The sequence below is a fragment of the Bos javanicus genome, chromosome 7, assembly GCF_032452875.1.
Source record: "Bos javanicus breed banteng chromosome 7, ARS-OSU_banteng_1.0, whole genome shotgun sequence".
Taxonomy (NCBI): Eukaryota; Metazoa; Chordata; class Mammalia; order Artiodactyla; family Bovidae; genus Bos; species Bos javanicus.
This window is the reverse complement of record NC_083874.1, coordinates 52816813-53341962: the sequence shown is the minus strand read 5'-3', so window position 1 is coordinate 53341962 and position 525150 is coordinate 52816813. Positions and strand designations below refer to the sequence as shown.

The 525150-nt window shown below is 44.2% G+C and overlaps 3 protein-coding genes, 1 long non-coding RNA gene and 1 other non-coding gene across 26 annotated transcripts; 3 read left to right on the top strand and 2 right to left on the bottom strand.

Moving 5' to 3' along the window:
• Positions 1–42987: 42987 nt before the first annotated feature.
• LOC133251414 (uncharacterized) lies at positions 42988–104295 on the bottom strand. Its single transcript, XR_009737611.1, has 5 exons — positions 101937–104295; positions 85170–85286; positions 58228–58431; positions 57870–58030; positions 42988–43425 (listed from the first exon to the last, which is right to left on the bottom strand). It is a non-coding gene; the product is annotated as an uncharacterized LOC133251414 (long non-coding RNA).
• FGF1 (fibroblast growth factor 1) lies at positions 79213–186190 on the top strand. 9 transcript variants are annotated; one of them, XM_061423832.1, is made up of 5 exons: positions 79223–79632; positions 89286–89440; positions 162412–162614; positions 175997–176100; positions 182924–186190. In XM_061423832.1, exons 3-5 carry the CDS (start codon positions 162446–162448, stop codon positions 183113–183115), a joined length of 465 nt encoding a protein of 154 aa, XP_061279816.1. In that variant the 5' UTR covers positions 79223–79632; positions 89286–89440; positions 162412–162445; the 3' UTR covers positions 183116–186190. The 9 variants fall into 9 exon arrangements, with proteins under 9 accessions (XP_061279810.1, XP_061279817.1, XP_061279816.1 ...); XM_061423824.1 differs by having other exon boundaries at positions 182921–186190; XM_061423825.1 differs by having other exon boundaries at positions 79226–79632; positions 89190–89440; positions 182921–186190.
• On the bottom strand, positions 105265–496531 carry LOC133251412 (uncharacterized). Of its 10 annotated transcripts, none has more exons than XR_009737606.1 (12): positions 456926–457110; positions 429442–429525; positions 429261–429314; positions 387413–387507; positions 384793–384889; positions 201345–201458; positions 189708–189790; positions 172205–172264; positions 161136–161223; positions 150080–150135; positions 117906–117976; positions 105265–107925 (listed from the first exon to the last, which is right to left on the bottom strand). XR_009737606.1 is itself a non-coding variant. In XM_061423823.1 (9 exons), exons 1-9 carry the CDS (start codon positions 457000–457002, stop codon positions 171950–171952), a joined length of 714 nt encoding a protein of 237 aa, XP_061279807.1. In that variant the 5' UTR covers positions 457003–457110; the 3' UTR covers positions 162614–171949. The 10 variants fall into 10 exon arrangements, 1 of the variants encoding a protein (XP_061279807.1); XR_009737610.1 differs by lacking the exons at positions 105265–107925; positions 456926–457110 and adding exons at positions 111350–114847; positions 496295–496531; XR_009737602.1 differs by lacking the exon at positions 105265–107925 and adding an exon at positions 111350–114847.
• Positions 144379–144502, top strand: LOC133252213 (small nucleolar RNA SNORA36 family). The gene has a single exon (XR_009737836.1). It is a non-coding gene; the product is annotated as a small nucleolar RNA SNORA36 family (small nucleolar RNA).
• Positions 457264–471610, top strand: SPRY4 (sprouty RTK signaling antagonist 4). 5 transcript variants are annotated; one of them, XM_061423819.1, is made up of 4 exons: positions 457264–457440; positions 460355–460419; positions 462437–462517; positions 467006–471610. In XM_061423819.1, exon 4 carries the CDS (start codon positions 467053–467055, stop codon positions 467950–467952), a length of 900 nt encoding a protein of 299 aa, XP_061279803.1. In that variant the 5' UTR covers positions 457264–457440; positions 460355–460419; positions 462437–462517; positions 467006–467052; the 3' UTR covers positions 467953–471610. The 5 variants fall into 5 exon arrangements, with proteins under 5 accessions (XP_061279803.1, XP_061279804.1, XP_061279805.1 ...); XM_061423820.1 differs by lacking the exon at positions 460355–460419; XM_061423821.1 differs by lacking the exon at positions 462437–462517.
• Positions 496532–525150: the final 28619 nt, after the last annotated feature.

Sequence of the window (525150 nt, the reverse complement as noted above, 5' to 3'; positions counted from 1 at the left end):
TACTGAAGAAGACTCTTGAGAGTCCCTTGGACTGCAAGGAGATCCAACCAGTCCATCCTAAAGGAGATCAGTCCTGAGTGTTCATTGGAAGGACTGATGCTGAAGCTGAAACCCCAATACTTTGGCCACCTGATGCAAAGAGCTGACTCATTTGAAATGACCCTGATGCTGGGAAAGATTGAGGGCCGGAGAAGAAGGGGACAACAGAGGATGAGATGGTTGGATGGCATCACCAACTCAATGAGTTTGGGTGGACTCTGTGAGCTGGTGGTGGACAGGGAGGCCTGGCGTGCTGCCTGCAGTCCATGGGGTCGCAAAGAGTCGGACATGACTAAGTGACTGAAGTGAACTGAACTGAACTGAACTGAACTTGACTGGGTAATCCTGACTTGGGGTCTTGCATGTGTTTGCAGTGAGATGGTAATGGGAGCATCTTCCTATCTTCAGATGGGCTTGGGCTTCACTGTGTGGTCTCTGGATGTGATCTGGTTGAGTTTTCTCACAGGGTCCTGAGGACCCCAGTGTCAACGTTCGAGCTTACAAGAAGAAAGCTGAATCACCTTTTATGACCTAGCCTTGGAAGTCAAACACTTCTTCCACCTTTATTGGCTACAAGCAAGTCAAAAGCTCAGATTTAAGGAAAGTCTAATTAGACTTCACTGGTGTCTCTGCAATAAAGAATCCTCCTGCAGTGCAGGAGATGTGGGTTCAATTCCTGGGTGGGAAAGATCCTCTGAAGAAGGAAATGGCAATCCACTCTAGTATTCTTGCCTGGGAGATCCCATGGAGATAGGAGCCTGGTGGGCTACAGACCATGGGGTCACAAAAGAGTCAGCAACAAATTAGGGACTAAACTACAACAACAATTAGACTGTACCTCCAGATGGGAAATCGACACGAAAGGGAGATACTAATTCAGCTGTCTCTGATAAAAAAAAAAAAAACAATCTGCCATTGTGGGCCTTGCATGTAGTAAAGAGTCAATAAGTGTTAAATGAATGAAACAAAATGAGGTGCACAATTATTTATTCTTCTGAGGAATATTGGGCAAATGTGTATAAAGTAATATATATGTATTAGTAACAACAATAATAAATATTATCTATCATTTGTTAAGCTCTTAATTTATGCCTAACACTATGCTAAATTATTTACATGCATTTAGTCCCCACAAGGTAACATTAGTACTAGGATAATCCCCATTTTTCAGGTGAGAAATTGAGGCCTGGAGTTGTAACTTGAACCAGGTTACTTAGCTATGAAATGTGTCTGGCACATACACAATGTATACCTTAATACATTTGTATAATTGTAGGGATAGCATGTAAATTTCTTATGAATTTTATCCAGAATTTCCACAAAGACCTCTCACACTTTTGATAATATTATCAGAAGAAGAGAATCAGAATGCAGTAGTATTGAGTACAGTAACTGGCCCCTGGAAGATGCAGCTGTCTCTCTATTTCTAGAATGTAATCTTCATGAAATACAGTTTCTGTGTTATTCACTATACAGCCCCAGCACCTAGAAGAGCAATGGGCACTTCAAAGATGAACAATGCCAATGGGAGGGGCACTTATTTAATAAGGAAGAAACAGTGACTCCTGTAACAACATAGGCTGTGGCCATGAATGCAAATAGAATAGAACAGTTAAAGCCCAGAAATCAGTTTCAGATGAAATACAGAAATTATTCAGGCAAAATGATCTGGCCTAAACATTTTAGATGAATATCTGAATTCCTTCAAATTAGCCAGTTAGCCCAAACAGTTCTACCTTTGATATCAATATATTTTAAATCCATATAATTTCTGACTTCAATTGTCCAATTAAGTTTAAATCTGCAATACAATTACTTCCCCTTTGTAGAAAACAGGAAAGCACTCTCATAAATGTTATCTCCAAGCCCACACAATCAGAGGTGGGCAAGGGCCACTCACCCATGATTCCTGAACACAAGCTAGAGAACACAGCTGGTCTATGATAAAAGTTCACTGGTCCTCACCTAACAGAACCAGGGGAGTACAGCTTCAGGACAGCTTCTAGCAGTTTAGCTGATGATATCGGCATAAGATCTCTCTCTCCATCACTCCAGCTGACCTTCCTCTGTGATGCCTTCATTTTCAGAGGTTCTCTCTACTTCTCCAAACTTATGTCAAGCAGTATCAGCAGTAAGAAAGTTTTGTTTGTTTTACCAAAAAATCTAACAGAAATACAAGACTAAAGCCAGAGGTAAAACAGTCCCTTTCCCAACACATAAAGCCTTGGAAGGAGTTGCTCCCCCAAAGGACAAGCAAAGTGCTGTTAACGGGAGAAGAGAGATTTGCTGTTGAATAGGCAGACACTATAATATGCAGTACACCTGAGCAGTCCCCCACCCACCCCTCAAAACGAGTGCTCCTTCTGCTACATTCCCTGGGTTTTGTAATTCTATTTAGCATTCATTCAAGTTTTTTTTATAGTTGATACCATATATTTCCTTACACATGACTTCACCTTTTGTTCTTACTGGATAAGACATCAGTTATCCCATTTTAAAACAATGATTTGGGGATAACAGAAAATCAATTTCTCGACTGTGGCACAAAGGCATTAACATTTGTGAAAATCCATGAGTGCATTTTTGTCTATATAAATTACACCTCAACAAAGTTGGTTTTAAAAAATGATGATGGTGGTGGTAACATTAACAATGACATTTATTGTTTTTGTTGAATAGTAGGATTCATGCTAAGCATTTTTTTTTTTTTTGGTACTTCTTCACTTAACCTTTAGTAGAATTCTGGGAAATAGGTGCTGTAACCCTCCCTACTTTAAAGATAAGGCAGCTAAAGCTTGAAGATGTAAGGTGCCTAAGGTCACATAGTTAGTGATGGAACAATGCTTATAATTCAAATCTGTCTGCCTTCAATAACTATCTCCACGAAAAGTGAAAGTGTTAGTTACTCAATTGTGTCTGATTCTTTTTGACTCCATGGACTGTAACCTGCCAGGCTCCTCTGTCCATCAAATTCTCTAGGCAAGAATACTGGAGCTGGTTGCCATTTCTTTCTCCAGGGGATCTTTCCAAACCAGGGATTGAACCCGGGTTTCCTGCATTGCAGATGGATTCTTTACCATCTGAGCCACCAGGGAAGCCCAACTATCTCCATACAAAATAACAGCCAAATACCTAAAAATGGAATAAAAATCACACATGAATCAAAGAGGAGGTCTCATTCTGAAGTGTACGTGTTTTCCCTTTGCTAGTATGTCCCCGATACATCAATCACTATACAAAAGCCTCTAATTTGTTTTGGCTTTAAGTCCCAGGCCCTGTAATTTGTGTAGAAGCAACTGACTGAAACAGACGTAAAATTCTCATTTTCCTCCAAAAGAAAAAAAGAGTTAATATATCTTGATAAAACCACTGGCTTGCAGTTCTTTAAGGGAAGTATGTGGTGTGTGTGTGTGTGCGTGCGCGTGTGTATGTATGTGCGCATGCGTGCGCTTGCACTTGGCTATGTCTGACTCTTTGCGACCCCACAGACTGCAGCCTGCCAGGCTCCTCTGTCCATGGAATTTTACAGGCAAGAATACTGGAGCTTCTTCCTCCTGGGGATCTTCCCAACCCAGAGATGGAACTCGTGTCTTTTGCATCTCCTGCATTGGCAAATGGATTTGTTACCATTATGCCACCTGAGAAGCCCTGTTAAGGGAGGTAACAGCACTTAATTAACATTCTTTCATGCAAGAAATTAATAAAACTCATTCCTTGTACTACATAAGTCTGCTGTATATGCTAGCAATATTTTTATTTCCATTTTTTATAATTTGTTTATTCCGTGCCTGCTACTTTTCTACCCAAAGTCCATTCCCCCATCTTCCTGACTCATTTAATGAGAAAGTACTTACATAACATTTACTATTTATCAAATACTCTTCTAAACTCTTTACAAAACTTAATCTCGTAACAACGAGATTATTATCTCCATTTTATACAAGAGGAAACCGAAAAGGAATCAGCTACTGTGAGATAACCACTAAGCTACAGAGCTGAGATTCTAACTGGCAGTATAGCTCCAATCTTAGGCTATATTAATAGCAGAACCTCAAGTGCCCAGCTAAAGATTTCACTTCCTCTGACTTTCACAGCACTACTCATGACCATGGCCACTTTACTGGCCATTGAGATGTAACTAGAAATCTACAGTGTAGGGTTTGGAAAAGGGTTTTGTTTTTGTTTTTAAATAAGGACACAACTGACACACATCTTTTGTCCACCTTCCTTCCTCTTCTTTTTGCCTAGAATGTGGGTACAAAGCATGAAGGAGGAGCAGCTATCTTACAACAATGAAGAGGAATACCACATGCTAGGGACTGATGGATGGGAAGATAGTGAAAGCCAGATGCCACGGAGCCATAACTCTTATCCCCAAAGTGCCTTCCTCTCAACTACTCATCACTTGAAGGGGAAAAAAACATAATCTGTTTCAGTTCAGTTCAGTCACTCAGTCATGTCCCACTCTTTGCGACCCCATGAACTGCAGCACGCCAGGCCTCCCTGTCCATCACCAACTCCTGGAGTTCACTCAAATTCACATCCATCTATTCGGTGATGCCATCCAGCCATCTCATCCTCTGTTGTCCCCTTCTCCTCCTGCCCCCAATCCTTCCCAGCATCAGAGTCTTTTCCAATGAGTCAACTCTTTGCATGAGGTAGCTTTGCCTTTTCAAAATGTCATATGAATAGAATCATGTGGTATGTAGCCTTTTCCAGATTAGTTTCATTTAGAAATATGCATTTAAGATATTCCCATGTCTTTGTGTAGTTTGAGAACGCATTGCTTTTTATTGCTCAATAATAATTCATTGTCTGAATGTACCACATTTCTTTATTCATTCACCTATTGAAGGGCATCTTTATTGCTTCCAGTGTGGGAAGATTATGAGTAAAGCTGCTGTAAACACTCATATGCTGATTTTTCTGAGGACGTAGGCTTTCAAATCAGGTGAGTGAATGCCTAAGAGCACAATTATATAGTAAGACCATATGTTGCTTTGTAAAAAAACTGCCAAAATTTCTCCCAAAGTGGCTGTACCACTTTGCATTCCCATCAGCTATGAATGAGAGTTCCTATGGTTCCGCATTCTCTTCAGAATGTGATAGATTCAGATTTTTTAGTTTTAGACGGTCTAATAAGTATATAGTGTTATCTCAGTGTTGTTTTATTATTAATTTCCACTTTCTGTAGGACAGGTAATATTTCAGTTTAGTTCAGTCGCTCAGTTGTGTCCGACTCTTTGCGATTCCATGGACTGCAGCACTCCAGGCTTCTCTGAACATCACCAGCTCCCAGAGCTTGCTCAAACTCATGTCCATCGAGTTGGTGATGCAATCCAACCATCTCATCCTCTATCGTCCCCTTCTCCTCCTGCCTCCAGTCTTTCTCAGCATCAGGGTTTTTTGCAATGAGTCAGTTCTTCGCATCAGGTGGCCAAAGTATTGGAGCTTCAGCTTCAGCATCAGTCCTTCCAGTGAATATTCAGGGTTGATTTCCTTTAGGATTGACTGGTTGGATCTCTTGCAGTCCAAGGTAATATTTAGTATAATCAATTTCTTTTTATTCTTCACATAGAATGCCTTATATTTTCTGATCTTTGCAAATTTCCACACATTATCCAGCCTTTATTCAAGTGCTTTCTCATCTGTGAAATCTTTACAAACCTTCAGTTCAGTTCAGTCACTCAGTCGTGTCCAACTCTTTGCAACCCCATGAATCGCAGCACGCCAGGCCTCCCTGTCCATCACCAACTCCCGGAGTTCACTCAAACTCACGTCCATTGAGTCGGTGATGCCATCCAGCCATCTCACCTCTGTCGTCCCCTTCTCCTCCTGCCCTCAATCTTTCCCAGCATCATGGTCTTTTCCAATGAGTCAGCTCTTCACATCAGGTGGCCAAAGTATTGGAGTTTCAGCTTCAGCATCAGTCCTTCCAATGAACACCCAGGACTGATCTCCTTTAGAATGGACTGGTTGGATCTCCTTGCAGTCCAAGGGACTCTCAAGAGTCTTCTCTAACACCACCGTTCAAAAGCATCAATTCTTTGGCACTCAGTTTTCTTCACAGTCCAACTCTCACATCCATACATGACCACTGGAAAAACCATAGCTTTGACTAGACGAACCTTTGTTGGCAAAGTAATGTCTCTGCTTTTGAATATGCTGTCTAGGTTGGTCAGAACTTTCCTTCCAAGGAGTAAGCGTCTTTTAATTTCATGGCTGCAGTCACCATCTGCAGTGATTTTGGAGCCCAGAAAAATAAAGTCTGACACTGTTACCACTGTTTCCCCATCTACTTCCCATGAAGTGATGGGACCAGATGCCATGATCTTCGTTTTCTGAATGTTGAGCTCTAAGCCAACTTTTTCACTCTCCACTTTCACTTTCATCAAGAGGCTTTTGAGTTCCTCTTCACTTTCTGCCATATGTGTCATTTGCATATCTGAGGTTATTGATATTTCTCCCGGCAATCTTGATTCCAGCTTGTGCTTCCTCCAGCCCAGCGTTTCTCATGATGTACTCTGCATAGAAGTTAAATAAGCAGGGTGACAATATACAGCCTTGACGTACTCCTTTTCCTATTTGGAACCAGTCTGTTGTTCCATGTCCAGTTCTCACTGTTGCTTCCTGACCTGCATATAGATTTCTCAAGAGGCAGGTCAGGTGGTCTGGTATTCCCATCTTTCAGAATTTTCCACAGTTTATTGTGATCCACATAGTCAAAGGCTTTGGCATAGTCAATAAAGCAGAAATGGATGTTTTTCTGGAACTCTCTTGCTTTTTCGATGATCCAGCGGATGTTGGCAATTTGATCTCTGGTTCCTCTGCCTTTTCTAAAACCAGCTTGAACATCTGGAAGTTCATGGTTCACGTACTGCTGAAGCCTGGCTTGGAGAATTTTGAGCATTACTTTACTAGCATGTGAGATGAGTGCAACTGTGCAGTAGTTTGAGCATTCTTTGGGACATAACCTGTTTAAGTCCCGTTAATGGGGTTTGTTGCTACTCAAAGCCAAACACAACTCTAATTGATAAAATTCACCAATCACAAAACCTACTGTTTCACTTCTGCCTGAATTTTGGTCATCTGCATTAATACATGATTCTTACATAGCTTCCAAAAAGGAAAATTATTAGTTTTAAGAATTTTTCTTTTCCATTATGCTTTATTACAGGATATTGAATATTAGTTCCCTTTGCTATACATCAGGACCTTCTTGTTTTAACTATTTTATGTGAATAGTTTGGATGTGCTAATCCCAAACTCCCAATATATTCCCCCTTAAACCATTTCTCCTTTGGTAACTGTAAGTTTACTTCTATGTCTGTGAGTATGTTTCTGGTTTTGGCTGTGCGGGGTCTTCCTTGTGGTATGCGTGGGCTCCTCACTGTGGCATGCAGGTTTAGTTACCCAATGGCATGAGGGATCTTAGTTCCCTGATCTGGGATAGAACCCAAGTCCCCTGCATTGGAAGGTAGATTCTCAACCACTAGACCACCAAGGAAGTCCCCATTTGTGTCATATTTTAAATTCCACATATAAGTGATATCATATGGTATTTGTCTTTTTCTTTATGACTTACTTCACTTAGTATGATAAATTCTGCATCCATCCATGTTCCTGCAAATGGCATTATTTTGTTCTTTTTATGGCTAAGTAGTATTCCATTGTGTATATATACATCTTCTTTATTCATTCATCTGTTGATAAACATACAGGTTCCTTCCATGTCTAAGCTACTGTTCATAGTGCTGCTATAAACACTGAAGTCCAAATATCTTCTCAAATTAGAGTTTTTCTGGATATATGCTCAGGAATAGGATTGCTAGATCATTTAGCAACTCTATTTTTCATTTTTTGAGGAACCTTCATACTGTTTTCCATAGTTGCTGCACCAGGTGCACTAGTCTACATTCCTACCAATAATGCAGGAGGGCTCCTTTTCGCCACACCATCTCCAGCATTTGTTATTTGTAGACTTCTTAATGATGGACATTCTGAGTGATGTGAGGTGGTACCTCACTGCAGTCTTGATTTGCATTTCTCTAATAATCCCTGATGTTGAGCATCTTTTCATGTACCCGTTGGCCATCTGGATGTCTTCTTTGGGGAAATGTCTATTTAAGTCTTCTACCCACCCACTTTTTTGATTGGGTTGTTTTGTTGTTGTTGTTATAATTATTGAGTTGTATGAGCTGTTTGTATATTTTAGAAATTAGGCCCTTTCAGTTGCATCATTTGTAAATGCTTTCTCCTAGCTCATAAGTTGTATTTTCATTTTGTTTATAGTTTCCTTTGCTGTGCAAAAGCTTATATATTTAATTTTATTTTAATTTTTGCTTTTATTTCTATTGCCTTGAAAGACTGACCTTGTACAATTTATGTCAGAGAATGTTTTGCCTATGTTCTCTTCCAGGAGTTTTATTATGTCTTATATTTAAGTCTTTAAGTCATTTTGAGTTTATTTTTGAGTATAGTATGAAGATGTGTTCTAACTTCATTGATTCACATGCAGCTGTCCAGCTTTCCCAACATCATCTGCTGAAGAGACCTTTTCCCACTGTAAATTCTTGCCTCCTTTCTTGAAGATTAACTGACCCCAGGTGTGTGGGTTGGGTTTATTTCTGGCTGTCTGCTCTATTCCACTGACCCATGTACTTGTTTTAGAGTCAATACCACGTGGTTTTGATTACGATAGCTTTATAGTATTGTCTGAAGTCTGAGAGTGTTATGCCTCCAGCTTGGTATTTTTCCTTCAGAATTGCTTAGGCAATTCTGGGTCTTTTACAGTTCCATATAAATTTTAGGATTCTTTGTTCTAGTTCTATGTAAAACGTCATGGGTAAATGTACAGGGATTACATTAGACTTGTAGATTGCTTTGGGTAGTATGACCATTTTAACAATGTTAATTCCTCTAATCTAAGACTATGGGATATCTTCCTTTTCTTTGAATCGTCTTCTGTATCCTTTATCAGTGTTTTATAGTCCTCAGAATATAAATCTTTCACCTCTTTGGTCAAGTTTACAAGAATGTTTTCTTAAGCGTTTATGGTAAAAATAATATCTGATTTACAGGGCAGGATTGAATATTAAATAATAAACAATATTTAAGAAAAACAATAATCCATTTAAAAAAAGAAACTTATTCAAAAGCTGAGATGATACCAGAAAACTGTCAAAATACAATTTCACTACAGCCTCAGGGTTTTTCGGGTCAATAAAAGTAATTGGCCTATTTCTTACCATTGTTGCTGCTAAAATGACAAAACGAATCAGCTTACTTATGAAAAATAACTTAAATTGAAGTAGCCCCACACATTTGCTATCCTTCTTGTCTCTGGATCTTCCCACACATGTGTATACTTTAAATGGACCTCAGCACATTAGAGGTCCTGAGAAGCCCTGAAGTAAATAATACTGTGAGATTTTGCCTAACCCAGTATTTCCCATATTTCTTGGAACGCAGAATCCTGTTTTTTTCCCCCAGTGTTACATCCACATAGTGCTCTAGGAAATACATTCAGAAAGTGCACAATATCATAAACAATGGAAGAGGAGCCTAAGGAGAAAGGGGTAATTACTGGTCTTTTGGTTGCCATTTTAGTGGTTGCAAAATAGAAATTTTGTCATGGGGAACAAATACACTTTCTAAAGCAATTAGAAAGCTATCATATCCAACTTTATTTTTTTTTTTTTTTTCGTGCTTGCCCTCAAAGAACACTTGGTTCTTATCCACCTAATTCTGCCCCACCGGCTGTGTCTGCTCCGCAAAATCCTGCTCCCCCGCCCGCGAACCCTAGGTCTCTCTGCCCTCGCTGTCAAAAAGGATATCATTGGGCAAGGCACTGTAGGTCAAGATTCCATAGAAATGGAACCTTTTTGGGCCCCAACCAGCAGTAGGGAAACGGACTGAGGAGCCAGCCCCAGGCCCCGACAACGACTGGGGCAGCCTCACTGAACCCATTCATTCCCTTCGTCCCGTCACAGAACTCATCAGAGCAACCCCAGGCAACGCAGGACTGGACCTCAGTTCCACCACCTCAACAATATTAACACCAGATAGCCCCACTATAAAAATCCCTACAGGCGTTAAAGGTCCATTACCGACTGGCTTGGTCCATATCCAACTTTAAAACCTTATTAATGGATGGACTTTTCTTCCACAGGAATTCACATTCTGTTAGATGACTCTGGGTTTGAGGTGATGTTGTGGTTTTTAGTGGGTTCCTGGGTCTATTGAAGATGGCACTGTTGGGGCAGAGGAGGGCAATATTTAAAGAGAGAAAATTATTCCATCACTTTTTTCTAGGGAGAAGCCAGTAGGAAAAATCAATACTCAGCACAGGGCAAAAGTATATAATATCTGTTCTTTCTGCAACAGTGGATGATGGCAGGTTTCTTTCATTTTCTCCCTTACTTCCCTTTGTATTTCTTTTCCAGAATTTCCCATTGTTCTATTCTTATTACCCAAAACTCATGTATAGAAAAATTTTACTTGTAAAACTTGTGGCTGTAATACTCTTAAATTAAAATACTAGCATTTTTCCATGTACAAACTAGACATTTTTTAAAGGTTGTTTTGTCTAAAAAAGTGACAGTGTGAACAACCCCTCTGCTTTCCAAAGCTGGCCTGATGACCTGGGCCTGCCTAGAAAGAAGTTTTCTGTGTTCTGTCATGAAACAAAAAAAAAAAGTGAATGTGTAATGAATTTTTTATGAAGCTACATGTATTCCATTTAAATAAGTGCTTTTTGAGATATGTCCTTCCCATATATTTGGTATTGGTATACTCATTTTTTTTAATGATAAGCAAAGATAGTAGCTGTAGTCTTTTTAAACATCCTTTGGCAAATTAAAATTTGGAAATCTTATGTCCCATCAGCCATAGGATACTGACCTCTGGACTAATCAAATGGAAGAATGAGTGGCTAAACACAGAGTAAAGCTAGAAACATCAGAGACACAGGTCCCAATCCTTCCTCATCACTGAGTGACCACGACCTCAGAAAACCCAAACTGAAGCACTGGAATAACCTGTTTCCCTACCTATAAGTTGGCGAAAGCAATTGGAATCTATTTTTTAGGGCTATTGTTACTGATAAAGTATTATAAATGACAAGGAGGAAAGGGTCAAATAATATATCCATGTGTATAAAAGAGAAAATAGCAGACAGATCTACTAAATTGATTTAAAAGATTTAATTTCCTACTGTTTTCAATTTTTTTAATTGAAAAAATAAAATCAGAAGTCCCATTGAACACCATTGAATTATCTTTGAACTGAGCTATTTATGGAGTCACAGAACCATGGAGCTTTAGAACGAAAAGAGATTATGGAAAACATCCAGTGCAATCACACTGCTTTAAAGGCAAGGAAACTGAAAACTAGAGAATAAAGATACTTCCCAAAGGTCACTTATTTAAAGAATGAAAACAGTCTAATAAGAAAAGATACCTTCTGAAACCTGAATAAGAAATAAGATCTTATAAAAAAGAAACATGGGGTTTCCATCCCTAGATTTTAATGCTGGCTTTGACACATAAATTTGAATCTGTTACTTAACTGAGACCCAATGTCTTCATCTTTTAAATAGCACTGATAATTAACATCTCATAAAAGTATAGTTAAGAACAAATGAAATAATATACAAAGCACACTGAAGGGGCACACAATGAATGCTCAATAAATTATAACTTGAATTTCTATTATGTGAACTTTAAAAACCTCACAATTTACCATACCTGCTTAAAAGTACTCAATTTGTGGGGTTTAAATGAGCTGAGTAAGAAATAAGACCTAAATATTTGATGTCCTACCAAAAATATTTTTATCTTTATTAGTTCAGATAGTTCCCTTCAATTTCTATTCATAGCATTCCTGAAAGACAATGTCGGGCTTTTTCAAACTTGAAATCACCATCTGACACACTTCCACTTTAGGATGGCATTTGCTTGACACCACTGAAAACAAGTTGGTCACTGAAATATCCCAAAGTTTATTCCACTATGGAGAAATCCTAGCACTTCAAAGCGTGTTATTTTCTTTCTTATCTAACAAAATTTTATGAAGATGAGGATTGTAGTACTTAAAATCTAGTTAAGAATGTCTTCAAATCATCTTTTTCAAAGTTATGCCGAAAGCAAAATCTTGAACACTGGACAGACATGGGTTTTAACTGAAGTCACTTGCTGACTGTGTGACCTTAGACAGTGAGGTAGTTCATCCAAGCCTCAAGAGTTTTAAGTGTAAAATGGGGATAATAATAGTATCAACCTCAAGGAATTTTGTGAAGATTAAATGTTAGGATGCATATTAAAAGCTTACTTAGACCAGTGTCTGCACTGTATTGTGTTCCCCAAAAAATTTTAGCTAAATTAAATGGTAACTACGAAAATCCCATGGATGGAGGAGCCTAGTAGGCTGCAGTCCCTGGGGTCGCTAAGAGTCGGACATGACTGAGCGACTTCCTTTCACTTTTCACTTTCATGCATTGGAGAAGGAAATGGCAACCCACTCCAGTGTTCTTGCCTGGAGAATCCCAGGGATGGGGGAGCCTGGTGGGCTGCCATCTCTGGGGTCGCACAGAGTCGAACACGACTGAAGCAACTTAGCAGCAGCAGCATCAGGGACTTCCCTGGTGGTCCAGTGGCTAAGACTTCACACTCCCAAGGCCAGGGTTCAATCTCTGATCAGGACGCTAGATCTCACATGCCTCAAATAACACCTGGTATAGCCAAATAAATAGATAAATATTAAAAATTAAATGGTGAGGGGGGAAATAAAATTAACAAATAAGTAAAAATTAAATGGTTACTAACCTCTTTGTTGGAAGATGAACTTTGATAAGTCTCATTTTTATAATCTTCTGTTTCTTCTGGCAGACGTTAGATAAAATTATAAAAGAACTGATTTTCAGCCTACTCCTGTAAACTGTTGAGGGCAGATGCTTGCATGAAGATGGAACTGGAGGTAGGCTTCCTCCCTTGTTCTAACAAGAGCCTCAAGTTCAATTCAGGATTCTAAAAAGAAATAGATCTGCTGGTTACTTTGGAACCATCAGGATCTTCGAGTTTAGAGAAGCTTCCCTGCTGTCCTAGTGGAAAATAGTCCCCAAACTTAGTCTGCACTATTATTCTACATATCAGACTCCTGATTGTTTCCTTCAGTGTAGACATAACAATTTGAAGCTATTTTGTTTATTTGTTGACCCCACACACATCATCTCCGTCTCTTCCACTCCTACCCCCTCTGCTAGAATGTAAGCTCTTTGTTGGCATAGACAGTGCTGGGACTCAGTGGTTCACAGCTATAAATCCAGGGCCTAGAACAGTGCCTGTGTCTTGTAAATTCCCAATAACTATTTGGTGAATGAATGAGTGATTTTATAAATGGGAAGCCCCAGCAGGTGCTCAGGGCTTTAGATTTTCCTTAGAAGTGTAGAAACGAAGGTGAACTGATCTTGCAGTTACCACAAGAGGAAAAGAGAACTAGTAAAATTCATGACCACATAGACTCAGTAATGAAGTCCAGAACTACATGGGACTCAGAATCCCTGTGGGGGGTTGGGGGGGGGGAACAAAGGAAATATATAGTAGCTGAGTGACCTCAAGCCAAAAAATTATATGCACACACACAGACACACGTGTACACATACAGAAAGACACTATCCACTGAGACTTAGGGTAAATTAGAATTTGGTAGGTTGTTTTTTATTTGAGGCACAATAATCTGTCTTCACTTGACCCCTGGGTCACCACCCACTCACTGCCTCTTGGATCTCCTTTCTCATTGGTCCCTCCACCTTGGCCTCCTTTGCTGATTCCTCCTCGTTTTCCCAACTTCTGAACACCAGACAGTTCCAAGTTGGTCCTCAAACCTCTATTCCTTACACACTTCCTAGATGACCCCTACCTGCCTTATGTCTGCAAATACCATCTGTAGGCTAAAACCTTCAAATATCTATCCTCCCTTTCATCTCCCTTCTGAACTCCAGACAGGTACCCACAACTCAGCTGTTCAGTATTCCCCCCTTGTACATCTAACAGACATAAACAGAAAAAGGGACCAGAACTGAACTCCTGATTTTTTCCCCTAAACCTGCTCCTCCTAATAGCAAATCCATTCTTGCAGTTGTTCAACCCCAAATCCTTGGAATTATCCATTTTTTCCCCTCTCTACAATCCACGTCCAATTACCGGCAAATTCTTTTGGCTGAGTCTTTGATATACACCTATAATCTGCCTACTTTTCTGCCTCCTGGCCACCACCCTGGTCCAAGTCACCATTATCTTTTGCCTAGAATGAAAACAGTTCTAAAACTAGTCTCTTGGCTTCTGCCCATGCTGCCTATTTAAAGCCTCCTCCAAGCAGCCAGAGTGATCCTATCAGAGCATAAAATTTCATCAATAATCTCCTCTAATCAAAACTCTCCAACAGTTTTCCATCTTACCAAAGTAAAAGCAAAAGCATGATCTGACCCAGAATACCTCTTCTCATCTTATTTCCATCTTTTCCCCACAATTCACTCTGCTACAACTGGTTGATAATCTGAATGGATTTCAGATTAACTTAGAAAGTATTAGTCTGAAAATTCAGGAAAAGGTTTAAAATATCTGACTATAAGTAAATGAACTGTTTAAGTTAGAGAAATATCTGATGTTTTAAATTTGCCATTCCCTGATCCCATGGTCAGAGAAGGCGATGGCACCCCACTCCAGTACTCTTGCCTGGAAAATCCCATGGATGGAGGAGCCTGGTAGGCTGCAGTCCATGGGGTCGCTAAGAGTCGGACATGACTGAGTGACTTCACTTTCACTTTTCACTTTCATGCATTGGAGAAGGGAATGGCAACCCACTCCAGTGTTCTTGCCTGGAGAATCCCAGGGACGGTGGAGCCTGGTGGGCTGCCGTCTATGGGGTCTCACAGAGTCAGACACGACTGAAGCGACTTAGCAGCAGCAGCAGATCCCATGGTATCAAATCAGCATAAATATTAATATTTTAGGGTCTTTAGTATTTGCCTGGAGTTAATCTTTTGGGCCAGAAAATGCAAATTAGATTACCTCCAAGTTTCTACTGATAACCCTTGATCTCGGTCTTGGATAGCATATCCTCCAGCTTTTAGTATTTTAGGGAGTGCTTTTTTTCACACTATAAAAGTACCAAGGCTAATATACATGCTCCACTTAAAATATAGTCCTTCAGCAGACATGAAATCCTACTGTGTTTCAGGTAGTGGGTAGGCACTGAGGAATCAAGGATGAACAAGACATGCCCATATCTTCAAGGAACTCACACAGGAGTCCAGGTTGAAGTAAGAGGATCTGATGTTAATCATGTAATGATGGCGGGATGGCCACCGTGCTATGGAAGCCAGCTAGAGGGCACCCAGATCCGTCTAAAGAGGGTTGACAAGGTTTTCCAGAGGATATGATATCTCACTGGAAGCATAAATAATGTGCAGAAATGGGAGTACAGGGTAGGTCATATTCCAGACAGGAAGTAGAGCATGAGCAAAGCCATGAATCTGGGTGCTGGTGTGCAAGAAATAATAAACACTCAAGCCAAACCATGTTCAAGATAAGACTGGAAAGAGAGGCAGAGAGCAGGACACAGGGAACTTTATTTGGCATTTTAAGGAGTATGAGCTTTGTTTATAGGCAACAGAGAGTCACTGAAGAGGGGAGTGTGATGCTATATGGACACATTTAGAGGCAGACAGATGAGTAGGGAGGCTATGGAAGCGTCCAAGTAGAAGGTGCTACAAGTCTGAATTAGGACAGGAGGAGTGGAGATGAAGGAGAAGGAGACAAGTAGAAGAAATATTGAGTTAAAATTAGTAAAACTTATTGCAAAGGAATCCAAAATCAGAGAGTCCAAAATCACTGCAGATGGTGATTGCAGCCATGAAATTAAAAGATGCTTACTCCTTGGCAGGAAAGTTATGACCAACCTAGATAGCATATTAAAAAGCAGAGACATTACTTTGCCTACAAAGGTCCGTCTAGTCAAAGCTATGGTTTTTCCAGTGGTCATGTATGGATGTGAGAGTTGGACTATAAAGAAAGCTGAGTGCAGAACTGATGCTTTTGAACTGTGGCATTGGAGAAGACTCTTAAGAGTGCCTTGGACTGCAAGGAGATCCAACCAGTCCATTCTAAAGGAGATCAGTTCTGGGTGTTCATTGGAAGGACTGATGTTGAAGCTGAAACTCCAATACTTTGGCCACCTGATGCAAAGAGCTGACTCATTGGAAAAGACCATGATGCTGGGAAATATTGAGGGCAGGAGGAGAAGGGGACGACAGAGGATGAAATGGTTGGATGGCATCACCAACTCAATGGACATGAGTTTGAGTGAACTCCAGGAGTTGGTGATGGACAGGGAGGCCTGGCGTGCTGCAGTCCGTGGGGTCTCAAAGAGCTGGACACAACTGAGCAACTGAACTGAACTGAACTGAGTGTGAAGGAGCCAAGAAGGAGGCGGCAAGCATAAACCTGAGGTTTCTCTCCCTGAGGGAATTACCAAATACAAGTAGTAACAGGATCAGGCAGGAAGATTTCATTGTGACGTATGTTGAACTTGCAACATTAAGGGAAAAGCATTCGTTCATTTATTCATGGATCAAGAATTCTTTATAAAGTACCTACCATGTGAATGTCCAAGTTTGAATCTGAAGGAAGAGGTCTGGACTTCGGAGAGTTGGGTGTCATTAGCTTGTGGGATGATCAGGAGTTAACCTTCAAGGATGGTTGGTACTGTACCTGGAGCAAAGGATGCTGTACTTGGGCATCTGTTGAAAAGCATGAATGAAGAGCTACTCTGCAAGAGTTTGTAAGAAGAGCAGATCTGGGAATCAATGATGAAGCTCTAGAAAATACCAATGGTTCAGGCCTGGATAAAGGATACAGAAATGGAAAAGTCAGAGATGTGGAGGACTAGAAGGGTATGGTGTCATGGACATAAAGTGAGGTAGACATAGGACCCAAGTACACACTTTATCGAGTATTAGAAGGACTTCATGAATTATTTCTAAGTTGAAGGTGAAACATGTCTTGAGACACATCTAAATAAGAATGAGCATTTCTTGTCTTCTAGAGTTTTGTCACCTTGTAATCCAAGGGCTACTGGGCAGTAGTTGCATTTCCAATCCCCAAATTTAATTACCAAGTTTATGTTATTCTGTGCTTTTGCTTTAAATCACTTTGGATAATGTTTTTCTCCATTTATGATGATTAGTTTCTGTCCTTGGTGTTAACTCCCTCAGTTCTGTCCTTAGTGTTAACTCCTTCAGTCACTCAGTTGTGACCAACTCTTTGTGACCCCATGGACTGCAGCAGGCCAGGCCCTCCTTGTCCATCACCAACTCCCAGAGTTTACTCAAACTCATGTCCATTGAGTCGATGATGCCATCCAACCATCTCATCCTCTGTTGTCCCCTTCTCCTCCTGCCTTCAATCTTTCCCAGCATCACGGTCTTTTCAAATGAGTCAGTTCTTCACATCAAGTGGCCAAAGTATTGGAGTTTCAGCTTCAGCATCAGTCCTTCCAATGAATATTCAGGACTGATTTCCTTTAGGATGGACTGGTTGGATCTCCTTGCAGTCCAAGGGACTCTCAAGAGTCTTCTCCAACACCACAGTTCAAAAGCATCAATTCTTCTGCACTCAGCTTTCTTTATAGTCCAAATCTCACACCCATACATGACTACTGGAAAAACCATAGCTTTGACTAGACGGACCTTTGTAGGCAAAGTAATGTCTCTGCTTTTGAATATGCTATCTAGGTTGGTCATAACTTTCCTTCCAAGGAGCAAGCGTCTTTTAATTTCATGGCTGCAATCACCATCTGCAGTGATTTGGGAGCCCAAAAAAATAAAGTCTGACATTGTTAGCACTGTTTCCCCATCTAGTTCCCATAAAGTGATGGGACCAGATGCCATGATCTTCGTTTTCTGAATGTTGAGCTTTAAGCCAACTTTTTCACTCTCCTCATTCACTTTCATCAAGAGGCTCTTTAGTTCTTTTTCACTTTCTGCCATAAGGGTGATGTCATCTGCATACCTGAGGTTATTGATATTTCTCCCGGCAATCTTGATTCCAGCTTGTGCTTCTTCCAGCCCAGCATTTCTCATGATGTATTCTGCACAGAAGTTAAATAAGCAGGGTGACAATATACAGCCTTGATGTACTCCTTTCCCAATTTGGAACCAGTCTGCTGCTCCATGTCCAGTTCCAACAGTTGCTTCCTGACCTGCATACAGATTTCTCAAGAAGCAGGTCAGGTGGTCTGGTATTCCCATCTCTTTAAGAATTTTCTACAGTTTGTTGTGATCCGCACAGTCAAAGGCTTTGGCATAGCCAATAAAGCAGAAATAGATGTTTTTCTGGAACTCTTTTGCTTTTTCCATGATCCAGTGGATGTTGGCAATCTGATCTCTGGTTCCTCTGCCTTTTCTAAATCCAGCTTGAACACCTGGAAGTTCACAGTTCACATATTGCTGATGCCTGGCTTGGAGAATTTTAAGCATTACTTTACTAGCGTGTGAGATGAGTGCAATTGTGCAGTAGTTTGAGCATTCTTTGGCATTGCCTTTCTTTGAGATTGGAATGAAAACTGACCTTTTCCAGTCCTGTGGCTACTGCTGAGTTTTCCAAATTTGCTGGCATATTGAGTGCAGCACTTTTACAGCATCATCTTTTAGGATTTGAAATAGCTCAACTGGAATTCCATCACCTCCACCAGCTTTGTTTGTAGTGATGCTTCCTAAGAAATGCTCGACTTCACACTCCAGGATGTCTGGCTCTAGGTGAGTGATCACACCATCGTGATTATGTGGGTCATGAAGATCTTTTTTGTCTAACTCCCTAATGTTGATTTAAACCAGAGGATAAAATTCTGTCAGTATGAGAACAACTGAATATCTAAGACCTGCTGATAGCATTTAGTTAATAATATATTCATGAGCTGATGATAGATGGTAGCTTCCAATTCAATTTTATGTGAGTGTGTGGATTATTGGTTGTAGACGTCTGTCATCTGGTTTTTATTTTCATTTTATTCTGTTTTGCCTACCCAGCATCCATACTGAGTTATGATGATGGTATCTCAGTTTTTCTTAGGAAACCCACTTCTTCATCATATCTAGTCCAAGTAATCTGGTTGGAGCTGACTGCACCAAACTTCAAGGAGAGGGAATGTGACCCAGAGTTGATCAATAAAACATTGCAATCCCTGGGTTCAAAGGATGGGCACATGACCAATCAAAAGCCAAAGATAGGATCCTTGGACTTGCTAGAGAAATTAGGCCAAATAAACTCTTTACTGAACTTAAAGCTGGATGGGTATATAGTAGGAGCTGATCATGGGGAGGGCCAATACAGAGAAAAGAGGAATTGAGAGGTGAAGAAAGACCAAAAGTTACTAAAGACATTATTGGTGGTGGTCCAATGGTTAAGAATTTACCTGCCAATGCAGGGAACATGGGTTTGATTCCTATTCCAGGAAGATTCCACATGCCATAGGGCAACTAGGCCCATGCACTGCAACTACTCCAGCCTGCACACCTAGAGCCCATGCTCTGCAACAAGAGAAGCCACCGCCATGAAAAGCCTGCACACTACAGCAAAGAGTAGCCCTCGCTCACTCCAAGTATAGAAAGCCCTTGTGCAGCAACAGAGACCCGGTGCAGCCAAAAATAAATGATCTTTTAAAAACATCCAAGATGTTTGAAATCCTAGATCTGGGCATACCTAAGGCCATACTTATCAATTAAGTGAATCAATAAATTCCCTTTTTAAACTCTGGCAACATTTTTTTAGCTTTCCCACCATTTGAAACCAAAAAGTCTACATCTCTCTTCTTTCTACTTCATCCCCTGAAAATGAAGTCAACTGTCTAAAGCCAAAGTTACTTCCTTTGGCAAGTCATCCTATGAACACAGCCCACACTGTGTTCAGCATTCTCAGATCAGCCTCTTGTCACCTTCTGTATCAGCCTCACTCCATTTCTACTTTGTGTCCTAAAGCTCTATTCATCACCTGAACTCACTGAACTCGGAAAGTCCTAAGATCCACTAGATTGGAGCCCTCACTGCTTCCCATGGATACTTCCTGTTTTCTGTATTCACCTACAGCAGGCTCTTTCTACTGTGGCAATTGTTTGTTTTAATAAGTAAAGGCAGGACTGGATGGAAGCCACTTCTGTCCCCAGGCTTGCAAAGGCCACTGGGCTCTGGCCACCACCCAACACCACCCGGTACACTGTGTTCAAGCTCAGATCTTCTTATCCCAAATGTTACACCTACTGCTTTTTCCTTCTCTCTCCAGATGACAAGTTTACCCTGATGTTATTCCCAACTCTGTCATCTCGATTGTTGTCGTGACGTCAAAGACCTTTGCCATTTTCCTTCAGGGATCTTAGGAATTTCTGGGAAATCATACCTTAGTAGTCTAGAAGAATCTAGCTTCCAAACACTATTTCACAACTACCAAGATGACACTCTCTGTCCTCAAATAAGGTGGTTTGGTTTCCTTTTTTCCTTCCTCTAAACAGGCAAGGTATCTATTTGGAAACACCTGCCAGGAAAGGAAAACAATTTATTTCAGAATTATACAAGAGGATAAGAGTTTTTCCTTTGGCATTTTCTTGAAACACAGGGAATAACAGAGGGACCAATGCTTCTCTGAGAGCAGATGATAAGGTGATCTCCTTCTGCTTTAATTATCTTTCTCTCATTCAGTACATACGAATTCAGTAGGCTTCTATGTTCTTGTCAAGCCCCAGAGAACTGCACTGTAACCACTCGATACAAATTCAATGAATATTTACTGAGTATCCATTATGTGCCAGGCACTGTACTAGGTAAGGTGTATACAAAAGAGAACAGGACAGGCTTCATTTAACTCCTACTCTGCTGAAGGTCAAAAAGAGGCAGCAAATAAACATATGACATAAAGGAACAAGACATCAGACAGTGCTATCTGATGCCTATCAGACAGTGAGAAGTGCTATCAAGAAAATATAAAGGGCTAATATAAATAGTTAGGGAACTATTTCAGATAGAGTGATCAGAGAAGGCTGTTCTGAGGCGGTAATATCTGAGTTAAAACCTAAATGAAGTGAAGGTACAAATCACATGAAGACCTTGGAGAGGAGTATTCCAGACAGAAATTCAGCACATGCAAAGGCCCTGAGCCTGGAGCAAGCTTGCTACATTACAGCTGGGGTAGGTAAAATGTGGTCTGGGGATCAAATCTGCCCTGCCTTCTTTATTTGTACACTCCAAAAGCTAAGAATTGCTTTTACATTTTTAAATAGCTGGGAAAAAATGTTTCATGATGCATGAAAATTATATGAAATTCAAATTTTTGTGATCATAAATAAAAATTTTTGGAACACATATCAGTTGTTTAAATATTTCCCATGGCTGGTTTCATGTGTCATTGGCAAAGCCAAATAGTTGCAAAAGAGATTGTGTGACCGGTAAAACTTAAAATATTTACTATCTGGCTCTTAACAAAAAAGTTTACTGACCTCTATATTGTAGGAACAGGAAGAAATATCTTCCCAGGCTTGAAAGAACCTCGAATTTCTTTAATTATTTCTGACCCCTTTGACTGTAAATAACAGAAAACCTGTTTCCAGTTGATTTATGTGACGTTCAGGACTTTTCCCCTCAAGCGATAGAATCTATGTCATCTCTTTTTGAATCTGGGTGGGTTTTGTGCCTGCTTTGATCCATAGTACATGATAGAAACGATTCTGTGCCAGTCCAGTCTTGGGCCTAAAGAGACTGGAATCTTCTGCTTTCTGCCTCTTACAGCACTTTGAGAGCCCTGTGCTTCTTGTGAAAAGCCTGACTGCCTTGGATGGCCATGCTGGAGAGTCCACATGGACATGTTCTGGCTGAAGGTGTCAGTTGAACTTAAATTTCAAGCCATGGGACATCCCTGGTGATCCAGAGGTTAAGAACTGGCCTGCCAATGTAGGGGATACAGTTTCGATCCCTGGTACAGAAAGATCCCACCTGCCAAGGAGCAACTACCCTGTGTGCCACAACTACTAAGCCCATGTGCCCAGAGCTGGTGCTTCACAACAAGAGAAGCTGCCGCATGCAACCAGAAAGCAAGCCCCACCCACTGCAACTAGAGACAGTGCGCATGTAGCAACAAAGGCCCAGCACAGCCAAGAACTAATTAACTAAAAAACGAACAAAAAGCCTTCAAGCCATCACCACCAAGATGCCGAGCACGAGGAAGCCATCCTGGACTCTTCAGTCCAGGCCAACAGTCAGCTGAATAGCACTGAGTGACTTCCTTGTTGAGTTCTGCTTGGCTCCCTGGCCCACAAAATTGTGAAATATAATAAAATGGATGCTGTTGCAAGCCATTCCATTTTGGGATAACTGTTTCATAACAATAGACAATCAAAATGAACAGCACAGAAATCTTATTATCTCACATAATATGAAGTTCAGGGGTAGATTACAGGCTATCCACAACATATCCTGATACTGCTTTCCTGAAATCCCTTGACGTCTGCTCTCTGCTTTGCGTTTTTGTTGTTGTTGTTGTTGTTAGACTGGCAGATGGCTACAGCAGGTCTCCTCCAAACCTGACAATGTCCAGAGAAAAAAGAAAGATTGTTCTTAGAAGAAAGAGTACATAGACTGATCAGGATTTACCCTGGAATTAGGGATGGAGTCTCCTTCTCTGAATCACTGGGAAGGAGATGGACACAATCAAAACTGGTGGAAGGTAGGTAGGAAGGAAGAAAGCGGATACTGGGTGAGCAACTCACTGTGTTCAAGGTATCTTTCTTCTTTCCGTCATTCGTTTATGCAGTCACTCAGAATATTTTAGGTTGAATCACATGAATGTTTTTTAATAAGTCAAACATAGTCAAATAATAATTTCAAATGATTAAACCTAATGTTTATCAAATCTATTCTATAGTGGTAGGCATAGAATTAGATGCTAGAGCTATTGAAATTAAATGATGCTAAGTTTAAGGAAGGGAACGAACAGGACCAGCTATATGATCATCAGAACTTAGTCAAAATGATAATGGAGAGCCCTTTGTTCAAAAATTATGAAGAATTGCAAGATGACAACAGCAGAGCATCCAACCAACCAAGCTTAGTCCTCCTAAGTACAGGGCCCTGTGATTTGCTCAAGCTGCATGCCCAAGAAACTGGCCCTGGGAAAGAACAGGCGTCCACAAGAGAGAACAGCAGGGGGCCTCGTTAGTTTCGGGGGCCAGGAAGGAGGATGATATTTAAGCAAGGGTCTGAAGGATGGATGGGAGTAGCCAGGTGAGAAGTGCAGGCATGCAGCTTCCCAGCAGAAGAACAGCATCCCCCTTCTCCTCCATGCTCCAAGCTGGTTAAGAGACTTGGTGTGGCCTCTCATCAGTTGTGATGAAACAGAAAGATAAAGGTAACAGATCCTTTTCCTGTCTGTGTCAGCTCAGGCCTTTTTCCCCAACCCTTTCTACGCTCCAGATCTTAGCCCTTGGGTAATCTATCCATATAATCTGATCCTCCCCCTTCACACTATAGATGGTCAGGACAGCCCCAGAGGGGCCCCAACCCCCTCTCCACAGTGCTCAATTGCAAGTGCTTTCTGGGACAATGGCCTAACCTCCTAATCCACTTGGCCCAGGCTCGTCATAAACAAGGAAGAATTCTCCCTGTCCTCACCTTCTCCAAACCCCAAACCACAGAGACAGCTAACACTAACTGGACCTCAAAAACTTTATTACCAAACCTGAATCTCTTTCCCAAAATCACATTCTTCCATTTTTAGTTCTATAATGTTCTTTTTCTATATTGGAGCCTGTGGAGATTTGGTTTAATAGGCCTCCAAGTTAGCTGTAAACAGCATCAGATGAGAAGCTTATTAAAAATACAGAGGTACCAGCACCATGCCAAACCCAGCTCCTCTATTTTTAACAAGTTCCACAGGTAAGTAATCCTGATGCACTGCCAGTTCTCTACCACTGCTTTAGCAAGCTGGACAGAATAAGGGAGAACTCCGCATTTGACTCTTAGGAGTCAGAACGTTTCATTTCTGCTGTTCACTGTGACCCTCAGGAAAACTGCTTTCATTCAGTGACTCAATTTCCCCCACAAAGTACCATGGTGGTGATTCTTCCATTACTTCTCCTCCCCAGCAGCTCTCTCAATCGTGAAATTCTTATTGCCTTTCTATTATCTACACCCCCTGGAGGTGGCAGGACTCCTCTCCCACTCTCCCACCGCAGGTGGGCTTGATAGGAATATCAATCAAGGAGCTCTGACGTCCCCCCTGCGGACTTGTAGGCATAAGACCCAAGTTTGGCCAACCAGACTTTCTCTCCCAGGAAATAAAATCGTGGGACAAATGAAGCAGAGACAGAAAAAAATGAAGTTGATTCATCTGGTACAGGTGATCAGGGACCTTGCTCCCTGAGCTATCTTGGTTCCCGTGCTTTCAGAAACCTGGTTTGGGGACTTCTCTGGTGGTCCAGTAGTTAAGACGCCACACTCCCAATACAGGGGGCCCAGGGGTTCAATTTCTGGTTGGGAAACTAGATCCCACATGCCACAACCAAAAAACAGAAAAAAAAAAAAAAATCCCCCATGCCACATGAAGATCCCGCATGCTGCAACTAAGACCTGACACAACTAAATAAATAAATGGAAAAAAGAGGAAAAAATCTGGTTTACTGCCTTTTCCTTGGGATCTATGAGCAGGAGTCTTCTTTTTGGGGGGAGGGGTGGAGGAGGAGAAGTATGGGAGGGGTTAAATGAGCCAGAATTGGTTCTGTTGCTTGCCCCCAAGGACTCCTGTTTCTTAGAATCAAGATCTTTGATAGTGTTCCATATGATGATGATGTCATAGCTTCCATTCCTATAAAACCATCACAAATAATGCTCTTTTAACTAAGGTGACAATTCTTTGGGAAGCCAAGAGTTTATTTTAACAAAGACATCTTTGTTCCAATAATAACAGACAGTGAAAATTCCTCAATAGAATAAAAGATTAACTGTTCTGCTGAAATATCCTAAATGGAAACAGGCTTTGGGTACATACTCTTTTATCTAAAGGAGGTTCATTGTTCTGGACCTCAGGGAAGGAAAAGACAAGGGAAAAAGGAAGATCTTGGTTTCAGTTTAAATCATTTCCCCTTCAGCTGTATCTCAACCTTTACCCACAAATTTAAGAAAAGGCCTATACTTTAACTACTTAAAAGAATGTTGGAAATTGCATTCTAATATGCATTTTAAGGTGTGACTACTGCAGAGGAAAGAGCTTTAGTGGTTGAACTCTTTCCTCTCTTTAGCCTCTATTTTCTTTCCACCCCATCTCATTGTTACAATTACTACTGTCTCTTGTCTTTTGCTGACATCTTCATTATTATGATTCTAGCTAACGGTCATTGAGTACTTTGTGTAAACCAGGCATAACGTTGGATGCTTTATATGCATTACCTCATTTAATCCTTATAATGGTCCTTCAAAGTCATATTATTATCCCCATTTTACAGAGGGGAAAACAGAATTTAATGAGGTTAAGTAATGGGACTAATGGGCAATAGAATCACTTAATCATTTACTATCACTATGTCCCCATCTGTTTCCCACCCTTCCTCCCACTGTGCGCTATTGCCTTAAATGGAAGGTGCCTGCTTAGTCCAAAGTATCACTGGAAAGAATATTAAATGTGTCACAGCATTTCAGATAGAGTGGCAATTGAACTCACTTGTCCATGTCATGTTCTGTTCCCTGATTATAAATTACTAGAGAACAGGAATTATGTTTTTTCCACCACGGTGGAAAATTTCCATCACCATACATGTCTAGTATGAAGGAAATGCTCAAAAAATGCTTGGGAAACTAAAAACCATTTTGTAGGATCCTCAGATCTAGGGACCAGCAGAGGGTTTCCTCTCTCAGGAAACAGAAATTTCAAGTACCCCTAGAAAATTCTCTGGTGGCTCAGAAGGTAAAGCATCTGTCTGTAGTGCCGGAGACCTGGGTTCGATCCCTGGGTTGGGAAGATCCCTTGGAGGAGGAAATGGCAACCTACTCTAGTACTCTTGCCTGGAAAATCCCATGGAAGGAGAAGCCTAGTAGGCTACAGCCCACGGGGTCATAAAGAATTGGATATGACTGAATGACTTCACTTCCACTTTCACTTGCTAGAAAATTCAGCCAATGTGAAAGTTTGGTTAAGCCTTTGGACAGCATCAGATGATTCTGAACTTGTGACATTTGGAAGCTCTTTTCCTTCCATCTTTTATGCACATTCATGCTTTGGCTTGAGCTTATGAGGAACTGAAGCTTTTAAAAATCTGACTGTTGTTGTTTAGTCGCTAAGTTGTATCTGACTCTTTTGTGACCTCATGGACTGTAGCCTGCCAGGCTCCTATATACATGGGATTTCCCAGGCAAGAATACTAGAGCGGGTTGTCATTTCCTTCTCCAGAAGATCTTCCCGACCCATGGATAGAACCCACCATCTCCTGCATTGGTAGGCAGATTCTTTACCACTGAGCCACCAGGAAAGTTGGCAAAAATCTGATAGGGGAAGTATAAACTAAAAGCTGAAGTATCAATCATACTTTTTCCAGTGCTGGTTAGCTCACAAAACCCTCAAATCCAGCTATTTTGCTTTCTGTTGAGGATTGGGAGCATAATGTTATTTTATTATTACTTTCAGAACTAAAGCTAATCTTTGGTTGATATAAGACCTATTGTATATCCTTTTGTGCCTCAGTTCCTCAAATGTGGAAAACAGTCAAATAGGGACATAAATAAGCAACCAAATTTTACACCAAGTCTACAGGGTTCCCTCGGTAGAGTCTCATTCATTCTCTGCTATTAATTCAGTTTGGCCTTTGGATTCAGGCCTTTGGCTGGGCCCTGTACCAGCTGAGTGACCTTGGGCAGAACAGTGTAAACTCTCAAAGCTTCAGCAGTCTTGTCTGTTGTTGAAAGAATGGCAAAACATGATAATGTGTATAGAATAATTAGTCCAGTGCCAGGCACGTGACAGGTAGGCAGTAAACTGATGACTTAGGAATAGTGATATCTCAGCTGGCTCCACTTACACATTTTATTCAAAACAGTCCAAAAGTCCAGTGTGTTCTCAGTGTTCTGAGTGGCAAGTGTGGTCTGAAGTCATCCTTGAAGCATGTAGATTATTTTCTCTACTTCCAAAGTATGAGCAGAATTAATTGGAAATAAGGGAATGAAGCTACATGGACTTATTTATCATAGTACTTCTTACTAAACTCTCCCTTGGAAAAGGTTCAATAAACTAAATCTATTACTCTTACAAAGATGGTTTTGATCATTTCTCAAGGAAAATAACTATTGATATTATACAAAACTTGACTGTTTTATGGTCCATACGTTCTGTTTCTATTTCAAGGTTCAGATGTGAGACATGAAACAGGTTTAATTTTGAACACAGTATGCAGATGAAACATTACTACTTTCTCAGAAGAGACTCTTAACAGGCATTTTAAAACCCCTATCCTGTCTCATTTTCATTAGATCTTTAGTCAGTCCTTGACAGTTTCAAGCCAGTTTCCTTGATTTCAAAGGATCAAGAAACCTACCAGATCCCATTGGCTACAGGTAGGCTCATTTAAATGGGGAAAATCCTAATACAAGGATGAGAGAAATTTTTTGCTGAAGTTAGGTGTGGCTACAAGGACTGTGGCTTTTTGAGCTATGGAAATGTAGGCAGTAGTCTTTAAGAATCAGAACATGATTTTATATGTCCCCCTTCTCCCTACCAGGGTCAGTTGAGATTGCTCTGGACGTATAGTGTGTATAAAATAACATTTTTATTGTTTTAAGCCACAAAGATTTTAGGACCACTAAATTTTAGAGCATAATCTAGCTTATCCCAACTGATATAGCAAAAATCTGAATGCAGGTGACATAGAAAATAGGCACAGTCGTGGTGCCATGCTTAAATTCTCTCATTTTGGTCAATAATTAATTTCCAGAAGCTACTGATTTGGTGGGATGGAGAAATGAAGCTCTAAATCACAATCAATGTGAGAACAGTTTTAACAGACTAGTGGAAAGATTCAAAGAGACCTTTCCAAAAGTGATCAAAAGATTTCTGTGCCACCATGAGAGTAAGAAACACAATTCCTAAATCTGTATACCCAGCTGGAATTTCATCTACATACAGACTAGGCCACTGACATCCTGGAGAGAACCCAGAGCAGGTTGTTTCTCTTATCCATATGCACTGCTCAGGGAAGTTGGGTAGCTGATTGACCCCAAACTGGGAACACATTCAGATACATCATCCGTGCCCAGCGGCTCTCACTCTAAGGAGTTTATAATAGAGAAAGGGCTGAGGGTTGATGCCAACCTTATACATGTCATCTATTCCCAAGCCAGCCTCTCCATGAAGGAATCAGTAACCTTCCATATATTTTCTTATCATTGCTGGAATCAATAGTATTATTTTAATTTAAAAACACACATGACCTAAATCTCACTATTAATAATGATAATCATTTGTTGAGTACTTTCAATGTGGCACTCAACAAGCACTTTACATTCGTTGGCCTATTTAATCCTTACAACAACTTGATTAGATAGGAACTATTATCTCCTTTTCTATTGTACAAATGCAAAAGAAAAACAAACTTTAGAGCAATCAAATAACTGGTTGGAAGTCAGCCAGCCTAGAAATGGGAGAACTTACACAAACCCTGGAGCTATTCTCTTAGATGAGGAACCCTTTACTCCCCCACCCTGGCCATACTATTAGATCTCAATTCCCACACTCAAAATAGAAAACCCTGGAGTTTTCCTTGTCTTCGTTTGTTGCCAGTGACTTGATTACATCATTTCTGGTTTGGAATCAACATTGCTCCAGTATATTCCCCAGGAGAACCAGGCCCTCAACACCTGCTTGGTTTCTTCCTGGCTTTGCAGAGAGGAGTCTGGGAAATTAACCTAAGAAAAAAAACAAAACAAAAAGATCCAAGGGGAGCGAAAAAAGAGAAAACAAACTTCACAAAGGCACAGAAGTTGCTCTCTACTTTGATAATTCTGTGTGACTAACTAGTAACTGTGGAAGAGTTTGTTTGAGAGCCTGAGAAGGAAATAGACACTGTGAGACTAAGAAGTGGGCAGAACCAGAGGCTGCAGCCAGGAAACAAAGGACAGGAAACAGGATTTCTTTTTTTCCTACGTCCACAACAAAGCTGACAAGAAGTTTGGCAGGAAGAAGGATCACCACTTCATACTTTTGGTGGAAAAAGTACTAAGTGCTCAAAATTGAAATTATTTGGGAAGGCGTGAGTCATGGAGGAGTGATGATGTATAATACTCTATTTCGAAGAGCAGTCACTGAATATTCCTGCTCGGCATACTTTTATATTCTGACTGCACTCCTCATGGCTTTCATTGGGAAGTCTGAAGAGCGCTGGAATGCTCTCACCTTGCTCATGATGAGATGCTAAATCTGGAAAGCTTGCTCTTTCCCCCACCCCTTCTTTCTCTCTCCTATATTACTGGTCTGTCTTCCTGCAATGTCTCTCCCACTGCTGTTAGTATGTTACTTCCTCAACAGTCAGCAAAAACAAGACCGGGAGCTGACTGTGGCACAGACCATAAACTTCTTATTGGCAAATTCAGACTTAAATTGAAGAAAGTGGGGAAAACCACTCCACAGTGGGGAGCTGACTGTGGCACAGACCATTCAGGTATGACCTAAATCAAATCCCTTATGATTATACAGTGGAAGTGAGAAATAGATTTAAGGGCCTAGATCTGATGAACTATGGGCGGAGGTTCGTGACACTGTACAGGAGGCAGGGATCAAGATCATCCCCAAGGAAAAGAAATGCAAAAAGGCAAAATGATTGTCTGAGGAGGCCTTACAAATAGCTGTGAAAAGAAATGAAAAAAAGCCTTCCTCAGCGATCAGTGCAAAGAAATAGAGGAAAACAATAAAATGGGAAAGTCTAGAGATCTCTTCAAGAAAATTAGAGATACCAAGGGAACATATCATGCAAAGATGGGCTCGATAAAGGACAGAAATAGTATGGACCTAACAGAAACAGAAGATATTAAGAAGAGGTGGCAAGAATACACAGAAGAACTGTACAAAAAAGATCTTCACGACCCAGATAATCACGATGATGTGATCACTGACCTAGAGCCAGACATCCTGGAATGTGAAGTCAAGTGGGCCTTAGACAGCATCACTACGAACAAAGCTAGTGGAGGTGATGGAATTCCAGTTGAGCTATTTCAAATCCTGAAAGATGATGCTGTGAAAGCGCTGCACTCAATATGCCAGCAAATTTGGAAAACTCAGCAGTGGCCACAGGACTGGAAAAGGTCAGTTTTCATTCCAATCCCAAAGAAAGGCAATGCCAAAGAATGCTCAAACTACCACACAATTGTACTCATCTCACACGCTAGTAAACTAATGCTTAAAATTCTCCAAGCCAGGATTCAAAAATACTTGAATCATGAACTTCCAGATGTTCAAGCTGGATTTAGAAAAGGCAGAGGAACTAGAGATCAAATTTCCAACATCCGTTGGATCATCAAAAAAGCAAGGGAGTTCCAGAAAAACATCTACTTCTGCTTTATTGGCTATGCCAAAGCCTTTGACTGTGTTCAGTTCAGTTCAGTTCAGTCATTCAGTCGTGTCAGACTCTTTGCAACCCCATGAACTGTAGCACGCCAGGCCTCTCTGTCCATCACCAACTCCCAGAGTCCAACCAAACCCATGTCCATTGAGTTGGTGATGCCATCCAACCATCTCATCTTCTGTCATCCCCTTCTCTTCCTGCCCTCAATCTTTCCCAGCATCAGCGTCTTTTCCAATGAGTCATCTCTTCGCATCAGGTGCCCAAGTATTGGAGTTTCAGCTTCAACATCAGTCCTTCCAATGAATACACAGGACTGATCTCCTTTAGGGTGGACTGGTTGGATCTCCTCACAGTACAAGGGACTCTCAAGAGTCTTCTCCAACACCACAGTTCAAAAGCATCAATTCTTCTGTGCTCAGCTTTCTTTATAGTCCAACTCTCACATACATGACCAATGGAAAAACCATAGCCTTGACTAGACGGACCTTTGTTGACAAAGTAATGTCTCTGCTTTTTAATATGCTGTCTAGGTTGATCATATTGACTGTGTGGACCACAACAAACTGTGGAAAAATGAGATGGGAATACCAGACCACCTGACCTGCCTCTTGAGAAATCTGTATGCAGGTCAGGAAGCAACCGTTAGAAATGGACATGGAACAACAGACTGGTTCCAAATAGGGAAAGGAGTACATCAAGGCTGTATACTGTCACTGTGCTTATTTAACTTATATGCAGCATACCTCATGAGAAACGCTGGACTGGATGATGCACAAGCTGGAATCAAGATTGCTGGGAGAAATATTAATAACCTCAGATATGCAGATGACACCACACTTCTGGCAGAAAGCAAAGAAGAACTAAAGAGCTTCTTGATGAAAGTGAAAGTGGAGAGTGAACAAGTTGGCTTAAAGCTCAACATTCAGAAAACGAAGATCATGGCATCCGGTCCCATCACTTCATGGGAAATAGATGGGGAAACAGTGTCAGACTTTATTTTTTGGGACTCCAAAGTCACTGCAGATGGTGACTGCGGCCATAAAATTAAAAGACGCTTGCTCCTTGGAAGAAAAGTTATGACCAACCTAGATAGCATAATAAAAAGCAGAGACATTACTTTGCCAACAAAGGTCCATCTAGCCAAAGCTATGGTTTTTCCAGTGGTCATGTATGGATGTGAGAGTTGGACTATAAGGAAATAAAGGATCTCCTAAAGGAGATCAGTCCTGGGTGTTCATTGGAAGGACTGATGCTGAAGCTGAAACTCCAATACTTTGGCCAACTGATAGGAAGAACTGACTCATTTGAAGAAACCCTGATGCTGGGAAAGATGGAAGGCAGAAGGAGAAGGGGATGACAGAGGATGAGATGGTTGGATGGCATCACCAACTCAATGGACATGAATTTGAGTAAACTCCAGGAGTTGGCGATGGACAGGAAGGCGTGGCATGCTGCAGTCCATGGAGTGGTAAAGAGTCGGATACAACTGAGTGAGTGAACTGAACTGAAGTGAACTCCTCAACAGAGCTTACTCTAACCTTTATTCTGTAGCAGCGATTGCTAGCTGCCTATCCAGGATCTATTCTTCCTTCTTCCTTCTTAACTGCATCCTTCTGATTTTGTTGGTGGTAAAGTTCCCAATAAAACACTACATTTCCCAGCCTCCTTTGCAACTAAGAGTAGTCACATGACATGGTTCAAGCCAATGAGGTATGAACAGAAGCTGTTAAGACTGTACTTTCAGAAGATTTCCCTAAAAGGGAAGCCAATTCAACCAGCAAGCAAGCTAACCCTGTTTATATTTGACTCTTCCTCCTTGCCTGCAACTGGACCTCTGTCATGATGAATGGCACTTCATTCATTCACCTAGTAGCATCCTTCTACTAGGGATGAGGTCAAGGACCATACTCTGATGATGGCAGAAAATTAGGAGGAACCTAACATCTGAGGGAGACCTGGGTTCGATCCCTGGGTTGGGAAGATCCCTTGGAGAAGGGAAAAGCTACCTACTCCAGTATTCTGGCCTGGAGAATTCCATGGACTGTATAGTCCATGGGGTCACAAAGAGTCAGACATGACTGAGCAACTTTCACCAACACCCTGATGACACTGAAGAGATGCCATACCAACCCTTGTCTACTTACATCCAGACTTCTCATCCCCCAGTGGGAAGGCACCAACCCTAAATTGCTTAAGCTACTGTTCATTTGACTTCTATTACTTCTAGGTGACTACAACTTCGATTGATAATCCTCACAGGAGTAAATAACTACTTCCTTGATTTCTCTCTAAAAACCTATTGTCCTCTTTCTTTGTAGCACTTAAACTCTATAATTATTTGTTTGATAAATAGTCTATAAGCTCCAGGAAGAGCGGGACTCATTCTGCATTGCTCACTGCTATATTCTCAGCACCTAGAAATCTGGACAACTAGATTTGGGGGTGACCATTGTACTCCATTGCTAATCAGCCCCACCAATAGCTGAATGTCAATAAAGCACATAGGAGTCCTTCAAAGGGGTTGCAGTAATGTTGGTATCTCTGAAGACCAAAGTGGAATATCAGCTGAACATCTAGATCAACAAAGCAGAATAACCTTGTATTCCAAGATGTCTTGTTATTCCATCACTTGGAGTAAGTTTTTGCAGGAGACATTGGCACAGCTTTTATATAGAGGGTTCCATTAAAAGAAAACACAAGTGATAAAATTATGAGAGTTCTGAAATTATTAACCATAGTCACTATTGTGATGATTCTACTATTTAATGAACATCTCATTCAACTATTCTCTTTAAGTAATTATTTGCAGTTATAACCAATTTCTCTGCTGAATAACACTCAGGCATTTAGATATTGACTTTCCTCACGGAAGGACATTATCCAAATAAAACTTTTGTCTCATGCTTACTTGTGTTATTGTAAAGAGCCATTGCTATTAGAAACTGTGTTCAGTTCAGTTCAATCACTCAGTTGTGTCCAACTCTTTGCGACCCCTTGAACCGCAGCAAGCCAGGCCTCCCTGTCCATCACCAACTCTTGGAGTACACCCAAACCCATGTCCATTGAGTCAGTGATGCCATCCAACCATCTCATCCTCTGTCGTCCCCTTCACCTCCTGCCTTCAATCTTTCCCAGAATCAGGGTCTTCTCAAATGAGTCGATGTAGTTAAACTTCTTTTCCTGGGAAATATTTTCAAATTGTTACTTTGGATAGAAACATGTTACCTGGATAAATATTTGTCAAAGTTGTGGTCACACTTCTTCACTTTCATATTTAATAAATTTTCATAGACAGTGCATAGTCGTATGGAGCACACATGCAAATGTCAACTGGGGAGTGCAAACTTGACCATCAACTCCTGATTTGCAAGCAGCCCTTGACATAGTTTGGGTCCACCTAGAAAAAGACCTGGATTTGAGAGAAACTAGCTCATGTTGGGGAGAAGGCAATGGCACCCCACTCCAGTACTCTTGCCTGGAAAATCCCATGGGTGGAGGAGCCTGGCAGCTGCAGTCCATGGTGTCGCGAAGAGTCAGACACGACTGCGCAACTTCACTTTCACTTTTCACTTTCACGCATTGGAGAAGGAAATGGCAACCCACTCCAGTGTTCTTGCCTGGAGAATCCCAGGGATGGGGAGCCTGGTGGGCTGCCGTCTATGGGGTCGCACAGAGTTGGACACGACTGAAGTGACTTAGCAGCAGCAGCAGCGCATGTGGGAGGTGCAGAGATGCAGGTAAAGGTGATAGAGGGAAGGAAGGCAGCCAACAAGAGGTGCTGGGTAGCAACTACAGCAAGTGACTAGAACTTAACCCTCCAGAGAAACTCTGGGAAATAGTACAAAATGCATGCCTCAGAAGTATCCCATCAGAGGGGTAAAGAGCTAGGGTAGTTGTACACCAATTCCCTTCAGTCACTGGTAGAGGTTACTCTCAGGGATGTAATTTCCTGACAGCCCACAGAACAGGGCAGAGGCAGAGGGGCTCTCAAGCATAGTGGTGCAGATCTTGGCAGTTAGAAGGGTCTAGAGAACAAGAAGGCAATAGCACCCCACTCCAGTACTCTTGCCTGGAAAATCCCATGGACGGACGAGCCTGGTAGGCTGCAGTCCATGGGATCGCTGGGAGTCAGGCACGACTGAGCGACTTCACTTTCACTTTTCACTTTTACGCATTGGAGAAGGAAATGGCAACCCACTCCAGTGTTCTTGCCTGGAGAATCCCAGGGACAGAGGAGCCTAGTGGGCTGCCGTCTGTGGGGTCGCAGAGTCGAACACGACTGAAGCGACTTAGCAGCAGCAGCAGAGAACAAGAAAGCAGTAAGGCTTTCTCTAGTTGCCGTGAGTGGGTGCTACTCTTCATTGCAGTGCATGGGTTTCCCATTGCAGTGGCTTCTCCTGTTATGGAGTACAGGATCTAGGCTCACAGGCTTCGGTAGTTGCAGTACACAGGCTCAGGAGTTGTGGTACACAGGCTTAGCTTCTCCATGGCATGTGGAATCCTCCCAGACCAGGGATAGAATCCATATCCCCTGTACTGGCAGGTGGATTCTTATCTACTGCACTACCAGGGAAGTTCAAATTTCTTCTTTAATAGTAATAAATTAGGTTTAAAGTTCTCTTTTACTTAATGCATAAGATGCTGACTTTCCATTTGTGAAGATAATATAATAAATAAATTTTAATTTAAATCAGGTAAAACAAAAATGATCCATGGATTTAAAGAAGAATAGTAAAAAAAAAATTATACAGATGGTACAAAAATATGCAAAAGTAATAAGTAAATGACTGAACTTTGGGAAACATTGATGAGTATTTTACAGGCAGTGGCACAGAAACATGCAGCTATGTTACTATTTAATAAATATCTATTCTGTATCCAGCATTCTTCTAGAATATAAGAGACTTAGAAAGCATGGACACTGAATCAGGTATTTTACCAGTGGTAATAGCAGTGGTTAGCCTTTAGTGAGAATTTATGTTTACCCTCTCCTTACTTGTCTTCCTTGGGGAAGTGGTGTCAGCCTTCACAAAATACATGAAACAATTAAAGGGCTGTCTATGCAGAGAATGAGGGCCAGATTTAGCTAGAGGATGGTTTCCTTAAGATTTCAAAGAAGAGGAAAGAAGCCTTCATGGAAGCCTGAGCAAAGAGACAGAGAAGAATCGTGGCCCATCCATGGTCACAGTCAGAGAACAAGGAGGGCACAGCCTTGGATTCTGTGTACACTGACCTGTCTCCTACCCTACAAGCTACAGAGCTGGATTCAGCAGCTGGGAGCAGGAAGCATGGAGAGGAAGTAAGCTGCAATGATGCTGCCAAGCAGACCCTAAAATGTGCCATCTTGAGAGGCAGACTTACTGTGCAAGAAGATTTAAAATCAAAATCCAGATGGCAATTTTTTGATTTTTTTAACTTCCTATACAGAAGTCACATTTTCCAGTACATCTTAATTCTATTTAGTGTGTGTTCGTGTGTGTGTCATGGCCAAATGTCATTAACAATGGCCAGACACGAAAATGAAGAGAGTCATTAGGCTAGGACAGGCTCGGCAGCTGCACCAGCTCCGTGCTCTTGAGGGGAAGGTAGAGTGGGCAGGAGCCATTGCTGGGCTGCATCTAAGTGCTCTGCAGCCTCTAGGGACCTGCACACATGTGGAAGCACAAATCTGGGCTGACAGCAACATCACATTCAATCAAGCCCTAGTCTGACCCAGAGAGCCACTGACTTGGTACAGAAAATGCTTGAATAGTTGACCTGAAAACCAAATAGATGCTAATTTGCATTAGAATTTGAATTTGCATGTTGTTTATTTCACTTAGGTGCAGAGAAAGGAACTGTAGTGTATGCTCACATAGCTCCACATTCTTCTAATTTCAAACTAGGTTCGTTAGCCAAGCATAAAACAACCAACCACGAGGCAGGAAGGAGTGAGAGGGTTAATCAAGAGGGCACTTTGGCATCAGACAGCCTGAGTCTGATTGCTGGCCCTGCTACGTACTTTGGCATGAAACCTGGGGAAATGTGCTTAGTTTTCCAGAGCTTTTCTTTTTCTGTAAAATTGGGATAATACAACCACTTCACAAGTTGCCGTGAGAAATTAAATGAAATAAATTTTTAGCTTGGTGCCTGACACATGTGTGCTATCCTATGGACTGCAACCTGCCAGGGCTTCTCTGGTGACTCAGATGGTAAAGAATCTGCCTGCAGTGCAGGAGGCTCAGGTTTGATCCTTGGGTCAGGAAGATGCCTTGGAGAAGGGCATGGCAACCCACTCCAGTATTCCTGCCTGGAGAATCCCGTGGACAGAGGAGCCTGACAGGCTACGGTTCATAGGGTTGCAAAGAGTAGGACATAGCTGAAGTGACTTAGCTCACACGCAGCCTGACATATAGCAAGTGCTTAAGTAATGTATGATTACAACTAAGTAGGACTGATTCTTATTGTAGTAACGATCTTTATTACTACCTTTGAAGTCCTGCCCCCCTATAGAACATCAAAGCATACTGTTAAATTAATTAAACAAGGAAGTCATTAAAATGAGATGGTTCTAATGCCATGATGTGGCGGCATATGAATGCAAACCAAAATCTAAGACTGAAAGTGCCTCAAGCTTACAAAATCAAAACCTAAGGACAACCAATCACAGTCAACTACCCTTTAAGCTGCATCCAATCAAAGAACTTCTTTTCCTTGCTTCCACATTTTCTCTATGTAAGTCTTTCCCCACACCCTGTCAAAGGAGCACTCCTAACCACTTCTGGATAGGCTCTGCCTGCTCTGCATCAATTTTTGCTCAAATAAACTTAAAAATTTTAATATGACTCCATTTATATTTTAACAGTACAAAGAGGATTGACACAGAAATGGGGCAAGATTTGACCAAATCCATACCTTATAAGAAAATAAAAGAAGAGAGAAGAGGGGAATGAATGAGTAAGGCTCTGAAATACCAAGCAGGAACAGAGATGGAGGAGAGAAAGAGCCCAGTGTAAGAATACATGCCTACCCATCAGCACAAGTTTATCTGTCTGTGACAGAGGCTAACATTTAAAATAACTTAGACTTCCCTGGTGGTCCAGTGGTTAAGAATCTGCCTGCCAATAAAGGGGATGCGGGTTTGATCCCGGGTCTAGCAAGATCCACATGCTAAGACAGTCAGCTGCAACCAGAAAGCAGCACCCACTCGCCACAACTGGAGAAAGCCCACATGCAGCAACAAAGACTGAGAGCAGCCAAAAATAAATAGATTACAATTTAAAAATTAAAATAACTTTGCAGGAGGGATAACTTGTCCAGCTGTCCAATGGTTAAGACTGCCTTCCAATGCAAGGGACATGGGTTTGATCCCCAGTTGAGGAAATAGGATCTTGCATGCTATACAGTTTGGCCAAAAATTAAAACAAAAAACTTGGTAGGAAACTGTTTGCGTTTGTTCCTAAATAAAAAGGGAAATAAGAAGAAGTAGAATTAAAATGTCTATTGGAAGGGAGAAAGAAGGCCAGGCTGCTTCAGCTGTAATATCAAAACACTGAGGCCGCCCCAGTGGCCAGAGAACACTGTTTGCACTGCTTTATTGCAGGAGTCTTCATCTCCCCAGCACCACAGAGGCAGTCTCTTTATGATTTCTGTTCCCACTTATACCCCCATATAAACTGTTCTCTGCCCAGCAGCCAAAGTTATCTTTTAAAATCATAAATCAGATTATGTTACTGCTCTGCTTCAAATCTGCTCTAAGGGCTTCCCAATGGACTTCAAATTAAATCCACTCTCCTGCCATGGCCGGAAAGGTCACCATCTGGCCTCCCACTGTTTCTGCACCATCATCTTGCTCATGATTCCCGAGCAGGCCAAGCACGTTGCCACTGCAGCGCTGTTGCCTCTGTCTGGATTGCTCCTACCACATCTTTGCAAGTGAGGCTCAGTTCAGAAATCACCTTCCCAGAGAGGCCTTCCTCAATGACCCAACCAAATGTTCATTCTCCTGCTCAATTCTCTATTCTATTGCTTTCTAGCAGATTACCACCACCAGGCAAAATCACCAGCTATGTTTGCTTATGTGCTTATCATCAGACTCCTCCTCCCCACATTAGAATGTGAGCCTCTGGAGAGAGGGAACTTGTTCATAAATCAGTCTCAGGGACTAGAGTGGTACCTGACAGAGACAGGATTTCTTGATTAACTAAGTAAGTAAATATGCATTTCAACCCTTTTAAACCCTCCCCCATCCCCACCTCCCTGCCATGGGGAATATGTGATGTGGAGTTATAAGCAGAAGATGCCTGAAGTCATCCTGTCCTCCTCTTTTATGAAGATCTTACTAAATTGAAGAGCAGATAGTAGGGGACTCAGAGGGCCAGGAGGGCGAGGGGCTTGGCTTTGATGGGGAGAGGAGGAGCTGGACTGCAGCTTGGTGAGTGAAGATGCCTTGGAGACATTCCCTGGGGTCATGTGGAGAACTGAGAATTGCAGAATAGCATAGGGGGAAAGCTTCATGGGGGCTCGGGAAGACAGGCATGGAGCCTGGCTTGGAAATCCTGTGCCCTAGAGGCCTACGAGTGCAGGGTCAGCAGACTTCAGGTGCAACAGTCCCCTTAGCCGCCTACAGGCCTCTCCCCCACGTCTGGGCATGCTGTGAGACCCAGAATAGCAACTGAGACCGAGCTTCCTGAAAACCTGATGGTTTAGACTTGGACTTCATTAGATTTTTTAAAAAATAAGAAAGTATTGGGACATTTCAGATGCATCTGAGTTCTGGAAAACACTCCATGCACTGCTCCAGTATGGACTAATGAAACACCCACATTTACAGCAACCTTCATTTATTAAGATTTTTAGAATGCCAGGCCTGGCCTGGGCACTTTTTGTCCCTTACTCCCCTTAAACCTCAAAACAAGGCTATGAGAGAGGTGCTATGGTTATCCGACTCTGTGCGACCCCACAGACAGCAGCCCACCAGGCTCCCCTGTCCCTGGGATTCTCCAGGCAAGAACACTGGAGTGGGTTGCCATTGTCTTCTCCAATGCATGAAAGTGAAAAGTTAAAGTGAAGTCGCTTAGTCGTGTCTGACTCTAGTGACCCCATGAACTGCAGCCTACCAGGCTCATCCGTCCATGGGATTTTCCAGGCAAGAGTACTAGAGTGGGGTGCCATTGCCTTCTCCGTGTTATCCATTATTTATAGATAATACTGGTGATAGATAATGATGACTAGATAATGATGGTAGATAAATAGATAAATAATGTTATTCATTATTATAACATGTCCCAATGTTATCCATTATTATCTATTTATCTACCATCATTATCTAGTCATCATTATCTATCACCAGTATTATCTATAATTTCCTATTATCTATTTAATCCATCATGTATCTATCAATCGGTTACCTATCTATGTATCTATTCAACAGATTTAGAAGCCAAGAGCTGCTTGGCAGCCAGCTTCAGGTCCCTCTGGAGTGTGCGGCAGAGAATGAGGCTCCCTGCTTCTCGCCATGCAGAGGTGGCTCCACTCTGAGGTCAGCCCCCTTACCACCTTCACCTGCCCAAAAGCCAACCCCTGGGCTAGGCCTTTTCGCATCAGCTCTTTGTCTTACTTACAGAAGCAACCAAAGGCTGCCTGCCCTTCTGTGGCTGAGAACAATCCCCGCATCTGCTCTCCAGGCTAGAACGAGGTGTTCAGTCCCACATGGCTGTGGGGTAAGGGAAGGGGGTGGGGATCGCTTTCCTCTAGAGCGTCGAGCTGGAATAATGTTCACCCTGCAGAGGCTACCACACAAACGCTGTGAGGTGGAGTGAGGCAGCTGAGTCCTCTTCTCCTTCACCACCTGCTGGAGGCACCCAAGGCAACAGAAGCACTGCCTGATCCTAGCTTTTCCTCACCCGCCCACTGCATGATATTAAAGGCTGTTTTCTTGCCTCAAAAACACAAAGATCTCTTCCTAGAATACTTGGAGATACGTGAAGTGGGCAAATATCACATAGAAACAAATATGACCACTTGCCCTTCCTAGAAAGGATCAGCAAAGTGATCATAATCTATTATGCAGCATGTCATTAAAAGAAAAAAAGGGGGGGCTTCCCATCTGCTGCCCTAACCACATCCCTCACTGCACCTCCAGTGCAGCCCTACTGCCAGGGTTTTTCCTGGACTGAGGAAAGGCCCAGGAAAATGAGTTCATATGGGAGCATTTGAGATTTAATCACTTCCTTCTTGGGAAGTGAGAGGAGGATGGGGATGAGGATACAGAATATCATTTAAAAAGAGGAGCCTGGAGAAGATGATGTTTTGGACAAAGGAATGACTCCAATGGTGGAAGTTCAGCCACAAAGGCAGGACAGCAAACAGCTGGGACCCATCACATCACAACGCAAGTCTCTGGCTACAGCCCGAGGAACCCACTTGGCTGTTGAGATGGCTTCTCTATCCCAGCTTTTCTGGTCCTGACCAGTAAATCCTAGAGAAGACTCTCCAAGGATGCCAAATGTGCCCCACTGCTTCTGCCTGACTCTCCACAATTCCACACACAACCAGTCTTTTTACCCCTGAGACCAGGTATGCTCCCAGGGCCAGTGAGGGGAGGTGGGGGCAGTCCAGGAGGCCCTGCGCTTCTAGAACAGAAGTGGCCTCAAATTCAGAAACTTAGAGGTCCAGGGTCATTACATCTTCTCACCAGGTCAGTTAACAAGCTGTGTAAACTTGAGTTCCCAATAGTCAGCACACTTGCGGACTGGAGGCTATCAAAAGTCTGTTCAGTATCCTACCGCACAGCACAGGGTACTCTACTCACTACTCAGTAATGGCGTATATGAGAAAAGAATCTAAAAAAGTGTACATATGTACATCAGTTCAGTTCAGTTCAGTTCAGTCCCTCAGTCGTGTCTGACTCTTTGCGACCCCATGAATCGCAGCACGCCAGGCCTCCCTGTCCATCACCAACTCCCAGAGTTCACCCAGACTCACATCCATCGAGTCAGTGATGTCATCCAGCCATCTCATCCTCTGTCGTCCCCTTCTCCTCCTGCCCTCAATCCCTCCCAGCATCAGAGTCTTTTCCAATGAGTCAACTCTTAGCATGAGGTGGCCAAAGTACTGGAGTTTCAGCTTTAGCATCATTCCTTCCAAAGAAATCCCAGGGCTGATCTCCTTCAGAATGGACTGGTTGGATCTCCTTGCAGTCCAAGGGACTCTCAAGAGTCTTCTCCAACACCACAGTTTAAAAGCACCAATTCTTTGGCGCTCAGCCTTCTTCACAGTCCAATTCTTACATCCATACATGACCACAGGAAAAACCATAGCCTTGAGTAGACGGACCTTTGTTGGCAAAGTAATGTCTCTGCTTTTCAATATGCTATCTAGGTTGGTCAGAACTTTCCTTCCAAGGAGGAAGTGTCTTTTAATTTCATGACTGTAGTCACCATCTGCAGTGATTTTGGAGCCCAGAAAAATAAAGTCTGACACTGTTTCCACTGTTTCCCCATCTATTTCCCATGAAGTGATGGGACCAGATGCCATGATCTTCGTTTTCTGAATGTTGAGCTTTAAGCCAACTTTTTCCCTCTCCACTTTCACTTTCATCAAGAGGCTTTTTAGTTCCTCTTCACTTTCTGCCATAAGGGTGGTGTCATCTGCATATCTGAGGTTATTGATATTTCTCCTGGCAATCTTGATTCCAGCTTGTGTTTCTTCTAGTCCAGCATTTCTCATGATGTACTCTGCATATAAGTTAAATAAGCAGGGTGACAATATACAGCCTTGACATACTCCTTTTCCTATTTGGAACCAGTCTGTTGTTCCATGTCCAGTTCTAACTGTTGCTTCCTGACCTGCATATAGGTTTCTCAAGAGGCAGGTCAAGTGGTCTGCTATTACCATCTCTTTCAGAATTTCCCACAGTTTATTGTGAACCACATAGTCAAAGGCTTTGGCATAGTCAATAAAGCAGAAATAGATGTTTTTTCTGGAACTCTCTTGCTTTTTCAATGATCCAGCGGATGTTGGCAATTTGATCTCTGGTTCCTCTGCCTTTTCTAAAACCAGCTTGAACATCAGGAAGTTCACAGTTCACATATTGCTAAAGCCTGGATTAGAGAATTTTGAGCATTACTTTACTAGCGTGTGAGATGAGTGCAATTGTGCGGTAGTTTGAGCATTCTTTGGCATTGCCTTTCTTTGGGATTGGAATGAAAACTGACCTTTTCCAGTCCTGTGGCCACTGCTGAGTTTTCCAAATTTGCTGGCATATTGCTACAGCACTTTCACAGCATCATCTTTCAGGATTTGAAATAGCTCAACTGGAATTCCATCACCTCCACTAGCTTTGTTCGTAGTGATGCTTTCTAAGGCCCACTTGACTTCACATTCCAGGATGTCTGGCTCTAGGTCAGTGATCACATCATCGTGATTATCTGGGTGGTGAAGATCTTTTTTGTACAGTTCTTCTGTGTATTCTTGCCATCTCTTCTTAATATCTTCTGCTTCTGTTAGGTCCATACCATTTCTGTCCTTTATCGAGCCCATCTTTGCATGATATGTTCCCTTGGTATCTCTAATTTTCTTGAAGAGATCTCTAGTCTTTCCTATTCTGTTGTTTTGCTCTATTTCTTTGCATTGATCGCTGAAGAAGGCTTTCTTATCTCTTCTTGCTATTCTTTGGAATTCTGCATTCAGATGCTTATATCTTTCCTTTTCTCCTTTGCTGTTTGCTTCTCTTCTTAGATATAATTGACTCACTTTGCTGTATACCTGAAACTAAAAAACACTGTAAATTAGCTATATTTCAATAAAAATTAAAACAAGCAAAACAAGGCTGCTCAGTTCTCCTGCTCCTTCCAGAAGCTAGGGAAGGGGTGGAGTGTGTAGCTGACTGACAGCCCCTCTGAATCCTTTGGGGTTGGTGCCCAGGTACTTTCCAGAGCTGCTCCCAGCAATGACTGAGAATGATGAGGTCTGAGCGCATGACTCCTCTAACTCCAGCTGAAGCACTCTCCATTGTCTGACTGAAGCTTTCTTAGAACCACATTGTGGTCTGAGTCTCTTTCTCAATCATCCTTCCCAAGGTTTCCTTAAACAGCTATCAGAACAGCTGAACAGTCTGAAGACTCTCCCTGTCCAATCCTGCTCCCTCCCTTTTCCACAAATAATCTCTCACACTTCATCACATCGTGGCATCTGCTTCTCAGAGAATCCAAACTAGCACAGGAACAGTTGGAGAAGGCAGGCAGAAAGGTGAGGCTTGGGACCTGCCTTGTTTACCACCAGGAAGACTGAGGACATCATCCTGAGTGGAATGGGGGCATAGAGAATCCTTGGCACGAGCTGGTAGCCTAATGGCTGATGTTTCATTGGTGGTGGCCTGGGGAGGCATCCAGTGGCCTGTCAGGCTGAGGAATTTGAATGATACTGGGGGTGAGGAACAGGTTTGGGATGATGTCTACAAAGAGCTCAGAGTTAGCTAGTTATTGCTAAGCTGTCCTGAAGCCCAGCCAGGGAGGAAGAACCGAAGGTCATTAACAAATAGTTAAACAAACAGTTAAAAGGCTAAGTGTGACAGCCACAGGGTTTATTTGGTAGTTTACAAAAAGGCCCTTATTTCCTACAGTAGAAAAGCTAACAGAGCTGATGACCTGAAGAGGACTTGATCGTTTGAGTTTCAGAGTTCCAGAGGCATGAAAAAACTCAGCCCCTTGCTGGGCATACACAATGAGGAAACCAGAATTGAAAGAGACACGTGTACCCCAGTGTTCATCGCAGCACTGTTTATAATAGCCAGGACATGGAAGCAACCTAGATGTCCATCAGCAGATGAATGGATAAGAAAGCTATGGTACATATACACAATGGAGTATTACTCAGCCATTAAAAAGAATACATTTGAATAAGTTCTAATGAGGTGGATGAAACTGGAGCCTATTATACAGAGTGAAGTAAGCCAGAAAGAAAAACACCAATACAGTATACTAACACATATATATGGAATTTAGAAAGATGGTAACAATAACCCTGTATACGAGACAGCAAAAGAGACACTGATGTATAGAACAGTCTTTTGGACTCTGTGGGAGAGGGAGAGGGTGAGATGATTTGGGAGAATGGCATTGAAATATGTATAATATCATATATGAAACGAGTCGCCAGTCCAGGTTCGATGCACGATACTGGATGCTTGGGGCTGGTGCACTGGGGCAACCCAGAGGGATGGTATGGGTATGAGGAGGGAGGAGGGTTCAGGATGAGGAACACATGTATGCCTGTGGCAGATTCATTTCTATATATGGCAGAACCAATCAGTATTGTAAAATTTAAAAATAAAATAAAATTAAAAAAAAAAAAAAAACTCAGCCTAGACCAGCTATTGTGCTGTGTCAAACCCTGGCTGGAAAATCTGGTCCCTGAAATGGGGGATGGGGACATCTGGACAGATGCTCCAGGCTTCTTCATATCCATGACAACACTCTGCTTCCCCGGGATGCCTCCATAGAGGTAGCCCACCTCTTTCTAGTAAGAGCACTTGCCCGTGCAGGATGGTCCTGCACAGGTTTCTCCCCTGACAAGCCCTCTTGAGAACTGCTCTCACCTTCCACTAGTAAGGATTAAATTCCAGCATGTGCTAGGCCTGACAAGGGAGGAAAGGGGCCATTCAATGAGAGCTATAAGAATTAGCTAAACATGTATCAGCAGGAGCTGAAGACCTCAGGGATTCGCTTTGAGGGTTCTTGATCAAAGGGTAGGAATACACTACTCAAAATACTTTGACTTGGAGGGATTTTCCTGATACATGGAAGTTAATACCCTGTCCAGGATCCCAGGCTCCAGGGCCAATTTGCTGCTATGGTAGCCATGTAGGCAGTGTCCAAGATGGTCCTCACGCCCATGTGTAATCCATTCCCACTGACTATAGGCTGGATTTATGACTTACTTCTACGAAGAAGAACACAGCAGAAGTGATGTGATGGCACTTCCATGATTAGGCTTGCTTAAGTTTTGGGTTCTGTCTCTCTCTCCTTCAGGTTCTCTCTCTCTGTTTCTGGGGTTCTTTTTCTTTTTTTGAATGTACACTTTCTTTTTCTCTCACAGTCAAGCCACCATGTAAAGAAATTCAGACTAGAGAAGCCACATGGAGAGGAGAAGTCCTGGAGGATGCAAGGCCACACGGAAGAGAACCGAGGCATCCCAGCCAGGACCAGCTGCCAGCCAGGTGAGCGAGCCTTCTCGGAAGCTACCCCTCCAGTCCAGCCATGGCTTCAGATGATGTGTACCTGGCTGATGCCTTGACTGCAATCTTATGACAGTCCCTAAGCTAAACCACTTCCAACCTGACCCACAAGAGCTGTGAAGTAATGTATGTTTGTTGTTTGAAACCACCAAGTTTTAGGGGATTTGTTCTATAGTAATAGACAAGAAATCCAATAGCTCTCAGAAACCTAGACAGTGATGAGCCATGAAGGACAAAGTGGAAATGCCTGATTTTCTCTCAAAGACAGGCAAGGGAGGAATGAAGAAGCTGAATGCTGGAGTAAATCCATTACGTGTGGCCAGGGGATCACAGGACCCTGTTCCATAAGAGAGTCCAGGGGACACGTTATTAACTAAGACCATCGGGACCTTATTAACTTACGTGCCAGTAAGAAGTTTAGTGGTAGCTTTCCTCTGTAGGCCAGAGGGCTAGTCACAGAGCTAGGCTTGCTAGTATCCATAGGGATGACTCGTCATTCTCAAGTAACATAAGCCAAATGTCAATCATCAGAAGCCAGCTCTGCTGGCCTTCACAGTAACAGCTGTCAAGTGTGGAGGGGCAGCCAAGGGAGACTGACCTGCAGGGGGCTGTGGAGACTGCTGATGGAGCAGGGATTCCTTCCCAGAAAGAGTCGTGGCCCCTCACTCAGTTTCTGGATCAAGTCCACTTTCAGATCCAGAATCTGCTGATTGAAGAGGCAGATGGGTCCTTAACAGAAATGACCTAGCCACTCCATGGCAAGTATGCACTAGAGCATTACTCAGGTTACTGAACACTAAGAAAATGGGAATGTCCCGATACTGAAGAGACCCTTGGGCAGATTTGAGGTGACACTGATAGCCAGAGACACGAATCATTATCATGGTCCACCTCAGAGCAGGGGCTTGTACGGATCAGGTTATAAATTAAATCATGGCTAACATCTGGCTCATGGTGGTTTGTGAAACCACCGGGTGATCATTTCCACCATCCCTGAGTGTAAAGTTGGGATTGATAAGTTCAGCAGTTGGTATAATACCTGCATTGGGTCCTTGGCCTTTGGCATAGGTGCTATTGTAGTGGAGAAGGTCAAATGGAAACCTCGGAAGGTGCCCCCTCTTTCCTGGCCAAGAGTGTAAATAAAAAATACTATATCCTGGAGGGATGGAAAAAATTAACATCACCATGAAAAGCTTAAAGGACAGGGATGGTGGTTCCTCTTGTATCATCACTTAAGTTGTCAGTTAGAATCCAGCAGAGAGCAAATGGATCTGGAGAGTGACTGAAGACTATTACAATTCAATCAATTAGTGGCCCTGATTGCAGCTGCAGTGCTGGATGGGGCATTTTTGCTCTAGAAGATTTATAAGGCCAAAAGTACATGGTATGTGGGTCTTGATTTGGTAAATGCCTTTTCTATTTTGGTTAGCAAACAAAATGAGAAAAAGTTCACGTTATTGTGAAACGGACATTTATTTAGTTTTGTTTCTCTGCTCTTCTAACTCTCTCACCTTCTGTAATAATACAATCCACAGAGATCTGAACCACCTGGGCATTCCATGGAACATTACACTGATGGCATCAGACTTGTCAGATAGGAGGAGCAAGAGCAGGATGAGCAGAACAGTGGAGACCTTAGTAAGACAGGTACACTATACATGTTAGGACATGAATGCCGTGAAGATTCAATGACCCGCCAAAGCCACTGTGAAGTTTTTAGGTGTCCAGTGGTCAGATGTATACCAGAACATCCCCAGTAAAAGGAAAACTGCTGACAGACCCAGTGGAAGAATCATGATGAACCAAGAATTTAGGATTCTAAAGCGGGGTCAAGCAATCTACAGCAGACAAGCACACACCTTTGGAGAAACAGCTTATGCTGTGTTGCTTGGTACCAGTAGAGACAGTCTGTAACTGCCTATTATGAGCTGGTGTCTGTCGGACCCACAGAGTCACAGAGTTGGGTGGGCCCAGCAGCAGTGCAGTGTTGAGTTGGAAATGGTGTGTCTGGGACCAGGTTGTACGGATGGACAGTCCAGACTCCCAGGTCACTTACTGCAATTGCATAAACATCCCTTCCCCAGCTTGCACCAATGCCATGCTAGGGTCCTTAAGACCATCTGTAAGCAGAGGAAGAATCCCTTGCTGGCTTTACAGATGAGTTGGTCTGGCTGCCAGGTACAAGGCAAAAATGGACGCTGCTACTGCTGCTGCTAAGTCACTTCAGTCGTGTCCGACTCTGTGCGACCCCATAGACGGCAGCCCACCAGGCACCCCTCTCCCTGGGATTCTCCAGGCAAGAATACTGGAGTAGATTGTCATTTCCTTCTCCAACACATAAAATTGAAAAGTGAAAGTGAAGTCACTTAGTCATGTCCGACTCCTAGCAACCCTATGGACTGCAGCCTACCAGGATCCTGCATCCATGGGATTTTCCAGGCAAGAGTACTGGAATGGGGTGCCATTGCCTGATGGTGGCTGCAATATAGCCATATTCAAGGGTGGCCTTTAATGGATGAGATGGAGATAGAAAATCTTCTCAATAGGTGTAGCTGCAAGTGATGCACGTGGACACCCATTTTGTGTGAAAGCAAAAGTAATAAGAGGTAAGGATATATAGAGATTTATCAGCTCAGTCCATCAGATCATCTGATAAGTGTCATGAATGAAAAAGACTCCTCATTGGAATGGGAGAGGCCCCTGGGATTTGCATGGCCTTGAAGGCGAGAATTGAGGCACTGCCCAATTAATGAACAATGATTCTAAATTTTCTCTTGTCACCTTGGAAAGTAATGAACACTCCAAAACTGAGAGAAGAGAGAAAGTAGAAGCGGCATCCTTCTTAGTCTCCTCTGCTGGTGTCTTCTCACATCTTGGACCTGTGAATGATGGGCAAGTCCTTGGATACTTCCATTCCTTATTAAACTAACTTCCTGGAGGATATCATGGAGTCTTGTGGCTTAAAATAGCAACTATACTGTATTGGTGTTTTTCTTTCTGGCTTACTTCACTCTGTATAATAGGCTCCAGTTTCATCCACCTCATTAGAACTGATTCAAATGTATTCTTTTTAATGGCTGAGTATAGATCAGTCTTATGGACTCTGTGGGAGAGGGAGAGGGTGGGGAGATTTGGGAGACTGGCATTGACACATGTATAATATCATGTATGAAACAAGTCGCCAGTCCAGGTTTAATGCACGATACTGGATGCTTGGGGCTGGTGCACTGGGACGACCCAGAGGGAGGGTATGGGTATGAGGAGGGAGGAGGGTTCAGGATGGGGAACACAGGTATACCTGTGGCAGATTCATTTCGATATTTGGCAAAACTAATACAATATTGTAAAGTTTAAAAATAAAATAAAATTAAAAAAAATAAAAAATAAAATAGCAACTATAAGGTGATGACTCTCAAATGTATATGCTAGTTCATCAAAAGTAAAAACTTTATCCTTCAAAGAACATCATCAAGAAAGGGAAAGACAACCCACAGAATAGAGAATAATATTTATAAATCATATTTCAGAGATAGAGTTCTATCCAGATTAAACAAGGAACTCTCAAAGCCCAAGAATAAGAGGACAAATAACCCAATTAAAAATTGGCAGGAAATTTGAATAGATATTTTTTTTAAGATGATACACAAGTGGTCAATAAGCACATTACAAAAGCTCAGCATCATTAATCTTCTGGGAAATGCAAATCAAAACTCAAGGAGATACCACTTCACGCCCACTAGGATGGCTGTAATCAAAAAGACAGACAACAACAAGGGTTATTATCTGGAGACATGGGAATCCTCATACATTGTTGGTAGGAATGTAAAATGGTTAAACGGTTTAGCTGCTTCAGAAAACAGTTTTAATTAAACATAGAGTTACCCTATGACCTGGTATTCTGCTGCTGCTGCTGCTAAGTCGCTTCAGTCGTGTCCGACTCTGTGTGACCCCAGAGACAGCAGCCCACCAGGCTCCCCCATCCGCATTCTACTCCTAAGTAAATACTCAAGAGAATTGAAAACATGTGCTCACACAAAAACTTGTACATGAATGTTCATAATAGCATTATTCATAATAGCTAAAAAGTGGAAACAACCCAATTATCCATTAATTGATAAAGGGATAAACAAATTATGGCATATCCATACACAGGAATATTATTAAGCCATAATAATCAAGTACTGACTCTGATGGATGTACTGTGAAACCATTACGTTCAGTGAAAGAAGCCAGACACAACAGGCCACATATTATATGATTCCATTTTTATGAAATGTCCAGAACAGGCAAATCTGTAGAGAGAGGAAGTAGATCACTGATTGCCAAGAGCTCAAGGGGACAGAGGAGTGACCGCTAATGGGTATGGGGTTTCTTTTGGGGGTGATGAAATTTCCTGAAATTAGATAGTGCTGATGGTTACACAATCATGTGAATATATTAAAATCCTCCAAACTACACTTTAGAAAGGTGAATTTTACAGTATGTGAATTAGCTCTCAATAAAGCTGTTATTAATATAAAAAAGAAAGAAACCATAGAACCTCAGGTGTCTTTTCTAAACCAGAGAAACCTTCACCTCTCCCCTAAACTCCAGACTGGTGTGTCCTACTCAGTACTTGACATCTCTGCCTGGATACTTAGCAGGAACCTCAAACTTAATATATCCCAAACTGAAGTCTCAGCATCTCCCCAGATTTGTTCCTCCTAGAGTCTTCTCCAACTCAGTAAATGCCAACTTCTTGCTTCCAGTTGCCCAGGCCAAAAAATTTGGAGTCATCTGTGACTCTTGTCTCTTGTCCTTCTTTATACCCTCCACATTCAATACATCAATGAACCCTATTCTACCTTTAAGATACTTGTAGAATCTGACTACTCCACTTTCACATCTATCACTCTAGTCCAAGGTACCATCATCTCTTGCTAGCCCCGTAAGTAGTCTTCCCAATTCTACCCTTGTTCCAGTATGAGCTGAACTGTGTTCCCTCCAAATTCATGGGTCAAAGCTCTAACCCCCTAGTACCTCAGAATTGGGATGTATTTGGAGACAGGCCCCTGAAAGAGATGATTAAGTTCAAATGAGTACATGAGGGTGGGCCCTAATCCAATCTGAGCCATGTCCTTACAAGAGAAGGAAACGGGGACCCACAGAGAGACACCAGGGATACACAAGAACAGAGGAAAATCACATGAGGATGCATGGAGAAGGCAGTCTGCACCCCAAGGAGGGAGGTCTCTGAAAAAATTACACCTGCCAACATCTTGATCTTGGACTTCCAGCCTCCAGAACTGGAGAAATACATTTCTGTTGCTTAAGTTAGGGGTCCCCGACCTCCAGGATCTAATGTCTGATGATCCATCAGGTGAGGGCTGATGTAATAGAAATAAAGCACACAATAAATGTGATGTGCTTGAATCATTCCGAGACCAACCATTCCCCTTCCTCCCCACTCCCCTTCCCCATCCTGGTCAACAGAACAATTGTCTTCCACGAGACTGGTCCCTGATGCCAAAAAAGTTGGGGAACCACTGGCTTAAGCCACCTCAGTTCAGTCGCTCAGTCATGTCCAAATCTTTGCGACCCCATGAATCGCAGCACGCCAGGCCTCCTTGTCCATCACCAACTCCCGGAGTTCACTCAAACTCATGTCCATCGAGTTGGTGATGCCATCCAGCCATCTCATCCTCTGTCGTCCCCTTCTCCTCCTGCTACCAATCCCTCCCAGGATCAGAGTCTTTTTCAATGAGTCAGCTCTTCGCATGAGGTGGCCAAAGTACTGGAGTTTCAGCTTTAGCATCATTCCTTCCAAAGAACATTCAGGACTGATCTCCTTTAGAATGGACTGGTTGGATCTCCTTGCAGTCCAAGGGACTCTCAAGAGTCTTCTCCAACATCACAGTTCAAAACCATCGATTCTTCAGCGCTCAGCTTTCTTCACAGTCCAACTCTCACATCCATACATGACCACAGGAAAAACCATAGCCTTGACCAGACAGACCTTTGTTGGCAAAGTAATGTCTCTGCTTTTCAATATGCTATCTAGGTTGGTCATAACTTTCCTTCCAAGGAGGAAGCGTCTTTTAATTTCATGGCTGTAATCACCATCTGCAGTGATTTGGGAGCCCCAAAAAATTAAGTCTGACACTGTTACCTCTGTTTCCCCATTTATTTCCCATAAAGTGATGGGACCAGATGCCATGATCTTACTTTTCTGAATGTTGAGCTTAAAGCCAACTTTTTCACTCTCCACTTTCACTTTCATCAAGAGGCTTTTGAGTTCCTCTTCACTTTCTGCCATAAGGGTGGTGTCATCTGCATATCTGAGGTTATTGATATTTCTCCCGGCAATCTTGATTCCAGCTTGTGTTTCTTCTAGTCCAGCATTTCTCATGATGTACTCTGCATATAAGTTAAATAAGCAGGGTGACAATATACAGCCTTGATGTACTCCTTTTCCTATTTGGAACCAGTCTGTTGTTCCATGTCCAGTTCTAACTGTTGCTTCCTGACCTGCATATAGGTTTCTCAAGAGGCAGGTCAGGTGGTCTGCTATTACCATCTTTTTCAGAATTTTCCACAGTTTATTGTGATCCACATAGTCAAAGGCTTTGGCATAGTCAATAAAGCAGAAATAGATGTTTTTCTGGAACTCTCTTGCTTTTTCAATGATCCAGCGGATGTTGGCAATTTGATCTCTGGTTCCTCTGCCTTTTCTAAAACCAGCTTGAACATCTGGAAGTTCACGGTTCATGTATTGCTGAAGCCTGGCTTGGAGAATTTTGAGTGTTACTTTACTAGCGTGTGAGATGAGTGCAATTGTGCGGTAGTTTGAGCATTATTTAGCATTGCCCTTCTTTGGGATTGGAATGAAAGCTGACCTTTTCCAGTCCTGTGGCCACTGCTGAGTTTTCCACATTTGCTGGCATATTGTTACAGCACTTTCACAGCATCATCTTTCAGGATTTGAAATAGCTCAACTGGAATTCCATCACCTCTACTAGCTTTGTTTGTAGTGATGCTTTCTAAGGCCTACTTGACTTCACATTCCAGAATGTCTGGCTCTAGGTCAGTGATCACACCATCGTGATTATCTTGGTTGTGAAGATCTTTTTTGTATAGTTCTTTGTTGGGGGCCAGAGTGAGGTACTCCGCCCATGGCAAAGGTCATGAGGAAGGAGGCTCGACATACGCAAATGCGGGATCGAGCCTCAGGAGTCCCCCTGGAAATCCTCGAGCGTCTACCCCCATAACCAGAGCCTGCCTACTTTACTACTTTGTGCTCTTACCTACACCTCTGACTTTACGGGGGGCTGTCCCCCACCACCTCTTTCGGAGAAGGAGTTAACCTAGAGCTCCAGTTAATAATAATTCCTGGGCGTGATAAGAGTGTTTTAACCTACAAACTCCTCTGAAGGTTCTCTAGCCTGCCTGACAGGCTCCTCCGGCCACATGTGATTGCTCACAGCCTCCCAACCATGAGAGGCACGAGATGCTTTAAACCTTCTAAAAACAGGTTCCTTAGAAAAGTTAGAAAACTATTAGTTTAAGTATAATGGGCTGATTAGAAATTGTATTGGTGAAGGGTTTTTCATTTGTTGAGCCAATGTTTGTTGCTAAGTCTCCACATCCCCTGCCCTTACACACATTAATGAATATATAGAAGAAATAAGTATTAACCTTTGATATTAATCACGTTAGACCTTAGGCTAAGTAAATTCTTTCCTTAACTAAAACCCACTACACCCTCACCCTGTAGGAATGTAACTTTACTTGGGTGGCGTCTGTTTTGAGAATAATCAGCCCTGGAGAAATAAGTGTCCTGATTGACTGACCGCTGTCACAAGGAGAGGGTCGTAAATTGTCAGCAGGCCCCCCTGGCCAGAAGATGATGTAACACCCCTAAGACCTCTGTATACATTTGTGTGAAGCACCTGACTTTAATAAAAGTCAGGACTGCTGTCCCCACGTGACTTTTGTATAACATCTTAGTGTATAAAAACAGACTCTGGAAAACAAAGAATTGGGATCAGTTTCTCGAAATACTGGTCTCCCCATGTCTCTCTCTCCCTCTGGCTGAGTCTCCATCTGGAGCGCGGAACCCACCATGCTTACTAATTTTGCCTGGGCTTCTAAGATCCGACCGGGGAGGCCTCAGTGTCTCCTCTCCTTCGGGAGAACGGAAGGACGCCTGCGGCCTACGTAAGTGGTGCAAGCTTCTTGTCTTGAAGTTTTATTGGTCCCCCGCGTAAACCAAGCTACTCAGCCTCTTTTCTCCACTGAATTTTCCTACTGAGCTATCCTTATTCTATTACTCTTTATATCTCTAATTAATATCTAATTGAAGCTATCATATCCTGACCCTCGCCGACGCCGTCTCTCCTTCGAATACCCTGGATCAGCCGGGGCTGGTCCCCGGCAGTTCTTCTGTGTATTCTTGCCACCTCTTCTTAATATCTTCTGCTTCTGTTAGGTCCATACCATTTCTGTCCTTTATTGAGCCCATCTTTGCATGAAATGTTCCCTTGGTATCTCTAATTTTCTTGAAGAGATCTCTAGTCTTTCCCATTCTGTTATTTTCCTCTATTTCTTTGCACTGATCGCTGAGGAAGGCTTTCTTATTTCTCCTTGTTATTCTTTGGAACTCTGCATTCAGATGCTTGTATCTTTCCTTTTCTCCTTTGCTTTTTGCTTCTCTTCTTTTCACAGCTATTTGTAAGGCCTCCCCAGACAGCCATTTGGCTTTTTTGCATTTCTTTTCTAAGCCACCTAGTCTGTGGTATTTTATTATGGCAGTCCTAGCCAACTAGCAAAACATCCCTCTGCCACCCATTTTTTATACAGCAGCCCAAGAGATCTTTTAGAATTATATCAGTTCTCTGCTCAACACTCTCGTTTGCTGCCCATTTCACTCAGAGTAAGAGTCTCAGTCCTCATGTGGCCTGGAACGTCCCATTCTCCTCCTGCCTACATTACCTCCCAGGGCTGCCGGGCCGCAGCACTCCCCAGGGCGTCCTGCAAGTCTTGCTCCTCCCCCTCACTGTGCTCCAGCCCCACTGACAGCTCAGAAGTTCCTCAGACACACCGCTGTCCTTCCATGGCCTTTGCATACACTGCCCTCTCTGCCCCAGACCTTCTCCCCCCACATCAGCGTGACTCTCTTCCTCACTCTTTAGGTTACCCTCAAACATCATCCTTAAGAGGACCTTCCTAACTGTTCTAACTGGACCTCATTACATAGTTTCGAATCTCTTAGCACTTAGCAGCACCTGATATATTATCATACGTTTCATTGTTTCCTTGGATATTGTTTAGTTCTCTCAACTGGCAAGTAAGCTCCTTGAAGACTGGGGCTTAATTTTGTTCACATGACTCTATCTTCAGTGCCAGCGACAGTGCCCGGCATAGAGAAGTTCAGTAAAGGGTGTGCTGTGCGCTTTGCTTAGTCGCTCAGTCGTGTCCAGCTCTTTGCAACCCCATGGACTGTAGCCTACCAGGCTCCTCGGTCCATAGGGATTCTCCAGGCAAGAATACTGGAGTGGGTTGCCATGCCCTCCTCCAGGGGATCTTTTAACAAAAGAAAGGGTGAAGGAATTAAGGATATTTGAGTCACCTTTAAGACTGATCACTTGTCTTGTTAGAAAGCTCAGAACCCATCTGTGTGCTGTCTTTACTAAGGGTTGCTGCTGCTAAGTCGCACTCAAGCATATATGCAAGAACCTGGTTTTGTCTGTTTCCCATCCTGTTTTCCTTTTGCTTTTATTTCTTTTACTGAGATATACTGTGTGCATTGGCAAGCTGCCTTAGTTTCAGAAATGGCATTGAGTACAACGCAATGAACTTGCGAAGACATTTAAAATATTTCTCCAGTTTCTGGCCTTCTGAGATGGCTGTTTGATCTCTGGCTGCCTTGGGAGTGGGAAAGGACACTGGAATGGTCCCAGTCCAAATCGCTGGACATGGGGTCCCCTGGTCACAGGAATTTCTGGGGGAATTCTTCTGAAGTTCAGTGAATTCTCCTAGGGACCATCAGCTTCAGCAGAAGAAAAGAGACTCTTTTGAAGGCCTGATGGTCAAAGAGTGCAGAAAAACTGCACTTTGGGATAGAAAAGTGCATCTTCTCAGCTTAAGAGATGTCAGGCTAAAGTTGAAAGGAGAGCCCTTAAATCTGCCCACCCCCACAGGGCGCAAGGGCAATTTCTGAGTTAAGTGTCTAGGTGCCAGGGAACATGGGGACAGAGTGAACACTGTCTGGCCGACTGGGTTCCTAGAGAACACCCCTCACTGGCTGTCACACTCATAGGGCTCACACTGACCACAGGGACAGGGAACACAGGGTAAAGGTTCCCCAACCACTGCACAGACACTTGGCCTGTGCCCCTCTGTTCCCTGGGGGTTGGATCTTGCAGGCTAAGACCAGGGACAGTGCTCTGAGCTCTGGTATCCAAGTTCCCAATTGCTGTGTTCACACAGTCCTGCCCCCAGCCTGTGGCAGAGGTAAAAGCCACTCCGGTCTGAAAGCAGCAGCAGCTTCTTCTCCCAGAGGAGGCTGCAAACTACCATGAGCCCTTTCATCAAAGAACTGAGTGGTGTTCACAGCAGTTAGAATGGCCATCATCAAAGAAGTTCATAAATGTTAAGTGCTGGAGACGGTGTGGAGAAAAGGGAACCCTTCTACACTGTTGGTGGGAATGTAAATTGGTAAAACCACTATGGAGAATAGTGTGGAAGTTCCTTAAAAAACTAAAAATAGGGCTACCATATGGTCCAGCAATCCCACTTCTGGGCATATAACCAGAGAAAGCCATAATCCGCAAAGATACATGCACCCCAACATTCACAGCAGCACTGTTTACAATAGCCAAGACATGGAGGCAATCTAAATGTCCACTGACATAGGAATGGATAAAGATGCTGTGGTACATACACACGCTGGAATACTACTCAGCCATTGAAAATAAAGAATGCCATTTGTAGCAGCATGGGAGGACCTAGAGTTTACCATATTAAGTGAAGTCAGACAAGACAAATATATCACTCATGTGTGGACTCTAATTTTTAAAAGTGATACAAATGAACTTATTTACAAACAGAAACAGATTTAACAGATATTGAAAACAACCATATAGTTATCAAAGGGGAAATGAGGGGGTGAGGGATAAATCAGGAACTTGGGATGAATGTACACACTCTATATAAGACAGATAACCAACAAGGATCTACTGTATAGCACAAGGAACTCTACTTCGTGTTCTGTGGTAACCCATATGAGAAAAGAATCTAAAAAAGAACAAATATATATAACTGAGTCACTTTGCTATACACCTGACGCTAACACAACGCTGTAAATCAACTATACTCCAATAAAATTAAAAAATAAAAATAAAGTAAAATATAAGACTACTTCTTTCTTTAAAAAAAATAGAACTGGGTGATGTGGACAGTTTTCTGATGGTTCTCGCATACTCCCCTTCCCCCCCCCGCCCCAAAGCTTTGTCACAGGCCAGGCCAGAAGCTGTGGTGTTTTTCCATCGTAATTTCTTGGCCTTAGACTCAATGTGGCCTCAGATTATATCACTTTTCTTTCTCTGCTTCTTTGTGCTCTGTTGATCAACACTTCCCCTCAGTTGCTGAGGGAAGTCTAGTTGAGTCAGGAAAAAAATTGGGGTCTACTGGACAGAAATTCAAACTGAACTGTTGTAAAGCAGTGGCTTCCTGAGTGTCCTGGTACATTAGCAACTTTTATGCAGCAGTTTTCAATGTAAATGTGTTCAAATTGCTGAGAGATCTGTGGTTAAAGTCACCTTTAACCACAGGAAGCCATCGTACCCAGTCTATTTAGTGAGTCTGGGGTGGGAACAAGGAACCTGTACAGATTCTTCAACAAGTACCCAGGAGACAATGTAGGCAGCCTATGGACCACACTGTGAGAAACACCTCCTAAGGACCTGGTTAGTGATCCCAGTGTCTGGGTCTGGCTACTCACCTACCAATCAGAACTTATGGCGCTATGTCTGTTCTTCTCCACAGAGGAATCCAGCTCACTCTAAGTTGGGGCTCCACTGCCCCAGGAAGTACTTCGTTCAGAAAAAAGCAGACTTTCATCTTTGAGATCCCTTCCTCGGGTGTTGGGGCACCCAGCACCACCTGAAAACCACGGTACAATACTTGTCAGCATAGAATCTCTGAAGAAAAATTCCGACGTGCCCCAGTCGTTGAGATCTTTAACAAAAATGATTACAGAAATGGAAAGTACGAGTGTAACCATTTTACAGAGCTTTTCTCTCTTTTCCTGGGTCTCGTGGAAATCCCCGGGGTGAAAGCGGCCACTTAGAGTCACCCACCTGACTGGGAGACTGGCCGCTCCACTGTATTCAGGAGCAAGGGAGGCAGTGGCGATAGCTGTATCCGCCCATCATCCGGAGTCAGCGAGGCTGGCACACATCCTGAACAGCTGCATATGAGCACTGGTTGGGCTCTTCCATGCCAGGTGCCAGGTTGTTGCAACTGCCCGGGAGAACATTCTCTGTCAGCAGGGCTAGCCGCACCTGGAGGGAATGATGTAATCTTCAGGAATGCTAGATACGCCTGCATGCAGACAAGCGCACTGGGGAAAATCAGCAGCCTCAGCACCCAATTCAACTGCAGAACTTGTGGTCACACTTGCCTGTCCAGGTGGGATGCTTCTCAGGGAGACCAGATGGCTTCATTTGTAGTTTATGATAAAGCTGAAGTCTCGTTCAAATGAACGTAACTTCCATTTTCCAGTCAAAGACAATGGAACCATGGGGCTAGTCTTAAGCTTAGCTCCTCTCCTAATCTCCCACCTCTAGTGAGTATCACTGGGGCTGCTTAAGCCATTGTTCTCTCTCATTCATTCAACAAACATTTACCAAGCGCCAACTATGATAATCACAACTCACACTGTCTAAGTGATTGCCCTGGGCCAGGCACTGGTCTAGGCTTGGCACGTCCATCTCATGCAATTCTCATCAAACCATATGAGTGAGAGATCCCATTTTACAGATGAGGAAATTGAGGATCAAAGAGGTGACTGTCTAAGATGCCACAAACAATAAGACATAGAGCAGGGACTTCCCAGGTGGTCCAGTGGCTTAGACTCTGAACCCCCATTGCAGGGGGCCTGGGCCTGGTCAGGGAACTAAATCCCACATGTTGCAACTAAAGATTCTACATGCCAAAACAAAGATCGAAGATTCCAAGTGCTGCAACTGAAACCCGGCATGGTCAAATAAACATATAAGTAAATAAATTTTTTTTAATAAAGGAGATACAGAACAGACTCCCAGGCAGTCAGCCCTTCCTGTGTGCCAGGCTGAGCTGAGGCAATGTCCTCTTCATGCCTTTCCATGGATTCACTGATCTATTCATACTACAAACCTTTATTCTTACGCGGTGTCCCCTCAGCCTATCCACCTTACACACTCTGACACTGGCCCTCCTTCCCATCTATTAGCCCTCCCAGGTAGATTCTCCTCACTTCCCCTGATGCCTTGTCACCACTCTCCTGATCTTCCCTCCATTCTGCGGCTCTCCCACTGTTTGGTCTCTTGAACCCTGGTGTTGTTCAGAGTTCTCTGACACTCAGCCCTACAGCCTTTACCTCAGGAAGACACCCCCAACCCACCCCTTCCCCATATTCACAACTCCACAGTGTGATCTCGCTGCATACTGGAGATGCCTTTATCCCAACACGATATCCCATGACAGGTGGCACTTCTAGTTTTCAGAATCCCCTATTAAAATGACTTCATGAAGTTGGACTGGTGTCCACCTCTCTACACGGCACATGATTGGTTTCCAATAAATGTCTGTCAAACTGAGCAGAACTGACTCACATGCTTTATATACCAAGGGTATGAGCAATAGAAAAAGCAGAACTGGCATTTTAATACAAGATGGTAAATATAACCTCATGAATATCACTCATGGTTGGAAGAGAGAAAAACAGGACACAAATATGCTAACAGAACTATACAGGAAGGGCCATAACACATAGGATAAATGCATGACTCAGGAATCTGACCACCTGAAATCCTGGCTCCCAAGTTGGTAACTATGTGATGCAGAGCCAGTGACTGTACCTCTCTGATGCTGAGTCCCATCCACAAGTGGGACTAACTCATCTTACAGGATTGTGGGAGGATCAATGAGATAGTCCCACTTACAGATGAATGTTGTATTTATTTTTTGTTCATAATGTATGGATTTGATAATGAAAGACTGAGGGAGGAAGAAACAGTATAGTATTTTGAGACTATGATACAAACCCCCAGGTCAGACAAAAAAATGCATGTGAGAACTGGCCAACCAGAGGTCCAGATTTTAACATTTTTAATTAGCCATATTTAATAATGAAGAAACTTCATATTAAGGAAAAAATCCAGAGTTCTGACTTCTCTTGAGAAGCTAGAAGAGTTGGCTCCTATGGGCTTCTACGTCTCCATGGCAGTAATTGTCTGGATTTGTATACTAACTGCTCATTTAGGCAGACATCAGCGCTCTAGCTTCCCCAGCACCTCCCATGCCCACTGCTTCTTACTTGGCCTGCTTCACATTATAGGTATTTGAGTTTGCAACCCCTGTCATATATGATGCCTTCTCAATACCAATATAGTTTATTATTATGCACAGTTCTCCTCTGTTCAAAAATCTAGTATAGCTCTCTAGTACCTCCATCATTGAAGTCAAACTTTGTCATCTTCTCAGTCTGGAGACCCATCCAGTCTTACTTCACATGACTCCCCATCACACCTCAGCTCCTCCCTGCTATGGGGCTGGCATGGCCCTTCCCTCCCTTCTGCTCACCTGCCAAAGCTAAGCTCAGGTTCAGCCACTTCTCCCACTCTCTGCAGCCTGGGGTGCTCTCAATCCTCCAGACTTGCATGGCATGATGGGCAGGAGCAACCAGGATTCCAGTGCAGTCAGAGGTTCTTGGGCTTTACCCCACAAGGAAACCTGCCTTTGTCCACTCTGTTCTCTCCTTTCCCCCTGCCCCTCTGGGGTCCCCATCCCTGCTGGACCTAGCCCTGGACTTCTGTGATTTTAAACAAAACCAGAATGGGGTGGGAGAAATAAGACAAGAGCCATGGGAGATTAGGGGAAAAGGAAGAGACAATCGGGGCTAACCCAGGGGGGTCAGTTGCACAGGAAGGAGAAAGGGAGGGGCTGCAGCAGCAGGAAAAGACTGGAAGTCCAAGGTCAGGAAGGGAATTTGGCATATAGGGAACTTCCATGCTGCTTCCCCCTGTAGCCAGAACCACACCCTTCGGGACTCCCTCCGTCTTTGGTTTTCTATGGCAATTCTATCTTCTACAGGAAGAGTGGAAGCTCCATGAGGACAGACGTCCAACTTAGCACTCCATTGTTTCTCCCAGAGCCAGAGATTCCACAGGTTCATGCAGAGTGACAGACCTCAGTATCCTCAGGTGTTCTCAGGTAAGTGGCCTAAAGAAGATGTTAGGCATCAAGAAGTGGGCTCTTAGATCTCACTTCCTGGCAGAAGTGTGATGAGATCATATAGCAAGGTGGTTTTGCCTCCCAGCCAATAACCAGAGAGATGCTTTGGACTGGAGAGCAGTGGTGCTCAAGCTAGAGCCTGCAGAGCAATCACCTTGGGGGAGAGTGGGAGCTGCTTATTAAAAGAAATGGCTGCCCTGCATCCAGGGTATTGGATACAGCTATCTGAGATGGGGCCAAGAAGTTGCTTTTCCAACTACTTCCCAGGTAGTTGGACCAATGATCACACTTTTGAGAAACCTAGCTCTAGAGTCCAAGGTTGTGTGGTGTTAGTCGCTAAGTCTCATCTGACTCTTTGTGACCCCATGAACTGTAGCCGGCTCGGCTCCTCTATTCATGGAATTCTCCAGGCAAGAGTACTGGAGTGGGTAGCTATTCCCTTTTCCAGGGCATTTTCCCAGCCCAGGGATCAAACTCAGGTCTCCAGCATTGCAGGCAGATTCTTTACTGTCTGAGTCACCAGGGAAGCCCAGAGTCCAGGACTGAAGTCTAACTCTGAAGCCACATCATTCAGCTACTTGATGGAAGAAAAGTAACTGTTCCCTGCTCCACTCTTCCCTGCCTAGCAGGTCACTCAACCTTTCGTTTTCAGGGCCTTCATCCAGACCCTAAATGCCTACGACATTATAGGGTGCCCCCTTGTGGCACAAACGGAAAATTACCTGAACTGAAATCTCACTTTTCAGTTCAGTTCAGTCGCTCAGCCATGTCTGACTCTTTTCGACCCCATGAATCACAGCACGCCAGGCCTCCCTGTCCATCACCAACTCCCGGAGTTCACTCAAACTCATGTCCATCGAGTCGGTGATGCCATCCAGCCATCTCATCCTCTGTCATCCCCTTCTCCTCCTGCCCCCAGTCCCTCCCAGCATCAGTCTTTTCCAATGAGTCAGCTCTTAGCACGAGGTGGCCAAAGTACTGGAGTTTCAGCTTTAGCATCATTCCTTCCAAAGAACACCCAGGACTGATCTCCTTTAGAATGGACTGGTTGGATCTCCTTGCAGTCCAAGGGACTCTCAAGAGTCTTCTCCCATACCATAGTTCAAAAGCATCAATTCTTTGGCACTCAGCTTTCTTCACAGTCCAACTCTCACATCCATACATGACCACCGGAAAAACCATAGCCTTGACTAGACGAACCTTTGTTGGCAAAGTAATGTCTCTGCTTTTGAATATGCTATCTAGGTTGGTCATAACTTTCCTTCCAAGGAGTAAGCATCTTTTAATTTCATGGCTGCAATCACCATCTGCAGTGATTTTGGAGCCCAGAAAAACAAAATCTGACACTGTTATCCTTAATAAAGTTTGTTAAACAAACTTAGGTTTATTTCTGCCAGACAAAAGATCCCTGGAAACTTGAGATGCTCATCATTCACTAGATCTGGCCCATGAGGAAGGGCCAAGGGTCCATTCAGATGGGTGATGAGTTGAATACTTGGCATTCTGAGGACAATTCTTGTCCTTTCTGAGGACAGCAGAAATGATTTATTCTCTTGGCTTTGGGATTTTACAGGGTGAGAAGTATTTTAGGAGAATAGTCCATACCAGATTACTCACTAAATTCTCTGTTGGAGAAGATGCCTTTGTAACAGATGTTGCTGCTGCTACTGCTAAGTCGCTTCAGTCATGTCGGACTCTGTGCGATCCCGTAGAGGGCAGCCCACGAGGCTCCCCCATCCCTGGGATTCTCCAGGCAAGAACACTGGAGTGGGTTGCCATTTCCTTCTCCAAGGCGTGAAAGTGAAAACTGAAAGTGAAGTTGCTCAGTCGTGCCCGACTCTTAGTGACCCCATGGATTGCAGCCTACCAGGCTCCTCCATCCATGGGATTTTCCAGGCAAGAGTACTGGAGTGGGGTGCCATTGTCTTCTCCGGTAACAGACGTTAGAATTGGACAATTTCAAAGCCCTGGAAGCACTGTGTGACCAAGAAGGGACCTTAGGAGGACTATGAACCATTTCCCCTCTGGCCTCCCTGAAATGAGAAAGCTGGCATTATTAACTGTGATCTAGTGTGAAAACACTCTGGCGCCCAACTCTGTTACTAACTGATTTGGCAAAAGCACAAACTTCTTGCAGGAATTACAACATCTTTATAGGCTTTGCTGCCACCTGCTGCTCAGGCCTGGGATGTGCAGGAAATGGTAACCAGGAAAACGTCAGCGGAGCAGGTTTCTCAGCCTTTATAGTATATTAGCATCTGCTAGAGGACTTGTTAAACCATAGATTTTTGGGCTCCACCTCCAGGGATTCTGATTCAGTGGAACTGAGATACAGCCTGAGAATCTGCATTTCTAATAACTTCCTGGATGACGAAGATGCTGCTGGCTGGGAGGCATGCAACTGGATGGCATTTGTAGTTTCTCTTTACATCATACATACACCAGAATCTGACCATCAATCAGTGTAAGTTGCAAGCAACCAAAAGCCTCTAACTTAGGGTTTCTCACCTTGGGCCCTACTGGTATTCTGACCTGATAGTTTTCTGTGTGTGTGTTTTGGGGGGTGGGAGCTATTCCGTATGTTGTAGGATGTTTAGCAGCATCCCTGTCCTCTACCCCCTAGATGCCAGTAGCACCCCTCTCAGGCATTAGCGCCTGAGAACCGCTGCTCTAAAAGGTAGGTAGATGTTCCTCTCTCACTTGGTAGACTGTGACAGTGTCCCATAGTGTTGCCTTTAATACAAGATGCTACTGACCTACAATAAATTTTCAGTTCGATGGGTTTAACTAACAACAAAAAATAACAGCTTACATTCGTTGACTACCTACTCTAGGCAAGGCACTCTACTAATGCTTTTTAATTACCCTCTTTAACTCCTACAACCACTTTCTTACTAATGAGGAAAATGGAGCTTCCATGGATTAAATAACTTGTACAAGGTCATGGTTAATACCAGTTAGATTTGGCTGGGACAGGGGAGTGTGGGGCTGAGCCAACCAGCACAGTCCCATAGCAATATAAAGCAAGTCACAAATACAAGCCATATATATAATTTTACATTTTCTTGAAGTCACATTAAAACAGAAAAAACAGTCAAACTAATTTTCATATCCTCTATGTGAGAATCAGATGATAAAGAAGGCTGAGTGCCAAAGAACTGATGCTTTTGAACTGTAGTGCTAGAGAAGACTCTTGAGAGTCCCTGGACAGCAAGGGATCAAACCAGTCAATCTTAAAGGAAATTAACCCTGAAAATTCACTGGAAGGACTGATGCTGAAGCTGAAGCTCCAACACTTTGGCCAGTTCAGTTCAGTCACTCGGTTGCAACCCCATCACTGACTCTTTGCAACCCCATGGACTGGAGCACGCCAGGCCTCCCTGTCCATCACCAGCTCCCAGAGCTTGCTCACACTCATGTCTATTGAGTCAGTGATGCCATTCAACCATCTCATCCTCTGTTGTCCCCTCCTCCTCTTGCCCTCAATCTTTCCCAGCATCACGGTCTTTTCTAATGAGTCAGTTCTTTCCATCAGGTGGCCAAAGTACTGGAGCTTCAGCTTCAGCATCAGTCCTTCCAATGAATATTCAGGACTTATTTCCTTTAGGATTGACTAGTTTGATTTCCTTGCAGTTCAAGGGACTCTGAAGAGTCTTCTCCAATACTATAGTTCAAAAGCATCAATTCTTTGCCACTCAGCTTTCTTTATGGTCCAACTCTGACATCCATACATGACTACTGGAAAAACCATAGCTTTGACTAGACAGACCTTTGTCGGCAAAGTAATGTCTCTGTTTTTTAATGTGCTATCTAGGTTGGTCATGGCTTTTCTTCCAAGGAGCAAGCAAGCAAGTCTTTTAATTTCATGGCTGCAGTCACCGTCTGCAGTGATTTTGGAGCCCAAGAAAATAAAGTCTGTCATGGTTTCCATTGTTTCCCCATCTATTTGCCATGAAGTGATGGGACCAGATGCCATGATCTTAGTTTTTTGAATGTTGAGTTTTAAACATCTACTTCTGCTTTATTGACTACACCAAAACTTTTGACTGTGTGGATCACAACAAACTGTGGAAAATTCTTAAAGAGATGGGAATACCAGACCATCTTACCTGCCTCCTGAGAAATCTGTATGCAGGTCAAGAAGCAACAGTTAGAACTGGACATGGAACAATGGACTGGTTCCAAATTGGGAAAGGAGTATGTCAAGGCTGTATACTGTCATCCTGCTTATTTAACTTATATGCAGAGTACATCAAGCGAAATGCCAAGCTGGATGAAGCACAAGATAGAATCAAAATTTCCAGGAGAAATATCAATAACCTCAGATGTGCAGATGACACCACTCTTATGGCAGAAAGCGAAGAGGAACTGAAGAGCCTCTTGATGAAAGTGAAAAAGGAGAGTGAAAAAGCTGGCTTAAAACTCAACATTCAAAAACTTTGGCCACCTGATGCAAATAGCCGATTCACTGGAAAAGTCCCTGATGCAAGGAAAGATTGAAGGCAGAAGAGGGCAACAGAGGATGAAATGGTTGTGTGGCATCACTGATTTAATAGACATGAATGTGGGCAAACCCCAGGAGACGGTGAGGGACAGGGAAACCTGGCCTACTGCAGTCCATGGGGCTGTGAAGAGTCAGACATGACTTGGCGACTGAACACAATCTTCTATTTTGCCCAACATTTATGTCTAAACTGTTACCATTTTAACATGCAACTAATATTTTTTTTACATTGTTGATATATTTTACATTTTTTTATTCCACCTTGAGAGTTGTGCATGTTTTACACTCATAGCACCTCAGTGCCCACCAGCCACAGGTCAGGCGCTCTAGGGCTGTGCAGAATCACCCTGGACTAGACTTGCACCTCAGCCCAGCCACCCTCCAGCCTCCACGTGTGGAACATATGTGTCAATTTCACCTCAATGTCTTTTAGTTTCGGCCTATACTTCAGTCATTTTATCAGACCCGTGTACCTATTCATGGACCCTGCAATCTCTTCTTGGAATATCTCTACTTACTTTAAAACGAGGGTTGCAGTTTTGTGAAATTCATCAAACAGTAGACTCCTCATCTGGTGGCCAGCCTGTTAGCTATCATGTAGTTTTAGTTCCTACAGCTTTTCCATTGGCTGTTTTCCCACAGTCTGTGTTTGTATCTGCATCATGGAGACCATCTTAAGTGTCACTAATCAGTGAGGCACACATTTCTTCACACTCTCCTGTCTTTTTGGTTTATCCCCTCACATCCAGGAATGCTCACCCTCCCTCAGTGACTGTGCCTTTCAGTGGCCCCCAGACAATGCTTCTCCCTGCAGTTCTCATGCCGTCTTCAGTAAATGCTTCTGATCTGATCTCTTTGGAAAAAATCACTCCCTAGAGAATTCTGCAGTAAATCCCTTAGTCTTACGAGATTTATTCGTTCAAATTTTACAGGCATTAATATCAAGACAGATATAAGTACTAACATCAACTTACACCAATAAAAAGTTGTAATAAGAGCTCATCCTTTTGAAATTATATTCCTACAAGCCATATGCTGTGCTCAGCACTCAACACACATTTTCTTATTTTTCCTAATAGTTCTACAAGGTAGGTGCAATTACAATTGCCATCCAGAAATGAGGAGAAGAGACAGACAGTATAAGAAGCTTGCCCAAGGTGTCCCAGCTAGCAACTGACAGAGGTGGGAATTGTATCAAAGTTTGATGATAAAGGTGATCTCCTCATCACCATGCTCCACTGTCTGAAAGGTGATTTGCAAGTATTGACTTCATTTCTGAGTTTGTAAGAGTGTGGGTCTAGATTATATCCCTTACCTCTTCTCTTTTTTCAATTTAAAAATTTTTTTAAATTGGAGGATAATTGCTTTACAATGTAGTGTTGGTTTCTGCTGTGTAACGTGGATCGGCCGTAAGTACACTCATGTCCACTCCCTCTCTAACCTTCCTCCCACCCCCACCCCCATCCCACCCTTCTAGTTTGTCACAGAACACCAGGTTGAGCTTCCTGTATTACACAGAAACTTTCCACTAGCTATCTACTTTATATATGTCTTAGCTCTTCTCTTGATGGGGAAGAGAAATAAATAGCAGTATTATTTCACTTGCCAAGATATGGAAGCAATGTAAGTATCCACCAACAGATGAATGGGGGATTTCTCAGGTGGTCCAGTGGCTAAGACTCTGAACTTACAATGCAGGGGACTTGGGTTCCATCCCTGGTCAGGGAACTAGATCCCACATGCCGCAAGTAAGATCCGGTGCAGCCAAGTAAATAAATAAACTCATTTAATAAAAATGAAAAAACAGATGAATGGATAAAGAAGATGTGATTCATCTATACAATGGAATACTATTACATAGTATTAAACATATACTTTATATATAGTTATAAAAATGAAATTTTGTCATCTGCAAAAACATGGATGGACTTGGAGGGCATTATGCTAAGTGAAATAAGTCAGACAGAGAAAGACAAATACTGTATAATATCAGTATACAACAAACTAGTGAATATAACGAAAAGAAGCAGACTCACAGGTATAGAGAACAAACTAGTGGTTACCAGGGGGGAGTAGAGGGCAATATAAGGGTGGAGTCGTAGGTGATACAGAACTACAGGGTGTAAGATGGGCTCAAGGGTGTACTGCACAACATGGGATACATAGCCAGTATTCTGCAATACCTGTGAATGGGAAATAACCTTTACAAATTGCATTACAGATTTTAAAACAATTTTTTAAAAGAAAGAATTTGGACATAAATGTGATCTGTCCAAACAGTCAAGATTTTGTAATAGCTGTGAACAGAGTATAGCTTTTAAAAACTGTATAAAAGATTTTAAATTTTAAAAAATAATAAAATACAAAATTCTTGGTGTTCTAAGGACTGCCTCTGGAGCAAGATGCCAGGACCACTCAAGATGCAGTGCTCTCGCCTTGAACAGGGGGCTGGGACTCAGGTCTATCAGGAGTTCAACCGGGAGGCCCAGCAGGCCATGTATCGGGACCCAGAGCTAGCAGAGTATGGGCACCAGAGTGTGATGGGTTTAGGAGCGGATGGAGGTGGGGATATGGAAGTGAGGGTGAAGCAGGTCTCTTGGAGAAGACAGGGAGAGAGGGTGGGAGAGGAAATGTGACAGGGCTCAGGGTGGGGGCAAGGTGAGGGATGATTTGCTTTGTAGTTTTGTTAAACATGAGCATGTTGCAATGCTGACGGTGGAAAATTAAAAGCTTGGGGAGGGGGTGGATGTGAATCAGCAAGGACCCTAAAGAGTCAGAACAAGGGAGGTGTTTGAAGCCCATGTCAGGATACATGTTTGCTGATGTCAAAGCCTTCTTGCACCTGTATTAGCCTATCACCTCCCCCGTCACTGTCTGCCAATCAGCCACTGTCAAGAGTGCCATGGTCAAGTGGCCTGAGAAGTTATGCATCTATAGTCAGAAACATGTTCCCCTCACTGGACGTAATTTCTTAACCCTATCAGTGAGGAAAGCACACAACACATGAAGCCAGAATACATATCCCCAGGCAGCCTTATATGCATGTGACAGTTTTTTTTTTTTTTTTTTGCAAGAAACATCAAGTCTGTCTAAAACAGCTCTCAAGGGTTGGCCTCAGATTCCTGAAATAATGCACCATTTGGATAACTTTCCTAAAAGGTCTTGTTAAAAAACAAATGGGGCAAAACAGTCAGGAAAAAAGCATCCACATTCATTGCTGCGTTATTCACAATGGCCAAAAGGTGGAAGCAACCCAAGTGTCCATCGATGGATGAACAGATCAACAAAAGGTAGTATGTTCATGCTATGGAATACTGTTCAGCCCTTTTGAAAAAGGAACATCATTCTGACACATGCCACAATATGGATGAACCTTGAGGACACTACGCTAGGTGAAATAAGCCAGTCACAAAAGGATGAATACTGTATGATTCCACCCATATATGGTATCTGGAGTAGTTAAATTCATAGAGACAGAAAATAGAATGGCAGTTGTCAGAGGCTGGGGTTGGGAGGGGGACATGTGGCAGCGTTGTCTACTGGGTACCGAGTTTCAGTTTGAGAAGAGGAAAAGAGTTCCGGAGGCGGATGATGGTATGGTTGCACAACAATGTAAACGGAACTGTACACTTAAAAATAAGATGGTAGTTTTATGTCATGTATATCTTACCCACAATTTTAAAAAGCAATTTAAAAGGGGCCACCTGATCCCTTGTTCTTATTATTAGATTGGCTCAGCTTTGCTTCTCAATAAAGGAAGCTCAGCCAAGAGCAGGATGTTGAGGAGATGGATCTGGAAGAGCTAGTGAGAGGCAACAGTCCAAGGGTAAGTAATTCTCTGGGCTGTGGGATGTGCTTTGAGAAAGGGCAAGCCTTGAGTTCCAACCTGACTGAGAGGGATAGCCTTGTGGGTTCCTCAGGAGCAAGAGCGGAATCTGAGTCCCAGACACCTTGAGAAGCTGCTGCTGCTGCTAAGTCGCTTCAGTTGTGTCCGACTCTGTGCAACCCTGTAGACGGCAGCCCACCAGGCTCCTCTGTCCCTGGGATTCTCCAGGCAAGAACACTGGAGTGGTGTTTGTTTCCTTCTCCAGAAGGTGACTGAGGGGAAGGAAAACAGCAGCCTTTATGGACTTGGCTTTACTGAGGGCCGCCTGGGCAGTGCCTTTCTCTAGGGGAGTAAGATTACTACTGTTCAGGCTCCGAGCTTGTTTAGAAAACCCTCACGCTGGTGGAAGGTAGACCTGACGCTGCATGTCAAAGTCAAGGGTGGGTCTGCGGGTGGTGGAGCCACGCCCATGGCCCGTGACCCTCTCAGTCTCATGCTTTCTTTAATCGAGCCAGCACCTCCTCCACCATCAGACCCTGGGAAAGGAAGCTGCTTGGCCACAGAAAACAGCATTTGAACCCTCATTAATGAGAGAGACAGAATTGTTACACTAGCATGGGAACACTCAAGGAAGGAACAAATTTCATTTCCATGCATCTCTAGCTTGAATCCCAAGCTCAACATATGCTATTTTTATCAAATACTTTGTATTCTGTGACACGCTTTGCCAACTTTCTATTATTAGACACATCAGAAAAAAGTCCATGTTTGACTTCTCTTCCTTCTAACTTCTCCCTCCCCATTTATGGGAGGGGTGGTGGCTTGGGTGGGGGCCCTGTCCTTTCAACAGAGGGTAAGTGACAAGGAGATGACAGCCATCGGAAAAGTCACCTTGCTGCCAAAGCATCCAGGATACGGGCTCTACCTCCTCTGCAAATGACATCTTGTCCTTGGTTCACCCCAGCCCAGATGGCACAGCTGATGGGATAGGAAAACATATGTATTTTAGAGTATTTACAGCACCGTTTCTTGCCACCCCCCACTTCCTCTGAAGGAGGATTTAGTCTTGGCCAGCTAAGTTTTGGAGACTTTCTAGTGCAGATTGTAGGAAAATAGGGGAGGGGTTCTGAACTTTGTGATGCTGTGGGTTGGATAAGTTGATGGGTTCACTGAAGAAAAGACAGGAAATCACCTATTGGAGAAAGCAGAATAGATCAGAAGGTGAGAAGGGGGACGAGAGATAGGAGCCAGGAATTGCCTGAATTGGGAGGAATTAAGAGATAAATTAAGGGGAAATGGAGTAGCTGCTAGGTTGCTATGAGGAGAGTTTGGGAGAGAGATGGGAGATTGTTCAGAAATGTTGTTTATATTATGATTGGAACCCATCCTCCCCTTGGCATTTTTAAGAGATTTCAGTTCAGGCATAAAGTGGTCTTAAAGCTATTTTTTATATGAGGGCCTCAAGTTTATCTGGGCTTCCTTCATGGCTCAGCTGGTAAAGAATCCGCCTGCAATGTGGGAGACCTGGGTTCAATCCCTGGATTAGAAAGAACCCCCTGGAGAAGGGCAAGGCTCCCCACTCCAGTATTCCGGTCTGGAGAATTCCATGGACTGTATAGTTCATAGAGTCACCAAGAGTTGGACACAACTGAGCAACTTTCACTTTGATTAACTTATGGGCTTCCCTGATAGCTCAGTTGTTAAAGAATCTGCCTGCAATGCAGGAGACCCCGGTTCGATTCCTGGGTCAGAAAAATCCACTGAAGAAGGGATAGGCTACCTACTCCAGTATTCTTGGGCTTCCCTTGTGGCTTAGCTGGCAAAGAATCCACATGCAATGCTGGAGACCTGGGTTCAACCCCTGTATTGGGAACATTCCCTGAAGAAGGGAAAGGCTACCCCCTCCAGTATTCTGGCTAGTCCATGGGGTCACAAAGAGTTGGACATGACTGAGTGACTTTCACAAGTTTATCCAAGGCAGCCTGGACTACTGGAAGCTAGTGTTTAATGGTGCAGGAGAGCCACCCTTCACCCCACTTCTCCCATCAACACAGACTATAGTCTAGCTATTTCAAACTGGTGTCCTATGGGCTGGGTTTGGACCCTAGATGGGTCTTGTTTGGCTCATTGAGAGTTAATTTTTTAACCACCATTGAAAATTGGAATTTCACATTTAAAAAGTCTGCATTTCCTACTTCTCTTGGAAAGAAAAAACTGGAAAATCTGGCAACATGAGACTTTTATTCCCTAAAACAAAAATAGGTCCCTGCTCTCTGGTTGACCTTAGTGCTCGCCACTCACATAGTGTGCACACATGTACATACACAGGGACGATTTCTTGAACCTACATTTCCTGCCAGCTGATCACAGCAGACTACATCACTGGGCTCTCCTCTCTTCCTGAGGACAATTAGAAAGTCTGGACCAAACGAGAATGAAATCAGCCTGAAGGCATCAAAGACAATAAGATAATGAAGAATCGCCAAACCAAGTTTTGGGAAAAGATAGCTGTTCAAGGCAGAGCAGACAATGGCACCCCACTCCAGTACTCTTGTCTGGAAAATCCCATGGACAGAGGAGCCTGGTAGGCTGCAGTCCATGGGGTCGCTAAGAGTCGGACACGACTGAGCGACTTCACTTTCCCTTTTCACTTTCACACATTGGAGAAGGAAATGGCAACCCACTCCAGTGTTCTTGCCTGGAGAATCCCAGGGACGGGGGAGCCTGGTGGGCTGCCGTCTATGGGGTCGCATAGAGTCGGATACGACTGAAGCGACTTAGCAGCAGCAGCAGCAGCTGTTCAAGGAGACAAGCCCCAAAACTAGGGGTTCTTCCCCCTTGGGACATTTACTGCTTCAGGAAGAGAGAGCTAAGAAACTGAAAAGTTAAGCAGTACCTAGGCAATTTTGCATGTTGAATGGGACAAAAGGTGGAATCCAGTGCCCACCAAAGAAGAGAGGCACTGTAACTCCCCATTTTAGGCAAAGACCCTGAAGGACTACACCTTAACACTAGGCAAATCAGAAATAACCACAGATTTTGTAGAGCCTCAACCCAGCTTTCAATGAGTTTAATTCTTTAAGTTGGATTAAGACTATCCTAAATTGCTAATATCCCCAGGTGTCTAGCAGAAGCAAATGTTAAGTACTGTCTGGAAGAAGATAACACCATAATGTCACATGTTACTTCTACTAGCAATTTTTCACATACAATTTGAGCATGAAAATACCCAGATACCTAAGGAAAGAAGACAACATGAATGAGATCCAACAGAAACAACTACAATAGAAATAATCCCAGAGAATTCCACTTTTGGAGTTACTGGACACAGACTTTGGAGATGTAAAAATACAGCAGAGAACTGTAAACTTAAAGGTGTGTTTGCGTGGGGGGTAATCTTGATTTGAAAAATAACCAAGTAGAAATTTAGAGTTGAAAAATACAATAACAAAAGTGAAGAGCTCAGTGGATGGCTTCAAAGCAGATTAGGCATAGTCACAGGGGGAACTGATGAACTGGGAAGTCAGTTAGAAGAAAACATCAGGATGAAACATAGACACAATGATGGAAAATACTGTGGAGAGAATAACAGATAAGGAAGATAAAGTGAAGACTGAAGTTCTAGAAAGAGATGAGAGAGAATAGGGCAATAGCAATAATTTGAAGAGAAGATATTTGAGAAACTGCCAAAATTGACTAAAAGCAAGCCACAGTTTCCAGAATCCCTGGGAACCCCAAGCAGGACAAATAAAAAGAAAACTACACCTAAGTATCCTGCCAATGCAGGAGATGGGGGTTCAATCCCTGGTACAGGAAGATTCCCTGGAGAAGGAAATGGCAACCCACTCCAGTGTTCTTGCCTGGAAAATCCCATGGACAGAGGAGCCTGGTGGGCTACAGTCCATGGGGTCACAAAAAAGTCATTCTCGACTTAGCGATTAAATAACAACATGACCTAGGTATGTCATACTAAAATATATGAAAACCAAAGACCAAAAAAAAATGTTAAAAGGAGCTATCACTACTTGAGAAAATGGAATAGACTGTTAGCTTACTTCTTGACAGAAACAATGGAAGCTAGAAATTAACAAAATTTAAGTATCTTTCAAGTACTGAAAGAAAATAAATGCCAACCTAGAATTCCATGCCCAGTGAAAGTAGCCTCTAATAAGAAAGGTTAAGACATTTTCAGGATTCTTTAATAGCTGCAGATACTAAAGCATCTTTAAGCAGAAGGAAAATGATTTAATATGATAGATATAGATGCAGGAAGAAATGAAGAACAATGCAAAGGTTAATCTGAGGAAATCCAAATGAAGTAGACTCTACAAAACAACATGGCAACGTCCACTGGGGATTTAAAAAGTTAAAATATATAACAAATACACGTAGTAAGGAGGGAGGACAAATGGAACTAAAATGTTCCAAAGTCCTTGTATTACTATGGAAGCAGACTGAAATGTTAATTAACGTTGTTATTGTTGATGGTTAGTTGCTAAGCCACATCCGACTCTTTTACAACCCCATGGACTGCAGCATGCCAAGCTCCCCTGTCCATGGGACTTCCCAGGGAAGTATCCTTGAGTGGTTGCCATTCATTGCCTTCCCAGGAGGTCATCCCGACCCCAGGAATGAACACTTGTCTCCTGTATTGGCAGGTGAATTCTTTACCACTGAGCCTGGGAAGCCCCATTAATTAACATTAGACTTTGATAAATCCAAGATAACATTGTGATTGCCATGATAACTTTAAAAAGAATAGTAAAAAAGTATATAGCTTGCAAGGTAACAGAGTGAAAAAATAGAATATTTAACCACTCCAAAGGCAAAAAAGAAGAATACAAAGAATATAAAGCATGTGGGACAAGTGAAGCATTTAACAAGGTGTAGCTATGGACCCAAATATATCAATAATTACATTAAATATGAATGAAAAAATACTTCAATTATAAGCCAAAGAATACTGAACTGGATTTTAAAAATCTATATATTGTTTATAAGAAACACATCTAAAATATTAATTTAAAAAATGTTGAAAGGGTGGACAAAATACAAATATTAGACAAAATTATATTAATAGTACATATTAATGTAAGACAAAACATATTTTCAGGCCAAAAGCATTACTACAGCTAAAGAAGGATATATCAAATAATAAAAAGTTCAATTCATAAAGAAAATAGTGACTATAAATCTTGATTATAAAACTTGTACATCATACATTTTATGATGTAACTTCAAAAAATATGTAGCTAAGATTGACAAAAACCACAAGAAGTGACCAGATAAAGAAGTAAGGATGTAGAATATTTGAACATGATTAGTAAACTTGATTTGGTGCACTATTATGTATTATACAGCAATTATAGAATTCAGGTTCCCCAAGTATTTATGATCCGTGACCTTCCAAGCAAATTATAGGGCTAAAATTCTCTGTCTCATTTTATGTTAGGTGTGGCTGTAAGACTCATTTTGGCCAATGAAATGTGAGTAGGAGTAACTTCCAGCTGCTAGCTGTAACAGTAAACACCTCTCCCCTTTCCCTCCTATAAGTGGAGGGTTAGAGTTCCTTCAGTTTGGACCCTCAGTTGAGGATGACACGGAGCAGAGCTGCCTAGTCAACCTACAAACGGACATGCTGATGTTGATGTGTGAGAACTAGACCTGTGTTACTTCATGTGTGTGCATAGTTGCTCAGTTGTGTCCAACTCTTTGCGACCCCATGGACTGTATGTAGCCCACCATACTCCTCTGCCCATGGGGTTTTCCAGGCAAGAATACTGGAGTGGGTTGCCATTTCCTTCCATGGGGAATCTTCCTGACTCAGGGATCAAACCAGCAACTCTTATGTCTCCTATATTGCAAGCAGATTCTTTACCCGCTGAGCCATCATGGAAGCCCTTGTTACTTTAAGTTCCTGAAATTTGGAGATTATTTATAAATGTCATGTAACCCAGTCTATCTGAATTAATACAAGTAGAAAAAGCAAAGGACTGTTTTACAGGCACAGAGGTAAGCCTGTCTTGTACGAGTGTGGTGTGATACAAGTTCACCTGACTTAAGCTCTGGGGAGGTGGGGTGGGAACAGGGCTGAGGCAGGAAGACCAGCTCCCAAGAAGGGCCCATGAAGACTGTCTGGCAGCAAATTCTGAAGGACCTTGGATTAACAGCATGGAATAGATACTGTGATGGAAGGTGATAGTAACTGAGAGGATGAACCAGGGAGAATCTAGGTGGTGTTAAAGGAGGAAATCAGGTAGGGAACTTTTCCTGATGAACATGTTAAACATTTTCCCCCACTTCCTCGAAACAGACATTTAAAAAATTTGGTGAGAATTTTCCCAGCAATTGCATGCACAAGTAAACACTCATATAAACCAATTTTTAAAAAAATCAAATCAACTACATTCAATCTGCTGTTCAGAAAAAATTTTCCAGTTAATATCTTCACGGTTATTTTCTGAGTCATCTCAAAGAAATTTATCTCTTTTCTTTTTTTGGCAGCCCAGTATTCCACTGTATGGATGCACCAAATTATGAAGCTATTTCCCTGTTGACAGACATACAGTTTCACCATTACCTTATTGCAGTGACCAGATTGTGAATAATATCCATAGATTTTTGTCTTTTTTTCTACAGGCAGCCAGACCAGTTTTGCCCACCATTTTAATAGTGAAAAGTTTAGGCTGGGTAACAGGAACACAATCAGGCCATTGGAGGTGACAATTTTGGTTAGGGAGTGCCTGGTATGCCTTGATTACGCCCAGAAGAGTGTCTCAAACATAGTGGGTACCAATGAGCACCTGCTGAATGAATGAATGGACGGATGAATGAATCCACATCCAGGGTAGACCCTTACTGGGCCTTCCCTGCCCTCTCAGCATCTCCACCACTGACCTTAGGGCCAGCCTGGACGCTTTGCTGTGCGGTGCTATCCTGAACACTGTAGCATGCTTAGCAGCATCCTTTGCCTCTACCCACCAGATGCCATGAGCACAACCCAGTTGCAGCAACCAAAAATGTCTCCAAAAACTGCCAAATATTCCCTGGGGAAAATGTGCTCCCACTGATTTTCAATATGGACTGTTTTGTGTAAGAGTAAATGCCCTTTCTAAAACACAACTGACTCGGCAAAGGTTGATCCTACTTCTTGCCAATCCTGCCTCATTAAAATGCCCTTTCTTCCTGGATTTTCATATAGATTGCTGAATACCTTTTTCTGAGTTCAGATCTTATTCCTGACATCTTCACCATGAGTTAGGTCAATCTTCATTATATAGTATCATCATACATTGACATTATATACATATATATGTTATATACATTAATATATTAATGTATATATACATTAATGTTTATATATGTATATATATTATATACATATAATCCTCATTATACATTGTCTCATCACTGAATACCCTTCCTTGGAAGTACTTACCAAAGGTGAATCCTTACATTTATTTGAGAAATTACTAAATTAATCTATTTCCCTTCACTCAACTCCCTAGAGGGACTCATAAGTAAGAAGTTGGCATATCACATGTCAGTTCTTACTCATCATTTTTATATCTAGTGCCTAAAACAATTCCTGACACATAGTAGATGCTCAATGGGTGTTGGATGGATGGGTGGTTAAGATAGATGGATGGATGGGTGGGTGGGTGGATGAGAGCAAATTATCAGTCAACAAGGGCCACCCTAGGCTACAATGGGCTTCACCCATTTTTGCCCCTGTGCCTTCTAAAGCAATTATGAAAAATTATGTTATCTATACTCACATTTAAAAATTGATGCTAAATGGTCACCACCAAGTTCATATGGAATTAAGATAATAACTTCCAGCATATTATAAATATTGGATTTAAAAAATTAAACTCTGATATAATTCTTTAAATGTACCTATTAATCTATTGTTATTATTTCCAATATCCTCTACAACTTTCACAGTACTCTCCTTCAAATTCTAGGGATGGAAAAGAAAAATCTGTGAAATTTAAAATTGCCTTAATTAGTTATTGAAGGAAGTTGAGTTAAATTATTTAAGGAACCTTTTTGTCTGGGAACTTGGACCTGGAAATTTTCACATTTGGGGCTATGGCTCCTGAGTTAAGATTTGTGAAAAGTGAGGGGTATGCTTTCCAGTAAGGATAGGATTATTATGAACACAGACATTGTTCTCAGGCTAACCAGTTTTAGGAAAAGATACCTTATAAAATCTGGGAACCTGGAAACGGGTTCTCTAAAAATATTCTTTGGTGTGCCCATTGGAAAATCTTGAAGACCACCATTCAGGGGGTAATTCATACCAGTGGCCAGCAGAGGGAAGTATTGTACAAGCTGCTAGGCTCTATCTCCCTGGCTCTCAAGTTATCAGAGAGAAAGGGCAATTCACCTTGGATGCAGAGGGGACCACAGCTTGGGCAGTTCAGCCCAGTCCTTTCTGGTGTCTTGTGTTTGCACAGTGAATTATTCATAGGAAACTGGCTCCACAGAGAATGGAGGCCCAAGACTCTCCATCCTGCACCTCGAATCAGGGCCTGGGACTGTAAACCTTATTCTTTCTCCTCTTCAAGAACTGAGTTTGAGAAAAGAAATTGAGGAGTGAAGTCATGGATCTGAATCAAACGTGGGTTTTTGTTATTCTTATGAGATGAAAACAACAGTGAAATTTCAATGATTTATTGATTTAGGAGGCAGGGAGCAAAGTGACTGAAGTCAGCCAATGGGGCTGGGATCTCTCTTCTTGGCAAGCTCACCTTCCTGGCCTCTGCTTCTCTGGCTGTCAGATGGGAACAGGATTACCTTCTCCACAGAGCTGCTGTGAGGGTAAATGAGATAACGCGAGAAAAGAGCTCAGGATGGGAACGGCATTTTGCAAGGGCTCAAGAAATAACTGTGGTGATGGCGAAGATAATGATATGGAACTGGCATTTTGTCAGGCATGAGCGTTTCAGAGCTTCCCATTTAGGCCTGAAGAGGAAGAATCAGAAGTGAAAAAAACAAGCTATTTACATATTGTAAGTTTTACAAATCCAGGAGTTAGAAGCAGAAGCAGCCAAAGGAAACAGGCAGAATCAGAGATTCAGAGTTACAGCCTCGCTCCTCCATGTCACTCACAAGTGCCTTCCAGGGCTGAGGGCCCACCCAGTGTTGTAACAGGGTCTCTGTGTCTACAGCACTGTGTAGATGGTGGCTATACGTGTAGCCTCAGACATAGAAACAGTGACTTTGTTCATTGGATAGATCCTCTGTGAAACCTTAAAGGGTGGGGATGAATCGGTTGAAATAAAGTAGTAATTTAGACTCATTGCTCAGATATATTAAAAGTAAGGTTTAGAGCAAGCCCCGCCTCCCCCTCCTGCCTTACGTGGGGAAAGGTAACAGGGACAGTTCAGAGAGAGGCATGGAGACAAGTTGGATGGGATAACTGTCCTTTCACCTGGCAGCTGTCCAGCCCTCAAATAGCTCTTGTGTTTGGTCCAAAAATAAGATCACATGAGAAGGGGAGAAATAAATACGCAAGTATTCGTCCTTGGGCTTTCTGTGGGTCCACTAGCCGCTCTAGTAGGGCCCCAAGAGAGTGGCTTCACGCCGCACTCCGCTGCCTCCCTCCCCAGGCTCCGCAAGGCTGGGGAGACAACCTGGAACAGGGCGCGTGTGGTGTGTGGTCTGCACATAGCCCACCTCTGGGGGCTCCCCTGAGCTCCATACACATCAGAGAGGGAGCAAGAGAGGACACGCAGACCCAACCGTCTGGCCCCTAGGGGAATAAGGGCATCGCCTCCTTTGGTGAAGGCCACTCCCTTCTGATGGAGGATGGGAACTCCCTTCCTCCCGCAGAGGCCTGCCTGCTGCAGTCCTGCTAGGACAGTGTGGACGCTGTAGGCTGCCGCAGCTGCTAGCACCCCAGAAAGAAAGCGCCCCAGAGTCAAAGCAGCGGTGAGTACATTCGTTTCTCCAAGGGGCTCAGATTACTGTGGACTTTCTGCTTGACTTCAGGCTTTTGCTCTGCTTGAATGCTCTCCCCCACCCTCTTCTCCCTGACCTCAGTCAGTGGCAGGCTCGAGTCTATGTGATGGATGCTGGACTGAAACATTCCTTGTACTCCCCTCTCTCATTCAGACACTAGCTAGATTCCGGAAAGAACTGGGTGAGTTGAATTCTTAGCAGGGAAGCAGGAAAGGGCTGCTACCAAGTGAATTATCTTTGCTGAGATTCAAGAAGATATTTCCCAGAAAATCATTAACAAATCCCATTACGGTAATGTTAATGCTTAGTTGTTGTTTTTTGTTTTTTAAAAGCTCTGCATCAAATAGGAAATAAAAAAAGAAAAGATGCCAGCTGATTCCTTGTAATTGGGCAAAAGGGAAGAACACAAATGAGATCGAAAAGCATCTGCAGAGTTTCCCTTCCCCTCACCTCCTCCCTATCTCCTGACGTCTTGGAACCCTGCAAAATACACTTAACAGATCCAAAAATTCTTCTCTTTGGAAAAAAGCAAGGGTTTGGGGGGGAACTGCTCTGTAAGCAGAGTCAAGGGAAGAAGAAGAAAGACGTTTTTTCAGAGTCTTGTGTTCTCTTCTTAATGTCTCTGCCTCCCAAGCACGTGACATGTACCTGTGCCTGTTTGGAGGTACAGAGAGATGTCTTCATCGCTTGCACGCACATACTGTTCTTCCTTGACACAGCTCTTGACTATGAATGCTATGTTAAGGGTAAGCCAACAAAATGCTGGTGGGAACAAGATAAATCCTTGAATAAATCTAGATTCTTTGAGTGACAACGGGCTGAAATCCAATTTGAAGAGACTTACACAAAAAAAGAAAGAGGAGGGGTGGAAATGTTTTACTCATGTAACTGAAACGGCCACAGTTTTGATTTGGTAGGATCCAGGTGTTCAGACGATGGTGTCCTGAATCTGTCTCAGAGTCTCTATTTCTTGCTTTGCATCCTTGGATCATTCCATTTCCAGGAAGACCCACCCATCATGGTAGAGGATGGCTCCCAGCAGCTCGGGGCTGATACCCTACTGGTACAGCTGCCCTGCAAGAATGGGTGCTGTCCTTTCCCAAGAGTTCTAGCTGGGATCTCATTTCACTGAACCAGTGTGGGAACTGTGTCCAGCCATGCCACAGGGGTATAGTCATCACCATCCAAAACCAAATGACCTGAAAGCAACGAAAGGCTGGTCCCAAAACAAGAAGGGGTCTGGATGCAGGACGGCTAGGGTCAACAGTTACCACTTTGTACTGCTTTTTTGGTGACCATTCAGATTAAGAGCCAAAACTCCTCCAACATAGCCCCTCCTCTTTCCTCCCTCTTAAGAGTTCACAAAAATGTATAAGTGACAGAAAGTCTCATAGAAAAGATAATTAATAGAACAGGTGACTAAAAGATCCCATGGTATGCCATCCCTAGAGACTCCTGGGAATGGGAAAGACATTGGAAGGCTTGTCTCTGGCTCAGTCCCCAGACCACCCACCATGCCCAGAACCACTGGACCCCCAACCTGGCTGTGCTCACAGGGGTCTCCCTTTCCCCTCACCCACCCTTGTCCACTTCTGCCTCCCTCTGCTCTGCTCTGCTGATGGGAACCCATCTTGCCTCTCAAAGGCTGGCCTCTGAAGTGCCTTCCCTCCGACACCTCATCTGGCCCATCCGACCTTCTCTGTTCCTCTCTTCTCTGAGCTGGGGCAGTGCTGACCCTCAGCATTCCATCACTGTTTACCTGCTCTTTAAGAGCTGCATGTATCTTCGTTTCTCTCCCAACTTGAATTCTATATTCCTGGGGAAAATTAAGTTTCATCCCCAGCCCTACCTGCTGTGTCTAACACATATTAGGTGCTTCCAATTAGTAAAAATAAATAAAAATAAAAACAGCCTCCCTGAATAGCTTGGAGGGGTTTCCCTGGTGGCTCAGTTGGTGAAGAATCCACCTGCAGAGTGGGAGACCTAGGTTCGATCCCTGGGTTGGGAAGATCTCCTGCAGAAGAGAAAGGCTACCCACTCGAGTATTCTGGCCTGGAGAATTCCATGGACTGTATAGTCCATTGGGTTGCAAAGAGCTGGACAAGACTGAGCAACTTTCACTTTGTCACTAAATAGCTTAGAGAGGATGGTTAGATTACTTGAGATCCTTCATTCTTATTTTGCAAGTAATATAATAACTATGACAAACACTGACAGAGCTCTGATAGACTAGAGACCCTATGGGCATCTTCTCAGTAAGTCCCCACACTGACCCTGTGAAGTAAGTACCACTATTATCCAGACATTTACTTTAGTCTCAGAGAACTTAGTCACTTGTCCTAGATCAGTCAGCTAGTAAGTGGTGGTCTGGAAGTTAGAGCCCAAGCAAGCCTGCCATCTTGTTTCCTATTAAACTCATTAATTCCCTGTTTATCGATAGCACTTTCTGCTGCCTGATTTTAAAGAGTGAAGGGCACAGGCGATTGGTCAGAGACCATGAGGAAGCTCAAATATTTTAGCCTCCTCTCCTGCCACCTGTGCTCCCAGTGCCTCTACAGGGGGGTCTTTATTAGACTGTATCCAGGGGTGAGGGGTCATACCCTTACCCAAGAGCCAACAAGAAGGTCAAGGGTACAGGAATTTTACAAAAGGAGGTACTTTTATTAGAGTAGTCTCTGGGAAAATGTTAGCTGGAGGGTGGGCTTTAGAATTTGTTTGCTGATCTGGCTGCCCATCACTGAGCAAGGCCCTGACCTTTCTCCTGCCCTCTGAGCAGGGTGACCAAGCCAGGGCCTCCTGCAGAGGGTGGTCTGAAGGATTTAGAATGCAACCAAATTCAGATCGCAGAGGAAACCCAAATCTCAAGTAAACAGTATCTGTTTATACTCTCTGTGCCTCTGCACTCACCCACTGGCCTCTTGGCTGATGCCGTCACCTGTGGTGCTGGGGAGCCCCTGCCTGGCCTGAGGGTATCTTGTTTCTCTGATACACAGGAACCTACTCCTGTGGGATAGTATCTTCTCAAGAGCAGATCCTACTGGGTTTATGTCATTAATCCTCACAGTATCCCTGAGAGGATCAGAGAGCTGGCTTCCTCACAAGTGAGGCTCAGTGAGATGAAGTCACACCCCCAATTACACAGAAGCAAGGAGGGCTCAAACTCAGGGCAGAGGAGTTCTGAAGTCCTTAGGATACCAGCCTTCTTGCTTCCCCAAGTGATCATGATAGAACAAAACAAAAACCAAAAGAATTATATAAGTTAAGTAAAATGTTTTGGGTAAATCTTTAAGAGAAAAACCTTTACTAGACTCAAGAGAAATAAAAACATGTTAACACGAAAATTTGGACACCACACATTCACAGCACCATAAGTCTTGATATCTAAACAGAGGAAACAAGCCAAATACCCTTTAACTGATGGACGAATAAAATGGGACACATCCATACACATGAAATACTCGGCAATAAAAAGGAATGGCATTCTGATAAATATGAATCAGGCTACAATACGGATAAGCCTTACAGACGTTATGCTTTTTAAGGAAAAGAAACCCATACTATGTGATCCCATTTATACGAAATGGCCAGAACAGGAAAATCTAGAGAGACAGAGAGTAGACCGGTGGTTGTGTGGGCCTGGCGGGAGTGGGGAGGGGATGACGAATGACTGCTAATGGGTGTGAGGGTTTCTTTGGGAGATGACAAAAGTGTTCTAAGTTAGAAAGTGGAGACGGTTGCACCACTTTGGGAATATGCTAAAACCACTTAACTGCACACTTTAAATGGATGAACTGGATGATATGTGAACTATATCTCAATAAAAATCTCTCAAAAAAAAAAAAAAAAACCCAAACCATGGCTAATGAAATAATTAACGAAGTGACAAAATGGCTTTGTTGAAGGATGTAGTCTTACCCTGTCTGCTCTGATAAGCTTATGTCTCATCCCACTGAGCTTGGCTATAGGTCCCCCAGACAATTCAAGTGGAAAAAATATAGATGGAAGACATAGGATGCAGATTTCTCCCTGGAATTTAGACTAGATGGATCGTATTCTCCTCTTTCTTGTAAAGATCATTTTAAGTTTTATGGAATCAATCTCACTACTCTATTTTTGTTTCTGGGTTTCAAAATATGCTTCAAAAAGCATTCTCCAACCTAAGATGGGAAATCTTATTACCTAGTGATGTCCTCTAATGCTGTCCTCTAAGGTTTGTCTCATTACATTTAATAAATTTTTATTCATCGGGAATTTAACAAATTGAGGATCCAGGTTGTCTTTGTTTTGCCAAGTACATAGCCAATGATTAGATCAGGAGTTTTTAAATTTTGGATCAAAATGGATTTGAGGTATCTTGTAACTTCCTGAAATTCAATATGAAAATATGTGTGTGTGTGTGTGCGTGTGTGTGTGTGTTGTATATATTGCAATGCACTGAGGTGTAAGCCAAGTCAATAGGATAGTTGTTAAACAAATACAGGGGAGGCCTGAGTACTTACCCACAGGGAAAGTACTCTGTCACATGTCAAGCGAGAATCCCACCACCTTTGGCTTTGAGGTGTTACTAAGGCAAAGAACAATAAATGCCTCTCACTGGTTCCCCCGGACCTGTAACACTTTAGGTTTCTAATCATCTGCTGACAAATGAATGGAGCTAATACATCACTTTAGCTGACAGAACTTGGAGCCCTCCTATCACAAAGAATTGGAGGTTTATAGTCCAGTAAATATAAATGATAAACTGAAAATAAAACTGCCATTCCAAACAAAGTAGCAGATCCTTCTGTGCAGACTTGTGTATTCACATAATAAATGTATAAGCAACACCCACCGTGTAGCTGGCACTGTGCAGACTGTGGTTCTCAAAGTCTGGCCCATGGGCCAGCAGCCTCAGGATCGCCTGGAGCTTGTCAGACATGCAAACTCCCAGGCCCACTCCAGGCCTTCTGAAGAGAAACTCTGGAGTTGAGGCCCAGTCATCTGTGACTGTGATACACATTCAAATGTGAGAACCCTTGGTCTAGGTACTGGAAATATAAGGCTGAACAGACAAATAAAATCCCTGGCTCTTCTCATGGACATTACATTTTAGTGTGTGTGTCAGGAGGACACACAAATAAGTCAACAAATAACTGAACATGATAATTCTCAGATAGTAATAAGATCTATGAAGGAAAAGAAAGATCGATGAGAGGCTAATTTAGAACAGGTGGTCAGGGAGGAGGGTCTGAAGTGAGACTAGAATGATGAGGAAGAGACAGCCATGTAAAGAATCGAGGGGCAGAAAAGAAATCCACGCACTTCAGGGGGAGGGCACGGGAAGTGTAAAGGCCCTGCGGCAGGACCACACGTGGCTTGTATGAGGAGCAAGAGGCTGGAGCACAGTGAGAAACGTATCAGGGACGGACCTGAAGGTGCCGGTGGTGACAGCGAGCTTAGCTCTTGTTCTTAGTGCCAGAGAAAGGCACTGGGCAGTTCTGTTCAAATAGAAACACAATCCCATTTACCTTTTAGCAGGATTCCTCTGGAATGAACTGTAGAGGGTAATGGCAGAAGCAGGGAAGTCAGCAAGGAGGTACGGCAACAAGCCAGGCAAGGAACACTGGCTCCTGGATAGACCAGACCTACATGCAAAGATCTAGTATTAGGTGAAAAACAAACAATGCAGGACCGTCTGCCTAGTAAATCACTTTTAAACAATACACTCAGGTGTATAAAGACATTTTTTCCCTTCAAAGGATCCAGAAAAAAAGTGAATAATGATTATCTTTGGGAAGAAGGGGGTTAGTGAGGGTCATTTTGTGCCTCTCTGTATACTGTACATTTTTTATATATACACAAAGCATTCCTTTTATTTAAAGATAAAATATTTTAAAGTAAAATTGAAAAGCTGAGATCGAGGAAAACATTGACTAGGCAATGGGTACCAGTATCAGAAAAAGAAAGCCTGCTTCTCATGGGTGTGACCCTCTCCAAGCATCCTCTCCTGTAGTCGCTGAGAGCCAGGCCGACAAACAGGGCCTAGTTCCTGCTCTTGGGTCACACTGAGATTTGAGCAAGGCACCTTCCCACTGGAGAACCTCTGGACCCCGCTTCCGTCCTGTAGCTCTGGTCGTGTTTGTGTCTGTTGGGTCTCCTTGGGCAGCTAATACAATTTCCTGTGAAGGTCTGCTGTGTTTCCCTGTGGCCTGTTTGTCAAATTGCTTCCCTCCGTCATCTCGGCACTGGTTCACCAGGAGGCCAGCGTGCCCTTCATTTAATTGCATGATTGAGCATAAACAGAAGGAAATACTTTGCTGTGGGGAGAGAGACAGGCAGGCAGCATCTGATTTCTCCTGTCAGCTGATTAGGATTTTTTGAGTCCAAACAAGGTCAAACGAGATTAGAAAGAAAATACAGTGTCCGGTATGCGTTTCATATAACTGCATTGTTTATGTAAACAGGATGAATGACAGGGAAACTTTAAAGCAAATATTGAACATCAGCCTCAAGACTCAGAGACAAGAAGCCAGGGCTTATGTGTTATGACGGGAGAGAAAGAAAATTTATTTCCTGTGGACATTTGGAGTCCTGTTGAATCTATCATGCTCTGATTCCTCTCATGTTGGTGCAGTTAAAAAGTGATAGTTTTATGTCTGATTTTCAGAGGCACTGAACACAGAATAAGAAAAAATTATAGAAATGCCACATTTTACTTTTCCTGTCCTTCTAAAGCTCTTATAAGAGGTTTAGAACCACTTTCTGTAATAGCAACTGCTGAAGTGCTTGGTAGTAAGTCAATCTCTCAGGTCAGGGAAGGAAAAATCTCAGCTCCAGTACCAGCCACAACATTATAGACAGGGCTGATTCTGGCCAAGGCCACACCTCTGTGGATAAACCTACCAGCCTTCTACTTGGATTTTTGTTGGTCCTCCAAATCTGTCATTTTCTTGTTTTCTCAGACCTACCCTCTGTAGTGCTAGTAAGTGCACATGTGAAGTTTTAATTACTTCACAACCTTAAATGGTTTTAATGGCATTGAAAGTGGCCTCAGAGCTTTGAAGGACACTATGGTTTCTGTTACTTACTCTCTACAGGATCTAGTGGCTTGTGAATGCTTATCAAGAGGCTTTGACAGCTATTATTTCCATGGACTATTTCCTAGCCCAGAGCTAGGGGGCTGGCTGTTCTGAGGCCAGACTTTTAAACTAGAAAACCTCCCATTCTTTACCACGCTAAATAACAGAAGGGCCAACATTTCATACCTCATGATTCCATGCATCTGAATATATATTATTTAAAAGATAAATCTAGGTATGATATATATACACAATGGAATACTATGAAGACACAAAAAGGAATGAAATAATGCCATAAGCAGCAACATGGATGGAACTAGAAATTATCATTCTAAGTAGACTCAATCAGAAGGAGAAAGACAAACACCATATACCACTTACATGTGGAATCTAAAATACGGCACAAAGGAACCTACCTATGAAACAGAAACAGACTCACAGGCAGAGAACAGGCTTGTGGTTGCTGTGGGGAAGGGGAGGAGGGAGAGGGATGCAGTGGGAGGCTGGAGTTGTAGCAGATGCAAACTATTGTATACAGAATGGATAAACAACAAGTCCTATTGTATGGCACAGGGAACTATATTCAATATCCTGTGATAAACCATAATGAAAGGAATATGAAAAAGGATATGTGTGTATGTGTGTGTATATATATGTATATAAAACGGAATCACTGTTGTACAGCAGAAATTAACACAATATTGTAAATAAACTATAATAAATTTTTTTAAAGATAAATCTATACACTTGACATGGAAATTGAAACAAATATGGAACTTGAGAGATGTTAAATTAAAACATTAAAAATTCAGTATTGAGGAGAATTACGTTAAGCACTTTAAGGAACTGAGAAATCATGATTTCCCAGTATTTGGACAGGAACACTGCCAAACGACACCTGAGAGTAGTAAGTTAATGGGTTTACATCAGTAGCTAGGGATTGCACTTGCCTATGTCTGCCTAGGAACTCTGTGGTTTTTTGGCTTTTTTTCCTTAATAGCATTTGATGACTAGATGTAATGAAGAAACAGCACTAAAATAATGACTTACACTTGCATTCACACACTTACTGGTGTTTGAGGTGTTGTCACACATTTGGGCACATTTGATTGTCACCATAATCACAGCAGCTTGCAGGGAAGATTTAGGGTGCTTCCTAACTTTACCTCCTATCATTCCTTCATCTATGATCTAGAAGGTCCTTCAGAATTGTGCAGATGCTTAAGAAGATTACTATTTTTTTTAAAGCAAATTTTAAATTTTGTCAAAAGGACCTTTGACAGTTCACTGACGTTCCTGTTAATAAAGTTTAGAAAAATCAATTATTCCTGTACCTCTCAAGTTCCTTTTAGCAGAGCTGTGCTTCATCCATTATCAGAGTTATGCTTGTCTGTGCTTCTAATTCTTTGTCGCAGGAGGTGAGCTTTTCTGAGCTCCTTCCTTCAGAGGCACATGAAGTTTCCCTGATGACTTTGGAGAACAGTTTTCCATCTCCACCTTCCCAGAGGAGGGAGAAACCAGCGAATATATTTCTAGTTCCAACAGGTCAATTTGTACCTCCTATCTGAATCACCAGGTGGGCAGGCTTGTATGCATGTACGCACATACACACACTCTCTCTCAGTGACACCTCCCAGGCTCAAATGCCTGCATCAGGAACAGGACTCTTTGTCAATTCTAGGAAACTATTAATCATGTTTCCATTTGGTCTCTTCAGAGATACCTCCTGATCCATAGCCTTTCAATCCAGGTTCATTCCTCATGTTGTAGCCAAAAGTCATTCATACAAGCAGCTTCCCCTCTTCCTTACCCCATCCTGGCCAGGGGCGCAAAGATGATGCCCGTGGTCCACTGAAGAAACCCCACCTGATGATTTGCTTAGTTCAGCAGGGACAGGTTTGACTACTGGTGAGAAAGGGCAGAAATATTCTCTCTGCAGCCCCTCCCCAGCTCTAAACTGCATGGCCATTGCCTCGAGTGGCTTTGCAAAACAGGGACAGACAGACAGACAGACATCTACACCCTGTGCAGAGAGGCCAGAAGTCAGAACAGAAAAGGATTCCTTTTCATCCAGCAGTCTTCTGATTGCAGAGGAGTGTCTCTGAGCCATGACCTGCTGTTTCCCTGCCAACTGAGGCCTCAAAATAAACAGGAATCTGCCCAGACGGGCTAGTAGTCCATTCAGTGCAGCCATTTGCCCCAAGACAAACCACGTTAAAATAACACCCAGGAGAGCTGCCGCCGCTGTCTGCTGTCTCTTTCTCCCTTCCCCGCTGGCCATGAGCTCTGTGTCCCTGGGCCTGCTGTTGGTTGCCCAAGGCTAGGGGTACTCCGTGTGCACCCCTGTGGGCAGGGTCGGTGCAGGCAGCTGTCTAAAGGCTGGTCCCCTCTGCCGATCAAAACGGGGCTGGAGAGAGACCTACAGGCTGCACGCTCAGCCCCCTGCCTGCCTCCCTGCTTCCCACACAGCCCTGCAGGACTGGGAGCCGGCTCTGGAGTACGGTGTTTGGAGGCGGACCAGCAACCTGATGTACATGCCACGGCCCGTCCCCTCTCCCCACACAGAGCTGCAGTCACCGGGAGGTGCAGAGAGCCAGCTTGGGGCTGCTGGAGAAGCAGTCGCAGCACACTGACAGTGACAACGCAGGGCGGATGAGACTGAGAGGATCCTCTTTCCCTTCGACTGGAGAGGAAAAGCCCTCAGCCTGCAAGCTGTTCAGGTAGGAATCAGGGTTTCTACTCTTGGGAGCAGAAAGCAGGTTATATACATCCAGTGCTGAGGTAGAGAGAGAGAGAGAGACAGTGTGTGTGTGTGTGTGTGTGTGTGTCTGTCTGTCTGTCTGAGTGCAAGTATAAGGCTTCTTGGGAAAAAAAAGAAAGGCTGGCTAATATCACAGACATGTAAAAAATAGTACCTGGAGTGCAGAGCCTGTGAGAATAGTCATGCAGCGTGCTTCCTCCTGTGTCTTCATCCCCCACTGCCGGCCATGAGGACCAGAGGGAGCAGAAGGCTCTCATTCACTAAAACCTTTGTGGTTTGGCAGGACTCTGTGGCCATACTGAGCATGGCTAGCATTATTTTGCTTGTCACATTCACCCTCTTAAGTAGCCTGGAAATTCAGCCGTCTTAGCAACCCTGTCTACTGGGTGGGCACCTTAGAATTAGTCAACATTTTGATATAAATATTAGGCTGAAATATGCAATTAACTGAGTATGCTTGAGAGGGTGGGATTCCAATGGCCCCACTGGTCACCTGGATTACTTCCTACCATCCTTCTAATCCTCTCTGAAAATCACACTGTCATCTCAGTGCCCCTCCAGATAGGCACCGGCAGAGAGGGAACGGGAATGGCTAGCCACTGGGCACATTCTCTGGCACTGATGCTATCCACACCCACATCACCATTACATGCTGAAAGTATGCAAGGCTTCTAGATAGAACATTCGAAAAATCCTTAAAAAATCAAGGACCCTTTTTTCAAGAGGGCACACACCTATCTATCAGGTGCAAGAGCTCGCTCTGTGCTCTCTCCAGTTGTTTAAATCCACCCCCACCTTCCTGCTGTGGTGACTAGTACTCTCTCTTTCACTTGCTCTAAGGATACAATTGTTCATGACTTAGCTCCACGAACACCGGTGGGTGGACACAAGCATCCGGGTTCTGACTGAGGGTGACCCAGCCCAGTGGTGGCAAAGGGTTAGGGAGAAACCAGCTAAGCTGAGTGGTGTCTAGCAAAGTGGCTGTCTGGGTGAATGAGTGTGGATTTTGGTGGAGACTGTGATTCACAGTCACAAACTTCCTTTGTTTTCTTTGTGTTGGTCATTGAGGGCTCTGAAGGAAATTCCCCTTTTGAGATCATGTATCTGAAGGCAAATTTGCCAGATCTGCTGCCAAGGGCAATGGGTAGACTCAGGGAAACTGTTTTCTATTGATGCTGCCTTTTTAGCATGAAGAAAAGGATTTGCAAATGTATTATTATATCAAAAGCAAAGTTAACACAAAAGAACTAAGGAAGAAGACACTGAGTTACTTATAAACTTCCTCCCAGACCTGGTGTGCACATATGTATATACGCCTGGCCAGCTTCCAAAAAGGATTCGAGGAGGAAGTATCCAGTTGATTAAGTGGCTTGATTTCACAGGCAGGCAGCACAAACTCTGATGATGAATTTCCATGGTGACAGTGGACAGACACCTATACGCTCCATCTACACCCAGAGAAGGGATGTCTGATGCCGAGACAGAGATGTGTTTGCTCATTCTGCTGATGTGCATCCTGTGCATCCTGAATAAACGGTTAAGGATCGTGGAGCTGCTACCCACTGCGCCAGCTTCCAGCAGTCAGGGACTATACGGAGGGGAAGGCACACCCCTTCCACGTCATCAAATAGGCAGTGCTTGGCTAATGAAATACTCCTTGATTTAAGCTCCTGGAAAGATAATCTGCAGCCATTCGGGCTACAGACATACCCTGTTTCAGGTAAATCTAACAACTATCCATGACATATAAAGTACAGGTGAATGACTATTTTTCCTTAAGAAAAGTATCACTCATCAAGTCCATCAAATACTGTGGCAAGGTGTCCCATGGGACTGGATCCAGCCTAGCCAACCATAGAGAAAGGCGGGGGCTTAACTGGGTGGGCAGGTAAGGGCGAATGAACCTGGGCTGACAGGATGTCCAACTCAGCTGGGAGGTAAAGGAGTCCACAGGAACAAGGACAAGCATCTGGCCTACAGCAGGAGAAGAGGGAAGAGGAGGAGGGCAATTACCTTGATTCCTAAATGTTACCACTTAAGAGAGGCCAGCAGAACAGAAGCTAAGAACAGACTCTGCAGGTAGGAAGAAGCCAGGGTTCAAATTCAGACTCTGACACTTACTAGTCCTGTGACCTTGTGCCTTAGTCTTCTCATCTATAAAATGGGGCAATAAAGTACTAGCCTTATAATTGAAAGGCTCAAATGAGTAAATGCTCTTAGCTCAGTGGCTGGTTTATAGTGAGCAAAATTTAAGTATCTGTTGTTGTTGTTATTATCATTATTGAAAGGTGAGTTCTGAAAAGGCTGCTCATAAGTCCCTTTGTTCCAAGGTCCAAGTGACTCTCTGTGTGACCACCAGTGCCACCTTTTGGGAAACAGAGATGCTTTTGCTTGGTGTGGTGTTTTGCTTACATTTCTGAGCTTTTAGAATAGAAAGAATAGCACTGAAACATGTATATTATCATATGTGAACCAGATCGCCAGTCCAGGTTCAGTGCATGAGACAGGGTACTCAGGGCTGGTACACTGGGATGACCCAGAGGGATGGGATGGGGAGGAAGGTGGGAGGAGGTTTCAGGAAGTGGAACACTTGTAAACCCATGGCTGATTCATGTCAATGTATGGCAAAACCACTATAATATTGTAAAGTAATTAGCCTCCAATTGAAATTAAAAAAAAAAAAAAAAGAATAGAGGAGCTTCTGTGCTGGTGGCCAGCATTTCTTAAGCCTTTACATGAGCCAGGCACCATTCTTGACTCTGTATGTGACCTCGCCAGATTCTAGTAACAACTCCGTGAAGTGGGGCTCTCATGGCCGCAGAATTGAGCTTGGTGGGTTTGGCCATTCGCCTACGGTCACACAGTTAAAAAGTGGCAGAGCCGAACTTATACTTAGGCTGTGCTCCTAGCTGGCGTGTCATCTACAGTTAGGGGGATCACTGGAGGTGTTCTGAGAGGCAGGTAGAGTTTGGTGACAGATGGACTTCAGGAAAAGATGATTCTTGAAGGCCCTAGAAAGTAGGCCAGGATTTGGAAACTCTGTCAAGATATGGCAAGACCCTGGATTGGACTGGAGACAGAATCTCAGCCTTGAGGACTCATGACCTTGGGACTGGGTGTTTAGGAACAAGACATGAACGCAGGCCCTGGGGGACAAGGTGGGCCACAGGCTTTCCTGCAAGAGGATGGTACCAACAAGAGAGAAAATGGTGCCTAACAACAGAGACGAGGACACAGCAAGGGTGCTGGGCCATGGCTCTTGACAAACCTCCAGCCTAAGGTCAGAGGTCATCTTGAGCTAAGCCGAAGGTCAAGACTAGGTGACTCCAGCCATGGAGAGAGAAGGAATGAGCAATAAAGAACTTAGCATCTGGGCACAGTGAAGTTTATAGTGATGCAAAAGGCTTGATTTGCTAATGTAATCTCTCTAAATTGAATGTTCAAAACATGACACAGAGATTTGTTTTATGCATAGTTGCTCAAGCCCACCTCTCTGACTTTACCTAAGGAATGCTGGTGATGGGAAGGTATGCCTACCTTGTACCAGAGCTGTGTAGATGTGGGGATTACTGATGGACAAGACTCACCCTTGCTGCTCCAGAACCTGTGGTCTGGCCCAGGCATTTTCAAACTTTAATGTGCATAAGCATCACATGGGAGCTTGTTTAAAACACCAGATTCAGAGAGAACAGATTTTTGGTTGCTAAAGGGAAGCTGAACACAGAAGAATTGATTTTTTTGGAACAGAGGTGTTGGAGAAGACTCTTGAGAGTCCTGTGGACTGCAAGGAGATCCAACCAGTCCATCCTAAGGGAAATAAGTCCTGAATATTCATTGGAAGGACTAATGTTGAAGCTGAAACTCCAATACTTTGGCCACCTGATGTGAAGAACTGACTCATTGGAAAAGACCCTGATGCTGGGAAAGATTGAGGGCAGGAGGAGAAGGGGACGACAGAGGATGAGATGGTTGGATGGCATCACTGACTCAATGGACATGAGTTTGAGTAAACTCTGGAAGTTGGTGATGGACAGGGAGGCCTGGTGTGCTGCAGTCCATGGGGTCGCAAAGAGTTGGACACGACTGAGCAACTGAACTGAACTGAAAGGGAAGGGGGAGGAGGAATGGAATGGGAGTTTGGGACTAGCAAATGCCAACTATTATATATAGAATGGATAAACAACAAGGTCCTACTATATCTATATATATAGCACAGGGAAGTATATTCAATGCCCTGTGATAAGCCATAATGGAAGAGAATACTTTAAAAATGTATATATACATGTAACTGAATCATTCTGCTGTACAGAAGAAATTAACACATGATAAAATCAACTATATTCAAAAAATAAGTTAATTAATAATAATAATAAAACATGTTGGACTTCTCTGGTGGGGCAGCAGATAAGAATTCACCTGCCAACGCAGGAAACGTGGGTTCGATCCCTGCCCCAGGGAGATGCCACAGGCTGTGGAGCACCCAAGCCCGTGAGCCACACTACTGAGTCTGTGCACGACAACCACTGAAGCTCATGCACCCAGAGCCTGTGATCTGCAACCAGAGGAGACACTCAGCGAGAAGCCTACACTCCACAAGGAGGAGTAGCCCTCGCTCCCGGTAACTAGAGAAAGCCCATGCAAGCAACAAAGACACGGAGCAGCCGAAAATTAATTAAAAAATGTCAAAACATCAGGTTCCTGGGAACTACCCACACAAGTACTGACGTAGCTGGGTTCACAAGGGCCCAGGATTCTGCATTTCCTGGGTAGGGCCCAGCTGGTTCTGATGCCTCCAGTCGACAGGTCACAGCTGAAGAAGCCCAGGGCTGCTTCAGTTGCTCTGGTTCCCTGTCTTCATTGCTTTTAATGAGAACAGAGTTGTGTGGCCTGAATCAGTGGCGATTAGCCTCTTTTTTGACTTGGCCTTCTTCCTGAACCACCGTTTTACTTAGGCTAAACCTACACTGTGGGAACAACAGTAGCAGCCCATCAGGTGCTGGGCACAGTGCTAAGCCCTTCACAACCATCCCATAAGTTAGGTACTATTGTTATCACATTTCACAAGCGAGGGTAAAGACCTCACTGCTGGTATGTGGCAGATCTCAGATAGGAACCCAGGCCCCACAGGTTTCCATAGCATAGCCATGGAGCTCCTCACAGATACGTGAGGGTAGTTTTGGCTCTTTGTCAGTTCAACCCTCTTTTCTCACCCTTCAGTGTCTTTCTCCTCTTCATATTCCTATCTTGTCCTCCCCCATCCTGAGACTCCCACATAATTTCTTCAGATGATGTATCCTTGTTGTTCCCTATTTTTATCTCATTCAATGAACCAAAAAGGGTGGGGGCAAAGGGTAGCTGGAAGGTAGTAGTTATGGGCTGAACTGTGTCCCCCCTCACACATGTAGGTGCAAGTCCTAACCCCCAGTATTTCAGAATGTGACCTTATTTGGAGACAGTGTCTTGACAGAGGTCATCAAGTTTAAATGAGGTCATTAGGGTGGATCCTAATCCAGTATGACTGGTCTCCTTTTAAAAAGGGGAAATTAAGCCATAGTGACACACACGGGGGAAAGGACATGACAAGACACAGGAGAAGACAGCCATCTGCGTGTCAAGAAGAAAGGCCTGGAGCACATCCTTTCCTCACAGCGCTCAGGAGGAACCAACCCTGTGAATACCTTGAATTTGGACTTCTGGCCTTCAGAACTGTGAGACAAGAAATTTCTGTTGTTTAAGCCTCCCAGTCTCTGTAACAGTCTTTTTCACTCTCCTCTTTTACCCTCATGAAGAGGCTTTAGTTCCTCTTGGCTTTCTGCCATTACAGTGGTTATCATCTGCATATCTGAGGTTGTTATATTTCTCCCAGCAATCTTGATTCCACCTTGTGATTCATGCAGCCCAGCATTTCACATGATGTACTCTGCACAGATGTTAAATAAGCAGGGTAACAATATACAGCCTTGTCGTATTCCTTTCCCAATTTGGAACCAGTCTATTGTTTCATGTCGGGTTCTAACTGCTGCTTCTTGACTTGCATACATGCTTCTCAGGAGACAGATAAAGTAGTCTGGTATTCCCATCTCTTTAAGAATTTTCCAGTGTGTTGTGATCCACACAGTCAAAGGCTTTAGCATAGTCAATGAAGCAGAAGTAGATGTTTTTCTGGAACTTCCTTGCTTTTTCCATGATCCAATGCATGTTGGCAATTTGATCTCTGGTTCCTCCGCCTCTTTGAAATCCAGCCTGTACATCTGGAGGTTCTTGGTTCACATCCTGCTGAAGCCTAGCTTGAAGGATTTCGAGCATAACCTTACTAGCATGTGAAATGAGCACAACTGTGCGGTAGTTTGAACATTCTTTGGCATTGCCCCTCTTTGGGATTGGAATGAATACTGACCTTTTTCAGTCCTATGGCCACTGCTGAGTTTTGCAAATTTGCTGACATACTGAGTGCAGCATTTTAGAGTCTAAATAGGGACCATTGTCTCCCACTGATGAGGTTAATTCAAGACCTTGGGAGCCAGGCCAGGCTCAGACTGGGGTTGACCAGGCAGCCAAGCCCGACCTTCTCTGGCATCACTTGAAGGACACACAGAGGTCTCATGAATGTAACCTCTCCTTTGCCTGCAGAATCTATCCTGAAGCTACAGGAACAGGTCAGCAGTCAGCAGGCTCATTCAGCAGGGCTGTGGAGAACAGTTGAGATTCAAGTCGTAAAGAGGCAAGAAGTGGGGGCAAGAAACCCAGGCAGAACCCTTGTGGCAAAGGGTGGAAGTGGGCAGACACGGGTATGACAATAGGCGGAGAATATAAAGAAGGAGTACAAAGGACTTAAAGCCAAAATGTGCCTTATTCAGGATTTCACATGAGAAGCAGAAAGATAGGTCTGCGGCAATGGGATTCCAGCTTGGAGTTTGTAGCCCTCTTAGGTGTCTTCCCTACCAGACACACACACACACCATTCCCATCATTCGGAAACTTCTCATCGACGCCAGCCACTGTTGACATAAACCATGAGTGAGTCCTGATGTCAAATTGAACACCATGCCTTTGCCATATGTCCTGACAGTCACAAAGGAATTCCCTTCCTTTTCCTTCCAGCAGAGGAGCTAGAGTTGGCTTAGCAAGGATGAGTCCCTGGGGCAAGTGGAGTCCACTGTGGAGAAGAGAGGAGACTTTCAGGAGGGTGACAGCAGCTGGGGGGTCTCACGGGGACAAGATCCTCCCACTCCTCTCATATCCCCCACAAGCTCTAGCCCCACTGGCCTCTCTTCCATGCCTCAGCCATTCCACACCCTTTCTTGACTCTGGGACTTTGCAATTGCTGTTCCATCTGCCTGGAGTACTTTCCCTGCTGTTCTTTACATAGGAGACCTCTTTGTCCTTCAGGCCTCATCTCTCTGGTCAACTCCTCAAAGTGGCTTTTTCTCCTGTTACTCCCTATTCTATCTCTATTTCCTTCATGGCACTGAGCCCAGTCTGTATCATCTTGTCAATTTTTTTTTTAAGTTTGCTTTGATTCATCCTTCCCCCTAGAAGATAAGCTTCAGGAGGGTAGGCCTTGTCTCTCTTTTTCCCTGCTGTATCCCCAGTGCCTAGAACAGAACTGACCCACATAGTAAGTGCTCAATAAATGAGCAACTGGTTCAATCCTAGGAGTGGAAAAGCCAAAACCAAGGGCAGCAGTGGGACCTCCCGGCCTCTGTCACTCCTCACAGCTCTAGAAAAGCAGTGCTGCCAAGTGTGCTTCGGGGCCTCAGACCCTGGCTTGGGTGAGCAGGCCCCTCACAGCCCCCAGAACCCCATGCTCTGCATCAGCTGCTCTGGCCTAGGGTGCATAATCTCGTCTCTTCAGAGAACTCACTTTGGAAGCCTAGAAAAATTCAGCCTGTTTGTGTTATTCATGCTCAGAGATGAATAACACCTTTTGGCTGATGGGCATCAAAGGCAAACAAGTGAGGTCAGGCACCCAGAAGGGTGACATTGATCCAGCACATTCCTGCCCTTGCACTCAGGGAGGAGTGGACAAAGCCACTCACCCCCACCTTGGCTACCAGGTCCATGGGGGTGGAAGCAGTGTCTGCACTGATTAATCAATGGGCACAAAGTGCTGCTTCAGTACCAATCGGGGACACAGAGAGCTGTTCGAAAACTAGGCTGTGCTTGTTCTTCCTCAGAATCTATGTGAGAATTTTGAAGTGGCAATTGGAGGAAAGCTGGGAATGACCACTGCAGAGTCACTCCCTGGAGTCTACACGGCAAGCTGCAGCCCCGGGAGAGCATGTCCCTGGTTCAGAGTTCAAGGCTGGCGTGGCCCTGGCTCCTTTGTCTTCAGTGCTAAGGTGGTGGTTAGGTTAAAGGAGCAAAATGTTCTTCCTTAAGCCTCTACTGGTTTTTCATGTTTGAAATGCTAATGGGGATGTTTCTGGGACAGAGATGCAAGTTAGCCTCAGGATCGTTTCCTCCCAAGGGTAAAATCCCCGCTTGGTTGGCCACACAGAATGAGCTGCCATTTTCCAGGGCTGGTGCTGGGATGTCTCCGCTGAAGACTCGGGAGGCAGTGTCCTAAGTTCATTGGAAAGGGAGCTGATGTGGTAGACCAAGAGCTCTCCTGATGCCTCCACTTCTGGCCCATCTCTCTCATCATCCTTTTCTTATTCCATAGTGACAGTCTGCAGGGCCTGAGGATAGGAGTATACCAGTTGGGGCAGGCAGGACTGCTTGGGTATGAATTCTGGTTCTGACACACAAGAGCTGTAAGGCCTTGGCCCAATTCTGTAACCTTTCCACTTCTGAAACAGAGACATGATAACAGCACACACACCCGAGGGTTGTTGATGGGACTCTGTGAATTTATACAGGTGAAGTCTGAGAAAGTGTGTTTTATTATCAGCATTAGCTGTTACTCCCTCACAGAGGTGATTTAAGATGTCAGTGAGACAAAAATGTTTCAGTACATAATGCAGAGCACACAGCATTTGATCAATAAAATATTAATTATTATTGCTACCAACACTTTGCAGTCTGGCTAAGGTTTGCAGGAAACCTGAGAATGTATTTGAACTAAAAAAATGATCTGGGAACATGAAGGTCACCTGCTATTCCCCCGTCAGTCTTCTTTGTTCCAAGGGACAATGATCACCCTGTGCTCTTTCAGCACTTAAAATTCACACGTCAGGAACCTAGAACTAGCCAAGAAAGCAATAGCTCCTTTGAAGAGTTTAAGCATGGAGCAGACAAGCCTCCTGTTCAGCAGTTTTAAGCTGTAGGAGTTTGCAACAAACAAAGAAGCTTCAACTTTAGCAAGGCTCCTTTAGCACCATTTCCCAAAAGGCTGTGGGATCCCCACCCCTCCAGGGTACATGTGGTTCCTTGGTGCTCGGGTGCTTTCAAACTTTTCCTCTATGTCCCCTGACCCTGGGCTTTGAGTTTAACACATTTGAATACTAAACGCAGAGTGAACAGCATGGCCTGCTGTAGGCTGTGAACTGCACAATTATCTTGCACCCAGGCTGCTCAATGCCCCATCTTGCCCTCCTGAGTGACTGTGGGTAAGAACCAGTCCTCTCTGTGCTTTGGTTTCCTTCTTTACAAGAGTTCATCTCTAGAAGGGGGAGCAGAAGTTATGAAGGGGCATGGAAAGCTCCAGCTATCTCCCTCTATAGTCGCTGATTTCCTTCATGGCCCTTCTGACCACCACAGAGCAGGGATTATGGAAAAACCCACTGGTGAACAGTGCTGTAGAGGTCTGCAAACACTCCCTTGCACTAGGTGACCATGAGCACATCACTTGGCTTCTGGAGCACCAGAGAGAGATGGATTACGGGAAGGGGTCCAGGCCACAGTCTGGAGGAGGGGATGCTGGCAGCCCCCACACTCAACCCAGCCCATTCTTGCACCACAGAGACCAGGCCCGGAGTATGGATTTTCAGCCCATGGCTCTCCTGGGTCGTCAGACCTCTCACTAAGGCCCAAAGATCGATGGTCTCCCATCAAGGAGGTGGACCCCTTCCTGACACACTCTGACCTTCCTCCACATGACTCCCTACCTCCCACTGCGGCCAGAGGATTTAATACACAGCTGGTTCAGGGTGGATCCAAAGGCACACAGTGCAAGTGGGGGAAAAGGGTTTCCAAGGCAACGTCCCAGTTGTTTCTAGCGACCCATTGACCTGACCCTCCCTGCCTTGCACATCCCCAGAACTGAGCCAAGACTGTGGAGGGTGGCTATACCTTGGGTTGTCTGGCCGGGGCCCTACTGTGGTGGGAGGTTCAGATTCCACGCTGGGAGGGGCCCAGGGGAAGGTCACGGGGAGAGTGAGCCAAAGCAGGCTTCATCACCTCCCTGTAACCTCCTGCTATTCCTTCTTCTTCTGACAGCATGGCAGTCAGATGTGGGGTGTGGAGGCCTCTGTTCTAGGAACTGTAGAGAATAGCTCTTTAAAAAAAAAAATGACTCTAAACACATGTCGCTCTGGGATGGAAGCACAGCCTGAAACAGTTCAAGTCTTTCATCCACTGTCGACTAAGAGGAAGACCTCTAGTAACACGGAGTACTACCTTCATCAGACTCTTGCAGTGTTTCCTTGGAGTCAGGGTCCCTTTCTCTTCCTGGCCAGCCCCACATCCTGCTGTGTTGGCCAGCTTCTGTTTCTCATTATCTTTCCCCCATCCTCTTTAAAGGTTTCTCACTCCACCCAGGGGTTTTATTTTTAAACTTGCACAGTAATGTTAGGGCTAAGCAGCACACGCTGCCCACATTCACGGGAAACTGGGCTGCCTGGAGAAGCATCCCACTTTTCAGAGACTCCCTCCCTCTCTCCCTTCCCTATACATCGGGTGCATTCTCCGTGAAGGGCCCTGCCTCAAGGATACGAGGATGAGACAGACATGGTCCCTACCCTTGAGGAGCTGACATTCTAATGCAGCAGGTGAATGGCAAATAATGTACACACCTACCCACACACCCACACACCCACACACCCACACACACACCAAGTAAGTCAACAAAAAGAACTAAGTAAAAACCATGCTAAGATCTACAAATAGAACAAACAAGGTCCTGAAACAAGAAATGCTGCTACAAATTAGGTAGAAAGGGAAAGTCTCTCCAAGGTGACACAGAAGCAAAGACCAGAAGGATTAAGGGGCTCCAGGCATGCCAAGAGGAGTGATGAAGACTATTCTTCGTGGAAGGAAGAACCTGAGATAAAGCCCCAAGGTGGACAAGAACTCGTGTGTTCTAGACTCCAACAGAGGCCAGGATACCTCAAGAAGAATAAACAGTGAAGGAATGGGTCAATATGAAGCTGGAGAGGTGTGCAAGAACCAGATCATGCACAACCTGGAGTCAAGCAGAGAGCTAGGGCTTTATTCTGAACGCACTGAAAATAACGGGGGGATTAGCATTAGAGGTGACATGCAATGATGGACATTTTAAGACCCTCACTTGATCCTGAGTGGAGATTTGACTCTAAGATGGGTGGAGGGAAGGCAGGGGTCCGAGTTAGGAGGTCTGGGAGTCATGCAGAAAGGAGATGGGGGAGGCTGAAATAGGGCCACAACCAGAAACAGGCTGGCTCCTCCAGGAATTAGCCCACTACTAGGCATCCTCTCTCCAAAGAGCTCATACAATAACAGAGCTGATAAGACAAAACAGAACACCAAGGCCCGAAGTCACAGGGTTGGTGAGAATAAGCAAGAGTTTAGCTATCATAAGGCCTATACCGAACCACATTTATGAGGTTTCCAAACACAATTAAGTAAGATCTTTGCCCAACATTGGCTCCCAAGATTTTCTGAAAGATGTAAAAATACTCTGGTTTTTCTTTAAACCATGGCAGCTCCTCTGTCCTTTATAGCTTTGCCTGAAAATGGCTTGGACTGAGTGATCTGACCACAGACAAAAGTCAAAGGTGACTTTATAAGCCTTGAAAGAAAGTGAAAGTGAAGTTGCTCAGTCGTGTCCGACTCTTTGTGACCCCATGGACTGTAGTCTACCAGGCTCCTCTGTCCATGGGATTTTTCCAGGCAAGAATACTGGAGTGGGTTGCCATTTCCTTCTCCAGGAGATCTTCCCAACCCAGGGATTGAACCCAGGTCTCCCGTATTGTAGGCAGACGCTGTACTGTTTGAGCCACCAGGGAAGTCCTAAGCCTTAATGACCTAAAAAGAGGGAGATGGGAGGGGGCTTTGGGTTGGGGGGGACACACGTATACCTGTGGCCAATTCAAGTTGATGTAAGGCAAAAACCATCACAATATCGTAAACTAATTATCCTCCAATTAAAAGAAAATTTCAAAAAAGACCTAAAAAGTGGTCCTTCTCTCCAAGAGCAATACAACTATGCTACACTCTTTGGAAGAAAAGAGATGGAAAACAGAAGAGCAACGCAGCCATTCTACACAGTAATAGTAATAACAGCTATCATTTGTTGTCTCCGTCAAAGCACTTACTTGTAACTTGGTTAATCCTCCAAAAGGCTGATGACGTAGGTACCACTCTCCATCCTTTTTACTGATGATGGAGCTGAGACTTAGAGGGAAGGGAAATGATGTCCGGAGGTAGAAGCGGCCGAATCAGGGACCAGAGGCTGCTCAATATCCATTGGCAGGACTCCTAACTGTCCCAGCGCTTGGTAGCTGTCTGCTTTGGTCACCATTATGCTTTCAATGCAGCACAGAAAATGAGCTGAAGGAGATCATCCAAAATGCCAGTGAACAAGGGTGTGAGTAACTTTAATTTCTGTTTTTCTTTTTTAACGTTTTGAGTCTAGTACATAGTGGATTCTCAAAAACTGTTTGTATGATGAAGCTGTTGAGTTAATGAGTATGCACTACTTAATAAATTATTCTTAGAAAATTAAGTAATATATTTCATTATAGGAAATGGAAGTAATACCAGAAAATACAATTTAAGAAAATAAAAGTTTACCCATCATCAAGAGATAATCAGTTAAAATACTGATAATTTCTCAGTTCTTTTCTTGTGTTATATATATGCCTGTGTTTGTGTGTCTCTCTTTGTGTTTGTGTGTCTCTATTTGTCTTTTTCTGTGTGTGTGTGAAACAAAAATGGGATCATACTGTCTTTATAGACTTTTAACTTACTTTTTCATTTAGCAACATAGTGGGTGTCCTCCACTCAAGACTGTTCTGAAACAGATTTCTTAATGGTGGCAGTGTACTCCTCTATAATCTAATGAGTCCTCTATTATTGGATATTCAGTTCATTGTCACTATTATCAATAATGCCATATTGAATATCCTTCTACAAAAACATTTAAGCATAGCTCTATTACTGTTAAGGAGGAAAGAGCAATATATATTGAAATAGAAAAAACATAAAGACCCCTATTTTTAGGGTTCTTTTGTGCAGGCCAACCACATTTCTTACATCTGTCCTTTGGAATCACTTAAAGATGGGGAGACGTCATCTGGAATGTGCCCCATTTCCCCAAGTCTGGTCATTATTCACCTCTCAAGTATGTTTTGGTGCTATTCTGCCACAGTGGAGATGGGTTAAGGAAAATCCCAGTTGTGGCCAGACAACTAGATTTAAATTCCAATTCCATGCCTACCCAGTTTTGCAACCTGTGTCATCATTCTGAGCCTCATTTTGTATGTGTAGACGGCACACACCTCAGAGGATATAATAAAACAGGTAATGCTCTTCAGGCACCAGACTAGCACAGGACAAATGCTCAGGAGAAAGCGATTCTTATTATTACAAAGGCAGGGGAAGGCTTTCCTTACGAGGTTAGTTCTTTGGGAAACTCCTTCCCAGCCAACACTGCAAGACCCATGGAAAAAGAATTTTAAAAGCACTCAACATACCCTCCGGCTTCACTGCCTTTTTACTCTTTGGATATGCATGTGCACACATGTGTGTATGAGTGTGAAAGCCTAAAGTAGTAAAAAACAACGTACTCGTTTTCCCTCCCTTGCCAAGAACCAGGTCTGCTGGATTAGAGATATTTAAATTCTGTTGTTCACAGCTGCATGAAGAATGTAGCTTTTCTTTCCATTTTGCCAGCTGTGTTTTGTAACTGTCTATCCTAAAATAAAAACAAAGCCAACCAAAAAAAGCAGGACTGTCTATATCAGTCCTAAATTGCTCTCAGTTTTATACAACAAAACAGAGAATATCTAACCCCTAAAACACAGTCTACAGAAAGAATCCATCCGACTCATACACTGTCTAACAAGGACACATGAGTGGCACATCGGAGGTGCTCGCTGAACCTTGTTGAATATGTTTATTGAATACATGTTTTCCTTACAAATAACAAGCTGTCACAAAACCATTATATTCATTTTATCTAAATACTGTCAGAGCCTATTCAGAGGGGCTGAAGATGACAGATGATTAAACGAACAGATGCTTTCTGAGTCTGTAAATTGAGTGTTGGGAAACTTTCTCCTCCTAATTCATGGCTCTCGAAATATGTTTATGATCCTCATGGAATTGTGTAGGGATTACTCTAAATCGCCATCAAGGGGAACATATGTGATAAAGCACTTCTGATGACCAGGCCAAGTTTTTCCATCTTTGTCTAAATATGGGAAATGTTCAGGAAAATCTTAAGTGTATCTGTAATAATGTATCCACAATATCAAAATGACTCTAGAGATCACAGATAGCACAGCTGGTTGTAAAGCAACCTAATGCTGGGCCAAGATTTTAGTTGCAGGGCCAAGCCCTGAAGTCAAACAGCTCCTAGGCCCTGTAATTTCCAAGTGGAACAGCCAGCGTCTACTGTCCTCAGACATTCGTTTCTCCCTTTGTTTTGCTGGCATTGGCTGAGTCCCTTCTGTGCATAAGAGATCAAGCCACAGGATGTTCAAAGACAAGATATGTCTTCTGCTCTCATGATGTCATAATCCAGTGAAGGGGAGAGACAAGCCAACAACTGGATGGAATCTTAGAAGGAACGAAAGAATTCCTTCTAGGCAAAGCACTGCACCATGGGTCCTCAAAGGAAGGACTCTTTTTACTGGAGATATTAGGGAAGGCTTTGCAGAGGAGGTGCAATGTGATGTAGGCCCTGAAGGGTAAGAAGAATTTTAGCTAGGAGAGACTGGAAGGGAAGGCCCTTCCAGGCTGAAGGAATAGCATGAACCAACTCATGAAGGCCTGGACGTGCAACAGCAAGGTGAGGCTTCCAGGAAAGATTAGGGGGGTCACAGAAACCCTTTGCCAAGGAGTTAGGGCCTTAATGTTTGGGAAGTGGGAAGCAATGGAAGGTTCTGATAATGGGAGGGTTGGTGAGTATGTATCTTCCTTTAGAAGGCTGGAAGGAGTGACTGGCACAGCAGTGCCACGAGACCAATCTCGAGGTTCTGGCTTCTGTTTTCCATCTGTTTAGCCTCTCAGCAGCTTTGAACGGTGTGGCCTAGAGCCAGTTTTCCCGCTGAATGCTGTGATCCTGTACCCTCTGGCCTCCAGTCCCCTGCGACTTCTCTGAGATCACTGGCTGCACTAAGGATCTCTTGAGATTGTGGGGTGTCCCCCAGGGTAGCTGCCTCTGTCCACCTCTCTTTTCAGGCTCTGGGTCCTTCTCCCTTGAAGATCCCCATCTCTCCCCACATCTCTGACCCTCCCGCATCTGCCTCCGACTCTGGCTTCTCCCCAGCGCCCCGTGTCCAAGGCCTGCCCAACACCCAGTTCTGAATGGATGGTGTCTCGCCCCTGGGAAGCAGCCCACTCTGTCAGGCACTTGGTACCTGCATCGCTGACCAGGCTTCTCCTGATTCTGTCCATTCTCCCGTCCATTCATCCATCTTCCCCACCATGTCCTATGCTATCTCTGATTATTCCTTTGCTGAGTTCCTGGCATTTGCCAAATCCTCTTCATGCTCCTCCTCAAGTGACTTTAGACCATCCCTTCCCTCTACTCTCATGGCTCAAGCTTCAGATCTTTTGTCTATTTTAATTCAACAGCTCTCTATGAAGCACCAAGGATTGTGCTGGGGGGTAGAGCTGTGTGAAGGAAGCATATGGCTCTTGTCCTAGACGACCTTGTAGTCAAGTAAAGAAGGTGAATATTAAGCAAGGACTAGAAGCCTAGTGAATTTTTAGAGATGGGAACACAGAGCAAGTATCCCTCAGCCTCAGTGCCCAGCTCCCCCCGCCCCCACCAAGATTTTCCCATAAAATGTTACCAGAAACATCTTTCTAATTCCCTTCTCAAAGATCTCCACTGACTGCCCACCACTTGCAGATAGAAGTCTACACTCTTCAGGTGGCACCACTTGGGGTCCTCTCTGGTGTGACTCCAAACTAGTGTGCACTGACCTGTAAATTAGTGTGCGTGCCCCGGCCCAGCAGCCCCAGTCACTCACGCTGGGACCAGACCGCCTCTGCCTGCCCACACTCAGGCCTCTGGTCAACTTTCCCTTACTCCCTGTCCACATGCATGAAGCTGTTTGTCCTTGTGTCTGACCTGCCACAGCTTCCACTAAATCCTCCTGGACCTCTTCTCCCTCCAGTGTAGGGCACCTTCATCAAAGCACTTACCAGTCTGCCTTCCTTATGATTTTCCTTCTCACCCTCCATCAAGGACAGGGAACTTATTTATTCTGAATAACTAACAAAATAACAGCTACAGAGATCAGATGTGCCAGGGGCTGTGCCAACTGAGGTTACTCGTTACCCAGTTGCACCCTCATAACAAACAATGTGGGGTGGGGGCTATCACAGGTCAAGTAACCTGATGCTCAGAGAGGTGAGCTGACCCTCCGGATTTAAGTCCAGGAAGCCAGACTTCAGAGCTTACACTTGGACTTCATCTCCACCTTTATTCCCTTGCAGTGTCTTGTCAAGTCCATGTGCCTAACAGTAGTATGCATGGGCCCTTACTAGGTGTAGTGAAGTCAAGTGAATGGAGACAGTGAAGCCCAGAGCAGTCTTCTCAAGGTCATACTGCAGCTCACAATCGCTGGGCAAAAGCACAATGCTGAGCAGCAGCATCTTCTCTTACGCATATTAACTAGGAAATGGAGGCCATTTTCAAAGCAAAGTAAACATTTCTGACTGACTCAGGAGCAAAGGGTTAGAAGGCGGCTTGTTGAATGCGGGAGCATTTACTCTGACTTGGCTTGGGTGGTGACGTGCTGCACTCACAGCCCTCTTTTGACCAGACATGCAAAGCAGAGAACTTCCCACTTACATACACCCGCTGCCTCTCTGCTGAGCTTAAGAGGAGGTATTCCACGAGGGGAACTCCCTCTCCCCGTCACTGGACAAGACCTGTCCGTTTCCGTAAGGAAAGGGTGTGGTGTGGAGCACCAGCCCTCCCCGTGGGCCTGCCCTGCTCAGCTCCAGACAGACCTGCCTTTGTGAGCAAGGTGGGATGTGGGGAGTAGGGGGAGGAGGCAGGAACTGCTTGGCATCCCACATCCTGGGAGCTGGGCCAGAGGGGAGAGCTGCAGCGGGAAGGCTGGGGAGGCAAAAGGGCCTCTTTCCCGGATGGCTGGACACGCAGCCGCCACCAGCCAGCTGGGCGCCTCCTCCATTCCTTTCTGGGATGAGCAAGGTCGGAGCTCGCCCCACAGAACCTTCAGGAAGGTTCTGAGCCCTGGGCTCCGAAGCCTGACAGCATTAGACACTGCGGCCTCTCAGAGCCCCCAGGACACACTGCAGTGGGCACGTCTGACAGGGGGAAGGCATCACTCCTGCCTTCTTGCTGTCTGTCCCTCCCGTGGCCTGGGAGGGACTCCGGAGAGGGTGCCTTGAGGCTCCTCATCTCGCTATCCTACAGACGCCTTTATACACCACCCTCAGCTTCATTCATATCCTGGCGTATACGCCACATGTCCTTCTCTAAACATATCAGAGGATGTATAGACAGGCAGGCAGATGAACAGGCTGATAAAGTAAACGTGGGGACTTGTGTCTAACGTGCCATGCTTTCTCAACTCAATGATGCCACGTGGCTGCTGCTGCATTTTGTGAAATCTGTCCCATCCCTTTCAGCACACGGCACTCTGTCCAGAAGATTTTTAAGGGAGCAGAAACCAGTTTTGAGAAGCCAAGACATTTGGGACACACTCCTTAAGACCACGAGAGTCATTCTGTTACAAACACAGTGAAGACTAGAGATTCCACAGCTTCCCCGAGGGGCAGGCCTACCATGCTCCTCCAGATCCAGCCCCCTGATAAAGAGCTTGAGGGGGAGCTAGTGGCTGTTTCATTGACAAAGTCTGAGATTTTAATCTGATGCCATTCCATACCTGAGAGGCTTGTGTTACCCTGGAATCCCCCAGCCAAGGTGCAGGCAAAAGTCTTTGAGTTTCCTGCCCCTAGGTTTGGTGCAAAGAGGCAGGCCAGTTATAAAAGGCAGCACAAGGCAGATTGCAAGGTAGGGGTAGGGTTGGGGTGGGGTGTCTTACCTCAAAAGAGAAGGGCTTTCCTGGGGAAAACTCATTAGTTCTATCTTCTGTGCTGGAAAATGATGAGAAAGATTAGGAGGGCTCAAGAAAGGGACTGGCCAAACCTATCTCCCCGTGAGGCTCTGTAGCCTCCCCCACAAGGAAAGGCTTGCTTGTGGCACTTGAAGAGGAAGGCTGTGCGATGCCCTCAGGACCATGGAGAGCTGTGAATGGGAAAGACCAAGTGGGGATCTGAAGACCCGGGGAGGCTCTGGGTGCGTGAGTTACAAACATTATAAATGTAAAGCATGATTGATTCTGATACATAAGACTCATTAGGCAGAGGTAAGAAGCTTTGAGAAAAATATGGTATTTACATTTAGGGTAGAGGATGCCAGCAAGGACAGAGGCAGACAGCTTTGTGAAGTGAGTCAGGGCACTTAAGAGGAGACAGGAAGATGAAGCCACAGAGAAGTCTTGATGGGGGAGGTCTCCGGTGATTAACTGCTTGACAAAACCCCAGCCAGGGTTTGGGGTGGTCTTTCCCAAGGAGGGAGCAAGCCAGTCCACTTCCCAAGAAAAACAATTCCTGAAGTAATGAGTCCAGAGTCCTGAGGGTAGTGCAGGGGAGTGCTGAGAAAGGAGTAGGGCAGGAAGTGCGAGAAGGGTTCCAGGTAGGGAGTGGGAGGTTGCAACCTCAGCCACCATCACAGGGCAGGAGGATGGATTTGGGTTCTGAGATCCCTCCCATTGAGAGTTTGAGATGAATGTTTGTGTCAGCTCTCAAGATACCTCAGGAATAGTAATACTTGTAACAAAGTGTAACTTTGCTACCTAAGGTAACATTGTTTATTTGTATCATCATCTAACATTTATCCAATGTGGTACCGTGCTAAGCACTTTATATAACTTTGTCTCCTCTTATCCTCATCTGATAACCCTATGAATGTAGGTAATATTTCTCCCTTGCAGAGCAGAGGAAACTGAGGTTCAGAGAGGCGATGTGCTTAGCTTGGGTCACACAGAGAGTAGTAGCCAAGATGAGACTTAGCTTCAGCAGGCCTAACTGCAGGGCCCAAGTTCCTGTCCCCCAGGTGCCATGCCATGCTTAGTTGCTCAGTCATGTCCAACTCTTGCAATCCCATCAGCTGTAACCTGCCAGGCTCCTTGTCCATGGGATTCTCCAGGCAAGAATACTGGAGTGGGTTGCCATTTCCTTCTCCAGATCTTCCCAACCCAGGAATCGAACCCATGTCTCCTGCATTGCAGGCAGATTCTTCACTGACTGAGCTACAAGGGAAGCCTAACTGTCCCCCAGGGAAAAGGCTCAATCAGTCCAGAGAGAAGAGGGGACCCCAAGATGTGGACAGAGCCCCAGGGAGAATGACACAAAACACCTCCACTGCCACTTACTGGCTGTCTACTTCCAGATCAAATCTGCTGCTGCTAAGTCGCTTCAGTCGTGTCCGACTCTGTGCAACCCCATAGACGGCAGCCCACCAGGCTCCGACGTCCCTGGGATTCTCCAGGCAAGAACACAGGAGTGGGTCGCCATTTCCTTCTCCAATGCATGAAAGTGAAAAGGGAAAGTGAAGTTGTTCAGTCGTGTCCGACTCTTTGTGACTCCATGGACTGCAGCCTACCAGGCTCCTCCGTCCATGGGATTTTCTAGGCAAGAGTACTGGAGTGGGGTGCCATTGCCTTCTCCCAGATCAAATCTAAGGCACCATAAACTGTGTTTTATGTCCCACTGAAATCAATGCTGTACATCCTAATATCAGAGATGTTAAAATACCAAAGGAAAACTGCATCTGAGGCTTGAGAAAAGGTTCTAAGTGCCATGATGCACTAAAAGCCTTGCCTTGGCTATTTTATCTCAAGCTAACAATAGCCCTTGATCACCCCCGCTGTTAGGGAGGGGGACACACCACTTAGAGCAGCAGAGCCTGTGCCATGGTCAGTGACACAGCATTATGGAGCCTCGGAGCCCAGAAGGGTGCTCAGCAACCTCCTGTGCCCACAACCCCTGTGCCTAACCACCAGACCACACTGCCTCTGAGGCAGATGGGCCATCTTTGCCATTTCTTCCTTCTGGTGGGCAGCCAACTAAGCAAACCAAAAACACAACAGAGTCACTTTTCAAGAGAAAAGAAAACTTTGCTTCATTGCTCTTCACAGGCTCATCTGTGCCTGGACTCACTCCAAATCTCAAGCTCCTCTGAACTCTGGGGATGCATCAGCCTCTGGTTGCCAGCCCAGGTGACCCATTCAGGAAGACCTTTCAGCTCTGCTCTTTCGTCTCTGAGTTCATAAGCCTCCTCAGTCCTGGGTCTCTCTCTGACCCACATCTCCTTTTTCCCAAACTCCAGCTGGTGATGTGTACCAGATTTTGCAGCATCATCCTTGACCCTGAACTTTATTCTTCCCACATCTTCCTTGCCTCCTCCCATCTTCCCAAGTGTCTTAACTCTTTGGCCTAACCCTGCCTTGTTCAAGAGCGTTATTCACATGTTAATCACTTCCTAGCCTTGTTTCATACCTCCTTTTCATTTAAGGCTTTCTAGAATCCCCGTGTGTCCAAATGAAAATACAGAGAAAAGAGACGTGGAATGAGATGGTTGTTATGTGTGGACAAAGCCAACTGGCCAAGGTTCCTTAATTTTTCTTGCCAAGACCTCCATCACCTGCCACAGGCTGTGCAGCTATAAGCTGGCCTCTTGGTTTCCCAGCCTGTGTCACTGTGTATCTGCTTGCCGGGTGTCCTGACCTCTCAGCTTTCCTTCCCACGATTTTCCAAAGTGAAGGAGACAGTCGCACTTTAATGAAATCTCTGCCATCTCTTTGAAACACTCTGGTTCCCTCCTCTCGTGGCCACTGAGTCACTCTTTCCCTGCACATCTCTTCTCAGAGCTTTCCTGACACAGGAGATGAAGGAGGGTACTTGGCACTTTCCACTTTCTGAATACTACTCCCCACTTCAGTGAGAAATTAAAATCACAAGGTGGACACACCTCCTAACTGGCAGAATCACTGTACTGAAAAATGCCCATTTTCTTTCTTTTTTTCTGATTAAGCTTCTTCTCACTCTGCCTCTATCCTTCAGAATCTCTCTTCTTTACTGTACGGCTGTCTCAACTCAGTCTAACTTCCCACAAAGCCCCCTTTAACATAATTTCCACTTTCCATCTATGTAAATTTTTACTGAAAAGTGTTTGATCAAAGCGTTAACCCTGCTCAGTACAGGTTTCCTTTGCTCGGAGTCCCTCAGAGTAAAGACCTGTCTGCTTTGTACATTTACTCCATCCGAGGGTCATGAGGACACAGTGGATATGTGCTGAGGGAATGAATGACCCGCAGCCAACGCTGGGCTTCTGCCTCCATTTAGGATATGAGCACCGTGAAGCATCTGTTCGTTTGACACACCTCTGTGGTACCCTACCATGTGCCAGACCCTATGTCAAGCATGCTGGGTATGAATAAAATAAGAGTCTCTGATCTCTTTTTTTTAAATTTTTAATTGGAAGATAATAGCTTTACAACATTGTGTTGGCTTCTGCCACACAAGAACATGAATCAACCATAAGTATATATTTGTCCTCTCCCTCTTGACCATCCCCCTACCCCATCCCACTCCTCCAGGTTGTCAGAGTATTAGGGTGAGCTCCCTGGGTTACACAGTAACTCCCCATTAGCTATCGATTTTATATATGGTAATGTATATGTTTCGATGCTACTCTCTCAATTTGTCCCACCCTCTCCTTCCCCTGCTGTGGTCACTGCTATCCTGAAGCTTCACTTTTTTTCCTTAATAAATGTTTATTACTTATCTGGCTGCACTAGGTCTTAACTGTGGCATACCGGATCTTCTTCCATCTTCGTTGCAGCTTGCAGAATCTTTAGCTGTAGCATGTGGGATCTTTAGATGTGGCATGAGGACTCTTGGTTGTGGTATGTGGGATCCATTCCCCAACCATGAATCCAACCTGGAACCGCTGAATGGAAGCGTGGAGTCTCAGCCACCGGGTCACCAGAGAAGTCCCTGAAGCTTCACTTCTAATGGAAAAGGATGGTTTGAAAATCATTAAATTGAAGTCTAGTCACCAAGTACTGGACTCTAATAAGTGTGCTGGAGGTCTTGAGTTCATGCTTGTCCCAGGAGGGCTAAGAAACTAGGAAAGGGAGAGTCAGTTAGAGAATGAGATGAAGACATTTTTTTTAACTGCTTTATTGAGATGTAATTTATATACCATACAATTCACCCATATAAAGCATACAATTCAATAGATTTTATTATATTGACAGAGTAGTGCAACTATTGCCACCATCTAATCTCAGGGCATTTGCATCATGCTAACACTTACACACTCACTAGACTATCGCTGCCCCATCCCTCCTCTCCCACGCCCTGGCAACCACAAATCTACTTCCTATTTCTATGAACTTGCCAATTCTGGACATTTTATATAAATTAATCATATGCTATATAGGTGTTTGTGACTAGCTTCTTTCACTATCATATTGTTTTCAAGATTCATCCATGTTGGATCAGTTCAGTTCAGTTCAGTTACTCAGTCGTGTTCGACTCTTTGCAACTCCATGAACCACGGCACGCCAGACCTCCCTGTCCATCACCAACTCCTGGAGTCCACCCAAACCCATGTCCATCGAGTCAGTGATGCCATCCAACCATCTCATCCTCTGTCGTCCCCTTCTCCTCCTGCCCTCAATCTTTCCCAGCATCAGGGTCTTTTCAAATGAGTCAGCTCTTCGCATCAGGTATCCAAAGTATTGGAGTTTCAGCTTTACTCTTGCCATCTCCTGCTTGACCACTTCCAATTTGCCTTGATTCATGGACCTAACATTCCAGGTTCATATGCAATATTGCTCTTTACAGCATCAAACCTTGCTTCTATCACCAGTCCCATCCACAACTGGGTGTTGTTTTTCCTTTGGCTCCATCCCTTCATTTTTTCAGTACTTCAATCCTTTTTATTGTCCAGTAATACTCCATTGTATGAATACACCACATTTTATTTATCCATTCATTCATGATTTGTTGGACATTTGGGCTATTTCCACTTTTTGGCTATTATAAACAAAGCTGCTCTGAACATTATTATATGTTTTTGTACAAACACATGTTTTCACTTATCTTAGGTATGTCCTTAGGAGTGGTTTTGTTGGGTCATATGGTAACCCTTGGACAACATTTGAGGAACTGTCCAATTGTTTTCCAATGTGGTTCACCAATTTTATATTTCCACCCACAATGTATAGGGGCTCCAATTTCCCCATATCCTTGTCGACACCTGTTATTATCTGTCTTTTGGTTACAGCTATCTTAGTAGATGTAAATGGCATCTCATTGTGGTTTTGGTCTGCAAAGCCCTGAAGGTTAGTGATCCTGAGTATCTCTCCATATGGAGATGAGAATATCTAAATTATGTTTGTGATACAGCAACTGACTTGAGTCCCAGAACAATGCATGCCTGTCGCAGGTGCTCAACAATGCCACTGAATGAACACAACTAAGAATGTAGCAAAGAAAAATGCCTTAAAGGACGCTGGCTCCATGAGCCACAGCAGGCCTGGAGGAGGAGTGGTTGGATGAGGGCGTATACTTTGCAAAAATGAAGCTATGTATTTTGATCCCTCTCACCCGATCCTGCTGCCTCTAAACCATGTTCCATTTGGAGCCTCCCTTCCCAGAGGCTGGGTCAGGAGGCCTGGCACCCAGAGCCAGGGAGGGAAATTGGAACGCGGAAAAAGAGGGCAGTCAACCCAACTGCCAAGATTTGTGAAACTGCTTAAGTTCCCTTTTAACACAGGGCAGGCCGGACCTGGCAGACAAACTACAGAGCTTCTGCCGCTGTGTAGGGGCTGCCCGCCCGCTGCTGGGGGTCAGCCTTGAGGACAATCTGCCTGTGCGTGTGCAGAGGCTGGAGGCAGCTGCGGCTCTGTGACATCCCAGTGAGTTGAGAGGAACCCTGGGCCTGCCACATAGGGAGGCCTGGAGAGTTGAGAGGGTGGACAGGCCTGAGCCCCTGGCAAGTGGATGCAGCCTGGACTCCAGACTTCCAGCTGTTCCTGGGTGATGAGGGCCAGAGGCCACTGTATGGTGACCTGTAGCAGGACCAGGGACAGGTCTCCTAGGCTGGGAGGCAGACACCCAGAGGGGCCATGGCCAGCAAGAGCCACTCAGCCAGGGAGTCACCCTGGGCCCCAGCTAAACCGAGTGGAACCAGGGCCTCAACTTGAGCTGTGAAGGCCGTGTCGGGAAGGCCATGTCGGGAAGGCCGTGTCGGGCAGTTCAAGAGCAGGCGGAGGGCTCCACACGGAGATCTCGGGCCCCAGAGGCCCTGAGTGAGGGTCTTGACATTTCCAGTAAGAGGCTGAGGGACATCCGCTCCCATTACAGCTAGATGATGCTTCAGACAGGGGCAGGTAGAGTGGCCAAAGACGGGGGGCTCTCTGGGCTGGGGCGTCACCCAAGAGGGCTGTTCAGATTCCTATTCTGGGTGAGACTGACGTTGCTGCTTTTCAGCCACCTAACACGTGAGGTCTTGGGAAGAAGCCCAGATGACAGATGAATGAAGACGCTCCAGTCACATTGTGTGATGAAACTGGTGACGTGCCACCTGGGGCCCTGGAGGGCTGATTCACTCAGCAGTGACCAGGCTGCATGGGCAGTGGGCACGGGACATGGTCGGAATCCAACCTCAGCCTGAGTGTGGCTGTGTGTGCAGTTGTTTCTGAGGGTCCACTGTAGGGTCTAGGAGTGTCTGGGCAACTCTCCTCTACAACCAGAAAATCAGTTCAAAGTGCACGTCCTTTGTCATGTTTGGCTCAGATCCTTTAGAAGCTTTTGGAGATGTGCGGAAGGGCCAGGCTGAGAAAACATCACCTCTCGAACAGTGGCTCCTCTGAGTTTTTGAGCCCTTCCTTTATTATAGGTGCTGTGCTAACACACATGTCATCGAATCCTCCCAGCGACACTGTGAAAGTGAGGACTACTGGTGCTTGTGTTTCATAAAGAAGCTGGGGGCTCGGTGAGGTCCCCCGGGATCTCTCATGTATGTATCGGCATCAGTGTTGGAAGCACAGTGATTTAGCTACAGAGGCTGAAGACTGGACCACTGGATACATGGTCTCTCACTTATCTATCTAAAAATTCCCCTTAAGATTTGAGGCAAGAGCTGTTTACTGAAGAAAAAATGTTAATGTTATTGTTTCATATTTGTAAAAAAAAAATTGCCCAAAAAAGTGACCAAAGTGGACTAGTGAACAAATTGGTAGAGAACCTGAGTGAGCACTCTTTAACAGTGACTCTTGTCCCAGCATAAATCACCTCCAGCAAACCCAAGACCTCAGCTTTGTTGGTCATGTAACTGTACCCCAAAGACACTACACCCAGCTCAGCTCAAAGCATGTGTGTTCCCATCCATCTGCCCATCCACCCACCCACCCACCTACCCATCCACCCATCCATCTACCCACCCACCCACCCACCTACCCATCCACCCACACACCTACCCACCCACCCACCTACCCATCCACCCACCCACCCACCCACTCACCTACCCATCCACCTACCCACCCACCCACCCATCCACCCACCCACCTACGCATCCACCTACCCACCCACCTACCCACCCACCCACCCACCTACCCATCCACCCACACACCCACCTACCCATCCACCCACCCATCCACCTACCCATCCATCCATTCACCTACCCAACCATTGATCTATCTACTTTTCCCTCTCTCCTCAGCATTTCATCCCACTTTTTCATCTCAGTCTAGTATGTATAAAGCACCAGAGGCCCAAATGAACAACAACGTTCCTCCCTGAGAGGATCACAGTTGGGGCAGAAGCACCCCCACAGCACAGCACCTACAGGTAGAGATGGTGGTTCAGTGTCCATGGAGTAGAGAACAGGTTTTTTAAAAAGGGAGTGAAGATAGGCGGGCATGAGAAGGAGGGGTTTTGCTGGTGAGCTACCCCCCATCTCTGCACCTCTCCTCCTTCAGAAGGTCTCAGCTTAAATGTCACCTCCTTGGGGAGTCTTGCCTGACTATTCTAAAGTTGAATTTACTCTTTATTCTCTGCCTTTGTTTCCTGATATTGAATTTTTCTTCCTCTGTCATTTAAGTCACGTGTGTGCGCGTGTGTGTGCAGTGTTCTCTGTGAAGTTCCAGGTAAAATGTGGTCCCATAAAGACAGGGAAAAGGAGTTAATTTTTTCACCCAAGTACCTCCAAGGCCTGACATACCATCGGTCCTCAGTTTGTTGCCCGAACAAATAAAGGCTAGAACTAGATCGTAAAGAGCCTTGAATGCCAAACTAAGAAGTTTGGGCTTTGGCCTGTGAGCAGTGAAGAATATGGAAGGGTATTTGAGCAAGGATGCTATGCAGGAGGCACAGGAGACCTGTGTTTGATCCCTGGATGGGGAAGATCCCCTGGAAGAGGGCATGACAACCCACTCCAGTAGTCTTGCTGGAGAATCCCCATGGACAGAGGAGCCTGGTGGGCCACAGTCCATAGGGTCGCAAAGAGTCGGATATGACTGAAGCGACTTAGCACACATGCATGCATACGTGAGGCATGATCAGATTTGTGGTTTGGAAGGACAAGGCTGGAGGTGTTGCAGGTGAGGTAAGAGGAATAAGCTACAGAGGGAAAAATTAGAAGCAATTGCCTCAGATTGGGGTCAAGATTTCACCATCCTGGCCCAAGACACTGATGGTCGGGAAGGAGAGGAATGAAGACGTAAGGCATACTTAGATCAAATCATTAGGAAATGCCTGTGGGAAGCGAGGGAAAGGGAATATGACCAAGGTTTATAGTTTGGGTTACTTTGTAACCACCGTACTGTCATTCATTAAGGCAGAGGCAATTTGGGATTTTGGAGACATGGGCGGAAGTTGACGCAGACAAGGGCATGCTGGGAGAGGAGGAGAGCAGGTACATGGTTGAGAGAAGACACGTGGGGCAGACCCCTGAGGGGTCTGAACATCCAAGGAGGGGCCAAAGGACAAAGCCATGAAAAGCTGCTAAAAAAAATCAAAAAGGAAAGAAAGAGGAAGACCTGAAAGCCAGAGCAATGGTTAAAACCAGAGAGAACAGAATGGTTTCGAATGGGACTGGAAAGTTCTACTGCCTGTGGAAGCAGAAGAACCCACAGGAGGGAGCAGTGGAGACCCTGGGTCGGGCTGCCCCTCAGTCTGATGGTGGGTGCAGCGGGTCAGATCTCCGGATGGTTAAAGAGAGGACAGTGCCGGGTCCAGGTTAACCTCCCAACTGGTAATGTCGAATCGATTGAGAGCAACTACAACCCAAGCACAGCTCCAGCAAACCGCACAGCCTCAGCTGCCTCTGGCTCACGGGCCACCAGTTTGCAGTCCCAGTTTTGGAGAACATCACGGGCGAGCTTTTCCAGAGGCAGTTTTGATGGAAGGACTCCAGAGGGCTGAGGGTGACTGAGAGGGGCTGGAGGCAATGACACTGGTGAGGGGAAGCTTGGCCATGGTGAAAGCTAAGAGTGAAGTGGGAGTAAGAGGGCCCCAGGGAGGGTGGGAACGAATCTTTAGGTGGAAGACATCGAGCGGATTTGGGGTTGAAGGGACAGGCTGAGAGCACAGCATTCTTGCTCTCTTTCCAGAAGGCTGTACAAGTGTTATTGTTTTTCCTTTAAATGAGAAGAATATGCCCAATATACTTTCACCAACTCCATTCCACAATCCAAGGTAATTGTTTTTTCAGGTTTCTGTCTATGTATCTATGGATACACATATAATTTTGAAAACCAGTTATGGGATAATTCCACACATACTGTTCTAGGGCTTTCTTTTCCCCATATGTCTAGCTCTCTTTTTATGGCTGCCTGGTATTTGCTTGACTATATAATTTATTTTATCATTCTGTTATTGATGCAGCATGGTTTCCCAGTTCTTGTTATGGGAAACAGTGCCTATGTGAACTTTAGACATTGATCTCTGGGTCCTAGGGTGAATCCCTCCATAAGACAAATTCTTAACATTGGACTTACCAATCAGAGTCTGTACACAGTGTGATGTCTCCTTGAAGACTTGCTGGATTTGTCTGCTTTCTCCTCAGGCCCTGGGGGTGAAAAAGGCAGGGAAGAAGGTGTATTTCCAAGGGAGCTTATACAACTGAAAACAAGGCTTTGATGTATCCCAGTCTTATGACTGTACAGATTTCTTTTTAATCAAGATGCTGCGGGTATGGTGGTACTTACGCATAGGTAACTTTAATTCATTAACCTGATAAAGGTGGAACAAACACAAATCACTTGCAGAGAGAGAAAATGACAGTCTACTCTTCTTGAATAACCATCTTCTAGGACTAGAGTCAATATCTGAAAAAGATACTGATTCCCAAGGGCCCACTGAAATAAGTTAGAAGAGCCATGATGTGGAAAATTTGTTCACAGATTTCAGGGAGACCAAAGGTTGAAGGCTATTAAAAATTTTTGTAAACATAATTTTACACCTAGGATTTGGCATTTAATCTGTGAAATCATCAGCTTAATTATATTTTCGGAATACCATTCTTTGGCAGAGAAGAGGGAAAAAGCCCCTCTCATTTCTACAGAGAACACAAAAACTGGCAGGACAAACAAAGATGAAGCATGAACAGCCTCTTTCAAGGACCCTGAGTTCCCAGCTGCGTCAGCACCCTTAGCTCGGAGCGCCCTCTTCTGGACTTGGGCTCCTCTGCACCAGCCTGTGTCCAGCCCGCCAAAGACAGGACAAGTCTGATTTTCAGTTTGGAAAGCGGCTCCAATTCTAACCTCAACACAGCTTTGAGTTTCCTCTGCCTTAGCCATTGAAGCCCCAGGATGTTCTTTTTCAATATTTGTGCTACATTTTCAGGTTACACAGGACTCTGTCTCCTCTTTAAGAATGATTCCTTGGTGACTTAAAAAAAAAAATACCCTCCTTAGATCTGAGTTAAGCCTTGGGATTCCTTGTAAGTTTGCTGTCAGGAATACATTCCTAATTTTGAATGAGTGGGAACTGGATCTAGAAACCCAAGGAGAACAGCAAGCAGCTGTATGTGCCATTACCCAATGCATTTGGGCAAAGTCTATTAAAAACTGTGGGTTTCTGTCCCATTTTAGAAAGTTCTCAGAACTTTAGAACAGCCTCATATTTCTTCTATTCCTTTAACAAATACTGCTGAGCACCTGCTATGTGCCAGAGGTTTTCACACGGGGATAAGAGGATAGTGTTACTTTAATCCCTCACAGGTGATAACCAGGTGGTATTGTTATTGCAAAATAGTTGAAAACTATGCACATCATAATGGGTTACTGGAGCCTCAATCATGTTCTTTCAAATTACCTGCTAATCTATGATGTGCTGCTACTATTAAATTTAACTAGGTTAATCCTCTCAACTCAGAAATGGCTTCTAACTTCTTAAAGGGTGCTGTTCAATCCTCCAAAGTACACGCTTATAATCTCTTTTGATAGGAAGGAGGAGGCATGATGAATGAAAACAGCTTTTCTGAAAAACTGCCTGTTTCCTTTGGAGCCAGGGTGGGCAGAGCTGAGGCCAGGTCCTGTCTGGATGCGAGAGCCCACAGTCACCTGGCACTTTCTTCATAAACCCTGCTGGGTCAGCACCAGCCTCTAATGGGCAGCTTGCCCCTGGCCCTGCTCATCCTCTGGGCAAAAGGGAAGCCCCTTTTCCCTTTCTGCCTCTCTCAGTCTCATTCAAGTAATCCCTAGGGACCATCTGCCAGACTAGGGGGCATCAGGTCATGGAAAGGATCAGCTCCAAAGATGAGAATACTTCCTTGCAACCAGACCACAACATTTATGGAGTCAAAGACAGCAATAACCACACTGGGAAGTGAGTCAGGCAAGGTCATCCAGGAGAGATAAGGAAATGACGCAAGGCTGAGGGCTTGAGGAGCCAAATCCCAGCACAACTTCCATGAGATTCCACTTGTTATTTATGCTCTGATTTTTACTAAACTTCAGATGAACCTCGGACAGGCAGACACCATGTCGTCTTCACTTCTCTTAGATTTATAACCATAATATGATGCTTCTTAAGGAAAGTCATAGATCCTCCTAGTTTGCTATCCAAATTATAAGTGAACCTGGCTTTTTAAAAACACTAACCTTCTCTCAAACATCACTCCAGATTTCCACAGGGGGTGATTCTGATAGAGTATTTGTGGGCTTGCTCCATCCAAAGTTCTGAACTTTCAGGTGCCCTTCCCCAAGTTATTCTGTTCAATTAAATCCCAGTCATTCAATTCAATTCACCAAGGAATTACTGAGCTGAGTTCTGTGTTAGAAAAAGACCTGGATACTGCCCTTAGGAAACTCATTAGACCAAGGGATGAGACAGATGAATAAACAAATCATTTCAGTTCAGCATGGTAAGTGCAATGATAGAATTACATACAAGGCAGCACTTTCGAGCTTCTGCTCTCATGGAGCCACAGTCTGGGGGAGAGCCAGACATTGACTGGTAAAGGGCACAAATAAAAATAGAGTTTAAACTTTGACCAGCACCATGGAGGAGAGGCAGGCAGCACCATGAGAGTTTTAATGGGACATGTGGTCAGGGAAGGTTGAGTAGGACATCCTTGAGTAACGCAGTTGAGATGTGAAAGATGGCTCAGGGTGAATTAGCTGTGGAGTGGAGGCAACGGGGGTCCTGGCAGAGGGAAAGCATGTGCAAAGGAGCTGTGCAGGAGGTCACACTGTGTATCCAAGGGATGAAACCAAAGCTGGTGTGGTTAGATCAAAGGGTCAGAGGGGGTGGTAGGGTGGCTGAGCCAGAGAGGTCAGCAGGGCTGGATCCCATACACCCCCTGGTCAGCCAGGACTGTTAATTCTGGGTGCTTATTTCCTCACCTCTGTAAAGGGGGTCCAAACAGCACCTATCTCACAGGAATAATGGAATCCCTTTCAGCACTTAGAGGAGTGTCAAAGAGGATCGGCTGCTATTATAATGCTGTAATTATCATCTGCGTCATCTCACCAGGATGAGCCTGCAGATAAGGATCCTGCTGGCCCAGGTCAGATATTTCTTAACACTTAGCTACATGGGCACAGTTCCATAGACGGCTCAGAGGCCACAGAAATCAGCATAAGCTCTTGTAAGCGTAAGGGCAGGCTTTCTGGAGACACTCTGAATGAATGACCGGCTGGACTGCTGACCACAGGGCTCCAAAACCACCACCAGGAGTTTATCCCCAAACACCCAGAAAAAAACCGAGACAGAGGAAGGAGGACAGTGCCTCCTGCGAGAAGGCTGTCTATAAACGGAAAATTACACTGAAAGAAAACAAATCTTATTTGATGTGAACCCATTTTGGACTCTGTCTGGAAATCCAGGGCAGAAGGAAGTGGAGGGGACAGGGAGTGAGCAGGTGTGCCCAGGCTGAGGCGCCCTGCAGGGACCAGCATGTACTGTGGCTAGGGTGATCATGAGGGGCTGCAGCTGGCTGCCAAGGCACCCACACCTGAGGCCAGACCCCACGCTCTCAGGCTGCTTCTGTGCTCCGATATGTGCTCGGTCTGCTGACATTGGTCCCTGGGCTCAGATGGGGAGAAGTGGTGTGGGATGAGCAACCTGGAAGGAGCTTCTGGGGAGCAGGGGGAGCAAGGCTAGGCTCCTGGGCACCTGTTTCCTAAAATGGGTTGTCTTAGCATGGAATGGGATAACCTACCTGGTAAGTGCTCAGCTTACAAGTCAAGTAGCACTCTCTTCAGAGCAGCGTGGAGCCTCCAGTACCCACAGCTTTTCATTTCAGTTCTGTAACCCCTTGGCAGCATGGCACTAGGGAATTTCCAAACATCTCAGTGCTCTGTATGTCTCATTAGAAAAGAATTGCAACCTGACCATTTAAATAGCTCTGCTCCAAAAATATTTACAATAATAAGAGGTAACATGAGCATGTTTTCACTACATGCCAAATACTGTTAAGAACTTTTCAGGGAGGTTACAGCACTACCAATACTAACATCTGAAGTCAGAATGTCTGGGTTCAAGTAACAGACCAATCCTTTCCTGGATCTGTGGCCTTGAGCAATGACTTAACCTCCCTGGGATTCAGTTTCTTCATCTGAATGAAGAAGGAGGGTTCATAATATCCACATCCTAGGGTTCAGGAAGGACTAGATAAGGTAGTATGGAGAACCTGGAACTAAACACTTAAACCTTCATACTTAACCATCATTATGAACATATTACCCTTTATTACATGATGCTTTTGAATTGTGGTGTTGGAGAAGACTCTTGAGAATCCCTTGGACTGTAAGGAGATCAAACCAGTCAATCCTAAAGGAAATCAGTCCTGAATATTCATTGGAAGGACTGATGCTGAAGCTGAAGCTCCAATATTCTGGCCACCTGATACAAAGAACTGATTCATTTCAAAAGACCCTGATGCTGGGAAAGATTGAAGGTGGGAAGAGAAGGGGACGACAGAGGATGAGATGGTTGGATGGCATCACCGACTCAATGGACATGAGTTTAAGTAAACTCCAGGAGTTGGTGATGGACAGGGAGGCTTGGCTTGCTGCAGTCCATGGGGTTGCAAAGAGTCGGACACGACTGAGTGACTGAACAGAACTGAAAAAATATATATATTGATTATAAAGGGGGTTGAACAATCACAGTCATAAGCATCCTCCTTGCCATCACTGTCATCATTTAATAGCCATGTAAGAAGTCTCAAGTTCTGAGTAAGTTATTCACCCAAGTCATTTGATCTTCACCTTTGAGGTAGGTAGTATTACTATGACCATTTTACAGATGGAGAAACTGAGGCTCACAGACTGTTTCAACTGCCATACGCACCTGTCCTGACCTTTTGACCCTTTCGCACACATCATCCTGATAAATCCCTGTGGATTCCCTCTCCCTCCTACTTCAAATGTCAAACCCAAGCCCAGTGCCTGGCACAGGGGAGCTGTTGATCAATGTCATTCTCCATCTCTCCCCAAGCACACCCTTTCTCCACCATCTATCTGCCCCTGCCCTTGGAGAAGAGAGGACAAAAATGTTAAGAAAAAGGAAAACAGGAGGAACTTTAACTTTCTAATGTTTTCTTTTATATATAAAAAATCTAAGGTAAATTTGAGAAAATGTTAACATTTGTTAAATCTGGGCAGAGCACACATAGGTTTTTTGTTTTTCACTATTATTTTGTTTTTCTAAAATAAGAAAGCCACCCTGCCTCTCTAGTCACTCAGTCTCCTTCCTTGAAGGTGGCCTGCTGTTTATCTCATGCCCATCGAGGTCAGTCTATGTGTTAACAAGCATATGAGTCTAATGTGATTCCCCCCTACCTGCCTCAGAACCCAGTCTCATCAATTAAATTCTCTTCTGATCTCTAATCTACTCAGTCCCCTTCTCTGAAGGTTTTTTCTTGACAGCATTCCCAAGTCTCTCATTTGAGAAAAGTTTCTCTCCGTTCCTCTTGCTTCAAGGCACAATTCTCCTCTTGGTGAGACCACAGTCCTTCCTAGGCGGGTGGTGTGGACTCGCTTCTTCCACCTGCTCACCACTGACTCAAGCCTCTCTTATCACCCACCTCTGGGGACAGAACTCCATGGCCATTTCTTAGTTTCTATGTTCCTTGATGTTTCTGCAGAATCTGATGCTTGGATCACTCCATTCCTGACCTTGCCTCCTGCCCTCACCTGAGCCATCATTCTCCATCAGTCTCTTTCCCCACTTCCTCATCTCAGCTCCCCTTCTCTTGTACCCTTACTGGGCCTGCCCCCGTGGTCCACCAACTCTGTCCTCTTCGCTCCACTCATGACCTCACTACAGCCTGCACTCCAACCCTTAATGAGCATTTTGGTGAAGATGCTAATTTCCTTTTGGGTTCTCTTTCCATGACTTCAGAACCACATTTCTAGCTGTCTGGGAGACATGCCCATCTCACTGTCCTGCAAACAAAGCAAACTCAACCTGCCAAATTCAAGGTTCTTACTCTTCAGGAATTCTGTATTTCTGCTAGGTTGGTGCTTCTCAAATTTAATATGCATACAAGTCAGCTGGGTCATCTTCTTACAGTGCAGATTCTGGTTCTCTAAGGTGGGGGTGGAGCCTGACAATCTGAACTTCTAACAAGTACCTGGTGGATACCAGTCCAAGGACCCCATTTTGAGTAAAAGATGCTACAGAGATTTCTATTCTCTAGGTCAAGGATTCTTAACCATCTAAAAATCAGGATCACCTGGGAACTGTACTAGATATAACATGGCTAAAAATATGCATATAGTTAAAAAAAAACAAAAACACCTTAAACAATTTAACTTCTCTTTAACTCCTAACCCAGACTAATCAGAATTTTTCTGGGCATGTGGTCTAGGCATCTGCATTCTGTGAGTGACTACTGAGTACCTACTTGGGCTGGATTGTGCTAAGGACTAAAGAGGTGGTGGTAAATAAGACAAAGCCTTATGGAGCTTGCAAGTTAGTAGAAGTCATGGTGATAAAAGAGAAAAATTAATACTCAAGAGCATTTCAGATAAGTGCTGTAAAGGAAAAATGGAGTTCTGAGATAGAGAAAAACTGAGAAGGGGCTACTTTAGTTAGGATAGTGAGGGTGACCAGCAGAGGTACCATTCAGGCTGAGATATAAGCCATGAGGAGGTGGACAAGCAGAGGTCTAAGCAAGGAGGAGCATTTCAGACAGGGGGACCAGTAAACACAAAGATGCTAGTCCATGCTTGGAGAGTTCAAGGAAGAGAAGAGAAGCCTGTCGTGTGGATGCAGCAGGACAAGCAAGGGAGGAGAGGAGAGGAGAGGGCGAGCCTGGGAAGAGGCTGGGGCCAATCATGAGCCTGGAGGACACGGTCTTCCCATGGATAGACACAGCAACAGGAAGCTGCTAGGAGGTTTTCAGCAAGCAAGGGCATATGATCTGACTTAAGCTACCTGCTGTATGAGGGCAAGAAATGAAACAAGGAAGTGGGTAAGAAACGATGACGTCTTGGAACACAGGGGTAGTACTGGAGAAGATAGAAGAGGTCAGACTGAGGATACATTTTGGATACGGAGCTTGCTGATGAGCTGAAGGGGGCTAGGTGAAGAAGACAGAAACAATGACTGGGGACATTTACGAAGATTTGAAATACTTGAGAAAGCTGGGGGTTGGGTGAGGGGAACCAATCGTTCTGTTGAGGTCATCTTAAGAGGCTTTTTTTGGGTCTTATTTTATTTATTTATTTTTTCCCTGGTACTGAGCAGCCTGTGGAATCTTAGTTTCCCAACCAGGGACTGAACCAAGGCCATGGCACTGAAAGTGCTGAGTTCTAACCACTGGACCTCCAGGGGATTCCTGAGGTCATCTTTTTTAAGATAAATACTAGACATCCAAGTACAGATCTGGCTATAAATTATCTTTCCAGACTTACCCCTTCCCCATGAACTCATTATATATGGGCCATCCTTAATTCAAAGTGTACTGTTTCTCAAGACTCATAGACACAGACAATCTTACGGGTACTAAAGGGGAAAGGCTGGGGTGGATAAATTAGGAGCTTGAGATTAATGGATACATACTACTATACAGAAAATAGATAAAACAATAAGATCCTACTGTATAGTTCAGGCAACTACAGATAATATCCCATGATAACCTGTAGTGGGAAAGAATCTGAAAAAGACACATATATCTTCCCTAATATCTCCATCAGTTGTGGGATTTGTGTCTCCTCATAACACTGCCATGGAATCCACAATGTTCCTAGAATATAAAAGGCTATTCATTCAATGTGTTGAATAAATAATGATCAGGACACATCCTGGGATGACAGCCTGTGGTTAATCTAGTCATTGGAGATCAAAGGTGGAAAGTATTCTTAACCATGGAGGAACTGATGTTTGTGGAGTCCTCAGACCATTGGTAAAGAACTCCCTAGTACAATGTTAAGAGTCTCAGCCCATGTATATCACTGCTTATCTCTCAACAGTAATGCATGTAACCTGCTTAGGCCAAAAGTGTGCCCCTTAAAAAAAAAAAAAGGAATCTATTTAGAACTTACTAAAGAAGGCTATTAATAGAAAAGCTGGTATATGATCTCTCCTGAGAAAAATACTGCCTTTGTGATCATCACCACTGCTGTGCCATGCCCAGCTTTGATAAGACTGGACTTTGGTCCACTGTATGTTCTGTGGGTACACATTCAGCACGCTGGGGTGCTGGAATGGGCACTGAGCTCTGACCATTTTATGACCTTAGGCCCAACCTGTCCATGAGGTGTCACTAAAACCAGACTGATTGATTTCAGTGTCTTTTGCTTCACCAAGTGCCAGGTCATGGATTCTAAAGTGGAGAAGAGACCATGATGGGCCGGACATTGGGTCTAGGGACACAAGCTGACAGACACCGAGAAAGTGAGAGAAAGATGAGCTAGAAATGGAGAGGAGTGAGCATGCAGGGGTGCTGGGTGGTGGCCTCAGCTCAGAAGGGTGTGAGAGGTTAAGGAGGACTGCTGGCAGGAGTAAGGGTGTGAGGCTGAGAGATTTAAAGGGGATAAAAATATAAAAGATGGAGAAGTATGGAGCTGCTGAAGGAAGATGGTAAAAGCACAACCTCAGTCATCATCTACTGAGTGTTACTTGCAAGCCAGGCATTGTGGTAAGGATTTTGCATAAATTCTCTGACTTGACTTTTCTCAAGATCTTGTAGTCGGTACTATTATTCAACCCATTTTACAGCTGAAGGACATAAAAAGCAGAGAGGTTAAGTAATTTACTTGGGGTCACAGAGTTAGCAACTAGAACAGCTAGGATTCAGGCTTAGTTCTGTTACTGTCAAAGCCTCAATTCATAACTGCTGCTTGCTATCACCTTCTAATATTGATTCAGGGACATTTCTTCTCCCCAGGCCTGATGCAGGCTGAGAAACACAACGTCTTCCAACATCCCAAAGAGTGAGGTGCTGGGTGATGAGCTAATTTGGAGGTGTAGTTCAAAAGCCTTGCTATGACTGAGCTGTCTGCCAGGGCCATGAGCCCTCAGAGCAGAGATGCTCTCATCCTTCATCAGGGAATATTCACTCCATTGTGTTGGGCCCCACCTCAATGTTTTTTTATTGTCTGCTCTCCACCATGAGTAATGCCACTTTCCATTTTAAGCTGGGAGCTTCAGGAGATGACCGTGATGTAAGGGTTGCAAGCTAAGTGCTGCCTGGGGGATTACTCACCCACTCTAAGATGCGGCCAACATCTCACCCGCCCACTCAGGATGCTGCTGGAATAGCCTCTTCCTTGCCAAAGCCTAAAGGAAATCTGGTTTCTCCTGGAATCAGGCTAGGAATGGTGCCAGGTTATCAGAAACTTGGCAAGTTAACTGGTTCTCCAAGTGGAACTACTGTGGTTGTTCTGGTCCCTTCCCAGTGGTTGCTTGTTTACTCATTTGACATTTGCAGAGGGCCTACTATGTGCCAGGCACTCTGCTCCATGACAGAACATTGCTACAGTGATCTAGATGGCTTTAGTTCTTGTCTTCAGGGAGCTAAGTCTAGGGGAGAATAAGAAGGTAATTCCAGTAAAATGTCACAACCAGGAGAATGAAATAAACAGTATGCCATAGGAAGCTCAGAGAGTTTGGGGAACTAACAGCTGAAGGATTTATGTCAAAGTAGGACAAGCAGGAGCTGGCTAAGCTCCTTAACTGTAAGCAACCAATGAGTTTAACAATAAACATAAAGAGAATATGGAGAACCCGCAGTTGCACAGAATCAATGGGAAGGTGTGATACCCCCAAATCACACTGCAAGAAGGGTCCAGCCAGATCAAGACCTGTGTGTTTATGCTGGGGCTTTAGATGCTGGGCAGTCAAAAAGGATGACAAATGTCCAGGATAACAGGTACAAGTGGAGAAGATGGGGAGGAGAATGCTGTCTCAGAATGACCTAAGACACTGAGTCAGAAAAGCCAAAAGGAACAGCTTAAAGGGAGCACTGACTTAACTGAGGGGAGCAGGCACTGGGGCCACAGCCAGGCTCTCACAGTTTCCTGAGTGAATTAAGTTTGCTGCTCAGAGACTTGGAGACTCTGTGGGGAAATAAGCCTATTGACAGCAGGTAAGTAGGAACTATATTGGATTTTTAAAAACAATTTTTGGTGTTCCTCGGGCCATTCTGGAAGGTCACAGTTCTTAGTACATGCTTGACATAGATTATAGAGAGCAGCTAAATCAGAAAAATACTCTCTGTGAAACAGTTAGAGAAGATGACTGGGACAAGCCAATGGGATCATGACAATAACTGGCCTTTATTGCTTGTGCTATCACGCACTTACGTGCATTGTTTCATCTAATCCTCATTAGAAGCCTATTTAGACACCAGCAGACAGAGGCACAAAGATTATAAATGGCTTGGCTGAGGTCCCATCATTAGCAAATTGTGGAGTTGGGATGCAAATGTAATTTACTTCACTATAACCGAGAGTGTGTTGACAGAAAAAGCAAAGTGAACGTCGATGAAGAAAAACTGTCATCACAGAAGAAAACACTTTGTTTTCTATGCTAAGAGGTTGGAAGCTTCATTCCTTAGCTATTGCTTCTTTCATGGGTACCATTTTGAATCTCAAGGTCAGTTATTGCTCCCTACTGAGAAATTTTCAAATTTTTATCTGAGGGGAAAAAGACTCATTTCCTAGAGGAACACTTTAGTGAGGTGCCTGTAGCAGTAAGTCAGGATATTAACCTCTAGGTTGCAGCAAGAGGTATATATAGCAATTTGATGGGATGTTTAGAATAAAAAATGTCTTTATACAAATAATACATGTTACTTATAAAAAACTAGGGAACTATGGGAAAATATAAATAAGAAAACAAAAATCATCTGTAACCTTGACATGTAATAATGGCTATGGTCATACTCTTGGGTCTGTGTGTGTACATAATCTACAGTCTCTCTTTAAACTGCATATATATATCTATGTATAGGTATTATGTTTTTAAATCATAGTTCTTAATATCTTAAATAATATTGCCTTGATTTCACCTTTTTCCTCGAGGAAGAATTGTACCAGAGTATTCAAATTGGTAAATCTACTAAATGAATATCAGTGAACAGACTAGAACATGATCTGGAACGCAAGGGCCTTTGTTCAAAGGACAGAAGACATGGGGGCCTCCTGGGGCGCACTGGATCTAGTGTATGTGCCTGGTTCTTTTAGGAGGACTTGGGTTTTCATTGTTTATTAATATTTCTAGTTGGCAAGCATTACCTGAAAAATGTTTAACATAATGATTAACCTAATCAGATAACGATTTATTAATTAGGAGAGATTTATTGCACAATCTACCTACCATACAGATGACGTTGATCATGCTATATAGACAAAAAGTAGAAGAGTAGCTTTTAGGACCGAGCACCAAGTGGAATCCTGGTTCTGACCCCACGTCTGCTTCTCTGGCCTAGGGAACCCCATCCCTTCCCATGTTCCAGTCACAGGCAATTCAAACCCCCACAGTCCAGCGTACACAATAATGCGGCCTTCTTAGGCAGGAATGCGGCTTGGCCTTTACAGCCCACTCTGAGCATCATCTCTTGGAGCCCATGTGGCTCAAGCCAGCACAAAGCCAGGTCTGTGTGGTCACTGCTGTTGTCAACTCTTGGCACACCCAGTGCCACCCATCTCCTGCCCTTTTCCCAGCTCATCAATACAAAGTTCTACCAGTTGAGGAGCCCCGTGTGCTCACTCTGTGCAGCTCAGACATCTGTTTTGTGTTGGGAGTCACTGGCCGGTCAAGGGCTTGCATGCTGCAGCTGGATTGCTGATGTAAACAAAGCTGCCTTCATCTGAGTTTTCTGACCCTTCAAAGACCCCACAAAACTATCCCCTCTGGCCTCCATCAGCACTTTGCTCCCAGTCCAAGGGGACAAGGAAAATGGACTTGGTTTTAGTTAATAGGTAACAGTCAAGAGGGAAGAAAGCACCCAGTCCCTCTCCTTTCTTTGCATCTTCATGTAACCCTTTGCTTATTGAGCCACCACTCCTCATCCTGAACTGAGGTGACGGCACCACCAAGGACATCCACACTGATGGCCCAGCAGGCCAAAGGTCAGCTGGCTCCTCTGACAACAGCAGACACTCTACCTCACTCCTCCTGGGACAGAGGTCTCTTCTGTTCTTGCTTTTTTGCTTTATTTTCTTGTGCTTCATTAGATTTTATTTTTGGTTACAAAACTAAACAGTTAAACAGTACTGAAGTATCCACTTTAAAAGTTAATCATTTTCAGGCCCACCTTCTACTTTTTAGCTCCATTATTCCAATTGCAAACAAAAAACTAAACGATAATTTATATTAAAACACCTCATAACTCTAGGAGCTACTTCACTGCTCAAATCTGATTTTTCCTCTGTGAAAATGAGAATAACAATGTTTATGCCACCTCAGCTCCTACATGGAACCATGAGATGACATCTATGAAATATTGGGTTGGCCCGAAGGTTCATTTGGGTTTTTCTATAGCAGCTTATACAAAAACCCAAACGAACTTTTTGGCCAACTCAGTACTTAAAATGTGCCATGTGGTGTGCTTAGTCACTTCAGTCACATCCGACTCTTTACAACCCGACGGACTGTAGCCGACCAGGCTCCTCTGACCATGGGATCTTCCAGGCAAGGATACTGGAGGGGGTTGCCATTTCCTTCCTCAGGGGATCTTCCCGACCCGGGGACTGAACCCGAGTCCCCTGCGTTGGCAGGTCTGTTCTTTACCACTGAGTCACCAGGAAAGCCTCAGTAGTGATACTAAGTTTCTATTTGATCTGAATTCCAGATTGAACACAGGTTCAACTTCAAAAATACCGATTATAACACAGCTGCACAAAGCTGCCTATATCTAGATTATTCAGGACAATACATTCTGTATATATAGAAAATAAACCCATTTAAAGAAGGAAATGATAAAGAGAACACAAGAAAACATGAAACCCCAAACTCCAAATCAACCAACAAGCCAATCAGCATAACCTCAGAGCAAACACATACAAGTGTGGCATAGCAAGGTGATTTTCAATAGCTTTTTATCAACAGCCAGTTAGTCCTCACGGCCCCAGCCCTTTTTGTGCTTTCATCAGCTTTCTTTTCTTATCCAGCCGCCCCCACTGCAAAGCCTTGAGGCACTGAATGGTCTCCACTAGAACCATCCAGGTATGAGTCTCCTACATGACCCATATTATCATTCCCATCCCCCAAATCAAACTCTTTTAAAAAATGTATGGTTCCAAAGTATGTCAGAAATTTCAGTGACTCAATTTAATAAATGCCAACAAGTATCACCAAGCATCCATTAGATGCAAGCCAAGAGTATGTATCTATGAAGGAAAGGAGTCCCTAAGATCCAATCCCTGCCTTGAGGAGGTGAAAATTCACTACGGAGGCCAACTGAAGGATGCAAATAACTCTAATTGCAGGGTAGAAGGTAGTAACTGCCACAGACAGCTCTAGCCAGCTAGGTGCAGGATGCCGAGGGAGGAAACAATCAATTTCGGCTTGGTGCAGATTGGGAAGGGTCAGGAAGGAGGCAGCACTGGCCTTCTGAGACGCATCTGTCCTTTAAAAGATGACATGAATTCCTATGGCCCCCAATGGCTTAATTATTTTGAGTCCCTTGCCTAGACTGGGCTAACTACTGCAAGAAGGCTCAGCATCTTGACACTGCTTTCCTGAAATGTGCCAGTTCCTTACCCAGCAGGATCACACAGTTTCCTCCAGATTAGGACACGTGGCTGTGCACACATCCCTGGGCCCACGCACTCAACTTCTGCCCGTCCCCAAGGTCTCAGCTCAATGTCACTTCCTTAGAGACACCCCAACCACCCTCCATCTACCAGTGCCCTCGCCACCTCCAGCCATCTGCTATGGGATTTCAACAAGGAGATACAGGAATTAGCACTGAAAGATGTTCTCATTTGGTTGTTCACTTTGAATAAGAACAGACAATGAAAGCAGGGACTGTGCTGTATCCTCAGTGCCTGAGAAATCATAGTATAAAGTTGGAATGAAGTAATGAATAATAACAGACTGACTCAACCTCATCTCTTCCCACAGTCTCTTCATCTTCCTGGCTGACTGGGTTAGTTTTTGTGGGATGGGATCAATGGTTTCAGAAAATATATAGGATGAATTTCTGATAGACTTAATATATTAAAAATACCAATATCTCCGTTCAGTACGGCAAGTGGCAAATTAGTACGGTTTTTCAGGCTTTGATTCACAAGGGGTCTTCTAAGTGTAGCATGTGACTTTTCAGGAAAACGGATACAATACACAACATGTCCAGACCATCATTCTCTCCCACCCCTCTTTCTTCCAACAAACACTATTACTCATGTATTATGTACTAGTCCATGCAGGATGCTAGAGATAAACAGCTGAGCAACAAAATCAAGGGCTCTGCCCCGATGGAGCAAAGTTGATGGGAGGGACAGTCAGTAAGCAGCTAGTGGACTACAGAGGGGCAAGGACATCCGCGGGGAGGCTGGGCCTGGGTCTGGGGCGAGTGGTCAGGGAAGGCCATCTGAGGAACACCTAAGGGCGTGGCTGAGAAAGCAGCAGGAACACCCTGGGGGCAGGGGGCAGGGGGCAGTGGACAGTGCTGGCAAAGACAGGTGCAGGCCACAAGGAAACAAGTTCACAGGCCCAGAGGTGATTGCCAGCTTGGAACCGAAAGATGGTTACCCCTGTCAGAGGTCACTGAGGAATCTGAGGCCAGGGAACTCTTGGGCTTTGCTATTCAATACGAAGACCAGGAGGGCTGAGGGGCACTGCAGACTACCAGTTACACCTCAGGAAGTGACTGTTACATAAGCTCCCCGAGGGAAGACTCTGCCACTTTCTTCACCATGTGAGGATGAGGCCAGAAGACTTTAACCATTTCCTGAATGAATGAATGAAGTGCCCTGGAGGTGTCCCCAGCCGTTTCCTCTGGTGTCACCAAGCCCCACAGAATCCTAAGACCAAGAGTCATCTAGAGAGCCAGCTGGCCCACTCTGTTCCCTCCAGGCTGTCTGACCTGCCCTGAGCTGATACAATCTTGTAGATTTTATAAAGTTAGTAGCGTGATTCAGAAACTCGGGTCTCTGAGCTCATACACGTACAGCCAAGGGGTAGACAACTTGTCCAGTGACCTGGTGAGTCAGGGAAGGATGAAGAAAAGCAAGGACAAGAGTCCTAGTTGGCAGGTCAGGTAGCAAGGCCTTCTGGAGCCCCGGATTCTGCGTCATTTATCAAGACACCAAGGTGCCTCCCTTCCCAATCTGCTCCTAAAGATCAACGTGCCGACATTTCCCCAGCAGCACCATCTCCTGTGGAAATGACATTTCCTGGTACTGGTGGTGAGATTTTTCAGATTTTCCAACTTTGGCTCATCTCATGATACCATGTGCTGGCTGGATGCTGCTGTCCCTCTGAGAGAAGGCTAGTGGCTGGGTAGCTGTGAAGTGTGTACACCACATCTGGCCTGTGCCCACATCCAACTGCTGAGTCCCTATCACCTCTCACCAGTGCATCTAGTTTCCCTGAATTCTGCTCCAGTACTTTTCCACTCAGCAGCCAGGAGATGTTTTAGAAATGCAAATCTGATCATGTCAACCTGTAACCTGCATTGTTTGGTGGTCTTTAGACAAAGGCCTGCAGGGCCCTGCATGACCTGGCCCCACCCGCTTCCCCATCCATAGCCTTCTCACCTCCCCTATAGCGGACTAGTTTCAGTTCTCTAAATGAAACATGCCCTCTGTGGGCTCAGGATCTTTTCACACACTCTTCCTGCTGCTTTCTTCCCCTTGTTCACTAGGAATATAAATGCTCCTTCTTCCAGGAAGTCTTCGCATCTCCCAGGCTCTGTAAGTTACCTAGTATGTAGTTTGGAAGGTGCCCTGGACTTCGCTGCTCTAACATTCAGTTCACTGTGAATTTCTTTTATGGTAGGTCTTCCTCACTAGAATGCCAGGTTCAAGAGGATCTCATTGCATCTGCCTTCTTCTCCATTACATTCCTCATGCCTGATGCGTAGTAGGTGCTCACTAAATATGTGTCAAGTGAATGAATGAGTACTCAGATCTTTGAACAATTGAGAACAACTTTACCAAATAAATTATGAAGCAGAGAGAAATGAGAATACAACAGAACTGCATTGCAATTCCAAGCTGCACAACCTCCCTCACTCTGGAGGCCTGATTTAATCTTACTCTGGCTTGTACATTGTGATGAGGCCCCAGTTAATTCTTCAGAACTGGTTTTGGACTCAGTTCAGAGAAATCTGGGCCTTTCCATCAGGCTCTACCATGATCAGTAAGCCAGAACCTCAGAGCAAACCAGACCTAATTGCGACACATTGCCTGCTGGTGGCCTGTGGCTCCCACAGCAGAGAAAGGAAGGCCTCCCTCCCATCCCAGCCTCGCAGAGCAAAAGGGTTGAGAAGGACCTGGAGCCCTCACTCATTTCACCTTACCCTTTGTCTTATCCTGCCCCCGCCCCCACCCCCAGCAGGCGCAAACAATAATTCAGCAAAGGAAATATGAGTAATGGAAAGAAAGAGAAAAAATAAACATATCAAAATGGCAGTGTCCTCTGAGCCACTGCTTTTAAAGAAAACAACGTGAGTAGATTTAGAGTTATTTCAGTGCCTTTGCTAAAATGAGAAAAAGAACCAAGCTGGCCCTTCTAGGCTGAATTCCTTTCCTCTCTCTTGATGCATTAAAAAAAAAAGAAGAAGGCTATCCCAAACTAGTGCTTCTCACATCCTGGTGTGCACCAGAATCCCCAGGGGAGGTCTGCTGAACTTGCAGGTGCCAGCCCCAACCCAGGCCCAGTGAATCAGGACCCCTGGGGAGGGGCACCTCACTGCAGTGAGGCACCGCCTTGAGGAATAACCTTCAGGATGTGAAGGCAATGTCATGCCCTGTGCTTGCTTAGTAACACAGGGTCCAGGTAAGAGACTCACATCTGCTCCTGGGAACTGACAACCTTGCTCATAGTAAAACACCACAAACTATAGTTAAGATTGGTAGGACAATGAAGATTATTGATTTCGCCTTCTGGCAGAAATGGGGATGGGACACATATTCTATTCATTTCATTCACTTAAGTTGACACTGACTGAAGGCTCTCATAGGCAAGGACCTGTGCCAGGTGCAAAGGCAAAGTGATGACAGGGATGGAAGTAAGCATGAAAATGACGGTAACTCTCAGGTATTGGCACCATAGAATGTGCTAGGTGCTTTACACGCATGATCTCATTTAATGCTCAACCAACCTATGGAGGTATTACTATTACTATTTCCATCGATGGATGAGAAAACCGAGGCATGGGCAATGACATGACTTGCCCAAAGTCACCCAGCAAGTAAGTGCAGACCCAGACTGAAACCCAAGTCTTCCTAACTGTGCAATCCATCTTCCATGTGAACTGTTAGCACATAAGTGCTCTTGAGATAGCCAGCCCCTGGTTAATTATAATTAACAGGAAAGGCATAAGACAAGCAAAAGAATAGGTACAAACTATATAGTTTCATGAAACAATGAGCCATCAACCTAGGGACACTGGATGAGTCTTATCCTGTTTAAGCTAACCACTTGGCTAAGGCTCTGTTCCTTGGATCTCAGGAGTCATGAAAGGCAAACCCTGAAAGCAAAGGAGCTGTTTTCCCTCCTCTGTGGAAGGATGAAGTGAGGGGATTTTAGAGAAAACCAAGAGGCCTTCCCAGCCTGTTTCTGCTGCACACAGAAGGGAGACCACAGGCTAAGCTCAGAGGGAGACTGTATCTTTCAGTACATGCCCTAAATACAAAGGATATTAATGATGTCATCCATGGTGAGCTGATCACATGCTGCACAAGTGCTATTCACTTTACACCTTCTTATCAAGTTGGGTCTTTGCAACAACCTCACAAGCAGGTACCATTCAGGAGAGGAAACAGACGAAGAGAGAGCAAGACACCGGCCTGGAATCACACACCAACTATGGAATTACACCTGCTGGTCTGAATCTCAGTGTTTCTACCCAGTGCCTTGGCTGTCTCTTACTTAAACTCTTAGACACAAGGACAGTACTTGGGATACTCAATGAGCAAGAATTCCCAGTTGTCTGCCATTTTGTATGTGGCTATGCCAAGCCGCGCCTCAGTCTGGGAGATGCTGAGTTCTTATTTCAGCAAGTGTTTACTGACTGCCTTCAATACACTGTGCTTCATGCTACACAAGAGCTCCACATTTAATAAGGTGTGTGGGGGGCCCCTTTGCAAGAATTCATTGTAAATGTATAAATTAATAGTGGATAAAATCACTCAGAGGTGATATCACAAGAGGTCTTGGAATTGCTGGATTGAACAGGCATCAGTACTAGGTGATTCAGAGGAGGTGAGTTTTAAAGAGAAGTCAGGAGTGGTTTGTCAGAACTGAGAGATGAGGGCAGTGTAGCAAAGGAGTGAAGTGGCTTGAAGTGTCAAAGAGACAAAGGATGCCTCCAAGGTCGCCTGAGCCAGTGCTGGTCCGGGGCATCTGCTCCCCAGGAGCCCAGGGCTCACTGGACTCTGCAAGCTCCACAGGCCCACACTGCTGGGAAAGCATCCTTCACGCTGGGTCACAGGCTTGGGAAAGTGTGCAGCAAGATCCCACAAGTGGTGCCAGGCACCCTCAGAGCAAGTGGAGGCAAAAGGAGCGAGGGCCCCAGGTTACGAGGGGACTTGGAAACCAGTCAGCAGGTCAGAAGGTTTCAAATTAATTTCTCTACCTTGAAAAGCAGACATAGGAATAAGAAGGGAAATACTGATAATAAGTCAAGGAGTGTAAATGGAACCTAAGCACATAAAGGGTACAAACTTTCTGAAAATTTTGAGTAAAAAACTTAAAATGTATGTGCTTTTCCCTAACAATTCTATTTCCATAAATCCTCCTAAGGACATAAAGGCCTGGTGGGTGAGGCTGCCTAGAGCAATTTTGTTCATAACAGTGACAGAGAGTACACAACCTAAATGTGTAACGATAGAGGCTTAGTTGACACAGTTTTGCTTGTACTTATAACTAAATGCTATAATCCTATGTAGCCATTACAAATGGGATATACGTAGGTTTACATTTATTAATGAAAAAAAAATTATACATGTGATTCCACTTTATTTAGACCAAGTCTGAATCAATTTAACAGAACTGAAACCATAGAGAATAAATCCTATGGTCACTGGTAAATTAAATTAGATATCAATAACCATAACATATCTAGGAAAACTATATTTTCAATTGAACTACACATATAGAAAAAAAATAAAAGAAGAAATTACAAAATAGCTTAAGCTAAATGATATATAAAACCCAGCATACCAAAATTTGGGGAGGTAACTCAAGACAATTATTAGAAATTTTACCTTTAAGTGCTCACATTAAAATATTTTAAAAGGATTAAAATTGATGACCCAAGATTCTGCAGGAAAAGGTTTTGAAAAATAAAAGGGTTCAGCCATCTCAGTTCAACTAACTAGACTCTGTTTACAGAGTGAAGTAAGTCAAACAGAAAAAGAAATATTGTGTATTAATGCATACATATAAATGGTACTAATGAACCCATTTACAGGGCAGGAATGATATGCAGATATTGAGAATGGACTTGTGTACACAGTGGGAGAAGGAGAGGGTGGGACAAAGTGAGAGAGAAGCATTGACATATATACATCACCATGTGTAAAACAGAGAGCTAGTGGGAAGTTGTTGTATAACACAGGGAGCTCACCCCATTGCTCTGTGATGACCCAGAGAGGTGGGATGGGGAGTGGGAAGGAGGTTCAAGAGGAAGGGGATATATGTACACTTATGGCTGGTTCACATTGTTGTATAGCAGAAACCAACACAACATTGTAAAGCAATTGTCTTCCAATTAGAAATAAATTTTAAAGAACTATAAAAAAAATAAATAAAAAAAGAAAAATAAAAGGGGAAAGTAAACTAAAAGTAAGCAGTAAAAGGAAAAAATAAAGATAAAAGTAGATAGTAACAAAACAGAAATTAGGCAAACAATGCAGAAAATTAACAAAGCAGCAAGTTTTGTGTCGCAGGAAATCTGAGATATTTGTATATATGATTCACATATACGATTCCACTTTGTAAAATGCTTACATTTCCATGAATGGAAATGTTAAAAGGAGTTCTCTCTGGCTGACAGGATCATGAACAATCTTTTAAAACTTTTTACTGTTGTTTATCTGTATTTTCTAATTTTTCTATCACCTCCTCGTATTTCAGGATTTCTAAGGGGACTGACTGGCATTCTCTGCTTCTTTGTTGAACTGGTATAACAATAAAGCCTAAGTACCGACCCTTTGCTTCATCAGGTGTGGTGCATGTGCCCCTGCTGCTACAGGAGAAGTTCAGAGTGGTGCTATGACATCTCGCAGGACCACTGTAGGGAGACCACTGTCCCCTTCAAAGTCTCCTTCAATCATTTTCACTGTTGAAGGAGAAAGCTTCATCTTGGTACAATTTTGTTTTCAACTCCCCTAGAATTGTCCAGAGAAGGCAATGGCATCCCACTCCAGTACTCTTGCCTGGAAAATCCCATGGACGGAGGAGCCTGGTGGGCTGCAGTCCATGGTGTCGCGAAGAGTTGGACACAACTAAGCGACTTTACTTTCACCTTTCACGTTCATGCACTGGAGAAGGAAATGGCATCCCACTCCAGTGTTCTTGCCTAGAGAATCCCAGGGACGGGGGAGCCTGGTGGGCTGCCGTCTATGGGGTCGCACAGAGTCGGACACGACTGAAGTGACTTAGCAGCAGCAGCAGAACTGTCATTCTCTCTTGATAACCAAAAGAGCTGAGCAGGCAGAGAACAGCACCTAAGCAGAAGCCAGTGACTGTGTCCTTTGATTTTATTTGTCTTGACCACTGCCTTCTACTGATGGGATATTTTTGTGATTATACTAGAGATATAAAGTCTCCTTTACACAAGGACATTGAACTGAAGTAAAACTGCACTTTGGTAATAAGATTTTAAAGTAAGCAGATAATGATCAGAGTGATCAAGGTGCACCCCTGTACTGAAGCCCGGGCATAGTGATGATGACCTCTGGCAAGAGTAACACCACTCCCCAGGGAGTACCAGTGCATAGCAGAATATCCCAATAGCTCCCCCAGGCTTTGACTTCTGTCTGCTTATCTCACCATTTCAATATAAAAACAACAGCATGAAAATAATAAAGGAAGAATTTGCTCAGATGGTGACCCGGGCAGAGGGTCAGAACAGGATTCCACACTTGTCCAGATAAGTCCTGCTGGAAGGATGATGGAAGAGGGAGGCTCCTAAGAGCAGACAGAATTTCTCTGTAACATGTGCCCTGAAGAAAGGCCTTTCCACAGGAAGAAGGTCAAGTCCAGTCTATTTTTATAAAAGCATTTCAAGTGGTTAGTGGACTTATTTCCTGTGGTTCCCAAGAATTCTGCAGCAGGCTCTCAGAAGGATGTTGGTGATAGGGAGCAGCGACTTGATGAGTGAGAATCAATAATTATCTCTATATTTGCTTCCCTTTTTCCTATAAAAATAATCCAAGGGAAAAACACTTGCTTTAGAAGAGCAAAGTTCATGACGACAGAGAGTAGAATAGGACATAAAAGTTCCTCAGTGTGTGGGAGAGTCCTTAGATTAAGATTTTGCAAGCTGAAGACCGATTTCTCCACTCATTCCCTTCCTTCCCTCACTTACTCAATAAAGGGCTGGGTGACTTCTCTGTGCCAGGCATGGTTTAGAGGCTGGGGAGAAGGTGGTGAATAAGCCCAGGTCTGTCCTCCAGGAGCTTACAGTTGAGTCAGGGAGAAAGATATAAAGCAAGTAAACACATGGGTGGACATACAATTAAATTACAAATGATGAGAAGTGTTGAAAAGGGAAAGAAAGAGAGGCAACAGAAGAGAACAAAAGAGGCAGAGGGTGGCAGAACTTAGACCAGAGGTCAGGGAAGACCTCTGAGGAGGTGGCGCTTCAGCTGCCATCTGCAAGGTAGAAAGAGGTGGTGAAGGGTACTGCTGAGAGAGGGAACCATGTGATGAAGGCAGCCACGTGGAGATCACCGTGGAGTCAAGGATCCAAGGGAACGGAGTGGATGGAAAGTGATGAGCAAAGGGAGAGAGGAATGGGAGGTCAGGCCAGGTCATAGGGTCTCAGACCATGGTTAAGGATTTGAGTTTTACTTCATGGAAATAGAAAGTTACAGGTTTTAAGCCATGGAGTGATCACCTGAAATAGGTTTTAAAAGATTTTCTGACTCTGTGTATAGTACTGACTTGAGGGGACCAAGAACAAACGAGGGGCTACTTCAGACGTCAAGACAGGAGCCGGTGGTGAACTGGGCTGGGTACTGGCAGTGGGTGTCAAGAACGTGAATCTGACAGCCCTTAGCTAGAGTCGAATGGCTTGATCATGAGCACTCAGAGAGGTCAACCAGCTAAAAGGCCTGGTACCAGGGTAGGATGAGGAAGGCACTTGCATTGGGCACAAAATATACTTAGAAATCAAAAGAAGTGATATTTTAATGCAAGGCTTTTTAAAAATCAAATTTTATGCAGAAAAGTCCATGATGAACAAAATATCAAGCTTCTTTAAAAAGAGTACAAGTGCTGAGCTCAGTACAAGTGCTGAGCTAAGCCATTTAACGGAGCTGGGGCAAAGGGGAAAATCAGTCATTGATCCTATCTTTACTGAACAATTTGACGTTCTGTTCCTCACTTTTGTCCTGTCGAGCTGACCATCCCCCATCTATAAAATAAGAGGCCATATGTAACTCTGCTCTAAAATAGACATGATGGAAGGGGAATTAATGACATATATCATCAAAAGCCCCTGGTGGTTTCAATGGTATCCTTCCTTCCTTATTGTGGAGACTGAGACAAACGGTGTAAACAGTTGCTTCATAAATACTTCTGATGGTAATGGTAATAACTAACATTTATCAAGCTCTTAATATGTTAGGTGCTTTGCCAGAAACAGTTAAGTACAATTATCTCATTTAATCCTCAGAGTAATATATACTAGGTAGATATACTATTACCTATTTTACCATGTCTGGCATATATCCACACCTGACAGGCATTTAATAAATACAGGAAGAAAAGATGGATGAATAGATAGAAGGGAAAATAAGAGAAAGAAAAAAGAATGGGCTTTCCACTAATTCCTTCAAAGTCCTATAGGGATAACCAGTGGTTCCAACTTTGTCAAACACTATTCTTTAACATGTTATTTACCCTGCTTAAAAGGATTCAAAGGAAAAGGAAACTAACCTTAAATATCACCTTCTTCCATAGGAAGCATTTTTGATAAATTGGTTTTCTTTACACTTCTTCCCAACAACTTTTCTGGGAACATATTTCTTGAATTCATGCACTCCCATATGTTTATTGAGTAATTACTATGCATCAGGCACACAGCTAGGCACTGACAATATAATGGAAGCCAAAGGAACCTGACCTGGGCCCTCCTGGGGCTTCCATTAGAGTCTGTGTGTGTGTGTGTGTGTGTGTGTGTGGTGTTGGAGTGAGACAGACAGTAACAAGTAAGCAAATACATAAATAAACTCATAAATTATCATAAATGTTTGGGTCTGAGACAGAGGATAAAGAAGTGATAGGACCTCCCCTAGACAGGGTGGGCCCAACATAAGTAGACTCAGGGAGGCTCCCAATGGTCATGCAGTTGAAGATGCTGTTAAGAAGAATTTTTGCAAATCCAATCAACCAAGCTCCTTACAGAATGTGAAACTTGACAACCTAACGATTTGATCCAGTGCAGGCCAGTTTTGAAAAGCAACATCCATTTATTTATCTATCTTCTGTATGAACAAATCCACAAAAAAGTTATTCATACCATCAAGGGTTTAGGAATACAATATCATGAAAATGTTAGGAAATGTTCAGCCTTCTGACTGCCCCACCCCATGGTCCCACCTAAACGTCTAGATTTATCAAATTCCAGAGGAGCCTCCTGAACCTGACAATGTTAAGGTGCCAAGGAATGTAGGCTCCTTGAAAGTCAAGAGGAATTATGCACAAAAAGATGGCAGCCCAGAGAAGTAAGAAGGCTCTCTGACATTTCCCCTTATTTCTTGTTGCTTAATCTGCCTTCAAAGGCCAGTAATATAGAAGTGCCCTATTTTTCAAACCACTCCACCCAATGTAATGGCACTTTGATCTCTAAAACATCAGAGGGGAGCAATGGATGGTAGAGGATATTAGTGACTTTGAAAAGTCAGTTAGAAAAAAGAAATAAACAAGGACAGAAACCATGTGGAGTGGGAAGGATGAGAGCAAAGCATGCTTCCAGCTACCTGCCAGAACGAAAGACAACTCTCATGAGGCCATGTTTAATGTCTGAGTGTACTGCCCTCGTTGTTGGTCCTGGGCTATCATTGTGATTTTCCTGATAAATGGTGTCTTGGTTGCAATGTGCATGTTCCTGGAGACACTAGCTATGAGGGGCAGAGTTATCTCTTAGTTGAGTTTCTTGGATACAAATTTCAACTTACTTCCAAGCTTTATCAAACATGAGCCATTTCCCGGGGCCTTTGGTGGTGATTTTCTCTTGCTCCATCCCCTTCCCATAAAGTCCCCCTGGTTCCCATCAATAGCTGAGCTATGTGTAGACCCATGTGGGCAACACCAGTCATGGGGTCACAGGGCTAAAGAGCCATTAGACGTGCTGAAACGGGGCAAGCAGTGCAAACTGGACACTGGTCCCTTTTGGACTTTTCATGTGGGATCAAAGACAGTAGGCAAGTGAAAGGAACCTATAAAAATAGCCAAAGTCCTTAAGAAGTAACACAAGAGGAAACAAATTTCACACTGCCTTGAGGCAAGCTCTGCAGGGACCAGGCTCTGGAAGGCTAGTGCTGGGGTGGGGGATTCTTTGCTTCCTGCCCTTTGGCTGTGACACCCACTGGGTCCCTCTGTGAATCCTGGGCCCTGCTCCCTGCCCGCTTCCTGCTGGACGCCTCCGCAGGAATGTAGCTCTTAGGGGCAGAGCTGGGGCCTCGTGACCCACTTTCAAGATCCAGAACAGACTCTGACATGTGAAATGAGTTCCATGGGGTTTACATTCCTCTTTCGTATCCAAGCACCTTGCAACACAAAACCGCCTGCCAGGACTGCTAACTCTTCTTCCAGAGACATTTGGAAATCACTGTCTGGAAGAAATGTGAGTTTTGTCTTTTTGATTTTTTAATGTTTCGAGTGAGCATGGGGCCCTTGGAAACGAGGTTGCCCCACAGAGGGGAGGCAGCAGGATAAACTGATATCTCGAGACTGAGGGTTTTAGTCTTGGCTAAGTCATAGGTTTGCTTTGATAAGTCACTCAGCCTCTCTGCACCCCAGGTCTCTTGGCCAGAGAAAAAGGAGAGGTCTTCATCCATTCAGCATAACAGCAGGAAGAGCAAGTATGAAATGATTAAGTACCTAACGTACAGTCTATGTAACTGGCACTCCAAGAAGATAGTTTACTCATGTAAAATGCTTTGTGAAACCCTAAATGCTGTAAAAAAGTAAATAATCAACACATAGGATAAAACATATGCTCTTACTAACAACAGTCATAATACCTTCCATTTTCAAGGCACTCACTCACTACATGTAAGGCCCTTCCCAGGCCTCACTCTCTCCCATCCTCATGGCACCACAATAGATCAGTCCTCTTAACAGCTTCCTTTTACCAGTAAGGATCAGAAAAATTGAATGACTCACCAGGTCATGCAGGTAGCTAAAGACCCAACAGAAAATAAAAGCCATGTCTATGAGAACCTCCCTTTTTCATGGCCTTTCCAACATAGTAGGAAGGAAGATCTTTCACTCAGTCTGCCCAGTGACCTCAGACCTCACCCCAGCCCTTTAAAAGAAAGGCAAATGACTCTGCAGTGACAAAAGCCAAGAAAGATTTAGCCATTGTTGGGTTATATGGGGCAAGCATCACAGTGACAATAAGGAAAGTGCTGGTGGGGGCCACTATACGGCTGGGGAAGATGATAGTCATGTGTCAAAGGAGAACCCGTCAAAGACTCCATTCAAGGAAAAAAGTACCTTCAGCAGAACACAGTCCAGGGGCCTCTGCAAGCTATGAAAGCTGGTGGGGTAAAATGAGTAGAAAAGCTAAGGATCACTTAATCCAACAGGCATTTTATTCTCTTCCTCATGTTTCTTTGGCAATTCAAATCATGGACTCTGGAGTCAGAAAACTCTTTTCTTCAGCTCTCAGTTTTCACATTTATGTAGCTGAGAGACTTCACTTTCACTTTTCACTTTCATGCATTGGAGAAGGAAATGGCAACCCACTCCAGTGCTCTTGCCTGGAGAATCCCAGGGACAGGGGAGCCTGGTGGGCTGCCATCTATGGGGTCGCACAGAGTTGGACACGACTGAAGTGACTTAGCAGCAGCAGCAGCAGCAGCTGTGTGACCTTAAGACAAATTACTTAAGCTCTCTGAGTCTCAGGGTCTTTAGAAGCAAAATAGGGGACAAACAAGGAATGCCTTGAAGTTCAGTTCAGGGCAGCATCTCTGTTCTGTTAATTAAACTCAGGGACATCAAACTGGCTAGGGTAGCTGACGGCTAGAAAATATTTCTCTATTAATTTACCTCCTAGCCATAAAAACAAAGAAATAAAAGCAATGCCTGCCTAACAGAATTTCTTCAAGATTAATTAATATAATATATACAAAGCATTTAAGACAGTACCTGGTACATAGTAAATATTCAAGAAAAGGTCACTAATTTATTATTTATGGGCATATTTTATTATTTATGGGTATGTCCAGAGGAGGCTATTGGGAAACATATGGTAGGGCAAGGCCTCAGCATTTCCAAAGAGATAACAAACACATACTTCAAAAGACTGAGTTTGTAGAAGCCAAATTTTCTAGGTCAGGAGAAAAGGAAAAAAAAACCTCAGCAAACAGACTCTTTCTATGAGCTGGAAGGTCTGTTGATTTCAAGAAAGGAATGTCCTTGCTGGGCTGGTCCTGGAGACTGTTAATTTGCACAACAGATTCAAAAGATTTTTGGAGACACATCAGTAAGAGGAGGCTAGAGGATGGGTGGAAAGGGTTGCTAGAGCCCCTGCAGAATCACTTTGCATTTGGCTCAAGGCCCTGGGGCTTTAAAGTGTCAGTCTGCAGGAAAGATGTTTCCATTGAAGATGTGTGCAGGTCTTCAGAAGGGCTGAGTGCCTGCTGGATGCTCTGGCCTGGGGTGTACCATTAAGCCCAGACAGACCTGGGGCCCACAGAACACACAGCTGCGTCAGGGAGCACTGTTTTTCCTCTTGAACAGAGGCCATTTTCTCTAAGCATTTAAAAGAATTCCTGATGTCTAAACAAATGATGCTCTAAGGGGAAGTGTTTTGGGAATGGTTAAGCCAGACTGCAGAGGATTAAATTTGGGAATCAAGGGAAGGAATGAAGGATACTGGAGGAGATTCTTTGGAATGTGTGTGTCTGCTCATATTTTCTACTCTTCATTGACGGGTATAAGACCTAAGGATGGGACTGAGCCATTGGGTGACACAGCCCAATTAGATGAACAGTCCCCACTTCCTGCTGGCTACACTTGGTCTAAGCATCTATGTCCCTCTTCATGACTTCATACTTCTGGTATGGCCAGATTGTGAATACCTTAAAGGCAGACATTATGATTTCTACTACAGGTCCAGAATTCCTGTTTCGAAAAGACTTAAATATGTTTCAAAATCCAGAATTTGGGAGATTTTAGAAAGGCAGTATGGTGTGTATATTGTATATGATGGAACAATTCCAGAGGTGTCTGGCATAGTAGCCTAAAATCAAGCATGTTAGTAACTCTGCACCAGATTATATAAATATTAACACAAAATGGAAAAAAAAAAAAACTTTAAAAAGTCTCAGGACAGTTTGTGTCAGGTTTTGCCATATTTGAATTATGAAAGGACTTCTGGTTCTCAGAGTCTTTTGGTGTTGCAGAAGACTTCTGGTTTTCAGAGTCTTTTGGTGTTGGAGAAGACTCTTGAGAGTCCCTTGGACTGCAAGGAGATCCAACCAGTCCATTCTAAAGGAGATCAGTCCTGGGTGTTCTTCGGAAGGACTGATGCTGAAGCTGAAACTCCAATACTTTGGCCACCTCATGCGAAAAGCTGACTCATTGGAAAAGACCCTGATGCTGGGAGGGATTGGGGGCAGGAGGAGAAGGGGACAACAGAGGATGAGTTGGCTGGCATCACTGACTCGATGGACATGAGTTTGGGTAAACTCCGGGAGTTGGTGATGGACAGGGAGGCCTGGAGTGCTGCGATTCATGGGGTCTCAAAGAGTTGAACACGACTGAGTGACTGAACTGAACTGAATTTCAGAATTATGGATTAGAGATTTCAGGCCTTTTAAAATTTTATTTTATTTTTCCTTCTTTTCTTTTGCAAATTTTCAGAACATCTGCAGCATCCTGCCCTTAATAGGTGCAGAGTAGAAGTTATCTTTAAAAAAAATGACATTTTGATCTCCCTCATGTAATATCTGATTCTGGAAGCCAGGGGATAGTTTATTCTCAATGACTTTGGGATTCTTAAGGATTAGAAGAATACTAAATTAAAGAGTATTGGAGATGAAGACAACTGAAACATAGATTTTCTATCATCCTGGACAGTAACACACACAAACCCATAGGATATCATAGTCAACACCTAACCAAATGAGAAAAGAGCATCAATGCATGTCAGTGACATGAAAAATTTCTACCCTATCACTTAAAAAATATTTTCAAATATTGCTAAAATATCAGTAAACATTAAAAATCAACTTTGCTCAATTTTAATAGCACAGATAAGTGGCAAACCCAAACAATAAGATACATGGAGGCTGGTAATCAAGCTAACATATACTGAATGCTTACAAGTTTTCAAGTGCTGGGCTCAGTGCTTTGCATGTATTATTATTTATGGCTTACAGAACTACATGAAGTAGCTGCTACTATGGGGGCCCCATTCTGGTGATGAGGAGTTAAAAAAAAAGACACCCACTAGTGAGTGTCCAGCCAGAACTCCAACCTGAGTTTGGCAGTCAGAGGAAAAAAAGGAAGGAAGAAAGGCAGGGAGGGAGAGAGGGAAAGGAAGAATAGAGAGAAAGTCTTTTCTTACAGCATTTGCCAATTTTTGTGGTGTAAATACTCTCCCTGGGGCCAATTTACAAGTTATTAATGGTTCAACAACCAGCTAGCAAAACTCATGAATTAGTAAATTGGCTTTCGCAAACTTGTAGGAGTCATCTCCTACATGCCACTGTCAAGTCCATCCCATGGCCATGTCCATAGTTTACTGCTAACTTTGGAAGATGAGATTTCAGCTCATGGAACAGATCTGGCTTAGGAAGAACATGCAGAAGTGATAGCCCAAACCAGTGAGTCGCAGCTCCATTCCTGGTGCAGACCTGGTACACACCAAGAGCAGAACAGGAAATAGAGGAGAAGAACACACTTGTCTCCCTCTCCTCACCAGAGGGTATGAAGTGGGTCCCTGCCAACCTGACACTCCCTGGCAGAAACAACAACACCTGCAACCTTTTTCCAGACCCTACCAACTTTCTCTAGGTGAGACAAGGAGGTCAGACTTGAGATCAAAGGGTCTGATCCCTTCCTTTAAGATCTTGAATTTCCCTAACATTTCCTTCGAAGTAGTAAGTATCTTCTACAAGATGAGAACCAGGTTATGGCCTGCTTTTAACATAGGATAGGATATTCCAGACCTAATCTGAACCAAATTAAAATACATGTAGGCTCTTGGCTTAGCTACTCTGTTAACACCTTTAGGACACCACCTTCTAATTAGGTGTCCTGATAATATGTTTCCATGAGAGGCTCCCAAGAAGGGACTGGTCTGGTATTCAATCAACAGAAATGCACATAACACTGATTATGTCCAGCCATTTGCTAAGTTCTGTGTCTAGAATGAAAAAGCACAGTTTCTGTTCCAGGGCCTTGGAGACTAATGTAGGAGACAGTCAAGCAAACATAGTCAAATTATATTCATTCACTCTTCCAACAAATATTTATCAAATGCCCATTCAGTAACAGGCATTTTGCCAGGTACTAGGCTACCATGGTGAGCAAGACAGATTGGTGTGTATTATCATGGAGCTGACAGCTCAGTCACAAAAAGACAGTAATTAAATAATCATAAGAATGAAGGTGTAATTAAAAACTGAAATAAGAGCTCTGAAGAAATGTTAAATGGTCCTGGGAGAACTAGAGGAACCTAATCCAGTTAATGGAAGTCAGGCAAGGCTTGAGGAAATGAGAGCTCAACTAAGACTGGAAAAAAAAGTAGGAGTTAAGCAGTTAACTCTTGAGTAAGGTAGTAAGGTAGAGGGGAGGAGGAGGAGAACGGTGCTCCAGAGAGAGGGAATGGCATAGGTAAAGGTTTTAAGCGGGGTGGGAATCCGTGTTTTCAAGGAAGTAGAAGCTTAGAAAGAGAACATGAAGGGGCATTAGCAGGGGTAGAGGCCAGGGCTGGTCCTCACAGAACCCTGCTGTCCTTGTTCTGGCCTTACTCTTTATCCCAGAGCAACTGGAAAATAATAAGTGGTTTACGTAGGGAATATGTACAGCAATCACACCTAGTGCTATGACAGAATAAACGGAATGCTGCCCTGGGAGCATTAGGAAATCAACTCATCTCAACTGGTGTCTGTGGAATGGAGGAAAAGTAGGGAGGTCAGGGCTGGGGACGTGTCCAAACAGGCTTTCTGGAGGAGGAAATATCTGAGATGAATTTTTGAAAGATGAGTATGACTTAGCCAGGCCACAGTGGAAGGGTGGAAGAAGGGAGAGAGAGAGAGAACGCGACTGGGTGATTGTGACAAGGTTAGGTGTGACAGACGAGGAAAGGCTATAGGTCATAGGTTTGGGTTTTATCCTGACGGCAGCAGAGAACCCACTGACACAGTCAAAGGTCTTCAATAGGAGAGAAATGCTCATTTTCATACGTTAGAAAGGTCACTGGCAGCAAGGTAGAAAGTGGACTGGAAGAGAGGAGTGCTGGAAAAGAGAGGCCACTGCTGTCCGTCTCAGCAGCCCAGGTGAGAGAAGGTGTTACACTTGCTCTCAGGAGCACAGTGAAAATGCAGGAGGGAGGGTGATGCGAGCAAACACTGAAGAGGCACAGTTGAAAGGGCTTTGTCACACGTGGGATGGGGTCAGTGATTTCTACTCTAACCAAAGAATAGTCTCAACAAAATTCTATTTGTGTTGAGACTATGACTTTATGACTTTGAACATGGTCAATTTTTGTAAATGCTCTGTGTGTCCATGAGAAAAATGGTGTTCACTAATTGTTGGGTATAGGGTTCTCTTATATGGTTCATTCAATTAAGCATGTTAATTTTGTATTTTGATCTTCCACATCTGTAGTATTTTTTGTCTATTTGCTCTATTATTTATGATAAAAATGTGCTAAAATCTCTCACCATCATTGTGGACTGGTCAACAACCTTTCTTCATATATTTGTCCATTTTTATTTTTGAGGCTACTTCATTAAGTATACACAGGCTTTGAAGTTTTACCTCTCTCTGTTGAATTGATCCAGTTACCATTATGCAGTGATCCCTTTTATCCCTGATCATTCTTTTTGCCATAGACCTATTTTATATTATTAATGTATTAATATTGCTATACTAACTTAAATTTTTGTTAACTTTTGGTGTCTATTTTTCATCCTTTTTCTTTTAACCTTTCTGTTTCCTCACACTTTTAATGCATCTCTTGTAATCAGGGTAGATGGATTTTCTAAAAAATCAAATAACTAGCAAATTTAGCCCATATACATTTCTTGTGATTATAAATATATTTGAATTTATTTCTGCCACTTAATTATGAGCAATGTTTTTAAAAGTTTCTATTAGTTTTCTCTTTTTTTCTAGATTCTTTTGGATAAGTACAGTTTTATTCATTTCATTTCTTTTCCCTTATACCTGTCAGTTTCTGGTTGAAATGAATACATTCTATTTCTTTTAACATGTATATTTGACTTATCAAAATCTAAGGTAAATGAGTATCTCTAAGGAAGAGTTCAGGCTTTTGGGTCACACCATTCAAAGAGATGAGATAAAGGGCATGGGGTATGTTTGAGGCCAAAGGTGAGATCTATTTTACACATACTGAATTTGAGGACACATCCCCAATTATCACCTTAACAGATGTCTATGCACTTACCTTCAATGGCTTAATACACTTTGCAAAACATCCTCCTTCTTGGGTATTCTGCATTGCTTAAGCAGAGACAGAAATTAAAAACAAAATTAAAAACTAACAAACATCAGTGTTTGTCTTCCTTTGATTCTTAGAACCACGTCTTCCCCTCTGACCTCGCCCAGGGCCACACTGAACACAACTGTGTCCTAGAAACAGCAAGCCTCACGAACATCCTTAAATAACGAGAGCTGAGTCTGAAACAGTGACCTGTATTCTCTCACATAACCATGGCTTACCTGTGCCTCCTCCATCTTTTCCACTGTGTTTGCAGCTTGAATGATGAGGGAGGAAGGGCTTAGCTAATTTCTGCCAAATATTAGAGGGGAGAAAAACTCTATTTCCATACCAGCTGAAAAAATTATTTTATAATATAAAATTTTAAATTTTAATCGGAGGCTAATTACTTTACAATGTTGTATTGGTTTTGCCATATATTGACTTGAATCTGTCACAGGTGTACATGTGTTCCCCATCCTGAACCTCCCTCCCACCTCCCTCCCCATACGATCCCTCTGGGTCATCCCAGTGCACCAGCCCCGAGCATCCTGTATCATGCATCGAACCTGGACTGGCGATTTGCTTCACATATGATAATACACGTTTCAATGCCATTCTCCCAAATCATCCCACCCTTGCCCTCTCCCACAGAGTCCAAAAGACTGTTCTATACATCTGTGTCTCTTTTGCTGTCTCGCATATAGGGTTATCATTACCATCTTTCTAATATATATGCATTAGTATACTGTATTGGTGTTTTTCTTTCTGGCTTACTTCACTCGTATAATAGGCTCCAGTTTCATCCACCTCATTAGAACTGATTCAAATGTATTCTTTTTAATGGATGAGTAATACTCCATTGTGTATATGTACCACAGCTTTCTTATCCATTCATCTGCTGATGGACATATAGGTTGCTTCCATGTCCCAGCTATTATAAACAGTGCTGCGATGAACATTGGGGTACACATGTCTCTTTCAGTTCTGGTTTCCTCGGTGTATATGCCCAGCAGTGGGAATGCTGGGTCATAAGGCAGTTCTATTTCCAGTTTTTTAAGGAATCTCCACATTGTTCTCCATAGGGGCTGTACTAGTTTGCATTCCTACCAACAGTGTAAGAGGGTTCCCTTTTCTCCACAGCCTCTCCAGCATTTATTGCTTACAGACTTTTGGATAGCAGCCATTCTGACCGACGTGAAATGGTACCTCATTGTGGTTCTGATTTGCATTTCTCTGATAATGAGTGATGTTGAGCATCTTTTCATGTGTTTGTTACATCTGTATGTCTTCTTTGGAGAAATGTCTGTTTAGTTCTTTGACCCATTTTTTGATTGGGTCGTTTATTTTTCTGCAATTGAGCTGCAGGAGTTGCTTGTATATTTTTAAGATTAATTCTTTGTCAATTGCTTCATTTGCTATTATTTTCTCCCATTCTGAAGGCTGTCTTTTCACCTTGCTTATAGTTTCCTTTGTTGTGCAGAAGCTTTTAATTTTAATTAGGTCCCACTTGTTTATTTTTGCTTTTATTTCCAATATTCTGGGAGGTGGGTCATAGAGGATCCTGCTGTGATGTATGTCGGAGAGTGTTTTGCCTATGTCTCCTCTAGGAGTTTTATAGTTTCTGGTCTTATGTGTAGATCTTTAATCCATTTTGAGTTTATTTTTGTGTATGGTGTTAGAAAGTATTCTAGTTTCATTCTTTCACACGTGGTTGACCAGTTTTCCCAGAACCACTTGTTAAAGAGATTGTCTTTTCTCCACTGCATGTTCTTGCCTCCTTTGTCAAAGATAAGGTGTCCATAGGTGTGTGGATTTATCTCTGGGCTTTCTATCTGGTTCCATTGATCTATATTTCTGTCTTTGTGCCAGTACCATACTATCTTGATGACTGTCTTTGTAGTAGAGCCTGAAGTCAGGCAGGTTGATTCCTCCAGTTCCATTCTTCTTTCTCAAGATTGCTTCGGCTATTTGAGGTTTTCTGTATTTCCATACAAATTGTGAAATTATTTGTTCTAGCTCTGTGAAAAATACCGTTGGTAGCCTGATAGGGATTGCATTGAATCTATAGATTGCTTTAGGTAGTATACTCATTTTCACTATGTTGATTGTTCCAATCCATGAACACAGTATATTTCTCCATCTACTAGTGTCCTCTTTGATTTCTTTCACCAGTGTTTTATAGTTTTCTATATATAGGTCTTTTGTTTCTTTAGGTAGACATATTCCTAAGTATTTTATTCTTTTCATTGCAATGGTGAATGGGATTGTTTCCTTAATTTCTCTATTTTCTCATTATTAGCATATAGGAATGCAAGGGATTTCTGTGTGTTGATTTTATATCCTGCAACTTTACTATTTTCATTGATTAGCTCTAGTAATTTTCTGGTGGAGTCTTTAGGGTTTTCTATGTAGAGAATCATGTCATCTGCAAACAGTGAGAGTTTTACTTCTTCTTTTCCAATTTGGATTCCTTTTATTTCTTTTTCTGCTCTGATTGCTGTGGCCAAAACTTCCAAAACTAAGTTGAATACTAGTGGTGAGAGTGGGCACTCTTGTCTTGTTCCTGACTTTAGGGGAAATGCTTTCAATTTTTCACCACTGAGGATAATGTTTGCTGTGGGTTTGTCATAGATAGCTTTTATAATGTTGAGGTATGTTCCTTCTCTTCCTGCTTTCTGGAGGGTTTTTATCATAAATGGATGTTGAATTTTGTCAAAGGCTTTCTCTGCATCTATTGAGATAATCATATGGCTTTTATTTTTCAATTTGTTAATGTGGTGTATTACATTGATTGATTTGTGGATATTGAAGAATCCTTGCATCCCTGAGATAAAGCCCACTTGGTCATGATGTATGACCTTTTTAATGTGCTGTTGGATTCTGATCATTAGAATTTTGTTAAGGATTTTTCCATCTATGTTCATCAGTGATATTGGCCTGTAGTTTTCTTTTTTTGTGGCATCTCTGTCAGGTTTTGGTATTAGGGTGATGGTGGCCTCATAGAATGAGTTTGGAAGTTTACCTTCCTCTGAAATTTTCTGGAAGAGTTTGAGTAGGATAGGTGTTAGCTCTTCTCTAAATTTTTGGTAGAATTCAGCTGTGAAGCCGTCTGGACCTGGGCTTTTGTTTACTGGAAGATTTCTGATTACAGTTTCAATTTCCGTGCTTGTGATAGGTCTGTTAAGATTTTCTATTTCTTCCTGGTTCAGTTTTGGAAAGTTGTACTTTTCTAAGAATTTGTCTATTTCTTCCAAGTTGTCCATTTTATTGGCATATAATTGTTGATAGTAGTGTCTTATGATCCTTTGTATTTCTGTGTTGTCTATTGTGATCTCTCCTTTTTCATTTCTAATTTTATTGATTTGATTTTTCTCCCTTTGCTTCTTGATGAGTCTGGCTAATGGTTTGCCAATTTTATTTATCCTCTCAAAGAACCAGGTTTTGGCTTTGTTGATTTTTGCTATGGTCTCTTTTGTTTCTTTTGCATTTATTTCTGCCCTAATTTTTAAGATTTCGTTCCTTCTGCTAACCCTGGGGTTCTTCATTTCTTCCTTTTCTAGTTGCTTTAGGTGTAGAGTTAGGTTATTTATTTGACTTTTTTCTTGTTTCTTGAGGTATGCCTGTATTGCTATGAACCTTCCCCTTAGCACTGCTTTTACAGTGTCCCACGGATTTTGGGTTGTTGTGTTCTCATTTTCATTCATTTCTATGCATATTTTGATTTCTTTATTTCTTCTGTGATTTGTTGGTTATTCAGCAGCGTGTTGTTCAGCCTCCATATGTTGGAATTTTTAATAGTTTTTCTCCTGTAATTGACATCTAATCTTACTGCATTGTAGTCAAGAAAAGATGGTTGGAATGATTTCAATTTTTTTGAATTTACCAAGGCTAGATTTATGGCCCAGGATGTGATCTATCCTGGGGAAGGTTCCATGTGCGCTTGAGAAAAAGATGAAATTCATTGCATTGGGGTGAAATGTCCTATAGATATCAATTAGGTCTAACTGGTCTATTGTATCATTTAAAGTTTGTGTTTCCTTGTTAATTTTCTGTTTAGTTGATCTATCCATAGGTGTGAGTGGGGTATTAAAGTCTCCCACTATTATTGTGTTATTGTTAATTTCCCCTTTCATACTTGTTAGCATTTGTCTTACATATTGCAGTGCTCCTATGTTGGGTGCATATATATTTATAATTGTTATATCTTCTTCTTGGATTGACCCTTTGATCATTATGTAGTGTCCTTCTTTTCTCTTTTCACAGCCTTTGTTCTAAAGTCTATTTTATCTGATATGAGTATTGCTACTCCTGCTTCCTTTTGATCTCTGTTTGCATGGAATATCTTTTTCCAGCCCTTCACTTTCAGTCTGTATGTGTCCCTTGTTTCTAGTGGGTCTCTTGTAGGCAACATATATAGGGGTCTTGTTTTTGTCTCCATTCAGCCAGTCTTTGTCTTTTAGTTGGGGCATTCAACCCATTTATGTTTAAGATAATTATTGGTAAGTACGATCCCGTTGCCATTTACTTTATTGTTTTGGGTTCAAGTTTATACACCCTTTCTGTGTTTCCTGTCTAGAGAAGATCCTTTAGCATTTGTTGGAGAGCTGGTTTGGTGGTGCTGAATTCTCTCAGCTTTTGCTTGTCCGTAAAGCTTTTGATTTCTCCTTCATATTTGAATGAGATCCTTGCTGGGTACAGCAATCTGGGCTGTAGGTTATTTTCTTTCATCACTTGAAGTATGTCCTGCCATTCCCTCCTGGCCTGAAGAGTTTCTATTGAAAGATCAGCTGTTATCCTTATGGGAATCCCCTTGTGTGTTATTTGTTGTTTTTCCCTTGCTGCTTTTAATATTTGTTCTTTGTGTTTGATCTTTGTTAATTTGATTAATATGTGTCTTGGGGTGTTTCGCCTTGGGTTTATCCTGTTTGGGACTCTCTGGGTTTCTTGGACTTGGGTGATTATTTCCTTCCCTATTTTAGGGAAGTTTTCAACTATTATCTCAAGTATTTTCTCATGGTCTTTCTTTTTGTCTTCTTCTGGGACTCCTATGATTCGAATGTTGGGGCATTTAACATTATCCCAGAGGTCTCTGAGATTATCCTCATTTCTTTTAATTTGTTTTTCTTTTTTCCTCTCTGTTTCATTTATTTCTACCATTCTATCTTCTACCTCACTTATCCTATCTTCTGCCTCCGTTATTCTACTGTTGGTTCCCTCCAGAGTGTTTTTGATCTCATTTATTGCATTATTCATTATATATTGACTCTTTTTTATTTCTTCTAGGTCCTTGTTAAACCTTTCTTGCATCTTCTCAATCCTTGTCTCCAGGCTATTTATCTGTAATTCCATTTTGTTTTCAAGATTTTGGATCATTTTCATTATCATTATTTGGCATTCTTTATCAGATTCCCTAACTCTTCCTCTTTTGTTTGGTTTAGTGGGCATTTATCCTGTTCCTTTACCTGCCAGGTATTTTTCTGCCTCTTCATCTTGCTTGTATTGCTGTGTTGGGGTGGCCTTTCTGTATTCTGGCAGTTTGTGGAGTTCTCTTTATTGTGGAGTTTCCTCGCTGTGGGTGGGGTTGGATGCATGGCTTGTCAAGGTTTCCTGGTTAGGGAAGCTTGTGTCAGTGTTCTGGTGGGTGGAGCTGGATTTCTTCTCTCTGGAGTGCAATGAAGTGTCCAGTAATGAGTTATGAGATGTCAATGGGTTTGGAGTGACTTTGGGCAGCCTGTATATTGTAGCTCAGGGCTGTGTTCCTATGTTGCTGGAGAATTTGCGTGGTATGTCTTGCTCTGGAACTTGTTGGCTCTTGGTGGTGCTTGGTTTCAGTGTAGGTATGGAGGCGTTTGATGAGCTCCTGTCAATTAATGTTCCCTGGAGTCAGGAGTTCTCTGGTGTTCTCAGGATTTGGACTTAAGCTTCCTGCCTCTGGTTTTCAGTCTTATTCTTACAGTAGCCTCAAGACTTCTCCATCTATACAGAACCAATGATAAAACATCTAGGTTAAAGATGAAAAGTTTCTCCACAGTGAGGGACACCCAGAGAGGTTCACAGAGTTACATGGAGAAGAGAAGAGGGAGGAGGGAGTTAGAGGTGACCAGGAGGAGAAGAGGGGGAATCAAAAGAGGAGACAGCAAGCTGGCCAGTAATCACTTCCTTATGTGCTCTCCACAGTCTGGACCGCTCAGATGTTCATGTAGTTATACAGAGAAGAGAAGAGGGAGGAAAGAGACAGAGGTGGCCAGGAGGATAAAGGGGGGAATCAAAAGGAGCGAGCCAGATCCAGCCAGTAATCAGTTCCCTAAGTGTTCTCCAAAGTCCGGAACACACAAAGAGATTCACAGAGTTGGGTAGAGAAGAGAAGGGGGAGGGGGCAGATAGAGGCGACCTGGTGGATAAAAAGGAGAGTCCAAAGGGGGAGAGAGCAGTCAAGTCAGTAATCTTGCTCCCAAGTAAAAATGGGTACTGAAGATTGGGTTCTTAAAGGTACAAAGTTGATAACAAATACCAAAAAGCTAAGATTAAAAATCTAGAGTAGAGGTTGGATTCTCAAAAATACAATATTAAAGAAAAAAAGAACAAAGTCACAAAAATTATAAATATATATATATGAAGTTTGCTTTAAAAAATAGGGTCTTTTTTTGCAAAGTAATAGTAGGTTATAAAAATGAAAATTAAAGGAGTAAGAGAGGACTGAAAAATTAAAAAAAAATTTTTTTTAAAGAATGATAATAGTAAAAATATATCTAGGATTTTCTCTGGTGTTGTTGTGGACAGTGTGGGGTCAGTTCATTTTCAGATAGTTCCTTGATTCAGTTTATACTTCTCAAGATCTATAGGCCCCTTCCTATGTAGTCAGTGCTAACTACAGGGTTTTAATATATTGCACCTGTTACTTCCAAGGCGGTTCCCTCTGTTTTAGCTTCTTGTGTTTGCTGGTCTTGTCAGTGTCTAATTTCTGCCCTGACACAAGGGGGTGGTGGTGGACACTTTTTTAGGGTCACTTGTTCAGTTGTGCTCTGGGGAGGAAGGAACACTGTAAACAAATAACACTGGCGTGAGTGGGGAGTGCTCGCAGTGTCTCGGCCGCGCTGGGTTTGCCCCCGTTCACGGTGTGTGTGCTTACCCTGTCTACACTGCTCAGGCTCTAGGTTGCTCTGCCGGGAACTGTCTGAGGCCGGCCCTGGGTTGTATGCATTTCCCAGGTCTAAGCCGCTCAGGTTCAGGTATTCGGGTACTCCTCAAAGACACAGACTCGGTTGGGCCTGCGTTTCGTGCCCTTTCCAGGTCCGAGCAGCTCAGGCGACCAGGTGTTTGGCGAGCACGGTGGCTGAGACTTATCGCCTCCCCCATCCCTGCCGCTCGGTTTTCTGGGTGTACAACCAGCACACCTTCTCAGGCAGATGTTGACCGTCCAGAATCCCAAGAAGTCTTGGTTAGCAACGAACCTGCTTGCAGTTTGGTAGATAATGCCTCTCTGGGGCCAGGATTAGCCCCTTCCGGCTCTGGCTGCCTTTGACTGCCTGTCTCCGGCGGGGGATGGGCTGGTCCGAAGCCGGCTAGCTCCAGTCAGTCCTTTGATCTGTGAGCAGGCCTGGTGGTGTCTTAAGTTAGGGCTTTTTGCGGGGTAGCTATCCCACAGTCTGGTTTGCTATCTCAAGTTATTTCCCTCACATTGCCCTCGGAGCATTCAGGCCAGGTCCTTACTCTAAGCAATGCAGCCCACACCTCCCCTGCCCAGCCCCTGCTTGCTAGTGGCGGATGCAGGCGTCTGCACTGCTTCTCCACTGGGAGTTACGCTGGCACATAATATGTGGGTTTTAATTATTTATTTATTTTTCCTCCCGGTTATGTTGCCCTCTGAGGTTCCAAGGCTCGCCACAGACTCACCAGTGAGAGTGTTTCCTGGTGTTTGGAAACTTCTTTTTTAAGACTCCCTTCCCGGGATGGAGCTCCATCCCTACCTCTTTTGTCTCTCTTTTTGTCTTTTATATTTTTTCCTACCTCCTTTCAAAGACAATGGGCTGCTTTTCTGGGTGCCTGATGTCCTCTGCTGGCATTCAGAAGTTGTTTTGTGCAATTTACTCAACGTTCAAATGTTCTTTTGATGAATTTGTGGGGGAGAAAGTGGTCTCCCCATCCTATTCCTCCACCATCTTAGGGCCGCCTCTCTGAAAAAATTACTTTAAATTAAGCATTCAGTTGCAGCTGACCTAGAACACATTAGGCTTCGACCAGTTCAACATAACCACTTACCCCTCTCTCCTAGAGGTCAGGTCACACTTGTAAACTTTCTAAGTAGTGTTATGAATACTATGCTCATTTAACCCTTCAGACAGCTGAAGGGTTAAATCTGAGGTAGGCAGCAGGGTGGGGATTATTAGAGGAAACATCTTGGAAGAAGTTAATGACTCGCCCAGGCTCCCAGAGACAATTTGAGCATAGCTAGAGCTGTACAGTGTTCCTTACTCTCTCACACTGAAAAGTGACTATTGTATTCCTGGGTAAGAGCATATACTTAACATCCTATTCATGTGTCAGAGCTCAGGTTCTCTTCCAGAGGCTACAGCTAACAAAATATGTCAGACTTAATATGAATGTTCCAATAGGCTTGGTGTTCTCACTTTGGTTGTCACTGGGAAGTCGAGAAAATCTCCCCAGGGCCCCAAATCCCAGAGGGCTGGGCCAAGCACATGACAAAAGACCTCTGGGCTTGGTCTTTTCTATCTCCCAACATACCCAGAGATAACTCCCTTCCTTGACAGCCAACAAAAAGATTACAGTAACCAGGAGTAGGGCTTATAAATTTCCATTATACTCTATGCCTGATTTCACATAGTTAATGGATTCATTTATTAGAGCAATTTGTGAAAATCCCCAAGGGTCTGGTAAGGCTGCTGCCTAATGGTTTTATCACGTCATATACTTTCTTCATGCCTGTCCCTTTAACACTTACTGGATTGGCAAGGAACTTTGGACCAACCACTACTAAAAATACAAGTAAACTGTAAACAAAACAAAAAGAGGAGGGGCATTTCGTGCCTCTGGAGTTTCATTTTTGAAAAAATATTTCGTTTTTGTATGTTTTACAGCTGATTCGTAAATGCCACTGTCACAGTCTACCAAATTCACATTGAACTCAAGGCTTATTTTCAGGCATCAGCATATCGCCTTCAGATTTCAGGTATGGATTTGAACTGAAGGGTGATGGGAACAATCTTAAGTCAATGCAGCCACACTGTCACTGCACCTCTTACTGGGTGGAACAGGCACAGAGCAGAGGCGGGGGCTTGTATAACCCCAGGCCACAATGCAAACCAGAGGGAAGGGGTGCCTGGCCTCTGGCAGAGGTCCTATCTGGAGAGAGTTGCAGTGATAAAGCCCAGGCTTCATGGCTTAACACACACATGAATGTGAGAGGATAAGCAGAAATCTTGGCCAGAACCGATGCCTCCAACCTTGGCCAGACTTTTGGTGCATATGTTCCCTTCATTCCAATGGGATGGAAGCAACAATGTAAATGAGTAGAGCCAAATTCATATGCAACACTTAGAAACCAACTTAATGGAGACTCCTAATGGGTGCCAGATCTAGAACGGAGACCATCCTCACCACAGCAACTGCTGCATGACCAGGGCTCATGGGGACCTCCCTTTGAGAAAATCCAGGGACAACAAGAAACAAAATTCTGTCTGTCTAAGATGGAGAATACAAATGAGTATAGTGAAATGGCCACCACTAGTATATAGTTATTGTCTCCTGTACTTAATTAAGTACTAGGTGCTTGAAAAGAAGACTAATAGAACAAAAAGTATGGATTATCTCTTAGCTATAATTTAAGGAACAAGGATCTGGTCAGTGTTGTATGCTGATGACAGGTAATGGGTAAAAATGCCCATGTTTGGAAACACTGAATTGCTTTACATCAGAGGGGATTCCAGAATTGTGTGGAATGGGGAAGAGGAGGAAGAGGGACATTGAGAGGTTGGGAAGAAACAGGGATGAGTACAGAGACAGAGGTGGGCACAGAGACTCAGAGCCTTGTGGATAGAGGGTTTTGGAAAAGAGAGTGAGGTTTTGGGAAGAGAATGCAAAGAGCTGTGCAAGGTGAACTCTGCCATCTGCCCTGTGGAACTGATGTATATGAAATTAATTTTCTATCTGTTATGGTACTATGTGAAAAGGACCAAAGTTTTGCCTTATGTGAAGGAGACATTTGGAGGTGGTCTGACTTTAAAGATAGTTTACATGGTGTATGCAAAACTCTGAGGATCCTTGGAGGGACTTCAAACCATAGCCCGTGTGGCTGCAGATTGGAAGAGATGTACCAGACACATTAAAATGCCCGGAACAGAGGAACACATGGAGGCTTCTAACATGAACTCTAATTCCAAAGTCACCAGGACAAATCACCCAAATTGCTGTCTTGATTTCTGTTGGAATTACCTTCTATGCAAGCAGTTCCCTGAAGCCACTCCAGGGATGGCCGGATGGCTGGAAGGGGAGTGTGATGAATGTAGGAGACTGGCTGGCCTTCTGTTAAGTTCACAGGGCTCCTAACACCTGGTGACATGCGTTCTCCAGGGAATAATAACATGCATGGGGGCAAAAGTGGAGGCTGTTGGTGGGGACAGCCAATACCTGGGTTACAGATGAGTAACAACGAATGATCAGGTCATGGGGGCAGAGGTAGGTGCCAGGCTATGAGTAAAACCCCCACTTCTGCTAATAATACTGTGCTATCACTGAAGTCACTTAATACTGTCATGGTAATGAAGGGCAGGTTGGGGCTTTCTTTCAACAGACCCCTTTAGAGGCTCACTTACTAGCTGTTGAGACAGGCCATGAGCAGCTATAAGCTTTGGTTTCACTTTATAAAAAGATTGAGGATAATATCAGTGTCTGCCTCAATGACATAAGTTAACTCCTAGCCTAAAATATGTTAATGATGATGCTGATGATCACTAGTATTGTAAAGCCACTTGATAATCAATGTGTACAATTGGCATCTACTCACTTTTATAAGATGAAATTCCCATGGTGGTCTTCTGGTCTCTTCTTCACCTTTCTTGTGCAGTCCTTGTAGTGAGCACCGATCCAGTCTTCTACATGGTGGAGCAAGTAGATATTTTATTTATTTATTTATTTTTTTCTAATTTTATTTTAAACTTTACATAATTGTATTCGTTTTGCCAAATATCAAAATGAATCCGCCACAGGTATACTGAAGTTTATCAGCCTTGCTTTTTAGTTCGTAGAGAGCCACAGATGCGTTTGTACACTGGTAATACGAACTTGTGTAGAGTGCGTCCACTAATCTATTTGTACACTGATAATATAAATTTGTGTACAGTGGGTCCACTAATGCATTTATACGTATGTGCGTTTCTGATAATATAATTTGTGTACAGTGGGTATACATAGCATTAGAGGGTCATAGAAGGTCATACAATGGTTTCTGTGTCATAAGACTTCTCATTAGGAAGTAATTAGGGTGAAGGTAGTCTTTGTACCAGGGATAGACTACTGTCTTCCCTGTGTGATCTGAGGATGTACAGGAAGCTGTGGACGTAGGCAACAGCCAGCAGAACCTTCAAAATACTCTACCCCATAAAATTTCCTTTGGCACAGTGATGGCCCTTTAAAAACCCCACCTAACACCTCCACGTGCCTACTTCTCCACTTCTGGTTCCGTTCCCACCAGCAAACCCATAATTTTCCTTTACACATTAACTGTTGGCTAGCTCAGAAACACTCTACTCCACCCCACCCCACCCCACCCCTTCCCCCACGGGTCTCGCGTGCCCAGGCTCCCTGGGCTATCTCTGTACACAGGCCTCAGCACCTGGGCAAAACAGTGGGAGGTGGAGGGCACAACCTCGGTGCCGGCCTCTTGACTTCTGTGGGTTTCAGCCAGACCCTGAGTGTTATTTTAGTGCAACTTCAGTGTTTAATTTGAGGATGTGTGTGGATCAGAAGGAGGGACCAAAACATTATTTTTTTTTCCATCCGCCAAAATGATCAAATTTGATATTCCAAAAAACGCACAGCCTGGTCCAAAGCTGTGTCCAGTTGGTAAGTGGGAAATGACTGAAAATCCCTCCCCTGCCGGGGACCATCCCTCCTTAACCACTGGCCACTGCGCAGGCCCGTTTACTGTGGGCAGCACCTGGGCAGTCTGTGGTTTCCGCCCACCCAGGAGCCGGTGCCCTGAGGCTCTCCTTGCCTTCTTGAAAGTGCACACAGCACCTTCGCTGGAAGAACATCCTACAGGGTTGTTTCATTTCTTACAGCCTTGAAACAGCCACAACCAGCAGCTGCTGAGCCATGGCTGAAGGAGAAACCACGACCTTCACAGCCCTGACTGAGAAGTTTAACCTGCCTCTAGGCAATTACAAGAAGCCCAAGCTCCTCTATTGCAGCAACGGGGGCTACTTCCTGAGAATCCTCCCAGATGGCACAGTGGATGGGACGAAGGACAGGAGCGACCAGCACAGTAAGCACCCATCTCACATTTCTGGTATCTTCCTTACTCAGGGACAGGAGAAGGGAGAATAGGGAGAATAGCTAAGGGCTGTACCCCCTTCTCCCCTTCTCCAAGGTTCTCTTCAGACATGACACACTCAGACGCAGGGGTAACAAGGTACAGAGGGTCTGTGTGTGGAGAAGGGGGAGTTGTGAGGGCAACAGCCTGCCTAAAGGAGTCTGATTTCAAGAGTTTAAGAGGACTTCTCTGTTGACCTAACATATCTGCTGTGAGATCAGACAGGCTGCCAATGTTCAACTGTTCCAGATTCCTGTAAGCAGCGAGAGGCCTGGTCCCCAAGGCCAGTCAGGGCCCTTCTCACTCCATGACGGGAAGGGCCACACGGGGCAGGGGCAATAAACTCCCAACAGACAAGGGCTCAATTTCAAGTTAACCGATTCTCCAGGTTGTATTTCCACTGGGCATGATTTGTGAAATCCTAGTTCACAATCGTAGTCTTACACATCATTAATTATGCTGCTCTTGCTCTGCGTATCATGCAGACGTGGCTGCGGTAACTGGGAGGGGTAAAGTCATTCTCCAGACCTTATAGAAACAGGAGAGTAGGAGCGATTTGAGCCAAAGGCTGACTATCTCTTCTGGGCTTTCCTGCCAGCGCTGCTCTCAGATGGTGTTGATAAATGGCGGTATGACTTTGGAGAAAAGACTCTCCTTGACTATCTAAGAACAAAAATCTCTCCCTTCTGCTTTAGTATTTCTGGCAGTGGTGTGTATGTTTGATATGAGGTGTCTGGGTTCTACTGTGATGTCACTGGGGATTCCCTGAGCCCCACCAAATCATTAGATGTTGGAGTGGAGCCAAAAGTCAGATCTGGTCCCTGCTCAGAGGGTCTGAGGGGTCAAATGTGTCATGAACCAAGGGAAGGAAAGTATGGATGAAATCAGGAGACACAGAATAGCACAGGTAGAATTTAAGGTTGTGCAGGATGGCTTTAAAATGAGATACGGAACACTGCTTTGATGTGATGGTAGTCTTTATTATTGATTTGATTTACACAAAAGGTTAAGGCTGCCCAGGTGGTACTTGCGGTAAAGAACTCACCTGAAAATGCAGGAGACTCAAGAGACATGGGTTTGATCCCTGGGTTGGAAAGATCCCCTGGAGGAGGGCATGGCAACCCCTCTAGTATTCTTGCCTGGAAAATCCCATGGACAGAGGAGCCTGGCAGGCTATGGCCCATAGGGTCGCAAAGAGCTGGACACAACTGCGGCAACTTAGCATGTCTGCACACACACCAAAGGTTGCAGGCGCTAAGCACAAACGGTCACCCCAGTGGTGCTCACTCTCCATCCACAGAAGCACAGATGATGGGGGCGGGAGCTAGCATTTACCAACCAGGTGGCACTGTCCCTTCCCTCTCACCCACCAAGCAGACCCTTGCAATGAGAAGCAGGAAGTTTGGGGCTGACTGCTGCAGGGTCAGCTTAGTTTTAATGGCTTGTCTTCAGATGGACTTCTGAATGCCTATAATCGATGAAAAATACGTGCCAGAGTATAGCAAAAAAAAGACTACTGAGTATGTCAAACATATACACGAGCAATGTTCACTGCAAATAAATGGACTTAGACTTCAATCTGTTGTGTTGTATCAGGCAAGCTACACATTTTGTGTGATCTGCCTCATATAACACAAACGGAACAAGCTGTCATTTCTAGAAGGTTTTAAACATTTCTATTAAGTCTTATCGTTGGAGAAGGAAATGGCAACCCACTCCAGTGCTCTTGCCTGAATCCCAGGGACGGGGGAGCCTTGTGGGCTGCTGTCTATGGGGTTGCATAGAGTCGGACACGACTGAGGCGACTTAGCAGCAGCAGCAGCAGTAAGTCTTATCAGTTTTTTGAATCAACGAGAATGTTCTCTGGTCTTCCGCATCCCAGAGGAAAAGACAACCTTAGTGATGTGTTCTATGGGGTTAAGCTGGCTCTTCTGTGAAACCTTAAATTCTGGGGTCACAGGAGGCTACAATTACAATTCCAAGTACTAGAATTTCTGTACAAAGGGCATGTGACTTCACTGTTAACATTATAGTCTGCACTCTGGGTACAGAATGTGGGACAACTTCTGCATAGTGCTGCAAATTCAGCTGCCTGCCCTGAGATGTCAGAAGCCCTGGAGGGCAGCATACAGTAGCACAGGAGCGTGTGTGAGGAGGTCGACACAAGAGTGATGGTGGATTAATTACTTCCCAAGTGAACTCAGGCTAGTTATGTAACTGTTCCGGCCTTACTTTTCTCAACTGTAAAAGAAGAGCAATATTACTTGCCTCCCAAGTTTCTTGGGCGGATTACGTGAGACAATGTAGTGAGAATTCTCGGCACAGTCTCTTGCCCGAGAGTAACAGTTCCCCATAGGTCGGTTCATGCTGCTACTGTCGTCCCCACTGTCGCCATCACTACCACCGCCAACATTTCCAGGCACTCAGCACAGCACATGGACACTGTGTAGCACTTAAGGGCCCTCCCTAGGCCCTTCTCTTCAGGAACACTGCCCCCCAGGAAGCCGAGGGTTCGGATTCAGGTTTGGATTCAAGGCCTCTCTGGCAACATTCAGAGTTGCTGTGTTGGCCTATTTACTTAGTCTACAACTAAGAACAAGGGCCAAGGAGGACAGAAAGCAAAGCAGGCTGAGTAAGCCAAAATCCATGCCCTACCTGTCAGTGCCAGGACACCCAGGTAATCCATGTACCCCCTGCAGTCAGGAGGCCTAGATTTAGAGTCAGAAACCTTGAGGTCATATTCCTGTGCTGCCGCTTTCTAACTGGATCAGCACCCGACCATTATCATTCTCTCCATTTGGCATAAAGTGCTCTGCAAAAGGAGGTAAGTCTCCCAGCCCCCAGACCCTTCCCACCATCTTCTCCTCTACAAAAATGTGAAACTCTCCAGTGTTCCCGGCTATCTCAACTAGTGGGGAAATACTGAGGCTCAGTTTCCTCACCTGTGCAATGGGAAAAGCAACACTGCCTTGTGTGTCTGACAAAGCTGAAAACTCATGAGACCCTGTAGCCAAAAGGACTGACTCCTTGCCATGGATGCACCCACTAAATGTGGCTCTGTCGCCCTCTTCTGCCCAGTGGTGGTACTGCCACAATCTTTCTGCATTTTAAGGTTCTTCAGAAACAATTAACCTGGGCAAGCACGGAGTGGATGATCCCTGGGTGGTTAGCACAGTGGTTTGTCTTCCTTGATCATTAGTTTCAGCATGACTAGAGACCATGAAGATATGTGGATAACCACACTCTAAAACTTCCTCCAGGGAGAGTATTTCTAAAAGCCAATCAAATATTTAAATAAATCTACATAAACCATGCAAAATGGAACTATACGCCTTCCAGTACTATAAAGCAAAACAAACAAACAAACAAAAAAAAAAAAACAGCTTTCCTTTCACAGCTTCTCTTTGTCCCCAACCAGTTGATCTACTCTGGACAAAACTGAGAAGTCTGCAAAATGTATTCCCTTCCTACCTCCAGGAGAGTAAGTTTCCCAGAACCTAACGCAAGGTCTTTCTTGGAGTGGGATAAACCCAGGATGGATGGATGTGCATGGACCACTGTCCGGTAGACCTGAGTCAGAGGTCTCCACAGGTGGGAATTCCTGGCCTACAGAGAAGATGTTTTTGGTTTATCCCTTTACAATGGCTCAAATCACAGCTGTAGGCAGTTAGCAATGCAGACTATGGACATCTGTTACTTTGCCACACTAGGAAAGCCAGGCAGGACCAGAGAGGACTGCAAGAAGGGGCGCTGGGGGCAGGGTGTGAGATTTTTGTTGACTCCTAGGGTGTGGCTTGGGGGGCTGGTAAGTGGCCGCATCACCAGGAGAGGGAAGCTCCTGGAGGAGGAACAGGGGCAGGGAATGAGGACCAGCTCCACCTCAGACATATAGTGTTTGAGGAGCGCCTTGTGTATCGAGGCAGCCCTCCTCGGGGTCATACTGCACATTTCCTTGTGCAATTATCTAATGGTCTCCTGCCTCACTGGGCTCCCTGATGATGGGGACTTCGTCTCTCTCAGCTCAACACTGCGATCTGTGTGTCAAGCACATGGCTGGGCGGTCAGGATCATGGCCAATAAATATTAATTTGATGAGTGAATGAACTGTGTTGGAAGCAAATAAATTCAAATTCAATAATATATTCCATAAATATCTATCAAGCACCTAATATATGCCATGCATTGCACTAGACTATTTAATTTCCTCTTAGCCACGGTCCTGATGAGGTTATTAATTATCATTCATAATGAACTGCCCTGTGAACTAACTCTGTGAACACTGCGCTCTGGGAACAGCCAGTAATTGGGAAACTTGGCACCGACCCACAGCTGCATCTTCCAAAACTAAGGCTCTCTTATAGCACACTCGGAGAAGGCAACGGCACCCCACTCCAGTACTCTTGCCTGGAAAATCCCATGGATGGGGGAGCCTGGTGGGCTGCCGTCTATGGGGTCGCACAGAGTCAGACACGACCGAAGCGACTTAGCAGCAGCAGCAGCTTATAGTACACTTCCCCCCCGACACCAACACCACAGCCGTGGTTTCACACCACACACTAATTAAATGAACATACTGGATTCACACAGCCCATCTGTGGGCCCAGTAGATGCAGGACCCATCACTGCGGTTTACTGGCTCCCTGTCAGCTTCCCTGTCGGGAAGTTACTTTTCCTCCACATGCCTCAGTTTCCTTGTTTTAAAAACAAGGATGGCAACAGTACCCACCCTCATAGGAAAGTTGGAATTTTAAGTATGACAGTTTGTGAATGTCTTTAACAGCCTGCCAGGCACATGATAAGTGCCTGGAACATGGTGTTTATCAGCAGCAGCATCCTGAGGCTTGCTGGGCCTTCCTTGTCTCACCATCTGATCTTTGGAGTGTGCTGAGTTAAACCAATGCTACACCAGCTCCCTGCATCTCGGCATCTCAGGACTGTCCGGGCTTGGAGCTCTTGAGGCCTGGCATGTGGTTACCTTGTACCCAGGCACCAGCAGCTCTGCAAGCCCTGCCCTGTCTCGCCTCTCTGCACACCAAGCTGTCTTGGGCAAAGCAAGAAGGAGCTCCGTGCCTGACTCCGCTCCTTTTGAGGGAGTTCACTCTCTGTCTAAGGGGGCCATAACCTATTTCTGGAGCAGTAACTGGAGGATAGGAAAAAGCTCACAAGCATCCCAAACCTGCAGCCCCCTCCCGTGGCACGCACCCCTCACCTCCCCAAGCACGTACGAGGCTTCATGGGGAGCAGGATTACCGGCACCACTCACCACACAAATGGAAATGTTCCTGAGCAAAGTGTGTGCCAATCAAATATTTATAAATCAAACCACATCCTAAAGGCACTAGAGGAGTTCACCGGTCCCCAGAACCCTGCTTTGCAGCCCTTTAGAAAGGGTTCCTTCCCTTTAGTGAATCCCTCCTGCCCACAGTTCTGGGGGCGATCCAGATTCCCCATCCTGCTGTGGCTCACCACCTGACGGCGAACCCACTGTGCTCCCCACTGCATTGGTGTGCTCTTCAAGTGACCACAGTGGGCAGAGCCAGGCATCAGAGAGAGTGACTGGTCTTCAGACAGGCACACTCTCCCTGGTGGCACGCCCTGCCGAAGGCCTCCTACCCTCTCCTCCCTACCAGCTCTTTATCTGCTTACACAAGAGGGATTTTTCCAGATAGACTATTTTTTTTTTTAAATATCACACAGTCCATGGACTGTATCAAAATTTTCCAGGCACCTTTTTCAGACCCTAGAGGAGAAGCAAACACCTTTACACATTCTAAGAAAAGTCTTTTTCATACACACACACACACACACACACACACACACACGTATCCAAACCACTGTAACTTTTTTCCCCCACAAACTCCATTTTATTTCTTCTCCGTCTTTCTCTAATGTTTTACGGTGCCCGGCTTGTGGCTACATTTTAAGTATAAATGCCACTGACATAAAACAACCTCACCAAGTTCTGAATGAGGCTGACCTCATTTTGGGTAAACAAGGCAAAGGACGGGAAGTCTCCAACCCAGAATAAACCAGGCACGTAATCTCTCTGGGCCTCTATCTGGAGAGCAGAGGTGGAAAGCAGGCTTAAAGGCCATGGAGGAATGTGCTGCAGAAGCAGGACCTCCCTCCGCAGCATTCATCCTGCTGAACGCAGCAGCTGTAGTCTTACCTTTCAAAATTCCTAGGGAAGGACAGGAAGAGAATAGCATGGTGCCCCAAAGCTCATGTCTCTTGGCACTGGCAGGTTCTAACTCCTGTTCCTTCTTTCTATCCTTGGAATGTAAGGGATCATGTGTCTTACTGACTAAACTACTATGAAGAGCTAACGGAAGGCTCTGAGGCACAGAAGAGAAAACCAGAGATACCAGCTTATAATTCCTCAGGAAAAGAAGGAAGATCTCTAGACAGGGACCAGCATATCCACTCAGATTCCTGGCATCCCCCTTTCCTGCTGCTGCTGCTGCTAAGTAGCTTCAGTCGTGTCCAACTCTGTGCGACCCCATAGATGGCAGCCCACCAGGCTCCTCTGTCCCTGGATTCTCCAGGCAAGAACACTGGAGTGGGTTGCCATTTCCTTCTCCAATGCTGACTGACTCTTCGTGACCCCATTGCCTTCTCCTCCCCCTTACCTAGGTTCCCCTAAGCAAAGACCCCTGAAGGGTCCAAAGGATGAGACAGGAGCGTGGGTTGCAAAGGTCATCCTGTATATTTCAGTTATTTGACATTTACTTTTGATAAATTGGCCATTCCCAAACCAGCACACCTTAATGCATTCCTAGGCAAGGAGCAGGACTGGATTCTACCGGGGACACTATGGTTACTAGTCCATCAGGCAAGTGCTTCCAGTCGTTCTGTAGAACATTTTTAAAGTGCTTTGTAAGTTTGAATTTCTCTAAGAAACTTGTAACCATCACTAGAGTACCTTTTTTGAAAATTGCTTTTCATTTCTTCTGCTAAGTCAAAAGTCACTGTCCATATTTCAGAGATGGGGAACAGTAACTCCCCAGAGGGCTGAGTGATTTGCCTTGTTTTTCAAAAAGTACTTGCCCCTTCATCCTTGGGATGCTACAGAGCCACTGACCACCCAGCTCATAGAGAGCAAGTCCTAAATTCCCCATATGGGAGAGAGGAGGCACTCCCTCCACCCCTGTGTCCTGGGTGCTAACCTGGTGGAAGGTGCTGGAAGAAGACACTGAACAGAGCAGGTGTGACCTGAGTGGCCCTTCACCAGCTTTCCTGGTTCCCTGTCTGCCCTTAAATTGTTGTTCAGTCACTAAGTTGTGACCCCACAGACTGCAGCACATCAGGCTTCCGTGTCCTTCACCATCTCCCGGACTTTGCTCAAACTCATGTCCATTGAGTTGGTGATGCCATCCAACCATCTCATCCTCTGCTGCCCCCCTCTCCTCCTGCCCTCAATCAGGGTCTTTTCCAGTGAGTCGGAAAGGTGTGTCTGCCCTCAAGATGACACATCTTTTGCAGATCCCTGCATTCAGGTCTAGATGGTCCCCGAGGTCAAGTCTGTGTTGGGTCACAGAGCACCAGCAGCAAGAAACTGAGTGTCTGCCCACCAACTACAAACCAGGCTTTTCACATCAACTACCCAGCCTCACCCAGAACACTACAAAACCATCGGCAGCCCCATTACCCAAAGTTAACCACTGTTACCAACTTGCTGGCAGTTCTTGCCTCAGTATTGTCTTTTGAAAGGAACGAAGAGTTAGGATGAAAGGCAATTTCCCTCCACTCCCCTCCCCAGTCTCAGTCATTTTCATCCTCCCCAGAGCAGCCACTGCTATGAATTTGGACTGAATCAAGTGCACATTTTTATCTTTTACTCCCTATCTATTCATAAGCTATGTGCATTGGTTTGTTTTGTTTACAAAATTTTCATCAAGGACTTACCATAAATACTCTTTTGCAGTTTGCTTTTTTCCCGCACTGTACATTATTTTCTGCTTTTGAGAGAGAAAACAATTATAGAGAGAGGGAAAAAAGAGGGTTTTGGTTGTTGCACTTTTGTTTGCTTTTAGCTCAAAAACAAGTGGAGTTTTTGCTATTGTACTGCTTGATTACTCTGGGTCATCTGACCCTCAATAGGTGTAAGCCCCTGAAGGCGGAGACCTTGCCCACACTGAGCGGAGCACCCAGCAAGTAATGCCCGGAACATGCATACATGCTGACTCGTGGCTTCCCCTGAGGCCCCTGCTCCCTCCAAGAGGGAAGGGCTGCTGCTTCCGCCAAGGCTGTTGGCCAGTCCCTCCCTCTCTTTGTAAGCCCCCCTCTCCCACTTGCTCTCCTTCCCTCCCACCCCTCAGCAGCAGCTGCAGGAGGATGTAGGTTTGGAAAACTGGAATGAAGTCACACTAGGCAGTTGGACACCTAGTCAGCTACGCGAGCAACGCGCTGGGTGTTACTCCTTCCTGCCAGCTCTGCTTGTAGAAGGATATATGTTTAAGCAACTTAGCCAGAAAGAAATCCAGTGAAAATGAGCTATGAAACTTGGACATCCTGGAGAAATAATATTTACAGAGGAAACTCTTGAGACAAACTCTCACCAGTGCAACAACTTGGTGCTGGGGCTCAGGGCCGAGGTCTGAGTCGTGCGCCAGGCAGCTCTGTCTCATGTTTACCTCCGTGGGGCGTTAACATGGCCAAGACGGGGCTCCTCAGACGGCAAAGTCAACTCTGCCTACCCCCACAGCGAGACAAACGGGCAGTATTTAAGGCGCAGAACAGGAATGGACTAGAAAATAAAAAGCTACAGAAAATGTCTTCCTAGGTGATCACGATGTGCTGGTGTAGGTTCGTCATTTATAACAACTGTACCTCGCTGGTGGGGGGTGACAATAATGGGGAGACTGTGCCATGCAGGGGAGGGGCACATGGTAAATTTCATACTTTCCCCATATTTTTGCTGTGAACCTAAAACTGCTCTACAAAAGGAAGTCTGTTAAAAAAACATTTTTCTTGATTACCCAAAAGGACTTGCCCTTTAGGGGTTTCTGTTGTAGCTATAATGTGACTGACTTATAATAATGTGACCTACTTATATAGGTGTGCGTGCTAAGTCACTTCAGTCGTGTTTGACTCTTTGTGATCCCATGGACTGTGGCCTGCCAGGCTCCTCTGTCCATGGGATTTTCCAGGCAAGGATACTGGAGTGGGTAGCCATTTCCTTCTCCAAGGGATCTTTCCCACCCAGGGATCAAACCCAAGTCTCCCACATTGAAGGCAGATTCTTTACCATCTGAGCCAAAAGTCCCAGGTAGCTAACATCATCATGGCTACAAAACGGGGTTCTGGATGGCCATCCGACATCTTGTGCAAGTCAGACCTTGAACATAAGGGGGACCAAGGAGGGAAGTGAATATGGCTTGATTTGGACCAACCTTTCTGGTAACTGTTCAAGGTATTGTATGAAATAGAGGAAAAAGCAGGATATTTAAAATAGTCAGGCCTGGATTCTGGCCATGGTTTTGTCTATGATTCTAAGTACAATGTCTAGTAAAGGTGCTCTTACCAAGCTTCAGTTTCCTCACCTGTAGGACACAGCCAGTGCCACCTTCCTCCAGGGATGCTGTGAGAAGTGATGATGTCACCTAAACACAATCAAAATGATAGCAATTTTACTGGACACTTCTAGGTGTCAGATCACTAAACCTCACAACTCTATGGAGCAGACACTATCATTACAGATAAGGAAACAGAGGTAAATACCATACCCAATCAGTACACAGCTAATACACAGCCAAGCCAGAATTTAAATTCATGCAGTTTGCTTCTTGAGTCCAAACTCTTCAGTTTTACACTATTTATACCAAGATAGAAACTAGCAAGATGCCTGGCACATTGTAGATGATCAGTAAACAATTATTCCCTTCCTTTGGTCTCTCTGGAGAAGGCGATGGCACCCCACTCCAGTACTCTTGCCTGGAAAATCCCATGGACGGAGGAGCCTGGTAGGCTGCAGTCCATGGGATCGCTAAGAGTCAGACATGACTGAGCGACTTCACTTTCCCTTTTCACTTTCATGCATCGGAGAAGGAAATGGCAACCCACTCCAGTGTTCTTGCCTGGAGAATCCCAGGGATGGGGGAGCCTGGTGGGCTGCCGTCTATAGGGTTGCACAGAGTCGGACACGACTGATGTGACTTAGCAGCAGTAGCAGTTTGGTCTCTCTTAAATATACAGGATTATGCCGAGAAACTGATAGAAAACACATGTGAAATTCTCTGCAAATCAGAGGTCAATGAAAATACTGAGCATTGAAAAAAATTTTTTATTGAGATACATTCACATACCTTACAATTCACCCATTTAAAGTATGCCATTCAGTGGTTTTCTTAGAGATTTGTGCAACCATCTCTACGGTCAGCCTTCATCACCCTAAAAGAAACCCTATACCTCTTAACCATAGTTTCCCCTTCTCTCTCCAACCCCTTCCTCAGCCCCTGGCTACCACTAATCTACTTCCTGTCTCTATGGGTTTTGCCTATTCTGGACATTTATTTGAAATGGAATCAAACAATGTGTGGTCCTTTGTGAGTAAGCTTCTTCACTTAACATGCTTTCAAGGTTCAGCCATGTTGTAGCATGCACCAGTACTTTATTCCTTTTTATGGTTAAATAATATTCTGTTGTATATAGCACCATTACTAAATTTATTTACACGCTTTTGAGACTGCTAGTGCTGGAAAAAACCTCTAGAAATTGAATCTAAATCATTCCAATTTTACTAACAAGGAGACTGTGGCCTGAAAGTTAAACAACCCAGCCAAGGTCCTGCTCATAAGTGGCAAAGCCCAGCCTTGAACCTTACAACTCACAACTCAGTCGCATCTTACTTCACTCCACAAAGCACTATTGGAAACACAATTCAAAATGTACAGCTTACTAATTATGGGCCAACAGAATCATCTCTGCAAAGATTAGCCTAACATTGTCCACTCAACAAATACACACTGGCTCTCCCCAGGGTGTAGAGCACTCTGGGAGGCACTGGAGACTGAAGGGGAAACAGGACAGATAAAATTCCTGCCCTTTCTTCCAAGTGTACACTCCCCTGGGGAGGCAGAAATAAATGAGTGAAGCCCTAAACAACAAAAATAAGTGCACACTAAGTGCCATGAAGGAAACAAACCAGGAAGGAGGAAGACAAAGATGCAGGGACTAGGGTGCCAGGGCTCCTGGGGTGGGAGTGAAAGGACTTGCTGTGCAGAGTGTGGTGGGGTACTTGTGGGGGGAAGGCCTCTCTGAGGAAAGGCTTTGGGGCTGAGGCCAGGAGGAAAAGGACCATCTTTGTGACTATTAGGAGAGAGGAAATACCAGACAGAGGGAGAGCCTGTGCAAAGATCCTGTGGCAGAAAAGAGACTGGTGTGGGAAAGGAGTGGCGTGGCTGGAGCAGTGACTCAGTGAGCGAGTGGTGGGACCCGAGGTTGGAGAGAGGAGGCCTCTGGCCTGCGCTCTCATAACTGCCTCTCAGAGCTAAGCAGTCAGGAGGCCTGGTGGCAAAGGAGATTGTGCTTTCTCACTTTCTTCTTATGAGTTAAATAAACTGCTCACCAGAGGAAGTGAGTGGAGGTCCTGAGTCTCTGCAGCAAAGACTTTCAAGGACAAGAGAACTGAGTCTTCAATAAGGGTGATGTAACTACGTATCACCCTTGGGATGAATCAGAAGATAAGGAAAGAGAGGGAAATGAGAAGATACAGACATACTAATAAGGAAGTGGTAAAATGATTACCGCACATCCACTAAGAGGACACAATTCAATTGGCAAAGATGGAGGGTAACTCCTTCACTGCTTCAGTGGAAAGATTTCCAGTCAGTTTTAACTGAAAAACACAGGTACAGGACTGTAGGGTATCTCACCATTTGTGTAGGAAAAAAACAAAAAGACAGGAGGGATAAAGTCTATTTCTCATACATAAAATCTCTCTAGAAGAACACACTCAAAATATACCTAGGAGGAGTTTACTTGTTTGTCTCTGTCTACCCAGGAGAATGTATCCCAGAGGAAGGGCAAGGATCCTTGTCTGTCTTGACCCCCTTCAATTGGGAGCGAGAGGTTGGAAGGGGCAGAAGGAAGACATTCACCATCTCCTCTTCTGTGTTTCCAAGTATGAAACATGGGAATACATTTCTGATTCTAAGAAATTAAATAAAAAATGAAAACAAGGAAAAGCAATGAGGGGCCTAGGGGTACAACCTGAAGGCCTGTGTTCCTTCTAGCATCCCCTGTACCTTGGCCTCTGACAAAGCTGACTCCCAAAGAACTATTGGATGCTCAGTTGGTCCCCAGTCCAGATTTCACTCCTAATCATAACAATGGTTAGGACCAATGAAATTGTCCCGAAGTGGGCAAGGCACCATGGGAGTATCAGTCAGTGTAACTGGAGAGGGGGTAACTCGGAGCATCTCAGTCTTTACCCTTAACCTCAGTGTTTCCCAACCTTGGCACTACTGACTTTTGGGGCTGAATAATTCCTTGCTGTGAAGGGGTTCCCTGGGCACTGTGGGATGTTAAGCAGTATGCCCGGCTTCCACTTGCTGGATGAGGGTAGCACTATCCCACCCTAGCTGGGACAACCAAAAGAGTCTACATACATGGCTACCTGTCCCCTGCAGAACAAAATCATCCCCAGGTGAGAACCACTACTCCCATCCCAGGTACCTTTTTCATTCTCCCTGTCAGAGGTCAGGATTTCCCCTCTACCAGTACCCGAGTGGGGTTGCCACAGAGGCAGGGGCTTGACTGAACTTCATCATGGGTGAGCTTCTTGAGTTTCATACGTGCCAAGCAATCTAACTTCCTGGGAACCTCTTCCATCTGGGAAAATAACACTATTAGATTTTGAAAAATAACAATCTGTCCATGAAAAGCACCCATGAAAGGAAGGCCCAGGCCATAAAAAGCACTCCTGCCAAAGCAGGTTGAGAGCTGAAGCTGAACAGCCTCAGGCTGGCCAGCTGCCGACTCTGTGGTACCCCAAGATCACTTGCTGGGATGCTGGATCCAGGGAAGTGAATGAGCTTCCTCCCCTGACCCTGTCCTGTGAAGTGCATGTGGGGTCACAAACGAGGCAGAGACGGGTGGGCGAGCCTGCCACCACCTCTCCTTCCCTCGAGAACATGACTCCCAACAGACGGCTTTCTTTGGAGGGCAAAGAAAAAGGAACTGTATTTCTATGTTTTGATTAATATGAGGCTCATCCTTGAGGGCTCTGTGAGATGAATGAGCAGAATTTTCCATGGCTAACTGTCCTGGCTGCCAGACTCTATCGGCAAAGGCTTAGTGTTTATTTACTTTTGCTCGTGTTATTTTTATTTCAGTTCAGCTGCAGCTCTGTGCGGAAAGCATAGGGGAGGTGTATATTAAGAGTACGGAGACTGGCCAGTTCTTGGCCATGGACACCGACGGGCTTTTGTACGGCTCAGTAAGTATGAGGCTGACATGCTTCCAGACTCAGCCAAGGTTTGAGGTTTCCAGAAATCTTGTTACATGGAGTGATGCAAACTATAAAGCATCAATTAGTCTCTGTTTGTTATTTTTTCCAGCAGGATTCCCACCCTCCACACTGCCTTATTTTAGGCACAAACATAAGAGTTTCTTGCGGTATTCTCTCAAAATACTCCAACATATTATCACATAGACAAAGAGAAAACATTGATTGAAATTTTAGTAACTCATCCAGTCACTTGCTCCAGAATACCCAATCCCACTTCATTCATTCGTTCATTCATTCCAAAAATGCTTCCTGAGCATGTGCCATGGGTTATATAGGTATGTCTCTTATGCTTTTTATAAAAACTGCAGAGCCCAGACTCTCACAGTTGATACGTCATACATAAAACTTTTAAAACAGTCCTTTTATTCTGGAAGGGTCACCTAAAAGGATAAAAAGTTTAATAAGTTAATTCAACAAACAGGGGTGGGGGGCAGGGGTGGGAGTGGGGAGGGTAATGAATAGACACATCCCTGCCCTGGAGAAGCACAGTCTAAGAGCTTATTCAGTGGCTAAAACCCTGCTCCTTCCCTCTTTTACTTAAGGCTTTACACATGTCTGACTCAGTACATACTGATCTTTCTGAGAAAGGAAGGAAACAGGGGCAATTTGATTTTGTCCCTATTCATATCTCTGGTAAACGATTTGAATTGAAAGAGAGCTAAAGCCAATGGTTGCACGTTTTGGAATTATTTCCGGATTTCAATAATCCCTTCTCCGTAGCCTAACAACTGAACATTAAGGCTTCACCAAACCCCCTTCTTCCCTTTTATGAAGACATCTACCAAAAGGCAGCCAGCATGGGAATTTCAGTCCGGGGCTCCCTTTAACTTAAATCAAATTGCCAAGTGACAATTCAAACTTTTTCTTGAAGCTGGAATTTCAGCTAGGGCTAGGGATTTGAACACAGTTCATCTTTTTCATGCTGCCCACTAGGGCTCAGCAGATGAGACCATCGGAGGAACAGCTGACTCCTGTAGGCTGTTTGCTTAAATACAGATTGATTTGCACAACTTGAAAGGGTTTGGAGCTAGGCCGTGACTGAAAGTGAGAGTAGATTTTTTTTTTTTTAAGGCAGATCTTCCAATTTGTAATGAAATCAATAGACCAATCCATCAATCAGTCTCAGACTCATAACTTAATCTCATATCTCTGCCAGTTTGGCAAGTTACTCACCTACTCTGAGCTGTATCTCAAGCAAAGACGGTGATGAACAGTTATTACCGCATACTTACATAGGTCAGGAGAGTCAGAAAGACAACACACAGAATCCATACACACGGAGCAATGACAGCTATAAGGCAACTGCTTTACAAATTCCTTACCTTCATTATCATATGTTACAGTTTTATGGCTTTTCTTTCTTTAAGTCAATCCTGATGTTTATTATAGCCTTCTCTTACTTGTATAAAACTTTGATGGAGAATACCCCTAAATTCCATTTCCTCTAGGACTGAAATACCTGCTTCTCTAACCATAGTCTTGGATGTCACTGATTCACCTGAAATATGCCCAGGGTGATCTTAATATATCATTTTAATTTTCATCTGCCTTCATTGATGAAGCGAAGTTCTAAAATATCTCAGAGCTCTGCCCCATGCTCTTAGCCAATAGTAGGTATTTATTTATCCAGATACAAATTTTTATACGTGGAAAGTACATATTTATTTTTTTTTAAAGTTTGAAAGGCTCTAAAACATTAATATATTTATCTTTGGGAATGGTGAATGGATGACTTTATAATACGTGAATGCTTTTTTGTATTTTCCAAATTTTCTATAGTGGGTATCTGTCGCCTACGTAATTGGGGGAAAGCATGACATGGGGTCGCAAAGAGTCAGACATGACTGAGTGACTAACACTTTCACCTCATTCTTTTTCATGCTAAATATAAAAAATTAACTAGAACAAGAGGCATGAATCAGCTGTTAATCCTCAGGCCCATGGCACTGCACGAAGTGCACAGTAAGTGCTGACAAATCCTGGTTGAAGCACAGATAGAGCATTTCCAATTTGGCCTCTGACTCAGCCTGTGACTCAGCAATTCTGTGTGTGTCAACTGCTCTTGTGTAATAGACACATCAGGTGGGGGACGTGGCCGTCCTCAGCTTCATCACAGCACCCAGGCCTGACACCCACGGAGGGCTGTCATAGGGTGAGTCCTCCCTGCAGGAGAGTGGATAACCCACCTGAGTCCAACACTGCCAACCTCCTCCCACCCCGCTGATGTGCATCAGACAGTAATGTCTGGGTAAGTTCCTCCAGAGGCAGCAGAGTCGCCTAATCAAATATGACATCTATATCCTATCTTGTTCCAAAATGGTCTAAAGTTTCTCATCCAGCTGTCACTGCACTAGACTAGAGATGAATAAGGAGCAGAATACCTCCTATTACACTGCTGTTGTTGTTGTTGTTCAGTCACTCAGTCGTGTCCAAATCTTTGCAATCCAATGGACTGCAGCATGCCGGGCTTTCCTGTCCTTCACCATCTCCCGGAGTTTGCTCAAACTCATGTCCATTAAGTCAGTGATGCCATCCAACCATCTTGTCCTCTGTGGCCCTCTTCTCTTGCTCTCAATCTTTCCCAGCATCAAGGTATTTTCCAATGAGTAAGTTCATTGTTATGAGGTGGCCAAAGTATTGGAGCTTCAGCTTTAGCATCAGTCTTTTTAATGAATATTCAGGGTTGATTTCCTTTAGGATTGACTGGATTTCCTTATGGTTCAAGGGACTCTCAAGAATCTTCTCCAGCACTACAGTTCAAAAGCACCAATTCTTAGGCACTCAGACTTCTCTTTATGGTCTAACTCTCACACTGCACATGACTACTGGAAAAACCATAGCTTTGACTTGACGGACCTTTGTTGGCAAGGTAATCTCTTTGGTTTTTAATATGCTGTCTAGGTTTGTTATAGCTTTTCTTCCAAGGAGCAAGTGTCTTTTAATTTCATGGCTGCAGTCACCATCTGCAGTGATTTTGGAGCCCAAGAAAATAACATCAGTCACTGCTTCCATTGTTTCTCCATCTATTTGCCATGAAGTGGTGGGACTGGATGCCATGATCTTAGTTTTTTGAATGTCGAGTTTTAAGCCAGCTTTTTTCACTCTCTTCTCTCACCTTCATCAAGAGGATCTTTAGTTCTTCTTCACTTTCTTCCATAAGTGTGGTGTCATCTGCATATCTGAGGTTACTGATATTTTTCCCAGCAATCCTGATTCCAGCTTGTGCTTCATCCAGCCCAAATTGTACATGAAGTACTTCCTTATAAGTAAAATAAGCAGGATGACAATATACAGCCTTGATGCACTCCTTTCCCAATCTGGAACCGGTCCGTTGTTCTGTGTCTGGTTCTAACTGTTGCTTCTTGACCTGCATACAGATTTCTTAGGAGGCAGGTAAGGTGGTCTGGTATTCCCCTTTCTTTAAGAATTTTCCACAGTTTGTTGTGATCCATACAGTCAAAGACTAGCATAGTCAATGAAGCAGAAGTAGATGTTTTTCTGGAATTCTCTTGCTTTTTGTATGATCTAATGGATGTTGGCAATTTGATCTCTGGTTCCTTTGCGTTTTCTAAATCCAGCTTGTACATCTGTAATTTCTTGGTTCATGTACTGTTGAAGCCTGGCTTGGAGAATTTTGAGCATTACTTTGCTAGCATGTGAAATGAGTGCAACTCTGAGGTAGTTTGAGAATTCTTTGGCATTGCTCTTCTTTGAGATTGGAATGAAAACTGACCTTTTCCAGTCCTATGACCACTGCTGAGTTTTCCAAATTTGCTGACGTATTGAGTGCAGGACTTTCACAGCATCATCTTTTAGGATTTGAAACAGCTCAGCTGGAATTCCATCATCTCCACTAGCTTTGTTCATAGTGATGCTTCCTAAGGCCCACTTGACTTCACACTCGAAAATGTCTGGCTCTAGGTGAGTGATCACACCATCGTGGTTATCTGGGTCATGAAAATCTTTTTTGTGTAGTTCTTCTGTGTATTCTTGCCACCTCTTCTTAATATCTTTTGCTTCTGTTAGGTCCATACCATTTTTGTCCTTTATTGTACCCATCTTTGCATGAAATGTTCCCTTGGTATTTCTAATTTTCTTGAAGAGATCTCTAGTCTTCCCCATTCTATTGTTTTCCTCTATTTCTTTGCATTGATCACTTAGATAGGCTTTCTTATCTCTCTTTGCTATTCTTTGGAACTCTGCATTCAGATGGGTATATCTTTGCTTTTCTCATTGCCTCACTTCTCTTCTGTCTCAGCTATTTGTAAGGCCTCCTCAGACAACCATTTTGCCTTTCTGCATTTCTCTTTCTTGGGAATGGTTTTGATCACCGCCTCGTATACAATGTTAGGAACTTCCATCCATAGTTCTTCTGGCATTCTATCAGATCTAATCCCTTGAATCTATCTGTCACTTTCACTGTATAATCCTTTTATGTAGTTCCTTACTAATCAGAGATAACCTCACTGAATACTTCAAATGAACTCAAGAATGAAAGTACATTCATCACCTACTTGGTGAGCACCTCTTATGTGCAAGTTCTCTGTGTTGGGGAGGAGACACAAGGCTGACAAGATTCCATCTCTTTCCTCAGACGGACTGACAGTCTATACAGACAAACATGCTCACCAGTAGAGAATAAACAATAGGACTGGAAACCACCAGAAAGGGACTTGCCAATCGCTGCTGAGTGAAGAGATAATACAGACATCACATGACTTGGAATTGGAGCTAAGTCAATACAGAGCACATGTATTTTAAAATTCCTGTCTTATGTCCAAACATAATTAATGTATTCTGAAATCTTGACAAATAGAAAGTGCCAAGAACTGGAGTCCCTCCCATTCTAACATGTATTTTAGTAAAAAAAAAAAAAAGAAAAGTAATTGTTGGTAGATATTTTCAATGTAATTGCACAATTTAAAATGTTTTAACTATCTATCCAGTTAATAAACTGACAGTTGCATTGGATCCTTTCACGTGGACATACCGCTCTCCATTTAACCAATCACCTTTCCATGGGTACTTATATTGTTTCCCTTGTTATCATTATAGCCAATATTTCAAAGAACAGCTTTTGAAAATATAGTTTTACACTGGCTCAACTATCTCAGAAGTGTCAATCCCTAGAAGGGAAATCACTGAGTCAAGGGTAATGAATACTTTAAATTTTGATGCATATGCAAGTTCAATTCAGTCACTCAGTCATGTCCAATTCTTTGCGACCCCATGGACTGCAGCACGCTAGGCCTCCCTGTCTATTACCAACTCCCAGAGCTTGCTCAAACTCATGTCCATCGAGTTGGTGATGCCATCCAATCTTCTCATCTTCTTCATCCCCTTCTCCTCTTGCCTTCAATCTTTCCCAGCATCAGGGTCTTTTTTAATGAGTCAGTTCTTCACATCAGGTGGTTAAAGTATTGGAGTTTCAGCTTCAGCATATGCAAAAGTCCCCTCAAAAAGTTTCCACCAATTTATCTCACCAACTGTGTGTAAAAGTGCCTATTCCCCACACTCTCCCCAATACTAAGCCTTGTAAATCTTTTTAAGATTATTATAACCAACATAAGTTAAATCATTTTTTAATTTGCATCTTCTTGCTAGTGAGATTAAATGTTTTCATAGGTTTATCACCCATTTTTAAAACAGCAGAGATAACATGCCATTTTGATAACATCCTAAATCTATATCCATATGGCCTATCTAGTCTCTGTATGCTCATACATAAAGATGTATGGAAGGAAGTTCATCAACTGTTAACAGATGCCTATATCTGAATGGATATGCTTTGGGGTGATTTTTTTCTTTCTGTTTTTAAAGTGAAGCTGTGATTTTTACAAGTACCATTCTTTTGATAAGTAGCAACAAATAAAGTTATTTTCATTAAAAAAAAAAAAACCCTTTATGTTCAGGATGTGTTTTGTGCTCAGGACATATTTTGTGCACTCATGTTCATAATGGAGAAGGCAATGGCAACCCACTCCAGTACTTTTGCCTGGAAAATCCCATGGACCGAGGAGCCTGGTAGGCTACAGTCCATGGGGTCGGGAAGAGTCGGACACGACTGAGCGACTTCACTTTCAGTTTTCGCTTTCATGTATCGGAGAAGGAAATGGCAACCCACTCCAGTGTTCTTGCCTGGAGAATCCCAGGGACGGGGAAGCCTGAAGGGCTGTCGTCTATGGGGTCGCTCAGAGTAGGACACGACTGAAGCGACTTAGCAGTACAGCAGCAGCAGCATGTTCACAATAGCATTAAAGTAAAATCCTGATGTTGTTAGTGAAAATCACCAGGGTGTAAAGTAAAATCGGCAGGTTTCATTTACTCCTCAGGATCACACCTAAGAAGGGCCCACAGCATCACAATCTGGTCTCACCTATTTTGGATGTTTCTCACGGTCAAACCTAGGTGTCAGGTCTCCACAGAGACAAAAGATTCAGCCTTGTGCTTGAGGTACTTAAAGTCATTCAGGATTTCCTCCATGGGAGAGTGCAGGGTCCTGAGCACAACAGACGCGAGAAGAGTTTGCGTAACAGCAGACGCACACTGAAGGCTCACCGAAGTCCTCATTTTTAGCCTCAGGCACAGGTTCCCTTATTTTCCCAGCATTTGCTTCAATGAACAAAAAAAAGTGAAGCACGAGAGCCTCACTAACTTGCCCAAGGTCACACAACTAGTAAACAGAGGAACCCCACCGAAAACCACTCACTAATTATTCTACTCTCTCTGGTTTTATTATTTTTTTTAGCAGACACCCAATGAGGAATGTTTGTTCCTGGAAAGGTTGGAGGAAAACCATTACAACACCTACATATCCAAGAAGCATGCAGAGAAGCATTGGTTCGTTGGTCTCAAGAAGAACGGAAGGTCTAAACTCGGTCCTCGGACTCACTTCGGCCAGAAAGCCATCTTGTTTCTCCCCCTGCCAGTCTCCTCTGATTAAAGAAATCTGTTGTGGGTGCTGACCACTCCAGAGGAATCTGAAGGGGTCCTCACCTGGCTGACCCCAGATTGTACCCTTTACCATTGGCCGTGCTAACCCCTGGCCCACAGAGCCTAAACCTGTAACGCGCTTCTAAATGCCCAGTTCACTATTTTTAGAGCCCTTCATCCTGGCACAGTTTGGAACTGAGGGACCAAATGGCTTTTAGGGGCCAGCTGGCTGGCCAGTCTGGGTCTGGTTTGGAAGTCCAATTGCCTCTGGGCATCTGCTGCTGGCTGAGCCTCTCAATGCATGGGTGGGGCCAAATGAAGTATGAGCAGGGGGCTGCCAAGTGGGTTGGGAGTAACTGCATGCAATTCCCTCTACAGAGTAAACCCTGCCTGTGAGTCCCCCGAACATCTGGCATGATTCCCTTTCATCCTTTCAATCCATCACGAATGTCAGCAGAAAAGTTGATGGCTAGGTTGGAGGAAGGCAGCTTTCCATGAGTGGAAACATGGATGAAGAAATCCTCCCTCAAGAACAGAAGGGATTCCAATGGCAAGGGGAAGCTGACTGGATTCGAGTGGGATTTCAGTGCACAATCCCACTGGGAGGATTGTGGGAGGCTCAGGCACAGGAGAGCAGAATGAAGGCACAGCCTTAGGAGCTGTTACAATGTCTTGAGATCCCCCTGGTCATTCAGCAGCAGGAAGCCCTTGGATGATGTCAGGTGGAGAGCAGAAGTGGGTTCTTGATAAAAATCAGGTTGTCAGGTGTTGCAAAGTTCATTTGGGTCTGGGGAGTGGGTGTGGGAGTGATAAGATAGGGGAAGCATGGGCTGAGAGAATGTTATTCTCCAAAAAGGATATTCTAGAAATGAGAAGGAAAGAGAAAGGGACACCATGACCTGTGTGTGGGCACCAGAAAGTACAGGTTTGGGGTCTCGGGGCACTGCTTACAAACCATAGAGCATCTTGTTTGACTGCAGACTATGGTTCAGTGGGTCTGTGGTGGAGTTTTCCCATTTCTTACAAGCTCCTAGGTGCTGCAGATGCTGCTGCCTATCCACTCCACCCCCACACATTAAATAGCAAGGTCCCTAAAAGTGTTATTCAAATATAAAGGGGCTCAAACCCAGACCCCATGCCCCATGGATCTTCCTGCACTCAGGCAGTTATGCTTGAGTTAAGGATTGTGGGTTTAAAGCGCTTTGGCCCAATGCCTATAAAATGCTCATTTAGAAGATATACAAAAGCATACTTCAAAAATGTTAAACGCTCACAAACAGCTTTTCCCAAAAGGCTGTTTGTGTGATGATTACTTATATAAATATGCTTCCTGCTTCAAGAAAACTTGACCCAAGTGGCTAGCAAATTAGAAACACCATTCATCTCTGACATGACACTGTTGCCATGTAAAGGCCTTTAATAAGCCATTTAAATTTACTGTGAGATTGTACCTTCTACCCATATTTAAAAATATATAGCTCAAAGGCAGTTAAACTCATTAGTATTCAGCCATTGAGAATGATAATAATAGCATATGCTATATAAGCTCCTTAATTATCTACTACTTAGACTACTACATTTACCTTCGAAAATGAGATTTCTCTTTGTTTTTCACTGTGGTGTTATAAATTTTCTTTTGAAAATGGGGACTCTCAAGCAATGATATAATTGTGTATAAAAACTGATGTCTTATAATGATTTTCAGTAATTACTAATTGAAAGGTAATTCCTTAGTAATTGAACTATTATGAATAAGAAAAATGGCAATATGTGAAAGTTCAGCATGATACTACAATTGAGGAACTAAGTTAACACTACATTATTAATATAATTCTGCATTTGTACAGCAGAACATTTCATAACTTTTTCTGTTTTTGTAACTCGGATAAGACAATTTTATTTTATTTTAGTAAGTCTTTGCAGGGAAGTTGGGGATAGTGCAGTGTGGCTTGACATCTCTTGACTATAAAGATTTGGCCAGGAAAAGGTACCCAGAGACAAATTCTAAGATATTTATAATGGTCCATAATTTTTAGTTTATGAATCAAATTCAAGTATAACATTGGCCAAGAAAAATTAAAACTGTGGCTAAAAGATGAGACAGAAGTCTGTGGTTGCAAAGACGCAAAGCATTGAGAAGAAACATTACTGTGAACTTGACAAGCTCAGCCCAGTCGTTATTTGTGTATTCGCTTGATGAGTAAGTGCCAAAGGTGTGCCAGGCATTTCACTGGGTCCTGGTGCCCCTGGGAACACTGTCTGCCTGGTTTGCTGCTGTATTCTCTCCCAGGGCATTATATAATGTTTATAATGAAAAATGCTGAGGATTCATTTCTTTCAGTCAAGTAAAGACCAGAGAATCTGTAGATTACTGCTGAATAAACAACTCCCAGAAACCAAGGTTTTGGAAGAATTAGCAGCCCCCAGCTTGAGATAAACCTCTATCCAAGTGTCAGGATATGGCCAGGTAAACCTAACACTGCAATTGCAGAACCATGTCAGTTCAGGGTGATAGCCTTCAAATCAATAAAAAAAAAAAGCCTTCCAAACTTACATGAAGGAAGTGGGCGGCAGTTCCCTGTTCTGTTTTGAACATGTTCTCGTTCCTCAAGCATGGAGCATTCCTGTTGCTCTCTCTCTCCCGTGAGAAAGTTGCGGAGCCATCTGCCTGTCAGATGCCTGTCGTGTGGATTCATTTTCAAGCCAACTGCTACAAGTTGCCTGGCATTTTGCACAAAGCATCAGGAGCATATACGCTTCTGATTGTTTTCAATGTGATGATGGTAGAGGTGGTGGAAATCTGTTTCCTCGGAAGGGGTGATAATTAAAGCCTCCTATGGCTAACCATGTGGACTTACAAAAAACTGACTAGAGCATCCCATGTTACCGAAGATAAGGGTCTGTGCTTTGTACTGGAGGAGATGGAGCCCAGGTCCTCAACCTTGTAAAGCATACTGCTTAAACCGATCAAGTTCCTGGGCTGCAAAGCAGACCTCAGAAGAAGAAGATGCCTGTCATTCACATCACTGTCTCTCTTTTTTTGCACCTTAAAAATATTAGTAAATGTTACACTTATAGGCGAAAACTTTTCTCTCGGTTTTTCAACGTCACCGTGTCTCATCTCCCTGCGCAAGGACTTAGCTGGCATCCCTGAGCTCTGGCTGCTTTGTTTGTTCACTTAGCTTGTTACCAGATATGAGACATTGAAGGTTGATAGGAAAAACATTTTTTCATTTTGTTTGGAAACCTAAGGTAATAACAGTGCTTTTCCAGGAATCCATTAGGGAAATATATGCAGGAAATTTGCCCCCTGAAGAGCCAAGGACCGTTACTAACTTGTTGTTGTTGTTGTTGAGTTGCGAAGTTGTGTCTGACTCTTTGTGATCCCATAAACTGAAGCACCCCAGGCTTCCCTGTCCTTCACCATCTCCCAGAGTTTGCTCAAACCCATGTCCACTGAGTCGGTGATGCCATCTAATCATCTCATCCCTCTGTCACCCCCTCTCATCCTTCTGTTGCCCCCTTTTTCTCTTGCCCTCCACCTTTCCCAGCATCAGAGTATTTTCCAATGAGTAGGCTCTTTGTATCAGGTGGCCAAAGTATTGGAGCTTCAGCTTTAGCATTAGTCTTTTTAATGAATATTCAGGGTTGATTTCCTTTAGGATTGACTGGTTCAATCTCCTTATGGTTCAAGGGACTCTCAAGAATCTTCTCTAGCACTACAGTTCAAAAGCACCAATTCTTAGGCACTCAGCCTTCTCTTTATGGTCCAACCTACACATCTGCACATGACTACTGGAGAAACCATACCTTTGATTATATGGATCTCTGTCGACAAAGTGATGTCTCTGCTTTTTAATATGCAGTCTAGGTTTGTCATAGCTTTTCTTCCAAGGAGCAAGCATTTTTTAATTTCATGACTGCAGTCATGAAAGTGAATTTCATGAAACTGACCATCAGCAGTGATTCTGGAGCCCAAGAAAATAAAATCAGACACCGTTTACACTTTTTCTCATCTATTTGCCATGAAATTAGTTTTCTGATGCCATGATCTTAGTTTTTTGAATGTTGAGTTTTAAACCAGCTTTGTCACTCGCCTCTTTCACCCTCAACAAGAGGCTCTTTAGTTCCTCTTCACTTTCTGCCATCAGAGTGGTATCATCTGCGTATTTGAGATTGTTGATATTTTTCCTGGCAATCTTGATTCCAGCTTATGATTCATCCAGCCTGGCACCTCCCATGAGGTACTGCGCATATAAGTAAAATAAGCAGGGTTACAATATACAGCCTTGATGTACTTCTTTCCCAAGTTGGAACAAGTCCATTGTTCTATGTCCAGTTCTAACTGTTGCTTCTTGACTTGCATACAAGTTCCACAGGAGGCAGGTAAAATGGTCTGGTATTCCCAACTTCTTAAGACTTTTCCTCAGTTTGTTGTGATCCACCCAGTAAAAGGCTTTAGCATAGTCAATGAAGCAGATGTTTTTGGAATTCCCTTGCTTTTTCTATGATCCAGTGGATATTGGAAATTTGATCTCTGGTTTCTGTCTTTCCTAAAGCTACTTTGATATATCCGGAAGTTTTCAGTTCATGTACCATTGAAGCCTAGCTTGAAGGATTTTGAGCATTACCTTGCTAGCATGTGAAATGATCACATAACATGATGGTTTGAACATTCTTTGGCATTGCTCTTCTTTGGGATTGGAATGAAAACTGACCTTTTCCAGTCCTGTGGCCACTGCTATTTTCCAAATTTGCAGACATATGGAGTGTAGCACTTTCATAGCATCTTCTTTTAGGATTTGAGGTAGCTTAGCTGGAATTCCATCATCTCCACTAGCTTTGCTTATAGTAATGCTTCCTAAGGCCCACTTGACTTCACACTTCAAAATGTCTGGCTCTCAGTGAGTGACCACACCATCACAGTTATCCAGGTCATTAAGACCTTTTTGTATAGTTCTGTGTAGTCTTGCCACCTCTTCTTAATATGTTCTGCTTCTGCTAGGTCCTTGCCATTTCTGTCCTTGATTGTGCCCATTCTAGTAAAAAATGGTCCCTTGGTATCTCCAATTTTCTTGAAGAGATCTCCAGCCTTTCCTATTTTATTGTTTTCCTCTATTTCTTTGCATTGTTCACTTAAGAAGGCTTTCTTATCTCTCCTTGCTATTCTTGGAACTCTGCAATAGGCTGGGTATATCTTTCCCTTTCTCCTTTGCCTTTCACTTCTCTTCTTTTCTCAGTTATTTTTAAGGTCTCCTCAGACAACCAACTTGTCATCTTGCATTTCTTTTTCTTTGGGATGGTTTTGGTCACCATCTACTGTACAATGTTCCAAACCTCCATCCACAGTTCTTCGGCACTCTGTCTATCAGATCTAATCCCTTGAATCTATTCACCACCTCTACTGTATAATCATGAGATTTGATTCAGGTCATACCTAAATGTCCTAGTGGTTTTCCCTACTTTCTTCAATTTAAGCCTGAATTTTGCAATAAGGAGTTCATGATATGAGCCACAGTCCACTCCAGGTCTTCTTTTTGCTGCCTATATAGAGTTTCTCCATCTTCGGGTGCAAAGAATATCATCAATCTGATTTCTATATTGACCATTTGGTGATGTCCATGGGTAGAGTCATCTCTTGGGTTGTTGGAAGAGGGTGTTTGCTATGACCAGTGTGTTCTCCTGACAATACTGTTAGCCTTTGCCCTCCTTCATTTTGTACTCCAAAGCCAAACTTGCCTATTACTCCAGGTATCTCTTGATTTCCTACTTTTGATTTCCAATCACCTATGATGAAAGGACATCTTTTTTTGATGATAGTTCTAGAAGGCCTTATAGGTCTTCACAGAACTGGTGAACTTCAGCTTCTTTGACATTAGAACCTGGTTGGGGTACAGACTTGAATTACTGTGATGTCGAATGATTTGCCTTGGAAATGAACCGAGATCATTCTGTCATTTTTGAGATTGCATTACAGACTCTTTTGTTGACTATGGGGGCTACTCCCTTTCTTCTAAAGGATTCTTGGCTGCAATAGTAAACATAATGGTCATCTGAATTAAATTCACCCATTCTCATCCATTTTAGTTCACTGATCCCTAAAATGTCGGTGTTCACTCTTGCCATCTCCTGTTTGACCACTTCCAAATTACCTTGATTCATGTACCTAACATTCCAGGTTCCTATGCAATATTGTTCTTTAAAGCACTGAACTTTACTTTCACCACCAGATACATCCACACCTGGGCATCATTTCCTCTTTGGCCCAGCCTTTTTTCATTCTTTTTGTACTTATTTCACTCCTTCTCAGTAGCATATTGGACATCTACCAACCTGGGGGGGGCTCATCTTCTGATGCCATATCTTTTTGCCTTTTCATACTTTTCATGGGGTTCTCAAGGCAAGAATATTAGAGTGGTTTGCCATTTCCTACTTCAGTGGACCACTTTTTGTCAGAACTCTACACCATGACCTGTCTGGGGTGGCCCTGCAACACTAATTCTTCATCGTAGCATGCAAAATTATGCTACTATTGGAAAGCTAACCAGCTTGCACTTGGCAAAGGTACAATAACTTGAAAAAAAATTTAAGGCTATACTTACAGTTTTCAGTCAATGGAAAGAAGAGCATCTCTTGCATCTTCCAGAACCTTGATGTAGGGTTAGAGGTCTGCCCATTGGATTTTCTGAAATTAACACATAAAAAACATCTCCTTAAATAAATTCCTAAGTCCATATAGTCAAAGCTATGATTTTTCAGTAGTCACGTAGGGACGTGAGAGCTGGCCCATAAAGAAGGCTGAGTGTCAAAGAATTGATGCTTTTGAACCGTGGTGTTGGAGAAGACTCTTAAGAGTCCCTTGGACTGCAAGGAGATCAAACAAGTCAATCCTAAAGGAAAGTAACCCTGAATGCTATTAAAAAGACTGATGCTAAATCTGAAGCTCCAATACTTTGGCCACCTGACGCAAAGAGCTGACTCACTGGAAAAGATCGTGATGCTGGGAAAGATTGAGGGCAGGAGAAGGGGGTGACAGAGGATGAGATGGGTTGGATGGTATCATCAACTCAACGGACATGAGTTTGAGCAAACTCCAGGAGATGATGAAGGATAGGGAAGCCAGGCGTGCTGTAGTCCATGGGGTCGTAAAGAGTCAGACATGACTGAGCAACTGAACAACATTATGACTTCTTATTCTTAGAAGGAAGGACACTGCATCCTAGACATTGTGACAGAATCAGATCACACACATGCACCCTCACACATATGCAAACATATGCATATGCTTGCACATGCATGCATGCTCACATGTGTACATGTAACTATAAAAAATAGTTGGGTGGTGTTTGCTCACTCTGTGAGTTATGTATCACGATCGATCCCTCCTTTTCCTTCTAAAGTTGCCTAAATTAGTAGTTGTCTAGTTTTTGGAGCTTAAGCAACTATAAGAACTACATTTTCTATTCCATTTTCTAACATAGTACACATATTGCTTTTAACATTCACATAATTGAAACCAAAAAATGTAAAACATTATACATATGAAATGCACACTGAGATTTTTCTATTACATTCCCCTAAAAAATGCTGGTCAAACATCAATTAAATGGGGTCACAGCATTCAGGGTCACAACCACAGATTAAAATACACTGGCTTAATGCAACCAATCTCCTTCCCAAAGATGACTGGACCCTACTAGGCTCATATATTTTGTTTGACTTTAGTGTTTTCAAAGACATGGTATGCTCTTCACTCAATGACATAAATCAAAGCAAGATCCTCCACACCCACCTCCTAGAGTAATGGAAATAAAAACAAAAGTAAACAAGTGGGACCTGATTAAACTTAAAAGCCTTTGCACAGCAAAGGAAACTAAAAGCAAGGTGAAAAGACAACCCTCAGAATGGGAGAAAATAATAGCAAATGAAACAACTGACAAAGGATTCATTTCCAAAATATACAAGCAGCGCATACAACTCAATACCAGAAAAACAAACAACTCAATAAAAAAGCGGGGAAAAGACCTAAACAGACATTTCTCCAAAGAAGACATACAGATGCCTAACAAACACATGAAAAGATGCTCAACATCACTCATTATTAGAGAAATGCAAATCAAAACGACAATGAGAGATCATGCATACCAGTCAGAATGGCCACCATCAAAAAGTCTACAAACAATAAATGCTGGAAAGGGTGTGGAGAAAAGGTAACCCTCTTGCACTGTTGGTGGGAATGCAAATTGATACAGCCAGTATGGAAGATGGTATGGAGATTACTTAAAGAACTAGCAATAAAACCACCATTTGACCCAGCAATCCCACTCCTAGGCATATACACTGAGGAAACCAAAACTGAAAAAGACATGCATCCCATTGTTCCCAGCAGCACTGTTTACAATAGCTAGAACATGGAAGCAACCTAGATGTCCATCAACAGATGAATGGACAAAGAAGCTGTGGTACACATACACAATGGAATATTACGCAGCCATAAAAAGGAACACATTTGAGTCAGTTCTAATGAGGTGGATGAACCTAGAGCCTATTATACAGTGAAGTAAGTCAGAAAGATAAATATAGTATACTAAGGCATATATACAGAATCTAGAAAGATGGAACCGAAGAATTTACTTGCAGGGCAGCAGTGGAGAAACAAAGGAAACAGACTTCTGGACATGGGGAGAGGGGAAGAGAGGGCAAGCTGTATGGACAGAGTAACATGGAAACTTATGTCACCACATGTAAAACAGATAGGCAATGGGAATTTGCTGTATGGCTCAGGAAACTCAAACAGGGGCTCTGTATCAACCTAGAGGGGTGGGATGGGGAGAGAGAGGGAGGGAGGCTCAAGAGGGAGGAGATATACGTATATTTATGGCTGATTCATGTTGACGTTTGACAAGAAAACAACAACATTCTGTAAAGCAATTGTCCTTCAATTAAAAAGTAAATTAATTAAAACAAAAAAGATATATAAGACATGGTTTGCTCTTGAATAAACAATACAAAGGGACATCCTGTTACCCAGGAACCATCTGTTTTAAGGGCATAATGAATTCTTTTAGCTGGTTTGCTACTAATCATGCAAAGCAAATGCAGTGATGCAGATCCCATGGGCACTCAGTGCTGCCTCCAATGCTGGTCTCAGCAGATTTCTGCTCTCAGAGCTACAGAGACTCTGACCCTCTCCCCTCCTGTGTAGCCTGGTGGGCGATAGTCCACGGGGTCACAAAGATTTGGACGCGACTTAGTGACTAAACAACAACAAAAACAACCTCCTCCTACAGAAATCTCATGACTTTGGGGTTTCAGGTCATCGCCTCCCTAACTCCCACTGTCTTCACTTCATGCCTCACTCTTGACCCCACAATTCCTATTTCATAATCTTTTCTGAACAAGACATGAAAAGTGGACTAAGCCAGGAAAAGGCTAGAAACCCAGGGCCTCTAAGCATCCTCTCCAGTCTCCATCACTTTATAGAAATGATGCTCTTATTTACTAAAAAAAAAAAAAAGTATATACCATTCATGACTCAGTCATAAGATAAACATCACTGCAACTGGACTACATCTTACTCAGAGATTCAAAAATTCCCATCCTTGCTGAACCAACCAGAGAGTGTAACCCTACGCTCTAAATATTTGAGGGGTTTAGGGTGCTTGAGAATTGACCTCTTATGGATGCTTCTTATGGGTGAACTGGACTGCAAAGAGAAAAATATAAATGAGGTCACCTTTCATATTTCTGGCAGGACAGTGATGGCCTGTCGGACAGTGATGGCCTGTCTGCCCGTGGTGAAGAGAGGAGGGGAATCCCAAACCTAATTGCTTTTGGGTTGTTAGGATATTAACAAGCATGATAAAAGTGACACACTAAACAGAGATGTGCCCTTAACTGAACTTTTGCAAATTAAAAAAAAAAAATCTTTTCAGGAGCATTCGTGCAAAGTAAGAAGCCCAGCCAAGCAGTGGGATTTGTATGTTTTCCATTTCACAATTGCTAAGGATTTGTTTGACAAGTATTAAAGTTGAAATGATGGCTCATAAAACGTGGCACACTCCCCTCCTTCCGATTTGGCTCCCTAAACCTCTTCTTCACCCTGAGAAAGATTCCCTTTGCCACTGTACATAAAATTAATCTAAAATCTAGGCAGACAACTGAGTGCTTAAGACATGGGGATCTGACATCGGGTACTCTGGACCCCAGTGATTCATCCAATACCCTCTCAAGTTACAAAGGAATGATACTAAGTGACTATTGGGATCTTTCTGTAACATGGTACTTACTCTGTGGTTGACATATTGACCATGACATACTACATTGTTAGCTTTCCACTCTAGCTATAAAATTAGAGAGAGAAACCAGGTCACACACAGCCTGAAGCTAGAGAGTGGATTTGCTTTTATAAAATGCATATACTGTAGGGCCTTGTTTTGGTGTTTTGGGGTCTTCCAAGGAGTCTGAGAATATTTGTGATGTGGGGAGGAGGTATTTCCCAAATTGCTTCCTTCCTTCTTAGCTTCCAACTGTCACACAGGCTAAATTTATACATTCAGCAGCTAAACACTGGTGTCTATTTTATTACATAAACAAGCAAAACCTCACCACGTCCTTGATGTGCTTTTCTATCAGCCTTAATGAAGGGTTGGGCACTACCTCTTTGGAACTGTATTCAATTTCAGGATTTAGTTCACTTGGCTGTAGTGTTTGGGGATGTAGCTGTAGGTAGGCAATTTGTACAAATCATCACAGAAACACACTTCATTGTGATTTCCACATTTCATGTGGAAATGAAATGTGCCTCAGGAAAAACATTTTAGTCTAACCTAGAAATACATAGGAGAAGGCAATGGCACCCCACTCCAGTACTCTTGTCTGGAAAATCCCATGGATGGAGGAGCCTGGTGGGCTACAGTCCATGGGGTCGCTAAGAGTCAGACACAACTGAGCAACTTCACTTTCATTTTCACTTTCATGCATTGGAGAAGGAAATGGCAACCCACTCCAGTGTTCTTGCCTGGAGAATCCCAGGGATGGGGGAGCCTCGTGGGCTGCCGTCTACGGGGTCGCACAGAGTCAGACACGACTGAAGCGACTTAGCAGCAGCAGCAGCAGCAGAGACACGTAAGAGCAAGACATTAGATTACTTTACTGAACTTTCTTCTCCACAATATGTGATAGGAATGCTATCCTATGCTCACACGTTTTGTGTAAATTGTAGACACAGGACTGTTCATAGCCTGGGAATATCAACTATGTTCAGAATTTAGTCGTTGCCTATAGAAATGAAACCTGTATGTGGGTCAAGAATCAACAGTTAGAATCTTACATGGAACAACTGACTAGTTCAAAATTGGGAAAGGAGTACAACAAAGCTGTATACTGTCACCCAATTTATTTAACTTATTTGCAGAGCACACCATGCTCTGCAAATATGGGCTGGATGAATCACAAGCTGGAATCAAGATTGCAGGTAGAAATAGCAGCAGCTTCAGATAAATAGATGATACCATTCTAATGGCAGAAAGTGAAGAGGAACTAAAGAGGTAAAAGAGGAGAGTGAAAAAGCTGGTTTAAAACTCAACATTCAAAAAACTAAAATCATGACATCTGGTCCCATCACTTCAAGGCAAACAGAAGGGGAAGCAGTGACAGATTTTATTTTCCTGGGCTCCAAAATCACTGTTGACAGTGACTGCAGACGTGAAAATAAAAGATGCTTGATCCTTAGAAGGAAAGCTGTGACATACCTGTTGTGTTAGTCACTCAGTTGTGTCCAACTCTTTGTGACCCCATGGACTGTAGCCCACCAGGCTTGTCTATCCATGAGATTCTCCAGGCAAGAATACTGAAGTGGATTGCCATGCCCTTCTCCAGGAGATCTTCCTGACCCAGGAATCAAACCTCAGCCTTTTGGGTCTCCTGCCCTGGCAGGCGGGTTCTTTACCACTAGCGCCACCATCCGTCTAGATAGCATATTATAAAGCAAAGATATCACTTTGCCAACATAGGTCCACATAGTCAAAGTTATGCTTTTTTCCAGTAGTCATGTATGGATGTGAGAGTTAAACCATAAGGAAGGGTAAGTGCTGAAGAATTGATGCTTTTGAACTGTGGTGTTGGAGAAGACTCTTGAGAGTCCGTCAGACTGGAAGGAGATCAAATAAGTCAATTCTGCTGCTGCTGCTGCTAAGTTGCTTCAGTCCTGTCCGACTCTGTGCGACCCTGTAGACAGCAGCCTACCAGGCTCCTCCATCCTTGGGATTTTCCAGGCAAGAAAGCTGGAGTGGGTTGCCATTTCCTTCTCCAATGCATGAAAGTGAAAAGTGAAAGTGAAGTCACTTAGTCATGTCTGACTCTTTGCCACCCCATGGACTGCAGCCTACCAGGCTCCTCCGTCCATGGGAGTTTCCAGGCAAGAGAACTGGAGTGGGTTGCCACTGCCTTCTCCGAAGTCAATTCTAAAGGAAATCAAACCTGAATATTCATTAAAAAGACTGATGCTGAAGCTGAAGCTCCAATATTTTGGCCACATTATGCTAAGAGCCGACTCACTGGAAAAGACCCCGATGCTGGGAAAGATTGAGGGCAAGAGGAGAAGAGGGCAACAGAGGATAAGATGGTTGGATGGCATCATCGACTCAATGGACATGAGTTTGAGCAAGCTGAGAGATAGTGAAGGACAGGGAAGCCTGAAGTGCTGCAGTACACGGGGTTGCAAAGAGTCAGACATGACTTAGCAACTGAACAACATAGAAATGAAAGGTAAAATCTATGACATTTTCAAAATAAGAATATCTACATGAGGATCCCCAAATCACCTAGGAAACGGTGCTTGTTTTAGAACTGACCAGATGATTTCTGATAATACAGGACAAAAACCCAATCCAGGGTGGCAGTGCACAGAGGAAAAACGAGGGAGAAATTGGTTTATCTTTGGGGCTACGAGAACCTGTCACATCATATTTAATTGGTATGAAAAAGAGAGATGGTTTTACATAACACTTGAAAATGTGTAACTCCCAAGCAACTGAAACATCTGGGAAGAATTCGATTGGGCAGAAGGCTAGTCAATCCAGTCCAGTCCACAAGATAAACAGCATCAATAAGCTGAAAATGAAGCATCTTACCTCAATTCCCTCACTAGTTCACCCATTACCTACTGAGCGTCTGGGACTAGGTTAGTCAAGGTCTGATAAGAAGACAGAAACCACACCAATAATTTAAATAGGAAAATATCAATGGAAAGAATTTTTAGCTAGTAAAAAGGGGCTGTCTACAAAGAGGGGTAAAGCGACCTCTGAAGATAACTGAACAGCAGATGTAGGGAGCAGTTACAACCCCCAAGACTGAGAAAAGTATTCAAGGAAGGAACAAATAAGCGAGAAGCCCCTCTCTGGAGGACAACATTCAGACTTCATGGGCAAAGGTGTGGCCGTGGCACACAGGGGACAGAAGCTCTCAGCACGGTGCTTCAGGGAGCTGCCCACAGAAGTACTGGCAAAACTCTGCAAGCAACTCACTGGGGTGTCAGTGGCACTCACTGGAGGTTGTGCACCACTAGGTCTTCAGCAGAAAGCTGCCCACTGGCCATTGCCATAGTAGCAAAAAGAAAAGCACAAGAACCCTAGAAAAAAGCCCCTTTCTCTCACAGCAGCCCTCCAGCGCCCTCTACTGACAAACCTTAAGTGGCATCAGCTGGCGAAGGAGAAAAGATTACAAGGTCCAGCTCCACCATGAAAAGAAAGCAGAGAAGAATGAACATGGAGCAGAGAGACAATGCCCTGGTAATGAGCATAAACATGACTTAGATACTGTGCTAGACACAGTGTTAGAAGATGAACAAGTATGGTCCTCACCCTTAAAAGCTTACAACAGCCATGAAGAAAGTCCTTATCTGAAAGCATCAAGTGTTTTGGCTTTGTCCCCTATAAAATAACATCTTTCTAAGCCCCCTAAGCTTCTCTGAAGCCCATCATGTATGTTCAAGGTCCTTTCTTTAGACATTGTTAAGTCAGTCACTAATTTAAGTCAACCCAAACCAAAATCACTGCAGATGGTGATTGCAGCCATAAAATTAAAAGACACTTACTCCTTGGAAGAAAAGTTATGACCAACCTAGATAGCATATTGAAAAGCAGAGACATTACTTTGCCAACAAAGGTCCATTTAGTCAAGGCTATGGTTTTTCCAGTAGTCATGTATGGATGTGAGAGTCGGACTGTGAAGAAAGCCGAGCACCAAAGAATTGATGCTTTTGAACTGTGGTGTTGGAGAAGACTTTTGAGAGTCCCTTGGACTGCAAGGAGATCCAACCAGTCCATTCTGAAGGAGATCAGCCCTGGGATTTCTTTGGAAGGAATGATGCTAAAGCTGAAACTCTAGTACTTTGGCCATCTCATGCGAAGAGTTGACTCATTGGAAAAGACTCGGATGCTGGGGGGGATTGGGGACAGGAGGAGAAGGGGACGACAGAGGATGAGATGGCTGGATGGCATCACTGACTTGATGGATATGAGTTTGAGTGAACTCCAGGAGATGTTGATGGACAGAGAGGCCTGGTGTGCTGTGATTCATGGGGTCGCAAAGAGTCGGACATGACTGAGCGACTGAACTGAACTGAAACCAATATAATATCCACATACAGAAGAAGGTAGCTCTGGGGTCAGACTGGCAGAGTTGGAATCCTGGCTTTTCCATCTACTGACTTAGTGACTTAGCGCAGGTTACTTAATCCTCTATCCTCTGTTTCCTCCCCTGCAAAATGAGGATACAAAGAGTACCAACCTCACAGGTTTGTTGAGAGGATCCAATGAGATGGAGGCATGCAAGAATTTTTGACCCAGTATCTGGCGTACGATAAGGATTGAATAAACATTTGCTATTATTTTTATAAAAATATAATTATACATACTATGTAACATGAGAGAGCATAAAATGATCTTCTAGATTCTCCATTTAGGTTCCCAGTGATTGTTTTCATAAGCCCACATTTGGAGAGAGTTTGCTTCACAGCAATTCATTTGAAAAAGACAGAAGAATCTCAATTGCCTCCAAGCTTACTTCTATAAGGCACAGATGATGTTATGTAATTGTCCCATTGTAGTCTGGGCTGGTTAGGCCACATCTGGATTACTGTATCTCATTTTAGATGTTACATATTAAATGAAGTTTTGCAAATGGAGGCTAAAAGATGAATAGCAAGGGGCCAGAAAAACACATACCAAAAAACAGCAAAAGAAACTAGGTGATTCAGTCAAGAGAAGATTTGACATGAGCTATCATAGACTTCCCTGGTGGCTCAGACAGTAAAGTGTCTGCCTACAATGCAGGAGACCCGGGTTCAATCCCTGGGTTGGGAAGATCTCCTGGAGAAGGAAATGGCAACCCACTCCAGTATTCTTGCCTGGGAAATCCCACGGACGGAGAAACCTGGTAGGCTACAGTCCATGGGGTCCCAAAGAGTTGGACATGACTGAGCGACTTCACTTTCACTTTTCATCATAGCTCTTCTCAGATCATGCAAGGGTCATTTTCCTTTTCTTGCTCATAGTCAAAATGAGTACAGGTATTTGGAACTTGCTGAGAAAGTGGTTTTGGGTTCAGTATAAAGCAAAAACTCTCTCTAACAACTACAGCCACTCCATGGTTGAAGCAAATCTACAGACAGTGGCTGCCATCTGCCACTCCTGGAGATTTTTGCATGGATTCTAGACAGCCGTCTATGGTTGACTCTGTGAGGCATCCCTCAGGTCTCCCTTCAGAAATGATCCTCCAGCTGCTGAGAGTATTACCTGCAGATGGGTGGCCTAAGGTGCCTTGCTCAAGAGCATGTCCCTCTGAGGCAGTCTGTGAAGCTGCCAGGTTTAGGCAGTTCTGAAAGATCATTTCAGCTTCAGACCTTCTCATAAAGTCAGCTGAGGTCTCTATGCTGAGATGGCCTCAACTTCTCCTTCTGCCCTGTCCTGCTTCCTCTCCTCCCACAGGTGTTCATCCCAAGATCCTAACAAACTTCCTGCATGCTAACTTTCATCACAGAGTCTGTTATTAGGGAAGCTTGTCTGTGACTGTACCTGCCCAGGATGCTAGAAGTACCACTCTGAGCAGGATAACTGCAGAGGTCTCCTACATCCCCAAGACCCTCCACAATCTTTCGGCATCCCAAGCTGAATGTTCTAAGTATACAAAGTCCCAACCTGTCTCTACTGTGTGCATCCATACGGATGATCCTCAAGACAAATCTTGGCCTTCTTTCTAGTCATCTGACCTATGGCTCCCTGATGTGCCTGGGAGGGGCACACATTGAGTCATTAAATTGTTCATCTAGTCATGTAACAGGCTTTCTACAAATATTTATGAAGGCCAAAATATGCACCAGGCCTAGTGGGTACAACGGTGCACGATGAGACTCTCTTCTGCAGCCCACGTTCTAGTGACAGGACACATATGAACAGACTGTTTTCCAAATTGCAGTTATTTGCATACTGCTTCCAAAATTTCTGCCTATATGCCCATTGCCTTATTCATATGGCTTATGAAAGGTGGATTCACAGTTTTATCTATTTTAGGCCTACTGTAAGCAGAAATACTCACAAAGGGACAAGCTACTACTATATAGACTTTTTTCTAACATCTATTAAACACAGAACTTTAAAGGAAAAACACGAACGCTTGCATATCATTTTCCCCATATAAACATGCCACACCCTAGGAAACAATTTACACCAAGGACCATACAGGAGAACATACAACTCCGAGTGTGACAGGTGCTTACAAGGGAGAAGTATTCAGGGTCCTCAAAATACATAATGGAGGATTTACCTCACTCATAAATATCTTAGGGACTTCCCTGAGAAAGTGAGCTGTTATGTGCAAGAAGAGTAAGGCCTGACTAGGTAAAGAGGTGCAGTGTGGGCTGTGAAGAACATTCCAGACAGGGGCAGTAGCATGTGCTAAGGCCCTGTGGCAGATGGGAGCACAGTGCCAGTGAGGCTCAAGAGTGGAGAGCATGGGATGGGGAGCATGGTGCAAACTGAGGCCAGCCAGCAAGACAGAGGCCAGTGATGGAAGAGGGAAGTCAGGTGGACTCCACTGTCCAGCACATAGATACCCAAGTGGACACTATGTTTACATGATCTTTCTCTCCCCCTTCCCTTTCCCACACAATTGAATTAAATCACTTCTCTAGACCCTCTGCCAAAGAACACAAATAATCAGCATCAGCATGCATGTCCCTGGCCTGGGTTCAAATTTAGACTGTAAAATGTATTCCAGATTTAAAACTTTGGGGGTTGAGGTTATATTTGTCAAATATTTAGATCTTCCCCTGAGGCTTTTATTCATTCCATCCAGCAGGTGAAGTACAGGAAAAGGATTTTTGTTCCCAATAAATCCTCTTTTAGCTAAAAGGAAAAGCAAGGTTTGCCAGCACAGTCAAGGGTGAGAGAGAAAACAAGGAAGCAGTGATTGTGTATTTGAGTCTCATTCATATGGAACACATGAACTAATTAGCATCTTGGTGCTGTTGCTTCCAGAGATTCTGAATTTGACGTTTCTGTCCAAGTTTGGGTAGCTATGCTATTAATCAGTCCAAAAACAAATGAAGCAGCTTAAAAAGAATCACACAACCAAAAACCACATCCTTCACAAGATAGAAAAACAGAATGATAACTTGGAAACTCTGCAGGGATGGTGCCAGTCTCAGGGTTGGGGGGAGGTTGGCTGTCTGACGGAGATGTTTTAATTTGGGTACGAAGACAGATAACAAAAACATGTTTTCATGGATCTAACAAGGAAAATTCGATGGGGCACATTACCCTGCAGTAACTGGCTTCTTAAAGACCTATCATCAAATAGCAACCCCACAGAAAGAAAATAGAAACCAAAGAGAAAGAGAAAAGAGACAGAATAGATTATTTTCAGTCTCCAGATTCTGTAAGAACATGACTGATTACAATAACCATTCAGAATTGATCTCCCTCCTTTCTCTAGAAGGCATGGAGACCTGCCTTGCTGACAACCAAGATAGTTCTCACTGCTATGGAGAGGGGACTGTAGCAGATACTGGAGAAAGGAAAGAGGAGGGGTTCAGGAAGCTACTGCCTGGCTGGGGAACGTGGTATAGAAACAAATCATGAGAAGGTCACACGGGACAGCACTGACAGAAACATGTGCAGGGGCCACAGAGGCCCGGGTGGGAGGAAAGGCTCTTCCCAACGGAGATGGAGAAAGCTTACCCGAGGAGGTGCTGTGCAAGAGATGAGCAGGTGTCTACAAGGTGGCAAAGTGGGAAAGGAAAGCAAGACCATGGAGTCTCACCTCGTCCTTGGATCAGGCAGTGGAGAGTCAGCCTGTAACAAGTCACACAGTCAAAGGCAACCCTGAAAAGCCTGCAGGGAGATGGATATACCATCTCTCGGAAGTCTTTGGGAAGGGTTCAGGCAGCTATGTCATAGCAATGTTGTGAGTAAGCAAGCACTCTCGTCACACTCACTGGCAAGGCGCCCCCAGGACAATGTGGGTAACAGCAGAGCCGTGCCACTCTTTCTCCCCTGGGAGCACACACGCATGGAGAAGACAGGCAGGCAGATCGCCCATGCTATTCCTCTTTCTCCTTCTGTCTCTCTCTCCAACCCCAAATCTCTCTCTCCTGGGCGAGTAAAGTTGATTTCCTTTAAGTAAACTAGGCCTGTGTCATGCCGCTTTCCTGCCAAATACAGGATATCAGCTTGGTATTACCAAACTCTGCTATTAAGAATGGGACTTCCCTAAGCCTGGGTTTCTACATCCCTAATACAAGGAGAACATAAAAACCTTCTTCATAAAGTTAAGGATTAAAGAACTCACCTGTGCAGACTACATAGGGCTCTGCTTGGTACAGAGTAGGTGGTTAACAGCTGTGCACTGCAATTATTATTACTCCAATCAGAGAAGACAGCATGTGTTCAGACACAGACGTGCAAAGGAGAATGGTATGTTTAAAGGATGGTGTACAGCAAGACTAACAAGAGGTAAGGCTGGTAAGGTAGGCTCTAAGGAATTTGTTAAAGTTCTTTATTGCAGGACTAAGTTCAGTCTCCACCTGTCGGCAAGAAGGAAGCATCAGAGTCTTTACGCAGGTAAGTCATAACTCTACATTTAAACTGAGATAGCTCTGGTTATAATATGGAAGAGAAGATGGGAAAACAAGCCAGGAAGCTACTATAAGAGCTTGGCCTTGAGATAATGAGAACCAGAATTGATGGTGGTGGTGGTAGTGCTGATGATCGGCTGTCTTAGTGTGGGTTCCACCAAGGTTGGGAGCAGATCCCAAGAAGCACAAGTAAGCGAAGGAAAGTAAAAGAGGAAGGGGAGGAAGGTCAACAACAGCGCATCACTGATCACATCTGCTGTGGAACAGAGGGTGGGGGTGGGGGACTCGGTTTCCCTGGGAGCCTCTCAAGGATTACGGAGAAGACACCTCAGAATTGCCCCAGTAAAGAAAGTGGGCACTTTCCTTCTATGGTTGTGAGCTTCCACTAGAGGTATAATCCCAGCATTTCTGGGCTTCTCTGCCTTCACCTGAGCAAAGTCACATAGCACCCAGGGAAGTTCTCAGGCAGAGATAAAGAGGGAGGCAGGCCTTGAGGTGAGAAGTTGTCAGCTTGAAAGGGGACTGTGCACCAGGACCACATGTGAGCTCAGAAGTGGCTGAAGGGATATGCAGCAAGGCATGATGACAATAGTAGTTACAGCGGATAAACCTATGAGGGCTTACTGTGGGCCAGGCATGGTACTAAGCATCTCATTTAAATGCATTATCACAGTCTTGCCTTGCAACCCCTAGAATGTGATTATGCTATTAGTGTCCCCATTTTATAGATGGGGACATTGAAAACTAAGAGGTTATATGATATGTTCAAAGTCAAACAGCTAGTAAGATATGAGCTAATGCAGTCTGACTCCAAAGCCCACACCTTCAGTCTCCATGGTACACTGCCTAGAGATAATGGCGATGAGCTGGGAAGAGGGGGATTCAAGAATGATTTAGGACAGTGCAGTGCTGTCCAATATGTTAGCCGCTAGCCTTATAAGGAGAAGGGGACAACAGAGGATGAGATGGTTGGATGGCATCACCAACTTGACAGACATGAGTCTGAGTAAGCTTCAGGAGTTGGTGATGGACAGGGAAGCCTGGCATGCTGCAGTCCATGAGTTGCAAAGAGTCAGACATGACTGAGCAACTGAACCAAACTGATATGTGGCTACAGAGCATTGGGAGATGTGACCAGTACAAGTGAAGAACTGAAGCTTAAATTTAATTTTAATTTAAACAGCCATGCATGGCTAATGGCACTCTACTGAACAATGCAAATTTAAGAGTTGGAACACCTTGCCCTTGAAAAAAGTTAGTATGACTCAGACCTTTACCAACATGACAGTGTTACAATGCATCATGAAATGTGTCACGGGTAGTTACAAACAGTATTTAAAATTCTGAAATTGATTAATTTTGATTTAAACAATATTTTTAAAAATCAAACTAACACAGGTACATAGTTTTAAAAATCATATAACACTACAAGATGTTAACAAAAAACAGTTCTCCCTCTTCCCACTGTACTCCTGGTTCCTGCTTCTCAGAGATAAGCACTTTCATCATAGCTCAGTTGGTAAAGAATCTGCCTGCAATGCAGGAGACCCCGGTTTGATTCCTGGGTTGGGAAGATCATCAGAGTCTTTCTTTGGAAGGACTGATGCTGAAGCTGAAACTCCAATACTTTGGCCACCTCATGCAAAGAGTTGACTCATTGGAAAAGACCTTGATGCTGGGAGAGGTTGGGGGCAGGAGGAGAAGGGGATGACAGAGGATGAGATGGCTGGATGGCGTCACCAACTTGATGGACAAGAGTTTGGGTGAACTCCGGGAGATGGTGATATCAGGACAGGGAGGTCTGGCGTGCTGCAATTCATGGGGTCACAAAGAGTCGGACACGACTGAGTGACTGAGCGACTGAACTGAAATGAACTGACTGACTGACAATTGTAAATACTTCCTCCAGCAGCTTTCTTACAACTTGTTATGCGAAAAGTTACTTTAAAAGTCCTTTGTGTCTGAAAATGTCTTCATTGTAACCTTACACTTGGTTGACAGTCTGGCTGAGTAAGAAAGCCTTAGAAATTATTCTCACTCAGAAACATGAAGGCTGTTCTTTTTTCCCCAAGTGTACAGTGCTTATGGGAAGAGTGTGATGCCATTCTGATTCCTGATCAATTATCACCTCTTTTTGTCTCTGGAAGTTTTCAACATCTTCTTTCAAACACGTCCAGTTTGAAAGGTTATAATAATGTGCCTTGGTGTGGGATCTTTTTTATTCACTGTGCTGAGTTTATGGTGGGCCATTTTAGTCTAGAAATACATGACTTTTTTTTCTAAGGAAATGTCTGGTAAAACTTCTTAATTTTCTTCTTCCCATTTACTCAGTTCTTTTTCTCTCTGCACCCCTACCCTCCACTCCAGCCACAAACACACATTCTCTCCCTCCCTCTCTCACAGTTCTATCTCTTCGGAGACTCATAATTAATACAGTTTGTTAAACATGAAAATAGCAATATGATTGTGTAGAGAAAAGCCTAATTTTTGTAGATGTGTACTGAAGTGTATGCGTCTGTGTGTGCTCACTCACATAGTCTGATTCTTTGTAACCCCATGGACTATAGCCTACCAGGCCCTCTGTCCATGGGATTATCCAAACAATAATACTGGAGTGGGTTGTGATGTCCTTGGAAGAGGATCTTCCCAACCCAGGGATTGAACCCGTGTCTCCTCCATCTTCTGCACTGGCAGGTGGATTCTTTACCACTGAGCCACCCGGAAAGCCCGCATGCTAAAGCTTTTAGGGGTAAAATGTTAATGATGTAATATATAATTTTCTTCACAATGGTTCAGCAAACACAGACAAAGCAAATATGGCAAAATGTTAACTAATAAAAATATGTGATGAGTATACAGGTCCTTATTACACTCTTCTCTATACTTTTCTGTTCCAAACTTCCCAGAATAGAAAGTCAAATCAAATAAGAAAATGAAATATCAGAGAAGTAAGTAGGAATTGGCAGTGCTAGGGATTCATCTGATCCCTCTGGTAATCAAGTAAATGAAGTCTTTAAAGCTTCTATAGAGAAGTGGGTACACAACAGACTCTTGAGTGGGAGGTAGGCAAGAAACTATTATCAAGACTACTGCTCACCAGAAGTTTTGAAGAGCCATATTGTCAGTGAAGAAATGGATCAAGAAAAGTCTATCCACTGGGCTATGGATATGGCTTTCCCTAGCTCTGTATTATGAGACAGAAGAGCTTCCCTCTAAGAATTTATTATCATGAGCCTGTGCTCAAGTAGATTTAGACTCAAATTTTTACTACATGTTTGACCTCTAAGAGCCCCTAGCCATAGAAATTAATAAAACAATGGTCCATAATATTCTCTGGACATCAGGAAAAAACAAACAAAAACCTCTTTGCAGATTTCAAACCCTCAAATCAGGATGTAGTATTTTTCCATGTTTAATGCACTCCAGATTATTGGTTCATGATCCAAAAAGTACTTATAAAAAGTTGAATGAGAGAGAGACAATAGACACAACAACTTGTCAGCAGCACTGCTCAACACCCAAGAACTTCAGACGCTGGAAATACTATTAGATATTAATTGTGTATAGAACATAAAATAAATATAGTTAAAATAGTTTTCAAAAGGGACTTATAATGGGAGAAATAAAAAGACTACTATAGACCCTTAGGCAGATTTAATTTAGAAAGGAACCAAATGGGTGGACTATTTCCAGGAATGTAAGAGGACTAAAATGATCATGAAACCCTCTTACAGATAACAATGATAAAAACAATTTTAAAGAAGTTTGTTGTTTTTGTTTTTTTTTAAGAGCAACCATTTCAAGACCTTGGAGAGAGTCTAAAAGAAGGAGGATTTACTCTCCAAAAACTGCCACAGGAAAGGGTAAGAATTGAGAGTTTATGTCTTCCTGGCTGGAGGTAATGCCCAACTCTTACAGCTTTAACTGTAAAAAAAAATAAAAAAAAAGCAGTGGAAAATCACACCCTTACTAGCGAAGGTGCCAGAGATCAAAGTTCAAGGCTGAAAAAGTAGCTAGAAGTCTAGAGGAAAAACACTGGCAGCAAAAAAAATTTTTTTAAAAAAACACCAACAAAAAAACCCCACAGGAGTATACAACTTTGAGTACAAATTCTGCCCAAATCCCAGGCCAGGCACTCAACTCTGCATGTGCAGGAGGAAGTACTAAGGCCTGGTGAAAAAGTGGGCAGGAGCCAGAGACAAATCTGCTCCTTAACGACAGCTGTGTGCAGCCCTATCTGTAAGTCTGCTGCCTTTTTTTTAAAACTGAGTAAACTTTCCAACTGTGCACAAGTGTCAGAAAGTCGGAACTTATAGGATTGAAAGATCTGGAACAGAGCCCCCAAATCAGCCAAACAGCTAGATATTAGGACAGTTGGAATCCTGAGAAGAAAATCAAAAAAGAATGACCAACAAATTAAACAGAAACAAGGAAAAAAGTCTCAAAGGATGAGGAAAAAAAGTAACAGTGGGAAGCTGTAAGAACAGAGATTCTAGTTGCTTCATATCAGAAGGGTGACAAAGTTTGCAGTTGGAGTGCAGGAAAGTTAATTGCCTACCAGAACCAAATACACACACACACACACACACACACACACACACACACACTCAGAAAAATACAACAGAATCTACAGTTGCCATAATGTACTATCTGCAAGTTCCAACTTTCAACCAGTAATGAACATTCAAAGAAATATAAAAGTGTGCTCCATACTCAGGGGAAAGGGCAGCCAATAGAAACAGACTCTGAACAGTTCCAGATATTGGACTTAGGAAACACAGACAAGCAGTAATTATAAATAGGTTCAAATAACTAAAGGAAACTAGACTATAACGCTGAATGAACAGCTAGGAACCCTCAACAGAGAAATGGAAACTAAAACAAAACAAATGGAAATTCTAGAGGTGAAAAGTAAAAAACTGAATTTTTAAAGTTCACTATATGAGTTCAACCACATTGGGTGGACAGCAGAACAAAGAACTGGTGAACTTGAAGACAGAGCAATAGAAACGCTCAAAGAGCACAGAGAATAAAGACTGGAGAAAAACTGAGGAGAAGCCCTGACACCTAAGAGGACAATGTCCAAATGCTCAATACACATGAAACTGGATTTCCAAAGGACGAGGAGAAAGAAAAGGGGCCAGAAAAACATATATATGAAGAAATAATTGTTGAAAATGTCTCAAAGGGGAGCAAAGAAACTGTTAGGGGTGATGAAAATGCTTTGTTTTTTGATTGTGGTGGTAGTTCCCTGTGTGCATGCATTTATCAGCACCTAACTATGCAATTCAAATGATGTGCTTCACTGTACATTTATTATATCTCAATAAAGTTCAAAAATGTAAATGATAAAATATATTTCTCCCTTCCACTAAAAAAAAAAAAAATCCTTACAGATGGGCTAAATATTATGGACATATCTGAAGAGACAATCTGGGTAAACACAAAAATAAATCTGAAAAAATTAACCAGAATGTAACATGGTAAGATCAGTAAGAGGTCCAGAGACAAGGAAAACAGGATGGAAACATGGGACTGAGGGTATCCGGAGAGATTTTCACTGAGAATTTTCCAGTTTTGATGAAAGATGTGCATCCAAAGATTTAGGATACATATAAAGAAAACTATATCCACATCTAGCTGTGAATATGGAGAATGCCATAGAGAAAATCTCGAAAACAGAGGGAGGAAAGAGCCATTACCCATAAAGTGGCTTTTAGACTGGCAGCAGACTTTTCAGCACAGAAGTGGCAGAGAAGAGTAGAATCTGGTCTTCAAAGTGCTGAAAGAAAAAAATACCAACCTGCTCCCTACTGGTACCTCATAACCAGTGGCAGAGTCATTTCTACACAGCACCTTGTGTTATGAGCATTCACTCCCAGTCCATCAAAATATGTCCAGTCTCTTAGGCTATTAAGGGATTTTATTTAAAGTAAACAGTGTTAATGTGTTGAGGGTGTTAATGACTTAATACTGTGGACTGCCAGTGTTGACTTAAGCCATTTTTATTATAAAATTACTTAAATATGCACAAATATATAAAACTAGGTATAAACTCTTATGCTTATAGTTCTTACATGACTACTAAACCAAATTTATAAATAAGTATATGTGTTTAGCATGCGTGCATGCTCAGTTGTGTCCCATTCTTTGCAACCCATAGCCTGTAGCCCGCCAGGTTCCTCTGTCCGTGGAATTTTCCAGGCAAAAACATTGGAGTTGAGCTGCCATTTCCTACTCTAGGGGATCTCCCCGACCCAGGGATCGAATCCACGTCTCTTGAGTCTCCTCAATTGGCAGGTGGATTCTTTACTACTGTGACACCCTGGGAAACCATATGTGACTTATTTATAAAGAAATTTTTAAAAGAACTGCAATGCCAATAAAATCTGAAACACAGACATAAATGTGACAGACGATATGATTTTCTGAGATAGTGAACTGAAATTGAAAAGTGTTCAATAACAGTTGTGGGTTTTCTCTTTCACAAAATGAGGCTTAGTGTGATGGATCTAGAGTCAGGCTGCCTAGGCCAAATGACATGGGCAAGTGACTTAATCTCTGTAAGCCCCACGACTCCCTTGTAAAATACGGTGAGTATCAACTCAAGAGGGATGTTGTGAGGATTAACTAGAAGTGAAGTACTTAGCCTACAAAAACAGCTTTATAAATTATTGGTTTTGTTTTTGTAATTTGTGCTTTTAAATAATAAAACAATTGGATCTTCTGTTCCATTATTTTGAAAGGCTAATCAATTTAATGTGGTACCCTAAAATACAATATCAAAAACATCCCATACAAGGAAAAGAAATTCTATTGAACTTGGGACTTACAAAGTTGGCTCTCTGCTGCATCTTTGACTGCAATAAAAATAAGGGGCCAACCACACCAAGCTTTAGAGATTGGAATGACTCTGTCAGTAGGAGCCACCTGAGGACTCAATTTGGACACCATGTTTTATCTTTAGTCTACTCTGCAACAGGATGTCAATGGCCTTCCCTTGGTCCCACTGTGAGTAGAAACACCCATGCAAACCTTGGAACCAAAACAAAATGGCCAGGCTGAGTCACAGGGTAATCATTCAGGTGATTCAAAATAGATTTACAGGCCTTTTTAAAGAACCTCCCAGAAATAGAAAGACACACACACACCACCATCACCACTACAGATTTAACAGCTTCCAGTAAATGAAGGGATTTAAGCCAAAGGAGGCCCTCCAGGGGTGAGAATCTTAGACTTGGCGGCAGGCTGCAGCAGAAGGCTGGTAAAAGAGAGAGCTTGTCATCCTTTAGGGACAAAAGAATGTTTCCACATTAAAAACAAAACACATACACACAAACTTACGATAAGAAAAGCTAGATTGAACAATCGCTACAATATTTATCAAGGGAAATTTAACAAGCAAACTAGTAACATAGGAGGAGAAAATTTTCACTACTTCAAAACACACCCATTTTTAAAAAATGACTTTAGCTCCTATCACATACAAATGCAGCTACTTAAAAGTAAATTATACCTATCTCTTAATTAAGCAAAGTCTATTAAGCTCTTGGTCTCAAAGGTACATCCTTGAAGGTAATCAAAATCTATCTATTCCCTATACTTACAGTTCAGACTTGCCCTACTGACAATTATTCTAAATGAGAAAGGAATTTGCTGAGTTATCTGAGCCTAGGTAGGTCCAGACGTATTTTACAAATAAAAAGCAGATTCTTCTGAAGGAGAAAATTATTTCTCACTTGGCATTTTCTGCCCCTATCTTTAAGTGCTCGCCTAATGGCATGGCAAACACTGGGGAAATATGGCAAAGACCATGCAAAGTAGATCTCACAAAATATTTAACAAAGACCACTCTGACCCATTTTATTTTCAATGGAGAAATAACTCCAGAAAGAATGAAATGGAGCCAAAGCAAAAACAACACCCAGCTGTCGATGTGATTGGTGGTGGAAGTAAAGTCTGATGCTGTAAAGAGCAATATTGCATAGGAACCTGGAATGTTAGGTTCATGAATCAAGGCAAATTGGAAGTGGTCAAACAGAAGATGGCAAGAGTGAACATCAACATTTGAGGGATCAGTGAACTAAAATGGACTGGAATGGGTGAATTTAACTCAGATGACCAATATATCTACTACTGTGGGCAGGAATCCCTGAGAAGAAATGGAGTAGCCATCACAGTCAACAAAAGAGTCTGAAATGCAGTACTTGGATGCAATCTCAAAAACGACAGAATGATCTCTGTTAGTTTCCAAGGCAAACCATTCAATATCACAGTAATCCAAGTCTACGCCCCAACCAGTAATGCTGAAGAAGTTGAAGCTGAACAGTTCTTTGAAGACCTACTTGACTTTCTAGAACTAACACCCAAAAAGATGTCCTTTTCATGATAGGAGACTGGAACGCAAAAGAAGTCAAGAAATACCTGGAGTAACAGGGAAATTTGGCCTTGGGGTACAGAACAAAGCAGGGCAAAGACTAATAGAGTTTTGCCAAGAGAACACACTAGTCATTGCAAACACCCTCTTCCAACACAAGAGAAGACTCTGGTTATGACCAACCTAGACAGCATATTCAAAAGCAGAGACATTACTTTGTCAACAAAGGTCCGTTTAGTCAAGGCTATGGTTTTTCCAGTGGTCATGTATGGATGTGAGAGTTGGACTGTGAAGAAAGCTGAGCGCCGAAGAATTGATGCTTTTGAACTGTGGTGTTGGAGAAGACTCTTGAGAGTCCCTTGGACTACAAGGAGATCCAACCAGTCAATCCTAAAGGAAATCAGTCCTGATTATTCATTAGAACTGATGCTGAAGCTGAAACTCCAATAACTTTGGCTACCTGATGTGAAGAACTGACTCACTGGAAAAGACCCTGATGCTGGGAAAGATGGAAGGCAGGAGGAGAAGGGGACAACATAGGATGAGATGGTTGGACGGCATCACTGACTCAATGGACATAAGTTTGAGTAAGCTCTGGGAGCTGATGATGGACAGGGAAGCCTGGAGTGCTGGAGTCCATCCAGTCGCAAAGAGTCAAGACACGACTGAGCAACTGAACTGAACTGAACTCTGACCCAAGTAAGACATTACACCATTGCTTGAGAAAGTTGCACACAGAGGCTGGTTCCACTGTCGGGCTCTAGCCTGTTACCTGGAGTCCACTTTCCCTGTACCCAAATTTTGACTGCCTCCTCCTCCCAGGATCCTGAGGAGACCAAAGGATAAAAAATTGCTGGAATTCCTCAAATCCTTTAAGTACAATGAACAATGACTAGATTCAGACCAAACACCTCCCACCCTACCAATTTAAACTAAAAAGTGGGAGTAACTAAAGAATTGAAAGCAAGGACTCAAACAGATACTTGTACACCCAAGTTCACAGCTGTACTATTCACAATAGCCAAAAAGTAGAAGATACCCAAGTGTCCATCAACAGATGAATGGATAAACAAAATGTGGTATATACATACAAGGGAATACTAATCAGCCACAAAAACGAATGAAGTGATGATACAGGCCACAACAGAAATTAATCTTGAAAACATTATACTAAATGAAATAAGCCAGACACAAAAGGACAGTTATTGTATGGTTCTACTTACTTGTGATAGCCAAAACAGGCAACTTTACAGAGACAGAAAGCAGGCAAGAGGTTAGTAGAGGTTGGAGGGAATGGAGAATTATTGCTTAGTGGTTAAAGAGTTTCTGTATGAAGTGATGAAAATGTTTTGGAACAAACAGTAGCGACGGTTGCACAACACTGTGAATGTAACTAATACCATATAACTGTACACTTAAATATGGTTAAAGTGGCAAGTCTTGTGTTATATGTATTTTTTTTACCACACTTTTAAAAAATGAGAGACTCAAATCACTGAAAATAACCCAAATGTCCTTCACAGGTGTTGTATATCCCAAAGCTGCAATAAAAATGGAACAAACTACTTATACACACAACAACTGGGATGAATCCCAAGGGCTGAGTGAAAGAAGCCAGTTTCTGAAGATGACACACTGTAAGTGTCCATTTAATGACATTCTCAGAAAGAAAAACTCGAGGGGTAGAGATCAGACCAGTGGTTGCCAGGAGCTGGGACAAAGGGAAGCGTATGCTTATAAAGAGATGGCACAGAGGTTTTGGGGGGGGGGGGTTCCCTGACTGTGGTGGTAGTCACATGCATCTAAGCACATATTAAAATCCAGAACTACTCTTCACAAATATTTTTTCAAGCTAAGTTTAAAAAAACTGTCGGGTACAAGGAGAAATAGCACTCATTGCTATCCGGTTCTTGTAATCACCGATCACTGCTTCCCTGCTCATGCCTCCCTGTATTTTCTATGCATTTCTCTATCTCTTAAAATATCCAAAGATCACACACTGGAAAACACGCTTTGTAAAATTATAATGAAGGGTCCGTGCTGCTATTCCTAGAAGGAATTCTTTTCCCTGCATCACATCCATCCACATGTAATCACCCTGTCTGTCTTTCTAGCCTTGATACCTTTCCTGGATGAAATGTGAATCACTTGGGAAAAGAAATGTGGCTGTGTCCCACTGCTGCCGAAAACAGGGTCTTGGAAATGATCAGATTACACATCTGTCACGACATGATGGGAACGCTCAGAGCGCTTCCTCTGAGGTACGAACTCGACAAATTTGTGTTCTCCCAGTGGAGCTTCCCAGGTTGTTTAACAATGATAGCCTCCACCACCACTCCCCCTAAAAAACGTTTCTGGTTCCATGACTATGAGTACCTGGAAGGAGCCAGTCCCACCAGAGCCCACATCTAAGGCTCCATCTAATAAACACACCAAAAAGCTGTGGGAAACTCTGGATCCAAACCAATGGTCTGCAGGAGAAAAATGGAAAGAGAAAGCTCCCAGCTAGCTCATGTTTCTGTGGCAATTCACGCTGCACTGGCAGCCCTGGCCTTTGGAAGCCTCTGAAAGCCCCTGGGGCATTATTTATGACAGTTAAAGACACTGGGTGGGAGTCAGGCAGATGGGAAAAAGCAAAGAGGAGCTGGCCTGCTTGATCTCATCATGCTCTTCCTCACCTCTCCTGGCTGGGTAGGGGTGTCACCCAGGGAAAGAATACTTTACAAGCAAGCCATTCATCAGGGTTCCTAATTTAAAAGTTGGAAAGCGTAACACTGGAGCTGGTTTTGCCATCTTCCAACACCTCATTAACCTCGTCACTGTTCTTCTGTTGAGGGCAAGAGCCTCAGGAATTACTACAGAGGTTCCATCCTGAACACTTGAGAAGAAAAAGAAACAGTAACACTTTGCCTGAAAAAAAAAAAAAAGAAAACCCGTAAGACCACAAGAGTTGTGCCAGATCACGAATAAAACAGGAAGGACGTGACAAAGAGATCATCTACCTAGACTTTACTAAATTTTAGGAATATTCATCTTTATCCAGAGAGAAATAGAGGAGGAATAATAAATAATAACCAATTTTTCATAGGCCTTTCTTGTAAAGGGACAATGTCACCCCACTTCTCTTTGAAGCAAACAGCTGAGAATAAATAGGGATTTGAACCATACTGTGTACCAAAAAGCTGGATATTCTGTGAATTTTGAACTGAACCCAAGCATTTCTTTTTTTTTTTTCTTTCAAAGGCAAAACTAAGATTTTAAATATATAAATAAAGCCTCAGAATATAGTTCAAACTGAAACCATGTCCATTTATTTTCTGAACTGGTAAAAGAAATATAAAAACATTCACTCAACCAAATCAGTATTTCTCTGTGTTTGAGTCTGTCTCTGGTATTGTGGATACAGGAGGAAACTACTAGACTCTTTGGGGGCAAAGCATCCAACTCCATCTCATTACTGGTGAGAATTGAGCGGGACTGAGGGAAAAGGTCCCAAGTGTTTACACGAAGCCCAAGGGCAGAATCCAAGACTCTAGGTCTCATCTGAACCTCAGGCGCTCTTTCTTGCCCATAAGAACCAGAAGCCCTTCCTTTCTTGGTCCCCTATAAGAAAAAAGCTACACAGCCCATTTTCTTTCCCAATGAAAATGAGAGATCAAAAAGCCGGGAGATGAATTCTAACACTCACAGATTTTCTTTGGCCTAGAGCAAGTCACCAAGGCTGTGACACTGCTGTCCACCCTCTTGGATCCCTTCCAAAAGGTTTAATGGATATCTTCATCAATCTGAACAGATCAGAAGGTGGCAGACACACCAAGGCCAGATATTTTATCTTACCTACTTAGGAATTAATGGCGCATGTGGACAGATTGCTAGACAAGCTGGAACACTAATATATCCTGGAAATGTTGACATCCTAGACACAAAACATCGAAAATTGGTGATTTGTAGAATAGACATAGGACATGTGAACGAGCCATGGGCTGTCTCCTCTGAGAGAAAGGACAGTGACACAGGTCTGGCCCACAGCCGTAACCATCTTTCGACATCTCTTTTGGTCCCCTCTTTTCCCTCTTTTGTCAAAAGGGTCTGTTCTTGGCCTCTTCACTCTCCTTGGGTGACTACAGCTGTTCCTACAGCTCTTCCCCTGCTCTACACACCTGCCCACGCTGAGGCGGATGGGTATGGGGAGGTATGTGTGCTTGCGGAGGGGGGTGGGAGGAGCGGGGTGGGAGTTAGGGGGCATGTCCCAGGAGACAGAAATGGTTTCTTTAAAGTTGGAGAGTCTGGTCAAATAATCCACTGCCAACTTCAATAATTTTCTATATTTATGCTCAGTATGATCATTTAGAGGACCCATCTTATTGTTCACAAGTAAGGAAAATTACAAGATTTCTGTGGGATTTGCTTAACTCTTTGAATATCAGAGCTTTTATAGCTTCCTTTAGCAAAGTCATCCTGTACTTTCATAACACAAAACTATTGAAAGAATAAGAGAAAAATCTTCTAAAAGGAATGAATGTCGAGCAGTCTCTGATTCTTGCCCCCTCTTCAAGAATTTTTCTGAAAAACACTGGGTTTTCTGCTGTGCCTGGCCACTGCCTCTAGTTGAAATGCAACCAAAATAAACTTAGTTTCCATTTATAAGTCTCAGACTAGTTGATGACTTTATCAACAGCATCATACAACAAAAAAGCAAACATAAATGAAGAACATATATATCCTCATAGACAGTTTTAGGGCTTGAAATCTAGACATAGTCTAATCACCAAACTCTTTAACTTTCTTTTATTAAATAAGGAAACTAAGGCCCAACTAGGGCCACAAAACTGTGGTAGTGGGGAACCTGATGAGTTTGAGTACTTTTACCTCTCCATCTTATGTCCTTTTCAATCTCCTAAGATACAACGCTTTAAAACAAAGTCTTGACTCCCCTCCATTCTGAAGTTTTCTCCTTGTCTCCACTACATGGCCTCTCTGTATCATCTTGGTTCTGTGGCTCATGGGAACTGGTTTACGCAAATATCTTGCTGTATTCAAGGTCAAACTCCAACCACTCCAGCAAACCAATCCTTTTTTCTTGTATGTCTTCCACTCGGACCTGGTTTCCCATCTAAAAAATACGTCTGGTCCACAGTGGAACTGCCGGTAATAGGGACGAACTACCTTGAGTCTCTGTGAATGGCTGTGGTTCAGGTAACTTGTTCCAGCCTATTTATTAGTCTATGGTGAGTCTCCCAAAAAACACAGGCAAACAGACTCTCAAAATGTTAGGTACTGGCCTTGCCTGGTGGCACATCATATAAGAAACCATGGGCCAATGCAGGAGACATGGGTTCGATTCCTGGTCCTTGGAGCAACTAAATCCATGTACCACAAGGTACACATACTTTAATTTTTAAAGATGCAATTTTCCAGGCATAATCAAAATGGTTTATTAGAAATGTATAAAATACCCCCCTTTGATTTCACTAAGCAGTGGCAACTTACTAATAAATACCCCTTTTCCCCTTAAAATTCTTTGAATATAATATTTTGCTTAGAAACCTGACATTATAGCAGCATAATACCCAGGTAGAAGTAAGATGGACACATGCCTCCTTGGAAATCACTGGAGTCATACCAATTCAAAAGCTCCTTTTGAAACTATTTTATAATAACCTGCTCAAAGGTTTTTAAAATTTTTTTATTTTACATCCAACTTTGTGAAAAAACCGAAGTGGTACCAGGATGTCCCATTGATCACTCTGTCATGGGTTCACCTGGGGCAGGTTTATATTTTTAGTCTTCACTACAAGAAAAGTCATTTTCAAAAGCTGAGTGGCTAGAAGTTCCTATTCTCTAATTCCAGATGATAGTTTCACTTTTCCTATTTCCTACATTTCTATCCACTTCTTTGTATCTGGGATTATTCCCAAAGACCTCAGACATTTCATTTTTTCTAAGGACTCTTGCATTAGATTATTCATTATAAGCGAATTAGCTATAGAACTTTCAGGTCTTTAATTTTGCTTTCTCCCTCCTTCTAGCTGCCCTAATTGCAACTGTCAACCATGGTTTGTTGAAAAGACAAGCTGCCTCTTGCTTTTTTTGTTTTGCTCTGTCTGCCACACTACACGGCTTGCAGGATCTTTTTTCCCCAATGAGGGATCGAACCCAGGGTGCAGGCAGTGAAAACACCAAGTCCTAACAACTGGACTGGCATGGAATTCCCAACAAACCGCCTCTTGGAACACTGCTCTTAGGACATCTTTAAAGAAAACAGTCTTAGCAATTGGAGGATGTAAAGCCACTTGGAGGACAAAGGAGATGCCCAAGCCAGCAGCCCTCATCAACTACAAGACATATGAGTAAGGCCATCTTGGATCTTACAGCCTAGATGCAAATAGTCAAGCAAGCACATGAGTAAACTAACATGAATCCAGCAGAGGAACGATCCAAGCAGTTCACGGGGTGGTGAGAAAGAATAACTCATTATTATATTAAGCCCTATGTGTGTGTGTGGCGGGAGGCGGTGGGGGGGGGTGGGGTGGGGCGGGTGTGTGGGCAGCGGGCTTTGTCCAGCAAAGGCTACCCGAAATATTAGTCAAATATTGAAATCTCTTTATGCTTGAGAGCTGGAATAAGACCAAGAAACCTGATTTTGACATTTTATCAGAGGGCTTTCTCAGAATAATAATAACAATAAGGTGGCAAATACAAAAAATGGGGGATGGGCTAAGGTTTAAAAAGAATAAAACTGTCCTTAGCTAGAGATGGCATGATTAAACATTTGAATACTATAGAAGAATCTACTAGGTTTAATAAGCAAATCTGATAAGGTCACTGCTTTATGGTTGATACAAAAACCCTTTTTTTCTATATATAGTTCAGTTCAGTAGCTCAGTCCTGTCCGACTTTTTGCGACCCCATGAATAGCAGCACTCCTGGCCTCCCTGTTCATCACCAACTCCTGGAGTCCACCCAAACCCATGTCCACTGAGTCGGTGATGCCATCCAACCATCTCATCCTCTGTCATCCCCTTCTCCTCCTGCCCTCAATCTTTCCCAGCATCAGGGTCTTTTCAAATGAGTAATTTCTTCGCATCAGGTGGCCAAAGTATTAGAGTTTCAGCTTCAACATCAGTCCTTCCAATGAACACCCAGGACTGATCTCCTTTAGGATGGACTGGATGAATCTCCTTGCAGTCCAACGGACTCTCAAGAGTCTTCTCCAACACCACAGCTCAAAAGCATCAATTCTTCGGAGCTCAGCCTTCTTTATAGTCCAACTCTCACATCCATACATGACTACTGGGAAAACCCTAGCCTTCATTAGACAGACCTTTGTTGGCAAAGCAATGTCTCTGCTTTTTAATATGCTGTCTAGGTTGGTCATAACTTTCCTTCCAAAAGTAAGCGTCTTTTAATTTCCTGGCTGCAATCACCATCTGCAGTGATTCTGAAGCCCAGAAAAATAAAGTCAGCCACTGTTTCCACTGTTTCCCCATCTATTTTCCATGAAGTGATGGGACCGGATGCCATGATCATAGTTTTCTGAATGTTGAGTTTCAAGCCAACTTTTTCACTCTCCTCCTTTACTTTCATCAAGAGGCTCTTTAGTTCTTCTTCACTTTCTGCCATAAGGGTGGTATCATCTGCATATCTGAGGTTATTGATATTTCTCCCAGCCATCTTGATTCCAGCTTGTGCTTCCTCCAGCCCAGTGTTTCTCATGATGTACTCTGCATATAAGTTAAATAAGCAGGGTGACAATATACAGCCTTGACATACTCCTTTTCCTATTTGGAACCAGTCTGTTGTCCCATGTTCAGTTCTAACTGTTGCTTCCTGACCTGCATACAGATTTCTCAAGAGGAAGGTCAGGTGGTCTGGTATTCCCATCTCTTTCAGAATTTTCCACAGTTTATTGTGATCCACACAGTCAAAGGTTTTGGCATAGTCAATAAAGCAGAAATAGATGTTTTTCTGGAACTCTCTTGCTTTTTCGATGATCTAGTGGATGTTGGCAATTTGATCTCTGGTTCCTCTGCCTTTTCTAAAACCAGCTTGAATATCTGGAAGCTCATGGTTCACGTATTGCTGAAGCCTGGCTTGGAGAATTTTGAGCATTACTTTACTAGCGTGTGAGATGAGTGCAATTGTGTGGTAGTTTGAGCATTCTTTGGCATTGCCTTTCTTTGGGATTGGAATGAAAATTGATCTTCTCCAGTCCTGTGGCCACTGCTGAGTTTTCCAAATTTGCTGACAAAAAGCAGAGACATTACTTTGCCAACAAAGGTCCGTCTAGTCAAGGCTAGGGTTTTTCCAGTGGTTATGAATGGATGTGAGAGTTCGACTATAAAGAATGCTGAGCACCGAAGAATTGATGCTTTTGAACTGTGGTGTTGGAGAAGACCCTTGAGAGTCCCTTGGACTGCAAGGAGATCCAACCAATCCATCCTAAAGGAGATCAGTTCTGAGTGTTCATTGGAAGGACTGATGTTGAAGCTGAAACTCCAATACTTTGGCCCACCTGATGCAAAGAGCTGACTCACTGGAAAAGACCCTGATGCTGAGAAAGACTGAGGGCAGGAGGAGAAGGGTATGACAGAGGATGAGATGGTTGGATGCCATCACCAACTCAATAGACATGGGTTTGGGTGGACTCCGGGAGATGGTGATGGACAGGGTGCCTGGCGTGCTGCGGTTCATGGGGTCACAAAGAGTCGGACACAACTGAGTGACTGAACTGAACTGAGTGCAGCACTTTCACAGCATCATCTTTCAGGATTTGAAATAGCTCAACCGGAATTCCATCACCTCCACTAGCTTTGTTCATAGTTATGCTTCCTAAGGCCCACTTGACTTCATAGCCTACAAGCAGAAAATAAATAGGAAAACTAAAATGATGCCATTTATAATAGGATCAAAAAGCATGAAACACCTGGAAATAATTAAAGATCTGTATGACTGCCGCACTGAAAACTATAAAACTTTACTGAGAAAAATAAGACCTAAAAAAGGAAGAAATACAATATGTTCACAGATAGGAAAGCTCACTACTCAATTATGACAAGTCTCCCCACACTCTTCTATAGATACAATGCAAGTATCTCAGCATAGTTGTTTCTTCTTTTTCCTGGAAACTGACCAGCTGATACTGAAATTTTTATGGAAAAACAAGGAGGTAAAATAAAATAGCTAATCTTGAATTCAGAATAAAACTGAAGGACTTAAACTACCGAATATCGAGACTTACTATGAAGTCATATTAATGAAGGCATTCATTGTCTATACTAATTCATGCAAAAATAGACCGCCTAATGAAACAGACCCACACATGACTTTGTACTACTATGGGCAAAGATATTCTTTTCAATAGAAGGATCTGAGTTGACTGGATATCCATATAGAAAAAAATGAACACTGACACTCTACTTTAAACTGCACATCAGTAAGTTTCAGACAGACAGAAGATCTAAATGTGAAAAATAAAACAATGTAGACTTTACAAGAAAACTAAGGAGAAAATCATCATGATTTGGGGAAAGGCAAAGATTTCTTACAGAGGACACAACCATTCTACCATAGAGGGGGAAAACTGACCAATTGGGTTATACTGATCTACAAAATTAACAGTTCTGTTATTAATACGAAACTAATTATTTTGTTCATCAAAAGACACTATTAGTAATGTGAAAGCAATTTTGACATTCTATTCATTGTGGATTTAAAAAATTTTATCATAGTAAAATATACATAAAATTTGTCTTTTTAAATGTTTTTAAAGGTGCAATTCAGGGACATAAAGATCATTCACATTGTTGGGGACAGACTAAAACTCTATACCCATTAAACATAATGGGTGGTATAAAAGGTCATATATATGCCATACTAACGCATATATATGGAATTTAGAAAGATGGTAACAATAACCCGGTGTACGAGACAGCAAAAGAGACACTGATGTATAGAACAGTCTTATGGACTCTGTGGGAGAGGGAGAGGGTGGGAAGATTTGGGAGAATGACATTGAAACATGTAAAATATCATGTAAGAAACGAGATGCCAGTCCAGGTTCGATGCACGATACTGGATGCTTGGGGCTAGTGCACTGGGACGACCCAGAGGGATGGTAGGGGAGGGAGGAGGGAGGAGGGTTCATGATGGGGAACACATGTATACCTGTGGCGGATTCATTTTGATATTTGGCAAAACTAATACAATTATGTAAAGTTTAAAAATAAAATTAAATTAAATTAAAATAAATAAATAAATAAAAGGCCCCTGACTTTCCCTCTTCCCATGGGTGCACATTCAGTATATTCCTGTATATTCCAGTATATTCCTGAATATTCCAGTATATTCCTGAATACACACATTCCTGTATATTCAATACAGGAACGGGTGGATCAGTTCCCTCTGAGAGAAATCCAAAACCTGGTTGAGTAACTCCTACACACTGGTGACTGAGAAAATACCCACATTAAAATGGGTAGGAAAGGCTGAGACACTCTCCCCATAAACCCAACCCCTGGCATGGTTCCTTACAATTGGGAGGGAACTCTGACCTTCAGGTTTCACCCAGGGAATGAAGAAACTGGATCACAAATCTAGTGCCCCAACTCTTAAGGCTACCAGTTGAAGTATGGTCTCCAAATCACCTAGCTCTGAGAGCCAAAGGGGCTTGCATTCACAAACATCCTACAAAACTGTAGCGAATAAACAAACAGTTGTTAAATGGGTACATAAGGACTCTGGCAATTACCACTCCCCGAACACCCAGCTCAGCTCAGAAGGATCAAACAGAAATGCCCATTCCTCAGTTTCTCGCTGGAAGCGATCTGACTGCAAACTTCTGCAGCTCCTTTCTGAGGGTCTGGCTTCTAATCAGCCTGCAGGCAGGAACTGACAAGGATCCTCTTGGAAACCCAGCAGAGCTGGTGGGCACATCCTCCACTGTCTACCCACGGCTTACTCCAACAGTAAAACTAAGTTACCAGTTTCTCCTTGGAAGGAACTTGTCCATACATCTAGCTCCCCAACAATTATAACTGCTACTTAAGAGACTCACTCCCAAATTACCTAGTTCTGGCAACTAATGGGCCTCAGCGTTCACGAGTCCATGAGGACCACATGAAAATAAAGAGATGGTTCTAGTCTGTGGGAGTGCTTGTGTGCCTAAGTTATCTCTCCGGCTCAGCACAGAGTAAGTAAACAAAAATACCCAGATCTCAGTTTCTTCCTTACAGAAGCCAGACTGCATATATAAAGTCCTCATTTTCCCAGCTGCTGTCTGAATGTCAGGCTTCCAATTAGACTGCAGTGGGGAGTTGAAAGGGGAAGCAATTAGTAGTACTTTGGGAATGTCAACAAGCATATGGGCATTTCCCAAGTCTTTCATACACTGACAGATCTTGGCATATCCTCATCTACTAGGAACCACTAAGAACAAAGATGGTGACTTGACTATGGAAAACAGTTTGGAGACTCCTTAAAAAACTAAAGCTAGAGCTACCACATGATCGAGCAATCCTACTTCTGGGCATACATCCAGAAAAGATGAAAACCCTAATTCAAAAAGATACACACACCCCCAGGTTCATAGCAACACTATTTACAACAGCCAAGACATGGAAGCAACCTAAGTTTCCATCAGCAGACAAATGAATAAAGAAGATGTGGTATGTATATGTGTACACACACACACACACACACACACACACACACACATGTACACACAGTGGAATCTTACTCAGTCATAAAAAAGAATGAAATGATGCCATTTGGAGCAACATGGATAAACCCAGAAATTATACTAAGGGAAGTCAGACAGAGGAAAACAATTATGATATTCCTTACATGTGGAATCTAAAAAAAGATACAAATAAACTTATTTACAAAACAGAAACAGATTCACAGAGAAAATAAATGTTTGGTTACCAAAGGGGAAAGAGGAGGAGGAGGAAAAATTAGGACCTTGGGATTAACAGATACACACTACTAAATATAAAATATCAATAGATAAACAACAAGACCTACTGTATAGCACAGGGAACTATAATCATACTTTATAATAACCTGTAATTGAAGAGAATTTGAAACATACATATAGTTGTTTGGCTTGGACAATCACAAAGATCTGAGAGGCAACTAAGAGCTCAGGCTGGGCTCATCTCCTGCACAAGTACAGTCTGTCAAGGCTGAGTGAGACAGCTGTTTTATCTGAGGTGTAGAAACCAATACAGAGAGTCAAGGACAATAAAGACACAACGAATATGTTCCAAACAATAAAATAAATCTCCAGAAACAATCTTAATGAAATGGAGATAAGTGATTCATCTGATAGTTCTAAATAATGGTCATAAAATGGTCACTAAGGTCAGGGCTTCTCTAGAGGCTCAGTGGTAAAGAATCCACCCGCCAATGCAGGGGACATGGGTTCAATCCCGGGGTCAGAAAGACCCCTGGAGAAGAAAATGGCAACCTACTCCAGTATTCTGGCCTGGGAAATCCCATGGACAGAGGAGCATAGTTGGCCACAGTCCATGCATCTGCAAGTCAGGCACAACTTAGCAACTAAACAACAACATCAAGGTCAGGAGACCAATACACAAAGTGAGAATTTCATAAAGAAAAGTGTGTGTGTGTGTGTGTGTGTGTGTGTGTATATATATATATGTATAAAAATACCAAAGAGAAATCAGAGAGCTAAAGAATACAATGACAACTTAAAAGTTCAATAGAGAGGTTCAACAAGAGTAGCTAAAGCAAAATAAAAGATAAATAAAGTTGAATTTAGGATAGTGGAAATTATCTAAAGAACAAAAAAAAGAAAAAGAATAAAAAAGAGTGAAGATAGCTGAAAAGACTTATCATACTATTAACTGGGCGCATATATGTAATGAAATGGAGATAAATTTATGCAGATAAATTATTTATCTCCGTTTCATTAAACATAAGTTCATTTTCAGTTTTCATTCCAATCCCAAAGAAAGGCAATGCCAAAGAATGTTCAAACTACCACACAATTGCACTCATCTCACACGCTAGCAAAGTAATGCTCAAAATTCTCCAAGCCAGGCTTCAACAGTACATGAACCAGGAACTTCTAGATGTTCAAGTTCGATTTAGAAAAGGCAGAGGAACCAGAGATCAAATCGCCAACAATTGTTGGATCACTGAAAAAGCAAGAGAGTTCCAGAAAAACATCTATTTCTGCTTTATTGACTATGCCAAAGCCTTTGACTATGTGGATCACAACAAATTGTGGAAAATTCTTCAAGAGATAGGAATACTAGACCACCTTACCTGCCTCTTAAGAAATGTGTATGCAGGTCAAGAACCAACAGTTAGAACTGGACATAGAACAATAGGCTGGTTCCAAATCAGGAAAGAAGTACGTCAAGGCTATATACTGTCACCCTGCTTATTTAACTTATATGCAGAGTACATCATGTGAAATGCTGGGCTGATTGAAGCACAAGCTGGAATCAAGATTGCTGGGAGAAATATCAATAACTTCAGATACGCAGATGATACCACCCTTATGGCAGAAAGTGAAGAAGTAAAGAGCCTCTTGATGAAAGTAAAGGAGGAGAGTGAAAAAGTTGGCTTAAAATTCAACATTCAGAAAACTAAGATCATGGCATCCGGTCCCATCACCTCATGGCAAATACATGGGGAAACAATGGAAACAGTGAGAGACTTTATTTTGGGGGGCTCCAAAATCACTGCAGATGGTGACTGCAGCCATGAAATTAAAAGACTCTTACTCCTTGCAAGAAAAGCTATGACCAACCTCGACAGCATATTAAAAAGCAGAGACATTACTTTGCCAACAAAGACCATCTGGTCAAAGCTATGGTTTTTCCAATAATCATGTATGGATGTGAGAGTTGGACTATAAAGAAAGCTGAGCACCCAAGAATTGATGCTTTTGAACTGTGGTGTTGGAGAAAATTCTTGAGAGAGTCCCTTGGACTGCAAGGAGATCAAATCAGTTCATCCTAAAGGAAATCAGTCCTGAATATTCACTGAAAGGACTGATGCTGAAGCTGAAACTCCAGTACTGATGCAAAGAACTGACTCATTTGAAAAGACCCTGATGCTGGGAATGACTGAAGGCAGGAGGAGAAGGGGTCAACAGAGGATGAGATGGTTGGATGTTATCACCGACTTGATGGACATGAATTTGAGCAAGCTCCGGCAGTTGGTGATGGACAGGGAAGCCTGGCATACTGCAGCCATGTGGTCGCAGAGTCAGACATGACTGAGCAACTGAACTGACTAATATACATAATACAGATGTCTCAGAGAAGACAGAAAGAGAGAGCAGTAAAAGCTATCCAAAGAAATAATGACTAAAAATTTCCCTAACCTGGAGAAAGAAACAGACATCCAGATTCAGGAAGCTCAAACAATACTTTAAAAGAATCCAAAGAGACCCATAATAGCACATAAATCAAATTGTCAAATGTTAAAGACAGAGGATCTTAAAAGCAGCTCAGAAAAGGCTAGTTATTATGTACAAGGGAACCCTTGTTCAGGGTATTTTGCAGAGAAACATTTCCGGCCAGAAGGGAGCGGATGGTGTATTCAAACTGATGAAAGGAGAAAAAAAAAAAAACTGCCAATAAAGAATAGCCTACCCAGCAAAGCTGTTCAGAATTGAAGAAGAGAGTTCCCTAGACAGACAAAAGTTGAAGTTCATCACCACCAGTCTTGCTGTACAAGAAAAATTAAGAGTTCTTCAGGCTGAAATAAAGGGACAGTAATTAGGTGTGCTGCAGTCCATGGCGTCACAAAGAGTCAGACATGACTGAGCAACTGAACTGAATTAATAACATGAAAATGTGTGTGTGTGTGTGTGCATGCAGGCATGCTCAGTCGTGTCCAACTCTTTGCAATTCTTATGGACTGTAGCCCACCAGGCTCCTCTGCCCATAGAATTTTCCATATAAGAATACTGAAGTGGGTTGCCATTTCCTAATCCAGGGGAGTGTCCCGATCCAGGAATCAAACCCATGTCTCTTATGTCTCCGGCACTGGCAGGTGAATTCTTTATCACTTGAACACCTGGAAAGCCCCAGTTCAACATACACAAATCAATAAATGTGACACACCAAAATAATAAAATGAAGGATAAGAATCATAGGCAGAAAAAAAAAAAAAAGAATCATAGGCAGACAAGAGAATCAGATTCACAGATGATTCCAATTTCAGAGCTAGCTGATAAGTACTTTAAAATAACTATGCTTAAAATGAAAATTAAAACCACAATGAGATGTCACCTCACATGGGTCAAAATGGCTATCATCAAAGAGAACATAAATAACAAATATCGGTGAGGATGTGAGGAAAGGGGTACCCTTGTATCCTGTTGATGGGAATGTATATTGATGTAGATGCTGAGGAAAACAGCATGGAGGTTTCTCAAAAAACTAAAAGCAGAATTACCATATGACCTAGCAATTCCACTTCTGGGTATATATATCCAAAAAAAGCAAAAACATTAATTTGAAGATACATGCACCCCAATGTTCATACAAGCATTATTTACAGTTGCCAAGATACGGAAGCAACCTAAGTGTTCATCAACAGAAGACAGATAAAGATGTGGAATATAGATACAATGGAATACTACTCAGCCATAAAAGAGAATGAAATTTTGACATTTGTAACAACATGTATGGACTTGGAGGAGGTGAAGTACAGGCTCAGAGAGCTTTGGGAACATACCCTCAGTATGAGTGGCAGCCGTGGGACTTGAACTCAAACCTGTCTGAGACAGTCAGACTCTTATCCACTTTACTACATGGCTTCTCTAGACTAGCTAGCTGAAGATGAGCAGTTTCATCTGAAAAGTGCTTATAATAATAAGCAGGAATATTTGGAACTTGAGGAAGTGCATTAGCTGCTTCAAGATTCCAGCTTTGGAGTCTTCAGTATCTACCAAGAGAACTCAGTATTTTCCAAACTGGAGAGAATGATAGCATTGGTCATTTGATGGGAGTTCTCTTCACTCCTTCAAATTCAGCTGCCAAGGACTTATTGAAGAGATGTAACAGCATTCATCAGAGGTTTGCTAATAGGTTATGTTTTAAAATAACAATTGTTGTTATTTCTTTGTTGTTGTCATGATTGCAATCAGTTTGGATCTGCAAGCCAGTGGTTCCAAAAATTCAATGTACCTCCTTCAGTGTTTAGTTTCTTACCAGGCAGTGCCTTAGGCAGTGAGCAGAGAGCAGTATGTAGTCCTGTAAATTTGGAGCTGTGAATTATCACTACATGAAAATACTGCCAGGCCTTCCAGTGTGAGTTTGTTCTACTCTGCTACAACCTGAAAAGAAACAGCTCAGGCACCATGATTGAAAAAAGAGACTGCCCATCAAAACAGTGCAAAGTAGACAAGTTTTCATTTATTTTCTTTGGAGCACTCCTGTTGGCAGCTGCACTCTTTTGGTTAATGGAATATTCTTGACTCATTAAACAGGCTCATTGAGGGAAAGGAGCCATGGGGACTGGAGCAGGATGGAGAGCCACCCCTGGTATCCTTTGGCATGTTCTCCAGAAGTGAAGCCTTTTCAGAGACTCCCAAAGATAGTATGTTGACAGGATAGGCATTAGAATCATGATGAAAGACTGGAGAGAGCAGCATGAAAATAAGAGGGAGTCTCAAAGCAAAGGAAGTTAAAGGGTGGGGCCTCTTTTACATGCTAACCTGGCACCTTGGGGCAGGGGATGTGGGCAGTGAGGGGTAACAGTCAGCACCAGCCCCATTCCAGGCTGACCACTTTTCCACGAGGCCTGGCCTCACCTCCACATACCTCGCCTGCTCCAAGACTGTTTATCCCGAGAACAATCTGGCTGATCCTCCAGGACCCCTGGGTCCTCAGTCCCATTCCTAGTGCTATTTATGAAGGGAAGCAGGCTGAAGAATAGGAAAGAAGCTCAGAACACAGATTCCCAGAGCCCGTGAAAAGGCCTGTGGCCAGGAGTCGTGCCTGTCAACCATGTGCTGTGTGACTTCGTGCCCAGCCTCTCAATCTGTGTCCCTCACCTCTGAAATGAGAACCAGACAATTTTTCATAGCATTCCAAAAATCAACTGTAAGTGGCAGTTAAAACCTGTGATAGATGTTTGAATTTTAACAAAGCTGTATTAGCAGGAACGTCTGGTTCCAGGTAGACCAAATGCCGTTGCAACAGTATAACTGCAACAAAAGACAATTCCAAACTCCTTTCAGGACCCATTTATTTCTAGCAATCTTTTATACCATGTAACTCCAGGACAATCCAAGAATCTGATAATCCCTTGGAGTTTTTTCAGGTTGAATGTATTAACACTGAAGAGGAAGAAACTAGTCAAGTATTGATTAACTCCTTCCACAAATTATTCTCATCAATGACTGACAACTGTATAGCATTTTGAGATGTTTAATATCGAGACCTACTTCTTTCTTAAATACAATGACCATTTGTTATGTACATGTCATCTCTCTGTTTCTCTGATCTCCTGAAGTCTCCCTTCCCTGTGGCCTCTATGTTGATACCTGGTCCACCTCCAAGTGGCATCTCTTGGCTCAAAGACTCTTTCTAAAAAGATCTCTGAGTAACAGATGTTAACTAGACATCTTGTGATAGCCATTATATATCTCAATTAAACTTCAATTTTAAAGTGAATTTAGGGCATACATTATATCTCAATTAAGCTGTTAATTTTTTCTTTTTTAATTGAGGATCTCTGAAATTCACTTTGGGAAGGACTGCCTGCCTTCAGGGATATCCCCTTGCTCTGGGTCCAGGTCTGGTTAGCTTGGGTGCTATGAGCTGTCAATCCCACAGGTGACGAGAAACCCTAAGGGGAGGACAGGCACACATGTGCACAACACACACACGAGTCCCACAGGCGACAACAGACCCTAAGGAGTGGACAGGCACACACACGCCCAACACACACATGAGTCCCACAGACAATGACAGACCCTACGGAGTGGACAGGCACACACACGCCCAACACACACATGAGTCCCACAGACAACGACAGACCCTAAGGAGGGGACAGGCACACACACGCCCAACACACACATGAGTCCCACAGGCGACGACAGCACACATGCCTGACACACATCTGCATAAGGAACAGTTCCATCAAGGCCAGGTTCCCTCCGAAGACATCACACACACACAAGCAATGAAATTAGTTTCCCAAATTGAAAGAATAAAGTGAATAAATGGTAAGGAAGGAGTTAGGTTTTCCAAAACTAATCAGCTTCCAGAAATATAAATACAAACAACTCCATTCAAGAGAAAATCATCTTTCTTTTTTCTTCCTACAGTATTATGAGCAAAAAAAAAAAAAACCAACCTTGCCATCCATGAGGAGGGAGGATAAGCCTACAGAGTTTGCCATTTCCCTGTTTTGTTTATTCTGCCCCAGAAAGAGGGGCATGAAGTTACATAAACTCCTGTACTCTAGGGCCTAAAACTTTTTAAAATTGCACTTTACATTAAATAAATTTTCTAAAGCACTGTCCTTTGTTGGAGAAGAATGTAAATCTGGACTTAATGGAACTCAGATGTCCTTTAGGGATGTATGAACATGACCATGAATGGAAAAGTACGACGCCCCAGAAGGTACTAGTGTGCATGGCTGTGGACCTGCTCAATCAGAGACTTTCTCTTCCCTTTAGAAATGAATTCTGTCCCTTGGACACCTAAGCTTGAAGGGGTGGCTATAGAGCTATTCAATGGGGCCAAGGGGATGAGTTCAGGATGAAGGCGGACAGAGGGCGCTTCTAATGTCGCCCACTTCTCAACAGAAATGAGAAGATATGCCAGTTACCAAGCTGACCACAAATATATCAAAACTTTCCCCTGGGACACTTCACTCTGCAATCAATACATAGAACCCATTTGCAAGTAGAGTCTTCCTAAAGGGACTCCTCCAAAAGCAGATGTACATATGCCCTCAGAGGAGAAGGGTGCAGTTCACTTCCTTTGATTAGTGTCCTCTGCTCCTGTCTGTGGACACAGAAAACTCTGGAACAGAAAAGGTACAGGCTGAGGGAAGTAGCATCGGTTTTTCTACTTTTGCTCAAATGTCCAGGGTTCACTCCTTGAGATTGTTAAGGTCATGAAAAGCAAGGAAGACTGAGCAACTGGAGACTACAGAAGCCTGAGAGGAACTGGATTCTGGAGTTAACAGTAACGTACCCATGTCTGTTAGTTTCTCAGTTTTGACAAATGTACCTTGGCAATGTGAGATCTTAAAAATTGGGGAAGCTGGGTGAGGGGTTTATGAAAACTCTCTGTACCTCTTTGCAACTTTTCTTTGAACCTAAACTTACAGCAAAAAGTTTTAAAAATGCAATTCTGAGAAAGTAAAATCCATGATGATGTCACAGCATGGACACCTTAGCATAACAGTGATAGGAGATGCCTCACAAGTGTTTACGATACGCTGGGCACTCAGCCAAGCCTCTGACTGACAGCTTCTCAACAACTCTATGACACGAACCCCAATTTCATCCCCATTTCTTAGAGGAGGGAACTGAACCTTAGGGAGGTTAGGTAATAAACCCAAAGTCACAAAACTGGTAGGAGGCAGAGTCAGAATTCAGACCTAGACAGAATAATTTCCAAGGACTGTTCCTTACTTGCCATGCCAAGCACCTCCTGTTCCACCAATTCTTTCCTTCACAAGATGAGGAAACTCTTCCTTGAGCAGAAAACTCAGACACAAAACAGCATCTAATAAAAGAATAGACTACTAGGGTGCTCATTTACAAAGAGGAAGATTTAAGAGAGAGGCTTTGTTTACTGCCCACTTTCAAGTTACCACAATTTGTATTCATGTTTTAAATAATAACTGAACACAGTAAAGCTATAAACAAGGATCTAAAATCAAAACCTCCCTGAACATTCAACCTCTTGCTCTCATCATCAGAGTAAGAAAGGGTACGTTTAAGGTCCATAAAAATCAGAGTTCATGCATAGACAGAATACAGAATTTTTCACCAAATCCTTGAACATGAGAACCCTGAAAACCTAAGAACTTTACAGGAGTCATTTTATAAACACACAAGAGCCACATTTAGCACAAAGTGTCCCTAAAACTCTCTCTTTGGGGAACTGGCACTAAAGGCAAAAGTATGGACTTCCCTCGTGGTCCAGTGGCCCAGACTACACACTCCCAGTGCAGGGACCAGGTTTGATCCCTGGTCAGGGAACTAGACCCCACACGCTGCAACTAAGAGTTCTCACGCCACACGAAGACTGTGTGTCACAGCCAAGATCCAACACTGCCAAACAAATAAAAACCATTAAAAAAAATTCACCTGCAGATCCAAAGGCACAAATCATTTCAGAGTGCAAAGTTGGGAAAAGACATTTTTTAAAAAGGGAAAAGTTCTCAGGAAGGTTTAAGGTGAATTCTTGGCTGATGAGGCTTTGCAGGCTGTTGAGAGACACAGCATCTGCATGTCCCAAGATAATCGTGAGAAAGCTGAGCTATGCTTCCCCTGAAAGTAAAGTTCACTGAAGAAATAATGAAGTTACCTATTAGTTAGGAATCCTTTCAGTTACAAATAACAGAAAATCTAATAATGGCATTACTATTGTCAGGACATTTATTCTTTATTTAACAAGAAGTCTGGAAATGGATGATCTCACAGTACATTCAGCAACTCAAAAATCATGTGAAGGCTGCAGTTCTATCTATCCCTCTGCTTAATCATACCCAGCATAGAGGCTTTTTGTATTTATATTTTTCAATTTGTGATGACAAGATAGCTGCCACTGCTCCAAGCATCACCATCCCAAGCTTTCCCTTCACAAAGGTCTATTGATCTGGAAAGAAAATCCACTCCAGGAGCATCCAGTAGACTTCTCCTTAGGTCTTCATGGCCAATTAGGTTTGGTCCCTTTTATGGGCTGAACGGAGACCCCTTTCCCACCCCCAACTCATAAGCTGAAGCCCAACCCCTAGTATCTCAAATGAGATTATATTCCAGACATGGCCTCTGAAAAGGTGATTAAGTTAAAACAAAACCATTAACATAGGCCCTGATCCAATCTGACTGGCCCTCTTGTTAGAAGAGCATATTTGAATACATTGAGAATACCAAGGATGCCTGCACACAGAGGAAAGATGATGTGAGAACACAGCAAGAAGGCAGTCGTATGCAAGCCAAGGGAGGGGCCTCAGGAGAAAATGGTCCAGCCAATACCTTGAATATGGACTTCTAGTCTCCAGGCTGTGAGAAATAAATGTCTGTTATTTAATCCACCCAGTCTGTGGCAGCCCAAGTAAACTAACACAGCCCCTCAGCTGCAAAAGGGTCTCTAAAAGAGAGATTTAGGAAAGGAGATGAGATGGCATGACTGTGTTATGCTGGCACTCTCACCCCATACAAAACCAGTGATTCCGGCACAGGAAGGGCTGTGGTGGTAGCTACTAGACAGGCAATTAATATTTACCACAACTCTTGAGTAGAAAGAGCTGGACTACCTCTGCCACTGAGCAGTGACCATGGGTAAAACACAAAGGTTGGGTTCAGTAAAATGGAGATAATATTCAGTAGTTATTCTCCTTTTCACCCCTCAACTCTAAAATTCTAGATCTGAGAGGGCTCACCTCAGAAACGACTTTGTCTCTACGACAAATGCACCCAGATTACCCATTCCTACAATTCAGCTCCCTTACAAGATTTTTCTGCTGTTCTGTTCCAACATCCATTTACTCAATAGCTTATTTCCTAAAAGAATCAATTAAACAAATTTGCACCTTCGTTTTTTACATTTTCAAGGACCCAGAAACTAAAAGGCTCTCAGTTCAGTTCAGTTCAGTCGCTCAGTCGTGTCTGACTCTTTGCGACCCCATGAATCGCAGGCCTCCCTGTCCATCACCAACTCCCGGAGTTCACCCAGACTCACATCCATCGAGTCAGTGATGCCATCCAGCCATCTCATCCTCTGTCGTCCCCTTCTCCTCCTGCCCCCAGCATCAGAGTCTTTTCCAATGAGTCAATTCTTCACATGAGGTGGCCAAAGTACTTGAGTTTCAGCTTCAGCATCATTCCTTCCAAAGAAATCCCAGGGCTGATCTCCTTCAGAATGGACTGATTGGATCTCCTTGCAGTCCAAGGGACTCTCAAGAGTCTTCTCCAACACTACAGTTCAAAAGCATCAATTCTTTGGCATTCAGCCTTCTTCACAGTCCAACTCTCACATCCATACATGACCACAGGAAAAACCATAGCCTTGATTAGACGAACCTTTGTTGGCAAAGTAATGTCTCTGCTTTTGAATATGCTATCTAGGTTGGTCATAACTTTCCTTCCAAGGAGTAAGCGTCTTTTAATTCCATGGCTGCAGTCACCATCTGCAGTGATTTTGGAGCCCAGAAAAATAAAGTCTGACACTGTTTCCCCATCTATTTCCCATGAGGTGATGGGACTGGATGCCATAATCTTCGTTTTCTGAATGTTGAGCTTTAAGCCAACTTTTTCACTCTCCACTTTCACTTTCATCAAGAGGCTTTTGAGTTCATCTTCACTTTCTGCCATGGGGATGGTGTTATCTGCATATCTGAGGTTATTGATATTTCTCTCAGCAATCGTGATTCCAGCTTGTGTTTATTCCAGTCCAGCGTTTCTCATGACGTACTCTTGCATATAAGTTAAATAAGCAGGGTGACAATATACAGCCTTGACATACTCCTTTTCCTATTTGGAACCAGTCTGTTGTTCCATGTCCAGTTCTAACTGTTGCCTCCTGACCTGCATATAGGTTTCTCAAGAGGAAGGTCAGGTGGTCTGGTATTCCCATCTCTTTCAGAATTTTCCACAGTTTATTGTGATCTGCACAGTCAAAGGATTTGGCATAGTCAATAAAGCAGAAATAGATGTTTTTCTGGAACTCTCTTGCTTTTTCCATGAACCAGTGTATGTTGGCAATTTGATCTCTGGTTCCTCTGCCTTTTCTAAAACCAGCTTGAACATCAGGAAGTTCACGGTTCACATATTGCTGAAGCCTGGCTTGGAGAATTTTGAGCATTACTTTACTAGCGTGTGAGATGAGTGCAATTGTGCGGTAGTTTGAGCATTCTTTGGCATTGCCTTTCTTAGGGATTGGAGTGAAAACTGACCTTTTCCAGTCCTGTGGCCACTGCTGAATTTTCCAAATGTGCTGGCATATTGAGTGCAGCACTTTCACAGCATCAACTTTCAGGATTTGTAATAGCTCAACTGGAATTCCATCACCTCCACTAGCCTTGTTCATAGTGATGCTTTCTAAGGCCCACTTGACTTCACATTCCAGGATGTCTGGCTCTAGATGAGTGATCACACCATTGTGATTATCTGGGTCATGAAGATCTTTTTGTACAGTTCTTCTGTGTATTCTTGCCACCTTTTCTTAATATCTTCTGCTTCTGTTAGGTCCATACCATTTCTGTCCTTTATCGAGCCCATCTTTTCGTACAGTGTTCCCTTGGTATCTCTAATTTTCTTGAAGAGATCTCTAGTCTTTCCCATTCTGTTGTTTTCCTCTGTTTCTTTGCATTGGTCGCTGAGGAAGGCTTTCTTATCTCTTCTTGCTATTCTTTGGAACTCTGCATTCAGATGCTTATATCTTTCCTTTTCTCCTTTGCTTTTCGCTTCTCTTCTTTTCACAGCTATTTGTAAGGCCTCCCCAGACAGCCATTTTGCTTTTTTGCATTTCTTTTCCATGGGGATGGTCTTGATCCCTGTCTCCTGTACAATGTCACGAACCTCATTCCATAGATCATCAGGCACTCTATCTATCAGATCTAGGCCCTTAAATCTATTTCTCACTTCCACTGTATAATCATAGGGATTTGATTTAGGTCATACCTGAATGGTCTAGTGGTTTTCCCTACTTTCTTCAATTTCAGTCTGAATTTGGTAATAAGGAGTTCATGGTCTGAGCCACAGTCAGCTCCTGGTCTTGTTTTTGTTGACTGTATAGAGCTTCTCCATCTTTGGCTGCAAAGAATATAAGCAATCTGATTTTGGTGTTGACCATCTGGTGATGTCCATGTGTAGAGTCTTCTCTTGTGTTGTTGGAAGAGGGTGTTTGCTATGACCAGTGCATTTTCTTGGCAAAACTCTGTTAGTCTTTAAATAAATGAATATAGGCACATTCCACAAAATGAAAGGCCCACCACTTTCCAATTAGATTATAAACTTCCCGAGGGCAAATACTTATGGTAATACTTTCTGTGGTCCCATCAGTTCAGTTGCTCAGTCAAGTCCGACTCTTTGCGACTGGATGGACTGCAGCACTCCAGGCTTCCCTATCCATCACCAACTGCCAGAGCTTGCTCAAACTCATGTCCATTGAGTCGGTGATGCCATCCAACCATCTCATCCTCTGTCTTCCCCTTCTCCTCCTGCCTTCAATCTTTCCCAGCATCAGGGTCTTTTCCAGTGAGTCAGTTCTTCACATCAGATGGCCAAAGTATTGGAGTTTCAACTTCAACATCAGTCCTTCCAATGAATATTCAGGACTGATTTCCTTTAGGATGGACTGGTTGGATCTCCTTGCAGTCTAAGGGACTCCAAGAGTCTTCTCCAACACCACAGTTCAAAAGCATCAATTCTTCAGAGCTCAGCTTTCTTCACAGTCCAACTCTCACATCCATGCATGACTACCGGAAAAACCATAGCTTTGACTAGATGGACATTTGTTGGCAAGGTAATGTCTCTGGTTTTTAATATGCTGTCTAGGTTCGTCACAGTTTTTCTTCCAAGGACCAAGTGTCTTTTAATTTCATGGCTGCAGTCTCCATCTGCAGTGATTTTGGAGCCCAAAACAATAAAGCCTCTCACTGTTTCCATTGTTGCCACATCTGTAGTCCCATAGGCCACTGCAAAAAGTGTCAAAGAAGGCTTCTGGATTGAATGAATGAAAAATAGAGCCTCTGGAAATCCATCTTAGGATTTATTCATTTCACAAAGATTCATCCACCATTAACAATTAATTTATGCTTCTTTCTTGAAGATGGGTCTCTGCATCCTTATAAGTTAGAAGGATCAAATTATTTTCTTCTGTAAAGAGCTGCACATATTTGGAAAACCATCATTACAGAATGGTAGATGTTCTTGTATTAAGAAGCTCAGTTTTTTAAAGTGTTAATAAAACATGCATTCCATGTGGCTCAGATGGTAAAGAATCTGCCTGCAATACAGGAGACCTGGGTTCAATCCCTGGGTTGGGAAGATTCCCTGGAGGAGTGCACGGCAACCCACTCCAGTATTCTTGTCTGGAGAATCCCCATGGAGGGCTATAGTCCACGGGGTCGCAAAGAGACAGATATGACTGAGCGACTAAGCACACAACACAAGAAAACATGCATTAGTTAACAAATAGTATGAAACAACTCACGATGCGAGAAATAGTCAATCTCTATCATATCATTTATTGTTCTTCCTTAAATTTTAGTAGGATTAAAATTTAAATATAAAAACAGAAAACATGGGTGATCTAAGGAAAAAAATCTTAGTTTATGTTAGTTTCTAAGCATGTCCAGAAGCAAAAAAAAAAAAGAGAGAGAGAGAGAGAGAGAGAAAGATTGATAAATTTGCCATTAAGATAATTTTCCAAATATTATCTGAAAAAATAACAAAACAAATAGCATTTACAATGTAAATCCATTACAATTTACAATGGATTAACCTAGAGTCTCTTACAGAGAGTGAAGTCAGTCAGAAAAACAAGTATTGTATAACACATATATATGGAGTCTAGAAAAATGGTAGCGATGAACCTAGCAGAGAACGTACTTGTGGACACAGTGAAGGAAGGTGAGGGTGGGACGAATTGAGAAAGAAGCATTGATATATATACACTATCATGTGTCAAACAGATAATTAGTGGGAAGCTGCTAATAACAACTTAATAACACAGGGAGCCCAGCCTGTGACAACTTAGACAGGTGGGACAGGGGAGGTGAGGGAGGTGAGGGAGGGAAGGGATATATAATTATGACTGATTTACATTGTTATACGGCAGAAACCAACACAAAATTGTTAAGCAATTTTCCACCAATTAAAAAAAAATAATTTTTTTTAAAAAACCAAATAGTAAATGATACAAAGGGGAACCACTGATAATACTTGTGACAGAAAAGGATTATTTTCATTAATATATATAATGAGATCCTCAAATCATTAATACGTAGATAAATAGTACAACAAGAAAATGGTCAAATTTACATAAGCAAGAAATTCACAGAAATAAATGGTCATTGTTTGAGAGTAAGGTGGGAAGCCCACTTTAAAGGAAAATTTAATTTAAATAAAAATATATTTATTTTGAGATTAGAAATGTTAAAAAGTTTGATTTTACCATTATTTGTGACGTTGCAGCCAATCAGTTATTCTCATACATTAATTCTAGAGTTTAAACTCATCTGGCCTTTCTGAAGGACAATTTGACAACATCTGTCAAAATGTTAACTTTCCAGACACTTTAATCCAAAAAATACACCTAAGTGGAAGTACTCTAACAAGGATATGGATATAGATTTAGGATACTTAGAGCATTATTTGTAAAACAACAAAACAACCTAAATATTCATTAACAGGAAATTGGCTAAATACATTAGACACTCACACAATGGAACGCTACGTAGTATTTTTTTAATGGGTAAATCTACATTTATTGAAATGGAAAACATCCAAAATGTGCTAAGTGAAAAATAGCAAGTTGCAGAACAAGATGTCCAATTTGCTCCCATTTGTGTTAAATATATATACACATATGTAAGCTTGTGTATGCTGAGAACATTTCTGGAAGGATATACAAAATGCTGTGAACTGTGGTTACGTCTAGAAACAATTTTGTTTGAAATCACTACCGTGATTGTGTATTGCTTTAGCAATTAAAAAAAAAAATACACTGAAAACACAAAACGCTCCATGTTGCTTCCTCTGAAATTCCTCAAGTGGGAAAACTTAAGCTAAAAATGTTAGGACTTATCAGTTCTTCTTAAGTGTGGGCTTTTGGAGAGAGAGGGGCATGCCCAGAAAAAGAATCACCTGGATGAATCTTTCAGGGCTCTCAGTCTGAGTATTCTGAACGGCCCCCCATCCCGTACCCCAGTGGGTATGCATGAGGCATGGGGCTGAAGGGCTGAGGAATGAGGCAGGGTTCTCACTCTCCAGCACCTACTATTTCCCCCACTCCCACTCCTGCCTGCCTGCATCCCCAGCGTGCACTGGTTAGGAAAAGCAGCAGGATTTGGTTCCTTAATCTCTTCCTGACCTTAGAATTAAAGTCAGCTCGGGAGGGAAGGAGAAGGGGTAGGCGAAGGAAGGCCCCCTGGGAAAGACATCAAACAGAATGGAAGCATCTCTGACCTCTAGGTCACAAGCCACTCAGAACAAACGCGCTCTCTCCTGCAGCCCACCCTGGGCGCCAGCACTGGAAGCCAATTCCGAGTGATTTAGGAAATCGGCCCAGCCCCGGGGCAGGCAGGAAAGGAGCGATTAAGGGCGAGAGGGAGCAATGAGGCTTCCTCGGGAATGAGCACATTTGGAAGCGAGGCAGGAAGGGGGCAGGAAGCTGCGCTCATAAAACAATCTGACAATTATGTGTCAGTCTAGGAGAAGGGCTCTGGAAATTATGGTGCTGCTGCGCCGCCCTCCCCAGCCCTCCCCTGGCGACTTCCTCATGGCTGCAATGAGCTGCAAGAGGAAATTATATTTGGGGCCAGGTGTTGTTGCTCTACATTAGGGTTCACCTTGGGACTGAGAAGTCAAGCACGGTGGCTGCACGGATTCCAGCTGGCCAGGCACACTATGACTGAGACGACTGTATCTGGCATTTACCAAATTCTCACTGGAGCTAGGCACATCACCTGTATTAACTCACAACAACCTTCCCCTGGCTACTGAGACCTAGAGAGGTTCCATGACTCACTGCAGATAACTAGCTAGGGGTGGCATAACAAGAATCTGAACCCAGGTAATATGTCTCTAGAGCTCCACACTCAAAATCCAGTTGAAAACATATGCTGTGGATATTTGTCATTAGAGCATCAGAGTCATTATTTTATATATGTCTCTGGTGGAAAGAGGTTCCTAAGCAGACTCCTACCCAAACACAGGTGCTGCCTTCTCCGTGCCCATCCTTCATTCATTCATCAATTTATCCATTCATTCCTCTCTTCCTTCCTTGTATCTATTAACCACTGATGGTGTGACCTGCAGAGTCAGATACTATGAAATTACAAGACCCATTCCTGCTTCTAAAGACAGTAAGAGGACACATTTTACAGACTTAAAAGTCCGAATATATTTACAGTCTTCTCCTGGGTCTTGATACACACTTTTTCTTTCTTTTTTAAATTATTTTATTATTCTTTTGGCTTCGCTGGGTCTTCATTGCTGTGCAGGTGCTTTCTCTAGTTGCGCAGGGATCTAGAGTGCAGGCTTCATTATTTGCAGTGCACAGGCTTAGTTACCCCGAGGTATGTGGGATCTTCCCACATCAGGGATCAAACCCGTGTCTCCTGCATTGGCAGGTGGAGTCTTAACCACTGGACCACCACAGAAGTCTCTTGGTATGATACTTCTTGGCCCATTCTAGACCCTGATGGTAGGAAAGTTTGAGGGCAGGAGGAGAAAGGGGTAACAGAGGAAGAGATGGCTGGATAGCATCACCAACTCAATGGACATGAGTTTGCTTGAACAGACTCTGGGAGATAGCGAAGGGCAGGGAAGCCAGGCGTGCTCCAGTTCATGGGGTCACAAAGAGTGCAACACAACTTAGCAACTAAACAACAGGCCTATTCTGAGTTTGCCTAGAGCTGACACATTCCATTCCTCTTGCCCACACTCCCACTTCAGAGGGGGTTCTCTGAGAGGCAGCAGGACATTTATTTTTCAGGAGCCAGGGGCAGGGGGGTACAATCTGATCTTTCCCCTATGGGCTGAGAAAGTGAGGCTGCTAGAAGCTCCCTCACGGCACCCGAGAGAAGTTCAGGGTAGCAGCGGTCAAGTGTCCTGACTCCACCAATCACTAGTTGTGGGGCCCTAGGCAAGTTACTTCACCTTTCTGAGCCTGTCCAGTAAAGTGCGACTGTCACAAGAATGAAATGAAACAACATGCCAGGTTCTGAGCAAGAATGCTTCCTGGAATAGAGTAAGCATTCAAGTTTTGACTATGACTCTGAGGGTCTGTGCTGAGTGTGTTGTTAGGAGTGAGCCAACTCTGCGCCCACCACCTCCTCAATTACAAAACACTCCCCAGACATCAGACATGCTTTACTTCCTCCCTAGCTCAATTTCATGTCACATCTCTATGAAATGAACTATACCTGCTAACATGATTATTTCCTCAATTGCACATTTATTAATCACTTGCAAATGCTATGGTTGAAATATGCACTGTAGATAAAAACAAGGCCTCTAGAGCTGGTCCTCCATCAGATTCTATCCCTGCCACCTGGGCAAGTTACCCAACATCACTGAACCTTAAATTCCTCATCTTTAAAAAAAAAAACACAGGGATAATAAAGATAGTACTTATCCCATCAGGTAATTGTGAGCATCAATCAGATGAAAGAGTGTAATGTCGTTTTGCTCCTGGCTTCAGGTAAAGACCCACTAAGCAACAACTATGTATGCTGTTGTTGCTGCACTGAAAACTGAACATACAAAACAGACACAATCCTTGATTTATGAGAGAAAATGAACAATGTCCATGGTCTTCAGCATGCAGATGTAGTTAGATAAAACAGAACCTCTATGCCAATTAGAATAAAAGCCTGGGTGAAACAGAAACTAGAACACAGTAAAATTGAGAAGGCGCTATCATAGTCTCTTAGTTTTCTGAAAATTTCATTCAGATATTCAGGTCTAGTGAAGAAAAGAGAAGAATGTAGAAAATGGTGTTAGATGCTAAAGGGTTCTCAAAGGCTTAAAATTTGCAGTCATATTTTAACTGGTTCAGTAAAAGAAACCTCTAGTACATCTATTTCCCAGAGACTATTCCTCAGGGGTGAGGATTTATCCCCTTCCTTTGGGCAACGACTTTCCTAGCATCTGCCATTTCACGAAGAGACTGCTAGGTAACAAGCATCACTGTACCACTCCAAGATTTCTGTCATCAGTAGTCTCTTCCATGCTTTTGCTGTCTTAGAATAGTTTAAAACAGTACTTTGTCTGCATTTAGCTACTCATTCTTCCTAGTCCATTTCTATACTAACTACAAGCTTTTATTTCTTTACATTCACACCTCTTCCCTGGTGTCCTGCCCATAGTAAGTACGCAATAAGTTCTTACTCCCTAACAAATCTTACCTGGAATCTCTAATATCCAATGTGAAAGGTGAAAGTGAAAGTGAGAGTTGCTCAGTCGTGTCCAACTCTCCGCGACCCATGGACTGTGGCCTGCCAAGGCTCCTCTGTCCATGGAATTCTTCGGGCAAAAATACTGAAGCGGGTTGCATTCCCTTCTCCAGGGGGTCTTCCTGATGCAGGGCTTGAACCCAGGTCTTCCGCATTGCAGGCAGATTCCTTGCCGTCTGAGTCACCTGAGGCTGTAGAATATCCAATGTGAGCACCATTCAGATAAAAAATAGCAGGGGCCAGGAGGGGGCAGTGATGGGGCACAGCTTGCCAGAGAAAGGGAGATGCCAGTTATTATCCTGGATGACTTCAGGACCAACAGAAAACATTTGGATTTAGCCCAGGAGAGGGTGCTGCCTACTTCCAAGACAACCTCACTCAGAAAGCTGGGCAGGGCCTGTCCCCTGAAGTGAGGCTGGGGTCTGGGCTTCAGAGTAGCCCGTTTACCAGTGCAGGGAAAATGCTCTGACTTTCTGTGTCCTCCTCTGATATGAGGACCTCATCTTCTAAATTAAACCATAGTTAGGAGTCTAGGGAGCATGAATAAAAGCAGAACAGATGCAAAGCTTCCCCTTTTGTCCCACGCATTATCCAAGCAGCTTGCTGGGCACTGGATAACTTAAAAAACAACACCACTCTATGACCAACACATACTTTAGGTATACTTTAAAAGACGCATACTTTAAAAGATCCTGAGAAAATAGAGCAAGTGTTTAATGTAGGGATGGGTGGTTAGAGATCATGGGATATTGAATAAGCCCTAAATTTGGACCTTCTCCCAGCCCTTATATAAAATATCCTATTTCCAGTGATATTCAAAGTTCCTTTGTCTTTGTGGTAAAACAACATCTCTGGAGCCTCGGACCTAGAAGGCTGCCTTTACATTCCTGGTTGCACTCCTGATTCTTTCTCCCCAAAGCTCTTCAGCCATCCCCTTCACTAGGCCCAGACCTTAAACAAGAATAATGGCTAGCATATTTTCAGCAATAAGGTGGGGTTTTTGCTCATAATGCCCTTTAAACAGTGCACAGTATTAAGCGGAAGCAGATCCCTCATTTGCCTCTCAATTGTCTTTTGACTAGTCACATGTCATGCTTGCTCTGTACAGAAACCCAAATTTTTAAAGTAGTAAGTGAACAGGAAATAAAACTGAATGCTAAATTGTGGCTCATGAAGGGAAACTGAGTTCAAAAAGCAGCCTTGCTTCTGTTGGCAGGATTATAAATGTAGAGGACTCTGCTTATATCTTAAACATGCCGTCTCTCCTAGCAAATCCATGAATTGTCCTAAAGTTATATGGGTTCATACACACAGAGACAGACATACGAGCAAATCTGTTCAGCAACATTTATCTCAGCAAAAGTCTGGAACAAATGGCCATTAACAAGAGACTGGTTAAATTAATTATGTGGCATCTACTGTGCTGAGCATCAGACAGAGTCAATGTGTACATGCTGTTTTGGAAAGACGTTTATAATTATTCAACTTAAAAACGAAGTATATTATAGTATATGTAATATGTTCCCATTTATACATATATATTTTTAAAAAAAGAAAGGCTCTATACACATAGGAAAATTCTGTAAGGATGTTCCTAAAAGCTTTTGTGACTTTGAGGTGGTGGGACTGGGGACATGGAGCACATTTTTCCAGAGTTTTGACTTTTTACATGTGCTACTTCTGTGATCATAAAGACCAGCCTCTAGAGGTGGTGGGTGCCCCTCTCACCTGTGTTTAGAAATTCTGTTGGTTTTATTCATCTATATCTAGATTCCAAGTGACAGAAACACAAAAGTGGAGGACAATGGTGTGAGATGGACAAGTTCTTGTGGCTGAGGGGATGTGAGTTCAAATCACGTTAGGTGTAACACCATTATTTTCACTTTTTGGTTCTCAGGTAATAAATGATGTCACGACATGAGGCTTTTATAAAAATGATCTTAATGATACAATGCAGTATCTTGGAGAAGTTAAAGATTGGTGACTTGGCAGAATGGGTACGTTGTTCTCTTCAGCTGAGAATGACACTCTGCCTTGAGCTCTCTAAATTCAAGGAAAGGTTAGTTGTTCGTATGAGCTGGGATCAGGCTCAGTTATAAGGCCCACAAAATCTCAAACAGCACCTTAAATATGACTAAAGTTCATTTTCCCCCTCATATAATAGGCCTCAGGGGAGTTCCCTGTTGGTCTAGTAGTTAGGATTCCAGGCTTTCAACTGCTGTGGCCCAGGTTCAATCCCTAGCCAGGGAACTAAGATTCCCATAAGCCATGCAGTGTGGCCAAATAAATAAAATTTTAAAATTAGAACAAGGTCTCAAAGACAGGGCACAGTAGGCTGTGCCTTTTCTCTTGCTACTTCACTGTGCATAGCTTCAGCCTCATGGTCTGAGATGGCAGCTTCTACATTTCAGGGAGCAGGATGGAAGAAGACATGAAGAAGAAGAGCATAGTATACACACATAAGGCCCCTTAAGTGGAGTTTCTAGAAGCTGCCACTAGACATTTTTGTCTATTCATATTGGCCAGAACCATTTTATGGCCTACCTAGCTGCAAGGGAAGCTTGGAAATGACATCTTAGTGTAAGGAGGCTATACACAGCTTAAAATGGGGCTGTCTGTGTTATTACCACAGAAGAACAGAAGACTGGATGGACACTGGGAGATGCTGAGTGGTTTCTCCAACACTGATGTAAACTACCTTCCCTTGCCCCCTAACCTATTTTTCAAATATAAACATCATTTCAGCAAATGGCATAGCTAAAGAAAAACATCATATTTTGCCATATACCCACATTTATAAGCTTAGAAAAAATGTTTTGCTAATATTGTAACAGTGAAAAAAATGGCAAAATGTCCTGGAGTTCATTTGACTGTTTCTCCCATCTCTGAACCCAGCTCTATAATCTTAAACATGGATGGGATATACTAACTCTGGGGGACAGGATCCATGTCAATCTTACAATACTTCCACAATCAATGTCAACAGAAAACAGCAAAACTGGTCAGTGATGTAATTCAAAGACTATTTCCTGTAAATGAGATAATACACACTGGAATAGAATGCTATTTATACTATGGGAAAAGCCCATGGGGCTTCAGATTTAGAATCAAGAAAAAAGGAGTTCATCAGCTGATTAAACAGTATCCCTGGGGACTATGGATAATACTGTTAACAGTCATAAAGCAGTTGGGATTTCAGAACTGCCCAAGGTTAAGAAGGACTAATTCCTCTTGCAGAGAAGACAAGCAGCAGCTCTCCAGGCATTCCTACTGAATACCCATCTTCAGAGACACCAAAGACGGGTAGTTCAGGGAGTCTCTTCAACAAAGGCCCTGAAGTGCTCCTGCCCTGGCCATACCTGTCACTTACAGCAAGTTCCCAGACGTGGGACACCTTTTCAATAGGAGTTCAAGTACAGTGCTTTTGCGTATCCTAGCCTACAGACCATCAGGTAGCAGTAAAAAGCCAAATGTTTAAATCTGAAAGTGAACCTCCATGTGTGGTCTTCTGCCTTATTAAAAATAAGTCACTTTATGGTTCCTTGATTAATAAATAGCATAAGAATATTGAGTCAAAGGAACAGATCAGTGACATGAAGGTTTCAGACAGACCCCTGAGAATGACTCAGAGAGGTGGGAATTAGAGGCTCCCTTTTCTGATAACAATGGAGGAGCATCACTCTAGACTTGAGCATTTGGGACCACTTTATTTCAGCATCAGTATCAGCATCTGACACTGGCCGCGTGTTTGGCCCCATGCTCTTAGGCCCTTGACTAGTCACGACTCACTGATCACCAGCCAGAGAATGTGTCAAGCTAGGATGGCACCTACTGCCTACTGAGCCTGTGCCCTACAGGTTCTATGCAGGTGCTGAAACCTAAGACATGACTTGAGTCCCAAACCTTCACCTCCCAGTTTTTTAGCTCACTAAACGAACAGGGTATTCTGCCAAGTGCTCAGTCTGAAAGCTCCCTCTCTTACACCCCATTTCCAAACCATCAGCCAATTCTATTGGCCCTGCCTCCAAAGCCCATCTGGAACCTGACGACTTCTCACCACTCCCACTGGTCCAGGAGAACCTCTCACCAGAGTTACTACTAAGCCTCCTGACTTGGTGCTTCCTCTCACCAACCCACTCATTCTTTTCACCTTGGAAAAACTAAACCAAGTCAGGACAGCCCTTGGTTCTAGACCCTCTGGGGGCCTCCCCATTTCATGTGGAGTAAAAGTCCATATCCATACCAGGCTCCAAGCCTTCCTCTCCAGCTATCACCTCCCATGCCTTTCCCTGGCTGTGCTTCAGCCCCCTCCCCTCTTCACAAGTCAGGCAAGCCGACTCCTGCCCACATAGCTTTCCTCCACACATCTGCCAAGTCGGCTCCTACACTCCCTGCAAGGCACTCTCAAAAGCTCCCCAGTCGGAAACCTTCCCCAACTACCCAATTACCCTATTTACTTTTCTTCATAGTATTTATCCCCACTTGACAGAATATATATTTACTGGTTACTGTCCATCTCTCCCTACTTAATTATAAGTCCTGTGGATGCAGGATATTTTCTCCCTAGAACAGTGCTTGGTATGGAGCAGACAAATACTTGAAAAACAATGGTGTTGCACACTGCCCAGTTCACAGATGGCATGAGGCCAAATAGCCCCCAGGACAACAGAAAACCTAGTCATCTATATGAAAATATGTCATGCCTTTTTTTCACAGCTAACCTTTTTTGTTTTTTTTTTTTCCCATAATGAACCCATTAAAAGCATAGGAGAAGGGAAGTTTCTGGTTGTTGGCTGAATGGGAGGGAAACCATTTATTGAGCACCTACTATGTCTCAGGCACTATTCTGATTCTGGAGTATAGAGTTAAGATAGGAAAGGCCCTGTTTTGTGGAGTTTGTATTACAGAGGAAAACAGGCAGGTACAGGTTCAAGTTGAAGAAGCCGGAAATAAGCATCAATCAGCAAGCAAGACTGTTTCAAATAATGATTAATAATATATATGTTTTAAGAAAATTTTCTAAAAATTACCAGTAAAAATATATCTGGTTTTACACATGGGGATTTACTTATGAGTCATGGGCTTACCCAATGGCTCAGCAGGTTAAGAATCTACCTGTAATACAAGAGACAGAGGAGACGCAGGTTTGATCCCTGGGTTGGGAAGATCCGCTGGAGGAGGACCCACTCCAGTATTCTTGTTTGGATAATTCCATAGACAAAAAAGACTGGAGGTCTACAGTCCATGGGGTCGAAAAGAGTCAGACGCCACTGAGTAAGTACGCATTACTTCAGAGTTTCTTTCCATCCCTGGGCCCCACAAAAAAATCCTGCCCTTAAAATAAATGTATATTTCTATTTCATATATATTAATATAAGCTGTCCATCTCAGAGCAGCCACTTTATGACTTCCTTTAAATGATGAACTATACCATGTCAAAGACAGTATCTCCCATTTATGAATTTAGCAATTGATACTGTACTCTGTCGTGCACCTAGAAAGTACCTGTTGAAGATGAGTTGATTTCTCACAGATCCTCAGAAGTGAATTCTGCAATTCTTTCTGACCTATCATAGTGGCTATTTCAGTACACTGCCGAGAAATTGCATGGTTTTATTTTAGTAGAGCTGGTGAAAATTCCATATGGATTCCTCAGTTCACAAAACTGAATGAAAGCACAGAGCCCTTAAAATAAAAATAGACGCATTTGGGAATCACAAGGGAAATGTTACTTATTCTCGGAGCTTTCAGGTTCTGCTATCCCCAGCGGTGGGAACCTACGCTGTCATTCCAATTTCCTATAAACTTGGCAGGACTCTGTGTCCATTTGGAATTGTAATAGCCCGGATTTCAGTTTGCGGAGGAAGGAAGGAGTCATTGCATTCTACCAAAGAGTCCTCTGAATCCCAAGAAGCCAAAGCTTCAATGTCAGTGTTCTCCCAAAGGAAAGAGATGCCTCCATTTAATGACTTTACCTGGTTAGCGTTCCATAGCCTGATTCTGAGCTCTCTTTGCTGGTCTTTCTTTTTTAATGTTGCTTGTTATAGAAAAGTCTGATTCCTGTATTAGCTGTTCTTGGGGGGTTTTTTGTTTGTTTTTTACAGTTACACACAGATTTTTCATACTAAATACCCTAGGCATTTCAGAGCAAGTTTCAGGATGTGTATATTCTTACTGTTCATTCTTCACTCCTACGTGCTTCCTGATTTAGGACATGGGAATTGCAAGGAAGGCCAACCAACCTGCCCTCACCAGCCTCTCCAGTTCTAATCTCCTACTGTTATGGTCAGACAAGCCAATCCTATTACAGGGGGGAACTCAATGGGTGGGAGGCAAGAGGTGCCTCTAATGGGCTTTGAGTGGCCCAGGTGAGAGGGGTGGGGCACCTTGCTGAATGCTGATTGAGCCCTGAATTTTCGGCTCCCACTTCCCTCACCCCTACTTCTGTTTCCAAATAAGTGATTTGCGTGCCAACAGTTGCATTCCACAAACAAGCCATTTCCTCTTCCTTGGGGGAAGGTGACTGAGAGGAGAGGCCGGAAGAAACACACACCTCTTTAGAAAAAGGGGATTGTGTTAAGGCTTTCCTACACCCTTGGGCTCTTCATTTGAGAGCTCCACTCTCTTCCCCACTCCATGTAAATGCATTACAAAACACTCACATTCCCTGTTAAAAGACGTGTGTTTCTTCCCTGGTAAAATTACAGAAGGATTTAAAATTTTCACTTAAAAAATTATCTGAGTCCAGGGAACTGATGTCTGCACAAATGCATGGGAAATGCAAAACTGTAACGTACGAATTGTTTTCCAATGAAATAAATTATCTAAAGGACACTAAATTTAAGAGCTCATTGAGTTGCCATAATGTTAGCTATTGCAGGCATTTAATTAGACATTTACTGATTTATATTTTGAGTTTCTTTTCATATGTTGAAAAATACACTGATATTATGCCATCTATCTCTCATGTACACATGATTAGAAAAATACTATCATATTTTTTCAGGGTTAGATACTGCCTTCTGCTTCTGCTTCTGCTAAGTCATGTCAGTCATGTCCGCCTCTGTGCAAGCCCATAGATGGCAGCCTACCAGGCTCCCCCGTCCCCGGGATTCTCCAGGCAAGAAAACTGGAGTGGGTTGCCATTTCCTTAAAACCTCATGGGATCTAAGCATTGGGCCTCTTAGAGCCTAAAAGATAAACTTGGGAGGTAAATAATCCTAAAAAAAAAACAAAGAAAAAATATTCATGTAAAAAGTTATGGCAAACCCAGGTTAGCAAATGGATACACATGACCAGAAGTTCAGTTCTGTTAGGGCTCCCTTCCAACCCAAAGGCTCTACTAAAAACCTGGACTTTGACACCCACTCCCCTGCAGCCTTGCCATAGGAAGCAGTAACCCCACCACAGAGGTTTCTATTTCAGACCCACTTTCATCCCTTGGGACTCTCCTCCAGGCTGTCCTTCCTAAACCACTTGAATCTCATTTCTCCTGCAGCTGATTTTTTTCAAGATGTTAACAATTTCTGTGGAACCATCTGGATGTTATTAAGAAAGTGTCCCAGGTCCTCTGAGGCAGCTGGCTGCGGCCTCTTGCCTTGTTTCCTGTGTCCTGGATGTCTTAAGTTGACTTTCATAAGAAATTTGGAATATTAGCTTAAAAAAAGAAACAGTCAATATTTTTTAGGCGCTGAGCTCTTGCAGCTTAATTTCCCCGGCTGCGACTTTGCATTCTGAGTTCCCATCGTTGGCCCCAGCTCTGGGAAGGATGAAGCACGTCTGTTTTAAAAACAGAAGGTCCAAGAGCTCCGGGTGAACCAGAAAACCAGTCTTCCCCACCCTCCCCGGTTGGCCTCACAAAACCTACCTTACATGGCTGTTGCTGCCTGGCCATTTCCACACCTCCAACCCCTCCTCCAAATTGAGATCCGCCCCCCACCTCCCATCTTGGTCCAAGAATAACCACCAGTTAGTTCAGCTCTAATAGACGCTCTCTTGGCATTCTTGAAGGAAAAAGAACAAAGGCCAAAAAAAGAGGCCACTGATGACAATGTTTCCTTGGTTGAAAGGGGTAATGTGAGTAGGTGGGATGATAGGGGGCTTTTCTAACCAGCATCCAGGAGCAGCTGCGACCAGAACAGGGACGCTCCCAAGGATCAGTTTTACTACTCAGACTCCACAAATGGGGCTGGGACACTGGCTCACCTCCCTTCCTGCTTGTTACTCAAACATAGCCAAGTCTTGGTTGATGGCCTGGACCATTTGCCTTCCCTACTAAACGCATGCATGCCCACCTCCTTCTTCCTTCCAGTCCTTAAGCCCTCACTCCCAACCTACTTTAATCTTATCACCCTGTTGATTTCACTGATACAGTTAACACTTCATCTTTGGAAGATCTTAAGACCCCCTAGACAGTGCTATCAAGTCAGACAACACAGTTAAGATGCTACCACTCTACCTAAGAAGCCCAATTACAGAATGACTTTCTGGAACACACCTTGAGCTTCTGTCTCTGATGCCAGTGAGACCAAGAGAAGTTTTTTGTTTTTTTCTTTTTCCTTCTGGCCACTCCACACAGCATGTGAAATTTCCCTGATAAAGGATCCAACTGGTTCCCCTTCAGTAGAAGGGCAGTGTTTTAGCCACTTCTCAGACAGGGAAGTCTGAGAGAAGTTTTGAAGGGAGGCATACAATCCCCTCTCCTTCAAGGATTCTCTCAGGAGGTAGGCCTGTGCCTCTACGCTTCTGATTTCCTTGTCACAGTCCGCAACGGTCTTCATCCTCGGTCTGGTGAGTAATAGATATATCATAAGTGGGCCCCTCTTTCAATCTTTTTATTTTGAAAACTTTCAAGATACAAAAAAAAAGAAAAAAAAAAGTTAAAATAATACTTCAATAAACTCCTGTGTACCTTTTACCTGGATCACCAATTGTTCAAATAATACTACACTGGCTTTCTCCCAATTCTCTATTTTTTCCTGATTACTTACAAATATCATGACATTTTATCCCTCAGTGAAAGTGAAAGTTGCTCAGTTGTGTCCAGCTCTTCACAACCCCATGGACTGTACAGTCCATGGAATTCTCCAGGCCAGAGTACTGGAGTGGGTAGCCTTTCCCTTCTCCAGGGGATCTTCCAAACCCAGGGATCGAACCCAGGTCTCCCACATTGCAGGTGGATTCTTTACCAGCTGAGCCACAAGGGAAACCCAAGAATACTGGAGTGGGCAGCCTATCCCTTCTCCGGCAGACCTTCCCAACCCAGGAGTCGAACCGGGGTCTCCTGCATTACAGGCAGATTCTTTACCAACTGAGCTATCAGATAAGCCCTTATCCCTCAGTACTTCATCCTTAAATACATCCCTAAGTATTTCCTATGAGATAGAATATACTCCTATATAGCCACAATACCATTATCACACCTAAGAAATTTCAAATTGAAAAAATATCATCTGACAACTCATACTCAAATTTCCCCAACTGCCCCAATCAATGTCCTTATAGCTTTAACTAAGATATAATCCATGTGTCACAAAATCCACTTTTTTCAAGTGTTCAACTCAGTTCAATATAGTCTCAAGGTTGTATAACCATCACCTGTATCTAAACCCAAAACATTTTCAACATCCCAGGAAGAAACCCAGTAACTAATTATCAGTCATTCCCCATTCTCCCCTCCCCCAATTCCTTAACAACCACTAGTCTATTTTTTGTCTCAACAGATTTGCCTATCCTGGAAATTTCATAGAAATAGAATCATAAAGTATGTAGTCCTTTATATCTAGTTTCTTTCCTTTAGCATAACGTTCTTGAAGTTCACTCATGTTGTAGCATGTATTATTTCATTCCTTTCCTGGTTGAAAAATATTACATTTTGGGGCTTTCCTAGTGGCTCAGTGGTAAAGAATCTGCCTGTCAATGCAGGAGACATGGGTTTGATCCCTGATCTGGGAGGATCCCACATGCCACGGAGCAACTAAGCCTGAGAGCCACAGTTACTGAACCCCTGTGCCCTAGAACCCATGAACTGCAACAAGAAAAGCCATCACAATGAGGACCCTTCATACCACAACTAGAGAGGAGCCCCTGTGCTCAACAACTTGAGTAAAGTCTTCACAGCAATGAAGACCCATCACAGTAAAAAATAAGCAAATAAATAAAAATTTTTAAAAACATATCACATTGTACAGAAATACCACATTTTGTTTATTCCTTTGTTAAATGATGAAAATTTGGGTTGTTTTATAGCTTTTTAAAAGCCAGAATTTGATCAAGGACTACATGCTGCATTTAACTGCCATGTCTTTAGTTTCCTTTAATTTAAATCATTAACCATTCTACATCATTAATGCTAGAACATTAGATTCTAGAAATTCTTCCCCTGTTTTTCTTTTTATATTTTACAACACTAAATTTTTTAACAGTACAGATTGATTCTCTTGGAGAATATCCTTGTGGATTTTATCTGATGTTTCCTAAAATTTGATTTGGGTTAGACAATTTTGGCAATAATGCCACAGGTGGGTGAGGTTGTGTATTTCCTATTGCCACCACATCAGAAAGCACATAATGTCAGTATATCTTAATTTATGAAGCTAAATTTGACCATTTGATTATTTGGTATTTACCAAGTCTTCCCATAAGAAAGATATATTTTTCTCTTTGTTTAGTATTTGTCATTGTTTAGTTACTAAGCTGTGTCCGACTCTTCACCACCCCATTGGTGAAAGCACACCAGGCTCCTCTGTCCTCCACTATCTCCCAGGGTTTGCTCAAATTCATGTCCATTGAGTAAGTGATGCTGTCTAACCATCTCATCCTCTCTTGCCCTCTTCTCTTCCTGCCCTCAATCTTCCCCACCATTAGATTCTTTCCCAACGAGGCAGTTTCTCGCATCATGTGGCCAAAGTATTGGACTTCAGCTTCAGCATCAGTCCTTCCAACGAATATGCAGGGCTGATTTTCTTTAGGATTGACTGGTTTGATCTCCTTGCAGTCTAAGGGTCTCTCAACAGTCTTCTATACAATTCAAAAGTACCAATTATTTAGTGTGTAGCCTTTCTTAAATGGTCCAACTCTCACATCTGTACATGACTACGGGAAAAGCTGTGGCTTTGACTATACAGAGCTTTGTCAGTCAAGTGATGTCTCTGCTTTTGAATATGCTGTCTAGGTTTGTCATAGCTTTCCTTCCAAGGAGCAAGCATCTTTTTGTTTCATGGCTGCCATCATTGTCCACGGTGATTGTGGTGTTTAAGAAAATAAAATCTATCACTGCTTCCGTACGTTTTCCCAACAACCTTTAACAAAGATTTTAGCCTCCAATAATGATCCTTACCTGAATCCGATTATTAAAAGTGTCATAAAACAGTAATTTTGTGACTTTTCTAACTCTGTAATTCCTTCCACATACAGCTGCTGGAATTTCGCTTTTGGTTTTTTGTTTTTTGTTTTTAAAAAAAGCTTTTCTGGCTCTATTTCACCTTTTAAATCATTGCAAACTCACGAATTTTTTCTCTCAAAGTTTTATAGTCAGCATCACTGTCATTATTTTTCTGATTTTCAAACTGTTCCAAATTTGAGAAGTGGGAGCCAATTCAGGCCAGAGCATCGTCTTTTTGACATGTCCCCAATCTTTAAGCACTTCATTATTTTATGGGACAAGAAAATGTTCCAGACCAGCTTGTATTTTTCCTTCTCCAGAACTTAAAAGTGGCACTTCTTCACGAAGACCTAGTTTCTTTGTGAATAATGGTATTTAGAAACCAAGATTTGGGTGCTGGATGTGCTTATTGATACTAAGCTGTCTCAGATGTTTTTGCCTGAATGACTCACACGTTTATTTAAACCTTACATGTGTAACATCTCTTGTGATTTCTATCTGGGTTTCAGTTAGTTGGTAACTACTACACATTCAGTGGATTGTAAATATTATAGGCTATGGTTTTTCCAGTAGTCATGTACGGACGTGAGACTGGGACTATAAAGAAAGCTGAGCACTGAAGAATTGATGCTTTTGAACTGTAGTATTGGAGAAGACTCTTAAGTGTCCCTTAGACTGCAAGGAGATCCAACCAGTCCACCCTAAAGGAAATCAGTCCTGAATATTCATTGGAAGGACTGATGCTGAAGCTGAAACTCCAATACTTTGGCCACCTGATGTGAAGAACGGATTCATTTGAAAAGACCCTGATGCTGGGAAAGATTGAAGGCAGGAGAAGGGGACAACAGAGGATGAGATGGCTGGATGGCATCACCGATTCAATGGACATGAGTTTGAATAAACTCCGGGAGCTGTCTATGGACAGGGAGGCCTGGCGTGCTGCAATCCATGGGGTCGCAAAGAGTTGGACATGACTGAGCAACTGAACTGAACTGAAATATTATAGGCACAATAGCTGTCATCTTTTTGGTATTTACTAAGTACTCAAAAGCTTATACTTAAATGTTTCACAGCAGTGCTTCACTTAATCTTTGTAACAGTTCAATAGTGTAAGCGTTGTTATTTATCCTTATTTAATAAATGACATAACTGAAGTAGAGAGTGGTTAGGTAACCTGTTCAAGGTCACACAGCCATGAACAAAACATTGACCAGAGACATATTAATACATCTTTTGTTACCCAAACATTATTGACCATAGTGTTTTAATATTCACTTATGTAACAAGTCGCTGGCCACAGGCCTTAATTTCTGCAAAATCCCCAGGTCAATAATGTGTTAAGTGGACGAGCTGGTACTAGACTCCAGGTATGTCTGACTTCAGAACTGCTGAACTACTATATGACACTATGCCAGTAACAATCATGGTGCAGGAAATATGTCTTCAAGCCTGCAATCCACTCCCGGGTGTACTACATCACATGTAAAGTGAGTATCATTTTAATCCACTGCTGAGACACAGTGTGGTATAAGGAGAAGGGCACAAGGCTCACTGATGAGTCCGTATACCTTTTACTTTTGCAGGTTTCAGGTATGTCACCTGTAACTGTGGAATAATGATACTTAGGCTTGAGTATCATGTAAGGTTGCAGTGGGGAATCAAACAGTGTCATAAGCAGAAACCTTTGTAAGAATTATAAAGCTTCCTCGATAACAAGGAAGTGATTTTCAAATCAAGTAGTGCGGGTAAGAATGACTGGGGGAAGGGGAGTGCACTAAATTTAAAGTTCAGATTGTTCGGCCCTGCTCCTAGAGATACTGACTTAGTGGCCTGGTATGAGGCCCAGGAATCTGAATTTTTAACTCACTTCCAAGTGATTCTGATACAGGTGGCTCCAGATCTCACTTAGAAAAACTCTCATGTAGTTAAAGACAATGAGACAAGAGATGATGAACCCATGCTTAGAAACCACTTTTATATCTTTTCACACCCATTCCTTGCAACTGATTGCTTTTTCGTCCTCAGGCTCAAATGTCACTTTTCCTGACCCTCGGACACCTCAGCCTCTCCTGTTACCTCCTCTCATCACACCCTTTGATTCATCACAGCACATGACAACCTGATAACTCTATAATTTCAGTGTGTAATGTGATGCTTAATGTCTGCCTCTCCTGACAGAATGTAAGCATCAGAGGACAGTAAAAAGGCCCTCCTCAGTATGCCCAGTGTCCCAGCATAGTGGAAAGTCCATAAATGTCTGTTGGAGAAATGCACAAATGAAAGAACAAAAAGTAATAACTCTATTACTAAACAAAGATTGGATAGAATGCAGAATCATAAATAATTAATACAGAATAAAGTTCATTACTCACATGAATAATTGGGTACCCTGCTTCCTGTTCTCAGTATCTTTCCTGGGGTCCTTGGAAAGGCAGTTTTCATAGAGGAAATTGTACTTTTAATGACAAATTTGGGGACAATCTGCTCAGAATAGGCAGGAATTCATAATGAAATCATGGCCCTCTGCTCGGGCCTCTCCTCCCACTTCCTGCCCCTCCTGGCTCTACCCGTCATCTCACTCTCAAGCAGCAGCATCTCCTCTTCCTGCCTCCTGCCAATTCTCTCTAACCCGTACCATACAGGAGAGCTGTTTGCCCAGGGAGCGGGGGTTTTCCCTCTGGCCATCTTTAATTATGTGTGTTCCCTAAGTTCTGCGTATTTTCATTTATGCATTTATCTCCATCCTGAATGGGGCCTGTAAAACTCCTTTATGGTTTCGCCGTAGGCCAAATAAGCATTGAATTTCACAACCAGAGTTTATGCTCATATATTTATGGCAAGGTGGAAGGTGAGGTTGTTTTGTCTTAAATATTTGTTTCTCCAAAGTGGCTGCTGACTCTGTCTGGGAAAGCTGCAAGAATACATGTGAAGGGATGAGACCAGGAACCACCTCTATCAAGTGATGGGGTCAAAGACATACTACCCTAGCCGACAGCACCTTGGCATAACGACTATTTTAAGCTGAAGGAGTTTGAAAGAATAGCAGAAGCAGGAAGGTCTCTCTGACCTTCCCCTTTCATTTTCTTCCCTGAAGATCAGACCCTCTTGTAGGAGATACCTTCTCTACATCCAGAGGAAGGAAGCATCTTTATCTCCAAGTCAGAGAAACATGGAGAAGACATCAAACAAACAGGCCCTGAGAAGTTTTCCCCAGTTACTACAGTTACTGCCTCATACTCTTTGCTCTATCCTATTTCTATAGGGCTGCCCACTCTCGCTCAAACCCAGCATAAAAACACTTAGTCTCTTCAAGTCTTCATTGCCTTTTGAAGGATCCCTGGGTCATGTAAAAGTTATATTAAATTTGTATACTTTTCTCCTGTTAATTTGCCTTTGTCAGGTTAATTTTCAGACCCAGTCAAGAATCCTAAGAGGGTCAAGAAAAATTATTTTCCTCCCCTAAATCAGGTTTCTAGAACTTTACAGCAACTGTGAACCTGAGGCAGCAGCACAGAACTAAAAAGGGACCCCAGGGATTTAACGTGATCATTTTCCATAGAGACCCAGTTCCCAGAACACTAGGGTGAAGGACAAAGATCCAAAGCATTTTCAAAGCTTCAACTTTAACTAGACATAAGAGCATCCTGAAACTTGCTGACCTCAGAAAACATTTAAAAGGAAGATGTGCGAAGATTCTTACAAACCTGGTCCATCTCCTTTCTCAGGAAATTCTCTGTGCTTCAAGCACACCCTAAATTCAGACCTGAGGACGGCCAGAGTCAGATGTGACTTGGCACCAGACGCGCTTGTCTCTTTGCCTGAGGCAAAACGGTCCGGAGGCTCATCTGGTTCAAGGCTACGCTCTACCACTTACTAGCCGAGCAATGCAGGACGCAGTACCTCCTCTTTGGGCCTCAGGACAACAGCAGACTCCTCACAGGAGCGCTGTGAGGTCTAAGTGGAAAGTATATGTAGTTTACCAGAAAGCCTGATGCAGAGTGCGTGTCAGCAGCTATTATTTCAATGTCTGGATTTGAAGAGGTTCTCGGGGGGCGGGGGGCTTTGGCCTCTCTATGTGCCAATGTGGAGTCTTAGTTGCCAGACTTGGGATTGAACCTGTGCCCCCTGCACTGGCAGCATGGTGTCTTAACCACTGGATTGCCAGGGAAATCCCAGGAGGTTCCCAGTTTTAGCCATATACTTATACTATGAGGTCCAGGTGCCTTTCTACAGCAGGGAAATAAATCTACATAGTGCTCAGCTGCCCCAGAATATGTGGTCACCCAGCACCCCCTGGGTGATTTCCAGTTTAGGGAGTGGACCACATCCTAAGTTCTCCTTCCTGGAGGTAGAAGATGCCTACCCACATATCTGGCTTCCCTTAAAGATGAAGTGCAGGTATGGGACTGCTGCTGCTGCTGCTGCTGCTGCTAAGTCGCTTCAGTCATGTCCGACTGTGTGTGACCCCATAGACTGCAGCCCACCAGGCTCCCTCATCCCTGGGATTCTCCAGGCAAGAACACTGGAGTGGGTTGCCATTTCTTTCTCCGAGGTGTGGGACTAGTCTTCTCTAATTAGCCAGAGAGCCTTCTCTTTTCAAGAGTAACATGCAAAATCCATTTTGTGGGAGGCTGGGGGCCCAAGCATGTAAGCTTGAGGGGCAGCCCTGGCAGAATTTTAGGTATCCAGGGCCTAGTATCATAGTGTGAACTGCACTCTGTGCCTGGCTGTGGCAAACCCAGAACTTTCCCTGGACAGTCTGTCCAGGTGGCTTGGGCCTCCTCCCTGGCCATAGTCTGATACTGCTTAGCCCTCTGGAGAACCCGTGAACCTCATAATATCCTTCAGTAAATTTCCATTTCTGCTTCAACTAGCTGGAGTATGTTATGGGGCTGGTGACAAAGAACATGCTCAATGTCCCTGTCTACTGTGTTAGCGAAATACAAAGGCAATGAATTTCAAGAAGCCATCAAAGCTCTTTGATTCAATGGAAACATCAATGTTATGATTAGTGTTTATAGAGAAATGGAGCACTGTTTGGGACTTGGAAATCTTTCTATTAAGGATATTTTCATACACATGGAATTTGTTATAACTTTGTCTTCTACTTATAACTGAAGAAAAGTTATGACCAACCTAGACAGCAAATTAAAAAGCAGAGACATTACTTTGACAACAAAGGTCCGTCTAGTCAAAGCTATGGTTTTTCCAGAAGTCATATATGGATGTGAGACTGGGACTATAAAGAAAGCTGAGCACCGAAGAATTGATGCTTTAGAACTGTGGTGCTGGAGAAGACTCTCCAAGTGTCCCTTGGACTGCAAGAAGATCCAATCTGTCCATCCTAAAGGAAATCAGTCCTGAATATTCATTGGAAGGACTGATGCTGAAGCTGAAGCTCCAATACTTTGGCCACCTGAAGTGAAGAACTGACTCATTTGAAAAGACCCTGATGCTGGGAAAGATTGAAGGCAGGAGGAGAAGGAGACGACAGAGGATGAGATGGTTGGATGGCATCACCGACTCCATGGACATGAGTTTGAGTAAACTCAGGGAGTTGGTGATGGACAGGGAGGCCTGATGTGCTGCAGTCCACGGGGTCACAAAGAGTCGGACACGACTGAGCGACTGCACTAAACCAAACTAAAAGCTGAAAGGGGCTTTAGAGATAATCTAGATTGACCCATTGGTTTCAGTGAGGAATTGGAATACCAGAGAAGGAAAGTGACTTGCCCAAGGTCACACAGTAACTGCAGCCTAGTGTAAAGATCACACCAGCTCAGAAGTCAGATCCTGGCTCTGCTACTTACTAACTGTACAGCCTCAATCTATCCATGTAGTCTTTGAGCCAGTTTTCTTAGTCTCCTCATTTGCTAAATGAAGAAAATAATAGTCTACATCTTATAGGTTCTTGTGAAGAGTAAATGAGATAGTATATCCATAGTGTTTAGCATGTGCTCAAAATATAGTAAATGTTAAATAAATGTTAGCTGATATTAACTTATCCTTAAACAAATATTTACCATAATCCACTATAAGCCAAGCACTGTGCTGTGTGTTAGTCGCTCAGTTGTGTCCAACTCTTTGCAACCCCATGGACTGTAGCCACCAGGCTCCTCTGTCCATGGGATTCTCTAGGCAAGAAAACTGGAATGGGATGCCATTTCCTACTCTAGGGGATCTTCCCAACCCAGGGATCAAAAAGATCCCCAAATTGCTAAAGTATTCTTAAGAAAGCAGAACAAAGCTGGAGACATCATGCTCCCAGACTTTAAAGTATATCACAAAGCTATAGTAATCAAAAGAGTATGGTACTGGCATAAAATAGATTTTCACACAGATCAGTGAAACAAAATAGACAGCCCCAAAATGAACACATGCATATACAGTCAATTAATTTATGACAAAAAGGCCATGACTATGCAATGGGGATAGGACATTTCTTCAATAAATGGTGCTGTGAAAACTGGACAGCTTCATGCCAAAGAATGAAACTGGATCACTCTCTTACACTAGACACAAAAATTAACTCAAATGTAAGCCTGAAATCATAAACCTCCTAGAAGAAAACATAGGTGATAAGCTCCTTGACAACATTTTTCATGACAGTATTTTTTTGGATTTGTCACCAAAAGCAAAGGCAACAAAAGCAAAAATAAACTAGTTTACATCAAACTAAAAATCTTCTGTACAACAAAGGAAATCATTAGCAAAATAAAAAAGCAATCTACTGACTGTGAGAAAACATTTGCAAGTCATATATCTATAAGGGATTAATATCCAAAATAAAAAAAGAATTCATACAACTCAGTAGCAAAAAAACAAAACAAACACAATTTTTTAAAGGGCAGAGGATCTAAATAGACATCTTCCCAAAGAAAACATATAGATAACCAACATGAAAAGGCATTCAACATCACCAATCATTAGGGAAACACAAATCAAAACCACAATCAGATATCACCTCACACATTTTAGGATGACACCTGTGTGCTTGATGGTACTATTTCCTGTTGTAAACTAATAAATTTTAAAGTACTTGTAGAAGGAATGGCTTGGGTCAAGAAGATGGACACCACTCCCTCTGAAACCCATGACAAGAAGGTAAGGATGAATGAGTTAATCACTTTATAGTTTAAGACCCCTAGTCTCTTTTTCCTCTGGATAGTGGGAGATGAGGCAGAGGAAGGCTGGAACAGCTGTTAAAAGCTGTTAAAAACCAGGTGAAAGGATTACTTCCCAACCTTCAGATGCATGCTGTACCTTCTGTGCTGGCCCACTTGATCACTAAAATGCACTAAATCTGAATCCCAGTTCAGGTTCAACTAGGGCATACTACCATACTTAGAAAACCCACCTCATTCAGGCTTAAATATTCACCTACATTTTTTCTCTCACATCCTTGTGTATGATTTCATATTTTAAATCTTGCTTTTAGAAGTTGTTTAGATTACATAAAGCAGTGATATAATTTTGTTTCCAAATATTAGTCAGTTGTGTCAACAGCATTTACTAACCCATCCTTTCTTCACTGGTTTAAAATGCTGTCGTTATCAGGACTGGTCTACAGAAACATGAAACTGACTTTAATACTGAAAAGAGTCTTCCACATCTTTAGTTGACAGTTAACTGTGGCTCTGAAGCAGAGGACCAAAGCCTTGTTTCTAAGAATTGACAGAGTTTGTGCTGCTTCATAAACCACATGCAAGCAGAACTACCAGCCTTTCTTTCTTCCATCACAAACTACTGGTTGCTCAGAATGAGCACTCTGGAATCAGAAAACCCAGGTTTTCTATCTTCCTCTTCACTGGTTAAGTGACACTGATTATAATATTTTGTAGCCCAGTCTCTCTTTCTGTAAACTGGGGATACCAGAAGTACTACTGCACGGGCAGTTGAAAGGATTATGGCATTTAAAGTGCCTGAGCAATAATAATATCAATAGAATGTTATTTATTATTGTCATTGGTGATGTTATCAAGATTCTCATAATCAGCATCTAGATGGGCTTATGATAGATTGTGGAGCACCCATGTTTACTGTTCACACATTCAGCAATTCCTATTGAGCGCTTTCTGTGTTTTGTCACCATCCTAGCAGTGAACAATAAACATCTCTACCTTCTTAGAACTTACACACTAGTGGAGGAAAACAGTTAAGCCAATGGCCAAACAAGTAAATATCTGGTAATGTGAACAATGCTATGGTGAAAGTGAAGCAAAGTTATATAATAAAGTTCATTAGGGAGCTCACCTTAAACAGGCAGTCAGAGAAGCCGTCATAAAGGGATGTAAATTTTAAGGTGAGCCTCAAGTAAGAAAAAGGAAAAAAGAAAAAGGAGCCTATTAGAATTGTGTTGTCTTTCAAATATTTTTGGAGTTTTCCTAGACTTTCCACTGTTTTAAATTTCTATTTCAATTCTATTATAGTCAGAAAATATTCTGCATATAATTTTAAGCCTTGTAAATTTATGGAGATGTGTTTTATGGCCCAGGATGTGTCTGCCTTGATGAATGTACCATATGCACTAGAAAACATGTATTCTGCAGTTGTTACCCTGTGTTAGTAAATATCCATTAGATCAAAAGAGTTGATAGTGCTATTCATTTCCTCAATAGTTTTATTTATCTTTTTGTGTAAATGTTCTATTAATTGCTGAGAGAAGAGTTATAAAATTATTATTTTCTAATAATGACTGTGGATATGTCTGTTTCTCCCTTTAACACTATCAATTTTTGTCAGGTATTTTGAAGCTATTAGGAGCATGCATATTTATGACTGATCAGTTATGAATTGGCCATTTTATCATTATGATATGTCTCTCTTGACCCCTTTATCTTAAAGTCTACTTTACTTGATATTAAGCCAATCTAGTCATTTTATGCTATTTGCATGTTATAACTAAATCTATACGTTTAGTTTCAATCCATGTGTGCCTTGATACTTCAAATGGGTTACTTATAGACAGAATATACGGGAGCTTGTATTTTTATGCAGCTTGTTAATCTCTGCTTTAACTGCAGTGTTTATTCTATTTACATTTCATGGTTATTTGGATTTAGGTCTAACGTGTTACTATTTTGTTTTCTGCCTGTCCTCTTTGTTTTGGTTCCTCTTTGCCTACCTTCTTTTGAGTTAATCAAATGTTTCGAATTCCATTTTATCTATTGGTGTTTTGGGTACATCTCTTTCTGTTTTTTGTTTTACTTTACCTAAGCGGTTGCTGGAGAGATTACAATATATATCCTTAACATTTCACAATCCTCTTAATGTGATACCATTTCACATAAGAACCTTACAACTGTATATACCCATTTTCTCCTTTCCCATTCTTAACACTGCAGTTTTCTGTAAAGGTGGGCTATTAAGCAGTTTTCTGTAAATGTGGGATATTAATAAATCCCCAAACATGTTGTAATTTTTCTTTTAAACAGTCATATGTAGTTTAAAAGAACTAGAAGGAAAAACGGCTTCCCTATTTATTTACATATTTACCATATCCAGTGTTCTTCATCCCCTGCTGATAGACTAGATCTCCCTCTGGTATCTTTCCCTTCAACCTGGAGAACTTCTGTCGCATTTCTTGTAGTGTAGTCAACTCGCAATGAAGTTTCTTGACTTTATTTATCTTAAAATGTCCTCTCTGTGCCCCATTCATTCTTAAAAAGTATTTTTGTGGAAAACAGTATTCTAGGTTGGTTTTCATTTCTTCCAGCATTTTTAAATTACTGTCATCTCTAGAAGCCTGAAAACAGTGGGAAAAGCCTCCAGTCATTCGAACTCTGTTTCTCTGGCTGCTTTTAAGATTTACTCTTCATCTTTTGTTTTCTTCAGATTTATGATATTTTGCCTTGGGTATAGTTTTCTCTTTATTCAATTTGGGGCTTATTTGGTTTCATAAATTATTAAGTGTATGACTTTAACAAAAGATAGGACATCTTCAGCCATCATTTCATCAAATATTTTTCTGTTCCATGATTTTTCCTTTACTTTTGGAACTCCAATTAAATGTATGCTAGACCTTTTTATATCGTTCACAGGTCATGAGATTCTGAAATTGTTTTCCTCTCTATTCTTCAGTGTGGATAATTTCTATCGATCTACCTCTAAGTTTATGAAGCCTTTCTTTTGCTATCTTTAATGTTCCATTAATCTCATCCAGTAAATTTTTCCAGATACTTTATTTTTCAGTTCTAGAACTCTGACTTAGTTCTTTTTGTAATTTCTCTTTTTCTGCTGCGATTTCCATTTTTTCATTCATTGTGAGAGTATTTTCCTACAGGTACCTGAATGTAGCTATAATAGCTGCTTTAAAACCTCTGTGTGCTAAATACTACAAATAGATCATCCAGTGATGGGTATCCAAAGATTGTCTTCGCTAGAGTGTGAGTCACATTATTCTGTTTCTTTCATGTGCCTGGTAATTTTGTAGTATTTCCTGACCAGAGAGAATGAAATGCTGTAAAATCCCTGGACTCTGTTGTATTTCTCCAAGTAGTTTTATTATTATCACCTTGCTCACTTTTAGCAGGCCAATTGACTTGACTAACATGAAACTCTAAGCTCTGCTTCCCTTGCAATGGGTGGCAGCTGATATCTCTGTTGAGTTCTATAAAGCTTATTCTGGGCTCACTGGGGTCTACCCCACACAAGCATAATTCAGATATCAGCCATGTCTCTGGGCAACCCATCTTTGCTCTATCCCACTTTTAAACGCAGACTCTTTCCCAATTGTATCTGCTTTTGATGACTCCAGGTAGCTGTTTATCTATTTTTTCCAGAGTTTATAGCTGTTATCTACGTGAGGATTGGTCTGATAGGAGTCTGTTAGATATTACTAGCAGTAGTCCATTGTAAATTTTTAAATAAGGGACCACCAAAAAATTTTATTTACTTCTTAAATAAGTAATTTTGGCTGCCATATAGCAGGAATGAATTGTAGCAGGAATCAATAGTGGAAGCAAGGAAAGCTGTTATGAAGCCACTTTAATGGTCTAGGAAAGAGTTGAGGTGGCTTATACCATGGAGAGAAGCAGAAAGATTCACGTGTAAAGGTAAAGTAAACACGATTTGCTAAAAGATTAGATGTGATGAGTGAGAGAAAGAGAAAATGCCAGGATTACTGGTGGGTTTATAGCCTGAGCACTTGGGTAGATAATGGTCTCTCTTCATGATAGAGAAGACTCAGGAAGAAGGCGGCTGGATGGGTATATTAAGACATACTAAGTTTGAGGTGCTTATGAGATTATTAAAGAAGCATCAAGTATATATGATGCTTAAGAAGTAAATAAAATTTCTTGGTGGTCTCCCATTTAAAAATTTACAATGGACTACTTGCAAGCTGGATATATGACACAGGAGCTCAAGGCAGAGGTTACACTTGAAGGTATAGAGTTGATATCTTCAGTTTACACAAGGTCTATAACATAATAGGACTAAGGAAAGTAGAGATGAAAAGAGGTGGTTGCAAGAACCAACTCTTGGACTTATCAAAATTTAGAGGTTCACCAGAGAAGAGGCCAGCAAAAAAGAAATAAAAAAAGGAATCAAAGAATAAGCTAGGAGAAAAACGGTAGAGGAAAAAAAACAAAAACAAAACTTTAATAAGAGATGCTGACATAGTTGTTAGAATGACTATTATTGTAAAGACAAGAAATAGCAAGTATCCAGTAAGGATGTGGAAAAAAGAGATCCCTGTGCACTACTGATGGAAATGTCAATTCGTTCAGCCACTATGGAAAAAATTATGGAGGTGCCTCAGAAATTTAAAAATAGAACTACCTCATGATCTAGTAATTCCACTTCTGGGTATTTATCCAAAGAAAATGAAAACACTAACTCGAAAAGATATATACACGCCCACATTCACTGCAGCATTATTTACAATAGCCAAGATATGGAAATAACCTATGTCTCCATCAGTGGATAGATGGGTAAATAAGATGTGGTGCATATATTTATAAGGTAATATTATTCAGCCATAAAAAATAACGAAATCTTGCCATCTGCAACAACACAGGCACATCTTGAGGGCATTATGCTAAATAAAATAAGTCAGAGAAAAACAAATGTAGTATGATCTCATTTATATGTGGAACCTAAAAAGACAAACAAAAACACCTAAGCTCCGAGCTCACAAACACACATTCCCCTGGAGAAGGAAATGGCAACTGGCTCCAGTCTTCTTGCCTGGGAAATCCCACGGACAGAGGAGCCTGACAGGCTACAGTCCATGGGCTTGTAAAGAGTCAGACAAGACCAAGCAACTGAGCACACACGCAGCATGCATAATGTACAGCATTGTGACTATAGTTAATAAAGCTGTATTGCATATCTGAACTTTGCCAAGAGTTGATCTTCAAAGTCCTTATCACAGGAAAAAAAAAATTATGTGACTATGTATGGTGATAGATACTAACTAGACTTATTGTGTGATCATTTCATAATATACAAAGACATCAAATTATTATGTTGTCCACTTAATGTGTAATGTTATGTCAATTATGACCCAAGTTCAAAAAAAGAAGGAATCATGAGTTGATTGCTACTGTGAATTTGAGTAAAATGAAGACAGAAAACAACCGTTAGACTTCGTGTTGGAGGGTATCTGTGAGTAAGGGTCTGAAGCCCATGTGGGTCATCCTTGAGGAGAAAACTGAAGGGAAGGAACATGTTACATTCGTGGCTATGGAAAATATTTGTAAAAGTTACACAGTGAACAGGAAATAAATCGGCCAGTGTCTGAAGGGGGATGTGGGTCAAAGAAAGCTTTTTTCAGTTTCATATTGGAGATACAAGACTATTGTACACTAAAAAAAAAAAAAAAAAAAAAGAATGTATGTATACTGGTAGGGAATATCCACTTGCCTTTACTGTGTGGTCATGGCTGGATTCCAATGTATCCTGCCAGTTCTTGCTCCCCTTTTTCTATTCTACATGTTCCCAAACATGAGGAAAGTGTACATTTCACTGTCTTTAACACTAATAAGGACTGGTCAACTATGTAGTTAGTATCAATGGATACAGAATCCCATTGTCATGTAATTATTGATAGGGACCTTGTGGTCACTGATTCTAACAGTTCTACACTTAAGATCCTATTTAAATGTCAAATACGTATATACAGAAATCCTTGTATAATATGAGAATTTTCTCTGGGTGATATGGGCAGTCAAGTCTTTTGGTGATGAATTGCATTGGTCTTTCCTACAATCCCTAGAGGAGCAATACAAGGTAGTGATGAGAATACAGACTTTGGTATGACTCAGATCCAAGTCTAAGTTCTGGTTCTGCCTCCTTCTAAAGCTCTATTTTTCAAAATAATAAAAACAGATCACTAGTCAACTTTCTGTGTGTCTTCTAGATTTCATTTCTATACCTGACTTTTCATTCTTGGTTTCAATGACTGCCCTGTGCATGCAACTGTAGCTCATATGTCCTGCAACCACTTTAAAATCTACCTCGGCACCAGCAACTATAAATGCAGGTGACCTGAGCCCTGCACTCAGTATCTGCACTGCGGATGTGAGCTAGTCCAAGCATTTCTGGCCACCAGGGATCACTAAATTGCATAAGCAGGTGTCTGTGCAAAGTCCAAGAGGTTAATCATGAACAACTTATTTTATCTGTGGCTACAGAGGTGGAATCAGTGTTGTCAACACTAGGCAAACACAACAAAGCCTTTCCTAAGAGAGATCCAGAGAGATAAGTCAGACAGAAATGCACCTGTTACAAAGATTATGCTTTTCCTGGGATTTCCTACTGGTTTTCCAACAACTGGTCATATTTGTCTACATAGTCACTCTTTCCCCTCTGCCTTATCTGAACTAATAATACTCAAAACAAGACAAAATTTATACTTCACCATGAAACCTATTAAAAGACAGGGCACTCTCCACATCAATGGAAAGGATCAGATTTCCCATCTCAAGTCAAAGGAAAAGATCTGAGAGTGGTTATGTTTCATGTCTAGAAATTATATTGAGAGTCATTTATTCAAAGATTAGATTTCCCATTGTTCTCATTTGGAGGTCTGGAATTTGCCTGAAAATGAAGCAACAAGAAAAATAGGTATTTCCTAATGATTCGCATATACTTGTTACGCTACCCTGACAGTCAAAACCACTACAGTATCAAACTAAGAATACACTTCAGAGTGAAACAGAGAAAACAGTGACTCATTTACAAGTGAAAATATAAATGTTCCAACAAAGGCTTCTGAGTGTTCACCTAACTTTACATACTGTCTCAGTAAATGGAGCTCCTGTACTCTTGCATTAAGAAATGTTTCTTCTCTGGCCTCTTTAACATTTGAAATGAGCAGACAAAGCTCTGTTGCTGCCAGTAACTCATCCACATTTCGTTCCACACACATACATGCCAGTCTGAGAAACACAATCTTCCTGCTCCTAAAGTATGAAAGGCTGCCTTGGCCCCATGGTGCCAAGGAGTCTAGGTATCCTAAGAAAGAGCTTAGATTGTAGGCTACACAACCTCTCCCCTGGGAAAGCCCTGATGACAGCAGCAATGGAAACCACCACCCAAGATGGAGGCTTGTGGGTGAATTATTACTATTTTAAATTATAAAACTTCCTTCCAGGTCCAACCAGAGTTAACAGAATAGATTTGGCAGGAAACAGCAAGATTACAAAGAGAGGAATTAACAAAATGGAATATACATGGTGGTCAAACTGAGCAGCAAATCAGCCTGTGCTCTGGGTCTCTAGGGCTCCCCTGATAGTTCAGTTGGTAAAGAATCTGCCTGCAATGCAGGAGACTCCGGTTCAGTTCCTGGGTTGGGAGGATCCGCTGGAGAAGGAATAGGCTACCCACTCCAGTATTCTTGGGCTTCCCTGGTGGCTTAGCTGGTAAAGAATCCACCTGCAATGCGGGAAACCTAGGTTTGATCCCTGGGTTGGGAAGATCCCCTGGAGAAGGGAAAGGCTACCCACTCCAGTACTCTGGCCTGGAGAATTCCATGGACTATATAGTCCATTGGGTTGCAAAGAACTGGACACAACTGAGCGACTTTCACTTCACTTCATAGGGTCTCTAACCTCTCTGGACTCCTAGATGTTCATTTTACCTGCCTAACAAATATTATCTGATTTCCTTAGAAGATTTACTGCTGCTGCTGCTGCTGCTGCTATGTCGCGTCAGTCGTGTCCGACTCTGTGCGACCCCATAGACAGAAGCCCACCAGATTACCCTGTCCCTGGGATTCTTCTGGCAAGAACACTGGAGTGGGTTGCCATTTCCTTCTCCAATGCATGAAAGTGAGAAGTGAAAGTGAAGTCGCTCAGTCGTGTCTGACTCTTCGCAACCCCACGGACTGCAGCCTACCAGGCTCTTCCATCCATGGGATTTTCCAGGCAAGAGTACTGGAGTGGGGTGCCATCACCTTCTCCGGACTGTAAGAGTATGTGTGTATAAAAGAAGAGAAAACATAACATTTTCGACTGTGTCACCTGGAAGATGTGCAGTATGGATATAGATAACTGTAACTTCCTGGAATTAAAGGCAGGATTTCTCAGTGTGCTCTACAGGCCACTTGCATCAAACTCAACTGGGGCATCTGTTTAACATATAGATTCCTAGGCTCCTACCCACAGATATTCTCCTTTAGTGGTCAGAGGTGGGTCCTGGGAATCTGCATTCCTGACATACTCCCCTAGTGAGTCTCAGGTGCCCTAAAGTTTGAGACGCATGAGCACAGGGTATGGGAAGAATTCCTACAGGATTGGCCTTGTGGAATAAAACAAATAGATTGCCTTCACCTCTACTTTCAGACGGGCCAAGGGTGTTGCATACATAATAAACATAAGATTGTTCAAAATATAGGACAACTGGAATCTATGTGATAAAATAAATGTGACTTCTGCCTCACACCATACACAAAATTAATTCTAGGAGAATGAAAAAAAAAAGGAAATATGAAAAACCAGCAATTCTTTCCCTTTAGAAGGAACAAGAAGAAGAAATTTTCATTTTGTGATAGGGAAAGACTTTTATTGAACAAGCTACAATAAGATCAAAGGACTTCCCTGGTGGCTCAGATGGTAAAACATCTGCCTACAATGAGACAGACCCGGGTTCAATCCCTGGGTGGGGAAGATTTCCTGGAGAAGGAAATGGCAACTCTCTCCAGTATTCTTGCCTGGAAAATACCATGGATGGAGGAGCCTGGTAGGCTACAGCCCATGGGGTCACAAAGAGTTGGACACAACTGAGCAACTTCACTTTCACAATAAGACTAAAGTAAAAAAGAATGATTTATCAATTTGCCTACATAAAATTTTTTTTAAATCTTTATATATAAGATTTGAAATATAAAAGATAAGCAACCAACTAAGAGAAGATATTTGAAAGACTCAGAGCTGATAAAAGTCTACTAGAACTCCTTACAAATCAGTGGGAAATAGAAAACCCAATATAGAAATGGATAAAGGATACAGACAGTTCACAATATAAACAAATGAAATACCCAACAAGCAAATGAAAAAATGCTCAACTCACTAACACTCCAGAAAATGCAAACATTTAAAAAAATTAAATGTTATTTTCATACCCATCAGAATGGAAAAAATATTTTAAACTGATATTAAATGCTTGTGAGAATCTTAAGAAATGACAGCTCTTGTACATTGCTGCTGCTGCTGCTGCTAAGTCACCTCAGTCGTGTCCAACTCTGTGCAACCCAATAGACGGCAGCCCACCAGGCTCCTCTGTCCCTGGGATTCTCCAGGCAAGAACACTGGAGTGGGTTGCCATTTCCTTCTCCAATGCATGAAAGTGAAAAGTGAAAGGGAAGTCGCTCAGTCATGTCCGACTCTTAGCGACCCCATGGACTGCAGCCTTCCAGGCTTCTCCATCCATGGGATTTTCCAGGCAAGAGTACTAGAGTGGGTTGCAATGGTACTATAAATTCATTGAATCAGTTTAGAGAGCGATTTCTTAAGCTCTACTTAATTATAAAATATATATTACCTTATGACCCATCAATTTTACTTACAAGTAAACAGTGAAGAAAATTTCCTATATGTGCACAAAGAAATGTGTATAAGAAAGTTCATTTTGGCCTTACTGACAATTATACATTAAGAAAAAAGGAATATGGAGAATGCTTTTCTTAAAAGCCAAAATATCCATCAACAGGGCAGTAAATAAACAAACTGTGCTATATCCATATGGCAGATCACTAGCAGGAACTGAAATGAAGTAGATATACTGAAGTAACAGGGATACATCTAAAAAACACAATATCAAAAGTTAAGCGTATTCCAAAAGTCTATGCATGGAATACCATTTGACTAAACCCTTGACATACAAATACGATATAATTAGGTGAACAACTAGATAGAGAGCATGCATGCAGACAAGGTACATATCATTCAGTTAATCTTCTGGGGATGGACTTTAGCTATTGCATTTCATGTTTTTAAAAACTGATCTGAAGCAAATATGACAAAATGTTAATGTGTTAATCTCAGTGGTGAGTACACGGATGTCTGCTGTATTATTTGTGTAGGCTGAAATGCTTCATAATGACAAGAAAAATAAAGAATTAAAATAAAAACAAACAAAAATCAACCACAAAGATATTATCAGGTTGTGTAAGACTGGCACAGTCCATTATAGTTGTGTGATACAAGGAAGGAGGCCAGGTGGGTGGGAGTCTAGGTCACCGTTTTTTGAAAAAAATCTGGTGGGAAGTCGAAATGAAAAGATTTTTCCCAGTGCTAACTCCTACAGAATTTGGTTAAAGCAAAATTGGAGTAGTAATATTTACTCATGGACAGAACAAAGGAGATGCTGACAAAAATCATGTGTGAAATGCTGTCTTGAAACCAAGTGTTTTTAGCAGATACAAGATAATGTGGTTATGATTCTTCTCACTAAATAAATGTGTCATAAAAATACCACTGAAGAACCAAAGAGATGATGAGACCTGTAACAGTTAGTGTGAAACCCAGAAAACTAAGGTATCCTTTGTGATATCCTGAAAAAATACATTTGGTCATAGACTGGCAGAGGTTGGCCTCCAAGCAAAGCATAGCAAGACCCAGAGGGCTTACTCTTCTCTTGGGTGCAACCTAGGCAAAAAGCTTCCCTTGAAGTCACGGCTGAAGGGCTAGCAGGCTAGTGAGAGCATCTCCTTTTCTGGAAACCTTTGAGAATGAACAAGAGTCATGACTGAGTGAAATACTGCTTGAAGAAAGAATCTAATGTATCATAGATGCCTGGTGGGCATCTGCTGAACTTGCAGAGCTGCCTTGACAAAGAGGACAACCAACGCAACCAGACAAAGGGAAATGACACTTCTCCTGATAAAATTCTATCCTCATGGATCACATAAGCTTTCTACTTTATCTTTCCCCCTTTACTTCTGCTTTTACCCACTTTTGCTCCACTCTGTTTCCCTCTAAGCTTTTGCCAACTTGGCCCCAAGGTTTATTTAATTGGGTTTCTAAGGCTGCTCCAAGCCTGTCACTTGCTCATGGAGCAAAGTATGCTTTGAAAAGGCCTTTCAGTTGGTAAAGAAATTTGTTGATGTCAACCAAGCAGCCTCTATCTGACACAGGGATCTGTAAGTCGAGTGCACCATGGGAAGTTGGGCCCCTCCCTTATACCAGAGGGTGAATTTTTATTAGTCAAAGCCAAAGATAGTAGATTCCTCTTGCCAGTGACTATTTAAGGAATGAACATCACTGCCATTCTGGTCAAGAGACAGGAGGAAAAGTCTGCTCAATAACTCATTTTGTCCCGAAGGCCACAGACAGGACCAATTCCTTTTCCTACTTTTCAAGTTGACTGTGTGAGATGATACCCTTAGTGACTGCATCTATCCTATGACATGAGGACAAACCCAAAGAGAAAAGCCACACATTGAGAATGGTGGAATGGAAGATGAAAAATCAAAGTGTTAGTCATCCAGTCATGTCCAGCTTTTTGCAACCCCATGGATGCTATGTAGCCCTTGGAAGGTAGAAGGAAAGTAAGGCCCTGACACTATCGCTATCACCCTGCAACAGCCCTACCCTAGGATTGCTTGTTAACTGAGCTAGGAAATGCCCTAAATTTTTAAGTTGCTTTTAAGTGGATTTTCCGTTTCTTCTAACAGAAACTATCCCAACAGTTACCTCCAACCCCAAACTGATTTCCAGATTCCCTTAGGTGCACTCTTGGCCAAAAGCATCTCTGTAAAAACTGTCCACATCTTTTAAAATATATGTCTTGGGTCGAGACATCTGTCACTTGAGAATTTTCAATCTCTCCTCTGGGCAGCATTTCAGAAAGCCCACGATTTTGGTAATCACTCACATACTTAACAAAAGTCTAAGTACCAACTATCAGCCAGGCACTCTTTTAGAAGTTGGGGATAAACTGGTGACCAAGAACAACACAGTCACTGATATTTGAGGGTGAGGGGCAAAAACGATAAATGAGTTAACAAAGAAGTAAACCAATGATGTCAGGGAGCAGTAAGAACCATGCAGGAAAGGAAGCAGAGTGCCAGGATAGAAAGTGACTAGTGGGGTGTAGGACCATTTTGGACAAGATGGTGGCACCGATCTCTCTCCAGAAGTGACATCTGTGCAGCAATGAGAGAAGGAGCCAGCATGTGGGGATCTAGGGACAATTTTCCAAGAAGAAGTGAACACCATGTGCAAAGGCCTGGGGAGGAAATGAGCCTGAGGTGATTCAGGAGCAGAAAGAATGTATGAGTAGTTAGAATGGCATGAAAGAGGCTGAGGCTGAGATTGAAGCTGTCTACGGGAACCAGGTCAGGTCGGGCCTTGAAGACCACCGCAAGGAGTCTGGGTGCTATTCTAAGTACAGAGAGAAAGCACTGGCACATGTGCAAAAGGGCATGACAAACCATGATCCAATTACCAGGAGGTTTTGTTGCAGCCTGCCCTCTGGTCTGACTGCTCAAAAAGGCCATTTTATCAATTTCCCAGCAGGGCAAAACCCCAAACACGCATTACGGTGCCCTGGGATACAGCCTGAGCCGAAGGGGCCAGAGGGAGGGGGCTCACTATGCCAAGGCTCTCATTTCAGCCAGATCCCCACACAGCCCACTAAGAGGGCTGGCTCATCTCCATGAGGGAGACATGGAACCTGACATATTAAACAGCCCCCCCGCAAAAAGCTTACTTCTTCAAGTTCACTGCCCTGTTGGAGGCCTCACAACAAGCAGCAAAACTTTCTTCAAAAAAAAAAAGAACAAAAGAAAGGAAAAAAAGTAGGTCAGGGCTCTTCTGCCTGCTAGCACACTGAGCGCTGGGCCAATTCCAAAAGCAGCCGCTCCACTCGGAGGTCTCTACTGAGCCCTCTGAGTGATGTCAGGACCAAGGGCCTCCGAACGCCGTTCAGTTTCTGAACCTGACCTCACCCGTGGTTTTCCTGGTAACTTTTTCAAACCATTACTTCCTGCCCTGTGCTTTATTTATCCCACATGTTTATTTTCTATACAGTCTATTCCGAAACAGAGCTCTGTGTGAGTTTCCAGGTCACCGCGTCTCATCAGGGCAAACTCAACAGATGTGGGATGAGCTGGGAGATAAAACAGGCCAGCACCGCTGATGCTGAGCCCAGGCCGCCACCACAGAGTGGGGTCCTTGTTCCAGGGCCAGCCAGGGAGAGCCAGTGTCTGTGAACTGTGCCATCTACCTTCCTTCTCTGAAGGACATCCAGTGGGTAAGGCAGGTCCCTCCAACTGGCACCCCCGAGAGTGTCTCTTGCTGACAAGTTCAACATGAGTATGGAGGTCAAAGAGACATCCCAAGATTCCTGAGAAGCCTGCTTTAATTTCTCTTTTGAGGACACCAGCAATTTCCTTTCATTTAATTCGTTCTTTGGGGCTGCTGGCACGGCTCACTGTTGTCACAGCAACAGGGACTAGCGGGACTGTTCTCTGAGGCTAATGCACCCTGTGGCCCACTGCCCACGGGCCTCAGCCTCCTCTCCAACAGCCCTGCCTACCCTGGGCCAGGATGCGACCTGTGCCCTGCCCCCAGCAGATTGCCACCACTGCCAGACCAAGAGCCAGCTGCAGTTTTCAGATAAGATTGATGCTCCTTGCACATCTACCAGATTAAAAAAAAAAAAAAAGGCTCCCTAGAAAACCAAACCAAAACCTTTGAACTCAGTTTTGATAAAGCTAAAATTGATCTTTCATGCTTCTGGAACCACAAGCAGAAATTTGGTTTCAGCTGTGGGCTGTCTGTGTTGACCTCTTCCGCCAAGGAAACTCATTCTTCAGCATCTTGCAAGGGTGGTTCAGTATTACAAGGCTCGAGTCTATCATGGTGGTAGTCATTGAAAGAATACTAATGAAAACTACCAGAACGTAAGCACAGTCAAGGAAAAAGCCTTTTTTGTATTCTTTATCCTTTATTATTACTTAACTAGATATTGGCCTTCAATACCAATTTACTAAATTAGTAACACTCACTGGCCTCTTACTGTGTGCCACACACCGTACAAATTTACACACACTTGTCTCAGCTATTTTGTTAGAGGATGACTGTGAGGTCGGAAAAAGCAGTTATTTCACTCTCACCATCTGTAAGAAACTACCCTAAGCACTTTACATATGGTAACTCAGTTGATACTCATGACAGCCCTGGAGTGGGTTTAAGGGTGGCCCTAACAAGCTATGTTGATGGTCTAACCAGAAACTATTAACGTAAGCTTGTCTTAGAAAAAGGTCTTTGCAGATTCGATTAAGTTAAAAATCTCAAGATGAAATCCTCATGGATTATCCAGGCAGGTCCTAAACCCAATGCCAAGTGTCCTCACAGAAAACATAAGAGGAGAACACATGTGAAGACAGAGGCAGAGACCACAGTGATGCAACCACAAGCCGAGAACACCTGGAGCCACCAAAGGCTAGAAGAGGCAAGGAAGGATGCTTGCCCAGGGCCTTCAGAGGGAGTGCAGCCCTCAGACACCTTGATTCTGGAGGCTGGACTTCTAGCCTCCAGAACTGTGAAAGAATGATTTCCTGTTGTTTGAAGCCACCAAGTCTGTGGTAATTTGTTATGGCAGTCCTAGGACACTAATATAGTAAACTAGAAAACTAATAATATAAAAAGTTAGTAAGTGGCAGAAGTGGAATTTGAACCCTAAGAGTCTGCATGAAGTCCTTGCTCTTAACCATTACATTCATGTCTGAAATTCATTTCTTTAACATCTACTATGTGTTGTGTATATTAAATACTAGAGACACAGCTCTAAAAAAGGGGGAAGACAAAGTTCTCCAGGAAGCTTATGTGGGAACTGAAGTTCAGAGAGGATGTGTTATTTGTCTAAGGTCACACAGCTGGTGGAGCTGGAATGTGAACTCAAGCACCCTGACTCCTGAGCCTGCCCTCTAAAACAAACCTAGATGCCCTCTGTAAATTATAATTAAAGTAAAAAATGGGCAAGTGTGGTAAACTGCAGTTAGCTGTTCCTTTTACCTCTGAACAGAATCCCTGTCCATAGCATTCACTCAGGCTGCCTTGTGATGGTAGAGCCAACTGGTCTACCATAAGGCAGAGATGGTGATCTTTTTCTATCTCTGCCAGCAGGATGACCCAACTTCTGGGGAAAACATCCGGAAGACGTGATTAACACTGACATAGCCTGCTTGCAATCTAGAGGGGCAAAGGAGTTTAACTCTTCCCAACAAGGGTCAGGTCTGCTCCTAAGTTTGCAATGAAATAATCTGAATTCCACCTGGAGAACAAAATGACTTATTAACTGAAACCAGACATCATTCTCCAGGTCCAGGAGTAAAAGCTCAAAGTGGTGCATCTGTACTTTCAATGAAGCAGAGATGTTGTGCTCTGGGACTTCCGACACCTGAAGACAAACACACATTAGAAGGGATGAAGGTGCCAGAAAGGGCCGGAAACATGCTTTCAAATTTTTTTCTTCCTCGGAGGAAAAAAAAAAGAAAGAAAAAGGTAGGTTGGCCTGAATAAATGTGGTGCAATTTCCTTTTCTGAATTGAATTTCAGTAGATCAACTGCAAAGGCAAAGAATGAGGGGAATCAAAAAAAGAAAGAAAAATGGAAGGACAGAAAAAGTAAAAAGATGGGGACAAAATAGGGAAATTCATCCATAAAAGGGAAAGAAAAATATGAGGGTGAAGTAGCAAGAGGGGACAGTGATAGAAGAAGCTAAGGAGAAAATGAAAAAGAGACAAAAGCAAGATAGGTAAGAGGAAAGGCAGGAAAGAAACATGATGATTTTTCTGTGTCAGTTTCCAAACAACCCTCCACCTGGGGCTCTGGCCACCCCCTCCATTCAGCTGCTGCTCAGGGGATTCTCTATCAGTCTATTGAAGAGGCAGGAGGCTATCAGTTTACAAGAAGAGAGGAAGCAGAGGAAGAGGAAAGAAAGCAGACAAATTACTAAATGAGGAAGCCAATTACCCAGCGCACCATACTTCAAGCTGTCAGTGGGCTGCAATTGCTCAGGCACCTTGGGGCAAAGTGGGACTTAGAACTCTAAAGTCCACTGCCATCTGGCCTTTCCAGCAAGATAATCAACACAGGCTTCCTCTGGCCACATCCCATGGCCAGCATCCTGAATGAAATCTTTCCAAATCAGAGACTGCTATGGCAGTGCCACTGGCTCGCAGGATCACAAAAGCAGAAGAGACCTCCAAACACAGCTGCCCGGGAGTCAATTCAGTTTCCTATTTGTACCAATGACGGGGCTTATCTGGAGCCTTCTGCTGACTTCTCTACCAGCAACCAGCACAAAAGCCAAAAGCAACAGACATTCGCCTCAGTCCAGAGACTGAGGATGGTGCAGGGTGAAAGATCTTTTGTGTCTGCCAAAGGCCAGTACATGGAAGGCAGTTCGGCACATAAGTAACTTAACTGATGGAGAAGTTTTTATTTTCACATAAAATCCTTCCACAAGTGGACGCAGCACCAAGTAATACCACCTCATCCAGCACAGGGGCTGGCAGGGCACCGGCGCACAACAGCGGCCCCCACACAAGGTGACGTGGGGAGGTGAGGGCAGAGAAAGGCCAGACAAGGGATCAAAATGCCCGGAAAAGAATCCCGTTAGTCAGTGGCAGGTTCCACTTTGCAAGAAATACAAGTTCCAGAGAAGAGCTGGGGCATAGGGCAAACAGCAGCAGTACTGTTATATAACATCTCCATCTCAAGGAGGCAGCCAAACCAACTCCCGCAAAGTTTAAGCTTACAATATACTACACGTTCTTGTTCCCTGAATAAAGTCATATGACATGGCTGGCTTGAATCTCAAGGGAAGAAAAGAGCCCCAGGAAAAGGAAATGGCCAGGTGCGCAGTGATAAATTTACCTGTGGGATTAAAGATGATGACCTTTCAGTGATTACTACCTCCTTACATCCTCTAAAAGATGAAATGGTAAATCAGCTTGTCCCCTCACCAGCATGCTGTGAAACTCAATACACTCTCCTTCTCCATCCAGTCAGGACCGCAGCTCTGGGAAACATTTCTTGCGGCTGATCCACCCACTGTCACGCTCCACAAGGTAAAACTGATTAGTCACATTCACAGTTTCTATAACAATATTACTCAGTGTGAGGCCAGTGGCCTACCTGCGTCAAAACACCAGGGAGACTTGTCAAGAACATAGATAGCTAAATTGGAAGTTCACGGGAGCCAGTTTCAGGAATCTATGTTGGTGCAGTAGCCCAGCTAGGGATTCTTACGCACTCCCAAGTTTGAAAAACCACTCTTCTATCACATGCTATCCATGGATCCCTTCCCGCTTGCCCTCCGTCTGCCTCATCCACCCTTTCTTTCCTCCCTACCTCCCTTCCTCCATCCATAACAACCTTCCCATGAGGCACTGTGTTTAATGCTAGAGGGACCTAGAACCCAGAGCTCACACTGAAAACTCTCACCAACGAACACGTGGTCTAATAACTTGACTGAAAGCTCCTATGGGTCCAGGGGAAGGTGAGTTTGGCTCCCTTGTGTGAAATGCAGGGCTTCTGAGATATTAATATGTTTGAGGAAACTAAAAGACAACTAACAATCGCAAGCAAGACCTAGTCACTCTCCTGGGCAATTTATTACGGGAAAAAATGTATAAACAAAAACACGTATCAAATTTGCCAATAATTCTTTGTTCCCTACACTGACCTTACTTAGTCTTTTGATTAGGACACATAGAGCATAGAGAACTTCATGCAACGTGAGGAAGAAATAAATCCGCTTAGATTGGTGCCAAGGGTGTAACCATCCAAATGAGTAAGTTCACTGCTGGCAGGAGAGACCCTCTGCAGAGGCCAGGGATTTCTCTCACACGGGCAGGAGTTTCTCTGGGCCTGCATTCTTCACTCCAAGACAAAAAGGAATGGCAGAGATGGCTGCAGGAAATGGACTTTGCAGACAGTCATGAGACAGTTCTGTGCATCTTCTCTTCTAATTACATTAATACCAACATGGTCCATGAGAAAAGAAACACAGTTGCTGTGAATTATATTCTAGTGCAGTGATCCCAATACCTTGTTTCAAGGCAACGTAGACAAGATATTCTGCTGTCCTGGAAACAGTCACTAATACGCTTTATCAGCACCCTGGTGAGCTGAGAAGCAATTTCCATCACTGAAGAGGAACTCATTCCTGAGATTCCCGGGGGGTGTCCATCTTTCTGTTGATACCTCCACGGACACTGTCAATGGGCCCCCCATGTCTCCCTCTAAGTTTGTGTGAGTTCTGTCACGGTCCTTGGTAAGTTCACGGTCTCTGTTCCTCTTTTCTACAACAGTGCCCTTCACGGCCCTTCTTCCGTGCATCTCTTCAACCACCAGAAACTTTGAAATGAGAATGAAATAAACTCTTTGTCCAAGTTTTGCATGAATTTTAGTTCTACAAATAAAGAGGGAGAGACTTGTCCAAGAATTCCATGTCAACCATAAAACAGGCTTGTGAGGAATACTGGTTTCCTCTCAGACAAAGAAAAGGCCAGCACACAGTGCCTACCATGAGAGGTTCCAGGGATGGCAGCAGTATGGTTTCGGCTCCGCTGAGCCAACTTAAACAAGAGAAAAATGGACCAGAAGGAAACCCTGTCTGATAACTATTAAAAAATTCCACTGCTTGGTAAGAAACAACTTATTTCCTGTGAGGTGGGAAGCTGGACATGCCATCAGCTGAGTTGTAAAGCAAATGTGCCTTGGGAAAGAATCCATTGGTCATACAGTCAAATGCTATCGTATTTCTGCCCACTTGTATTTTGGATAAGGCTACCTACCACACTGGTTCTCAAACTCTTTCTACGTTTGTACTCCCCAGGTATCTGTCCTGCCACTTCCAGGTGCTGACTACAGATCGGGGTGTCAGATCAAGAAAAATAACAAACAAAAAACTCAAAAAGCTCAAAAATCACTAGCCTAGCACAATCGTTTCCATGGGTTTTCAGGTGCTTGGGCCAAGATGAAAATGGAAAAAAGGAGGAAATCACCTAACCTCAATACCGCTATCGACCACATCAGGTTGGCCTGAAATCCAGCAACAGATTATGTTGACTCTGGCAGTCGCCAGATATTTGGACCAGCGTGGAGTGGGTTAGAGAAATGCCTTTTTCAGGAAGACATTTTTTACACTCTTTCCCTTTTCTTGATTTATAATAAATGATTTCTCAGGAAACTCAGAGAAGCTGATACACCTAATAAGGAAACCCTCCAATGACTGAGACTCTGCATTTTTAGTGTCTCAGGCTAAATTAGAGACTTCAAAGGTCTTGAGTTCTGTCATCACTTGTAACTGCCTGAGCTGGATGTCTCTGTGACCTGTTGTCACAATCAACCTTCACTGAACAGCCTGTGGGACCAGAACTCAAATCTGTTCTATCGAAGCAGACCCAGGAAGCTCTCTTAAAAACAGGATGGGCCATTTCTCAGCAAAAACAAGGGCAGGGTTAGGGGTTTGGCGTATATGCTCTCCAGCTAATAATGGGAATTCTAAGTTTTTAGAATATCTTGTTTATTCTAAGTCTTGGCCTTGAGACTTTCTAGAAAACCACCTAAAAGCATCAGAAGGATAAGTATGTGGCTCATCAGTTGTGGGCATGAAAAGAGAGCATAGTTATTGGGGGAAAGAAGTGATTGTTTTCCACCTCTATTGCCCACAGCCCCCAGGCCCCTCTTTCAGCTCCTAGACTGGTGATTTCTCTGAAATACTCAGTAAAGTCACCTTCATCATCCTCATCGTGTATTTCTGAACTCTTACTGTGCGCCTGGCATTGTTTTACACACACTGCCTCATTAATTCTCACAATACACTAGCAACATAGACTATCATTATCAGCATTTTCAGGTGATAAATCCAGGGCTCACGTGTTTTAAACGACAACCCAGGTCACGGCTGGCAAATAATGGAGACAGAATTCAAAGTCCCTCCAAAGCCTGGACACTGAAACAGCACAAAAAGAAAGAAGATGTTACCTGAATTTACCCAGTAAAGGTTGCACTGAGGTAGAACAGGGGGAAAAAACAAAAACTTGTGAAGGTTCCTGGGTCTGGCCAGGAATTTGAAAGTCAAATTAAACTATGAGCAGCATGTTAAAGGATTCCCCTGGAAGTCCAAGTTCTATTTCAGTAAACTGAACTGCCTAAAAGAAGTCTGTCAAAGGTGACAAAAACAGCAAGACAACTGATAAGAATGGGTCCTTTGGTGTCATCTTTGAGGACTTTTAAGAATCCACAGTATTGTTAGAAGTGATCACAGAGGAGTTTTCAATAACAGCAAAAGTTTTTTTTTAAAAGAAGAAAATTGAACCTACATTTATTTATCCTAGTCTTTGGAAAGAACCAGTGCAAGGAAAATAGTCCCATGGCCAATAACCTCCTTACCCTGTCTGTTCAGCACCAAGCTCCTAGATCGGGAGTATGCAGCCTGGCATACACAAAAATGGTTAAGAAATGATGATATCCCTATTTGTTACCTACAGAGAAGACATGTTAGTGATGGGATTATTAACTTGGTCCACAAATGATTTGCCAACCTAACATTGGGCAGCATAGGGCACCAAAGTGGTTAAAGCAATTCAGTGGACAGTACAGAGAATGCTTCAGGATGACAAAAGAAATCACCAAAGAGACATGACTCCTGTGTCTAAAACAGATACAGTCTTCGTTGCTCAGTAGAGTAGGTGGGTTGCATCTCACTGATGGAGGAGGCTCCAACCTCAGATCAGAGGGAAGGGGGGAAAAAAAATCAACCCCATATCAGATGCAAATGCCATCTGCAGGAATTTTCCCCACCTACAGCTGGGAAATGTACCACAACGTATGTAGCAACCAAAAACAGACAGATTTGGGTTTGCAGCGACAAATACATACTTACATATACACAATACAAACATAGATGCACTTAAGTCCTCTACCCCTGAGCATACCTGAAAGAAACAAAGCAAACATATATTGCATGTGCCATCTAGAGAACAATGGCTTTCCATGGTGGAGAAAAGGCTAGATCGGGGCTGGAAGGCAGCCTGTCTCAGGTAGTAGCACAGACAAATGTGCCTCTCAAGTCCACAGGGTTTCTTCTGTGCTTTGTTCCCAATGAGACTATGTTCCAGACCCCTCAAGAGTTCCTGCAAGACACATGGTTCCCCCAGACTCTAGGAGCTTTCTGTTAACACTGCCTGAGGTATATTATTTGTCTCCAGAGACCCTAGTCTTGGGGTATCTATCTTTTTCTTATCAATTATCTTATCCTGTCTCTTCCCTATAAAATCCACTTATGGTAGAGCACAGTCAATTGTCAAAGCTCACAAATTTTTTACTATGGATGCCAGACGTACTCCAGATGCGTATTTAATCAGATTAAACCCACATACTTGACAAGAAGGCATGTATGGGAATATTTATTCATAGCACTGTTGGTGACAGCACAAAGTTGGAAACAACCTAAATGTCCATCAACAGGGAAAATGGATCAATAAACTATGACACAGTCAACCCAAGGAACACAGTGCTGCGGGTAGCAAGAGGGAGGTAGATCTATACAGACAGACCTGGAGAGGTTCTAGAGCATTTTACTGAGTGACAAAAGCAACTGGCAGAATAATGCCCACCATGATTTACATATCATCATTCCTCACCTACAAGCAAATTCGTATGTTTTATATAGTCATATGTACACACATAAAGGCATATCAAGGTCTGCAAGTCTACAGACCAATCTGAAAAACCTAAGTTCCCATAAAGAATATGGGGGAAGGGCCCTGGGATTTGGGTTAGTGGTTAAAGGAAACCTCAGTCTTACCCTGAAATGTTCTTTTTTTTTACCTTATTTATTTGATGTTTTGGCTGCACTGAGTCTTTGCTGCTGTGCGCAGGCTTTCTCTAGTTGTGGCGAGCAGGGGCTATCTCTAGTTGCGGCACACAGGCTTCTCACTGCGGTGGCTTCTCTTGTTGCAGAGCATGAGCTCTAGGTGCAAGGGCTTCAGGAGTTGTGGTGCAGAGGCTTCGTTGCCCCGTGGCATGTAGGATCTTCCCTGACCAGGGATCAAATTGGTGTCCTGTACATTGCAAAGTGAACTCTTACCCTGGACCAATGGGGAAGCCGTTATATTTTTGTTTTTTATCACTTATTAACCATATTTCATGACATTATTTCATGTCATATGCAGAGACATATTGGCATTTAATTATTGAATAGTGTTTCATTTCATGGATATACTGTAATTTATTCAACCAGTTCTTCCTCCTTAGATACTTAGATTGTACCTAGATTTTGATATCATAAATGTTGAAGGAATAATTTTTTTGTATAAATCCACGATTATGTTCTTAGAGTGAATTTCTAGAAGCAGAATTTCTGGGTTAAAGAACAAACATTTAAAAAATTATAATAGCTGACATTTACTGAGCACTTGCTATATACCAATCACTTTTACATGTCACAGTCACAACATGCATATAAAGAAAACACACTTCATCCTGCAGATGAGGGACAATATATTTGCGCATTGAAAGAAAGTAGAAGCCGTTCAGTTGTGTCCAACTATTGGCAACCCCAGGAACTATACAATCCATGGAACTCTCTAGGCCAGAATGTTGGAGTGCGAAGCCATTCCCTTCTCCAGGGGATCTTCCCAACCCAGTGATCGAACCCAGGTCTCCCGCATTGCTGGCGAATTCTTTACCAGCTGAGCCACCAGGGAAGCCCTAATTAGAAATGATATTAAAATGTTTAAAGAAATCAGATAGGTCTTTTCGAGCAATGGGGTCCTTCCCCATGAACACACTTAAACAAAATAAAGAACCTCTCCTCCACCCCAGGAGACTGCCCAATTTCTCCCTCTCAACAAATGTTTCCTGAGGGCCTACTATGTGCAGAGCCATGTTTTGTAAGCCAGCCTCTGTCTTCAGCACAGAGCCACCCTCTCTGGAGTTTCTTCACTCCCTAATACTTCCCAGAGTATACCTTCTAAGCCCAAGTCCTTTACCACTGAGAACCCCCAGACTCCTAAGCTCTGGTTCTCCAGCTCTTACCCTTGAGTTTCAGCCGTCCTTCCAGGTACTCAGCTCTTTCTCTGCAAACATGAACATAACCATCAGCCTCTATACCATTTAACTGCATTTACCCCACCCTTGATCTGATGGGTAGCGTTCCCAAGTCTACAAAGGTTAGGCATGGGGAGGAGCGTTCCCCACCAATCTCTCCCCATCCACATCTCATGGTAGGAAACAAACCATAGTGAAATGCAGGTCCCACCTGAAAACTGCCCCCTACCCTCTGCTATACACAGAAACAGCAGATTGTCATTTTGAAGTTTAGGATCTGCTGACCTCCCTCCTAGACACCCAAGTTTTGCACTGGCTGAGCTGGACAGAAAGGAGATATCTGACACCAATGAGATTTGGTTCTCATCTCAGTTTTATATAATTTCTGCCAAGGAACACTCTCCAGGACAAGGCTCAGCTTTGTTCTTCCTTGATTTTTCAAGAAGGTCCATGAAACTTGCCCTTGAAGGTCAATATCTATTAACTTGCCTTTCTCCAATCTACCTCCCAAATGAAAAAAAAATGTTAAAAAGCAAAATTCCATATGTCTGGGGGTGGTTTGGCAAGAGGCAGATTTCTCGGGGAGAGAGAATTTGCGGGTAAAGGGTTAAACATTAACACACTTCCCTGGAAGGTCTCTTCTTCCCTGTTAATGGAGCCCAAGTGCAAACCTTGGCAGGAATCACACATTAGCTCATGACAGGTGTAGGCTTCATGCTGGTTGCCGCTGCATTTCCAGCAAAAAAAAAAAAAAAAAATGGGGACATGGGGACTACTCCATGACACAGTAGGCTGGAACAGATTGCTTTGCAGAGATCTCTTCTGGCTGAAATAATTCCCTGTAACAACTTCCTTGACATGCTGTCAGGATGGCCTGTTTCCAAGGTAATGGCTGATGCACGGGGACATAACAGACATCATCTGTGGTCTTCCAGAGAGAAAGCCGCCAGAACAGCCCCACTGCACTCTTCCAACAGAGCCATTCATTTATTCAACAATGTTTATGGAATCAGGTCCCTTGCTACACACTACTCAGCAGCCTCCCATTCTCTCTGCATCACGATATTGCTCACTTTTTACTCTAAATCAGGAGTTGTAAACCCAAATAGCTATGGGAGCCAGTCAGATAACATAAATGACCAAAGCAGGTTATTGACAACAAGATAGACCCTGCCTGGACAAAGAGAGAAGCACTTTCTGCTCTAGTCAATGGCTATAACTTCAGAATGCTTTTCTGGAAGAATTTTTTGCAGATGTCTTCTGATAGAAACTGTTGCTGTTGCTGCTGCTGCTGCTGCTGCTGCTAAGTCACTTCAGTCATGTCCTACTCTGTGTGACCCCATAGACGGCAGCCCACCAGGTTCCCCTGCCCCTGGGATTCTCCAGGTAAGAAAACTGGAGTGGGTTGCCATTTCCTTCTCCAATGGATGAAAGTGAAAAGTGAAAGGTAAGTCGCTCAGTCGTGTCTGACTCTCAGCGACCCCATGGACTGCAGCAGACCAGGCTCCTCAGTCCACGGGATTTTCCAGGCAAGAGTACTGGAGTGGGGTGCCATCGCCTTCTCCCTGATAGAAACTAAGTTCATATAATATCCTGACACACAGTCAGGATAGTCCAGGTCGTGGGCTGAACAGTGTCCCCTAAATCATGCCTCCCTGGAACCTCAGAAAGTGACTTTATCAAGAAATAAGGGTTTTGCAGATGTGGTTAGTTAAGTAAAGCTGAAGATTAAAGCATAGTGGATTAGTTGTTGTTGTTCAGTCGCTCAGTCGTGTCTGACTCTGTAACCCCATGGACTGCAGCATACCAGGCTTCCCTGTCCTTCACCCTCTGTGACCCCATGGACTGAAACACACCAGGATTCCCTGTCCTTCACCGTAATGGATTTAGGTCCACCCTAAATCCACTAAATCCAATGACTGGTTTCCTTGTAGAGGAGACACACAGAGATACAAACACACAGGGAAGAATGCCATGTGAAGACAGAGGAAGAGAATGGAGAGATCCACCTACAAGTCAAGGAATGCTGACCACAGGAAACAAGGAGATAAGCATGGGACCAGTCGGCTGGGAATAGGACCCTAATGGGGTGGGGGGCAGCATTTAAAACAGCAAAATCTTTCAATGAAAGAGAACGAAAGTATATATGTTTATGGGCCTCTGTGCTACATGATCTTCTATCTGAACTACCACAACAACTCCACATCTATCATAACTGCTTTCAGTCAACTCTCTACAATGCACTGAAGAGATCTTCTAAAAACTCACGTCAGATGATGTCACCCATCTTCCTCAAATCCCTTAACGATGTTCACTGCTCTTCCACTAAAGAGTAAAATCCTTATCATGGCCCACAAGGCCCTGCAGGCTCTGGCCCCTGCTCCCTCTCACTCTCTGCCTTCCAGCCTCTCTGGTTTCCTCTAGTGCTCCCTGTGCTCTCTTTAACTCTAGGACCTTTGCGTGTGCTGATCCTCTGCCGCAAACATCCTCATCTCCCACCCGACTATGTGCCTAAATATATACACACAAACATGTGTCCACACATATACATACTCGTCTCAACTGGCTAATGCCTCCTCATTCTTCACCTCTCACATTGCTCACCATTTCCTCAGGTCAACTTTCCCTGACCCCTATCCCAAAGTTAGTCCAGTGTTTTTCAGATACTCTCATGGTACCATATTCCTTTCAAATCTAGCATCTCCTACCTAAATGCATGTGATCACCTGATTCACTTCTGCAAGATCCCCACTGGAAAAACCATCCCGCATGCCTAGAATGGTCCTTGCCATATAGCTCAGGCTCATAGGAGGCACTACAGTGTTGTACGCTTAGGGGATCTATATGATTGGTTTTCCCCCACTTGAGGTTTAACAGTCTCTCCAGCCTCCAGCTCCTCTCCAGGGACCCCACAGAGACAGAACTGTGTTTGAATGTCTTCTGCAGAGGTACGGGTCAGCAGCAGACTGCCACAGGGACAGGGGCTCTGGGTGCGGCAGACTTGGGTATGGCATAAGCCCTCTTGGAGGAGGTCGCCATTACCCCCACCAAAGAGCTGACAGAACTTACACAGGACTGGGAAACAGACTCTTGGAGGGCACAAACAGAACCTTGTGTGCACCAGGACCCAGAAGAAAGGAGCAGTGCCCCATAAGAGACTGACCCAGACTTGCCTGGGAGTGTCCAGGAGTCTCCAGTGGAGATGTAGGTTGGTGGTGGCCTGCTGCAGGGCTGGGGGCACTGAGTGTAGCAGTACATGCATGGGACCTTTTGAAGGAGGTGGCCATCACCTTCACAGCAGGGAGGAAACACAGCTCCACCCATCAACAAAACCGAATTAAAGATTTACTGAGCACAGCCCAGCCCATCAGAACAAGACCCAGCTTCCCCCTCAGTCAGTTTCTCCCATCCGGAAGCATCCATAAGTCTCTTATCCTTCTCCATAGGAGGGCAGACACACTGAAAACCACAATCACAGAAAACTAACCAATCTGATCACATGGACCACAGCCTTGTCTAACTCAGTGAAACTATGAGCCATGTAGTGTAGGGCCACCCAAGATGGACGGATCATGGTGGAGAGTTCTGACAGAATGTGGTCCACTGGAGAAGGGAATGGCAAACCACTTCAGTATTCTTGTCTTGAGAACCCCACGAACAGTATGAAAAGGCAAAAAGATAGGACACTGAAAGATGAACTCCCCATGTCGGTAGGTGCCCAATATGCTACTGGAGATCAGTGGAGAAATAACCCCAGAAAGAATGAAGAGATGGAGCCAAAGCAAAAACAATACCCATTTGTGGATGTGACTGGTGATAGAAGCAAGGTCCAATACTGTACAGATCAATATTGCATAGGAATATTAGGAATGTTAGGTCCATGAATCAAGGCAAATTGGAAGTGGTCAAACAGGAGATGGCATGAGTGAACATCGAAATTTTAGGAATCAGAGAACTAAAATGGACTGGAATGGGTGATTTTAACTTGGATGACCACTGCATCTACTACTGTGGGCAAGAATCCATTAGAAGAAATAGGGTAGCCATCAGAGTCAACAAAAGAGTCCAAAATGCAGTACTTGGATGCAATCTCAAAAACGACAGAATGATCTCTGTTCGTTTCCAAGGCAAACCATTCACTATACAGTAATCCAGTCTATGCCCCGACCAGTAATGCTGAAGAAGCTAAAGTTGAACTGTTCTATGAAGACCTACAAGACATTCTAGAAGTAACACCCCAAAAAAGATGTCCTTTTCATTATAGAGGACTGGAATGCAAAAGTAGGAAGTCAAGAAATACTTGGATAACGGGCAAATTTGGCCTTGGAGTACAGAATCAAGCAGGGAAAAGGCTAATAGAGTTTTGCCAAAAGAATGCACTGGTCATAGCAAACACCCTCTTCCAACAACACAAGAGAAGACTCTATACATTTATGGACACATCTAAAACCAGCTTGAACATCTGGAAGTTCATGGTTCACATACTGTTGAAGCCTGGCTTAGAGAATTTTGAGCATTATTTTACTAGCATGTGAGATGAGTACAATTGTGCAGTAGTTTGAGCATTCTTTGGCATTGCCTTTCTTTGGGATTGGAATGAAAACTGACCTTTTCCAGTCCTGTGGCCACTGCTGAGTTTTCCAAATTTGCTGGCATGTTGAGTGCAGCACTTCCACAGCATCACCTTTTAAGATTTGAAATAGCTCAACTGGAATTCCATCACCTCCCTGCTGCTTACACGGGGCCAAACCACAGTGGAGGTAATGAAGATAATGGCAACCTCCTTCGAAAGATCCATCTGGTTATGGATCTCCATCTATGGACATCACCAGATGGCCAACACCGAAATCAGACTGATTATATTCTTTGCAGCCAAAGATGGAGAAGCCCTATACAGTCAGCAAAAAAAAAGACCAGGGGCTGACTGTGGCTCAGATCATGAACTCCTTATTGCCAAATTCAGACTTAAATTGAAGAAAGTGGGGAAAACCACTAGACCATTCAGGTATGACCCACATCAAATCCCTTACAATTATACAGTGGAAATGAGAAACAGACTCAAGGGATTAGATCTGATAGACAGAGTGCCTGATGAACTATGGATGGAGGTTCGTGACATTGTACTGAAGACAGGGATCAAGACCACCCCCAAGAAAAAGAAATGCAAAAAAGCAAAATCACTGTCTGAGGAGACAGAAATAGCTGTGAAAGAAGAGAAACATCTGTGAAGAGAAGAGAAGCCAAAAGCAAAGGAGAAAAGGAAAGATTTGCTCATTTGAATGCAGAGTTCCAAAGAACAGCAAGGAGAGATAAGAAAGCCTTCCTCGGTGATCAGTGCAAAGAAACAGAGGAAAACAATAGAATCGGACAGACTAGCGATCTCTTCAAGAAAATTAGAGATACCAAGGGAACATTTCATGCAAAGATGGGCTCAATAAAGGACAGAAATGGTATGGACTTAACAGAAGGAGAAGATATTAAGAAGAGGTGGCAAGAATACACAGAAGAACTACGCAAAAAAGATCTTCATGACCCAGATAATCACAATGGTATGATCACTCACCTAGAGCCAGACATCCTGGAATGCAAAGTCAAGTGGGCCTTAGGAAGCATCACTACAAACAAAGCTAGTGGAGGTGATGGAATTCCAGTTGAGCTCTTTCAAATCCTGAGCTCTTTCAAACCATCATCAAAGATGATGCTGTGAAAGTGCTGCACTCAATATGCCAGCAAATTTGGAAAACTCAGCAGTGGCCACAGGACTGGAAAAGGTCAGTTTTTATTCCAATCCCAAAGAAAGGCAATGCCAAAGAATGGTCAAACTACCGCACAATTGCACTCATCTCACACGCTAGTAAAGTAATGCTCAAAATTCTCCAAGCCAGGCTTCAACAGTACGTGAACCATGATTCCTGAGGTTCAAGCTGGTTTTAGAAAAGGCAGAGGAACCAAACTGCCAACATCCGATAGATCATCGAAAAAGCAAGACAGTTCCAGAAAAACATCTATTTCTGCTTTATTGACTATGCCAAATCCTCTGGCTGTGTGGATCACCACAAACTGTGGAAAGTTCTTAAAGACATGGGAATACCAGACCACCTGACATGCCTCCTGAGAAATCTGTATGCACATCAGGAAGCAACAGTTAGAACTGGACATGGAACAACAGACTGGTTTCAAATCAGGAAAGGAGTATGTCAAGGCTGTATATTGTCACCCTGCTTATTTAACTTATATGCAAGAGTACATCATGAGAAACGCTGGGCTGGAGGAAGCAAAAGCTGGAATCAAGACTGCTGGAAGAAATATCAATAATCTCAGATATGCAGAATCACCACCCTTATGGCAGAAAGCGAAGAAGAACTAAAGAGCTTCCTGATGAACGTGAAAGAGGAGAGTGAAAAAGTTGGCTTAAAAGTCAACATTCAGAAAATGAAGATCATGGCATCTGGTTCCATCACTTCATGGGAAATAGATGGGGAAACAGTGGAAACGGTGTCAGACTTTATTTTGGGGGGCTCCACAATCACTGCAGATGGTGACTGCAGGCATGAAATTAAAAGACACTTACTCCTCGGAAGAAAAGTTATGACCAACCTAGACAGCATATTAAAAAGCAGAGACATTACTTTGACAACAAAGGTCTGTCTAGTCAAGGTTATGGTTTTTCCAGTAGTCATGTATGGATGTGAGAGTGGAACTATAAAGAAAGCTGAGCACCGAAGAGCTGATGCTTTTGAACTGTGGTGTTGGAAAAGACTCTTTAGAGTCCCTTGGACAGCAAAGAGATTCAACCAGTCCATCCTAAAGGAAATCAGTCCTGAATATTCATTGGAAAGACTGATGTTGAAGATGAAACTCCAAATACTTTGGCCACTTGATGCTAAGAACTGACTCATTTCAAAAGACCCTGATGCTGGGAAAGATTGAAGGCGGGAGGAGAAGGGGACGACAGAGGATGAGATGGCTGGATGGCATCACCGACTGAATGGACATGAGTTTGAGTAACCTCCGGGAGTTGAGGCCTGGCGTGCTACAGTCCATGGGGTCGCAAAGAGCTGGACACGACTGAGCAACTAAACTGAACTGAACTGAACCAACCTCTTTACTTCAACAGCCCTTGGTTCATACTTTTATTACAGTAACGGTTCACATTTTGCACCATTCTCTGAGGTTCATTTCTGTCTTCTGACCACTGGCCATCCTGTGGGCAGCTATGATGCTGTGTTCGTCAGTGCATTACCCAATATACAATATGAAGACCTTGTCTTAATTAGTATTTGTTAGACTCTTAAAGGCTTATTTAAAACCTTGCCTTGTTATGAGAGTAATGAGGCCTTGTAGAGACGTGGGAGAGTATGGCACAGCAGTTAAGAGGGTGGGCTCAGGAGTCTAGATCCCAATCTTCTTTATGCTGGTTCTGCGGGATTTTGAACCTGTTACTTCACTTCGCTGTGTCTTATTCCTCACCTAGAAGATGAAGATAGGACGGTACCCACAACAGAATGACACTGTTAAGACGTAAAATGCATACGCGGTATCTATGGTTAGTGCTACCTTTTGTTGATGGAGTGAGCCAATGTTCTTCTTTACATTAATAATTCTGATAATGAAAGCAGCTATTTTTTTCTAAGATGGAGATTTTGAAACACACTTGAGGGTTGAGGGAAAGGCTTCACTGGAGAAGGAAGAATTCAAGATGCAAAAACTTAGGAAGTATAATGAAGGGACCTTTCCCAAAAGTAGCAGAAGAGAAAGGGGATAAGATGCTCAAGTGAGGGAGGGGAGCTCTGAACAGGAGGGCTACCCCTTTACAAGGCCAGCTCTGCTATGCAGAAAACCATTAGCAATGCCAGACTCTACACTGCATGGATTCTCCTCTCTTGTAAATGCCCTGCTCAGATGGGGCTAAACTCAGTTCTACCAGTTGTTCTCAACTAGGGGCTTTCCCCTACCCCTAGAGACATCCAACAACCTCTGGAGACATTTTTTGATAGTTACAACTTAGGTGGGGTGGGAAGTGGGGTGAGGGAGAGGTGACCACTGCCATTTAGTAGGTGCAGGCCAGAGACGCAGCTACACATCCTATGCACAGAATAGCTCCCTCCCCCAACAAAGTAGCGTCTGGTCCAAGGAATTAGGTATGCCGACGTTAAAAAACCTTGCTCTAGACCTGTGGTCCCCAACCAGTTTCATGGAAAACAATCTTTCCATGGGCTGGGAAGGGGGCAGTTTCGGGATGATTCAAGTGCACTAATTTATTGGGCACTTTATTTCTATTATTATTACATCAGTTTTTACCTCATAGCATCAGGCATTACATCCTGGAGGTTGGGGACCCCTATTCTAGACCATTACACGTCAACATCTAGGGTTCCTGGACCTATACTCACAGACATCATGTCACAGGCTTGGGTAATTTAGTTCCGGCAGCAATTCAACTAGCCTGTTTGTCCAAAGAAGAGCCTTCCACAATAATCAGTGTGATTTAAAACTTTGTAGACCATAAAATAGTTTGCTCTGATCCAAACTAAATCTTTCATCTCTTCCAAACAGACCTCCAAGTTCCCTGTTGTGGCCATTGTTCTTCAGAAGGGACCACGGAGCCTCAAGGAAGCCCAGGCTGTTCAGTGCATGCAGGAAATTTGTGATTAATCACTTCAACCTGCTTGACTTTAACAGAGATTTTCCAAGCCCTGTTTATTGTTCCGCTGCTTGGCTGCTCTGAAGTTATCTATGACTGAAGTCTTAACATTTATTTGTAGAATTGAAGAAGGTATATTTTTACTCTCACATCCCTTCCAAGTCCCTGAATTAGATTAGTGTGAACTTTCCAAAATAAATTCACCTTTGAGCTGAAACTGAGCATGGAAAGTTTCAGCCCAAAAGGATACCTTATTGGAAAGTGAGAAGCAAAGGAAAGTGAAGATTATAATGGATATTTTTGTGTAACTTCAGCACTCCAAGTTACAAAGGAAAAAGTATTTGTTATGGAAAGAATTCTCTAACAGAGTTGATGTATGCAATCCAGGGCTGATGTTCCGTCCCTTTTCTTCAGACTCTAAGAAAAAATAACTGGAAATGAAGAGAATGGAAAAAATCAGCAGGCACATGTGGATCTAATTCTGTACCGTGTCACTGGTTAAATCCCAAGGAAAGAATGTTTTATCAGGACGAGAAAAAGGCAAACCATCAATAATAGGAAGGAAGACCTCTGATTCCTTCACTCCGCACACTTAACTTGTTGGACCCTGACTGTGGTCTAGCAGTGTTCGTCAACAACTCAAAGTTAACATTTTACGGGGATGGCCATCATGATTTTCTCCTACAGGAAACATTCTCAGAGCTCTGGGTGATTTGTATTATAGATAGATGTTCGGGCATTTGGAACTTGTTTTTTCTCTTGATACTCAACACAGAAAAATATTTCTCAATCACCTCCAACCTCTGAAAGATTCAAAATCTGAACAATTCGAAAGCGTTCACCTTTGCAAAACTCCATTCATAACCATAACTATGACTTTGTCCCATAAAACCCAAATAAAATTCTGTTAATCAATGCAGCATTAAAACTAGCACAACAGTGCAACAATTTTTTAAACTGAAAAAAACAAAAAAGAAAAAGAAATTGCTAATTCCAAATAATTTTTAGAAGCAACAGAATGTTTCCCTTTCCACTGCCCCTCCCCCAACATCTCCCATAAAACAACACACTGTCTTGTACAGAAGATAAATATATAAAATGGATAAAAGAGAAATCGCTCTAGTAAAGCAGTGTTCTAGAAGCTCAACCCGCTCCCCTGACTGCTCACCCAGTGATCTTTTCTGTCCTCTACTGACTGTCCGGATACATACACACATGAAAATAATAGTTGCCGATTTCATTTTTCAATGAACTGAGTTGGCACCATTAAGGGTCAGTTCTTATTTAGGCCACAGGAGCACAAACTGACATCTCGCAAATTAATTTTTAATAGCTCACATAAATTATTAGGGAGTGTAATTTGGGCATGTCAATTTTTGTTTTTACTTTGCTAGATTCTGTCTCATTTGCATGGTTATTATTTGCCTCCCCCAAAGCAGTTTTTACCTTTTAGAAAAAAAAATTAATATCTTACCAAGTTCCCTTTTTGTTTTTTGGTTAATATTTCTTTTCAACTGTCTGCCTATTGGCAAATGAGAAAAGATAAAAGGGATAAAAATCCTTCTTCCTTATCCTTCACCTATAACATGACCCAACTGCTAGACATGTCTATGGAATTAGCCAAACTGACATATACTATACAGTTATAAAAGGGTCCTACCATTATCTCCTACACATTTTCATTTACACAGTCTTTGTGAATGTAGGATGCTTGCATTATGATATGTGTCACCCACTGATGGTCTGGTCTGTTTCTTTAAATGTCTAGATACAGATCCTTGCCAGCCATCGTGGCCCTATGGACATACCTCCCACTACCTCTCATCAAAATAACCATATCTCAGGGGGGAGGGATAAACTGGGAGATTGGGATTGACATATACACACTAATATAGATAGCACACAGAACTAATAAGAACCTACTGAACAGCATGGACAACTCTACTCAATATTCTATAATGACCTCTCTAGGAATAGAACCTAAAAAAGAGTGGATACATGTGTGTATAACTGACTCACTTTGCTGGTGAAAAGATAGCCTTCATAATGGAAGAAAATAATAGCAAATGAAGCAACTGACAAAGAATTAATCTCAAAAATATACAAGCAACTCCTAAAGCTCAATTCCAGAAAAATAAATGACCCAATCAAAAAATGGGCCAAAGAACTAAACAGACATTTCTCCAAAGAAGACACACAGATGGCTAATCAACACACGCAAAGATGCTCAACATCATTCATTATTAGAGAAATGCAAATCAAAACCACAATGAGGTAACCATTTCACGCCAGTCAGAATGGCTGCGATCCAAAAGTCTACAAGCAATAAATGCTGGAGAGGGTGTGGAGAAAAGGGAACCCTCTTACACTATTTGTGGGAATGCAAACTAGTACAGCCACTATGGAGAACAGCGTGGAGATTCCTTAAAAAACTGGAACTAGAACTGCCATATGACCCAGCAATCCCACTGCTGGGCATACACACCGAGGAAACCAGAACTGAAAGAGACACATGCACCCCAATGTTCATCGCAGCACTGTTTATAATAGCCAGGACACGGAAGCAACCTAGATGTCCATCAGCAGATGAATGGATAAAAAAGCTGTGGTACATATACACAATGGAGTATTACTCAGCCATTAAAAAGAATACATTTGAATCAGTTCTAATGAGGTGGGTGAAACTGGAGCCTATTATACAGAGTGAAGTAAGCCAAAAAGAAAAACACCAATGCAGTACACTAATGCATATATACGGAATTTAGAAAGATGGTAACGATAACCCTATAGGCGAGACAGCAAAAGAGACACAGATGTAAAGAACAGTCTTTTGGACTCTGTGGGAAAGGGAGAGGGTGGGATGATTTGGGAGAATGGCATTGAAACATGTATATTATCATATGTGAAACGGATCACCAGTCCAAGTTCGACGCATGAGACAGGGTGCTTGGAGCTGGTGCACTGGGATGACCCAGAGGGATGGGATGAGGAGGGAGGAGGGAAGGCGGTTCAGGATGGGGAACACTTGTACACCATGGTGGATTCATGTCAATGTATGGCAAAACCACTACAATACTGTAGAGTAATTAGCCTCCAATTTAAATAAATAAATTTATATTAACAAAAAAAACACATTATTAATAAAAATACAGCAAATAGTGAATATAACAGAAAAGTAGCAGACTCACAGAGCTGAAGCTAGTGGTAAAGAACCTGCCTGCCAATGCAGGAGAACTAAGAGATGCTGGTTAGATCCCTGAGTTGGGAAGATCCCCCGGAGGAGGAAATGGCAACCCACTCCAGTGTTCTTGCCTGGAGAATCCCATGGATGGAGGAGCCTGGCAGGCTACAAAAAAAAAAAAAAAAAAACTGACTCACTTTGCTATACAGCAGAAACTAATACAACACTGTAACTCAACTATACTCCAACTAAAAAAATAATAATAATTAAAAGACAGAAGACCCAGATTCCCATAAGAAGAAATACAGATCTCCAATCAAGGCATCTTCCAAGGGCATGTCTTTGGCACAGGCCACCAAAATCAAAACACTCATAACCTACAGGATATGTGTATACTGGGCAATTCTATGTTTTTTAATAAAAGCATTTATTAAAATTCACAGGACCTTTAATTTATACTTGGAATGTGAAGACATCTTAAACTTTTTTTTATCAGAAAATGATCCCCCAAAATGTATATATCACCAAAACAATAATCAGCATCTCCCGTCTGTAATCCTGCCAAGAACCTGTACAAGAGGAGCAGCAGCAGGTGACAGGCCTGTGGAAGCTCACGTTCCCTCAGATATCTTCAGCGTTCCTCTCTAAGACTCGTGGGGAAACTAAAGCAACTGGAATTGTGGCTTCTTCCTGGCCAGTACTGGGAAATAATATCCCCAAGGCTATGCATCTTACCTGATGGTCCACATTTCCAGGGAGGCTGAACTCAGACAGTGTACTTGGAATGGCACGTGCTTTGTACTATTTCACTTTAGAGAAATTAAAAAAATTAAGCAATCCTGGAAGAACTCCATATTCTTCTTTAATTAAAAAAGATTTTTAAGTTCCTCTTGAAAACTAGTTACTACTTTGAGCAGGAAGGAAGGGTTTGAACAGCTGTCCCTGAGTGAGTTAGGACTTTAAGCTCCTGGACTTAAAGATTAGCTCACATCCCAGGCCCCTACAAAAGGAAACCGTATACGCAGAGCTTTTGAGACAATCGTCAGGAATACTTCTGTAACAGTACTAGCAGGTCAGCCAGATCTAAAAGACACTTGAGTCCGGAAATGTACCCTAAGACAGCAAGAGCCCAAAGGGTCAACAGTGGCTGACTGGACATTTGATAAAATCATTTGTTTTCTGACTAAAGCTCTGCTGGAAAAAGTCAAACTTAACAAAAACAGAATGAAAATAAAATAGCCGTATAAATGGGCATCTGCCACTTGAGTCAGAGTTTTCTCAGGCAGAATGAACCTGTACAGATCATGTGAGGTTAAAAATACATTAAATGCAATTTCCTCTGCTAAGTGAAGAAGGCAGATGTAAGGGAAATACATAATCCATTTTAATAAAATAAACAGCAATCGTCTCAATGCAGGATAAAAATTTTTTTCCGTATGATTATCTGAGCACCGAACTAGGTGTGAAAAGATGTCTATGACGCCAATCTTCATAACAGAGAAAAGGGTAAGAGAAAGGAAAGAAAGGGAGTTTTAAAAAAAGAGACTGGTTGTCACTGGATATAAAAAATATACACAGCCTCATAGTACGGAAAATTAAAACTAAAATGTTATGGTTTTATTATAAGTGTGCAAAAATTGAACATGCACAAAAACAAGAACTGGAAGGCGCCAAAAATGGAAACTCTGTTTGCTTTCTGGATGAAACCATGAGTAATTTTCATAAAGTCATTGCGTTTTTGCAACATGGAATATGAAAGAGTCTCTACCTGTACTTAACATGCTTTATAACACCCAGGCTAGAAAGATAACATCAGGACAAAATGAGGTACATTTGAAAAGTGAGTGAGGACAGGATGCACGGAATCGAAATGGATCACATACAGCCTAAAGAATTCCAATGGTTTGCACAACGGGACAAGAAATGAAACTGGTCCCCTCTCGTGATTTCCTCAGGCACCTGGTGGTCTGGAGTCTGTGACCTCACAGGAAGCCGAGACCACCACACCAGAGCCGCACAGCACTGATGGAAAAAGCCAAATCACAACTAAATTTATATGAAACACGTCCCTAAGTCGGTCAATATGGCAGCAAGATGCTTGATTTAAATGGTGGATAAGAAACTGATCAGAAAAAAAAAGAATTTAAGGAAATAAAATATTAAAAAATGTAAATGTGACGGAAATTATAAACAGCCTAAAGGTCCTCTCCCTTCGGGAACAGCTGTGTCTGCTAATCCCTCGAGGAGTCCTCCCTGCGATCGCCCTTCCTTCCTTCCTCCATCTCTCTAATAGCTCCCTTGTTCCTGTTGGACAAAACTAGTCCTTTGTGGCTGCTCTCAGAACAACATTAAAAACAGGAATAGGGAAATTGTAAACAGGAGGCTTCTGGTCTACAGGCGAAGACACACACAGACCTCTGAGGCCTACTTCATGCTAAGCAAAGAAACAGATCTTTGTTGCTAAAGGGATTAGGGCTGCGGGATTTCGGAGGCACTGCTAAGGCATTCAGCTGGACTGAAGTAGGGGCTTTGTAAAGAGATACCTCCATTAGAGGTCTGTGAGCGGAAATCATTCATACTCTTTATACAATCTGGGTAATGTGATAGTACTGGACTGTTAAACGCCTCTGGTGAGGCAGGGTCCTATCTCCTTGAATGGTAAATTCTTCAGCAGCTAAATAGATGGTGGTGTAATTACCTTCACTGACTTTTTTTAATTTGGGGGGTTGGAGGGGGGGGTCTCCCACCTTTAACCCTTAGTGTGAGTAATGTTAAAGGATCACCCAGAGCCAAGGAGGCAAAGTCTACTCAAGTCGGTTCACAGGTAGCCTTCAGACTTGCTGCTGGCATCTTACGTTAACAAAAATGGCACAACTCGGGACTTTGCTGGTGCTTCAGGGGTTTAGAATCTGCCTCCCAATGCAGGGGATGCGGGTGTGATCCCTGGTCAGGGAACTAAGATCCCACATGTCCCGAGGCAATTAAGCCCACACCACAATGAAAGATCCCACATGCTGCAACTAAGACTCAACCTGGCCAAAAAAATAAACATTTCAAATGGCACACTCTCAGGATCACCTGCACAGAGGCAATGCCTACTTTGTTCCTGTGTTCACCATGATGATCAAAGTCTCCATCACTGCCTCATCCCCTGCACTAGGCCTAGAATGCCCCCAGCCTACCTATCTAACTCCTACCTACCCTATACCTGCTTCTGCCTTCTGGCCCCTCCTTGCCTCGCCCTCCCCAAGTTGGAATGGTGGCCCACACAGCTCCCATTACATTCCCCATAAACATGGAAACTCTGTGTATCTCTTTATCCCAGTAGGTGATGAGCTCCAGAAGGCAGTGGCTTATTTACCATTGCACCCACGACACCTGGCCCTTTGGAGATGCTCAAAGCTGCTGTCCAGAGGAGGAGTGAGGTAACTGGGTTGCCTTGTCTTTAGATCAGTTGGGAAGACTATCTTCCTATGTTTTTGAGTGGCTTATGATGAATTTATTTTTTAACATCAGTGACCCCTACCCAGGGAATGCAGAGGGTCTTATGAGACCAGTTAGGTGGACAGTTAGGAAAGAAATACAGGACCTCCAAGGAAGACAGTAAGTGGTCTCTTCCCCACAGTCAGAAGCTTCCTCAGTGACCTCACCAGTCCCAATCCTGCCTCCACATTCTTCTTGGCTGAGGAAGTAGCAGCAGCAGAATGAACATGTTCTTTGAGTTCATATTTAGAGTCTCTGGATCCAAATATTCATTATGGTATTACCTTCTATAAACTTCGATAACTTCTCAGACCTGATTCCAAAAATTAATGTCAAACTATTTAGCTCTGATGGCAGGGAAGGAATGCTGTCATCAGAGCTAAGACACACTTCCCTCACCTGGTTGTGATCAAACCTATCCCAATGGCCAACAAATACATTCTGGGAAAAGGACAGCTCTGGGTAGATGTGAGGTTTTATGGTCATTTCATTTGGAAGGGATACTTGGTCTGTTTATAACATGGACCTGCAAATACAACAAGGGCTTTGCAACAACAGCTAGAAGGCTGGTGATTTTCTCCACTGATACTCTCAGTTCCCTGGGACATGATCCTATAAGAGCACGGCCTTGGCCATCACTAATTGATAGCTCTTTCCACTATTCACAATTTTCTACCTGGATCATTTCTCTCCTCACCATCTAGCAGGTGGGTCTCTCTGCTCTTACATTATTAACATCACTGCAAAAAGCAGTTAAATATGGAAAGAAGGAAAACAGCCTTACCTTCAATTCTGCCACTTAACCACCCACTCAGCCAACAAATGCTGAGCACCTACTATGTGCCACACACTGTGTTAGGCACAGAGAACAGGAAGAATCAAATGACAAAGGATGCGATGTGAAGAGAAAGGAGCCCAGAGAAACAGAGTGGTTAATGTCCTGGTGGCAACCTGCACAAGGCATGGAAGAACAGAAGGAGTTCAAGGAAGGCTCCCAAAAACTATGAGAATTAAGCCTAGAAGATTCTGAATGAAAAAAAAGCCACAAACTTTTGGGACAACTGAAGAAATATGAATGTGGACAACATATTAGATACTGTATTGATACAGTTCTTGGATGTGATAATAGCATTGCAGTTACATAAAAGATCTCCTTTTTCTTAGATACAAGCTCAACTATTTATGAGTGAGGAGTCATCAAGTCTATAAATTATGTTCACATGGTTCAGAAAAGGACTTATCTGTATACATATAATGTATGTACACAGAGGGGATAGGGAAGAGAGAACAAATATGGCAAAATGTTAGTGAATCTAGGTATAAGAATATTCACTGTACTATTCTTCATTTACTGTATGTTTAACAATTTTGAAAAGCCACTGGATAAACAATTTAAAGTATGCATATACAAATGTACGTGTGTGTGTGTGTGTGTGTGTGTGTGTGTGAAAGAGAGAGAGAGATTACAAGGGTTAAACACCACACTGGAAAAAGAAAAGCACAAGTCAGATAAAGACAGAAGGGAAGCACTCCAGGGAGAGGAGGTGGCTGGAGCCGAGGATTGTGGATAGTAGTTGGTATGCACTGAACTGCTCCTGGCCCAGAAATGGCACTTGTACATATCTGTCAAATGAATGAAAGAGTTAAACAGCATCATTACGCAGGGAACTGCAAGCAGATCAGATTAAAGTAGGTACAGAGGGCGCGTTAAAGAGAGTGACCTGATTGGGCTGTGGGGGCAGGGCGCCTGTCACAGAGGCCTTTGTATATTCTGCCAAAGTCCTGAGACTTTATCCTGGGCAACGGGAGGCATAAACAGAAGGTGATGTGGTCAGATTAGCATCCAAAGGGACCACCCTGCCAGTCAGGTGTCACGTGGAGTGATGGAGCACAGACCTGGAGGCAGAAAACAAGGGTACCAGTCAGGATGCCTCTGCTGCCTTTGCACAAAGCCCTGACTCTCATCAGCTGAACTAATCAAGAGACTCATTAACCAACACAGCTGTACGCTTTGAGATGACAGACAGCAGAAGTGGTTGACTCAGTAGCTCACCAACATAACCATGGGCCCAGGTGCCCTCTCTCTCCATTCTACCACTTTCTGTGGTGGGCTCTACCCGCAGACTGCCTTTCCTCACCTTCAGAGGGTGGTGACAGCAGTTTCCTAGAGTGACACATAGGCACAGCAAGGACCACAGTGAGAAGGGAATCATCTCTTCTTTAGTCTCCTTCTTAGCAAGGAAAACTTTTCCAGAAGCTTCCCAGCACATCCTTCCTTTCATCCCACTGTTCCAGACTGGGTCACAAATCCATTCCAAAACCAACCACTATCAAGGAAATAAGATGAAATATTTGGCTTAGAATAATAATTTATACACAGGAAGAATCAGTTACTCTGAGTCATCGCCTGAAACACTTGAGAAGCTACTGGTCCAAGCAAAAGATGCTAGAAGCCTAAACTATGATAGTGGTGGTAAAAGATGGGGGGATAATAATGGACCTGAGGAAGTTATGTTGGTGGCATTTGATGGTGGATTCAATGGCGGGGGTGGGAGGAAAGAAGGATACCCTCCCTCCATATGTCCAGCTCCAATGAGTGGGTAGAAGCAAGTGCCAGTAACTGAGCAAAAGTGTGCAAGAGGAGGAGGGGAGGGTTTGGGGAAAAGTTGGTCTGGGGCACATTCAAAGTGAAAGGACTGTGGACATCAGAATAATTGGCTTGAGCCGTGAACCAATAATTGGAGTATATGAGTCAAACCGTTATTCCAGACAGGTGGTCCATACTCAGACATGGTTCTCAGATGGGCTTTGGTCCATATAGACATTTTTGAACCAACATTCAATCACTGAGAGAGTCCAAACAGGATTATGTATTTCTGGCTTCTTGGGGAAAACTGGAAAATCTGGCAACATGGGTCCTAAATTCCTACATGTCAACAGTTGGCTGGAGCCCAGTGGCAGCCATTCCCTTCAGCTAGAACAAGAGGTTCTCTGGCCTGCCACACTCACACAATCCATTTCACTCACTGACTTTATCCGCAGATCCCTGAAGGCATTTCCATCTGACGCCTTGCTCAGAACCCCAGGTTGCGGGGAAGGGGAAAGAGGTCAGAGCTGCAGTCAGACATCTGGTACTCGCTAGCATTTAGATGGTGGTCAAAACCCTGGCTGTGGATGCCATCACGCAGAGACAAACTGGAAAGAGAAGTGGGTCAAGGAGGTCACCCAGAGTCATCAATTTTTTAGAGACAGAGGAAAAGAACTTCATGGAGGAGAGAGAAACTGGAATGGAACAAGTGAGCATGAAGTCTCAGGAGTTAAGGTAAGAGTTTGGAGTTAGAGGCAGTGTTCACCTGTGCTGAAGGCAAGAGGAGATCCAGGGAGAGAAGGGCCCAAAGGAAACATGACATTGGGAAATGAGTCGTGGGTGCCCTGGAGCTGCCTTGGTGGCACAACAAGGGAAGAAGCTGACGGAAATGAGCTGGATAGACGATGAGAGGAAAACGGACATGGTACACACAGATCGCTTAGTACACACAGATCATTCAGGTAAGAAAGGGAGGAGAGAGGATGAACAGAAGCTGGAGAGGTTAATGAGTCGAGGCATGAGCCTTTGGTAGGGTCAGAGAGACTTGGATGTCTTAAAGGGACAAAAGAAGCCAGTGGTGAGAGGAGGCTATAGAAGTTAAACTAAAGGGATAAAAAACAGAACTGAGTCCAAGAGGAAGGAGTGGGAGAACAGGTCATGCATCGGTCAGGCACAGATGCCTGGATTCACTGCACAAAGGACTCAGAGGCTGGAGGATCGGAGGTGAAGATGAAACCTGTTGGCAGATGAGGATGTTCAGAAATGTGAGAGCTATAAATGGACCTTTCACAAAGCAGGGACTTAATAACCTTTAAAAGGGATGCTCCAGGTGTTCACCCTTTCCTATTTAGGTACAAACGCCAAGATGGGGAGCCTGGGAAGGCTTAGTGCCACGTGCCCAGACCTACAAGCAGCAATGCTAGAGGGCAGAGCTGGCTTTCAAGCCCTAGAGCAGAAGGAAGGAGGTGCACACCGGATGACAGCACAGTGCTGGATCCACTCAGGTGCAGGCCCTGGCGGGGACGAACGTCTTGCCCTCTCCCAAAGGAGCTGCCATAACCAAGGCAGCAGTAAATTAACTCTACTCAGAGAGGCCAGGGGACGCCCAGCCCTCCCCCATAGGTATGTCAATCCATCTGCAGAAAAAGTTTCCATCTGCCTGATGCTGCACTTGATTCTGAAGCGCAAGACGTGTTGGTGCCACCCTTACCCAAGGCCTTTAGGCTTCCTTTAGAGGAGGTATTGGCCAAAGCAATTTTTGGTGATTAGAAAGCATCTCACAGCATTTTTCTGAAGCAAGTTTCTATCCTGGGGAATCAGGCAGATTCTAAGGCAACTGCCCTGGAAGCCCATGGTTGGGGTCGAGGCTCTCACTGTGACAAACAAAAACCTTCCTGGTTTGGGGCTGCAGAGCTAAAACAGCTGCCCGAGGCCCTTCCATAATGGCATCACGGGCCACATCCCATGATCATGGTGGAAGGTCTGAGGAGCAGGGAAAGTTTCCACAACACCACATGTGGGCCCTGGGCATCCAGTTTCAGATGTGATGGCCAAATTCTCATTGACTGTCACCTTAAAGTATGTTCGCAGAGGACAGAGGTGAGAGGTGACTGAGTACCATCAACAAGGAATCCCCATGCCCACCAGTATTCTTCGCCTCTGCTCTCCCTTTTCCCACATTTTAATGAAACTTCCTAAGCATAATTAGTTGTGTCTTCTGTGTCTCATTGTATGGTGGAATTGCTATGAGGAAAAAAAACACCAGATAACTCCTTTAAAAAAAAAAAAATGCAAGAAGAGAAATATGATGCCCGGAAAGGCCAGTATCTTGATATTCAGCATCTCTAGAATAACTAAGATTTAGCTGATGTTGAAAATCTCCATGTCTTAAAGACTATCTCTGATCTTCAAAATAATAATCATCTGTTTACAGCCCATGCACTGGACAAACCAATATTCTTTAATTCCTTCTAAAAACAGAGGGCATTAAAACAGAATCAAGGTTCTAAGAGGGAGGCATGCTGGCATCATTTCATCCACATCGAATTACGTGGTTAAACCCAGCATGCATCTCCCTAGAGGAGAAGTGGAGTCTTCTTGCAAGAACATGCTAAATGCCAATCTGTCAGAAACAATTTGGAGGTACTGAGGTACAGAGATGGAGAAGAGAACAGACCATCTCTTGAGGTCCCCATCTGCATAGAACAGTTCTGCCTCTTAGAGATGATGTACTCACTGTCCTTAATCAACTGCCCCTGCCTAACAGACACGGTGCCATCCATGTCGGGGACACAGCCATCCAGGTCTACAAGAAGCTTCTCTTTTCCTGGTAGAGCTGGATGCCCAGACAGACAATTGTAATATAACAGCATATTACAAGAATCAAAGGCTAAGGGGAACACACCCCAAACACCACCATTACTTATCTATTCATGTGAAGAGGGCACCATTAACAGCCAACCTCATGTACTACTGTAGGCGCTTAGGACTGGTTTCTCAATGAGCACAATGACCCTCTAAGGTAGGTGTCCTTATCTCGACACTCTGAGTGATGCCCAAAGTCACTAGAGTGACTTGGTCCAATTCCAAAGCCCTCGCTCTTTTTACACCAAGCAACATCTCAAGTGCGTGCCTGCGTGCTCAGTTGCTCAGTCATGTTTAACTCTCTACAACCTCATGGACTGTAGCCCATCAGGCTCCTCTGTCCATGGGATTTCCCAGGCAATAATACTGGAATGGGTTCCCATTTCCTCCTCCAGTGGATCTCCCCAACCCAGGGATCTAACCTGCATCTCCTGCACTGGCCACCTGGGAATCCCAACATCTCAAGTACCATTTTTTAGATATAGCCTTTCCTGACTCTTTGTACTTCTGTTAAAGGCAACTACCTTCATCTGGAAAGACAGTCATTTGTCTACTTGTCAGTTTTATAGGACTACAAACTTCAAAGGGAGGAATGGCATCTCTTTATGTATTTTATGTGTGTATCATTTTTTTTAGGTAAGGGGTGCCTCTCTGATGAGGTGATACTTAGGCAGATCCCGGAAAGAAATAAGGGCAATCCTGGAGGATGCGGAATGGGAGGGGGACATCTCAGCAGAGGGCATAGCCAATGCAAAGGCCCTTTATCAAGGGGCAGGATTGAGGAACAGAACCTCCACCTCCACACCCCTATCTTTCTGTCCCTCTTCCCTGCTTTAATTTTCTTCAAGGCATTTTTTTGCTCTTGACATCATGTGTATGAGTTTACCTGCTTACTGCCAACATCTCAACTAGACGTGAGCTCTAGGAGGACATGGACCTTATTTTCACCATTGCTCCTTAGAGCCTAGAGCCAGTCTGGCATATGCAGGGGACTATACATACTTGTTTAGAAACATATGAATAAATGCATAGAGTATTATACACATTTTAAAAACTGTTTATTTGTATTACGCACTTATCCTGTACTACCACTGAACTAAGTACTTTATATACACTATTGCATTTAATCCTCATGAAACCCCTATTCAGGTGTGTACTCTTGACTGCATTTTACAGGGGGTGAAACTGAGGTTAGATAAAGCTTGCTTATGGTGACTCAGCCAGTAAGTGGTGGAGCTGAGATATGAACCCAGATCTGATCCAAAAACCTGTAGCTTTTAACTAAAGCATTATTCTCCCACATGAGAATCCCAAACAAATGCTCATTGGATGACGTTAAATTATTCAGTGCAGAGGAAGGGGCAAGGTCAAAGATGATGGTATCCTAGAATTTGGAGAGCAGGTTAAAAGATGCTTCATTCCTGTATGGAAGCTAAAAAGACCCAACATAAAAGATAGGAGGTTAGCTGAATGTGTGCATTTTCCTTCAGAAATTCATCCACATAAGAAATTATATCTAAGTGTGTGACTTCTAAAGTCTCTTAGGTTTCATGACTCAAGAGGAAGACACTGATTTCAACGTAGCAAATGGCAGAGAAGGTCAGACCTCAGAAACTGTCATACAATTAGGGGAGGAGAGCTATGATGACAAAGTTTTTGGTGATTCCAAGGAGAGACTGAACAGGGTAAGAAGACCCCAACAGAGTTTACTCGGGAGACCCTGCCTATGGTGGGTTGGAGAATTTTGCTCTGCTGCAAGGTCAATGACAAAGATAAAGCTCAAAGGTCTCTGTCCAGAACAGGTTAGATAAAATATCCCACCAAGTCTTACTAACTCCATTGCTTTGATTTCATGCTCACTAAGAGCAATCCAGCTCCTTTATACTGAGAATGCAATTCCCAGAAGCATAGCACAGGTTTTCTGCTCCCAGCTACATTGCTAAGTTAGCGCTCAGGCTGATGAGTCAAGCTCTGCTTCTAGTATGGGAGCTCCAAGCCTGCTCAGCCCTGACTGAATTTAACACGGGTTCCCCAGGCGGTAGGTCAGAGTGAGGCCCTGGGCTCAGACGTTGTCAGGCAGCAGTGGGGCCAGGTCTGCCTTCACTGCCTCTACTGGACAGGTCATGAGCATTCCTCTGTCCCACAGCTCCTGACCCCGGGTGAGAGCATGGCAACAAAAACAAGTTCACCGATCCTAGAATCTTGGTTGTCACTAAATAACACATCAGTCAGTTTTTTTTTTTCTTCTTCTACCATAAATACAAGTTAGGTTTTCCAACATCAAGCCACCTTTCCCTCCTGACAAATGGTCACTACAGGCAGAAATTAGTGACAAATGGTCACTACAGACTCGGTTTGTGAGTTGAACATCAGTGTATTCACAAGCAACATTTCAAACCCTTACTGGTACTCTGGACTAGATACTAAACTTTAGATCTCTCAGTTTTGAAACGGAAAGGTGAAGAAAACATTTTATACGGCATAATACTGAGTGATTTAGAAATTAATAATGAACCATGTTTTTGACTAGCTACTATGTATAGAAACTGTGCTATGCTTCTGGGAATTGCACTGGCCCCAGCACACTCTCAGAGGTGGCAGAACCAGCTGGGCTCACCTCAGGCTGAGTGTCTCCGCCCCAAAGACAGAGTGAGTGATTTGGCCTTGTCGGTTCTTTCAGGGTTTATTAGCCTCAAGGAGGGTCGGCCCCCTGAGCCTTGCAAAGCACCCCCAACCCACCCACACTGTCTCTCAAATTGACCAGAGCAGGCCTTGTTACTATCCAGCTGGGTGAGTCAGTCGTCCTTCCAGATCTTCTGTCTGTTGACTACTCTTAATTGCAAACGCATTTTCTTACACCGTGCTCCAACTCAGGCAAACAGGAGACAGAAACACATGACAGCCCTCAACGTCAAGGGGCATCAAGGTGCTGGGAGCATGACCTGTTCTGTCCCAGGTGCTGAAAAAGAAGTAAGTACCTTCACTCAGCTCTTCCTTCCTCCAAACTGAAAGCAGCTCTGCTGACCTAACCTGAGCTACAACCACATGGGCTCTACGGTTCCTGGCTTCTCTGAATCAACATCTACCTGGCTGGCACGAAGGCCTACGAATGTGGCAAAAACAGGCTGCCCTCTTCCTTCCTTTGAAGCATTTTAAGGTAAAACACATGTGATCCATCTAGCAGACAGCCCCTCAGACTCTCCCTCTGAGCCATTCCAATCTTCCATGGTTGCTTCCACTATGACCCAAGACAAACCCCTAACTGAGAGGCCTCTCACACTGGTCCCCGGGTGGTCACTCCAGACTGCTTCCTCAGCTCAGAAAACAGCATCATGTGTCTCTCAAGATAGAAATAACCTGGGAATCAGCCTTGTGTGCTGTGCTAAGTCACTTAAGTCATGTCCAACTCTTTGCAACCCCATGGACTGTAGCCCATCACACTCCTCTGTCTATGGGATTTTCCAGGCAAGAATAATGGAGAGGGTTGCCATGCCCTCCTCCAAGGGATCTTCCTGACCCAGGGATCAAAACCACATCTCTTATGTCTCCTGCATTGGCAGGCAGGTTCTTTTCCACTGGCACCACCTGCAAAGCCCCAGGGAATCATCTTTGATCTCTGCTTTTCCCTCAATCCTACACGCTCCCCCTCATTCTACCTCCAAACCACATCAAAAACCAGTCCATCTCTCTCCATCTCCACTGTCCCTTCTTTAAGTTAAGCTATTGTCAACACTCACCTAAGGATCCTGAATAGCTCCTGACAGGTCTACCCACTTCCCCTCTTAGACTCTGGCACATGACTAGTCATTTCCAAATCCAGTCTCCTCTTCTTGGGGAGTTGAGAACATGACTATCCATACATTTCCTAGGCTCCCCTGTAGCTAGGTTGGCCATGTGACTCTTGACTTGCCTGTGAAATGTGAGTAGAAATGATGTGTACTACTTTTGCATCATTTGTTTAAAAGGAAACTGCTTGCCAGGATTTCCTCTCTGATCCTCTTTTTGGGAGACAAGGAGCTGCGGCAGCCTTGACCACATAGATGAACACAGCCACCTAGGGAAGGTGAACAAGAGAGGTGGTGGTTCAGGTCCAGGATGACCTTGTGGAGAAAAGCTGCCCCCGGGGCTGGATAACTCTGGCCAGTGTGTCAGGAAGACACTAGAGGATAGCATGACTAGAAGCAGAGAGATCAGTGTCAAGGCTATTGTAGAATCGAGGATGGAAGAGATACAGCTTTGACTAAGGTGCTGGTAGACTACTGAAGACTGTAATGTACCCAGATTCTGAATACAGATTATAAACACTATCAACTGAATTTCCTGGTAAATTCTACTGGGGGCACGAGATTAGAACTCAAGGACGACTCCCAGGTTCTGGGCCTGGGGAACTGGGAGGGTGGGTGACCCATGAGCTAGGATGGAGGGAGAATGAAGGTGGAGAATACCTGGAGAGGGTGCTCGGGAATTAAATTTTGAATCTGCTTAAGAGTAGAGGTTACCAGAGACTGAATCTGCAGTCAAGACTACTTGGATGTGAATCCTGACTCTGATGCGTAACCCTATGACAACAATCTAGTTACTTAAATCCTGAGAGCTTCGGTGTTCCCATCCACAATACAAGGACTAAGAATGGCCCCTATCTCACAAAGTTTATGAGGGAATGCACGCATTCCAGACTTTGTTTTGCACTCTTTTGTCTTCAAAAAGACTCAGAACTTCTGAGATCAGGAAGAAATCTTCCCTCATCTCTATGTCTGCTTATCCCATCTCAAATAACACTAAGCCCCCAAGATTCTGAAAGCAAAGATGTGGCTGTTTGCTATGGTCTGGGGACAGCTGTGAGGAAGCTTTCAAAGCAGCTGGTACAGGCATCTAACTAGAACATTCTCTTCACCTCAGATTCCTGGCAAAACAAGGCCTACAGTTAGAAGGGAAAGGTTTTAATTACAAGGCCACCTGTCCAGCCATCTGAAGCCAACCCCAGCCTTTGGCTGGTTCCCTGCAGGCATTGGGGCATTTAGGGGAATGGTGCTCAGAGTCCCTGATGTCTTTCACATTTCACAGCCCTGTATAATCAGGGAGAAAACCAACAGCTCTCAGAAACAGGCAACCATTACCGCTCCCCTTCCCTATCTGTTACTAAGAATGGAGACAGATAGCGAGGGTTTGAGTCATGGAGAGCCTGAATTCCATCCCCTCCTTTCCTAGGGTCAAGATGAGCTGGCCCTGAAACCAAATGATCTTATGCTCTCAAAGGTAAGTACATTTCTCTAATTCCCTCTCCAAATGAAGATAAGTGGTTTCTAAATTTTTGTTAATTGTCCACTGACATATTTAGACAGACAAATATATGAAAGACAAGCTGGCTATATTCAAACCTGTAAATTCAGAATCAGAATTAATAGAACCAGGAGTTGGTGATGCACAGGGAAGCCTGGTGTGCTGCAGTCCATGGGGTCACAAAGAGTTGGACACAACTGAGTAACTGAACTGAACTCTCAACACAAGGAGAAAGGAAGGGAGAAAAGGGAGAGAGGGAGGAAAGAGAAAAGAAAGTAAAAGTAATGACACATTTTCAGGGGTGTCAAACTTTGGGAGATTGTAGAGGACAGAGGAGCCTGGTGGGCTATATATATAGTCCATGGGGTCACAAAGAGTCAGACACAACTTAGTGACTGAACAACAACAACGTTATTTAAACCATGTATCAACATACAAAAAGTCAAATATTTCCAACTTCAGCTTTTTCTTTCTTAAAGCAATAGACAAAGGCCCCAGAATAAGGTGAACCCAAGAACAAAAGGTACCACCAGGATTAATTAAATTGCAGATGGTGGCAGAAACCAGTTTCATTATTCATTAAAACAGTTTTCATTTCCTCTAGGGCCCATAGCTGGACTACATTTCCCAATCTTCCTTGCAGTCAGTGTGACCATGTGACTGAGTTGTGGCCAGTGGAAAGGGAAGAAGTGATGGATGCCATTTCAGGCCTAACTCATTAAAAACTCCCACGGGTAATTTACCACGTTCTATCCCCTTCTGTTGGAGAAGGCAATGGCACCCCACTCCAGTACTCTTGCCTGGAAAATCCCATGGATGGAGGAGCCTGGTAGGCTGAAGTCCATGGGGTCGCTGAGAGTCAGACACAACTGAGCAACTTCACTTTCACTTTTCACTTTCATGCATTGGAGGAGGAAATGGCAACCCACTCCAGTGTTCTTGCCTGGAGAATCCCAGGGACGGAGGAGCCTGGTGGGCTGCTGTCTCTGGGGTAGCACAGAGTCGGACACGACTGAAGTGACTTTGCAGCAGCAGCAGCATCCCCTTCTGCGTGACCTTGGAAGCTACACGTTGAAGAGGGCAAAACCAGGAGATGGAAGGAACCTGGAAAACTGAAGTACTGCTTAGAGGAGCTGCATCTGCCGACCAGAGACATCTGGTAAAAAATAAACCTGTGCATAATAAGCCACTTTAATGCTTGTGTGTATCTGTTCACAGCAGCTGGTGCTCCATGAACTAATAAGCTCAGATCTTACCCATCTTCTTCAGAGAGCCTCACTTTGGCATTTGCAAATGCTGAGTTTTCATACGACCTTATCAAAGGTTATGAGTAAAGATCAGCAGACTAACTATAATCAACACTCACATTGGCCCTTTTGGTCTCAACTTCATGACTTAGCTAACTGAAAAGTGATGTTCTCATCAGGAATACATTATTCCAGAACAGTATGCACTAAGAACATGCTGTCATTTCTTTTAAAAGGAAGAAATTACAGCAAAGAAATTTAGCAAGATAAGAGTTCCTAAATAAATAACAGGCAGAAATTAAACAATCCATTAGTTTGCCATAATATCATAAAAAGTATTCCTTCTACTGATTAGCTTTGGGCTCCACAAGAGCAGAGACCATGTCCATCTTATTCAGTACTGCACCTCAGTGTGCACCTGGAATATAGCAGGCATTTGACAGATACCTGCCCGATGGAGGAGAAAATGAAAGGATGAACTTGCCTCTGGATCACCTCTAAGGAAGAAGGAAACATCAATATTCCAGATAGGTTTGGAATCTCTGAGCACAGGGCTGATCCATGCTTGGGGAAGCACCTAGACCTCAGCTAGGTGGCAGAGCCACATAAGCCACTAAAATGCCAGGCAGCTGTGTAGAGCTGCACTGTTCAAGCATGGCCCAGGGCAGAAGAAGGACCCTGGCATCCAAGAGAAACATCAATGCAGTAAAAAGAGTACAGCTGCAGGACCTAAGGAGGCTTTGAAAAGGGAAACATGAGATAAGGCAGCAGCCACCTACGTGTCCAATGACTGAAGACTTAACAGAATGATGTACATTCCAGTAGATGCCAGCTGGACAGATGGCATCTGAGGACTCAATACACCACCTCGCAGATGCCTTGGCCCCAGTCTTCTAGCATTCAGAATGCTGCCTGGAGCCAAAGGGAGTATAATGGAGAGTGGAGATGGTATACGTGCAAGCAGATTGGGGAGCTCAGAATGGAAAGTGAGTTAGAGAGTTGCGTTAAACTGACATGGTGGCACTGGGAGTTATACCTGCCCTACAGGCTTGAAGAGTTAAGATCAGTGCTAATATAGCCATGCTAAAAGACAGAGGACATCACAGTCGGTAGAAACTAAGGAGAGCTATGGAGCTGGGGAGCCATGGGACACTTTCGGAAGAAGGTGAAAGGTGAGCAGGGGTCTTGAACTGGAAGAATTTTGAGTGGTGGAGATGTGAAATCATGAGCTGGAGAGAAACGCATCTAAGAAATGGGAACACAAAAGAAAGACTCTGAGGCAGGGAAAGCTTCATATAAAATGATGACTTGTACGACTTGTCTACAGCTCAGAGTATAATACAGGTGAGAGGCTGATGTCAGTGACATAATGGACAGCCTTAAAGACAGATCAAGGAGTCTGACTGCCTCATGGTAGGTAACAGGGAAACATACACGGTGACTGAAGAGTGGATGATATGATCACACTTGTGCCTTAAGAACACGGAACTTGCAAGGATCCCCTGAAAGAAAGACAGTCCAGGGAGGAGGCAACAGCCAGCACTCAGATGAGGGGCCTGCAGTGCTCGGGGAGCTGTAGGAATCAAGAAGATCTTAATGGAGATAGATTGGGTCTATTTTGCAGAACTGAAGCAGGAGAGAGGTAGGAAGGCATTAAAGATCATTACAAGGTCTGTCTGGGGAAATGGAGCACTCAGGAAAGGCCAAGTAGCACTTTAGAGAGGCCAGGGTTTAGGCCGAGAATAGAACACCTACGTTGGAAATATGGACTTGGATCTCAGAAGGAGGGAGAAATACCAATATGTGGTGTTAGCTGTCAGAGCTGGAAGGAACTTTATAGATCCCCTTGTTCAATGGCTAATTTGTGTCTGACTGCAACCCCACGGACTGCAGCACATCAGGCTTCCCTGCCCTTCACTATCTCCCAGTTTGCTCAAATTCATGTTCATTGAGTCAATGATGCCATCCAACCATCTCCTCCTCTGCCACCCCCTTTCTCCTCCTGGCCTCAATCTTTCCCAGCACCCCAGGGTCTCTTCCAGTGAGTTGGCTCTTTGTATCAGGTGGCCAAAGTACTGGCGCTTCAGATCCCCTAGACCACTGTTTCTAGGGGATGTGAATTTCACCTCAGTTAAAAAAAAGAATAAATGACCCCCAAAGTATATCAGTAATTGAGGATCCTCTTAAAATGTAAATTCTGAGTCAGAAGGTCTGGGGTCAGGCCTGCGATTCTGCATTTCTAACAAGCTGTCAGGGAACACTGATGCTGCTGGTCCAGGGACCACACTTTGAACAGCGAAGGATCAAACCAGTATTTACCCAAGTATGATATGTACATGTCTGACGGCACATACAGAGATTTTAGGTGAGTCATAAACATTCTATTTTAAGATCTACACAGATTTTCACTTACCTTCGTGATGTGAAGCTTCCCTTAAATGCATTTCAGGATTAAAAAGTTAACTTGAAGAAAACAGTAATAAATAACAAGAGAGGAGGCATGCATAAGTGGTAAAAATTAGGCAGGGGGCCTGCAATTACTGAAGTCTTGAGGAATGCTTGTAGGAAGCATCTGAGGGTGCTTGAACTTGTAGGAAGAGAAAGAAATTCCAGTTTAGAATCAACAGTGGCAATGCAAGAGGGAGAAGCATTGCTTGATGGAGCAAGGTGACTAACAGCGAAGGTGACTGAGCCCATGAGCCCAGCACTGACCTGGAGCATGCCATATACTCTGCACAACAGCCCAGTGAGGTCACTGTCAGGGTTATCCCTGGTGTCCAGATGAGGACACCATGACTCAGGGAGGTTGTCCAATGTCAAACAGCTAGTAAGTTCTAGAGCCAGGACTTGAATCCAGGGCCGGAGGACTCCTTTCTCTCCATCACACCACAGCCCAATCCAGCAGGCTGGCTGCTTCTACAACATGCTCCTCCTTCCAATGCTGCTGCTGCTCGTTTTCTTCTTTAAAAAATGCTACATGGCATGCAGGATCTTAGTTTCCAGAGCAGGAACCAAACCTGCGTTCTCTGCAGTGGAAGTACTAGACATGCAAGAGTCTTAACCACTGAACCGCCAAGAAGTCCCACTGCTCATTTTCTACTGATGCAGCTCAGTGTAACCTTGTTGCATTAATGCCAGCAAGAATGATGTGATTTCCAATTCACTGAATTCTTTTTAGAAATCACGGACTGTCATTCCCATTTTCAAGAAGACAGACCGAGGCTAACAAGGGTCACACTGACAGAACTCAGAACTTAGGTCTCCCTGACTCTAGATTCAAAGCTCTTCCAACAAACCTACCCCAAAACTCCACTTCTTCTGGGTGTAACTGTTGTTAAAAAGAAGACTTCCTTCCCCTGACTGGAGTGGCTCCCTAGCATTTGCCAAACACATGTCCTCCACCTTACTCTCTGTCGTGGTGGACACATGACACCATTTAAACCAATTCAAACTTTAACCTATAATCTTGGTGTCAGTTGGTGGCTAATAGCTGCCTTGTAACTTTAATCGGTGCACCAGATCTCCGGCAGGTGCAGACAAGCCACAAAGAAACCCACTTTGGATCTTTGCATGCTGGAACCATCCCTAGATTATAAACCAAACCACATGCAGTATCAGGCCCTTAGTTCTATTGAGAATGCTACTAAGATTTGTTTTTTTAAACCAACCTTTGTTTTAGCTGTTACAGAAAGGAAAGATACTATAAATAGCTCTTATAGAGTGGCTAGTAAATAATTATTCTAACCCAAGATCTATTCATACAGCATCTCAACCCAAACCTGGAATACTGTTAGTTTTCGAGGAGAAGGCATTCTAAAAGCAAGGATATAAGTGTGAGACAAATAACATCTACTCTAGATTCTGGCCTTAATTCCCTCTAATTTATGTTAAATACGGTATTTTAAACAATCACTAGTTTTCTCTTCAAAGGACTTCCATCTAGAAGCCAGACTTTCTGACTTTGCTTTCTTGTCAATTCCTACAACTGCCCCTTCCCACCCCGCTTTCTTTTCCCTGTTGTCTGGTTCAATGCTACTTTATCCAAATGCTTTCATCTCTTGCATTCTGTTCAGGGCACCATGATGCAAGCACAAACTCTTCCTGTCTCCTTCAATCCAGACCCCATTCACCCAGATTGACGCATCTTAGTTGGCAACTGTCTGTCCAGCGCCCACGGGCAAGTACAGGGTTTGTGCACACGGAGTTTGAAGGAGTGAGAGTAACACGACCTCATGATGGGATTGGCAGGGACACAGCAAAACCCAAGCCCTGCCACAAACCAGCCACTGTCCCCACAAGGCTCCTGGGGCGGAAAGGGCACACAGAGAACAAAGCAAGGCCAAGCAACACTTTATTACTGGCTGGGGTTGGCCTTGGGCTCTGAGAAGAACTCCAGTAAGAAGAGCTGGGCTATGCCCTCCCAACTAGAGCGAGCTGAGCACGAGGGACCATCCTGAACATTCACTGCCTCTGACAAGAGCCAGCCACCACCATGACACATGAGGCAGAAAGCAAGCAGGGAATTGGGGTGACGGACCCCATGCTTAGAGTGGAGTAAGCCCAGGCCACCTACCCAGATTCCCTCTAGCCAAGGGAGAGGGAGTGAATGCACTGGAGGGAAGGACCAAGAAAGAATGAAAGGGCAAAACTAACACAATATTGTAAAGTTTAAAAATAAAATTTAAAAAATAAATTAAAAAAAAAAGAATCAAAGGGCAGAGAGATAAAAGAGCAAGAAGATGGAAAAAGACAGCCAGGCCTTCTCCCAGTGAGCATAGGCCTCAAGCCAAATGACTGTGCACAAGTTCAGTTGACTTCCATCTAAAAGAGCCAACAGGGCAGGAGCAGACCTGTCTCCTAGCCCCCAAGTAGCATAGTGACAACACAGGAAACAAAGTCTCTTGCAGGGACAGCGCCTGGACCCTTAGGGTTCCAGCCACATGAAGCAACAGAGAGGCCCTTCTGAGGTTAGGTGGGCCTTCCAGGGGCTGAAACGCTCCAGACTCTTCCCTCTACCCCTTCCACACATGTTTTCACCTGCTCCTATGGGTGTGGTACCAGTGGGTATCAACGTTTCTCCTCACCTCCACACTGGAGAGCCTGGTGGCAAAACACATGAGCTGAGACAGACCTTGTCTGACCTTCCTTCTTCCAGGACATGTTCTTCAAGCAAATCGAGGCCCTTGGTAATGCAAGGTAGGAGGGAACAGGTCTGGTGGTTGACAGCCCAGAATCTGGAGTCATCCCTTGGTAATGCAAGGTAGGAGGGAACAGGTCTGGTGGTTGACAGCCCAGAATCTGGAGTCATACTACTGGGGTTCAAACCCTAGCTCTGCTACTTACTAGCTGGTGACCTCAAGTAAGCCATCGGAGTCTTAAGATTCCTCATCTAGGAAACAGGGGTGCTATGGGAGCAACATCATAGACAGTGTGAAGATCACAATCCAAAGAAGATACTGAGCGCAGGGCCAAGCACATAGTGAGCATGGAGTACACACTGTCTACCCTACTGCTACTACAATAATACTTGCTATCATCATTCAGTTCAGTTCAGTTGCTCAGTCGTGTCCGACTCTTTGCAAACCCATGAATCGCAGCACGCCAGGCCTCCCTGTCCATCACCAACTCCCGGAGTTCACTCAGACTCATGTCCATGGAGTCAGTGATGCCATCTAACAATCTCACACTCTGTCGTCCCCTTCTCCTCTTGCCCCCAATCCCTCCCAGCATCACAGTCTTTTCCAATGAGTCAACTCTTCACATGAGGTGGCCAAAGTACTGGAGTTTCAGCTTTAGCATCAGTCCTTCCAAAGAAATCCCAGGGCAGATCTCCTTCAGAATGGACTGGTTGGATCTCCTTGCAGTCCAAGGGACTCTCAAGAGTCTTCTCCAACACCACACTTCAAAAGCATCAATTCTTCAGCTTTCTTCATAGTCCAACTCTCACATCCATACATGACCACAGGAAAAACCATAGCCTTGACTAGATGGACCTTTGTTGGCAAAGTAATGTCTCTGCTTTTGAATATGCTATCTAGGTTGGTCATAACTTTCCTTCCAAGGAGTAAGCGTCTTTTAATTTCATGGCTGCAGTCACCATCCGCAGTGATTTTGGAGCCCAAAAAAATAAAGTCTGACACTGTTTCCACTATTTCCCCGTCTATTTCCCATGAAGTGATGGGACCGGATGCCATGATCTTCGTTTTCTGAACGTTGAGCTTTAAGCCAACTTTTTCACTCTCCACTTTCACTTTCATCAAGAGGCTTTTGAGTTCCTCTTCACTTTCTGCCATAAGGGTGCTGTCATCTGCATATCTGAGATTATTGATATTTCTCCCGGCAATCTTCATTCCAACTTGTGCTTCTTCCAGTCCAGCGTTTGTCATGATGTACTCTGCATATAAGTTAAATAAGCAGGGTGACAATATATAGCCTTGACGTACTCCTTTTCCTATTTGGAACCAGTCTGTTGTTCCATGTCCAGTTCTAAGTCTTGCTTCCTGATCTGTATACAAATTTCTCAAGAGGCAGGTCAGGTGGTTTGGTATTCCCATCTCTTTCAGAATTTTTCACAGTTTGTTGTGATCCACACAGTCAAAGGCTTTGGCATAGTCAATAAAGCAGAAATAGATGTTTTTCTGGAACTGTCTTGCTTTTTCCATGATCCAGCAGATGTTGGCAATTTGATTTCTGGTTCCTCTGCCTTTTCTAAAACCAGCTTGGACATCTGGAAGTTCACAGTTCACGTATTACTAAAGCCTGGCTTGGAGAATTTTGAGCATTACTTTACTAGAGTATGAGATGAGTGCAATTGTGCGGTAGTTTGAGCATTCTTTGGCATTGCCTTTCTTTGGCATTGAAATGGAAACTGACCTTTTCCAGTCCTGTGGCCACTGCTGAGTTTTCCAAATTTGCTGGCATATTGAGTGCAGCACTTGCACAGCATCATCTTTCAGGATTTGAAATAGCTCGACTGGAATTCCATCACCTCCACTAGCTTTGTTCATAGTGATGCTTTCTAAGGCCCACTTGACTTCACATTCCAGGATGTCTGGCTCTAGGTGAGTGATCACACCAATTATCTGGGTTGTGAAGATCTTTTTTGTATAGTTCTTCTGTGTATTCCTGCCACCTCTTCTTAATATCTTCTGCTTCTGTTAGGTCCATACCATTTCTATCCTTTATCGAGCCCATCTTTGCATGAAATGTTCCCTTGGTATCTCTAACTTTCTTGAAGAGATCTTTAGTCTTTCCCATTCTGTGGTTTTCCTCTATTTCTTTATCATCATTATTACTGCATAATTGCTTCACTCTACTCTGCATGGCTTCCACAGGGCGAGGAGATCCCTGCCTCCCTCCTCCTTTTTCCCTTGGCTTCTCCACAGTTGACGACCCCTGTCCACCAAGGTGAATTCCAAGTCCTTCCTCCCATGGAGACAGACTCACTCACGTGGTGCTCTGGGGTACACGGTGCTCTTCAAAGACCACACAGGTAATGGGCTGAGTTCCCTGATGGTTTCTGTGTGAGTGGACATGACCATGAAGTTCCTGCCCAGCTACCCAAACCGAATGCCCAGCTCACCTCTTTGCCTCCACATTCCCACTGAATTCTATGAATCTCTTTGAAGGGAGAAACACAGGTCTGCTAATAAGCCTTCTCCTAGTTCACATACTTACCGACTTACCTCCTATGAATACTCTGGTAGTCATTATAGGGTTTGGAGAAACATTGTAAGCAGAATTGTTAAAAATAGTAACAGAACAGAAATTTCTACCTTAAACAAATCATTCCAACAGATGGGACTTAAAGCATTTATTATCCTTCTCTGGTCTGGGACTTTTCAAATACCGCATTCTCAGCCGGCCAGACTGGGAGCGATTTGATAGTACCTCTCTGACCAATTACATACTAATTAAAAGCCCTCAGTGTGGGCTGAGGGGGGGCAGTTTTGCATATGGACTTTAATTACTGGGCCCTAGTTTTGCCAAGAAAACACAAAGGGCTTTTCTGGCTGGATGCTAAGGCTTAGAATGAACATATGGCCTGTGTGGGAGGGTGAAGAGTGTAATCCTAAACAGGAAGTGGAGGATCCCCACCCCCAACACACACACTGTCCCGTAATCTCCTGAAACTATGTACCAGGGTTACACAAAATCCCTGGTCAGCCCATGGAATAAACGTCATGCCGAGTGGGTGGTGAGCTGCCACCCTTGACCCCTCATTCCATCCCAGAGCTGCTTCTGGACTGGAAGTCCTTCTTGCCCCTCTGACCTCTTCCTGTTTTTTTGGATCAGAACCTCAGGTCTCTCCCTAGGTTTTACTGAGCCCAGGGTAGAGAAGTATTAATTTTTGCTCACCAGAATCCATTCTGTCATCTCCTGGTTATGCTGTCCCAAGCTTCCCATATGACATAAGGAACACATGGCCCAGTCCTGATCAATCAGCACAATATAATCCCTCCGATCACAGCATCTGACTCAAGGATGGGCATCTGACCCAAACCAGTACAATCGGTATGACTTGCAGGATGTGCGTGGGAGCTCCTGCTTGGGTAGACATACTCCATAGCCAAACTGGAGGTGGATATGTGATGAGTGTGAAGCTGTGGCAGTCACCTTGTGGCCACAGGGAAGAGCAGCTCTGAAAATGGAAACAAACCATACAAAGCAGAACTAAGAGAAAGAAAGACAGAACTCAGAACACTATGATAGCACCTGAGGTTCTGGATACAGCCATTCCTAAATGAATCTACTCACAACCTTTTGGTACTGGGAGCCAATAAATTACTTTCATGGTTAAGCTGGCTTCGGTTAGGCTTCCTATCAACTTGCAAAAAAAATAAGTGACCTATCTGGTAGAAATAAGATTGGGAGGCAAGACGTTAAAAGAACCACCACCACTACCATCCAATCCTACAGGAATCCAGCCCGCAAAAAATATACTTGCTACAGCCTCAGTGGAACTGCATGGATCTTGGTGCCCTGATTTTAGGAGAGACCTTGTGGACAAGGCATCTTTTTAAGCCATCTTTTCTGTCTTTCTCTAAACAGGTATGTAGTACCTGATGGTACAGAGAGGAAATACGAGACTCAGGAAGCAAGAGACAAACTCTTCTTCTCATTGCTATCTCAGTGCTGTGTATGTACCGTTGCTCAGTAAAACTCTGAATGAGCGTTACAGGCCCAGTTCCCAATAACCACTCCTTAAAACATGCAGCTCATGAGTCTTCTTTCTGTATGGCCAATATCTCTGGCAACAAACGCTTTAGTGGATTACTTTTAGTTCCTACAATCATCTCTTTCTCCATCCTTTTCTCTTTCTTTACATGACATCAGCCTGGCATTTCTTTCTATTCCCCATTTTGCCCTTCTAGTTGCTCAAAACCTCTACTTCTTAATTGAAAATAATGACATTACCTTTAGGCACTTAATAATCCACCCTTTACACAACTTGTCTATACTTTAATTCTACCTCAAATCATGAGTTATCTAACATCCTCACCCATCCTTTACCTCTACTCACAAGCATAGTGATTGCCTTAGAGTTGCAAGTGCTCTTCACAATAGCCAAGGCACAGAAATAACCTAAATGGCCACTGACAGATGAATGGATAAAAAATTGTACATATATACGATGGAATATTATCCAGTCATTAAAAAAGAGAATATAATCATGCCATTTGCAGCAACATGGACAGGCCCAGAAATTATCATACTAAGTGAAGTCAGAGAGAGAAAGACAAATACCATATGATATCACTTGTCTATGGAAACTAAAATATGACACACGTGAACCTTTCCACAAAACAGACTTATAGGGATCAGACTTGTGCTGGCAAGAGGGAGAGGGGGAGCATGAGATGGGCTGAGAGTCTGGGATCAGCAGATGCAAACGACCTTATACAGAGAAAATGGATAAACAACAAGGTCCTACTGTACAGCACAGAGAATTATAGGTAACATCCCGAGGAAACCATAATGGAAAAGAAAAAGCAAGTGTGTGTGTGTGTGTGTGTGTGTGTGTGTGTGTGCGCAATTGAATCGCCTTGCTGTACAGCAGAAATGAACACAACGCTATAAATCAACTACACTTCAACAAGATAAATAAATTTACAAAACAGTTGCAAATTTCTACCCTCTGTCCCCAGAAAACACACACGTACAAACTAAAATCAACTTCTCACAACTGAGTTACCAACATCTTGTCAAGAGGTATTTCTTCCTAGGATCTTATCTCAAAGCCATCTGAAATATTTTTATTCAGGATGATAAATGATAATAGCAGAAGATAAATCTAAGCATCTATTCATTGTCAGCTCCTTATACAACATGATCAGTCACTTAAACTTCCTGAGACTAACTTCCCCCTGTTTCTATAAGAGATTAATGCATCTGCCAGTGTGTAATGTTAGCCGAGTTCTGGTAACACACAGATGGAAAGCTTCATGTAAACATTAAGTGAGGTTACTACTCTCTGGAACCTGGTATGCCATTGGCAGCCCGTAAGAATTATAATTATTATTTTTATATTCCTTTCAGAGCATCTTAGGAACTACAGATCTTCAGATGAAAAAAAAAAAAGGCTGTGGAATTTCAAATGAGATTCACAAATTCATTTGTTCTTTAATCCAAGTAGAACCTTTTACTAGAGCTTTGGGCTAACAAGGGAGGAAGTCAATTCAGGATATAAAATAAACAGGTGACACCTTGAATTTCTCTCGCCTCCCTTTTGCCAAAACCAGCCACTGCTCACACATGTTATTTGATTATCAGTGTCCTCTTTTACTGAAAGCTTTTCTGGGGCAAGAAATACAAATTAAAGAAAAATTTAAAGACATTTGCTATGGATACAAAGATCATTTCCCTAGAAATCTTTTTTCTTACTGTCCAGCTTCAAAACTTGAATTCATTGTAGGAACTGACAATCCACCTTTTCCAACCTGACTTCCTTCCTCTATCAGGGGACAAAGCTGGGCCTCTTCTCATTGCTGCTTTTTCCCTTTCTCTCTAGGCCAGCACCCCCGCCCCCCACCCTGGATCCCACGGGTACGGGATCTGGCTTCGTGAGGCCACCAAGGGGACAGAAGACACATCCTGAAAGGTACGGGGTTGAGCTCCTAGTGGGGTGACTCACCAACGAGAAACAGAGGTCAGGAAGGGTGGGGAGAGAGCCAGTCTCCCCAATATCCACTGCCCTGCAACTACGGTGAGGTGCCATTCCTCCCAAAAACTGCCTGCAGCAGCCTCCATGCTGAGCCACCTGCTTGCTTCTCCGTGGCTTACTCTGAAATCGTGGCCAACATGAGAATTCCACGTGTCCTACTGCATCTCCTCCTCTTCTCCTCCCACTCTTGGGAGTCTGATACAGCCTAAGTGCCTCAGCCCCTAACTCAAGACTCTGCTTTCAACAGGGCCAGGCTAAGACGTTTATCTTCTCTAATTCAGCATTTCTCAAGGCGTGATATGCAAACTGGGCTTCCCAGGTGGCTCAGTGCTAAGGAATCCACCTGCCAATGCAGGAGATGCGGGTTCAATCCCTGCATCGGGGATCCCCTGGAGGAAGAAACAGCAACTCACTCTAGTATTACTGTCTGGGAAATCCCATGGACAGAGGAGCCTGGTGGGCTATAGTCCATGGGGTCCCAGAGAGTCAGACACAACTGAGCATGCACGCATGAGGTGCAGACCACCTACATCAGAATCCTCTGGGGAACTTGCTAAAAACACAGATTCCAGGCCCACTGCAAAAATCCAGACTCAGCAGGTCTGGAATGGGGCTAGAAATCTATAGTATTAAGCCCTACAAGTGACTCAAACACCCTAAAATATGAAGACCAGTGGTCCAAGTTTCTCCAGTGTCCCCAGCACTGCTAACAGGATGTTCTGGACACCCAAGGCAGACCCCTGGACTTCTTCCCCTTTCTCCCATATTCTCACTGAGTCCTGCCGATCTCTGCCAACCCTGGCTCCCACATCCAGCCTTCCTTTTTCAGTCCCACTGGGCCCCCATTTGGGGTTCATCTCCTTGGGCCCAAAATTTCATCAAAGACTCCTGAATGTTCTCTCCGAGTACTTTCTTCCAAACTTGGACTGAAAAACGGAACTCAGGCTGCATGCTTCCAGAGCACCTGGAGAAATTTAGTACAGAGCGGGCACTCTAATGCTGTCCTGGATACACGGAGTCCCTGAGGCATGGGCCTTCACTCAGGTAGAAGCAGGCCTCTGCTAGACGAGCGCTCCTGCCCACGTGCAGGACTTCATTCTTCTGTCGTCGCTACACTCAGTCTGCCGATCCTGACAAGGTGGGCTGTGAGGACCCGTGACAGGACCAGCCCATCTATCCCCAGGTAACCCCCTATCTAACAGGGCACACTATACAGAGTGGCTGCTGTACCCAGGCTGCCGACAGCCCGGGTAACAGGGATAAAATTCCCTCCTTTTTCTTCTCTGTCTCCCTTTCAATCCTCCCATTCCTGTGTTACCCAATTCCCTCTTCTTACTGATAAACACTCAACCAGAGCTTGAGCCCTCTCCTCTGCTCCCTTTGGCTTGACTTTGGCTAAAATCCATTTGATTGCACCTGTGCTCTGTTTATTCCCTTCTCCACGTGCCTATTCTCTGTGAGTTAAGAAAGTGAAGTAAAAATGTCCTTCTTTATCACAAGGACACAAAGTGAAATTGTATTGCTTAACTGTGATATTATAGCTAACACTTGTTAAGCATTTACCAGGTATTACCTAGTTTAGTCCTCTCGACAGTCCTAATAGGTAGGTACCATTTTTACCCATCTGTACCAGTGAGGAAACGAGGCTTACAGAAATGATGACTTGCCCACAGGAAGTGCTAGAGTTTGATCTTAACCATCCTGGTAAGATCTTTCTGTACTACCTGGTGATGAATGATGGTTTTCCCCACTTCAGGTACCCAGAAGGGATGCCCCATGCTGAACAACCATCCCCAAGTCCAAGTTCAAGACTGATATAAGTTGACCCACCCAGATAGCAGGTTACCAGCTTCATAGTCCTATTACTTGATCAACTCTTTGGTTTTTGCTGATCTAACTTTCAGTCTCATTTACCACATATTTCAGCCACATCAAGCAGACATTTCTGAATAATATACAGTCTTTGTGTTTGGCTCGCCTTACAAGAATTCTTGCCACATCAAGCCAGCAGCTCATTTCCCCCCAATATTCTTCCACAAATATTATGCACTCCATCCCCCTAAAACCCTGCATGCACCCTCTTTCATCCTAGCATCTAAACCACTACAGAAATGTGTCTCAGAGCCATCCCCAGTGACTCACAGTCCCCATGACAGGATCTCTGTGAGGACTTGACAGTTTCTCCTTTGAAATCGCCTTCCAAAAACTAATTAGCCCTCAGTCTCCTAGTGAACTCATCTCTCTTCTTTGCAACTCTGTGTGGACTCTCTATTTCCTTCTCTTGCCTCTGTCTTTGTCCTTCTGAGCCTTTACAACCGACCGAGATCTGAGCCAAGGGACGAGGTTAATTACTTGGCTTTTGCATGACACTTGCTTCATCAAGGCGTGGGGCAAGCCCCTATTTTCAAAAGGCCCAAGGCATCTCATGATGCTCCTGCTTCCCCTTCTTGGATCCTAAGGAGATAGTAGTTGTCTACCAACCCAAGCTTAATTGAACCTCTAATTCAAGCTTGGCTTTCCAGCTGCCTCCCTCTCCCCAAGCCTGCACATCTGGAATCATTCACAAAGTGGTGGTTGAAATTTCCACTAATTCACATGGAATGCTAGGGAAGGAGGCCACTGGGAGGCCCTCGGCTTTCCCGAGGTCCCAGGCAAGTTGTTCTATCCTAAGAAACGCATGCTTCCACAAACATCCAAGAACATGCCCACTGCAGGCAGAGCATGAACCAGGGCACTTCCCAGGGGCAGCCCAGCTCTGGATGTGGTGGCCCTGACACAGGTGCAGACATCACAGAGCCTGGACTGACATGCGGCACCTCCAAATCCTTATGCTAAAACCCTAAAGCTGGATGTGACTGTATCTGAAGATAAGATCCTTAGGAGGTAATGAAGGTTAAATGAAACCATAGGGTGGGGCCCTAATCCAACAGGACTGCAGCCTTCTAAGAAGAGGAAGAGAGCTCTCAATCTCTGTCTCTCCCAGCCATGTGAGGACATAACCAGAAGGCAGCCATCTATATGCCAGGAAGAGTTCTCACTGGAAACCAACCATGCTGGCACCTTGATCTTGGACTTCCTAGCATTCAGAGATGTGAGAAATAAATGTTTTTGTTGTTTAAGTCACCCAGCCTGTGATATTTAATTATGGCAGCCTGAGCTAATTAACAAAGACAGCAAGTTCTCCTGTACCTATCCAGTCACTGTGGTTCACAAGAAAAACCAGGAATCCAGGCCCTTACCTTCCTCATCTGACCAGAGAGGGTAAAAAAGTCAGGGACTGCAGCAAGGTAACTGGGAGAAACACATGTGAAAACTGACCCATTCATTCACCAATAAGCATTTATGGAATGACTACTGTGTGCAATTATAAACACTTTCAAATACAATATATTCATATTTGTTTATAAACACAGGAAAGATCTGGCAAGATAGGCATTAAATGGATAGTGTCATCGTCCTTGGGGTGGTGGCTGGGGGAAGGGACATGGAGGATGAAGAGGGACTCTTAACAACGTAAAATTGTTTTAATTGTTCATCTTATAAAAGAGAATCACAAGAGGTTGCAAATATCTGCTGAATGAGGAAGAAAGGCAGGATGCAAGGCCTAGTGGGTCCATGTTTCCTGTTGGATAGGCAGTCCTACTCCCCAGGGCTTTTCTCTGGGGCCTGGGGGTGTAATGGCTTTGACAGTTCTCAGGGCTTGTCTGTTTTATTGATGGCTGCATCCCTAGAACCCAGCAAGCTGTTTCTGGCACATAAATAAAGGGCCCCGCACTGGCTGCTTGGGTGCATCAGCAGCCAGAGTCCCACAGGAAAGTTCTGTGGAGATTCTAACCCTAGCCAGGAGACTGAGTCGAAGCCTCAGGAAATATCTGGGATGATGTCTGTGGAATAAGGCCAGGGTGTGGAGCAAATGGAGATTCTGCAAAACAGAAGCTGAGATGGTTCAAGGTGGCGCATGCTCCAGGAGAAAAGTCAGAGAGACCAGAGTTCTGGAAGTAGAGTTTAACAGCCCAGTCCTTTCATGGGACACTAATGTCCCTGACAAGCAAGCACTCACCCTGTGCCATCAGACCACCAAGGCCCACAGGTTCCCATGTGCTCCTACAGAGACCCTGCCCTCCCAAACATGTTGGAGTCTAGAACAGAAACGGCTTGTCGCGATACCACAGTGGGCTCAGGCCAGCCTGAAGGTGCAGAGCACAGGCTCTAGCTCTGTGCTGCCTGGAGTCAGATCCCGGCTCCATCAACTAACTGAAGTTAGCTGACTGACTAACTTCTGTGCTCAAGTGTCCCCACATGTAAAACAAGAATGTTGCCCAAGTAAGTACCTTTCTCTATGGAAAACACTTAGAATGGTGCCTGGTCTTGGGAGAGGGGCAGGGGGTGAGTAAAACTCAGATTGGTCTGAAGGTAGCCAAGTGAAGTCACGTAACTTCACTCGTACAGAACCCATCATCCCAACTCTGAAAAATCAGCTGCATTAAAATCTACATTTGATACATCGCTGTGATGGTCTTTAGAGGTGTTAACTTGGTTAGACTCGATGACAAGGATAGAAAAGGGCAGAGGCCAGTGTGTGGTGTGCACACCCCCCCCCCCCCGCCCCCGGCAACAATTTAGTCACTAAGGTAAGTAATTTTTGTGAAGGCATTTTACAGATGTGATCAAAGGCTCCATTCTGTTGACATCAAGGAGGGATGATTATCCTCAAAGGGTCCAGCCTAATCAGGTGATCCTTTAAAGGGGACTGAGCTTTTTGTGGAGAAAAAGACTTCAACAGCAGCTAGATCTACAGTTGCTTTGCTGGATTTTCCCTTTACAGCTGCCTGTGGGCCACAGCTTCCACCCTGCCCATGGGGGTCCAGCTGGCTTCTCATCTTGCCTTCTTGATGGCTTTCCCTACAAGTTTGGGGCTCACACAGCCAACCTGCACAATTACATAAGCCTTGTAATATATCTATTAGAACAGACATCTCCTACTGGGTTATGCTTCTCTGGTTGAGTCCTGGCTGATATAATCACTTCCCACAGAGTAAACCTGGGGATGTAATGAGCCACTTCCCATTTTCCATATCAAGCACTGTTGAGAATCAAGAGGCTGAATGTGAGCACCAGAATGCAGTTGGTTCTTTTTATTCATAGGAGTTCGGTTCCAGACAGTGATCATGAACGCTGAATTAGGAAAGCAAGCCATGGTTCCTAAGGGAAAGAGATGGTCAGGTTCCTGTGAGCCTCTTCACATTTCATCAACTGATCAATATGTTCTTTGTTTTATGTGTGCTTCTCTTTAAAACCTTATTTAATATGTACAATTGATTAACAGTGAACTCATGGCCAACAGCACTGCAACTCATGCCTGAAGGAAGTTTATCTGACACACCTATCTTCTCCAAAAGGCATACTGCAGTCTTCTTGCACTTAGCAACACTAGCTGGCACTTCCAGAGTGTCCTGGGGGTCTATTTTACACAGCATAATCACAAAGAAAAAAACACCAAAGATGTGAAAAATGTGGCACAAAACAGAATGTGAAAAGGACACGTTTACCGCACAAGAGCTGAAAAGAAGGCAAAGCGTCATCTTGTTCCACCTCCACTGGGAACATTCACATCAGGGGACTCTCTGTTCTCCACTCTGAGCATGTCCCAAATAACCACAAAAGCATGACCAGCATTGATTTGGGGTTGCAAATTTTAGTGAGCAGGTGAAACTGAAACTACCATATCTGTGAATAATAAGAATCAATTGTTTTACTTTCTCTCCTTTCAAACCCTTAAAAGTATGTTTGTTGTTTGTTTTCTCTTCCACTCCAGGCATGAATTTCTCAGGCTTGAATCCACCTTCATCCTCACACACTCTTGTATTTTGTCCTCATTTTCTGCCCTCGCAAGCCATGCTGAACGTTCTCTTCTTCCTGCCCTAAGAACGGCAGAAAGACCAGACCTGAGGCTGTGCCATGATCAAGGCAAGAGGTGGCCGACAAGATCTGGGTGAAGACAGAGACAGTGAAGACAGAAAAAGTCAGGGGAGGTGGACTTTCCCTGGTAAATACTGAGGGGCCTGGGGCTTAGGAAGAAGACAGTGGTTTCTAATTTCATAAATCCAGCACGTACTGAGGAGCTGTGCTTGAGATTCAGAGTGAAATGCTGTATGTCTCTGATGGAAGGGAATGAGTTCTGTTTTGGACCCCATTAAGTTTGAAGTGCCCACAGCATCCGGACAGTGCGTGTTATCAATCAGCACTCTCAGCTGCAGAGACAAGAAAGCAACTCTGCCTAATTCAAGCAGATAAGGGAATTACTAAAGGATACCTGGCTATTCACAGAATTACCGGACGATCGAGGGAACAGACTGGCGCCTCTGCAGCCAGGAGCAGGCATTAAATTCATTCCTGACCTACTCTAGTGAGAAACCCCTTGCTGAAACCACTGGAAAGAGATTATAGTTCACAGCTCTGACTCAGGGCTCTGCTTTCAGGGCACTGTTGAATTTTGAGGGTGGCTGCCACTGCCAACTTCAAAAGGCTGGTTTCTGTACAGACTCTGTTTCTCATCAGAGTCGGGGCACATACATCTCACAAGTGGGGCCTAGATCACCTGCCTGTAGTTTAGCTAGCAGGCTGGGGTCAGGGGATGGTGGTTAGTCTCTGGAGGAGGAAATGGGTCCTGCCTCATAAGGTGGGAGATTCCCTGCACAGAAGAATAATGCTCAGATGGTGGGCAGCCAATTAGAATAACAAATGCTTGCTGCAAGAGAGTCAGAAAGGATCAAATGCAAACAGTAATAACAGCTCCCACTTTTAAGCCCTTACTCTATGTCAGGTGCTACATAAAATGGTTCACATGCATTTACAGAGTTTTAAACTACTCAAAGTTTTAAGTGGGTATAAAGAAGAGAGTCAGGGAGGGCAGAGCAATTTACTAGGGTAGCCAAACATTTCAGGTGTGCCCAGGATTGAGGGGTTTCCTAGTAAGGAATTTCAGTGCTATCACGAGGGAGATCTCAGTGAAACCCAAGCAGGACATCAGTCTAGTCTGGTCAAACAGATGTGGGTTCACATTCTGGCTTGTGTACCCAGGAAAAGTGATTTAACTTCTTGGAATCTTGGTTTCCACATTTATAAATGGGTATAAAAAAAGTATCTACCTCATAAAACTATTGTGAAGCACTGGAGATATGCAGTCTCCAGTGAAGGACTACTTATATGCAGAGTATATCATGCAAAAGTCCAGGCTGGATGAAGCACAAGCTGAAATCAAGACTGCCGGGAGAAATATCAATAACCTCAGATACGCAGATGACACCACCCTTATGGCAGAAAGCGAAGAACTAAAGAGTTTCTTGATGAAAGTGAAAGAGAGTGAAAAATCTGGCTTAAAATTCAACATTCAGAAAACTAAGATCATGGCATCTGGTCCCTCACTTCAAATAGATGGGGAATAGATGGGGAAACAATGGAAACAGTGACAAACTTTATTTTGAGGGGGCTCCAAAATCACTGCAGATGGTGACTGCAGCCATGAAATTAAGACGCTTGCTCCTTGGAAGAAAAGCTATGACCAACCTAGACAGCATATAAAAACCAGAGACATTACTTTGCCAACAAAGGTCCATCTAGTCAAGGCTATGGTTTTTCCAGTAGTCATGTATGGATGTGAGAGTTGGACCATAAAGAAAGCTGAGTGGCGAAGAATTGATGCTTTTGAACTGTGGTGTTGGAGAAGACTCTTGAGAGTCCCTTGGACTGCAAGGAGATCCATCCAGTCCATCCTAAAGGAAATCAGTCCTGAATATTCACTGGAAGGACTGATGTTGAAGCTGAAACTCTAATACTTGGCCACCTGATGCGAAGAACTGACTCACTGGAAAAGACCCTGATGCTGGAAGAGACTGAAGGCACAAGGAGAAGGGGAGACGGAGGATGAGGTGGTTGGATGGTATCACCGACTTGATGGACATGAGTTTGAGTAAGCTCAGGGATTTGGTGATATACAGGGAAGCCTGGCATGCTGCAGTCCACAGGGTCGCAAAAAAGTCGGAAACGACTGAGCGACTGAACTGACTGAACTGAAAGACTGGAGATGATATGAACAAAATCCTTAGTGCATTACCAAGTATATATTAAGGTTACACACACAAAAATAGACATTATTCTTAATAACTCCCAGAGAATCTGACATTGTCTACATCACAAGAACCAACATTCTATTCCAGGACTGAACATCTCCAAGCTGTGTAGTATTTTACATTCCTAAGCATTCTTTGCATCCCCATACAGATGGCATTTGAAGCTATTGGAGAACAAAGGAAGGAGGGCAGACCAGTGTTAGCACTATCAGCTATCCTAACATTTAATGCAGACAGAAGAGGCAAAGAGGAAGAAAAACAGATTACAGATGGGGAGATGCTTTTGTGAAAGTAGAATAATTATAAAAGTCAGCAATGGTAAATCTGGTCCAATACTGTAGAGAAATCAGTAGGTTAGAAACACATTACTGTTCCAATCAGGCAAAAAAGGTTAAAAAGAGAAAGTTGAGGGATGTTGACTTTCAGCCACGATGGGGCAATAGAGATTGACTTACTCTACTTTCAATCACCAGAAAAACACACAAAATCTATCAGACAGTTTTCAGGCACTAAACAACAAAAAGCACAAAAAATAATGATGCCCTGAGAAAAGGGAAACAAAGAGAGTTAATTCTAAGGGTGTCCCGCTCACTGTCTGGAGAGCATTTCCAGGCTGCAATGCAGGAAGGGCTAATGAAGCACGTGGGACAACCCCCAGAGGCCCAAACTGGGGCCAGGAGAAGTTCATGTTACAAATATCAAGAATGGAAAGAACTCCTAATACCAAGAGCATCAGGTATGTCCTCAGGAGGTACTGCTTCAATACTGAGCCCCAGTGAGCTTCAACAAGATGTTGGTAAACTTCTTAAACGATCAGACACTAAATATTTTAGGTTATGGGCCATACAGCCTCTCCCACAACCACCCAGTTCTGCTGCTGGAGCATAAAATATGTCAACATAAAACATGCCACAGATAATATGTCAACAAATGGGTGTGGCCGTGTTCCCAAAGAATTTTATTTCCCAAAAGAGGCAACTGGTTTGTGAGCCACAGTTTGCCAACCCCTGGCTGACACTAACAGTTGTTCTGGACTCACCCTAGCAAAACTGAAAAACACAGCTCAGAAATATCAAATTAATCCCAAGGACCTTAACAGTACCCCAGAACAACAAAGACCAACAACATTTATACGAGTGCAAAAAGTTTCAGCACTGAAGATTATTCACAATATCTGGAATCCAATAAAAAGAGGACTGGTTATACAAAAAAGTTAAAATAAAGCCCATAACGAGAACACACACACAAAAAACAGACATATGATAAAAATAGCACACGAAAACATTAAAACAATATTGTAACTTTACAAGCTCAAGAAAGTTAAAGGAAAACAGAAGCAAGGAGAGACATGAAAGATATAAAGATAGCAAAAAGGTTTCAAGTTAAATTTCTATAGATGAAAAATACAATGTAATATGTAAGATACAATGGATGGTATTAACACCAGATTACACATAGCAGGGGAGAAAAAAAAGATTAATGAATTTAAAGAGATAGCAACAAAAGTCATCCAAGATGAAATACTGACGAGGGAAAAAACGCATTGCAGAAAAAGAAAACAAAGAGAGTCATCACTGAGCGGCTGAGTACATGAAGTCGACTATTATACATTGTTAATGGAGTCCAAGAAAATAGAGGACACAAGCAGAGGGATAAAAATGTATTTGGAAAAAATAATGGCTCAAAATTTTCCAAACTTACTGAAACCTATAAAATGCAGTAAGCTCAACACATCTCAAATATAAGAAACATAAAGATGACCACACCGAGGTATAGCATAATCACACTGCTTATAACTAGTGATGAAGAGAAAAATTTTGAATGGCTAGAAAAGACAAAGGAGTCTAAAGATTGACAGCACGCTTCAGAAACAATGCAGCCCAGACAACAGTAATATCTTTTAAAGACTAAGGAAAACCAAGTGTTAACCTAGAATGCTACACTCAGCAAAACTATTTCTCAAAAACAAAGGTCAAAGAAAGACATTTTAAAGCAAAGAAAAAATTCATCATGAACAGACCACCACGATGAGAAAAATTAAAGCAAGTTTTTCAGACAGAGGATTAATGACAGGGAATGCAAAATCGGGTTTACACAAAGGAATGGCGGGCACCAGAAGTGAGAAACATGTAGGAAAATGTAAAATACTTCTTTCTTACTTTAAAAAGACTCCTTACAGGAGAAACAACTGTTTAAAGGAAATATGTTTAGCAACGATGCTTTGATGGGTTCACAGGACATGTAGAAACAAAACGAATGATAACAATAGCACAGTGGGAAGAAGAGGGAAAAAGTGGAAATGAACCATTTAAGATCCTTATACTGAACCTGAAGTGGTAGGATATTCCTTCAAAGACTATGGTTAAAGATGTATTCTGTAAACTCTATGGGAACCTCTAAAAATAAAAATAGGTATAGTCAACTAACCCAATAAAGGAGATAAAATGGAATCATATCAACTGCAAATTGGCACAAGGGATCTTTTTAAGGTGTCAGAAATATTCTAAAAATAGACTGTGATGATGGTTGCACAACTCTGTAAATTTACTAAAAATCACTCAGCTGTATGTCTAAAATGGGTAAATTTATGGCATGTAAATTGCTAAAGTAAATTTCTAAAAAATTAAGAACTTACTAAAAAAAAAAAAACAGAAAAGAAAAATCAAAACAAAAATCAGATGGCACCAATAAAAAACAAATAGCAATATGATAGATTTTAAAACATGTTAAAAAGTAGAGCCATCTAAACAATTCTGACAATGAAAAAGTTGAAGGATTACACTATCTGATTTCATCCCTGGTGTCTCAAGAGGGTAAAGAATCCACCTGCAATGTGGGAGACCTAGGTTCGATCCCTGGGTTGGGAAGATCCTCTGGAGAAGGTAACAGCTATCCACTCCAGTATTCTCACCTGGAGAATTCCATGGACAGAGGAGCCCAGCAGGCTAGTCCATGGGGTCACAAAGGGTCAGACACAACTGAGCGACCTTCATGTAAAGCTCCAGAAATTATGACAGTGTGTTATGGGCATAAAGACAGCCACACAAATAAATGAAACAGAATGGAATCCAGACATACATACATGTATTTATGGTCAACTGATTTTCAAGTAAGTTGTCAAACCAATGCAATGAGGAAAAACCAACCCTTCACCAAACAGTACTGAAGCCAGCAGATACTCTTACAGGAGTAACAAATAAATAAACAAGCAAACATTGAAAAAACTTTGCTTCACACCACAAAAAAAGTTTAATTCAAAACCAATCAAAGCCTTCAATGCAAAAGCTAAAATTATTAAACCTCTAGAATAAAAGCATAGGGTAAAATCTAAGTGAACTGTGTGAGGCAAAAAATTTTTAAATATGGTATGAACTATAAAAGAAAAAGATTATAATTTGTATTTCATCAAAATTAAACATTTTTACTCTTCAAATTACACTGTTAGCAAAAAGCTACATAGTGGTAAAAAAAATCTGCAAAGCACACATCTGATAAAAGACATGTACAGAGAGTATATGATGAACTCTTACAACACAGAAAGGAGAAATAACCCTGATAAAAATAAAATGGCAGAAGACATATTTCACCAAAGAACAGATACTGATGGCCAGTCAACACAGTAGCTACCACTACAAACTCATTTGAATAACTAAAATTTAAAAGACTGGCAGTATCAAATGTTGACAAGGATGTAGGAGCAATTGGATGTCCCACACATTGCTGATGGGGACAAAATGGCATGGCCACTTTACAACACAGTTTGGTAGTTTCTTATAAACTAAACATATACTTGGTATATGACCCCAAAATCCATCTCCTATGTATTTACCCAAGAGAAATCAAACATATATCTGCAAAAAAGACTTATATGTCAACTCTCAAAGCAACTTTAAGTGTGACAGCCAAACACTAGAGACCACTTAAGTGTCCGTCAGTGGTAACTACTTAGCCATTAAAATGAATGAACCACCAAAGCATAAATGAATCAAAGTATCATGGTAAGTGAAAGAAGCCAGACACACAGAAACCATATACTACGTGATTTCATTTACGTGACGGTCTAGAAAAGGCAAAATTACAGTGATAAAAAGCAAGTCAGTAGTTGCCAGGGGCCGGAGGAGAGGTCAGGGATTAACTGCAAACAGGAATGAGAGATCTTTCTGGGGTGACAGAAATGCTTTACATCATGATTGGGGTAGTGGTTCTGAGTGCACAGGTGTGTGCTAAGTCGCTTCAGTCATGTCTGACCCTTTGTGACCCTATGGACTGTAGCCCACAAGGCTCCTCTGTCGATGGGATTCTCCAGGCAAGAATACTGCAGTGGGTTGCCATGCCCTGCTCTAGGGCATCTTCCCAGCCCAAGGATCGAACCCACATCTCTTATGTCTCCTGCACTGTCAGGCGGGTTCCTTACCACTACTGTCCCCTGGGAAATCCAGGGTAGCAGTTACAAGATTTTATGTACTTATCTAAACTCATTGACTTGTACACTTAAAATTGGTTTTACTGTATTAAATTATTTCTCAAAGAACAAACAGAAAAAATACACTGAAATCAGTATTTAGACTCAAGCACTGTAAAGGCCATCCACTAGGGAAAACATTCAATCTTCTATATTAAAACCATCCTTTAAAATATTTATTTTGGTTTCTATTTTATAGTATAGAATGTGTACACTAGCATATGTATACACAGTTGACCCTTGAACAAGGCAAAGGTTAGGGGTTCCAACTCCCATGTAGTAGAAAATCCTTGTATACTTTACAGTTGGCCCTCCACATCTGCGGGGCTTCCTAGGTGGCACTAGTGGTGAAGAGCCTGCCTGGCAGTGCTGCAGACCCAAGAGATGTGGGTTCGGTTCCTGGGCCAGGAAGATCCCATGGAAGAGGACACAGCAACTCACTTTAGTATCCTTACCTGGAGAATTCCATGAACAGAGAAGCCTGGTGGACTGTAGTCCATAGGGTCACACAGAGTCAGACACGACCGGCACAGCTCGGCATGCACATATCCGTAGGTTCAACCAGCCACAGATCAGGCAGTATGTGGTTTGTTTATTGAAAAATATCTGCAAATAAGGAGACCTCCACAGTTCAAATCCATGCTGTTCAAGAGTCAACTGTAATTTACAAGTGAATATTCATACACTGAGGCACACGTTCCTTTTTTTTTTTTTTTTTCACTGATAGGGATGAACCATCTAAAACATGTGGAGACCTCCCAATTGGTTGTTGTTGCAAGCCTGGAAGGGCAGCTTCAATGAGGTGGGGAGAAGTGGAAACTATATTGTAATGGTTACTGAGAAGTGAGGATAATAAGCAAACTTTTCTTTAAAGACAGAGTGGGAGAAAGGATACATACAGCTCCAAGTAGAGAGGAGAGGTGAAGAAAGGTGACGACTTGTAGGATGGGTCATGTTAACATAGGTTTGAAGGGAAGAGTCAGAAAAGAGAAATCATTAATAAAGCGGGGGAGAGAGAAGAAAACATATATTGTAGATAAAATACCCAGTTTGCAGGAGGAGATGGTTCTGGAGCCTCAGTAAAGAGTCATGAGAAAGTTGTGAAGGCTGTCTTTCTGTAATAATTGATTACACAAGGTCTTCAGTGCAAGAAAAACAGGCACTTCAGTGCAAGGCAGAAGAGGCATCTGGTGTAATCAGCATGGGCAACAGTGTCAGAAGTGACCAGATGCAGACACACACAAAAATGAGCAGCTGGGAGAAGGCAGCTGAGTGACCATCATCAAGCTATTTTTACAGTGGTGGTAGCCACCACACACTCACATTTCCAACATAACCTTGAGATGGTTGACAGGAGTCAGCCGCCCAGACTCAGCCACTGAAGGCAATGTCTCTCTATGCCTCCTCTGGCAAACACAGCTCAGGAAGTGGAAGCTGGTAGGGACTTAAGTAGAAACTGGTAAACTGATATCTTACCTCTGGGCCCCTTTGTAATTCATCCACCACCCACAAGACCTTGGGCCAAGATTCCCATTTTGGCCTCAGATACTAATTTTGGACCAACTGGTCAGTGCTCAGCTGGGCGTGGTGGCTGTGTGGGTGGGGACCACCGGGTAGTGGAGGAAGTGGGGCTGGTGAATCAGGCGGGCGCCCGGCTTCAGCATGGCCTGACTCACCCCAGACCATGGGAATGGGCACTCTGGGGCCAGTGGCGCCATCTCTGAGCAGCGCCAGGGCTGTCAGTGCATCATTAGTGGTTGCGAGTGCTTGCCCAGCACTTCTCACAAGGTGGCCTCAGGGCCTGCCCACATGCCATCTGGGTAATTACGTCCTATTTACCTTCCTGCAGATCCAGATGAACAAGCACTTCACTTCCTGACTTAACCTCTGTGTGCCGCCCTGAGTGATACGGTGAGTTTAAAAATCGTTCTTCTTTTCAACCTGATCAACCCTCTTCCCTCACGCTTCATGCTGGAGGATTCAGTAGGCTTAGATGTAGGGTCTCTGACCACCTTGTCTTCGTTTGTCAGTTGCAAACTGATTTCCCAGAGAAATCCAGACAGCCCCTACTGCCAGAGTGGACACTTGACACAGGACGGTTCCTCACGTGTCCCTCCCTTCCGACCTCTAGTTAAGTCGGCTTCTTCACTCTGATGAAACAATCCTCCTTCACTTTTCAACTGATGTGGTTCAGTTGGTGTCAGTTCTACCCCCAATACCAGGCTGGCTTACCAGAACACTGTAATCTCTTGGCCATAGTGATTGGTTCTGAGAGTTTTGTGGACCACTTAGAAGAGAATCATTCCCTGCTGCGGCTACTGAGAGCATAGAATATAGGCCAAAAGTTACCGGCAGCATTTTTTTCTTTTTTAAGATGACTGTTATGTGCCAAGAACTGCCTTAAGTGTCTTTATGTGTACTGTCTCACCAACTTCCCACATCAACCCCGTAAACTATAAGTTCTATTATATGAGGCAGCATAGTTTGGGAATCAATAGTACTAATTCTGGAACCAGATTACCTGGATTTAACTTCTGGTTCCATCATTTGCTAGTTGTGTAACAGGTAAGTTATTTAAACTTTCTGTGCCTCAGTTTCCTCATCTGTAAAATGGGGCTTCTAATGGCACCTACCTCACAGGTTGTTGTGAAAATCAGTGAATTTATTTACACAGGGTACTGGGAAGAACACAAGGCAGAAGAGCAAGTGCTCAAAATTTCAGCCATCCCTATCACTATCACCATCATCCTCGTGTCCCATTTAAAGACAAGGAAACTAAGGCACAGAGATGTTAAGAAATATATCTACAGCTGTGCAACTAGTCGGTGATGGCCTGGGGATTTGAATCAAGACTGCTTCTAGCTCTAGAGATGGTGTTCTATTTATTTATTTAGCCACGCCACACAGCCTGTGGGATCTTAGTTCCCCAACCAGGGATCAAACCCACGCCCCTGCAGTGGAAGAGTAGAGTCCTAACAACCAGACCACCAGGGAATTCCTGATGTGTTCATAACCATGAAACAGTACTTCCTGTGCCCAAGGACATCACCTTGGTCTGCAGAAAACAGAGGTAACACACATAAAGCACAGCTGAGTGGAAAAGAAGGCAAAACAAGAGTCGTGAGGTATTTCCAGGGCCCCTTGAACCAGCTGTCTTAGACTGTACAGCTGCTGTAACAAAAATGCCATAGACTAGGCAGCATATAAACAACAAATCTGTCACAGCTCTAGAAGCTGGCAAGTCCAAGATCAAGGTGCTGGCAAACTCAGTATCTGGCGAATGTCACCTCGCTGTGTCCTCATATGGTGGAAGGAATGAAAGAGCTCTACTGGAAAAAAAAAAAAAAGAGCTCTACTGGAGTCTCTTTATAAAGGCACGAGTATCATGCATGAAGGCTGCACTAGTCTCATTCATGAGGGCTCCACTCTAAGGACCAAATCATCTCCCAAAGGCCCCCACTTCTTCTTAATACCATCATCACCTTGGGGGATAGGGGTGTTGTAACATACAAATCTTTCAGGGACATAAACATTCAGTCTGGTGCTTGTCAGCACCAGACAAGCCAGGAATCCAACCTCGCTTTGGAGTTTTCAATACACAGCAAAATCCCTCTACCTCAGCCCAGTTTGTCCCTTGCAGTTGAAATCCCTTATAAACTTCACTGAAATAGCAATTCAAAGCTCACCCGCAAGACTGTCTTCATGTGCTGAGCCTGAATGACCCCAAAAGAAGAGAAAACACTGCCTTGATAGAAACTGCTTTAGGGTTACCACATCAGAGCTGTCTATTTGTTCGGTCATTCATTCATTCCTTTCAAGCATCCTCCACGGATGGAATGACGTTAGTTGCCAAGACATTCTGAGTGGACTAGGCATAATGGATTTCCGCATCAAAATATCAACAGTGTTCCCACAAGTATATTAATTAGGTCCAGCTCCAGCCTCAAGTACAGTCTCAATTCCCCTTCTGTCAGAACAGAAGTCTCTGGAATCTTTCAATCTATGCCAGATCTTTTCTGAGCTCTGCATATCTACTGCTATAGCTGGACTCCGGCCTGTCTTTAAATGCAAAAGGTAATGGGGAATTTCTACACAGACTAAATTATTCATCTCCATCGAACAACATAAGCAGCATTCAACCTCCATCTCTGGACACAGTCTTTCCAGATCAAAATATTCGATCAAGGTCCAAACAGGAAACGCAGATGCCAAACAGGTGACTTAGAAGGTAGGGGTCAAAGCCTTCCAGCCAGCAAGGTGAGTTGTGTCCTTCTGTGCATCAGAGCTGCACACAGAGAACCCTTGAGGGCTGGGATTACTTTTGATTTTTAAATCACAAGCGTCATAGAAAATATACAATGAATAACCCAATGATTCCTTGGAGAGTTCATTGCTCTCCCCGTCTCCTTTGATTCCCCTGCCTCCTCTCCACATCCTTTGAACTCCTAAAAGGACACTTTGAAGGCCTGTCATAAAGCAGTTTTTCATTCATGCTTTGCTCTTTGATGATCTTGCTGTTTGTCTGAATTGCAGCGTCCACAGGATGTCGGCCGGGCTAGCTGAAAGCCAATACTGACGGGGAAGGGCCAAGTGAGGATGAGTCTGAGCGGTGCTCATCTGTAAGAAGAAACAGGAAAGGAGGAAAGAGCCAGACAGGAAGGACCCAAACAGGATTTCTGGTCTCTCTTGCAGGTCTTATCCTTCAGAGTGGCCTCCTATGAGAGAGGCCTAGAGCACTGGAGCCTAGCGACAGCTGCCAGCCTGCAGGTTTTTACAAGTGTTCCTCCTGCTCCAGCCTCAAATGCAAGAGCCCTCTGCTTACCCCAGACTGCACTAAGCCAGCTCCCACTTGATGAGGATGATGGGCTTTGATTTTTCCCAACCTCTTCCAATGTCCCTAGTGCAAGATTCCTTTCATTTCAAGGCTAGCAAGATACCATGAGGTGGGAAAAGAAGAGAGAGAGGTAGCCAGGCAGGTCTGCAGACACACACCTTCTTTCACCTTGCCCACTGACTCAGCAGTTGAGAACTAAGACTCTTATAAATGACTCTTAAGAATCCTAAAATACTCAATAATAACCAGTGGCCCTCAAAGCAGCAGCCCTGGCCTGGGGATGGTAACTATGATGAGGGCAGACAGAGCTTTCTGTGAACCTAAGTGTTCTGAGATCCAAAGGGAAAAGAAACCACTCCCTTTCATGATGCAGGGAGTTTGATTCATGTGAAGGAAGTGGCTGGGGATGGGGGTGGGGGGGTTGGGGCACGGGTGTGGAGGTAAAACTCTTCATTCAGCTTTAAACAGTCAAAACATTAGAACTCATCACTCCAGAGGCACATGTGCAGTGTCAGAGGGGAGGGTAAAGACCTCACTCACTCTCAAGTGTTTAGTGAGTGCCTACCACATCCCAGGAGGACAAGAGTGAGCCAAACAGACAGATCTCTGCCCTTGTGGAGCTAACAATTCACTGAAAGGCCAGATGTTCAACACTGCCACTCATACATACGTAATTGTAAACTGGGTCACATACCTTACAGTGTAGGGTGTGAGGACAGCATTAACACAGAGACACCATTTAGACATGGGGGCCAGCCTACAAGGAGACCTGGGAAAGCCCAATCTAAAAAGGCGACATTTAAGCTGAAGGGGAGAGGGATGATGGTCCATCACCATGGAACAGTATGATATGCAGAGCAAACAGCATTTTATGCAAAAGGAACAGCATGAGAAAGTCTGACTGAAGGGGAGTCAGATTGGAGGAGTCAACAGTTAGCAAAAGACCTGTGATGAGTAAAGATGCAATCAATGTGCATTAAGCCCCACAACACACCAGATGATACACCCCGTACCAGCGACACAGCAGTGAACATAATGCACAAAAGCCCTGTCCTCCTGCAGTTTACTTCCCAGATGCTACCTCGTCAGAAATCAGACTCCAGCAGAGCGACCAGTAATTCAGGCTGCCTGGATGAAGCAATCCATGATGAAGCAATGGGCAGGGCCACTTCATACATGAGGGTTTTCTCGCCCAAAGGCTCACAGTGTGGGCCACCAACGCCGAGTGAGCAGCTACTCTCACTTTTCCCTGCATGGATGGACGCCAGACTGAAATCACCCATGGGGATGCGGCAGAGGGCAGGCCAAGCCAGTCAGACAAGTGGAGCACCCCTCCTTCCCCTGTGCTGGCAGTTCTGGCCCACGGTGGCCAGGGGTATGGAGTGATCTCCAGGCACTCCATCAACCAGTTCTAAGTTCTGAACATAGTTCTGGCACAGTGTGCAGTAATTTGCAGCATGGGATTTTTGAATCAAACAGAACTGGCTTCTTGTCCCAGCTCTGCCACGGGCCAACTGGGCCCAGAACTTGCTCTCTCTGAGCCTCTGTCTTAGTCTATGAAAGAGGGTTAGGGGTTACTGGGACCTTGCAGTTGTGAGGACTGCGAGAGTTAGGGCATGTAGAGTGCTGAGCACTCTTCATGGCGCTAGGCATCAGCTACTGGGGTATGAAGACTGGGAAGTGATAGATCCCACTTCCCTGCCTGGAGACGCTGAACTTAATGTAATTTTTGTAAAGCCCAGAGTCACAGGCAACAATGAAGCGCCCTGCACAGCCCTCTCCCTTTTATTCACGCATTGCCTGGGAAACCAAGGCAGAGTTCAGCATCTCGCCTGGCGTAACCCCAGGACTTCAAAGTCAGGAATGTTCATTTCTGAGAACAGTGAAGCAACCACAGGAAGCGTGCAGCAGAAGCAACAACTGGCCGAATTAGTCCCATGGGAATTACTCGGAAATATCTTCCATTCAAAAAGACTTTGTGAATTTTCCATTGCAAATATTTAATATCGAATTGGGTTCTCTCTTCCGCCTTTGTCAGTGGAGTGCTCAAAATAATTTTAATATTAGCCGAAGCCAAGGAAAATTACGAAGATAAATCTGCAACATTTCCTTCCCCTTCTCTCCCCCTCTCTCCCTGCCCATGACACATCCCACAGCCAAACTTCAGTGATCTGAAGTCTTCCACAGTTCAGCAGTTAAGCAGTTGCTTCTAAGACAAATGACATAGTTTAAACATTGGCCCTGCTACTTATAAATTTTATGATTTTAGGCTAGTAACTTATGCTCTTTAAGCCTCAGTTTCTTCCTCCATAAAATGGAGACAATAAAAGTCTCATTAAGTTACTAAGAATGGAGGGAAAGTTCCAGAGGTGAATGTTACTTGCTATTATTACTACTATCTGTTCTCTTCCCACAATGACCTAGGTCATCCAGAGATGGTCCAGAGACGGCAGCTAGTCCAGCAGGCCCACAACAAGCACTAACTGACCAAGGAGAAAACATCTTTAGCTGGAATGGGGTGAAGAGGCTGTGCGTCCTCCTTGGAAACTGACAGTCTATGCAGAAGGAAGATCTGTGTGAAGTTTAGTGAATCCACCAGCAGCCAAGTCACCCTGCACTGGTACAGAGAAAGCTGCCTTCCTGTTTCTTATCATTCCCAGGCCCCAGATCAGAGATGACATCAGACCAAAATCCTAGACCTTGAGAGTTTATCTAAGGACCTCTATAGAGTTTTCTTTTCTTCTATCCCTCCTACTTCCCTTCCTACAGTGAGCAATCCAGTCTGACCTCATGGAACTTACAGTCTAGGAAGGAAGATGATAGAACATAAAGTCATCAATAGGAAAAGTCCTCTGAAGGAAATGAACTTCCTTCCACATAGGAGGTGGAGAGCGACTGGGGACAGGGACTGAGGTGGGGTAGTATGGGAAGGCTGCTCCGATATAGGTCCTGAGGCTGCACCAGTGGCAAAACAAAGAAAAATGAAACTATCTTGCTAATTCTTTATTTTCAAGGCAATTAACAGGTCCAAGGTATAAGTGCTTGAGGATAAGTCAGAAGAGAAGTACTAGACTGAGGGTTGTTCCATCTAATCTTCTCTTCCCCCACCAACAAACCATGAAAAGGTTAGTACAAGATGGACCCCAGGACGATTGAATTTACCTCCCACGGATGACCCTGAAGCATTAGCAGAAACACAGGTCTCTAATTTGTGCCAGAACCATTGCTAGACTAATAACAATCAGAACAGCAAGAGTCACTTACTACGTGGGGCGTGTGCCAGGCAGCAGTCAGGCACTGCCTTGTGTTCCCTGGTTTACTCCTCCCAACTTGGGGACGATGATACTGTCACCCCACCAGCATCTCACTTGTGGGGAAACCCAAGCACGGGGACGTAAAGCAACCTAGGAGAACACAGCTATCTGCAGGTGGGGCAGGGATGCTACCAAGTAGGTACTATCATCAGCTCCATTTTACAGTTGAAGAAACGAAGACAGAGCGCTCAAGCGACCTGTCCAACGTGGTACAGCCCATGGTGGGTAGGAGGAGGACTAAGCTAGGCAGATGATGCCAGAGTCCAGGCACAGAATGACCCGAAGTGCATGCAGGGAACAGGAAGTCCTTCCATTTCTCTGGAGGGGCAGGTGAACAAGGAAATGCAAAGAGACATCTATTAACACATTCATTCAATGAACATGAAAGATGCACAGGACAGCCAAGCCTGGTACTGCTTTCTGGAGCTTCAGTCTGGTAAGAAAGCCAGAGATGGATGAGTTAATGCACGTTACTGTATACTCATGACCATTGGGACACGCGGCAAGGAAAAGTTTACAATGTGATGGGTGTAGATAAGGAGCGGTGACAAGAAATTTGAGGCAGGTCCTTTCAAGGGTTCACCGAGTGAAGAGTGACCTTTCTTGGAAAGAACACGGCAAATCTGAGGAAATGACGGAAAGTGGAGAGACTGGGATGCACAAGGGAGGTGAGGGAGGTGGGAGACAGGAGAGGAGCCTGGAGAGGTTGGCAGCAGAGAAGACTGAGAAAGTGGTGGGAAGCCAGGCCGCAGGGAGCGCACAGGCCAGGCCGGGAAGCCTCCGCCCACAGGTCTGGGGGAAGCAGACACTGAGGCAGGCACAGCTCTATCTAGGGAAGCTCATTTGGAAATAGGAATCGGGAGATTTAGGAGGAAGCAGGGCTAGAGGCACTGAAACAACACAATCCAGAAAAAACGTAGTGGGTACCTGGAAGAGTACTTTTGAGTACTTTTTGATGCTTTGGAGCTGTGGTTTGGAGAAGACCCTTGAAAGTCCCTTGGACTGCAAGAAGATCCAAGCAGTCAATCCTAAAGGAAAACAATCCTGAATATTCATTGGAAAGACTAATGCTGAAGTTGAAGCTCTAATACTTTGCAAAGAGCCGACTCATTGGAAGAGACCCTGATGCTGGGAAAGATTCAGGGCAGGAGGAGAAGGGGATGACAGAGGACGGGATGGTTGGACAGCATCACTGACTCAATGGACATTAGTTTCAGCAAACTCCGGGAGATGGTGAAGGACAGGGAAGCCTGGTGCACTGCAGTCCATGGGGTCACAAAGAGTCAGACACAACTGAGCGACTGGAGAGGATGGTCACAGGAGAGGAGGAAAGGGATTCAAGAGAACCAGCAGAAACAGAAGGGACAGGAGCCTGTGATGCCTCAGGGGTCACAGGGGAAAGATGAGCCCATGTGGGGACTGGGAGCATGGGGCTCTTTAAAAACCAGCAGGAAGACCCAGGGGCCATGCCAAGTGCAGTGTGAGCAAGCGCACTGAAGGATTGCTGGAGTGACAGCTTCTGAGCTCTGGGCAGGACACCCAGAAATGTTCTAAGAAACAAATGCCACTGGCCCCATTTCACTCACCAGCAAGCTGAGGCTCAGCGAGGCAGGCTGATGGTGTCTCCCTGGGCCAATGCCAATGCCATCTCCCCCCACCTCCCCAGGTGGCTTCCCTGCAGCTCTTCTTTGGGTTTAAATCCTTCTCTCATCTATACTCATTTGCTTGTGTTCTGCCAGTCAAAGCAACAGAGCCTTCCTAATGACCCACCCTGCACTGGTCTGGGGACTGCCAATCTTCAGGGAAAAGGTAACTCACAGAGAAGCTGTGTTTGACACACACACAATTTTCTGAAACATGGGTTTGTTGTCAATATTTAAAAATCAGGTAATTCTACATACAAATCCAGATCTCAAAAGTCTCTCAGAAACCCAGATTATCTGGTGACATTGGGTCCACATCCTCACGAGCCAACAACTGCCTTGAGTGGAGGCACTGCCCTCCTGAATAACCACAGGACTTCTGGTTTACCACAGTCCTCACCCCAAACAACTAACACCCACAAAAGAAACGCAGCTATGTGCCCAGTGAAGAAGCCTGCTCCTTAAAAATCAGCAGTCATTTTTATCTTCAGGGCAAAAGGGAGCGGAGGAGACTGGGGCTAACCAGAGAATACAGCCTTCAAGTGTAGGAGAGCTCCCAACCTGCCTCGTCTTCATAGACATTTGAGCCTCTGACCTCTGACTGTTAATATCTTCTTCTTATCGGGAGGTCGAGGAGCAAGGCTGCTTGCCACATGCTTGCATCCCTATCTGGGATCACCCAACAGTCCCTCCTCCATCTTGCTGCTACCCCTCTCTACCCACTGCCACATGGATTCTAAGTTTCCATTCACAAGGCTGTCCAGCAGACATCCCAGGGAAGTGAGGACACAGAAGTGTATCTGCCCAGAACCAGTGTATCTATTCCCACTGGGGAATAAATACAGTCCAAGTGAAATAAGGGCTCTTGCTGAGGCTGGCTCAGGTCTTCAATAAAACAGGACATTCTTTCAGAGCAGTGTCCTCACGAAGGAGCTGAGAAGGGAAAACACTTCTGATTGCACAGCATCCTCTCCCTCGTGGAGACTTGGCATAAAACAGAAAAATGAAACACACCCCTGTTCCTCTCTAGAAAATCTCAACATGGAGACAGGGGTCAAGACGTAAAAAGGGAGAGGCGGGAGAGAGATCAGGGAAACAAAAAGGGAGGTGCCTGGTGGCCTGCTCTGAAGGTAAAAGGGTGACTATTATTTCAGGGGTCCTGAGCTCCTGGGGTTAAGGATAGGACATGCCCAGTATCTCCCAACACTCTCTAATACTTAGCATTCCTACCCTCTCTCATTTCCATCTTACTGCATTCTCTGAAGTCTAGAGAGGATTTGCCAACAACTGACTAGTTCAGGCCCCTGGGAGAAAGAGCCATGCCCTCCAGCTTTGGGAGCCACCCACGTGCACACACTTGGCAAGCTTCCATCTGTGTCTAGCAGTGCTCTGGAGAACCCGGCCACCAAAGGGTTAAGCAAAGGAGTACACTGGGGTGATGTGATGAGCAACCGCAGACATGTTCCCGCCCCTCACAGAGTTTACAGCCAAGTAGGGGAGACAAACAGTAATCGAATGTTCACAGACATTCATGCATGCATTATTCAAAACAGAACCATGCACTCTGAAGACAAGAGATCACCCTGCGCATGCATATAATAAAGTGATCAGGCATAGTGAGGGTGGTCAGGGGAGGAAGGATTCCCTGGGCAGCAGCTGCTCAAGAGAATGGGGCAGGAAAAGCATTCCAGCAGAGGGAACAGCCGGTGCCCAGGAGGCAGCCACATCACTGTGCCTCCTGTCCTGTTTCCTCTTAATAAGCTCTGGTTTGGTTCCAGTGTGGTCCACTGGAAGGAGCTGAAGCATAGCTGAGTGGGCTCTGGGAAGAAGCTGGAATAAGGACAGGTGGGAGAGAGCTCCACGGCCAGCAGGGGCAGAATTCCCCAGAGACGCCAGCCCCCCAACAAGGTACAAGCTGCCTGGGAGGCAGTGGGACCACTGGGTCATTTCTAGAGTGCAAGGATGTCAGCTCCCATCAGTGACAAACCAAACATAAAATGAGGACATAAGACATGTCCCCACCAAGCTCTCTGGAAGGCGGAGTTAGAAATTACTCAAGTCTAATTTCAAATACAAAAATAACTCAGAATTTTTAAAATCATCTTTTGTGGTACCTCTGATTCTTGCAAACAATACCTTCAATGTACAATCATTTTCAATTTGCGGAAGAGACTTCATTTCAACCTGGCAACTACCTTCAGAGGTGCTTCAAATAGCAGCCAGTGATCTTTATAAAACATGCCTCAGCTCATGAGGGGCCCCAGTTTTCAACTTTCCAATGGCTCGCACTGCATCTAAAATGAGGTCGAAAAGCCACTCCTTGATCTGGCCCTTACCCATGGCATCAAGCTCACCTCATCCCCTCTGCTCTCTGCCCACCATTCTGCAATCAAAATGCCCTTTTGCTCAGTTCCTCAACCAGGCCAAACATGCCCCAGACTCCGGGCCTTTGCATATGCTATTCCCTCTGCCAGGAATGCAATCACCACCTGCTCCCTTTCTCTTCCCTTGGCACTTTCTCTTTCCTTGGATCTCAACTTAAATACCACCACCCAAGAGACAGGCCTTCCTTGTTAGTCACATCATCAGAAGTAATGCTCTTCCCACTCAGTCTCATCTCAAGCCTATTTTCTTTCTTTTTCAGATGTGTGTCCAACCAGGAATTCTCTCCAGTCCCTCCCAGCACTTTTCACTTTTCCACAATTTGCTTATTTCTCGTTAGGCTCTCCCACTAGACAAGCTCCAAAAGGAAAAAGATCACACTGGCCCTGACAGTGATGTTTTCCTACCACCAGCACAGTGCCTGGCGCATAGGAGCTGTCCAACCAGTGAGAACTGCTGAGTGAATATGTTGTGGGTTCTGCAAAACGCCTGTTGCGAACGCCTCCAAAACGTCCACTGGGCAAAGAAACAAGGCTGGGGAGCCACATTCTTGATCAGAGGACACCAGAAAGATATGACGATTGAATACCATTTGTCCTCGATTAGACTGAATCAGAAACAGAGCTTATAATCATAAAGGACATCGTTGAGACCATAATGGAGCTTCTAACATGGGCTGAACATCAGACAAAAGTACTGCATCAATATAAAAGTTCCTGATAATTTGATGATTCCACCATTCTAAACTAGGAAAAGACAGATATTTTAGGAGGGAAGTGCCATGAGGTCTGCAACTTACTTTCAAAAGTTCAGCAAAAATAAATATATTTGTGTATGTCTACAGACACTCACACACTGCGTTTGTTCTCTCCACGCAATTTTTCTGTAGGGTTTTCAAAGTAAAAGCGGGGAGGGGCAGAGGGAATAAACTGATGGACAAATAAGCAAATAAAAAGAGTTTAATTTCTCATTTTTGGTTGAAGTGATGTGATTTACCCAAGATCATATGTATAGCCTCTGGCAGGGTTGAGATTTTGACTGAAATATCCAAACTCTCAGACTTTTTACATTTCCACTGCAAGTGACTCACCTGGACTTGTGACAGTTTCAAACAGGTAAATTTCAGGGCCCTGAACTGAATTACTGGTTGGATATGCGCCAGCTTAAAGAAATCAAAACGATGTTGGGTGACTATAATCTAGGACTCAGGCTTCCAGACATTTTACCTTATGAAATAAAAGCCTTCTCATTTGCATATATCTAGCCCAGAAACAATCATTCAAACGTAAACCCTTTCTGCCTGCTCCCACATGCTATGTGGATTATACCTCTAATAATAGGGAGTTACAGAAGTGGTGGAGGGAGAAAGACTAGCAATGAAGTTTTAATTTTCTATTTTTACTATAATTATTAAAACAATCTTTCTTGTTTCTTTTCCACCTATGACCATTAAAGCCTGTGCAACTCTGCATGGTCAAACTCCTATTCACCCTTCAACTCCCAGCCTAGACTCCTCTTCCTCCTGGAAGATTTCCCTGATTTCTCCAGGATAATTTAGGAACCCTCCTTCTGGGTTCCCACGAGCCCTCTCCTTTCTGAATAAAAAATTAAATCTCATCAAATTAATTTTTATTGCCTGGTTGCTTGCTGCTCCCCATCACAGAATTGCACCCTTCACGAGGGCAGAAGCTGGGATGTCAGTGGTAAACCTGTGCCTAGCCCACAGAGCACATGTGGTAATCCACTGAGTGAGCTGGCCCATTCCCACTCCTCACCAGATCTTAGATGACCTACGGAGGGCAGGCTGGGGCTGGCTCTCCCCAAGCAGCTCTAGAGAAGCTTTTCTTCTGCCTGTTGTTTCAGGTGTCCTGTATCACATCCCCTTTGGGACAGGAAGTGTCCTATGTCACTGTTTTCTCCTCTTGTTCTGTTATCAAAGGCTGGACCAGGGAGTTCCTGAGCCAGAATCAGGGGGCTTGGGTCCAGTTACCCACCACCTGCTAGAACAGTGACTTGGCCGCAGTGCCAAATAGGGAACAACACAAGCTTTATTAAATAATAATAACATACTGCTCACTCCATCTGGTCATTTCAGCTGAGGGATCAGCTTTAAAGTCTTGCCAGGGTGGGATAAGCAGAATGGCCTTCACGGGTGGCAGAAGGGGCAGATATGCAGGATAGAAGTTTTGGGGGCTCTGTGGATTTGACTACAGGGCTGTTTTTCACTTGTTCATTCCTTCCCAGGAAGAGTCCAAACAGAAACTGTACGCTTCTGGTGTCCATTTCAGTAACTGCAACTCAACATGGTGGAAAAAGCAGTCCAATAATGCAGGTTTGATTCCCAGCTCCCTCCCCATCTGGGCGCGTTATTTAACCTCTTGGAAACACAGTTCCAGTTGCCATGAGTGGTGGCCAACACCTTCCTCATGAGACTGTGAACAGAAATGAAGACAATAATCAGATAACCCAGCATGTTGTAAATGATACACACTGCACAGAGTATTGCAAAACTGTGACAGGATTCAGGAAAACCGCTCCCTTGAACAGATGACCTGCAGGAACTGGGAGAGTATGAAAGAGCAGGCGTGCTGGGGGCTGCAGACTCGCCTAGGAGAGACAGCACACAGACACCTGCTAGAAATTCATCATGTACTCAGTCAGGCACGGTTATAAAACTTGCTGGGGCCACGTGGGTACACAGGGAGGCACAGATGCTGCGTACGTTTTCTCATTCCTTAGCCCCCCTTGCCACTCCTAGGCCCAGGATTCTCACAAGCCTAACACCTGACATGATGACACTCTTCGCCTAAGGGCCCTACGAGGGTTGAGAAGACTGAATCTTTGTACATTACTGCCTTTTCTATTTTACACACACACACATCACCAACTAAGAATTTAACTCAAAACTCTTTGTGTTTCTGTTTAGGGAAGTGTTTGCCCACATGGGGATCTTCTGGTCCTTGAACAGAACTCAGCATTCAGGAGACATCATCACCCTGGGGGGGAAGCAGGAAGCAGAATCATTGCCCGCGTCCATGAACAGGATCTTTGTCCTATGTCCCAACATCCTTGAAAGCCACCTTCTGTGGGATCTGTCCCCCACGGAGCCTTTCTCCACCAAAGCCTGCCCGTATCTCCTGACTTCCGTCTAGCTCACCCCCCACACCCCAGCGACCAGAGCCCTACCTTTGTCCTCGTTACCTCTCAACTGGACTAGAGCCAAGGCCTCCTGCAGTCTTCCTGGCTACGCATGCTGATGCCCCTCCCCTCCCCACACCCACCCTCCACTCTGCCATCAGAAAGGCCTGACTATAACGCTCGGAGCACAGAAGCCCCTTCCTGGGATCCCCCCAGGGGCCCCATGGCCTGCGGGTTCCATCCCACAGTCCCTAGGAAAGCACAAAAGCTTCATTTTGTTCTGCAGCTTCAGCCTCCATGCTGTCCTTTCCTCCTCCATCTTATCAAAATATTTGCTGCTTTCCCTCCCCCTCCCCACTGCCCCCCAACCCCCACCCTGGGCTTTTGCTATCTCTTTCTACCTCCCGGAAAGCCTCTCCCATCTCTGCCTTACTCTTATCACTCTCGATGACTCACTGGACACTTCCTCTAGGATGTGCTCTCGAAAGCCACAGCTGGGGCCGAAGACCCTTCCTCTGGTCCCACAGGCTTCCATTTAACTAGTTTAAACTGGAATTACAGGTCCATGACCCCGATTCCCCAACTAGGTATTACCTTCCTCCAGGTAGGGAGTGGACCGGATCCCCAGCATTCCCCAGCACCTAGCACCTCGGCTTAACACTGCCAATGACCAACAAGTGTTTGCCAAGCTGAAACGAACCTCCAATCCCCAAACAGAATCGCAATGAGCACTTCAACCAAGAGCCCCCTCCATCTGAGGAAGGGAAAAAACAAAAGGCTCCAGGTTGATGGAGCCCATACTGCCCTGGAAGACCTGGGACCTGGATACTCAGTGCAACAGGAAGACATCCAAGCGCTGCCTAAGGAGAGAATAGGCATTACCCTGAAGCTGCCTCAGGCCAAGGACACCGTATCAGCCCAGCCTGCCTTGGTACTGTCCATCTCAAAAGCAGATGTGTACATCTGAGGGCACATCCTTATGCCAAGGACTGCACAAAGCCACAGGACAAGAAGGGACACCTTTCTGGACAGCCAATCTAATACTCTTCAGCTTTTTTATAACAGGCTTCCCTGGTGGCTCAGTGGTAAAGAATTCACCTGCCAACACAGAAGATGTGTGTTCAATCCCTGGGTCAGGAAGACACCCTGGAGGAGGGCATGGCAGCCCACTCCAGTGTTCTTGCCTGGAGAATCCCATGGACAGAGGAGCCTGGTGGGCCACAGTCCATGGGGTCACAAGAGAGTCGGCACGACTTAGTGACTGAACAGCAACATATATGGCGTTCTTGCTACGTCTTAGGCACACATGTCAGTTTGTTTAATCTTCAAATTGGTCCCACAAAGTGGGTACTACAAGCTGCCCCCATTTTATGATGTAGAAACTGAGGCCCAGGAAGGTTAAATGAGCTGCCTGAGGTTATAAAGACAGCAAGCAGCAGTAGTGGGGTTCAGACATGGGCATAGAGCTCAAGTCCACTGCTAACCACTACAATACACTGCTTTTCTTCAAACCACTTTACAGAAACAGAAAACAATGTCACGGAATGAGCTGCACATCTCAAGAGTTCTGGTTTTTTGTTTTTAAGATAACATACAGGACTTCAACACCCGGGCCTTGCTCACCCACCCCTCCAAGCTCTTCTCCAACTCCCTCTCTCCTCTTCGGTTTCTTCTCAGTTTCTGGTAGGTGCCAAGTTCATTTCCAACAAGGAACTTTCACACATAGCGACCCTCTGCTGGGACTGTTCCACAGACCTTGCCAGGTCTCCAGCCAGCTGACCCCCTGGCTCAGGTTTCACCATCTCAGATGGACCTTGCCTGACGACCCTGCCCAGGTCTCCTCTGCTTCTCCATCCCAGCACCACGGTCATCCTCTCCACAGCAGGGCTCCCGGTGGGTGGCCACATGGTTGCCTTCTACAGCTGGACACTGTTTTCCCCATTGCCCGACAAAGCTCATAAGGACAGGAACCTTTCTGTTTTGCTCACCTGGCACCCAGCAGTAAAGCAGTCAGATGTTTACTAGATGTACAAACACCCGGGTGAACTGAGTGAACTCATTAATCAAAGGAAGGAAGAGCTGCAGGAGAGGAGGAACTGCCCCCTTAGGCTTTCAACTCTGGGAGATAAGCCTTCACTAAGAGCAACGGTATTTTGGTGGAAAAAATTAAAACGAGACTTCAAGATTATGAGCCCATGCTTTTGGAGAAAGTGACCTACAGTAAACTCCAAGTAGCTCATCTGTTCTGATTTCTGTGAACATGAACTTTGCCCTTAAAGAGGCAGTCCTTGGAGAGGACCATGGAACTGCCCAGGATGATCTGCTTCAGGCAAGATTGGGCAGGCAAGCACCCTTAATGCTGTTTGAAATCTGCCCCAACTTCACCGAGCTAGAAGCACCTCGAATCCCTAGAGGAACATTCCTGGGAATGAGCTCACACAATTACTATTACCCTCAAATGTAAAAGCCAAACCTCCAAGTCTGTACCATCCAAACTTAAGGCTGCAGTTCACCTTGCAAAGGGGTGGGTTCAGGCTGCTGCAGCCCCAGAAGTGGGGGGAAATCAAGCCTCAAACACAGCTAGCCTTTGGGGCACACAAGCACACCCCTGAAGCTTTTCCACCCAAGCCCCTGGGAACATGTTTATGAAAGGCAGCAGAGGGGTAGGGGGTGAGAGGGGGATCATTATTAAAAAGACAACTGGAACCACAGGAGAGGAAATGTCTCTGCTATTACTCCCAGCAGGTCACTATTGTGGAAGAGAAGTAATACCATTTTAAAAGTGCCAAACAGGAAGGGAGGGCAAGGTGGGGGATAAAGGAGGTCAGAGTGGGTCAAAAAAAAAAATTTTTTTCTTAATGTCCTTCTTAAAGCAGAATTGTTCTGCAGGGAGACACCTTCAGAAATTTCCCTTCCTCCGTTCTAATGAGATTTTTTCCCCCTAGTGTACAAATTTTTTTTCCAGGAAAGGGCAGGTCTTCTCTGCTTTTCTCTCCCTTTCTTTTTGGCTCCCTTACCAGGCCTCTTACACCTTCTGGCTTCCAAGAGCATCCTGAGGATACTTACTAACAGGAAGCCAGGCAAGAAGGGAACTGACACAGTCATGAGGTGACATAAGCCCACTGACAAGCTGCCAATTCAGCCTATTGAAGATGTAACTGAAAAGCCAGCATTTCACTCAAACTAGGTCACCTCCAAGTGCTGAGGGTGTCAGCTGTTCATCACTGACAGAGAACGGAGGAGCCAAGAGGTTAGTGGTTTCCCTGGGGACACACAGAGGCCAAGGGGATGAGGGAGAGACAGAGAGCAAGGAGGGAATTTGTGAAAAGAGCTGGAGCAGAAGAATGGGAGGGAGACATGCGCAGGCAAGTGGGTCTCTGAAGCAAACTGTGGAGAGGCCACTTGTGTGGTATTCGGCTTTCATGTTTCATACATTCCCTTCTTTTTGCTTGCTAATAAGCATTGTCTTCATTCAACAACAAAAGTTCCCCCAGATGAAGTGTCAGTACCTTAAGGCAAGGACTGTTGTTTTGTTGGTGTCCTCAGTTTCACCAAATAACGAGCCACACCCAAAGTCAACATCTAGATGCCTGATGACTAGGTGATTGTAAGGAAAAAAAAAATACAGTGAACTGATGCACATATGGGCTCTAGGGTCAGTCAAGCTTGGGTCTGACACCTGGCTCCTTTTCTCATTAGCTGTGTCCCCGTGAGTAACTCTTCCAAGCTCTTGATGCTTCCAGCTCCCCATTAATAAAATAAGGACCACAGTACTGCCCAACTCCTACAGTTCCTAGAGATACTACATATGAAGCCCTGAGTGATGTGCCTGGCATAAAGTAAACATTCAGTAACTGAGTTATCCTTGACTATTACTACTGCAAATGATGACAAGCACGCCCTGGCTCTGGGTTTCCCTAAGAGTGTCCTCATATGCCCACCTTCTGCCCTTAACACCTGAGAAAACACCCATCTATTGGGCACTCAAGCTTCACTGGGCAGACTGAGGATGAGAGTAGCCCCAGGTTTTAAATAATTTCCTTTCTGAATAGGTGAAAGACTGGCAAGATAAACTGGTTTTCAGCAAGGCATTTTACATTCTCTCTCATCTTACCCTTGTGGGTAAAAACAGAACGTGGACCAGATGATAAGACAGTTAAACAACTGATAACTGGTTGAACATCTACATGAGCCATTTCTCCCTCAGACTGTGCTCTCTAGAATATTTGTTTACAGATCATTATTAGGTGTATCATTATTAGCAGGGCAGGGGAGGAGACTTTATGGTCAAAATATTTAGAGAACTGTGTTTAACAATTCCTTTTATTAGATTTTTTTAATGTGCTCATAAGCATCATGAGTCTTCAAGAATGGGTCATGGTCTGTAGCCTGATCCCTATGTATTTGATTATAGGGTTCCATTTTTGAGAATCATCCTGCAGTCTAGGATCCTTCAGAATACACTCTGAGAACTGTTCATTCAAGTCCAAAGGGCACATGACACCAATCGGCAGGAATGTCCAGGCGGCAAGCTGTGGCTCTGTTCTTGAAACTATGTGGTTCAACATCACTAATCTGTTGGCACACTGATCAGATCTGAAGATGACCCTAAGCTGATAGGAGAGATGGTATCATCTGGGTTATGGGCTAACAAGACATGTCAAAGCAATAAATATCAGGTCTCGCATATGTGGTCCAAAAACAATACAAAGCATTCAGGATGGTGGAAAACGGGGCTCAGTGTAGTACATGTGTCAATGACTGGAACTGTTTTGACTCTGCAGAGGGAAAACAAGAAGCTGGGTCCTTGGTGAATGTGTCTGAGCTGCTAGATCAAACTTCACCTGAAAGCAGAGCCAACCCCCAGCCCAGTCTGTTACATTTATCAACAAACTCTAAATAATGAATTTTCTGTTTTAAAATCTGCAACGTAAACATTCCAAATGGACTGCTCTGTCAAGTACACTGAGGTTTCCAAAGGAGACACACTTCAAAGAAGAAATGAAGTAAGTCTCAGGTCAAATCAAGGGGATGTGTCTTACCCTTCTGGCTGGTCAGATGACTCCTGGAGCTTAGCTTGTGCATACTGGGGGACCAACCTTAGAGGGACACAGACAAACTAGGAAAATTTGGCAGGATGAACTGGGTGCCTCAAACCATGTTACACAAAGAATTACAGAAAAAAAAATTTTTAAAGAGAGACACACAGACAAGAGATACAGAGATTTGGGAGGGTCTAGCCTTCCACACAGAAGATGTGTGAGGGACACAGCATTCCACAAAGTAGGAAGCCAATGCTCCTTAATCTTCAAGAGCGAATAGACACACTTGAAAAACTACTGAAAGCTATGGAAACTCTCTCCAGGAAAATGTACATGCTGACAAAACTCCGTAAATATTTCCAGGGGACTGCTGCCTCCCCACCCCCAACTTCCATTACTACCATAGAAGCCCATCCACGGACTTCCACTATAGAAGACCAAAACCAAGTTAAATCCTCACCAGGATTAGGCATTACCTATATGATGTCCCCACAGCCACCCCTGCCACAAAAATGAGATAGGAGCATGTGTGCATGCAAAGTCACTTCAGTCATGTGGAACTCTTTGCAACCCATGGACTATAGCCCTCCAGGCTCCTCTGTCCATGTAATTTTCCGGGTAAGAATACTGGAGTGGGTTTCCATGCCCTCCTCCAGGGGCTCGTCCTGATTCTGGGATCAAACCCACATCTCTTACATCTCCTGCACTGGCAGACGGGTTCTTTACCACTAGTGCCACCTGAGAAGCCCCAGTGGATGCTATTATAAGGAGGCAAGCATCAGCTCAGTAAAAGATACACAGTCCCCCTCCTACACTGTTGGTGGGAATGTAAACTGGTACAGCCACTATAGAAAACAGTATGGAGGTTCCTTAAAAAACAAAAACATTTTGCATTTCTCTAATAATGAGTGATGGTGAGCATCTTTCACGTGTTTAGTCGTCATATGATTCATGTTGATACATGGCAGAAACCAACACAATATTGTAAAGCAATTATCCTCTAATAAACAATAAGGAGATCCAAACAGTCCATCCTAAAGGAGATCAGTCCTGGGTGTTCATTGGAAGGACTGATGTTGAAGCTGAAACTCCAATACTTTGGCCACCTCATGCGAAGAGCTAACTCATTGGAAAAGACCCTGATGCTGGGAAAGATTGAGGGCAGGAGGAGAAGGGGACGACAGAGGATAAGATGGTTGGATGGCATCACCGACTCAATGGACATGGGTTTGGGTGGACTCCGGGAGTAGATGATGGACAGGGAGGCCTGGCCGTGCTGCGGTTCATGGGGTCGCAAAGAGTCGGACGTGACTGAGCAACTGAACTGAAACAATAAATAAATTTAAATAAAAATTTAAAAAAGAGTTGTCACATGATCCAGAAATCCCACTCCTGGGCATATGTCCCTGGAAAATTCTAATTCAAAAAGATACATGCTACCCCATGTTCACAGCAGCATTATTTACAATAGCCAAGACACGGAAGCAACCTAAATGCCCATCGACAGAGGAATGTAGAAAAAAGATGAACTACTACATGAACTATTACTCAGCCATTAAAAAAATGAAATAATGCCATTATGGATGGCATTGAGATTATCATACTAAGTGGAATAAGTCAGAAAGAGAAACACAAATACTATATGGTATCACTTATGTGTGGAATCTAAAATATGACACAAGAGAACTTATTTACAAAACAGAAATGTACTCACAGACATAGAAAACAAATTATGGTTACCAAAGGGAAGAGTGGGGGATAGGGGAGGGAGGAGGGATAAATTAGGAGTTGGGGACTAACAGATAAACACTACTACATATAAAACAGATAAAACAACAAGGTCCTGCTGCATAGCTCAGGGAACTATATTTGATTTCCTATAATAAACCATAATGGAAAGAATATGAAAAAGCATAAGTACATATATGTATAACTGAATCACTTTGCTATATACCAGAAACTAATACTACATTGTAAATCAACTATATTTCAATAAAAAACAAAAACACACAAGCATGCAAACACACAGTCTAAGTTGAGAATCACTGTTTAGAAAAATTAAGCTTTCTTTAAAAAAAAAAAAAGACACAGACTTCTATCATGTCCTGCCATCTGGAAACAGGAAGGGCTGCCTGGCAAGTGGGGGGAGCTTATCTTCACTGGAGATATGCAAGCAAAACTGGAAGAGCGTTTTCAGGGAGGTAATAAAGAGGTTCAACCATCCTGGACTCAGTAAGCCAAAGCCTTTCAGGTCTTTGCTACTTTAAAGGTGGTTTGAGGACCAGGAGCATCACCTGGGAGCTTGTTAGAAATGCAGAATCTCAGGTGACTTGTATGCATGTTGGTGTTTAAGAAGCACTGCTCTAAGGTATCTCAGATTCTCTAAGAGGAGAGAAATAACAATACTGCAGTCCGTCAGCAACCTATGCCTCCAGAGATCTGTCCTTTTAAGTTTGGGTCACCCTGTTTATTTAACTTATATGCAGAGTACATCATGAGAAACGCTGGACTGGAAGAAGCACAAGCTGGAATGAAGATTGCCGGGAGAAATATCAATAACCTCAGATATGCAGATGACACCGCCGTTATGGCACAAAGTGAAGAGGAACTCAAAAGCCTCTTGATGAAAGTGAAAGAGGAGAGTGAAAAAGCTGGCTTAAAGCTCAACATTCAGAAAAAGAAGATCATGGCATCTGGTCCCACCACTTCATGGGAAATAGATGGGGAAATAGTGGAAACAGTGTCAGACTTTATTTTTCTGGGCTCCAAAATCACTACAGATGGTGACTGCAGCCATGAAATTAAAAGACGCTTACTCCTTGGAAGGAAAGTTATGACCAACCTAGATAGCATATTCAAAAGCAGAGACATTACTTTGCCAACAAAGGTTCGTCTAGTCAAGGCTATGGTTTTTCCTGTGGTCATGTATGGATGTGAGAGTTGGACAGTGAAGAAGGCTGAGCGCCAAAGAATTGATGCTTTTGAAGTGTGGTGTTGGAGAAGACTCTTGAGAGTCCCTTGGACTGCAAGGAGATCCAACCAGTCCATTCTGAAGGAGATCAGCCCTGGGATTTCTTTGGAGGGAATGATGCTAAAGCTGAAACTCCAGTACTTTGGCCACCTCATGCGAGGAGTTGACTCATTGGAAAAGACTCTGATGCTGGGAGGGATTGTGGGCAGGAGAAGGGGACGACAGAGGATGAGATGGCTGGATAGCATCACTGACTCAATGGACGTGAGTCTGAGTGAACTCCGGGAGTTGGTGATGGACAGGGAGGCCTGGGGTCACAAAGAGTTGGACACGACTGAGCGACTGATCTGATCTGATCTGATCTTGGGTTTTGAGGCTATGAAGCAGGAACCTTTCTCTAAATCTTTTTCCTGTCCTCAACCCACCATCCTCAATCCATTGTTTGAATTATTTCTTTGTCGTCTCAAAAGCTACAGATGGAAAACTAAGGGGAAGAATGGAATAATATCCACTTTGACTCTAATCTAGGTCCAGAACCTAAAGAATGAAAAAACAATTTATAACAGGCATTTCAAGATCATCTCCTTTAGTAAAAATAAAGGTAGGATTTATCATGTTCTCATATGGGCCTTAACACCTATATAGGTTTTTTAATCCCTTATCGTACTTAGTCTTCATAATTACAAGGTAATGATTATCATTTTTTTCTTTCATTTTACAGATGATGAATCTGAAGCTCAGAAAGGGTAAGTGACTTGCTCAGCCACACACAGCCAGTAAGAGGGGGAGACAGGTCTTGATGCCAATGTTCAAGTTCTTAACCACGAAGTCACAAAATTATCGCCTTTAGAGAAAACCTCTGGTCTTCTGTTCTCTTCAACAAGCAGTAAAAGTAGTCCGAGTCTGTCAGGTTCCCATAACGCTCACCCAGGTTCTCCAGGGATGCAGCCGGGCCACTGGCTGGGCAGCTCCAAACACAGGTGCACCGGGGTCTCAGATCTCAGCCCTCCATTATATTCTGTTCATTACACAGGAAGACTTAGAGGTCATGCTTTCAAATCCTGGCCCCTTCCTCATTATCTGCTCCAGCATCAGAGTCCTCCCAGTCCTGTATTGACTTGCTTTATCTCCTGGCTGCTGTCCCATCGCCATTAGATCCCAGGCATTTGAGCAAAGTACACAGCTATCTAGTTCTGGCTGAACAGAATTGACTCGCCGTTTCTCCTCTGTAATTTTGGGCATAGTCTGAGAGGATTTAGAAGGTGTCATTGACTTGGAATTACAGTTCTTTGTTACAGAATGAATTTCCGGACCACGCTGAGGAGGCCAGCATTCCCCCTGGCTCCCACACAAGCAGCTTTGTTCCCCTTCAAAGTGTCCCTCTAATTGCACTGTGAACATTCACTCTGGACTCTGCTGCGTCTCGAGGAGGAACCTTATCAAAGAGAACTCAGACTTCCTCTAGTTCTTAACATCTGTGGCCTTCATTTGGAAATTCATCATGGGCTGCGTATTCTCCCTTTTGCTTCTTATTAAATTTTTAATTTCCTATAGCTACTATACACTTCCATGCTTTTGCCTTATGTGCCCCAACTGGGTCCCTTAAGGCAGGGACCACCTTTTAGTTAACTTTGTTCCCACTGCACCAGTCTGGCACAGCACCTTACCTGTGTTAGACAGTCAATGACAGCAGAATTGATTCAAAACTGTTTGAATTTTACATATTACCAAGCACATCTGTTGCTATGTTCAAAGTGAATTCACTCTTCCAGATACAGAACTTATTTGGAAGGGGGGGTCACAACGGGGAGAAAACTAAGCATACTGAGCGCCTGAAGCAGATGGTGCTGTGTAAAAAACCCTAACATTACAGTTTCAGCCCTAAAAGAGCAAACAATAAAACTTGCTCCCATGAGGTAAGACTAAGCTACTAATCCCCCTGGTACAGCTGGAAACACAAAAGTTTCTTGAAGTTCAAGGATCCCAGCCCACCTGGTTAGACAATACCCAAGCCAAAACCTTCTTCCTCAGCTGCTCTTGTTAGCACATACTCTTAATTTTCAAACTGCTTCAAGAGGATTCTGGGAATTTTAAAATAAAGTAGGCTGAGAAATGGGCCACATAATCTTTTTTTTTTCCTTTCTAAAAACAAACAAACAAAAATCCTGTTAGAAAAAGCAGGGTATTTCCTCTAGTAATAAGGGGCGGAGGGGAATTAAGTAAAGTATTTTAAAACTTATATACGAGGTACCAATTCACGTTTTGAAATATTGTCAGGTTTCTCTCCTCTCTTCAAGAATAACTCTTTCTGGTCTATTTTTCACTCAGTGAATGGTTCTAGAGAGCCGACTATGCCCTGTAGCAGTCTACTCTATGCATGGACAAAAACAGACGTGGGCTGCTGGCTATTTTACACTGGGTTCCTTCAGTATTGCAATTTCTTCTGCTCTAATTATCAGCCTTTACCCTAGAATCTCTAACAGGGTCAGAGGAACCCCCAGCCCCCAAGGCGAGGCAGAATAATACAGTAACCAAAGCACAGACCTGGAAAAAAGTTCATGTCTGTGTTACTCTACATGATGACCTCACAGGGAAAATAGGGCTGAAAATATGCCTCATCTTGGAGTGCCTGACACTTTTATAAACATTCATTCATATCTACAAATATTTTTCTAATTTATAATGTATGTGAACAAAAGAGAAACTTCTATCAAGAAGTTCCCATAAAGCCAACACTTTGAGACATTAGTTCTGATACATTCATGGGGCACACACCTCAGCCTCGCACAGCTGCGAAGGCTGAGTGAGAAGACACTCTGCTTCTACTGCCAGCCATCCCAAGGCTCGAGGACTCCATGTAGATAGACTATGGAGGGTTCTGGGCACTACATGTTAACGCATATCAGTTATCTCTCCTTGCTGGTCCCCTCACTCCCCAGGGGTGAGAGTGAACTAGGCCCTCTCTGCCAGGCAGCTAAGGATGCCTCCTCAGGCAGCACCTTTAGTCACAGAGATGTTCTGGGCACAAGGAGCCCATTAGAAAGCATGGTCCTGCTCAGGAATTCATGGAGTTTTTAGCCCAGGGCTACTGCATTGTTCCTTCCACAGTATTTTCAGGACCAGCCATCACCCTGGGGGCTATGAGGCATGGCAGGCCTAGCTTCCTGGATCACTACAGAATTGCAAAGAGGCTTTCCAAGTCCCTTGCCTATATGTTTGGCATCAGCCCATGCAATTCTCTCACCTCTCCTCAAACTGCAAAGTGTTTTCTCCAGATCTTACAATTCCTACTAAGCTAACAGTGAGGTATCTGCTAGCACTTAACAACAGAAGGCTTAGTTTTTTTAGGTGGTTAGAATAGGAAACAGGAGTCCAGAATAGTGGTGGCTAAATGACAAGGGAAAAGCCTGCGAAAATAGGACAAAGGAAGGTCCCAGGACCAGAGTGAGGACCTCAGGTAGAAGAAACAGCACTCCTGGCTAGCGCAATTTACACAGGGCAGGCCCAGGGGGAGGAGAAAAAACATAAAAAGAGGAGCCAAAGGGCCAGGGACCTCCCTCACTCCCTCCCTGTCGCACACGCACTCTCTCTCTCTCCTCTTCGTGTTTTTTGGGTCGACATGCCCTCACGCTTCGAGGATGTATTTTCCTTTTATTTTCTAAATAAAACTGCGCTGTAACACGGAGCTGTAACACTGATCTGTCCAAGAGCTGAGACACGGTCTGTCCAAGGGCTTTAATGTCCATCGCTTCAAATTTTTGTTGTGACGAGACAGAATCGAGGAAATTACACATTCCCACAACAACTAAAAAGCCTCTTGATGAAAGTGAAAGAGGAGAGTGAAAAAGGTGGCTTAAAGCTCAACATTCAGTAAACTAAGATCATGGCATCTGGTCCCATCACTTCATGAGAAACAGATGGGGAAAGAGTGGAAACAGTGTCAGACTTTATTTTGGGGGGGGGGCTCCAAAATCACTGCAGATGGTGATTGCAGCCATGAAATTAAAAGACGCTTACTCCTTGGAAGGAAAGTTATGACCAACCTAGATAACATATTCAAAAGCAGAGATATTACTTTGCCAACAAAGGTGCATCTAGTCAAGGCTATGGTTTTTCCAGTAGTCATTTATGGATGTGAGAGTTGGACAGTGAAGAAAGCTGAGCACTGAAGAATTGATGCTTTTGAACTGTGGTGTTGGAGAAGACTCTTGAGAGTCCCTTGGACTGCAAGGAGATCCAACCAGTCCATCCTAAAGGAGATCAGTCCTGGGTGTTCATTGGAAGGACTGATGCTGAGGCTGAAACTCCAATACTTTGGTCACCTCATGTGAAGAGTTGACTCATTGGAAAAGACCCTGATGCTGGGAGGGATTGGGGGCAGAAGGAGAAGGGGACGACAGAGGATAAGATGGTTGGATGACATCACCAACTCGATGGACATGAGTTTGAGTGAACTCCAGGAGTTGGTGATGTACAGGGAGGCCTGGTGTGCTGTGATTCATGGGGTTGCAGAGTCGGACACGACTGAGTGACTGAACTGAACTGAATGACAGTTTAAAAAAAAAAAAGGAGGGGTTTGAGGGGAGATAGTAACTAGAAGTCATATCTTCAGCCCTTATTAAAAATTGTCCTTTTCTTCCTTTGATTTCATCTGGTCTCATTTCTTTCTACTGCTATGTTTTCCTTCATAACAGTAACAACAAAAGCTAACATTTATCAAGCACCTCACTGATTTCAGATCCTTACATCCAAGCCTCACAACCACCCCTGGACATATATACTACCAGGATCCTAATGTTCAGATGAGGAAACCTAGCACATAGCCCGGAGAAGGCAATGGCACCCCACTCCAGTACTTTTGCCTAGAAAATCCCATGGACGGAGGAGCCTGGTAGGCTGCAGTCCATGGGGTCGCTAGAGTCGGACACGACTGAGCGACTTCACTTTCACTTTTCACTTTCATGCATTGGAGAAGGAAATGGCAACCCACTCCAGTGTTCTTGCCTGGAGAATCCCAGGGACGGGGAAGCCTGGTGGGCTGCTGTCTATGGGGCTGCACAGAGTCGGACACGACTGAAGCGACTTAGCAGCAGCAGCAGCAGCACATAGCCTGTAAGAATCTTTGCCACAGTCACACAGCTGCTGCTACTGCTGCTGCTAAGTCACTTCAGTCGTGTCCGACTCTGTGTGATCCCATAGACGGCAGCCCACCAGGCTCCCCCGTCCCTGGGATTCCCCAGGCAAGAACACTGGAGTGGGTTGCCATTTCCTTCTCCAATACATGAAAGTGAAAAGTGAAAGTGAAGCCGCTCAGTCATGTCTGACTCCTAGCGACCCCATGGACTTCAGCCTACCAGGCTCTTCCATCCATGGAATTTTCCAGCAAGAGTACTGGAGTGGGGTGCCATTGCCTTCTCCAGATCACACAGCTAGTAGGTGGTAAAGCCAGAGGTCAAAAACAGGTGTGTAAATGCAAAGCCCATGTGCTTACTCACCTGAAGAAATGAGAACATCCTATTCTGTCAAGTGATAGCTGAGCTTTCCTAGGAACAGGAGTACAAAGCTGCAGTCCACACTCAGACACTAACTTAGACACAGCATCCACCCCTCCTGGACTTCACCTCCCCTTTCACCACCCCAAAAAGTTATCTGAAGGTGAAAATCAGATCATAAGGTAAAAGCAGCTTGCATTTTAGGAAAATGCTACATAAACCTAAAATGTTAAAATTAACCTAAGAATTAATTTTTGGAAGTATCTGAAATAAGTTTACAATAGTAAGTCTTACTGGTCAGGCATATATTTTAAATCTCTGTAGGGTTTTTTAAATTTTTATTTATTCATTTATTTTTGGCTGTGCTGGGTCTTCGTTGCTGTGTGGACTTATCCCTAGTTGCTTCAAGCAGGGGCTACTCTCTAGCTGTGGTGCACGCTTCTCATTGCAGCAGCTTCTCTTGTTGCGGAGCACAGGCTCTAGGGCTTCAGTCATCGTGGCCTGTTAGCTCAGTAGTTGCGGCTCCCAAGCTCTACAGCACAGGCGCAATAGTTATGGCACATGGGCACAGTTGCTCAACAGTATGTGGGATCTTCGTGGATCAGGAATGGAACCCATGTCTCCTGCACTGGCAGGCGGATTCTTTACCACTGAGCCACCAGGAAAGCCCTATGTGGGTTTTTTAATTACTAAAGCAAAACATGCTCATAACAAGATCAAATGATGCTGAAGCATATAAAGTGATTTTTTTAAGGGAGAAAATGAGAAAGAAAAGAAGTTTTCCCCATTGGATTCAGCCTAAGTATTTTTCAAGATTTTTCCAAGAACGTACTAATATAGTATACATACATATTTATATGCATATACTATTTTGTTTCTCAAAAATCAGGATCATATTCTATACTTCTGAAACTTCTTACTCAATACTGTATTTTTTACATATCTCCACATCAGAAATATTTGTACAGAACTACCTCAGTGTTTTTAATCAACACAACAGCATTATATGCATCAACTACAATTTAATCAGTTACTTGAAAAACACTTGGATTATTAATATTTCAGTCATATACATAAGAACCTTTAGTTGACAGTATGTGTCCCAGTGACTCATCAACTGATTAGGGTTATGATGTTTGGTATCAGTGCTGAAAGACAGCATATCTTCAGTAACTTATATATAAAACCATCCCAGCTGCCGAGATCACTGTTTTTCAACAAACGTACAACTGAATACCAAATCATTCATTCGTTCACTCATTTATAAGTACTTCTAGTCTATCAAACTCTATTCTAACCCCAAAAGGTTAAACTAAACAAAAGACCAAGCTTCACTTCCTATACTTGAGGAACTGAGGATTCAGGGGCAGACACAGTCATCAGTGCATTCTGCATTATGTTTAAGAGCTATTCTAGATTTAAGTGAAGGAGCATGTCAGTCTGGAGGAGATGCAGGTGCCTGAGAACAGCTAAGAAGTGCCTGCAGTAGGAGTGTGCTGCAATAAGAAAGCCACAATAAGAGACAGGGCAATCTGATTTTACAAGATCTTATAAAAGCACTCAGGGTGTTCAGAGAACTTAGATCATTCAATACAGAGAGCTTCTAGAAGGGAAATGCCAGGAAAGAATGATGGAAAGAGAAATTGAAATTGAGGTTGAAGGGCCTTGACTATAAAGTTAAGAAATCTGGATTGGAGGTTACCAGAGGGGAAATGCCTCTCTAGGGGCATTTTGGATATACCACAATTTCTTTATCCATTCATCTGTAAATGGACTTTTGTGTTATTTCTGGGTTTTGACCACCACAAATAAAGCTGCTATGAATATTCATATATGAGTCAGCTTGCATCCTTTCTTTTCTCTTGGGTAAATAACTAGGAGCGGAATAGCTAGATAACAAAGGAGGTATGTGCTTAACTTTTTAAGAAATTTGCCAAACTATTTTCCAAAGTGGCCATACTATTTAACTTTCCCACCAGGAGTGTAGCAGAGTCCAGTATCTACATCCGTGCCAACGCTTAGTATGGTCAGTTTTTCAATTTCCAGCAGTTCTAACAGGTACTAGTGTTATCTCATAGCATGCATCAATCAACATATAAATTGTTTTAATTTGTATTTTCCTAATGACTAATGAGTCAACTCTTGGGAAAAGGGTACAACAGAGGATGAGATGGCTGGATGGCATCACTGACTCGATGGACGTGAGTTTGAGTGAACTCCGGGATTTGGTGATGGACAGGGAGGCCTGGCGTGCTGCGATTCATGGGGTCGCAAAGAGTCAGACACGACTGAGCAACTGAACTGAACTGAATGACTAATGATGCCAAACATCTTTCCATATGTTTGTTATCCATATAACTTCTTTGATGGAGTCTTTTCGTATTATTTCCTCATTTTTCTTTAATTGGGTGGTTTTATTATTCAATTTTAAGAGATCTTTATAAATTATTGTACAAACTCCTTATCAGAATTATGCTGTGCAAATATTTTCTCCCAGTCTGTGGCTTTTTATTCTTGTCTTTTCATTCTCTTAACAGTATCTTTTGAAGAGCAAAAGTTTTCAGCTTTGATGTAGTCCAATTTATCCATTTTTTGTTGATGCATCAGGCTTTTAGTGTCATATCTAAGAAATTTTTGCCTAAGTAAAGATCACAAAGATTTTTCTCCTATGTTTTCTTCTACAAGTATTATAGTTTAGGCTTTAGATTTAGGCTTATGATCCATCTCCAGAGGGCATTTTGGACACTTGTGGGGGCATTTTTGCCACAGTGACTAAGGAAAGGAGCTCAACCAGCAACTGGTGGGCAGGGACGCTCGAGGACTTACAATACACAGGGAACACACATCCCATGCGCCACAGGACTCTCCAATGTCCTGCCAAACATTCATGTGGGTGAACTGCTTATAGTCACATGGATACCTATTTAGTTCTTGCTTCAAAATACCAAAAACTTTAAGTAGTTGACTCTTCTTAACTTCTCTTAAATCTAAAGCTTTTCCTTAAAAGCAGCAATTTCATGTCTTCTAGTACATTTGTGCCTGTGTATTTATATATCAAATTATATATTTTATTATAAGCTAACTTCCTTTCATCTTTCCTTTTAAATTCAATGATAGCATTAATCTTTTATCTAGTGTGTGCAGCTGGTTATGTTATCATACATTAGCAACACAAAGATATTAAAGACACTGAACTAAGAATCAAAATGACTTCTGTAACAATACCACTTCGATATTAAAATATCACAATTATATAATTAAAGGTTTTAGAAACTTCAACATAAACTAACTATACAAACTTTCTAAAAATGCATAAAAAAAGGCTACCTCTTCTACACATTGAGCCTAAGGAAAGGAGGAAATGGAAGCAGGGGAGGAGGAGGATCGGGAGCCAACAGCATCACAGGAGGGGTAGGAGCCTAGCACAGACAATGACAAGACTGTGCTGCACACAGAGAGACACACTTCATTCAGTGCCCTACCCTTGAGGACCAGCCACAACACAAAATAACATTTTAAAAAATTAAGTTGCCCAGGGAACCCTGCCTATCCTAAGACTCATTTATAGGTACACACCTAAGAAGAGGAAAGATGCAGACGGCCTGATAGTTGGCAGAGGAGAGCCGGGTACTGCTCCTGCCGCATTTCCAGTATCACCACAAAGGGCAGGGTCCCAAACCACTAACATGGGCCCCGATTCTGGAGTGAAGGTCCTCAGACGCAGTGTATAGAGGACTGTGAAACTGCTAAAGAGATACAGATATGGGCCGGGAAAGAGGCAGAAAGGAAAAAACCTTGCTCAAGTACAGGATAAAGCAAAAGTGTCCATTCAGCACTTCAACCGTGGACTAGAATCCTAGCCAGAGGCATAAAGCCAGAAAAATAAATAAAAAGCATTAAATTGGAAAAGAACAAGTAAACTGTAATTTGTAAGCAATCTGATTGTATATGTAGAAAATCCTAAGGAAGCTACAGAAGAATTACTAATACTAATAAGTAAATATAGCAAAGTTGCAGGACAGAAAATCAAAATAGTTAATATATGGTAATCAACTGTATTTCTATATACCAGGAATAAGCACTGGAATATTTATTTTAAAATAGTGCCATTTACAACAGCACTTTAAAAATTTAAAAACACTTACAGATAAATTTAACAAAAGACATGCACGGCCTATACACTGAAAACCACAAACCACTGCCATAAGGAAAAAAGACCAAACCAAACAGAAAGGTCTATCCTGTGCATAGATTTGAAGATTCACTATTTTTAAGCTGAATCTATAAATAATTTATCAGTATGAATTAATTCATTTGAATATGTTTTAACATCTTCTATGTACTGGATGGTTAGATAGCATCACTGATTAAATGGACTCAAATGAATCTGTCCCTTTGGGACATAGGGGAGGAGAGAGGAGCCTGGCATGCTGCAGTCCATGAGGTCACCAAGAGTCGGACAGAACTTAGTGTCTGAACAACAAAATGCACTGGACACTGTTCTAAACGCCAAAGACACAGCAGTGAAAAACATTAAAAAAAATCCCTGCCCCCACAGGGCTTACATTTTAATCAGGAAAGACAAAACACACAAAATGTGTACTTTAAACACAATTTTAAGTGCTAGGGAAGAAAACAATGCAAAACCAAAAAGGAGAAGGGGATAAGGAATGACCCAGAAGAAAAGAATGAAAACTCAGAGCGGGTGGAGTCACTTAAAGACCAGATAAAAGAGTGGCAGCGAGGCTTATCAATACCTGGAGGGACAGTACTCCAGGCAGAGGAAATAACAAAAATTCTGTTAGATGGGAGCAAGCCTAGAATGTTCTAAGAACAACAAGAAAGGCAGTGCAGCTGGGGCAGAGTAAGCAAGGGGAGGGTAACAGTAGATGAGATCAGAGAAACAGCAGATGGCCAGTTCCAGTATGGCTTTGTAGGTCACTGTCATTTTAAAAGACTGGCTTTATTTCAGGTGACATGTGCAGCCATTGAAGGATTTTGAACAGAGTGACATAACCATGACCCGATTATACTTTAGAAGGATCCTTCTGGCTGCATGTTGAGAATGGCAGGGTCAAGAACAGAAGGAATAGTTAGGGTCTAATCACTATATTCTAGGCAAGAGACACTGCTGCCTTGGAGCAAAGTTGGTGATGGAGGTGCAAAGAAGGGAATGGCCTTGAGATAAACTCTGAAGAGAGTACACAGGGTCCACTGAGGCACTGAGTGTGACTGGATGGGGGGCGGGGACAGGGGTCCAGGTTGACTCCAAGGTTTGTGGCTTGAATACACCTTGCAATAATTACTTCCCAGGGTCAGGGAAGACTGAAGGAAGAATAAAGTTGTAGAGAGAAGCAGAAAAACTGATTTGGGCCTTGTTAATTTTAAGATGACTGATGGTTCGAGTAGGGAGGCTGAATTGTTGGATATATGAGTCTGACACTGAGGAATCAGGTCATTTGAAGCTAGAGTTGAAGGTCACCAAGAGAGTGAGGGTAGGCAGAAAAGATCCAAGAACAAAACCCTAGGGACCTCAACAGGTAAGGCCTGAAGGAAGAGGAGGATCAAGAAGGGAGTCTGAGGAGGAGTTGCTAGGCAGCAGGAAGAACACCAGCAGAGTGTGGTATCCTGGGAGCCACATGGAAAATTGTTCCAAAGAGAAGGGAGTGATCAATCGTGCCCAACAGTGCTCACCAGTCAATTAAGACAAGGCTGGTGAAATGACCACTGGATTGGACAAGAAGGGCTAGAGGGGCAGGCAGCCAGGCTATTTGGGGTGCTATTTGGCACAGACAAGGTAGGCAAGGCTCTCTCATTGCCCCTAGGAGGCTTCTGCCCTCCCCTCCCAGCTTCTCTCTCTCACCACCCTGTCTTTGAATAGCTGTGCCCTTGACCTCAGCTCTCCAGGAAGTCTTCCCAATCAGGCCGGATCCCCCACCGTAGACTCTCATGGTAGCAGGCACCCATCTCACTGCCAGTCTGGGTCCCACGGGATTTTCCTTTGGTAGGTTGGACAGTGGGAGCAGTGTCTTAGTCTACATGCCTGTACTGCAGGGGTAGGGACCAGGCCTCTTAACTCAGAAACTTACTCCCTGCAGCAAGCATGGAACTGGGCACAGAAATAAGCACTCAACCAACAAGGAGGAGACCGAGGAAGGGGAGACTTACAGGCACTAGTGTGATCAGGCAGAAGCGGAAAGGTGATGAGGTGAGATGTGTGGCCAACTCAGAGTGGGGAAGGAGATCTGGCTTCCAAGGGAGGGCAGGAGAAGGCAGTGTATGAACAGAAAAAGCCTCCCTCCAACATGCAGAGCTAGACCAGGTCAGGAATCGGAAGCCACTGGAAGAGAACTGACTACCAGGACTGGAGGAGACAGCAGAAGGCTCTGAAATCCTCTCTACCCATTTTAGACCCTTGTTTTTGACAGAGAAGCCAGCAGAGGTGGACTTTGTGATCACAGACTGAGAAGCCCATTTGGCCACCATGGCAGGGAGACAAGGCTGCTCCCAGCATATCAAGAAAACAGAGGTTTTGTTTGAGGGTGGAAATCCATCGTCTACTGCTGCAAATTAAAAACCCCGAAGAGAGTTAGGAGATCAAATGTTCATCCTTGAAGCACGGGTAATAACCATATCTAGCACCTATCACATGCTGTAGGGAGTTATCTCATTTAATCCTCAACTCCCTGACTACCCCATTGGAGATAACTCTCTCCTATCACCTGGTTATTCCCTTCAAAGAATTTTATCACCATCCACAGTTATCTTGTTTGCATGTTTCTTTCCTGCTTATCATCTGCCCTCCACGTGCAACTTAAGCTCCTCTGGGCAGGAAGCTTGTCTGATCTTAAGCTACATCCCTCTGCTATCACAGCACCAGGCACAGAGTACACCACAAACATTCAGCAAGAGAACTGAAGAGCTTCGTGGAAATCCTTCTACCTACCTGTCCTACACATGAAGATTCTTGCTCCTCTTTCTTTTTTTTACTAACTAAATGTTTAAAGTATTTGTATGTTCACACTGAGGCAGACCTACACAACCTCGCTGCTTTTCTACTAGCAATGAGACTGGTCTCAGCCCCAGCTTCTCTCTCCAAACAGCAAGACCTGTCCCTTCCCAGGGTTTAAAGTCCCAGCACCCACCCCCTGCCTATCTGAACAAGCCCCGGCTCCCTCTCCCTTACCTGCCTCTGCCTCCCTTGGGTGTGCCCAGCAAATCCACTCAGCTGCCCTTGTTTGTTCTCTTCCACGCCCCTGTGTTTGTCTCCTAGGACTGCCATAACCAGGTACTGTCAACTGTGGGGCTTAAAGCAACAAATGTATTCTTCCAGTTCTGGAGGTTAGAGGTCCAAGTCAAGGTGTCAACAGAGCCATGTGCTCCCTAAAGGATCTACGGAAGAAACTTTTCTCTCTACTTTCTGTCTGCTTTAGGCATCTATCAAAAACAAGCCTTGATACTTTTTGGATTGCAGCTACATAACTCCAATCTCTGTCCCACAAAGAGATTTTACCACATGTACCAACTCAAACATATAATTAGTGAAAAAATTCTTCAATGGACAAGTGTCGTCACAGGTGAAGAAATAAGGTAGGGGCAAACGTGGGCTTGAATGCAGATGTGAAGCATGGCGGGGAGGTGGGGGACTCCTGGACAATATAGGTTTGTGATAACGCAAATTCTAATAAAGTTAGCCCAAATTCTAACAGGTTTCCTGGGGCTGTTGATGCTATTGGACTATGGACCATCCCTGAGGGCAGAGACCAAGTCTTATTATGTTTGTATTATACATTGCATGGTTCAAGGCTGGAAGAATGAGTGCATATTAAACTGCTGCAATCTACTTTAAAAACCAGGGCAACTGACTCCTGCTATTTCTCTCATTTAGTTGCCCTTCAGAAAGACCCTCTGGCAGGCATGCGTCAACTGCTGACCTGGAATGTTCTCCTGGTAGCCCACCACCTTGTTTAGGGAGGGCAGCTCTTCATCCCTGTAGATCAGCTCTTCACCCCTGCAGATCAGAGGTCTCAGCTCTGCAGAGTGAGCTTTGTAGAGCTAGGGAAGTACAGTTTCAAGGCCAGAGCAAGTTCATCTCCTCTCACTTGCATCAGCTTGGATAGGCTTCACGTGAAGCAATTCCATCTTTCTGTGTGTCTCAGAGGATGGTAGGGAACAGGACTCAGCATGTAACGAGTTTAGGGTGGTGATGCCCTTTAGCAACCCTAGCTTACCTGGCAGACGAGCTCTCATTGCTGTTTCAGATGGCACTCCTGTAAGTTACCATCCTCCACCCTGGCCCAGCCAGCCCCTGGTCTGGGACCCCATCTCCACCACGAGTGGCCAGAAGCTTCAGCAAGCAAGAGCTTGGTCCCCAGTGCTCAGGAGGTCCATGCAGACCACCAGATGCTCTTCAATACCTACACAAGCGCACGCACATGTGCGTGCACACACACACACACACACACACACTGCACAGGTCAACTATCTGGGATTTCTGAAGCAGGGTGGGTGGGGGTCTAGAATAACCCTGCTTTGCACTCCCACGGCTCTATGCACAAAATCCAGCAACGGTTTGGTCAGAGCTCCTTTGGGGTCAACTAGAGGGCACCCTGATTTCGCCAAGAAACACGTGTTCAATTCCATATGTGAGCCCTGCTTTTGCTGACAGGCCATGACTGTGGCTGCGAAGGGAGGGGAAGCAGGTGGATTCTGTCTGTTTTGGGGGTGACAAAAGTGGAGTGCACTGGCAGTTAAAGCTCAGAATGAAGGTGGAAGAGAAAGCAGTAAAAGCAAGGGCCCGGCTGGCGTCAGGTGACAACTGCTTCTTACTTAGACACTGTATACTTAACAAAACTACTGAACTAGGTTATCAGGTATGATGCATTTTAAGTTATCTATTTTTTTAAAAAATTCAACATTAATAACAAACATAGGACTTAACCTAATAGGAAAGTCAACTTTCTGGTTCTGACAGTCTACTACAATTATACAAGGTATTACTGGGGAAAGCAAGGTGAAAGCCTCACAGCAATTCTCTGAACTATTTTTGCAACTTCCTCTAAGTCAAACTATTTCAAAACAAGTTGTTTTAAAAATTATCAAGCACAGAAAGATATTACTGCATCTAAAATATTATTAAGGTCAAAAATCTAAATTTGAGGTTTTATGTAAACCCTCAGCTTTCTCAAAATTTGAAGTTTTGTGTAAATCCTCAGCTTTCTCATCAAATAAGATGTTTAATAATAAAACTATGACTGTCTAGTCATAACAAAAGAGTCTAAAATGCAGTACTTAGGTGCAGTCTCAAAAATGACAGAATGATCTCTGTTCATTTCCAAACCAAACCATTCAGACACAGTAATCCAAGTCTATGCCCCAACCACTAATGCCTAAGAAGGTTCTATGATGACCTACCAGATCTTCTAGAACTAACACCAAAAAAAGATGTCCTTTTCATCACAGGGGACTGGAATGCAAAAGTAAGAAGTCAAGAGATACCTGGAGTAAGCAAGTTTGGCCCTGGAGTGCAAAATGAAGCAAGGCAAAGGCTAACAGAGTTTTGCCAAGAGAACGCACTGGTCATAATAGCAAACAGCCTCTTCCAACAACACAAAAGGAGACTCTACATATGGACATCACCAGGTACTCAATACCAAAATCAGATTCATTATATTCCTTGCAGCCAAAGATGGAGAAGCTCTAATACAGTCCGCAAAAACAATACCAGGAGCTGACTCAGATCATGAACTCCTTATTGCAAAATTCAGACTTAAATTGAAGAAAGTAGGGAAAATGGCTAGACCATTCAGGTATGACCTAAATCAAATCCCTTACAATTATATAGTGGAAGTGACAAATGGATTCACGCGATTAGATCTGATAGATTGCCTGAAGAACTATGGATGGATGTTTGTGACATTGTACAGGAGGCAGTAATCAAGACCATCCCCAAGAAAAAGAAATGCAAAAAGGCAAAACGGTTGTCTGAAGATGCCTTACAAATAGCTGAGAAAAGAAGAGAAGGGAAAGGCAAAGGAAAAAAGGAAAGATATACGCATATTAATGCAGAGTTCCAAAGAACAGCAAGGAGAGATAGCAAGCCTTCCTCAGTGATCAGTGCAAAGAAACAGAGGAAAACGATAGAATGGGAAAGACTAGAGATCTCTTCAAGAAAATTAGAGATAGCAAGGGAACATTTCATGCAAAGATGGGCACAATAAAGGACAGAAACAGTATGAACCCAAGAGAAGCAGAAGATATTAAGAGGTGGCAAGAATACACAGAAGAACTATTTAAAAAAAAATCTTAATGACCCATATAACCACAAAGGTGTGATCACTCATCTAGAGTCAGACATCCTAGAGTGTGAAATCAAGTGGACTTTAGAAAGCATCACTATGAACAAAGCTAGTGGAGGTGACAAAATTCCAGCTGAGCTATTTCAAATCCTAAAAGATGCTGCTGTGAAAGTGCTGCACTCAATATGCCAACAAATTTGGAAAACTCAGCAGTGGCCACAGGACTGGAAAAGGTCAGTTTTCATCCCAAACCTAAAGAAAGGCAATGCCAAAGAATGTTCAAACTACTGCACAAATGCACTCATCTCACATGCTAGCAAAGTAATGCTCAAACTTCTCCAGGCCAGGCTTCAACAGTACGTGAACGGTGGTGAACTTCCAGATGTTCAAACTGGATTTACAAAAGGCAGAGGAACCAGAGATCAAATTGCCAACATCCACTGGATCATACAAAAAGCAAGAGAATGTCAGAAAAATATCTACTTCTACTTTATTGACTATGCTAAAGTCTTTGACTATATGGATCACAACAAACTGTGGAAAATTCTTAAAGAGATGGGAAGAGCAGACCACCTTACCTGCCTCCTGAGAAAGCTGTATGCAGGTCAAGAAGTAACAGTTAGAACTGGTCATGGAACAACGGACTGGTTCCAAATGTGAAAGGAGTACGTCAAGGCTGTATATTGTCATCCTGCTTATTTAACTTACATGCAGAGTACATCAGGCAAAATGCCAAACTGGATGAAGCACAAGCTGGAATCAAGATTTCCAGAAGAAATACCAATAACCTCAGACATGCAGATGACACCACCCTTATAACAGAAAGCGAAGAGGAACTAAAGAGCCTCTTGATGTAAGTGAAAGGGAACAGTGAAAATGCTGGCTTAAAATGCAACATTAAAAAAACCTAAGATCATGGCATCTGGTCCCATCACTTCATGGGAAATAGATGGGGAAACAATGGAAACAGTGACAGACTTTATTTTCTTGGGCTCCAAAATCACTGTAGATGGTGACTGCAGCCACGAAATTTAAAAATGCCTGCTCCTTGGAAGAAAAGCTATGACAAACCTAGACAGCATATTAAAAAGCAGAGACATTACTTTGCCGACAAAGGTCCGTATAGTCAAAGCTATGGTTTTCCAGTAGTCATGTATGGATGTGAGAGTTGGACCATAAAGAAAGCTGAGAGCCAAAGAATTGATGCTTTTGAACTGTGGTGTTGGAAAAGACTCTTCAGAGTCCCTTGGACTGCAAGGAGATCCAAGCAGTCCACCCTAAAGGAGATCAGTCCTGAATATTCACTGGAATATTGAAGTATTGAATATTGGAAGTATGGAATATTGAAGCTCCAATACTTTGGCCACCTGCTGGGTAAGATTGAAGGCAGGAGGAAAATGGCATTACAGAGGATGAGATGGTTGGATGGCATCACCGACTCAATGGACATGAGTTTGAGCAAGGTCCGAGAGTTGGTGACTGACAGGGAAGCCTGGTGTGCTACAGTCCATGGGGTCACAAAGAGTCAGACAGGACTGACTGACTGAACTGTACTGATGACTGTTTAAGAAAAGCTGTACTGTCACAAGAACATCTAGGATGATAGCGGTACTCTATTTCTTGATTCAGGTCTTAATTACAAAATTGTATGCATTATAAATATTATTAACATTCTGTATTCTTGTTTTTGCACTTCTCAGTATGTGAGATATAATTTCATAATAAAATGATAAAATTAGTAATAATAATAAAACCAATCACTGGATTGTTGAGTGATTAAATCAGTGCATACATGTAAAGTACTGGCAAATAATAACATTCATATATTAGCCATCAATTAGATTTTATTTGACATTAATTCATAGTCATTAGGAAAGAGTCTGGAAGAACATAGAAACAACAAAACCATCAGTAGCCACTATCCTGAATGATGTTTTTTTGTTGTGTTTTTTTTTTAATAAAAGTATGGTTGATTTACAGTGTTTCAGGTATATAACACAATGATTCAGTTATATATACATGTGTTCTTTTTCAGATTTGTTTCCATTATAAGTTATTACAAGATACTGAATTTATTTCCCTGTGCTTCTTGTTCTTGTTGTTTAGCTATATTATATGTAATACTGAATGACAAGGTTGCAAAGGACTTTTATTTTTGCTGATATTCTAATCTTCCCACAATCAATACAAGTTAAAAACAAACCTACAGTTCTTAGGTTAAAAAAATGCTTTAAAAAAATTTGAATGTGCATACTGTTTCCATATAACACATGGAAGAAAACTGGGGGAGAGAGTTTATAACAAAAACAAAATAACAGATCCTACCGGAAGTCTGACTTTTCTCAGTGTCTCATAGTAGTTAGTCGCGTGTGTCCCACAGCCCATGGTTCTCAAAAAATATGGAGAGAGCATGGGGTGGAACACAGCCATGCAGGTCAAAAAATGTAATGGAGATATATTTTTAACCACACATGTAATCCCATGTCCAAATATACCTCATACACGTAGGTACATATTACCAAAGAGAGGAGATATTAAATGTAGGTTAAATCTAGTTATGGGAAGCTCCTTGGCAGGCGGTAACCAAAAGCACAGAGACCATTCTGTAAGTTCCCCACAATATGGCTCCCATGGCTGTCCCAACCCCAGCGCCTCCTGCGGACCTATGGCTGCCTGCCTTCTCCCACTGCCACCACCTCCCTCACTGACACCAACCATAGGGAACGCTGAAGAACCACGACAAGCCAGGCCAGCATCTAGAGGCGCCGGGCATCCTGCCCCTGCCTCCCTGAGGCTCACCTGCCAGCAGGCTGTTGCAGGGGGTGGGCGGGTTCCTGCTGCCCTGGACCCAGGCCCCCCCCCGCCTCCCTCCACAGGCAGGGTCCCAGGTAAACCGCTGCTGGAAAGCTGCCCCTGATCCACCGGGCTCCATTACGTGAAAATAAAACACCAGCCTGTTCTGGGCCTGCCCAGCACATTACTGGGAGGAAGCTATAAAAGCTGCCAACACGGGTTACCTCAAGCATGTTCCTTCTCAAATATGCCGGGAGCGAGGCATGGCCTTTCCTCTCTTCCCCGCCTTCCATCTTTGAGGCAAAGGCTTTCTGTGTCCTGTTTATTGACATCCTCGCCTCTTGGCTGGTCCAGCTGCGCCAGAGCCAGTTGCCCTCCTGGCCATTCAAAGTGCCCCCGTTCCGACCCACTGCCTGTAATGCGTACTTCCAGACCGCACAGCCCACTGGCTGCTCAAAGTCTGGCTCTGAAACCAAATAAAAAGCTTTTCATTTACACTCCAGTTTATGTGCAGCAGCTCAAAAGCCTTATTTTCATGTCTTAGGCAGCTCCCACCTGAATAAATTCGCTCTAAGTGCCACTTTTCCTTTTGTGGATTATAAAGCAGTGAGGAGGGCTGAGGGATGGCCCTGCAGGATGCCACAGGCAGGCAAGGATGCAAAGTGACCCCTTGGAGACCAAGACAACTGATCGATGCCAGGACCCTCGACAATGCACACCACAGCCCTGGAAGGGCAGAAACCACAGCTACTCTCAGCTTTGTCATAGTTGAAAGCACAGCCCTGCCCAGTCCTGGTTCCAAATCCCAGCTCTGCAGATTTCTCAGTGTGTATCCTTGGGACATGGGCCTGCCTTAGAGCTTATTTCTTTACATATAAATAGGGACAACACCTCAGGGAGGGGCTACTCTAATGACTGAACCTGACGATAAAATACATAAAGTTCTTACCACAGTAACTGGCACATAGAAAGCCCCTGAGAGATAGCATCCATTATCACTCAAATTCATTTTTAAGTGTGTGAAGGATGTACTTGATGCTAGGTGCCAGGTATAAGCAAAATCAACATGGTCCCTGGCTTCAAGGACTCACAGGGCAAAGGGCAACAATCCTAACCCTTTGGGACCTCTACTACAATGGCTGTGCACACACAAGACAGGGAAGGAGGGCTAAACCTGCCTGGGAAGATCTGGAAACAATGAATGTCTAAAACATTCAACTCATTTAAGGCTGATGTTATCTGGTGGTTTCCAGCCTGGTCTCATTTCCCACCTATCTCTCCCCGCCGCTCCCCCTCCTGGGGGCCTTCCCACTATACCAGCCCCACCCTGCGGCCTCTGCCTGGGATGTGCCCCCCTCCCCCAATATTCCCATGATTGGCACCCTTGCTTCACTAGGGTTTCTGCTCACATGTCACCTTCCTGGTCACTCCAAAAAGACTTCTGTCCCCTTCTGCTGCTGTATTATTCTGCACTCACCAATACTGCATTCAAATCTATCTGCCTGCTTTTTTATTGTGCACCTTCTCCACTAGGATGGGATCTCCGTGGGCATGGGGACTTGGTTCATCGCTGTGAACTCTGAATCTAAAACAGTGCGGAATCAAATTAATGAGCCACAGTTAGAAACTGGGGACTCCTCACCCGTAAAGCACGAGGCTAAGAGTGTCATGTACATGGGCATTTAATCCTTACCACATACTACTGACCTCTTCTGCTGGGCCATCACCAAGAAGAGTGGAGGTGAATCACTCTAGGAGTGCCATAGCCAGCCCTAGTCTTTCCCATCATCCTTCCAAACTTCTGATAAACAGCTCCCAGGGAAACATCCCAAGAAGTAAGTTAAACCCAAGGTCTCTCCTGTATCTGAGAAGCTTACCCTCCAGAGTCTGCCCTTCCTAAAGATCAGAAAGGGCTCCACAAGTCCTACACAACCAAACAGCCACCATGTATTAGATGCTTCTTGTTGTGGTTTAGTCACTCAGTCGTGTCCAAGTCTTTGCAACCCCATGGACTGTAGCCCACCAGGCTTTGCTGTCCATGGGATTCTCCAAGCAAGAATACTAGATGGGGTTGCCATTTCCTTCTCCAGGGGACCTTCCCAGATCAGGGATGGAACCTGCATCTCCTGCACTGATAGGTGGGTTCTTTACCCCTGAGCCACCAGTTAAGTCCGCATTGGCTACTCATGTACAGACTTTGTCTCACATCCTCCCCACACTCTGCTTCATAGTCATGACCCCTCAATCTAGAGGGGAAACCAAGGGTCAGAAAGGTTAACTCACTTTTCATGAACACACAGTTAAGAAGTGTCAGAGCTAGGAATCTGAAACCCTGGTTTGTCTGATTTAAAAGGCCATGCCATTACCCACTATTTCGCCAGTGCCTCTGGGTGCCCACACGGGTTCTCCCCTAGCTTGGGTCAGCCTCCTTGGTCACTGATGGTGCACAGCAGATCAGAGAGCATGAGCTCTGGGCCCGACAGACACACTTTCCCCACTTCCACCAGCTGGGTCCTGCCCAGGGGCCACCGAAGGCTGGGTCAGAGGCTCCCTCTGCTTCACAGGAGAACTGCTCCAGGAAGGCAGAAGACAGGGGCTCTGCCAGCACCTAGCAAGTACTCAACCCACTTTAAGTACATGAGCCCCAAACTCTCCGTGCAGGTCAGCATCATCTGTGAACAAGTTATATGATTTATTAAAGTCTCAGTTTACTTTTCTATGGAAGAGATGGTCATTTACCTGCCTTCAGTTATTAGTCAAAGAGGTGAAACACGTCAAATGCTTACAGCAGTACCTGGCCCGTGAGAAACACTCAATAAATGTTAGCTCATCATTGCATCCTATTTCGTAACCTTGACATCTCTCATCTGGTTCAGGGATTTGACCCCAGCCTGCCTGACCCCAGGCCACTTCAAGGTTGACATTAACATACCCACCCAGTGACCAGCAACACGGTAGAGAGAAATGCTATGTTTCAGTAAAAAACTACAGCACACCCGTGCTGCCAAGTCACTTCAGTCATGTCTGACGCTGTGCAACCCCACAGACGGCAGCCCACCAGGCTCCCCCGTCCCTGGGATTCTCCAGGCAAGAACACTTGAGTGGGTCGCTACTTCCTTCTCCAGTGCATGAAAGTGAAAAGTGAAAATGACGTAGCTCAGTCATCAGTACACCCTTATGGGTATCCAATTCTGGTCCTGCTCTTTGTCATTGACATAGTTTTCACCTCTTGGTAAACTGCAATTTTTACTTTGTTACCCCCCTGTAAATTGGATTGGATCCTGCCATCTTAGACATTTCTGTCCTCACCAAATTCTCCATTCTTCTAGTTTCCCACTTTTTCCCACCCTCCTGGCATGGATTCCTTGAGAACTACAACCTGACCACCCAGTTCCTTATCGGAAGTCCAAGCTGGTGGTGGCTGACCTTCCCCTCCAGATCTAAAGAAGTCTCACAAGCTGAAGCCAGACTACAATGTGATAAAAACTTCAAAAGACTCATCACCACAGCAGATCGTGAACTCTCTCATTTAAATGCCTGACAGTTCACACTATCCAGCAAACACCCTCCACTGCATGAGGCCAACAGATGGTTCAGCTGGTCCTGCATGAACGAAGGGTGACTGAGCAAGAAACGAACTTACACCGTTCAAAAGAAGAATGCACCCTCTGTCCTTGAACAAGAGGATGGGCGACAAAGACTCTCCCCTTGATCAAACTTTTGCTGGCTTCTCTGAGCCCAGAGCCCTCTTCTCAAAGGCCCCTGACCTTGGCCTTCCTAGGCAGGCCTACATAGCCCAGTCTTCGCAAGAATCCTGCTAAGTCAGTTCAGAGACAATCTCCCACCTTTGATGTGTCAGTCCTTGGCCTGCCTTTAGCAAGAATTCTGTTAGATCAGTTTAGTAAGCATCCCCTACCCTGGATGCCTCCTCTTAGTAATTTTCCATCCACTGAGGCCTTCATCCTGCTGCTTGGGGCTAAATCCCCACCTGTTGTTGTGTTCAGAGTTCAACCTGATACTGCAGTACCCCTACTGCAATACCCCTGAATAAAACGTTCTTTATTATTCTAACAAGCATCAAAATAATTTTTTCTTTAACTACCCTAAGGCTTGCTTCAAGTAGGAGGGCCTCCCTTCCTGAAAATTCTCCAGTCATGTCTCCGTTAAATCCCATCCCAGATCTCCTGCAAGTAACCTTTCTCTTCTGCTCAGCACGAGCAAACCTCCAACAACCAAGGAGCTGCTTCCCTGCCCTATGGATCTTTGCCTCTCTCAGGCTGGCTGCCAGCCCACCACTTCCCAGCCGTCTATGCACGCAGAGAACACGAAAAAACAGAAATGCATTCCCCATCTGGAAACGCCTCAGAGCTAAACATTATGTAGGATGTGATGGTGTTCGTCTACCCAAAGCGAGACTAAGAGAAACACCGAGACAGGAGGAGACTGCTGCCGAAGGCCAGTGCGTCAGCAAGAGCTAAATTTAGCACCCAAAGCCTCTAACTTCATTCTTTTAGGAAGAAAGAGCAGCAGAAGAAAAAAATGTATGCACATATTTAAATGAAAAAACCTTTGAGAGAGGGAGAGAGTCCACATCCTTAGTGACCTGAAGAAATGCATGAGGAGGGACCACTCTTGGGGACCCTGCCTCAAGTCAGGTGGGGGGGTCTTTTGGACCCAGTGAACGCATGATACAAAGGAAGCTGCAGACTGAGAAATCCAAACATTAAGTGCTGAGGGCAAGGAGAACAGGTGGATTCCAAAAAGTTACCAATTCTGGAAAAACCCGTAACACAGGTTTTCAAACAGATTTTGTCTTCTAGTAGAGTGGCTAGTATAAAAACATACATCAAAAAAATAAATAAATAAAAATTAAAACATACATCATCTAGGCCCCACTGCCTCCAGGGAGGGTCTGGAAACCTGGGGGAAGAGATGGAGACGTTCCAAGTGATGCAAAGTGGTCATCTGAGCACACATGGGGAGCCTCAGCTCTGTCTGTAGCCAGCTCTGCCCGGTTGAGCCATTTCCCCATCTCTGGGCTAAGGATAACTGTCTGTGAAATAACAGTACAGCCTGGCTGCACTGAGACATTATAACATGGGGAGACACACTCTGATCTGGATTTATGTGTGGGGAAGCTGGTGGACATAATCAGATTCTACCCCACTCCCACCAGAATCAAGACTTCTGCCTTGACCTTGATAAAAGATCCTAACTTAAGGGATTTCACCACGCTCTTAGAAATGTATCAGTTCCCACAAAGGGCTAATAATCTCACTGTAAACAGAGTCCTCATAAGTCAGTAAGAAAAATACAAGAACCTCAACTGGAAAATGAATGAAGGACCTGAGCAATTCACAAAAACATGCAATAACTTAATTCTAGGGGCGAGGGGGCGGAATGAGACTCCTTACTGGTAACAAGAAAAAGGACATAATTAAAATAAAAATGAGAGAGCTTTCCCCACATGTCAATTAGCAAGTTCCTAAAATCTCAATAATACCCAGCAAGGGCTGGGACTCAAAGAATTTCAAATCCTAGTGTATCATCAGTAGACAGCAAGGCAGCCTGACTTAACCAGGGGCAACCTGGCCAGATGACATCCCAAGCCACCTAATAATTCTGTGAGGGGAAGCACACTGACTGAAACCGTCACTATGGCCAGGCACCACAGTAACCATGTGCATGAGTTGTTTTACAACAGGAGGTCCTGGTAAGGAACACAGAACTAATAAGCCACCACCGACCGGAAGAGTTCATAGATCAAGAACTTCTTATTTTCAGCATATGAGTCAGAAATCACTCAGCCATGATTAATAGAAGCCACCAAAGTTGACATGGGATGGCTTAAGTGGAGAAAAATGGAATTCATTAGCTCACGTTACTGGGTTGTCCGGAGCACACATATAGCTTCAGGCATGACTGGATCTAGGTGTTCAAACATCAGGGCTCTATTTGTCTGACTTTCTCCCTTTAATGACCAAGATATTCACCAACAGAACCAATAAATTGCCTTGAGTGGAAGAAATTTTTCAATAAAAAAGATATTCGCCAACAGGCTTATATTTATACCCTATCAATCCCAGCAAAAGTACATCATCTTCCCCAAGAGCTCTGGGAGAGAAGTGCCAGGAAGGACTCAACTGGCTACATTCAACAGCCTACTCCTAGGGACACAGGGCAAAGGAGTGCCTTCCAGTCACACGGAAAAGGTATTCTCTTCCTAGAAGGGAGTGGGAGCTGCTGGAAAGGAAAAAAATCAGTTCCACCTTAATGAATCTCTCCCACTTTAAGAACACGTTAGTTTCTTGGCACAGGCATTCACTGGCAGTGGTAGGCATGAATGACACCATCAAGCTGGGGTTACTTTGCCACCAAGGCAAAATGAATTATTAGTGTACATTCAGACTACAACAACAATCTAAGTGAGAATGCATTTTTTTTAACTCACATTTGAGGTATGAGTTACATATAGTAAGATTCACCCTTTTTAGTAAAGAGTTCTACCAATGTTAGTGAATGCACACAGCTATGTGTGACCACCACCACAATCAGGATATAGAACATTTCCATATCCCCCACTCCCAGCCCCTAGCAACCACTGATTTGCTCTGAAGCCTTGTAACTGAGTACCATGAAGTTATATTTCCAGAATATCATAAAGTTCTTCAATGTGCAGCCTTTTAAGTCTGGGAGCAACCCACTCCAGTACTATTGCCTGGAAAATTCCATGGATGGAGGAGCCTGGTAGGATCCAGTCCATGGGATCCCAAAGAGTCGGACACAACTGAGCAACTTTACTCACTTTCTTTCACTTAGAACGCACTTGAGATTCATCTATGTCGGTGCACGTGTCAAGTAGTTCACTCCTTTTATTGCTGATCATTGATACACCCCCCGCAACACACACACACCCCATACCCCAAATGCGTAAATTTCCTATAAGTACCCAGGAACATGGGTTACATCCAAGAGCAAAATAACATTTTTACTTTATTCTCGTGGCACTTTCATTTTAATGGTAAGAAACCAAAAATGGATACACACACACAGTTCATCCGGAAGTAAGAAATGACATGAATCTAAACAGAGCAGGCTGGCACATGGAGGGGGTGGTGCCACTGCAATAAAGGATCAAGAAGAGCCTCCGAGGGACGCACAGCAGGCAAGGCAGACACCTTACTACATTCCAGACAGATGGAATCACCGGAGCAGAGGCCTGAGATCTAAATGGGCTTGGGGTGTTTGAGGAACAGCAAGCTGCCCAGAGGCTGCAGGGATCACAAACATGGAGAGGACAGGAGATGAGGTGGGAAGGAGGGCAGGGCCTCACAGACAAGGGTGATGAAACCTTTGTGTTTCACCCAAGTGAGATGGCTAACTGTCTAATCCAGACACCCCACACCCTCTGCCTTCTCCACACCAACACACAAGAGGCTGGGTCCTGCTGGAGACCTTTCCAGAGCCTCCCAGTAAGAGCCACAGCAAATCCCACCTCCACACCCACCACCTCCCCTGCTCTGACACTTCACAGAGCAAGCTCCTTGGAGCCTGCCTGCGACACCACTTGCTACCCATATACACTGGGTCCTATGTCTTCCCAGCAGGACCAGCTACATCCTTTGCCAGTCCCAGAAGGGACTGCCAGATAAAATGGGTTAACCTTGAATTTCAGATATACCATGAGTATTTTTTAATGAAAGTATGTCCCAGATACTGCATGGGACCTACCTGGGCCTCTCTTCCAGCTACTTTACAGAGGAAACAAGTATCAGCCTCTCCGTACTACACTCTCCACAGCTGCTTCCTCACCCACGCAGACAGTCTCCGCCTCAGCCCTGGATCCAACACACTCCTGCCTATTCAGTTTTTTGTACCATGTATTCCCCTTCTCCTCTCTGCATCTTCAACTTCTGGTCTCCCAGACGTCTACTATTCTCCTGCAGTTCAACATGCTCCAGTCTTCCCCAGTTTGTTAAACCTTCCCTGGATCCTCCCATACTATTACCCTTCCCTCCGTGTTCAGATACTTTGAATGATGTATCACCTTCCCTCGACTTCCTCACCTCCCCATGTCCAGTCAACTCCCCACTCCCTGGCCGTCTCCTCCTGAACTCAAGGACACTGCTCTTGCTACAATCATCAGTGACCTTCTCGGCATTCAATTCTCAAGTGCCATCTTTCTCTCCATCTTAAAGCTCTCTTGGCTTGGCTTCAGTGACACCAAATTTCCTGGCTTACTCTATTGGAGGCAGCTTCTTCACAGTTGGCTCCTCCTCCATATACACTGGGATCCTGACTCTCTGTCCCGGACTCTCCATGGACACAGTCCATGCTCACCCTCAGTGGAAACCATAGGGTCTACATGAGGAAGAAGTCCTCATCTCTCTACACTTCTCTCCTGAGCTTCAGATTCTAATGAATACAAGGCAGCTCCACTGTTACCTCCTTGAACTCAACATGTCCAAAATCAAACTAAACCAGGAAAGAGTGGACTCATATTCCCAACCTCCCTCACCCCTGGCATCACCTCCTATTTTCCACATGTGACTGGCACATCCATTAATCCATTTCCAAGTCACAAACTCAGGTTTCAACCTTGGCTCTTCTTCCTCCTTCTCTCGGATATAGAAATCCTATCAGTTCTGTTCTCTAAGTGTCTCTTGATTACATATATTCTCTCCCCTGTTTCAGTTACTGCTCTCTCCCCACTAATGGAATCTCAACAGCCTCCCAGCCCGGCCTGTTCCCAGTCTTGCCCCTTCTGTTTGCACCCAGCAGCCCCATCCCTCAAGACCGCCTCTCAAAGGATAGACCAAGGTTCTCTCAATATACCTCAATCCTCAGCCAGACCACACCGTCTCTGGCCTCCCTCCAGGCTTCTGCACAGCCCGCTTCCTCTGCCCAGCGCTCCTTCCACCCCGTTTACGTCCTCACTCCCCAGCAGAGCTAGCCGACTCACCAGCCACAGCAGTCAGCAATGGAGAGGGTGCCAGTACACTCGGGTTCCCTGGGTTCCAGCCACGGTCTCCCCACTTCACGGGTGTGTGCTTTTAACCCTTCAGGAAAGGAGGAGTGATAATTGAGAGGACGTCATTGGTTAGGTACCAAACCATCTCCGCTCCTTCCTAACAGAACCCCAAATCTGTTCAGGGGCCACATGCTCATTCCAGTGAACCCATCATGATTGGTATAACTTATAGAAACCTGCCTTCTTTTTGCCCGTGATTAATTCTGGCCAATGCAATGTAAGAGGAAATCTACAGAGGACTCTTGGAAAATACGACACTAGTCTTTTAGAACCAGGCAAGAGAACCCCCTGCTCAGGGCCCCAACGGGAGGAGGGTCCCATTGATCACAGACCACAGGTACAAGTTAAACAACACACTGGCACCCCATCCCTCAGAGTCACACAGCATCATCCATAACCCTCAACATCTGCTTTGAAGACTAACACAGTTCAGGTCCCAAAGAAATACTTCACACCTCTTGCCCTAGGTCTTGAAAACAAAAGGTAACTGCGTCCAACGGAGAAGGTTGGTAGATGTGCTTTGGCCAGCTGAAGAGACAAAGACAAACACTGCTGTAGAGTGTTGGGAGCACTTGAGAGCAGACAAATGAGCTTGTCAAACCCTTCCTCTCAACACAAATACAACACGTTCTTGCAAAATGAGAAATTCAGGAAGGCTGAACGTCATGAGAAATTCAGAGCAGGAAGAATCTTCGTCCTTTTGGTCACTGGCCAGCCACTGCCAACCTTAGGCCCACCAATCCCAGATTTGTTGGTTGGTTATTTTTTTTTAAGATTTTTTTGATGTAGGCCATTTTTAAAGTTCTTATTGAATTCATTACAATATTGCTTCTATGTTTTATGTTTTGGTTTTTTGGCCATAAGGCATGTGGGACCCTAGCTCCTCAACCAGGGTTGGAATCCACACCCCCTGCATTGGGGAGCAAAATCTTAACCACTGGATCCAACGCAGTCTCCAGATTTCTTGTTTAATCAACAATCAATGTCATTCTGATTAAAGCCACTGTAAGGCTTTGACTTGAGGTAAGTGACTAGCAAATTGCTCAGTTTTGAGTACTCACTATGAGCCAGCACAATGCTGAAGAGGAGGCTCTTGCAGCACTGCTCGGCACATAGTAGGGTGCCATGCAATTCACCATCTTAACTGAGTACTTTTCAGAGTTAAAAGAGGGTACATAAAAAACAATGTCAGAACCAGAGGACCTTACCAGGCCAGCTAAGAATTATCACGCTATTGTTAGCTCTTCTTCCCGTGTATTAACTTGAACAATATTCTCTGTTCCCCAAATCTTCATGAAGGGCCCACAGCACCCTTCAGGTGCTCTGCTGCAGCACTGCTCACAGTCTGTAGCTCAAGGATGTCTTACAAGTCCATCTACCTGAGCAGACAGCAGCTCTAAGGAGGTGGGGGCTGGGTGTGTTCTGTCCTCCACTGCAGGCACCCTCAGGGCCTCCTGAAGAGTGGGTGCTCAATTTCTTCTGCAAAATGAACTCATCTGGTCTCTCCTGTGGATGCCTGCCTGACCCTGGTGATGCCACTATAGAGTGAAATGCCCTTACATTTTCATTTGGGTTCTGTGGGAATGGGCCCTTTACTTCCTTCACTAACATGTCCCCTGAAGTCCTAAATGCAGTGCCCAGGAGGTAACAGTACTCAGGCAATGCCTGCTGTGCTTCCAGCATCCTTTCCAACAACCAGGTAACACCTGGGGATTTTAACAACAGAGGGAAGGTGAACCTAGCATTCCTACTGCACTGTATCTAGTTATAACGTCTTGTTTCAGAAGATTGAGGATCAAGACGAGGGAACCCATCCTACCTAGGCACTAGGCTTTATTTCTCTCTTGTCATGTGACTTTTTTAAGCTGTGCTTTTCTGGCAGAAGCTCGCATGTATCTCACCGGATGAGGAGGAACCCAACTTCCTAGCCCCTTCCACCCCCAGACATGGCTCTCTATATCATGAGATAGTAATCCATCTCTTCCAGCAGACCCCAGAGCACAAAATCCTCTCCCAAGAAGGAAAAGACCAGTCCAACACAGGCTTCAATGAGCAAGAAAGGAAGGACAGAAGGAAACACAAAGGCTGCTCTCTTTCCCGCCTGCCTTCTTTTCACATGCAATCAGCCCACAGTCCCTTTGGGAGTCAGATACAACGGTGGCCAAGCAGTTCAGCTGCCTCACCCCAGCTGCCTACCGCCATCCAACCCCACTGGCAGAGCCCCATTCCACTCTCCAGAAGAAGACAAGTCCTGCTCTGGACTTTCATGAGCATCAAGGACCAGCTGCGGTTTGGGGGCTAACATCCTACCAGCTGTCCAGCTGCCTGCAGCCATGCCAGAGACATCACTCTACTGGGGACCCTCCCCTGGCAGCCAATCAAATCCATCATGGCCCACTTTACATCACCTCTCCTATGGTCTGCTCTCAGGCAACCCGTCCTGCAGAACACAAGTGGTGGTGAAAGCCATGCAAATACTTAAACAGCTCCCATAAGACATTACCCACTTTGTTGTTCCCACACTGTGTGGGATTTCAGAAACATGCCTTACCTTTCACTACCCAGGGGGACTCTTTCTCCATCAATGAGGGATCCTTTTTCTTTTCCCCCTCATTAATGCAGATGTCACTGGAGCAGCCATTAAACCTAAAATGAAATTTTGAGGTAATTATCTGTCTTTAGACATAGAAGAAGGCCTTACAAGGTAAAGTAAATTCTTTCTGGAATTTTGTGGATTTTTCTTCCTGACCCTTTATATCTCACTTTCCTACTTTATAGGACTTAAATTTTTTTTCCTGAGTCAACTTCACTGGCTAAAAAAAGAAACATTTCTGGTTGTGGGAGGAAGGGAGGGGGAAACAAGCAAATACAATGGGGTCCCCTGGCCCCCATCTGTTCCGAATCTTCCCCTCACAGGATGTAATGTCTAAAAAGCAAGAAAAATACTCCTTCCTCTTCCAATATTAGGCAGGATCTTGCATGCTAAGAGAAGAATGTCTGGTTACTCTGTGGGTTTTCATCTGTTTTTTAACTCACATATGGCCAAATTACCCTGGCCGCCCAATCCCATTTCCCCCTCTCCCCCAAAACCTCAGGTGCTCAGCAGGGCTCACGGCTAGCAAAGTGCATCCTGGTTTAGCCAAGGAGCCCCCACCCCTCCACACCACACCACCAACCCCTCTGGCACAAAAGATTTGCTCTAAGCCTCCCCAATAACTTCTGCAGATTTCTTAGCTGATGACCTGCCAAAGGGAAGCCAGGACCCCTCCGAGGAAGTAGGCCACGTGCTCAGTTGCTCAGTTGTGTCCGACTCTTTGCAACCCCATGAACTGTAGCCCTCTAGGCTCCTCTGCCCATTGGATTCTCCAGGCAAGAATACTGGAGTGAGTCGCCATTTCCTCCTTCAGGAAGTGGGCCACCCAGGAAGGTAAAATGAGTGGGCTCACTGGTCTGCACTTCTCCTGCGCCCTCATGTCCTGCTTCCAGGGACGACACAGGCGCAGATGAACACGTGCAGCCAAGGCCAGCGCATTCCAACAGGAAGGACGTTCCCCAGTAGCTGCTACAATCCTACCAATGCCTTTCCAAGACAGCGAGAGCGCTATTTATAGGAAGGGGAGCCGACTGGGCAAGGCCAGTCCCACCAACCCTTCTTCCCAGCTTCTGTAGTTCTCCTTCAAATTAAGTGAAGAGGGCTTCCTCCCTGAATTACCCAATTTTTACAAGGGCAGAGCTCTCATTTAAATGACTGAGAAACCCTGACTGAGATGGCAAAGGATCTGCTTGATCTGCCCCTCCCTCTCTGGCCCTCCAGGTTCCTCTACTCTGGCCCCACAGCCACCTATGTTTTTCCCACATCATACACCTAGGATTTCAGAAACACTCCTTTCTGCCCTCCCTGACCCGAGTTCCCTCATGCATCTTGGCATGTGCTCCAAATTATCGTTCCTTCCTGCACACCCCTTCTTATCACAACCAACAAGACCCTGTGTGCTCTACCCTGGCGTGCTACCCCCTCCCTGCTGTTCCTCAATATGTCCCAGGGACTTTGCACTTGCTGTTGCCCCTACCCAGACCACGTTCTTCTGGGTGTTTGAAATTCTGGCTCCTTCACATGATATAAATTTCTGCCTTAAAATCACCCCCCTAGATGGGCCTTGCTCATAGAAACCATCTCCATTATTCTCTCCTTGCTCTATCCCACATGCCACACAAAACAGTCAAAAAAAAATTTTTTTAAGGGGAAGAGGAAGAGGAGCCCTCTTGGGATCAGCTCTCTGCTCTCTAAAACCAAGCCCAAAGAATGAACGTGCAGACACAGGAGTGGAAGGGGAGGGTGGAACAAATTGGGAGAGCTGGATTGACATATATATACTACGGTGTATAAAATGGCTAGCTAGTAGGAAGCTGCTGTGTAGCACAGGGAGCTCAGCTCAGTGCTGTGTGATGACCTAGAGCAGCGGGATGGGGGGATGCGGGAGGGAGGCTCAAGAGGGAATCCATCTAGTGTACTTATAGCTGATTCACTTCACTGTACAGCAGAAACTAACATAACATTGTAAAAGCAATCATGTGCGCCTGCTAAGTTGCTTCAGTCTTGTCTGACTCTTTGAGACCCTATGGATTGTAGCTGCCAGGCTCCTCTGTCCATGGGATTTTCCATGCAAGAATACTGGTGTGGGTTGCCATGCCCTCCTCCAGGGGATCTTTTTGAGCCAGGGCAATTACTCCAATAATAAAATAAAAATAAAACAAATTAAAAAAATAAATAAATAAAACCAAGCCCAGCTTTGTCCCCATCTTCCTTTGTCCCCATCTTCCTGACTTTCTCTGCCCCTCTACGACCAGCCCCCGCCAAAGACGCCATTTCTGTTGGCTGCCCTGCAAGAGGGTGATGGATTCCACAGGCCAGCCCCTCTCAGCTCACTTCTCCGCTCCCCACAAAATTAGAAGGCCAGCGAGGAGCAGAGTGAGCTGCCCGAGCCCTATTGCGCTCTACTGCTCAAAGCAGCGAGCCTGGGAGGAAGGAGAGCTCATTAGGCCAGAAAGCCACGCAGGGAGGCCCACGCCCTAGTGGCTGGTGAGTTCCAGCGGCTAGCTTGGAGGGCGGGGAGGGGAGCTGGTTGTAGAACAGGCCCAAGTAAGTTTCCACATAAAGGAAAAAAGTAAACAGATGAAGGCTCTTCCTCAGCCCTTTCAGCCTCTCAGAGGAGAGCAAACCTTCAAGTGTTTGTCAAAAAGCTAATCCGATTTAAAAATGCTTTGAATGGGCTGAAAGAGGAAACAGCAACTACTGACCACCCCGTGCACTGGCCTGCAGCCTAGGCGAGGCCACTTTCCCCTCGCTTAGCTCGCTCTGTCTTGCGGGTACTGTTCATACAGAGACCCAGAAAATCGGAAGGTACCTGGGTGAAAGAGGGAACCAACCCTCATCCCCTCAGTCGTCCACTATGGGCTGCGGACCCCTTTTCCCGCCAAGAAAGAAGGCTTCACGAGAGCAGAAAACCGGCCAGGACTGGAAAACGCGGATTCCACACAGCCATCACTCCAGGACACTCATCCCCGTCTCGCGCATGGAATCTGGGAGCTACTGAATGGGTCTGTCCCTGTCTCCCGGAAGCACTTCTCTCTCCCACCCCACCCCCCAGCACAGGTGGGACTCGTTAGCGGCAGCACGTTTAAGTTCAGGTGGCAGGAACTTCCAAATGGTTTTGCCCAGCAATTAAAGGAATGAGGCCTCCCCAGCGGCTCAGTGGTAAAGAATCCGGCTGCAGTGCAGGAGCCATAGGAGACATGGGTTCAGTCCCTAGATCAGGAAGATTCGCTGGCAGAGGACGTGGCAACCCAGTTCAGTATTCCTGCCTGGAGAACCCCATGGACAGAGGAGCTTGGCAGGCTACAGTCCACAGGGTCACAAAGAGTCGAACACGACTGAAGCCACTTAGCACACAGGCAACAATTAAAGGAATAGAAACCCTTCTCAAATATTCCAGATTCTAGTTCTGTCTTGCTTCGGAAATTTTACCAGATGCTGTCACCTAGTACCATCATGCTACTTAGGGTGACCAACCACCCAGGTTGCTGAAGACTTGTCCAGGTCTTAGCACTGAAACTTCTGCATCCCAGGATGGTCGGTTAATGATCACTCCCCAACCTCCTCCCCTCCCTTTCCCACAGTTTCATGTGGGCACATATTTTGGCAAAGCGGACTTCCTGGTATTGCTCCCTAATCCTTATGCCCTTGCTGTGTGTTAGAGGGAAGAAAAGTGGTGAGGCTGAATTAGTCTCCTTCCACCAGAGCCTTTAACTTAAAAAGAGGAAAACAGGTAAGAATAATATCAAACCTGCCGCACTTTGCTGTATATACTTTGTTTTGATTAATCTATGAGGTTGGTACCGTTTCCAGACTGGAAAACTGAGGCCCAGAGTCACACATAATAAGTGGTAGGGTTGGCAGCCCAGTGCAGGCAATGATACCAGGGCTCATAGACTAATTCACTATATTGATCTGTGATCTGTAAAGATATAAACAGGCCTTGTCATTTTGATCACAGGGGAGGGAAACAACATCAAGCTACTTATGTGAGACCGAAAAGGCATAAATTCACACAGGTGGAGCAAAACACTAAGAAAGCACGATTCTGAGAGAAAAGGGAACCTTCATACACTGTTGGTGTGAATGTAAATTGGTGCAGCCACTGTGGAACACAGTTTCTCAAAAAAACAAAAAATAGAATTACCATGCGTGTGCATGTGTGTCTTAAGTCACTTCGGTCATGTCTGACTCTGCAACCCCATGGACTATAGCCCCCCAGGTTCCTCTTTCATGGGATTTTCCAGGCAAGAATACCTAAGTGAGTTGCCATGCCCTGCTCCAGGGATCTTCCCAACCCCGGGATCAAACTCACAGTCTCTTATGTCTCCCGCTTTGGGAGGCAGATTCTTTACCACTAGCACCATCTGGGAAACCCTAAAACTATCTAACATATGACCTAGGAATTTCACTTTCACTCCTGGGTATAGATCTGAAAAATACAAAATCACAAATTAGAAAATATACATGCACCCCAATAGCAGCATTATTTATTACTGCCAAGATGTGGAAACAACTTGTGTTCATCAACAGATAAATTAGATACGATATATATCAGTACAGTTCGGTCGCTTGGTCGTGTCCGACTCTTTGTGACCCCATGAATCGCAGCATGCCCAGCCTCCCTATCCATCACCAACTCCTGGAGTTCACCCAAACTCATGTGTATCGAGTCAGTGATGCCATCCAGCAATTTCATCCTCTGTCATCGCCTTCTCCTCCTGCCCCGCATCCCTCCCAGCATCAGGGCCTTTTCCAATGAGTCAAATCTCATGAGGTGGCCAAAGTACTGGAGTTTCAGCCTCAGCATCAGTCCTTCCAATGAACACCCAGGACTGATCTCCTTTAGGATGGACTGGTTGGATCTCCCTGCAGTCCAAGGGACTCGCAAGAGTCTTCTCCAACACCACAGTTCAAAAGCATCAATTCTTCAGTGCTCAGCTTTCTTCACAGTCTAACTCTCACATCCATACACGTCCACTGGAAAAACCATAGCCTTTACTAGACGGACCTTTGTTGGCAAAGTAATATCTCGCTTTTTAATATGCTATCTAGGTTGGTCATAACTTTCCTTCCAAGGAGTAAGCATCTTAAATTTCATGGATGCAATCACCATCTGAAGTGATTTTGAAGCCCCCAAAAATAAAGCCTGACACTGTTTCCACTGTTTCCCCATCTATTTCCCATGAAGTGATGGGACCAGATGCCATGATCTAAGTTTTCTGAATGTTAAGCTTTAAGCCAACTTTTTCATTCCTCTTTCACTTTCATCAAGAGGCTTTTTAGTTCCTCTTCACTTTCTGCCATGAGGGTGGTGTCATCTGCATATCTGAGATTATTGATATTTCTCCCGGCAATCTTCATTCCAGCTTGTGCTTCTTCCAGCCCAGTGTTTCTCATGATGTACTCTGCATATAAGTTAAATAAGCAGGGTGACAATATACAGCCTTGACGTACTCCTTTTCCTATTTGGAACCAGTCTGTTGTTCCATGTCCAGTTCTAACTGTTGCTTCCTGACCTGCATACACATTTCTCAAGAGGCAGGTTAGGTGGTCTGGTATTCCCATCTCTTTCAGAATTTTCCACAGTTTATTGTGATCCACACAGTCAAAGGCTTTGGCATAGTCAATAAAGTAGAAATAGATGTTTTTCTGGAGCTCTCTTGCTTTTTCGATGATCCAGTAGATGTTGGCAATTTGATCTCTGGTTCCACTGCCTCTTCTAAAACCAGCTTGAACATCTGGAAGTTCACGGTTCACGTATTGCTGAAGCCTGCCTGGGAGAATTGTGAGCATTACTTTACTAGCGTGTGAGATGAGTGCAATTGTTTCAGCATTCTTTGGCATTGCCTTTCTTTGGGATTGGAATGAAAACTGACCTCTTCCAGTCCTGTGGCCACTGCTAAGTTTTCCAAATTTGCTGGCATATTGAGTACAGCACTTTCATGCACAGCATTATCTTTCAGGATTTGAAATAGCTCTACTGGAATTCCATCACCTCCACTAGCTTTGTTCGTAGTGATACTTTCTAAGGCCCACTTGACTTCATATTCCAGGATGTCTGGCTCTAGGTGAGTGATCACACCATCATGATTATCTGGGTCATGAAGATCTTTTTTGTACAGTTCTTCTGTGTATTCTTGCCACCTCTTCTTAATATCTTCTGCTTCTGTTAGGTCCATACCATTTCTGTCCTTTATCGAGCCCATCTTTGCCTGAAATATTCCCTTGGTATCTCTAATTTTCTTGAAGAGATCTCTAGTCTTTCCCATTCTGTTGTTTTCCTCTGTTTCTTTGCATTGGTCGCTGAGGAAGGCTTTCTTATCTCTTCTTGCTATTCTTTGGAACTCTGCATTCAGATGCTTATATCTTTCCTTTTCTCCTTTGCTTTTCGCTTCTCTTCTTTTCACAGATATTTGTAAGGCCTCCCCAGACAGCCATTTTGCTTTTTTGCATTTCTTTTCCATGGGGATGGTCTTGATCCCTGTCTCCTGTACAGTGTCACGAACCTCCATCCATAGTTCATCAGGTGCTCTGTCTATCAGATCTAGCTCTTTAAATCTATTTCTCACTTCCACTGTATAATCATAAGGGATTTGAATTAGGTCGTACCTGAATGGTCTAGTGGTTTTCCCTACTTTCTTCAATTTAAGTCTGAATTTGGCAATAAGGAGTTCATGATCTGAGCCACAGTCAGCTCCCCGTCTTGTTTTTGCTGACTTTATACAGCTTCTCCATCTTTGGCTGCAAAGAATATAATCAGTCTGATTTTGGTGTTGACCATCTGGTGATGTCCATGTGTGTAGAGTCTTCTCTTGTGTTGCTGGAAGACGGTGTTTGCTATGACCAGTGCGTTCTCTTGGCAAAACTCTATTAGCTTTTGCCCTGCTTCATTCCATACTCCAAGGCCAAATTTGCCTGTTATTCTAGGTGTTTCTTGACATCCTACTTTTGCATTCCAGTCCCCTATAATGAAAAGGACATCTTTTTTGGGTGCTAGTTCTAAAAGGTCTTGTAGGTCTTCATAGAACCATTCAACATCAGCTTCTTCAGCATTATTGGTTGGGGCATAGGCTTGGATCACCGTGATATTGAATGCTTTGCCTTGGAAGTGAACAGACATCATTCTGTCGTTTTTGAGACTGCATCCAAGTACTGCATTTTGGACTCTTTTGTTGACCATGATGGCTACTCCATTTCTTCTAAGGGATTCCTGCCCACAGTAGTAGATATAATGGTCATCTGAGTTAAATTCACCCATCCCAGTCCATTTTAGTTCGCTGATTCCTAGAATGTCGACATTCACTCTTGCCATCTCTTGTTTGACCACTTCCAATTTGCCTTGATTCATGGACCTGACATTCCAGGTTCCTATGCAATATTGCTCTTTACAGCATCGGACCTTGCTTGTATCACCAGTCACATCCACAACTGGGTATTGTTTTTGCTTTGGCTCCATCCTTTCACTCTTTCTGGAGTTATTTCTCCACTGATCTCCAGTAGCATATTGGGCACCTACCGACCTAGGAGTTCCTCTTTCAGTATCCTATCATTTTGCTTTGTTCGTAGTGATGCTTTTTAAGGCCCATTTGACTTCACATTCCAGGATGTCTTGCTCTAGGTGAGTGATCACACCATCGTGATTATCTGGGTCATGAAGATCTTTTTTGTACAGTTCTTCATTGTATTCTTGCCACCTCTTCAGTATCCTATCATTTTGCCTTTTCATACTGTTCACGGGGTTCTCAAGGCAAGAATACTGAAGTGGTTTGCCATTCCCTTCTCCAGTGGACCACATTTTGTCAGACCTCTCTACCATGACCCCTCCGTCTTGGTTGGCCCCACAGGGCACTGCTTAGTTTGAGAGGAGCAACCCCACGTCCAAGGAGCAGCAGCTGTGCGGGCGCAGGCGGGCCGAGAGGAACTACTCCACATTCAAGGTCAGGAGGGGCGACTTCATCCAAGGTAAGGAGCAGCAGCTGCACTTTGCTGGAGCAGCTGTGAAGAGATACCCCACGTCCATGGTAAGAGAAACCCAAGTGAGATGGTAGGTGTTGCGAGAGGGCATCAGAGGGCAGACACACTGAAACCATAATCACAGAAAACTAGCCAATCTGATCACATGGACCACAGCCTTGTCTAACTCAATGGAATATTACTCAGCCACAAAAAGGAATGGAATTTTGCCATTTGTGGCAACTCAAAGGAGTTGGCAGCTCAGAGGAGATGGACTCAGAGGGTATTATGCTAAGTGAAGTAAGTCAGAGAGAGTAAGACAAATATTGTATATTATCACTTATATATGGAATCCAAAATGTACAACAAACTATTGAATATAATAGAAAAGAGGCAGACTCACAGATACAGAGAATAAACTAGTGGTTGCCATGGTGAGAGGAAAACGTGGAGGGCCAATATATAGGTAGGGGGCTAAGAGATACAAACGATTATATATAAAATCAGCTATAAGGATATATTGTACAAGATGAAAACAGAGCCAGTATTTTACAATAACTATAAATGGAGTATATCTTTTAAAAATTGTGAATCACTATATTGTACACCTTTAACTTATTTAATATTATACATCACTATATTTTATTTTTTAAGAGAAAAAAATAAATTTAAAAAATTGTGTGGAACCTATGAAAAAGAAAGTGGGATTGTGAGACTGTGACCACAGATTCTCCTGTAGATGAGACTAACAGGTGCTGTGAGGTAAGGGCCAGATTCACATCCGTCAGGACACTGCTGCCCTGCTGCAGAGTCTCACAACATCACTAACATTGGCCACACCCCTATCCACACGCCCAGTGACTGCCAGATGCATCCATTAAGACTCCATCTGATTGTGTTTCTCCAAAACTGACTGACACTCTCAATAGCTGCCCTTCATAACAAAATCCAGGTCCCTCAGCCTGACTCTCATCCATTGCCTTGAAGATAAAAGTAGATGTGAACTTTACAGGAACCAATTTGGCAGGATAGGTCACAAATCTTAATAAATGTTCATGCCCTCTGACTTTATAATTTCCCTTCTAAGAATTTTCCCTAAGGAAATGGTTGTAACTGGCAATGACTGGGAGTAGGAGGGTGACATTTTACACATAAAAGTGTTCATACATAGAGTTATCTCAAACAATGAACCTGGAATAATGCCCATGGCTAACAATAAAGAAATAGTTAACTAAGCTATGATGTTTCTGATCCATCCATTCAACTGGCTGTTATGCAACCACTAAAATGTATGTTTCTGAAAAGCTGAATATAGCTTAGAAAATGCTTGGGCTACCATGTTAAGCAAAACACACAGAAAATAAAATTAAATATATAAACAGTGTGATCACAACTATCTGAAAACAAAAACACTATACTTACAGTGAAAGGACTGAAAGGAAATGAATAAGATGAAAAGGAACTAACACTTACCAAGCACTCTAACTGCTTTACCTTCTTGTCTCATTTAACCTTCACGGCAAGCCTACCAGTTAGGAACTATTTTTACCCTCACCTAACCAAGAAGAGAATCCCAGGGATGGGGGAGCCTGGTGGGCTACCGTCTATGGGTTTGCACAGAGTCAGACATGACAGAAGCGCTTAGCAGCAGCAGCAGCAACCAAGAAGCCAACCAGGGCTACGAGGGATAATGAAGCTGCCCAATGGATGCCAACTGTTAACAGCAGGGTTGGGGGGAGAAGGGATCTGAACAAGATGTGCCCAATTCATGCCCTTACACTGCATGCTATACCACACCCAGAAGCAGACAATAGCTTGACCTGGCTAGAGAAACAGCTAGCAATTTACTGTCCCTCTACTTTCTACTTTATTTTCCAAATTGTATCAACTATTAGTACATTTTTTCTTCACTTTTTCTTTCCATTTCGAAGGTCATAAAGGCATATAACATCTGATGGGTCGTACTGCTTTTTTAACGTGGAAAACAATAAACTTACACTAAAGGGTGGCAGCCGAGCAAAGCAACCCCACGTCCAAGGAGCAGTAGCTGCGCGGGCACAGGAGGGCCGAGAGGAGCTACTCCACGTTCAAGGTCAGGAGGGGCGGCAGTAAGGAGATACCCGTCGTCCAAGGTAAGGAGCAGTGGCTGCACTTTGCTGGAGCAGCCGTGAAGAGATACCCACATCCAAGGTAAGAGAAACCCAAGTAAGATGGTAGGTGTTGCGAGAGGGCATCAGAGGGTAATCACACTGAAACCATAATCACAGAAAACTAGTCAATCTAATCACACAGACCACAGCCTTGTCTAAATCAATGAAACTAAGCCATGCCGTGTGGGGCCACCCAAGATGGGTGGATCATGGTGGAGAGGTCTGACAGAATGTGGTCCACTGGAGAAGGGAATGGCAAACCACTTCAGTATTCTTGCCTTGAGAACCCCATGAACGGTATGAAAAGGCAAAACGATAGGATGCTGAAAGAGGAACTCCCCAGGTTGGTAGGTGCCCAATATGCTACTGGAGATCAGTGGAGAAATAACTCCAGAAAGAATGAAGGGATGGAGCCAAAGCAAAAACAATACCCAGTTCTGGATTTGACTGGTGACAGAAGCAAGGCCCGATGCTGTAAAGAGCAATATTGCATAGGAACCTGGAATGTCAGGTCCATGAATCAAGGCAAATTGGAAGTGGTCAAACAAGAGATGGCAAGAGTAAACGTTGACATTCTAGGAATCAGCGAACTAAAATGGACTGGGATGGGTGAATTTAACTCAGATGACCATTATATCTACTACTGTGGGCAGGAATCCCTTAGAAGAAATGGAGTAGCCATCATGGTCAACAAAAGAGTCCAAAATGCAGTACTTGGATGCAGTCTCAAAAACGACAGAATGATGTCTGTTCACTTCCAAGGCAAAGCATTCAATATCACGGTGATCCAAGCCTATGCCCCAACCAATAATGCTGAAGAAGCTGATGTTGAACGGTTCTATGAAGACCTACAAGACCTTTTAGAACTAGCACCCAAAAAAGATGTCCTTTTCATTATAGGGGACTGGAATGCAAAAGTAGGATGTCAAGAAACACCTGGAATAACAGGCAAATTTGGCCTTGGAATACGGAATGAAGCAGGGCAAAAGCTAATAGAGTTTTGCCAAGAGAATGCACTGGTCATAGCAAACACCATCTTCCAACAACACAAGAGAAGACTCTACACATGGACATCACCAGATGGTCAACACCAAAATCAGACTGATTATATTCTTTGCAGCCAAAGATGGAGAAGCTCTATACAGTCAACAAAAACAAGACGGGGAGCTGACTGTGGCTCAGATCATGAACTCCTTATTGCCAAATTCAGACTTAAATTGAAGAAAGTAGGGAAAACCACTAGACCATTCAGGTACGACCTAATTCAAATCCCTTATGATTATACAGTGGAAATGAGAAATAGATTTAAGGAGCTAGATCTGATAGACAGAGCGCCTGATGAACTATGGATGGAGGTTCGTGACACTGTACAGGAGACAGGGATCAAGACCATCCCCATGGAAAAGAAATGCAAAAAAGCAAAATGGCTGTCTGGGGAGGTCTTACAAATATCTGTGAAAAGAAGAGAAGCGAAAAGCAAAGGAGAAAAGGAAAGACATAAGCATCTGAATGCAGAGTTCCAAAGAATAGCAAGAAGAGATAAGAAAGCCTTCCTCAGCGACCAATGCAAAGAAACAGAGGAAAACAACAGAATGGGAAAGACTAGAGATCTCTTCAAGAAAATTAGAGATACCAAGGGAATATTTCAGGCAAAGATGGGCTCGATAAAGGACAGAAATGGTATGGACCTAACAGAAGCAGAAGATATTAAGAAGAGGTGGCAAGAATACACAGAAGAACTGTACAAAAAAGATCTTCATGACCCAGATAATCATGATGGTGTGATCACTCACCTAGAGCCAGACATCCTGGAATATGAAGTCAAGTGGGCCTTAGAAAGTATCACTACGAACAAAGCTAGTGGAGGTGATGGAATTCCAGTAGAGCTATTTCAAATCCTGAAAGATAATGCTGTGCATGAAAGTGCTGTACTCAATATGCCAGCAAATTTGGAAAACTTAGCAGTGGCCACAGGACTGGAAGAGGTCAGTTTTCATTCCAATCCCAAAGAAAGGCAATGCCAAAGAATGCTGAAACAATTGCACTCATCTCACACGCTAGTAAAGTAATGCTCACAATTCTCCCAGGCAGGCTTCAGCAATACGTGAACCGTGAACTTCCAGATGTTCAAGCTGGTTTTAGAAGAGGCAGTGGAACCAGAGATCAAATTGCCAACATCTACTGGATCATCGAAAAAGCAAGAGAGCTCCAGAAAAACATCTATTTCTACTTTATTGACTATGCCAAAGCCTTTGACTGTGTGGATCACAATAAACTGTGGAAAATTCTGAAAGAGATGGGAATACCAGACCACCTAACCTGCCTCTTGAGAAATGTGTATGCAGGTCAGGAAGCAACAGTTAGAACTGGACATGGAACAACAGACTGGTTCCAAATAGGAAAAGGAGTACGTCAAGGCTGTATATTGTCACCCTGCTTATTTAACTTATATGCAGAGTACATCATGAGAAACACTGGGCTGGAAGAAGCACAAGCTGGAATGAAGATTGCCGGGAGAAATATCAATAATCTCAGATATGCAGATGACACCACCCTCATGGCAGAAAGTGAAGAGGAACTAAAAAGCCTCTTGATGAAAGTGAAAGAGGAATGAAAAAGTTGGCTTAAAGCTTAACATTCAGAAAACTTAGATCATGGCATCTGGTCCCATCACTTCATGGGAAATAGATGGGGAAACAGTGGAAACAGTGTCAGGCTTTATTTTTTGGGGCTCCAAAAATCACTCTGAGAAGGCAATGGCACCCCACTCCAGTACTCTTGCCTGGAGAATCCCATGGGCGGAGGAGCCTGGTAGGCTGCAGTCCATGGGGTCGCTAAGAGTCAGACACGACTGAGCACCTTCACTTTCACTTTTCACTTTCATGCATTGGAGAAGGCAATGGCAACCCACTCCAGTGTTCTTGCCTGGAGAATCCCAGGGACGGAGGAGCCTGGTGGGCTGCCGTCTGTGGGGTCGCACAGAGTTGGACAAGACTGAAGCGACTTAGCAGCAGCAGCAGCAGCCAAAATCACTGCAGATGGTGATTGCAGCCATGAAATTAAAAGACACTTACTCCTTGGAAGCAAAGTTATGACCAACCTAGATAGTATATTCAAAAGCAGAGACATTATTTTGCCAACAAAGGTCCATCTAGTCAAGGCTATGGTTTTTCCAATAGTCATGTATGGATGTGAGAGTTGGACTGTGAAGAAAGCTGAGCGCCAAAGAATTGATGCTTTTGAACTGTGGTGTTGGAGAAGACTCTTGAGAGTCCCTTGCACTGCAAGGAAATCCAACCAGTCCATTCTAAAGGAGATCAGTCCTGGGTGTTCTTTGGAAGGAATGATGCTAAAGATGAAACTCCAGTATTTTGGCCACCTCATGAGAAGAGCTGACTCATTGGAAAACACTCTGATGCTGGGAGGGATTGGAGGCAGAAGGAACAGGGGATGACAGAGAATGAGATGGCTGGATGGCATCACCGACTCGATGGACATGAGTTTGAGTTAAGTCCAGGAGTTGGTGATGGACAGGGAGGCCTGGCGTGCTGCGATTCATGGGGTCGCAAAGAGTAGGACACGACTGAGCAACTGAACTGAACTGAAATAACATACAAGACAATATCAATTCTTTCATCTTAAATCTGCCACAATTTGGCTTTCTGCTATCCTTCTGGCCACATTTCTAACTATTCCTTTTCACAGTCATTAAGTCCCCAAGCTAAGTTATTTGGTGACATGGTCTGATCCATGAGCTAGAAAGAACAGCTCTGGGGGAGGTGAGGAAGGTGGACAGCGGAGGCAGGTGGTGCAGAAGGTGGGGGCAGGTGAGGGACTGGGTAGAGGTGGCACTCGTGAAGATGACCTGGCCATCTAACACACACACAACACACACACGGAAAGGCCATGCCCACAGCGGCCAAAGGAAAAAAAGTATGCACAGAAAAGCATCAGCATTAGACAAAAGAAACTGGAGTTGGAATATGGTCTCCCTCCCCCATTTCAGGGCTCCTGGCTGCATCTGCAAGGGAGCCAGGAGAGGGCAGGCCTCCAGTGTCCATGCCCTGGAACATTCAGGATGAGAGGACTGGGGGGAAGGAGGAGCACCAGCATCCACACCACATGGCTTTCTGGACCAGACCTCCCCGGGAACGGCCTTCTCTAGTTGGAGGGAGACAGCAAGTTTTTGAGGAAACAAATTACAGACAGCTTGGCTGCAGCTAAGCAGTAGCAGCACAAAGTGTGAAAAGTTGCAACAATTGCTCAGATTTCACTCACTTTTCTCAATCCCTGCACTTTGGAGGGCCTTCCAAGTGAGGAAGCCACAATATTGCTGGAGGAAACAATATCAAGAGGAGGAACCTTTTCTACAGTAGTTCTCAGCCGTAGAAGGGCCTGAGAATTACAGAAGATGGTGGGTGTTTAAAATGCAGATTTTCAAGCTTGTCCCCAAACATTCAGATCATTGATCCTGCTCAGGCCTGCAAGTCTGCATTTTAATGAGAATTTCCCCAAGTTGTTATTATGTTAGGTTCTAGTCTACCTAATAAGAAACTCTGGCTAACAGAGCCTTGGTGGTGTAAGGTCTGACATCTTGACATTTGGGTAACATTTCTTTCAATTATGTTATCTTTCTAAAAACATATTACAGCCTTATCCTGGTGCCTCAATGATAAAGAATCCATCTGCCAATATAGGAGACACAGGTTCAATCCCTGGAGTGGTAAGATCCCACATGCCTCGCAGCAACTAAGCCATGCATCACAACTACTGAGGCAGTGCTCTAGACTGAGGGAGTGCTCTAGACTGAGGGAGTGCTCTAGACTGAGGCAGTGCTCTAGACTGAGGCAGTGCTCTAGACTGAGGGAGTGCTCTAGACTGAGGCAGTGCTCTAGAGCCTGTGAGCTGCAGCTACTGAGCCCACGTGCTGCTAATTACTGAAGCTCGCACACCTGGAGCCTGTGCTCCACAGCAAGAGAAATCACTGCAACGAGAAGCCCACACATCGCAATTAGAGTAGCCTGTGCTCACCTCAATTGGAGAAGGCCTGTGCACAGAAATGAAGGCCCATGACAGCCATAAATAGATTAAAAAATAAAATAAATAAATAAATCTTTTATACAAAAAATATATTACAAAGGGAATTCTTTGTATTATTTTTGCAATTGTAAGACAAGTTATTTCAAGAGTTTACAATATATATATTATCCAACCAGTCCATCCTAAAGGAAATCAGTCCTGGGTGTTCATTGGAAGGACTGATGTTGAAGCTGAAACTCCAACATTTTGGCCACCTGATGCGAAGAACTGACTCATTTGAAAAGACCCTGATGTTGGGGAGGATTGAAGACAGGAGGAGAAGGGGATGACAGAAGATGAGATGGTTGGATGGCATCACCGACTCAATGGACATGAGTTTGGGTGGACTCCAGGAGTTGGTGATAGACAGGGAGGCCTGGCGTGCTGCAGTTCATGGGGTAACAAAGAGTCGGACACGACTGAGCAACTGAACTGAACTGATACAAGTAATATATGCCTACAGTAAAATATCTGTTATAGCACCATATTACCTAAAGTGGAAAGGGGACAACACCTTCACCATTCCCACCACCACCACCAGCCCCAATCCACTCTCCAAACTAACCACTGTGAACAGTTTGGTATATATTAAGCAAACAAGTCAGTATGTGTTTTTCATTTTTTAACAATAACTAATGCCTGAAAAAATGTGATGAAAATGATACTCGAAATTGTCTGTTAAAGTGCAAATTAATACAGCCCTTTTGAAAAGTAATTTAGCAATGTGTATTCAAAACCACAAAGATATTTTGTACACCTTATATTACATGTTATATGTTAATTATAGCACAATTTTAAAATTACAATTAAAAAAATATTCATACTCGTAGACCTAGTGATTCCATGTCTAGGTATCTCTCCAAAGAATATCACTCTCCTGGAATGATATGTACTGAGTTGTTTTTTGTTTGTTTGTTTGTTTAATTTTATTGTAGCAAGAACACAAAATGAGATCTACCCTCTTAAATTTTTAAACATACAGTACATTACAGCTCACTGTAGACACAGGACTGTGCAGCAGGTCTCTAGAGCTTACTCATCATGTGTGTGCTCAGTCACTGCAGTGGTGTCGACTCTGCAACTTTATGGACTATAGCCTGCCATGCTTCTCTATGCATGGAATTCTCCAGGCAGGAATATTGGAGTGGGATGCCGTGCCCTCTTCCAGGGGATCTTCCCAGCCCAGGGATCAAACCCAGGTCTCCTTCATTGCAGGCAGATTCTTCACTGCTGAGGCACCAGGGAAGCCCCTACTCATCATATTTGACTGAAATTTTATGCCTACTGATTAGTAACCACCCCCCACCATTACTCCTCCCTGCAGCCCCTGTCAACCACTGTTCCACTCTTTGATTCTATGAATCTGACTACTATAGAAACCTCATGCTAAGTGGAATCATGTAGTATTTGTCTTTCTGTAGTTGGCTTATTTCATTTAGAGCTATGTCCTCAAGCTTCACCCATACTGTCACATATTACAGAATTTCATTCCTTTTAAAAACTGAATAGTATTCCATTTTGTGCATATACCACAGTTTATCCATTCATCTACTGATGTACATGTAACTTGGTTCCACATCTTGGCTATTGTGAATAATGTGAACATAGGAGTACTGATATGGCTCCAAGATGCTGATTTCGTCTTTTGAGTAATTCCCACAAGTGAGGTTACTGGATCATATGGTAGTTCTATTTTGAATTTTTTGCTCCATACTACTCTCTCCATAGCAGCTGCACCATTTTGCATTCCCACCAATAGTGTCCAAGAGTTCCAATTTCTCCACATCCTCGCCAATACTTTTCTTCTGTTTGTTTTGTTTTAAATTGTTTATAGCTATTTATTCCTTCCCAAGGAAATCTGAATGATTCATCAGAGAGTAGCGCTGACATTTAAGAAGAAGCAAGCAACTGACAAACAGTACTCATCAGTACATGGCTTTCCTTTACAGAGTAGAACAAACGCTCCAGAGTTAAGAAGCAATTGGCCACAAGGAAAGAAGGTTCACTTCTACTGTCCTTAGAACTCAGGTGTCAACGATTGGAGTGGCTGAGACCCATGGCTCAAAAACACAGCCTTAATGTTTTCCAATATCATTTTCACTCAACTCTTTTTGAGGCACTCAGTGGGTGTTTTGTTTTTGAATAACAGGCGTCCTGACAATAAGTGATAGCTCACTGTGGTTTGATTCACATTTCCCTGATGACTGGTAATGCTGATCATTTTTTTTCACATATCAGTGGGCCATTTCTATGCCGTCTTTGGAGAAGTGTTTATTCAAATTCTTAAACCATCTTTTAATCAGGTTATTAGGGGTGTTTTTTTAGGCCACACCCCTTGGCATGTGGGGTCTTAGCTCCCCAACCAGGGATGATCCTTCACCCCCTGCAGTGGAAGAAGAGTCTTAACCTCTGGACTACCAGGCAAGTCCTAGGTTATTGGTTTTTTTAACTACTGAGTTGGAAGAAGTATGCAGTCATTTTAAAATGACATCACAAAGACAAGGAAGATAGTGAAAGAAAGAAAACAGGATATAACATTTGATATGATTACTTCTGATTACCAAATTGGTGTTTTTCTAATTTAGTTTTGTTTAGGTAGATAAACAAAGGAAATAAACCTAAATTGCCAACAGTGTGTTAGGGAGGTGGTATCTGAGTGATACTTTTTTTCTCTGTTATTCCTCTGTTGAGAGGCTCAGCAACTCACTTTGCAGACAGACAGGCCTGGGTGAGAAATCCATTGCCCACTGTCCACGTGTATTAACTATGAGGACTTCATGTAAACTCCCTGGGCTTCAGCTTCCTTATGGAAATAATGGGAGATAAAAAATTATTCCCTAAATTGGCTTTGAGAATTAAAATAAGAAAGCACATGGAAACACAGGATGCTGTTGACCTCACCCAGTAAGTAGAGCTATTTTTCTATATTCTCTCTGTTGGGTCACAGTTCACAAATCAATATTTAAATACTGGGGATTTTTAAATGGGGATTAAATTTTTGATAGCCCTCGTTTTCCTCATCAGCCCCTCTTCTAGGCCTCTGCTTGGTTAACTCTGAAAAAGCTGTTGTACATAGGGCTTTGAAGTGACAAGGCACCAGTTCACTGACATCACGGATGAGGTTAAGATTTGCAAGCTGTAAAGCACCTAAAAATGTAATGCATCACGAGTCCATCTTTACAAGATAACTCTGAAGGGACAGTGATTAAACAAAGTCCAAGTACCTGGAGTGTTTACATAAGATGCAATAATGCACTAAGTGAACTCATTAAATGCACTGGGGTGGGGGAGTGAAGATGGAGTGGAGAAGGGCAGTATGCCAATAGAATCACCATTTCTCTTCCACTGTCTGGGCCAAGGCTTCCAGGAGGAGGTGAGACGTCTAAGGGTAATGAAAAAAAGAATAATTATCTCAGAAAGCCTTTCAGCCAATCAGAAGAGCAATCCCTTGGACTATCTTTATCTAATTTATGGCAAGGTCTGTCTGTTAGGCTTCGCTCCACATCTTTCACTTTGGAGTTAATCACAAGGCTTACTCTGATCCTGTGTTTATAGGAAGCCTCTCCTTTCTCAATTAAAATAAGAAAGTTATTGAGAAATAGAAACTAAATGATTATTATTTTATTATGATTATCTTGATGATGTGCTCAAGCTTACTTTTTCTAAAATTCCAAAAATACTTGTTCAAGAAAATATAAAACTGTATCCAGTTAACTATGCATAATATAAATAAGCTACAGGGACATGTTGTACTGCACAGGGAATATAGCCAGTGTTTTATAATAACTATAAATGGAGTGTAACTTTTAAAAATTGTGAATCATGAAGCAACAGTTAGAACTGGACATGGAACAACAGACTGGTTCCAAATAGGAAAAGGAGTACATCAAGGCTGTATATTGTCACCCTGCTTATTTAATTTATATGCAGAGTACATCATGAGAAACGCTGGACTGGAAGAAACACAAGCTGGAATGAAGATTGCCAGGAGAAATAGCAATAACCTCAGATATGCAGATGACACCACCCTCATGGCAGAAAGTGAAGAGGAACTAAAAAGCCTCTTGATGAAAGTGAAAGTGGAGAGTCAAAAAGTTGGCTTAAAGCTCAACATTCAGAAAACTTAGATCATGGCATCCGGTCCCATCACTTCATGGGAAATAGATGGGCAAACAGTGGAAACAGTGTCAGACTTTATTTTTATGGGCTCCAAAATCACTGCAGATGGTGACTGCAGCCATGAAATTAAAAGACGCTTACTCCTTGGAAGGAAAGTTATGAGCAACCTAGATAGCATATTCAAAAGCAGAGACATTACTTTGCCAACAAAGGTTCGTCTAGTCAAGGCTATGGTTTTTCCTGTGGTCATGTATGGATGTGAGAGTTGGACTGTGAAGAAGGCTGAGCGCCAAAGAATTGATGCTTTTGAACTGTGGTGTTGGAGAAGACTCTTGAGAGTCCCTTGGACTGCAAGGAGATCCAACCAGTCCATTCTGAAGAGATCAGCCCTGGGATTTCTTTGGAGGGAATGATGCTAAAGCTGAAACTCCAGTACTTTGGCCACCTCATGCGAAGAGTTGACTCATTGGAAAAGACTGTGATGCTGGGAGGGATTGGGGGCAAGAGGAGAAGGGGACGACAGAGGATGAGATGGCTGGATGGCATCACTGACTCGATGGACGTGACTGTGAGTGAACTCCGGGAGTTGCTGATGGAAAGGGAGGCCAGGCATGCTGCGATTCATGGGGTCGCAAAGAGTCAGACACGACTGAGCAACTGATCTGATCTGATCTGATGCAATATACCTGAAACATTTAATATTGTATATTAACTATACCTCAACTTAAAAATCTTTTTTTTTAAATTATATCTATTAACAAAAAAATCCTCTTTACTTACTACATCTAACATCTCCCTTAAGGGAACTGATGATTGGATATGTATTCTTTCAGACCTTTACTTTACCTTTACAAATATGTGGGACCATTCACATGGGCAAATACACACACACTATTTTTTTTTACATCAATAAAAATCACACTCTATATCACTGCTACTTGAATTTTTCACTTATTAATAAATCAAAGGTATCTTTCCATACCTGGACATGCAGGAGTTTGTGAGGTAGTTATAGAACCTGGGGCCAGCAGACCTGAAGCCCAGCTCCCCAGCTTACAAGATATGTGACCATGGACAAGTTACTTAACATCTCTTTTCTCATCTATAAAAATATTCTAATAAAAGTAACCAGAGAATTGTTGTGAAGGTTAAATGAGTTAACATCGTAAATATGTAAATATTATAAAATATATAAAGCACTTAGGATAGTGGATGGAGTAAGTTCTCTACACACTGGCCATTGCTATGATTTCTTCTGCTTTTTCTTTTTTAATGGACAATTGTATTCCATCATCTGGATAAACCATGAATTATCGAGCTGATCCCCTGCTGAGAGAAACAGGTGATTTCCTACTTTTGCAGAAGTGGGAATTTGTGAACACAGGTCTTTGTATACACGGGCAGGCACACTCTAGGGTAGGTTCTAAGGCATGGAATGTCTGCATCAAAAGTCATTCTCATTTGATTTGAAAGATGGTGCCAAATTTCCCTCCAAAAGGCTGCACTACTTTACATCCCTGCCAACGAATGGTGTATGTGTGCCTGTCTCCAGGCATCTTCTCAACACTGGCTGCCTGGGTCTTTGGCATTCTCACTTCTGCAATCAACCTTCCCTAAATGAAAGCTCGATCAAATACACCAGCTAGGCATTTGTCAAAGTCCCTGGGACACCTAATCCTGTGTCTTTTCTAAAAGGAATCAGATGTTTTCTCGACTCTGACAGACCCTCAGTTGCCTGGACACAGCTCTGGGATAAGTTTGGAAAACACAAATAAAATGTTCCCTAGCATCCTCCAGAGAAGCTCAAGGGGGCCCATGTGAGGCCCCAGGCTCTGCTCTCTATTACATGCAAAAAGAGTTTCAGTCTCAGCTGGTGTTTTCCTGGGTGGAGATTAGAGCCAACATTTGCATACAAATACTATCCCAGGGCTGGAGGGAGAATAGAATTGGGCTGGAAGCAGAGGCTCCAACATCCCAGTTGTCTTATTAATGGAGCAGGGTTGGCAGGGGTGGGGGGTGGCGGGTAAGTACCTCCATTCTTTCCCTGAGCTCTCCATCAAAAGGGAAGCATCCCAGCACAGGCACTCCCCGTGGGACAGCTTGTCATATAACAGAGGTAGAAGCTTGTGCAGTGCTTGGCTAGAAATCTATGCCAGGCAGAGCAAAAAGTAGGGCAAAGAGGTGTGTTCTATCTGCAGGGGTGGGACTGGACTCTTGTCGCCTGCTTTGCACAGCTGCATGAGTACCCACCTGCAGCCACCTGGCTCTTTAGCTCGTAGCTCCTGTCGGTGACAAGGTGATCACTCAACTGGTGGCCCCTCCAGCCTCATCTCCATGGTTCCGTAGCATAGTGACTTCCAGCTGTGCTCAAGGACCTCACAGAATCCAGGGGAGCTACAAAGGAAGGGACTCCTGGTGTTCTCAGAAGATAATGTCAATAATTCCGAGGGTTGTCCCTGCTAAACCCTAGAGCCATTCATCTTCTAGACTTGATTTTTCATGCTATTTCATGGCTCAAAACCATTCACCTTGGTTCTCCCAGCTCTCTCCTTGCCTCTCACCATCCCCCAGGACCCAAGTCAGGTCAGGGAAGGGGAGAAGGCAGGTGAGTCTCTGAACAGTAGGCTCCACTGGTCAGAGCGAATTCCAGATATGAGATCCAGGGACCCTGGCTCACATCCATAACAGAGGGAATAATGGAGATGATTATCTCAGGTTCTCGGAAGTGAGTTAAGCTTCCCCTTCTTATTCAGCTCACATGGGAGGGTCAGCAGGAAGGAAAGAAGGCCTACAGACACCAGAGGCAGTGTGTAGTACAGGAAAGGGACTTAAGCTCACTGTGCCCCGGATTCCTTTTCTCTGAGAGCCTGAGGCTCAACACCCAAACATCCTGCTTTTCATTAAACCCACAAAGCTGATGTTTGAGTATGCACTATGTGTCCTGGACACTGTGGACATGGCAATAAACAGACCAGTGCCTGCCCTCATGGAGTTCACATCCCCAGAGAGGTAAATACTAGGAGGAAGGAATGTCACGCTTACTCCTTAGTAAGGAGTTCAGGGAGGTTCAGGGAGGAATCACTAAGCCAAGATCACACAGCTCCCAAGCAAGCTGCATGACTCCCGGAGACCCTCTCTTAACCAGAACATGAACAACAGCTAACCAGATGCTGGCAGAGCTCAAAGCCCTGAAGCTTCAGAGTCCGGGCCTGCAGCAGCCCCTTCCAAAGCCCTACAAGGGGCCTAGAAAGAAACGTGCTCACATGATCTTGGGTTTCTCTAAGTTTTGCCAAAGTCAAGTCTAAGCCACGAAGGGAAAGAGCACTGTTTCACCTCACCCCAGTTTCCATCTATCACTCCTGCCCTCATGCTGGGTGATGTTCCAGTGGCCCAGGGCATCCAAGGACTCTTCAAGTAGGAGTCAAAAGTAGTTTGAGGCTAGTGGGCTATGTTTACATGGCTCACCATCACCTCCACGCATGCTGCATTACTGCTAACTTCTGGTGCAGGCCCAACCCCAGGAGTCCTCCTCTACACAGGGCCCACTAGCCTCTTCCTGAAGCCACAGGACATGTCTGGCAGCAGCCAACATTGACACGTGTGGTAGGGAAAAAGGAGAAAGGCTTAAAACGTACAGCGTCAGACACCAGCCTGTGGGAAATGCTTCTAATTCCTAGACCTGTAAAATCCTAAGTGGAGAATTTGGTTCCCCTAGTCGCAGGAAGTTCCCTTGTGTCAGAAACACGCTCCATGCTTACAATTATAACATACTAGAGCTTCTTTTTCATTTTTGATGGGAACTGTATAAAATAGAATTCACCAAAATTCTTCTGTTTATGAGACACGAACAAGAAGTAGCACTACAGTGTGTGTGAATTTGCTTATTTTCCACAACTAAACTAAATGACAACCCCTGGGTTGATAGAAGCATTATTCACAATTGGAAAGACGTGGAAGCAACCTAAGTGTCCATCAACAGACGAATGAATAAAGAAGTTGTGCAATATATATACAATGGAATACTACTCAGCTATAAAAAATAAAATAATGCAATTTGCAGCAGCATGGATAGACGTAGATATTATTATATGAAGTGAAGTAAGTCAGACAAAGACAAATATCATATGATATCAGCTGCATGTGGAGACTAAAAAGATACAAATGAACTGACTTACAAAACCGAAATAGACCCACAAACATAGAAAACAAACTTATGGTAACCAAGGGAGAAAGGAGAGGTAGGGATAAACTAGGAATTTCAAATTTATATGGTAGGGTGTAACATATACACCCTACCATATAAAAACAAAGAACCTATGGCATGGCATAGGCAACGATACTCAGTATCTTATAATAACCAAAAATGGAAAAGAATCTTTAAAAGAATAGATATATAGATATATGGTATAACTGAATCACTTTGTTGTTCTCTTGAAACTAATACAACATTGTAAGTCAACTGTACTTCCATAAAAATTAAAAAAATAATTACAAAAAGCAAATTTTGATTAACCACGTCAGAGAAAAGGCTGAATTATCTTTTATTCTTGTTTCATACAATTATTTTAGAAGTGTTGTTTGTTTGTTGTTTGTATGTTTGGCTACAGGATCTTAGTTCCCCAACCAGAGATCGAACCTGGGGCCCTGGCAATAAGAGTGTGGAATCCTAACCACTGGACCCCTGGCGAATTCCCAGAAAATTGTTTTATAAAATTGTTATCAAAGTAAGAAGTGATCTTATGAGTATCAATGAGTATGTGATCAATGAGTATGAAGCCAGAAAATGTAGGAATGGAAAGTATAATAGAGCGTCCCAGCAGTTAATTGACAAAAATGTTCTGTTACATATTCTTACAGTGCTGGAAGTATCTGGTAGCTTTTAAAATACGTAACTTGTTGGACCTCTTTTCTCTAAACAAATATTTTTAATACTGGATTCATAATTTTGTATTATTTCTCATATAGATGGCTCTCAAATTGTACAAGCTTCAGGTCCCCATAAAACCTTGATCCTCCCCTACAGCCATCATCTTCTGAACAGTTCTGATGTGCCAGGAACACTGATAAATCCCTCTTCATGGATTATCTAATTTAATCCTCAATTAATGCACTGAGGTAAACTAAGCCTTGGAGCATTTATTCTACATAATACAGTTCATGCTGCAGGGTTGAAACAAGGATTCAAGATCACACAGAACAGGAACTATTATGACAAACGGCTGTGCTTCTTCCCCGAGCCCAAGTTTCCTCTATATAAAGTTAAAGGGGTAAAAAGCTATTTAAATCTTTGTATGTGCACAGTGGACACCTATAAAGACACACAGAGTATCAGTAATAGTGGCTGTCTCTGTGGAGGGGGACTGAGATGGGAAGGAGACACCCCACTTGAACTTTCACAGTTTTAAACAAGTTAACATACGAGAAGTACTTGGCACAGTGGCTGGCCCATGGTAAGTATTCAATAACTGTTAGCTATTAGTTCTTATTACTGTCAATGACTTAAATAAATTAATTTTTTTTAATAGAGTGGTGGGCCCTGCTGTCTAAAGTCCCTTCCAGTTGGATTTGGTGTCTGTTTTACCTAACAGTTCTCAGCACTTACCTGAGCCTGGGTTCTAAGGCACTATTGCATCCAGTACGCCCTGCATCTCTATGAAGTAAGTACTATTCTCATTACCATTTTTCAAGTTTGGAAACAGAGGCACAGAGAGATCAAATAATATAGTCCAGGTCACAACAGCCAGTGGGGCAGAGGCTAGGATGAACACCCAGGCTGAGTGACTCTAAAGTCTGACAAATATAGAATGGCTTCACTGGACTCCCTCCTGGGATGTTACGCTGGGTGGGGCGGGGGGAGGCGGGGATGGACCCCAGCATTTTTTACTGTTCCTCTGTGTGCCTCACATGAGTTTCATGTGTGGCAGGACAGCCTCTGGGGGTACAAGACAGGGAATTGCTGTGAAGACACTGAAGATGTGAAGGCAGCAGGAAAGCCCTATGGGGCTAATCAACTAGACATTAAGAGGGAAGAGAGGCAAGGATGAAAGAGGACGGAAAGAAACCCTTGTGAAGTATCTATTCATGTCCGGCAGTGGACTTAGCTATTTCTCACCTCTCCTCCCAAGGAGTCCACATTATCCTGCTGCTCACTTCTAAGCACAGCAGATAGGCTGGGAGTGTTCCCAAAGCTCCTAGGTGTGGGTCCTGAAAACCTGGGCCCTCAGCCCATAGCGACAGCAAAGGGCATCCCCCAGCCCCAGCTTCTTGCCCTGCCCCTCCAGGCTTCTCTCATCTTCTGCACCCTAAAGCAAATATTCCTACACTGCACGGCTCAACTCAGCAGGCCTCAGTGAATCTTTGGGGATGGGAGGTCTCTGGAGTCAGCTTGCCAAAGCAGGGACCCCTCCCCACAGGGAGAGAGAAGTGGGTGAGCCCGTGAATTCTGCTACACATACAGTCACAGACCCAGGAGCCTCGAGGCGTCCTTTGGGGATAAATCTGTCTTAGACACTCCACTCAATTCAGGAGCACTGACCTGAATCTAACAAGCACTGGCACCTCATCCTCTGTCTGACCTGTAAGGGATTCACCTGCCTTGCACCTAGGAATGAGGTGGTCCACATAAGTGTCTCAGACTGCTAAGGGCTCCCAGCAACAGTCACCTAGTAAAAGTTCTGCCTCATCATAGCTGTGTGACCTCGAGCAAGTCACTTGACCTCTTTGATTCACTGTTTCCTTTTGTGTAAAATGAAGATTACAAATGAATGTTTCTATACAACAAAAGATGATTCTCCAGTGCATGCTAGATTGAAGGTACCATGAAGAGAGGAACAGTATGACTCACTTCAGCATCTCCTTCAAGGTATCTTCCTAACAGGGTGTCTTACTCCAAAGAGGCTCAGCATAGATTTGCCCATTCAAGGCAGAACTGGGTAGTGGAAAACAGTATGTGCTATGGGCTATCTAGACCTGGATTCAAATCCTGCCTCTGCCATTCACTTCCCCTTAGAAGCCTTTCAGAGCTTGGTCATCACTTGTAACTACACCTCCAGTGTTCCATGTCACTAAACTCTAGGGGGAGCTGTTCCTGGACTGAGGCTCATTGGAGCCCTGACTGTCTCAAAGACGAGTTGTAAGGATGCAAGGCCACTTGAAAGCAAAATTGGCTAGCATAGTGTGGCTCAGAGTGTAGAGAAACTCAGTCTACAGAAGGTATAAATTAAAAGAAGATGTTAAATTCACGGAACAGCAAATCAGGTCTTACTATTCAAAAGCTTGAAGAATTTTGCTAACATGCAAAGATAATACTGCAAGTTTGTATTTTCAGGGATTCACTTTTTTTCTAGTTAACAGAAAAACTCGTATGAACCTTGATTTTTTGTTTTGGGTTTTTTCCCCCATTGTGAATGTGAAAATGGTTTCATTAGCAAAGATACATGAATTTTTAACACCCCTTTCCAAAATGGTCTATTTCATTCATACATAAATGAATCTGAATCTTCATTTTATTTTGATAAGCTGCAGAGCTGCATTAAAAACATTTTTTTTTTAAAGTTTGGCTTGTCATCCTAAGAACTGGACGCTGTTTGTCAACACTCTTGCAAAGGACTCCAATCTTCCTACTGTGTAAGAAAAATGTGCAATAAACATCGAGAAAGATGTTTATAGCACTGCTCCAGGCGGCAGATGAAAGGCTTCTTGAAGACTTAAGGGAGGAAACCGAGCTACCATTTGTATCCTGGCCCAACAAGACAAAATCCCACCAATACTTGGAAGTTTTTAGGAAACAAGTTATTTTCTCTGCCAGCCACTCTGCTCTTCTCTAGAAATCCAGTTATCTAGAAATTCTCTAGAAATCTAGTTATCCACGTGGTGCTAGCCTTGCTGTAACAGCTGTGGCTAAGGTGCATTTGTATACCTTAAGTTTACCTGGGAAGCATCCCCATGTATCAGGAAGAAAAGAGGCCTAGAGGAGATGAGCCAGAGGAAGAGAAACAAACGCCACTATGGAGGAGAAAGGCACCAGGAGTCTGAACGCCAATGCTCTGGTCTTCATCTTGCCACTTCAGACCTATGCTTGGCAGGAAAACCTCCTGCCATCTTCAAGATCAGATCCCCTACCAATAAGATAGAGATAGAAATTCTTCTCCTATCTACCTCAAGAGGACTGATTCTTCGCTGCCTCCCTCACCAGAGCTGAGAGCTGCTGCATGGGCACCCAGCCCTACACCTATTACCCAGCTGAAATAATGACCAGGTAGCACAGAGCTGCCAACTCAAGTTCCTAATGTTAAAATGAGCCAGGGGGTATGCATTTGTGTGTTCCTCTCAGCTGCAGTGTGCTCCTGCTTCCAGCAGCCCAAATTTCCCCCCTTACCACGCTGTGCACCTTTACTGCCTCCACCGCTCTGCAGCCCCTGGCCAATGACCTTGCCCACAAAGGCCCAGAGTAGAAAATGGTTACACAGTGATGCTCCAGGGAATCCTATGTTTTCATTTTAAACAGTAACTAGGAACTCTATCAAGGCATAGGGGGGCAGGGGAAAGGTCTAGCCTATAATGCTGAATGAATAACTGTCGCAGAAATCATACACTAAGTTTACAGGCTTTGGATGGAATCAGACTTGGGTTTGAATCCCAGTGTTGCCAGCCATGACCACATGACCTCTTAGAGCCTCAGGCTTCTCATCAAAGTAATAGGGATAATAATTCCATCATTCTAAAGTTACTTTGAGATCAAGTGGAAAAATACATAAAAGGTTTAGCACAATCCAGGCTCCTGGTGAAAGAGCTCACAATATATGGATATGTGTGAGGATAAAGATGAGAATGGATTTCAGGCAAAAAGCGCAGGGTCCTTCAGAAAGAAGAGGACGTGGTGGGTTTTATTTTGCTTTCCATTCAAGATGGTTATATCTTAATAAAAGATACACAAATATCAACAGGACTAGAATCTATTGGAACAGAATAATACAATTAAATTTAAGATTCCTCTGACCCACAACTCTGCCCTTCTCACTCAGGCTAGGAAGTACTATTCCTAAGAGGTCTGCTCTTGGGACAATTTCTATAAAATTCAGAAAAATATGGAGACTCTGGAGCTTCCTGACCCCAAGCCCATGCAACTGTTCAGCCCAGCTGGAAAAGGCTGTAGTCAGTTTTCTTAAGGAAATCTTCTACATCCAAGAGGGGACAGGAAGTGAAGCTGGAAGATGAAGAGCAGATTCATAATTGGACAACATAATAATTAGCGTTTTGGGTAAACACTCAGAGGTACTCTCAGAGCTTTCCGCCTTGGTCCCAGAACCAAGGTGTAACATCCTCAGCAAACCTCAAGGCTGTCCAGTGGGGTGTCACCACCCTTGAAATGACATCTAGCCAATGGGTTCCCAGTGCCTGTGTTTGGGCACCAAGCTCCAGCAGGACTGTCTGCAGCAGGCAGAGTGTGTTCAATCAGAGGCAGATGACTGGGAGGGGACTTGATCTGTTCCTAGACAATTACCAGTGGAGACAGGCTCATTATTTTCATTCTATGGAGTCAACAGAGACAGGACAAATAACAGGTCTGCCAGAGAAGCAAGGGTTAAAGGGAGGGGGAGAGAGGGAAGCAACAAAGGACAATCCCAGGCTCACCATTCCCGCTGAACCACGATGCCAGGGAATATGAGTAAGGACCAGAGGACATCATATGCTTGTCTACTAGATGGCACTAGTGGTAAAGAACCCATCTGCCAATGCAAGAGACCCAAGAGATAAGGGTTCGATCCCTGAGTTGGGAAGACTGAGGAAACAGCACCCCACTCTAATATTCTTGCCTGGAGAATCCCATGGACAGAGGAGCCTGGCAGGCTGTAGTCCATAGGGTCACAAAGAGTCAGACACAACTGAAGTGACCACACACGTATGCGCTGCTGGTCAAAGTAGAAACTCCTTGAGGAGAAAGTACCCCAGGCAGAAAGAGCTTTATCAAGACCTCATCGAGGGACTTCCCTGCTGGTCTGGTGGCTAAGACTCCATGCTTCCAATGCAAGGGGCCCAGGTTCAATCCTGGGTCAGGGAACTAGATCCCACATGCCATGACCAAGTAAGCATAGTCAAGTAAATAAACAAACAAAAAGACCCCATCTAAACGGCTTAGCATCAGGAGAGATGCAGTAACCTGGGGACCCTCTCACTCTCACTCCTTTCCCAGCATGGCCTCTTTTTCCTCTCCAATAATAACAGCTCATGTTACTAAGGGCCTCTTTCTGCCAGGCGCTATGCTAAACCCTTGGCATTCATCATTGTGTGTCACTGTGCCAACAACCTGGGAGTTAGGGACCATTACTATTCCATCTTACAAATGAGGAAATGAGGCTTGGAGAAGGTTCTAGGACTTGCCCCAGCTGGTAACTGGCAGAACCACCAAACCCAGACCCCAAGCTCTCAACCGCTATACATTTCCCTCTTTTCATCTCCTTTCTTTCGCCTCTGTTTATGCCCAAAGCTTTTAAGACCCTCTCCCTCACCCCAAATCAGATCCCGTATCTTCTAAAGGGTTTCAGGCTACACAGGAGGCTGACCTCTGAAGAATAAGGCCCCTCAGGTGGAGGGTTACTGTTTCTGAGATTTCTCAAGAACAGGAAACTTCCCGTACTGCCTGCAATAAATCCAAGCCTTCCTTCCTTTGTGATTTCACCCCGGGAGCAACACTCCAGGATGACTCATCTCAAGACCGGCAGGAGATCTCCTCAGGAGACTGGCGGTGACCTTGGCTGGGCACTCACATCCTGTGCCTGTTTGTCTAATGGGCAGCCCCAGCCTCCCTGCCAGGCTTGTTGTGGAGTATCAGGGCAAACACAAAGCATGTGGAAAATCATTTTAAAAAGAGAATGCAAAATACCAACAATAATCCAACCCCCACCTACATCCCACATACCAAACCCTTATCTAAATCCCCTCCAATCTGAATTCTAGCTTCAAAAGTTCATCCGCATCCCTGCCTTCTCCTTGTGTACAGGCAAGCTGTGATTCCTAGAAAAACAAAACGTGACAGGGATAATAATCCTTTTTTTCCCCAAACAGAATAAGTCACTCCTTCAGCTTCCCATTACTCTATTACAAGCACACATAATACTTGGAACAGTTAACAGTCACAGAGCCCTAATTAAGTGTGTATTGTATATATTTTTTTCCCTCACTTAATCAGTTTAAATCAGGAATGTCTATAACTAGTAGTACCACTTCACAGACGAGAAATAACGTTGAGATCAGTTGATCACAGAAACTTAAAAAAAAAATCAGTCTAGATGTCAAAGCCTAGATTCCAGATCAGCTCTCTCAGTCTCCACCACACTATCCTGCCTTCACTGACTTCCTTTTAAAATTAAGGCCAAGCACTCTCTCACCACCTCCCCCACTTGGTTTTTCTCCATAGTTCTTAGGCTCTTTCTTTAGTAATGAACTTACTGCCCTGCCCCTCCCCCAGTCAGGTAGACCATAAGTCCACGTGGCCAGGGACTTATTTGCATGTCTTGCCACTGCTGGGTCCCCTCAGTGCCCAGAACAATGCCTGATACAAAGCAGGTACTCAGTAAATACTTACTGAAGAAATTAATCTGGCCATTCCACTCTATTTCCCTCTATTGTAGATTTTAGCAGCAGTCTGTTCATCTCAGTTCCCAGCTACCTCTCACCCTCCTCGGAGTCCAGAACGATACTTTGAACATAGTAAAGTACTCTAAAATACTTCGGAGGCAGGACTGAACTCTTTCGATGTGCTTTTGGAAAAGTGTGCTGGGGGTGGTCTGCTGTCTGGGGAATTCACTGTCTCTGCTCCCCACAACAAAGAGGATGCTCAGGGTGGAAACTTATGAGACCTGAGAAGCACGTGGCCCTGCGTCTAGCCCTCCTCATCCTGCCACACGTTGCTGATGAGGCAGGTTCACAGCCTGATGCACAGGTCCCAGCCCTGATTTTCACGTGCTGTGTTTCTGACTCATCTTCCCTGGACTCTGGGAAAGCGTTCTGCATGCAGCTTCACCAACTCGGCTGAGCAGCCAGCTGCTGGGAGGGAGTTGGAAATGGTATGGGAGGGGGAAAGGATCTAATTAAGCAGAGTAGGTGATAGTGTCAGGAAGAAAAAGCAAGCCAGTGGCAATCTGGGTATCTGCCTGCAAATAAAAGAGATGACTGCCGTCTTCTCCGCTGACTGCCGTCTTCTCCGCTGGCTCCCGTCCGCCCTATAAATCTCAGTTCACTAATCCAAGTGTTTTCATATCACTGTATAATACAGCGTGCTGTGTCGGGCCCCGTCATAGGGAAATTAAAACCAAGGAAGGGGCTGGAGGGATTCAGGCTACCCCATTCTTCCATTTCTCTTGTTTACACTAATCTGACGGTGTTTTTCCATCTTCTGCCATAAACACAACACGGGATGTTTTCAGCATCAAACAGATTACCTTCTTCCACCCATAAAATGGAACTTCAGACCCTGAGCTCAACCCCCAGAACCATGCAACTCAGAGGCCAGGAGCTACCCTGGCTATTGTTGACACTTACTCCCTACAAAATCTAAGAACCAGGTCATGGAGAGTTCCCTGGTGGTCCAGTGGTTAGGACTCTTGGCACTTTCACTGCCATGGCCCAGGTTCAATCCCTGGTCTAAGAACCAAGATTTTGCATGCACAGAGAAGGGGGGAAAAAAGAATTTTTTTTTTAAAAAGCAGGTCATAAAGGAAGTACCAGATCCATAAGAAGAGTCCCTGAGTGGGAGGCAACATGATGGTTAAGAGGAGCATTTTAATTTCATCTCCACTACCTACTGGCTGCATGGTATTGGACAAATCACTTAACCTCTCTGAACCTTGGCTTCCTCTCTGAACCTCAGCTTCTTCAAATAAAATTCAGCGATAACAGAATTAAATGTAGAACATAAGGCACTTAGCACAGTACCTAACACACTCTAAGTGCTATGAAACCTACTCCCAACTCCCAGCCTTCACTGCGCTGTTCCTACTGCTAAAGCAAACTTCCAAAAAGCTGCATAGCTCAGCCCTTCCCCTCATCTCAAACCTTAAACATCACCTTATCAACGAGCCTTCCCTCACTACCTTAAATAAAATAAAATACTACTCCCCCATCTCATACACACACCCTGCATCTCCTCTTCATCTTGGTCCACAGCACAAAACACTACTTGACATTTTACATACACACACACACACAGTTTGAACAATGTGGGTTTGAATTGTGCAGATCCATTTATACACAAACTTTTCATTATAGTATCTGTATTTTTCTTTTAGAGACCTTTAACTAAGTGTGGGGCAAGTTTGTGTTCAATTAGAGATCATAACACATGGAATTCAAAGAACTAGGGTTTGAGTCCTGATTCTATCCAAACTGTTTCAGGTTCTTGTGCTTGGATGAGTCATTTATCAAACTGTTTTTGAGGCAAAGATAGTAGTATGTGGGTTTTCTACTGAGTGGGGGTAAGGGCTCCTAACCCCTGGGTAAAGGGTCAAATGTACATGTATTTCTTTTAAATATATATAAATAAGTGTATATAATTTTTTGTATCCTAAAAGATAAACTCCAAGAAGCCAGAGCTTTGGTTCTGTTAACTGCTGTATCTGCAGCACCTATAAAAGAGGTTCTTGGCATACAGTGGGCATTTAATAAATATTAACTGAATGAATAAACAGAAGTTGTTTTTCTGATGACGATGACGAGAAGGGCCACAAGAGACCATACAGGCCAGAGTTCTTCACAGGGTAGGAAACTGAAGCTGAGAGACACCAGATGACCTGCCCTCTGGTTCTAGCCTCCCTAGAACTGTGTGGTGGTGGAGGCTGGGAGCCCTGACTCCTGGTGCCTTGCTCTGCCTCGAGCCAGCCTGCTCAGACCAACGACTCAGCTTCTTGGTACCCGGTGCTCCTCATCTGGGGACTGGAAACAATTAAGCAGATGGCGCTCCCTCCCAAGTGCCCAGGACCCAGATGCCCAGTGACTGGCAGTCTATAAAAGCAACAAGGACAGGTGGAGACACCGCAGCCGCTCTGGAAATCCATCAACAAATAGGCTCAGTGCTGAGGGACTGCAGACAGCTGCAGGATAAAGGAGCCAAAAGCCATTGCACTTCTCTCTCAAGTCCACAAGCATCGAGGACCCTCTTGGCTTTCTGCACCAACTAAAGGCAAGCACTGCAGCCCTGTTTCTACAGTATCTGAATGACTCCCTCTTACATACACACATGGACCATGTGGGGACGGACAGAAACCCCAGCTGCAACATTCCCAGGGGCACAACCTCTCTGGGAACTAACTTTTCATCTCTTAGGATTCATCACAGGATCAAATGAGAAAACCCAGAAACAGCATGTGGGCAGTGCGTAGCACAGAGCAGGTACAGGATGCCATTAACTGTTCTATAGGACACTGATGAAATCCAGAGGCAAACACTCCTCCTCCCCCCACCCACCTCCACCTCACGGCCTCTGAGCTTAGAATCCAGGGTCTTGAAATGAAGGGGGCTATTTGGCTTTAGGAATCCAACACCAGGGAAATCTTTTTCAAGGATCCCGTTTTCCCATTCAAGTAGAGGGGAAAGAACCAAGACTCCACAACAGGCCCCCTCCTTCTCCAAGATCTGAGGGTACAGTCCCAAAAAGGCAGATTCCAGCCTGAGGGTGTCAGCCACTCAGGTTTTTTTTTTTTTTTCCCCAGAAAGTGGGACCTGATTGAGAGCTCCCTGGAGGCTGGGGTGACAAAAGACACAACAAAAATCCCCGCATCCTTTTACTACTAGTCCCCTCAATCAGATTTAAAGCACCAAACAAAGAGGGACACCACCAGTAACCAGAGTGAGGACTAAATGAGTCCGGTCACTCGCACCTTACTCTTGTGTGAGTTGGTCATGTTCCTCAGCCTCTATGAACCTCAGTTTCCTCATGCGCATAAAGACCATAGCAATGCCAACCTCAAGGTAATATTGGAAAGATGAAATGAGAAAATCCGCTGCACATCACGCCTGGGATGTTAGCTGCTGCTCTGAATATTTAAGCCAGTGCCGGAATCACAAACATTAATTGCTCCAAAAGAACACTGTGTGCAACAAAGGCAACCTTCCCCTAGACCACAGCCCAGACTGGAGCGCTCCACCACAGGCCCAGCTTGGGAGCAAACTGGAACTGTACCAGAGGCTTCCAGAAATCATACCAAGACATGTGGGGAGGGGTCGGGAAAGTTAAGAATGGATAAAATCACAGGTGTAATTAACCAAGACCCTAGCAGCTCCTGGAAGGGTGCGGGGCTGTCCTGTTGGAAATGGTGGGGGATGCGCCTCTTGAAACAACCTGGTCTTAACCACCTGTTACACTGGACTTCCCAATGGAAACGGCCACAATTGAAGATCTGAGACTTCTAACATGTTCTGGTGGCAGTGAAGCCGTGGGGTTACAGACGTAAGCTCAGGGTGAATTAAACTTCCTAGGTAGGTGCTCAAAGAGTCCCCAGATGGTTCCAGGAGCTGGTGACCATTCAGCTATCCGGTAACCTCCCTGGGCCTCAGTGCGCCCCCCACCCACCCCCGCGACTCTGGAACTAATGATCACTGCGACTGTAGGGAATCCAGAGGCTCAACGCGGGGTCATGCTCAGGTTCTTCCTGGACAGGGCCCGCGGTGCAGGTGCGGGTGTCATCCGTTCAAGGAGGAAAAGGGCCAGGAGGCAAGGGTGGCGCGCGAGGCTGCACACAAGCTGAGGCCCTTTCTGTGGCAGCTGCTGAAAAAATAATCAGAAGAAAGCAACTGGAACGCGAGGGGGGCGCGGGGCGGGGGCTCTTCCCGCAGGCGCCCCGGAGCCGGCCGGGGCTTGTGGCCTGGCCGGGGAGGCCGTGGAGAGGACGCCCCGCGGGAGCGCCGAGGCCCCGCTGCGCCCGGCCGGGCGGGGGCGACGGAGGCGGAAGCGGGGGCGGCTGGAGCGCGGTGGGGATGTTTAAAGGAAATTTACAATCATTTCCTCTCTGTGGTTTGGTGACAAATCAACAACATCCTGTTCTTTTGTGAGGCTCTGGGCGCCTGCGAGGCGGGGGCAGCGCTCCGGCTCTTAAAGGGACACACACTGGGCTCCCCTCCCCCCTCCCCTGTGGCTCCAAAAAAAAAAAAATTACAGCCTCCCTAAGGCGCCACCTCCCGGGGCGCGCGCTGCCGGAATGCGGGGGCTACTGCGCCAGGCGGTCCCTCGGGCCGCGACCCGGGCAGTGTCCCCTTCTCTGGGGCATCCTCCCACCTCCCGTCCCCATCCTAGGACGGAGGTAAAGGCGGCAGCGGAGCACCCCTCTGATGTCGCAGCCCGGGGCTATGTCCCGCCAAGGGGACACCCAGCGGGCAGAAGGGGACCCCCCCAACCCCCGCCGACGTTTCTCTTCCCTTCCCCACCCCAACCCTGAGGCAGCGCAGTCCCAGCCTCGGACCTCCGGGTAGTTTTTATCCCTCTCCTCCAATCCCCTGGCCTTGAATTTTTCCACCCCTAAACTCTGGATTTATGGTTAAAATATCGACGTACGCACACAAGGTTTATAAAACGCCAAAGCAGAGAGGCTTCCCAAGCTGTAGGAGTAATGAGAATCAGATGGCTAGAACAGAAAAATAAAATATATTCAACTGCCCTCCTGAGATTTCGTTCATTCAGTCATTTAATGAGGGCTGGTCACCATTCTAGGCCCTGTACAGCAGGAACAAGACAGAATCAGTCCCTGCCCCCAAGGGGCTTAGATTCTTGAATGAATGAACAAACGAATGAACAGGATTATTTCACTTATTCTTAAGTGCTATGATTAAAGGGTCATATTTTCTAGAAGAGCAGCTTCTGGTCTGGAGAACTCTCTGAGCAGGGGACAATCTGACTGGGACCAGAAGGGGGAAAAATCACCGTTCCTGTTAAGTTAGTTGAGAGGTCTATATAGCATTCTCAGGAAAGAGACTGAAAGTTGGGGCAGCACCTGAAGGGCTTTCTTAGTGGCTCAGCTGGTAAAGAACACGCTTGCAATGCAGGAGACCTGGGTTGGGAAGATCCCCTGGAGAAGGGAAAGGCCACCCACTCTAGTATTCTGGCCTGGAGAATTCCATGAACTGTATAGTCTATCCGGCTGCAAAGAGTTGGACAGAGCTGAGCGACTTCCACTTTCACTTGAAGGGCACCCAAAGAACAGATTTCCTTCATGAGGACAAGTCTTGGAGGTTGGCACCCAGGATAAGAGAGACCTGGGTCCTTGTGGTCAGGCTGTATAACCTGGGCAAGTCTTTCCCCACTCCAGGCCTCATCTGGAAAATGAGATCACGAAACTAGAATCAGTAGTTCTCAACCTTGGTACAAATTAGAATTCCCAGAGAGATTTTCAAAAAACCTTCAATTGTCCTGTCCCGTTCCACCACAGACCAGCAGAATCAGAATCACTGCTAATGGAGCCTGGCTGGGCCTGCCTGCAACGCAGGAGACAGGGATTCAGTCCCTGGGTTAGGAAGATCCTCTGGAGAAGGGAATGGCTACCCGCTCCAGTATTCTTGTCTGGAGAATCCCACAGGCAGAGGAGCCTGATGGGCTACAATCTATGGGTCGAAAAGAGTAGGACACCACTGAGAGGCTAACACTTTCACTTTCAGGGGAGTTTAGTGTGCAGCCTAGGTTAGAAGCCAGTGATCTTGTTTGGACTCAGGGTATAATCACTCCCATCAGTGAGTACTTAGCATCTACTATATAATACACCAAATATGCTATGTATATATGGTAAGTTACCAAAAAACAAAAAAAAAAGACAAGTTACCCTACCAAATTAGACACATACTATTATCCCCATTCCACAGATGAGGAAACTGAGATAGAGAAATAATATGAAATTCGGTCAAGAGCACTTAGCTAATAAGTGGTCTTGCCTGAATCCTCTATACTAGAATGCCTTTCCAGGGAGAAAGAGCACATTTGTAATTAATGGAGATGTTAGTCACAAAAAGTAGCTACCAAGAGAGGAGCACAGAGTGCTTTCAGAAGGAGCTACTCATCCATCTTGGATAGAGGCAGGAGACTGGCCTGGATGACCTCTGGTGATCCTGACAGCCCCAAGGTGTACATGCCCAGAGTGGAGGTCCCAAATGATAGAGTGTGACTCTAAGACGACAGCCTTTTATGTTTCTCTAAATTGATCCTCCTAATCGTTTTCAAAGATATTCCCATAAAATGTGCAGCTTTTTAGCTAGACAGTGGAGCCATTTGGCAAGGTGAGGAAGAGAGAAAAGAGCTTCCTGTGTATCCCAGTAGGGCGAGGATAGAATACACTCATCCCCACACTCTCCCATATGGTGCCCACCCCTGTCCTTTTCACCTCTTGACCACCTTCCCATCTGTGCAGTTTCCTGAGGCAGGACCCAGACAAGGGCTTGCTAAGTGGGAGCAAGACAGGTTCTCAGGAGAGTAAAAGATCTGTCAAAGCAGAGATTAGAAAAAAAGGAAGCTGGGGACTTTCCTGCTGGTCCAGTGGTGAAGACTCCACACTTCCACTGCAGGAGGCATGGGTCCAATTCCTGGTAAGGGAACTAAGATGCCACATGCCACATGGCAGAGCCAAAATTAAATAAATAAAAATAAAATAAAAAGGAGAAAAAGGAAGTTGATCCGTTCTTATGGTAGAATACTGTGCTGCCATCAAAAAGGAGAAGAGAGCTGTATGGTTAGACTAGAAATGTATTTGTGATATACAAGTTACAGAATAGGATCTTCTCACTGATATTTATGAAAATTCCACACACATAGGAAATCACCAGAACCATCTGGAAGGAGAGACATCAAACTGTTACTAGTAATGCCAGGACTGGTGCATGGGGGCAGGGGGCAGGGATCAGGGGAGGGGAGTCAGGGAGTGTGTTCTGTTAATGATATATTTTTAATTTCTCTGTATTAATATCCATATTATTTAAATTGTTGACAACAATCATGTATTAATTTTTTAAGATAAAGATACTTCTAATAAGGGACTTCCCTGGTGGCTCAGATGGTAAAGAATTTTCCTGCAATGCAGGAAACCTGGATTCCATCCCTGGGTCAGGAAGATCCCCTGGAGAAGGGAATGCCATCTACCCACTCCAGTATTCTTGCCTGGAGAATCCCATGGAAAGAGGAGCCTCGTGGGCTACAGTTCATGGGGTCACAAAGAGTCAGACACAACTGAGTTGGACACACTTTCACGAAAGAGAGAACATAAAAGCCTACCCTGGGTCTTGGGAATTCCACCCAGGGTACACCCACAGCAAGGCCATTTTTCATTTTTGGTAATTTCTTTTGGAGGTAGATTGTTACTTTGTTTTTTCTTTTATTTATTTATTTGCAGCACTGGGTCTTCATTACTCTGCACAGGCTTCTCATTGTGATGGCTTCTCTTGTTGTGAAGCACGGGCACTAAGGCAAGTGGTGGTGGTGGTTTAGTCTCAAAGTCGTGTCCGACTCTTGCGACCCCATGGACTGTAGCCAGCCAGGCTCCTCTGTCCATGGGATTTCCCAGGCAAGAATACTGGAGTGGATTGCCATTTCCTTCTCCAGGGGATCTTCCCAATCCAGGAATTGAACCTAGGTCTCCTGCATTGCAGGCAGATTCCTTACCAACTGAGCTATGTAGACTTCAGTAGTTGCGACTCCTGGGGTCTAGAGCGAGGGCTCAGTAAACCTGTACTAATGCCATGTTTTCAGAGCTTGCTAGCTGGTGTTAATGGTCCCATTGCTCTTCCACAGTTGCTTTGTCCTCAGTGTGTTAGGTCAGTGGCAGTCTCTCACCTGGTCAGCTGCCTCCCGTCCAGCTAGGGAGGGTTCCTCGGCATTTCTGGGTTACAGAAGATGGGTTTGAGATCTGCCAGCTCCAAATGATGTAAGAGATGACCAAGTGCATTTGAAAGGCCATAGGTGCTACTTGGTGGTGGGGATGGGTAAAGGGCGCGGCACTAGTGTTCAAAGGCTCTGATTTCTCTGTGCATCTAGGTTGTTGTTTTGGCAGCTGAGAAACGGAATCTGACAGACCAAAACCTTAAGAGAGATTTGTGGACAGAACTTTATTCCAGAAATCTGCGTGGCCAGAGGCAGTGACCTGCTTTCAACATTATATGCAGAACTGTCCCCTCCAGTGATAGCTCAGCAAATTCAAGGTGACCAACTGTCATGCTCTAGGGAGAACTGCATGGCCACTCTGTGCTTCCTCTTAACTGTGTTTTCTCAGATCTTTGTTGGAGAAGGCAATGGCAACCCACTCCAGTGCTCTTGCCTGGCAAATCCCATGGACGGAGGAGCCTGGTGGGCTGCAGTCCATGGGGTCTCTTGTAGTCGGACACAACCGAGCGACTTCACTTTTACTTTTCACTTTCATGCATTGGAGAAGGCAATGGCAACCCACTCCAGTGTTCTTGCCTGGAGAATCCCAGGGACGGGGGAGCCTGGTGGGCTGCCGTCTCTGGAGTCGCACAGAGTCGGACACGACTGAAGCGACTTAGCAGTAGCAGCAGCAGATCTTTGTAGTTTGTAAACAGAATAATGTTGAGGTTAAGAGCATCAGCTATTAATAGAAAGAGAACCTAGGTGGGAATCTCAGCTCTACCACCCTCACTAAGCCTCAGTTTCCTCTTCTTTAAAATGGAAATAATAATAGTACTTACCTCATAGAGTTGTTCAGTGAGGATTAAATGAGATAATACAGGAAGTGTCCTGAGACCTATACCTGGCACACACAGTCAATGATAATTACTGATTTTTACAACTAATAACAATAAAATCCAAAACAGTTACTAACTGTATCTTTATGATACAATAAGAACAGGGCTTCCCTGGTGGCTCAGAGAGTAAAGAATCCACCTGCATTGCAGGAGACCTGGGTTTGATCCTTGGGTTGGGAAAATCCCCTGGAGAAGGGAACTGGCTACCTACTCCAGTATTCTTGCTTCAAGAATCCCAGTGGACAGAGAAGCCTGTCAGGCTACAGTCCGTGGGGTCACAAAGAGTCGGACTAATAACAATAAGATCCAAAACAGTTACTAACTGTATCTTTAAATACAGTTTATTGTTACTAATAACTAATAACAGATCAAAAACACTTACTAACTATCATTAAATATGATAGGATAAGAATAAGGAAGGTTACTGAGCTTAGTGGCTCGATGAGGTTCACACATTTACTAGCTTACACAGCTCAAACATAAATCCAAATCTTGGCCTCCAGAATTAGAAGACTTCCAGACCTGTGTCCACTAAAATCCCACATGGCTGAGCCACGGCTGCATTCAAAAATTATCACTTCATCAAAAGTATTCAATAAGGCCCTATTTACATATGCCCTTGTGCTGGCTTCTGTACAGACAGGTCAAGACAAATGAAATTCCTTCCTTCCATTCATCCGGGCTGGGCCATCTTTGAATCTTCTCAAAGCCCTTAGAATAGGAATCTTTTCTTTCTTTCTTTCTTTTTAACGTCTACTTCCTCCTTCCTCTGTCTAGTTATGAGAAAGAAAGTTTCTGGGGGTAGGAGGTTTAAACTGATGGGCCATTAACAGCGGAACAAAGCAAAAGGAATTTTCCAGGTCACCAGCCAACAACTTTAGAGTGGTGTTTAAAATTCACTTGCTTAGGGGGAGGGAAAGAGGTTGGCCAGGAGTGGGTGGGGAAGGATTTCTCTCAGCTGATGGGGAACTGAGTAACGCCCTTTTTTATGGCCAGTAAAACCAGTAAACACCATAATATGCTGCTTGGTTTCTGGGCTGATCTTTTATCATCCGAACTTGAAATGCAGATATAACAAAGAAAACAAACGTCTGTCTGCTGAATCCATAAATAAAATGTTCTGCTTAGCTTCAGATTTAGGGAACACCTGGATTCCTGCTCTGGCTTTGACCATGATTTGCTAAAACATAACATAGCCATAAATTTCTTCTGAGCCCACTGAACAGACACACATGTATTCTCTCTCTCCTCCCTCCTCTCTTCCCTTTCTGTCTCTCTCTCTCTCTCTCAAACATACACTGCCTTATTCCAGCTACAGAAAAGTTCAACAGGAAAGGATCTCTGGTCACCTGGTGGTGGCATCTTAAAATTTTATTTCTGGGCAGTCTGAAAGTCACTGGAGAGAGCAGCTTCAGCACTTAATTGGTAAGCAGATCTTTTCTAGCAGAAATGTTCTCCTAGGGGTCTCCTTTTCTAGGGAAGAAAGAATGACCATCAAAGAGTTTGGTTGCGATTTGGAAGCTGGCCCTTACCTCCCTATACCAATCCCTCTCCCACCATGCACTGCTCCAGGAACTTTCATAGCCCTGTGGCTGCCTGTATAGGCCTTCACATTTCTACAACCTCTTGACGCTGGGAATTTCTGGGGACACTGCCAAATTGCACAAGGCTACTGAAGAAGTAGTTACACACATTTTTAGGTTTCCCTAGTACAATGACTTCCAAATTCTTTAAAACTCAGCAGCATCCTATTCAAAGGAATGCAAAATATTAAATACCTTAAAACTGTTGTTCCTGGTTGAATCCAATCACAATGTTGCTCAAAGATGTCCCTAGAATTCAAAGTGGGAGGGGAGCACTAGTTTAGAATACGATTCTATTACTACTTTAAGTAATTTTGTCATTATAATGAAGTCCCAACTGCTCACTATGTCTCCTTTTTGATTCAGCCCTTCCTACCTGAGGTCCATGTAGTTATTTCCATGATGTCTATCCTCTTGCTTTATTCTTTGGTTTTGTCGTTGCAGGTCCTCCACTAGCTTCCTGGGAAGAGACACATGGGAGATAATTTTTTGCCACCTTGTATATCCAAACTTGCCTTTTCTTTTATTCTTTCTTCACATTTTGATATGTAGTTGTGCTAGGTATAAAATTCTAGGTTACAAATCATTCCCCAACAAGTCTAGGCGTCTCTAGTGTCCAGATCTTTGAATTAGCTTTCCCCTTTGCATGGAACACATACACTCACCCTCACTCCCGTCCCTGTATAGCTAACATCTCATTAGTCTTATCAGGGACATTTTCCTGTCCAGTTACCTGTCCCTCCAAGATCAGAACACCTCCTACTTGTTCCCACAATACCTGCTGTTTACCCCTTACTACACTTATTACACCATGTTATCATTACCTACTTACTTGTCTATGTCCTCCCCTAGTTTGTGAACGTAAGGGCTAAAAATACAGAGCCACAGTGCCACTCAATAAATATTTGTAGAGCAAAGGAATAAATGAATGGTTGTGGTGCTTTTTATTACAAGATACAGTCTATAATAAAGTATTTGACAAATGCCCTTAATGCTTCACATTTGTCAGGTATAGAACAGAATTGGTCTTGGCGAAGAAATGCTATCTTGATATTAGGAGCAAAGAAAGAACCCTTATGAGTTGTTATTCAATATCTGTCTTCCATGAGGACAGACACCAGGTCCGTCTGCTCACTGCTGTGTTCCCAACAACCAGACCATAAAACAGCTTAATAAACAGCTGTTGACTGAATGAACCAGTCCAAAGGAAGTCCTATGTATTATACAACTAAGAAAACTTAAGTGAGAAAAAGTCCCTAAGCTGTCTTACAAACTTGGGAGGAAAAAAAGAGGTTTGGAACGAAGACACAACCCATCATCTTCTCCCACTTCATAGCAAACCAAAACCCTTTCCCAATTCCTTTTTCCAGATATGTGTGTTCCCTTCTTTGGACACCTTGATTTGAAGCCCTGGAATTATTTGGCTCAGACCTGCTCCTTCATAGTCTGTTTCTTCTCAATCAAGTCCTGTAGCTTCCTCTTCCTTCATAAGCAGCTTTCACACTGGCCCTCCTTTTTCACTCCTTTTGCTGGTACCCACCTCAAGGTCCCCATCACCCCACACCTAGGTTTTCACATGGCTCTCTCTTTCACTGTCACTTTGACAGCTCTATCAGATTAACCTCTCTGAATCATCACTTTTCATAGTGTCTCCTCACCGCTCAAAACGCCTTTGGAGGCTCTTTATTTCTTTCCACATTTAAGTTTCGACTCTTCTTCCAGTTTCAACCTTCAGAATGACTTCTAGTGCTCTCTTTTCCCTCTCTACACATCAGCTCACTTATCACACGTACACAACTTTCATGCTGATTAGGCAAGATGCTTTACTGTTTCAGAAACAACAGAGCAGACTTCTGCACAGTTTGCACATTCTCTTCTCTGGAATGTCCTCCCCACCCCTCTCTTGATTCCATCCATCCTTCCAGGCCTGGTTTACATCTTTCCTCCTCCAAGATGCCTTCATTGACAACTTCAGGCCTTGTTGATCTCTCCAAATTGAAAATCCAAATAGAGCTTATCAACTTCGCAGCCCAATTAAATCCAGATGACTGCCTTATATAAGTCACTATACAGTCTACCTAGGTTGGTGTGGTTTTCTCCAACTAGCCTGGGTGCTCCTTGATGGCACAGTAAGGATGTCCTGTTCTTCTACCTGAGGGCTCTTAAGACCCTAAGAGCTCAACATTTAATAGTACTCAGGAAGTAATAAGAGAGTTGCCTTCTGCCACAGACAGACCTAGGTTAACCCCAGCCTAACCAATTAACTGTATGTATTTGGGAGTGTGATTTGGACCCTCTGAGCCTCAGAGCCCTCAACCTCAGTAACACTGGGATAAGAAGAGTGCTACCTCAGAGTTGTGAAGATAAATTATGTAGCACTAAGTAAAGCAATTTGTACATTACTTTGAAACATGGTAAACACTCAATATACGTTGGCCAGGGTTATAAGAGGCTCCAGTCCCTGTCCGTGAAGTTGAACTTTGGCCTGGATCTTACTTTAGACTTACGGTCATGAGTCAGCCTGGCAAATAGGATTTCCTGCCAGTTCCTACCTCTGTGTCCACCCCTGGGTGGTTAAAGCATATCTCTGCAAACAGTGGCTAGGGGTAAGTTCCATCATGCAAGGTCATCTCAGGCCCCACTGTGTTGTTCCTCCTGTCCTCAACACTCCTGAATTCAACACTGAAATTGTTTTGGTGTCTTTGGCTTGTGAAACTTCTTAGGCCTTTTTTCCTTCTACTTTCCTTTCTCGTTCTCATTGTATTATAAAAGCAATACATACTCATTATAAAAAAAAAAAAAAAAAACAATCTTTTTAAAGTCTAGAAGAGTGTAAAGTCTTCGCACAAGAGCAAGTCTTGCCACCACCCAAAGGTCCATTCCTGCTCTTCAGAAATAACCAATTAGCAGTTTCTCAAGAGTATTTCTAGAAATCACCCATGGCTATTGAAACATACACACACACATACACCATCTGTGGCTTGCTTTACTCACATAACCATCTTGAACACCCTTCCATATCTACCCACACTTGATAGGTCCACCACACAGTAATTAATGGCAACTTAGATTTCTTTTGTAGAGAACAACCTTTATTGATTTCATGAATCCCCTCCAGATGGGCAGGTTGGTTGCTATCACTAAAACAATGTGATGAATATATATATATTTACATAAGTATAAAAATTATACACATATGCATACTTATATATGTGTATATATATACACACACATATATAGAAACAGATAGATATAGATAAAAATCTGTAGACCCCTTAAGTCTTTAAGGCCTCTGATTGCCAGATTAGACCAGACTAGAGGTGATTCTTCCAACTCTGGTTCTACCTCCTGAGTTCTCCACCCACACCTAGCATTCAGTCCCTAGACCCACTGACTCACTGGTCAGCTGCAGGACCACCTTCCTCCTCACTTTAAAATAGAAGAAACAGGTAACTGGACTGTTTTCCTCATGATCTCACACAACAGAAGTCACAGAACACCCGTTTCTCTCATTCTCTGGAAGCACAAGGGGAATCCCTGGCATTGGGGGATAGGATTCCAGAATCTGGCCATGTTCTCTGGTAGCTCTGAGGAAGTTCCAGAGAAGGAAGGAAACATGTTTTTGGTTCATGAGACACAATGCCAGCTGCTGTCAGTGAGACCGGGAGGGATGTGAGTGTGACAACAAGGACAGGGGCTGAGCCAGGCTATAGGTGGTGGCTGGGACAAGGGGAAGACACAGGGCTTTCATAGGCAGTGACTCGGCATTATTATCCTAACCCACATCCATCCCTTTACACAGCGTCCTTTCTTAGGCCAAGGGCAGGAACTGGGACTCCTTATCCCTAGCTTGGCCTGAGTCAGGCAGAACACCCTAAGCCAGTCACTTCCTGTACCCTGGGAGAAGACCCAGGGGCCTAGCAGAAGCTAAGGCTGAAAAAAGTGCCTTTGGGCTGAGTTCAAGTTACTTACAGTGAGTTAGCAAACCATCCTAAGCTTCAGTTGAGTCAATTCCCTATCGATGGAAAAAAAAAAGGCAACATCAACAGTCCCTGTCACATACCGCCTTTGAGAGAGGACGTATACCAAGCTTTTGACATAAGGCCTGGCATTCCACAAGCAGTCAACAATCTGTGATACTTGCTTCATTGATATATGTCCCCCTTGCCTAACACAGTGCACAATCCAGAGTAGGTGATTAATGAAGACTTTTTGTTCAATGAATGAATGAATAACCTCTTCATTTCTGGAGGGCAGATAAGAAAATTGCAAAATGACTTCTAAGGTCTCTCTAACCTCACACCACCCCATTCTCACTTCTCCCTCTCCCTCTCTCTATTCCTAGGAAAAAAGATGTCCTTTTCTCCCTAGCTTGATGGTACTGCTGCTGCTGCTGCTAAGTCGCTTCAGTCATGTCCAACTCTGTGAGACCCCATAGACGGCAGCCCACCAGGCTCCCCGTCCCTGGGACTCTCCAGGCAAGAACACTCGAGTGGGTTGCCATTTCCTTCTCCAATAGCTTGATGGTAAGACCTAGCCAAATAAGAACAATGAGGTGAAGGCCAAGGTCCTGGAATGCAGCCTCATTTCAATTTCTAAAGAGAAGCTGCCTCCCAGGACCATGGAGCATCAGAGAAAGGAGAAAAGTAAATTTACTTATTCATTCAATAAATACATAGAAGGAACATCTGGGACTTTCCTGATAGTCCAGTGGTTAAGAATCTGCCTTGCAAAGGAGGGGATAGGGGTTCAATCCCTGGTCAAGGAATTAAGATTCCACTTGCCTCAGGGAAGCTAAGATCACGTGGTACAACTACAGAGCTCCCCACCCCTACCCCATCCCCACAAGCCACAGCTAGACTCCATGCACTACAAGGAAAGATCCCACATGACAAGAAAGATCCCAAATGCCCAGCAACTAAGACCTGAAACAGCTAAAAAAAAAAAAAAAAAACCACTTAAAAAAATACATACAAGGAGCATCTATTGTGCCTGAAATTGAAGCCAGAAGGGCACTTCTTGGCCCTGTCCCCTCTACTCTCTTCCTATGCCAGCATCCATCAACCCCTCAAAGCTGTCCCCATCTCTCTACTGAATGGCTTCCTTGCAAGTAGTCCTCTGGAGACCCCACCGTTAATTCACTTTCTTCCACTCTTGTTCCTCATTACCTTTCACTCAGCGCCAAATAATTGATGCTTTCGAACTGTGGTGCTGGAGAAGACTCTTGAGAGTCCCTTGGACTACAAGGAGATCAAACCAATCCTAAAGGAAATCAACCTTGAATATTCATTAGAAGGACTGATGCTGAACCTTCAGTACTTTGCCACATGACCTGAAGAGCTGACTCACTGGAAAAGACCCTGATGCTGGGACAGACTGAAGGCAAAAGAAGGGGATGGCCGAGGGTGAGATAGTTAGACAGAATCATTGACTCAATGGACATGAATTTGAGCAAACTCTGGGAGATAGTGAAGGACAGGGAAGCCTGGCATGCTGCAGTCCATGGGGTCACAAAGATTTGGACATGACTTAGTAAGTGAACAACAACCACCTCTCTTTCAGCACATTTCTCCTCCATGGGTTACTCTGGGACACTATATTCTTCAGTTATCCACCTGTCTCTCATCTCATGCCTGATTCCTGATTTCTGTCATGAGCTGAATTGTGTCCCCTCCCTCTCTCCCTAATCCATACGTTGAAGTCCTAACCCCAGGTACCTCACAGTGTGGCGATATTTAGACAAAGGATCTTTAAAAAGTAATTAACAAGGTCATTAGGACCTGAATCCAATGGTATACTTATAAGAGGATATTGGGACACAGGTAGAGGGCAGACCCTGTGAAACAGGGAGAGAATGGCCATTTACGAGTGACAAGAGAGAGGCCGCTTGTCACTCGTAAATGGCCAAACAAAGGTCCGTCTAGTCAAGGCTATGGTTTTTCCTGTGGTCATGTATGGATGTGAGAGTTGGACTGTGAAGAAAGCTGAGCGCCGAAGGATTGATGCTTTTGAACTGTGGTGTTGGAGAAGACTCTTGAGAGTCCCTTGGACTGCAAGGAGATCCAACCAGTCCATTCTGAAGGAGATCAGCTCTGGGATTTCTTTGGAGGGAATGATGCTAAAGCTGAAACTCCAGTACTTTGGCCACCTCATGCGAAGAGTTGACTCATTGGAAAAGACTCTGATGCTGGGAGGGATTGGAGGCAGGAGGAGAAGGGGACGACAGAGAATGAGATGGCTGGATGGCATCACTGACTCGATGGACATGACTCTGAGTGAACTCTGGGAGTTGGGGATGGACAGGGAGGCCTGGAGTGCTGCGATTCATGGGGTCGCAGAGTCAGACACAACTGAGCAACTGAACTGAACTGAGAGAGAGGCCGCAGAAGAAACAAACCCTGTTCACATTTTGATCTCAGACGTCTAGCCTCTAGAATAGTGAGAAAATTAATTTCTGTTGTTTAAGTGACACAGTCTATGGTCCTCTGTCATTTTAGCCCTAGAAAACTAATATACTCCCTGTACTGAACGAACCATTACCCACAAAGACACCATCTTCTATTAATCCACATCCAGCTCTGAATTCCAATTGCCTACCAGATAATTCCTCCTGATTTAATTAATTATTTTTGCCAATCGTTTAAACTTCAATTGATGCTTTCAAACTGTAGTGTTGGACAAAATTCTTGAAAAGCCCTTGGACTGCAAGTAAATCCAACCAATCAATCCTAAAGGAAATCAACCCTGAATATTCATTGGAAGGACTGATACTGAAGCTGAACCTCCAATACTTTGGTCACCTGATGTGAGGAGCTGACTCACTGGAAAAGACCCTGATGCTGGGAAAGACTGACGTCAGGAGAAGTGAACGACAGAGGATGTGATGATTGGATGGCATCACCAACTTAAAGGACATGAGCTTGAGCAAACTCTGGGAGATGGTGAAGGACAGGAAAGCCTGGTGTGCTGCAGTCCATGGGGCCACAAAGAGTAGGATGTGACTGAGCTAGGGGTCACAAAGAGTAGGATGTGACTGAGCTAATGAACAACAAAACTTCAAGAGGTTTACAGCTACAGAAGCCTTAAAGTCAGCCAAATCTCCTTGCTTTATAGATGAGGAAACTGAGGCACTAAACAAAATAAACAGATAAAAAACAGATAGCTTTCTTCCTGACTTCCCTGTTCCTAAAAGCACCATACTTCTGGTGGTCACCACTCAAAAATGTGAAGTCATCTTTTCTTCTCTTTCATCCCATAGCCAATCAAGTGGATTCCAAAATCATGGTGCCTCTTGTCCAAAGTTTTGTTTTATCCTGATTTCCCCTAACATTAAATATTTCAGTGCATTTATATTTAGATAAGTATTGAATGTTTAGGCCTCAGTAGCCTGCTCTGTTATAAAGGTTAAAGGGTAAAAGCTCTAAGTTTTTCACATAGTTTTGGTTCCTGGTTTCATTCTATGGCCTTAGGCAGGCTTGTGACCTATAAAATGGGAATTACAATGGGACCTACATCATACATAGGGTTCTATAAGATGGCAGAGTAAAAAGGACGTGAACTCATCTTCTCCTGGGAGAACTCCAACATTACAACTTGCTGCTGAACAATTGTCAACAGGAGAATGTTGGATCCAACCAAAAAAGATACCTCACGTCCAAGGACAAAGGAGAAGCCCCAGCAAGACAGTTCAGTTCAGTTCAGTTAATTGGCTCAGTCGTGTCCAACTCTTTGCAACTCCATAAACTGCAGCACAACAGGCCTCCCTGTCCATCACCAACTCCCAGAGTTTACTCAAACTCATGTCCATTGAGTCGGTGATCCCATCCAACTATCTCATTCTCTGTCGTCCCCTTCTTCTCCTGCCCTCAATCTTTCCTAGCATCATGGTCTTTTCAAATGAGTCAGCTCTTCCCATCAGGTGTCCAAAGTATTGGAGTTCCGCTTCAACATCAGTCCTTCCAATGAATACCCACGATTGAGCTCTTTTAGGATGGACTGGTTGGATCTCCTTGCATCCAAGGGACTCTCAAGAGTCTTCTCCAACACCACAGTTCAAAAGCATCAATTCTATGGCACTCAGCTTTCTTTATAGTCCAGCTCTCACATCCATACATGACTACTGAAAACACCATAGCCTTGACGAGACAGACTTTTGTTGGCAAAGTAATGTCTCTGCTTTTTAATATGTTGTCTAGGTTGGTCATAACTTTCCTTCCAAGGAAAAGACAGCAGGAGGGGTGTAATCACGTTTAGAGTCAAACACTATACCTGCCAGAGATGCATGGAGGGCTCAAACAAAACCTTGTGAGCACCAGGAGACCCCACAGAGACTGAGCCAGACCTGCCTTTTGAGTGTCTGAGTGTCTCCTGTGGAGGTACAGGTCATTTGTAGCCTGCCACAGAGGTAGGGGCTCAGGATGCAGCAGAACTGGGTATGGCATAAGCACTCTTGGAGAAGGTCGCCATTAACCCCACTATACAGCTGTCAGAACTTACACAGGACTGAGGAAACAGACTCTTGGAGGTCACGAACAAAACCTTGTGAGCACCAGGACCCAGGAGAAAGGAGCAGTGACCCCACAAGAGACTGACCCAGACTTGCCTGTGAGTGTCCAGGAGTCTATGGCGGAGGCATGGGTCGGCCGAGGCCTGCTGCAGGGTCGGGGGCACTGAATCCAGCAGTGCAGGCATGGGACCTTGGAAGGAGGCTGCCATTATTTTCATCAGCTCCACCATAGTTTGGCCTCAGGTCAAAAAATAGGGAAGCGACACAGCCCCACCCATCAATAGAAAATTGGTTAAAGATTTACTGTGCATAGCCCCGCCCAACAGAACAAGACCCAGTTTCCACCTCAGTCAGTCTCTCCCATGAGGAAGCTTCCATAAGCCTCCTATCTTTATCCATCAGAGGGCCGACAGAATGAAAACCACAATCACAGAAAACTAATCAAACTGATCACATGGACCGCAGTCTTGTCTAACTCAATGTAACTATGAACCATGCTGTCTGTGTAGGGCCACCCAAGACGGACAGGTTCATGGTGGAGTTCTGACAAAACGCAGTCCACTGGAGAAGGGAAGGGCAAACCACTTCAGTAATCTTGCCTTGAGAACCCCAGAACAGTTCAGTTCAGTTCAGTTGCTCAGTCGTGTCCAACTCTTTGTGACCCCATGAATTGCAGCACGCCAGGCCTCCCTGTCCATCACCAACTCCCGGAGTTCACTCAGACTCACGTCCATCGAGTCAGTGATGCCATCTAGCCATCTCATCCTCTGTCGTCCCCTTCTCCTCCTGCCCCCAATCCCTCCCAGCATCAGAGTCTTTTCCAATGAGTCAACTCTTCACATGAGGTGGCCAAAGTACTGGAGTTTCAGCTTCAGCATCATTCCTTCCAAAAAAATCCCAGGGCTGATCTCCTTCAGAATGGACTGGTTGGATCTCCTTGCAGTCCAAGGGACTCTCAAGAGTCTTCTCCAACACCACAGTTTAAAAGCATCAATTCTTCAGCGCTCAGCCTTCTTCACAGTCCAACTCTCACATCCATACATGACCACTGGAAAAACCACAGCCTTGACTAGACGGACCTTTGTTGGCAAAGTAATGTCTCTGCTTTTGAATATGCTACCTAGGTTGGTCATAACTTTCCTTCCAAGGAGTAAGCGTCTTTTAATTTCATGGCTGCAGTAACCATCTGCAGTGATTTTGGAGCCCCAAAAATAAAGTCTGACACTGTTTCCACTGTTTCCCCATCTATTTCCCATGAAGTGATGGAACCGGATGCCATGATCTAAGTTTTCTGAATGTTGAGCTTTAAGCCAACTTTTTCACTCTCCACTTTCACTTTCATCAAGAGGCTTTTGAGTTCCTCTTCACTTTCTGCCATAAGGGTGGTGTCATCTGCATATCTGAGGTTATTGCTATTTCTCCCGGCAATCTTCATTCCAGCTTGTGTTTCTTCCAGTCCAGTGTTTCTCATGATGTACTCTGCATATAAGTTAAATAAGCAGGGTGATAATATACAGCCTTGATGTACTCCTTTTCCTATTTGGAACCAGTCTGTTGTTCCATGTCCAGTTCTAACTGTTGCTTCCTGACCAGGACTGAAAGATGAAATCCCCAGGTTGGTAGGTGCCCAATATGCTCCTGGAGAACAGTGGAGAAATAACTCCACAAAGAATGAAGACAAGGAGCCAAAGGAAAAAGAACACCCAGTTGTGGATATGACTGGTGATATAAGCAAAGTCCAAGGCTGTAAAGAGCAATATTGCATAGGAACCTGGAATGTTAGGTCCATGAAACAAGGCAAAATGGAAGTGGTCACACAAGAGATGGCAAGAGTGAATGTCGAAATTTTAGGAATCAGAGAACTAAAATGGACTGGAATGGGTGAATTTAACTCAGATGACCATTATATCTACTACTGTGGGCAAGAATCCCTTAGAAGAAATGGAGTAGCCATCATAGTCAACAAAAGAGTCCAAAATGCAGTACTTGGATGCAATCTCAAAATAGACAGAATGATCTCTGTTCGTTTCCAAGGCAAACCATTCAATAACACGGTACTCCAAGTCTATGCCCCAACCAGTAATGCTGAAGAAGCTGAAGTTGAACAGTTCTATAAAGACCTACAAGACCTTCTAGAACTAACACCCAAAAAAGATGTCCTTTTCATCATAGGGGACTGGAATGCAAAAGTACGAAGTCAAGAGATACCTGGAGTAACAGGCAAGTTTGGCTCTGGAATACAAAATGAAGCAGGGCAAAAGTTAACAGAGTTTTGCCAAGAGAATGCACTGGTCATAGCAAACACCGTCTTCCAACAACACAAGAGAAGACTCTACGCATGGACACAGCCAAATGGTCAATACCAAAATCAGATCAATTATATTCTTTGCAGCCAAAGATGGAGAAGCTCTATACAGTCAGCAAAAACAAGACCGGGGCAACTGTGGCTCACATCATGAACTCCTTATTGCAAGATTCAGACTTAAATTGAAGAAAGTAGGGAAAAACCACTACACCATTCAGGTATGACCTAAATCAATTCCCTTACAATTATACAGTGGAAGTGACAAATAGATTCAAGAGATTAGATCTGATAAGAGTGCCTGACGAACTAGGAATGGAGGTTTGTGACACTGTACAGAAGGCAGTAGTAAAGACCATCCCCAAGAAAAAGAAATGCAAAAAGGCAAAATGGTTATCTGAGGAGGCCTTACAAATAGCTGAGAAAAGAAGAGAAGGGAAAGGCAAAGGAGAAAAGGAAAGATATACCCATATTAATGCAGAGTTCCAAAGAACAGCAAGGAGAAATAAAGCCTTCCTCAGTGATCAATGAAAAGAAACAGAGGAAAACGATAGAATGGGAAAGACTAGAGATCTCTTCAAGAAAATTAGAGATACTAAGAGAATATTTCAGGCAAAGATGGGCACAATAAAGAATAGAAACAGTACGAACCCAAGAGAAGCAGAAGATATTAAGAGGTGGCAAGAATACACAGAACTGTACAAAAAAGATCTTAATGACCCATATAATCACAATGGTGTGATCACTCACCTAGATCAGACATCCTGGAGTGTGAAGTCAAGTGGACCTTAGGAAGCACCACATGAACAAAGCTAGTGGAGGTGATGGAATTTCAGCTGAGCTATTTCAAATCCTAAAAGATGATGCTGTGAAAGTGCTGCACTCAATATGCCAGCAAATTTGGAAAACTCAGTGGTGGCCATAGGATTGGAAAAAGTCAGTTTTCATCACAATCCCAAAGAAAGGCAATGCCAAAGAATGTTCAACTACCGCATAGTTGCACCCATCCCACAGCTAGCAAAGTAATGCTCAAAATTCTCCAAGCCAGGCTTCAACAGTACGTGAACCATGAACTTCCAGATGTTCAAGGTGGATTTAGAAAAGGCAGAGGAACCAGAGATCAAATTGTCAACATCCACTGGATCATAGAAAAAGCAAAAGAATGCCAGAAAAACATCTACTTCTGCTTTATTGACTACGCTAAAGTCTTTGTGTGGATCACCACAAACCGTGGAAAATTCTTAAAGAAATGGGAAGAGCAGACCACCTTACCTGCCTCCTGAGAAATGTGTATGCAGGTCAGGAAGCAACAGTTAGAACCGGACATGGAACAACAGACTGGTTCCAAATTGGAAAGGAGTATGTCAAGGCTGTACATTGTCACCCTGCTTATTTAACTTATATGCAGAGTACATCATGAGAATTGCTGGTCTGGATGAAGCACAAACTGGAATCAAGATTTCCAGGAGAAATATCAATAACCTCAGATATGCAGATGATGCCACCCTTATGGCAAAAAGCAAAGAACTAAAGAGCCTCTTGATGAACGTGAAAGAGGAGAGTGAAAAAGTTGGCTTAAAATTCAACATTCAGAAAACTGAGATCATGGCATCTGGTCCCATCACTTCATGGCAAACAGATGGGGAAACAATGGAAACAGTGAGAGACTTTATTTTTTTAGGCTCCAAAATCACTGCAGATGGTGACTGCAGCCATGCAATTAAAAGATGCTTGGTCCTTGGAAAAAAAGCTATGTACATCCTCAGTTCAGTTCAGTCACTCAGTCATGTCCCCATGGACTGCAGCATGCCAGGCCTCCCTGTCCATCACCAACCTCAGAGTTTTAACAAACTTATGTCCATTGAGTTGATGATGTCATCCAACCATATCATCCTCTCTCGTCCCCTTCACCTCCCGCCCTCAGTCTTTCCCAGCATCAGGGTCTTTTCCAATGAGTCAACTCTTCGCATGAGGTGGCCAAAGTATTGGAGTTTCAGCTTTAGCATCAGTTCTTCCAATGAATATTCAGGACTGATTTCCTTTAGGATGGGCTGGTTGGATCTCTCTGCTGTCCAAGGGACTCTCAAGAGTCTTCTCCAACACCACAGTTCAAACCATCAATTCTTCAGCACTCAGCTTTCCTTATAGTCCAACTCTCACATCCATACATGACTACTAGAAAAACCACAGCTTTGACTACACAGATGTTTGTTGGCAAAGTTATATCTCTGGTTTTTAATATGATGTCTAGGTTGGTCTTAACTTTTCTTCTAAGCAGCAAGCATCTTTTAATTTCATGGCTGCAGTCACCATCTGCAGTGATTTTGGAGCCCAATAAAATAGTCTTTCACTGTTTCCATTGCTTCCCCATCTATTTGCCATAAAGTGATGGGACCAGATGCCATGATCTTAGGTTTCTAAATATTGAGCTTTAATCCAGCTTTTTTACTCTCTTCTTTCACTTTCATCAAGAAGCTCTTTAGTTCTTCTTCGCTTTCTGCCATAAGGGTGGTGTCATTTGCATATCTGAGGTTATTGATATTTCTTCCAGCAATCTTGATTCCAATTTGTGCTTCATCCAGCCCAGCAACTCTCATGATGTACTCTGCATTAAGTTAAATAAGCAGGGTGACAATATACAGCCTTGACATACTCCTTTCCCAATTTGGAACCAGTCTGTTGTTCCATGTCCGGTTCTAACTGTTACTTCTTGACCTGCATACAGATTTCTCAGGAGGCAGGTCAGGTGGTCTGGTAGCCCCATCTCTTTAAGAATTTTCCAGGGTTTGTTGTGATCCACATGGTCAAAGGCTTTGGCATAGTCAATAAAGCAGAAGAACTGTCTTGCTTTTTTGATGATCCAATGGATGTTGGCAATTTGATCTCTGGTTCCTCTGCCTTTTCTAAATCCAGCTTGAAATTCTGGAAATTCATGGTTTATGTACTGTTGAAGCCTGGCTTGGATAATTTTGAGCATTACTTTACTAGTGTGTGAGATATGACCAACCTAGACAGCATATTAAAAAGCAGAGACATAACTTTGCCAACAAAGGTCCGTCTAGTCAAAGTCATGGTGTTTCCCGTAGTCATGTATTCGTGTGAGAGTTGGACCATAAAGAAAGCTGAGTGCTGAAGAACTGAGGCTTTTGAACTGTACTGTTGGAGAAGACTCTTAAGAGTCCCTTGGACTGCAAAGAAATCAACCAGTCCATCCTAAAGGAAATCAGCCCTGAATATTCATTGGAAGGACTGATGCTGAAGCTGAAACTCCAATACTTTGGCTACCTAATGTGAAGAGCTGACTGACTGGAAAAGACGCTGATGCTGGGAAAGATTAAAAGTGGGAGATGGGAATTTATTTATGGGAATTTATTTGCTGTTACCCAACTGGTAACAGCAAATACAAATCCTATGAGTGACTACAATTTCAATTCCTGCCTCAAAGAATGCAAAGTTCTAAGAAATCGTGCCTGAAGTTAAAAATCACAAAACACACAAGAAACAAGGTACCATAAGTGAAAACCAGCAGAAACAACAAACAGCTTAACTGGACTCACTAAAATTTGAGATCTGGAAATTATCCAGTACAATAAATGTGAGCCTTAAATATATTTGTTAGATGCTCAGTCGTGTCTACTCTTTGCGACCCCACGGAATGTACCCTGCCAGACTCCTCTGTCCATGGAATTCTCCAGGCAAGATAAGTGGAGTGGGTGGCCATTCCCTTCTCCAGGGGATCTTCCCAACCGAGGGATCAAACCTGGTTCTCCTGCACTGCAGGCAGATTCTTGAGTATCTGAGCCATCAGAGCAAAAGACTATATAAAAATCCTATCTGTAGCGGTAGGCATGGGGAAGGAGCTAGAATGGATTACATAGCAGATTAGATACTGTTAAAGGCTATGGTTTTTCCAGTAGTCATGTTTGCGTGTGAGAGCTGGACAATAAAAAAGGCTGAGCACCGAAGAATTGATGCTTTCGAACTGTGGTGCTAGACAAGACTTTTGAGAGTCCCTTGGACTACGCAGAGGTCAAACCAGTCAATCCTAAAGGAATACTCATTGGAAGGACTAATGCTAAAGCGGAAGCTCCAATACTCTGGCCACCTGATGTGAAGAGCTGACTCCTTGGAAAAGACCATGATGTTGGGAAAGACTGAGGGCCGGAGGCGAAGGGGATGACAGAGGATGAGATGGTTGGACAGCATCATTGACTCAATGGACATAACTCTGAGTAAACTCTGGGAGTTGGTGATGGACAGAGAAGCTTGTGCTGCAGTCCATGGGGTTGCAAAGAGTCGGACATGACTGAGCAACTGAACAAAAAAGGCAGAATTCACTTGCTAGAAGATGGATCTAAAGAAATCTAGAAAGTGATCAGGGATACAAAGAGACAAAGAATAAAATAACTACATATGTGACACTGGAGAGTACAATACGATGGTCTAATATGTATTTAATTGTATTTACAGAAGAAAGTAAAGGAAAGAATAAGGAAGAAGAGGTATTTGTAGACTCAACACCAGAACTAGATGAGTTGACAGAGGGACCTAAGGCAATTTAGTTTAGACAATCACTCTCAGAGCCAGTCCTGCATTTGCACAAACTCAAAAATGAGCACTTCCTTAAATCTGAGGCCCTAGGCATGTCACGGGCTATACACTAGTGCTGGTCCTGCTGAGCATTTTTCCAGCATGTTGTAAGACACCAAATTCTGGAGCCAGAAATTCCAAGAATAAATAAAATATACTCATGTGCAGTAATAGCAAAGTGAAAACTGCAGAGGGCCAGGGTCAAGTACAGATCAATAAAAAAGAAACTACAATCAGACTGACCACAGACTTCCCAGCAGCCACAGTGGAAGCCAGAACAGTATCTTCAAGGTACTGAGATTAAATAATTGGCAGTCGAGAATTTCATTCAATAACTTTAATATGAGCGTAAAAGACATGAAAGTTGTTCAGTCATGTTCAACTCTTTGCAACCCCATGGACTATACAGTCCATGGAATTCTCCAGGCCAGAACACTGCAGAGGGTAGCCATTCCCTTCTCCAGGGGATCTTCCTGACTCAGGAATCAAACCGGGGTCTCCTGCATTGCAGATTCTTTACCAGCTGATCCACCAGGGAAGCCCCCAAGAGTAAAAGAAAGTCATTTTCAAGCTCACAAAAACTAAGAGAACTTACTGCTAATAGACCCTCACTGAAGGAAGCACTGAAGGATGAATTTCAGGCAGAAAGAAGGCAATCTCAGGTGGACAGTCTTACAAAAAGAACTATGGAGACTTCCCTGGTGGTCCAGTGGTTAAGAATCTGCTTGCCAATGCAGAAGACACAGGTTCAATCTCTGCCCCAAGAAGATTCCACATGCTGTGGGGCAACTAAGCCTGTGTGCCACAATTACTGAAGCCTGTGCTCCGTAACAGGAGAAATCACTGCAGTGAGAAACCTGTGCACAGCAACAAAGACCCAGCACAGCCAAAAATTTTAAATTAATTAATTTTAAAAAGGAACTGTGAACAAAGAGATTGGTGATTCTGTAAGCCACCAATGCACAACATTTGATTGCATAAAGAAACAATGGTATCTCATCTATCTTGGAAAAAAACACAGAATGAAAACACTGGTTTATAACAGGAAATAAATGATGAGGGAGTAAGGGGCCTAAGTTAAAGTAGTTTAAGGTCCTTTATTGTTTTGTTTGGGCTTCCCCAATGGCTCAGTAGTGAAGAAGCTGCCTGCAGTGCAGGAGATGCAGGAGATGTGGGTTCTGTCCCTGGGTTGGGAAGATCCTCTGGAGGAAGAACTGGCAACACACCCAGTATTCTTGCCTAAAAAATCTCGTGGACAGAGGAGCATGGTGGGCATAGTCCAAAGGGTTGCAAAGAGTCAGCCACAACTGAGCACAGCATACACTGTTTTGTTTTAGCAGTTAAAAATTCTGATTAAATTTTAAATATCTAGAGGACCCACCAAAAGAATAAATAAAGACCGTAACTTCCATGGCAATCAATAGGGAAAAAATGGGGTATTAAAAAGTTCAATCTGTAAAAATAAAAGAAAGCAGAAGGAAAAAACAAAAATAAAAACCAGGACATAGGTGAAGTTATTTCTGTGTAGGGACAGGGGGTATATAGGAACTTTCTGTACCTTCCTTTCCATGTTGTTACAAATCTAAAATTGTGCTGAAAAAAATTATGTCTTAAACACACACACACCCAGCACAAACAGCACAAAATAAGATAGAAAGACATCTGACTAATTCAATAATCTTCAGCTCTTACATTCATTCTGACTGAAATATTTTGCTCTGCATTGAAAAGACAAAGGTTGTCAGAATGGCTAGAAAACAAAATCCAGTAATGGGGGTGTATTACAAGTAAAAGAGCTAGGTTAAGGAGCTGCTAAAGTTTCTTCTAGATGGAGAAGGTCTATACAGTCAGCAAAAACAAGACCAGTAGCTGACTGGGGTTCAGATCATGAAGTCCTTATTGCCAAATTCAGACTTAAATTGAAGAAAGTAGGGAAAACCACTAGACCATTCAGGTATGACCTAAATCAAATCCCTAACGATTATACAGTGGAAGTGAAAAATAGATTCAAGGGATTAGATCTGGCTTTCGAACTGTAGTGTTGGAGAAGACTCTTAAGAGTCCCTTGGACAGCAAGGAGATCCAACCAGTCAATCCTAAAGGAAATCAACCCTGAATATTCAGTGGAAGGACTGATGCTGCAGCTGAAGCCCCAATACTTTGGCCACCTGAGGCAAAGAACTGACTCATTAGAAAAGACCCTGATGCTGGGAACAATTGAAGGCAGGAGGCAAAGGAGATGTCAGAGGATGAGATGGTTGGATGGCATCACTGACTCAATGGACATGAGTTTGAGTAAGCTCCGAGAGTTGGTGATGGACAGGGAAGCCTGGCATGCTGCAGTCCACGGGATCACAAAGAGTCAGACATGACTGAGCAACTGAACTGAACTGAAAGTTTCTTCCTGCTTTATCCATCTGCAACTTTTCCATAGTCAACCAGAACAAATGTGGTCATGTGACAAGTGTTTGATAAAGGAACTATTGGCAAACATTCGGGTAGAGTGTAAGGAAACCAGAGGGATAAGTTCAACACCCTGGAACTGGAAAACATAGGGCTCTGTTATCACCTCCAGGACTGAAAGGCCAAGGAGAGCTGGGCAGTTACGAGAACCCATCCTGACTCCTTCCAATCCATCTTCCACACTGTGGCCAGAGTGACATACTCCCTAATACATGCACTCACTCACACACATTTACAGCTTCAAGTCTTTTAAGAGAACCTCATAGTCCTTGAGGTTAAAACCGCCTTCACATAGCCTCAAAGCCTTTTGTGATCTGTCCTCTATGCCTTATCTCCAGCTTTTTCTGGGACCAGAGTCTACCTCTCTTTCAGCTTTTTAGTCACAATGGCCTTCTCTTATATTCTTGGCTTCACCAAGCATGTTCCTTCCCACTTCAGGACCTTTGCATGTGCTGTTCTCTGCATACAGTACTTCTCACTCTACTCTCTAAACCCACTCAACCCCACTCATCTTTCTGGGCTGAGCTCAAGTGTCACTTACTAGAGGAACTTTCCCAAAACCCCACCTTCATAATATACCTTCAGGACATTAATCTCTCTCCTGCGGAGCACTCACCACTATTCTAATTTTCTATTCAATGGACTGGTTCAAAATTGGGAAAGGAGTATGTCAAGGCTGTATATTGTCACCCTGCTTATCTAACTTATATGCAGAGTACATCATGTGAAATGCCCAATTTGATGAAGCACAAGCTGGAATCAAGATTTCCAGGAGAAATATCAATAACCTCAGATATGCAAATGATAGCACTTTAATGGAAGAAACTAAAGAGGAACTAAAGAGTCTCTTGATGAAAGTGAAAGAGGAGAGTGAAAAAGTTGGCTTAAAAGTCAGCATTCAGAAAACTAAGATCATGGCATCTGGTCCCATCACTTCATGTCAAGTAGACTGGGAAAATGTGGAAACAATGTCAGATTTCATTTTCTTAGGCTCCAAAAGCACTGTAGACGGTAACTGCAGCCACAAAACTAAAAGACACTTGCTTCCTGAAAGACTAGTTATGACAAACCTAGACAGTGTATTAAAAAGCAGAGACATCACTTGGCCAACAAAGGTCCATATAGTCAAAGCTGTGGTTTTTCCAGTAGTCATATGTGGATGTGAGAGCTGGACCATAAAGAAGGCTGAGTACTAAGAACTGATGCTTTTGAACTGTGGTGCTGGAGAAGACTAGTGAGAGTCCCTTGGACTGCAAGCTCAGAGGGTTGCAAAAAGCTGGACAAGACTTAGCAACTGAACAGCAATTCGTATTTGTGCAATTGTTTGATGTATATGTGTTCCACTACACTGGAAGCTCCATGAGAGCAAGAAAGGTACCCTTTTGCTCACTACGGTGCAGTGTGTGGCCCTTGGCATCTAGCAGAAGCTCAATACATATTGATGAATAAAGAAATGAAAATATCCTAAGAGAAGGGCACTTTGCACAGAAATAAGCATTATATACCCTAAGAAGCTTTGCCCAATTTCGTTAAATTTACATTCATTCATTCAGATTATTTACTTGCCGTTTCTCTGTGTCAGAACTCAAGGCAGCTTCCTTCAAAAATTTTTTTCGGAATACATGGCAAGAACATGGTGGGAGAGTCTTCAAGCCAGGGCAGTAGATGGCATCTCAGTAAACCTGGTGGGCACTCAAGGTGGAAAATAGGGGGTGCCTTCCCACTCTTGGCCCATCAGACACAGAGCTAGGATTGAACAGTCAACCATGAGCCCTTCCCAGGGCCCTAAATGGTGCCAGGGCCACAGTCAGTGGCACCCAACTGACTGAACTCTGGGCATTTTGGCACAGTGGGGCTGATGGAGCTGAGTTTGGTTGGCTCCAGACAATTGCTAACTACAGAGAAAATCCTCCGCCTCAAAATTCGCATTTGGGAAAGAGGCAAAAAGCATTTTCTTTGATTATTAAAGTTCTCTGATTTGATTGACTTTACACATGAATGGTAATGGCCGTATGCCTCGGCTTCCTCATCTTCAACAAGCATGAATGCTTTTAGGTTCTTAAAGAGCATCAGTAAATAGCAATAAGAGCAATAGCAGCAACTAACATTTAGTTAGTGAACACCAATTAGTTAGTGAACACCACTCTGTGACAGACTGTGCTGAGTTCTTTACACATGTATACATATATGTAGTATCTCTTAATATATATATATGGGTTGCCATTTCCTTCTCCAGGAGATCTTCCCGACCCAGGGATTGAACCCGGGTCTCCCACATGGCAGTATCTCTTAATCTTCACATAAATGAACTCAGGTTGGTCCCCTGCTTAAAGCCCTTCTGATTCCTTATCATGGCCTTCAAGAACCTACATGAATGATTTCTGCTGTTTTACACTACATGGTCTCCCCCCTCAGTCAGTTCCAGCAGCATGCACCTTCCTTTCACAACTCACAGACGTCAAGCTTGTTCCTACCTTATCACCGATGCACCAGCTAACCCTTCTGCCTGAAGTGCTCATCCCTCAGATCTATGTGGGTTCCTCCTGCTGGTCACTTGGGTCTCACCTCAGTTACTACCTCCCTGACTCCCTTACCCCATTCACCCTATAGCTCCATCACCTTACCATTTTATGGCCTCCATAGCAAGTACCACTATTTGAAATTATATTAATTTTTTGTTTACTCCACTACCATCTGTCTCTCTTAACTAGAACATACACTCCATGATAGCCAAGTCTTATCTATCTTGTTCACTCTTGATTTCTCAGTGGCCAGAACAGAGCCCAGCATGTATCAGGCCTTCCACAAACATTTCTCAAGTTAAAAAAAAAAAAGGGTGAAAGACCCTGTAAGATACCTACACCGTTTTTTCAATGAAGGACCCGAGGCTTAATAACATTGGGTGGCTTGTCTACGGTCACAGGGACAGTGAGTAAGTAGAGGCAATGAGTAACAATCTTACCCAGGCCTACTTCCTCCTGGACTTGTGCTCTGAATCATTACATCCTGTTCTCTGATTTGACTGACTTTACCCATGGATGGTAATGGCCCTAGGCCTTGGCAAACTGGGATTCATCCCATGAATCATGTCTTGTATCCTCCCCACTACTACTCCCATTTTCATTCTTTACATTGAGCCTGGATTAAGAGCTAGACAGTAAAGAGGCATTGAATAAACCAGTACAGAGAGTATGAACTGATACAGTCACTTTGGATAACTGTTTGGAAATACTAACAATAACTCAGTCCTTAGTTTATAGGTACAGATACACAAACATGTGTCCAACCAAAAGCCATGTACAAGAATGTTCACCGAAGCAACATTCCTAAAATCAAACGCTCGGAACAACCTAAATGTCCATCAAATAGAATGAATAAACATATTATAGTAAAATCATAAGATGGAATATTATATAGCAACAAAAAAGAAAACACAACTATATGCAACAACATGAATGAATCTCACCAAGAAAAAAGCATCTACTGTCTGCTGCCGCTGAGTCACGTCAGTCGTGTCCGACTCTGTGCGACCCCACAGACGGCAGCCCACCAGGCTCCCCGTCCCTGGGATTCTCTAGGCAAGAACACTGCAGTGGGTTGCCATTTCCTTCTGCAATAGTTCCCTTTAAAGAAAGATTTTTAAAATAGACTACATTAATCTATGTTGCTAAAAGTCAAAATAGTGACTATCCTTGGGGGTGGAGGTGGGGCCTGGTGGTCGTTTGGGACGGGAAGAGTGTGAGTGGGGCTTCCTGAATCAGGTAATATAGTTTCTAGACCTGGATGTTAGTTCCATGGCAGTGTTCGCTTTGTGAAAATTCATTCAGTTATACACTTCTGATTTTGTACACTTTTATGTTGTAAAATAATATATTTATGTTGAATCATATGAAATGCTACTTTGTCCATGAAAAGTCACTGAATATTAGCAATTTCATATGGTTCAACTAAAATGTTATACTTCAATGAAAGAATTACTTATGAAAAAAAAAAGTCCTGCCCAGTTGAATTGCTTTGTACACAGCTCTGTAAAAACTAGTTATGAGAAAGAGCTTGTGCCTTCCAAGGGCTCTTTGGCAGATGGTAAACAGGTTCAGGATGGTTATAAATTCCTCCCCAGGGCCTGAGGCTGGTGCACTTGGCCTTGTACTCAGGTCCAGAGTCCAGCCAGCCCTGGTGTGGTACAAGTCAGCTAGAGGAGGCCAGGATGTCCTCAGGCAGAGATGAAGGAACCACTCCAGCCTCAGGCTCAGGGTGTCATTGTTCTTGCAACACACCAGGTCACGCCTGCCCTGCTCTTTGCACTCACAGTGACCTCCTTTCTGGACATCTGCAAGGTTCTTGCTCCTCAGCCTTCAGACTTCTCAAAGAGATGTTCTCTGACCTCCCTAAAGATCTTTCCTTTCATCACTGTCACATTCCCTTCATGGATTTGATCAACCTCTGAAATTATGTTATTATTTGGGTGTTTACTTTTTAATATTTGCATTCCTCATTAGACTAAGGTATATGAGGGCAGGAGATTCCTGTAAGTTATTCACTGTTGTACTCTTAGGGCCCAGGATGGCACCTAGTACCTAGATGCTGCTTAAATATTGGCTGAATGAATGAACAATGAATGACTGACCAAATGAAGTGGCATAAGGCCAAGAGACAAAAGGTGGCCCAAAGCACACTGTCAAGATGGAAAAGTGGATGCAGCTCCAATTTCTCTCAAGGGACACGAAAGCCAAGATCAGCCTCCAAAAGTCCAGCCTCTGGACCCTCCAGAGTCCAGATATCTGTTCCTTATCCCTGTGTTTCTCTCAGGGTCCCCATTCTGTCCTATGAAAGACACAGACACTTAGGAGGTATTAACTGCACCACTGCATCAATGGACATGAGTCTGAGCAAACTCTGGGACATCGTGAAAGACAGGGAAACCTGGCGTGCTGCAATCCACAGGGTTGCAGAGTCAGATATGACTTAGCAACTGAACAACAAAATCAGCTGAGTTTTTCAAGATAACCAGGGAATTTCTGTGATTTGCAAGCAAGGACCAAGAGAGCTACTCATTTTTTTTCTTCTTCACTTCCTACTTACTGTTCTCAATGGTTGCTCTGGATTTAGCTCCCACATCTGAAATGAGCAGTGTGCTTCATTGTAGGTGAACCTGAACTAATGCAAATTTGAACCTGTGCCATTTAAATATATTCATAAAAATCTTGATTCAGTTAGCCAAAGCTAAAACAATGCAATTTGGACTTTACAGTCACACCTATGAGGAAACCACTCTGGACTATCTGAAGTTTAGGAAAGCTTCTTTTGCATAGCCTTCCACAACCCTGTTCTTGGACGGTCTTGAAGGAAGAATGGGGAAGAGGAGGCTAGTGACCTGTATTATCTTAACCAAACTAAAATCTTCAAAACTTCTCTGTTAAACAGAGCAATGAGAGGATCTCAAAACTACTTGTGCACTTGGCTCTGAGCTGGATTGCTTGAAGACTATCACGCCCTTTAGGGCTCATGATAACCCACTGAAGCAGATACTATGACTATCTCCTTTTTCACAATAGAGATTTAAAGAGATTAAGAATTATGTAAAGTCACTAAATGTTTAACAATCCCCATCCCAATACTGATATAAGAGAACCATTATTCCCAGAATATTACAGGATCTGCTACTACCTAAAGCCAAACATCTAAAAGCAACTCTTTCGCAAACTATTTAAGATACCCAGCCACACAGTTAAAAGTATAACTTTTGTCCTGTAAAAACTGTACTAGTTAAAGCAGCAACGACAGCACGGTATGACCCTTTGAACTCTGTGTTGATAAAGAAAACTTTGTTTGCATTTTAGTGTTTTTCTGAGGTTTTGATGCACCCAGATAAATAGGCTTCTCTTAAAATTCTCACTCACTCCCTACATTAAAATGGTTGGATATGTTGAATCATCATCAAAATGTATATTTAGCACTCAGAATGTGCCAGGGGCTATCCTAAGTGCTCTATGAGCATTATTCCATTCAAGATCCACTCAGGCGTTTTTGCTAAGTACTACTATTAGTTTTCATATGAGAAAGAAACTCTGTCATATGAAAAAGAGAGAGGCACATAAAGTTTAGCTAACCTGTCCAAGGCTGTAGAGCTTGTAAGGGTGGAACTGAACCCCAGCAGCCTGTGGTCAATGTTTGTACATCTGTTTTTCAAGATTTCCAGGCTTCAAAACACCTCAATACACTGAGCCAGAAACCCTAGGGGCTAGTGCCAGAACAGAGTTCTCACCTTAGGTCTGACATGTCGCCCTGGCTATCTTAACTTGCAGGACCACTCCGCATGGCTCCTTCCTGCTCCTGGGACTTCTGCCACCCCTCGCCTGGCTGAGTTGGCTTCCTGCAGATGCGAGATGCAGGAAAGCACCGCCAGGGCCCCCAGGGCCTTCCTTTGCTTTCTGTATTCTCGGATCACTGATGTTAACTGTAATTAAATCATCCTTGGAAACAAACAAATTATTATTTGTTAACATCTATCTCCCCTTCTGACTATATAAATAAAGCAGTTCCAGAGTTTCTATAAAGGTGGGGGCAGGTCATTATTTGTGTTGGGGGTTTGGTTCCAGAGCTTCCTATTTGATATAAGGTTGAAAAAAGTCAACTGAAAACACAAATAAATGAGGTTGCTGATGAAGATAAGGGATGACACCATGGTATCACCACTGACAGTAAGCTCTATGTGGGTAAAAATAGCATCTATCTCTTTCATCACTGTAAACCCAACACCTGATAAATAAGAAGTCTATAATAATGTTTTGTGGAATTAATAAATAATTAAAACAGAGTCTCTGACTTCTCATCTGAAAAAGAGAGAAGATAAGACCCAGAGCACAGTTTTTTTGAAGCACCATGACATATGAAAACAGGTCGAGCACAGGAATGGCATACAGTAGGTTCCCCATAAATGTGTGGCACTGAATGGGAATTCCTGCCTCTCCTCATTCCCATTGTACTCAGCTCCCATTTTAATAAAAGGACAAGGCACAGAACTGAAGCCACTGGACTCTCTGGACACAATCTGGTAGGGGTGAAGACGTTTACACCTGTGTTAGGGTAAAAGGACTATAATTGCATAGGTAGAAATGCAGGGCTGTTAGGATCCACCTCTAGCAGGAAAGTTACACCTGGGGAATAGACAAGCCAGCTTTGGAATGAACAAAGTCCCAGGAAGTAGGGGAAAGAAAAAAAAATCCAGTGCAGGTCTACTTGGCTCTCAATCTAAAGAATGAAGGTGGTACCATCAAACCGGGAAGGCACAGATGCCTAGCATTCCCCCACCATCTTTCATTCTGTCCCCTCTCCTCCGGCTAGTATTAAAACACAAATCAGAGTGTGTAGGGACCCTGCTTAAAACCCTGAAGAGGACACTATCTGAACTCCTCACCAGGCTGATCTCAACCCTACTCGCCAAGCTGTGGCCACAGAGGCCTCCCGTAGGCAACTTAATGAGGCCTTCCCCAGGCAACTATCCACTTCCCTTTCCCCGCTGGGCTCCCTCTGCCTGTCTCCTCACCCTCCTTCGGGTCACTCCTTCCCTGTCTCCAAATCTCAACTCATAACCACTTTATCAGAAAGAGACCTGACCCCCTCACCGCCATGCCAAATTAAAATCAGGTCCTTCCTGGCTCTCCACATACCCTCAGATCTTGCTACATCTCCCTCCTAGCACTTATCATAGACTCAAATTGCATAGTCTGCCTTCTCCCCAAATTGTGAGCTTCACTAGGGCAGGGAGGGCTGTCTGTCCCTCACGACCAAGTGCCCAGAGTCAGGGCAGGCCGCAGCACAGAATATATGATTGAATGAATGAATGGATGGATTTCTCCTAAGTAACCCCCAAACCTCTCCTCTCTTTAGGTTTCCAGGAACAGTGGAATACGGTCCCCAGTGCCCTCCTAGTCACTGAGTCACAGTCCGCTCAGGCATCAGAGGCTCCTCCCAGTTCAGGACTGGTATCCTTCATGGACCCACCATCCCACCAGAGCTGGGGTCTCCTCACTCCTCCTTTAGAAAAGCTGAAAAAAAGACCAGGAATGAAAGGAACACATTTCTTGGCTAATTTCTCTAATAAAGAACACAGGATAACTCCAACCCCTGCCACCACCCCCCACCCCCATCCCCATCTTGATCTTATAGAGTTCAGAAAGTATTTCTTTATTCTCTTTCTTTTAATTGTTTAAGCAAGGCCATGAGCAACCACTGGCTGGAAAATTACTGCTCCAACTTTCCTTGTTTAACATGCTTAAATGACTTGCAAAAAACAGGTTTTTAGGTTTGTGATCATGAGTTTGAGCAAGCTCCAGGAGATAGTGAAGGACAGGGAAGACTGGCATGCTGCAGTCCACAGGGTCACAGAGTTGGACACTGACTAAGTGACTGAACAACACGGTTGGTGATATGGAGACGGGGTGATAGAAAGATCCGAGTTGTAAAGGTCTAGGGAATCAGCACCACAATTTAGTAAATCTTTCATTTATCAGGAGCAGGACCCTTGGCCTGAATTTCTACATCTGACGAATAGGAATAATGATATTGAGCTTAGATGCCTGTAACGAAAAGAACTGAACGACTTTAAAATATTCTTATCCTAGTAAAGTGTTTTTCTCTTGGCATTCGGTAAGATCTTGGTCCAAGGAAGACCCAGGAGATGAATAAGTAAATCAAATTACACAGGTGCGTTTGACTAGCGAGAAGCCATTTTAGCCTAGACTCGGTGACCTTGGGCTCTGGTCTGGGTTTGTAAAATGTCTCTCCCTCTGCCGATCCCCTGGGTCCCAGCTCCAGCCCAAGGCCAAACCTCTGGTCTGGAGCTTTGCATATGCTCCACTGACAACTGCCAAGCGCAGTCCTATGGTGGCGTAGTGAAGAAAAAGTCAGCCTCACCACCTCCCGGTGAAGCGAAAACACCACCAAGATAAACCTTTCAGGGGGATTCAGGCCCTAGCCCAGCCTTATCCCTGCATCAAAGCCACCCCCTACCCCGTACTCCCCGGAGGCTACAGCCTCCTCCGTTCCTGGGCGGAGCTGGGCCTGCTGCGAGGGCTCCCCGCCTTCCCGGAGTCGGGCCTAATGGCGGGGGCTTTTCTTTTCACCCGCCGGGGCTGAGGCTCTGCCCACCTCCCCCCCTCGCCCCACCCGCCCCATCATTAACTGCAAAGAAAAGATCCCGGCCATTTCCATTTCCTCTGCGGCTCAAGAGCCCTGTTGTTATTTAATCCCGCGGCCACCCCAGCAGCATCTTTGGCGCAGACGGCTCCACCCATCCACCTGGCCAGTTCTGCACCGCTCCCGCTTCTCCGGCGGGGCACTAGTCAGGGCGGTTGGAGAGAGGCGCCTACAGCAGCAAAGGCTGTGGCCTTCTTTAGGCCTGCGTCCCGTGAGGGTTGCGAAACACGCGGGAGTTGAGGGGAGCACTAGCCGGGGCAGCAGAGGACGGGCGGACGCCGGAGCACTGCGGACATTACACTGGGGTGGGAGGAAGTGGGGCGCTGCCAGGCGAGAGCCAGGTCTCTAGCTGAGTAGCCAGTCCACTCCGGGGGGTACTAGGGCCGGAAAAGGCTCGGCCCAGTCCTGTCCACACCCAAGAGGTGGGGGAGGGGTGCTCTGCACTTATTCAAGGGAGACTCAGCCTCAGGAAGGGAACCAGATTCACTCAGTAACCCCCCACTCCGCCCTTCTTTGATATGGACCTTTGACATTTTCTTAAAATTTTTGGTAAACACAGCTTCAAGACCCTTCCCCCCACGACGCCCCTACTCTAGAGAAAGAGAAGGCCCCTAGCAGGGGTCCTCCCGTTCCCCGCCCTCTGACTGCCGCGGGTAGAAATCCCTGGATCTAGGTGTGTCCTCCCCCACCCAGCTCTTAGCCCAGGATCCTGAGGTCGCAGTGTTTCCCCCCCACCACCCCGCCCCCAGCAACACGGACGGTTCCAACCCAGGTCCGCAGTGGCGTGAAGGTAGCCTTTACCTCCTCTCGCAGGCTGGGAGGGGGTACAGCCCGCGCAGCTGAACCAGCTGCAGCAGTCGCCGCCGCCCTCCATTCATAAAGGAAAAAAAAAAAAAAGCAACAACAACCTCCACCCCTCTTTGTAAAAGAGCGACGGCCCCTGGAGGAGCGAGAGCCAACCCCAGCAATCACGGGTTAAGTCCTTTTCCGGCCCCCCATTCATAAAAAAAGGAACGCGGCGCATGCGCGCGCGGGGTCTCTTGTGCCCACCCATTCATAGAATCGCGAGCGGCGCGCGTGCGCACTGGAGCTCCCTTCCCTCCCATTCATAAAAAAGCCATTTTCCCAGGCAGTGGTTGCAACATCGCCGCGGAGGCAGTGAGAGAAGCTGACAGCGCGGACCTGGCGCTGCGGAGCGCAGGGAGCCGAGCCGGTTCCTCCGGCCGGCGTCTGCGAGGATAGCGGCGTCCGATCCGCTCGGGTTCGGGGGTTTACACAGACGTGAAGCAATGCTTGTGACTCTGCGGCTCCTCAAAGTAAGTCCTCGACCGGTTTCGGGATGTGAAGCTACCCTTCTCTGAGTCGCAACGCGACTCCCCCTCGGGCTGGGGCAGATGCTGCGCTATTTCTATACGCGCCTCAATGTTCTTTCCCTCTCCCTGCGCCTCCTGGAGCAGCTGCGGTGCGCCGCAGCTCCCTGACGCCCTCGGCTGGGCCAGTTAGGCGCCGGGGGTGCTCACAGCCTGGCACCGGCGTTTCCGACCCCCGGGCATTGCCAAGCCGGGCTTTCCCACTCTACCACTCAGAAGCACCGTGCGTGTCCCGGGAGTTTGCTTCTGGTCTGGCCCCTTTCCGCCTACCACTACCCACCTCGGGTGCTGGAACAGGCGATTTTGGGCTCCGTGAGGAGCCACCTCTTGGGTCCGGCGGGCGCCTTCACCCTGGGCGGCTCGCCCACCCTGGGCTCTCTGCCCACGGTGCCAGTCTGCCGTAGATCTCCCCAGCCCGCCGCAGAGGCCTATGCTCGACGTAGGTTTTATTTTACCCTTCGGAGCCGTGATGGACTAGGTTTCTTTCCTTCTGCCTACCCCTCGATGGTCAGCGCAGGGCTGGCCCGGGACTGGGCATTTCTGCTCTCTTTGGTGAGGCAGTTCCTCGCCGTCTGACCTTTGCTCTGCTGCCGCATTTTATGCTGTGCAACTGCCTTGCAGTTGCCTTCCTTTCCCCGGCCTCTGCAGGGGCCAAGGCTCCTCGGCCTCCTCGTGTCCCCCTATACTCTGGCACCGAATTGTGCCAGGCCCCGAGGCTCCCGGCCGCTCTGGGGCTGTGGTGGGGGCTGAAGGTGCGTTTACATAACGCCAGGCGTGTGGGAGCTGGAGGAAGAGGTTGCGTGCGTAGGAGAGATAAGTCTCCCGCCTTCCCTCCTTCCTTCTTGGTGGTACCAGGCTTGACATCACCGAGAAGAAAGAAGGACAGAGACGGTACGTTATGAAAATTCTGAATCGCCAAGGCTTGGGAGGCAATGAAGGGGGGTAAGGGCAGGTTTGGCCAGCCAGGACAGCTGGAGCTTGGCTCCATCACTGGGGCCAGGGCTAGGGCCAGGGCTGTGCCCAGTTTCCCCTCCCTGCAGACGATCAAAAAGCATTTAGACAGTAGCTGCTCTTGTGCAAGAAGCCAGTTTCTCAATTCTCTTTGATTGAGGACTGGGGGTTGTGGGCAGAGGAAGCAAGAGAGGTGGAAAATGGTTGCATGGCTAGATGGGCTGAGTGATGAAGGAAAGAAGAGAACTGGGCTGGAGGGCTGGATGGTGGGCAGAGGGGACAGATGCTGGCTGCCTCATGCACCAGCTGCTGGATGGGTATCCATTTTGCCAGGCCTGGATGAGGGGGCAGAAGGCTGCCTCGTGGCCCACTAGGGCTCGGAGGGCACCTCTCCCCCCAGGATGATTTGTGAAGAAAGGAAGGGTGTGTGTTCAATGGGGTGCCCAGACCCAGCGTGAACCCCCTCTTTCCTGCTTCCAAACCAGTGAGCATGATTCTCTCCACTTTGGGGGTTGGGTAAGAGAAAGTGCCTGTCAGTCTGGTTCGCTGACTGAGGAGGCTCTCAGTGCCTCTGAGCCTCTCAGGGATACAAAGCTGGGAGGTAAAAGCCCAGAGCATTTAGGAAATGTGGGTTTATCAACGTCTTAATCAGCTCGGTCTGGCCTGAGGCCCTGCCCAATATTGCACTGGTGATTTCACAATGTTTAGAGTTCCCTGGATCTTAACACAAATGGGGCATAAACATCTGAAAATTTCAGTTTTTCCCCTTAGTGAAAGACTAAGTGGGTATGGGGCAGACTAGGAAAGGGTGGGCAGCCACCGACACCCTTCCACCTCTACCACCCTCCCTCTACCCCCCGCCCCCTTTCTCTGTCTCCCTCTATCTCTTTAAGGAGAAGGGTAGGAAAGAAATTGTAGACACGTCCGGTATAAAATCAGACTGCTTCTTTCCTAGCCCTTGGGAGGGTCCTCACTTGCCAGAAGGCTCTAGATGAATTCTAATATGAACAGTGCACATCCTGACCAACTGAGCTGCATGGCTAGTACAAGGTAGGCGTTTTGGTGGCAGATTTGTAAAATCTCCTTGATGGACAAATGCTCAGTGAGGACGACATCTCTTGGTTATCTTCCTTTTTAGATTCTTACTCTCTGTTCTGTGGAGAATAAGTGCTCTCCTGCTCATTCCCACCACCTTTTCTACTAGTACCCTCTGAAATGGCAACATCTCCTTAGAGCTTCCAGGGGGCTTTGTGGGAGGAGACTGACCACCTGGAACAGAATGATTCCTAGTTAAAGCAGGGCAGAGGCTGAAGACATTTGGAGCTTGCAGGTGTCATTTTTGCTTTTATCCTTCCAGAATAGGTGGAGAGACCAGAATTTTAAAATTAAGGGAGGAAAAAACACCCATTAACACTTCCAGAAATGGCCCCTGAGATGTACTGCTCTGGAATGCTTGGGATCACATGTGTGGAATTCTCTTCCAATTTTTGATGCTGTTAGTCCCTTCATGTCACATCTTCCAGCACCAGTTTTTGGGGTCCCACAAGCCTTTTTCTTTTCCCAGGCTCTCCTCTTGGGTAGGGCGCAGGTAATGGTACCAGGGTGCTTAGAAAGGAGCCCCTTCTCTTCAGAGAAGGAGTTCAGTGTAAAAACTATGGGATTCAGTTTGGTTCTGCATCCAGAGTTGTCTGTCATCTGGCCCCAACTGAGGCAGGAGTTTCCCTGTGAGGAAAACCTCTGGATCTAGGGACAGAATTGAAAATGTTGGATTTGGGATATCAATATGACTGTGTTTTTAAGGAAGGGGAAGGGCAAGAGTGGAGAAGCTTCCATCGCATGGCCAACCTGGAGCTATTGGACAGAAGGGAAAGCAATGACTCACTGGAATATATTTTTACTCTTTCAAAAGAGCCAGAGGAAGAAGGTGATGAAGGGCAACATAACGGAAGACTGTATTACCTCTTCTAGACCAAGGTAGGGAACTGGGTCAGAGCAGATGAGAGGTTAGGAAACTTGGGCCTTAGTCTCCCCATCTGCAGAGTGGGGAGAAAACCCCCCGCGCCCACCCAGGGGCCAGGGCCAGCCGAGCAGCTAGCCAAGTGTGCAGGGCTGGGGCTGTGCCCATGTTACTAGGGGTGCCTGTTAGGAGGGCCTGGTTGTAAGGAAGCCCCTTCCTCCACAGGAGACGTGGGGTACTTCTTGATGTACAGAGGGGAGGATGCGGAGCTCTCAAGGGGGCCTGGGGCCACCCTGCAGAACCAGACAGCTGACAAGGCTGGGGATGTATCCGGGACATGTGGCTGGGTTTAAGAGGCTCCACTGTTCAGCTGTGATCATGATTGTTCTTTCCAAGGACAGTCAGTAGAGGAAGCAAGGGCACCAGGGAGGGAGCACAGATGTGCTGGATCTTGTGGAGGAGGGAAGGGGCCCTTCTGGGGCAGGTGGCCATTTGCAGAAAAGTGGTTTCCCTTGTCTTTTTCTGGTTGAGGGGAGGGAGAGTCATTTCCTGCCCCCTCCCAGGAGTAAGCTAAAACCTATTATTGTAACTCCAGTTCTTAGTGGAGGATGGTGAGACCAATAAAGTGATCTTTGTGCCAATGGGGGTGGGAGTCCCTCCCTGGGGTTTAGGCTCCTGGTCCCCCACCCCCAAACTCTGATGCAGGCCAAGGGTTCTAAAACTGTACCAGTATTTAACAGGCTTCTTCTAGCTCCATTCTTGTCTCACTCTTGACTTCTAATCCCTCTTTAAGGGGATCTGAGCAGACAACAGTTATGAGGGGAATACATCAAAGCCAAAATGTGTAGCTGGTTAAAATAGTCCAGAACCAAAAACTACAGCAAGACCTCTCCAACTCAGCCTTGTACAGGGGCTCTGGAGCTCAGCTGACTGATTGTGGAAAAAGAAGTTTGGGAACTGATAACTGAGGATGAGACTAAGTGAGGATAAGCAGCTGTTTTCTTTTGTGATCTCTGACAGGTTATGGCCAGAGGTCAGCTCCTAGTGTGGTGCTGGAATTGGGGCGGGGGGGGGGGGCGGTGGAGGCGGGGCAAGAATTCTCAGACAAATCCAGCTGTCTAAATGCCTTATTCTCAGCCAAGATGATCTCCCTCTGTGTAGGGTACAGGGAAGACAAGCTCTGGCTTCCCTCGTTCCCCTCACCCCCTTTATTTTTTTTAAATGTGTCATGTAGGATCTTAAGGATCTTTAGTGAATTGTAGTTCCCTGACCAGGGATTGAACTCTTGCACCCTGCATTGAGGATATGGAGTCTTAACCACTGGATTATCAGAGAAGTTCCTCCCTTCCTCCCCTTTAAAGTCTTTCTGAAGCAATAATTGGAGCTTAATGAACTGAGATGTTGTCCCAAAGAACCCAAGGGATAGTGGCAGATGTAGCAGTGGGCTCTCACGCAGCCTGTTGTTTAGTTGCTCAGTTGTGTCCAATCTTTGCAATGCCATGGACTGACTGCATCCTGCCAGGCTCCTCTGACCATGGGATTTCCCAGGCAAGAATACTGGAGTGAGTAGGTTGCCATTCCCTTTGCCAGAGGATCTTCCTGACCCAGGGATAGAACCCGTGTTTCGTGCATTGCTTAGAGACCTTTTTCTCTGAGCTGTTAAAGGGTTAAACAACCTTCCCTGAAAGCATCTGCTAGGACTGAACGAGGCAGTACAAAAAGTGCCCCTTCGTTCAGAGCTTCTTGTCAGTTTGGCATTAGCTGACCTGTAGTTTTCAAAGTACAGCTGTCAGATTTTCCTAATATTTCCCAACTCCTCTCCCCGGGTTAAGTCCAGGGGAAGTGGTGGATGGCTGGAGCTGACATTTAACATGGGTCTTGATTCTTTCCAGCCAGCCTGCACTGAGCTGTGTGTCACCTTGATGCTCAGCCTCTCCCCGCAGGTATCATAGACTACAAATACAGGGCGTTGTGCTCTAGGCTTTTTAATATCACTGACTGGCTATTCTTTCTTCTGCCTTCCTCTTACCCTAGCTCCTCCTCTTCGCCACAGACCTGGACCAGGAAGCCACATCCATGAATGTGCCCTGGGGACCCTGAAGTTCAGCTTTACAGGTGGGAGGAGAGGGGATTCCCACCCACTCTAGGCTTCCCTTTTAGGGGCTGCTTTGTGGTGAGATCCTACAAGTGAGACCCATTCAACCTTAAGAAAACTAAAAATGAAAACGCTTAGTAAAATGGAGGTGTGTTGAGGACAAAAGAGACAGCAAAGAAAACGGAGTTGGAAGCAGAAATGTCTTAAGCACTGACGCTTCCTTTAGTGACAGGTTTCAAAGCCCTGGCCCCCCACTCTCCACACTGAAAATTCCCCTAACTGGGGGCCAGTCTGATACCAGCCCTGTCTGGCTTCATTTCCAGACTGGTTGGGTTAACAGCCTGAAGATGGCCTGATGAGGTTCCCCGAGGGCTGATGGCAGACCCGGGAGACTGGCAGAGTTCTTAGCTACAAGAGAGAAGGGTGCTTTCACGCCCTTCCCTGAATATCCAGAAGTTACTGCAAGTCCCGGCAACGGGGATGACTGGGTTCAAGTCCTGCCCTGACCATTTGCCTGCTCTATGACCCTCTGTTCTTCTGTTTCTTCCTCTGCAAAGTAGGTGTTATTCTCCAAAGTGATGGTGAGGATTTAAGGAGAACATCACTGAGGATTTAGCACAGATCCTGGCACCAAGAAATGTTTCATAAATACTAGATGCTTTCCTAACTATTAATTACTATTAGAAAGTTGGAGTGGAGGTAAAAGTTTCCTTTCCTCGTGCTAATCCATAAGGCTGTCACCTACAACTCCACAGAGGTGCTTCTCTGGCTAAGTGGAGTGCTGGCTTTGTTTCTCTGTCCACAGTCTTCCAAATGGGCCATCAGTCTCCCAAACAACCTAAAAGAAGCAAAAGCCTCCTCTCTCCTATTTATATTACAAATCTCTTCCTTCCTTGCAGGGGAAACAGAGTACATATTAAACTACACTTAAGTTCGGCAGTGTTGGGTAGACTGGACGGTAGGTGTGTCCCAGTGAGTAGAGATTGATCTTTGAAACTGAGGAATGGGAAAGTGGGGGTTTGAAACTTCACTTAGCTGTGCTGAAGTGTTATCTATCAGGCTATCAGCAAGTATTTTTTTTCATGTGAGTCAAATGAATTCAACCGTCCTGTAGAGGGACGGTCTCAGCTGACTAGGAGATGAAGCCTGAGAAGATTGGAGACCTATAGGTCTGAGCCAGCTGCTGGCTTTTGCTGGGCTGTAGCCAGAAGGAATCCTGCATCAGTGTTATGATGGGGAAGATGCATTTTAGAATATGCTGGCTGGAGCCATCCAGGGCGTGGCTTGCCCTGAGACAGCTGAGTTACCAGGGACCCAGCTCCCACCCTCTTGTCTGGCCCTAAGTGCAGACCCAGATGTTGACAGCTGCCCCTGGAGGGTGATAGGAGTGGGGTAATGCCAATATCCCATTGCCAGCAGCCACTGTCCCCACCCTGGCTTCCTGGGGGGACTTTTCCAGGAATCTGCCTTGTGATGAGTCCAGGGCCTGTTAAAATCTGAGCATTGTTCATGCCTTTGATTCATCCATAGAAAGTGTGCTCGTTGTTTAAAGAATCTCAGGAATAGGATTGGAGGAAGGAGAGTGGGTGATCGGTTTAGGGGAGGGAGTACCCACAGCGTGGCAAGTCCCAGCCCTGGTCCTAAGAAATGAAAGCTCAACTACATGGGGCAATACAACCTTCAAACTGCCACTGACATTTTGTTGGCAGGACCCTGAGCTTTGTGACCTGAGCTTCTGGCATAAGGGAATCACGTTGTCTTTGTCCGGGGTGGGGGTTCTGGCGGAGGCACCTCTTGGCTGGCGCCAGAGAGTCGTCTCCTGAGCCTCTGTCAGCATTTTCCATTCTTTTGCCTAGTCACACCTTTTCCTCCAAGCAAAGAGCTGGAACCCGGGGCTCCTAACTCTTCTTTTTTTGACCCCAAACCCATTTATTCTAGAAGCAAGGCTTTAGAATCCCTGCAAAGAACAAAGTGAGCCCACTTTAGCATTCCTGAAGTTCTGCCCCATGACCAGCTTGAGCCTTGGAAAAAATTCCTCTCCCAAAATACTCAACTGACATCTCCCATCCAGCCCCAAACCCAGGACCCCTAAAGGAGGCTGTCTCGGCAAAGAACGACTCCTTGGTGGCAAACCTGCCTGACACTGAAGTCACACTCTGCCGTAGGAAAGTCTCCTCGTTGAAGATGATGCTTTCCTGACATGTGGAGGGAACACAAGGCAGGAGAGAGGCTATCCCCAGGCACACATTCTCCGAAATGGGAAAAACTGCACAGAAACACCAGCATCTCTTAAGTAGATAGGGCTGTGGGACCAAAGCCAGTAGTTCATGGCCTTTGTGAAGGGGAAATATCAGTTGACTGAGCAATGAACCTTGTAGAAAAGACTTAGTGCTTTTTTCTGCATTTTGCAGTACACAGATGAGAACCCTGGGGATAAGCTCCCTTTCATTCACTTCATGAACTTTGCACCTAGACTGAGCTTTTTATTTCAGTCAGGCTAGAAAGCATCTAAGAAGTCCTTCCCCAACAACTGAACCATTTCTAATCAAACCATTGTTTCCAAGCAGAGGAAGTATAATGCAGAGTGTCCTGAATGGCTTTTCTCTCTCTCTCTCTTCATTCTTTATTATAGACATTGATAAGTATGGATGTGTCACTCAGAGCCAGGTATCCTCCTGTGATTGGAATACTAGGATGACTAGCTGGGGCCCAAGTCTGGAGGGATGTGAGGTTAGAACTGGAAGTGGAAACCTATCCACATCCTATTCTTAGGTACCACTTTTTTTTTTTTTTTTTTAAGTTTAATTGTTTTTAAGTTGATGGGTTGTATTTTCATTTTTATTCAGTTTAAGGATTTTTCTCATTTTTTGTCACTGCATGTGGGATCTTATTTCCCCAACCAGGGATCGAATCCCCACCCCCAGCAGTGGAAGCTTGGGAGTCTTAATAACCACTAGACTGCCAGGGAAGTCCCTAGGTATCACCTTTGAGGCAAGATGAACCTAATAGCAGAGGTACCGTCCGCTCTCCAAATTAGAACATCATTAGCATCTTGAAAAAGCATTTACTGAAGCCCTACCCCATAGCACATTAATCCAATGTGGTTTGTTTTTTTTTTTTTTCAAAGGTGGTTATCATCTCCTTCTATCTTCACCCTGGCTGTCTGTTCTATCCCCCAGCCACAAGCCCAGTGGAATCTTCCCAGAGTCTAATCTTTCTCTGGGATTCCAAATTGGGCAGAGGTCTTGGCCTCTGCTGCTATTTCTTTAAATTGATCTCCAGCCGAATTCCGAATGTAAAGGTCAGCAGGCGAGGAAATGGCACTTCTAATAGAAAACAATGTGCACTTTCTAAATTTGAACCAAGCCGTTTCCGCTCTTTGATTTAAGTGACTTCCTGGGGTTCCGTGTCAGGCACTGCAGTTGAATCTCTGGCCAGTTTCCAACTTAAAATTGCACTCTCTCGGTGAAATTAGAAACTGATCCAGGCTTGGCTTAGCTATTCTAGTAAACAGCATTTAGGCTGAATGTTTAGCTCAGTATTTGGAAATGGGTGAAGTGAGTGCCCCTCGGAGAGGATTTCCCATCCAAGTTGTCGGAGGGCACCTGTCCAGGGGTTATTAGCCACTGGAGGTTGTTGCTCTTAGAAGTAGTAGTAATAAGTTAATATCCTGGATGTGTAGGCATCAGATACAGCTCCTCCTTCTCTTGTGACTATCTGAAATAAAGGCTTTTGTTTATCTAGTTGATAAAAACTCCACGGGAGCACACAGGGACTGACTAAAGTAGTCACCACATCCTCACACTCAGCATAACACTTGGTACTTATTAGTCATGCTTATTAGTGCTCAGGAAATCCAAAGGTTGCTCTCTGGGATGGTCTTAAATTAGAGTACATGCTGTGTGTCAGGCAAAATGCTAGGTCCTGGATATGCATTTTTTTCATTTGGTTCTTACAAGAACCCATTTTACAGGTGACAGTACTAAGGCATAGAAGTTAAAGAACCTCATTCACAGCAGCACTGCTAGGCAAAGGTGAGAACTTGAACTTGGATCTAATTACAGAGCCTGCATTTATAACTGCTAAGCTCTGTCTGTCTTAAATCAGAAGCATGTTTCATGGGGATTATAAGAATGAACATGGATGGCCCAAGTTTGAGCCCTAGTTCTGCTACTAATGGTTTTGTGTGACTTTGGACAAGTTACTTTGAACATTAGTTTCCTATAACTAGAAAAGGGGTAATGGTAGTTACATTCTAGGGTTATTGTGAAAAGTTGATAACATAATAATATGATGCTTAGAAGAGTCCTTGTAAGCGCTAAATAAGTTATTTCTACCACTTAAAATTGTCATTACTGTTAATACTAATCATCTAAGCCTTAATGCTGGGTAGTCCACCAAAGCAATCCTATTTCACTTGGGCTCCCAAGGACCTAATGGTGGATGGGGGTGTTAACAGGCCACCTATTGATGCCTGGAATCCATTCTCTTCCTCCCCCACTACCCAGGGCCCCTAGAAGCCTGTTACTCCGCACATCCCAGGACCTCCGGCCCCATGGAGCCCCCGATCCCACAGAGCGTCCCCTTGACTCCCAGCTCAGTCATGGTCCAGCCCCTACTGGACAGCCGTACGGCCCACAGCCGGCTCCAGCACCCTCTCACCATCCTTCCCATCGACCAGATGAAGACCAGCCACGTGGAGAACGACTACATCGACAACCCTGGCCTGGCACCCCCCTCTGGCCCCAAGCGGACCCGGGGTGGAGCCCCAGAGCTGGCCCCAACCCCAGCCCGCTGTGACCAGGACGTCACCCACCACTGGATCTCCTTCAGCGGGCGCCCCAGCTCTGTGAGCAGCAGCAGCAGCACGTCCTCTGACCAGCGCCTCTTAGACCACATGGCACCCCCACCCATGGCTGATCAGGCCTCCCCGAGGGCTGTGCGCATCCAGCCCAAGGCCATCCACTGCAAGCCGCTGGACCTTAAGGGCCCCGCTGGCCCCCCAGAGCTGGACAAGCACTTCTTGCTGTGCGAGGCCTGCGGGAAGTGTAAGTGCAAGGAGTGCGCGTCCCCCCGGACGTTGCCCTCCTGCTGGGTCTGCAACCAGGAGTGCCTGTGCTCGGCGCAGACACTGGTCAACTATGGCACCTGCATGTGCCTGGTGCAGGGCATCTTCTACCACTGCACCAACGAGGACGATGAGGGCTCCTGCGCCGACCACCCCTGCTCCTGCTCCCGCTCAAACTGCTGCGCCCGCTGGTCCTTCATGGGCGCCCTGTCCCTGGTGCTGCCCTGTCTGCTCTGCTACCTGCCCGCCACTGGCTGTGTGAAGCTGGCCCAGCGTGGCTACGACCGTCTGCGCCGCCCCGGATGCCGCTGCAAGCACACGAACAGCGTCATCTGCAAGGCAGCGGCTGGGGACGCCAAGGCCAGCAGACCGGACAAGCCTTTCTGACGCTCAGGGTCAAGTCCCAGCGCTCCGCCTGGAACCCTGGTTCCCTTCTGACACCTGAGAAGAGCATCACGGCACAGCCAGAGGTTTAGCATCCCGAGGCTGACCCTGCTAGTCCACCTACCCCCCACCCCCAGCTGCGAAAGAAACAGGGACCACCATCACCCACCCTCTCTTCCCCAAAAGGATGAAGAAGCACTTTGGGGTTGTTTTGTTCAGGATCCTGGAACTTTGTGTGAAACAGACAGTGGCAGGGGTGTGGTGTGGTTTGGGGGCGATTTTTCTTTTCCAGAAGATGGAACACAGATGTGGACACATATCCGGAAGTTGCAGCTGCTTGAATGCCTTCCTGGCCCTCCTCCTCCCTCACTTTCTCCCTGCTCTTTTGCATTCTCTCTGGCTGCCTGGGAGGAAATCTGAGTGGCCAGGGGACTTGGAAGAAGACACTTGGAGTCTTACCATCTGTACCTTCTCCCAGCCTCCACCCCAGTCTGCCCCATCTTGGGGAAGGTGTAGACCCTGGCAATCCCTGTTGTATATACTCGGGAGCCCCCACCCCTCGTACCTTGCTCTGCCTGGAGCCATGGACGGATTTAGGAGCCACTGCACAGTACATTTTCTCCCTTCCAGCTTCCTCACTAACTCTCGGGGGTGTTCCACTCATGATACCGTCCTTCGGCTCTTACTGAGTCACAGACTCACCTGCCTGCTGTGTGCCCCCAGTTCTCTCTACCCAGATCCTTTCCAGAAACTTCACTACGGGTAGAGAAGACCGGAGCAGCAAATTTGAGACCAAATAGCATTTTGCCAATGAGTCTGAGGCTGTGGTCTCTGGATCCAGTCGTTACACGTTTTTATATCAGATACTAACGGTGTTTTAAAAAATAATAATAAAACACTTGCTTCCTTTTGGGCCACCCCCAGGAAGGGCTGATTTCAAAATCTGGGGGGCGAGCAACCTCAAGGAACACAATCCCCCCTCCCCACCAAGAAGAAGATTTTAACAGCAGAGAAGAGAGGCAGCACCTCGTGCTGGCAGAGTGATGGCTGGGTGTGGGCTTCTTCTCTCCTGATTCTGCTGCTTGCTGTCCTAGCCTTTTGTGTACAGTGTCTGTATCTTTAATGTAAATAGACAGATGGTGACAAAAGAGTCTATTTTAGTGTTAGGAGGCCCTGGCGGGGGGAGTCAGAAAAATGCAGGTGGGGGAAAGATTCTCCGGGGGACTTCTTGGGATTGAGCCCTGCTTCTGTGCATGGCCACATGAGCCCCTCCCAGCAGCCCCCAAAGACGTAGCAACTCTCTCTCAAGGTGCTAAAGGACTCAGCAAGCGCAGCTCGTCCCGTGGGTAGGTACTTGTTGCATGCAAAAGCTGTAGTGTGTCTGGTCCTTACTCCCCAGCAATTGTGTGGGGTTTTTGCTTCATGTGGTATTCTGTGCCTCCTCCCTTTCCCCCTCCCCGCCATGAGAGAAAGTAGCTTGGGTCTGAAGAGCTACCCTGGGGCGGTGTTGGAAGTGTACTGGGCACAGCCTTTGTAGCACTTCAGTTTGTTCTGTAGGAACAGAACAGCCTCCTTGAAGGAGGCAGGTAGCTGTGATGGTCATGTACCCAATGCTTCTCAAGGACTTTTTTTTTCCTTCCCTTCTTGAAGACTGGTAGTAACATCTTATGATTTAGAATAAGTTAATTGTAACTGTAGGTATTTATTGACTGGAGGAAAGGAGGGGATGGTCTTATTATTTTAGGCTTTATTTATATAACATTTGCTAGCTTGTAAAAGGCGAATATGAAATCTGCGTTTTCTAAGGCTGATTCCTGTAGCTACCCTTGCCACAGTTGTCATGGATGTATGGATGTTATTGCACAAATCGGAGGCAATGATAGAAAAACACATTCAGCCAACCACTTGTCCTAATTGAATGTATCAGATGTGTACTGAAGGGACTGGAGACGTCTTTCCTTAGAACAGGTGTGCAGAGGTTACCCCCAAAAAGAGGGCATACGTCCACTCTGGGAGAGGCCTCAGAACTTTCCCCAAAGCCCCTCCCTCAAATGTCTCCACGGGAAACTTGACCCAGTGGCAAGTTGCACTTTGGTGATCTTTGGTGTTCTATGTGCCCATTCTGTGGAGAACTGATTTACATAAGCTGTGTACACACACACACACACACACACACACACCCCTACCCCTACCCCACCATCTCTACAAAGACCCTTGTTTGTTTCCTGGCAAGTAGCCTCCTGAACACACACACACACACACACACACACACACACCCCTACCCCTACCCCTCCATCTCTACAAAGACCCTTGTTTCCTGGCAAGTAGCTTCCTGAACCCTGACTTTGTGTATATAGTTGTAAACATGGATTTTTCTGGGTTTTGGTTTTCTTTTTTTCCTTCCCCTGCTTTGGCTTGTTCTTTTTGGTTTGCATCTAACCTGCTAGGTGGATGTCTGCAGAATTCTCTGTGTCCTGTGCGGTCAGCTTTCGTTCGTTCTCCCAGCTCTGTTGCATAGCAGTCCCTCAGCATGTTTTTCTGGAAAAAAGAAAAAACTGGCTTGCCTGTCGCCCCCAGGGGCCAGTCAAGGGCCACTGAGGGATCAAGCTCTCAGCAACACGACGCGTTTCTGCCGCCACTTCTGGATGACTGTGTGTCCTGTGACCAACGGCTTGCTTGGCTGGTTTATGCCTCCTCATCTTGACCTTTTTAGCAGACTGCCAGCTGCTTCCTACTAAGGTTCAGTCTGGGATGGCTGGTGGCTCTGCCTGGAACTGGGGGTGGGATCCACAAGCCTGGGCCCAGGACCCTTGTCCTAAGGGGGTACAGCTGCTTCCCCTGGAGGGTGGATTTGTAAAGTCCCAAAGCCCTGGCAAGTGCCCTGAGAACAGGGTCTAGGAGAGCCAGACCTTTCTAGGTGGAACATGGGGCCCACCAAGGCTCCTCACTGGCTCAGTCTGGGAGGAGTGAAGACCAGTCCCTGCTGTTGACACGGCCCCTTCACAGCTGACAGACGGAAGACTATCGTGTGATGTGTCTGGTTTTTTCAGTGCTCTGGAGTCTGCACACATGCCCTCCTGACGGTGAGGCCCAGTTAGATTATGACAAGTCCCAAGTGTGGAAAGTGTGGGTTGGGACCAGATCCCGTCACGTTCATGGTCTCCATGCTGCCCCAGGAGGTGTCCGGCGGGGTGCAGGCACCACCACTTTGCACTGTACACGTCACTAGGGCATCCTATGAACTGCACTGGCCTTCTGGTTTATGTCTTGGGTAAGCATTTTCATGCCCTCTGCTTACTGTGACAGTCGACGACAAATCTTAAGCTGCCATCTTTGCTGTGGGTAAGTCGGTGTGCTGTCTTGTCTTGCTTTCTCTTCTCACTGCCCCACAGTTCAGTTTTGTGTTAAAAACAGAAAAGCTGTTCAAGGGTCCCATCCCGGCATATTTTCCCTCTTCACTGTAACCCTTTCTCATCCCACATCAAAAGTTACCACAGAAGGTTTCCTTTGTATAGAATATTTATTTTGAAGCTCTATTTTAATAGTATTTATTTTAGAAAGTCTACTATTGTAAGAGTTCTTCTGTTTGTGAAGAAAAAGCAAGTTAAAAACTGAATGTACTGATCTAGAAAATATATATAAATATATATTGTTAAATATACATAGGACTGCTGTTTCTCGTGTGTTTGTGTGTTCACACCCCTGACATCCTCACCCAGCAAGGTGTCAAAGTTTGTCAAAGAACACCTGCTAAATAGAAATGAGTGACCAGGCTCCGGCGGACAGTGTGGCGGGGGGACAGGGCTTCCTGGCCCTGGTCCTGGCTCAAGGATGACCTTAGAGCCCCTGGAGGAAAGCTTCACTTTCTGATGAAGCTGAATCCTGCCAGGTGCTGCTAAATCCTCTGGCAAGCCCTCCCCTATGCAAGAGTGTATTGGTAACAGATGGATGACTGGGAAGTGGGGGAGGTTCGTCTACCTGTCCAATTTATACAAATTCTGCAGCTCTTTTCTTTTCACCTTGGTGTTCCCCAAGCAGATTTTCACATATATTCCCACACACAGGCTTACAGAAGGCAAACAAAAAAACCCTTGGCAGTTTCCTTATTTTCTCTGGACTGGTGGCTACTGTAACAAACCCGTCCCCTTGGACTTCCATCTAGTAAATGACGTGCCTCTGCCTTCCTTTCCAACACACCTTCCATCTATCCATCTCCCCTATACCATGCAGACATTTAAATCAGGATGCAGTGAAGGGGTGAGGGGAGGCATGGAGGAGAGACTTTAATTACTTTCATTGCATATGCCAATCACAAGGAGACTTTGACTATTATTTTCAAACTGTGAACACATGCCTCCTGTTTTAAAGATATTTTTCTGTTAGCCATAAGGGGCCCAACAATGGTTGACAGAAGAAACTAGACAGACAGGTGCCGTCTGGAGCCCTGAATCCAACTCTGGGTTGTCTCTGGAGTCACCAGGGATGGCATATTTCCAGTCTTTGTGAAAGCCTAAGACTCTTCTTCGAGACATCCAAACTCATGCCAAGGATCCCCTGGTAACTTCCCAAAAAGGCATAAAGGATGTCCATCCTCCTTGTGGTCTTCTCAGCACTAGAACTGCTCCAGAATAAAGATGCCAGCCTCCCCCTCAGCCAGAACTTGTGGCCTCTCCTGCTCCTGGATGTTGGTGTCTTCCTTCACTGATGACACTTGGAGGTGGTTTTCCTTTTCCTTGGCTCAATCCCAGTTACTGACACCCAGGCTTTAAGTCTTTGGTGTCTTGATAGGTGGAAGCGTAGGGCAGGCCTGCCCCTGGTTTTGTTTCTACAATTTAGAGATTAAAAATAACAGAAACCTATACAGGATGTTGGGTTTGTCTCACCCACCCAAAACCTCTTGAGGAAACAAGCTAAACAAATGTGAGCTTATTTCTTAAAAATTGGTGGCCAGAGAAAAAGCCCTGCCCGTGCCTTCGTCGTCTTTCCTCGCCTGGTCCTGTTCCTCTTGGCTCCCAGTTATGAAATGACTTGGGGCAGTAACAATGCTTAGAATATAGTGAATGGTTCCTTTTTGCCAAGTCTTGAACATACTTGACTGATACCATCGTTAGTTACTTCTTCAAGATGCAGAAATTGAGGGTCAGGCCTGTCACGGTTGAAGGGTAGATGGGAAAATGGAGAGCTGAAGGTTTAGCAACTGAGTTTGGGGCAGAAGCACAGGATGGACTAAAAAGACTCCCCAGCAACTAAATTTAAAAATAGAGAAGGATTTCAACTCTCTCCACATCCATAACCACACACCTCATGTGACGGCACCACAAGCCTCAGCTCATTCCAAAAAAAGAGAATAGTGAGGACAAGGGGGAGTCCCCACGCTGATGGCAGAACACAAGAACCCCTTGGACAATTCATGTCATCAGGCCAGGAGGCCCTGAGCCCCTTCTGTAGCTCCCCAGCTGGCCCCTGCAGCCTGTTGAAACTGCACCTTGAAATCAGCTTAACTTCGCCAAGTTGGGTTGTGAACTCGTTGAATGCACCCCAGCAGACAGCTCAGTGCTGGAGGTGTGTGCCCGATGAAAGCCAAGAGGACATTTTTCAGAGCCCTAAGTTTATTCATCGGAACTTTAATAAAACAATATGTCCATGGCCTGGGGCAGGTATAATTTTCATAATTTATGGGTCTCTGAGACAGGAAGAGAGCTCAGGGTTTTATTGTGTTTTGCACGATAAACGGCATTCCAATTGTCTACATGACGTTCCTTAAGGACTGTTGTCTGGCAGGAACACAGGCCTTCTGGAGCCCACCTGGGCCTCAAGGCCCGAGGCAAGGGGTAATTATGAATACATCTGTATCTGTTAAGCAGGAGATGATTGAAAAACTCCCTCGTTTCCTTCTGTCATTAGAAGACACTTCCTATGCAGACACCTATATTAACATTTAACTGTTGCAAGGTTGGAAGCCTCCCTGCTCCCTTCCTCCCCTGCCTTTTCCCTTGGGTCTACCCTCTTTCTTTCCCGTACCTGAAGAGACTAGGTAACCAGTCTCCCAACTGGCTTTTCTCTCACTGGGCTTCGGGAAGGAAGGAGTGAGTGGCTTCAGACTCTGAACAGAAGATCCACCAAGGACAAAGCAAGAGAAGAGCTCCAGGTGATGCTCTACTTGGAGTCAGTATTCTAGAAAGCCTTCAGAGTTATAGAGGTCAAGTGGCCTTAGGAAATCATTACAAAAGCTATTGCTTCTGAGCTGCATTATCATTTACAATCTTGAAAAACAATCAAAATAGGTTGATATAATCAGTCTCCTTTTATAGATAAGAAACCCCTGAGGCTCAAGAGAGACTAAGTCACTCATCCAAGGCCACACAGCTGATAAGTGGTAGGCCTTCCCCCACAGCCTGTGTACTGAATGCTAAGGGCCTACTCTTAACTTTCAAACACTCCCCAAATAGCACCTCTCCTAGGATCCCCGCACCCACCCCCCAACCATGTGCTTCTACAGAAGTCAATAGGATAGGTAGTATCTAAACAAGATTACATAGACTGGTTGAGATTGGACTGGAACCTGGGTCTAAGCATCACTTCACAACATCCCATATAAAATACTGAGGCCCCCTCAAACAGATCTCAGGAAGGATGCTGCGTCACCACACGACATGGTAACAACCCTCCCAACACTGCTCTTGGCCAGCCTTTCTCATTTCCTCTGCAATCAAAAGACGAATTGCTTCCCCAACCTGTGGAATTACTTGGTCTGTGGTGGCCAGAGGCAAGAATCTTAACAGGGTGAGGGGGGAGTTTAAGTTGCCCCAGATAATTCAGAAGTGTGGTCTGGTGGCTTTGTGGGTGGGTGGGGCTGCCGCGGCTGTGTGCAGAGAGATGCATACACATGATTTAAGGGCGCAGGCCCCCTCGCTGGGTTTCCAGGGGCAAAGCACAAAGAAGGCACAGACCAAGGAGCCACAGTTGCCCGGGTGGATGCAGAAGGCAGCAGGGCTGGGGACCCCCATGTTTCTAAGCAGAGCTCCTCCCAACCCGAGGCCACTGCTTGACGAGTTTCCAGGCAATGCTCCAGCCAGCCCTGGATTACCAAGGCTCTCTGAGGTGCCGGATCTAATCGGATTAAAGAACTAGTGTCCATCCAGGTGGAGCCGTTTCCCAGAGTGGGCACAGCCAGGGCCTTGGGGCTCTCTGAGAAGTGGCTGCCACTTCCGCAGACCCCTCCCCTTAGGACCGTGTGTGGAGAAGAGGAGCTGAGCCTTATGGTCCCACTGCCCGGGTCCCTGCTCTGCCACCTTCTCTCTTGTGACCTTGGGAGGGTCACTGCCCTTCTAATGACACTTGGTGGGTTTGACGGTGATTGTGCGCAGCACTAATGTTGTTGCTCATTATCTTAGAGGCAGAAACATGGTTCATAGAAGAGTAGAGAGTATAAGAACTCGGTCTTCTCTCCCCTTAGCCTCAGTGTCTCCTCCATCTGTAGCCTAGACACATGGATCACATAGGCAAGAAATCAGACAGTGGCTCACAGTGTTTTCAGAAACTTGGTTGTTATTTGAAAATGAAGAGGCTTCCAAAGCCAGATCTAAAACTTCTCATGAAAAACAAAAAGCACTGACTGCTCTGGGCCCCCCATCGCCTGTGGCAGCAGATGGCTGGAGCTGAAAGGCAACTAATTACACTTTGCAAACTGGGCAGGATCCCCTCACTCTCGCACAGCATCCCCCCACCCATTTCACTGTCCAAATCCCCTGCACTGAGTGCCAGTTGGCACTGATCATGGTGTTTGTACCTTGATGTCCCTTAGCCCAATCTTGCTTCTCTTTTTCACATCATCTTCCTGGCTCTCCATTCCTAATGCCAGCTGGTGTCAAGTCTGACTGGCCTCCTTGGGCAGTTGAACCCAAGACAAGATGTCCCAACCCCCATCTAGAAGGCTTCCTAAGGATGCCTACCCTCCAGGCATGTCTCTCAGGCATAGGTGTCAGAGTCATAATGCCAGAAAGGATATCTGAGGTCATGGAAACTGGAGATTTTTCACCTAGGATTTGAAGGTGGAGGAGGGGGTAAAAGGAGCCCTTTGACACTGTAGGTAAATTTCTGTGTATTTTTGCTTTTTGTCTGAGAGACAGTTTCCAGCTTCTCTGAGGAGTATATGACCCACTATAGTGTTCAGAATCGCTGGTCCAATCCACCCACTTCCATCACATGGGTGAGATCCTGAGTGTATCTTGTCCAAGTCACACCACAGGTTAGCTGCAAAGCCAAGAAGAGGAGCCAGGCTTTCTGTCTCCCTAGGAAATTGTGGTTTCCAAGCACTTATGTACCAATCTATAGTGTCTTCTACCAAAAACTTCCCCACAGTGATAGCAACAGCAATGATGCTATCAGCACCACACCTCCCCACTCCGTCTCACCCTGCTCCTCTCTGGTCTTTACTGGGCTCCTTCCTGACACTCCTGCAACATGCAGTGTTGTGATGACCTCTTCCCACCTGTCTGTTCACAGCCTGTCTGTTCCCCCCAGCAGACGAGCTCTTGTTCTGAGGCTTCTTGTTCTCGACTTCAGCACCACCTGGCCTTTGTCATGGCGCACTTAGAAACTGTCCACTGTGGTAAAGCAGCAGGTCGCTTGCTGGTGACTGGCAGCACTCCAGAGTCCAGGCCTCTGTCCGCCCCCAGCCACACCCACTGCCCCAAGCTTGGGGATCAGCGTTTCCATACACACCACACCCCTTGGGAAGCTTCCAGTACAGCATCTGGCATGTGAGTAGCAGTCAATAAATATTTGTTAAATGTGTTAATTAATTAATGATATACCAAAAGGAGAGTCAAAGGGGAAGGGACAAGTGGCCTCAGGCTTTATTTCTGTCCCAAAGCCAGCCTTGTGAGAGGATGGAGGATTTCCACCTCATAACCAGGATGATGTGAACGACAGGACCAGCTTTTACCTCTGGTGGCTGACACTTGAGTATTTAAGGCCTGATGCCAACCAAGTGCTTTTGACCCATTTTTTTCATCCTCACTCTGTGCCTATACTTCTATTAGACCCATTTTACAGTTGAAGAAACTGAGGCTCTAGAAGGTGAAGTCATATGCCCAAGGTTACACAGGCTTGACTCCAGAGCCCCTGCTTTCCTACCTGTGCTCCCATCCCTGGACACTGGGAAGAGGGTGTCTGGTCAGTGGATTATGGGGATGTTTGATGTGTGGGAAGAGGCCTGAGCCCTGGCTACATGCTGTAGGATCATTTGTGGAATGCAAAGGTCTTTGGGGCCAGTAGCTTGCAAAACTGAATCTGGCAAATTCCCAGTCCTCTGCTCCCTTCATCACTTGCCTGTGACAGAACATCCCCAAGGAAGGAAAAAGGAAGTCAGTTTAGGAACTTAAGCTATTGGGTTCTCCTGGCCCTTCTAGAAGAGGTATGGTTACCAAAAGCATTTATTAAGGGTCAGTACTAAATATACACCACTCAAACCAGGCCAGCTGAGAACTATTACTCATCAGATTCAAGGGGAAAATCAAGGTGGTACTTAATTTTTTTTTAAATAACATGAATGTTGCCAAAAAAAAAAAAGAAAGAAAATATAACGGGGAAAAACTCACCCCCCGCCCCATTCCCAGTGTCAATTTAACATTTTGCTGTATACCATTCATTCATTCAACAAACAGTGAGTGTTTACTATGTGCTAGGGACTATCCTTCCATCTTTAAAGTCATACATGGGATGACACTGCATAAAGCTGTTCCTGCAAAATGCTTTCTTCACTCAACACACACCTGGACTCTCTATCATACCTCCACCACTCCACTTTCTGATTTTTAATAGCTGATATTACATGTCGTTTTATTTTCTGCCTCACCACCTCCTCTTCAACCTTCCCTTTCATATGCACTGCTCTCCACACCAACCACCCAACCTTAACTAAACCACACTCGACACACTCTCTGCTCATCCTGCCCAAGGAGGCCAGTGGTTAAAAACAGGAGCCTCATGGGCCCATGAGTGTGTGTGTGTGATGGGGCAAACTGGGTGGCAGGGCTGTGCACAGGGCAATCCTATGGGAAACACAGCAAAGTCCTCTCTCTTCAGAAGAACTGCCAAGTGGAGCATCTCTCACATAGTGCAGAATCCTAGATGGCACAGCGTTCACCCTACAGATGGCCATGAAAATAAACTGAAGGGTAATGTGAAAGGCAATCGTCTTTAAGATACACAACTTTCACTGACAGCTCCAGGTCTGTACTAGAGACCTGTATTCCACAATGACAGCCATTTATCCAGTCTTTTCTTGCCACTGCCCTTAAAACCGTCCAGCTCCTCCTTCTGCTGGCTTCCAAACAATAGAGCATGGAAAGGGAAAAACAGTAGCTCTGCAGCGAGAGACCTAGCAGATGCCACTTGACCGAGTCATCAAGGTTAAACATCACCAGTTACAGTCACATTGATGTCATATACTCTCTGAAATCACACGAAGAGAAGGCCTGTCACCTCTCCTATTCGTCCCCAAATTCATAAACTCTGTCAAATCATGAGAAAACAGCAGAAAAACTCAAATTAAGGGAGACTGTATGAGATACCTGATAGGTACTCTTCAAAATGTCAAGGCCATAAAAAGAAGGAAAGAGTAAGAAATTTTCACATACTAGGAAAAACAGGAGACATGTAACATGGTAGAAAAACTGATGAAATCTGAATAAAGAGTATTACCAGTTCAGTTCAGTCGCTCAGTCGTGTCCGACTCTTTGCGACCCCATGAACCGCAGTACACCAGGCCTCCCTGTCCATCATCAACTCCTGGAGTTCACTCAAACTCACGTCCATCGAGTCCATGATGCCATCCAGCCATCTCATCCTCTGTCGTCCCCTTCTCCTCCTGCCCCCAATCCCTCCCAGCATCAGAGTCTTTTCCAGCGAGTCAACTCTTCACATGAGGTGGCCAAAGTACTGGAGTTTCAGCTTTAGCATCAGTCCTTCCAAAGAACACTCAGGGCTGATCTCCTTCAGAATGGACTGGTTGGATCTCCTTGCAGTCCAAGGGACTCTCAAGAGTCTTCTCCAACACCACAGTTCTAAAGCATCAATTCTTCGGCGCTCAGCTTTCTTCACAGTCCAACTCTCACGTCCATACATGACCACTGGAAAAACCATAGCCTTGACTAGACGGACCTTTGTTGGCAAAGTAATGTCTCTGCTTTTCAATATGCTATCTAGGTTGGTCATAACTTTCCTATACCAATGTTAATTTCCTAGTTTTGATAAATTACCATGATTTATGTAAGATGTTAACATTAGAGGAAGCTGGGTGAAGAATACAGGAATTCTCTGTACTATCTTTGTAACTCTTTTGTAAATCTAAAATTATTTCAAAATACAAAGTTTTTTCTAAAAATAGAGTTGTCATATACCCATCAATCCCACTCCTGGGCATATATCCCCCAAAAAATATAATACAAAAAGATACGTGCATCCCTATATTCATAGCAGCATTATTCACAAGAGCCAAGACATGGAAACAACCTAAATGTCCAATCAACGGATGAATGAATAAAGAAGATGTGGTGCATATATACAGTGGACTGACTACTCAGCCATAAAAGAGAATGAGATAATGCCACTTACAACAACACAGGTGAGCCTAGAGATCATCATACTAAGTGAGGTAAGTCAGAAAAAAGACAAATACCGGGTGATACCACTTAAATGTTTAATCTTAAATACGACACAAATGAACTTATCTACAAAACAGAAACACACTCACAGACATAAAAAACAGACTTGTAACAGTCAAGGGGGAAGGAGGGGATGGACTGGGAGTTGGGATTAGCGGATGCATACTGTTATATATAGAATGGATAAATAACAAGGTCCTACTGAATAGCACAGGGAACTATAACATCCTGTGATAAACCATAATGGAAAAGAATATGAAAAAGAGTATGTATGTATGTATGTATGTATAACTGAATCACTTTGCTGTAGAGCAGAAATTAATACAACATTGTAAATCAACTTATTTCAATAAAATTAATTTTTAAAAAATAAAGTTTTAAAAAGGAATATGTACTTTTAAATCTTCAGTTTCTTCCCACTTAATTTAGAATGAAAATCAAACTCCTTACCAAAGCCCACAAGATCCTACCTAATCCAGCCCTCCCACCCTTATCTTGTTGTCTCTCAACCCCAAGAAGCCGCTTCCTGCTCCTGAACCCCTGCACTGCCTCTTGCTTCTGCTAAAATATTCTTCCATGGCTCACCTGTCTCTTCTCTCAGCTGAACTGTCACCTCCTCGGAGAGGACTTCCTGGGCTGTCTCTTGTCCTGGTTTTCTCCTTCACTGCGCTTAATTTGCAATTATACACATATGTGTTCATGTACTTATTGCTATCTGTCTTCCCCCCGTCAAGAGTAGTTTTATTCACTGCTGTATCTGCAGGTCTAAACAGTTCTTGGCATACTGATTATCATTTTTCCCTTTTTACAAAGGAACCCATCTTCTATTGATGGACATTTAAGTTACTTCCAAAGTTTTGCTCTCATAGCTAATGAGGCAGACACCTTGATATCAATTCCCTGTTCTTGTTTGGATTTCTTCCAGGGTTCAGGCAGAAGTAACTGTTACAGCTGCATGGATAAGCCCTAAGGAGTGTAATCAAATTATGTTGACCCCAGTCTCCTAGCTAGTGAATTGTTCATGAATGAACAAGTAATACAGAAATGACCAATAGGATGGGAGGGGAAATCTAGGAAGTTTCTTCATTGTTAAAATGACAAACGAAGAAGAAAGGAAAATACGGTAGTGTCTTATGACACTGAAATAGCAGCCTTCTTGGTACCATGAACAGAGGTGGCCTGAGGATAAAGGCCAGAAATTGGAAGGCAGAGAGAAAACAGGGAAAAAACCTGGGTCCTTTTTGACATCACTGAGCAGCCTAATTAGCCAGTCCTGAAGTCATTCTACCTGAAGTTTTATCTAAGTGAATAAAATTTTCATACTCATATATGTATATGAAGTATATATACATATATTGTGGCCATGCAGCATGTGGGATCTTAGTTTCCTAACCAGGGATCAAACCCACACCCCTGCATTGGAAGCTAGGAGGGGTTTTTTGTTTGCTTTTATTTTTTAAACTTTTTATTTTGTATTGGGGTATAGCCGATTAACAAACAATGCTGTAATGGTTTCAGGTGAACAGCAAAGACTCACCATACATACACATGTATTCATTCTCCCCCAAGCTCTCCTCCAATCCAGGCTGCCACACAACGTTGGGAAGCTCAGAGTTTTAACCACTGGATCACCAAGGAAGTCCCACTTTCATATAATTGAAGCCAGTCTGAGCTGGGTAATTTTTGTGATTTGCTGTCAAAGGCATCCTTGCTAATAGAGCTTGTAGATTTTCTACTTCTTTACAAGGCTGGTGCTTAGACATATCATAGGCTTCGGAGGGGCTATAAGAAGTCAACTGTAACTTCCAACTGTGTAAGTACAAGAAGTCACCATTTTCAGCTCTTCCTGGGGTTTCCTTGGAACTAATGCCACAGGGTCATAACTTAAATGGGCCAGTGACTGTTTTATAGCCATGTCCATCCAGCTGCACACAATTGTTGCAGCATTCAGAGTTTGGCTATCAGATTGCCCACAGGTAGTGGCTATTTCCAACCCCAGGTAAAGAAATGTAGGAGGAGCTCAAGCGTTTTTCAAAGTGTGTCCTATTCATTTGTTTAACATCCTCGCTTTATTCAAGATGGGGGTACCCTCAGAGCTCCTAAAATCTTCCAGAGTATATTACATGGATTGTTGTCTCTAATTCATGTTTTCCTCGTAATTCCAGGAAGGAGGGGGGAAGTCAGATCTTAAATAAGTCTCGAAATAGAAACAGTTTTTTTTCCCCCCATCCCGCTAAAGCTACCCAGCCCGGACAAGTCTCTCTCATGCGGACTTTCAGACTGGCGCACAGCCAAAAATGTGAGCAGGAATTTGGCCCATTGTTACTTTAAATATCCTGTGTCGCAGGCCATCTAGGAATGCCTAAGTATGGGAATTTTCCTTCTGAGGTCGGGGGGGGTGTAGATATAAATAACTCGTTTGTTAGATCCTGTCTCCATCCTGCCTCTCCTAGCTTCAGTGGCCATGAATAAGCCAGCCTTGTAAATAACCATCACCGGTCACCTGAGTGGTACAGGCCAGGAGCGTAATGCATTAGGTGCATTTTTTTCCCTCCCTCTCTAACAATAATTTCTACTTGCCAGAAGAGCTGGGGAGTAGCTATTTCCAAGGTTGTCCCAGACTCCTCTTGAAAATGCAGTCTGGGAGATCATGGTTGCGCTTGACCCATCCTGGCCATTCTATCCTCCTGCTGAAGTTTGGAGAGCTCATTTTCCCAGTAGGTTGAATAAGAAGAGAATTTTATTCCTGCCCTCACAACTCACTTCCCTCCAAAAAAGGATCTGCTGGAGTTAGCCTCTCACATCTGTCACAGATGAACTGGTGGAGGCTGTGTTTAGCTGCCTCTCCCCTTCCAGCTTTAACTTCCCCCAGTTGCTCTGGCCTTGGGATTATAAATAACCCACACTGGCTGGCAGACAGCACCTAGCCCAAGACCCAGGGGGCTCCTCACTTCTTTCCTCGGGCAGCGCTCAGACGCGCAGTGTGCCTGGAGGGTGACTGCAGGGTACGACCTCACAGCCTACCCCCCCAGACCCTCCTCAGCCTACCCAGCCTCGTCTCCCTCACTCTTTCTCTTTCTGTGCTTAGAAGCCTGTTGGAGCAGTGGGCCTGAGGTCCCCATGTTCTCACAGGGTAGCACTGGTTATCTGTCAGAACCATGACACAGCACAGATATAAACACCAGAGGACCTGGATTCCAATCCCGCCTGGACCACACGCTGGCTGTGGGAACAGACAAGTCACCAAGTCTCCCTAAGCCTGCATTTCCCCATCTGAAAAATGGGCATGATAAAAATCTGTCTTACGTGGACTCTTGTAAGGGGTCAGTGACAGTCTGTGTGACCAGCATTTACCATGAGGAAGAATTCAGTAAATGAAAGAAGGCAGAACAAAGAGGGAAAGGAGGAGAGGGAGAGAAAAAGGGATGGGGGAAGAAGAAAGAGAAGCAGAGGGAATCACAGACACAGAGCTTCGGGAAGAGACAGGCAGAGCCCAGAACCAGAGAGAAACACAGGGAGCTAGAGTCCAGGAGTCCTGAGGGGAGACGTGGGGCAGAGGGGCTTCCTCTCCTAGTGGGTCCCTAAATCACTGCCTGGGCCTTATGCTGGGAGCTGAGCTTAATGTTCACCTCAGATTCCCCACCACCTTAAGGGTAATGATTGTGCCACAGTCCTAACAGGGTCCTCTCACACAGCAAGCGGAGTGCCAACAGAGGAGGGGGCAGTGCCTGGCGAATGGCCCTGCCCCAGGACTCTGCCGTCCCCTGCGGTGACCAAGGGCCATACACGTGCAGGCACAGGCCTGGGCTCCAGGGCTAGTCACCCGCAACACTGTCATGGTTCTCACAAGTGCAGAGTGAAAGACAGATGAAGACCCCGTCTGAGAGAAATGGTCAACATCACTTCAAAGAGTAAAAAGTGCTTCTGGGAAAAGAAATCGGGAGACCTGGTGGAGAATGACCCAGAGAGTAGTCAGGGAAGGCCTCACTGAGGAAGGCATGTTTGAGCTGAAACCCAGTGAGAAATCTAAGAACTGAGCCTCAAGATAAATGGTCTTCACTCACTGGCCGTCCCAGGACCTGGGCCTGACATGCAAGCGCACACACGCGCACACATACACACACACACACACCACAAAGGGAAGTCAAAGAGATACCTGCAGAACCTGATCCACACACACACACCACGAAGAAAAGTCAAAGAAATCTGCAGGAACTGCCCAAATAAAACAGGCCGGAGATGAACTAGACAGCCAGTTCTTCACAATTTAGTCACCACCCACCCCCAAGGCAGGAGAGGCTGCCAGCCCTCAGGGTCACCCTCCGTGGTGAGGAGGGGGCCACAGACAAATGGCCCAGATAGAAATTTCTCCACTGCATGCTATTTTCCTTCCTAATGCTAGCCCCTTCGCTCACTGAATCACCCAGGCTTCCTCTGACAGCTGCAGGGGTTTGGGGAGACTCACACTTTCTAGCCCCACAGACCCCCAACCCACCTCCACCTTGCCCCAAGGCCAACAGGACTATAATCTACAGACCAAAAAAAAAAAAAAAAATGCTTAGGGGTGGGGGCCCAAGGGAAGCCAGGGAAAGAGTTCAAGGCAAGATGCCTCCCCTTGACCCTGAGCACAAGTTGAGTTGAAATTGCTCTCTTCAGGTCAAAGCTGCCAAAACAAAATGAAAGGTGTAAAAGCAAAGTGAGAAGGTCACAGGGGATGGGTCTCTCTCTCTCTCTCTCTGGAACCCTGGGGTGGTGGATGGTGTGAAAAGGACTTGACTGAAGAGCACTTTCCAATCATTTCAATGACAGATGCTCCTCAAAGGTAACAAAAGAGTGTGGGAAGGGCGGATATGGGACGTTTTGCAGACAGTGTCCTCCTTCAGTAAACATGTATTTTTACACATATGAAGCAAGCCAAAGCCTTGACTTTCTCTCCCTACCTGCTCTTCCTGCAGCTTTCCCCATCTCAGTAAATATTTAATTTACCCAATAGCTCCGGCCAAAAATCTTAGGCTCGGTCTTGGCGTCTCTCTTGATTTCCCACCCCGTATCTGATGCTCCAGCAGCAAATCATATTGGTTTATATTCAAATATACCCAGAATCTGGTCTGTTGTCACCGCCTCCAGCACCCCCCCCCCCCACCACCCAAGCCACCTATCATCTCTTTCCTCTGAATTGCTGCAGCGGCTTCCGTCGCTCCTGTGGCCTCTCTAGTCCACTGACCCTTTGTGTAGTGGCCAGAGGGAACTGACTGAGGAGACTCACCAGCTGGGTGGCCTCGGACAGGTGATTCCACTGCTCTGCACTTCAGTCTGCCTCTAAACAAGACAGAAAATAATCAGACCTGCCTCATGAGACTGCTGTGAAGAGTAAATGAAATAAGAGTGTCTGGCACACAGTAAGGCTTAGTAGTACGATCTATCATTTCCCTCATCATGCTGTATGGTAACTAGTTTTCTAAGAGTCATCTCTTTCCGCTACACTGGGTATTACGGGAAGTCATGGAACGTACCTACCACCCAGCACAAAGCCAGAAGTCAGTCCTCTGCTCAGATCCTCCCTGGTGGCTTCCCGTTCATTAAAACAGTATCTAAAAGCCTCACTCTGGCCCTGAAGGCTTCACATGATCTGTCCCTGACTGTATCTGCTCCAACACCCCTCCCTTATTCACTTCCTTCCTGCCACATGGCCTTCCTTCACAATAAGCATGCTCTGCCTCAGGGCGTTTGCACTTGCCGGTCCCTTGTCCAAAAAGCCTTTTGCCCAGACATCTATATAGCTCATTCCCTCACATTATTCAGGTCCTGGCCTAATTATCACCTCCTCAGAAAGGCCTCAGCAGACCTCCCTGCCCAAAATAGTCCTCCCTTCAATCTCCTGCCTCCCCTTAGCCTATTTTGTATTTCACCACTACCTGCTCTTGTATTACATATGCATACGTTGTTCCCTTGTTTGTCTTCTCTCTTGCCCACTAGACTGTAAGCTCTATGAGGACAAGGAGGGTGTCCTTTTCACCACTATATTCCAAACGCCCAGGAAAGTGCCTGGCTCATGGCAGGAACTTGATAAAAACATGCTGGATGGATGGATGAATGACTGAATGAATACATGAACTGACTGAGCACTGAAGCACCCTAACACTGTGACAGGCACTTTACACACTGCACATCCTTTTGTTCAGTCGTCAAATCATTGTATTACTAAGTGGAGCTTCCATTTTAAAGCCAAAGGTAACTTGGCCGAGCACTGAACGTTCCACAGCAGGGTGAGCCCCAAGCAGAAGGGGCCCCAGATGCTGCTCCCCCTGCCGATGCTCACTCTTGCTTGGTGTTCCTGGCCTACTGGACCTTCCAGGTCAACTGAGACATTTTTTTCTCCACGCAGCCTCTTCTGCCCAGGTGGGCCAGGCGCCCCTCTGGCACCCGGGCGAGTCTGCCTGGCTTCCTATTCAATAGTCTTACTTCCAACAGTTGGGTGGCCTTGGGCAGGTGACTTCACTCCTCTGTACTTCAGTTCCTGCATCCAAAAAGTGCAGGAAAAAAAAAAAGTTCCAGCCCCATGAGACTGTTGTGAAGATTAGACGAAATAAGTAATGATCTCCAAAAATTGTCTGGCATATACGTCCTAATACCATGTTCCATCTGTGTTTTTGCTTGCCATTCTGTGTTGTAATTGGTTATTTAATATGCCATCATCTCCTCCTACTAGTTGGACGTTACTGGAAGGCGTGAAGCCTCTCTGACACCCAGCACAGTGCACAGCACATGGGAGGCTCATGATTACTGTTCGCTAAGTCAACAGCAGTAATAGTGAAAGCTTACATTTAGTTTGTCCCTTTTATGGGCCAGGCCAGGTGCCAAACACTTAAAATGGATTCATTCATTTGAGCCTCATAACAAACTCACACGGCACTATAAATGTTGCCATTTTACAGATTAGGAAACTGAGGCGTTCAGCAAATTGACATTCAAGTGATAAAGCTAGCATTCAACGTGGAAGGAAGGAAGGAAACCAAACTTGACCTTACTACTGACTTAGCCAACCCCAGGCTCCAGGGGATTAGTGTACATTTGTGTGTAAAAGAGAAGGAGAGAGCTAATAACCTTGCAAATCTCCCACCCAGTCCCCAGCCTCGCTCTGGCTCCAGCCTAAATAATATAACGGCAGCTAATTGTTTCCTGCTGCCCATATGCTATCGCTTTGGCAGCCAAGCACCCGGCTTGGGTGGGGGTGCAGAGCCAGAGGACTGTCACTGTTCACCTCTGGGTGAGGGTTGAGGGGCCGATGGGGACACAAGGCCCCTGGGACTCCTCGTATCGCTACTTCCCTCTACAACAAATTCCTGTGGAAGAATGTGTACACCAAAGCCACCTGATGAATAAATCATCCAGCCCGGAGGAGCCCCATCCAGAGAGCAGCCCCGATCCCTGACGGTTTCAAAATTGGGAAAGAGAGAAAAAAATTCCATCTCTGAACACCATGTTGGGGGAAGTTTCCACTTGCCCTGTGTTTCAACCCCCTTCGGGGACTGTCGGAAGCGCGCGCCTGAGCGCTGCCAGCACCCAGCACACAGAGCAGTTTGGACTTGTCCGAGGCTGGAAAGAAACTCTGATGGGTTGGTCTGGTCTTTCAAAAGTGGTCCTGCTAGCTTGGGAAACGGGTGCCAAGAAAAGGACGAAAGATACACAGTTTGAAAGCCACAGCGGGCTCACTGGGCGGAGGCAGGAAGGAGGGAGTAGTTGGTCCAAAGAATAAGCTTTACCACCCACTGACTGGGAAATCGGAACGAACTTCTGTCCTTCCTTTGTCTTGATTTTCTCATCTGTAAAGTGGGGATCATAATTTTCACCTTACACAGTTGTTAGGATTAAGAGGGACGGCGCCTGTAAAATGCCAAGGACAGAGGACAAGGTAGGGGCACTGTCATATGTTAGTTCATTTCCCCAGAGGGAGAGGCACGCCCAGCCAGGAGGTCCAGGGCCGAACTGAGGACCGCCACCCACACAAGGGGTCCCCGTTTCTGTTGCAAGCACACTGGTTCAGGCGCCATGGCTGTAAGGTACCTGCCGAGCCTACTTCTATGAGCACGTGCTTACTTTCAGAGGCCTTTAAGATTCGTAACACGTGTTTCACACATGCCTCCATACACTGAGCACAGCGCTCAGGGCTTCTCTTCAATAATTAATTCATCCAACAAATACTTACTGAGCACTGACTGCTTGTCAGGCCAGGATCTGGGATGAGCAAGACAGGCTTGAGGTTCACCCTTGGGAAGCCCAGCCACCTAGGTGGAGGGGGCGTGGTGCCAGTTCTACTGGTGAGTCTCCTGATTACAGGTAAAAGCAGAGATGATGTGGAATGAACAGACTATTGTTGAAATGAAGGAAAGGTAACACACTGAAGCACCCACGATGCTCTAGAAGATGAAGCACCTTGTAGTCCTGGGCTCTCAGAGCAGCTGGCAGAAAAGAAGGCCCCTCCATGCAGGCAAGACTGCTGGATTTTAAGACGCCAGGTGCCCCTCATATGGGGACTGCTGGAAGAGCCTGGATTTGAACACTGGTTTTTCTTGACTCCCAAGCTACTATTCCTTCCTCTGTGTCACATAGTATGTCCCCATCCCCTGAGGATTTCAGACCATCTGCAGAAAGTCTCACTGGAGGGAATTTAGGATCAAAGGTCAAGGGGCCTTGAGGGCCAAAACAGCACATCCAGTCTTGGTTTTTGAGCAGGACAAATGACAGGTTAGGAGCTGTATTTGACAGAGAAGCACTGTCTGGGGGAGGGAGGGAGGGGCAACAACCCCAGAAAGAATATAGTGTCAGTTCTCATAGCAGAGCCCTGGGCTCGCTCCAGCCCTACTGTCATCAGGCTGTGCTGCAGACCAACCTCAGAGAGGTGCAATCGAAGCCCCATGGCTGGTGCAAGGGATTCAAACTCACAGCCCAACTCCTGATCACTGCCTCGCCCTTCTCTGTGAGATGTCAGGACCTAGTGAAAAAGCTGTGGAAAAGGAGAGGCCGGAGGTCAATGGAAGAGACCTGCAGAGATATGTCCAGAAGTCTGTGCCTCCCCAAGCCTGCTCCAGGGCAACATCTCTGTCCCTGACAGCGGTTTCACCTTTCCACAATGCAAAGTCCCCTCCTGGAAAATCCAGCCCCTCCTCATGGTCTCTTGAAAGCGGACCCATTTGTCCCAATGTCCACTCCTTCTCCTGACCTCCCACTGCTCTTGCTGCCTCTGACGCCCCCCACCCCCACCTGACCTCACACTGGAAGCCAAGATCTGAAGCTGGATCTGTCATATTTTGGCTGCGCAACCAGGGCCTAGTTTCTGCTTCAGTTTCCTTGTCTGTCGTGAGGATGTCATAGACCTACCTCACTGGAATCCTGTAAGAACTAAATGAAAGGCGACAAGGAATATGCCCATGTTCTAAAGGTGAAAGGGGGACGTTTCTTTGTGACGAGACTCTTCCTTAATTGTGCCACATCGCCCCACTAGATCTTGAGATTATGAACCGAGGTTATCTGTTTGTCCTCTGAGGCAGACTCCACCCTGCACCCATCACCCTGAGGTCTCCGCTCAGGGCGTCTTGCTGGAGAAAGGTCCTGGGAACCAGAGGAGCCAGTGTGGCCAAGGGGCTGAGCTGCCTGGCTCCTCACCCCTGCCAACCCTTTCCTGAGTCTGCGTGGCCCTCTGGCTTCCCAGGCAGCTGCAGCCACACACAGTTCACCTCCTTCCCGTGTAACCCACTGCAGGATTAGCCAGCCAGGAGGTCATAAAATGCAAAGAGGAAGTGGGAGCATCCCACAATTGTAAGAACCCGGACTCCAAGGGAAGTAACCTGTCTGTTGGTCTGTCTGCTTCTGGGGAAGTGGGCCATAAATCCTGGTCTTAAGGGTTGGTGAAAGGATACGAGCTATTTATAAAAAAGAAAGAAAGAAAAGTCTGGGGCTTTTGAACTCTTTAAATAGGCAATAGCCTTCTCACAGGTAATTGGGGTTTTGGTAGCAAGGGCTCAAATTGCTTCAGCAAACAAAGCTGCTAGCACCCAGCTGGGAGAGGGAGGTGAGGAGTGTGCGCTGGGAGCCCCTACAAGCCCAGCCCGTCCTCCTGTTCTGCTTGCATCCCTGACCCGGGCTGGTCACTGAGCACACACAGGTCACCTCTTGCCCAGGCTGTTCCCTTCCTTCAAAGAGTAGGAGAGGCAGCTATGTGAGTGATGGTAAGTGTTCCACCAGGTCTGCATCAAATGCTGTTTCATCTACCTTGAATAGTCTCCTCTCTGGTTCTTAAATGTCACCGCCTCCAAGAATCCGTCCCTGACCATACTGGCATCTTTCATCATGTTAGTTGGTTTTATTTTCTTCAAGGAACTTTTGGCCATTTGTGAGCTGGGCTTTATGCCCAAATCCCTCCCAGATCCTTAGCGCTAGCGCCCTGCTTGGCATGTGGAAAGCACTCCCTTGAATATCTGTTGCATGGATGAATAATTTAACACAAGAACCACACAGAGGAGGGACCTTGACTATGTTGTGAGGGCCGGAAGGTGAGACTGGACCAGGGAAAGTGTCAGAGAGAAGGTGGCATATGAGAGTACCCCGTGGGAAGAGCAGCCCCCAGGACTGCGGGCCAGGGGACGCTTATATGTCTTAGTGCCTGGTATGTTTCAGAGAGCAGGAGTAACATGGGGCAGCCAGAGTACATGGGCAGGAGGTAAGGCTGGAGAGAAGGGCTCAAGCAGGTTACAAAAGCTCTGAAGCTGAGCTACAAATACCTTTGATTGGAAAAAACTGCATTTCACCAGGTGTTTTCAGGAAGGAAGGGAAGGATGGAGAGTGACAACACACAGGGCACTTTTAGAGAAGTGACACTGTCCTGTACGATACTGTGACTGTGGCTGTATGTCTTTATGCATGTGTGCTAAGTCGCTTTGGTTGTGTCTCACTCTGCTTGACCCTATGGACCGTAGCCTGCCAGGTTACTCTGTTCATGAGATTCTCCAGGCAAGAATCCTGGAGGGGGTTGCCATGCCCTCTTCCAGGGGATCTTCCCAAACCAGGGATTGAACCTATGTCTCTTAAGTCTCCTGCGTTGGCAGGCAGGTTCTTCACCACAAGCGCCACTTGGGGAAGCCCCGTATGCCATTATATATTTGTATAACAGAGTGAACCCTAATGTAAACTATGGACTTTAGCTAATAATAATGTATCAATATTGGTTCATCAATTGTAACAAATGCACCACACTAATATAAAATGTGAATAATAGGAAAAATTGGGGGGAGGTAGGGGTAACATGTGAACTCTGTAGTTTCTGCTCATTTATCTGTATACCTAAAACTTCTTTTAAAAAATGAAGTCTTGGGATTTCCTGGTAGTCCAGTGACTAAGACTCTGAGCTCCCAAAGCAGGGAGCCTGAGTTCAATTCCTGGTCAGGGAACTAGATTCCACATGCTGCAACTAAGACCCACCACAGTTAAATAAATAAATATTAAAAAAAATAATAAAGTCTTTTAAGTGAAAAAAAGAAAACAACATACCAAGTGTCCACCAATTGTAACAGAACAAATCAGTCATAAAAATTATGTCCTGGTTGAGAACAATCTCTAAGAGAAAGGTAAGTCTTAACCAGTGAGGATGGCATGACCCCACTCTTGTGACTCCTTATGGCTGGATTTTGGCTGGACATCTGGGGTGATATCCAAGGCCAGGTGGCATCCTCACTGTTGCCAGGGAGATGCGTAGAGACTTTTCATTATACACTCTGGCATTTACAATTTTTGTACCACTTAGCACTTGGATAAGTAACACCTATCCAAAGAAGACATAAATTTAAAAATTTATTTGTAAATTTAAAACCTTTTGTCCTTCAGGTCTAGCTTACATAAGCACAGAGGAAAAGAAAGCAAAACACATTAGCACAGTTCCTGTCTTTCAGGAGTTGACGGTCCCCCAGCATCTCTGCCTAACACTTTTTACACTTGTGACTATGAGTTATGCTTAAGTATTTGCTATGATTCATCCTCCCCATTAAAGGGTCAACTCCTTAAAGGTATGGGTATTATCTGTCATATATATTGTTCTATCTCTGGTGCCTGCTAAAAAGATCTTTTAATAACTATGACATATTGACAGCTTAAATTCAGTCTCTTCCACAAAGCCTGCCTGCTTGCCCCCATGGAAATCTCTCTTGAATGTTAATGTCTTTCTAGTTTTTTCTTTGATTCATTCAACAAATACTTATCGTGTGCCTATCGTGTCAGACACTTCGCAGTTCTATCTTGCAGTACAATCTTTTGCTCTTATTTCTTTTCCCCTCCATGTGACTGCTGACTAAGTGCAAGGATTATATATTATCTTTGTATCTCCTTGTACAATCTAGAACTATTCACATAGTACATGCCCAGTGAGTGAATTCACTCAACCCATGCTCTAAACGAGTCAAGTAAACAACTGACATGGAAGTGGCCACTGATTTTCCATCTGATCCTCATGGAAAGCCACAGAGACCAGCACCATTTTGCAAATGAGGAAACTGAGGCTAGAGACATGCAAAGATTTGCTTGGGGTTCCACAACCAGTAAAAAGCAGAGTCCAGGTTTTAACCCAGACTGACCTATCCTGGGAAACTGGTATAATGTAGGGCAAGAACCATGTTACCCTTCTGTATAGGAGAGTCAGACCTCATCTCTGAGATGGCCTTGAGGGCCACAGAATGGGAAATGGCTCTGCTGATTTCACAGTTAAGTCTGACTGTTGACCCTGGCAGGGATGAATTTTAAAAGGGTCACTTTAATGACATTCACTGAATGGCAATGGTTTGGTCTAAAGCACCAGAGAAGGGCCAGGCCAAGGCCCCCTAGCATTCAAGTGATAATCCTACCAGATAATCCAGAACCCCTCCCGGCCTACAGAGACGCAGCAGATGTGGACCAGGCTATAGTCAGAGCATCAGGACTCTGTGAGCCCGAGGCATGGAACCCCTCACAGCCTGGTCAGGAGTAAGCACACAGAAGCAAATGCCATAGAGAAATATGAGTGAGGCATTGGTTTAGTGGTTAGGACCATGGGATAAAGCTAAATCCCTCACCTCAATGTCTAATTAAATGAAAACCAGGGGGCTTTTTTGTTGCTTTTTTTTTTTTTAAGCCAACAAACAGAAATTTGCCAAGAACATCCAGAAAGCCTGGTGTGTAGGTCCACTTGCTGAGTATCACAGGGGACTCTTGGTCTCCACGTGCAGGTCCTGGGTGAAGCACCGAGCATCTTTCATCCCAGGCTACCCTACAGCCTGATGAGCAAGCTGCTCTCCCCATTTATAGATGAAGGAACAGGCTCCCACCAGAATCTCACAGGTGCAGAGTTGTGGAGCAGGTGCTCAAACAGTTCTGTCTCACCCCAACCACCAGCCTCAGACTCCTAGACTCGCCAAGGTGCTCCCTGGTCAGTCGCCATGCCAGTCACCATGTCTATCTCACTGAATCCTTGCAGCCACCCAAAGCCTAGTGTTGTTATGAGAGCCAGGGCAAGGGTAAGCTGAGTGCCTTTACCTTAACTAAAAACAGGATCAGTATTACTGATTTTTCCTTTTGCTTTAGGTTCCAATATGGTTCTGCATGACCCTTCCTTATTTAAATTTTTGACAATGTGCTCATTGTGGATTTTTGACACTGATTTTGACTCTCAAAAATTATCACATGAGATTATTATTTGTCTTGATCTCTGAGCTTTTGGCAGGGGTGGGGTGGGGGATGTGAGTCATCACTTAAATTCTGTTCTCAAGGCAAGTGCCACAGCCACCTCACCTTGGTCCTGGCCCTGAATTAAACCCACTTTACAGATGAGGAAACTGGTACATGGGGGAGGGGTTATTTGTCTTGTTACAGAGCTGAGATGTTAATTGCTGGAGCGGAAATTAGACCCAAGCAGTGCATGGTCTTCAACTACTGCACTCAGTTCTTGGGGATCTGGGTCTTGTAATCAGAATACTTTTACCTCCCCTTTGATTCTCTCATTCTTCTGCAGTTTTTAGGCATCGGACTGCCCTCTCCATACCCTTCAATTCCCCCTCACCCTCACTCCAATATGGGCCTTCCTCACCCAAGGACCATGCCACAAACCCCATCTGTCTTTCCACACCATCCCCCACCCTGGAACGTTTCCTGACTTCCTGAGTCTCCCAAACGGATGTGGCTTCTCCATCCTCTGTACCAAAGGCCCTCTGTGTATCTTCACCACGGCACGTACTCTGCCCTTTCCCGCAGTAGGTCATCTCTTACTCATCTTCCCTGATGACCTCTGTTATCATCAGCTCCCCGAGGTGGGAGCTGCAGGAGGAAGCACGTTTCATCCACTCATGTTTAAATGCTCTCAGGACCTCCGGCTTTCCTCATAATAAACACTTCGGAAAAAAATTTTTAAATACCATGTTAATGACGGTCATGAGCGCAGGCTGACTGCCTTCAAATCCTGACTGCTGCTCACGAGCTGTGTGACTTGGGCTGTTTCCTCAAGTGCAAAGAGGAGGTAATACTGGCAGCTTAATGTACATTTCTAGTACACTTCTTGACTCACAGGACATTGTCACAGGATGTTAGCTGCCATTAGTACGGGCTCAATAGAGGCAGCAACTGTGATTAGGTACACAAATGCTGGTCATTTACAGGATGGCTCAGGGAGGCAGGAGACAGAAGATTAGTCAAGTAGGTGCTAAATAAGAGTGTGGCTCTGAGGAAAGAGGGAAGGATACAAGGCACATACTGGGGGTAAATGGACACAAGGAAGGCAGAGGGTATGCCAGGGTGAGCTGAAGGTATTGCTGGCGGGTGGTGTTTGGGGGCACCCAGTGGCTCCTGGAACCTGCTGACACCATTTCTGCATTATGAAAACTGCAGGCCAACCCCTCCTGACTAAATGGTGCTGGAGTTTCAGACACGCAGTACCAGGAAGCCCTGAACGGATAGTTAACTAAACAACACAGAGAAAGGCATGGGGATGGGGGGCATCTCCTCACGGCTGGGAGACACGGAAACTTCCAGCTTCTTCACAGACGAAAGAGCCCGTGGGAAAACAGGCTGCATCCTCCTCTTCCAGCCCGGGAAGTGCTAGTTTCTTTTCACAGGGTGAGGCTGGGGGAGGGGTCCTGAGGGAGACCAACGGCAGAGCTATGGGGCTGCTCCCCCTCCACAGGCTGGGGCATTTGGTCAAGTGGCCGGAAGGAAGGTCCATTAGAAGGCCATAAAGGGGGCGAGCCTCCTGACCCAAGGGTCTCTGGTCATGTTGTGGCCAAAGGGCCAGGCTCAGGGTGAACAAAGGGACCTTCCTTGGTAGGAAGCCGCCCAGAGGCTCAATCAATTGCCTCATTCTCTCCTGCCTCTCGCTGGGCCAGTGGCCCCTCGGCTCACTGAGCTGCAGGCTCCTTCCTCACCACAGAACCAGGGGTGGGGGTGGGGGGCTCCTAATAGATAAGGGGACAGCTCCCAACTATGGAAGACTCTGGAAATAAAAGGAGTTACCTCCCAGAGGTGACGGGGTGACTTGAGGGGGGCCAAAAGGCTGGCTCCATTTGGTGCCTGAAATTCCCACCCTTAACTACTGCTGGGGGTCCCAGGCCCTGGGAGGTGTCATTATCACCTACTGGCATCTTAAGTAAGTTTTAATGTTCTGGGAGGGGCCGTGGAGGTCAGGCTGGGAGCCGAGGCTGTAAGGGAGGCCCAAGGAAGGGGCTCCAGACTGAATCTCCCTGGGGGGTGGTGAGAAAGGAAGGAGGTCTTAGGCTGAAGGGGACTCCGAGGAGTTGTGAGGACAAACGCTGCCTATTTCAGATTCCTGAGCACATCCTGTCTCCACGAGACTTCCTTAGGTTCTTTGTGCCTGGGCTTCTCAGCCAAGATATCCCAGCAGAACTCCTGAAAATCCGCTCATGGTAAACCACCACCTCCCTGACTTGGGTCCACAGCCCCAGACTTCTGACAAACAAAATAAAACACATGCAGTTTCTCTTGAGCTATGCAGAGCCCGGGAAGGGACATGACCACGGGATGCAATGTGCCCAGTGCTGTGCTTAGTTGCTCAGTCATGTCCGGCTCTTTGCCACCCCATGGACTGTAGCCCATCAGGCTCCTCTGTCCATGGGATTCTCCAGGCAAGAGTACTGCAGTGGGTTGCCATGCCCTCCTCCAGGGGATCTTCCCAACCCAGAGATCAAATCCAGGTCTCCTGCATTACAGGCGGATTCTTTACCATCTGAGCCACCAGGGAAGCCCTCAGCGTGTCCAAGGCAGGCACTATACACACCTGACTATGACATGAAAATTGCTGACATTTTATTCCTGCCAAACTGGTTTTCTGTGCCCGATGGGTATCAGGCTGGGTCTCCCCTGAGAAGAGGCCCAACTAGAGGGCCCTTTCCGAATAGCCTGTGGGAAGGATGAGGCTGGTGGGTCTTGAGTGATCAGTGTTGCCATTAGTCACTCAGCAGGTAGGGATCTAGACCACCTTGAGCAACAATGACATTCTGGCTGTGGTACCAAATAGCTGTGTGACCCTGGGCAAGTGACTTGATCACTCTGGGCCTCTGTTTCCTTTGCTGGAAAATGGGACTGATCATAGCAACTACCTCATAACATTTCTGAGAGGACAAATGCTTCCTGCTTTTTGGAGATCAACATACCTTCTGGTCTAGGAAGCCCAGCAAGCCCTAGGTTATCTGCCAGCCTGCCATGGCAGCCTGCTCTGTTCTTCCAGCTTGGACCTCGGGCTCTCTGACGTTGTCTAGGTCCTCAGCACTCTGAGCCATTCCACTCAGCACCCATTGTACCAGCTTCCCGGAAAATCTTCTCTTTGGGTAACTCTTTCCAGTTTTAACTTTTAACTTAACACCAGCCCTTTCTAAATCGGGCTCCTGATTTAACCCCCTGCAACAGCTCTTCTTTCCTTTCACAGCACTTGGCCCCATCCATCATCAGACACCAATTTGGGTGATCTCATTGTTGAAGGCCAGCTCCTCCCAGCAGGCTGCAGACTCTCAGAAGGCAGAGGCCCTTATTCACTGTGTGGTCCCAGTGCCTAGCACATAGCTAGTGCTCAAATAAATCTTGGCTGAATGGAAGAAAAAAAAAAAAATGAGATGACGCAAGTGAAAAATATCCAGCACAGTTCCAGACCGTTAACAGCATCAGCCACTGTGGCCGCTGCTCTGTGCTGTGTCTCAAGACCCTTCAGGGGGAAAAATGAAGGAGATGGGCCACTCCCTGCAAGATGATTACAGAGCAGCCAGGATGACATGACTGGCATCAACAGGGAACAATAAGGGACAGTATTGAATTAAATGTTCCATGGTGGGGTGAAACTGCCTCAGAAGCTCAGAGGAAAAAAAAAGGAGATAATGAGAGCAGAGAAAAACCATATCAGAAAAAGAAAGAATCAAAGCTGAGGGGAAAGTGAAATTGGAATAGCAAGAGAGAGAGAGTAGGGTAGAATTCCAGGTGGGAGGAAGGTCATCCTTGTACCAGCTACCATTTTCCACTAGAAGGAGCAGCAATAATCATTATCATCATCATTTCCAACGGACCAGGTATTATATCAAGACTTTTTTTAAATTATTTTGTTTAATCTTCAAAACAACCCTAAGAAAGTTCTTTTATTCTCATCATTTTAGAGAACATCTCTCCCCACATACATGCTGACCATCTGAGAGGGAAGGAAGTTAAGGCTAGGAGAGTGTTCTGTAATCTGCATGGGAGCTCACAGTTAGCAAGCATAGGACCTGAGACTTCCACTCAGACCACTTCCAGACTGAGTGAGACTGGAGGAAGGCTGGGCAGCAGCATTTACAGTGGATGTGACCTTAAACCTTGAGTGGGGATGATACACTGAAAGCTGACAGGGACGGCAGACTTGGTCCAGTCTATCAATGGTACAGAAGGGAGAGAGAATGTTGCAGAGTTGACAGGCTGAGTCCATGAGCAGGGGTGGCCATGGCGGACATAAAGAGGAAGGGGTGGGTGAATGTAGGAGAGATTTTAAAGAAGGATTAGTCAGGGCCTGGAAGCTGACTAGCTATAAGTGTTGGATGTCAAAATGTATTGTTTAAAGAGAACTCTGCCGTTTGAAGGCGTAATATGGCTCCATCTCCCATCTTTTCAACTTAGGGAGTTTCTTTTGACAATCTGCACCAGAGTTCAGGAACCACTTATTTTCTCCAGCATTTTAGAGAGATCTTTCCCTGGGTCCAGCGATGTTACCAGTACTGGCTCTCAACACACCTCAGCTGCTAGAGAACATTTCTTCCCACTTCCATGTTTAGCAACATCATGTTGGCTGCTTCGAAGTATTTACACCGTGGCAACTGGAAAATGCTACAAATCAGTGTTTCTATTTCCACAGGGAGCTGGTTATTAAACATTTAAAAGCACAAGTGTGCCTGGATCCAACTGAAATGTCTTCCACTGAACATCAGGAGTATTTTCTCCCTTCCGCCTGTAAATAAAGGGTAAATATTATGCCTGAGTAGACTCATAAAAGGGTTCAGTGGAACCCCATGTGAGCAAGGTAATGGCAGCAGCTACCATTCCTTAAAGACCACGTCTGTGCCAGAATCTGGAGTAAGACTGCTGTGTGTATCGTCTCATTTAATCATCCCACAGTGCGGTAAGGTAGGCCCTACTGCCACATCCCCCTCACAGATGAGACACCAAGGCTCAGACAGATCAAGGTCACTTGTTCACAGTTACCCATGGAGTAAATGACAGGGCTGGGATTCAATCTGGGTGTGTCTGTCCCCACATCCCTGGCAACTGACATGGAGGCTGTTTCTCTCCAGGAGATGTTCATAGCCTCCTCTCCTGACTAGTCCCTCTTTTCCTAGCAGTACTGACCTCTACCTCGGCGAGCCAGTTCTCATTTGTAAACACCAGAAACCAATTCTGGTTGTTTTGGCAGGAGAGGGATTTATTTAGATGTTATGAGGTAGCTCACAAAATTGCCAGAAACAATTGCTTGGAAAACAAGCAGGAATCCAGGTAGACCAGTCATCCACCAGGTGAGGACACCAATGCTCTTACTACATCAATGGACAGTTTGCTGCTATTGGAAAATGGATGCAGCTGCCACTACCTGGGATGAATCCTCTTTTCCAGCTTCTCTGCATTGCCTGTTCTGGATCCCAAGCCCCAGTGGGAACATGGGATTGGCAGCACATCACTCACTTGGCCCCACCCTCACCTCCGGGAGGTGGAGCGGGCTTCTGGAGTAGAAGGCAGATCCTACCATCAGGATTCTTACAATGCAGGATTCCATAGGAGGGGGTTCAGATGCTGGGTAGCCACAGGGAGCTCTATCACTTTTACACACTGCTGCTGCTAAGTCGCTTCAGTTGTGTCCGACTCTGTGCGACCCTAGAGACAGCAGCCCACCAGGCTCCCCCATCCCTGGGATTCTCCAGGCAAGAACACTGGAGTGAGTTGCCATTTCCTTCTCCAGTGCATGAAAGTGAAAAGTGAAAGTGAAGTCGCTCAGTCGTGTCCGACTCCTAGTGACCCCGATTTCCCCCAATTTCTCGACTACATATGACTTCTCTGTGCTTCTCGGAGATGTATGGAATATCACTCATCACTTTTCTTATTTTGATTCATATATTTCTTTCCTCACCATAAATTAAGACGCATTTAATTACAAATTATGGGAAAACACAACTCAAACTGTAAGGAGGATATATAGGCTAATGTAGCTAAAAATGTCATGGAGTATTTGCCTTCAGGTGAGGTTTGATCCAGCATTTCAAGTGACATCATGAAGGACTTCACATCTTTCTGTCTCTGCTCTGCCTCCACAGTGTCACCTTCACCCTCCCATAGTAGCCAAATGGTCAACACAGTTTCAAACCATATGTCTTTATATCTCCCATTCTAGAAGAAGGAAGAGGGTCTTCCTAGTGGTTCCTACACAGGTTGAGATTGCTTCTACACTTCTGGCTGAACTAAGGACACATGCCCTTCTCCAAACAATGACCATGGTCATGGGATAGGATACACTGATTCAGACCAATCAGGATCTATGGCCACTGGACGGTACCATTCCTCCCTAGAGCAGTACCACTGTCAGTGCCCAGTTGGGTTATTTGAAGTGTCATCTGTCTCCCAGGAATCTCTGAGGGCTTAGTGTCCTCAAATGCACTTTTAATCTAAAGGTGATGGTGTGAGTCAGCAAGGTGGGTGTGGGGGCGGGGGTATCAGTGCTGGTTTTGAACAATGCCCCTCTCTGAAAATTCCTACTTACTGAGCATGACTCATTCTGTCTTTTTAGAACAGGCTTCCAGTTTCCTTTGGGTATCTGGAGCTTCATAGCACAGGTTTTGAGGGAAAATATGGTAATGATAATAGAGAGAGAGAGGGAGAGCAGGGGTAGGGTGGGGATGTACAGGAGAGGAAATTTATGAACATCAGTAGCTCCTCTTTTTTCCTCCAGTTCAAATGCTCTTAAAATAGAGATCTCCAAACAATCTCAAAGTCACTCAAACCAGGCCCTCATTTCAGGATTGTTGTTTAGTTGCTAAGTCATGTCTGACTCTTTGAGACCCTATAGACTGCAGCACGCCAGGCTTCTCTGTTCTTCCCTGTCTCTCGGAGTTTGCTCAAACTCATGTCCATTGAGTCAGTGATGTCGTTCAACCATCTCATCCTCTGTTGTCCCTTTCTCCTCTTGACCTTGATTGCTCCTGGCATCAGAATCTTTTCCAGTGAGTCGGCTCTTAGCATCAGGTGGCCAAAGTATTGGTGCTTCAGCTTGAAGCATCAGTCCTTCCAATGAATATTCAGGACTGATTACCTTTAGGAGTAACTGGTTTGATCTCCTTGTAGTCCAGGGGACTCTCAAGAGTCTTCTTCAACAATGCAGTTTGAAAGCATCAATTCTTCACCACATAGCCTTCTTTATGGTCCAGCTCTCACATCCATATATGACTACTGGAAAAACCATAGCTTTGACTAGACAGACCTTTGTTGGCAAAGTGCTCTCTGCTTTTTTATACTCTGTCTAGGTTTGTCATAGCTTTTCTTCCAAGGAGCAAGGGTCTTTTAATTTCATGGCTGCAGTCACCATCTGCAATGATTTTGAAGCCCAAGAAAATAAAGTCTGTCACTGTTTCCATTGTTTCCCCATCTATTTGCCAAGTAATGGGACCTTATGTCATGATCTTAAGTTTTCTGAATGTTGAGTTTTAAGCCAGCTTTTTCACTTTTTTTTCACCTTCATCAAGAGGCTCTTTAGTTCTTCTTTGCTTTCTGCCATTAAAGTGGTATCATCTGTGTATCTGAGGTTGTTGATATTTTTCCTGGAAATCCTGATTCTAGCTTATGAGTCATACAGCCCAGCATTTTGCGTGATGTACTCTGCATATAAGTTAAATAAGCAGGGTGACAATATACAACCTTGACATACTCCTTTCCCAATTTTGGACCGGTCCATTGTTCCATGTCTGGTTCTAACTGTTGCTTCTTGTCTATCCCAAATACATCATTATCCTTAAAGAATCTTTACCTCACAACTGATTTGTTCAGACAACATTTAACACAAAGCACTCAGGGACATCTGGGCTATGTTTTCTAGAAAGGTTTTCTCTTGTAACCAACCCACCACATATTCCCATCCTTTTTTTTTTTTTTTTCCTAAATAGACATTATTTTTTTAGAGCAGTTTTAGGTTAATTGAAGAACTGAATAGAAAATATAGAAAAAGTCCATATGTCCTATTCTCTGTCTCCTACATCATGTCCCTATTATTAACATCCTACATTAGTGTGGTGCATTGGTTACAACTGATGAACCAATGTCGATACATTATTACTAACTAATGTCCATAACTTATATTAAGGTTCACTCTTTATGTTGTACATACAATGGGTTTTGACAAATGCATTAATGTCAGGAATCCACCACTACAGTATATACAGGATAGTTTCACTGCCCTAAAAACTTCTGTGCTCCACCAATTCATCCATCCCTCTCTCTCGCTAGAACTCTGGCACCCACTGACTAATCCTGTACTGCCTCTGTAGTCTTACCTTTTACAGAATGTCATATAGTTGGAATTATACAGCAAGTAGCCTTCTCAGATCTGCTTCTTTCACTTAGTGATATGCATTTAAGTCTCCTCCATGTATTTTCTTGGCATGACAGCCTCTTTTTTTAAATTAGTGAATAATATTCCACTGTCTGGATGTACCACAGTTTGTCTATTCACTGAGGGAAGGACATCTCGGTTGCTTACATCTTTTGGCAATTATGAATAAAACTGCTACCAACATCCATGTGCAGGTTTTTGTGTGGACATGTTTTTAACTCATTTGGATAGATACCAAGAAGCACAACTGCTAGGTCATATGGTAAGAGTATATTTGGCTTTGTAAGAAACTGCCTTTCAAAGTCACTGTAACTTTTTGCACCCCTCCAGCAATTGAATGAAAGTTCCTGTTGCTCCACATCTTTGTCAGTGTTCAATCATGTCAGTTCCCTCAGAGACATCCTGACTATCTCCTAGACAGATTTTATCTTGGAATAAGCCCACCTTATGCCCTCATTCTATTTTTTATTTTTTAAAAATTGTGCTTTTTTAAGTCTTTTTATTTAGGGGTAGTTTCTTATGCAGCATTAGGTAGTTAAGAGCCACACACCAGCCTTAGCCATCAGCCAGCACCACCGTGCCAGACATGTGAGTCAGCCATGTTGGATCCCCCAGCCTTCAGACAGCTGCAGCTCCAGCTGACATGTGACTACACTGGCATAAGAAACCCCAAGTGTATACTGCCCAGTCAAGACTTCCCTGAATTCTGACCTACAGAGACAGTTTATTTCCTGGATCTTATTATGACTGTACAATAGAAGTTCAGGACTCCTAGGTTCTTTCCATTTAATAGAATTAAGAGAAAAAAGAGACAATTCTGTGCTCTAATCTCAGCTTAGCTGTTTGCTGGCTACATATCAGTAGACAAGGCATACTGCTTTTTGGAAACTCATTTTCCTGAGTTATGAAATACAGCATCACCAGCTCTGCCCACCAGTTAAAGCTGACGTGAAAATAAATGTGGCCATGTTTTGTAGAGTGTCATTTATTGAACAAAACTTCAAGTATCATATTAATGGAGGGAACCAGTAGTAAAAATTTCAAAATCATGTCTATCTGACTTGGGATCTTTATATAGGATTTCCTCTCCATCCAAATTGCAGAGTCACCATCCAAATTCTATGTAAGCTTTCCTTAAGCTGAGACTGTATCCTCTGGGCACATTTCTAATGGCCTAATTGGAGAGGTCTGCCAAAAAATTTAACATTTGCAATATAATCCACAATGTGCGTAATCTACTTGAACACACTGCCCTTAACAAAACAAAACGTCCATATAATTCCTAACCACCCAGACTGGGTCTCCCTTAGACCAGTAAAAACTAAAATGCTAACCACAGTGATTATAATTTATTGGGCACTTATTACGTGCTGAGCACTATACTAGGTACTTTATATACATTATCTCAATTAATTCTTTCCCAATCCCAGGAGTAAATATTACCACCTTCGTTCACTGATTTTAAAAAAAAAAAAAGATATTAACTTCCAGGTAAAAATGAAGGACTAAATACACCCAAATTTTTGTGTTTACTCCCATCTAAAACTCCATTAAAAGTGTTAATTGATTTTTTTTAAAGTCAAGCAATGTCTGACACATAGTACAGAGCTCATAAATATTTGCTGAATAAATGAATAAAGTAATGAATGAAAAAATTAATAAACCTACAAGGCAAATAAAACAGACACTGAGCTCACACCAAAAAAATTTTGGAAGCTGAAATGAATATGAATGGACTTTGCAGACCTGAGAAATCTGAATCCTAAATTAGCTGTGAGGAAAGCCAAGGAATAGTCAGATTACAGCTCAGACTTTCCCCAAGGGCTCAGGATGGGAGCACTAGCTATCTCCTAAAGTAGGGGTGGGGTGGAGCTAAAAACAGGAGACTGGTTGGTTTAAATGATAGTTTAAGAAGCTGGTGGATCCCAGATCCCATCACCCACTCTAATCAGCCGTGTGACTCCCTCTTTCCCACTTGGGCACAAGCCTAAGCTTTATTCTCAGGAGAAAGTGGAACAGGAGGAATCTGGGTTAGAGAAAACCCTACAACTGAGAGTGAAGGTATTAATATCATGGGAAAACAGAAGGGCTGGGTGAGAGTGACATACTGAATGGAGTCCCCAACCCTCCTTACTACTGTGGTTCCCAGAAAGCTGGCAGTCAGTCTTGTACTCTCCTAACAGAAGAAAAGAAAGCCTTTCTCTGGGAATGTGACTAGCCCAAGAAGAAAGATTTAAAATACTAAAACCAGGAGTTTCCCAATGAAGGAGCCAGCCAGGTCAGTCTATGGCAAAGATCACAATCATTCACAGCTTCCAAAAAATACGTCATTCTTAAATACGAACAAACAAGGATCACTATACATTTGAGGAAAGCCAAATGAAAGGTAGAGACCAAAGTAAATATAAGAAAAGTATTTTGGAGGAAGTAGAAAAAGTACATGAAGTACATGGAGAGGAAATCTCTTTTAAAAACCATCATTACTAGAATTCTCTGGTGGTATAGTGGATAGGAATCCGCCTGCCAATGCAGGGAACATGGATTCAATCCCTGGTCTGGGAAGATTCTACATGCTGCAGAGCAACTAAACCTGTGAGCCACAACCACTGAGCCTGTGCTCTGGAGCCCTTGAGTCTCAACTCCTGAGCCTGTGGGCTATAACTACTGAAGCCTGAATGCCTAGAGCCTGTGCTCCACAACATAAGCCTACACATCGCAACAAAGACCCAGTGCAGCCAGCTCAGTTCAGTCCTTCAGTCGTATCCGACTCCCTGCGACCCCATGGACGGCAGCACACCAGGCCTCCCTGTCCATCACCAACTCCCAGAGTTTTCTCAAACTCATGTCCATTGAGTCGGTGACGCCATCCAACCATCTCATCCTCTGTCGTCCCCTTCTCCTCCTGCCTTCAATCTTCTCCAGCATCAGGGTCTTTTCCAATGAGTCAGTTCTTCACATCAGGTGGCCAAAGTATTAGAGTTTCAGCTTCAGCATCAGTCCTTCCAATGAATATTTGGAACCGATTTCCTTTAGGATGGACCGATTGGATCTCTGTTCAGTCCAAGGGATTCTCAAGAGTCTTCTCCAACACCACAGTTCAAAACCATCAATTCTTCAGCACTCAGCTTTCTTTATAGTCCAACTCTCACATTCGTACATGACTACTGGAAAAACCAGTAGATGGACCTTTATTGGCAAAATAATGTCTCTGCTTTTTAATAGGCTGCCAAAAATAAAATAAAATTTAAAATATATAATTACTCTTTCCAGGATGTTAGATATTATGCATTCATGAAAAAAGAAAAGTCATGTCTGACTCTTTGCGACCCTGTGCACTGTAGCCCATCAGGCTCCTCCGTCCATGGGATTCTCCTGGCAAGAATACTGGAGTGGGTTGCCATTCCTTCTCCAGAAAAAAAAATATATATATATATCAAGAAAATAAAAAAGAACTCCTGGAAATTGCAAATAGACAGCTTAAATTGAAAAGCCAGGAGAACTGTTAGAAGATAAAACTGAGGAACTCTCCCAGAACAAAGAATAAAAACCAGAGAGGTAGAACCTAAGAGAGAAAGGGAAAGAAAAGCACAGGACCTATCTAGGAGGTTAATCTTCTGTTAAATGAAGGAGAATCAAACATTAAAGAAATGAATCAGTAAGGGTTTGAACAGAAAAAGAGAACCACCACAACTAATTCAGGATAAGGGATTTCTTGCAGGGGTTAGGCCCTCCATCATTGTGGAGTTGGTGGACAGCAATCTATGAAGACTGCTGCCTTTACAAACTAGTATTGAGCCTAAAGTCTCTATAGACTGGCAGTTGGGAAGGAAACCTGAGTGTGGATAAAAGCAAAGATAAGGTGGAACCCAAAAGGGCAAACTGGAACCCATGTTTTTCTTTCACTCCCTCCAACCTGAATGCCACTGATGACCTATAGGAGAACCTGGCACCCTTTCACCATCACAGAGCTACACATGCACTGGCCAAAGAAGCTGTAGAGGCTGAAGGAACAGGTATGGTGGGGGTTAATGGAACTGCAAGTCCAGGCGCTGCTCCAAACCAATCAGGTGAGCTGAGGGACCTCAGTGCCTGACATCAGACACCACAGTTCACAACAAACAAATATGGCTGCTGCTTGATTTTCACCTTCCAAATCTGCTACAAAATGTCCTTTGTGGCCAGCATTAGCCTGATACCAGATAGAGAAGGGGGTCCCGGGAGATGTGATTCCAGCTTAGCTAAGATGACACAGCACGAAGTAAGCATTTATCAGAATGGACATTTTTAATTAAAAGAGTCCACAGAATGCCCTGAATATGAAAATGCACTCACATCAACTCATGCCACTGTGAAATCTCTAAAACCTGGAGACAGAGGGAAAACAAGATTCCAGAAAGAAAAAAATAGGTTTCAGATGAAGAATCACAATGACATCAGGTCACAAAAAAGCATCTCAGAAAATCAGAAAAGACAAGCTATGTCCAAAATTCTGAAGAGAAATGATTTCCAAGCTAGAATTCTCCACCCAAATTACCACTTAGAGGTAAGGGTAGTATAAGGGCCTTTCAGACATGTGCAGTCTGAGGAAGCTGCTGAACAATGTGATCTACCAGGAGACAGGAGATTCTGGCAAAGGAGGATCCAAAGCAGCAGAGGGCAGTGACAGGAGCCCCGGAAGACAGTGTAGGGGGACCTCAACCCACAGTTGTGCCTGAGACCCAGAGAAAACCAGGCCAGGCCCGATGGTCAGAGGATCTCCAGAGATTCACTGAGGTGAAGTTGACAGAATGTCCCATGTATTTTAATATACTGAAGTTCAGTTCAGTTCAGTCGCTCAGCCATGTTCGACTTTTTGTAACCCCATGAATATACTGATAGGGGACTCACAATTAGGGATTTTTTGGGTAGAGTTTATGATAATCGTGCAAATACTTAGGAAAAAAACAAAATCAGGGCAAACATGACCTTCAGGGGAAACAACAATTATAGAAGAAAGGAAAAATGTTCCTAGAATACACATGGCTCAGCTTTGAAAAGCATGTGACAGTCATGATAGTATGAAAGATGAATACTGATCTAATAAATATTAGATGTAACTATACTGGGAGACAGGAAGGGGCATGGGGAGTTATACATGGTGGGAGAGGATGAAGATGCTAAAGGATCAATCCTCATGTCCCAATCTAGAATTCTCAGTTGATTATTTGACCCAATTTTATACCACGTGAAAGTACTGCCAAACAGACAAATACATACAGTTTATAGTATGATACACATGATCCTGTTTCAAAGTGGGAAGCCAAAGATAATGCCTAAAACTGAAAAAGCAGGAAGTATCAATCTAACTATGTTATTTAGATATGCAGAGGTAATTACAAAAAAAAAAAAAAAATAGCTAAAGGACTTCAAAGTAGTCATCTCTAGGGAGGAGAAAATAGGCTTAAGGGAGACCTTCCATTTTAAAATAAGGTTTACAGAGTTCAGTTAAGTTCAGTTCACTTGCTCAGTCATGTCCAACTCTTTGTGACCCCATGGACTACAGCATGCCAGGCCTCCCTGTCCATCACCAACTCCCGGAGGTTACTCAAACTCATGTCCATTGAGTCTGTGATGCCATGCAACCACCTCAACCTCTGTCGTCCCCTTCTCCTCCCACCTTCAATCTTTCCCACCATCAGGGTCTTTTCCAATGAGTCAGTTTTTCGCATCAGGTGGCCAAAGTATTGGGGTTTTAGCTTCAGCATCATTCCTTCCAATGAATATTCAAGACTGATTTCCTGTTGGATCTCCGTGTAGTCCAAGGGACTCTCAAGAGTCTTCTCCAACACCACAGTTCAAAAGCAGTCGCTCAGTCGTGTCCGACTCTTTGCGACTCCATGGACTGTCGCCTACCAGGCTCCTCCATCCATGGAATTTTCCAGGCAAGAATACTGGAGTGGGTTGCCATTTCCTTCTACTGGTAAAACCATAGTTTTGACTATACAGGCCTTTGTCAGCAAAGTAATGTCTCTGCTTTTTAATATGCTGTCTAGGTTTGTCATAGCTTTTCATCCAAGAAGTAAGGGTCTTTTAATTTTATGGCTGCAGTCACCATCTGCACTGATTTTGAAACTGAAAATAAAGTCTGTCACTGTTTCCATTGTTTCCCCATCTGTTTGCCATGAAGTGATGGGACCAGATGCTATGATCTTTGTTTTTTGAATGTTGAGTTTTAAGCCAGCTTTTTCACTCTCCTCTTTCACTTTCATCAACAGGCTCTTTAGTTCCTCTTCACTTTCTCCCATAAGGGTGATGTCATCTGCACATCTGAGGTTATTGATATTTCTCCCAGAAATCTTGATTCCAGCCTGGGCTTCATCCAGCCCAGCATTTCTCATGATGTACTCTTGCATATAAGTTAAATATATAGGGTGACAATTTGGTATCAGTCCATTGCTCCTTGCCCGGTTCTAACTGTTGCTTCTTGACCTGCATACAGATTTCTCAGGAGGCAGGTAAGGTGGTCTGGTATTCCCATCTCTTTAGGAATTTTCCAGTTTGTTGTGATCCACACAGTCAAAGGTTTGGGTGTAGCCAATAAAGCAGAAATAGATGTTTTTCTGGAACTCTCTTGCTTTTTCTATGATCCAACGGATGTTGGCAATTTGATCTCTGGTTCCTCTGCCTTTTCTAAATACAGCTTGAACATCTGGAAATTCTCAGTTCATGTACTGTTGAAACCTAGCTTGGAGGATTTTGAGCATTACTTTGTTAGTGTGTGAGATGAGTGCAATTGTGTGGTAGTTTGAACATTTTTGGCATTGCCTTTCTTTGGGATTGGGATGAAAACTGACCTTTTCCAGTCTTGTTGCCACTGCTGCGTTTTCCAAATTTGCAGGCATACTGAGTACAGCACTTTCACAGCATCATCTTTTAGGATTTGAAATAGCTCAGCTGGAATTCCATCACCTCCACTAGTTTTGTTCATAGTTTATAGAAGTACTTGACTGTAAACTATTAATATGTACAGGTAGTACTTTGACTTTAAAAAAACTAACTAACACATAAAGGTATAACTACTGCTATGGTCTGAAGGCTTGTGTCCACCTAAATTCACACGCTGAAATCTTAATATCCAATGTGATGGTATTAGGAGGTGGGGCCTTTGGGAGGTGACTAGGTCATGAGGTTTGGAGCCCTCATGAATGGGATTAGGGCCCTTTTAAGAGACCCCAGGAGTTCTCTAGGCCCTTCTGCTATATGAGGACACAGTGAGAGGTCTTTAATCCTGAAGAGGGTCTCCATTAGAACTTGACCATGTTGGCATGCTGATCTCAGACTTCCAGCCTCCACAACTTTGAGAAATAAATTTCTGTTGTTTATAAGCCACCCAGTCTGTGGGATTTTGTTATAGCACCCTGAACAGACTAAGATAACCATCAGCTCTTAAGCAACAAAAGAGGGAAAGGAAGGATAAAGGGGCATAAGAAAAGGAAACAGGAAGGAAGAGATAAAGAAAAGGAAAGTTGAAATAATTAACTTGCCTAGGCCAAGTTCATAATGCTAGTAAATGACAGAGCTGAGTTTTGATCCCAGTTTCATCTGACTCCACACAACTTTCTATAAATCACAACACAACCAGACATTGACCCCCTCAAAGTTTTCATTTGGTCTGGAGTGGACCCGAATGTCTGGTGGGTGACACTGCACCTTGCAGAGAGAGGGGCCCAGGGCACAGTTAGTGAGAGGCTGTTAGGGGACAGAGGGAGAGGTGGTAGGGTAAGTGAACAGAGAAACATGAGGTGTCTGTTGAACTGAGCAAGGCACTGGGGGAACTGGGAGGGACAGCTCCAGTGCGGGTTTGTGAGAGGATTTGGAGCACAGGCAAACAGGAGCCCCTGGGAGACAGACGTTCAGGCTCCCAGTGGAGATACTGTTGGGAGGGGAGGAAGGAAGGGCGGCTGAGGAGGGAAAAGGATGCTCCCTGGACAGGAATGGGAACACAGCCCAGGACAAAGCCTGTTCAGCAGGGCAGCTGCAGGTTTACATTCCTGAATGAAAACTCTTTCCAGACAAAGCAAATAGCAGGAGCTCAGGGACACATGAGACACACAAGAACAAAAGGGAGGGGTTCTTCAGTGGTTCAGATTCACCTTCCTGAACTCTAAGTAGTGGGAAAGTGTATGCCTTTGAGGCTTTCATTAGACAAAGAAGGCTTGAATATCAGATTTTGCACCAAGACCTAGATGGGATGGTGTGCTGGACACGTTCAATACCAGATCTCAAGAGCAGAAAGTTAAATTTTTAAGAAATTTATAAGAGTTATTTTTTGAAGAACAGGGTGTAATTAATTTATTAAAATTGGCCACACCATGATCCCAGTTGCCCTAACAGGAACTGAATTGTACCCTTGGCAGTGAAAGTGTGGAGTCCTAACCCACTGGACTGTGGGGGGAGTTCCCAGTCAATTGTTATTGTGTTGGTAGCTTGAAATTTGCTATGATGGGACTATTAGCACCCTGGAAATCAGTGCAAGCTATGAATTAGGGCTTTGCTTTAATTTCACAAAGCCAGCTACTGAACACTTATCAGCACTCCTCTGCCAACATGTGTTAAAAGAGGGGAATATAGACATCAACTGAGGGAAGGGAAGGCACAGTGACAGTGTCAATGATAAGAGCTAACATCTACAGTAAGTACCGTATGCCATATGCTATTATTAGATGCTTTTGTATGTTGTCTCACGAAATCTTATAAAAGTCTGATGAGGTAGATTTTTATTTTTACCCATTGTTATACATGTTTGGGGTTCAGGTCCAAAGAGATTAGGTAGTTTGCTCAAAGATACCAGCCAGTGAAAAGTAGGAATCAAGCCTCCTATTTTAAGTCCAAGATCTCATTGCTACCCCAGGGTAGGAATATTGCAAAGAGGCTAAGTATCAGGATGCCGGAACCCACCGCTTCTGACATTCACTCACTGCGTGACCTGGAGTGAGATTATTTTGTCATTCTCTGCCTTGGCTGCTTCATCTGTAAACCAGAGTGAATAATAAGGTCTTCCACACAAAACAGCACTTCACACAGAAGCTGGTACTAACAACAGAGTTAGTTATTATTACCTTAATTGTTGACAAAATTTGATGGTTTCTCTCATACTCCACATTTCATGAAACTATTTGACTCAAAAAAAAAAAAAAAAGTACCTGGTCTCTGGAGAATACAGAAGCAAGGTTTGTTGATTGCCTACAGGGAGAAGTGGGGACAGATGTGGGAAGGAGGCTGAATCAGCCAAGGTACCCAGGAAACAGAAACCACATGAGTTATTTGATCAGAGAAAATTTAATATAAAGAATTGTTAATGTGATATAAAACTATTTACCAGGTGACTGAAAGGTAAACACCCCAAGGTCTCATGGCGGTAACAACCATAGGAAGGGTAACCCCTCCTTCCAGTGAATATGGAGGGGATGCCAAGGGAGGAGTTTGTGAATATGGCGGGGGTGGGGGGGGCAATGAATAGGGCTTCCCTGATAGCTCAGCTGGTAAAGAATCTGTCTGCAATACAGGTGACCCCGGTTTGATTCCTGAGTGGGAAGATCCCTTGGAAAAGGGAAAGGCTACCCACTCCAGTATTCTGGCCTGGAGAATTCCATGGACTGTACAGTCCATGAGGTCACAAAGAGTCAGACACGACTGAGTGACTTTCACTTTCAAGGGAAAAGCTGGAATTAAGTGCATGATTCAAGCTTGTAAGTTGGGGAGAGGACCCATCACGTGTCAGGACACAGACCTCTGAGGAGGGAGCAGCAATGGCTAGTGCTGTGTCTTCCAGGGGGGTACAAGGAGGCTGATATTAGAAAAGTCACAAGATTGGAATCAGCTTTTCTTCAGGAAGGTAGGATGAAAAAGCAATTATGATGGGGTGGGGGGATTGTTCACAGCGCAGGAAGCAGAAAAGAAGCCCACAGGAGGGGCAAGTTTCTTCTGCCTCCTCTGGCTTTAGAATCTCCCTGACACTGTTATTGGGAAGGTCTTGCATAAGGCAGCTTACAAAGCAGAAACGTACTATGCAGAGCCCCAGCATCCAAAAGCTGAGTATAAAAGAATGGGTCTGGAGCTGAGAGACAACAATGTAGAGCTGGTACAGAGGCTCTAAAGTGGATAGTTGGGCGACCTCTGGAATTTCAGTCCCTAGAATATATAAATTTTAAATTTAAAAGAAAATTTAACATCTGTCACTGAGCGTGGCTGTGATATATGCTTGGCACAAAATTAGTGCTTAATACATTTATTGAGTGAATGGGTAAATGCTGCTGCTAAGTCGCTTCAGTCGTGTCTGACTCTGTGCGACCCCACAGACGGCAGCCCACCAGGCTCCCCCGTCCCTGGGATTCTCCAGGCAAGAACACTGGACTGGGTTGCCATTTCCTTCTCCAATGCATGAAAGTGAAAAGTGAAAGTGAAGCCACTCAGTCGTGTCCAACTCTTCACGACCCCATGGACTGCAGCTGACCAGGCTCCTCCGTCCATGGGATTTTCCAGGCAAGAGTACAGAGTGGGATGCCAAATGGGTAAATGGGAAGAAGCAATTCCTAACTGCATGCAGTTACAATCGTTTTGTCCAAAACTACTCCATGCATTGTCCTGGAGGTCAAGGAGACGGTGGGAAGCACATAGTCCCTGCGTCCATGGTGAGGGTACGGAATAAATCTAACAATTAGACAAATGAGTTAAACACACAACATGAAGGGAACAAATGTGGTAAGAGCATGGTTAATGCAGGGGTGTGGATGGTGGGCATCTTAGATAGGATACCAAGGTCCTCTCTGCGATCATAACATTTAACTGAGGCCTGTGCATGCATGCACATGTACTAAGTTACTTCAGTTGTGTCCAACTCTTTATGACCCTATGGACTATAGCCCGTCATGCTCCTCTGCCCATGGGCTTCTCCAGGCAGGAATACTGGAGTGGGTTGCCACACCCTCCTTCGGGGGTTCTTTCTGACCCAGGAATGGAACCCACATCTCTTACATCTCCTGCATCGGCTGGTGGGTTTCTTTACCACTAGCGCCACCTGGGAAGCCCAAATTGAGGCCTAATGGATGGCAAAGGAACAGCCTCCCAAGATCTGGGGGCAGAACGTCATAGGCAGAGGGGAAAGCGGTTGCAAAGACCAGGACACAGGACAGAGCTTGCTGCACTTCAGACAGTGACTGATGACCTGGTGACAGTGTGCTGAGTGAGAGGGATGCTAGGGGCTGGGTCAGTTGGGCTTTGTAGGCTACTGGGGGAGGGGGGCAGTATATTTTAATCTAAATGTGGTTAAAAATAAACATTGTAGGGGCTTCCCTGGTTGGTGGTCCAGTGGTTAAGAATCCTCTTGCCAAAGGAGGAGACACAGGTTCAATCTCTGGTCTGGGAAGATCCCACATCCTGCAGGCAACTAAAGCCCGTGCACTGTATCTACCGAGCCTGTGCTCTAGAGCCCAGGACTGCAACTGGGCTGCATGTGCCCATGCAGCTGAAGCCCATGGGCCCTAGCGCCTGTGCTCCGCAACAAGAGAGGCCACCACAATGAGAAGCCTGAGCACTGTAACCAAGAGCAGTCCCCGCTCACCGCAACTAAAGAAAAGCCCAAGCAGCAACAAAGACCCAGTGCACCCAAAAATAAATAAATAAAAACTTTAAACGAAAGAAAGAAATCAAGCTATTAAAAAAGATTGTAGTATTTTCAATACAAGTGGTCATCAAATTTTAATTTCTCAAAGGTCACTCTGGCTCCTGGTACTGAAGGATCCCAGTGGATCAAGGCTGAAAAGAAGGACTATATTCGTTTCCCAAGGTGGACACAACAAATTAACACAAACCACATGGCTTCAAACAACAGAAATGTATTTGCACAGCTCTGGGGGGCAGATGTTCAAAACTAAGGCATCAGGAGGGCGGTACCCCCTCTTAGGCTTCAGGACAGTCTTGTCTCTTTCATCTTCTGTGGCCCCTTGGCTGTGACACACAGCTTCAGTCTCTGCTTCTGCCTCCCATGGTCTCCTCTCTGTCTCTTCTGACCAGTGAGTTTACATTTCTCCTTTTCTTGTAAGAGCACCTGTTATTGGATTTAGGGCCCATCCTGTTAATCCAGAATGATCTCATCTTGAGATTCTTCAGTTCAGTTCAGTTCAGTTCAGTCGCTCAGTCATGTCCGACTCTTTGCAACCCCATGAATCACAGCACGCCAGGCCTCCCTGTCCATCACCAACTCCCGGAGTTCACCCAGACTCATGTCCATCGAGTCACTGATGCCATCTAGCCACCTCATCCTCTGTCGTCCCCTTCTCCTCCTGCCCCCAATCCCTCCCAGCATCAGAGCCTTTTCCATGAGTCAATTCTTCGCATGAGGTGGCCAAAGTACTGGAGTTTCAGCTTCAGCATCATTCCTTCCAAAGAAATCCCAGGGCTGATCTCCTTCAGAATGGACTGGTTGGATCTCCTTGCAGTCCAAGGGACTCTCAAGAGTCTTCTCCAACACCACAGTTCAAAGGCATCAATTCTTTGGCGCTCAGCCTTCTTCACAGTCCAACTCTCACATCCATACATGACCACAGGAAAAACCATAGCCGTGACTAGATGGACCTTTGTTGGCAAAGTAATGTCTCTGCTTTTCAATATGCTATCTAGGTTGGTCATAACTTTCCTTCCAAGGTGTAAGCGTCTTTTAATTTCATGGCTGCAATCACCATCTGCAGTGATTTTGGAGCTCAAAAAAAGAAAGTCTGACACTTTCCACTGTTTCCCCATCTATTTCCCATGAAGTGATGGGACCGGATGCCATGATCTTCGTTTTCTGAATGTTGAGCTTTAAGCCAACTTTTTCACTCTCCACTTTCACTTTCATCAAGAGGCTTTTTAGTTCCTCTTCAATTTCTGCCATAAGGGTGGTGTCATCTGCATATCTGAGGTTATTGATATTCTTAACTTGCATTAAACCTGCAGAGATCTATTTTTCTTTTCTTTTTTAAAATATCATTAATATTATGATGACCAGAATGTTGGAGTGAGTAGCCGTTCCCTTCTCGAGGGGATCTTCCCAGCCCAGGGATCGAACCCAGGTCTCCCACATTGCAGGCAGATTCTTTACCAGCTGGGCTACAAAAGAAACCCAAGAATACTGGAGTGGGTAGCTAATCCCTTCTCCAGGGGATCTTAATGACCCAGGAATCAAACCAGGGTCTCCTGCATTGCAGGGGGATTCTTAACCAGCTGAGATACCAGGGAAGCCCTATTATTAGTATTATGATGACCATAAATTTTTTTTTTTTTTTTTTGCACTGGGTCTTCGTTGCTGCACTCAGGCTTTCTCTAGTTGCAGAGAGCAGGAGTTACTCTTCATTGCAGTGCACAGGCTTCTCTTGTTCCAAAGCACCGGTTTCAGGTGCTCGGGTTCAGTAATTGCATCGTGCAGGCTCTAGTGCATGTCAGCTTCAGCAGTTGCAGCACTTGGGCTCAGCAGTTGCGGCTCATGGGCTTTAAAGCTTGGGGTCAGTAGTAGTGGCACATGGGCTTAGTTGCTCCACAGCATGTGGAATCTTTGCAAACCAGGGAGTGAACCCACACTCCCTGCAGATTCTCATCTGCTGCACCACCAGGGAAGTCCAAGATCTGTTTTTCAAATTAGGCAACAATCACAGGTTAGGGGTTATATCTTTTGGGGGCTACCGTTCAACCGACCAGAGAGATCCGTGAGGAGATTCGGTGGGAATGCAGGTGAGAGACGATGATGGATTAGAGAGGTAAACTGGTGATGGCGAAAGGTGGGTAGGTTGGATGGAGGGTGTGTTAGTCAGGGTTCTCCAGAGAAACAGAACCAAACGGATATATATATATATATATATAAGGATATATATATACACACACACAGAAAGGAATATATATACATACTGTAAGGAACTTGTTCATGTGATTATGGAGACTGGGAAGTCCCCAGATCTGCTGTCACCTTGCTGGAGAACCAGGAGAGCCAAGATATAGTTCCAGTCTAACTCTGAAGGCCCAAGAATCAGGAGAACTGATGCTGTAAACTCCAGTTCCAAAGCTAGCAGGCTGGAGACGCCAGAAGAGCCCCTGTTTTCTTCTCAGAAAGAAAGTGGTGGCCCTGCTCCTGCAGCCGGGCAGAGGGCGTCCCTTCCCACCCAGTCTTTTCTGTTCTAGTCAAGTCCGCAATTTATTGGATGAGGCTCACTCACATTAGGGAAGGTAATCTGCTTTACTCAGTTTATTGATTCAAATGCTCATCTCGGCCAGAAACACCCTCACAGACACACCCTGGATAACAGGTGGCCAGTATCTGGGCATTCTGTGGCCCAGTCGAGTGGACACATAAAACCGAGCAACACAGGTGGAGGGAGAGTAAGGGAGGAAGGGAAGGAGGGGTCTCACGTTCCAGGAAGAGATATTATACTGCATAGCCTAGTTCAGGACCAGATGGCAAAGGTGAAGAGGGTAGAACTGGGAGAGGCCAGAGGTTGGTGGATGCTACCCTATGGAGGGGAAAACTGAGTCACTGTCTCAGCACTGAGACTCTCTTGCAGCCTCTGTCTTCCGCTATCTCTAGAAAAGTTATTTCCCTGCTGGATCCTGGGGCAAACAGCTCCCGTCAGGAAGGAATTCTCTGGCGGTAAAGGTGTCATCACCAAGCAGATGCATTGGTGCAGAGCTGGAGTTACACTGGGCACCATCTTTGGACAGCGAGATGGAATCTTTGAAAACCTTCCCTCTGCATCTCCAGCACACGCAGTACCGCTCGGGTTTATAGAATTAATACTAAGCTATCGTGCTGCACCAATCCTGCAGTGTTCTGATTCCAATCTGAGTGGATGATCCCCTCACCCACTTGCAGTTTCTGTGGGTCAAGAATCCAGAAGCAGCTGAAACTGCGTGGTTCTGACTCAGAGTCTCTCATGAGGTTATAGTCAAGATGTTGCCTGGGGCCGCGACAGTCCTCTGACAGCCTGACAGGATGCAGGCTATTCTGCCAAGATGATCCCCTCACATGGCTGTTATCAAAAGTTCCCAGTTTCTTGGCAGCTGTTCGAAGGAGACCTAAGTTCCTCACCATGTGAGCCTCTTTCTAGGGCGGTTTGAGTGTCCTCACAACATGGCAGCTGGCTCCCCCTAGAAAAACTGATTCCAGAAAGAGCAAGGAGGAAGCTCAGTGCCTTTAGTGATCCGAATTAGATGTCACCCACCCCATCATTTTGGCCACATTCTGTTACAAGTAAATCACTAAGTACAACCAAACTCAATGGGTATGGAATTCAGCTCTAAATCTTTTTTTCAAATTTTTGTTTATTTATTTTTAATTATTTTTGGCTGTGCTGGGTCTTTGTTGTTGCACTCAGATTGAGTTGCTCTGCGGCATGTGGGATCTTCCCAGACCACGGATCAAATCTGTGTCCCATGCAGATTGCAAGGCAGATTCTTAACCCCTGGACCATGAGGGAAGGCCTCAGCTCTACTTCTTAAAGAGAGTAACATGATATAACTTGTGGACATATTGCAAATGTCCAGGTATCTCAGGAGCTTGCCTCTGACACCAAGCAGGCTCTGAGACATGGTTATTGTACAGTGAGGGATGTATCTTTTATAACTCACTTAATGTGGAAAACTATTGAGCCACTGATTGGGATAATATCTCTCCTCTTTCCTCTGAGCTGGGTGGCAAGAACATCAATAGCAACAGTATCAATAAAACATCAACAGGAAAAATGGCACCTTATATTTGCTGAGCAAATGTGAGAATGTTGGCATCTCAAGAGCAGGAGCATCGCCTGTTTAGTTCTCCACTATATTTCCAGCACCTAGAAGCAGGTGCTCAATATTTAGAATTGAATGAAGGTATTTCTTATTCTAATGTCACAAGAAATTTATGTGGTAGACACTGTTATTGTTCCCATTCTACAGATGGGAAAATGGAGATACAGGGAGATGGAGTGATTTGCCAAAGCAACGTGGAGTGACAGAGCGATAGAATACCACTATTGGTGGAGTGCTGGAACCCAGACAATCTGACTCCAAACATCACCGCTACCCTCACTGGCCATAGAGAAATTAAATGATAACTTGTAATTACTGAACCAGTACTGGTAACAATGGGTTGGCTTGCACTAATGGAAGGAAGATGAGGCCTGAATTAAAACAAAACACTGGATAATCCAAAAACCATTTTCATTTGGCTCAGCAATACAGCCAGAGACACACTCCCAGAGGAGCAGCTATATTCAAACCATCTGGAGTTTACCCTAATCTGGATCCAGGGCTGACATTCTCTGCAAAGGATCCTCAAAGGGTCCAGATTTTGCCCTCCCAGCTGCCTGGAGCTAGGGCATCCCTCAGATCCCCCCAAAAAACAATATCCACCCACATCTCTGGAAGATATGTTCCTATATGTTAGTCTCTTCTTCCTGAAGTCTCACTTATAACACTTGTTTTGCAAATAGTGTATTTCTTCCTGTTGTACCTCAAGGATGAAAGCATATATCTCAATTTGAAAAAACTACCTATGATGCTCCCTGGGAAACTCCACGCGAGGATCAGGGGAAGGTCCATTTCTCAACACAGGCTTGAAGGGCAGGCTGAGAGCTGCTCAGGTCTCAGGATGAGATCCCAGCTCATATTCTGACTTATTAACTATATCCAACTCTGCTGGTTTCTCAGAGGCCTTCCTGCCAACTGTAGCAACCACAGGCGGATACCACTGCAAACACAGCCCACATGTGGAAGCATGAGCTAGCGAAGAGAGATGCTTGTAAGGCCAGCTTCAGTTTGAGGTAGAGTACAGATTTCAAGTGGAAACCTGGACCTGTATGGTTTCAGCTCAGCTCTGGTCCCGACTCAATAAACCACAAGCAAGCCACTCACTCTTTCTGGATTCAGTTTCCTTCTCAAGACCTCAGAGATACATGCAGGGCTTTCCTTCTCTGAGGTATGGGGTGAATATGCTAAAGGGAGCTCAGTCCATTGTGGGTTCAGGTAAAGCTGAACTCTGAGAAAACTGGCCCTGAGAATCTCGTGGGTTGAGTATGATTTGAAGACGTTAGTTTAAAAGAACTATTTTTTTTCCCTAAATTTAAATTAGTTGCTAACAGTAACCAAAGGAAGAGAGGAAAGGGAGAGGGAAAAGAGGGAGGGAGAGGTGAAGAAAGAAAGAAAGAAGGCTTTATATTTTTAAAAGTTCAGATATCCAGGAACTGGAAACTCTAACAACGTCAGAGGGGTTGCATTCCCACAGGAAACAGAATGAACCAGAGCTGAGTAACAGCTGGCACTGATTTTAGACAAGGTGGTATCTTCTCTGACCCATTTGCCACAGTCTCCACCACTCCCTATTGTTTAACCCTGTTCCATGTTAATCATTATGAAAACATCATTTAAGTATTTTGTTTGCTTTTTCAGTATATTACAGCACTCATGTTGAAATGACAAGATTTCCTTTGTGTAAAATTTGGCCTTGTTCATAACAAAAGCTGAGTTTAGGGTGTGCCCTTGCTTTGCAGATAACTTGGGCTTGGTCTGCTAGCTGGGTAATCCTGACTTCTATAAACTTTTGGGTTTGGGCTCCTATCGTGGCTCATGTGGTAGCTGACCAGCCTAGAGAAGTGTCAGAACACTGCGAGAAAAGAGGGTACAGAGAAAATGTGGGGTTCCTATTCCACCTATCCTTAATCCATAATCAAATGAGACATGGCCTCAAGGGGATAGGGAGAGGGGTGGGTAGGAGTCCAGTCTTCCTTCAGAATTAGATCCTTCCATCCCAGCTCTATGCAACACTAAAGTTTCCACCTGGTGCAGACAAACCTTAGCTGGCAAGCTGGTCACCCGTTCGAAAATAAAGTTTTACTGGAGTCCAGCTATGCCCATTTGTTTGCATGTTATCTATGACTGCTGTCACCCTCTGAAGGCAGCAGTGACTCAACAGAGACCATGTAGCAAGCCTGAAATACTTGCTATCAGCCCTTTATAGAAAAAGTTGCCAATTCCTGTTCTAGCAACTTGAAGTTGCAAGGAACAGAGATCCATTCAGGTTAGCTCAAGCAAAGGATGTTTGTGGTCAAGACATATCAGGGAATGTGCTAGATGCCAGGGAAAGAAACCACAGAGAAATCAGGCCTCAGGGGAACAAAGACTATAGCTGCAGATTTTTCTCGTGGGATTACTGCTTCTCTGTTTCTCCCCTGGTCTCTCTCCACTGCTACTTTCCTCAACTTCCCTCGCCTGCCCCCAGCTTGCACAAGGCCCCTCAGGGCTACCCATGCCCCTTCCATATCACACAATCCCAAACAGCCTTTCAGCATTGACCTCCATTGCAAATGGCCGCTGCTTCTGAGGTTCCCAATTCTGAACTCCCAGGGGAAGAATGTGATTGGCCCAGACCACCTTTTCAAGTCTACGATTCTTGGAGATTCCTAGCCAGCCTGTGACTGTCCCCTCCCCTCAGTCAGGAGGCCACCCTTGGATCCATATCAGTGACTAGGGGCTTAGTCACATGAAGCAAAAAAATGCTGTCCCCTCAGCAGGGACACCAGGCACAGAGCCCTTCTTTAGAAGAGAAGGCCACAGGGCAGGAGCCCAGACTTAGCGAACTCAACTTGTGATGGACCTGTTTTTTTCTTAAAGCCAAAGAGAATTCGTCCAGCTCTCTTATTCACATTTATCAAAAAAGCCAACCTCTGAATGATCAACATGTGCCCTGGGAGAAAGGAACAGATCCCCCTTAGAGTTTGCAGATGGCTATTTTGTGAGCAGAGGACCAACCCCAACTGAAGGAGAGACGAGCAGATCAAGTGTGGCAACTGGTAGAACTTCAGAAACTACTGTCTTGTCCTACCTGGACCAGCAAGAGAAGCAGCAGAAAGAAATCTAGCCTGGCAGACCTTGTCCTGGCTTTGCCACAAACAAACTGAGTGCAGATGCTCATGGTACTTCGTCTTGACCCCAAACCAGGCCTGTTTCCCACCTATCAACTGATGGGCCTGAATCAGACCAGTGGTTCTCAAACTGCCCCCAGTCTAGCCAAGATCAGGCTGTGCCCCTGCTACCACCACTTTTCTGCCTCTTGCCACCACAAGACTATTCTCCCAAAGAGTCCTGGACTCCAGAAATACCCAGCTGCTTCCCAGCCTGCTGGAAAATGTTGACTTTCTGTTTCTCCCTTGGCCAAAGTCTGTGGGTAGCGTGGCTCCCTGACACGTAGGCCACACAATCAGCTCTCACAACCCACTTCCTCAAGGTGATCCCATGCTGTTCTGCTGTCCATGATAAACAGCTCCAGACTGGGCAGCCCAAACCCAGGGGAAACCAGCCTGCTGTGGATCTGGAAAGTTCCCCACAGGCAGATAGATGGCAGCTGCTTCTCTGGCCCAGGCTGAGGCCAAGCCACAAGCTGGGAGGACAGGCCTCCGACCTGTGATGCAAATTGCTCCCGTAGAGCCTGGCCAGGTCAGAAGGGGGCCCCCTACCCCGAGGAGCTGGAGCTCTGAGTGACAGCTGAGTGGGGAGATGGCCTTCATCACCCTAAGTCAGTAAGAGGTTTCTTAAACAGGTGGCTCGAATTTCCTTGAAAACCCAGAATAATCCCCCATTTGAAGTATGCGCGAATCTTGTTGTCACCACCTAGTATTAATGGGCAAGCACCGCAGAAGGAAAACGGGGTTTTCGGCTGCATTTTTGCACACTGACTTGCCTGACAAGCTCAATAAAAGCTTAAACAAATATTAAAAAAACACACAGAAAGTCAGGCTGGTTTAAATTAACTTCCCAAGCACTTCACCTACTGTAGGAAGAAATTATAATAAAATGTCAGAGCAAAAATAAACCGCGAATGGAAATAAAAATAAAACATAAAATGCCCTCTTACAACTCTGCTCAGTACGATTTAGTTCCTAACAACATATCATTGTACATGAAGTTTTCATAGTCCTAAAGTGTATTTGGGCATTAGGAATGTTGATTCTGAAAAATTCATCTTTTACACGCTGGGAAACCATCCCTTTCCCAGAAGTCTTATGGATAGAAACCATTAAAAAAAAAAAGTTCTCTGTTAACCCTGAAGTCATAATTCTCCCAAATAGACTATATCACTGGACAAATGACCCCAAATTCCATTTCCCCTAGGCATTCGCATGCTCAGTCTGCAACCGGGGCTCCACAAACGCCCTTTTCGCCAGTGCTGGGGAATGAAGGAGTTGGAGGTGCAATTACGGCAGGTTCCACTCTGGGTTTCCTGAAGGCTCACCCAGTGCAGAGGTTTTTTTCATTTTGTTTTTTATTTATTTATTGTTGGCGGTGCTGGGTCTTTGCTGCTGCACGGGTTTTCTCTAGTTGTGGCGAGCAGAGACTACTCTCTAGCTGGTGTGCGGGCTTCTCATTGCAGTGGCTTCTCTTGTAGAGCATGGGCTCTATGGGCAGACTTCCATAGTTGCGGCACTTGGGCTCAGCAGTTGCGACTCCCGGGCTCTAGAACACAGGCTTACTATTGTGTCTCATGGGCTTAGTTGCTCTGCAGCATGTGCGATCTTCCGGGATTGGGCATTGAACTTGCATCTCCTACACTGGCAGGCAGATTCTTTATCACTGAGCCATCAGGGAAGCCCCCAGCATGGAGTTTTAAACAGGTGAGACATTTTGTAAGCCTTGGATACCTGGGCTGTGACCTGTTCCACCCTCCAACCTCAGTGCTTACAACTGGGCCAGATACACTAAAAGATTAAACAGCAGAGGTGCTTGGTGCTGTTTCCAAGGTGGAATAAAGAGAAAGAAAGAAGGCTGGAAAAGGAGAAAGGAAGGAAAGAGGTAAGGGAGGAGGGAAGAGGGAAAGGAAGGGAGAGAAGTAGAGAGGGAGGGGAGGAAAGGAGTGAGTTGGGGAGAGAAGTAAGGCAGGCAAGGGAGCACCTCCCGCTTAGTTCCTCTTGTAAAAGTTCTCCCACCAGGCTGGGGACTCCTTCTCAGGTTTGTTCAGCCTAGCTGACAGACCTTCACTTTCCAACCAAAGAGAATGTGAGGGTTGAGAATAACCTTATATGCCTACATACCCCTCCTTCCTCCGCCAGGTTTCTGTCACACCTCAAAGATGATTTTCTGGCAAAGGGTTTTCCTGGCAGGGCCTGGATAGAACAGCCTGGTACTGCCCTCGGTGTCTGGCTCCCACAAGCCTTTCTGGGGGTGGGAGGGGAATGCAAACCTCCCCTTCCTCTGGGGTCTGTGGAGAACTCCCACAAAGCACTCCTCCACCAGACAGGGGAACCAGAGGAAGCCTAGGACGGCAATGGACAGGACGCAGGAATCCACAGGACACACTTAGGTATATATACGTGTATGTCCGTAAGTGGTGTCTCCATATGTAGACACATGTACAGATGCATGGACAGCTCTCCTGCTGAGTCAGTGACGACCTTCCCAAAAGGCTGGGAGTCAACCCACCACCTGGCAGAGTGTAGCTAGCCATGCCAGGGATGTCAGGCCTGGCTGTCCCTCCAGAGAGGAGTGGTGGCCGTGCAGGGCCACACACGTACGAAGCATGATCAGGTCCAGTCCAGAGGGCGAACACAGACTGAAGAATGCAACTATTTCTCTAATCTGCTTGTGCTGATTGTGCCAGAAACAAATACCAGCAGGCCTGGAAAAAATGTTGCTGTTCATTTGCCTCGGCTCTGAGCCATCCACCCCAAAGTGGAGGAAAAAGCAGAGGAACAGATTCTGGGGCTGTTTTGTCTGGCTCGCTGGACCCTCTGCCCTCTTCACCTCTAGGAGGGAAGGATGGGGGACTATTTAGAGCCCCCCATATGGAGAACCTCAAACAGTCCCTTCAGTTTCCCACAAACAAGCTTCAGAAGCGGAAGCTGGCCCTGGCTCCCTAGGGCAGAAACGGAGAGCTCAGCTCTGAAACACTTCCTTTGCTTGGTAACAATGCGCGGAGGAATTTCCACAAATCCCCTTAGCTGTCATGGCTTCCGCTCCTCAACTTGGGAAAAGACAGCCTGGGACATTCCAGGCCCCCACCCCCACCCTGTTTATCTGTTTGGCTCCTAGATGGGGCTTGGAGAGCAAGATACATTCCTCTTCCCTATTTTCCCTCCTGGAGATGAGAATCATCCAGGTCTGACCAGGCTATGGGAAGAGGCCTGGCAAGCTCAGCAGTATCACCAAGAGGCTGGTCTCTCACTTCAGAGAAGGTGGGAGTTTAAAGGCAGGGACTGGGAGGACCCACATGGTAGAACCAACCAGTCTGTGTGTGTCTGGGCTCTACCACTTCCTAGCTGTATTATACTGGGTGCTTACCTGAGCTCCTATCTCACTAGGTGGTCGTGGGAGTGGGGGATGTCCCATGATGTAGCTTTCTAAAGCACTCAGCACAGCTAGCACATGGCAGTTCAGTTCAGTTCAGTCGCTCAGTCATGTCCGACTCTTTGTGACCCCATGAATCACAGCACACCAGGCCTCCCTGTCCATCACCAACTCCCGGAGTTCACCCAGACTCATGTCCATCGAGTCAGTGACGCCATCCAGCCATCTCATCCTCTGTCGTCCCCTTCTCCTCCTGCCCACAATCCCTCCCAGCATCAGAGTCTTTTCCAATAAGTCAACTCTTCGCATGAGGTGGCCAAAGTACTGGAGTTTCAGCTTCAGCATCATTCCTTCCAAAGAAATCCCAGGGCTGATCTCCTTCAGAATGGACTGGTTGGATCTCCTTGCAGTCCAAGGGACTCTCAAGAGTCTTCTCCAACACCACAGTTCAAAAGCATCAGTTCTTTGGTGCTCAGCCTTCTTCACAGTCCAACTCTCACATGCATACATAGCACATGGCAAGAACTTGATAAATGTGATCTGTAGCAGCCAACCCAAAGGTCTGCTACCTTAAGACTTCCCTGCCTTGCAACAGCAGAAATTCTATGTCCCCCAGTTCCTGTGTGTGATCCCCCACCCCATGTGCATGGACTGCAGTCACCATGTGGGGTCTGCGCTGCTCTTCTCTTTCGTCTCACAAAGCCCCTTGGGGAAAATGCCCCAAATCCACATGGACGCCCATGTCTGCAGGGCTTCTCGTAGGTGCTTCTGTGCCTTCCCACCCATCTCAGGGACCAGGTGGAGTGCTGGGTTCTGAGCAGAGGCCAGGAGGTCCCTGCTAAGCTCTGGACCTTACTGGACCACCAGGTCACCAGAGCACTGTGCTCACACCCAGAACTGCACAGTTTCTGGTCTAACCTCAGGTCTTAATTTCTAAAGTATCCTGGGAGGAATTATCTACCTTAGTGGAGCCTCAGTTTCTTCATCTGGAAAATGGTAATATGGACTGAACTGTGCTCCCCCAAATTCATATCTCAAAGTCTAAAACCCCCAAGGTATTTGGAGATAGGGCCTATCAGGAGGTAATAAAGG

Bases quoted from the DNA above. Each gene is read 5' to 3' on its own strand.
- FGF1 (XM_061423826.1), top strand. From the start codon at position 162,446: ATGGCTGAAGGAGAAACCACGACCTTCACAGCCCTGACTGAGAAGTTT. The intron at 162,615-175,996 runs GTAAGCACCCAT...TTTTTATTTCAG, and splicing joins GGACAGGAGCGACCAGCACA to TTCAGCTGCAGCTCTGTGCG. The intron at 176,101-182,920 runs GTAAGTATGAGG...TATTTTTTTTAG, and splicing joins ACGGGCTTTTGTACGGCTCA to CAGACACCCAATGAGGAATG.
- LOC133251412 (XM_061423823.1), bottom strand. From the start codon at position 457,002: ATGAATGGAGGGCGGCGGCGACTGCTGCAGCTGGTTCAGCTGCGCGGG. The intron at 429,526-456,925 runs GTAAAGGCTACC...GTCTCTTCCCAG, and splicing joins CTCCCAGCCTGCGAGAGGAG to GAAGCTAGTGGAGGACCTGC. The intron at 201,459-384,792 runs GTGAGTCGGCTA...GACTTGTTACAG, and splicing joins ATTGCTGACTGCTGTGGCTG to GCTGACTCTCCACTGCCTGA.
- SPRY4 (XM_061423817.1), top strand. From the start codon at position 458,094: ATGCTGTGCAACTGCCTTGCAGTTGCCTTCCTTTCCCCGGCCTCTGCA. The intron at 458,386-467,005 runs GTACGTTATGAA...CCCACTACCCAG, and splicing joins AAGAAAGAAGGACAGAGACG to GGCCCCTAGAAGCCTGTTAC.